The sequence below is a fragment of the Amblyraja radiata genome, chromosome 35 (assembly GCF_010909765.2).
Source record: "Amblyraja radiata isolate CabotCenter1 chromosome 35, sAmbRad1.1.pri, whole genome shotgun sequence".
Classification (NCBI taxonomy): domain Eukaryota; kingdom Metazoa; phylum Chordata; class Chondrichthyes; order Rajiformes; family Rajidae; genus Amblyraja; species Amblyraja radiata.
The window spans coordinates 10,518,099-11,038,137 of record NC_045990.1 but is presented as its reverse complement, the minus strand read 5'-3'; the positions used below and the strand labels follow the sequence as shown (position 1 = coordinate 11,038,137).

The 520,039-nt window shown below is 43.4% G+C and overlaps 6 protein-coding genes and 2 long non-coding RNA genes across 16 annotated transcripts; 6 read left to right on the top strand and 2 right to left on the bottom strand.

The window, feature by feature from the left end:
* Positions 1 to 4,808: 4,808 nt before the first annotated feature.
* On the top strand, positions 4,809 to 52,555 carry lpar2 (lysophosphatidic acid receptor 2). Of its 3 annotated transcripts, none has more exons than XM_033050874.1 (3): positions 4,809 to 4,881; positions 37,202 to 37,963; positions 52,172 to 52,555. In XM_033050874.1, the coding sequence occupies exons 2-3, from the start codon at positions 37,234 to 37,236 to the stop codon at positions 52,483 to 52,485; spliced, it is 1,044 nt and encodes a 347-aa protein (XP_032906765.1). In that variant the 5' UTR covers positions 4,809 to 4,881; positions 37,202 to 37,233; the 3' UTR covers positions 52,486 to 52,555. The 3 variants fall into 3 exon arrangements, with proteins under 3 accessions (XP_032906765.1, XP_032906766.1, XP_032906767.1); XM_033050875.1 differs by lacking the exon at positions 4,809 to 4,881 and adding an exon at positions 26,976 to 27,103; XM_033050876.1 differs by lacking the exon at positions 4,809 to 4,881 and adding an exon at positions 32,722 to 32,742.
* A 93,694-nt stretch (positions 52,556 to 146,249) lies between these two features.
* On the top strand, positions 146,250 to 381,917 carry LOC116991929 (pre-B-cell leukemia transcription factor 1-like). Of its 5 annotated transcripts, XM_033050915.1 has the most exons (10): positions 146,250 to 146,867; positions 152,216 to 152,289; positions 332,587 to 332,831; positions 334,233 to 334,423; positions 342,043 to 342,178; positions 354,720 to 354,879; positions 365,345 to 365,410; positions 367,817 to 367,929; positions 374,927 to 375,016; positions 378,625 to 381,917. In XM_033050915.1, exons 1-10 carry the CDS (start codon positions 146,689 to 146,691, stop codon positions 378,715 to 378,717), a joined length of 1,347 nt encoding a protein of 448 aa, XP_032906806.1. In that variant the 5' UTR covers positions 146,250 to 146,688; the 3' UTR covers positions 378,718 to 381,917. The 5 variants fall into 5 exon arrangements, with proteins under 5 accessions (XP_032906806.1, XP_032906807.1, XP_032906808.1 ...); XM_033050916.1 differs by lacking the exon at positions 365,345 to 365,410 and having other exon boundaries at positions 146,252 to 146,867; XM_033050917.1 differs by lacking the exon at positions 367,817 to 367,929 and having other exon boundaries at positions 146,252 to 146,867.
* On the top strand, positions 346,626 to 347,295 carry LOC116991932. Its single transcript, XR_004416934.1, has 2 exons — positions 346,626 to 346,838; positions 347,022 to 347,295. It is a non-coding gene; the product is annotated as an uncharacterized LOC116991932 (long non-coding RNA).
* On the bottom strand, positions 379,320 to 407,830 carry dsn1 (DSN1 component of MIS12 kinetochore complex). Its single transcript, XM_033050920.1, has 12 exons — positions 407,696 to 407,830; positions 403,705 to 403,747; positions 402,708 to 402,762; positions 401,486 to 401,794; positions 396,205 to 396,278; positions 394,282 to 394,354; positions 393,875 to 393,962; positions 391,219 to 391,278; positions 387,645 to 387,716; positions 385,904 to 386,051; positions 384,206 to 384,293; positions 379,320 to 383,271 (listed from the first exon to the last, which is right to left on the bottom strand). The coding sequence occupies exons 1-12, from the start codon at positions 407,722 to 407,724 to the stop codon at positions 383,204 to 383,206; spliced, it is 1,107 nt and encodes a 368-aa protein (XP_032906811.1). The 5' UTR covers positions 407,725 to 407,830; the 3' UTR covers positions 379,320 to 383,203.
* LOC116991931 lies at positions 390,534 to 399,578 on the top strand. The gene is made up of 3 exons (XR_004416933.1): positions 390,534 to 390,556; positions 392,752 to 392,755; positions 399,503 to 399,578. It is a non-coding gene; the product is annotated as an uncharacterized LOC116991931 (long non-coding RNA).
* A 102-nt stretch (positions 407,831 to 407,932) lies between the features above and the next one.
* mvb12a (multivesicular body subunit 12A) lies at positions 407,933 to 438,405 on the top strand. The gene is made up of 10 exons (XM_033050710.1): positions 407,933 to 408,146; positions 420,712 to 420,861; positions 422,315 to 422,413; positions 424,371 to 424,467; positions 426,442 to 426,571; positions 428,990 to 429,124; positions 429,418 to 429,524; positions 432,159 to 432,211; positions 433,504 to 433,563; positions 437,399 to 438,405. Exons 2-10 carry the CDS (start codon positions 420,766 to 420,768, stop codon positions 437,459 to 437,461), a joined length of 840 nt encoding a protein of 279 aa, XP_032906601.1. The 5' UTR covers positions 407,933 to 408,146; positions 420,712 to 420,765; the 3' UTR covers positions 437,462 to 438,405.
* A 6,012-nt stretch (positions 438,406 to 444,417) lies between these two features.
* On the bottom strand, positions 444,418 to 504,979 carry atp13a1 (ATPase 13A1). Of its 2 annotated transcripts, XM_033012233.1 has the most exons (27): positions 504,681 to 504,788; positions 504,381 to 504,644; positions 493,505 to 493,594; positions 491,435 to 491,622; positions 489,242 to 489,314; positions 486,701 to 486,856; positions 484,120 to 484,189; positions 483,013 to 483,119; positions 482,084 to 482,213; positions 480,886 to 480,941; positions 479,392 to 479,518; positions 477,077 to 477,214; positions 471,218 to 471,338; positions 469,195 to 469,352; positions 466,125 to 466,300; positions 464,691 to 464,801; positions 462,426 to 462,551; positions 460,668 to 460,776; positions 457,799 to 457,995; positions 457,151 to 457,247; positions 455,415 to 455,593; positions 455,158 to 455,272; positions 453,045 to 453,241; positions 450,022 to 450,164; positions 448,580 to 448,691; positions 447,555 to 447,698; positions 444,418 to 445,870 (listed from the first exon to the last, which is right to left on the bottom strand). In XM_033012233.1, the coding sequence occupies exons 1-27, from the start codon at positions 504,771 to 504,773 to the stop codon at positions 445,760 to 445,762; spliced, it is 3,588 nt and encodes a 1,195-aa protein (XP_032868124.1). In that variant the 5' UTR covers positions 504,774 to 504,788; the 3' UTR covers positions 444,418 to 445,759. The 2 variants fall into 2 exon arrangements, with proteins under 2 accessions (XP_032868124.1, XP_032868123.1); XM_033012232.1 differs by having other exon boundaries at positions 504,381 to 504,979.
* A 353-nt stretch (positions 504,980 to 505,332) lies between these two features.
* On the top strand, positions 505,333 to 518,678 carry chchd5 (coiled-coil-helix-coiled-coil-helix domain containing 5). 2 transcript variants are annotated; one of them, XM_033050892.1, is made up of 4 exons: positions 505,333 to 505,378; positions 510,446 to 510,586; positions 517,933 to 518,084; positions 518,518 to 518,678. In XM_033050892.1, coding segments are annotated over exons 1-4 (318 nt in total). In that variant the 5' UTR covers positions 505,333 to 505,376; the 3' UTR covers positions 518,541 to 518,678. The 2 variants fall into 2 exon arrangements, with proteins under 2 accessions (XP_032906783.1, XP_032906784.1); XM_033050893.1 differs by lacking the exon at positions 505,333 to 505,378 and adding an exon at positions 506,302 to 506,428.
* The last annotated feature ends 1,361 nt before the right edge of the window (positions 518,679 to 520,039 follow it).

Genomic DNA, 520,039 nt, shown 5'->3' with positions numbered 1-520,039 from the left:
CAACTGACACAAAGCCCCCCTCCTTCCTGTGGTCGATCCCACCGGGCCCTGGGGACTTATCTATTTCCAAAGAAGGTTAAACCCTTTCACACTTCTTCTCCTACAATGTTCATCCATCCATTACCTCTCACCGCGTTCCAGGTGGCACGGTGGCGCAGCGGTAGAGTTGCTGCCTCACAAGGCCAGGTTCCATCCTGACTACGGTTGCTGTCTGTACCAAGTTTGCACGTTCTCCCCGTGACCTGCGTGGGTTTTCTCCGGGTGCTCAGGTTTCCTCCCACACTCCAAAGACGTACAGGTTTGTAGCTTGTAGCCAAGGGCCTGTCCCACTTGGCTGTCATTTGCGCGTAATTTACACGACATCATTTACGTGTCATGATGCACGCATGTGATGCGCGCATGGTGCGTGGTGACGTAGGCAGTGACGCGCGGTTGCGTGCGGCGTCCCAGGATTTTGAGATGTACAAAATCTTCGCGCGTTATCTGCATGACGCGCAAATGACGCCCAAGTGGGATTTGGTAAAATTGTAAATTGTCCCTAGTGGGTAGATAGTATTAGTGTGCGGGGATCGCTGGTCTGCGTGGACTCGGTGGGCCGAATGGCCTGTTTCCACGCTGTATCTATAAACTCTAAACTCTAAATTACAATCCTGCTGTCCACAGAGTACTGTCTACAGCAACCTCCGGCAGCTCTCTCTAGATGCAGACTTCCCTCTGAGTGAAGAATTATCTTTGAGGTCCCCCTTAAATCTTTCCCTCTCTCACTTTAAGACTAGTTACGTTCTCATTCCCAGTCATATCCTTGTTCTGTTCTCACCCCTTAACCACAAACAACACTTCCTTTGGTTTGATGTCTCAGGATGTGCTCATGCATGATTTCCCATTCCTCCTTATATTCACTCCAACACATTCCTCAGCTGCACAAAACACTCCGTGTCTTTCCATTTCCGCATGATCTTACAATATTCGCACCATAACATTCAGAGGACCGTTCTCCCATTTTCTGGGAACATGTTCACCCTGAACCCCTGAAATCTTTTGCAAAACCCCCTTCCAAGTTAAGTTTAGTTTAGAGATACAGCGTGGAAACAGGCTCCACCAAGTCCGCACCAACCAGCGATCTCCCCGTACACCAGTTCTATCCTGCACATTAGAAGCCAATTAACCTAAAAACCTGCACCTCTTCGGAGTGTGGGAGGAAAGCGCACCCGGAGAAAACCCACGCAAGTCACGGGGAGAGAACGTGCAAACTCCGTACAAGCAGCACCCGTTGTGAGGATCGAACCCTGGTCCCTGGCGCTGTGAGGCAGCAACTCTACCACTAAAGCACCTTCGAAGCAGCTGCAGTTTACCTTTGCTCAAACACTTCTTGGCTGGTTACAGCCGGCCATCTCTATAACAACATTCTCCCAGTCCTGCTCCCGCCAGCTGTTCGGCTACATTCCCTGAAACTAAATCCAGATGTTTCCCCACCCCCACTCCTGCAGCGAGGCCTGTTAAACTTCTCTGGAACGCCAGAGGTTGAGGGGCGACCTGATAGAAGTGTGTAACATGATCAGAGGCTTAGATAGGGGAGACAGTCAGAACCTTTTTCCCCAGGTGAAACTATCAAAGACTAAAGGGCATAGCTTTAAGGTGAGAGGGACAAAGTTTTAAGGAGATGTGCGGGGCATTTTTTAATACTAATAGCCCTGTCCCACGGTACGAGTTCATTCCAAGAGCTCTCCCGAGTTAAAAAAAAATCAAACTCGTGGTAAGCACGGAGAATGAACGTAGCGGGAACGTCGGAGCTCGGGGACGTCTCTTAGCGGCTCGTAACACTAACGGCAGGTACTCGGGAAGCCTCGCTAATGGAAGGTAAGCTTGGGAAGACTCGTGAAGATTTTTCAACATGGTGAAAAATGTCCACGAGAGCCCGAGTACCGACGAGTGGCCATTACCGTAAATCTCCGAGTTCGAATCAGGGCAAACTCGGGAGAGCTCTTGGAATGAACTCATACCGTGGGACAGGGCTTCAAGAGTGTGGTGGGTGCCTGGAACGCGCTGCCAGGGGTGGTGGTTCATGAGGCATTTAAATAGGCATAGAGGCGCTGCGGTAGAGATGCTGCCTTGCAGGCCCGGATTCCATCCTGACCACAGGTGCTGCCTGTACGGTGTTTGCATGTTTTCCCCGTGACCGCGTGGGTTTTCTCCGGGATCTCCGGTTTCCTCCCACATTCCAAAGTTGCGCAGGGTGAACGTGAAAACTCAGTTTAGACAGCACCCGTAGTCAGGATCAAACCCGGGTCTCTGGCGCTGTAAGGCAGCAACTCTGCTGCGCCACTGTGCAGTAACTCTGCACCACTGTGCAGTAACTCTGCGCCACTGTGCAGTAACTCTGCACCACTGCATCAACTCTACCGCTGCACCACTCTGCTGCCCCTGCTTGCTTGCTTGGCATCTCTGCGTCAGTCCCCGCTCTTTAAGGGCAGCTGCCTGTGCAGTCACTGGCACAGGGTCTCTGCCTGAGTGATCCCTGACCCCAGCCTCCCGGGGAAGTGGAACTTTCCAGCCTGGGTTTTGAACAACAAATATGAAGTGTTTATTTCTGTCTGGGTCAGACATTGGCACCTTTGTGCTTCACCGCCCTCACCACCACCTCCCCCCCTACAGGAAATAACAAACTGCTGGCTCGCTGGCAGGCCCAGTCTCCAGCACCGTGCCCACACCAGCCTGCACTCACCCCGACAGCCACCCCCTCCGACCCCTCGCTCATACACCCACCCTCACTCCCACCTCCAGCGCCCGGCATGGTGGTGCAGCGGTAGAGTTGCTGCCTCACAGCGCCATCTCCAGGAGATCCGGCTTCATCCTACACTCCGAAGACAATAGCCAATAGACAACAGGTGCAGGAGTAGGCCATTCGGCCCTTCGAGCCAGCACCGCCATTCAATGTGATCATGACTGATCATCCCCAATCAGTACCCCGTTCCCGCCTACTCCCCATATCCCCTGACTCCGCTATTTTTAAGAGCCCTATCTAGCTCTCTCTTGAAAGTATCCAGAGAACCGGCCTCCACCGCCCTCTGAGGCAGAGAATTCCACAGACTCACCACTCTCTGTGAGAAAAAGTATTTCCTCATCTCCGGCTAAATGGCTTACCCCTTATCTTAAACAGTGGCCCCTGGTTCTGGACTCCCCCAACATTGGGAACATGTTTCCTGCCTCTAGCGTGTCCAAACCCTTAATAATCTTATATGTTTCAATGAGATATCCTCTCATCCTTCTAAACTCCAGAGTATTCAAGCCCAGCTGCTCCATTCTCTCAGCATATGACAGTCCTGGCATCCCCGGAATGAACCTTGTAAACCTACGCTGTACTTCCTCAATCGCAAGAATGTCCTTCCTCAAATTAGGGGACCAAAACTGCACACAATGAGACCACACCTGGAGTTTAGAAGGATGAAAGGGCATCTTATTGAAACATATAAAACTATTAAGGGTTTGGACACGCCAGGGGCAGGAAACATGTTCCCGATGTTGGGGGAGTCCAGAACCAGGGGCCACTGTTTAAGATAAGGGGTAAGCCATTTAGCCGGAGATGAGGAAATACTTTTGACAATGAATGGCGGTGCTGGCTCGAAGGGGTGAATAATAATAATGTCTTTATTTATATAGCACATTTTTAGTCAACTTGCATTGACCCCAAAGTGCTTCACACAATTACTTCCATACAGACAGGCAAAGGTGGGTGAAGTGTCTTGCCCAAGGACACACACAGGCAAAGGTGGGCGAAGTGTCTTGCCCAAGGACACAACGACAGTATGCATTCCAAGCGGGATTCGAACCAGCTACCTTCCGGTTGCCAGCCGAACACTTAGCCTATTGTGCCATCTGTCGTCCCAATGGCCTCCTCCTGCATCTAATTTCTATGTTTCTATGTTATAGACGCCAAATCTGCTGGAGTAACTCAGCAGGACAGGCAGCATCTCTGGAGAGAAGGAATAGGTGACGTTTCGGGTCGGGTTGGGACCCTTCTGCACAGTTCTGCATTACACCTCTCACCAGTTCACGTGATGTGGTGGGATTGTGAAGGGGGGATTGGAGTGTTTTCCTACGGCGAGGTTTTTTGAAGTCGGGCCCTGGGTTCACACACTGGGCTCTGTCAGTGTGCAGGCTGAGCAGTGGAAGGAGCAGGCAGGTCACTCCTTGCCTTCAGCCACAACTCCCCCTGCTTATGTGTACCTTTCCCTGTTTGTGTTGGAAGGGAAGCATCGTTACACACAGCAGACTGTTGCTACACACCTCACCGTGTGTCAGCAAGGAACCTCCCGACACAAGGAACTGCAGATGCTGCTTTACACAAGTAAAAACACACACAAAGTGCCGGAGTAACTCAGCGAGTCAAGCAGCATATCAGCAGAAGGTCATAAGTTCACAGGTTCTAGGAGCTGAAATAGGCTGTATTGGTCGTGAGAGGTCACCCGCGACATGTCGCCTGCATGGTCGTGAGAGGTCTCCTATGGTGGTGAGAGGCTTCCAAAGAGTCGTCGCATCTTTCTGGTCGCCGCTGAATTTTCAACGTTGAAAGTTTCGGAGACCTATGACGGGTGCCGGCAGTCGCCTGTAAAGGTCGCGTAAGTGGGACAGGCCCTTTATTAGCACGCAACAAAACATGCTTTTCACTGTACCTCAGTACATGTGACACTGATAAACTGAACACCACCCACAGTGGTCATGGATCAGCTAGTCCTCAATCCCAACTTCCTCACATGATGGGTTAGGAGCCCGGAGACCATATGGCGGGGGCGGGTCGTAAGTCGGGACCGGGGCGGGTCGTATGTCGGGGCGGGTCCGTATGTCGGGGCGGTGCGGCGGGAGCCGGGCTCGGGAGCAGCTGCCGTGAGTAACGCGGGGAGAGTGTGGCTGGGGCTGCCCCTGCCTGGGTGGGGGGAGTCTGTCCCGGGGGGGTGGTGTCTCTGTGTCCCCCTCTCAGTCTCTCTCCCACCCTTTCTCTCCTTCTCTTTCTCTCCCTCTCTCCCTCCCTCCCCTTCTGTCTATCCCTCTCTCCCTCTCTCTCCCCTCCTCTCTTTCTCCCTCTCCCTCTCTCTCTCTCCTCTCATTCTCACTTTCCCCCTCTCTTTCTCTTTCTCTCTATCCCTCTCTCCCTCTCCTCTCTCTTTCTCCCTCTCTCTCTCATTCTCTTTTCCCCCCTCTCTTTCTCTTTCTCTTTCTCTCTCCCTCTCCCTCTCAGTCCCGGTTCATTCTACGCCGGCAATGTTCAGCTTCAGGTCGGCGTCTCCACCACTCCGCGCCGCCAGCTCGGCTGCCGCTGCCCAGCCTGACCCGTCCCTCTCCCCCTCTCTCCCCACCTCTCCCCACCTCTCCCCCTCGCTCCCCCTCTAGTCTCCACTCCACTGCCCCTCCCTCCACTCCACTGGCCGCTGCTCCACCGCCCAACCCGGCAACAAGTCTTTGTAGACAAAAGAATCCCCCTCTCTTCCTCATTCTCCCCTCCCCCTGCCCTCTTGCCCTCTCCCCCCTTCCCCCTTCCCTCTCTCCCTTTCCCCCTTCCCTCTCTCCCTTTCCCCTTCCCCGTTTCCCCCCCTCTCCCCCCTTCCCCTTCCCCTCTTCCCTCTTTTCATTTCCCCTCTCCCCCTCCCCCCTTCCCTCTCTCCCTTTCCCCTTCCCTCTCTCCCTTTCCCCCTTCCCTCTCTCCCTTTCCCCCTTCCCTCTCTCCCTTTCCCCCTTCCCTCTCTCCCTTTCCCCTTCCCTCTCTCCCTTTCCCCCTTCCCTCTCTCCCTTTCCCCCTTCCCTCTCTCCCTTTCCCCTTCCCTCTCCCCCTCTCCCCTCTCCTCTTTTCCTCCCCCCCTTCCCTCTCCTTAAATCTACCCAATCTATTCCTCTCGTGATTTTGTACACCACTATAAAATCACCGGGAATAGAGTCCCAGCCTGTTCAACCCCTCCCCTCAGCTCAGTCTCTTGCCCTCTAGTCCTGGCAACATCCTCGTAAATCTTCTCTGTACCCTCGCCAGCTTGACAACATTTTTCCTACAAGATGGGGCCCAGAACGGAACTGTGTTGCTGAGGGTGGCTATATTGGTGGGTCAGTAAATATCTGACCTGTTTATTGTCATGTGTACTGAGGTACAGTGAAAAGCTTTTTTGTTGTGTGTTAACCAGTCAGTGGAAAGACTGTACTTGATTACAATCGAGCCGCCCACATACAGGGAATAGCGTTTAGTGCGAGGTAAACGCCAGTAAAGTCCGATTGAAGATAGTCCAAGGGTTTGTGTGTCCATGGGTCACGCTGTTTGCCCCACTGCCCTCATCACCAGATTTCGGCAATCGGTGTTTCAAAACTCTGACCGGCAACTTGATTAGTGCGGGTGTCAGAGGTTATGGGGAGAATGGGGTTGAGAGGGAGAGATCGATCAGCGATGATTGAATGGCGGAGCAGACTTGATGGGCTAATCCTGCTCCTATCACTTATGAACTATTGGTCGTGCTGTTCATGGGATTCAGCTCTCCACTCTGTTTTGTGTTTACTGTATTTCATTTTTAAACCTTGACATCGCAAGTTCACGGTGTAGAATTCGGCCATTCGGCCCATCGAGTCCACTCCGCCATTCAATCATGGCTCCTAATCCCATTTTACTGCCTTCTCCCCATAACCCTTGACACCCGTTCTAATCAAGAATTTGTCTATCTCTGCCTTAAAAACATCCACTGACTTGGCCTCCACCACCCTCTGTGGCAATGAGTTCCACAGATTAATTACCCTCTGTCTAAAGAGGTTTCTCCTCACCTCCTTTCTAAAAGAGCGAGTGCAGCGCCGGAGACCCAGGTTCGATCCCGACCACGGGTGCTGTCTGTACGGAGTTTGCACGTTCACCCCGTGACCTGCGTGGGTTTTCTTCGAGATCTTTGGTTCCCTCCCGCACTCCTAAGACGTGCAGGTTTGTAGGTTAATCGACTTGGTATAAATGTAAATTATCCCTCGTGTGTGTGTGTCGGATAGTGTTAGTGTGCGGGGATCGCTGGTGGGCTGAAGTGCCTGTTTCTGCACTGTATCTCTAAAGCTAAAAAACGAAAACTAAAAAGGTCTGATCCAACACGTCACTCATTCATGTTCTCCAGAGATGCTGCCTGACCTTCTGAAATATTCCAGCATTTTGTCGATTTTTGTTAACCTAAAAATAGACACAAATTGTTGGAGTAACTCAGCGGGACAGGCAGCATCTCTGGAGAGAAGGAATGGGTGATGTTTTGGGTCGAGACCCTCCTTCAGACTGAGAGTCAAGGGAGAGGGAAATGAGAGATATAGACGGGCAAGGTGTGAAAAGGAGAGATCAAAGGGGAAGAATCGCCAGGAAAATATGGAATAGATCATTGTGAGCTGAGGGGAAGGTGACAACGAGGCACAGAGTGTAAGATTTAATCAGGAGGACAGTCAGACTGGTCGGAGTATTAGGAAAGGGAAGGGATGGAGAGAGAGGGTTACTTGAAGTTAGAGAAGTCAATATTCATACCGCTGGGGTGTAAGCTGCCCAAGCGAAATATGAGGTGCTGTTCCTCCAATTTGCGTTGGGCCTTAATCTGACAACAACCTGAAATGTCACCTATCCATGTTCCCCAGAGATGCTGCCTGACCCGCTGAGTTACTCCAGCACTTTGTGCCATTAGTTTCGTGAGCCGGTGTCTGCAGTTCCTTGTGTGTACGCTGCACTGTTCTATGTTCCAGAGGAGTAAGTGGGCAGCTCTTTAATTAATAGACACAAAATGCTGAAGTAACTCAGCGGGACAGGCAGCATCTCTGGAGAGAAGGAATGGGCGACGTTTCGGGTTTAGACTGAGGAAGGGTCTCGACCCGAAACGTCACCCATTCCTTCTCTGCAGAGATGCTGCCTGTCCCGCTGAGTTACTCCAGCATTTTGTGTCAATCTTCAGTGTCAAAGCCCTGTCCCACGGTACAAATTCATTCCAAGAGCTCTCCCGGGTTAAAAAAAAATCTAACTCGTAGTAAGCACGGAGAATGAACGTAACGGGTACGTCGGAGCTCGGGGACGTCTCTTAACGTTAACGGCAGGTACTCGGGAAGACTCACTAACGGCAGGTCAGCTCGGGAAGACTCGTGAAGATTTTTCAACATTTTGAAAAATGTCCACGAGAGCCCCGAGTACCGACGAGTGGCCATTACTGTAAATCTCCGCGTTCAAATCAGGGCAAACTCGGGGAGAGCTCTTGGAATGAATTTGCACCGTGGGACGGGGCTTTAAACATGCATCTGCAGTTCCTTCCTGCACAGCTCTGCAATTGTCACAGCCCTTCTGCAGATCGAAGACTGCACAGTTCTCCTCTGTGCCACCAATCTGTTTACAGAACTGAGTTCCATCGGATATCGGGTTTCAAAGTGGCAATTGTTGCCAGGCTTTGAAACCAGGGGTAAAATCAAGGCTCCATTATCCCCAGCTGTGGTTTTAAAGTTATGACAGCTGTTCTCTCCCTCTCTCTCTCTGTCCATCTCTCCATCGGGATGGTCTCCTCTAACCTTGTAATCCGCCCGATTAAATCCTTTAATCAACTTAAAGGCATCCCTTAAGTTGTTTTTCCTTTCACAGACGGCCAAGGGAAGGCAGGCTAAGCAGCTGGGATCATTTTGGCAGCTGTAGGCTGGGTTGGTCTGTACTATGGTCACCCACAGGCTGGGCGATTGGAAGCAGAGGGTATGAAGCAAACTGTGACCTAGACTTCAGATTTAGAGATATATATGTAGTGCAGAACCAAGCCCTGTGATCCACGTATACAAGCACTATCCTACACACACTAGGGACAATTTACAATTTTACCGAGCCAATTAACCTACAACCCCGCACGTCTTTGGTGTGTGGGATGAAACCAGAGCAATACACAATAGACAATAGGTGCAGGAGTAGGCCATTCGGCCCTTCGAGCCAGCACCCCCATTCAATGTGATCATGGCTGATCATCCACAATCAGTACCCCGTTCCTGCCTTCTCCCCTGACTCCTTTAAGAGCCCTATCTAGCTCACTCTTGAAAGCATCCAGAGAACCTGCCTCCACTGGCCTCTGAGGCAGAGAATTCCACAGACTCACCACTCTCTGTGAGAAAAAGTGTTTCCTCGTCTCCGTTCTAAATGGCTTACCCCTTATTCTTAAACTGTGGCCCCTGGTTCTGGACTCCCCCAACATCGGAAACATGTTTCCTGCCTCTAGCGTGTCCATACCCTTAACAATCTTATATGTTTCAATAAGATCCAGAGAAAACCCACGTGGGCACGGGAAGAGCGTCTAAAATCCGTACAGACAGCACCCGTAGTCGGGATCGGACCTGAGTCTCTGGCGCTGTGAGGCAGCAACTCTACTGCTGCTCCTCTTGGCTCCGCACGCTTCCTCCTGTGTTTGTTCAAACCCTCCAGTGTGGAAGGAACAAGTAACTGCAGAAGGGTCTGAAGAAGGGTTTCGGCCGAAACGTCGCCTATTTCCTTCGCTCCATAGATGCTGCTGCACCCGCTGAGTTTCTCCAGCAATTTTGTGTACCTTCGATCTTCCAGCATCTGCAGTTCCTTCTTGAACAAGTAACTGCAGATGCTGGTTTACGGAAACAAAAAACAGGGCAGCATGGAAGATACGGTGGCACAGTGTCAGAGACCCGGGTTCGATCCTGACCTTGGGCGCTGTCTGTGTGGAGTTTGCACGTTCTGTGTGGGTTTCCTCCGCGTGCTCCGGTTTCCTCCCACATCCCAAAGACGTGTGGGTTTGTGAGTTAATCGACCCTCTGTAAATTGCCCCCGATGTCGAGGGAGTGGATGAGAAAGTGGGATAACATAGAACTCGTATGTGAACGGGTGATCGATGGTTAGCGATGGGCCGAAGGGCCTGTTTGCATGCTGTATAATCCGATCAATGATATTTCGAGGGCTTGTGTGTCCTGTACCCCTGGGCAGGGAGTTTACCCCCAGCTTTCATCATATTGGGCCAGGTTTTGACCATTATGGTTTCTCACCAAACAGCGACAGGCAGCGAATGCCAGAATCAGTGGTCGGTGCAGAATTAGGCCATTAGGCTAACCAAGCCCGCTTCTGTCTCTCTATCTCTATCTATCTCTCCCTCTTGTGTAACCTGCTCTGGCCTTGATTGCTCCAGGATTGCCCTCTGCTGGAACACGCCACCAACGATGGCGCAGCGGGTAGAGCTGCTGCCTCACGGGGAGAACCTGCAGACTCCACATAGACAGCACCAGAAGTCGGGATTGAACCTGGGTCTCCGGCGCCGTGAGACAGCGGGTGCTGTCTACGTGAAGTTTGCACGTTTTCCCCGTGACCGCACCGGTTTTCTCCGGGTGCTCCGAATTCTTCCCACATCCCAAAGATGTGCGGGTTTGTAGGTGAAAAGTCCCCTAGTGTGTAGGGAGCGCGTGAGAAAGTGGGATAACATAGAACTGTTGTGTACGGGTGACATGGACTCGGTGGGCCGAAGGGCCTGTTTCGATGCTGTGTCTCTTAACGCAAACCTAAGCACAAAAAATATACAAAGTGCTGGAGTAACTCAGCGGACCAGGCAGCATCTCTGGAGGACATGGACAGGCGATGTTTCTGGAGATGTCTGTGTATATCTTTGGTATAAACCAGCATCTGCAATTCTTTGTACAGTGAAAAGCTTTTGTTAGTGTGCTATCCAGTCGAAAAGACGCAGACACAGACACAAAAAGCTGGAGTAACTCGGCATCTGTGGAGAAAAGGAACAGGTGACGTTTTGGGTTGAGACCCTTCTTCAGACAGTTGCTACACAAAAGAAAAGACATGCTCCTCAGAGATGCTGCCTCAGAGTCATTCCAGCACTTTTTCTATAAACCAGCATCTGCAGTTCCTTGCATCTATCAACTTGAGGCATGTTCCTAAGATGAAGTGAATAGATTATTTGGAGTCTCCAGAAAGTGTCTCCTCTAGTAATTCCTTGCTCCAGTCAGAGACAGTTATCTCAAGTGCCTCTAATTACCAGCCAGCCCAGGGGCCTGCCGTTATCCATCTCTGGTGGAGTTACTATTGTTCTCTTGTCTGGCGCCTCCTACTATTCAATGAGCGATTACAAGAACAGGAATCCAGTCCCCCAGAGGATTCAGGATCACATCTGTCTCACTGTTTAAACTCTCCCCTTCCTAATACTGCCTAAAACAGCATGTTTATATTTAAGTTTAGAATTAGGAGAGTCACAGCGCCGAAACAGGCCCTTCGGCCCTCCGAGACCCTGCCGACCAGCGATCACCCCGCACACTTAAAGCCCTGTCCCACGGTACGAGTTCATTCCAAGAGCTCTCCCGAGTTTGCCCTGATTCGAACTCGGAGATTTACGGTAATGGCAACTCCTCATGTCTAAAAATCTTCACGAGTCTTCCCGTGCTTACCTGCCGTTAGCGAGTCTTCCCGAGTACCTGCCGTTAACGTTACGAGCCGCTAAGAGACGTCCCTGAGCTCCGACGTACCTGCTACGTTCATTCTCCGTGTTTACCACGAGTTTGATGTTTTTTTAACTCGGGAGAGCTCTTGGAATGAACTCGTACCGTGGGACAGGGCTATAACACTATCCTATACACCACAGAAGCCAATTAACCGACAAACCGGCACGTCATTAGAGTGTGGGAGGAAACCGGAACACCCGGCAAAAACGCACGCGGTCACGGGGAGCACGTACAAACTCCGTATAGACAGCACCTGTAGTCAGGATGGAACCCGGGTCTCTGGTGCTGAGAGGCAGCAACTCATCCGCTGCACCACCGTGCTGCCCAGCTGTAGCCTGAGTTTACCGGTGCTTGGCTCGCTGTTAAGTGGCTGCTATTCTGACAAGAACGGCTCAGAACTCTCGGCCTCACCATCTCTGCAGCTACGTGCGGCACGGTGGCGCAGCGGTAGAGTTGCTGCCTCACAGCGCCAGAGACCCGGGTTCAATCCTGACTACAGGAGCTGTCTATACAGAGTTTGTACGTTCTCCCCGTGACCAAGTGGGTTTTCTGTACAGGCAAAGGTACACAAAATTGCTGGAGAAACTCAGCGGGTGCAGCAGCATCTATGGAGCGAAGGAAATAGGCGACGTTTCGGGCCGAAACCTTTCTGTACAGGCAGTCAGGATTGTCTTCTGGCCAGAAGAATTAAATAGATTAGATTCCGTAATAGATTCCATAAGAGATTTGCAAATGTGCAGCAGCCTGTAAGATATTCCATAGAACCTTAGAAGAATGACAGAGATGAAGCATGGCCTTTGTCCCATCGAGTCTACACCAACCATTTGCGCTCATCCTACATACAACTTCTCAACTCCACACCAGGGGCAATTGGTGCAGATAATCTGCCCACCAACCTTTCATAACATGTACAAACTTGTACGTCTTTGGAGTGTGGGACGAAAATGAAGATCTCGGAGAAAACCCACGCAGGTCACGGGGAGAACGCACAAACTCCGTACAGACAGCACCCGTAGACAGGATTGAACCCGGTCTCTGGCGCTGTGAGGCAGCAACTCTACCACTGCACCACTGTGCCACATTTGTGGTAAACTCTCTCCCCTCTTCCCTACCTGCTTTTGAGACCACACTTAGAAACATAGAAAGCAGGTGCAGCAGGAGTAGGCCATTCGGCCCTTCGAGCCAGCACCGCCATTCAATATGATCACGGCTGATCATCCAAAATCAGTATTTAAGAAGGAACTGCAGATGCTGGAAAATCGAAGGTGGAGAAAAGTGCTGGAGAAACACAGCGGGTGCAGCAGCATCTATGGAGCGAAGGAAATAGGCAACGTTTCGGGCCGAAACGTTGCCTATTTCCTTCGCTCCATAGATGCTGCTGCACCCGCTGTGTTTCTCCAGCACTTTTGTCTACATCCAAAATCAGTACCCCGTTCCTGCTTTTTCCCCATATCCCTTGATTCCGTTAGCCCTAAGAGTAGGGTTGCCAACTGTCCCGTATTAGCCGGGACATCCCGTATATTGGGCTAAATTGGTTTGTCCCGTACGGGACCGCCTCTGTCCCGTATTTGACCGCTACTATGTAGTGTACCTGTACCTGTACTACTGTCGGGTCGGAGCGCCGCGTCCGGCCCCGCCTCATCCGTCCCGACGTTGTGCAGCCCATGGAGTGCAGCAGCAGCAGCAGTGAGAAAGTTTGCAACCCTACCTAAGAGCTTGGAGTGGTGCGTGCAGTTCTGGTCGCTCGGCTACAGGAAGGATGTCACAGTGGTAAGGTGTGCGTTGATTTCCCAGGATGTTAGAATAGGATGTGGACCTGTGTTACACGGAACTGAGTGGTGACCTTATTGTTATGCAAAACCACAAGGGCCATGGACAAAGAGAACATTTGTTGTCTTTGTCCCATGGGAGAGGATTGTAAAACTAAAATGCGTAGATTTAAGGTGAGAGGGGACAGATTTTGGAGAGACTTTTTCACACCAAAGTTAGTCCATGATTGGAATGAGCTGCCAGAGGAAGCTACAGAAGATACAATTATGACTTGCAAAAGATGTTTAGACAGATATATATGGTTAGGGACAGATTTGAGGGACATGTGTAGGATGGAACCTCAGGAAGGACATTAGTTTGCAGGATGTGGAATCGGTATGGGTAGAGCTGCGAAACACTAAGGGGCAGAAAACGCTGGTGGGTGTTGTGTACAGGCCACCTAACAGTAGTAGTGAAGTTGGAGATGGTATCAAACAGGAAATTAGAAATGCGTGCGACAAAGGCAAAACCGTTATAATGGGTGACTTCAATCTACATATAGATTGGGTGAATCAAATTGGCAGGGGTGCTGAGGAAGAGGATTTCTTGGAATGTATGCGGGATAGTTATCTAAATCAACATGTAGAGGAACCAACGAGAGAGCAGGCTATTTTAGACTGGGTATTGAGTAATGAGGAAGGGTTAGTTAGCAGTCTTGTTGTACGTGCCCCCTTGGGCAAGAGTGACCATAATATGGTTGAGTTCTTCATTAGGATGGAGAGTGACATTGTTAATTCAGAAACAATGGTTCTGAACTTAAAGAAAGGTAACTTTGAGGGTATGAGACGTGAATTGGCCAAGATTGACTGGCAATTAATTCTAAAAGGGTTGACGGTGGATATGCAATGGAAGACATTTAAAGACTGCATGGATGAACTACAAAAATTGTTCATCCCAGTTTGGCTAAAGAATAAATCAGGGAAGGTAGTGCATCCGTGGGTAACAAGGGAAATCAGGGATAGTATCAAAGCGAAGGATGATGCGTACAAATTAGCCAGAAAAAGCAGCATAGCCGGAGGACTGGGAGAAATTCAGAGACCAGCAGAGGAGGACAAAGGGCTTAATTAGGAAAGGAAAAATAGATTATGAAAGAAAACTGGCAGGGAACATAAAAACTGACTGCAAAAGTTTTTATAGATATGTGAAAAGAAAGAGATTAGTTAAAACAAATGTAGGTCCCTTGCAGTCAGAAACAGGTGAGTTGATCATGGGGAACAAGGATATGGCGGACCAATTGAATAACTACTTTGGTTCCGTCTTCACTAAGGAAGACATAAATAATCTGCCGGAAATAGCAGGGGACCGCGGGTCAAAGGAGTTGGAGGAATTGAGTGAAATCCAGGTTAGCCGGGAAGTGGTGTTGGGTAAATTGAATGGATTAAAGGCCGATAAATCCCCAGGGCCAGATAGGCTGCATCCCAGAGTACTTAAGGAAGTAGCTCCAGAAATAGTGGATGGATTAGTAATAATCTTTCAAAACTCTTTAGATTCTGGAGTAGTTCCTGAGGATTGGCGGGTAGCAAACGTAACCCCACTTTTTAAGGAGGGAGGGAGAGAGAAAACAGGGAATTACAAACCAGTTAGTCTAACATCGGTAGTGAGGAAACTGCTAGAGTCAGTTATTAAAGATGGGATAGCAGCACATTTGGAAAGTGGTGAAATCATTGGACAAAGTCAGCATGGATTTACAAAAGGTAAATCATGTCTGACGAATCTTATAGAATTTTTCGAGGATGTAACTAGTAGCGTGGATAGGGGAGAACCAGTGGATGTGGTGTATCTGGACTTCCAGAAGGCCTTCGACAAGGTCCCACATAAGAGATTAGTATACAAACTTAAAGCACACGGCATTGGGGGTTCAGTATTGATGTGGATAGAGAACTGGCTGGCAAACAGGAAGCAAAGAGTAGGAGTAAACGGGTCCTTTTCACAATGGCAGGCAGTGACTAGTGGGGTACCGCAAGGCTCAGTGCTGGGACACCAGCTATTTACAATATATATTAATGATCTGGATGAGGGAATTGAAGGCAATATCTCCAAGTTTGCGGATGACACTAAGCTGGGGGGCAGTGTTAGCTGTGAGGAGGATGCTAGGAGACTGCAACGTGACTTGGATAGGCTGGGTGAGTGGGCAAATGTTTGGCAAATGCAGTATAATGTGGATAAATGTGAGGTTATCCATTTTGGTGGCAAAAACAGGAAAGCAGACTATTATCTAAATGGTGGCCGACTAGGAAAAGGGGAGATGCAGCGAGACCTGGGTGTCATGGTACACCAGTCATTGAAAGTGGGCATGCAGGTGCAGCAGGCAGTGAAGAAAGCGAATGGTATGTTAGCTTTCATAGCTAAAGGATTTGAGTATAGGAGCAGGGAGGTTCTACTGCAGTTGTACAGGGTCTTGGTGAGACCATACCTGGAGTATTGCGTACAGTTTTGGTCTCCAAATCTGAGGAAGGACATTATTGCCGTAGAGGGAGTGCAGAGAAGGTTCACCAGACTGATTCCTGGGATGTCAGGACTGTCTTATGAAGAAAGACTGGATAGACTTGGTTTATACTCTCTAGAATTTAGGAGATTGAGAGGGGATCTTATAGAAACTTACAAAATTCTTAAGGGGTTGGACAGGCTAGATGCAGGAAGATTGCTCCCGATGTTGGGGAAGTCCAGGACAAGGGGTCACAGCTTAAGGATAAGGGGGAAATCCTTTAAAACCGAGATGAGAAGAACTTTTTTCACACAGAGAGTGGTGAATCTCTGGAACTCTCTGCCACAGAGGGTAGTCGAGGCCAGTTCATTGGCTATATTTAAGAGGGAGTTAGATGTGGCCCTTGTGGCTAAGGGGATCAGAGGGTATGGAGAGAAGGCAGGTACAGGATACTGAGTTGGATGATCAGCCATGATCATATTGAATGGCGGTGCAGGCTCGAAGGGCCGAATGGCCTACTCCTGCACCTAATTTCTATGTTTCTATGTTTCTATTACAGTGAAGATAGACACAAAATGCTGGAGTTGGCAGACAGGAAACAAAGAGTAGGGATTAACGGGTCCCTTTCAGAATGGCAGGCAGTGACCAGTGGGGTCCGGCAAGGCTCGGTGCTGGGACCGCAGCTATTTACAATATACATCAATGATTTGGATGAAGGGATTCAAAGTAACATTAGCAAATTTGCAGATGACACAAAGCTGGGTGGCAGTGTGAACTGTGAGGAGGATGCTATGAGAATGCAGGGTGACTTGGACAGGTTGGGGGAGTGGGCAGATGCATGGCAGATGAAGTTTAATATGGATAAATGTGAGGTTATCCACTTTGGTAGCAAAAACAGGAAGGCAGATTACTATAGTTGGGATAAGGGGAAGTACAACGGGATCTGGGGGTCCTTGTTCATCAGTCTATGAAAGTAAGCATGCAGGTACAGCAGGCAGTGAAAAAAGCGAATGACATGTTGGCCTTTATAACAAGAGGAATCGAATATAGGAGCAAAGAGGTCCTTCTGCAGTTGTACAGAGCCCTAGTGAGACCACACCTGGAGTATTGTGTGTAGTTTTGGTCCCCTAATTTGAGGAAGGACATTCGTGCTATTGAGGGAGTGCAGCGTAGGTTTACAAGGTTAATTCCTGGGATGGTGGGACTGTTATATGCTGAGAGAAATGGAGCAGCTGGGCTTGTATAGAAGGAGTTTAGAAGGAGATGGGATCTTATTGAAAAATATAAGATTATTAAGGGTTTGGACACGCCAGAGGCAGGAAACATGTTCCCGATGTTGGGGGAGTCCAGAACCAGGGGCCACAGTTTAAGAATAAGGGGTAAGCCATTTAGAATGGAGACGAGGAAGCACTTTTTCTCACAGAGAGTCGTGAGTCTGTGGAATTCTCTGCCTGCCTGGTGGAGGCCGGTTCTCTGGATACTTTCAACTGAGAGCTAGATAGGGCTCTTAAAGATAGCGGAGTCAGGGGATATGGGGAGAAGGCAGGAACGGGGTACTGATTGGGGATGATCAGCCATGATCACATTGAATGGCGGTGCTGGCTCGAAGAGCCGAATGGCCTACTCCTGCACCTATTGTCTATTGACAGGCAGCATCTCTGGAGAGAAGGAATGGGTGACGTTTCGGGTCGAGACCCTTCTTCAGACTGATATGTGCCAATCCAGGCAAATGCCCCTCGCCCTGAAGGCCAACTTGATTGGAATGCACAAGTTGGGCTAAAGGGCTTGTTTCCCTGCTATCTCACTCTGACCCCATAGAGGTACAGACAAGGAGAATGGTCACTGTCTTCTTCCCAGGGTAGAGCAGTCCATAACTAGATGGCGTAGGGTTTAAGGTGAGAGGGGATAGATTTAAAAGCGATCTGAGGGGAAATATCTTCATGCAGGAAGTGGTGTGTATGTGATACGAGCTGCCAGAGGAAGTGGTAGAGATGGGGCAATGATGGCATTTTATAGGTATTAAAACATATTCATGGATTTAAAGGCCTTTATAAGGCTATGGGGCAGAATTGAGGCAGGTGGAGCAGATATATGCTGGAGTAACTCGGTGGATCAGGCAGCATCTCTGGAGAACATGAATCAGTGAAGTTTCGGGTTGGGTCTCTTCTTCAGGACAGTTTGGTCTGAATAGATGTTGGGCCGAAGGGGCTGTTTCCTTGCTGTCTGGCTCAGATTTTGTGACTGTGTTGGATGGGACAGGTTTAGAGGCATATCAGCAAAATGCAGGCAGCTGGGACCAGTGTAGATGGGGCATCTTGGCTGGCATGGGCAGGTTGGGCCGAAGGGCCAGTTTCAGTGCTGTATGAGTAGGGTCGCCAACTTTCTCACTCCCAAATAAGGGACAAATGGTCAAAATAAGGGACCAATTCCCGACGGCAATTCGTTGGGTGAACGATGAGTTGGCAGGAACGGGTGTGGAGTATAGGATAGTGTTAATGTGTGTGGTTATCGCTGGTCGGCGCGGACCCGGTGGGCCGAAAGGGCCTGTTTCCGCGCTGTATCTCTAAAAGAAAAATAAACTAAATGTGCATTTACAAAGTTGGAGTTGGTAACGATGACCTTGATGTGGTTTGAGTGTTAGAAAAACATCTCTCTCACAACGTTCTTGAGGGAAGGATGTTTGTCGTCCTTGGGTGATTAACCTTTAACTACGCAACTTAAACATGTGGAAGTTAGGGATGGTCTGTCAGTAAAACAAAGACACACACACACACACACACAGTGCTGGAGTAACTCAGCGGGTCAGGCAGCATCTCCGGAGAACATGGATAGGCAATGTTTCGGATCGGGACCCTTCTTTAAATTGGATAATCAGTTCCTGATTTATTTTAGTTTGGTTTCAGCGATACAGCGTGGAAACAGGCCCTTCGGCCCAGCGAGTCTAGGTTGACCAGTGATCACCCTGTGCACTGGCGCTATCCGACACACCACGCACAATTTATAAATTTTACTGAAGCCAATTAAACAAACAAACCTGCCTGTCTTTGGCAGGTCAGCGTACAAACTCCGTACAGACAGCACCCGTAGTCAGGATCGAACCGTGGTCTCTAGCGCTGTGAGGCAGCAACTCTACTGCTGTGCTGTCCTGAGCTTGAAACCATTGTGGTTTTAATGTGAAGCTAGTTCTTTAATATAAAACAAAGTTCAAAGTATGAACAGAGAACTGGAAGTGGTTGATTGGGGGGAACTTATTCTGTTCCTTGTCTGATGGGAGATAAATGGTGCTTAGAGTTTAAAGAAATTATGCCGAGGTTGCAAAGAAAATGCATTCCTTTAAACGTTCCAGGAAAAGTGATTCATCCTTGGTTGACCAAACAAATAAGGATACAGTTGTTAAAGGAAGAGGCTTCTAAAGTTATAAAATATACGGGCCTTCTCCACTGTCAGAGTGAGGCCCTTGCCAACGCAAAATGGAGGAACAGCACCTCGTATTTTGCTTGGGCGGCTTACAACCCCTCCAGTGGTATGAAGGGGCAAGACCATTCTTACTCACTGAAGAAGGGTCTCAGACTGTAAGAAAGGGTTTCGACCCAAAACATCACCCATTCCTTTTCTCCAAGATGATGTCTGACCCGCTGAGTTGCTCCCAACGTTTGGTGTCCATCTTCGGTTTAAATCAGCATCCGCAGTTCCTTCCCACTGCATTTCCTTATCAGCATCTGCTTTGCCCTGTCGTTTCACACCTTAGCCTTCCTTATCTCTAGACTCCCTCTCCCCTGACTCTCAGTCTGAAGAAGGGTCTCGACCGGAAACATCACCCAACCCTTCTCTCATAGAAACATAGAAAATAGGTGCAGGAGGAGGCCATTCGGCCCTTCGAGCCAGCACCGCCATTCATTGTGATCATGGCTGATCGTCCCCAATCAATAACCCGTGCCTGCCTTCTCCCCATATCCCTTGATTCCACTAGCCCCTAGAGCTCTATCTAACTCTCTTAAATCCATCCAGTGACTTGGCCTCCACTGCCCTCTGTGGCAGGGAATTCCACAAATTCACAAATCTGGGTGAAAAAGTTTTTTCTCACCTCAGTCTTAAATGACCTCCCCTTTATTCTAAGACTGTGGCCCCTGGTTCTGGACTCGCCCAACATTGGGAACATTTTTCCTGCATCTAGCTTGTCCAGTCCTTTTATAATTTTATATGTTTCTAAAAGATCCCCCTCATCCTTCTAAACTCCAGTGAATACAAGCCTAGTCTTTTCAATCTTTCCTCATATGACAGTCCCGCCATCCCGGGGATCAATCTCTCCAGAGATGCAGCCTGTCCCGCTGAGTTACTCCAGATTTTTGTGTCTAATCTTCAGTGTAAATCAACATCCGCAGTTCCTTCCTGCACCGGCTTATAAAGTTGGCAGGAATAGCAGGCGATCCCAGGACAGGGAGCATTTTGGATCTCGGCAAAAGAGGAACGAGGAATTGTCAATGAAAGGAAAGGTAGACCAGAGAAACAGTGAAGGGATTAAAACCCGTTAGATCTCTGAAGAAAGGAAAGGAGGAAGGTGCAGGCGGAGAGATGATCAAGATCAAAGAGTTAAGCCCCTGTCCCACTTAGGAAACCTGAACGGAAACCTCTGGAGACTTTGGGCCACGCCCAAGGTTTCCGTGCAGTTCCCGGAGGTTCCCGGAGGTTTTTGTCAGTCTCCCTATCTGCTTCCACTACCTGCAACCTCCGGCAACCACCTGCAACCTCCGGGAACCGCACGGAAACGTTGGGTGGGGCGCAAAGTCTCCAGAGGTTTCCTAAGTGGGACAGGGGCATTACAGGTTTGATCACAGGGGGGGAAAAGCATAACACCTGCAGACAAAAGTGGGTGGTATTACAGACAGTGTAGATGCAAGTCAGAGGTTGCAGCAGCATCATGATCGGTTGAGTAATGAGTTGCCTCACTGTGTTAGAGTTGATGTAGAGTTGCTGCCTGAAGGGCCTGTCCCACTTGATGATTTTTCGGCAACTGACGGCATCATATCAGTGTCGCCAAAAGATTTTGAACATTTCAAAATCCAGCGGCGACAAAAAAAATGTTGAGGCGTTTGAAGAAACACCACGCGTCATATGTCATCACACCGCAAATTTTTCGCCGACCTGATACGTCAGTCAATGATGCCGGCAGTCGCCGAAAAAATTGCCAAGTGGGACAGGCCCTTTACGACGCCAGGGAACCATGTTCGATCCTGACTGCGGGTGTTGTCTGTACGGAGTTTGTACGTTTTCCCCGTGACCTGCGTGGGTTTTCTCCAGGTGCTCCGGTTTCCTCCCACACTCCAAAGACGTGCAGGTTTTGTAGGTTAATTGGCTTCTGTAAATTGTAAGTTGTCCCTAGTGTGCGTAAGAGAGTGCTAGTGTACGGGGATCGATGGTCGGTGCGGACTCGGTGGGCCGAAGGGCCTGTTTCCGCACTGTATCTTAAAACTATCTCTGAACTAAACTAAATGAGATGAATCCCAGCCTATCCAGTCTCTTCTTATAACCAAGGGAACAAGGGAAGACATCAAGCATGTTTTGCCTAGTTTAGAGTTACAACGTGGAAACAGGCCCACTCGACAGGCCCGCCTTAACCAACCTGATCTCCCGGTTGCCCAGCACTTTAACTCCCATTCCCATTCCCAAATTGACCTTTCTGTCCTGGGCCTCCTCCATTGTCAGAGTGAGGCCCAGCGCAAATTGGAGGATCAGCACCTCATATTTCGCTTGGATAGTTTACACCTCAGCGGTATGAACATTGAATTCTCTAACTTCAAATAGCCCTTGCTTTCCCTCTCTCTCCATCTCCTCCCCCTTCCCAGTTCTCCCACTAGTCTTACTGTCTCCGACTACATTCTATCTCTGTCCCGCCCCCTCCCCTGACATCAGTCTGAAGAAGGGTCTCGACCCGAAACGACACCCATTCCTTCTCTCCAGAGATGCTGCCTGTCCCGCTGAGTTACTCCAGCATTTTCTGTCCACCTTCGATTTAAACCAGCATCTGCAGTTCTTTCCTACACCCCTTGGTCCACTGGGTTCACTCTGACCATCGATCCGTTCACACCAGTGTTATCCCACTTTCTCATCCACTCCTTACACACTAGGGGGCAATTTACAGAGGGCCAATTAACTCCAAAACCCGTAAGTCTTTGGGATGTGGGAGGAAACCGGAGCACCCGGAGGAAAGCCACGCGGTCACAGGGAGAACATGCAAACTCCACACAGACAGCACCGGAGGTCAGGATCGAACCTGGGTCCCTGACGCTGATCTACCAGCTGTGCCACTGTGCTTTTATTTTTCATAAGAACTGGAACAATGAAACACTTGTTCAGTTTTGCAGGCACATTTACAAGTCCTCCATTTTTGGCACCAGCCTTGTGAACCTTTCCTTCACCCTGTCTAGCACACCATATTCCAGTGTGGTCTCATCAATGTCTTGTCCAGCGAGTCCACTTTGGTACACAGGGAAGTATCTGTTGAGTGAGTGCGTTTGCTTCCCGTTAATATTAAGAGGAGTCTATGTTCTAGTGCACATGTCACTGTATACCAATGTAAATGAGCACCGGGACATTATCAACGGACATTACCTTGGCCTTTATTATGAGAGGATTTGTACGCAGCAGTAAAAAAGTTTTAGTTTTGTTCAGACGTACAGCGTGGAAACGGGCCCTTCGGCCCAACAACCCCATGCAAACCATCCATCACCCATTCATATTAGTGACATGTATGTTCATCCCCACAGGCATCAGGCGATTAAACTCTACAGCCTGCAAATGGGCTCTCAACTGCATAGATGTGGGAGCATTGGTTTTCATTGTGTGTGTGTATAGTGTGTGTGTGTGTATAGTGTGTGTGTGTGTATAGTGTGTGTATAGTGTGTGTGTATATATAGTGTGTGTGTGTATATATAGTGTGTGTGTGTGTATAGTGTGTGTGTATAGTGTGTGTATCTAGTGTGTGGTGTGTGTACTCGTGGGTGTGGTGTTGTGTCTAGTGTGTGTGTCTCTCTCGTGTGTGTTGTGTGTCTCGTGTGTTGTGTCTATCGTGTGTGTGTCTCTATCGTGTGTGTGGGTGTCTCGTGTGTGTGTGTGTCTCGTGTGTGTGTGTCTCAGTGTGTGTGTCTCTTAGTGTGGTGTGTGTCTCGTTGTGTGTGTGTGTGCATAGTGTGTGTGTATATAGTGTGTGTGTGTGTGTGTGTATAGTGTGTGTGTGTGTATAGTGTGTATAGTGTGTGTGTGTGTGTGTATATAGTGTGTAAGTGTGTGTGTATATATAGTGTGTGTGTGTATAGTGTGTGTGTGTGCATAGTGTGTGTATATAGTGTGTGTGTGTGTGTGTATATATAGTGTGTGTGTGTGTATAGTGTGTGTATATAGTGTGTGTGTGTTTAGGGTGTTTGTGTATAGTGTGTATGTATAGTGTGTGTGTGTGTATATTGTGTGTATATATTGTATGTGTGTGTATATATATATATATATAGGCGAAGTTGGGGTCGAGACCCTTCAGTCTGAAGAAGGGTCTCGAGCCGAAACGTCGCCCATTCCTTCTCTCTAGAGATGCTGCCTGTCCCGCTGAGTTACTCCAGCATTTTGTGTCCACCTTCGAATTAAATCAGCATCTGCAGTTCTTTCTTACACACACACACACATACACATACACACACACACATACACACACACACACACACACACGCACACGCACACGCACACACACATATATATATATACGGTAGACAAAAATGCTGGAGAAACTCAGTGGGTGAGGCAGCATCTTTGGAGCGAAGGAAATAGGCGACGTTTCGGGTCGAGACCCTTCTTCAGATATATATGTATGTTTTATATACGTGTGTGTATATATATATATGTGTGTGTGTGTGTGTGTATATGTATATGTATATATATATATACATGTGTGTATATAGTTTTTTTTGTTTACAGAGCAACATGTTTACATATTCTGTGTTGCTGCATGTAAGATTTTTATTGCTCTGTCTGAGACTTATGACAAAACACTCTTGATTATATTATCCCCACTTTCCCACCCACTCCCTACACACGGGCAATTAACAGAAGGCTAATCAATCAGAGTATTTATAGACGTCGGGAGGTCAAGTTACAGTTGTATCAGACGTTGGTGACGGCGTATTAAGAGTATTGTGATGAGTTTAGGTCACCAAGTTATAGGAAGGATATTGTCAAGCTAGAAAGGGTGCAGGAAAGAGTTACAAGGATGTTGCCAGGGCTCGAGGGCCTGAGCTATAGGGAGAGTTTGAGTAGGCAAGGACGTTATTGCTTGCAAAAGGATGAGTGAGGGGTGATCTTATAGAGGTGTGCAAAATTACGGGAGGAATAGATTGGGTAAATACATAGTCTTTGCCCAGAGTTGGGAAATCACGAACCAGAGAACATAGGTTTAAGGTGTGAACCTGAGTGTTTTTACACAATATGGGATGAACTACCAAAGGAGGTAGTTGAGGCAGGGACTATCATAAGAAACATATGTGGAGCGAAGGAAATAGGCAACGTTTCAGGCCGAAACCCTTCTTCAGACTGACAGGTTTCGGCTCGAAACGTTGACTATTTCCTTCGCTCCATAGATGCTGCCTCACCCGCTGAGTTCCTCCAGCATTTTTGTCTACCTTCAATTATCCAGCATCTGCAGTTCCATCTTAAACATAAGAAACACTTGGGCAGGTACATGGATAGTGACAGGTTTAGAGGGATACAAGACAAATGTAGGCAGGTGGGACTAGTGTTGGGGCATGTTGGTCTGTGTGGACAAGTTGAAAAGGCCTGTTTCCACGCTGCATCACTCGAATTAAGTGTAGCAAGGAACTGCAGATGCTGGTTTAAACCGGATAGATGCAACAAGCTGGAGTAACTCAGTAGGTCAGCATCGCTGGTGAAAAGGAATAGGTGAATTCAGACTGACAGTCAGGGGAGAGGGAAATGAGCGATATAGATGGTGATAAAGAGAGATATGGAACAATTGAATGATACATATATGCAAAAAAGTCATAATGATAAAATTAACTAACGGACACACCTGCACGTCTTTGGATATGGGAGGAAACCAGAGAACTCGGGGGAACCCACGTAAGTCACGGGTAGAACGTACAAACTCCGTACAGACAGCACCAGTAGTCGGGATGGAACCCGGGTCTCTGGCGCTGTGAGGCAGCAACTCTACCGCTGCGCCACCTGAAAAGTCACCTATCTATTTCCACCAGAGATGCTGCCTGACCCGCTGAATTAATCCAGCACTCTGTATCTTTATTTGGTATAGACCAACGTCTGCAGTTCCTTCTTATTGTATTTAGAATGAGAGATCTCATTGAAATTTGGAAAATACCTGAAGAGCTTTGCTGGGTCAAATCCCTTTCTTCCACCTGTCACTTCTCTCTCACACACACACTCCCATCGGCTCCACCACAAATTCACTCACACTGCCTAAGCACGGGACTATTTAATGAAACCAGTTAACTTCTCAGCACGTGTGGGAGGAAACTGGAGCGCCCGGGGAAAAGTCACGGGGGAGGGGGAGGCAAGCAGGATGGGAGCTCAAGTCCCCTGGTGCTGTGAGGCAGTGGTGGAGCAAGGACATTTCCACCGACTGTGAGACATGCAGCAAACTGTGGTCACAGTGGAAACGGGACAATGTCATTGCACTATCTGGGACATCGTATATCTAGTAAAACTGTGTGTGTGTGTGTGTGTGTCGCCGTGCGTTGGGGGAACAGACCCAACGGGTCTGCACTTGGTCTAGTATGACAATAAAAATCTCTCTAGTTTATGGAAGGGCCATTCAGAAGCCTGATACAGAGGGGAAGAAGCTGTTCCTGAGTCTGGTTTCAAGTCTGAAGAAGGGTTTCGTCCCGAAACGTTGCCTATTTCCTTCGCTCCATAGATGCTGCTGCACCCGCTGAGTTTCTCCAGCATTTTTGTGTACCTTCTGGTTTCAAGCTCCTCCTTTATGTATACAAAGCCCTTAACGGGCTTGCCCCCACCTACATCAGAAATCTGCTAACCCACCATACCACTCCAGGTCCCTCAGGTCGGCCGACTTGGGACTATTGACCATCCCGCGGTCTAGGCATAAGCTCAGGGGCTTTTGCGGTTGCAGCACCTAGACAATGGAACAGCATCTCACCTCCCATCAGAACTGCCCCCTCCATCAACTCTTTTAAGTCTATACTTAAGACTTATTTCTACTCACAAGCCTTTCTTGAGGTCTTCTGAGGGAGCGCTGTATGTGTGTATTTAAGTATGTATTGTTGATCTATGTACCACTGTATGTAGCACGTTAGTACCTGCACTAATGTAAAGCACTTTGGTCAATGAGAGTTGTTTTTAAATGTGCTATAGAAATAAAATTGACTTGACTTGACTTGACTTCTGTCGGACGGGAGCAGGGAGAGGAAGGAATGACTGGGGTGGGACAAGTCTTTGATTGTGTTGGCTGCTTGTTCTGCAGTTGGCGGTGATTCTTCTGAGCATTTGGTCAGTTGTTCGTGACTTGGTTAGCCGCGCGGTGTGTAATTTGAGGCAGTTTTGTGTGGCTGTTACTCACCAACTAGGAACAGGCACTGTTGCGATCGGATAGAGACCTATAAATACCTGTATGACTGGACTTCCATCTTTAACTAACGTTGTATTCAGCAGCTCCTCCCTGTCCTGCCATCAATTTAAAGAGTCATAGAGTCATAGTGTGGAAACAGGCCCTTCGGCCCAACTTGCCCATACCGGCCAACATGTCCTAGCTACACTAGTCCCACTTGCCTGCGTTTGGCCCACATCACTCCAAACCTGTCCTAACCTGTCTGTAACCCAGTGGTTCAGGCAGCATCTCTGGAGATCATGGATTGGTGATATTTTGAGAATAGACTCAAAATGCTGGAGTAACTCAGCGGGTCAGGCAGCATCTCTGGAGAAAAGGAATAGGTGACGTTTCAAGTCTTGATACTTTGGGTCAGGACCCTCCTTCGGACTGGAGAAGATAAGTCACATATCCATGTTCTCCAGAGATGCCTCCTGACCCTCTGGGTTACTCCAGCGTTTTGTGTCCGTGTGTGTGTGTGAGTTTTTAAAATAAGATTTGTGGTCTGTGTTCCAAATGGCCAGTTTGTTTTTTAGTTTCGAGATCATTCTCTGACGTTCAAACTTCAATCCCGTGTCAGGGATTGGATGCAGTTCCCTGAATGTTTGCTTCAGGGTGTGTCCAACAAAACCACAATGTATATTTGAGATGATTGTTAGATGGCGAGATGGGGCCGAAGGTGGTGAGGATTCCATTGATGGCACTGCTTTCTGAGCTGCCCTTCACCTCTACAGCCAGATGTTAAACAGCTGTCGTTTTCGAAAGGAATCGTGACGTTTTCCCCCAGTGAGGTAAAGTGAGGGTGGCCGGTGTGTGTATGTGTGTGTCTGTGTCTGTGTCTGTGTGTGTGTCTGTGTGTATGTGTGTGTTTATGTGTGTGTGTCTGTGTGTGTGTGTGTGTGTGTGTCTGTGTGCGTGTGTGTTTATGTGTGTCTGTGTGTGTGTGTCTGTGTGCGTGTGTCTGTGTGTGTGTGTGTCTGTGTGTGTGTGTCTGTGTGCGTGTGTCTGTGTGTGTGTGTGTCTGTGTGCGTGTGTCTGTGTGCGTGTGTCTGTGTGCGTGTGTGTTTGTTTCTGTGTGTGTGCGTGTGTACATGCGTCTGTGTCTGTATGTGTGTGTGTTTCTGTGTATGCGTGTGTACATGCGTCGGTGTGTGTGTCTGTGTGTCAGTGAATGTGTTTCTGTGTGTGCCTGTGTACATGCGTCGCTGTGTGTCCGTCTGTCTGTGTGCACGTGTGTGAGTCAGTGTGCGCGTGTGTGTACATGTGTGTGTGTCTGTCAGTGTGTGTGTGTGTGTGTGTGCGTACGTGTGTGTGTCTGTCAGTGTGCGCTCTTGTACGTGTGCGTGCGTGTACGTGTATGTATGTGTGTGTACGTGTGTTTACGCATGTGTTTTTACGTGTCTGTACGTGTGTGTGTGTGTGTGTACGCGTGTGTGTATCTGTCAGTGTGTGTGTGTGTGTGTCTGTCAATGTGCGCATGTGCACGTGTGCGTGTGCATGTCTGTGATCATATTCCAGCACCATGTCCCTCTGGTCTGTTCACAGTGGCAGGTGGATTGTTGGCAGCGTTGGGCCCGTCCCGTAACCAGGCAACAGCCGAGCCTGACTCCTGGACAGCAAAGGCCTGTCAGTCGGTGGTTGAGTTGTAGACACACAGAACTGCAGATGCTGATTTACACGAAATGACACAAAATGCTGGAGTAACTCAGCAGGTCTGGCAGCATCTTTGGAGAACATGGATTGGTGACGTTTCGGGTCAGCACCCCTCAGGCAGTTTGGGTTAGTTTGGCTTTGAATGGCCTAGTTTGGCTTGACATAGCTTGGCTTCGTTTGGCTTAGTTTAGAGATACAGCGAGCAAACAGGCCCTTCAGCCAACCGCGTCCATGCTGACCAACAATCACCCTCGTACATTAGTTCTATCCTACATATTCGGGACAATTTAACCGAAGCCAATTAAGTTACAAACCTGCACGTCTTTGGGATGTGGGAGGAAACCGGAGCACCCGGAGAAAGCCCACGCGGTCACAGGGAGATGGTGCAAACTCCAAACAGACAGCACCTGAGGTCAGGACGGAACCCGGGTCTCTAGCGCTGTGAGGCAATAACTCTACCGCTGCGCTACTTTAGCTGGCGCCCAGCCAGGCAAAGGGCCCGAGGAATGGCTGGAGCGGCTGGCAGACTTGGTGCCAGGGGTCAACTCAAGCCTTAAACCACAAGACATGGGAGCAGAATAAGGCCGTTTGGCCCATCGAGTCTGCTCCACTATTTGATCATGGCCGATTCTCTGGGTGAAAAAGTTTTTTCTCATCTCAGTTTTAAATGGGTTGCCCTTTATTCTTAGACTGTGGCCCCTGGTTCTGGACTCCCCCAACATCGGGAACATTTTTTCCTGCATCTAGTGTGTCTAGACCTTTAGCTGAGGACAGGCATGGCAGGAATCAGCAGACATGTTGCATTTGTTCAGGCAGGCTTGCACCACTTCAAAATGTAGAAACTGCAGGCGCTGGTTAATACACAAAAGGATACAAAGTGGTGGAGTAACTCAGCGGGCCAGGCAGCATTTCTGAAGAACATGCACCCAAAATGTCACTGATCCTTGTTCTTCAGAGATGCTGCCTGACCCGCTGAGTTAGTCCAGCACTTTGAGCCCTTGGGTCGTCTATAATAACGGAAAATGCTGGAAATCATTCAGGACACGTCTGAGGGAAAAGAAGCAGTTCATGTTACAGATAGCGCAGCGGTAGAGTTGCTGCCTCACAGCGCCAGAGACCCAGGTTCGATCCTGACCGTGGGTGCTGTCTGTACGGAGTTTGCACGTTCTCCCCGTGACCTGCGTGCGTTTTCTCCGGGTGCTCCGGTTTCCTCCCACATTCCAAAGACGCACAGGTTTGCAGGTTAATGGGCTGTGGCATAATTGTAAATTGACCCTAGTGTGTGTAGGATAGTGCTAGTGTGCGGGGACCGCTGGTCGGCCCGGACTGGGTGGGCCGAAGGGCCTGTTTCCGTGCTGTATCTCTCAACTAAAGGTGGTAGAACCTTTGTCAGAGCTGGGAAGAATGCACAAGCAGCTCATTCAGCTGCGGGGAGAGTGGGGGAGAGAAGGGAGATGTCGACTCTGTGGTGTTAAACCATAAGCAAGATTATCTGGTGTTTGTGGGGACGTTCACCACGGGAGTGACCTGGACTCTGGTACGAGTGTAGACGGCTCTCTGACTGTCCGAGCGGACAGGGACTGCAGAGAGAGTGGCAGAGAGAGAGTTCGCTACAACTCAGGTCACATCACGATGAAGGAGTGTGTGTGTGTGTGTGTGTGTGTGTGTGTGTGGCCCGGACATTGAACTGATGGCTCTGAGTCTCTGCTTATGCTGTATGCCCTGGGGATTCTCACACGCTTCGGGTCGAGACTTCTTCTGAAGAAGTCGAGGGTGTTGCGCGGATTAGCGAGAGCTGGCTGCAAACCTGCTTTACAAGAAACTGCTTACAAGAAGCAAAGTGTGTTTCTTGTAAACAGTTTGGCTGTGTGCAAACTCCAGAGGCGTTTGACCCGAAACGTCACCCATTCCTTCCATCCAGAGATGCTGCCTGTATACAAACATTTTAATTATTTAATTTATATATTTATGCCTGTATATAAAATTAAAAATTCTTTAATTTAAAATTAAAGACGGGTCTGAATAGGCAATAGACAGTAGGTGCAGGAGTAGGCCATTCGGCCCTTCGATCCAGCACCGCCATTCAATGTGATCATGGCTGATCATCCCTAATCAGTGAAGGAGTGTCCTGACCCGAAACATCACCCCTTCCTTCTAACCAGAGATGCTGCCTACCCCGCTGAGTTACTCCAGCATTTTGTGTCTATCTAGTGGGGTCCATACGCTGCTAGTTAAACTACCCACCATCGCCGATCACCACGGCCACCTAGACCAAGCTAACTTTGGATCCAATTTACCAACTTGCCCTGAATCCCACGGCTCCAAGCCTTTGGATGGTTCTCCCACATGAGACCTTGTCAAGGGCCTTACTGAAATCCAAGATACAAGTTGCATTTATTTGTCACATGTGCCAGTTGGTACAGTGAAATGTGTGGTCACCATACAGCCATATAAATAAAATAAAGAACACAAAACACGATAGAGTCCAACATAAAACATCCCCACACAGCAGAATCAAAGTTTCCCACTGTGGGGGAAGGCACCAAAGTTCAGTCCTCTTCCTCTGATGTTCTTGATATTCACCCAGTGTCGGGGCCTCCCGTCGACTGCATTGCCTCAGTTTAGTTTAGGTTAGAGATGCAGTGTGGGGAAGTAGGCCCGATGCTCATATGTACACTGGGCCGCACGTCGGTGGCACAGCGGGTTGAGTTGTTGCCTCACAGCGCCAGGGACCCAGGTTCGATCCTGACTACAGGTGCTGTCTGTACGGAGTTTGTACTGTTCTCTGGGTTTTCTCCAGTTACTCCTGTCTCCTCCCAACACTCCAAAGATGTGCGGGTTTGTAGATTCATTTGCTTCTATAAATCAGGTTAATTGGCTTTGGTAAAAATTGTAAATTGTCTCTAGTGTGTGTAGGGTGGTGTTTGTGTACGGGGTGATCGCTGGTCGGCACGGACTCGGTGGGCCGAAGGGCCTATTTTCACCCTGTATCTCTAAAGTCTAAAGTAAACGCAACAAACGGATAGATCATTGGAAAATATTTTCTGTGTTAGTTGAACGATGAATATCAAACTAGATAGTGTCTTGTCTGAAGAAGGATTTTGGCTCGAAACGTTGCCTATTTCCTTCGCTCCATAGATGCTGCCTCACCCGCTGAGTTTCTCCTGCATTTTTGTCTAAATGCGAGAGGCTTATCCACCTTCTCCCCCCATCCTATCCAGCAGCATCTGCAGTTCCTTCTTACACACTATCAACTAAAGAATTGGTTTCATTGTGAAAGCTTTTACTTCAGTTATATTCATTGAGATTGGCCTGAGGGAGAACTAGAAAGCTGGTGTTATTTTTGAGCAAGGCGTGTGTAATCTATGTTTGTTCAACTTGTTCTGTTTTAAGCATTGGTTAATACACCATCAGTCCGATTAAATGGAAATGATTTTATGAAAATCCAGTTTGAATATATCAACTGAGTGGCTGGGTCCTTCAGATTGAGGTCGGGAAATTTGTGAATTTTGGTTTTGAGATACAGCATGGAAACAGGCCCTTCGGCCCATCGCGTCCACGCTGACCATCGATCACCTGTACACTAGTTCTATCCCACACACTAGGGGCAATTTTGCATAGATGCTGCCTCACCCGCTGAGTTTCTCCAGCATTTTTGTCTACCTTCGATTTTCCAGCATCTGCAGTTCCTTCTTAAACAAAGTCAATGCCTGACTCAAAGGTCTTTTCAGGCACAAAAAGTAATAAAATTACTTTAATGATCATATAAAACGAGAAAATGTTGCAGAGACTCAGCAGGTCGGGCAGCATCTGCGGAAGGGAAAGAAGCATTAATGTTTCTTTGTGGAGGAAGGGACTGCTGATGCTGGTTTAAACCGGAGATAGACACAAAAGGCTGGAGTAACTCAGTGTGACAGGCAGCATCTCTGGAGAGAAGGAATGGGTGACGTTTCGGGTCGAGACCCTTCTTCAGACTTTTAACGTTTCTTTGTTAGAGGAGGGAAGCTAGTCCAAGGTGGAATAAGTTTGTATGATGTTGCAGAGTGGTAAGTGAAGGAGTGATAGAACAGGCGGTAGGTATAGTACTGCTGCATACCACATCTCTTGTAATCGGTAGTTTTACAATATGTCAAACGAGGGCATCTGTATCCGTGAGCTAGTTGCGGAGGAGTGCAGGTGCAAAACAAAGATTTGCCCTTTCTTCGTTTCCTGTTGGCTTCAATCTCTATTTTCACCGCTATTTATACCTTCCGGCCAGCCAGCAGCCCGGCTGCCTTGCACAGCCTACTCAGCGTTATCTTTGACCTCACTTATTCACCACAGATTGCACCTCTTACTCAATCTGTTTTTAATTGGGACACATTCCGGCTGTGTTGGGTTTCGTTTTTTTTTAAATCTTTATTTTTATTAGAAGCAATTGTACAAAAAAAGGAAGAATGACATAACAGTTCTACAATTCCAGTACAGCTTCTGTTTTAACATTTTATGTGTGTTGGATTTTGTTTAGTTTAGAGACACAGCACAGAAACAGGCCCTTCGGCCCACCGAGTCCGTGCCGACCAGCGATCCCCGCACATTAACAACACACACACACACACACACACACACACACACACACACACACACACACACACACACACACACACACACACACACACACACACACACACTAGGGACAATTTTACATTTACACCAAGCCGATTACTCTACAAACCTTGTTATGAGCTGGCTTTAGTTTGGCCTTAGCTTGGCTTTCTTTATTGCCACGTGTACCGAGGTACAGTGAAAAGCTTTTTTGTTGCGTGCTATGCAGTCAGCAGAAAGACAATACATGATTACAATCGAGCCGTCCACAGTGTACAGATACAGGATAAAGGGGATAATGTTTAGTGCAAGATAAAGTCCAGTGAAGACTGATTAAAGATAATCCGAGGGTCTCCAATGAGGTAGATGGGAGGTCAGGACCGCTCTCTGGTAACAACTCGGATGAAACTATCCCTGAATCAGCAGTTTGAACATCTCCTGTGTTCAGCATAGTTTAGTTTAGAGATACAGCGCGGAAACAGGCCCTTCGGCCCACCGAGTCCGCACCGACCAGCGATCCCCGTACACTAGCACTATCCTACACACCTGTCCTAGCGACCTGCACATCTTTGGAGTGTGGGAGGAAACCGGAGCACCCAGAGAAAATCCACGCGGTCACGGGGAGAACGTGCAAACTCTGTACAGACAGCGCCCGAAGTCAGGATGGAACCTGGGTCTCTGGTGCTGTAAGGCAGCAACTCTACCGCTGCGCCACCCTGCCGACTCTGTTTCCCTGGTGCATGTTCATCCACTGGCCTCTCTCCCTTATTTTCCCACTCCCCAGACAATACAGCTTCAGACTGTTACAATGTCCTGATCTAAATTACAGATGCTGGTTTCGTTCCTGTAATACCACCCATGCCCCCTCATAGATGAACTGACGCCCAGGCCTATTTCAATGTTAGAGGCCCCTCAATTTTAGAGGGCCCCAAATCAAGATCCCTTTGAAGCAGACAGGCATGAGGGCCTGCCTCCTCCGATAGGCCCTGATACCACTCTGACTCCATCTGCATCTCTGTTACACTGTCAGCAATTTGCCCCTTTAACCTCAGTTAACCATCAGTTGAGCTTTGAACCCTGAAGAAGGGTCTCGACCCAAAACGTCACCCATTCCAACTCTCCAGAGATGCTGCCTGTCCCGCTGAGTTACTCCAGCACTTTGAGTCTATCTTCGGTTGAAGCCAGCATCTGCAGTTCCTTCCTGCACACGTCAGTTGAGCTTTGATGTTCTTAATAGGTTTACAAGCTCTTGATTTGCTCCCTGTAGCAAGTTCTTTTGTTTCTATTTTCAGCCCCAATCCATCAGCTTTATTTGTCAACCTCCCCCCCCCCCCCCCATCCAGGGTCACCACACACCCATTTCCTCCTGTTTCATTAAACATCCTGTACTTCACATCCTCACATCCCCTCTTTAGTTAAGGTGGGAAACTTGTTTGGAAAAAGCTGGCAGGCTGCTATGGACACACACACACATACACACACCTCACCCCGCTGCCTGGAATCAGAGCAGTTGAAGAGTTTATTGTTAGATAGTCATAGGATGATACAGTGTAGAAACAGGCCCTTCGACCCAACTTGCCCACGCCGGCCAACATGTCCCAGCTACACTAGTCCCACCTGCCAGCGCTTGGTCCATATCCTTCCAAACCTGTCCTATCCATGTACCTGTCTAAAAGCCCTGTCCCACGGTACGAGTTCATTCCAAGAGCTCTCCCCGAGTTTGCCCTGATTCGAACTCGGAGATTTACGGTAATGGCCACTCGTCGGTACTCGGGGCTCTCGTGGACATTTTTCAACATGTTGAAAAATCTTCACGAGTCTTCCCGTGCTTACCTGCCGTTAGCGAGTCTTCCCGAGTACCTGCCGTTAGCGTTACGAGCCGCTACGAGACGTCCCCGAGCTCCAACGTACCCGCTACGTTCATTCTCCGTGCTTACCGCGAGTTTGATTTTTTTTAAACTCGGGAGAGCTCTTGGAATGAACTCGTACCGTGGGACAGGGCTATAACTGTTTCTTAAATGTTGGGATAGTCCCAGACTCAACTACCTCCTCCGGCAGCTCGTTCCATACACCCACCTGTGTGAAAAAGTTACCCCTCAGATTGCTATGTTTAAGAAGGAACTGCAGATGCTGGAAAAATTGAAGGTGGACAAAAATGCTGGAGGAAATCAGAGGGTCAGGCAGCATCTATGGAGCGAAGGAATAGGTGACGTTTCGGGTTGAGACCCTTAGGTGGCTGGCTCCTGGAGCAGCGCCTAGATATAACCCCCCACCCCCAGCAGTGTCGGGCTGGGAGGGAGGGAGGGAGGGAGCCAAGTCACCGGGGCTCAGAGACGCAGGAGGGGGCTGGCTGGACATTGCAGGCTGCTGTGGACACACACACACACACACCTCACCCCGCTGCCTGGGGCTGACTTCCCCCCCCCCCCTCCCTCTCTCCCTGTGTCCACACTCCCCCACCCAACGGACATCCCTGTCCCACAGCTTGCAGCACCAGTGTGGGGAGCAGGCACACAGAGAGAGGGAGAGAGAGAGAGAGAGCTTACCGGGAGGGGGGGAGAGAGAGGAGGAAGGGAGAAGGATGAAAGGGTGTGAGGGAGAGAGAGAAAGAAGGTGGCATTTGGATAGCTCCGGTTAGAAAGTCGATTCGTGAGATGAGCGGGACGTTCTTCTCGCTCGTCCGCGTCCGAGAGCGTATAGATCGGGAGAGCAGTGGTGTCTCGGTGAACGATTTCGTTCTTGGTCTCTAGCGGGCCTTTGTTGAGACGCGATGATCACTGCGGAGAGGGAGGGGAGGTTGAGAAAGCATACCAGCAGCACGGGGACAGCACCAGTGAATGTAAACCTCGCGGCCACGTATCCATGGCCACTGTTCTCCATCACAGTGCACACACACACACACACACACACACACACACACACACACACACACACACACACACACACACACACACACACAAAGATACACACACACACACACACACACACACACACACACACACACACACACACAGCTCCACTCACCAGGGGTGATTTCTACAAGGACTCTTACTCTGCGGAGACTTTTCAGATTTAATTATTGACCGGCTGCACCCTGCGTTGTACAAACAGAAATGCAATAAAACACAGAGAGAGAGAGAGTTAAAGAGAGAGCTGACAGGCCTGGGCCCAGGGGCAGGAGTTTTACAAGATGGGCGCAGGAAGCAGGCGGTTGGTCTGAGGCCCTGACAGTGTTGCCTTATCCACTCGTGGAACAGGAATTCCAAACCCATCAGATTAGTGCATTCTCCAGGGTGCAATGAAATTCCTGGCAGGGGTGAAGCTCACAGAGGAAGCAGTGTACGGCGATGACCCAGACAGCTGTAACTGCAACGCTGGGCCCCAACGCAGCGAGCGGCCTGGTGCAAAGGTTGCAGTGTAGTCTGCAGCAGCGCAGAGCGATATCACAGAGCAATCACACACCATCGAGTGTGGAAACAGGCCACTCGGCCCACACCGCCCAACATGTCCCAGCCATACTAGTCCCACCTGGCGATAGACACAACATGCTGGAGTAACTCAGCGGGTGAGGCAGCATCTGTAGCGAGAAGGAATTGGCCATGTTTGAAGAAGGGTCTCGATGTTGGAAGAAGGGTCAGCCATGATCACATTGAATGGCAGTGCTGGCTCGAAGGGCCGAATGGCCTACTCCTGCACCTTTTGTCTATTGACCCAAAAATTCGGCAATTCCTTCTCTCCAAAGATGCTGCCTCACCCGTTGAGTTTCTCCAGCATTTTGTGTCTACCTTCGATCTTACCAGCATTTGCAGTTCTTTCTTACACACTTGTCCCATCTGCCCGCGTTTGGCCCATATCCCCCCAAACCCGTCCTATCCATGTACCTGTCCAACTGTTTCTTAAAAGTTGGAATAGTCCCAGCCTCAACTACCTCCTCTGGCAGCTTGTTCCATACACCCACCACCCTTTGTGTGAAAAGTTACCCCTCAGATTCCTATTAAATCTTTTCCTCTTCACCTTGAACCCATGTCCTCTAGTCCTCGATTCCCCTACTCTGGGCAAGAGACTCTGTGCGTCTACCTGACCCATTGCTCCCGATCTATTAGATCAGGTGGACACAGAGTCTCTCGGCCAGAGTATGAGAATCGAGGACCAGAGGACATAGGTTTAAGGTGAAGGGGAAAAGATTTAATCGGAATCTGAGGGGAAACTTTTTCACACAAAGGGTGGTGGGTGTATGGAACAAGCTGCCGGAGGAGGTAGTTGAGGCAACGTTTAACATAGAAACGTAGAAAATAGGTGCAGGAGTAGGCCATTCGGTCCTTCGAGCCTGCACCGCCATTCAATATGATCATGGCTGATCATCCAACTCAGTATCCTGTACCTGCCTTCTCTCCATACCCCCTGATCCCTTTAGCCACAAGGGCCACATCTAACTACCTCTTAAATATAGCCTATGAACTGTGGCCTCAACTACCTTCTGTGGCAGAGAATTCCACAGATTCACCACTCTCTGTGTGAAAAATGTTTTTCTCATCTCGGTCCTAAAAGATTTCCCCCTTGTCCTTAAACTGTGACCCCTAGTTCTGGACTTCCCCAACATCGGGAACAATCTTCATTGTTTGCTGCTGTTACTGAACTTGCTTTTATTCCAGGTGGCCAGTGAGCACAGCTGAGGGGCGGAGAGATGGGGCACTGCTACGACAACGAGACCATCCCCTTCTTCTACAACTACGTGGGCAAGGATCTGAGCCATTATTGGCAGACGAAGGACGTGCTGGTGGTCACCCTGGGGCTGTTGGTGTGTGTCATTGTCATCCTGGCCAACTCGCTGGTCATTGTAGCCATCGTCCTGAACCGCCGATTCCACCAGCCTATCTTCTACCTTCTGGCCAACTTGGCGGCCACCGATCTCTTCTCGGGGCTGGCCTACACCTACCTGATGTTCCACACAGGGCCCCGCACCACCCAGCTGACCGTCCACACCTGGTTCCTCCGACAGGGCCTCATTGACACCAGCCTGACCGCCTCGGTGGCCAACCTGCTGGCGGTGGCCGTGGAGCGACACCAGACCGTCTTCCAGATGCAGCTACACAGCAACATGAGCAACCAGCGGGTAACGTTCCTCATCGTCTGCATCTGGGTCACGGCCATCCTCATGGGCCTCATCCCCCAGATGGGCTGGAACTGCGTGTGCGACCTGGCCACTTGCTCCCGCATGGCCCCTCTCTACAGCCGTAGCTACCTGGTCTTCTGGGCCATCTCCAACCTGCTCATCTTCTGCGTCATGTTGCTGGTCTACCTGCGCATCTTCTACTATGTCCAGCACCAGGTGCAGAGGATGTCCCAACACACGCTCCACTCCAGGCACAAGGAGACCATGATGAACCTCATGAAGACAGTCGTCATCATTCTGAGTGAGTCCCCGCCGTTGTAAAACCAATCGCTGGTCGGACAAAAATGCTGGAGAAACCAGACTCAAAATTTTTTAATTTCAAAATAGACAAATATTCAATTGATAAATATATACAATTCATGTACCGTGCGAAAGATTCCTCCGACATGTTTGGAGGCTATACAATTATTCAATACAGTTTATACATCTTTTAAATTCCACGAAAATGTCCCCCACCCGTGCCACTCATGTGGCCCCCTGGCGTGGGATACCTTCCCTTAATTTGAGGGGCGTCTCCACCATCCCGTGCCCCCCATGTACAGCAGCGGGAGGTCCCTAGACTGTGGCCCTCCCCCACCGAGCCTTGGTGTTGGCTGCACCAAGCTTCAGTGAGAACCATACTCGAAATGTGGTCAGATTTATAATGCTGAATAATGCGGCCTTATGAAGCATCATTCCCAATCCGACCTTTCTGTCCCGGGCCTCCTCCATGGCCAGAGTGAGTCCCACCGCGAATTGGAGGAGCAACACCTCATATTTCGTTTGGCAGTTTACACCCCAGCGGTATGAACATTGACCTCCAATTTCAGGTGGTCCCTGCTTTCTCCCTCCTTCCCCTCCCCTTCCCAGCTCTCCCACAGCCCACTGTCTCCGCATCTTCCTTTCTTCTTCCCGCCTCCCCCCCCCCATCTCTGTCTCCCGCCTCTACCCCAGCAGCATCTATGGAGCGAATGAATAGGCGACGTTTCGGGTCGAGACCCTTCTTCAGACTGATGTGGGGGTGATGGGGGGAGGGCGGGAAGAAGAAAGGAAGAGCCGGAGACAGTGGGCTGTGGGAGAGCTGGGAAGGGGAGGGGAAGGAGGGAGAAAGCAGGAACTACCTGAAATTGGAGAAGTCAACGTTCATACCGCTGGGGTGTAAACTACCCAACGAAATATGAGGTGCTACTCCTCCAATTTGCAGTGGGACTCACTCTGGCCATGGAGCAGGCCCAGGAAAGAAAGGTCGGATTCGAAACGAGGCTTCATAAGACCGCCTTATTCAGCATTATGAATCTGACCATATTTCGAGTATGGTGGGAGCAGGTTTGGGCACCATATCTGAGGAGGGGTTTAGTTTAGAGAGACTCACAAAGCTGGAGTTACTCAGCGGGACAGGCACCATCTCAGAACAGAGGTATGCACAAAATGGCCACTGCTCAACCCAGGTTGAGGAGGCTGGGTCTCTATTCCATGGAGCGCAGGAGGATGAGGGGAGATCTTGTAGAGGTGTACAAAATTGTGAGAGGAATAGATTGGGTAGATGCACGGAGTCTCTTGCCCAGAGTAGGGGAATCGAGGACCAGAGGACATGGGTTCAAGGTGAGGGGAAAAAGATTTAATAGGAATCTGAGGAGAGACTTTTTCACACAAAGGGTGGTAGGAGTTTGGAACAAGCTTCCAGAGGAGGGAGTTGAGGCTGGGACTATCCCAACGTATAAGAAACAGTTGGACAGGTACATGGATAGGACAGGTTTGGAGGGATATGAACCAAGTGCAGGCAAGTGGGGCTTGGGTAGCTGGGACATTGTTGGCCGGTGTGGGCAAGTTGGGCTGAAGGGTCTGTTTCCACACTGTAACACTCTATGACTCTTTTCTGCAAACCAGCATCTGCATTTTCTTGTATCTCCTGATATAAAGAGGAATTAAATGTGTCCAAACAAGTGTGGAGCGTTTAACCTGCTGCATTCCTGAGTGAGACACATGTGTACGTTGAATATTACAGTACAGGCATGTCACATTCACCTCCAGGAAGATCTTGCAACCAATAATCGACACAAAATGCTGGAGTAACTCAGCGGGACAGGCAGCATCTCTGGAGAGAAGGAATTGGTGATGTTTCGGGTCGAGACCCTTCTTCAGACTTTCGTTGAGTTCAGTTGAGGGATACAGTGTGGAAACAGGCCCTTCGGCCCACTGAGCTAACACCGACCAGCGATCCCTGCACATTAACACTATCCTACACACACAAATTCATTTCACTTGGACTTTATGTGCAATGTGACGAATAAAACTGAATGATTGAATTGATTGAACTTGGGACAATTTACAATTATACATGGTGGACACGTTTGGTTCACAGGTATAGCATGGAAACGGGCCCTTCGGCCTACGGAGTCCACACCAACTATCGATCACCCGTTCACACTAGTTCCATGTTATCCCAATCTCACCCGCTCCTGCTGAATGATGTTGTCATTGCCTTCCCCGTATTTAACGTTTTGCCCTGAGTTCCAGACCTATCCTCAATCATAACTATCTTAAAACTTGAGGAGTCTGTTGGCACTGGGCCTGTACTCGCTGGAGTTTAGAAGAATGAATGTAGGGGACCTCATTGAAACTTACCGAATAGTGAAAGGCTTGGATAGAGTGGATGTGGAGAGGATGTTTCCACTAGTGGGAGAGTCTAGGACTAGAGGTCACCGCCTCAGAATTAAAGGATGTTCCGTTAGGAAGGAGATGAGGAGGAATTTCTTTCGTCAGAGGGTGGTGAATCTGTGGAATTCTTTGCCACAGACGGCTGTGGAGGCCAAGTCAATGGATATTTTAAAGGCAGAGATAGATAGATTCTTGATTAGTATGGGTGTCAGGGGATATGGGGAGAAGGCAGAAGAATGGGGTTAGGAGGGAGAGATTGATCAGTCATGATTGAATGGCGGCGTAGACTTGATGGGCCGAATGGCCTAATTCTGCTCCTTTCACTTATGACCTTATGAGTTGTGATCACTGTTCCCAAACTGTGCTCTCTCTCAAATCCCAGTCACAAAGCAAGGTTTGTCTGCCAACAAAGGTCCACCTTGGTCCACACTCTCATCGCACTGTTTCAAGAAACTCGAGGGGGCACCTTACAACTTCCGCCCTGTCTAAACTCCGCGAGATCCCTGTCAATGCAGGGAGAATTAAAGTCACCCACAGGCAGGGCCAGTTTCTTTCCAGCTGTTGTCAGGTAACTGAACCATCCTCTCACAGTGTCAAAGACCCGGGTTCTTTCCTGACTACGGGTGCTGTCTGTACGGAGTTTGTACGTTCCCCACCGTGACTGTGTGGATTTTCTCCGGGTGCTCAGGTTTCCTCCCACACTCTAAAGAAATGCAGGTTTGTTGGTCGTTTAAGGAAGAACTGCAGATGCTGGAAAAATCGAAGGTAGACAAAAATGCTGGAGGAACTCAGCGGGTGAGGCGGCATCTATGGAGCGAAGGAATAGGCAACGTTTCGGGTCGAGACCCTTCTTCAGGGTCTGACGAAGGGTCTCGACCCGAAACGTTGCCTATTCCTTCTCTCCATAGATGCTGCCTCACCCGCTGAGTTACTCCAGCATTTTGTGTTTACCGCCAGGTTTGTAGGTTAATTCTATAAATTGTAAATTGTCCCTAGTGTGTGTAGGATAGTGCTAGTGTACGAGGTGATCGCTGGTCGGCATGGACTCGGTGGGCCGAAGGGCTTGTTTCCATGCTGTATCTCTAAACCAAACTAAACAAAGACTGCTGGATGTGGTCAAACAGAACGGCACAGGGAGTGAGACATTGATGAAGTAACAATTGTCAGCCCCCACTAGTAGAAGCATCCTCTCCACATTCACTCTGCAGGAAAAATGTTCCCCATGTTGGGGGAGTCCAGGACCAGGGGTCACACAGTTTAAGAATAAGGGGTCGTCCATTTAGGACTGAGATGAGGAAAAACGTTTTCAACCAGAGAGTTGTGAATCTGTGGAATTCTCTGCCACAGAAGGCAGTGGAGGCCAATTCACTGGATGTTTTCAAGAGAGAATTAGATTTAGCTCTTAGGGCTAACGGAATCAAGGGATATGGGGAGAAGGCAGGAACAGGGGACTGATTTTGGATGATCAGCCATGATCATATTGAATGGTGGCGCTGGCTCGAAGGGCCGAATGGCCTACTCCTGCACCTATTTTCAATGTTTCTGTGTTTCTGTGCACACGCATCTCGGTCTGTGGTTGGCCTGATGTTACAGAAACATTATCTCATTGCTATTTGTGGAAGTTTGCTGAGTCAATTGACCGCACCATATCTTAAACCCCAGCTGCGGCAACACTTGAAAGACGAGTTACCCCCCTCCCCCACCCCTCTCCCTCCCCCCTCCCCCCACCTCTCTCCATTCCGCTCTCCCTCCTCTCCCCCCACCCCCCACAGCCCCCCCTCCCCCACCCCTCTCTCCATTCCGCTCTCCCTCCTCTCCCCCCACCCCACTCAGCCCCCCCCACCCCCTCCCCCTCCCCTCCCCTCACCTCTCCCCTCCGCTCTCCCCCCTCCCCACCTCTCTGCTCTCACTACCACTTCCCCTCCCCCCACCCCTCCCCTCTCCCCTCTCCCACCCCCAGCTCTGTGCAGTTGCCGCTGTGTTATTTTCTCTGAGGAAGATGATGCAGGAAACGTCTGTTCACAGCAGGACCTCTTCCCTTGTGTCGAACATAATGGGATGCAGAACCTGTGCTGAAAGAGTTATGTGTAGGAAGGCACAACTGATGCTGGTTTAAACCGAGGATAGATGCAAAAAGCTGGAGTGACTCAGCGGGACAGGCAGCATCTCTGGAGAGAAGGAATGGGTGACATTTCGGGTCGAGACCCTTCTTCAGTGTTAGTGTCCGTGTTGTCACCTCATTCCTGCCACAGCTCTCTGGCACTGTTAGCCAGCGGTAGAGTTGCTGCCTCACAGCTCCAGAGACCCAGGTTCGATCCCGACCTCAGGTCCTGTCTGTGTGGAGTTTGTTCGTTCTCCCTGTGACCAAGTGGGTTTTCTCCGGGTGCTCCGGTTGCCTCCGGCACTCCAAAGACGTGCGGGTTTGTAGGTTAATTGGCTTTGGTAAATTTGTAAATTGTCCCGAGTGTACAGGATAGTGCTAGTATACGGGGTGATCGCTGGTAGGCGCGGACCCGATGGGCCGAAGGGCCTATTTCCATGCTGCGTTCTCTAAAGTCTAAAATACAAAGTACTGGAATAGCACAACGGGTCAGGAGGCATCTCCGGAAAACATGGACCCGAAACTTCACCTATGCACGTTCTCCACAGATGCTGCCTGACCCACTGAGTAATTCCAGCACTTTAAGAGCCCTATCTAGCTCTCCCTTGAAAGCATCCAGAGAACCTGAGGCAGAGAATTCCACACACTCACCACTCTCTGGGAGAAAAAGTGTTTCCTCGTCTCCGTTCTAAATGGCTTACTCCTTATTCTTGAACTGTGGCCCCTGGTTCTGGACTCCCCCAACATCAGGAACATGTTTCCTGCCTCTAGTGTGTCCAAACCCTGAATAACTTATATGTTTCAGTGGGGGGGGGGGGGGGGGGGGGGGGGGGGGGGGCTGTGGGCTCCGGGATGGGACCGTGCCCAGGATTCCCAACTCTCCCAAGGGAGCGTCGGTTGCAACTGAGAGTGAACAACGGGGTCTTTCATTCATGAAGACGGGAAAACGGGCGGCTATCTTTGTCTTCTGCCAAAGGAAACAGGCTGCGGCCCGCACGGTTCTGGCCGCGGGCTGTAAACAATCTCTCCTGGGACCTGCCCCGTCACTTGCTGCAGTCTGCTTGTCTGTAGAACAACACTAGTGAAACTCACCTCCATCCTGACATGCTCAACATTCCTTCCCTTTTGGGGCGCTTCTTCCACCCAACGCTCTGTTGAAACTTTGTATAACGTTGCAAACTTGCGCTGCTGCTGTCAGCGGTTTAGGTTTAGGGTTAGTCCACAGAGAGGGGATGAGGAGGAATTTATTTAGTTTGATTTGGTTTAGTTTAGAGATACAGCACGAGAACAGGTCCCTCGGCCCACCGAGTCCACGCCGACCAGCGATCCGTGGATAGTTTTTAAGGCTGGGATGGATAGATTCCGAAGAAGGGTCTCGACCGGAAACATCACCCAATCCTTCTCTTCAAAGATGCTGCCTGTCCCGCTGAGTTACCCCAGCATTTTGTGTCTATCTAGATAGATTCTTGATTAATACGGGTGTCAGGGGTTATGGGGAGAAGGCAGGAGAATGGGGTTAGGCAGGAGAGATTGATCAGCCACGATTGAATGGCGGAGAAGACGATGGGCCGAATGGCCGAATTCTGCTTCTACATCTTATGAATGTAAGATGGGCTCATTTCATATATTAGGGTCATAGAGTCATAGAATCTTACAGCGTGGAAACAAACCCTTCGGCCCAACCTGCCCATGCTAACCAACATGTTCCACCTGCATACGTTTGGTCTATATATTCCTTTAAACCTGTCCTGTACATGTAGCTGTCTAAATGTTTCGTAAGCGTTGTGATACTACCCACCTCAACTACTTCCTCTATATATCTCGCTCTCTGCTCTCTTTCCCCTCTCTCTCTCTCTCTCTCTCTATGCTCACTCTCTCACTCTCTCTCTCTCTCTCTGCTCTCTCTCTCTCTGCTCTCTCTCTTTCCGTTCTCTCTTTATGCTTTCTCTCTATCTCCACTCTCTCTTTCCTCTCTCTCTCTCTCCGTTTTCTCTCTCTATGCTTTCTCTCCGCTCTCTCTCTCCCTCTCTCTCTATGCTCTCTCCCTCCGTTCTCTCTCTTTCCGCTCTCTCTCTCTATGCTCTCTTTCTTTCCCTCTCTCTCTCCCTCTCTCCTCTCTCCTCTCTCCTCTCTCCTCTCTCCTCTCTTTATTTTATCTCTCTCCTCTCTCCTCTCTTTATTTTCTCTCTCTCCTCTCTCCTCTCTCCTCTCTCCTCTCTCCTCTCTCCTCTCTCCTCTCTCCTCTCTCCTCTCTCCCTCTCCCCGCTCTTTCTCTCTCCCTCTCTCTGAGTGTTTTTGAGCAAGAGTGCAGGTGAGGCTTGGTCAAAGCAGAGAGATGCTTTTACCTCTGTTCTGCAAACCAGCATCTGCATTTTCTTGTACCTCCTGATGTAAAGAGGAATTAAATGTGTCCAAACAAGCGTGGAGCGTTTAACCTGCTGCATTCCTGAGTGAGACACGTGTACGTTGAATATTACAGTACAGGCATGTCACATTCACCTCCAGGAAGCTCGTGCAACCAATGATAGATACAAAAAGCTGGAGTAACTCAGTGGGACAGGCAGCATAGCATCTCTGGAGGTGACGTTTCGGGTCGAGACCCTTCTAATAACCCGAAACGTCACCTATTCCTTCTCTCCAGAGATGCTGTCCAACCCGCTGAGTTACTCCAGCTCTTTAAATCTATCATTGGTGTAAACCAGCATCTGCAGATCCTTCCTACACAGAACAAAGCAGGGCCGTGATCAGAAGCTAGAGGGCTTGGCTTTACAGTGAGAGGGGGAAAGTCTAAAGGAGATGTGCGGGGCAAGTTTATTTTACACAGAGAGGGTGGTGAGTGCCTGGAATGAGCTGCCTGGGGGGGTGGTGGAGGCAGATACGATTGTGGTGTTTAAGAGGCTTTTGGATAGGCAGGGAATGGAGGGATATGGATCACATGCAGCCAGATAAGAGTTGGTCTTGGCATCATGTTTGACACAGACATTGTAGGCCCAAAAGGCCTGTTCCTGTGTTGTATGTTCTGTTTAGTTTATTATCACATATACCACGCTACAGTGAATAACATTTTTGTGGCCTGCTATCCAGTCATCGGAAAGACTATGCATGATTACAATCAAGCACGTACAGTGTATAGATACAAGATAAAGGGAATATCACTTAGTGCAAGATAAAGTCCGATCAAAGATATCCGAGTGTCTCCAATGAGGTAGATAGTGGCTCAGGACCGCTCTCTAGTTGGTGAGAGGATGGTTCAGTTGCCTGATAACAGCCGGGAAGAAACTGTCCCTGAATCTGGAAACGACTGAGATTTCTGTGGGTGCATCTTAACATCTACTGATCCGAATTTAACATATTATTTTAAATCCCAGGTTAAGTCCTGGCTAAATTTGCGAGTGGAGTTATTAATGGCTTAATTTAGTTATTAATATTCAGGCTCCAAAATTCTTCAGGAAGCAGTAACTCTTCCGTCAGAGTGTATATTAGTGGCACGGTGGCGCAGCGGTAGAGTTGCTGCCTCACAGCGCCAGAGACCCGGGTTCCATCCTGACTACGGGCGCTGTCTGTACGGGGTTTGTACCTTCTCCCCGTGACCTGCGTGGGTTTTCTCCGGGTGCTCCGGTTTCCTCCCACACTCTAAAGACGTGCAGGTTTGCAGGTGAATTGGCTTCGGTATAATTGTAAATTGCCCCTAGTGTGTGTAGGATAGTGCTAGTAATCGCTGGTTGGGGTGGGCCGAATGGCCTGTTTCCATGCTGTATCTCTTTAAGAAAACAAGTGTAGGTTGGGGAGACCACACATAGAATCATCGAGTTATACAGTGCGGAAACAGGCCCTTCGGCCCAATTTGCCCACACCGGCCAACATGTCCCAGCTACATAGTCCCACCTGCTTGCGCTTGGTCCATATCCCTCCAAACCTGTCCTATCCATGTACCTGTCTAACTGTTTCTTAAACAATGGGATAGTCCCAGCCTCAACTACCTCCTCTGGCAGCAATAAAATATAATTTGCATAACAATAAAACATAATAATGGTTTAACCTGTTGGGTCACTACCAGCTTTATTTCTGGCATTTATAAAAATCATTTCCTCGACTGAACTAAATTAAAAATGGGTGTGTCAACACCAGGCAGAGTTCCTCGTTAGGATTGAGTTAGGGTGGGGACTATTAAGAGATAGAAGTTAGACACAAAATGCTGGTGGAATGGAATCAAGGGATATGGGGGGAGAAGGCAGGAACGGGGTACAGACTATGGATGACCAGCATGATCAAATTGAATGGCTCGAAGGGCCGAATGGCCTCCTCCTGCACCTATTGTCTATAAAAAAGTTCTGACTCTATCCTATCTATGCCTCTCATTATGAAATTTTATTTACTGCAGCCAGTAAATACCTTCCACGGCTGAAGTTTCAAAGAAAACTATTTAAATTTGTTCGACTGCTCCTGATAGCTAATATCTGTCACTCAGCAGGTCAGGCAACATCTCTGGAGAAAAAATAATCGGTAATGTTTTGGGTCGGGGGACTGTTCACACACTAGTTGTCCCTCTCTCTCACCCACTCCTTACACCCCAGGGGCAATTAGAGAATGGATGTAGAACATAGAAAACAGGAACAGGCCCTTCGACCCACGATGTTTGTGCCAAACATGATGCCAAGAAGGTACACAAAATTGCTGGGGAAACTCAGCGGGTGCAGCAGCATCTATGGAGCGAAGGAAATAGGCAACGTTTCGGGCCGAACCCCTTCTTCAGACTGATGGGGGGTGGGGGAAATGATGGGGGGTCGTGTCAAGAAATGCAACACCTGTCCCTTCACCTCCCCCCTCGACTCCATTCAAGGTCCCAAGCAGTCGTTCCAGGTGCGACAAAGGTTCACCTGTATCTCCTCCAACCTCATCTACTGCATCCGCTGCTCTAGATGTCAGCTGATTTACATCGGTGAGACCAAGCGTAGGTTGGGCGATCGTTTCGCCGAACACCTCCGCTCAGTCCGCAATAACCTACCTGACCTCCCGGTGGCTCAGCACTTCAACTCCCCCTCCCATTCCCAATCCGACCTCTCTGTCCTGGGTCTCCTCCATTGCCAGAGTGAGCAACAGCGGAAATTGGAGGAACAGCACCTCATATTCCGTCTGGGGACCTTGCGTCCTTATGGCATTAACATTGAATTCTCCCAATTTGGCTAGCCCTTGCTCTCTCCTCCCCTTCCTTAACCCTCTAGCTGTCTCCTCCCACCCTCCCATCCGCCCGCCCTCGGGCTCCTCCTCCTCCTCCCCTTTTCCTTCTTTCTTTCCCCCCCCCCCACCCCCCATCAGTCTGAAGAAGGGTTTCGGCCCGAAACGTCGCCTATTTCCTTCGCTCCATAGATGCTGCTGCACCCGCTGAGTTTCCCCAGCAATTTTGTGTACCTTCGATATTCCAGCATCTGCAGTTCCCTTTTGAACACATGATGCCAAGAAGTTTCAGTTTCAGTTTAGTCTATTGCCACGTGTTCCGAGGTGCAGTGAAAAGCTTTAGTTGCGTGCTAACCAGTCAGCGGAACGACAATACACAATTGTGAAAGACATCAGATGACAGTACATAAAGGGGTGGTTGATGGGTAGCTTGGACTCAATGAGCCGAAGTGCCTGTTTCCATGTCATATCTTGAAACTAAACTAGTGTGGGTGGTTGACAAAAAATGCTGGAGAAACTCAGCGGGTGAGGCAGCATCTATGGAGAGAAGGAATTGGCGATGTTTCGTGTCAAGACCCTTAGTGTCAGTGGTTGACGGGCAGCATGGACTCGATGGGCCGAAGGGCCTGTTTCCTGGCTTTATCTCTAAATAAACTAGTATACACGGGGTGGTTGATGGGCAGGATGGATTGTGTGGGCCGAAGGGCCTGTATCTATGTTATATCTCTATAACATAGTAGTGTGGGTGGCTGATGGGTAGCATTTACTAGATGGGCCGAAGGGCCTGTTTCCGTGCTGTATCTCTAAATAAACTAGTATACACGGGGTGGTTGAGGGACAGGATGGACTGGGTGGGCCGAAGGGCCTGTTTCCGTGCTGTTCCTTGCCACAAGTTGCGGCTGGGGTTCAGGATGAGGGGGACAGGCTATTATTCCCACAAGGATCTCTCCCTCTCACCCGCCCTGGCTATTCTGCCTGTTGCCGTCCTGTAACCTTGCCCTCGGCAACCTTGCCCTCGGCAACGGCAATTGCGTTCGTCACTCCTCAAAACAAGTTAGACCTGCCTGACGTCTGCAGCTCCCAAGTTTAATAAAGACCTTTCCTGCTCGTTCAATGCCAGTAGCTGGGGCTGAGCTCGGGAGAGAGGGCCCTTGTCGTAGGCCGGGAAAGGCCAAGGACTGGGGCGGAATTGGGGGCCCTGGAACGGGCCTCTGACTCAGGCTCTGCGAGAGTCCCGAACCCAGGGCCGGATCTCGATGGACTGGGCGATCGTTTCGCTGAACGCCTTCGCTCAGTCCGCCTGGGCCTACCTGACCTCCCGGTTGCCAAACACTTTAACTCCCCCTCCCATTCCCAAATGGTCCTTCATTGTCAGTGTGAGGCCCAGCGCAAAAAGGAGGAACAGCACCTCATATTTAGATTGGGCAGCTTACACCCCTGCGGTACAAGCATTGATTTTTCTAATTTTAAGTAACTCTTACATCCCCTCTCTCTCCATCCCTCCCCCTAGTCTAGTCGTTCACTTTCATCCTGTTAAGTTTCATTGTCTGAATAACTCGTTATCACCTCCCTCACAGCCAACAATGGACCATTGTGGGCTCCACCTTTCCCTGATCAACGTTGCTTTTTGCATATCTTTCATTCATTTGGTCTATGTACCTTCTGTATCTCTCGTTTCCCGCTCCCCTGACCCTCAGTCTGAAGAAGGGTCTCGACCCGATACGTCACCTATTCCCTTTCTCCGGAAATGCTGCCTGGCCCGCTGAGTTATTCCAGCTTTTTGTGTCTGTATCAATGGTTTGTTCAAAGGGTGGTGAGTGTATGGAACAAGCTGCCTGAGGAGGTAGTTGAGGCAGGGACCATCCCAACATTTCAGAAACAGTTAGACAGGTGCATGGATAGGACAGGTTTAGAGGGATATATGGGCCAAACACAGGCAGGTGGGACTAGTGTAGCTGGCACATGTTGGTCAGTGTGGGGAAGTTGGGCCGAAGGGCCTGTTTTTCCACACTGTATCAATCTATGATTCTAACTCTGAGCGGTGACCACACAGGGTTAATCATATCGAGGGCTCATGTTTCAGGAAGGAACTGCAGACGCTGGTTTAAACCGAAGATCGACACAAAATGCTGGAGTAACTCAGCGGGACAGGCAGCATCTCTGGAGAGAAGGAATGGGTGACGATTTGGGTGTGAAGAAGGGTTTCGACTCGAAACGTCACTCTTCTCTTCCCTCCAGAGATGCTGCCTGTCCCGCTGAGTCACTCCAGCCTTTTGTGTTGGAGCTCTATGTTTACGGTCGGGGTTTGCCCAAGGACAAACTGTTTACAAGAAACACATTCTGTTTCTTGTAAAGCAAGTTTGCAACCAGCTCTCGCTGATCCACTCAACTACCTCGCCAATGCGTGGAAACAGGCCCTTCAGCCCAACTTGCCTACAACGACCAACATGTCCCATCTACACTAGTCCCACCTGCCTGCGTTTGGTCCATATCCCTCTAAACCTGTCCTATCCATGTACCTGTCGAATAGGTTCTCAAACGTCCCAGCCTCAACTACCTCCTCCGTCAGCTCGTTCCACACACCCACCACCCTTTGTGTGAAAAAGCTACCCCTCAGATTCCTATTAAATCTTTCCCCCTTCACCTTAAACCTATGTCCTCTGGTTCTCGATTCTCATACTGTGGGCAAGAGTCTCTATGTATCAATCCGATCTATTCCTCTCATGATTTAATCCATCTCTATAAGATCGCCCCTCATCCTCCTGCGCTCCATGGAATAGAGTCCCAGCCTGCTCAACCTCTCCCTGTAGCTCACACCCTCTAGTCCTGACAACATCTTCTCTGTGCCCTTTCCAGCTTGACAACCGACTACGGGTGCTGTCTGTACGGAGTTTATACGTTCTCCCTGTGACCTGCGTGGGTTTTCTCCGAGATCTTCGGTTTCCACACACACTCCAAAGACGTACAGGTTTGCAGGTTAATTGGCTAGGTATAAATGTAAAATTGTCCCTAGTGTGTGTAGGATAGTGCTAGTGTGCTGGGATCGCTGGTCGGCGCGGACTCGGTGGGCCGAAGGGCCTGTTTCCCCCGCTGTATCGCAAAACTAAACTAATGTAGACAAAAATGCTGGAGAAACTCAGCGGGTGAGGCAGCATCTATGGAGCGAAGGAAATAGGCAAGGTTTCGTCCCGAAACGTTGCCTATTTCCTTCGCTCCATAGATGCTGCCTCGCCCGCTGAGTTTCTCCAGCATTTTTGTCTACCTTCGATTTTCCAGCATCTGCAGTTCCTTCTTAAGCCAAATTAACCTATCTTTCCTATAACACGGTGCCCAGAACAGAACACAATATTCTAAATGCGGCCTGATCACTAAAGTCACACCTGTAGCAGGTACGTTAACAACATTAAAAAGACATTTGGACAAGTAGATGGGTGGAAAAGGTTTAACAGTTTATCAGTTCTGGCCAAAGATCCTATAGCGGAGCGAGATAGACCACTCCTGCTAAATGCAATGGGCTGACGTGTAGTACGCAACGGAGCGGAACGTGGGCCTTTTTTTCATCCATTTCAGTAACCCGACCCGACCCGCAGTGTAATCAACGTTGCGGGGGAACAGTTTGTGTTAATAAATTAAAATTCTGAAAATGAGAAGGTTTTTACCAAAGAACTTTTATTTTTACGAGCATGTTTCCGTAACCGGCTTCCGTCTCCGCACTAGTATCTTTGCTCCGCTACGGGATCTCTGGTGCGGAGACGGAAGCCGGTTACGGAAATGGGGCCGAAAATTACCCATGAATCTGCCCATGACCGTACGACGTCTTTGTCATCGAGTGATCTTTTGGTTCTGGCTGCCCTTGCCTGCTGTCTGTTATTGAAGGCCATGATGACTGGGGGAGTTGAGGCCTCTCAGTGTCTGCTCATCCCAAGGCTGCCCAGAGATCAGAGATAGCCAGTATTGTGTCTGGGACTGGCAATTGCAGACTGTCTCCGGTGAGGAGTTTAGCTTAGTTTAGTTTAGAGATACAGCGCGGAAACAGGCCCTTTGGCCCACCGAGTCCGCGCCGACCAGCGATCCCCGCACGCTAACACCATCCTACACACACTAGGGACAATTTTACATTGATACCGAGCCAATTAACCTGCAAACCTGCACGTCTTTGGAGTGTGGGAGGAAACCGGAGATCTCAGTGAAAACCCACGCAGGTCACGGGGAGAACATACAAACTCTGTGGGGGGGTGGGGAGTGTGGGTGGGGAGTGTGTGGGAGGGTTGCGTAGTGTGTGGGTGTAGGGGGTGGGGTGTGTGGGTGGGGAGGGGAGTGTGTGGGTGGGGTGTGTGGGTAGTGTGGGTGGGGAGTGTGTGGGTGGGGGTGGGGGAGTGTGGGTGGGGTGTGTGGGTAGTGTGGGTGGGGAGTGTAGGTGGGGGGGGGGTGGGGAGTGTGGGGGGGTGGGTGGGGGGGTTGGTGAGTGTGGGTGGGGAGTGTGTGTGGGGAGTGTGGGTGGGGAGATCTGTGCCTCATGTGTCTCTCTGTCGGCAGGTGCGTTTGTGGTGTGCTGGACGCCGGGGCTGGTGGTCTTGCTGCTAGACGGGGTGGGCTGCTCGAGCTGTGAGGTGCTGGCGCTGGAGAAGTTCTTCCTGCTGCTGGCCGAGCTGAACTCGCTGTCCAACCCCCTCATCTACTCCTTCCGCGACAACGAGATGCGCCACACCTTCAAGCAGGTGCTGTGCCTGCCCTGGCGTCCCCGCTCATCCTTCACCACCGGCACCAACCGTGCCCACGTCCTCATGACCGAGGTGCCCCCCGCGCCCCCCGCACCTGACTCCTCACAGGGGGGCAACTCCTCACCGTAACCCTCGTACTCCCTCCCCCTCATCCCCCTCATCCCCCTCATCTCCCCCTCCCCACCTCATCCCCCTCATCTCCCCTATTGTCATCCCCCCTCCCCTCCACCCCTCCTCTCTTCTCCTCCCCCCTATCTCTCCCTATTCGCCTCCCCCCCATCTCCCCTCCTCCCCCTCTCTCCTTCCCCCCTCTCCCCCTCCCCCTCCCCCTCCCCCCCCCTCTCCCCCCCCTCCCCCCTGGACCACGATGCCGTCTAATCTTGTTTTTTACTGAATTGTATTTTACTCGTGTAAAATCGTGTGTATAATTATTGAGTTTTTATTAAAGAATGAACACTTTGAGCTGGCAGCCTATGTTGTTGATTTGTTGAGCGGGGGAGTTTGGGGGTGTCGAGTCGCGCCCCGCCCCGCCGGATCTGCGTGCGTTCTCTCCGGGCGCCCCAGCCGCTGCTCCTTCCCTTCACGCGTACGTACGGTCCACGCGCTTTGTCACATGGTCTGTCCATCTGAGTACAAAGGGCGGCTGTACGGGGAATGCACCAATGATGAGGTTGGGATCGGCCACCTCACCTGGCCCAGGTGTCTCATTTTCGGGGGGGGGGGGGGGGGGTTCTGGCGCTCCGGAAATTTTGTCCGGGTTAACGGAGGGGCCGGACCATCGGTTGCTGGAAAATCACAGGTGGACCTGTATATTGGTACGTTCACATATCCGGTAGATGCCTCAGAAGGCTGGTGATCCCAAGGCTCAAGCGCGCCACTACACCCGTTGGTCATCCCCATTCCCACTACCGTTTGGTTTCTCCACCAACGAGCACGTTAAGTTTCTCCGTCCAAATGTGCAGCTGTACAAGTTCGTCTCGAGACCCTTCTTCAGACTGATCACGCTCATAGACAATAGACAATAGGTGCAGGAGGAGGCCATTCGGCCCTTCGAGCCAGCACCACCATTCAATGTGATCATGGCTGATCATCCCCAATCAGTACCCCATTCCTGCCTTCTCCCCATATCCCCTGACTCGGCTTTATCTAACTCTGTCTTGAAAGCATCCAGAGAATCGGCCTCAACTGCCTTCTGAGGCAGAGAATTCCACAGATTCACAACTATCTGGGTGAAAATGTTTTTCCTCATCTCCATTCTAAATGGCCTACCTCTTATTCTTAAACTGTGGCCCTAGTTCTGGACTCACCTAACATCGGGAACATGTTTCCAGCCTCTAGTGTGTCCAAACCCTTAACAATCTTATATGTTTCAATAAGAATCTCGCTCATCCTTCTAAACTCCAGAGTGTACAAGCCCAGTCATTCCATTCTTTCAACAGACAGTATGACAGTCCGGCCATCCCGAGAATTAACCTCGTGAACCTATGCTGCACTCCTTCAATAGCAAGAATGTCCTTCCTCAAATGTGGAGACTAAAACTGCACACAATACTCCAGGTGTGGTCTCACCAGGGCCCTGTACAACTGCTGAAGGATCTATTTGCTCCTATACTCAATTCCTCTTGTCGTGAAGGCCAACATGCCATTCGCTTTCTTCACTGCCTGCTGTACCTGCATGTTTACTTTTAGTGACTGATGAACAAGGACCTCCAGATCCTGTTGTACTTCCCGTATTCCTAACTTGACACCATTCAGATAATAATCTGCCTTTCTGTTCTTGCCACCAAAGTGGATATCCTCACATATATCCGCATTAAACTTCATCTGCCATGCATCTGCCCACTCACCCAACCTGTCCAAGTCACCCTCATAGCATCCTCCTCACAGTTCACACTGCCACCCAGCTTTGTGTCATCTGCAAATTTGCTGATGTTACTTTGAATCCCTTCATCCAAATCATTGATGTATATTGTAAATAGCTGCGGTCCCAGCACCGAGCCTTGCGGTATCCCACTAGTCATTGCCTGCCATTCTGAAAGGGACCCATTAATCCCTACTCTTTGTTTCCTGTCTGCCAACCAATTTTCTATCCATATCAGCACTCAACCCCCAATACCATGTGCCCTAATTTTGCCCACTAAACTCCTATGTGGGACCTTATCAAATGTTTTCTGAAAGTCCAGGTACACTACATCCACTGGCTCTCCCTTGTCCATTTCCCTAGCTATAGGTATTCCTCATCATTGATATACCTCTCACTTTGACCTCCCTGACGGGCAAGGGTTTGTGGGAGGTTAGTTTCCTATCGTTGCTTTAGTCAGATGATATCAGTTTTCATCGCATAGAGTCATAGAGTGATACAGTGTGGAAACAGGCCCAACTTCCCACATCGGCCAACTACACTAGTCCCACTTGCCTGCGTTTGGCCTATATCCCTCCAGACCTGTCCTATCCATGTACCTGTCTAGTGTTGGGATAGTCCCAGCCTCAACGACCTCCTCTGGCAGCTTGTTCCATACACCCACCGGAAAAGCTACCCCGCAGAATCCTATTAAATCTTTTTCCCCTTCATCTTAACCCTGCGTCCTCTGGTCCTCGATTCACCTACTTCTTCTTGCGTATGGCGTGCACAGCCTAAAGTTGTAGGACAACTTGTTCTATTTGATCTTATTTGATTGTGCACGCCAGGTTGATTGCATTTGTCGAAACAGGGCGGACCACGTGAAGATTGCAATCTTCCACCCCAATTCACCTACTCTGGGCAAGAGACTCTGTGCGTCTACCCGATCTATTCCTCTCGTGATTTTGTGCACTATAAGATCACCCCTCATCCTCCTGGGGAATAGAGTTCCTCCAAGGAGTTTCTTGCCCAGAGTGTGTAAATGGAGGACCAGAGGACATCGGCCGTAGGACATACTGTAGAAGGGAGGGGAAGCATTCTTAATGTAAGTCAGCTGCATGTTCCAGTCCTGAGCCAACAGACATACGGAATAATGCTCAGTAGACGGTCTATAGCGAACACACTGGAGGGCAATTGGCACAACAGCAAATGATCCGAGACCAGACGATACGATCACACTTTATTTATCCCAGGAGAGAACTTGGTCTGCCAACAGTCATGAAAGCACAACGAAATACATGAAACGTGAAATTAAAGTGACAAGTGGAGAGGTTCACCAAGTGTGTCATGGTGGGGGTGAGCTGTATTGTCCAAGTTCGTCTCTCTACGGTACCTCTCACCGCACGGTGGCGCAGCAGTAGAGTTGCCGCTTGCAGCGCCGGAGACCCAGGTTCGATCCCGACTACGGGCGCTGCCTGTACGGAGTTTGTACGTTCTCCCCGTGACCGCGCGGGTTTTAGACAATAGACAATAGGTGCAGGAGGAGGCCATTCGGCCCTTCGAGCCAGCACCGCCATTCAATGTGATCATGGCTGATCATCCCCAATCAGTACCCTGTTCCTGCCTTCTCCCCATATCCCATACTCAAGCTGGATTTTCATAAAATAATTTCCATTTAATCGGACTGATGGTATATTAACCAACGCTTTAAACAGAGTGAGTCGAACAAACAAAGTGTGTTACAAAGATTGCACCTGCCTTGCTCAGTCCTATCATCCCTCCCTGTTGTATGACGTGTGTATGTGCATGTTGTATGACGTGTGTATGTGCATGTTGTATGATGTGTGTGTGTGTGTGTTGTATGTGTGTGTGTGTTGTGTGTGTGTGTATGTGTGTTGTATGATGTGTGTGTGTGTGTGTGTTGTATGTGTGTGTATGTGTGTTGTATGATGTGTGTGTGTGTGTGTTGTATGTGTGTGTGTTGTGTGTGTGTGTGTTGTATGTGTGTGTATGTGTGTTGTATGATGTGTGTGTGTGTTGTGTGTGTGTGTGTTGTATGTGTGTGTGTGTGTTGTATGACGTGTGTGTGTGTGTGTTGTATGTGTGTGTATGTGTGTTGTATGATGTGTGTGTGTGTTGTGTGTGTGTGTGTTGTATGTGTGTGTGTGTGTGTTGTATGACGTGTGTATGTGTGTGATGTATGTGTGTGTGTGTTGTATGACGTGTGTATGTGTGTGTTGTATGTGTGTGTGTGTGTTGTATGACGTGTGTATGTGTGTATTGTGTATGTGTGTGTTGTATGTGTGTGTGTGTGTTGTATGACGTGTGTATGTGTGTATTGTGTATGTGTGTGTTGTATGTTTGTGTGTGATCACAGTCCCTGTTCTCGCCTCTCGTACACAGCTCCAGGGCTCCATCTGCTGGCCGCTGCCGGGATATGAGGCTTGCCATCCACGGGGGGGGGGGGGGGGGTCGGGAACATTATCTGACCTTTTCTCCTTCTGGCGTTGTCTTTAAATCAACACCCTTCAGTTTATATAACCATATAACCATATAACCATATAACAATTACAGCACGGAAACAGGCCCTCGGCCCTACAAGTCCGTGCCGAACAACTTTTTTCCCTTAGCCCCACCTGCCTGCACTCATACCATAACCCTCCATTCCCTTCTCATCCATATGCCTATCCAATTTATTTTTAAATTATACCAACGAACCTGCCTCCACCACTTCCACTGGAAGCTCATTCCACACCGCTAACACTCTCTGAGTAAAGAAGTTCCCACTCATGTTACCCCTAAACTTCTGTCCCTTAATTCTGAAGTCATGTCCTCTTGTTTGAATCTTCCCTTTTCTCAAAGGGAAAAGCTGATCCACATCAACTCTGTCTGTCCCTCTCATCATTTTAAAGACCTCTATCATGGCCCCCCTTAACCTTCTGCGCTCCAGAGAATAAAGACCTAACTTATTCAACCTTTCTCTTGAGTGAAATCATTGCCCCTGAGGTCCGTCATAAATCTCTCCCCTCTCAGCCTCTGCCCACTGGTTGTAGAATCCGTGGGAGTCCATTCCACCCACACTCCAAAGACGTGCAGGTTTGTAGATTAATTGGCTTTGATAAAAATTGTAAATTGTCCCTAGGGTGCAGGATAGTGCTAGTATACAGGCATTGCTGGCCGGCACGGACTCGGTGGGCCGAAGGGCCTGTTTCCACGCTGTATCTCTGAACTAGTAAACTAAATAGGCTGATTGTTGTTGGGAAGAAGTTGGAAACATTTATTTATTTATTTAATTGTTTATTTGTTCTGAACAAGTAAAGACATAAATAGGAATAAATAACAACAACAAAATCGAAATAGTCAAACAATTGGACATTCCAGGCATTATTTGCAAAGCAATGAAAAGCATAAAGCAACATTTAAATGTCCAACACTTTTTCTTTACAAGCTCGAAAAGGAGTGAGAAGAAGAATAACTTATTTAATCTCACCCCTTCTCCCTAAACCCTTCTTCCATATTTAATAATTAATTAATTAATAATAATAATACCCCAGACAATTTTTAGAGATGCATACAAACATATATATACATACAACTGATATACACTTACAAGTAATATGTATGAAGTAACCAAAAAACATAAATAAATAATAAACAAACATTAACCCCCGTTTGTCAACCATGCCCTTCATCCCTGTACCTTGCGTAAAAAAGTTTTTTGTATGTCATTTTGAACTGGTTCATGTTTGGACATTGCTTTAACTTCACATTCAAACTGTTCCACAATCCTACTCCACAGACCGAAATACAAAATGTTTTTCTGGTCATGCGGACTCTTTGTACCTTAAAATTAAATATTCTTCTTAAATTATAACCCCCCACTCGCTCATTGAATAATTTTTGTATATTTCCAGGTAAGTTTTTATTTTTGGCCCTAAACATTATCTGTGCTGTTTTAAATGCAACCAAATCTGCTAATTTTTAATAATTTTGACTGTAAGAATAATGGATTAGTGTGACCCAGATACCTGACATTGTGAATAATACGTATTGCTATTTTTTGCAGAATAGTTAATGAATGTAGCGAACTTTTATAGTTATTGCCCCAGACTTCTGCACAGTAATTTAAATAGGGTAAGATTAGTGAACAGTAGAGAATGCGGAGTGATTTGTGATCCAGAACCTGCTTAACTTTGTGTAATACAGAAATGCTTTTTGACAGTTTGGATTGTACATGTTTAATGTGTGATTTCCAGCTGATTCTATCATCCATTATAACCCCGAGAAATTTATTTTCATGAACTTGTTCAATTTCAACCCCATTTATCTTTATATTTGCTTGTTCTGCAATTACCAAATAACATTATTTTGGTTTTGCTCAAGTTTAATGATATTTTGTTCCTGTCAAACCATGTTTTCAGTTTGCCCATTTCTTCAGCAGTTTATTTAGTTTTCAAGAGAGATTTAGCTCTTAGGGGCTAACGGAATCAAGGGATATGGAGAAAAAGCAGGAACGGGGTACTGATTGTGGATGATCAGCCATGATCATATTGAATGGCTGTGCTGGCTCGAAGGGCCGAATGGCCTACCCCTATTGTCTATGTTTCTATGCAACAGTTTCTGAAGCATATCTCGCTCTGCTGGGAGACCAGGGTGAGGGTGGGGGAGTGGGTAGGATAGTTGGGCGGGTAGTGCTGCTGCCTCACAGCACCATGACCCAGCTCTGCTGCGGAGTTTGCAGGTTCTCCCTGCGACCGAGGTTGTCCCCTCCGGGTGCTCCTGTTTCGGTTCCAACTGCAGTTTGATATCATTATATCAAAGCCAATTAACCTACAAACCTCTGTGTCTTTGGAGTGTGGGATAAAAAAACATGCAGGTCCCGGGGAGAACGTGCAAACTCCGTACAGGCAGCACCCGTAGTCAGGATCGAACCCGGGTCACTGGAGCTGTGAGGCAGCAACTCTACCGCTGCGCCACCGTGCCGCCCTTTGAACGTTGCGTGCTATCCAGTCAGCGGAACTACAATACATGATTACAGTCGAACCATTCACAGTTGCAGATACATGATAAAGGGAATAATTGGAATATCGTTCAGTGCAAGATAAAGCTATGTAAAGTCCGTTCAAAGATAGGCCGAGGGTCTCCAGTGAGGTAGATAGTAGCTCAGGACCGCTCTCTAGTTGGTGGTAGGATGGTTCAGTTGCCTGATAACAGCTGGGAAGAAACTGTCCCTCAATCTGGAGGTGTGCGTTTTCACACTTCTGTACCTCTTGTCCGATGGGAGAGGGGAGAAGAGGGAGTGACCGATGTGAGACTGGTCCTTGATTGTGCTGCTGGCCTTGCCGAGGCAGGACCCTTGTGTGAGTGTGTCACGGACTGCGGTGGCTGTGTAGTCGGACAGTAATCCCCGCAAGCAATAAACGGAACAGGGGTACAGATCTGAGGAAGGGTCTGCACCCGAAACGTCACCCGTTCCTTCTCTCCACAGATACTGCCCGTCCCGCTGAGTTACTCCAGCATTTTGTGTCTGTGTTCGATCTAAACTGTATAGGAGGCTAGAGCTGTGGAGGCCTGCAGCTGTCTGACAATCTCGGGGGGACAGAGAGAGAGAGAGATGTCTACCCCTCGACTCCGACCCATGTGTGGTGCTAGAGCTGCAATAATGGGCCCAGTTGCTCCATCAGTTGCAGATCCCTTAGCTAAACCTCAGCCAGCCCAGCCCATCGGCTCATCAGTGTCTGCAGATGCTGGTTTAAACAGAAGATAGACACAAAAAGCTGGAGTAACTCAGCGGGACAGACAGCATCTCTGGAGAGCAGGAATGGGTGACGTTTCGGGACATAGAAACATAGAAAATAGATGCAGGATCAGGTAATTCGGCCCTTCGAGCCAGCACCGCCATTTAATACGATCATAGCTGATCATCCATAATCAGTATCCCGTTCCTACTTTCTCCCCATATCCCTTGATTCCTTTAGCCCTAAGAGCTAAATCTAACTCTCTCTTGGAGACTTATAAAGTGAATTGGCCTCCAGTGCCATCTGTGGCAGAGAATTCCACAAATTCACAACTCTCTGGGTGAAAAAGCTTTTCCTCATCTCAGTCCTAAATGGCCTACCCCTTATTTTTAAACTGTGTGACCCCTGGTTCTAGGCTCCCCCAACATGGGGACCATTTTTCCTGCATCTACCCTATCCAAACCCCCTAAGAATGTTATATGTTTAGATGTTGAGCTCCTTCTTCAGAGTCTCTGTGTTTGGGGACTGAGAGACGAGGAGCAGGGAGGGGGTTGATGTATAGATGTTTGCACTGAGACCACTACGACCCTGCCTCACGGCGTTAGAGACCCCAGTTCGGGCGAGGAGAGGAGAGGAGAGGGATATGGGTTGGCGGGCTGAGCCGGTCGAGGGCGACGGATGAAGGCCCCCGCAGCAGCCTGGGGCTCGCCTGGATCGGGATCCGCTCCGGTGGTCCGAGACCCCGGGCTGACCGGACTTTGGACATCGGAAACGGCGCCAAAAGATGGCGATGCCCGCAGGTGTAAGATAAGCAAGAGGGAAAATGCACGATGAAACAGGTACATGGATAGGGCCGGTTTGGAGGGATATGGACCAAGCGCTAGTTTATCTGGGACATGTTGGCCGGTTTGGGCCGAAGGGCCTGTTTCCACACTGTATCACTCTGTGACTCTGTAGTTTCACCATGCAGTTGCACAAGTGACAAAGGAACATCCCCACAGACCTTGTTAACCTCAGGTATCTGTCTCCAGAATGCCTTGTGACAGCAGATTGGAAAATAACATCAGAGGGTTGGGAAGGAGCAGTGTATTAAAGCAGCAGTTACAGTCAGCCTCATCCATCCTGGTGTGCCTGGCTTGAGGTAGTCTATCTTTATGAAGGCTTTACAGATGCCCTGTCCTTCCTGCCTTGAGAATCGCTCCACAATTGAGCAGCGGGATCAGCGATTCTGTTCAGTTTCATTTCAGTTTAGTCTCGAGACAATAGCTCGGAAACGGGGCCCGATTGTAATCACGTATTGTCTTTCCGCTGACTGGATAGCACGCAACAAAAGCGTTTCACTGTACCTCGGTACACGTGACAATAAACTAAACTAAAAACTGGAAACTGAAACTGAATTAAAAGATACAGCGTGGAAACAGGCAGTCGGAGTATTGAGTATAGAAGTTGGGAGGTCATGTTGCAGTTGCATAAGATGTTGGTGAGGGCGCATTTAGAATACTGTGTTCAGTTTTGGCCACCATGTTATAGGAAAGATGTGGTCAAGCTGGAATGGGCGAAGAGAAGATTTACCAGGATGTTGCCAGGACTAGAGGGTGTGAGCTATAGGGAGAGGTTGAGCAGGCTGGGACTCTATTCCTTCGAATGCAGGAGGATGAGGGGTGATCTTATAGAGGCGTATAAAATCATGAGAGGCATAGATCGGGTAGACGCTAGGGTTGCCAACTGTCCCGTATTAGCCGGGACATTTTTGGGCTAAATTGGTTTGTCCCGTACGGGACCGCCCTTGTCCCGTATTTGACCGCTACTACTCGGGTCGAGGGGACTGTCGGGTCGGAGCGCCGCGTCCGGCCCCGCCTCACCCGTCCCGACGTAGTGCAGCCCATGGAGTGCAGCAGCAGCAGCATCAGCAGCCTCGCCCGTGGCCCCGTCGGTCGGCAGCCCGGCCAGCTGTCCGACCTTCGGACCTTCGCTTACCGCCGACAACACCACCCCTCCTTCTCATGGCCGATCATCTGTTCATGAGTTGGATGGGGTACTGGACTGTGAGCGTGGCCCGGGCCAAAACTCCTCAGCTGGCCCGCCGGCTGGGCTTTGTGTGCAGTCCAGCACCCGGGCCAACTCATCATTCACCCAGCCACGGCCGAGTCGGTCAACGAATTGCCGTCGGGAATTTGTCCCGTATTTTGACCTTTTGTCCCTTATTTGGCAACCCTAGGAGACGCACAGAGTCTATTGCCCACAGTAGGGCAATCCAGAATTGGAATACATAGGTTTAAGGTGAAGGGAGTAAGATTTAATAGAAATGTGAGGGGGAACATTATCACACAAAGGGTGTTAGGTGTATAGAAACATAGAAACATAGAAATTAGGTGCAGGAGTAGGCCATTCGGCCCTTCGAGCCTGCACCACCATTCAATATGATCATGGCTAATCATCCAACTTAGTATCCCGTACCTGCCTTCTCTCCATACCCTCTGATCCCTTTAGCCACAAGGGCCACATCTAACTCCCTCTTAAATATAGCCAGTGAACTGGCCTCGACTACCCTCTGTGGCAGAGAGTTCCAGAGATTCACCACTCTCTGTGTGAAAAAAGTTCTTCTCATCTCGGTTTTAAAGGATTTCCCCCTTATCCTTAAGCTGTGACCCCTTGTCCTGGACTTCCCCAACATCGGGAGCAATCTTCCTGCATCTAGCCTGTCCAACCCCTTAAGAATTTTGTACGTTTCTATAAGATCCCCTCTCAATCTCCTAAATTCTAGAGAGTATAAACCAAGTCTATCCAGTCTTTCTTCATAAGACAGTCCTGACATCCCAGGAATCAGTCTGGTGAACCTTCTCTGCACTCCCTCTATGGCAATAATGTCCTTCCTCAGATTTGGAGACCAAAACTGTACGCAATACTCCAGGTGTGGTCTCACCAAGACCCTGTACAACTGCAGTAGAACCTCCCTGCTCCTATACTCAAATCCTTTTGCTATGAAAGCTAACATACCATTCGCTTTCTTCACTGCCTGCTGCACCTGCATGCCTACTTTCAATGACTGGTGTACCATGACACCCAGGTCTCGCTGCATCTCCCCTTTTCCTAGTCGGCCACCATTTAGATAATAGTCTGCTTTCCTGTTTTTGCCACCAAAATGGTAACCTCACATTTATCCACATTATACTGCATCTGCCAAACATTTGCCCACTCACCCAGCCTATCCAAGTCACCTTGCAGTCTCCTAGCATCCTCCTCACAGCTAACACTGCCCCCCAGCTTAGTGTCATCCGCAAACTTGGAGATATTGCCTTCAATTCCCTCATCCAGATCATTAATATATATTGTAAATAGCTGGGGTCCCAGCACTGAGCCTTGCGGTACCCCACTAGTCACTGCCTGCCATTGTGAAAAGGACCCGTTTACTCCTACTCTTTGCTTCCTGTTTGCCAGCCAGTTCTCTATCCACATCAATACTGAACCACCAATGCCGTGTGCTTTAAGTTTGTATACTAATCTCTTATGTGGGACCTTGTCGAAAGCCTTCTGGAAGTCCAGATACACCACATCCACTGGTTCTCCCCTATCCACGCTACTAGTTACATCCTCGAAAAATTCTATAAGATTCGTCAGACATGATTTACCTTTTGTAAATCCATGCTGACTTTGTCCAATGATTTCACCACTTTCCAAATGTGCTGCTATCCCATCTTTAATAACTGACTCTAGCAGTTTCCCCACTACCGATGTTAGACTAACTGGTCTGTAATTCCCCGTTTTCTCTCTCCCTCCCTTCTTAAAAAGTGGGGTTACGTTTGCTACCCGCCAATCCTCAGGAACTACTCCAGAATCTAAAGAGTTTTGAAAGATTATTACTAATGCATCCACTATTTCTGGAGCTACTTCCTTAAGTACTCTGGGATGCAGCCTATTTGGCCCTGGGGATTTATCGGCCTTTAATCCATTCAATTTACCCAACACCACTTCCCGGCTAACCTGGATTTCACTCAATTCCTCCAACTCCTTTGACCGCGTCCCTGCTATTTCCGGCAGATTATTTATGTCTTCCTTAGTGAAGACGGAACCAAAGTAGTTATTCAATTGGTCCGCCATATCCTTGTTCCCCATGATCAACTCACCTGTTTCTGACTGCAAGGGACCTACATTTGTTTTAACTAATCTCTTTCTTTTCACATATCTATAAAAACATTTGCAGTCAGTTTTTATGTTCCCTGCCAGTTTTCTTTCATAATCTATTTTTCCTTTCCTAATTAAGCCCTTTGTCCTCCTCTGCTGGTCTCTGAATTTCTCCCAGTCCTCTGGTATGCTGCTTTTTATGGCTAATTTGTACGCATCATCCTTCATTTTGATACTATCCCTGATTTCCCTTGTTATCCATGGATGCATTACCTTCCCTGATTTATTCTTTTGCCAAACTGGGATGAACAATTTTTGTAGTTCATCCATGTAGTCTTTAAATGTCTTCCATTGCATATCCACCGTCAACCCTTTTAGAATTAATTGCCAGTCAATCTTGGCCAATTCACGTCTCATACCCTCAAAGTTACCTTTCTTTAAGTTCAGAACCATTGTTTCTGAATTAACAATGTCACTCTCCATCCTAATGAAGAACTCAACCATATTATGGTCACTCTTGCCCCTTATACAGTTATGTTGAAAAGTGGCCCTTTTTGATTTTTGCCCTGGTTTTGTCTGCCTGCCACTTTTACTTTTCACCTTGCTACCTATTGCTTCTACCCTCATTTTACACCCCTCTGTCTCTACGCTCACACATTTAAGAAACCCTTTCCCTTTAACTCCATCCTCCACTATCCCATTCGACACTATGGAACAAGCTGCCAGAGGAGGTACACAAAATTGCTGGGGAAACTCAGCGGGTGCAGCAGCATCTATGGAGCGAAGGAAATGGAACTACCTGCCAGAGGAGGTAGTTGAGGCAGGGACTATTGCAACGTTTAAGAAACAATTAGACAGGTACATGGATAGGACAGGTTTAGAGGGATCTGGACCAAGCGCAGGCAGTGGGACTAGTGTAGATGGGGCATGTTGGTCGCTGGTGGGCAAGTTGGGCCGAGGGGCCTGTTTCCACACTGTATGACTCTCAAAGAAATTCTTTATTTAAAGAAGATTAGTTTAGTTTAGAGATACAGCGCGGAAACAAGCCCTTCGGCCCACCGCGTCCGCGCCGGCCAGCGATCCCCGCACACTTACATAGAAAAAAAACTTAGAAAATCATAGAGAATAGGTGCAGGAGGAGGCCATTCGGCCCTTCGAGCCAGCACCGCCATTCATTGTGATCATGGCTGATCGTCCCCAATCAATAACCCGTGCCTGCCTTCTCCCCATATCCCTTGATTCCACCAGCCCCTAGTGCTCTATCTAACTCTCTCTTAAATCCATCCAGTGATTTGGCCTCCACTGCCCTCTGTGGCAGGGAATTCCACAAATTCACAACTCTCTGGGTGAAAAAGTTTTTTCTCACCTCAGTCCTAAATGGCCTCCCCTTTATACTAAGACTGTTGCTTATACACTACCGTACGCACACTAGGATCAATTTACAACGTACAAAAGCCAATTGACCATGAAACCCGCACGTCTTTGGAATGTGGGAGGAAACCGGAGCACCCGGTGAAAACCCACGGGGAGAACGTACAAACTCCGCACAGACAGCACCCAGTCAGGATCGACCCCGGGCCTCTGGCGCTGTGAGGCAGCAACTCTACCGCTGCCGCCCTTTAAGATGGGGAAGGATTTTCTAAGAAGGGTGGGTGTCCCTTTAGACATTCTTATCATACAGAGAATGTTCACCAGACTGATTCCTGGGAAGTGAAGGACTTTCATACGAAGAAAGACTGGATAGACTCGGCTTGTACTCGCTAGAATTTAGAAGATTGAGGGGGCATCTTATAGAAACTTACAAAATTCTTAAGGGGTTGGACAGGCTAGATGCAGGAAGGTTGTTCCCGATGTTGGGGAAGTCCAGAACAAGGGGTCACAGTTTAAGGATAAGAGGGAAGTCTTTTAGGACCGAGATGAGAAAATCATTTTTTACACATAGAGTGGTGAATCTGTGGAATTCTCTGCCACAGAAGGTAGTTGAGGCCAGTTCATTGGCTATATTTAAGAGGGAGTTAGATGTGGCCCTTGTGGCTAAAGGGATCAGGGGGTATGGAGAGAAGGCAGGGATGGGATACTGAGTTGGATGATCAGCCATGATCATATTGAATGGCGGTGCAGGCTCGAAGGGCCGAATGACCTACTCCTGCACCTATTTTCTATGTTTCTATGTTTCTCAGCCACTGAAGTTACACACTAATTAGCAACACGCATATTATTCATCACTTTGGTCTTTTTTTTTGCTTTACAGAGTATTGTTAATCACTCCACAGAACTGGAGTGTCCCATGTTCAACTGCGTGCCGTTATATCTTTCCTTTAATGAAGAGATTCTTTTTTCTCTCTCCGCTCCTGTTATTTTCTGCTGACGCGGACAGACTGCGCTACTAATTATACATTTCCTGCAGAAAGGCGGTGGGTGATTTATCAGGAGAAGGCAGACGAGTTATCCTGCTGCCTCAGCTGCCTCAGCAGAGCTGCCGAAACACAATTTAATTTCTTGTCATCTTTTAATCCGACTGCTTTTCCCCCCAAGGGCAGCTCGTGAATGGTATAAAGCAGCTTTATAAATCATTATACTTCACCAAAAAATAAGGGACAGCGCGTGTTGGCATCTTTCCAAGCCCAAGAGCGGCACATTGCCTCAAAGCCCCAAGCCTCCATCTGTTTCCAGGCCTGCGTCTCTCCGAGATGTTTCACAGTAGGTTTACACCGACACCCCGCCTAGTGAAGCTGGGTCTGAGCAAGGGTCTCGACCCGAAACGTCACCCGTTCCTTCTCTCCATAGATGCTGCCTGTCCCGCTGAGTTACGCCAGCATTGTGTGTCCACCTTCCTGGTGCACTGAAGAAGGGTTTCGGCCCGAAACGTTGCCTATTTCCTTCGTTCCATAGATGCTGCTGCACCCGCTGAGTTTCTCCAGCTTTTTTGTGTCCACCTTCCTGGTGCATTTGTTCGTTTCACATAGAAACATAGAAAAAAGGTGCAGGAGGAGGCCATTCGGCCCTTCGAGCCAGCACCGCCATTCATTGTGATCATGGCTGATCGTCCCCAATCAATAACCCGTGCCTGCCTTCTCCCCATATCCCTTGATTCCACCAGCCCCTAGAGCTCTATCTAACTCTCTCTTAAATCCATCCGGTGACTTGGCCTCCACTGCCCTCTGTGGCAGGGAATTCCACAATTTCACAACTCTCTGGGTGAAAAAGTTTTTTCTCACCTCAGTCTTAAATGGCCTTCTAAGACTGTGGCCCCTGGTGTTGGACTCGCCCAACATTGGGAACATTTTTCCTGCATCTAGCTTGTCCAGTCCTTATATAATGTTATATGTTTATATAAGATCCCCCCTCCCCTTCTAAACCCCAGTGAATTGTCCCTAGTGTGTAGGATCGAACTAGTGTACGGGGTGATTGCTAGTCGACACGGACTTGTCGGGCAAAAGTGCCTGTTTCAACGTCTGCAGATGTTCTAGCAATCGGTGGTGGCCGGTGCCATCGTCTCTGCTGCCGTGTTCAGGGGCAGCTGGGTGAAGGCCGAGGACGGCAACAGGATCAACAAACTCATCAGGAAGGCTGGCTCCATCCTGGGGGCGGAGTTGGAGTTGGAGTTGGATTCACGGGAGGTTGGTCTTGGAGGGGAGGAGGCTCCTCAAACTGCGGTGCATCCTGGACAATACAGCTCACCCCCTCCATGACACACTGGTCAACCTGAGGAGCACCTTCAGCAACAGACTGGTTCCACCAAGATGCAGCACAGAACGCCACAGGAGATCCTTCTTCCCTGTGGCTATCTATGTGTACAACTCCTCGCCCTTCTGTCGTGGGATAGACTGACTCCCCTCTACCCCCACCACCCAATCTTTTACATCCCCAATCCTTTCCACTGGTCGCTTTAATTTCATGTTTCATGTATCTTGTGTTTTGATGACTGTTGGCAGATCAACTTCCCTCCTGGGATAAATAACGTTCTATCGTATCGTATCATAAGAAATAGACACAAAATGCTGGAGTAACTCAGCGGGTCAGGCAGCATCTCTGGAGAGAAGGAATAGGTGGCGTTTTAGGTCGAGACCCTTCTTCAGACTGAGAGTCGGGGGAGAGGGAAACTGGAGGTGTGAAAAAGGTAAAAGAACAAATGAATGAAAGATATGAAATGAGCATCTTAAGCCCAGCAACGATGATCATGTGAGGTGGGCCATGTGATAAGGACTGGGTCGACTCTAAGAGTGGTGAATCTGTGGAATTCTCTGCCACAGAAGGTAGTTGAGGCCAGTTCATTGGCTATATTTAAGAGGGAGTTAGATGTGGCCCTTGTGGCTAAAGGGATCAGGGGGTATGGAGAGAAGGCAGATACAGGATACTGAGTTGGATGATCAGCCATGATCATATTGAATGGCGGTGCAGGCTCGAAGGGCCGAATGGCCTACTCCTGCACCTATTTTCTATGTTTCTATGTTTCGATGACTAGGGTGAGGGAGGGATGGTGAGAGAGGGGATATAAGAGTTACTTAAGATTAGAAAAATCAATATCCATACCGCTGGGGTGTAAACTGCCCAAGTGAAATATGAGGTGCTGTTCCTCCAATTTGCGCTGGGCCTCACTCTGATAGTGGAGGAGGCCCAGGACAGAAAGGCCAGTGGGAATGGGAAGGAGAATTTTTCCGACTCGTAGACAGAAAACGGGCTTGTTAAAAATGAACAGTGAGAGGCAGATGGCAACAGGATCCTGGTCACCTGGACCTGTGCAGCTACAGAATACATCTCCCTCTGCTGGAAGTAGATGGAGCTCTAACACTACCTACTCTGTGAAGGGTTCGGCACAGAGTGAAGCCCCGAAGATAGACGCAAAAATGCTGGAGTAACTCAGCGGGACAGGCAGCATCTCTGGAGAGAGGGAATGTGTGACGTTTCAGTCCAATAGACAATAGACAATAGGTGCAGGAGTAGGCCATTCGGCCCTTCGAGCCAGCACCGCCATTCAATGTGATCATGGCTGATCATCCCCAATCAGTACCCCGTTCCTACCTTCTCCCCATATCCCCTGACCGCTATTTTTAAGAGCCCTATCTAACTCTCTCTTGAAAGCATCCAGAGAACCTGCCTCCACCGCCCTCTGAGGCAGAGAATTCCACAGTCGAGACCCTTCTTCAGACTGAGAGTCAGGGGAGAGGGAGACACAGAGGTCTCTGGCGCTGTGAGGCAACAAACAACCACCGCCGGGCCACTGTGCCAGGTACCTGGTCAAAAGTCATTGAAATATTGTTACAGTCCCTGCCTCAACTACCTCCTCCAGCAGCTCGTTCCATACACCCATCACCGTAGCTTATATGGATGGGAGATGCTGCCACTCCCGACACACTGGGGACATAGAAACAAAGAAACATAGAAAATAGGTGCAGGAGTAGGCCATTCGGCCCTTCGAGCCTGCACCGCCATTCAATATGATCATGGATGATCATCCAACTCAGTATCCTGTACCTGCCTTCTCTCCATACCCCCTGATCCCTTTAGCCACAAGGGCCACATCTAACTCCCTCTTAAATATAGCCAATGAACTGGCCTCAACTACTTTCTGTGGCAGAGAATTCCACAGATTCACCACTCTCTGGGACAATTTAGAGGGTATCATAAGGTCATGTCAATAGGAGCAGAATTAAGCCATTCAGCCCATCAAGTCTGTTCCACCATTCAATCATGGCTGATCTATCTCTCCCTCCTAACCCCATTCTCCTGCCTTCTCCCCATAACCTCTGACACCCGTACTGATCCAGAATCTATCTATCTCTGTCTTAAAGATATCCACTGACTTGGCCTCCACAGTCACCTGTGGCAAAGAATTCCACAGATTCACCACCCTCTGACTACACAATAAACTTATGGGCCAAATGCAGGCAAATGGGACTACTAGCCCGGAATGGCAGCTTGGCCAGCAGGGGGAAGGTGGGCCGAATGGCCTGTTTTCTTGCTGTACAGCTATGAGTGACTCTAATCCTGTTTGTCAGATTAGGGACGGGATCAAATCCGATGTTAAATAACTCCACCACATGCCAGTCTCTCTTCCCCTCATCAAATCTTCTCACTTCATTCAGGCAATTACTTACTAAGTGCCCCGCTATTTAATATTTCAATTAGACTCGATTGCTGGCACTCAGCAGTAAGCTGGGGACTGCAGGCTGCGAGATGCTGATATAGCTGTCCACATCACAAACCAGACCAGACCACACATCCCCCACCCTCACACTCTGTGTGTGTGTGTCTGTTCACGGAGCCACGTCTCCATCCCACCACCCCAGACCCCCACCCACACCTCCCTCACCCTCAGCCACCCCCCCCCCCTTTCCTCACCCCCCCTCCCCCAAACCGCCCTGAGGCAGGGTTAATACACTACCACTCCACAATGACACAAACAGCCCCCTCCTGTCAGCGGAGATAGGGAGAACACTCTCTCTCGCTCCACCTCACCATCCCCTCACTCTCCCCATCTCTCTCCCCCTCTCTCTCTCCGTATCTCACTCTTTCTCTCTCTTCCATTTCTCCCCCTCTCTCTCTCCTTATCTCCACATCTCTCCCCCTCACTCTTCTACCAACCCACCCAGGTCTCCATATCTATCTATCTATCTATCTATCTATCTATCTATCTATCTATCTATCTATCTATCTATCTATCTATCTATCTATCTATCTATCTATCTATCTATCTATCTATCTATCTATCTATCTATCTATCTATCTATCTATCTATCTATCTATCTATCTCTGCACTAGTGGAGAGGAGGGACTGGGGAGAGGGGGGGGGGTGGAGGGGTGCAGAGGGTAGGAGGGGTGAAGGATTATAAACGGGCGGCCACGGTGGAGCAGCGGTAGAGTTGCTGCCTTGCAGCACCGGAGCTCCGGGTTCGATCCCGATTACGGGCGCTGTCTGTACGGAGTTTGTACATTCTCCCCGTGACCTGCGTGGGTTTTCTCTGAGATCTTCGGTTTCCTCCCACACTGCAAAGAGGTACAGGTTTGTAGGTTCATTGGCTTGGTCAAATTGTAAATTGACCCGAGCGTGTGTAGGATAGTGTTAATGTGCGGGGATCGCTGGTCGGCTCGGACCTGGTGGGCCGAAGGGCCTGTTTCCCCGCTGAAATCAAACTAAACCTAGACAACAGCTAGAGAGAGAGAGAGAGAGGGAGAGAGAGAGAGGGAGAGAGAGGGAGAGAGAGAAAGAGCATATAAAATTCTGAGCGGCATAGATAGGGTAGGCAGTCAGAACCCTTTTGTCATGGAGGGATATGAATCATAAATCATGTGCGGCACAGTGGCACAGCGGGTAGACCCGCTGCTTTACAACGTCAGTCCTCGGTTCGATCCAGACCTCGGCTGCTGTCTGTGTGGAGTTTGCATGTTCTCCCTGTGACCGCGTGGGTTTCCTCCGGGTGCTCAGGTTTCCTCCCACATCCCAAAGACGTGCGGGTTAATTTGCCCTCTGTAAATTGCCCCCTAGTGTGTAGGGAGTGGATGAGAAAGTGGGATAGCATGGAACTAGTGTGAACGGGTGATCGATGGTCGGCACGGACTGGATGGGCCGTAGGGCCTGTTTCCACGCTGTATCTCTAAACTCTAAACTCTATGTGCAGGCAGATGAGGGTCTGAAGAAGGGTCTCGAACTGAAACGCCACCCATTCCATCTCTCCAGAGAAGCTGCCTGTCCCGCTGAGTTACTCCAGCATTTTGTGTCTACTTTCGGTTTAAACCAGCATCTGCAGTTCCTTCCAACACAAGATTAGTTGAACTTGGCATCATGTCCATCCAGCACGGACATTGTGGGCTGAAGGGCCTGGTGTTGGACTGTGCTGTGTTCTACGGCCCTGGGCCGAGGGAGATGCAACACCAGCGAGCTCTCAGGCGTGAGTGAACTGTCAGTGGCGGCTCCGGGCAGCGGGTAGTGCGGATTGTAGATCAGGCCGACAAGTAAACGACAGCACAAGGAGCTGGGAGAACTCGCAGCAAATTGCTATTGGCTCTTTCATCAATCAAGTTCTCATTCGCGCCAACCCTGGATTTATCAGCGGTGACAACGGCAGCGACTGTGGCGGGAAGTCAGGGAGCCCGGCCCGTACACGCTCACAGTCAGCTCGGGGTCCCCGCAACAGGGGGGCACGGGGGCACGGGGGCAGTGTGGGGGTGAGCGCAAGTGGCAGCTCTCTGGCCACACCAGGTGGAGCTGGACACAGAGCAGCGGTTGAGAGGGAGAGCACACACCGTGCTACAGGGGATAGTACAGGGAGCGGGGAGTGGTCGACGGAGGATGGGGCCTCAACAATGGTGCAAGCACTATAGTGGTGCCAGCACAATAGTAGTGTCAGCACGATAGTGGTACAAGCACGATAGTAGTGCAAGAATAATAGTGGTGCCAGCACAATAGTGGTGCAAGCACAATAATAGTGCCAGCACCATAGTAGTGCCAACACAATAGTAGTGCAAGCACAATAGTAGTGCAAGAATAATGGTGGTGCCAGCACAACAGTAGTGCCAGCACAACAGTGGTACCAGCACCATAGTAGTGCCAGCACAACAGTGGTGCCAGCACAATAGTAATGCCAGCACCATAGTAGTGCAAGCACAATATTAGTGCAAGAATAATAGTGGTGCAAGCACAACAGTAGTGCCAGCACAACAGTGGTGCCAGCACAATAGTAATGCCAGCACCATAGTAGTGCAAGCACAATATTAGTGCAAGAATAATAGTGGTGCAAGCACAACAGTAGTGCCAGCACAACAGTAATACCAGCACCATAGTAGTGCCAGCACAACAGTGGTGCAAGCACAACAGTAGTGCCAGCACAACAGTAATACCAGCACAACAGTAGTGCCAGCACAACAGTGGTGCAAGCTTGTTTATGGAACAGGCACGATTGTGGTGCAGGCTCATTAATGGTGCAAAGGCGATTGTGTTGCAAACTCAATTAATGAGCAAGCAAGATGATGGTTCTAGCACGATCGTGGTGTGAGATCAATTTCAGTGCAAGCATGAATTTTGGGTTAGAATGCATTTTAAATTGCGATGAATTTGGCATTGCCATGTGTTTATGGTTGCGGTGCGTCAGACTTGTATCGCAGGTTGTTTTTTAAACCCCAATCCCACTGGTGTGTTTGCACCACCACGTGTCCCACACTACGTTCCCCCTCGAGCACAGGCCCGAAGGTTCAGCAGCTTCTCCAATGCAACCACCTGACCCGGGGACAGAGCTAGGAAATACAGGGAAGCTGTCGTCCAAGTTTAGTTTCATTTACTTTAGACAGATACAAAGTGTTGGAGTAACTGCAGGTCAGGCAGCCTCACTGGGCAACATAGAGAGGTGACGTTTTGGGTCGGGACACTTCTTCAGACTGATTAGTAGTTTAGATCAGTCTCAAGACGGGCCTTGGCCCGAAACGTCACCCATTCCTTCTCTCCAGAGATGCTGCCTGACGCACTGGGTTACTCCAGCATTTTGTGTCTATCTTTGGTTTAAACCAGCATCTGCAGTTCCTTCCTACACATGATTAGTAGTTTAGTTTAAAGATACAGCATGGAAACAGGCCCTTTGGCCCACCGAGTCTGTGCCGACCAGCGATATCCCGTTCACACTAGTTCTCTGTTGTCCAGTTTGCATCCTACACACTGGGATCAATTTACAGAAGCCAATTAACCTACAAATCCTCCTGTCTTTGGGATGTGGGAGAAAGCCCATGTGGACACAGGGAGAACGTGCAAACTCCACACAGACAGTAGTCGAGGTCCGGATCGAAGCTGGGTCTCTGGCGCCGTGAGGCAACGGCTCTACCCGCTGCACCACCGTGCCGCCCTTAAAGCGCGAGGCGGAGGGGGGAGTGTAAACTCAACAAGGCGGTGATGTTTCAGGCCAAGAACCAGGGTCTTTCTGTGCAGTTTGTTCGGGACAGGATGTGTAACCGAGTCCCTACAACGCACGCCGATGGAGTCTGTGGGAAACATAGACGTAGGCAGTTCAATAATGACAAGTCGTGTAACCTGGGTAATGTCCAGACCCCCGGCTAATGGGAAGCACCTCCTGGGACCAAGCTGAAGCCTGTTCTCCGGAACATTCTATAAGTCATCCATCTCCGGGGGGGTTTCTGCGGACAGGCCTCATTTTTCACGTCAGGCCGAGGCTGCCTTCAGCACTCAGTCAGTTTCAGAGAGTTTGAGCTCTGTGTTAGAGACAGGGTGCGGACCGCGAGACAAGGCCTCAGGCTTCTGGCCCAGGGGAAGGCCCTCTCTCTCTCGTGGGTCGCCATCTCTCCCCTGGGTGGGGACCGCAAGGCAAGGCCTCAGGCTTCTGGCCCGGGGGAAGGCCCTCTCTCCCGTGGGTCGCCATCTTTCCCCTGGGTGGTGATCGCAAGGCAAGGCCTCAGGCTTCTCCCCTCGCTCAGGCCCACTCTCCCCTGGGAATGTTCTCCCCTGGGAAAGGTATAGAAGTGTGAAAACGCACACTTCCAGATTCGGGGACAGTTTCTTCCCGGCTGTTATCAGGCAACTGAATCATCCTACCACAACCAGAGAACGGACCTGAGCTACTAACTGAGATGTGGAGAGATATGGAACAAATGAATTAAAGATATGCAGAAAAAAACAATGATAGAAACATAGAAACATAGAAAATAGGTGCAGGAGTAGGCCATTCGGTCCTTCGAGCCTGCACCGCCATTCAATATGATCATGGCTGATCAACCCAGTATCCCATCCCTGCCTTCTCTCCATACCCCCTGATCCCTTTAGCCACAAGGGCCACATCTAACTCCCTCTTAAATATAGCCAATGAACTGGCCTCAACTACCTTCTGTGGCAGAGAATTCCAGAAATTCACCACTCTCTGTGTGAAAGGAAATGCTAAAGGAAATAGGCCATTGGCCTTGCCTATCTCTGATTGGCCCTGGTGTGACTTCTGGCCCCGTTGGCCCAAGGGTGGTGTGGGCCTGACTCTCGGTCTGAAGAAGGGTCTCGACCCGAAATGTCACCCATTCCTTCTCCCCGGAGATGCTGCCTGACCCGCTGGGTTACTCCAGCACTTTGTGACGTGCTTTTGTCGAGCCTAGTTTGTTGACTTCAGTCAGAGGCAGAGTAACGGGGAAAAACATCGCACACAGTCGGCTTCACCTAAACTCACTCAATCTCTATCAGTCATACGATGCTCCATATCAATATTCCACCCAATTAAAGGAAATTAAGATTTAATAATGTATAACAGCCTCACTAATGAATCTCTGGGAGTGAGCGGATCTTTATGTGGGATGGCGTTATTAACTAAAGTGGGTAATGGATGCGTGGGCGAGTGCCTGGGCATTCTCTCTAGCTTCTTTCATCAGATGCAAACTACGATACGATACGATAGCACTATTTACCCCAGGGGGAAATTGGTCTGCCACCAGTCAAAGAATACCGTCGCCCGACATTGAAAATGTCATGCGCGTTTTAATAATAATGAAATTTAAGTGACCAGTTATTGCGCACGGCACATATGAAATATTGCTCGCTCTTAAAATTAAATGATCGTGGAAAAGTCTGGGATGGGGGAGGTGCAAAGATGGGTGGGGTGGTCGGGGGGGGGGGGGGGGGGGGGGGGGATGTCAGAAGGGTTTCGGCCCGAAACGTTGCCTATCTCCTTCGCTCCATAGATGCTGCTGCACCCGCTGAGTTTCTCCAGCATTTTTGTGTACACCTCGACAGAAGTGGGAGGGGAAGGTAAGAGTGAAAAACTAGTGAGCATAATGCTGTACGGCACGGTGGCGCAGCGGTAGAGTTGCTGCCTCACAGCGCCAGAGACCCGGGTTCCGTCCCAACCACGGGTGCTGTCTGTACGGAGTTTGCACGTTCTCCCCGTTTCCTGCGTGGGTTTTCTCCGGGTGCTCCACTTTCCTCCCACACTCCAAAGACGTGCAGGTTTGTCAGCTAATTGGCTTTGGTAAAATTGTAAATTGTCCATCTTGGGTTAGATAGAAATAGACAATAGACAATAGGTGCAGGAGTAGGCCATTCGGCCCTTCGAGCCAGCATCGCCATTCAATGTGATCATGGCTGATCATCCCCAATCAGTACCCCGTTCCTGCCTTCTCCCCATATCCCCTGACTCCGCTATCTTTAAGAGCCCTATCTAGCCCTCTCTTGAAAGCATCCAGAGAATGCAGAGAATTCCACAGACTCACCACTCTCTGTGAGAAAAAGTGTTTCCTCGTCTTCGTTCTAAATGGCTTACTCCTTATTCTTAAACTCTGGCCCCTGGTTCTGGACTCCCCCAACATCGGGAACATGTTTCCTGCCTCTAGCCTGTCCAAGTCTATTTTTAAGACGGAGATAGACAGGTTCTTGATTAGTACGGGTGTCGGGGTTATGGGGAGAAGGCAGGAGAATGGGGTTAGGAGGGAGAGATAGATCGGCCACGAATGAATGGCTGGGTAGATTCGATGGGCCGAATGGCCTCAGTCTGCTCCTACAACTTCTGAACGTGACGTTAATAAACCTAAACCTCCTTCTAAATAAATTAAAGCAAGGGTTAAAGCCAACTGGTAAATGAATGTGTCAGGAGGCAGAGTTCGTTCACTGGCTCTCTCTCTCACCCAGCTAATGGCTCCTTCTTCACTACAGTTCCACAGCCTTCTGCTGACTAATCACTTTGGGAACCTTGGTGCCTATTTTTATATTCATCACTACTTGCCTCGGAATGTCAAGGCCCTGAACAAAGCCCAGACTTGCTGTGGAATTCTCTGGGAGAGAAAAAAAAATTCCGCTCTGTCTGCCTCTGTTCCCCTCCGAGGTATTTTCCTTCCCCTTAGACATAAACCATAACAGAGTTGAAATTAATAGGTCAGCCTTGTCTGCTCCGCACCAACTTGGTGACATTTCCTCACTGCAGAACGAAGGCTGCCCTTTCTGTGACTCTTATTCTCCTCCTTCCAAGTCTCCCTGGTTTAAAGTGCAGGGGGATCTATAAACCAAACACTGGTGGCAGGCACATACTGATGGGAGGGAGGGAGAGGGAGAGAGAGAGAGGGAGGGAGAGAGGGAGAGAGGGAGAGAGGGAGGGAGGGAGGGTGAGCGGGAGAGGGAAGGAGGGAAAGAGGGAGGAAGAGAGGGAGAGGGAGAGCGGGAGTAGGGAGGGAGAGAGGGAGAGAGAAGGAGAGGGAGGGAGAGCGGGAGGGAGAGAGGGAGAGGGAGAGAGAGAGGGGGGGAGGGGGAGAGGGGCGGATAGAGAGAGAGAGAGAGAGGGAGAGGAGGAGAGATGGAGAGAGGGAGAGAGGGAGAGAGAGAGAGGCAGAGAGAGGAAGGGAGAGAGGGAGAGAGAGAGGGGGAGAGAGGTAGGGAGGGAGGGATGAAGCTGTGTTTGTTAGTGTAGAGATGGCCCCATAGCGGAAGCGTCCACGTCGAAGGGCTGGAATCTGGAGATATCCTGAGCTGCTACCACCATCATCTATTGCGACAAGTGATGGCTTCCACTGATTGTCGCCAGATCCTCACGTCCTTTTCAGGACGGACGATGACAGCGATGTCAACATTAGTAACAAGATGGACACGAAAAGAAGAAGTGTAGAGATACAGCATGGATTCGGCCCACCGAGTCGGCACCGACCAGCGATCCCCGCACACTAACACTATCCTGCACACACTTAACTAGGGATAATTTTACATTTTATTCAAAGCCAATTAACCTACAAACCTGTACGTCTTGGGAGGAAACCGAAGATCTCGGAGAAAATCCACGCAGGTCACGGGGAGAACGTACAAACCCCGTACAGACAGCGCCCGTAGTCAGGATTGAACCCGGGTCGCTGGCGCTGTGAGGCAGCAACTCTACCGCTGCGCCACCATGTTGGTTCCCTGCAGACCGACAAGCAGACTGAACTGTGAGAGCATCAAGAATGCTGAGAGAATGGAGCGGCTGGGCTTGTACACTCTGGAGTTTAGAAGGATGAGGGGCATCTTATTGAAACATATAATATTATTAAGGGTTTGGACACGCTAGAGGCAGGAAACATGTTCCCGATGTTGGGGGAGTCCAGAACCAGGGGCCACACAGTTTAAGAATAAGGGGTAAGCCATTTAGAACGGAGACGAGGAAACACTTTTTCACACAGAGAGTTGTTGTGAGTCTGTGGAATTCTCTGCCTCAGAGGGCGGTGGAGGCAGGTTCTCTGGATGCTTTCAAGAGAGAGCTAGATAGGGCTCTTAAAGATAGCGGAGTCAGGGGATATGGGGAGAAGGCAGGAACGGGGTACTGATTGGGGATGATCAGCCATGATCACATTGAATGGCGGTGCTGGCTCGAAGGGCCGAATGGCCTACTCCTGCACCTATCGTCTATTGGAAGATGGAAGATTGCAAACAGCATCAGTTGTAGACAGGAGGGTTGAAGTGGTCTCAGTGTAAACATCCATACATCAACCCCCCTGCTCCTCGTCTCTCAGTCCCCAAACACAGAGACTCTGGCTGGTGAATAATGCTTTGTAGGAACTGTGCTGTGTGTTTATCAGATTCAAAGTGCAGGTGACATTAGATGGCAATGAATCACTCCCTGCCTCTTCCCATTCCCTCACCCCCCTCTCTCTGCCCCAGGCAGAGCTGCATTTCTTTCCTTAAAAACAAACCTTATTCAGAATTAAAAATATATGCAAACCAAGAACTGGGCCCCTGGGGTGATCTGTCCCCTGTCCCTTGTTTGAGGGGTCCCCACCGGACTCTGCCCCCCAATATCCAGCAGCGGAAGGACCCTAGTGGTCCTCCTCCACCGAGCCTTGGCGTTGGCTGCACCGAGCTTCAGTGCGCCCCTCAGCACGTACTCCTGCAGTCTGCAGCGGGCCAGTCAGCAACAATTAGCCAGGATCATTCGCTGGTAGACACAAAATGCTGGAGTAACTCAGCGGGCCAGGCAGCATCTCCGGGGAGAAGGAATGGGTGACGTTTCGGGTCGAGACCCTTCTTCAGACTAATCTGCCAGCAACGATCAGCCATGATCACAATGAATGGCGGTGCTGGCTCGAAGGGCCGAATGGCCTCCTCCTGCACCTATTTTCTATGTTTCTCTCAGATGGTTCTTCCCTCATCTTTATCCTGTGTTCATCTGGTCCTTGCCTTCCCTGCACCCAGAGCCATTCCTTCTGTCCCATCCCCCATGCCCAGTAATAAATGGCTTCTCACGGACCACAGGTATTCTTTCACAGGCAAGACTATTCATCCAAGGAAAGACACAAAGTACTGGAGTAATAGTCCAGTCCCACGGTACAAGTTCATTGCAAGAGTTCTCCCGAGTTTGCCCTGATTCGAACTCGGAGATTTACGGTAATGGCCACTCTTCGGTACTCGGGGCTCTCGTGGTCATTTCTCAACATGTTGAAAAATCTTCACGAGTCTTCCCGTGCTTACCTGCCGTTAGCGAGTCTTCCCGAGTACCGTTAGCGCTAAGAGACGTCCCCGAGCTCCGACGTACCCGCTACGTTCATTCTCCGTGCTTACCACGAGTTTGATTTTTTTGAAACTCGGGAGAGCTCTTGGAATGAACTCGTACCGTGGGACAGGGCTATTACTCAGCTGGTCAGGCAGCACCTCTGGAGGACGTGGATAGGTGACATTTCAGTGAAAAGCTTTTGCTGCGTGCTAACCAGTCAGCGGAAAGACTGTACGTGAGGACATGGGCGTAAGGTGAGGGGCTACACAGCGCACGGAGGCGCAGGCGGTAGAGTTGCTACCTTACAGCACTAACAGCGCCGGGTTCCATCCTGACCTCGGGTGCTGTCTGTATGGAGTCTGCACGTTCTCCCCGTGACCCGCGTTGGTTTTCTCCGAGATCTTTGGTTTCCTCCCTGAGGTGTCAGAGGTTATGGGGAGAAGGCAGGAGAATGGGGTTAGGAGGGAGGGATAGATCAGTCGTGATTGAATGGCGGAGTAGACTTGATGGGCCGAATGGCCTAATTCTACTCCTATTCCTTATGACCTTATGATCTTATGACTCCAAAGGCTCACAGGTTTGTCAGTAAACTGGCTTGGTAAATGTAAAAATCCTCACTAGTGTGTGTAGGATAGTGTTAATATGTGGGGATCGCTGGTCAGCATGGACCCGGTGGGCCGAAGGGCCTGTTTCCGCACTGTATCTCTCAAACTCTAAAACAAAGGGTGGTGGGTGAATGGAACGAGCTGCCAGAGGAGGTAGTTGAGGCAGGGACTATCGCAACGTTGAAGAAACATTTAGACAGGTGCACGGATGGGACAGGTTTAGAGGGATATGGGCCAGGTGGGACTAGTGTAGATGGAGCATGTTGGCCGGCGTGGGCAGGGAGCAGGGTCAGGAACAGGCAGAGATCGGTCTTTCTGGCCTCTCTCTCCCCTCACTTCCAAGCAGCCACGGAAAAATCTGCGGAAGGGTCTCACCCATTCCTTCTCTCCAGAGATGCTGCCTGTCCCGCTGAGTTACTCCAGCATTTTGTGCCCATCTTCGGATGAAACCAGCATCTGCAGTTCCTTCCTACACAAGACAGATCTGTTGTCAGCCGAGCTATTGACTCAGTTCCCTGCTCTAATGAGGATGCTTCTGAATTATGCAACGTGTCGGCGAGGGGAGACTTTAATCTGCGCTCCGCAAAGACCAAGGGGAATAGGGTAGCGGAGCTGTGGTACAAGTGCTGCAGATAACACGGGTGGTTCAATGTATGTACAGTAAACACATCGTGCAAACAAGCCACAGTTACAATCGCCTGGTTATATTTGTGGTGAGCCTCAGTGATGACGCACAAGCTGTCAGGATCTAGACTTTAGAGATACAGCACAGAAACAGGCCCTTCAGCCCACCGAGTCCGTACCGACCAGCGATCCCCGCGCACTAACACTATCCCACACACACACACACACACTAGGGACAATTTACAATTTCACCGAAGCCAATTTGCCTACAAACCCGCACATCTTTGGAATGTGGGAGGAAACTGAAGATCTCGGAGAAAACCCACGCAGGTCACGGGGAGAACGTACAAACTCCGTACAGGTTCACGGGATTGATCCCTGGGATGGCGGGACTGTCATATGAGGAAAGATTGAAAAGACTAGGCTTGTATTCACTGGAGTTTAGAAGGATGAGGGGCAAATTTTATAGAAACATATAAAATTATAAAAGGACTGGACAAGCTAGATGCAGGAAAAATGTTCCCAATGTTGGGTGAGTTCCAGAACCAGGGGCCACAGTGTTAGAATAAAGGGCAGGCCATTTAAGACTGAGGTGAGAAAAAGCATTTTCACCCAGAGAGTTGTGAGTTTGTGGAATTCCCTGCCACAGAGGGCAGTGGAGGCCAAATCACTGGATGGATTTAAGAGAGAGTTAAAGCCCTGTCCCACGGTACGAGTTCATTCCAAGAGCTCTCCCAAGTTTAAAAAAAATCAAACATGTGGTAAGCACGGAGAATGAACGTAGCGGGTACGTCGGAGCTCGGGGACGTCTCTTAGCGGCTCGTGACGCTAACGGCAGGTAGTTGGGAAGACTCGCTAACGGCAGGTAAGCACGGGAAGACTCGTGAAGATTTTCCAACACGTTGAAAAATGTCCACGAGAGCCCCGAGTACCGACGAGCGGCCATTACCGTAAATCTCCGAGTTCGAATCAGGGCAAACTTGGGAGAGCTCTTGGAATGAACTCGTACCGTGGGACAGGGGTATTAGATACAGCTCTAGGGGCTAGTGGAATCAAGGGATATGGGGAGAAGGGAAGGCACGGGTTATTGATTTGGGACGATCAGCCGTGATCACAATGAATGGCGGTGCCGGCTCGAAGGTGCCTGCATCTATTTTCTATGTTTCTATGACAGCACCCGTAGTCGGGATTGAACCCGGGTCTCCGGCGCTGTGACGCAGCAACTCCACCACTGTGTGTGTGAGCCGCTGACAGGCCGGGCGCGGGGATGATCATTAACAACAGTGAGCAGGGCAGTGTCACCTTTCAATTACACACCACTGATTAATGCCTGCAGGCAAGGATGGCTGACATGAATACAAGGTCATGTTCCACACACACCAGGCCCTGCCTTTATACAGTGACAATGTTGTCGTGTTCCGCTAACCGCAAGTGAAATAAAACAATTATTGTATAATAAAGACAGCGTGTCCTCTGTCCCAGCATTTATTTGCAGTTGAAATGATCATGCTGGTGGATCAGACCAGTGCTGGGAGGCAGACTGAGTGAACACAGATTATTGATTCTACAATCATCCCACATTTCCACACGTTGGACTAACCAGGAAATGTGGGCAGAGGTGGCATGATGTCACACCAAGCCTCCGCTTCCTCTGGCCCAGTTCCTTCCTGTTCATCCTCATCCTCATTCTCGCCACGTTGAAAATAATATTAGTGTACGGGTCAGCACGGACTTGATGGGCCGAAGGGCCAGTTTCCATGCTGTATCCCTAAAACTAAACGAAATGCAAAACGAAATGCAATCAAGTTAGACTCAAGTGCAAAAAAAAGACACAATGTGCTGGAGTAACTCAGCGGGGGAGAAGGGGGTGGGGATAGGTGGGGAGGGGGGGGGGAAGGGGTGTGAGGGGGGGTGGGGGAGGGGTGGGAGAGGGGTGTGGGGGGAAGCGGTGGGGGAGTGTTGTGGAGGTGGGTGGGGAGGGGGAGGGGTGTGGGGGTGGGGTGGGGGAGGGTGATGGAGATGGGGTGGCGAGATGTGGGGAGGGGAGAGGGGAGGGGTGTGGGGATGGGGGAGGGGCATGGGAGTGAGGGAGGGGTGTGGGGGAGAGGTGGGGGAGGTAGATGGTGTAGGGTGGGGAAGCGGTGGGGGAGGGGGTGGGAGAGAAGTGTGGGGGGAGGGGGATGGGGAGAGGTGTGGAGGTGGGGTGGGCGAGGGCAATGGAGGTGGGGTGGCGAGATGTGAGGAGGAGGAGGAGGAGGAGGAGGAGGAGGAGGAGGAGGAGGAGGAGGAGGAGGAGGAGGAGGAGGAGGAGGAGGAGGAGGAGGGGGGAGGGGTGGGGGGATGGGGGAGGGGAGGGGGAGGTGGATGGTGTGGGGGTGGGGGAGGGGAGGTGGAGGAGGGTGGGAGTGATGTTTGGTGGGGGGGGTCGGGCACAGCCCACCATGATGCCCTGGAGGAGGGGAGTGGTGTATTGAGTCTGGGTGTGGTGTCTCAGTGAGGCGTGGGGCAGTGAGCATCCCGGACTGGTCAGTGTGGTGTCTACACTGTGCTTGCTGGGGGAGTTGGCCGTGCTGGGAAACCTGCACAGCCTGGAGCTGCGATCAATACTCATCTAAATGGAAATGAAGCGAGCATCTCCTGAGAGACGTGGATCGCTAGTGAGAGCGGGAGGTGGTGGTGAGGTCACAGCCTCCACTCAGTCTGCAGACTACCCCACGGGACGTTTGCTTTGGTCTAGTTTAGAGATACAGCACGGAAACAAGCCCTTCGGCCCATCGAGTCCGTACCGACCAGCGATCCCCGCACACTGACACTATCCGACACACACTAGGGACAATTTACATTTATACCAAGCCTATTAACCTACAAACCTGTATGCCTTTGGAGTGTGGGAGGAAACCGAAGATCACGGAGAAAACCTACGTGGTCACGGGGAGAACGTACAAACTCCTTACAGACAGCGCCTGTATTCAGGATGGAACCCGGGACTCTGGCGCTGTGAGGCAGCAACTCTACTGCTGCGCCACCGTGCCGCCCGTAACTGCAGAGATGGTGAGGCCGAGAGTTCTGAGCCGTTCTTGTTACAAGCTCCGGCAACCTCTGGCTACAGCTGTGTGGCATGGCGGCGCAGCGGTAGAGTTACTGCCTCACAGTGCCAGAGACCCGGCTTCCATCCTGACTACGGGTGCTGTCTGTACGGAGTTTGCACGTTCTCCCTGTGACCGTGTGGGTTTTCTCCGGGTGTTCCGATTTCCTCCCACACTCCAAAGACGTGCCGGTTTGTCGGCTAATTGGCTTCTGTAAACTGTAAATTATCCCTAGTGTGTGTAGGGTAGTGGATGAGAGAGTGGGATAGCATAGAAGGAATATATGGGTGATCATGGGTCAGTGTGGAACAGGCTGAAGGGCCTGTATCCGCGCTGTATCTCTGATCCAAACTACACTAATCTGTAGAAGGAAGAAACTGCGGATGCTGGTTAATGCACACAAGGACAAGTTGGGCCGAAGGGCCTGCTTCTGTGTTGTGCGAATATGACTCTAATTCACAAGGAAGAAAACCAAGCCCACATCAGTAAAAGACACAAGGTGCTGGAGTAACCCAGCGGGTCAGGCAGCATCGGGTTTCAGATCGGGACCTAAAATGTCGCCTATCCACGTTCTCCAAGGATGCTGCCCTACCCGCTGAGTTACTCCAGCATTCTGTGTCCTTTTCTGCATATATGTGGCTGGCTGTACAACCAGGGGATGGAGTGACAGGGGATGGGGGAGAGGATGTGGACTGCTATGCTTGTTGATGGGCTGAAGGGCCTGTTTCCACACTGTATGACTATGATTCTAAAAAAATGCTGGAAAATCGAAGGTAGACAAAAATGATGGGGAAACTCAGTGGGTGAGGCAGCATCTATGGAGCGAAGGAAATAGGCGACGTTTCGGGCCTAGTCGACCCAGGATCAGTATGGTGGATTGTGAAGAGCCGGAGTGACTGTATCCTGGCCCAGGGGCTTCTCCTCAGGTTTAAATTTAACATACATGACAGAAAACACGGGCTTTAATGATTCTGTCAGCTGTGGCCCGGAGATGAGCAGACTTTAATTATAGCAGGCAAGTGGCACTGGCAGAGTGTCATTGATGACGGCTTGTGTGAATTAGCAATGAGGAAGGACAAAGGCAATGTGGCACATATTGAACCTCTAATGATAATTCTCCTCACTAATGCACTGCCTTACCAGCGGACACTTCACTATCCACAGCCGCTCTTGCGGGTGGAGGAAGGACGTCAAGGGAAGGGAAGTAAACGATGGTCGGATTACTTTATCTCGGCCAAAAATAAACGCTATTCGTAATAATTTTTAAAAACATCAAAAAAAAAACGTACTGTTCTTGTTTAGTTGCCTTTAATATCAACCACACTGAGGGTGCAGAAGAGTTTTACTAGCATTATATCTGGATTAAAGGTTAGTCATAGAGTGATACAGTGTGGAAACAGGCCCTTCAGCCCAACTTGCCCACACCGGCCAACAATGTCCCAGCTACACTAGTCCCACTTGCCTGCGCTTGGTCCATATCCCTCCAAACCTGTCCTAGCCATGTACCTGTCTAATACGTTGTCTAATAACTTTCTTATACGTTGGGATAGTCCCAGCCTCAACTACCTCCTCTGCTTGTTCCATACACCCACCACCCTTTGTGTGAAAAAGTTTCCTATTAAATCTTTTCCTCTTCACCTTGAACCTTTGTCCTCTGGTCCTCGATTCCCCTTACTCTGGGTAAAAGACTCTGTGCATCTACCCGATCTATTCCTCTCGTGATTTTGTACACCTCTATAAGATCACCCCTTATCTTCCTGCGCTCCATGGAATAGAGACCCAGCCTACTCAACCTCTCCCTATAGCTCACACCCTCTAGTCCTGGCAACATCCTTGTAATTCTTTTCTGAGCCCTTTCAAGCTTGACAATATCTTTCCTATAACACTGGTGCCCAGAACTGGACACAATATTCTAGATGTGATCTCATCAAGGTTTTATACAACTGCAACATGACTTCCCAACTTCTATACTCAATACTCTGACTGATGAAGGCCAAAGTGCCAAAAGCCTTTTTGACCACCTTATCTACCTGGGACTCGACCTTCAAGGAACCGTGCACCTGTACTCCTAGATCCCTCTGCTCTACAACACTACCCAGAGGCCGACCATTTACTGTGTAGGCCCTGCCCTTGTTCGACATAATGCAACACCTCACACTTCTCTGTATTATCACTGCAAATCGCATCACAATGACAGATCAATTAAAACACGTCAAAGGAGAAACCGTAGGGAACATGTTTCTATTTCTTTGAAGATAGATACAAAAAATGGCAATATTTCCATTCCATCAATATTTCCATCAATGTTACAGGCAGCATCTCTGGAGAGAAGGAATGGGTGACGTTTCGGGTCGAGACACTTTTTGAGTTTCATTTCTGAGTCTTATTTTGTTAAATATACCAAAACATAGAAAATAGGTGCATGAGTAACCAGTGAGCCAGCACCACCATTCAATATGATCATGGCTGATTATCCAAAATCAGAACCCAGTTCCTGCGTTCTCCCCATATCCCTTGATTCCGTTAGCCCTAAGAGCTAAATCTACAGTAGCTCTTTGGAAAAAACATTCAGTGGACAGTGAAACCTTGAAAGATGTCGTGCTGGAAGATTCACTTCTCATTCCCGGTAAATGTTCGACTTCAAGAGCAAATTTCCACTCCTTTCACCAATTTGTGATTCCAAACCATTCGTCACTTGAGATCTTTGGGACTACAAGTTACAGCCACTTACACTAATGTAACATTATCACGTACAAGGAGAATTCCTCTGTCTTTTAATGGGTTTTTTTAATGGGTTAAAGTCTTTGAATGTCACATGAGCACACTAAGTGTTCCTCTGCTAATACTGTGAACAATTATTTCTAGGTTAATGAGTTCACCTACAAAACGTTACTCAGTGCAGAGAGAAAGGGACAATTATTCTTGTGCTCCAAGCATCGCTTTTGTGCTTTCATAAATTTTACACGTCGAACGTTTTAAAAGTTGGCAGTGCGGTCGGTAAAGCATAACTGACTGCTCCTTCGATGGTTTAGTTTCGTTTTGTTTGGAGATACAGCGTGGAAACTGCCCCTTCAGACCACCGAGTCCGCGCCGATCAGCGATCACCTCGTACACTTCCACTATCCCACACGCTCTAGGGGCAATTTACAATCTTTACACTCAGTACGGGTGTCGGGGTTATGGGGAGAAGGCAGGAGAATGGGGTTAGAAGGGAGAGATAGATTGATGGGCCGAAAGGCCAAAAGGCCGAATTCTGCTCCTATCACTTATGAATTTATGAAATTACAATCTTCACCAAAGCCAACTAGCCTATGGTAGAAACCTCTAGGTCTTTGGAGTGTGGAGGGAAACCAGAGCACCTGGAGAAAACCCACGCAGGTCATTGGGAGAACGTACAAACTCCGTGCAGACAGCACCCGTAGTCAGGATGGAACCCGGGTCTCTGGCGCTGTGAGGCAGCAACTCTACCGCTACGCCACCGTGCCGCCCCAAGCTAGGCTCCATTTATGGAACAATCTCTCCGGCTATCGAGACAGAATGGGGGGGGGGGGGGGTTATGGTGATGTAGGGGGCTGCAGCAGCACACAGTCCCACATCCTCCCTCACCCCCACACCCACAAGGCACATCACACACAAGATAGGAAGCAGAGCAGATCCACTCCGATCGATCACTCGTTCAGCAAGCATTTTACAAAACGCTGCCTGGATTAGAGGGTTTCGGCATCTTGGTTGGTATGGAGGAGTTGGGCCGAAGGGCCTGTTTCCATGCTGTATGACTCTTTGATTCCATTTCCCTTCCCCCACCATGGATGCTGTTCAACTCGATGGGTAGCCCACTGATTGCTTTTGGGTCCAGATTCCAGCATCTGCAGTCCCTCGAGTCTCGTTGTTTGTACCTTTGTGTCACTTCACTGTTAAGTTACTCCTGTTGGTTAGTTTCAGTTCAGTTTAGTTCATTGTCACGTGTGTACCGAGGTACAGTGACAAACCTTTGTTGCGTGCTAACCAGTCAGCGGAAAGACAATACATGATTACAATCGAGCTTCTTCTTCTTCTTCTTGCGTGTGGCGTGCACAGCCTAAAGTTGTCGGAGAAATTGTTCTATTTGATCTTATTTGATTGCATTTGTCGAAACAGGGCGGACCACGTGAAGGTTGCAATCTCTTACCCCAACAAGCAAGCCATTTACAGTGTATAGATACATGGTGACGGAATAATGTTTAGAGCAAGATAAAGCTAGTAAAGTCCGATCAAAGATAGTCCGAGGGTCACCAATGAGGTAGATAGTAGTTCAGCACCGCTCTCTGGTTGTGGTGGGATGGTTCAGTTGCCTGATAACAGCTGAGAAGAAACTGTCCCTGAATCTGTGCATTTTCATACTTCTATACCTCTTGCCTGATGGGAGAGGGGAGAAGAGGGAGTGGCCGGGGTGTGACTGGTCCTTGATTATGCTACTGGCCTTGCCGAGGCAGCATGAAGTGTAGATTGAATCAATGGACGTAAGGTTGGTTTGTGTGATGGTCTGGGCTGCGTACACAATTTGCTGCGATTACTAGCAGTCTTGGATGGAGCTGTTCCCAAATGGTGCCATGCTAAAGCTGATGAAATGCTTCCTCTGGTTTGTGTACACTCGATCAGGTCTGCACATTCAGTCCGTGGACTGCCGAATTAAACCAGTCTATGCATTCACACCAGCAATTGGCTAGTTAACATGACATGGTCGTGAAGAAAATACACTTCACATAAAATACTCTCTGGGCAGCTTTAGAAAGTTCCTTTGAGGAAAGTAAGTCTTTAAAAGCTGCATTTTAGCAGCATATGTACTGTTAATCTTGTAATGTGTAAATTAACACATCTTTAACTTGTTTAAGAAGGAGCTGCAGATGCTGGAAAATTGAAGGTAGGCAAAAGTGCTGGAGAAACTCAGCGGGTGCAGCAGCATCTATGGAGCGAAGGAAATAGGCAACGTTTCGGGCCGAAACCCTTCTTCAGACTTGGATACCCGGAACCATTAGTTCAGCTTTAAAGTGTTTAGTTCAGTTTAGTTTATTGTCACGTGTACCGAGGTACAGTGAAAAGCTTTAGTTGCGTGCTAACCAGTCAGCGGAAAGACAATACATGATTACAAACGAACCTTTCACAGTGTATTGATCAATTTCCCTCCTGGGAAAAATAAAGTTCTAATTTTCCCCTCGGGATAAATAAAGTTCTATCGTATCACATCATACAGATACATGATAAGGGAATAATATTTAGTGCAAGGTAAAGCCAGCAAAATCCGATCAGAGATAGTCTGATAGTAGCTCAGGCCCACTCTCTGGTTGTGGTAGGATGGTTCAGTTACCTGATAACAGCTGGGAAGAAACTGTTCCTGAATCTGGAATGTCAATGAGTGACCAACACTGGGAGATGGTTCCGAGTCTGAAGAGGGGTCCTCGACCCGAAATGTCACCCATTCCTTCTCTCCAGAGATGCTGCCTGTCCCGCTGAGTTACTCCAGCACTTTGGTTCTGTGTGAATTGTCAACTCTCTGGGTGGTTCTCATATATGAAGCCAAGTTAAACTAATCTTCTTTAGCTGCACGTAATCCATATCTCTCCAGTCCCTCCATATCCATGTGCCCATCCAAAGGCCTCTTCAATGTCAATACTGTATCTGCCTCCACCTCCTCCCCTGGCAGTGTATCCCCTTCACCAACCACTCTCTGTATAAACATCTTGTCCTGCACATCTCCTCTCAACTTTGTCCTTCTCACCTAATTTATTATTAATGTTTAATGTTTTATGTGTCATTCCTAACTGTGTCACTGTGTGTCATGTAGTCACTTGCGGGAGAAGCACCAAGGCAAATTCCTTGTATGTGAACAGTTGGCCAATGAACTTATTCATTCTAAACGCCATGCCATTTTATAGGTATGTTGCAAAGCCTACCTGAAGCGTCGTTGAAAATCTGCCGCTGCGGGTGTGCGCGATTTTGGCGCCGTTTAGAGGGGGCGGGTTTAAAACGCGATTTTCTCTAGGCTGTTCAAATCGAAGATGTTCAGCCTAGTTAATTATTAACGAAAAATCGCTGAAAGACCCCGTCGCAAAAGCTATTATTAGTTTTAAAGGCCTCGTATAATAGTTATAGTAGTTTAAAAATCAATCTCTAAACCCGCGACCGCCAGCAACCGCAGGGTCTCATAAAGCAAATAACTGAAGGTAGGCTGTATATTTTTACATTAAAAAGGGCTTCTAAAGATCCCTTTATACAAAGTTTAATATTGCGAGTAGCTCATTTTGGGCCCATTATATCCCGCAGTATTTTTCTGGGCATTTGGGGGCACAAATCTACCGCAATGTGAACGTTCTAAACCAGCGCGTTCACAGGATCCCACTAGAAAGCTGATTTAAATGGACATTTATTTACAGCAATTGAACACTAAATTCCTTCCATTTGGTCTATAAATTAATGTAAATGAGATTTAAAAATCATGTTTTATTGTGAATTATTTGTGAATATTATTTGGACATTTAGGCTATTTAAAAATGTTAATCATTTATTAAGAAATGGATAGATGTTTAGATCTAGTAATTGAAGTCTGAAATTAGCCACAATGAATTGAATTGAATTGAATCCTTTATTTGTCATTCAGACCTTTCGGTCTGAACGAAATGTCGTTGCCTGCAGCCATACATGTAATAATAACAAAACACAATAAACACAAATTAACATCCACCACAGTGAGTTCACCAAACACCTCCTCACTGTGATGGAGGCAAAAGTCTTAGAGTTACTGTCTCTTCCCTCCTCTTCTCCCTCTGCGCCGAGGCGATACCCCACCGGGCGATGGTAAGTCAGTCCCGCGGATTCAAACTCCGCGGCCCGGGGGGTTGTCGAAGCTGCCCGCAGCTGTTGCAACGGGTGCTCCGGAAAACAGGCACCAGCCTGTGACCTGCGAGCTCCCGACATTGTCCTCCATTAGCCCGCGGCCGAGCCCCGAATCCAGGTTGCCGCCGCCTCAGCCGCCGTAGCACCGTCTCCGCTCCGCACCGGGCCTCCCACAAGGCAGCGTCTCAGCCCCGCACCGGGCTGCCCCCACGGAAGCAATTAGGTAACTAACTAATTATATGCTTTAATTTCAGGTCATCCAAGTAAGATTATTTTATATTTGTTTCAGAATGCTTCAATCTATGATAACTGAAAATTTCATTCAGTTCTCTTAATTTTTAAGAAAGTTATGGGCTTTTGACTGTTCACGATCACAGCTTTTTTGTTATGTCCATAGAAAATCAATAGGGAACAAGATGCTCATTTCCCAGTATGAAAATGGCCATAACTTTTTAAATACTTGAGATATGAAAGTGAATTAGGTGTCAAATTAAACTTATTTTTATGCTTTATCTGATGGGATAAATTACAGACTTGATTTTTTAAATCTCAAAATTTTGTAACATTGCTACATTAAAGGGCCTGTCCCACTGTACGAGCTAAGTCAAGAGTTCTCCCGAGTTTCCCCTGATTCGAACTCGGAGAATTACGGTAATAGCCGCTCGTAGGTACTTGTGGACTCTCGGGGATATTTTCAACATGTTGTGGTAGGATGGTTCAGTTACATGATAACAGCTGGGAAGAAACTGTTCCTGAATTTGGAATATCAATGAGTGACCAACACTGGGAGATGATTCCGGGTCTGAAGAGGGTTAAACATGTTGAACATTTTTCACGAGTCTTTACGAGCTTACCGCGTTTCCCGAGTACCTGCCGTTAGCGTTACGAGCCGCTAAGAGATTGACGTACCCGCAACGTACATTCTACGTGCTTACCACGAGTTTGATTTTTTTTTAAACTCAGGAGAGCTCTTGAATTACCTCGTACAGTGGGACAGCCCCTTAAGTCTTTCACATTTCATCTCCTATCTTCAGAAGAATATATAATTAGGTTCCAGAGAAAACAATCCACATTTGTCCAACCACTCCTTATAGCTAATACCCTATAATCCAGGCAACATTCTGGTGAGCCTCTTGGAACCCTCTCCAAAGCCTTCCCATTCTACCTGTGATGGGGCAACTGAACACGCAATACTCCAAACACGGCCAACCAATGTTCCATTGTGCTATAACATGACTCACACCATCCTGGTCACACACTCATCTGACCATTGCCATCGGGAAGAAGGTACAGGAGCCTGAAAACTGTAACGTCCAGGTTCAGGAACAGCTTCTTCCCTGCAGCCATCAGGCTATTAAACACAACAACGAATAAACTCTGAGCTCTGAACTGAAAAAGAATGCACTATAGTTGTGATTTATTGAACATTTTTTCTCTTCCCCGTTATATACAATGTTTACATAATCACATGTTCTGTTGTGCTGCAGTAAGTAAGAATTTCATTGTCCCATCCGGGACTTATGACAATAAAACACTCTTGACTCTTGACATAACTTCCTGACTCAATGCATAATTTTATATACAATGCCCCAACCGATGAAGGCTAGCCTATCTTGACCACTCTTCTTGACCACTCTATCCATTTGACTACTCTATCCACTTGTCCTATCACTTTCAGGGAGCTATGAACCTGGACCTCAAGATTTAGATTTAATTTTAGTTTAGTATACATTGTCACGTGTACCGAGGTACAGTGAAGAGTTTTTGTTTGCTTGCTCTCCAGTCAGAGAAAAGACGATACATTAATACAATCAATCTGTCCACAATGAGCAGATAAAGGATAAGGGTATAACATTCAGTGCAAGATATAACATTGGCGTCCAATAAAGTCCAAGTTAAAGATAGATCAAAGGTCTTCGATGAGGTAGATGGCAGGTCAGGACCACACTCTAGTTGGTGAGAGGATGGTTCAGTTGCCTGATAACAGCTGGGATGAAACTGCCCCTGAATCTGGAGGTCTGACTCTGAATCTGAGTCTCAAGAAGGGTCTCAACCCAAAACGTCACCTATTTCCTTCGCTCCATAGATGCTGCCTCACCCGCTGAGTTTCTCCAGTATTTTTGTCTACCTTCGATTTTACTAGCATCCGCAGTTCTTTCCTAAACCTGATTTAGGACGTCATGTTTCAGTTGTATAGGACATTGGTTAGGCTGCACCGTGTGTAGTTCCGGTCACGATGTTGAACGAAGGATACTTTATGGAGGAGGACTGGCCAAATTTTGTGCTTTCCACCACAGTGATCAAGGCTGTGGTGGATGTTTGTGTTAAATTCTTAAACACTGAATCAGGAGGTGTGCGTTTTCACGCTTCTGTACCTCTTGCCTGATGGGAGAGGGGAGAAGAGGGAGTGGCTCAAATGCAGGCATCTGAGCAGAACTTGGATGAGGCATTTTGGTTAGCATGGGCGAGTTGGGCCGAAGGGCCTGTTTCCATGCTGTATGACTCTATGACTATTTCATTGTCATTCATGAGCTGCTACAGTTTGCAAAATGATTGCTACATCCCGCACATAAAACCGGCAGCATACTTCAGAATAATTCATTGTCTTTCGCAACGTTCCTGAGAATTAAAATGAGAGTGATATGTCTTGCTTTCCCATTGTACAGGGAGGCAGCACATTCATATTCTAGTCTTGCAAAAGGCTTTGAACAGAAATGTAAAAGGCAGACATGTGACCAGCAGGTCAGGCAGCAGCTGAGGGGAAAGAGAGAATATTAACGTTCCAACATCACGCAAACCAACCTCCCTTCCATTGACTCCATCTACACCTCATGCTGCCTCGGCAAGGCCAGCAGCCCAGACCATCACACACACGCAAACCAACCTCCCTTCCATTGACTCCATCTACACCTCATGCTGCCTCGGCAAGGCCAGCAGCATCATCAAGGACCAGTCTCACCCCGGTCACTCCCTCTTCTCCCCTCTCCCATCAGGCAAGAGGTACAGAAGTGTGAAAATGCACACCTCCAGATTCAGGGACAGTTTCTTCCCAGCTGTATCAGGCAACTGAACCATCCTCTCACCAACTGGAGAGCGAGCCTGACCTCCCATCTACCTCACTGGAGACCCTCGGACTATCTTTAATTGGACTTTATCTGACTTTATCTTGCACTAAACGTTATACCCTTTATCCTGTATCTGTACACTGAGGACGGCTTGATTGTGATCATGTTTTGACACTAAAAGCTGGAGTAACTCAGCGGGACAGGCAGCATCTCTGGAGAGAAGGAATGGGTGACGTTTCGGGTCGAGACCCTTCTTCAGACTGGTGTGAGTAGTCTTTTTGCTGACTGGATAGCACGCAACAAAAAAGCTTGCCACTGTACCTCGGTACACGTGACAATAACAAACTAAACTAAACTAAACTGGGCATCTTCATCATGTGGGAGGAGTAAGATGTGGAACTGGTTTGACATTACAAAACAAGCCTAGGAAAAGGGCCATGGAAACAAAAGGAAAGGCTACAGACCAGGAGAGATGAACAGAAAGTGTGATGGTGTCATACTGAACGAAAAACAGAAAGAGAACTAATGCCGGAAATGGAGACGCAAAGAACTGCAGATGCTGGTTTACAAAAAAAAAGACACAAAGTGCTGGAGTACCTCCGTGGGTTAGGTGGCATCTCTGGAGAACTTGGATTGGTGACGTTTCCGGCCGGGACATGTGCTGGAAATGATTAGTGTATGACTGGAATGTCTAATAGCTGGAGACTTTGAGTCATACAGCGTGGAAACAGGCCCTTTGGTCTAACCTGTCCACACCGACCAACATGTCCCATCTACACTAGTCCCACCTGCCTGCGTTTGGCCTATATCGCTCCACCGCTGCGCCACTTGGAGGTACATATGACAACTTGCGCCCTTCAGGTTTCTCAGTTCTTCAGTGTACAGAGTCTTATCTTGGTCATGAAGGCCCGTTGTCATGGCGACGGCACTGGGTCGTAGTTGCAGGAGTCGGCCTGGCCTGGCGATGTTTTGTCGGTGTCCTCCACCATGGGCTCGCCCGCCCTCTGTGTGGCCTCCAGCGGGCACCCAGTCCAAGCGACTTCCAGGCTGCCTCAGGGCCTCCAGCGGCCTACTCCCCCTCCACCCACACCTCGACCCACGGCCTTGGGACCACGGCACTAGACATAAGGTGGACACCTGGGCTCAGAGGCCCAGCCTCCGTCTGCAAGTTCATAAAGGCCTGTCGGTGATTTATTTGAGATTACAGGCTTCCCCGAGTGCATCTCTGACCCTGGGTTAAACACGACAGGCTGACCAGTGATGCACAACCTGTTAGCAAGAGAAGGGAGCGCATTCCCTTTTGATTATTATTTATGGAAAAGCCGCTGTCTGCTTTGGAATTGTCTCCCCTGTGATTAATTATCTCTTCCCATCTGCAGCTCAGTGCCTGTTCGCTTACCCCCGGGCCTGCTTTAGTTTAGAATTAGTTTTAGAGGTACTACCCTGAGCTATAGGCAGAGGTTGAGTAGGCTGGAACTCTACTCCTTGGAGCGCAGGAGGATGAGGGGGTGATCTTATAGAGTTGCAGAAGACCGTGCCAGAGGGTGGTGAATCTGTGGAATTCATTGTCACAGAAGGCGGTGGAGGCCAAGTCATTGGGTATTTTTAATCTGGAGTTTGACATGTTCTTGATTAAGCAGGACATTTAAGGGCCTGTACCACTTGGTGATTTTATCGGCGACTGCCGGCATCATTGACTGACGTATCAGGTCACCGAAAAATTTGCGGTGTGATGCGGAGGTGACGCGGCGTGATGACATATGACGCGCGGTGTTTTTTCAAGTGTTGCAACAGTTTATTTTGTCACCGCTGGATTTTGAAATGTTCAAAATACTTTGGCGACACTGATATGACGCTGGCAGTCGCCAAAACAATCGTCAAGTGAGACTGGCCCTTTAAGGTTAGCTGGAGAAGTCAGGAGAATGGGGTTGAGAGGGAAAGATAGATCACAATCATAATCATAATAATAATAATTTATCAGCCAAGTATATTTTGCAACATACGAGGAATTTCATTTGCCATATAGTGATACCAATAAAAAGCAACAGAACACACAAAATACATTTTAACATAAACATCCACCACAGTGACTCCTCCACATTCCTCACTGTGATGGAAGGTGGGAAAAGTTCAATCTCTTCCCTTCTTTGTTCTCCAGCGGTCGGGGGCCTCGAGCCTTCCCGTTGACAGGACGATCTTGACTCCCGTAGCCGGCGGCGTTTGGGTCCTCCACGTCGGGGCGATCAAGCTCCTGTATCGGGGGGATTCTCAGCTCCCCCGCACCAGGCGATCGGAGCCCGGGCCGGGGCTGGTCGAACCTTCTGTGTTGTCGGAGCTCCCGACATCTACGGTCTCTACCCGAGACTGCGAGCTCTCAATGGTGATATCTGCAGGCTGCAGGCCTAGGAAAGGGACCGCAGGCTCCGATGGTAAGTCCACGGCCCCGCGGTGGGGCTCAAAGTCAGTCTCGAGCAGACACTGTGGTGGATGTTAAATTTGTGTTTATTGTGTGTTGTTGTCATTTTTATTATATGTTTGACTGCAAGGCAACGACATTTCGTTCAGACCCAAAGGTCTGAATGACAAATAAATTCAATTCAATTCAACTAGATCGAATGAAGGAGTAGACTGGATGGGCCGAATGGCCTAATTCTGCTCCTGTAACTTATGAACTTATGAAGAGAGTGTAGCTGAAGAGAGAACAAGCTCGTTTCCTAATGAAGTCCCTCCACGCGACACGATACGAGACGATACAATACGATAGAACTTTATTTATCCCAGGAGTGAATTGATCTGCCAACTGTCATAAAACACAAGATACATGAAATTAAAATGACGAGTGGAAAGGATTGGGGGTGCGCAAAGTTTGCGTGTGGGGGTGGGGGTGGGGAGTCAGTCTACCCCACGACAGAAGGGGGAGGAGTTGTACACTTTGATAGCCACAGGGAAGAAGGATCTCCTGTGACATTCTGTCCTGCATCTTGGTGGAAACCGGTCTGTTGCTGAAGGTGCTCCTCAGGTTGACCAGTGTGTCACGGAGGGGGTGTCCAGCAATGCACCTTCTGCATCAGGCTCTCTGCACAAAAACATTCATGTGTGAAATATGGTTTAATATTTCTGTCCAAAATCAGAGAGCACTGCCGGTCACCGTAGGCTGAAACCTTCCAGAACATTCCTCCCATAAATAAAGATTAATCTGCACTGATCACCAAGAGGAAAAATTATGTCTTTACTGCAATGTTCTTTCATTTCCGATGAACTATTTGTTAGATTAAGATTAAAATTAGCAAGAAAGTGGTGGAGCTGCTGCCCCACAGCGCCAGGGTTCAATCCTGACCTCAGGTACTACAAGTCTGTGTGGAGTTTGTAACTAGTAGTAACTCAGCGGGTCAGGCGGAGGGGAATATAGATCAGCAGTGATTGAATGGCGGAGTAGACTTGAGGGCCGAATGGCCTAATTCTGCTCCTATCATGATCTTATAATCTTATGACCTCTGGAGAACATGGATGGGTGATGTTTCGGGTTGGGACCCTTCTTCAGACTGCGAGTCGAGGAGAGGGAGCCTAGAGATATGGAAGGGTAAGGTGTGAAAACGTCAGATCAAAGTAGACGATGGTCCAGGAAATGTAAAATGGTTCATTGTTAGCTGAGAGTAAGGTGACAACGAGGCGTACAACCAGTAGAATGTCAGGGGAGAGGGAGACACAGAGATAAGGAAGGGTAAGGTGTGAAAATGAGACATCAAAAGAGATGTGGAGCCAGGAAAATGTAGAATATATCATTGTTAGCTCGGAGACGTGAACAACAAAGCAAACAGAGATAAAATATAATCGGGGGACAGTCAGACTGGTTGGAGAACTGGGAAGAGGGAGGGATGAAGAGAGAGGGAAAGCAAGAGAAAGCTAGTGGGAATGGGTGATCGGGTGAACGCATGTTTCCACACTGCATTGGGAGAGTCTAGGACTAGAGGTCACAGCCTCAGAATTAAAGGACGTTCTTTTAGGAAGGAGATGAGGAGGAATTTCTTTAGTCAGAGGGTGATGAATCTGTGGAATTCTTTGTCACAGACGGCTGTGGAGACCAAGTCAGTGGATATATTTAAGGCAGAGATTGATAGATTCTTGATCAGTACGGGTGTCAGGGGTAATGGGGAGAAGGCAGGAGAATGGGGGGAGGAGGGAGAGATAGATCAGCCATGATTGAGTGGCGGAGTGGGCGTGATGGGCCGAATGGCCTAATTCTGCTCCTACTACATATGACCGTATGATCTGATGATCTTTCTGGAGCCGGCAGCGGGCTGTTTAGACTGCGGCTCGGTCAGAGAGGAGCGGGCGTGTGATGAAGTACCCAGCCAGAGCTGGCAGCGCTAATCTCGGCTCGTGGTGGACTTAAGGTGACGTTGGGGCATCCACTTGGAGTGCTGCTAGATCATGCTCATGAACAGAGAGCTCGGTTCAGCCCAGAGGATAAATCCCGGGCCCAGCTTTGGAATTCTCACAGCCGATAAATAACTGCGGGGGGGGAGAGAGGGGGGGTGGGAGAGAGTGGTTTGGATTTTCTTTTTCTTCACAAGCACTTGAAAAAGCTGTGAATCGCTCTTTGGCCTTGGCGGAGGGAGGGAGGAGATGGTTCGCAGCGTCTGGCAACAGCAATGAAGAATTTGAAAGTACTCTAAAGGGGCTGAGGAGTTGCCGCCATTTTGCGGCCCCCCTCTCTGTCTCTCTCTCTCTCTCTCTCTCCCCCTCTCTCTCTCTCTCTCTCTCTCACTGGGTGAGGGTTGGTGAGGCCGAGCGGGGTGAATGCTAGCTAGATGACAAATCGAGAGATCTTCACCGAGGAGCTAATAAATCTTACCCTGGGCCTCCTGGAAAAGGGCCACTGGTGATTAACCCTGATGGGCCTGTAGTACATTACATTGAAAGGTTAGTATTTCCATCTTCTCCCACACAGCATTAACTCCTTCAGCGCCAAAGGACTTTCGGTTTTGCTTGTCTCCCAGACAGAAGAATGCGGCAGGCTTAGGTTCAGAATCAAAGAAAGAGGGTAGGGGCAGGGGTTGGGGGTGGGGGGTGACACAACTATGTTTAGGAAGCAACTGCAGATGCTGCGCTGTATCTCTAAACTAAACTAAATATAGACGGACACAATGTTTAAGAAAGAACTGCAAATGCTGGAAACATCGAAGGTAGACACAAAATCCTGGAGTAACTCAGCGGGACTCTGAATAAGTGTCTCGACCCGAAATGTCACCCATTCATTCCTTCTCTCCAGAGATTCTGCCTGACACGCTGAGTTACTCCAGCATTTTTGTCTGTAGAAGGGTCTCGACCCAAAATTGTCACCCATTCCCTTGCTCCATAGATGCTGCCTCACCCGCTGAGTTTCTCCAGCATTTTTGTCTACCTTCCATTTTTCCAGCATCTGCAGTTCCTTCTTAAACATTGTGTCTATCTATGTTTAGTTTAGTTTAGAGATACAGCGCGGAAACAGGCCATTCGGCCCACCGAGTCCGCACCGACCAGCGATCCCCGCACATTAACACTATCCGACTCACACTAGGGACAAATTTTGCAATTATACCGAGCTAATTCACCTACAAACCTGCACGTTTTTGGAGTGTGGGAGGACACCAGAACACCCGGAGAAAACCCACACGGGTCATGGGGAGAACGTACAAACTCTGTACGGACAGCGCCCGTGGTGAGGATTGAACCCGGGACTCAGCGGGTCAGGCAGCATCTCTGGAGAGCAGGGACAGGCGACGGTTTGGGTTGGGACCCTTCATCAGAAAAGTACTGGTATGACTGGAGTGTCTAATGGAATTGGCCCACAGTTTGGTTTAGTTTAGAGATACAGCGCGGAAACAGGCCTGAGGGCCCACTGAGTCCAGGCCTTACACTAGTTCGATGTCATCCTACTTTCACATCCCACACACTAGGGGGCAATTTACAGAAGCCAATTAACCTACAAACCCGCACGTCTTTGGAGTGAGTGGATGTGGAGAGGATGTTTCCACAAGTGGGAGAGTCTAGGACTAGAGGCCACAGCCTCAGAATAAAGGGACATACCTTTAGAATGGAAATGAGGTGGAATTTCTTTAGTCAGATGGTGGTGAATCTGTGCAATTCATTGCCACAGACGGCTGTGGAGGCCAAGTCAATGGATATTTTTAAGGCAGAGATAGATAGATTCTTGATTAGTACAGGTGTCAGAGGTTATGGGGTGAAGGCAGGAGAATGGGGTTAAGAGGGAAAGATAGATCAGCCATGATTGAATAGCGGACGAGACTTGATGGGACGAATGGTCTAATTCTGCGCCAAACACTTATGAACTTAGAAACCAATTAACCTACAAACCTGCAGGTCTTTGTAGTGTGGGAGGAAACCGGAGCACCCGGAGAAAACCCACACGGCCATGGAGAGAACGTACAAACTCCGTACAGACAGCACCCAAGGTTAAGGGCCTGTCCCACTTTCACGACCTAATTCACAAACTTTTTTACTCGTGGACATTTTTCACCAGGCCCCGACCTACCGGATGCCATGAGCACCTACGACCTCGTGACGACCATGCTGCGAGTATGAGTCAAGGGCAAACTCAGCAGAGGTCGTGAATTAGGTCGTGAAAGTGGGACGGGCCCTTTCGGATGGAACCCTGGTGCCTGGCGCTGTGAGGCAGCGACTCTACCGGCGCACCACCGTGCCGCCACAATGTCTGTGCCGAATGTGATGCCAAGTTCTTGATGGTGATGAGGAATGTCAACTCCCGGAGGAAAGGCAGCGAAGTTTTGCGATGCAGATTCTGGAGTGACGGCAGGGCAGATTTACGCTGAGTGAGGTAACCTCTTGAAGAAAGGATTGCTGTCTCCTGGGGCCGGAGACTGGGACTGACTTCATCGCTTCCACCAGGCCCTGGGCCTCCAGCACTGTATTGATTTCCACATCACATGATGGGGTGAGTGTAAGAGCAGGCAGCATTGGGCTCAATTCAAAACCGGGCAGGCAATGCATCCTTATTAACACTAAATGCTGAAGTAACTCAGCGGGACAGGCAGCATCTCTGGAGAGAAGGAATGGGTGACGTCTCGGGTCCAGACCCTTCTTCAGACTGAGAGTCAGGGGAGAGGGAGACATAGAGATATGGAAGGGTAAGGTGTGAAAACACAGATCAAAGGGGATGATGATCAAGGAAATTGAGAATGGTTCATTGTTAGCTGAGGGTAAGAGGCATAACATTTAATCACTCGGACAATAAACTGAACCAAAGTAAACATATTGAAGTCTGAAGAAGTGTTTCGGGCCGAAACGTTGCCTATTTCCTTCGCTCCATAGATGCTGCTGCACCTGCTGAGTTTCTCAGCACTTTTGTCTACCTTCAATTTTCCAGCATCTGCAGTTCATTCTTAAATACTCCAGATATGCTGCCTAAAGACACCCAATAAAGCTACGGAAAGGCCTAATGAACCACCGCGGCCTAAAAATCCATCAGGCGAGAATGAAATGCTCGGAGAAGGAGAAAGAGGTCTTGAACCTGATGAGACGCAGGAGGAGCCTGGCCAGGACTCACCCCACAGAGCCCTGTCCCTCCACGCACTAGAGTCCCCCAACCCCTGCAGAGTGGTTACTAAGATGGCTGATCCGTGGGCGGTTGCTGCTGGGACACAAGTCGGGGCCTAATCAACCCCGGCTGGGTCGCCTGGGCGAGGGGGTCTGATGTTGTGAGACCCGGAACACCCGATGACCCCAGGTCACATCACCGAGGATGCGTCTCAGCGCATCTAGAAGATGTATCTTTTACACATGTGCTGTTCAAAGACTTTAAATTAAATTAAAGACTTGCGTGCAAATTCCCATCTAATGCCATCAAGTTGTGCATTATTTGGTAAGAATTTTACTGATTAAAAATTTAACAATTTATCCACCAGAATGTATGAAACATTTTTTTTCTACCCACAATAAGAAGAGATTGGATTAGCAAGGAGAGGTGGGACAGACTTGGATTGTTTTCTCTTGAGCTTCGGAGGCTGAGACGAGACTTTAGACTTTAGTGATTCAGCGCAGAAACAGGTCCTTCGGCCCATCGAATCTGCACCGACCGGTGATCACCCCGCACACTAACACTACCCTACACATTAGGGACAATTTTACCAACCAATTAACCTGCAAGCCTGCACGTCTTTGGAGTGTGGGAGGAAACCGGAGCACCTGGAGAAAACCCCCGAGGTCACAGGGAGAACGTGCAAACTCTGTACAGGCAGCACCCGTAGTCAGGATGGAACCGGGATCTCCGGCGCTGTGAGGCAGTGGCACTACCCGCCGTGCCGACAACCATTTCTCAGCGGTCACATCTGCCCACCTCTGGCTCCGGATTGGCTGCCAATTGCATCCGGAGGTGCAATTAAGCAATAACTTCCGCTTCGCAGTTGGGAAAGGAGGAAATAATTATCTTGTGCACTTATTAAATGTCAACATAGTTTACTTTTCCATAAATCACTCGTCCGAGGAAACTAACCTTCCTGAGCTTTGGTGGTGATTGGATTTGTATTGATTCTGCCGCTTTTGTGCTGAGGAGTTTATTCCACAGTTATTGCCCAGGGATGACAGATGCCCGGTGCACTGCAGCGTTTCTGTGATGGCTCCACCACTAGCCCAGCCACCCTGACCCCAACTCTGAACGAAAGTCCCGCGTGCGTCCACCACAAGGGCCTCCGCACGCCTCTCTGCTCATCAACATGGTCCGTGAGGAACTGCAGATCATAAGGTCATAAGTGATAGGGGTAGGATTAGGCCATTCGGCCCATCAAGTCTACTCCGCCATTCACTCATGGCTGATCTATCTCTCCCTACCAACTTCATTCTCCTGCCTTCTCCCCATAACCCCTGATACCCATATTCATCAAGAATCTATCTATCTCTGCCTTAAATATATCCGCTGACTAGGCCTCCACAGCCTATAGCCAACAGTATATCCTGGCTACTGTTTGGGGGCCTGTAAATAACTCCCATTAGGGTCTTTATGCCCTTATAATGTCTCAGTTCTATCCACAATGACCCCACATCTTCTGCTCCAAACAAGAAGGGCCCTAGTGAGACCACACCTGGAGTATTGTGTGCAGTTTTGGTCTCCAAATTTGAGGAAGGACATTCTTGCTATTGAGGGAGTGCAGCGTAGGTTCACGAGGTTAATTCCCAGGATGGTGGGACTGTCATATGTTGATAGAATGGAGCGGCTGGGCTTGCAAACTTAGAAGGATGAGAGGGTATCTTATTGAAACATATAGGATTATTAAGGGTTTGGACATGCAAGAGGCAGGAAACATGTTCTTGATGTTGGGGGAGCAGAACCAGGGGCCACAGTTTAAGAATAAGGGGTAAGCCATTTAGAATGGAGATGAGGAAAAACTTTTTCACACAGAGAGTTGTTGTGAATCTGTGGAATTCTCTGCCTCAGAAGGCGGCGGAGGTCAATTCTCTGTATGCTTTCATGAGAGAGTTGGATAGAACTCTTAAAGATAGCGGAGTCAGGGGATATGGGGAGAAGGCAGGAACGGGGTACTGATTGGGGATGATCAGCCATGATCACAGTGAATGGCAGTGCTGGCTCGAAGGGCCGAATGGCCTCCTCCTGCACCTATTGTCTGTTGTCTATAATAGGAGGAAATATAAAGGTAGAAAATATAGACTTGCAAACAAATTTAAAAACCTGCATACTGTAAATGTGTATTTTACTTTCAATGGGGAATTGAATGAAATCACAGCCCATCAATAGTTGGATGTATTTTAATAACTCATTGCCTGTACATCAGCAGAGTATTAATAACCCAAGGTGTAATGAAGACTGACAGGCAAACGATCAATAAATATGTCTTGCTGGAAGCAGCGTGGCCTGGCACAGAGCAGGTGTATGTACAGGGGGGGGGGGGGGGGGGTTTAGTTAGTTAGTTTAGAGATTCAGCAAGAAGAAAGGCCCCTCGGCCCTCTGTCCGCGCCGACCAGCGATCCCCGCACACTGGCACTATCCTACACACACTAGGGACAATATACAATTTTACTGAACCTATCTTTTTTAAATTGCTGTTTTTTCCTTTTTCTTCCCTCCCACAAATATGTAATATGTGAATATGTGATTCTGTTCCATTCTGTTGTAGTTTGTTTGTTTGTTTTTTTGCACAATTCGCGAGCATTGCCACTTTTCATTCCACTGCACCTCGTATGTGTATGTGACGAATAAACTTGACTTGACTTGAATTAACCAACAAACCTGAACGTCTTTGGAGTGTGGGAGGAAACTGGAGATCCCGGAGAAAAGCCACGCAGGTCACGGGGAGAACGTGCAAACTCTGTACAGACAGCGCCCGTGGTCAGGATTGAACCCGGGTCTCTGGGGCTGTGCTTTGTGCGATAAACTATCAGTTTTAGTTTTAGAGATACAGCGTGGATACAGGCCCTTCGGCCCATAGAGTCCGTGCCGTCCAGCGATCCCCGCACACTAAACACCATCCTACGCACTAGAGACAATTTACAATTATACCAAGCCAATTAACCTACAAATCTGTACGTCTTTGGAGTGTGGGAGGAAACCGGAGAACCCGGAGCAAACCCACGGAGACATCGGAGAAACCCTCAGTCTCACCAAAACGATTGAGAACATAATCCTTCCCCTCATGTTATTGACATTGATTCACGGAAACTAAGGGCCAGGAGTACAGGAACGCCTTGATCTTAATTGAAAAGGGCCGCCTATCTGGGTCCCACCCACATCAAACCACACGGCACACGCAACTCTATCGAGCGGGGGAACTAATGCCTGCAAACGGACACATCTTTCACAAGTTCCAAGTTCAAGTTCAAGTTCAAGTGAGTTTATTGTCATATGTCCCTGTATAGGACAATGAAATTCTTGCTTTGCTTAAGCACACAGAAAATAGTAGGCATTTACTACAGAACAGATCAATGTGTCCATATACCATGATATAAATATATACACACATGAATAAATAAACTGATAAAGTGCAAATAGCAGAAAGTGGTTATTAATAATCAGAGTTTTGTCCGAGCCAGGTTTAATAGCCTGATGGCTGTGGGGAAGTAGCTATTCCGGCTGTGGGGTAGTAGCTATTCCACAAGTTATTGGAGGAGAATTAGGCCATTCGGCCCATCATGTCCACTCCGCCATTCAATCATGGCTGATCTCTGCCTCCTAATCCCATTGTCCTGCCTTCCCCCCATAACCCTTGACACCCGTTCTAATCAAGAATTTGTCTCTCTCTGCCATAAAAACATCCACTGACTTGGCCTCCTCAGCCTTCTGTGGCAATGAGTTCCACAGATTCACTACCCTCTGACTAAAGAAGTTCCTCCTCACCTCCTTCCTAAAAGAGCACCATGGATCTCCCAGAACCTCCACACAATTGCTCTGAGTTATGTAGGAAATAATAAAATATTGATATATTAACATTTTAATTCGATGATATATCAACATGAAACCTCTGATTCATTCTGGCCTAATTATAGCAGCTCCACACGCTCCAGAGTTGCCCGTCTCAGCACTTTTTCAAAAACTCCGAACCCATTATTCTACTTGTTTATAATACGTGAATTCTCTTTGCTCCACATCTCTGGAGACTGTCCTCGGAAGGCAGCGGAAAGTCTCTTGTTCTGGCAGAAAGCAAAGGCGGAAGGCAAACAGTGCAAGTGCTGTCAATTCTCCTGCAGATTGTGTCAGCAGAGCAGTTGGAGCCGTAATCCTCAAGTGTCTGAGGACAGAGAAACAGGGAAATGAAGGGACATTGGAGCATGGGATGATGGGGATGATAAACGCACACCAACGTTGTATAGGATGGAACTCCAGATCGACACAAAATGCTGGAGTAATTCAACGGGTCAGGCAGCTTCTCTGGAGAGAAGGAATGAGTGACGTTTCGGGTCGAGACCCTTCTCAATGAACTGCAGAACCAGAAGGGTTCTTGTTAGGCGCTTCCCCCTCCTGGTGAATGCTATGTACTTACCTTTCTCTGTTTCTATCCCAAGTACAGGCCTCGTGGCTGTGAGTCTGGAATCGAGGGGTTAAAGGCTCCTGTACCCGATTGGCCAAGCTGCGTCAGGTGACGGGTGACTCATCTGAAGTATAAATACCAGAGCTTCCCAGGATTCTCTCTCTTCTTCGTCGACCCTGACTGATGAGCAGACTGCTGGTGTGGGCCGAGGAAGCCTGACCACATGGCATAGAACTTTGTGTATTTTCACCATTCCTTGTTAACAGATATTGAATTGGGACGGATAAGGGCTGACCTTAGAGTTTTCGTGTATTTTGGTTTCAGGGTTGTATCTCTTTGGGCAGGTTTTGGAATCTCCGGTTTGACGGCCCATTGCGTGGCTGGCTGGAGCATTGTTAAATTGTTTGTCGGTTTATCCATATCCCTGACTGGGTTGTTTAAATCAGGTTTGGGTTTTGTGTTCCAATGAATAATTAAAACAGTTTTTGAACCTGAACCTGGTTTTTGACTTGTGTTACGCGGCTCTGAAGTACTTGCATTCGGGAGCCGTAACAGTTCTGAAGAAGGGTTTCGGCCCGAAACGTTGCCTATTTCCTTCACTCCATAGATGCTGCCTCACCCACTGAGTTTCTCCAGCATTTTTGTCTGCCTTCAATGAACTGCAGATGTTCAACCGAATATGGACACAAAAAGCTGGAGTAACTCAATAGACAATAGACAATAGGTGCCAGAGTAGGCCATTCGGCCCTTCAAGCCAGCACCGCCATTCAATGTGATCATGGCTGATCATCCCCAATCAGTACCCCATTCCTGCCTTCTCCCCATATCCCCTGACTCCGCTATTTTTAAAAGCCCTATCTAGCTCTCTAGAAACACAGCGGGACAAGCAGTATCTCTGGAGAGAAGGAACGGGTGACGTTTCGGTTCGAGACCCTTCTTCAGACTGAGAGTCAGGGAAACGAGAGATATAGACAGTGATGTAGAGAGATATAGAAAATATGAATGAAAGATATGCAAAAACGTAAAGATGATAAAGGAAACAGGCCATTGTTAGCCTTGGGCTAGGTGAAAACAAGTTGCAGACTATGAGACTCAACATGCTGACTTTGAAGCTGGTACGACTTGGGTGGGGGAGGGATGAAGAGAGAGGGGATGCATGGGGTACTTGAAGTGAAGTTGAAATCAAGAGTCATACCACTGGGTTGGAAGCTGCCCAAGCGGAATATGAGATGCTGATAAGGTTTACCTGAATGCTGGCTGGATTAGTTTAATTTAGTCCAGTTTATTGTCACGTGTACCGAGGTACAGTGGAAAGCTTATGTGGCGTGCTATTCAGTCAGTGGAAAGATAATACATGATTACAATCGAGCCGTCCACAGTGTACAGATACATGATAAAGGGAATAACGTTTAGTGCAAGATAAAGTCCAGTAAAGTTCGACCAAGGTTAGTCCGGGGGTCTCCAATGTGGTTGATGCCAAGTCAGGACCACTCTCTAGTTGGTGATAGGATGGATCAGTTGCCCGATAACAGCTGGGAAGAAACTGTCTTTGAATCTGGAGGTGTTTAAGAAAGAACTGCAGATGCTGGAAAAATCGAAGGTAGACAAAAATGCTGGAGAAACTCAGCGGGTGAGGCAGCATCTATTGAGCGAAGGAATAGGTGACGTTTCGGACCCGAAACATCACCTATTCCTTCGCTCCATAGATGCTGCCTCACCCGCTGAGTTTCTCCAGCATTTTTGTCTACCTTTGAATCTGGAGGTGTGCGTTTTCACACTTCTGTACCGGGGTCTCTGGCGCTGTCAGGCAGCGACTCTACCGCTGCGCCACCGTGCCTTACCGGGATAAAAGTGTTTGAAGAAGGGTTTCGGCCCGAAACGTTGCCTATTTCCTTCGCTCCATAGATGCTGCTGCACCCGCTGAGTTTCACCAGCACTTTTGTCTACCTTCGATTTTCCAGCATCTGCAGTTCCTTCTTAAACATAAAAGTGTTATAGTGGGAGATGCAGGAAGAGTGCGCTCAGGGTGTTGCCATGGCAACAGAGCTGGCTCAGAGCTGCCTCTATCTACACTATAAAGACCAGCCTTCACAGCATCAAAGGGCCGACAATCACATCTGAGATGCTTTGATGAAGACTCCCAGTTGAGAAAACTTTCTGAAAGCCTTGTCGCTCTAAAGACTGAGGCGGAGCATTCCGGAAACAGCAGCCGGGAGAAGCTGGGAAGTTTCTGTGTGCGTGTGGTTCAGTCTCACACATCAGCTACAGTAGTAAACAGGCCCTTCGGCCCATCGAATCCACGCTGACCAGCGATCCCCGTACACTAGCACTACACAACACACTGCAGACAATTTACAATTTTACCAAAAGCAATTAACTAACAAACCCGCACGTCTTTGGGATGTGGGAGGAGATTGTCCCTAGTGTGTCGGGAGTGGATGTGAAAGCGGGATAACATAGAACTAGTGTGATCAGGTGATCATTATTGGTCAGCATGGACCCGGTGGGCCGAAGGGCCTGTTTTTGTGCTCTATCTCTAAACCAAACATGGATAGGGACTCTTCAGACTGACTCAATGATCCGCAAGCTTCTGATCACTGTGAATGGGATCGAGAAAAATCTCAAATCCCAGAGGCCGGCACGGTGGCGCAGAGGTAGAGTTGCTGCCTTACAGCGCTTGCAGCGCCAGAGACGCGGGTTCGATCCCGACTACGGGTGCTGTCTGTATGGAGTTTGTACGTTCTCCCTGTGACCTGCATGGGTTTTCTCCGAGATCTTCGATTTCCTCCCACATTCCAAAGACGTACAGGTTAGCAGGTTAATTGACTTGGTGTATGTGTAAATTGTCCCTAGTGTGTGTAGGAGAGTGTTAGTGTGTGGGGTGATCATTGGTCGGCACGGACTCATTGGGCCGAAGGGCCTGTTTCTGCGCTGTATCTCTCAGCTAAACGAAAGTAAAAACTAAACGTCATTGTGGAAATTTGAATCCAGGCAGATTTGCCAATCCCAGCAGGTCCAGGCCTGCCGTGGATGGGAGTTCCACGTCCTGCTCTGCCCCAATACAACCTCGGCCAAACACTCTGCACCCTTGGCAGAAAGCCGTGCACACCCCCACCCACACATGTACACAACACCCGCCCCGAGCAACACACCCAACATCCCAACCCTGCTCTAACCAACCCTGTTCTAACCAGCTCTTGTGGGTTTCAATGGAGCACGGCAGAGATGGTGAGGGTGAGGCAGGGTGAGACCAAGGTGGTGGTGAGGGTGGGTGCTGGGTGATGATGGGCACCCATTCCTTCTCCCCGGAGATGCTGCCTGACCCGCTGAGTTACTCCAGAATTTTGTGTCTATCTTCGGTGTAAACGGAGTCAGGGGATATGGGGAGAAGGCAGGAACGGGGGACCGATTGGGGATGATCAGCCGTGATCACATTGAATGGCAGTGCTGGCTCGAAGGGCCGAATGGCCTACTCCTGCACCTATTGTCTATTGTCTAAACCAGCATTGCAGTTCTTTCTTACATAGGTTTGTAGGTTAATCGGCTTCTATAAATTGTCCCTTAGGTGTAGGATAAAACTAGTGACCTGGGTGATCACAGGTCAGCGTGGAGTAGGGAATGAATGCTCCACCGGGATAACATATAGTGTGAACGGGTGATCGTTGGTCGGCACGGACTCGATGGGCCGAAGGGCCAGTTTCCAAACTCAACCTCTAAACTAAACAAGAAAAATGTGACGATGTTGGGGGAGTCCAGAACCAGGGGCCACAGTTTATGAATAATGCATTTAGGACTGAGATGAGGAAAAACTTTTTCACCCAGAGAGTTGTGAATCTGTGGAATTCTCTACCGCAGAAGGCAGTGGAGGCCAATTCACTGGATGTTTTCAAGAGACAGTTAGATATAGCTCGAACACATATAGACACAAAATGCTGGAGTAACTCAGTGGGACAGGCAGCATCTCTGGAGAGTAGGACTAGGTGACGTTTCGGGTCGAGACCCTTCTTCAGACTGATGTCATGACTGATGATATAGCTCTTAGGGCAAACAAAATCAAGGGATATATATAGGGAGAAAACAGGAACGGGTGACTGATTTTGGATGATTAGCCATGATCATATTGAATGCTCTCACCCCAACCACAGACTGTTCACCCTCCTACCATCCGGGAGGCGCTACAGGTCTCTCCGTTGCTGGACCAGCAGGTCCAGGAACAGCTTCTTCCCTGCGGCTGTTACATTACTCAACACTGTACCTCGATGACTGCCAATCACCCCCCCCCCCCCCGGACAATCCTTCCACCAGGAAAAAAAAAATAATTACACTATGACTGTATGCATGTAAATATATTTATTTATTGCTCATATTTATGTCGCTCTTCTAGGGAGATGTTAACTGCATTTCGTTGTCTCTGTACTGTACACTGCACAATGACAATAAAGTTTGAATATCTGAATCTGAATCTGAATGGCGGTGCTGCCTCGAAGGGCCGAATGGCCTACTCCTGCACCTATTTGCTATGTTTCTATATAAACAAAAAACAAAACATCTGAAAGCCAGGTTATGCTGCCTTACTGAAGAGGCTGATGTGAGTGTTGGCTGCGTTCTCTCTCGTAAAAAACCACCATTATGCAGTAATGATGACCTTAGCAAAGCTCTGTCTTTGCTGCCAGCAGCCCAGGGCTCAGGGCTAATCCACCTCTAATTGCTTTTTGATGGCACCAAGCCACGAACTCATGATCCATTGTATAGTTCTGCCAGACGAATAATACAGGACATTAAGAGAACGGAGACAAAAATTTGCTGTTTGAAAGACAAGCAATCAGGGTAATTGGGTCTGAATTTTGAAAGGAGGTGTCAATAAAGAAGCTGTTAGGATGGTGTGCCTGTGCTTTCCCCACGAGGAGGAGGGTGTCGGCATTGTCTCCGACCTCCACAGATCAAATGTGTAGGAAGGAACTGCAGATGCTGGTTTAAACTGAAGATAGACACAAAATGCTGGAGTAACTCAGCGGGACAGGCAGCATCTCTGGAGAGAAGGAATAAAGTCATCAGGTCATAAGGAGTAGGAATTGAATTAGGCCATTCGGTCCATCAAGTCTACTCCGCCATTCGATCATGGTCAATGTGGGAATGGGAGGGGGAGTTAAGCCCCTGTCCCACTTAGGAAACCTGAACGGAAACCTTTGGAGACTTTGCGCCCTGCCCAAGGTTTCTGTGCGGTTCCCGGAGGTTTTTGTCAGTCTCCCTACCTGCTTCCACTACCTGCAACCTCCGGCAACCACCTGCAACCTCCGGGAACCGCACGGAAACCTTGGGTGGGGCGCAAAGTCTCCAGAGGTTTCCGTTCAGGTTTCCTAAGTGGGACAGGGGCATAAAAGTGTTTGGCAACCGGGAGATCAGGTAGGCCCAGGCGGACTGAGCGGAGGTGTTCAGCGAAACGATCGCCCAGTCTACATTTAGTCTTCTCATTGTATCCAACCACTTGCCCCAGAGATAGTTATTGCTGCAGAACTTAGTCCCGTGGACCTTGGTGAACTCTTGAGAAAGTCATAAAGACAAACTCGCTTATCTTTTACATTCTATTTGTTCATACTTGATAGTTTTATCGTGTGTTTATTTCAAGGCAATATATCAAGTTCCTCTTTGATGTCCACACTGCATTAATGATGAGTGTTCTTGCAGCGAGGTGTCTGCGTGATACACCGGCTCTCAGGGTTATCAGCCATGTTTAGTGGCAGCTCGTTACTGTTCTCTCCCACCTCCCCCTTGTCTTCACCGGCACATATCTCCCCAGGTCACCTCTGCCAGTTTGCATTGAACGCCATTCAATTGCAATCGAAAAAACCGCAGCAAAACACTGGTGCAGCTGTTAGAGCCGCAGCCTTGCAGAGCCCGTAGGGTTGCCAACTTTCTCACTCCCAAATAAGGGGAAAAAAGGTCAAAATACGGGACAAATTCCCGACGGCAATTCGTTGACCAACTCGGCCGTGGCTGGGTGAATGATGAGTTGGCCCGGGTGCTGGACTGCACACAAAGCCCAGCCGGCGGGCCAGCTGAGGAGTTTTGGCCCGTGCCGCGCAAGTCCGGCGCCCCATCCAACTCATGAACCGATGATCGGCCATGAGAAGGAGGGGTGGTGGTGTCGGCGGTAAGCGAAGGTCTGAAGGTCGGACAGCTGGCCGGGCTGCCGACCGACGGGGCCACGGGCGAGGCGCTGCTGCTGCTGCTGCTGCTGCACTCCATGGGCTGCACTACGTCGGGACGGGTGAGGCGGGGCCGGACACAGCGCTCCGACCCGACAGTCCCCTCGACCCGAATAGTAGCGGTCAAATACGGGACAAGGGCGGTCCCGTACGGGACAAACAAATTTAGCCCAAAAAACGGGATGTCCCGGCTAATACGGGAATATTGGTAATCCTTAGCGCCAGAGTCCCAGGTTTGCTCCCGACCCCAGGTGCCGTCTGCATGTGTGGAGTTTGCACGTTCTCCCCGTGACCACGTGGGTTTCCTCCGGGCGCTTCGTCTTCCGCCCACATCCCGAGCCGTGCGGGTTTGTAGGTAGACACAAAGTGCTGGAGTAACTCAGCGGGTCAGGCAGCATCTCTGGAGACGTTTCAAGTCAAGACCATTCTGAATGTGCAGTGGATGGATGGGACAGTGAGAGGAGGTAGAACTAGTGTGAACAGGTCATCTCCATTTTTCACACTGAAAGTAGTGGTGAGGGGGGGCGGGGGGGGGGATTTTGTTGCCGACCTTCATTCGTTTCAACCCTCTCAACCCTCTCTCGCCTCCAGTTTATTCTCTCCCCACCACCCCTCACCTCTACTTTCAGACTGAAAAAAGCTTCCGACCTGAAACGTCACCTATTCTTTTTCCCCAGAGATGCTGCCTGGCCCGCTGAGTCACTCCAGCACATTGTGTCTATCTTCGATACAAACCCGCACGTCTTTGTGAAACCAGAGCACTCGGAGGAAACCCACGCGGTCACAGGGAGAACATAGAAAATAGGTGCAGTAGTCGGCCATTCAGCCCTTCGAGATAGCACCGCCATTCAAAGTAATCATGGCTGATCATCCAAAATTAATACCCCGTTCCAGCTTTCTCCCCATATCCTTTAATTCTGTTAGCCCTAACTCTCTCTTGAAAACATCCTTCTGTGGCAGAGAATTCCACAGATTCACAACTCTCTGGGTGAAAAAGGTTTTCCTTATCTCAGTCCTAAATGACCTAGCCCTTATTCTTAAACTATGTGGCCCCCGGTTCTGGACACCCCCAACATGGGGAACATTTTTCCTGCATCTAGCCAGTTTTAACCTGCATCTAGAACATGCAAACTCCACACAGACAGCACCCGAGGATCGAACTCGGTTTTCTGGCGCCGCGGCTCGACCCGTTGCGCTACTGTACTTGCCTTGTGCTGCTGCCAAGGAGTTAGAATGGTTCAAAATTAGTTGGGAGCTTCAACAATCATCCCTCCATTTCATGGGCTCGTAAAGCTGAGGAATATAATCTTCTCCTTAAGAGGAGTGTTTCTATAGTAGAGCTTCAGGGCTTCCAAGATGTTTCAACAAGTGACGTGTTTATACGGTGTAATCACTGCGGCAGTGTGAGAATTGTTTCTGATACTTAGCTTTTCAAAAGGTCCTATAGACAACAGTGAAGTACTGTAAGAGGCCAGGTAAAATTTTTGGGGAAGTTGGCTGATAAAAAGCTCTTGGTTAGGGATTCCAAATTCTTGCGTCTAAAACTCAAAGGCTAGTCGGGTAGTTTTAAAATATTGACAAAGAAGGAACTGCAGATGCTGGATTACAACAACAAAAAAGATACAATGTGCTGGAGTAACTCAGCAGATCAGGCACAAAGTGGAGTACACAGATAGGTGACATTTCAGATTGGGACCCTTCTTCAGACCAAAGATCCTATAGCGAGCAAGATGGATCACTGGACGAAAAAGACGTAGTACGGTCGTGGGCAGATTCATGGGTAATTTTCGGCCCCATTTCCGTAACCGGCTTCCGTCTCCGCACCAAAGATCCCGTAGCGGAGCAAAGATACTAGTGCGGAGACGGAAGCCGGTTACGGAAACATCCTCGTAAAAATAAAAGTTCTTTGGGAAAAATCTTCTCCTCATTTTCAGAATTATAATTTATTAACACAAACTGTTCCCCCGCAACGTTGATTACACTGCGAGTCGGGTCGGGTTACTGAAATGGATGAAAAAAAGGCCCACGTTCCGCTCCGTTGCGTACTACACGTCAGCCCACTGCATTTAGTAGGAGTGGTCTATCTTGCTCCGCTATAGGATCTTTGCTTCAGATTGGAGTAGGGTCCTGACCCAAAACGTCACTTATCCATGTTCCCCAGCTATGCTGCCTGACCCGCTGAGTTTCTCCAGCACTTTGTGAGTTTAGTTTAGTTCAGTATAGTTGTGGGATTCGGCGCAGAAACAGGCCCTTCGTCCCACCGGGCCCGTGCCGACCAGCGATACCCGTACACTAGCACTATCCAACACACACTAAGGACAGCTCACAATTTTACCAAGCCAAGTAGCCCACAAACCTGTACGTCTTTGGAGTGTGGGAGGAAACCGGAGATGCTGGAGAAAACCCACGCAGGTCACGGGGAGAACGTACAAACTCCGTACAGACAGCACCCGAAGTCAGGATCGAACCTGGGTCTCTGGCGATGTCAAGGGCCTGTCCCCCTGTACGAGCTAATTCAAGAGTTCTCCCGAGTTTCCCCTGATTCGAACTCGGAAAATTACGGTAATAGCCGCTCGTAGGTACTCGGGGACTCTCGTGGGTATTTTTCACCACGTTGAAAAATCTTCACGAGTCTTCACAAGCTTACCGCGTTTCCTGAGTACCTGCCGTTAGCGTTACAAGCCGCTAAGAGACGTCCCGAGCTCCGACGTACCCACTACGTACATTCTCCGTGCTTACCACGAGTTTGATTTTTTTTTAAACTCGGGAGAGCTCTTGAATTACCTCGTACAGTGGGACAGCCCCTTAAGGCAGCAACTCTGCCGCTGCGCCACCGTGCTGCCCGAGTTGCTAAATACTGGTCATATAGTAGGTATGTTGCAAAGCCTACCTGAAGCGTCGTTGAAGATCTGCTGCTGAGGGTGTGCGCGATTTTGGCGCCGTTTAGAGGGGGCGGGTTTAAAACGCGATTTTCTCTAAGCTGTTCCAATCGAAAATGTTCAGCCTAGTTAATTATTAACGAAAAATCGCTGGAAGACCCCGTCGCAAAAGCTATTATTAGGTTTAAAGGCCTTGAATAATAGTTATAGTAGTTTAAAAATCAATCTCTAAACCCGCGACGGCCAGCAACCGCAGGGTCTCATAAAGCAAATAGCAGAAGTTAGGTTGTATCTTTTTACATTAAAAAGGGCTTCTAAAGATCCCTTTATACTAAGTTTAATATTGCGAGTAGCTCAATTTGGGCCCATTATATCGCGCAGTATTTTTCTCGGCATTTGGGGCACAACTCTACCGCAATGTGAACGTTCTAAACCAGCGCGTTCCACAGGGACCCACTGGAAAGCTGATTTAAATGGGCATTTATTTACAGCAATTAAACACTAAATTCCTTCCATTTGGCCTATAAATTAATGTAAATGAGATTTAAAAATCATGTTTTATTGTGAATTATTTGTGAATATTATTTGGACATTTAGGCTATTTAAAAATGTTAATCATTTATTAAGAAATGGATAGATGTTTAGATCTAGTAATTGAAGTCTGAAATTAGCTACAATTAGGTAACTAACTAATTATATGCTTTAATTTCAGGTCATCCAAGTAAGATTATTTTATATTTGTTTCAGAATGCTTCAATCTATGATAACTGAAAATTTCATTCAGTTCTCTTAATTTTTAAGAAAGTTATGGGCTTTTGACTGTTCACGATCACAGCTTTTTTGTTATGTCCATAGAAAATCAATAGGGAACAAGATGCTCATTTCCCAGTATGAAAATGGCCATAACTTTTTAAATACTTGAGATATGAAAGTGAATTAGGTGTCAAATTAAACTTATTTTTATGCTTTATCTGATGGGATAAATTACAGACTTGATTTTTAAAATCTCAAAATTTTGTAACATTGCTACATATAGTGTATTCAGCTACGTGGGAGTTTAGAGTTTATTGTCAAATCTGACTGTTGCCAGTTCTATTTTCTTTTGTGGAATTTTTGGTTATTTGTTGAAGGGATCCAAGTCTCTTCCAGCTTTCTCTCTCCCACTACAATCAGTGTGACGAATGGTCCCAACCCAAAACATCGCCTGTCCATGTTTTTCAGAGAATGGAGTACAGGGTACTGTGGTAATCCAGCGGGCCAGACAGCATCTCTGGAGAACATGGATTAGTGACGTTTCAGGTCGGGATCTTTCTCCAGACTGCTAGGTGACTTGAAAAGTCGCCTATCCATGTTCTCCAGAGATGCAACCTGACCCGCTGAGTTATGCCCCTGTCCCACTTAGGAAACCTGAACGGAAACCTCTGGAGACTTTGCGCCCCACCTAAGGTTTCCGTGCGGTTCCCGGAGGTTGCAGGTGGTTGCCGGAGGTTGCAGGTTGTGGAAGCAGGTAGGGAGACTGACAAAAACCTCCGGGAACCGCACGGAAACCTTGGGTGGGGTGCAAAGTCTCCAGAGGTTTCCATTCAGGTTTCCTAAGTGGGACAGGGGCATAACTCCAACACTTTGTGTCTTTTTTTGTCTCGTCTGAAGAGGGGTCCAGACCCAAAAGGTCACATATTCACATTCTCCAGAGATGCTGCCTGACCAGCTGGCATTCCCCCAGCACTTTGTATCTTCTTTTTTGTAAACCGCCATCTGCAGTTCCTTGTTTCGACATGTTCTCCAGAGAACCTGCCCACCACTTTAAGTTGCCGCTGCCATAAGTTGGCCATAAGGCTTACATTTGTATTGAACTCTTCACAACCCTAGACCTAACTCACCTCTCGCAAGCGATGAAGCACTGCTGATACATGGGCGGGTGCGGTAATGAAGGAAATGAAATTGTTCATTTGCACTAAGGAATGTGCGACATAGCAGTGGGCAGATAATCTGTTTTGGATCTGTTGATTGAAGAATAATGTTAGCCAGGGCACTGGGAAACATAAATCTCTCTTTGAAAAGCGCAGTGGGACCTGTCCTGCCCTTTGGATGGGGCAGGGCTGGTTTAAGGCTGCATCTGGGAGACAGCACTAGCAGTGTGTATGTTGAGTCAAGAGGGGCCCAGGCAGGGTGAACAGACATAGCAGCAAGGTAATAAATACCAAGAACAATTATAGTGGAGTTCAGGAAAAGCAAGTTCACCCAAGAGTAACAAGATCGGCAACTCACTGCCTCAAAGAGTTTTTTCGAAACTTTCGCTGATGGTTAAAGGCAGCGCTCGATGCATGCGCTGTTGAAAGCTGCAGAGCAAGTCTTGGGGAATTGGGATCAGTCCAAAGCACTGCTCAGAGAACAATCACATACAGATTGTCACAGAGCCACGGAAACAGGTAGAAGGGCAGGTGGTTACAAGATTTGAGAGAGTAGAATTTAGAGTCTTTGAGCCAAAGGCACACAGGTGTGTAAAAGGAGTTTTGACGCAAAACGTTGTCTATTTCCTTCGCTCCATAGATGCTGCCTCACCCGCTGAGTTTCTCCAGCATTTTTGTCCACCTAAGGTTTGTAAGTGAATTGGTTTCGGCCCATCTACATTAATTCCATTTGTGTACTTCTCTGCCTCAGAGGGCGGTGGAGGCAGGTTCTGTGAATACTTTCAAGAGAGAGTTAGATAGGGCTCTTAAAGATAGCGGAGTCAGGGGATATGGGGAGAAGGCAGGAACGGGGTACTGATTGGGGATGATCAGCCATGATCACATTGAATGGCGGTGCTGGCTCGAAGGGCCGAATGGCCTACTCCTGCACCTATTGTCTATTGTCTATTGTTTATTGTATAAAACATTGGAAATTCTCCCTAGTGGGTGTGGGATAGTGCTAGCGTGCGGAGATCGCTGGTCGGCATGGACTCAGTGGGCCGAAGGGCCTGTTTCCGTGCTGAATCCCGAATGATCGAAAATAAACAATTAAAAGACACTTTGATAGGCACATGGATCGGTGGATAAGGGCCAATTGTAGGTGAATGGTCCTAGCTTAGATGGGGCATCTTGGTCTTCATGGAATGGTGAAGGGGGTTGGATTTGTCAACGGGTGAAGTAAATTATTAAGGGCCTGTCCCACTTTCACGACCTAATTCACAACCTTTTTTACTCTTGGACATTTTTCATCAGGCTAGAAAAACGGCCCGACCTACCTGATGCTACGAGTTCCTACGACTAGCATCAGTTACCTGCTACGACCTCCTACGACCTCGTGACGACCATGCTGCGAGTATGAGTCAAGGGCAAACTCGGCAGAGGTCGTGAATTAGGTCGTGAAAGTAGGGCATGCCCTGAAAGGTTAGAGTTGCAAAGGAGAAAAAAAGTTGTCAGATAACATCACCCGCCCATCATTCCACAGATCCTGACCAAAGATCCTATAGCGGAGCAAGATAGACCACTCCTGCTAAATGCAATGGGCTGACGTGTAGTACGCAACGGAGCGGAACGTGGGCCTTTTTTTCATCCATTTCAGTGACCCGACCCGACCCGACTCGCAGTGTAATCAACGTTGCGTGGGAACAGTTTGTGTTAATAAATTATAATTCTGGAAACGAGGAGAAGATTTTTCCCAAATAACTTTTATTTTTACGAGGATGTTTCCGTAACCGGCTTCCGTCTCCGCACTAGTATCTTTGCTCCGCTGTGGGATCTCTGGTGCGGAGACGGAAGCCGGTTACGGAAATGGGGCCGAAAATTACCCATGAATCTGCCCATGACCGTACTACGTCTTTTTCGTCGAGTGATCCATCTTGCTCGCTATAGGATCTTTGATCCTGACTGACCCAGTTGAGTTACTCCTACTCCAAACTCCAGCACTTGTGATTCTACCAGCGCCTTTCTGTTTTCACTTCAAGGAGAACGTAGTGAGTCAGGCTCTGAGTGTGTGTGTTGCTCAACTTCTCTCCATATCAATGCTTCAATGGTTCTTTATTGACATGCGTGCACTGTACAGTGAAATTCTTTTTGCGCAGCGCACACGATATACGATACGATAGAATATTTATCCAAGGAGGGAGATTGATCTGCCACCAGTCGTAAAAACACAAAAATGAATGAAACGTGAAATTAAAGTGACGAGTGGAAAGGATTGGGGATGTGCAAAGATTGGGGAGGGGAGTCAGTCTCCGTCTACCCCACGACAGATGTGGGTGGAGTTGTACACTTTGATAGCCATTTACAAAAGAAAAAGTCTACAGTCTAAGTGCTGGATGTACTGGAGTGGCCCCGATCTAGGTAAGCCCCAGGTAAGCACAGGTAAGCCCAGGTGAGCCCCAGATAAGCCCCAGGTGAGCCCCAGGTAAGCCCAGATAAGCCCAGGTGAGCCCCAGGTAAGCCCCAGGTAAGCCCAGGTGAGCCCCAGATAAGCCCCAGGTGAGCCCCAGGTAAGCCCAGGTAAGCCCAGGTGAGCCCCAGATAAGCCCCAGGTAAGCCCAGGTAAGCCCAGGTGAGCCCCAGATAAGCCCCAGGTAAGCCCAGGTAAGCCCAGGTGAGCCACAGGTAAGCCCAGGTAAGCCCAGGTGAGCCCCAGGTAAGCCCCAGGTAAGCCCCAGGTCTCCTCCGTCGCCCTCGACTGACTCAGCCCGCCAACCCACGCCCCTCTCCCCGCCCGCCTCTATATCCTCCCTCTATCTGACACCTCTTCAGTCTCCTTTTCACCTCTAGTCTTTGTCTACCCATCTGCCAATTGAACTCCCCCCGTCCCCCACCCATCTCACCTAGATCTACCTATCACTTGCCAGGCTTGGTCCTGCCCCCACCTCCCTTTTCCAGCTTTCTCACTCTGACGCCCAGCCATCTGAGGAAGAGTCCTGACTGAAAGATTGAAAAGACTGGGCTTGTATTCACTGGAGTTTAGAAGGATGAGGGGGTATCTTATAGAAACATATACAATTATAAAAGGACTGGACAAGCTAGATGCAGGAAAATCTTTCCCAATGTTGGGCGAGTCCAGAACCAGGGGCCACAGTCTTAGAATAAAGGGGAGGTCATTTAAGACTGAGGTGAGAAAAAACCTTTTTCACCCAGAGAGTTGTGAATTTGTGGAATTCCCTGCCACAGAGGGCAGTGGAGGCCAAGTCACTGGATGGATTTAAGAGAGAGTTAGATAGAGCTATAGGGGCTAGTGGAGTCAAGGGATATGGGGAGAAGGCAGGCACGGGATATTGATTGGGGACGATCAGCCATGATCACAATGAATGGCTCAAAGGGTCGAATGGCCTCCTCCTGTACCTATTTTCTATGTTTCTATGTTTCTATGGAAACATCGTCTGTTCATGGATGCTGTCCGACCCGCTGAGTTTAGTCAGTTTAGTTCACTTTAAAGATACAGCACGGCAACAGGCCCTTCGGCCCACTGAGTCTGCACCGAGCATGTATTCATGTAATCATGTATTGTCTCTCTGCTGGCTGGATAGCATGCAACAAATGCCTTCCACTGCAGCTCGGTACACGTGACAATAAACTAAAGTGAAACTGATCAGCCATCATCCTGTACACTGGCTCTGTAAAGGGATCCACAGTCAGGATTGAACCCGGGTCTCTAGCGCTGTAAATTGTACAATAAACGACCAGTTTTAGTTTTTAGTTTTAGGATACAGCACAGACACAGGCCCTTCGGCCCACCGAGTCCGTGCCGACCAGCGATCCCCACACACTAAACACCATCCTACGCACTAGAGGCAATTTACAATTTACAGAAGCCAATTAACCTACAAACCTGAACGTCTTTGGAGTGTGGGAGGAAACCGGAGTACCCGGAGAAAACCCACGCAGGTCGCGGGGAGAACATAGAAACATAGAAAATAGGTGCAGGAGTAGGCCATTCGGCCCTTCGAGCCTGCATCGCCATTCAATATGATCATGGCGTACAACGTACAAACTCCTTCCAGAGAGCACCCATGGTCAGGATGGAACCCGGGTCTCTGGCGCTGTGAGGCGGCAACTCTACCGCTGCGCCATGGTGCTGCCACACGCACGTGTTCCTCCAGCACTCTGTGGTTTGCTTGAGAAAGGGACTGATGCTGAACTACTGAATTCCTCACCGCCATGTATCGAGCAAGTGGCTGTGAAGACTTGTTTCTAAACATTGCTACGACGTACATCTGGAAAACTTTAGCTCTTTAGCAGATGCAGGCTCTGCTTTGTCACAAACTACCGGGGCCAATTTCTACCTGAAATGTTCGGGGCAGAACATGCAAAAGCAGTGCAAAACACAAAATGCTTCCAGTTGGAGACGGTACCAGAAGCAGGGACTATAAATATCAGATTGTCACTAATAAATCCAGCAGGGATCCCAGGGGAAGCTTCTTTTCCCGGAATGTGATTACAGTGGGAAAGACACAACTGCTGGGAATAGTTGAACAGTAAAATATAAATTCATTCAGGAGGAAGTCAGGGAGGCTCGTGTCGAGATGCGAGTGTAAGACTTTAGACTGTAGACATACAGTGTCGAAACAGGCCCTTCGGCCCACTGAGTCCAGGCCGACCAGCGATCACCCTGCACACTTTGTTTTTGCACAATCCGCAAGCATTGCCACTTTCATTCCACTGCACATCTCGTATGTGTATTTGGCGAATAAACTTGACTTGACCTGAACACTAGCATTGTAGTCACAGGAGTGGAAGGCAACCTCATCTCCATTACACAGCTACATCTGTTCACCAGATAAAAGCTGTCCAGGGTCTGAGCTCCCCAGAAGAGCATGGGTGAATCTCAACAGACTTGGTACTGGAGTTGGCGTTTCAGTGCCAGCGTGTGGAGATGGGGACTCTGTCAGAGCCCAGCCTGTGAATGCGGAGCAGAACAACAGACAGCCAACCATGTCATCTCTGGGTGCCCGCTCTACCACCCACCAAATGGAGCTGTGTCAGGGCCTGGCAGACATTGACGCCAACAGAGTCAACAACCTGGCTGCTCAACACCCGGCTTGAGATCTAACTATTCCTTTGGTTTATGTTTCATTTGCAAGAAGAAGAAGACTAGCACTGTCCTACACACTAGGGACAATTTGCAATATTGCTGAAACCAATAACCTACAAGCCTGAAGATAGACACCACAAGTTGCAGTAACTCTGTGGGACAGGCCGCATCTCTGGACAAAAGGAGTGGGTGAAGTTTCGGGTCAAGAACTTTCTTCAGACTGAGAGTCAAGGGAGAGGGAACCGAGAGATATGAAAAGGTAGATCAAAGCCGTCTTTGGATGTGGGAGGAAACTGGATTACCCAGAGAAAACCCACGTGGTGACAGGGAGAACGTACAAACTCTGTACAAACGGCACCTGTAGTCAGGATGGAACCCGGGTCTCTGGCGCTGTGAGGCAGCAACTCTACCGCTGCGCCACCGTGCCTGTCTGTCATACCAAGCTGTGATACATCCGAACACATTCTATATGTGTGTGTGTAGTTGTGTGTGTGTGCTTGAGCAGTTGTGTGTGTGTGTAGTTGTGTATGTGTGTAGTTGTGTGTGTGAATGTGTGTGTGAATGTGTGCGTGTGTGTGTGTGAATGTGTGCGTGTGCGAATGTGTGTGTGCTGTGTAGTTGTGTATGCAGGGAGTTGTATGTGATTGTGTGGGTGTGAGTGGCATTGTGTGCGTGTGAAGTTATGTATATGTGTGGTTGTGTATGGGTGTGAGTGTATGTGTGTGTAGGTGTGTGTGTGTGCAAGTGTGTGTGTAGTTGTGTATGTGCGTAGGTGCGAGCATGTGTGTAGTTGTGTCTGCGTGTACTTGCGAGCGTGCGTGTGCGCATGCGTATAGTTGTGTAGGTGTGTGCGTGTGCATGTGTGCATGTGTGTAGGTGTGCATGTGTGTGTATGCGGTAGGTGTGCATGTGTGTATGCGTATAGTTGTGTAGGTATGTGTGTGCGTGTGCATGTGTGTAATCCGGTAGGTGTGCGTGTGTGTGCATGCGGTAGGTTTGCATGTGTGTATGCGTATAGTTGTGTAGGTATGTGTGTGCGTGTGCATGTGTGTAATCCGGTAGGTGTGCGTGTGTGTTTATGCGGTAGGTGTGCGTGTTAGTGTGCGTGAGTGAGTGAGTGTTTGCCTGTGCTTGCTTGTGTATCTGTACATTTCAGCGAATGTCTCGCTGAAAGTATTTCTTGCTGCTTTTACAGAAATTGCAGCAAAGCCCTGATTTCTTCTGTAAAAAAGTATTCCAAATTTAGTTGCCAAGATTTTTTTGATGGGTGCAATTAATGACACTGTTTGCATGTAAAAGACACATTTGTACATTCTACCTCACCGGTTGCCACAGCAACATACCCAGTCTTTTCTTAAGGAACTGACAAGCAACTTAGCAAAGTATTACTGACATTTTTAAAAGATGTCTGAAAGGGTGTATTAATTAGCAGACATTTTAATTGCAGAACTAATTCCCTGTTCAGTATTTTGCCAAACTATTTCAGCAGCTTAATTATTTTGTTTTTGAAGGAATTGAATCCAGTAATTTTTTTAAATGCTGTTTGATTAATGGGTATTAAACCTTGGCTCCTACTGTACAATTATATCCACATTTACAAATGAGTCAATCTACTTGTGCAGACTTCTGGTCGATTAGCCTTTTCATCACATCAACCAGGCAGCTTTATAGTGTTTTGTCTGGTCTGTGGTTTGCATTCAATAATCTACAGTGTTATTGTCACAGAGCAACAATGAGTGAAGTTGACTGAGTGGTATGTATCCGAATGTTTCCCTCTCATTCCTACAGCCTGAAGGGGCTGTCCCACTGCCGCGACCTAATTGGCGAGTTTAGAAGAGCTTGCCCTTGACTCACACTCGCAGCACGGTCGACACGAGATCTTAGGAGATCTTTGTAAAAGCCCTGTCCCACGGTATGAGTTCATTCCAAGAGCTCTCCCGAGTTTGCCCTGATTACTCGTGTTTTGGAGATTTACGGTAATGGCCACTCGTCGGTACTCGGGGCTCTCGTGGACATTTTTCATCATGTTGAAAAATCTTCACGAGTCTTCCCGTGCTTACCTGCCGTTAGCGAGTCTTCCCGAGTACCTGCCGTTAGCGCTAAGAGACGTCCCCGAGCTCCGACGTACCCGCTACGTTCATTCTCCGTGCTTATCACGAGTTAGATTTTTTTTAAACTGGGGAGAGCTCTTGGAATGAACTTGAATCGTGGGACAGGGGTTTAACTCTCCTTCGTGCTCGAGAGTAGTCCCCGCGTACTCGAGGCCTCAGCTAGGTCACGACGTATTTTTCAACACGCTGAAAAATGCCCACGAGTAAAAAAAGGTCGCCATGGAAATCGATTTTGTTTTTACTCGTAGGTTTAGTCGAAGTAGGTTGTAGTAGGTCAGCATGTTATTCGTAGGTAATCGAGGGTAGTCGAAGGTAATCGTAGCTAGTCTTCAACATAGTCGAAGGGAGGTTGAAGGAGGTCTTCAACATAGTCGAAGGGAGGTTGAAGGAGGTCTTCAACATAGTCAAAGGAGGTCTTCAACATGACACTTTTTCAAACTCTCCTAAACTCCTCTAAACTAGCCAATTAGGTTGCCGTAGTGGGACAGGCCCTTAACAACCACTTGAGATCTCGAAACTCCGCCAGTTCTTGTCTTGACGTGGATTTGCAGGGAATAGAGGAATATGGATCAAGTACAGGCAGATTAGATCATTTTAACTTGGCATCAAGTTCGGTACAAACATTGTGGGCTGAAGGGGCCATTCCTGCGCAGTACTGTTCAATATTCTATATTCTATACTCTATTTTTTATGTTTAGTTTAGTTTAGTTTAAGGATACAGCATGGAAACAGGCCTTTCGGCCCACCGAGTCCGCGCCGACCAGCGATCCCCGCACATTAACACCATCCTACACACACTAGGGACAATTTATAATTATACCCACCAATTAACCTACAAGCCCGTGCGCCTTTGCAGTGCGGGAGGAAACCGGAGATCTCGGAGAAAACCCACGCAGGTCACGGGGAGAACATACAAACTCCGTACAGACAGCACCCGTAGTCGGAATCGAACCCGGGTCTCTGGCGCTGTGAGGCAGCAACTCTACCGCTGCGCCACCGTGCTGCCTGATCTGTGTTCTAATTTGTTGAGAGACTAAATCTCTTTTCATTATTTTGCCTATAAACAGTTGTCCATTAGATTTGATCAGCCCATAGCGCTAAAGTCCACCATCAGTAAAGAACTTCGCACAGATTTGGGCTGTTGACTTCCAGAATATTAGACGGGCTGCAATGAATGAAGGCCAGCTTCCCAACCCATATTTATCCCGACAAGTCTACATCTCTGACACTACATCTGGTTATTATTAAACCACGTTTCCTATATACCTCCAGTGACTAAACTTCAAAACTAACTGATAGGTCACAGAGTGTTTTAGGGTTCTGAAAGACAGTGTACAGATGCATGTCTTACCCCAACAGGTGTCAGGAGTGACGTTCTGAGAATTATCTCACTCACTATTTCACAAATAAAGCATTGAACATGGAACGTGGAACAGCCACAGGCCTTTTGATCACAAAGCATGTGCCGAACATAATGCCAAGTTAAAATTATGTGCCTTCACGTGATCCACCGACCAGCGATCACCCCGTACACTAGCACTATCCTACACACCAGACACAATTTACCGAAGCCAATTAACCTGCAAACGTGCACGTCTTTGGTGTGTGGGAGGAAACCGGAGCACCCGGAGGAAACCCACGCGGTCACGGGGGGAACGTGCAAACTCCGCACAGACAGCACCCGTGGTCAGGATCGAACCCGAGTCTCTGGCGCTGTGAGGCAGCAACTCTACCCGCTGCGCCACCGTGCTGGTGGGGTTGACCAACATGGCTGGAGGTGTGAAGTGGATGACGCATCCCAGCTTGCTGCAGCCGCCCTCTAGTGGCACGGAGGGCAATCTGATTGTTAAGGTTGTTAAGGGCTTGGACACGCTAGAGGCAGGAAACATGTTCCCGATGTTGGGGGAGTCCAGAACCAGGGGCCGCGGTTTAAGAATAAGGAGTAAGCCATTTAGAACGGAGATGAGGAAACACTTTTTCTCACAGAGAGTGGTGAGTCTGTGGAATTCTCTACCTCAGAGGGCGGTGGAGGCCGGTTTCAAAAGAGAGCCAGATAGGGCACTTAAAAATAGCGGAGTCAGGGGATATGGGGAGAAGGCAGGAACAGGGTACTGATTGGGGATGATCAGCCATGATCACATTGAATGGCGGTGCTGGCTCGAAGGGCCGAATGGCCTTCTCCTGCACCTATTGTCTATTGTCTTTTGTCTGATTCACACCACGTAAGGTCATAAGGAATAGGAGTAGAATTAGGCCATTCGACCCATCAAGTCTACTCTGCCATTCAATCATGGCTGATCTACCTCTCCCTCCTAGCCATGACGTTAAGAAATAGTTGAGAGCACCAGAGAGACTGTGAGGCTGCACAACAAGCCAGCGGTGGTACTGAAGTTGCTCCAACATTAGCAGAGGCAAGGTCCAAGCTGTTCTAGTACAGTTACAGCACTGGCATCTCCCCAGTAACGTGGAACTTTGCCCAAGCACATCCTGTTCACAAAAGGCAGGATAATCCAATCCAGCTAATCACTGCCAAGTCCGATCACTCTCAATCACCAAAAAAGTGTCAGCAACTGTGTCACCAAACGGAACCTACTCATCAAAATTCCCCCTGTCCGATTTTGCTATGAGCATTTGGCTCATGTTTGTCCCGTCTGAGAGAGGAGGAGAACTTCTTTGAATTAGGTAGGAAAGAACCGCAGATGCTGGTTTACACCGAAGATAGACACAAATTGCTGGAGTAACTCAGCGGGACAGGCAGCATCTCTGGAGAGAAGGAATGGGTGACGTTTCGGGTCTAGACTCCAGGGGTCTTGACCTGAAACGTCACCTATTCATTCTTCGAAGTAGGTATCCTTTTAGGAGATTTATAAGGTTGTTCCATATCCTCTTTGCTCTTATATTCTGTGCCCTGACTAATGGAGTATCCCTATATATCCTCCTCACCACATTAGCTACCTGCGCTACCAATTTCAGGAATCTTTGGACTTGTTCATCAAGATCCTTGAAGATAGGCAGGCATAAAAAGCAAGAGTAACTCAGTGGGTCAGACACCGTCTCTGGAGAAAAGGAATAGGTGACGTTTCGAGCCAAGACCCTTCTTGAGACACAAAACTTCACCTGAAGAAGAAGGGTCTGAAGAAGGGTTTCGGCCCAAAACGTTGCCTATTTCCTTCGCTCCATAGATGCTGTTGCACCCGCTGAGTTTCTCCAGCATTTTTGTGTACCTTCGATTTTCCAGCATCTGCAGTTCCTTCTTAAACAAAACTTCACCTATTCTTTTTCTCCAGAGATGCTGTCCGACCTGTTGAGTTACTCCAGCTTTTAGTGTCTTCAGTTTAAACCAGCATCTGCAGTTCTTGCCTACACCTCTATTTCTTGATATCCCCTGGCACTGTCTTTGTTCGATCCTTATTAACCCCCCACCCCCCACCGCCTCCCTCCAATGTGCATCACGTCACACTTATCAGGATTACATTCCATCGACCATTTCGCTGCATTTCATACCAATGATCATCGCCCTCCTGTAACATAAGACAATCCTTGTCACCATCAACTACACCGACAATTTTTGTGTCATCTGCAGACATGGTGATCATGCTTCCTGCATTTCTGTCCACATCGCTGTATGTGACAAACAACAAGGATGGCAGCCTTGTCCCTGTGGTACCCCACTGGCCATAAGCTGCCTACCATCACTCTCTGTCTCCTATGTAGGGTGACACGGTGGTAAATCTGCTGCCTTACAGCGCCAGAGACTGGGTTTGATCCCGACTACAGCTTCCGTCTGTACGGTGTTTGTACATTCTCCCCATGACCTGCGTGGGTTTACTCCGGGAGCTCCGGTTTCCTTCCACAATCCAAAGATGTGGTTAATTAGCTTCAGTAAAATTGCCCCTAATATGTGTAACATAGAAAATAGATGCAGGAGGAGGCCATTTGGCCCTTCGAGCCAGCACCGCCATTCATTGTGATCATGGCTGATCATCCCCTATCAATAACCCGTGCCTGCCTTCTCCCCATATCCCTTGACTCCACTAGCCCCTAGAGCTCTATCTAACTTTCTCTTGAATCCATCCAGTGACTTGGCCTCCACTGCCCTCTGTGGCAGGGAATTCCATAAATTCACAACTCTCTGGGCGAAAAAGTTTTTTCTCACCTCAGTCTTAAATTACTTTATTCTAAGACTGTATCCACTGGTTCTGGACTCGCCCAACATTGGGAACATTTTTCCTGCATCTAGCTTGTCCAGTCGTTTTATCATTTTATGTTTCTATAAGATCCCCCTCATCCTTCGAAACTCCAGTGAATACAAGGATATTGTTAGTGTGCGGTGATCGCTGGTCAGCACAGACTCAGTGGTCCAAAGGGCCTGACAAAGACTTAAGACTTTTGCCTTCCACCACAGTGAGGAGGTGCCTGGTGAACTTACTGTGGTGGATGTTAATTTGTGTTTATTGTGTGTTTTGTCATTTTTACTATATGTAGGACTGCAAGGCAACAAAATTTCATTCAGACCGCAAGGTCTGAATGACAATAAAGGCTACTTGTTGTTGTTTCCACGTTATATAAACTAAACTAAACAAAAAATTACAAAGCCAATTTTGGTTCCAAAGATAGACACAGAGTGCTGGAGTAACTCAGCGGGTCAGGCAGCATCTCTGCAGAAAATGGTAAGATTTCTGGTTGGAACACTTCTTCAGATTCCACTTTGCCGATGTACCTTGGGTCCCATGAGCTCTACCCTTCTTGGATCTGTCTCCTTCAAGGGACCTTGTCAAATACTTTCTGAGGCCCATCAACTGCATCAACACGTTTTGTCACCTCTTCGAAAAATTGGGTCAAATTGGTCAGACATGATCTCCCCTTCACAAAGCCTCACTGAAAATGTTTGATTAATCCCTGCCTTTACAAGTGTAGATTAATGTTGTCCCTCAGGATTTTTTCCAATAACTTCTCTAGCACTGACGTTAGACTCACAAGGCAGTAATTACTTAGCTGATCTCTGCTGCACTGCACTGCCTACAGGTATATCTGTTGCTCTCTTCATTTGATCTGCTTGGACATCTCTGCATGGATTTTGATTGACCTCAGAACTGGACTTCTACATTGAAGTCCCAATGCCAGGGTTATTTTTAGGTTTGTTTCAGAGATACAGTGCAGAAACGGGCAATTCAGCCCACCGAGTCTTGTGTAGCCTCACCGTTTATCGTGTACACCTCACCATTTATTGCGTACGCTTCAACATTTATTGTGTACGCCTCACCATTTATTGTGTACGCCTCAACATTTATTGTCTAGGCCTCACCATTTATTGTGTACGCCTCACCATTTATTGTGTACGCCTCAACATTTATTGTGTACGCCTCACCATTTATTGTGTATGCCTCACCATTTATTGTGTATGCCAAAGATCCTATAGCAGAGCAAGATAGACCACTCTTTCTAAATGCAATGGGCTGACATGTAGTACGCAACGGAGCGGAACGTGGGCCTTTTTTTCATCCATTTCAGTAACCCGACCCGACGCAGTGTAATCAACGTTGCGGAGGAACAGTTTGTGTTCATAAATTATAATTCTGAAAATGAGGAGAAGATTTTTACCAAAGAACATTTATTTTTACGAGGATGTTTCCGTAACCGGCTTCCGTCTCCGCACTAGTATCTTTGCTCCATTATGGGATCTTTGGTGCGGAGACGGAAGCCGGTTACGGAAATGGGGCCGAAAATTACCCATGAATCTGCCCATGACCGTACTACGTCTTTTTCATTGAGTGATCTATCTTGCTCGCTATAGGATCTTTGGTGTACGCCTCAACATTTATTGTGTATGCCCCACCATTATCAGTCCTTCCAAAATACATCACCTCACACTTATCAGGATTAAATTCAACACTAACATAGACCACACTTTATACATGCCACACATTCACACAAACCTCTCACACACCCACACACGGTAGAGCCACTCAACGCACCATGCATGCCCACACACTAACTCACAGCACACACTCTCAAACACTCTACATGGTCCCACAAACACCCCACACCCCACACAGTCCCACATAACACGTACTCATTGCTACATTACTGCGCACACACACATACGTGAAGGTGGAGTGCTCCATATTAGGAAGCACCTGTCACTTGTGCCAGAGAGGGAAGACCAGGCTCAGACAATAAGCTGCAACAAGCAGTGAGCCCCAGAGTTTAAATCCCTTGCAGAAGAAGCACAGTGGTGCAGCGGTAGAGTTGCTGCCTCCCAGCGCCAGAGGCCATGGGTTCGATCCTGACTACGGGTGCCGTCTGTGTGGAGTTTGCACGTTCTCCGCGTGACCTGCGTGGGCTTTCTCCGAAATCTCGGATTTCCTCCCCAACTCCAAAGACCTGCAGATTTATAGGCTAATTAGCTTGGTATCAATTGTAAATTGTCCCTAGTGTGTGAAGGATGGTGTTAATGTGTGGGGATCGCTGGTCTGAACGGACTCCGGTGGGCCGAAGGGCCTGTTTCCGCGATGTACCTCAATGTACTAAACTAAAATAAACCAAGTGGATTAAACAAAAAGGTGGTGAGAATAGGTGGGGAGCAGTTAAGAGCCAAAACTAACAGAGGGCATGGTTTAACAATCAAATGGCCTCCATGTGCAAGGCTTGTGGCCGTTAATGGGCACATTTATCCTTCTTGGTTGATTTTTGTGAAACGTCTGTGCCTCTGAGCACAGCGTGCCTGAAACAACAGTGGTTAGAAGTCTTCCTCACCTCCCGGCTCCAACTGCAGTCTGCATCTGCCAAAGGTCAGGCTCACTGGCAGGCAGGATTGACGGCCGTCACCTCTGACCCTGGAACTGGGATCAAGTTCAGGTTGCAAGGAGGGGGTTGGGGGAGTGGGTGTGGGGATAGGCAGCAGGGGGAGGGATGGAGGGACAGCGGGGGTTGGGGAGTGAAAGTGCTGGTTTCCTGCAGGGTGAAATCGCAGTACAGACTAACTCCCAGAGGGCTGAAACACAGCAAGAAACAAAAACCTAACTGTACAGAACTGCAGGGGAAAGAAGTGAGATTTCAGCATAAGGAGCCCACTAACTGGTGATTGAGAAATGGATTTCAACACACAATACCCGACGAGCAGGGAGTGCTGTCTAAACAGACCAATGGAAAATAGCGAAAACTCCCCAGAAACTGAAACGTGATAACATTTGGAAACTTATCCAAGATGCTGAAGATTTTTTTCATTTTTAACCCCTTTCATTCTTTTACCCCTTTCCTTTCTTTTTTACTTCTCTTTCCCTGTCTTCCTCTCTCCTATTTGCACCCATCCTCTCTCCTCCCATCTCCCCAGCCCACACGGGCAGCACGGTGGCGCAGCGGTAGAGCTGCTGCCTCTCAGGGACCGGGTTCGATCCCGACTACGGGTGCTGTCTGTGCGGAGTTTGTACGTTCTCCCCGTGACCTGCGTAGGTTTTCTCCAAATATTATAGAGCGGAGTATCTTTGGTTTTCTCTGCATGCTCCGGTTCCCTCCCACACTCCAAAGACGTGCGGGTTTGTATGCTAATTGGCTATGGTAAAATTGTAAATTGTTCCTCTTGCGTGTAGGATAGTGTTAGTGTGCGGGGATCGTTGCTGGTCGGCACGGACTCAGTGGGCCGAAGGGCCTGTTTCCGCGCTGTATCTCTAAACTAAACTAAACCAAACTGAAGTGAGAACCATACAGAATTTATGTTTAAGAAAGAACTGCAGATGCTGGAATAATCGAAGGTAGACAAAAACGCTGGAGAAACTCAGCGGGTGATGCAGCATCTATGGAGAGAAGGAATAGGCGATGTTTCGGGTCGAGACCCTTCAGAATTTATATTTTGCTTTCAATACTTCCAAAGTACTTGGCTGTCTGGATTGGGAGAAAATGTTTTCTCTTGTGGATGAATCTAGAATCAAGGTTCACAAGAAGTTTCCCATTTAAGGCAAAGATATTTCTTGTCCGATGGGGATCTCTCTCCCCCAACTCCCTCTCCTGGAATTTGGACATTGTTGCAAAGGCAGATGGATAAGGGGGTAAATGGTCACCACATCTTGGCAGGCAGTGCAGAGTTGAGGTTAGTGTGGCAGGGAGGTGTAGCAGTAGAGTTGCTGCCTCACAGCAGTTTGATCGTGACTTAGAGATACAGCACGGAAATAGGCCCTTTGGCCCACCGAGTCCGCACCGACCAGTGATCCCCGCACATTAACACCACCACCCTACACACACTAGGGACAATTTTGCATTTATAACCAAGCCAATTAACCTACAAACCTGTACGTCTTTGGAGTGTGGGAGGAAACCAAAGATCTCGGTTTAAACTCACGCAAGTCACGGGGAGAACGTACAAAATCCGTACAGACAGCACCCGTAGTTGGGATCGAACCCGGGTCTGGCACTGTAAAGCAGCAACTCTATCGCTGCGCCACCGGGCCGCCCAAAAGTGCTAACCGTGTATTCTCCCTGTGACCCGTGTGGGTTTTCTCCGGGTGCTCCGGTTTCCTCCCACATTCCAAAGACGTGCAGGGTTGAAGGTTAATCTGTTTCTGTAAATTGCCCCTTGTGTGGGATGCAAAAGTGGGATAACATAGAACTAGTGTACGGGGTGATCGTCGGTCAGCGTGGACTCGATGGGCCGAAGAGCCTGTATTCATGCTGTATCTCTAAACTAAACTAAACTAAACAAAAAAATCAGGGCATCCATGGCCTTATTAAATGGCGCAGGAAGCTGGACGATCTGAGTGAGTGACTCTTGTTCTGAACATATCTTGATGCAACTCCGTTAGTGATTCTGCCAGTTACAATATCTCCCTGGTTACCTTTATTAACTGCTTTGTTGAATACTGGAGAGCGCTCACAATATTTCTGCTTGGCAACATAGCCACTGCAGCAAAATCACTCAAGCTTGAATAATTTGATCCGTTCCAAAGTAAAAATAAGATGTACATGGGTTTTGCCAGCATATGTTTATGGCAGAGGAAGTGAAGCAACCCATGTTCAGTGTTAATGCAGGAACAAAGAACTGCAGATGCTGGTTTATACCAAAGATAGACACAAAGTGCTCGGAGTAACTCAGTGGGTCAGGCAGCATCTCTGGAAAAAAAGGATGGGTGACATATCAGGTTGAGACCCTTCGTCAGACCTCTAACTGACCCGCTGAGTTACTCCAGAACTTTGTGTCTATCTTCATTGGAGTGAGAATTAAAACAATTATAGTAAACTCTGAGGATCCATGCTCAGAACATGGCAGTAGCAGTCGAGCAGATTGTACAGGGTATTGGATATAGGGCTCAATGAATTTAAAGGGAACTTGGGAACCGGAGTCCTGTTGAGCTGAGTGTTGGATTGGGGTGAATGGGATGGGAGTCAACGAACATCACCTGGTGGGCAAGGTGCCAGATCAGCTTGATTTCCAAGGAGATGAGTATATGAGCAAAGAGGAGTATAGGATCCAAGAGGTCCTTCTGCAGTTGTACAGGGCCCTAGTGAGATTACATCTGGAGTATTGTGTGCAGCTTTGGTCTCCAAATTCCGGGAAGGGCATTCTTGTTATTGAGGGAGTGCAGCGTAGGTTCACGAGGTTAATTCCAGGGAAGGCGGGACAATCATATGTCGATAGAATGGAGCGGCTGGGCTTGTATACTCTGGAATTTAGACGGATGAGAGGGGATCTGATTGAAACATGTAAGATTATTAAAGGTTTGGACACGCTAGAGGCAGGAAACATGTTGGGGGAGTCCAGAACCAGGGGCCACAGTTTTAGGATAAGGGGTAAGCGATTTAGAGATGAGGAAATACTTTTTCACACATAGGGTTGTGAATCTGTGGAATTCTCTGCCTCGGAAGGCAGTGGAGGCCGGTTCTCTGGAGCTAGATAGTGCTCTTAAAAATAGCGAAGTCATGGGGATATGGGGAGAAGGCAGGAACAGGGTACTGATTGTGGATGGTCAGCCATGATCACATTGTATGGCGGTGCTGGCTCGAAGGGCCAAATGGCCTACTCCTGCACCTATTGTCTATTGTCTATTGTCTATTGTATCTACTTTGTCAAACCCACTGAGAAATTATTTCTTATTTCACCACTTACAAACCTTAAAGACTAAAGGCCTAGCCTACTCAATCTCTTCTTAAGTACAGCGACTACGGAGGTCTCAAATAGGCCCTGTCTACGGCTGAACACAGAGGAAGAGGACTGAACTTTTACTGCCTTCCCTCACAGTAGCATTCTGCTGTGGGGGGACGTTCATGATAAATTTTATAGTGTGTTGTGTTTTTCTTTTTATTTCTAGGGATGTATGGCAACCTAAATTTTTCTATGTACAGCACTTTGGTTCAACGTGAGTTGATTTAAATTTGCTATATAAATAAAAAATGATTGATTGATTGATTCATTCATTCATTCATTCACAGACCACTGTACCAGGAAGTGGTCCTGATGAATCCTCATTGCAATCCCTCCATTTCCTTGGTATCGAGTCCACAATGGTCTCACCAAGCCCCAACACAAGAGCGGTAAGATATTTTAAATTTTGTACGCAAATTCTCATGAAATTCTCAGCTTTTAGCTTACTTTTGACTCGAAAGATACAGCGTGGAAACAGGACCTCCGGCCCACCGATCTAACCTGGGTGACCAGATGTCGAGACAACAACCTGTCTCTCAATGTAAGCAAAACAAAGGAGATAGTTATCGACCTCAGGAAGGGAAGTGGTACTCATACCCTGGTTTGCATTGACGGCGCCAAAGTAAAGATGTAGAATATAAGCAGCCGAAGTAGAAATTCTGAGGAGTAAATATCACCAGCAACTTGTCCTTGACCACCTATATTGAGGCAATGCCAAGAAAGCACACAACGCCACTCCTTTCTTAGAAGGCTTAAGCCCCTGTCCCACTGTACGAGGTAATTCAAGAGTTCTCCCGAGTTTTCCCCTGATTCAAACTCGGAGAATGTCCGTAGCGGGTCCGTAGGAGTTTGTGGATGTCTCTTAGCGGCTCGTACGGGTACAATTTTTTCGTCACCAGTATTTTTTTATTCGTGGACATTTTTTGCAGGGGTGAAAAAACGTCACAAGTTTACCGGATGTCCCGAGTACCTACCGTTAGCATTACGAGCCGCTACGAGACATCCACAAACTCCTACGGACCCGCTACGGACATTCTCCGAGTTTGGACCAGAGGAAAACTCGGGAGAACTCTTGAATTACCTCGTACAGTGGGACAGGGGCTTAAGGAAGTTTGGCATGCCCCCAACAAACTCTCACCAACTTCAACAGATGCACCGTGGGAAGCATCACAGCATCACAGTTTGCGAACAGCTCTGTCCAAGACCGCATGAAATTACAGAGAATTGTGGACACAGCCCGGTCCATCACACAAACCAACCTCCCTTCCATTGACTCCATCTACACCTCATGCTGCCTCGGCAAGGCCAGCAGCTTTACCAAGGACCAGTCTCACTCCAATCACTCCCTCCTCTCCCCTCTCCCATCAGGGAAGAGGTATAGAAGTGTGAAAACGCACACCTCTAGATTCAGAGGTAGATAAAAATGCTGGAGAAACTCAGCGTGTGAAGCAGCATCTATGGAGCAAAGGAATAGGTGACGTTTCGGGTCGAGACCCTTCTTCAGACTGAAACGTCACCTATTCCTTCGCTTCATAGATGCTGCCTCACCCGCTGAGTTTCTCCAGCATTTTTATCTACCTTCGATTTTTCCAGCATCTGCATTTCCTTCTTAAACAAACCTCTAGATTCAGGGACAGTTTCTTCCCAGCTGTATTCAGGCAACTGAACACCTACTAGAGAGCAGTCCTGAACTATAGATACATGATAAAGGAATAACGTTTAGCACAAGCTAAAGTCCGATCAAGGATAGTCCGAGGGTCACCAATGGGGTTGATAGTAGCTCAGGACTGCTCTCGTGTTATGGTAGGATGGTTCAATGGAGACTCTCGGACTATCTTTGATCAGACTTTAACGGACTTTATCTTGCACTACAGGTTATTCACATTCTTCCCTTTATCGTGTACCTGTCCACTGTGGACAGCTCGGTTGTAATCATGCATTGTCTTTCCGTGGACTGGTTAGCACGCAACAAAGCCTTTCTCTGTATGTCGGTACATGCGATAATAAACACTGGAGCTGTGAGGCAGCTGCTTTACTGCCTACGCCACTGCGCCACAGTGCTGCATAGGGCAGGTGCCAGTCACTGGCAGTGCCCGTAGCTAGTGCAATCTAAAACATTTCTTCTTTCGGATAAATGTCATCAATGACCTCAACAAAGGAGCATCAATTTCTGCAGACTCATTAAAAATGCATTCCATGATTTACTACGATGGATTTTCACAATTTCGAATGCGGAACCTGCATTTGACCCGGGTTTTTACGTTTATAACTAGATGCACATAATTTATATAAATTATTATTGTGTATATATTTCATATGAGCAATCAAATGACCACGTATATATTTCAAGTAAGGAAGAAGTGCCAGAGCGCATGCAATGAATTAAATACATTTTAATAATAATATGAATTTGAATATGCACATGTTGTAATTTTGATTTATTTGTGCCAAGAGAGACCAAAAGTTATTAAGTATTTCAACAACTGAGCTGATTCTGCTGAATATTAAAACGGAAAGAACACCATGAAATGAATTAAAAATAAAAATCTCAAGCCGTGTCACTGAGCCATTCCTTCCCAATAGGTGCTGACATTTGCTGGAGTACAAGCAAGAGAATAAACATTGAATTGGTGCTGGGGGATAGCACATAGAACACAGAACATAGAAAAGTACAGCACAGGGTCAGGCCCTTCAGCCCACATTGCCTATGCTGAACGTGATGCCAAGTCCATCTCCTCAGCCTGCACATGACCTATATCCCTCCATTCCCTGCATATCCATGTGCCTATCCAATGTGCTTCTTAATCACAACTCATTTTATCTGCTTCCACCACCAACCCCGGCAGCTCGTTCCAGACACGCAACGCACCCTGTGGAGAACATTCTCCTCTTTAGTCAGAGGGGGGTGAATCTGTGGAATTCATTGCCACTGTTGAGACCAAGTCAATGGATATTTTTAAGTTGGAGAGGCTGCACTGTCTAGAGTTCTACAGCTATTGGACACCGCGGGGCTAAACCCTGCTTAAATGTCTCACAGATGACACAGCGGCGCAGTGGAAGAGTTACTGCTTTACAGCGCCAGAGACCCGGGTTCGATACTGACCAGAAGTGCTGTATGTACGGAATTTGTAAGTTTTCCCCGTGACCCTCGTGGGTTTGCTCCAGTTGCCCCGGTTTCCTCCCACACTCCAAAGACGTGCGGGTTTGTAGGTTAATTGGCATCGGTGAAATTGTAAATGGTCCCTAGTGTGTGTGGGATAGTGCTAGTGCACGGGGTGGTTGTTGGTCGGAGTGGACTCGCTGGGCTAAAGGACCTGTTTCCGCGCTGTATCTCTAAACTCTAAAGGGTGCATTGTTTGAGGAAACCCAATCAATCAACCAACCAACCAACCAATCAATCAATCAATCAATCAATCAATCAATCAATCAATCAATCAATCAATCAATCAATCAATCAATCAATCAATCAATCAATCAATCAATTAATCAATCAACCTTTATTGTCATCTTGCTAAGCAACAATTGTACAGTGCAAAATGAGAAGACATTTCCCAGGGAATAGCGGAGCTTCGCACATAAAACTTAAACATTTCACACATAATAACAGTAAAAACAATCCAGTCCCTGATGAAACAGTATAAATAATTAAAAGCAGGTAAAACAGCAACATTAAAATACAATAAAAACTGTCATTAAAATGTCCAGGGCAGCTGATTTGAGTAGCCAGTGCCAGAGTTATTAAATTGTCAGTGCAAAAAGCAGCGGAATCAGGTGGAGTGACTGTTTAGCAGCCTCACAGCCTGTGGCAGGAAGCTGTTTAGCAGTCTGGTAGTCCGGGCTTTGATGCTACAGTATCTCTTGCCTGATGGCAGGAGATCCAGGTGTATGTGGATGGGGTGCAGTTTGTCCTTAGCTATTCTCAGAGCTTTTTTCAGACAGCGGCTCTGGAACAGTTCTTGTACCGAGGGTAGGGAGACGCCTAAACATGAGTGGTGTTGTAACATGGTATGAGAATCAATATACAATAGGCAACAGACAATAAGTGCAGGAGTAGGCCATTCAGCCCTTCGAGCCAGCACCGCCATTCAATGTGATCATGGCTGATCATCCCCAATCAGTACCCCGTTCCTGCCTTCTCCCCATATCCCCTGACTCCGCTATTTTTAAGAGGCCTATCCAGCTCACTCTTGAAAGTATCCAGATAACCGGTCTCCATCGGCAGTTGAGGTGGTACGATGAACATAGAGGAAAACATAATCTGATGAATTTACTGTATAAATTATGAATAAAGTATATTTTTGGAAAATAAATTGGCTATGCATCACTATCAAAACGCGTTCAGGTGGCCACTCATCATTTGTAAGTTTTGACAGGTAGCCTTAGTGAGGGCAATTGTCGTGCAGTAGCTCTGGGCTATAGACCTTCCCAACTTCTCTCAATCTACATCTTGTCATAACCAAAGGTAGACGCAAGAAGCTGGAGTAACTCAGCGGGACAGGCAGCATCTCTGGAGAGAAGGAATGGGTGACGTATCGGGTTAAGACAACTTATTCAGACCATAACCATACTGGCTTGTTGCATCAAGGCCTAGTTCGGTAACTCGAATACCCAGGAATGGAGGCGGCTGCAAAAAGTGGTAGATACTGACCAGTCTATCATGGGTACTGACCTCCCCACCATCGCAGGTATGTCTCAAAAAGGCAGCTTATATCATCCAGGACCCACACCACCCTGGGCACGCACTTGTTTCGCTACTACCATCAGGAAGAAGACACACAAGCCTGAAAACTGTGCATGGCCAGGTTCTTACCAGCAAACATCAGGCTATTGAACACTCCACAACACTATCCATAACCCTATCTCAACAGCTATGATCTGTTATAGACTTGATTGAACGATCCTGGCTTGATTGCATAACCACATTTGTTTTTGCACTACTATGGTCTGGTTACCTCGTATTAATAGTATATAATGTATTATTGATTATTATATATTTATTGGTAGACAAAAATGCTGGAGAAACTCAGCTTGTGAGGCAGCATCTATGGAGCGAAGGAAATAGATAACGTTTCAGGTCGAGACCATTTCCTTTATTTCCTTTTGTAGCGGCATATTTTTATATCGTTCAAGAGATTACTCCCTCTAGCCACTAAATGGACTACATGGTTAAGGGGAATGTCTTTGTACGCATGCAAGCTCACAGTCGGGGACCTTCAGAGCTTCTTCACAGATAAATCTTCAAAACACAGTCTTTTGATGAATAAATTCTTTATTGTTGATGAAAAACAATAAGGTACATCCAAACTTCTTCCGACTCACACACTGTAATCTTCATCGAACTCCAGCTTATTGCATTAAACTCCTCTTTTCAGACTGAAGAAGAGTCTCGACACGAAACATCACCTATTCCTTCTCTCCAGAGATGCTGCCGGTCCCGCTGGGTTACTCCAGCTTTGTGTCCATCTTAGAATGACGTTACGCGCTCCAGACGGCTGTGCGTATGCGTGAAATCGCGCGCGACCTTCGCGAGACCGCCGCGGCTCAACGCGACCACGAGGTCGCGTAATTTGCGTGCCAAGGACACGTAAGTGGGACAGGCCCTTAACTGCCTAGAAAAAAAGATTCTGACTGTCTACCCTATCTCTGCCTCTTATAATTTTATATACTTCTATCAGCTCTCCCCTCAAACTCCAGGATACAAGAGATCTGGTAAATCTCCAAAGATATGGTTATCTGGTCATTTATCTCATTATTATTTGTAGGAACATATAAAAATTGACCGCGCTGCTTGTCGACCTGACAATATTGACTATTTAAAGTGTAGCACAAGCTCGAAAGCACTTTGGGATCTCCCGATGAAACAAAATACATGATACATGATAAATTCTTTCATTCTCTTTTCACAGGGAGATAAAGAAAATGATGATTTATTTACTGTCAGATGGAATGTAATCCCAGAACAGTTGATACTGTGATCCGAGGAGCGTAAGCAATTAAGGAATGTATAGAAAATGTGGCATCATTAAAAAAATGACTGCATTTTTCTTACCCCTACATTTTTTTAGGAATACATTTTTATGACTTGCTAGTCAAGTGTAAATGATTCGATTCTCAGACGAAAATGTTCTTTATGGAAACTGAACAGAACGTCAGAATTTCTGTTAAAAGGTACATTATTCAGAAATGCTGGTCATCTGCTGGTACTTAACTCACCCATTAGCAAACTATAATTCTAGTCTTGATGGCACCTTGCTCATTTTTTTCTTCAATGTTCTTCAACAAAATATCTAATTTTTGCAATTATTTTAAACAAATATAGGGCCACTACCGAACGATTTTCCGGCAACTGGTGATTCGGCAGCTCATTTAATCCGGACAAAATTACGTGAGCGCGCTCGAAAATGTGGCTCCTAGGCCGTGTGGGGTGGCCGATCTCGAACTCATTGGGACCTCCGCAGACGATTGGTAGGTCCAATTTACTCCCTGTGGCCGTGAGGTTAGGAGATGTGTCCTGGCCGGAGCTGGCAGATCTGTTCCCATAGCCGACTTTCACGACCGATCGGTGGGGTCGAAATCGCCCCTTGTGGCTGGGGATCTGGAGCCCCTTGGCTGACCTTGGACAGAGTGGAAGTGGAGAGGATGTTTCCACTAGTGGGAGAGTCTCGGACTAGAGGTCACAGCCTCAGAATTAAAGGACGTTCTTTCAGGAAGGAGGCATTCCTTTAGTCAGAGGGTGATGAATCTGTGGAATTCTTTGCCACAGACGGCTGTGGAGGAAAAAGTCAGAGGATATATTTAAGTCAGAGATAGATAGATTCTTGATTAGTAGGGGTGTCAGAGGTTACGGGGAGAAGGCAGGAGATTGGGGTTAGGAGGGAGAGATAGATCAGCCATGATTGAATGGCGGAGTAGACTTGATGGGCCGAATGGCCTAATTCTACACCTATCACATGATCTCATAATCTTATGACCTCTGAGGCCGACTTTACGAACTGCTATCTCAGCTCCCTGGTGGCCTAGACAGACCATTCAATGTGATCATGGCTGATCATCCCCAATCAGTACCCCGTTCCTGCCTTCTCCCCATATCCCCTGACTCCGCTATTTTTAAGTGCCCTATCTAGCTCTCTCTTGAAAGCATCCAGAGAACCTGCCTCCACCGCCCTCTGAGGCAGATAATTCCACAGACTCACCACTCTCTGTGAGAAAAAGTGTTTCCTCGTCTCCGTTCTAAATGGCTTACTCCTTATTCTTAAACTGTGGCCCCTGGTTCTGGACTCCCCCAACATCGGGAACATGTTTCCTGCCTCTAGCATGTCCAAGCCATTAACAATCTTATATGTTTCAAAGAGATATCCTCTCATCCTTCTAAACTCCAGAGTGTACAAGCCCAGGTGCTCCATTCTCTCAGCATATGACAGTCCCAGCATCCCGGGAATTAACCTTGTAAAGCTACGCTGCACTCCCTCAATAGCAAGAATGTCCTTCCTCAAATTAGGGGACCAAAGCTGCACACAATACTCCAGGTACTCGGGGCATCAGGTAAGTCGGGACGTTTTTTCCAGCACGACAAAAAATGTCCATGAGTTAAAAGATAGTCGGGAGGAGAAAAATTGCAACATTTAATACCCCGAGTACCTATGGCTGACATAACCAGCCGCTATGATATATCTACGGATTCCTACGGCCTCTTGCAGACCCATTACGTACATTCTCCGAGTTTGAATCAAGGGGAAAACTCGGGAGAAGTCGTGAGCAGCTCTGGAAAGCGGGACAGGCCCTTAAGGCAATCGTTTCCCAGCAAGGGATTCAGCCTTCTCTCTCTTCAACCTGACCACAGGCCGACCGCTGTCCCACCAGTGCTGCCGCCAGGCCTTTTAGGCTCAACATCTTTAAGAAATTTGAATCTTGAAGGGTACAAGATGGTGCTGGAAACTCGTTGTGTACCGTCTCAATGTAATCAACTAATCATACACAGCAATTGTTGCACTCTTGTGCTATATTCATGTTTGTATATATTTATATTATGGTATATGGACACATTAATCTGTTTTATAATAAATGCCTCCTATGTCTGTGTGCTAAAGCAAAGCAAGTATTTCATTGTCCTATCAGGGACACATGACAATAAACTCACTTGACTTGACTATGATTATCCTTATGTATAATAAGATTTTACTGAACTGTATTCAAAACAAAGAATTTCACTGTACATGTGACAATTAAGTACTATTGGACCATTGAACTTCAAGTTCCTATGTTAGACACAAAATGCTGGAGTAACTCAGCGGGTCAGACTGCATCTCTGGATAGAAGGAATGGGTGATGTTTCGGGTCGAGACTCTTCAATGGTCTCGACCCGAAACGTCACTCATTCCTTCTATCCAGACATGCTGCCTGTTCCACTGGGTTACTCCAGCATTTTGTGTTCTATCTTCGATGTAAACCAGCATCTGCTGTTCCTTCTTACTCCAAGTTCTTACTTCTGCATTACAATGCTAATAATTCATCATTGACCCATCAAGCATCATTACTAAATACAGACGATCTGGTCAGTTTTACATTGCTGCATTTGTGATTTTGCAATGGACAAACTAACCACTGTGTTTACCACATTAAAGTAACTTGTTTCTGGGTTTCTGCAGGTCATATGATATTTTAAAAAACTGCAAGTCCTTTTTTTCCTATAGACTGCTGAGATACGTTTACTCCAGTTCTTCATCACAGTGTTTATCTTTCCAGTGAATCGTTTTCCACAAACCACTTAATTATTTCATCAACAATATAATTCTTGAAATATTCCACATGGTCAAGATAGTAGCCAAAGCCAAACTACATTAAAGGCAATAATTCAAAAGTTTGCTTGTCAAAGTAGTGGAAACCCTTCCCCCTTAAGATTCAAGTGCCAAACGAAGAAGACGTTAACCTCTCCATCTTTTCCCCCTGTTTATTTTTACTTGCCAGGAAAGATCCATTAGTGTTGTACAAATGGAATATTCATTGGTGACGGGTGATTTATTGTGAATAACAAAACGCATGGCGATTGATACATGTCAATGGTGGCGCAGACTGGTTTACACACCAAGAGTAACTCATTAGTTTCATCCCTGTAAACCGCTAGTCTCTGACATGCGCCCACAATTTGAGTGTGTATAGATCTACTGGGTTACTGGCTAACATAGCCACTATCGCCATGAGATTATTTAAAAACTCAAAACCCAATGATTCTGCCTTATATAAAAATCTATTTTCATATATGATTTAATTGCTGTTTAATTACTGTTAAAATATCCCTCCCATCCCCCCCTCTTCAATTGCAAAGTGAAACAAGCTGCAAATAAGATATCTGATGGAGATTCATAATTTAAAAGGAATGAAAAAAATGCGGAACATTTGCACCTGCTGTGTTTCTGACTTATGTGTGCACACGCCACTCAAGTTTATTTTTTGTAAACCATCACTCAAATGTCGTGCATCATCTCTGCAATCTGTCAATCACTGGGCTCGGAGTGTATCAGGCAGAAGCAACACCAAGGCACGAAAACCTCCCTCGCTACAGCAAGAGGCCACGTTGTCTAGCAGCAAGAGCTGCCAATCACCCAGTATCCTTCCACCTCCCACCCACAATCATCCGAAGGGATTTGGAGGAGTTGCTGCCTCAAAAAGGCAGCCAGCATCATCAGAGACGTGCATCTCTCTGGCCACACTCTCTTTTCGCTCCTGCCTTCGGGAAGAAGATACAGGAGATTGAAAACTGTAACGTGCAGGTTCAGGAACAGCTTCTTCCCTGCAGCAAGCAGGCTATTAAACATTGCAACTTGCAAATATAGACTTGGGGGCATTGGTTGAGTCTTTTTGTACTATTACTGTTTGTTTATTTTTATGTGTGTGTATGTGTGTATATGTGTGTGTATATATATATGTGTGTGTGTATGTGTTTATATATATATATATATATACATACGCACTGAATTTTTTTTCTCATTTATTATATTGTTTACAGTGTACTATGTTTACATATTCTGTTGTGTTACTGCAATGAAGAATTTCAGTTTGTGTGTGTATACCATTCCTTCTCTCCAAAGATGCTGCCTGTCCCGCTGAGTTACTCCAGCTTTTTGTGTCTATCTTCCGTTTAAACCAGCATCTGCAGTTCCTTCCTACACACACACATATATACAGTATATATCTTTTTTTCTCGTTTATTATATTTACATATTGTTTACATATTCTGTTGTGCTGCTGCAAGTAAGCATTTATATTTTATATACGTACTGGTCTTTTTTTCTCATTTATTATATTGTTTAATGAGTGGTATGTTGTAAGAATTTCATTGCTCTATCTGGGACATACCCAGTGGTATAAATATTGATTTCACTATCTTCAAATAACTCTTGCTTTCCCTCTCTCTCCATCCCTCCCCCACTCTAGTTCTCCGACTAGTGATTAATTTTACTGATTGTATGCCTCGTTGTCACTTTCCCCTCAGTAATGAACCATTCTACATTTCCTGGACCATCGTCTGCATTGATCTGTCGTTTTCACACCTTACCCTTCCATATCTCTAGATTCCCTCTCCCCGACTCTCAATCTGAAGAAGGGTCTTGACCCAAAACGTCACCCACTCCTTCTCTCCAGAGATGTTGCATTACTCCACCACCTTGTGTCTATCTTCGGTGTAAACCGGCATCTGCAGTTCCTTCCTACATATACTGAACTTTTTTTTCTCGCTTACTACATTGTTTACAAAGTACTATGTTGACACGTACAGGAAGGAATTGCAGATGCTGGTTTACGGCAAAGATAGACACAAAATGCTGAAGTAACTCGGCAGAACAGGCAGCATCTCTGGATAGAAGGAATGGGCGACCGTTTCAGGTCGAGACCCTTCTTCCTACTCGGCCCCTCGGACTCCATCAAAACGATAGCAGGCAGCCTTGGAAGCCTTACCCTATTACTCAAACCTCACGTCAAAAACCATGGCGTGATATTTGACTCTGCGTTGAAATTTGACAAACAAGTCAATGCCGTGGTAAAAGCTAGCTTCTTCCAGCTTCGGACGATAGCTAAAATAAAACCATTCCTCCAATTTGACGTTCTCGAAAAGATCATCCACTCATTTATCTCCTCCCGCCTAGATTACTGCAACTCCCTTTACACTGGCATCAGCCAATCTTCCCTATCCCGCCTGCAATTGGTCCAAAACGCCACAGCGAGACTCCTGACGGGCACCCGAAAAAAGGGACCACATCACCCCGATGCTGGCCTCTCTCCACCAGCTCCCTGTGCGGTTCCGAATCAATTTCAAGCTCCTTCTTTGCCCTTAACGGGCTTGCCCCCACCTACATCAAAAATCTGCTAACCCACCATACCTCCAGGTCCTTCAGGTTGGCCGACATGCGGTTACTGACCATCCCGCGGTCCAGGTATAAGCTCAGGGGCGACCTCGCTTTTGCGGTTGCAGCACCTAGACTATGGAACAGCATCCCTCTTCCCATCAGAACTGCCCCCTCCATCAAGTCTTTTAAGTCTAGACTTAAAACTTATTTCTACTCACAAGCGTTTCTTGAGGTCCTCTGAGGGAGTGCTGTATGTATGTATTTATGTATGTACTATTGATCTATGTACCACTGTATGTAGCACGTTAGTACCTGCACTGATGTAAAGCACTTTGGTCAACGAGAGTTGTTTTTATATGTGCTATAGAAATAAAATTGACTTGACTTCAGAATATATGTCACCTTCAGAATAAAGGTCTCGACCCGAAACGTCACCTATTCCTTCTCTCCAGAGATGCTGCCTGACCCCCTGAGTTACTGCAGCATTTTGTGCCTAGCTACTATGTTTACATATTCTGTTGCAAAGAAGAATTGCATTGTTCTGTCTGGGGCATATGACACCAAGACACTCTTGACTCTTGGCTGTCATTGTTCTATCTGGGACATATGACTCTGTCTTGCAACAGCAGCCCTGGGAACCTCTGTCAATCACCCGCGCCGTGGGCGGGACCAGCGGCCGTCCAGGGGAAGGAGCAGTCAATCAAAGCGGGGAAGCAGCCAATCGTAGAGGAGCTGGAGGCGGGGCCGTGGCCGATGGATCAATAGAACGGCGAAGGGGCGGGACTACTGGCTGGAGCGCAGTTTTTTTTTCCTCCGGCTCCCGCCGTCAAAACAATCGCGGGCGGGCGGGAGTGGGAGCTGCAGCTGGTGCTGGAGGCGAGGAGCGGGCGGGCGCTGCAGCTGGAGCTGGACGCGAGGAGCGGGCAGCGGGCGCTCGAGCGGCGGCAGCAGTTAAAATTCAAATCGCTCCAACGTTCGTCCGCCTGACGCCCGTGAGCCGCCGGGGAACCGGGCGCTCGCTCGCTCGCTTGTTTTTACGCGCTCGTTTTCTTTTTTGATCTTTTTTTCTTGACGGGATCGTGTGGATTTAAACACAACACAGCACAGCACAACACAAGTACCAAAAGCGGGGGCAGCAGGATCTTGACACTTGGTGTTTGGGTCTGTGTGTGTGTGCAGCGCTCGGGGGGAGGCGGTGTTGTTGTGGATAAGCCCGCCCTCCCTCCCCTCACGCCTCCTGCCTGCCTCTGCCTCTGCCTGCCGGCCGGCCGGCCTCGGTGTCTTTGTGTGCAGGGGGGCCGGTGTGTGATGGAGGACCAGTCCCGGCTGCTGCAGCCTCACCCCGGGGTGGCTCTGTCGGTGCACTCGCTGCCCCCTCACTCGCAGGTGGACGTCGGTGACCCCGAGGGACGGAAGCAGGACATCGGCGACATCCTGCAGCAGATCATGACCATCACTGACCAGAGCCTGGACGAGGCGCAGGCCAGGTCAGTACAGTGGGCTCCCCCCTCCTCTCTCCCCTCGGCGCCAGCTCCCCCTCCCACACACACACACACACACAGACAACAACAGCACCCCCCTCACTGACAGCAAACTTCACCCCCAGCGGCAAACCCAACGCCATTTTAAGAGCGAATAAAAAAAGTAAACTCTCAACTTTCTCCCAATCCCGTCAATATAGCCCCTCTACTCTCTTTACCTGTTCTCTGCAAATTCACCCAAGGAAATAAAATCTATACAGAGCCTCAAGATTTACACTTTAGATAGGCACAAATTGCTGGTGTAACATAGCGGGACAGGCAGCATCTCTGGAGAGAAGCCTTTTTTTTTTTGTTGCAAGATATTTTTTAAAGGGGAAGATCTCCATAAACATATTTTATATCACATCATATCATCCGATGGGTCACGCTTTGATGTTTTAAATATATTTACAAATAATTTAGATGTAGCCCTCAGCAATGAACAGCTTTTGTATAGTACGCTGTCCAAGATATTCTGCAGGAATAGTGTGGGGCGAGTAATTTTTGTTTTTGCATTGTGGTTGTCTAAATCATTCCAGAATTTAATAAGAGACGTTGTCTTGCAGCACAATAGTTGAAAGGGGAGGGAGGAGGGGGGAGATTTCACTGTAATCCTTGACTATCCATCTTTTAATGAATTAAGTGGCTGTCTAAATTAGTCTCATTGAAGTTAGCAAATGTGTGCACTGCTGGAGGCGTAGTATTAGTGTCTCTGGTACATTTGGGCCCAAAACTAGAAAAAAAGGTTTAAGCCAAATGCTAATTACATTTCTGTTTGGACTAATGTGCCTTTTGACCTTTGTAATCAAATTTGCTGATGGGCTTGTGTGAATGAGGATTGAAGCGGGCAAAGCATCTCTGACAGTGGCGGATGTTATGAAAATATTTGGAGCTGCAGCAAAGGGATTTAACACAAACGATAGGTACACAAAAATGCTGGAGAAACTCGGCGGGTGCAGCAGCATCTATGGAGCGAAGTAAATAGGCGACGTTTCGGGCCGAAACCCTTCTTCAGACTAATTACACAAACGATAGTTTGTTGTAGCTCATCGAGCGGTTGACAAATCCACGAGTAAAAGTTTCTTCAAAACAGACTTGGGGACTGCACTCTGTCGTCAGCTGAGCAAGCAAAGGTTGCTGGTTAAAATAAACTGATTGTTTAGATTGGAAGATTTTTGAGCTGATAATTTAGCAGTCGATTTTTGGCAACAAAGGCGTGGATTTAGCGCCATTAGAGTTTTGTGTATTTTTTTTAACATGTTTATATGCCCAAGATAAGATTAAGATCGGATGCAGTGAAAACATTTGTTTGATGGGAATCTATGGATTGTATTGAAGCCATCATGTGTTTTCAAACACTTGGTTACTGTAAATAGATAGTGACAATCTAATTTACTTCGAAGAATAAACGTTGGTTATACTCATTGAAATACTTGTTGAATAATTTTGTATGGTGTTTGACGTTTTTCACCAAAGTTAAATGGCTTTCTATTCAGAATTGTATCAAATGTTTGGTAAGAACTAATGTAGACTAAAAAAGCATCTGGCTTAAAGCTATATTCAAATAAAATTAACCACAAATATAATGCATCTACATTTTTGAATAGAATCAAAAATTAAACTAGCAGAGTGGAAGAGAAGATTAAAAATAAACTCCCTTAAGTGCAATAGTTTGTTTAAAAAATGTTCATATATTTCCCCACATAATCTTGTATGGCAGTGTATTTTATTCATGTTACTAAAAGCAGACTAATAAGAATTGTAAATAATTTTCTCAAACTTTTCTGCTGATGTGCAGAGATGTGCATCAAAATTGTATGTTACTCAAAATATTAAAACCTGCTGCTATTTATTACCAGTTACTTTAAATAGATTAGAAAACTTATCTAGGGTTACAAAATTAAAGTTGCCAGTAAGAGTCTTTGTGATTGTTTTAACATATATTTCACAATATTAGCGAATTGTATTATTTATTTATGTTTATATTTCAGTGTATTTATTCTGTGGTAATTGCACTCTGATTTAGATGAGAACAAAGATACCAAAAGAATCCATAAATTCTCGTTGCACTTTAATCCTTTTGACTATATATGCTTTATAGAGCAATTAATTGATTACAAATTTTAATCAACGGATAATTAATCTATTCATCAACTTGTCATCAGGCCAACCAGTATTGGCATTGTTACCAGGATGGGATATGAGATTAGGGAGAAGAAAATTTAGTTGGCATAGACTGCTCTTTTACGTTCAGTTTTTAGGTATTGCAACCTACTTGCTGCACCCATACCCATTGTTCTGATGATGTTTCATAAACATTTGCCACAAACATGCATTAGCAAAATATAAAAGCTTTTTAAAAAAAAATGTTTGATTTTGTATAATACAATTCGATCATATAAATAAGGCAATAAATTTATAATCTTTTGCCTTATTTTAAGTAATTAACTGATAGTTCGCAACTACAGTTAATATGCTATCACAGTTTATTTCCATTTAAATGTCAGTGTAAAAATATAGGATATCAGATTTTGAACAATGTATTTCTGTTTCTGGAATGCAGTGACTGAATTTGAACACTACATTTTAATTTCTCTAATAAACGGTATGATGTACCTTATTTATTTAGATTTTAATGCAGTGTTCGTTATCACCTCGTTTGAATTATTTGTTGATTCTGATTCTTGTACAAGGTGGGGGTATTTTATGATGAAAAATGTTTTAAGTCTTCCAGGTGGGGATGTTCCTTAAGTGGTATAATTCGACCAGGCCTATCTGCATTGTTGGCTATGTTTTTGTAGAAGTATAGTGATTGGCTATGTCATTAGTTACACTATCTTTATTATTTAAAGTAAAAGTTCGACATACAACTCTATACGAGCTTCCATGTTTAATATTTGTTCCTTTTGGGTAAACACAATTTTATCTTCATTTTGATTACATTGTTGTGAAACCTATCTTTTGTATTGTGCATGTTGAGATGGTGAAAAGATCACGGAACAAATGCACCACCAGTCTTTCTGTTTTTGGTGTTTATATTAGCCATTTCTATCTAGTTCTTTTTTTTCCCCCTGAAAGATGGAAAATAGCAGCATAGAGGTTTTCCCACGATGTAGTTAAATATTTAAAGATGGTGTAACTAACTGAATGTTTTGTTTAAAAAGAAATCGACAAATTGTAGTGGCTCAAGAAACTGAACTAATTTAAAAAATAGGTGTCTGTTTGATATTTTTCATGAGTGTATAATTTTACTCCATCTCAAATCCTATGTTAAATATGAAATTTAACCTTGCTGCACATATATGATTATAATAACTAGAAGACAAGCTGATTGTAGTAATTTTCAACTACTGATACCACTAAAGTTTTCTGCTGGCTAAGTAATAGAAAGTGAAAGGAAGAATAATTGATTTGCTTGTTGAAGCATTGTAAGGTGCAGATTACATCGTCTCAAAGAAATCTAGGGAGTGGAGAGTACATTTTACAACATTTATGTGGCAGACTACTATCGTTTTTCATTTAACTGAACCAAGTTAAACTGAACAGTGACTTCCACATGGTTTTGAGTTGTTAATTTGTTAATGACTATTTACAGTTATGTTTTATAACTGGTGTTTTTATTTTCCATGCATTTTGTGATTTTTGCATACAAATGTTTTATAGTCTAATCCTTTCATTGCTAAGCTCTATGAATTATCCTTGCTATATCATAGGCTGTGTGGAGTTGCTGTGGCTTTGCTTGAGGCACTGTTTGCTTCAAGATTTGAAAAGTTTCATTGGATAATCATGTTCTGTACAAGTTTTCCAATTTTCTTTCAGAGTGTTTGCTGCAACTATAATGCAATATTGTGATTGATTGGAAATCACTTCCTGGGTTATTATTTTTACTTAATTTTCCATAATCAGCTCACTACATCTAACAAGTTTGTAAGATGTAAATAGAAGCATTTAATTTTTTGGCAGCTTTTCAAAACACCCAGTAGTTGTTTGTTTACCTCTGTATGTTCCTGTATTTTGCTATCTAGTCCTGGAATAGAGGTTGTCAGGTGCAGAAATAATGCTTACCTGTGAATGTACTCTAGGTATTTAATTAAATTTCAATGGATTGGAAATAATTTGTATGATTCTGTTGTGCAGCTCTTCTTTGCTTTATCGCTTTGTTACTTTGTTAAAATATTGATATGTTCTAAAAGTATTTTGTCTATTGTTTAAAGCTATTTCCCATTGTTCCACATTGTTGAAGTGTAGACAGAGAGTACGGACATAGCCTATCTGAGTTATTATAACTTTTCTGCAATGGAATGGGATATATGGACATAATTGAATAAATTGTTTAGTTTATATATACTTAACTTCAAATATTCACTTAAAGTCTGAAACTGAATGTGACATTACATTTGCTACAACTGAAATGTGTGTATGAATTTTGGATATGAATTTTAAAAATGGCTTTATGTTTCAGCAAACACATTTTGTTTTATTTTGGAGATTGAGCTTGTTTAAGAGTTAGTTTATATAAGGTTCATAAATGTAATAATCTGGGCTTTAGCAACAACTATCCTGGCATCAAAACAGATGGCTTTGAATGAAATGTTGAAGTTTTAAAATAATTGTAAAAACTCTGGTTACTGGTATCATACTTTCCAACATTTCAAAAACAGTTTTACTATATTTGGTTTCACTTGTTCTACATTTAATCAGTTGCTTATGGCCAGGTCCAGCAACGATATTGCTGGCTATAGATGTATGTTACAGCTTTAATCAATATCAGGCTTTATGGCCATATTTATTATTCAATTCAATTTAAAGTTCCACAGGCAAGGCGTTGAATTGTCTGGGTTTTTTTTGTTGGGTTTTTTTTGTTGCGTTTTTTAAGTCTAGGGAATCTAACTGAGGAAATTCTGCTCAGAATGCTATTAATAGTTTATTTAGTATGTAAAGAGCATGTATGAATGGTGTGTTTGAGCGTGTGTAATCGGTTGTCAGTCACGTAACAACACTAACCATTTGAGCAGCTAAATACTTTTAATTGCATCCCTACTATATTTTTCTTGACATTTATGGATTTTTGGAATACCGACAGTGAAATGTATTAAAATTAATTAAAAAATGTTTTATCGCAGTTGGAATTCGGGAGCCGTCACAATTTCTCTGAGTACTGATTTAAAAGAAAATTGGGGTCTACCCGCTGACACTCGTGTTTCACATTGATCGTTCCAATATTGTGTTTTGAGGCCAGTTCTGTGCTGAAATGTACGTTTGCCATTCTCACTGAGGAAGGTGAACCTAACGTATTCTAAACATTATTTTTGCAGGAAACATGCGTTAAACTGTCACAGGATGAAACCAGCTCTCTTCAGCGTCTTGTGCGAAATTAAAGAAAAAACAGGTACTGTTTGACAAATGCATTTAACACCCGTTGCCACTGAGATTGTGAGAGACGTATCTCGCCATGTTAGTGGGGTCAGGACTGAAAGAGTCGGGGAACAGGCGCCGGCCCATGCCGACCGCGTCCGAGCGGTCCGCAGTCTGATTGCCACTTGAGTCGGTATTTGCTGTTCGCGGTTGTTTATTTTCCTCGATTTGGTCGAAGCGATGTAAACATTTTTAAGTAATGTGATCTCGACTACAACGCTGAAAATAGTACTTTAGTCAAAAGTACAAATGCGACCCTCGGTTTGTTCCGACCGTTTGAAGCTAATTGTGTTGAAATTCGTTGTGCACGTTTTCTGTGTTTTGTAAGTCATCGTATTGGGAGTTGAGTGCATTTCGATTGCGAAGTATCACTAAGAATTAGATATAAAATTGAGTGTATTCATGAAGTGGGAGGCTGAGGCAACCAAATGTGTGAACGTAGTAGGAAGCCAGAAAGGGATCGTTGGGCTGGAAATGGCAGATCTAGGAAGCTTTGTACCAGCACAATAGCAGCAGAAATCTCAGGACAAAAGCATCCCCGTTTCCCCGTTTCCCTTTATTACCGACGATTAGTAATCATTTCACAAAGTTTGTGCTTTTGTCTGTTCTAAGATCGTTAATGAGTCCATGGAGAAGTATTTTTAATTAGTTTGGGGACAGAGTCACAATAAAGGCAATTGCTGTTTTCAGGCACTGTTTAAATACTTTAAAAGATCAGTGTTTAAATTTAAAAAAATTGACGGAGGAGTAATTTTATCTCATAGAGGAATATGACGCATACCTAACTGATCAGAGCATCATGCAATGAGAAATTTCATGTTAAAATACATACAATAATAAATTGTTTACTTTTCAATAAATTTGTAAATCCACTCCAAACCTTCATGTGTTCTGCGATTACTTGTTTTCTTTGAATATAGTTGTAACTGGAGCCTAAATGATAGCTTATCTAATGCAAAATAGCACTTAAGATGACTGGATAGGGTTGTAACACAACAGCAAATGTTTGAATAAACTTAGTTGGTATAATCACAGATTCAGGAAAAAAAATCAATATTCATTTGCAAGTTGTGGTGTAATTATAGTTCTGCATAACATTCTGTAAAGCTGGATAGAATTTTATGGCGCCCTGTATTTTGCAAAAGTTTGTGGCAAAACCATGTGGTGACATCATGCCTAAATTATTTCCAAATATGATACGGAATTAATATGTTCTGTTTAAATGTTTAGTTACCAATTTTGTTGCACTGCACCCTTAAACGTATGGCACGTTTTATTATTTCTAAGTGCAACAAGTCATAATTTAGATATGAAGTAAACTTGTACAGGGTGAAATGTTACCTGATGTCTAGCAACATAAAGCTTTATTTCATTGCAAACATATTTAGCAATCAATTATTAACTGTTTTCTGCAGCAGAAAATATTGCTGTCAGTGTTTTACTTCTCCATACCTTCAAGGAAAATGTCATAAACCTGGAACTTTCACTCAAATAGTATATCATCAACAATGGCAGCTGGGCTTACCAGTCTGTACAAAGTCTGCTTCTGGGCATGTTGCACATTTAAAGTTTTACCAAAAGTCCCTTTTTTCTTATAAAAAATAAAAGCAATATTGCTCAGAATTTTGTTGTAATTCTAGGATTTATGTAGTGAGATTTAGTGATAACATGCATGCTTTTTAGAAATAAAATCGAACCTTCCTGCGTATGACATTGATATTTTTCACCAAGGTGCTATGTTCACATCTCTACAATGCAGACTAACTGGCTAATGTGAACATTTTCTGAAGTCTGCCAATTCACTGACCAGTACAAAACTTACTTATTACAGTTCTAATTTTTGATGGAGGGTTATATTTGAGGTTGATGTTTATATTAAAATAAATAAACTCTTACCCAGAACTGATGTGCTTGATGGATTTTCTCTCCTTCATAGATTTTCATTTTAAGAGCCATTTATGGTTTTCACTTCCTATGATCTGAATTTGACTTGCTGTAAGCTGCAGAATCCTATGTGAAAAGGGCGTTTGATTTTTTTTGACTTAATGAGCACCATCCAACAGCAAACAACTAACCTAGGGACACAAGCTGCAGATGTTGGAACGTTGAGCATAAAGCAATGTGCTGGAGGAACTCAGCAGGTCAGACTGCACCTGTGGAGTGAAATAGATTACTTTCATATCGGGATCCTTCTTTAGACTGAGATGGTAGAGGGGAGATGGCTGGTAGAATGTGGGAAGGGGTGGGGAAGATCAGTTGATTGGAAGATGTTGGGTGGGGAACAGAAGTGTGGAGATAGTAACCAAGGCTGGAGCTGATATGTGATGAAGACAAAAGGGTGAAGATGGTGGAATCCAATAAGGAAGAGAGGTAGGGAGTGAAATGTAAAATCAGAAGGAGGGGTGGTGGGTAGAATGAAACAGTAGTGGGGGGTGATGGGTAGGGAAGACAAATGATGTGGACTAACTAATTACCTAACTACTACCAACTAACCTAATTTTCCTTAAATTCATTAATTTGCAAATTTTAAAGAATAACATTGCTAAAAGTTGTATCAAAATACATTTGAATTTGGATATTGATTTCTTTTAATCCTAGATTAACAGAAGTTGGAAACAGTAAATTTGAGAAAGCCGTTTGAAAGAACTGTTTAAAATATGTCAAAATTAAATGACATATCCACTCAATTTTCAGGATATTCTGTCTTTTTATCAAATAATGACGTAGCTGATTTGTATGACCTAGTAAAATTCTCAATACCATATATGATAAATGCAATTTTGGTTGACATCAATTGGAGACGACAGTAGCTGTTTTTAAGCTTCTAGCCCATGAATATTATTGGAAGACTTTCATAATTTGGTTGCATAATTGTTTTATGGATAGTAATAGACTGGGCCATACTGTTGTGCTTGATGAAATGCCAACTCAGCAGTTATATTTCTGGTTCCTGCACCTAAATGCCAATATGAAGAAGTTTCAGAGCTCTAGCATTGGTAATGCCTTGGAGGATATTTGAAGTAGCTATTGGAATATTTGAGTGCTAAATCATGTTTGTAATTTTTCTTTTAAAATAGTATGGTAATGAATAGAAGGTGCAAATAATTTCTTGCGCTATGGATGCTTTGAATCTATAATAGAAATAAAAAATACTGGAAAAATGCAGGTTAAGCAGCATCTGTGAAGACAAGTAGTATTTTAGGTCAATGAACCTTGTAAGGAAGATTTGGTTATCTTCTATTTGATACTAGATAATCAAATATTTTCCAAGGAAATAAAATTTGCAGCAAATTTGGCTACAAAATCTGATCATCTCAGATTTTCATGGCAGGGTCGTTTGGAACTACCTGAAGAAGTAATAACAGGATGGGAAGTTACTCTGATGCACTTTATTTTGAATGGAATTACTTTTCTGACTGCTTTGGAGTACAATTGTGATAGGATAGTGTTTTGTATTTATTTTTGGAAATTAATACTAAATTTAAATCTGTAATTCCATTCACTAGCATTTTTATATTTGCCAGGAATAGATTTGTTAATTCCTAAAATCAGAATGGAAGTTTCATTGAATATAGTTCCTTTCAGAGTTCGGGGATAGATGTCAAATAAAATGCAAGTCTAAATACATTTCAAGGTCTGTGTATGTTCCCATGGCTGTTGGGATTCATGAGTAATTGTAAGAAATTAAATTGAATATGTTGATTTAATATGTGCTGTGTTTCTTTGGGGGAGTGGAATTTTAAATATCCTATTAGACAGGATTTTTAATTCATTTTCATTTTTGCAAAACCAAAAATGGTTGAGTACTCTATGTTGAAAGTATTTACCTTGGCATTCTTGGGTTTTAAGCAGAATAATTCATTGAGAATGTAATGGGAATGCAATAACTAATACTGTAATTTATTGGAGGGACATTTATACATAAAGCTAAAGTTCATGAAGGTTAAGTTTGCTTTTAAAGCAGTGGAGTAGGGTTGATCATACAGCAAATCACCAATAATTGTTCTTTGTATTCACAAAGGGCTGCTGCATATTGGTGAATCAAATGTAATTCAGAGATTGGTTTCTTTTTATACCATCAGCCTAAGATATGCAATTTAATAGGTCAGAATTCTCTGGAATCTTGTGTCCCTGCCCATCCACAACAGGAAAGATATGATAGCACTGAAGAGCATGAAGAGGAAATTCACTAGGATGTTTGTCTGGGATGGAGTGTTTCCTTTATGACGATAGACTAGGTCTATCTTCTGTGGAGCAGAGATAATTAAGAGGGGACACGATTGAGGTATATCAAATTAAGAGGTATAGATCAGGTAGATTGCAGGAACCTTTTTGCTCTTATCCGCTGGAGATAAAAACTAAAGGACATAGGGTAAATGTTACAAGATTTCGAGGGGAACTGAGGGGGACATTTATTACCCAGAGAAAAGTGAATACCTGGAATACACTGTCCGAATAAGTTGTGAAAGCCGTTGCTTGACAGTAAGAAGTTTCTAGACAAGCCATATGCTGGAAGATAAGATTAATAAGGATGGTTGTCGACTGGACATGGTGGCTGAATAGCCTGTTCCATGGTTCTGAATCTGACGTGCCAGTTCTGGAGGACCAGTCTTCCTGACTCTTTACTTTTGGGATTTGGGTAATTCAGGGTTCTGTGGGGTAGACTTTGAATGGTATAATATTGGGCAGTTAAATTTAAGTTTTTAAGTGGCTCAGGCATTCGTAAATTTAAAAACTATTAAAACATGTAAATTATTTAATTAGATTTAAAGATTTTTAAAGTTAAAACACTTAGTTTGATTAGTTTTTAATTTGTTGATTAAGCAAAAATAATAACTTGGCTTGCCTATTTCAGCAGCCAAGAATCCCCATTTAAGTTGACAGCATTTCTGATATTATTACCAAGTCTCTGATATAGGATCAGGAGAGGTGGTTCCTATGAGATTGAAGTCTTGACTCTGCATTCTAAGTGGGTCAAATGATTGTGCAGTGAAGCATACAGTTGTATCTGCCACTCAGTAAATCTACATACACCAAATATGTTTGGATACCCCAAGAATGAAGTTTGTTATTGACTGAATTATTTAACTTAAACACTATTTGTTTGCTATTTACTGTTTCATGCATTTATTTATTTTTGTACTTTGACTTGCCTCATTCTCTTAGCTGAAGCCTAATGATTCTAAATGATGCTGCTATGAATTCCTACTCTGTGCTTGGCTGCAGCCTTGTGTGTGATGCTTGAGGTTTGCCTCAATTTTATGGTCTGCCTGGCTTAGCCCGTCTTGTGACAGTGGTTTGATTGGTTGAGGCATCTTCCAGGCACAGGAAATGTATTCATAGACTAGTAACCTCTTGCCCTCACTGGGTATACAATGTTTGGAATTGCTCAAAGGCAGGTAGAGGTCCGAGAGGGAAGATGGTCAAATAACAATTACCATTTGATGACTAAAGTTACCAGGAACTGCTGTGATTGAATTTCATATGTGTACTGCTACTTATGTTTTTTTCTACATTTTGGTAATTCTTTGAACTTAAATATTATATTTGTCCGTGGAAGGATAAATGGCATTTCTCCCCATATACTTTGATGATCAATGAAGTTATGTATTGATACACCAATTCAAAAATATATCTAGAACAAAATAAAGTTTAACAAAGTTGGCAATTGCACAAGGAAAATACTGTGGATGCTGAACATATTAAGTAAAAATATTAAGTGGAAATACAGGGAGAAATAAAAAATTAACAATGAGCTTTCATCAAAATATGCACTATAATTTGTGTAATCTCATATGTAATGTTGATTCTTCTACATTTTACAGGCATTAGGACAAATTTAGCATATTTTATGAAATTGATTATTGATCAGTATGGCAATTTTGCAAACAACTTTAATTAAATTACTTGAAACGGGACTAGTTTATGATTGGGAGCACATCTTGGGTATGGTTGTTTTTGGTGGTCACGGGAAACCTTTTTGAGCAGATATGCAGGAGAGTTCCTTCTGACTTCCTGAAATTGCTTAAATAAAACAAGTTTTGTCCTCAGTGTTCTGTTTCATTAGACAGTAAAGCCCCTGTCCCACTTATGTGTCCTTGGCACGCTAATTAGGCGACCTCGTCGTCGCGTTGAGGTGCACGGCTATCGTGGGACCTTAATACGTCTGCGCGCGTACAAGCTATGTCACGCCGGAGGCGCGCGAAGATTTTGTTACCCAACAAAATCCCGGAGCGCCGCGTGATACCGCGCACAACTGCATACCCCTCCGCGCTTCTCCATGCCACCGTCCCATGCGGCCCACACCATACCAATGCACCTCAACGTGACGACGAGGTCGCGTAATTAGCGTGCCAAGGACACGCAAGTGGGACGGGCTTTAAGCCATAGTTACAACTGTACTAACATTGACCCTAGGTGGCCTGCCCTGCTCCTATTGTATTTTTTTTTTTAATGTCTGGTTCAGTGCCTTATCTCCATTATCTAAAGGAACTTGAGGAACAAATGAAAGAATGTTGGAAGCAGATTAGATTCCAAAAGAGAAATAATACAACAACAACAGGAAGATGGAGACAGAAATGAAAACAAAGTTAAAAATGTAAAATAAAATCCAGTAGCTGATTCTTTGCAGGAGTGGGATTCCATAGTTTTCTGGAACTCCAAAGTTTAAATTTGACATCATAAATTGCATCACTGACAGAATCCTGATCCTAAAGTACCATCCTTAAATGGCGAATGCAAGATTTATTTGTGCTTATGGCAAAAATTCAATAAGTTCTTGACAGTCTGAGGATGCTGGTGACAAACAGTAAAGAGATTGACCTTACAAAATGGGTGATTGTGCATCTCCAACTTATGTATCTCCTCACCATAAATTATTGTTTACACCATAAATACAGCAAAACTCTGATAATGACGTATCTGACTGTTTGGAGATACCATTGTTTCAGCATCTGGTTTGTTTGGGCCCTGGTTCCATGCTTCCATGAACCCCGCTGGGGCCCCGTTTTCCAAGCTTCCATGAACGTTGCAGGATTTACGGGTAAATTTATTACATTGCTGTGTAACATCTTAAAAAAAGTGAATTAAAAGTGTGTTTAATTTGGAAATGAATCGGGATAACATCCAAAATCTGGCACCATAAGAATCCCGAGCATACAGGATATTTGGAGTTTTAATGTAAAGCTAATAATCTAAGATGCAATAAACTGCTACTTAATTACATTTTGGTCTTGCTTTTTAGATTAGGTTGATTAGGCTTATTGGCAGTAGTATCTGAAATTTGTTGAAGTGTATTGAGGTTTGAAAAATTTCTGGATGGCATCTATTCTGTCAGGGTCTACATCTTATCTACCGTAATCAACCGTTTCAAATGTAGTTTCCATTTGTCAAAAGAATTGTTTGAGTCCATCGAGCTCTGAATTTTGGAAAGTACATAACTGTACAAAATTCTAGCTAGCATTGATTTTTCTTCTGCCGGTTGTCATATAGACAAATGTACAAATTCAGAGCAAGAGTAGGCCACTTAGACTCTAAGCCTGCTTCACCATTCAACATCACGCTGATTTAAGTATAACTTTAATTGGTAATTTATGTCTCCTATAGCAAACATTCAACATTTTGTTCAGCAAGATTCTATCTACCTTCTGGATTAAAAAATATTCAGACTGCTTTCACATTGTTTTGTGGAACAGTTTTAGAGTGGGGAAACTCTGTTGGCTTTCCTGTTTACTACTATCTGTATTTTAACCTTTTGCAATAAGATACCTAAATTCCTCAACACCTCTGAGCTCTGCAATTACCATTTGGATAATATGCACCTTTTTTACTCTTGCCAAAATGGTATAATTTCATATTTTCCCACATAGCACTTAATTTTATACCACTATACCCACTCACTTAACCTACCTATATCCATGTGTAGCCCTTTGTCTGCTTTGAACTTATTTTCTATCTGTCTTAGCATTGTCAATTGCACACCAATATTATTCCTCCTGTGCCATGAGCTGCTTTTTTCCATTAAATCTTTGTTGTACCACCTAATTAGGTACTTTCTGGAAATCTAAGTGCACCCTTTAGAGATATAATGTCATAGTTATACAGCACAGAAACGGGCTTTTTGGTCCAACTCGTTCATGTCCCATCTAACTGATAGGGGTTGTGGATTTGGAATGTGCTATCGAAGGAGGTTTTGTGAGTTTTGGAGTCTGTGGATAAACTAGGTCATGGCTGGAGTTTCTATTAGGTGGGCTGCTTTCTCATTATGGTGATGAGCTTCTTGAGTGTTGTCAAAGCTGCACTCATCCAGGCAAGTGGAAGGTATTCCATCATACCAATAGCTTGAGCCTTGTAGCCGGTACACAGGCTTTGGTGAGTTAGGTGAATTACTTGCTGCAGGACTTCTAGCCTCTGGCCTGCACATAGCCACATTGTGCAAATTACTACTCCAGTTCAATTTTTGGGTCAATGGTGACCCCAGGATATTGATTGTGGGAAATTTGGTGATGGTAATGCCATTGATGGTCATATGATGATAACTAATCTCTTGTTGGATATTATCATTACCTGGCAGATATACATAAAGCTGGAGTAACTTAGCGGGACAGGCAGCATCTCTGGAGAGAAGGAATGGGTGACGTTTCGGGTCAAGACCTTTCTTCGACCCAAAACGTCACCCATTCCTTCTCTCCAGAGATGCTGCCTGTCCTGCTGAGTTACTCCAGCTTTTTGTGTCTATCTTTGGTTTAAACCAGTATCTGCAGTTTCTTCTTACACACTTATTACCTGGTACTTGGAGGTTCAAATTTTACTTGCTGCCCATCTACCCAGGCCTGGATATTGTCTTAGGTTTTGCTGAATTTGGATGTGAAGATAAGGTACTTCAATCATCTGCGAACACCCCTACCTCTGAGCTGATGAAGGAAGGTTATTGATGACACAGATGAAGATGGTTGGGCCTGGGACGTTACCCTGAGGACGTTACTGCAGCGATATCCTCTGGTTGAAATGGTTGAACTCGAACCGTCTTTCTTTGTGCTGAATACGATTCCAACCGATAGTGGGTTTTCCCGTGATGCACATTGTCTCTAATTTGGCCAAGACCCCTTGATGTCAAGGGTAATTACTCTCGCTTCACCTTTGGAGTTCAACTTTTTTTTCAATGTTTGGACCAAGGCTGGAAGGAGGTTATGAACTGAGTGCCTTTGGCAGAACCCAAACTGAGCTGAGAGCAGGTAGATCTAAAAGCATGCAGCATGTCCGTTCTATTGACTATCCCTTCTATCACTTTGATTATTGAAAGTAGACTAAATTTGTGGCAATTGACTGTGTTTTGCAGATGACACTGGATGTTTCCAAGAGAGTTAAATTTAACTCTTGGGGCTAAAGGAATCTAGGGAATGGGGAAAAAGTAGGAACGGGGTACTGATTTTAGATGATCAGCCATGATCATATTGAATGGCGGTGTTGTCTCGAAGGGCCAAATGCTCCTGCACCTATATTTCTATGTTTCTTTCATAGGTGGTATTGTAGATCGTGAAGATGGTTATCAATAATTACAGCAGGATTTTGATCAGCTGGTTGAGTGCGCTGAGGAAATGCAAATGGAGTTTAATTCAGTTAAATGTGATGTGTTGCATTTTTGGAAGTCAAACAAGGCAGTACATTCACTGTAAAGAGTCAGGCCCTGGGTAGTATTGTAGAGCAGAGGGATTTTCGGGTACAAGTACATAGTTCACTGAAAGTGACTTCACAGGTAGTGGTGAAGTAGGCTTTTGGCACGTTGGCATTTATCAGTCAGGGAATTGAGTACTGTATAGAAGCTGGGAATGATGTTACACTTGTAACAAGTTGTAGGATGTTGGTGAGTCTGCATTTGGAGTACAGTGTTCAGTTTTCATCACCATGATACAGGAAAGATGCCATTCAGCTGGAAAGAATGCAGAGAAAATTTGAAGATTTTGCCAGGACTCGAGTCTGTGTTATAGGGAGAGGTTGGGCAGGCAAGGACTTTATTCCTTAAAGCACAGGAAGGCTGAAATCTTGTAGAAGTGTATAAAATTATGAGGGGAATAGATATGATGAATGTACTCTCCCTATTTTTCTATCCCGTAGGGGAATCAATAATGCAATGGCAATGGATTAAGGTGAGAAGGGAAAGATTTAATAGGAACCTGAGAGGCAGATTTTTCACATGCAGTGTGGTGGGTAGATGGAGCGAGTTGCCAGAGGAAATAGTTGAAGCAGGTTCAAGAACAACATTTAAAAGTCATTTGGACAGATCCATTGATAGGAAAGGCTTGGATTAATAGAATCATAACGTGGACAAATGGGTGTAGCTTAGATAGGGCATCTTAGTCAGCATGCGAAGGGCCTTTTTCCGTGTTTAGTGCTATATGTTTCTGACTATTGTGGACAGGATATACGTGAGCAATTTTCCACATTGTCAGGTAAATGCCAGTGTTGTTGATGTATTGGAACAGTTTGGCTTGGGGCAAAGTAAGTTCTGGAGTACAAGTCTTCAGTATTATTGCTAGAATGTTGTCAGGGTCCATAACCTTTGCTCTACCCAGTGCCTTTAGCCATTTTGTGATATGTCGTGAATCAAATTGGCTGAAGACTGGCATCTATCATGCTAGGGACCACTGGAGGAGGCTGAGATGGATCATCTATTTGGCAATTCTGGCTGAAGACTTTTGCAAATGTTTCAGTTTTCTTTATTGCATTGATTACCACGTCATGAGTTATTGGTTTCAGGAGAGAGGAGCAGCGAAGAATACAAAATGCAAGTTGTGAAAAGGTGTTGCTTGGATAATACAAACAGCATTCTCTAGACTACAAGTTGATAGGAATGAATGACAGAAATGTTTTGCTGATAATACCAGACTGCCATTTTTATATTGATCTTTCATTATGCATATAGTGTGATACATTTTACATTCCTGTGATAGCTTGCCATTGGCAAATAAGACATTTAAAAAAAACGGTTGTATGTCTACCCCTTTAGCTATTTGTATTCCATGAATGAATCGTTTTTTTGTTTGCTAATTGTCTTTTCTAGCCAAGTTAGAATATCAGCACGTATTTTGTGACAAAGTAGCTTGATGTCAGCACTTTGGAAATGTTGTATAGTATTTTGTTCATTAATGTTATTTGGGGAAAAATGCAGACTATCGACTGAATACATTGTATGGTTCTTTCAGATAAGCAGCTTTTCAATTAAGCATTGTAAGTAAGTGGTATTACATTGTAGGTCCAGTCACAATAGAATGATCTTTGGTTTATGATAAAGAACATTAGTATTCATGGTTGTTTCTACCTGTTTTCGACTGGTTGGTTTTGCTATCTAATTTTAGAAATTTGGTGGAGTAAATTATAATTGTTCTATCAAATAGAATTTAAAATGTTTTTGCTTTACATATACACATTATTTGATACGGGTAGTTATTAAATGCAATAAACATTTGCAGCAGATAGTATCTGATCTGTGAATGGCTTTTGCTGTTTGGAAGTACAAACTTGAAAACAGCTATTCATCATGTTCTTTGTCATTCACAGTAACCTCTAATTTTGAATGGACCTATTTTTGTTATATTTAGTCATTACAAAAAAACACTTTCAGTTCTGTGCTGGGTGCATTTGTGGGCATGCTTGAGATAGGAGTGAGGGAGAGGAAATGGAAGAACAAAGATATGGAAATAAACTGTTCCAGTTTCCTCCCATATTCCAAAGATGAGGGTTTGTAGGTTAATTGGCCTCTGTAAATTGCTCCTAGTGTGTAGGAAGTGGATACAAAAAGTATTGTTGCAGACGGTAGAAAAATATATAGGATTGATCTCCTGAATTCTATTTATGTCAGGTAATGAGGCATTCTGGTTTATTATACCACAAAATAAGGTAATATGGCTTATAAACATATAGAATAGTGCAACAAAAAAATAGCCCACTGAGTACATGACCATGAAGCATACAAATCCTATGTTTCCATTATAATTTTATTGTCATACATAAGATGGGCCTGTTTCCATGCTGTATGATCGTTGGAGTTGCCTTGCATTCAAGAAATAATGCAATACTCAATGGTCTTCTAAAAAAATTCTTACATTTATAAAGATTACAAAAACTTATCAAATCACTTTAAATTATTTAGAGAATTGAAATCTTTATTGGTGTTTTCATTTAATTGGCTTTTTTCCCTTTTATTCTCCGTGTTCCCCCTTCCCTTCCCTACCAATACGCCCAAATACAGTTGCATTTTGAACTGAAATGGTATGGGAGAAAAATGTCATAAGAAATGACATATTTACATCGGCTAAAATTTGATTTTGATGAAAGAAGCAAACCACAAATAGTGTAAATGCTATGAATCAAATTTGATAAAGGTTAATAGTCGTGAATATCAAATATAATTTAATGAAAAATGATAGTAAATCAGTAAGTATTTGTGATTAAAAATGTTTCTGTTAACTGGTGAATCATAGCCTGGAAATAGAATTACTAATATAAAAACAAATGTTTTCCCAGAGACAGTTTCACATAATACATAAAATACCAGTTTAAGTTTTCGCGATCAATATTTTCTGCTTCAAACCTGTTTTTCTGAAAAGCCAGAGGTATGAATTGGGGAACCTAACAGATGTTTCATTGAGTTAAAATGTCTCGTAATGAATGGACGTCATACTTTTTTAAAATGTATTCTGTTTTTAAACAAATATTGTTCATGAATTAACATTTTAAAGATTTTCTATTACATATAACATTCTATTAATGAAAATAGTTTGTACTTTGAAAGAGAAACTGCCAGTTCATTGTGCAAATTTCCAGAGATTTGACATTCCATCAATGATTGTGTATCTGGTGGAGGTACAGATAAAGTAGGCTTCATTTAGGTGTCAAATTCTGATGTTTTAGTGTGTATGCAGAAGCTACAGTGCATTCAGAAAGTATTCGGACCCCTTCACTTTTTCTGCATTTATGTTGCAGCCTTATTTTAAAATGGATTAAATTCATTTTTTTATAGTCAATCTACACACAATACCCCAGAGTGAAGAAGTGAAAACAGGTGTTTAGAAATTTTTGCAAAGTAATTAAAAAGAAATAACTGAAATATCACAATTACATAAGTATACTGACCCTTTGCTGTGACACTCAAAATTGAGCTGAGTTGCATCCTGTATTCATTGATTATCCTTGATGTTTCTACAACTTAATTGGAGTCCACCAGTGGCAAATTAAATTGATTGTACATACTTTGGAAAGGCACACACCTGTCTATACAAGGTCCCACAGTTGACAGTGCATATCGGTGCAAAAACCAGTTCAGTTCAGAGTGGTGATGGCCCTGGAGGGACCTGAAAATAGCTGTGCATTGACGCTCCACATCCAAACCTGACAGAGCGAGCTTGAGAGGAACTGCAGAGAAGAATGGGAGAAATTACCCAAATACAGGTGTGCTAAGCTTATAGCGTCATACCCAAGAAGACTTGAGGCTGTAATCGCTGCCAAAGGTGCCTCAACAAAGTACTGAGTAAAGGGTCTGAATACTTGTGTAAATGTGATATTTCAGTTATCTCTTTAATTACTTTGCAAAAATTTCTGAACACCTGTTTTTGCTTTTTTATTATGAGGTATTGTGTGAAGTTTGATTTAAAAAAAGAAAATAATTTAATCCATTTTAGAATAAGGCTGTAACGTAACAAAATGTGGAAAAAGTGAAGGGGTCTGAATACTTTCTGAAAGCACTGTATATGATATTCTATTACAACATAGCTGAGCATTGTGCTTTACAGGCTTGGGACTAAATTTACTGCTGATACAAAGTTTAAAAAAAAAGATCACACACACTTGGATGGCAGTTTAAATTTGGATGTGGATGTATCATAGGAGTAAACAGTTCTGGTTTTAATGCACTAAAATTTGGGTCTCTTTTCATAATAGAGCATTGGGAGAAATAAAGTTGTGTTTTTTTTGTTTTTTTTATTGACATACGGAGAATGAATCGGGATGAATCTTCTGATGGGAGTTTCCTGAATGATGTTTATCTTGGACTTATTGGCATGGCCTTCTGATTATGAAATCCACAAAGGTTTTGGCAACTGATTAAGTCACTCTCTCGGGCTGAACCAACTGTTCAAACTGTCAAACAGCTTGAATGTTTATGAATCAGCAACGTTTGGAATCATTAAAAAAAATAAGTTTAATGTTGTAAATATTTCTTTATATTAAAAAAACACTGGAAAATACAAATGATTAAATATATTTAGATTAGCTCAATTAAAACAAAATAAATATAAATGAACTGAAACTTGTCTCTTTCCCTCGCAGTGGTATTCTCGATTGAAATGAAATCGCAGATTCAATTGGCACATTTTCCAGTGTCACTGCTGGGAAACTGCAGGAAGTTGGCACATCACCACTGGACTCCACGAAGAGTTCAATGGTAGATCACAGTTGGAGTGACAGTGTCGAGGGCCCATCATGATATTCAGGACTTTTGCAATGTGCAGAATTGTGCCGGAGTCCTGAGCATCTTGACAATTATATCGAGAAATGTAGTCTTATGTACAGAACTGCTTGCATTTCTTAAATTCCAAGCCATGATTGCAAATTCTGAAATGTGTATGAAGAAGGTCTCGACCCGAAACGTCACCCATTCCTTCTCTCCAGAGGTGCTGCCTGTCCCACTGAGTCACTTCAGCTTTTTTGTGGCTATCTTCTGAATGTATTGTAAGATGTTAATCAGTATCTGCACACAAATAATTATGTATTCTATTAACTTTTGAATGATGGTGTGCATTGTTGATGAATTCTCGATTTTAGAAACTTTGTTAAAACAGATGTAATCTCTGTATTAATGCATAATTTCAGTTACACGTTGAACATGGATACGATGCATTCTCTTTGGAGGAGATAATTGATCTGTTGAAAGCAGCACAGATGAGAATAAATTGACAGAGGGTACACAGGATAAAAGAATACTACATTATAGACAATCTAGAGAGTTAATTCACCCAGAAGGTAATCAAGAAGTGTGCATTGAGTCTAAAAGAGTGGAAAGAGCAAGTAGAAAAAATTACAAGTAAATTAAAAATACTTTCTTTTTATAAAATCATTGTAATAGTTTTCCTGAAATATTGGAGAAGCATTATTTTGGAATGCCAGAGCAAGTAATCATTCAAAATAAAATTAAGATGCGTATCAATTTTTAGGTTTTGTACTTAAATCGTTGCAATGATTTGATTTCCAAAGTACTGGGCGCATAGGTTCAAAACAAACATCTCCAGGGTAAGATTCTAGAACTGCGTTTGCTCTGCCAAAATGAACTGATGCAGAATTGAAAATCCATGTTTGGGTGGTGTTCAAAACCCACATTACAGGATATAATGGCACAGCTGGCTGTCTTGTAGTTCCAGGGACCCAGGTTCAATCCTGACCTCTGGTGCTGGCTGTGTGGAGCTGCATGTTCTCCTTGTGACTGTGGCTTTCCATTTGGTGCTCTGGTTTCTCCTACATTCCAAAAATATGAAGGGGCAATTTCGGGAACCTGGCAGGGGATGGGATCTGACATCCAGGTGGACTGGATTTTCAGGAAAAACATGTAAAATTGGAAAGAATGTGAGTGCTAATGCTTGAAAAGGGGAAGTAATGCAGCAGTGATGAAGGAGCTCTGAGAACAATGATGCGGTATCTGTAGCGATGGAGCTAAGGAACATCAAGAGTATAAGTGTGGAATGGGGAACCCTGCATTTTCTGCCTGATTGTTCTCATTGTCTATTGTAGACTAGAAAACATGGTCCTGAAAAGTGCCATATAATAACTGAAGGACTTCTTTACTCCTTGGTGCCACATTCTTGTAAATTGGGATTAGAAATCCCTTGAAACAAAGGTGAAGTGGAAATTGATGGGGGACATTCGTGAAGTCACAGGAACCATAATGATTAGGAAATTAATGCTCTGGGTGTTAAGTGGCTGTTAAAGTTACTATATACGTAGAGAACTACAGCTGAAATTCTTGTGATAATTTGATCTAATTAACAGGCCAAATAAGGTAAATTTAGGCAATTACTTAATTAGAAAAAAGGAAAAGTAAACATGAGTAAATATTAGACAATCTAGTTTTTGTCTTGCATGATAATTACTCAATTGGATTGAACTTGCAAAGTGATCATTAAAAACAATCTTCTGGCAGGACCCAGAGGATTTGTTGTGGGACGTGGAAAGTCAATCGTTGGGTATTTACCCAAAACATGACTGTCCATCTCTCTCCACAGATGCTGTGTGATCTGCTAATTTTCTCCAGCATATTGTTTTTTGCTCAAAATTCGTGTACAGTCTCGTGTCCACTTGCAAATTGATAAGGTGAAAAGCTGCACTTTAAATGTATTATCCATTTTATTTTCATTTTTGTATCTTTTTTTAATCATCCAAACAACTGGGTTACTACATTTGGATATAAACCGTTGCATTTTTATAAATAATATTTCTAGAAATGGGTAGCTGTTAACCTTGTATAGTACCAGATTGTTTGGATACTGAAATTAAACTCTGGGACACCAAAGTGAAAACCTTAACATTTTTATATGAGACTGCATTATTTCAGCAAAGAATTAGCTTCCTTAAAGAGAATTAAAAAAATATCACTGAATCATATCAGCAGAATAATTTACTGAGAACTAATAATTTATCATGCCACAGTGATTTTAAACCAAATTTTAAAAAAAAGTTGAATTTTATTCTATCTTGTGTTTTCGTTTGCGCTGGGACTATTTCTTAAAGTATGGACTTGCGTACACAAAAAATCATCTGCATATAGCGTGCACCCACTGATTAAATTGACTAGAAAACCCTGTAACAAGCAAGTTTTAAAATTTATTTGAGAAGATAAATAAATTGTTTTAACCATTCATTAAGTTTTGGGTTAATTTGTTGTTACACTGTTGGAAATAGCTCAACATTTCATTAATTTGAAGTTTAGGTGATAATGTAATGCAGCAGGTGAGATGTTAAGTGCTCAAAATTGGAATTTTCACTGTTTCTGAGTATTTCCTGAAATTACAGTACACTGATCAAAACCCTTGCTGCATGTCTAAGAGTAAAGATTTACCCTGGGTTGTGTGCTATCCCACATTTGTCTTGCCATTTTGTATGTTTGTGCTAAGAAATGTAGTATGTTTCTGGTTATGTGTCTAAATAATAAAAAAGTTAAGTCCATCTGCGGTCTCAAAACTGCCTGTTTTACTTCTCTAAGGTACACAAAATTGCTGGAGGAACTCAGCGGGTGCAGCAGCATCTATGGAGCGAAGGAAATAGGCGACGTTTCGGGCCGAAACCCTTCTTCAGACTGATGGGGGGTGGGGAAAGAAAGAAGGAAAAAGGGGAAGAGGAGGAGCCCGAGGGCGGGCGGATGGGAGGGTGGGAGGAGACAGCTAGAGGGTGAAGGAAGGGGAGGGGACAGCACAGGCTAGCCAAATTGGGGGAATTCAATGTTGATGCCATAGGGGCGCAAGGACCCCAGACGGAATATGAGGTGCTGTTCCTCCAATTTCCGCTGTTGCTCACTCTGGCAATGGAGGAGACCCAGGACAGAGAGGTCGGATTGGGAATGGGAGGGGGAGTTGAAGTGCTGAGCCACCGGGAGGTCATGTAGGTTAAGGCGGACCGAGCGGAGGTGTTCGGCGAAACGGTCGCCCAACCTACGCTTGGTCTCACCGATGTAAATTAGCTGACATCTAGAGCAGCGGATGCAGTAGATGAGGTTGGAGGAGATACAGGTGAACCTTTGTCGCACCTGGAACGACTGCTTGGGACCTTGAATGGAGTCGAGGGGGGAGGTGAAGGGACAGGTGTTGCATTTCTTGCGGTTGCAACGGAAAGTGCCCGGGGAGGGGGTGGTGCGGGAGGGAAGGGAAGAATTGACGAGGGAGTTGCGGAGGGAGCGGTCTTTGCGGAAGGCAGACATGGGGGGAGATGGGAAGATGTGTGTAATAGTGCTGTCAATTTTCTGTCAAAATTTATACCAGGGATTCCTTTTTTTAATGAAAGTAATTCAGACTGGATTTAATAGGCATCTTGTAGTATTTTATTTAAGTATAACCTTGAAACTCCGATTTATGCAATTAGGACCTGATATTTTTTAATTTATTGGCCCATCGTTTGAATCTGTTGCAAGTTTTTAATATCACATGCCTACATTTGTTTCTTCCAGGTTTTGTGTTCTCATTTATATTTTAACCATTTGGGCATCAAACAGTACCTTGTACATTTTAGCATTAATTGAAAATAATATTCAGTTTATTCCTGTAATGTAGACAAATAGAGTCCAGGAAAAGAACATGCATGGAACAGAGGGACGGTATAGCTTAGGAACAGGCCCTTTGGCCCATGACGCCTGAGCCGATCGTGATGCCAAATTAAACGGATCCTATCTACCTGGACATGATCCATATCCTTTCATTCTCTGTATGTCCGTGTGCCAGTGTGTATTGCCTCTTAAATGCCACTAACATGTCTGCTTCAACTACCACCCATGACAGTGCATTGCTGGCATCTAACACTCTCTATATAAAAACATATTGCCCCGTGCATCTCCTTTAAACTTTCTTCCACTCACTGTAAAATCTATACCCTCTAGTATTTGATACTTCTGCCCTGGGGAAAAAGACTTTATCTGCCCCATCAATGCCTCTTGTAATTTTATAAACTTCTTTTGTGTCTCCTGTCAACCTCTGATGCTCCAGAGAAAGGTGATATCTGTAACAGGCAGTATATTGCATTTAAAGACCAGGTTTAAAATGCGTACAAGTTGATTTCAAATAGAGAGAATTAAGAGATGGATTATTAAGGCATTTCTTAGCCTGTTTGGCAATTGGCTAATCTAAGTGCACAGAAATTTCTAAGTCTGGTAAAAATAAAAAATATTTTAATATATAATTAAATTTGTGAAATAGGGAAGTTCTCTAAATTTTAAATGGGCAATAGCATTGAGGTATAATTGCAAATTTAGAAATCAACAAAGTGAAAATTTCTTAAGCATAATCAAAAAGATGGCATTTGACAGGATAAGAGGTGAACACATTACTGAAGGATGGAATAATAACTAATTTACGTTATAGCACTATATTTGTGCTGGCAGGGTTGGTGGTACCATCAAGTAGATGGCTTTCATTCCCTGTCGATGCAAACAATGAGCCATGCTGATATATTGAATCAGTTTTAGCAAGCTACTATTGTTATGGGGTGAAGTAATAATTCTGCTGCTTGGATTACTCTACAGGAGTCGTAGTGATAAAATGTCATTCATAGAACATAGAATAGAATATAGAACAGTGCAGCATATGAACAGGTTCTTCAGCTCACGATGCCAGTGTTGAAAATGATACCAAATTAAACTAATCCCTTCTGCCTGCACATGATCCATATCCCTCTGTTCCCTACAAATTAATTGTGCTTATCTAAAAGTATCTTAAATGCCACCATTGTTTCTGCTTCTACCACATTCTTGGTAGCATGTTCCAAGCACCTACTACTGCACATTTCCTTTGAACTTTGACCTTAAAACTGTGGCCTCTCGCATTTGACAATTTTCCATTCTAGGATAAAACGTTTGACTGTCAACACTATCTATGCCTCTCAGCATTCTATCAACTTCAACTTTTATCAGGTCTTCCTTCAGCCTCCAATTATCCAGAGAAAACAATCCAAATTTGTTCTACCTCCTCTATAGGTAATACCCTCTGATCCAGGCAGTATCCTGGTAACGCTCTTCTGCACTTTCTCCAACGCCTCCACATCCTTCCTGTAATGGGGCGAGCAGAATGGACAATTGTGGATTAACCAGAGTTTTAGAAAACTGCTACATGCCTTGCTGACGTTTGTACTCAATGTTCCCTGACCTAATTTTTGTGCTAGATTGCCCATTCAATGAAGGCAAGCAAACTATACACCTACTTTAGAACTGTCTACTTGCATTGCTATATTCAGGGACATATGACTTGATCCTCAAAATCCCTCTGTACATCAATGCTGTCAAGCATCCTGCCAGTAACAACTGTAAACTATCCCTTTACACTCAATCTCCCAAATACAACACTTCACACATACCTGGTGTAAAGTCCAAGTTGTCATCATGAAGAAATGGCGTGAATTATCTGTCGGGCAAGAAACTGAAGAGCATAGTAAAGAAAACAAAATAGTGAATGATATCAAACCATAATATCTAGAAGCTGGAGTTCAGCATCTTGTGGCCACTTCTTTATTAACTAGGCTCATGGCTAACATTTTACTTTGGTACTACCTTTTTACCAGCTCCATAACCCTCCATTCCCCTAATATTTGAAAATCTATCAAATTCTACCATATATAGAGAGCAAATGAGCCTCCAAAACCTTTAAGCTTGGGCAGAGAATCATAAAGGGTCACCACTGTCCGCTGGGTGAAGACATTTCTTCTGAACAGAGTCCTCAGCAGCCCAATTTTTGAGGCGGTGACTTCTTGTTCTGAGGATCCCAACTGGAGGAAACATCATCCCTGATCTTAAAGGATCTTGCTGGACTTCACAACGGTCTAACAATTTTTCCTTGATAGATTCCTAGAATTGCTCAGGTGCTTTAGTAGTGGATGGAGTTTGTTCTATGAGTTTGTCTATTTTTAACTCTGCCAATATTCTTGCCAGGCAAGCCTGGCCAGATTACTGCAAAAAACAAACTGCTGGAGGAAATTAGCAGGTTAGGCACCATCTATTGGAGCAAAGATATAGTTGAAGTCTTGGATGAAACGGAGGGGAGAAATAGGCGAGGTGGAGATTTGAGGTGGGGTCACAAACAGACAGATGGGGCCTGTATAGTCTGGCCGTATATGCCAAAATGAAACATCTAGAATGATGTCCAGATGTGCATTGCACACATGTGTTTCTCTATATGTTCGTGCATCAGATACATTGAGAATCTGGAACAAAAGTTGTTGATTATTATTTTTTGATTATCATTTAAGTTTTAATTTTCATTGAAATTGTAGCATGCTAAAACAATTTCGGGGCAATTAAATTTTTTAAGTGGTGTGGTTTATGCTGGGTTGAGAGACTAGAATTAGGGTGACTCGTTTCAGAACAAAAGGTGGCTGTTTATTTTTGGGAAGCTCCTATCAGTTACTACTGTAAGCCATCTCTTTTCCCTTGACAGGAGATAACTTATTCTTGCAGTTCTTTCAATGTTACCATTTAGTTGTCTATAATATATAATCAAGATTCTATTGGAGTGTTTCATGTTGAATTATTTATGCTCAGAAAATGATCATTAGAGGGAATAAAGTTATTTTGTTACCTTGCCTAAAATGCAAAGGCACAATGAACACACATTTTGCAAAAGGCCACAAAATTGTAAAGGCATCTAGCAGAGAAAGAAAGCTCACTCAACCAGTTTCTAGAGTTACCTCTAAGACTGACAGTGGTATGTTAATCCGTTACCACCAGAAGAAAAGCATGCTATTGAAAGAGGTTTCCTGGTGCTGTCCAGGGTTCATCTAAAGTTCGTCTTGGTTTATTAGTTTAAGATGGTTATTCTGAGCTCATCCTTGTCTGATTTAATTATAGCTATGTTAATGGCTTCCCAAATAGTGCATGACCATTAAGGCAGAACAAATTATATAATAGAAATCTTTCAGCCAGCAGAAAACACACAGGTTTGGAACTATTGTGGTTACTGATACAGTTTTTGTGAAGTATTTTTTTATAAAATTCTTAACCTATAAATTGCTGGCTGATCCACTAAGATTCAAAACTTTTCAACTTGTGTACTTTGACAGAACGCAAAGACTCTATTTTCTCTAGAATGCTGGAGGTTGTGGGTAGACCTGACAGGCCTACAGTGCCCCCCATAATGTTTGGGACAAAGACCCATCATTTATTTATTTGCCTTTGTACTCCATGGTTTGAAATTTGTAATAGAAAGAAAATCACATGCGGTTAAAGTGCACATTGTCAGATTTTAGTAAAGGCCATTTTTATATATTTTGGTTTCACCATGTAGAAATTACAGCAGTGTTTGTACATCGTCCCCCCATTTCAGGGCACCATAATGTTTGGGACACAGCAATGTTATGTAAATGATAGTAGTCATGTTTAGTATTTTGGTGCACATCCTTTGCATGCAATGACTGCTTGAAGTCTGCGATTCATGGACATCACCAGTTGTTGGGTGTCTTCCCTGGTGATGCTCTGCCAGACCTGTATTGCAGCCATCTTTAGCTTATGCTTGTTTTGGAGGCTAGTCCCCTTCAGTTTCCTCTTCAGCATATAAAAGACATGCTCAATTGGGTTCAGATCGGGTGATTGACTTGACCACTCAAGAATTTACTATTTTTTAGCTTTGAAAAACTCCTTTGTTGCTTTAGCAGTATGTTTGGGATCATTGTCTTGCTGTAGAATGAACCGCTGGCCAATGAGTTTTGAGGCATTTGTTTGAACTTGAGCAGATAGGATGTGTCTATACACTTCAAAATTAGTTATGCTACTACCATCAGTAGTTGTATCATCAAAGAAGATAAATGAGCCAGTACCTTCAGCAGCCATAAATGCCCAGGCCATAACACCCGCACCACCGTGTTTCACAGATGAGGTGGAATGCTTTGGATCTTGGGCAGTTCCTTCACTCCATACTTTGCTCTTGCCATCACTCTGATATAAGTTCTTCTTCGTCTCGTCTGTCCACAAGACCTTTTTCCAGAACTGTGGTTGGTCTTTTAAGTACTTCTTGGCAAACTGTAACCCGGCCATCTTATTTTTGTGGCTAACGAGTGGTTTGTATCTTGCAGTGTAGTCTCTGTATTTCTGTTCATGAAGTCTTCTGCGGACAGTGGTCATTGACAAATTCACACCTGAACCCTGAAGAGTGTTTCTGATCTGCCGGACAGGTGTTTGAGGATTTTTCTTTATTATAGAGAGAATTCTTCTGTCATCAGTTGTGGAGGTCTTACTTGGCCTGTCAGCCCTTTGCGATTAGTGCTCTCTTCTTAATGATGTTCCAAACTGTGATTTTGATAAGCCTAAGGTTTGACTTTTAACAGTTGTCTCTAACAGTTTTATTCTTGTTTCTCAGTCTCATAACGGCCTCTTTGACTTTCATTGGCCCAACGTTGGTCCTCATGTTGAGAAACAGCAATAAAAGTTTCCAAAGGTGTTGGAAAGACTAGAGGAAAGACTAGGTGCTGAAAGCTCTCTTATACCTCCATTAATGAGGCAATTAAACACATCTCAGCAATACATGTGAAGCTATGTGTCTCAAACATTATGGTGCCCCGAAATGGGAGGGGGGACGATGACCATGTAATTTTTACATGGTGAAATCAAACCGTATAAAAATACCCTTTAATAAAATCTGACAATGTGCACTTTAACTACATGTGATTTTTGTCTATTACAAATCTCAAATTGTGGGGTACAGAGGCAAATAAATAAATGATGGATCTTTGTTCCAAACATTATGGAGGGCACTGTATATAAAATTATGAGAGATATAAATGGGGTAGACTGTCAGGACTCTTGTTATAAAAGCCAACATGCCATTCGCTTTCTTCACTGCCTGCTTTACCTGCATGCTTACTTTCATAGACTGATGAACAAGGACCCCCAGATCCTGTTGTACTACCCCTTTTCCCAACGACGCCATTTAGATAGTAATCTGCCTTCCTGTTTTTGATACCAAAGTGGATAACCTTACATTTATCCACATTAAACTTCATCTGCCATGCATCTGCCCACTCCCCTAACCTGTCCAAGTCACCCTGCATTCTCATAGCATCCTCCTCGCAGTTCACACTGCCACCCAGCTTTGTGTCATCTGCAAATTTGCTAATGTTACTTTGAATCCCTTCATCCAAATCATTGATGTATATTGTAAATAGCTGTGGTCCCAGCACCGAGCCTTGCGGTACCCCACTGGTCACTGCCTGCCATTCTGAAAGGGACCCGTTAATCCCTACTCTTTGTTTCCTGTCTGCCAACCAATTTTCTATCCATGTTAGCACTCTACCCCCAATACCAAGTGCCTGAATTTTGCCCACTAATCTCCTATGTAGGACCTTATCAAATGCTTTCTGAAAGTCCAGGTACACTACATCCACTGGCTCTCCCTTGTCCATTTTCCTAATCACATCCTCAAAAAATTCCCGAAGATTAGTCAACCGTGATTTCCCCTTCGTAAATCCATGCTGACTCGGACCCATCCTGTTACTGCTATCCAAATGTGCGGCTATTTCATCTTTTATAATTGACTCCAGCATCTTCCCCACCACCGATGTCAGGCTAACTGGTCTATAATGATGGATAGAACTCGGCTCTCGGTGTGCACAAAGGAAAGCATAATTTGCATACTGCAGCTCGACTACTAAGTCCTGGAGTGTAGTTGCTGTAGTTTGAATAGTTTTCTGTTACATCTGAAGATTAGCTCATTTCCAAAATAAATTTGTTGCATGTGAAGTGCAACATTATAGTGAGAATGATTGTGAAATGTTTTGGGATAATGACAGCCTTGCTTGTTACCATTCACTGAGGATCATGCCTTGCATCTGTCCCAAAGCAAACACAAAAAAGGTAAATTTCTGTTGTCTGATGAATTTGCCGAAGACATTCCATGGTCTCTCCTGTTGACAAATTCAATGCCTGTGGTAAGGTTGAAAAGGTCATAAATGGTTTTGCTTCACAAATGGTTTTCTTTTTGCATCTTTCTTGGAGTTATATCATGATGGAGATGATATGATAATGTAGCCTAACTCGTGTAGAAACCATAGTTAAAGGAGATTAATGAAATACGAGTTATGAATGCCTGACAAGGACAATATTGACATTAAAAAATCTGTTTTATTAAAAAAAAACTTCATTACCCAAGGACAGTTGGATCCCAGTGATAGTCCAGTAGTTTAATAGTTACTTTTAACAGTTTATCACTGGTTAGATGTGTGTGTAGTGCTCGGATTGTCACAAGATTGTCATTGTGATGTACAGGTTAAATATGTTAGCTGCCATTTGTAAAATAGTTTCATGCTGAAGCCATAGTGTGAAATTTTAATTAATTTGATTACGGTTTATTCGTCGATCCTGCGTTCACACTTTAATATCACCTTTTGCTGCAAATTAGCAATATTTATGACATGAATTATTGCTGGATAAAACATTCAATCTTACATACGTTGATTTACTTCATCATTCTATTATCGATTTTGTTGCTATTTTTGGTAGAGTTTAATATTGATCTGTTGGAAGCTGGCAATTTTATAATGATGTCCTGACCAATATATATCCTGCAATCAACATCATAAACCAGGTTGCCATTTTGCTGTTGTTGAAATTTTGCTGTATGCAAATTGGCTGCCGTGTTTCCTACTTTAAGGTGATTGTACGTCAGTAGTACTTAATTGATTCTGTAAAGTACTCTGAGAGGACCTGAGGCCGTAAAGGTGCCATATAAACGCAAATCTTTCTTTTCTGATGTGCATGTTGTAGTGTAGGCTTGATATGCGGGATTCTGGACAAGCAAGATCAAGGCCTGCTGTAAACCACATATGGTTGGAAGAAGACCTCTTTAAACCTCATCTCTGGGGAGCCGAGGGTGTTTTGAACAGTTAAGTTAATAAAAACTTAATGGACTCTTTATGCTGTATCCTTTTACAAAGGCGTAGAAGTCTGCTAATCTAGAATTCTCCCCATGGCAATTTGTTAAAAGTTATTTTAAAAGGTATTACCATATAAAATATATATTTTTAAATTTCTGGCATGAATTTCTGGCATTATATTTCATGCAAGAAAGCAAAATTAAGGTAATGTTATGGAAAATCTGTTAATCTGGGTTGGCACCATTTACAGGAAAGCAAAAACAAGATTTAGTTTTTTGGTTAAAATTTTATCTTGGCTAAAATTTGAACTGCTCCATTATAAGACCTACAGCTTTTATGTGGTTTGTAATTGCAATAGAAAATTTATGTCCATGTTTTTAAACACTTGATTGACATTATTTATACTGGGAATAGGAAATTAAAAATGATTGCACAATGAGCTTGTAAAATGAAATTCCAACAGCATATGCTAGATTTGTTAAAATAAATGAAATATTCTGGCCCTTGGAATCATTCTTTACTAACCCTACTTATTACTCTGTCTGAATCTAGATGAATGAATATGATAATTTGCACTAAAACAGAAATGTTTAGAATTGAATATTTGAAGTATAGAAAAATGCCAATTAGCCAGAATTATAACTTTTCAGTGTGATGGTAACGTTAGGAAAAGGTTCTGCTCCATTCAAATGTCTTCTCAACAATTATCCATCCCCATTATGTACACTACCATATATACCACTCCCGTTGCCTTGTACCCCATTGCTGCGCTTCTGCATCCTGGGATTCACCTTTCAGTGCTGTAAAAACTTAACGCAAACATTCTAAGTATATACCTGAACCATTTACAATCCATCTCAATACACCCTTCCTATCACTTAACTACATCAACATTCAATGACTATCCTTCCAATTGTTTAAACTCTGGCTTCTCTATGCTCTCACAGCCTGTTACACTTTGCTATGAAATACATCCTCGCTAACCCCTTTCCTGCACCTGACTCTAGGACCTAGTTAATAAATTCTGTTCAGAATCATGTCACATTGTGAGATTCATTGTGATAGACCTCAATTCCTCTTCCCCTTTTCCAACAATCCATGGCTATCTAAGGTATCAAATTGAAATAAAAGCCATACAGTGTTGGAAAGATTAATGATATACCAGGCGATTTGAAAAACTTTGGAAAATAATTATAAAATAAATGAAATATTAAAATATTTTAATTGGATAGTTTACTCCCCTACACTTCTACCTTTTTAGCCAAAGATAATAATTATCGAAAGGAAGAGTATGGGAGTAAACTAGCAAATAATAAGAAAATAAACAGTAAGATACATACTTGATATACAGATACATAAAGGAAAAAGATAGCTAAAGTAAATGTTGGTCCCTTAGAAGATGAGAATGAAATTAATATTTGGAAATAGAGAAATGGCAGGGATTCTAAATAATTGTTTGGATGGATTTTAGGGCAAACTTACCAATACTAGAAAATCCCAAGGCCATAGGCAGGGAGGAACCTGAATGAATTTATATAATTAAAGGAAAAAGTTTGAAGTAAAACAATAAAGGCTGATGTGTCTCCCTGAGCATGATGATTTGCATCCTAATGTCTTCAATAAAATTGCTACGGATATAGTGATGTATTGGTGGGAAGGCACCAAAGTTACCTGGATTTTAGAGGTGCCAGAAGAATGGGAAAACTGCAAATGTAATGCCACTTTTCAAAGAAGGAGGGAGTCAGATGGTAGTTCTCTATAGTGCAGCAGTTATCAAGATTTTCGTACTGTAGCGATTATCGTATTCAGCACCTTAAAAAGTTTGTTCCTGGTCTGTAACATATAATCTCATGCACTTTGATGCATACAACAGAATAGTAAGGTATCTGTTAAAGGGTAGGAGATTGAATAGCATTGATGTTCTAAGAGACTTGGATAGGCTTGTACTTAAGTCACTGAAGGCCGATACGCAAGTGCAGCAAGCAGAACAATTGGAATGTTGGACTTTATGTACGGGATTACTGATTATAAGATTAAGAATTTCATTAAAATGATATAGGTCCATCCTGAATCCTGGAGTACTGTGTACAGTTATAGACTCATATGGCACAGAAATAGGTCTTTTTGTCCACCACACCTTTTAGCTTATCTGTACTAATCACATTTGCCAGCGTTAGGACCATATCCTTCTAAGCCTTGCATACAAAAGTGTATATCTAAATGCCTATTAAATGTAGTCATTGTACCTGTCACCTCCTCTGACTGTGTATTCCAGATATAAGCCACTCTACATTAAAAAAAAAAAACATAACCCCTCAGATCCACTTTTAAAAACTAATTCCTCTCATATTATATGGCCTCTTGCTCTTGAGGAAATGATTTTGACTATCTGCATATCTATTCCCCTCAATCTTATATACTTGCATAAGGCCACCCCTCAGTCTCCTTTGCTCCAGGGAAAACAATCCTAGCCTATTCCATATAACCCTACACGGTCTCTCCTTATAGCTCAAGCCCTCCAGTCCTGCCAACATTCTTGTAATTTTTTTCAGTGCCCTTTAGTTGCTTAGTCACAGCTTTATTATAGTATGGTGACCAGAACTACATACAATATTCCATGTTTGGTCTCACCAACATCTTATGTGGCTATAACATGATGTTTCAACTCTTATACTCATTGTCGCATCCGATGAAGGCAAGCGTGCCATGTAACCGCCTTCACCACATTGTCAACCTGTCAACTTGGACTTGCACACATAGGTCCTGCTGATGCTCAATACTCCTTCAGACCTTCCCATTCACTGACACAGTTCATTGGTTTTGTTGATGTTTGGCGAGAGGTTGCTGTGGCACCACTCAACCAGGTGTTCTATCTTTCTCTTATGCGCTGACTCATCTGGTGTGATTTGGCCACCAATAGCGCTGGTGCTGCATACTTCAGTCGTTGCCTGTAGGCAGGAAGAAGGAGCACAGCCAGGTAGACTGATTTTCAAAAGTGCGGGCAAGGGATGGAGCGATAGACCTTTCAAAGCATTTTAAACTGTCGCATGAATTACAATTGAAACTGGCTTTCAGATTTGGTTTGAAAATTGCATTTGTTTCATGATTTTGAGAGGACTCGAAACAAAACCAATAGTACATCAACCTCTGGCGAAGCATTCAATTTTGATTGATATTCTGAATAAATAAAACCCCTAAACACGTTTTGCTGATTTTTAGTAGCTTTAAATGCTATACCAGCAAACTTTGATAAAGGAAAATTAGTTTAAACATTTGAAAGGAAATATTTGTATTCTATTTCTCCAAAATTTGATTTTTATACCTTTAACACCGAAGGAACTACATTGATATTTAAAAAAATCTCCTTCAGGAGCCGTAATGCCGTCATACTGGTAGATTTTATTAGATCAGTGATTTTTCTTTCACATGTTTAGATATGTTTAGGACTGAATAGTTACTATAAATTCAATCCTGATCTGCTTGAAAACAAGTAACATTTGAATCACTGAACAGTGCCAAGTAGTTCCCATCTATATGTAAAAGCTTTACATTTATTAGATGTCTGTCACATCGTACACAAAATGAAGTCACATCTTTTCACAACATTTCACAATAAAGTCAATCTGTAAATCGGAACTTACAGACAGCTATAACTACTCATTGATCTCAGAAGTTTATGTAACCAGATAATACCTAGATAATGTTACTGAATATGGGCCTGAAAAAGCAAGCTTAGCCTGTACCAAGCCTAATGACGTGAGTTGAGCTGTAGGCTCCAGATGGATGCCAGTTCTCTAACTGAAAGATCAACGAGTATTAAACATTTCAAATAATTGTGTGGCGGTGTCTGGAGATGTATATTACTGCTGTGGTGATAAAATACAAACTTTCATAGCTTGAAATCTTCTATTCAATAGTATTTTCCTTTGAAATTTCAGGGCTCATTAGCATGATTTAAAAAATCTCAGGCAAAGAACAAACTGCTGGAGGAACTCAGCAGCTCAAGTGGCATATATGGAGGAGAAATAAATTGTTGATGTTTCATCTCAAGACCCTGCAGCAGTTTGTCTTTTATTCTAGCATTTGCAGTCACTTATGCCTCCATTTAAAGTTTTCATCCTTGTTTTCAAATCTCATTGCGACCCATTGCAGTATCCAATCCATTTAGCCATTAACAGCTCTGTACGCCTACAATTCAGGCGTATATATCCTCAATTTCAGTGTCGCTAGCATTGATGGCTGTGTTTAACTGTCTGGACTTGAATTCTTGAATTCCCACTATAAATCACTTTGCCTCTCTGTTTCTTAAAGTACTTTTAACTTTGCGTCAAAACCTTTTCTCACTGGTAGAAGGGCTGTTAGTGGTTGGGCGCTAAAGTAGAATTGGATGTTGAGTTACGCTGCAACATATGTAATCCTGAACTCTTGTAGCAATCGTATTCATGTGGCTGGGCTAGTTGCGTTCTACTCATTAGTGGCACTCCTGTGATATTGTTGAGGGATTTGGTGTTGCAATATTGTTGAACATGGTGTAGGAAGTTGGACTCTCTCAGTGAACATACAGTTCCCTCCATAATGTTTGGGACAAAGACCCATCATTTATTTATTTGCCTCTGTACTCTACAATTTGAGATTTGTAATAGGAAAAAATCACATGTGGTTAAAGTGCATATTGCCAGATTTCAATAAAGGCCATTTTTATACATTTTGGTTTCACCATGTAAAAATTAGAGCAGTGTTTATACATAGTTTCTCCCCCCCCCCCCCCCATTTCAGGGCACCATAATGTTTGGGGCACAGCAATGTCATGCAAATGAAAGTCATCATGTTTAGTATTTTGTTGCATATCCGATGTTGCATGCAATGACTGCTTGAATTCTGCGATTCATGGACATCACAGTTGCTGGGTGTCATTTCTGGTGATGCTCGGCCAGGCCTGTATTGCAGCCATCTTTAGCTTATGCTTGTTTTGGGGGCTAGTCCCCTTCAGTTTTCTCTTCAGCATATAAAAGACATGCTCAATTGGATTCAGATCGGGTGATTGACTTGGCCACTCAAGAATTTACCATTTTTCAGCTTTGAAAAACAAATTTGTTGCTTTAGCAGTATGTTTGGGATCATTGTCTTGCTGCAGAATGAACCGCCGGTCAATGAGTTTTGAGGCATTTGTTTGAACTTGAGCAGATTGGATGTGTCTATACACTTCAAAATTCATTATGCTACCACCATCAGCAGTTGTATCATCAATGAAGATAAGTGAGCCAGTGCCTTTGGCAGCCATACATGCTCAGGCCATAACACTCCCACCATCGTGTTTCACAGATGAGATGGTATGCTTTGGATCTTGGGACTTTAACCGCGTGTGATTTTTTCTTTCTTTTTTTTTTTTCTTTTCTATTACAAATCTCAAATTGTGGAGTACAGAGGCAAATATATAAATGATGGGTCTTTGTCCCAAACATTATGGAGGGCACGGTAGAACATAGTGCAATACAGCACTGGAATAGGCCACTTGAAAACAAGGTCTGTGACAAACACGATTCCAGGTTATACTTATTTCCTCTGCCTGCAGGTGATCTACACCCCTCTATTCCCTGCATATTCACATGGCTATATTACATTCAACCTCCCAAATTGCAACACTTCTCACTTGCTTGGGTTAAATTCCCAGCTGCCATTTCTCTGCCCAGTAGCCGATTCCCACTGTATACCTTGACAGCATTCCTCACTGTCCTCGACTCCACCAATTTTTGTGCCACCTTCAAATTTACCGACGAACCCATCTAGATTTACATCCAAGTAATTTATATGTATCACAAATAACACAACACTGCACTGTTTCTTTTCCTGTGGAACATTACTGGTCAAGAACCCCAGCCAGAATAATACCTTTCCAACAAAACCCTCTGTCTTCTACGACTAAGCCACATCTGAACCCAAAGGATCAAGTCATGGTGATTTCATCCCATCCCATGCATTAAAATTAATCTTTGCCTGGCACTGGTGTTCATGATTGTTACTTGCCACATAAAACCTAATTATCTGACAGTTGCAAGTGGAATTGAGCAAAGTGCAATCATCAGGAAACCATGCCATTTTGACCCCAGAATGGTGAGAAGGTCATTGATGAAACAGCTGAATGGCTGGGCTTAGGACACTGAGTACATTTTGCAGCAATGACCGAGATCTGAGGTGATGAGACTTCCAACCATAACTATTTCCTTTGTACTAGGTTGACTCCAGTCATGGGGAGCTTGCTTTGGATTGCCATCATCTTCACTATTCCCGGAGCTCATTGGTGTCTTAATTTCAAAGATAATCATTCTTTCTTCAACTGTGGGCTTGGCTGTTTTGTCCATGTATAGATCAAGGCTGTAATGAGGCATGGAGTTGATTGGTGCTCATACTGAGTAGCAGGTTATTGGCGAGTAAGTGCAACTTGACAGCACTGTCAACAACATCCTCATCACCATACTTATGATTGATAGTGAACTGATTCATCAAATTGGACTTGATCTGCTTTTTTGTGTATCAATCGTAACTAAATTTCCATATTAAGTAGATGTGTTATAGGTGTGCTGGAGCAGCTTTGGTAGAGGTATGCCCTGTTCTGGAGCATAAATCTTCAGTGTGATAGCCAAAATGTCCATTGCCTACCATATCTTCATTACTCTCATCATTTTTTAAAATCATCATAAGTACATTTTTTTTTAAAACTCTGAAATCCATCTTTTCTATGCCCTTTATGATTTTTGTACATCTCAATAAGATCACTTTTTGACCCTCTTCATATCAGGGGGAACAATCCCAGCCTATCTAATCTCTCCTCATACCTCCTCCTCTATTCCCGGCAACATCCTTGAGAGGAAATAGAGATGGATCAACCATTTGGCAATTCTAGCTGAAGATGCGCGACTAAGAGCTTTAGCTGTGTTTGGACAGTAATGTGTTTTTTGTTATTCGCAGTGGGATTGCAAAAGTTTGATCTGATCTTAGTTGTGGAATTACTTAACTTTTGTTTATTTACCTTTTAGTTGACACTAGACCAAGTAGGACCCGTTGGGACCCGTCCCCTCAACGCGCGGTTGCGGGGGGTGGGGGGGGTGTTACGGCCTGCTGCGTCACACACACACTAACCACCCCCCACACACACACTAACCCTCCCCTCCCACACACACACACTAACCCTCCCCCCTACACACACACTACCTCCCTGTGATATTATATTAATATTATTTATTCGCTCCTTTTACCCCATCTCTCGCCCTATCCACTCACGCATAGCCCCCAACTGGGCAGGTGCGGCTAGAGAGGGAGGGGGCAGGGAGAGGGAGGGAGCAGAAAGAGAGAGAGCAGAAAGAGAGAGGGCAGCGATAGAGTTTAGTTGACATATAGTCCTACATTTGTTGCTTTGTCAGAAAGGCGCCTCAGTTTTAGGTATGCAAGGTGCTTCCTTCAAAGCACTGATTAAACTTGGGATGTCTTGGACTATAGACTTTTAGACATTAGAGAGACTGCACGAAGACTGCATTAGGGCTCTTCGGCACATCGAGTCCACGCCGACCAGTAACCACCCATATACTAGCGCTATCCTACACACTAGGAACAATTTAGACATGCCAGTCAACCTATAAACTTGTATGTCTTTGGTGTGTGGGAGGAAACCGGAGGACTCGGAGAAAACCCTCTCAGTCACAGGGAGAACATACAAACTGTACAGACAGGATCATAGTCAGGTTCGAACTGAGGTCCCTGGCTCTGTAAGGCAGCAACTCAATCGCTGCTCCACTGTGTGCCACAATTTGACATAACGATAATACTCGAGTAATGAAGATGCCAGTTGTTGTCCCTCAGACTGTAGACCACAGTGTTCTCACAGAATATACCCAGAGCTTGTGTTGAAGCAGCTTTTTTGGATCGCACTGAGAACGTCAAATCCATTTTAATGAGTGCGAATTCCAATCATCTGGTATGTGACAGATTCCACAGTTTAATCACAGCACAATCGTGTACTGGACTCCACAGGTTGACTCGCTCATCACAGACTTATTGCAGAGGTTTATAAAGCCACCTCGATCCACCCAAGGTCTTGAGAGGAAGTTAATTTTTTTAATATTGTTCAGTGAAGATTTACTGTTTGATTCCTTGGATTTGCTGTTTTATGACCGCTTGGGTGTTTATGGAGGCCATAACATCAAGGCCACTGGATTACAGATATCAATAATTGAATTTAAGGTTTAGTTGTATCATGCAATTTTTTGACTAATACTTGAGTTATAATTCTACAATTGTTTCCCAAAATCATCGGTATTTTATATTATTCTTTAACTTTAAAAAAAAAAAAAACATTATTAAAGCAGAATTGTAGCACATAGGTTGCACCAATTGGAGATGGGTAATCTAGGATTTAACAATACTTGGGAAGCAATCGGCCTGCTTGGCTGTTGCTTTGAAGTGCCCGGTCTTGCTGCTTTGCTTTGTGACTTTTGGGATCTATGGAAATGCTAAATTTAACTTTGCCATTAAAAACGTAAAGATTCTTATTTAAAGGTATCAACAGATAGCAGGTTAATTTAAAAAGAAAAAGCTAAATCAGATGGCTAAAACAAATTGAGAGAGAATTGTCAGTGTATCATCTCCTTTTTCTCTGATTCTATGTATGAAAGCTATTAGAAAATATAGACTTTCTAATTGCAATCAAAAAGCCCAGAAGATGAACGGGGAGGGGGGGAGGGGGCGGCAGAGGGCGAGCATAGAATGTGGCCAGATGAAGGATATTGTGAGCAGAACACCAAGGTTTAGGAACATAGGTGGATGTGTGGCTCAGCCTGGGTCTGGAGTGTTTCTATTTATATACCGTATCCCTGCGCCTTTTGGACACTCAATTTCACTGGAAAGCTTATTATGCAATGGCATAAATGTAAAAAGAGTGAACTAAAAGTGTGTTGGGGTTTTATTAGGAGTTGCATAGCAAAATCTGCTGGTGGATTATTGTGCTGTACTCTGATTCTCTTTGCTTTGTAATCAAAAATACCAAACATTTTGAGATGTACTGAAACAAAAGTATAAACTTTATTGAAGATATTGGAAAATGTAATTCATTGGATACTTCATCACTTTTAATCCTGTTATTGTGAAATATATTTTAATCCCATTATTGTGAAATATGTTTAATTCTTTATTTCTGGCTTTAGAAATTTGAAAGATAAAATGTCAAATAGGATTTTGAAAAAGCATTGACAAAATGTTTCACCCAATATAATAAAATATATAGTGGCTAGAATTTGCAGCATATGCAGAGGCAAAGCTATTTAAAATATATATATATATTATTTGGTCAAACATTTCTCTAGCAAGGCATCTGAAGACATCTGGTACAGACTTTACACTGCATGTTTGCTTGTCAGTTTGCTGAAAACATGAACCTATGGTAGCACAGGCAATGGAATTGTGGAATATAGAACTTCTTCAAACAAAAAAACAGTGAAGTCCTTCAGGAAATAAACTGAAGAACTATGAAAAGTGCAAGGATTGATAAGGAAGAATAAATTTGACTAGATTAATTCAACGGCAAAAGATTTCACGTTAAATTGGTTAAAATAACAGAAGATTAAATGAAGGAAAATAGAAGGGAGAAAATAGAGGACGTTTTAAAGAAAGCCATAAACTTCAATTAACACGAGGACGTTTTAAAGAAAACCTTAAACTTCAATTAACACGAAGAAATCAAATCTCATATTTGTAATAGTTAATTTGAGTGCCTATGAAGTTAAATTGCATTAATTAACATATCACTTCATAAAAATGGCATTTTAGATTTGTAACGACTAACGTATTTCTATGACTCATTTATTTGACTTTGCAGTTTAACTATGCATTTGTCCTTCACCCAGATTTACTTTACTGTTGGTGCCTAAAGAACTGAGAAGGCAATTAGCATGTCACCGTTTTGACAGCTAAATGTGGCCCGATATTTTTCCGCCAGAGGTCGAACATTGCGTCCCAACAATCAGGTTCATGATGCAAATCCATTGTCATATAGGTAAGGGTTATATATATATATAGACATAGTGGTAGGTATTGGGGCATTTACATTGTGGCTTAAAGATATTGACATTGCAGTCTTCAGTAAAATACTTGGCTGACATATTGATCTTAATCATATAGGGGGAGTTGCTATTGTATCACTTGTATGATTCAATTTAATTGAATCAAAATAGGTGATCATAAACTTTAATTAGTTGAAATTCCAAGTTGTATTTCAATACGATATACAATATGAAGTGCTCAGAATGAATATCTTTTCTTTCCCAAAGAATGCAGTTGAATTTCTTTCCAACCATTTCAACGTCACAGCATCTTATTAATTTTCAGCAATGTTGAATTCAAACACTTCCCACAATACAAGAAAGTTAATTGCACATAGCAGATTCACTGGAATGGTATTAATGTTTTGAAACAGCTAATCTTTTGATAGCCGCCCCTGCACATGTATTCATTGTGACTGAGACCTGTTGGGCATTGTATTGTAGCACAAAAGAGTGCTATCCAATCTCTTCTTCTGAGAACAGGCGCAGGAGAACAAATTGGAAGCTGGAGCGCTTAATATAGGTGGGTGGTTTGGATTGGGCCAGCCCAGACTGGAAGTGTCCAAATTAATTCCATGATTTGGCATGATTTGACTGGGAGATGGTCACAAAAATAATTTACTCCACAGTAAACTGATTTTCAGTTCAAAGTACTGAAGGGAACAGCAAAATGTGATTGAATCTGATGTTTCTATGTTTCTATACAATTTTTATCTTCAGCTGGAAATTCATAGTCTTTAAGATGCAAAAATAAATCCAGGTTAAAGAAAGTTGCAATGAAAGCGAATGTCATCAAGTCATATAGCATAGAAACAGGTTCTTCAGACCCCTGTATCCATGACAGTCCATTGATACTAATCTCAATTTCCAACAATTTGCCCATAGCCATCTAGATCAGTAGCCCATGGATTTTAGAGTTTAAAGAATGCATTTTGGTTGACTGCCAGTAATTGAGTATATTAGAAAGAGCTGTTTGATTTTCTGACTATATAATTAATTTAAATGGAAGAGAAATAATCGGAATCGATTTTCTGCCTTTGGTTTTTGAAAATGTGGTTATGCATCTTTTTTTCAAGAAATATACTATTTGTCCATTTTCTTAACTTTGGATTCTATTGGATTACAAATCCTTGTTTTGTGTACAAGGTATTTAATCAATGATATGAATTAGCCTGGATGAAGTGTCTTAAAGGTCCATTTAATCTAGAGACTAGAACATGTAAATCGATTCCTGCCTGGCATGCACATTTTCACTTTCCAGTGATTCAGTCTTTTGCTCTTTCCAGTTATTGTACCCAGCTACCAGCCAGGCTGAGATCAGTGCAAATTACCTCTGATAGATATTTCTTCCAGGGTAGTTTACCATTTTAAAGATAATTTATAATTTTTATCTTTAAATTAAGAAAGATTGCCTAACAATTAATCTACTTTGTTATAGGATTGCTAATTCAGTCCCCAGTGGTTCATCCTGGCCAATTAATGCGTTAGGATTTCAATTCTTTATTGCCATGCTAATGTAACTCTGTAGCACATGTTTTTGCCAGGCAGCATTTCCTAATATATAAAGCAGCATGGTCTAGGACTAATTTTTATTAAAGTTCACACAGTTGTTGGCACTTAGCTGTGTTGCAAACACTGAAGAGCTCCTATTCTCTAAGGGTCAGCCTACACAAAGTCTTGCCATGATTACAAGTGATTCAACAGGCTGAATGGAGACCAAGAAAAAAAGAGAGGGAAGATTTGCATTAAAGGTGTTACTTCAAGCTAAGGTTCCAAGGGGCTTTTGAGTAAAACACGGTGGTGGAGGAACTCAGCAGGCCAGGCTGCATCTCTGGAGGGAATGGATAGACGATACTTCGGGTCAGGGCCCTTCTTCATACTTTGTTTTACTCATGATTTCAATATCTGCAATTTCCTGTGTCTCTATTCTAAGGGGCTTTCTCTTTCTAGACCTAAATAGTGTGGTTCTAAAATATGTACAAGAATGGGACCGGAAGTTCATATGCATGGATATTTGAATGTGGTGAGATGTAATGAATGATTAATTAGCAAACCACATAGGATTTTGAACTTAATTAATACAAATGAATACAAAAGTAGTGAAGTTATGTTGTATATTTCCAAAGCTGTCATCAGGCTGCTACACTATTTTGTCCAGTTTTGGTCACTATACTTTAGGAAAGAAGTGAAGGTTCTTGAGAGGCAGTGGAAGGAATTTCCATGTCTTGTGCCAGGCATGATGGATTTTAGTTGTAATGATAGGTTGGAGAAGCTGGGAATCTTCTCCTTTTTTTTGTGTCTCGTTTGTATGTAGTTTTTATTATTTTTAAACTGGGTATGTGTGTGGAGGGCGGGGGGTGGGTGGGGAAACTTTTTAAAATCTTTCCCCTGCACGGAGAACCCGACCTTTTCTCTGTCGGGTCTCCGTTGTCGTTGGGGCCTAGCCACCGTGGAGCGGCCTCCAACCGGAACGACCTGGGGCTCCAGTCGCGGAGCTGCGGACTACTCACCATCGCGGAGCTGGCCGAGTTCGGAGTGGGAGGAGCTGTGGTGGCGCGCTGCTGCAGCCCGACCCAGGAGATTCTGAGGCTCCAACCGCCGGCCCGGTGGACGGTGACACCGGGAGCCCGTGGGTCCCTGTTGGGAGACTGCTTTTCGGGGCTTCCGCAACGGCGACTTCTCCCGCCCGAGTTGCGGGGTTGAGGATGACCTGGAGTGGGGCCTTACATCGCCCGGCACGGCTTTAAATGGCCGCGGGACCTGTTAGCGCACGCCGGGGCTCCAACACCAAGACCCGGAGCGGGGCCTTACATCACCCGGCGCGGCTTTATAATTGCCGCGGGACTTATTTACCATCGCCCGCCGGGGGCTTTGACTGACATCGGGAGGAGAACGAGGAGTGCAGGGGAGAGATATGACTTTGCCTTCCATCACAGTGAGGAGGAGATTCACTATGATGGATGTTCGTGTAAATTGTGTTGTGTCTTGGTTCTTCTTCTTGCTTGTATGACTGCAGAAACCAAATTTTGTTTGAACCTCTGGGTTCAAATGACAACAAATACATTGTATTGTGGAGTAAAGGACATTGAGGAGAGATTTGACAGTATGCAACGATGATAGGTTGCATAGAGTTATAAAATTGTAAGACATGGAAGCAGGCCAACTCGTCAATGTTGATCATGTGATCAGCCCATATCCCAGTATTTGGTCCATAGTCTTTTATACCTGAATGGTTCATGTGCTACTTTGGACACTTCTCAAACGCTGTCAGTAACCCAGTGTCAACCACTCTGCCGGGGAGTGTATTCTAGGTACTGAGCACACTCTGGGTGAAGAGGGTCCCCCTCGGATCCCCTCTACATCTCTTTCCCTTCACCCTAAATCTATGTCCTCTAGTTTGATCTACCTCTGATGTTGGGAAAATATTCTTGCAGTCTACCCTATCGATACCCTTCATAATTTTACTTACCTCCATCGTATCTTCTCTTTACCTTCTCCACTCCAAGGAGAATAGACTTAGCTTCTCTTAAATGAACTGCTTGCTCATCTCAGGCAATAACTTTGTTAAATTCATTTCACTGCACTTATATGTGTATGTGACAAATAAAATTGACTATTGACTATAATCTCCACTGTACCTTCTCCAGCTCTGACATCTTTTCTAAAGTATGGTTGACCATAATTGCACACGGTACTCCATCCAATGTTTGACCAAGCTTGAATAAGGTTGGAGCAATGCCCTAATTAATTAAGGCCAGTATCCAATATGCCATCCTAACCACATTGTCTACCTCTTTTGCCACCTTCATAGATCGATGGCCTTGTTCTCCAAGGCCTCTGTGTCACACAATATTCCTTAAGACCCTACTGGTTAATGTGAATGTTCTAGCCTCATTTGTACTCTGCAAATGCATCACCACATGTTTGTCTGAGTTAAACTATATCTGCCATTTTTCATCCGCTCTCACCAGCACATCAATGTCTCTCTGCAGTCGAGGGATACCTACCACATTGTCAATAACTCTGCCAATCTCTGTATCATTCGCTAACTTGGTTATGCCTCCCACAATCCCATCCAAATCATTCACATATATTACAGACAGCATTGGTCTCAGCAATAAGGTGGATAAAGAAAAACGCTTCTCTTTAGTTTTTTTGGTAGGTCCTTGGGTCCACAGATTTTAGTTTATTGAGCAAGAGTGGGGATACTAGGAAGAACTATTCTACTCAGTGAGCGGTAATGTCCTGAATCTCCCACCCACCACTAAAGGAAACTTGATACGTATCAGTAGTTCTGCTTTAGCAGGAATTGGGATATAACGCGAGTGATGGATTAGGGAGCACTATTTCCATTTCACTGGCTGAATTGACTATTATGCAATTCTGATCAGGAACTAGAGAACCACTTAAAAATTGCTTTGGAAATTGACAAGCAGAAATAAAGCTGCCTTTGATTTAAACAGTATAGGAGAAAACCTTGCTGCAGTAATCAGACACCATTGTCTCTTCGGATCAACACAGCTGCTTCTGGAACCATGGGTAACCATTGAAATTGACAAGGAATCACTGGTATTGGCATTTGTGCAATGATACACCTTTAAATAATGTAGCATAAAGCATTTTTGCGCTTGCAATAATAAACTTATTGTCATTGAAAAGATTTTTTGAAAATCATGTGGGGAAAAATAACTCTTACTATGAGTCTGAAACGCTCCAAGCTCAAATCCCCCTTTTCCCCATTTGATACAATTGTCCTTATAACGTGGTTTACTGTGAAGTTTCTTAGGATCACAACTATCGAATTATAGTAGAACTACATGTATTTGAGTAAATCCTGGACTTGAAGTGACAGAGTATGCTCATGAGTCTGAGATTTAATACATTCAAGTAGCTAAATGTTGCTGGTTTTGTATGAAAGCATGATCTGGCTGAGCATTTTACTCTTTGTTGTCAGTTTACTTAAATATAAATCTGATTCAACATTGGCTTCATTTTGATGTCTGGTATGCAATCTATTTTAACTGATCCAAAGTAAACATTGGTATAGGTTTATTATTATCATGTAATCAGGAATTCATCCTTAACATACGAGTCTGATAACGATGGATAACCTGTTTACAATTCCTTATTTTTATTTATCCATTTTGAAAGAGCAAATATTATGCAACTAGCTTTCTTCTTTATTTAATTGTACTAAATGTAATTGATTTTGACATCTGCAGCTCGGTCGACATTGCAAAGTCATTCTTACAAACATATGGGGCCAGGTAAATTAGGAGATCTATCTCATTGGCTTTGTAGAAGTAACTAAAAAGGTAGATGAAGGCAAAGCCGTAGACATTGTCTATATGGACCTCACACAGGGTGATGGGTATATGGGACGAGCTGCCAAAAGAGGTAGTTGAGGCAGGTACTATAACAACATTTAAAGACATTTGGACAGTTACATGGCTAGGAAAGGTTTAGAGGGACGTGGGACTAGTGTAAATGGGGCAACTTGGTTGGCATGGGCAAGTTGGGCTGAAGGCCTGTCTCCATGCAGTGTGATTCCATGATTTATTAAGCAACAGCCTAACATTATTGTACTAGTGAAATCATATTTTAGACAATATCCCTTTGGCAAGATGCACCCACAAGAGATGCTGGCACAGTGGTACATATAAATGAAAGAGTACTTCTTGAAGTCATCAAAATTGATTTCTGACCTTGTGGTGTCTCATCGCATCAGGTCAAACATAAGCAAGTAAGCTCCTTATGATTATCATCTGCCATAGTTTTCTATCTGTGATATTCTATGCTGACTAACACTTGGAGGTAATACTGAAAGAACAAACAGGACATTGATTAAGACACTTCAAGATTCAACACCAAGAGTAGTCTGACAGCGTCACAGTGACTGACATGGCTGTGCCATGAATAGACTGCCTGCCAGACTAGATCTGCAACAGCTGGTAAGCAATACAAAACAAAAATGACGCTACTTGATCTTGTTTTCACCTTGTGGAGACAAAGTCCTGTATGCATACCGAGGGTCACTTTAAGTTGTGTAATGTGGCACTACAATCATGCTGAATGGAATATAAATTTTTAGCAGGCTCTGTAGACTATCGGCAGCAGAAAATATGTTCACCATCAATATGTAACCTCACAGTCTGCCACATCCCTCATTCGACCGCTACTATCAAGACAAGGGATCAACATCTTGTTCAGTAAGAGCAGAATAAAGTAGCATCAGCCGTACTTTAAAAAATAAGATGCCAGACCAGTGAAGCTGCAACACAAGACCACATGCATGCTAAACAGTGTTCAAAAGACAGATCAAAGTGTTCTTGCAACTCTGGGATCTGTTCAAAGTTCTGCAGTCGTAGAGCATTTAGTTGTAAACTCTGGTGATCATTTAAACCACTAAAATGTTAAGGAGCTTCAAGAATCTTCAGTGATGGTGAGGCCCAGCGTGTGAATGCTAGAGATGAGGCTGAAGCATTTACAACTATTTCAGTCAGAAATTTTGAATGAATTAACCATTGTGACATCCTCCAAGATTCTATCATCACATAAATCAGCCTTCAGTCTATTTGGTTCACTCCAAATGATATCAAGAAGTAGCTGAAAGTACTGGATCCAGCAGGATTATGAGCCTATGGGTCATTGGCTGCAATACTCTGCAGTTTCTTTCCTTGGCTACTCTGATAGTACTCCCAAATCTGTATTCTTTACCACAAAGAAGAACAAGGATAGTAGTTGAATGAGAACAAAACCAGCTGCATTTTTGTTTCCAAGTCGCATTCTATCCTAACGTGGAAATATATAACTGGTGCTTCACCATTGCTGGATCTAAAACCTGGAATTCCCTACTAATCTACACTGTGGGATAACCTTCACCAGAGGATTGCAGAGGTTCAATCAGATGACTCTCCATCACTTTCTTAAGGTCATTTAGGTTTGGGCAATCAAGGTTGCTCGTGACAGTAAGGTCTAAATCCCAAAACAAATAAAAATCCCAAAATACCTTGCAGGATTTTTATTTATTTATTCCCTTTTTGTGACCATTGTGATCTGCTTTGTTACTTTTTTGCTATTTTTGGTATCTATAAGAATTATTTTATTTTATTTGGCATTCCTACATTTTATCTCTTACATTGTACCATATCATTAGTTTTCCATTTTCTTGATAAACAGTGTTTTTGGACCTTTGTATCAATTCTGTAACATGGTGTCATATTTTTAAAATATCTTCCTCTATTGCCCATTAACAGTTTTGCCCTGCTCCCAATTAATAGTTTTTTGCATCATTTTGTATTCAGCCTTAAAATATAACATTGGTTTTATGCTTATTCTTTCAAATACATTGTTAAACTCTGCTCATTTTTTTTCTTCAAGGAAGCCAAAATCTCCTGTTTCTGTAATGTTGTATGTTCAAATGTTAGCTTAATAATTATTTTCCTCATATTCATTGGTTATATATGGATTAAAAGCCGTTGGTACAAATCTTTTGCCTTTTTTTTTTTTGGACTATTAAATGGCAAGAGTATCAGACAGTAGTAGACACGGGACCTGGACTGAGTCATTGGAGTCTGTTTAGTCATTGGGTGCAAGGACCTTAATCTCAAACTGTCATCTACTGGAGAGGAGAGAAAATTTGGCAGAGGAGTTTATTTTAGAAAATTATGGATTTGTTTCTTTGTAATTCTTTCCCAATCTCATTGATATGAGCAGCTGGCAGCTGATTGTGAAGAGTTTCTTCTCCACTGTTAGTAATGTCAATTATAATAATTGATTCTGTTCTAAATCTACTCTGTAAAGTTTTGTTTTAAACTTATCGGCAGGATCTCCAGGAGCCTGTGAAATTGGTGGGCATGAGTGGGAGAGCAACTTCACTCCTGGCAGCTTCAGTTATGCTACATCTATCACAGGACTGTTTTGTTGTGCTGCTAGTTAAACATTGCTAATTATTTTAATGGCTATTCCTCAGAAGCTACAGCTGTTTCTCATGGTGTGAGACCAATGACTGTTCAATATTACTACCTATTTTGGATCTAATGTTAATTTGTGCATGTAATTTCCCTTGGGAATGATGGAGGAATGAAAATAATTTCTGCAAGCTAAACCTAGTCCATTATTCTCCTATTTCTTAATGAGGAGACAGACCTATTATTTATTGTTATGCCCTTTTACCACCCTAACTTTTATACATATTCCATCTGTAATGTTTTTTTGGCGTATCTATGATATACCAAAGAAAGGATATTCACAATTTTCTTTTTCCTAGACTTTATTTGTGAATGCTATTATTTTGGGGGTTAACATTTCAGATCGTTTTTATATACATGACCCATATAGGAGGAGGCCCACACATGTTATTCACAACTGTTTAGTTTGAGACCCTATTGTCATGACAGCTGTTTTGTCTACTTAGTTTATTTATTAAGATCTATTTTGTGAAGAACTAATTAAAAAGGTGTAGGCACAAAAAGCTGGAGTAACTCGGCAGAACAGGCAGCATCTCTGGAGAGAAGGAATGGGTGACATTTCGGGTCGAGACACTTCAGTAGTTAGAGATAAGGTTAATTTCTGTTACACTGTTTCCAACTTATGGCATCCTTCCTATAGCTGGGAGATAAGAACTGCACACACCACTCCAAGTGAAGTCTCACTACCGATTTTTACAGAACCAATTTCATCTCAACTGTTCCTTGTGTGAGATTATATTCTTGTTTTATAGCCACTAAGCTGCAGATGGACTCTCAATGGAGTAATCATGATATTGAGGGCATCATGGATAGCATTTAGTGAGCTGGTCAAGCTGCAGGCAAAAGCTGCACAGGTGGAAATGTGGTGGTGACCGCCAGCAAGAGTCGTAAGCATATGCAGGTAGTTCCCTGTAATGGGGATTTGCAGATTTAATCTGTGCAAACAGCTGCACCAGGTTAATGTTGTTCATGCTGGAGCAATAACACCATGTATTGGCATTGTTTTAATGTTATCTTCAAGCAACTTTACAGATATTTAGGTATTTGTTTATAGTTTTACACCCTTGCATTAACTCTGAACAAAGAATTCTGTACTATTAATTTCAGTGCAAGGATTAAAATTTGTTTTATATAAATTGTGATATTGCATATTTCAACAGTGAAGAGTTCTTATATGCTAGGCGCATAGCAAGTAGACTTTTTGTCTTATACATTTACACTGTACTATATCACAATGGAGGACATGGAAGAGCTCTAACTTAATTATTTGGAAATGGTGGCCATATGTTAGTTTTCATTCTAGGGATTCATTTATTCTTGCAATGCTTCATTACAGAGTACTATGTTTACATATTCTGTTGTGCTGCAAGAGGGAGAGAATTAGTAAATAGAGGTATAGTATCTCTCCAAACAAATGCAAGAAATGATTTGATGTAAAATTTGTCGTAAATATTTTGGGCATTGCGCACAAAATAATAAAGAAAACATGCCTAAAGTAGTATTATTTTGTATTCACATAGAATGTCTATATATAAATGAAACATATGTGTGTTTAATGTAAGTCTATAAAAAGTGTGAGTAAAATGTAGATCTTCAAAGTACATAAACATCTCATAACCCATAATGGATTAGGTTTCAATTATTTTGCTGTAAACTATTGACTCCGATTTCAAATAAAAGCGAAGCAAAATAATTTTAGAATAAATATTGAGATTTAGAATTCTATTTTTTTTAGCAGAACATTGAACTGTGTAGTTTATCAACATGTGTTCTCGATGCAAGGCCCTGTGATAATATAGAAGAGCATGATTTGCATTTGGAGTTGCCTATGCTACACTGTTGCTTTGTCATTCTACTTGCGGAAGGTTTGCTTTCCCTGCTTGTATTTACTTTGACATTCATTGTGAAGGATGATTTTATTCTGTTATAAATATTGTAATAAAGATAGATAAATCTAATCTGCAGATTCTCAGTGTCCCTTTTAGATTCCAAATCTATTAATTCTGACATGCAGATCTCTGTTGCTTTTCAGAGCTATATCGTTTATCAGTCCTCTTCCCTGAATGTCATACTACACAATGCCTAATTATAGTTTTAGATCTCCACTGCATGGATATATTTTTAAACGATTGCTTGCACAAATCATCAGCTTTTGTAAAGTACAATAACAATACAAAATAAGTTACATTTTATTTTACTTAGGAGTCCATTCTTTGCAAAGATTTGCAAGGGCGGCACAGTTGCGTAGCTGGTAGAACTGCTGCCTCACAGTGCCAGAAACCTGGGTTCAATCCTGTCTTATATGGAGTTTGCACGTTCTTCCTGTGATCCTATGGGTTTCCTGGGAGCTGTGGTATCCCTCCACCTCCCAAAGATGTGGGGGTTTGTAGGTTAATGGCCTCCGTAAATTTTCCTAGTGCGTAGGGAGTAACTATGAAAATGGATAGCATAGGGGAGGCATGATGGCACAGCGGTAGTGTTGTTGCGTTACAGTGCAAGAGACCTGGGTTCCATCCTGACTACGAGTGCTTGTCTGTACAGAGTTTGTGTGTTCTCCCGGTGACCTGTGTGGGTTTTCTCCAGGAAGCTTTGGTTTCCTCCCACACTCTAAAGACGTACAGGTTTGTAGGCTGATTGGCTTGGTGTAAAAGTAAATTGTCCCGAGTGTGCGCAGGATAGTGTTAGTGTACTGGGATTGCCAGTCAGCAGGGACTCAGTGGGCCAAAAGGCATGTTCCCACGCTGTGTCTCCAAACTAAACATAACTAAACTAAACTAGTACGAACAGGTGATTAGCATGGACCTGGTGAGCCGAAGGCCCTGTTTACATACTATATCTTTCAATCAATCAGTCAATAAATAGCCATGAGAAACATTTACATGTAAATTATAGTTCCTAACTTCTGGAAATGAATTTGTTTGAGTCCTGCTTCACAGAATTTGAATTTGAATTCTGGAATTAAAATGTCTAATAAAGAACATAAAAACCATTGTCGGTTGTTGCAAAGACCCACCTGGTTCACTAAGATCCATGTGGAAGTATCTCTGCTATCCTTACCTGGTCTGGTCTACATGTGACTCCAGACACACAGCATCGCTGTTGACTTTTAACTGCCCTGCGAAATTACCTAGCACCTTTAGTACACTGTGCGAAGGCTACAAAATAAATACAAATGGATTGTCAGGAATCAACCTAGGCATTGAAGATGACCATGGGAAAATCTGTCCTATATCTGGAAGCTTATGTCAAGACAGAGCTGTTTCATAGGCTAGTCCAGCAACAGCCTGACACAGTCGTTCTCACGGAATCATACTATAATATCATCGTTCCAGACAAGACAGGCCAGGGCATACCCAGCAGAGGTGGAAACGCCATACTATACAGTCGGGAGGCAACTGCACTCGGAACCTGCAACATTGACTCTGGATCACATGAAATCTCACGGGATTACCACCAATCACCCCCTCAGCTGATGAATCAGTACTACACTGTGTAAAGCACCACTTGGAAGAAACGGAGAGTAGTAAAGGCACAGAATGTATTCTGGGTGGGGGACAACAATGACCATCACCAAGACTGGATCAGAGGCTCCTCTACTGACTGAGCTGGCCGTGCTAAAATGCATTGCAGTTAGGTTGGGTCTGTAGCATGTGTTGATGGACCAACATGGTGGAAAAAAACTCTTTGATTTCACCAATCTACCTGTTGCAGAGGCATCTGTGCACAACGGTATCGGTAGGAGTGATACCGCACAATCCTTATGGGGACATCACTGTGTCATGTGGCTCTACCACCTTGCTAAATGAGGTAGACAGTAACAGATCTAGCAACTCAGGACTGGGCATTTATAAGGTACTATGGGCCATCGGCAGCAACGGAATTGTACTTGCCCACATCTACAACTTCTTGGCCCTGCATAAACTCAACTCGACAATCACCTTGAAACCAGGGGATCAACCCTAGTTCAAAGAGTGAAGGAGGGTAAGCCAGGAGCATTACATTGGTGAATAAGAGACTTTGGTGAGGCATGGGCAAGAGTGTAGCTTTATATTTGAAGAAAAATAATAACGTACATGAGTGAGAAAGAAATAAAAGGATAAATGTACATTGTATGAGGCTTGCATTATAGTTTTTATTTAGGGTATTTCACTTGGAGCTTTGCTCATTTGCTCTTCAGTGGCATGATATGTATTCAAGTTGACATTTATTCAAGCTGCTGATTTAAAAAAAAATCTATGTTAAGAACTAACTGAAGAGCCTCAAAGTTTTAAGTTTTCATAATAATTTTGTTTCTCCTTCCATTGCGTACTCTGGGTACATATCGCCATGTAATAATGTCATCTTTGCATGTAATATCAGAAACCCTTCCATGCATTTCAGTACATTAGATGTAGTCATAGATGATTAAATTTAGAGTTTTAGTACATACTACTACATAGTATGAGAGAGTTGGGTGCAAAAAGGACAAATTATTTTCCCCCTGCATATCATTGAAAGCTGTTAAGGATTCTTCATTCCAAAAAAAGGATACAGATGCAATTCCATTCAGTATAAGTTTCTACCCAGAAAAAAATGGGCACTAATCAAATTTATTTGTCCGAGTTGGCATTTGTAAGACCATGAGTGTTAAAATTTAAATGTTCATAGCAATTTTGTTAATAATGAATGAAGCCTTCATAATTATGAAAAGGGTAAGCATTGATCTATTATTCAATAGTACTAAACTCCTCAGTACTCCCACATCCTTAGATTTAATATTAGGGCTGATATCCTGCACATCTTATTAAGCTACAGTTAGTTACTGATGATAAACATAACAAAATTTCATTAGAAGATTATATGTACGAGTAATTCTAATTTCCAACATTTCTTAAGTCAACATTTCTTTTGAAAATGTAGAAATAGATTAACTCTTAAATTGTTTATTAGTTTAAGAGATCAACGCACAAGGTTCACGATTTGTGGAACGTTGCTATTTTTAAAAAATGTGCTTATTTCTGTGTGGAATTCTTGTTTGTGCATTTCCTTCGGAACTTAAAATTTTACTGGTCACAATTTAGTTTTTCTTTTCCGAACCATGTTTTTTGTTCCTTTGCTCTAATACTATTGTGTCTCTAGTGGTATGGTAAATATGGGTTGTCTGTCTATTGCTTATAGAAATTACTGTAACTTCAAGGTTAATTGAGCACTACTAATTCAAACATTATTTAGGTTGGTGTATGCTGGAGCAAGTGTAAAATATGAAATAATTTCAATATTAACCAAATGCAATTATAGCATAGATATTTGACCAAAATAAGCTGCATGTTTTATATTCAAAACCATGACATACTAAGGAATTTTAAGATCTGAGAGATTGTTAAAATCTGTCTGCCTTTGGTGAGCAATCATATTCTGTGCTAATTTGTTATGGATATGACAGTAAGAAATGTATTTGTATAAAATTACAAACATTGCACATTTCCTGGAAAAAACATTGGTAACATATACACTTGAAAATAAAGATTTGTGGAGTAATTTCAAAATTAATGGCTCAGTCATCCAATATTACATGTTTTATTGTTTTGCACCTGACATTTCACGACAATATGTGTTTGGAGAGCTGACCTCCCTTTTCTTGAGCTGTTATTTTCTTTGCAAAGGTATAATTACAAGAAAGTGCAGCATGTGAACAGTTTTTTTGGCTTATCCAGTCCATTTTGGTGTTCAGTTTCCCACTTCAATTCAATTCAATTCAACTTTATTGTCATTGCACAAATACGAGTATAGGTACAACGAAATGCAGTTTAGCGTCTGGTCATAGTCATAGTGCAAGATAGTAGAAGTAAAAATAAAAATACAAAATAAGCATACAATTAAAAAACAAAAAACTGGTTAACAATGTGTGGATTGTGGATGAATTAAAACTGGTACATAGGCAAATAACTATACAAATGGGAGAGTCTAAAGATAGCTAGCGACGGGACTCTGAGTTCAGCAGTGTAATGGTGTTGTTGAAAAAGCTGTTCCTCAGCCTGCTTGTGCGAGACCTGAGGCTCCTGTACTGCCTCCCTGATGGGAGGAGGGCAAACAGTCCATGGTTAGGGTGAGAGGGGTCCTTGATGATTTTCCCGGCCCGTCTCAGACACCGTTTTCGGTGGAGGGCATCCATGGCAGGGAGCGGGGCACTGATGATGTGCTGAGCGGTTTTCACCACCCGTTGCAGTGCCTTCCTGTCAACTGCAGTGCAGCTGCTGTACCATACCGTGAAGCAGGTGGTCAGGATGCTTTTGATGGTACAGCGGTAGAAGTTGGACAGGATCTGGGGGGACAGGTGAGCTTTCTTGAGCCTTCTCAGAAAGTAAAGGCGCTGCTGCGCCTTTTTGATCAATTTGGTGGTATTGAGGGACCAGGACAGATCCTCTGAGATGTGAACCCCAAGGAATTTGTAGTTGGAGACGCGCTCCACCTCAGTCCCGTTTATGTGGATGGGGGTATGTCTGCCACCTCTGGTCTTCCTGAAGTCAACAATGATTTCCTTCGTCTTCTTGGAGTTGAGGACGAGGTTATTGTTGGCACACCAGGCTGCCAGGTTCTGGACCTCCTCCCTATAGGCTGATTCGTTGTTGTCGCTGATCAGTCCTACCACCGTGGTGTCATCGGCAAATTTTATGATGGCGTTGGAGCCATACTCAGGGACGCAGTCATGGGTGAAGAGGGAGTAGAGGAGAGGGCTGAGCACACAGCCCTGTGGCACGCCGGTGTTCAGTGTTATAGTGGAGGAGGTGAGGTTGTTGATCCTAACAGACTGTGGTCTGTTGTTGAGGAAATCCAGTGTCCAATTGCAGAGGGAGGTGGTGATGCCAAGTCCGCTGAGTTTGGTGATCAAGCTGGCGGGGATGACAGTGTTAAAGGCGGAGCGGAAGCCGATGAACAACAACCTGATGTAGGAGTTGTTGTTGTCCAGGTGGGTCAGGGCAGAGTGTAGGGCCGCAGATATGGCGTCCTCTGTAGACCTGTTGGTCCGGTAGGCAAACTGATGGGGGTCCAGTGTGGGGGGGAGGCTGGCTTTGAGGTGAGCCAAGATCAGCCGCTCAAAGCACTTTGCGATGACAGGGGTGAGTGCCACTGGGCGGAAGTCGTTGAGACTCCCTGAAGCTGACTGTTTGGGCACTGGCACAATGATTGAGGTCTTGAGGCAAGTAGGGATGACACCGTGGGCCAGTGACAGATTGAAAATGTCGGTGAAGACCAGGAATAGTTGTCCAGCACATGCCCTGAGCACACGCCCGGGGATGCCATCGGGGCCGATGTCCGCTGTTGCTCACTCTGGCAATGGAGGAGACCCAGGACAGAGAGGTCGGATTGGGAATGGGAGGGGGAGTTGAAGTGCTGAGCCACCGGGAGTTCAGGTAGGCTATTGCGGACTGAGCGGAGGTGTTCGGCGAAACGATCGCCCAACCTACGCTTGGTCTCCCCGATGTAAATCAGCTGACATCTAGAGCAGCGGATGCAGTAGATGAGGTTGGAGGAGATACAGGTGAACCTTTGTCGCACCTGGAACGACTGCTTGGGTCCTTGAATGGAGTCGAGGGGGGAGGTGAAGGGACAGGTGTTGCATTTCTTGCAGTTGCAACGGAAAGTGCCCGGGGAGGGGGTGGTGCGGGAGGGAAGGGAAGAATTGACGAGGGAGTTGCGGAGGGAGCGGTCTTTGCGGAAGGCAGACATGGGGGGAGATGGGAAGATGTGGCGAGTGGTGGGGTCACGTTGGAGGTGGCGGAAATGGCGGAGGATTATGTGTTGTATTTGGCGGCTAGTGGGGTGAAAGGTGAGGACCAGAGGGACTCTGCCCTTGTTGCGAGTGCGGGGATGGGGAGAGAGAGCAGTGTTCCGGGGTATGGATGAGACCCTGGTGTGAGCCTCATCTATGGTGGCGGAGGGGAATCCCCGTTCCCTGAAGAACGAGGACATTTCCGATGCCCTGGTGTGGAATGTCTCATCCTGGGAACAGATGCGGCGTAGGCGGAGGAATTGGGAGTAGGGGATGGAGTCTTTACAGGGGGCAGGGTGGGAAGACGTGTAGTCCAGATAGCCATGTGAGTCAGTGGGTTTGTAATGTATGTCGGTCAGGAGTCTGTCCCCTGCGATGGAGATGGTGAGGTCAAGGAATGGTGGGGAAGTGTCGGAAATCGTCCAGGTGTATTGGAGTGCCGGATGGAAGTTGGTGGTGAAGTGGATGAAGTCAGTCAGTTGTGTGTAGGTGCAGGAGGTGGCCCCAAAGCAGTCGTCAATGTAACGGAGGTAGAGGTCGGGGATGGGGCCCTGGTACGTCTCGAACAAGGATTGTTCAACGTACCCGACAAAGAGGCAGGCGTAGCTGGGGCCCATGCGTGTGCCGATAGCTACGCCTTGTGTTTGGAGGAAATGGGAGGAGTCAAATGTAAAGTTGTTGAGGGTGAGGACCAACTCCGCTAAGCGGAGGAGAGTGTCAGTGGCTGGGTATAGGTTGCTTCTCTGGTCGAGGAAGAACCGGAGGGCTCCGAGGCCATCCTGGTGGGGGATGGAGGTGTAGAGTGACCGGACATCCATGGTGAAGATGAGGGGGTGAGGGCCCAGAGAGTGGAATGCGTGGAGGCGGTGGAGAGTGTCTGAGGTGTCTAGAACATAGGTGGGGAGGGATTTGACCAAGGGGGATAGGATGGAGTCAAGGTATGTGGAGATGAGTTCGGTGGGGCACGAACACGCAGACAATGGGTCTGCCGGGAGAACCGGGTTTGTGGATTTTGGGGAGAAGGTAAAAACGGGCCGTGCGGGGCTGGGGAACGATGAGGTTGGAAGCTTGGTCGGGCAGGGCGTGGGAATTGATGAAGTCGGTGATGGTGCTAGAAATGGTGGCCTGGTGCTCGTCAGTGGGGTCATGGTCCAAGGGTAAGTAGGAGGAGGTGTCCGAGAGTTGGCGCGTGGCCTCAGCTTTGTAGAGATCGGCGCGCCAGACTACCACGGCACCTCCCTTGTCGGCTGTCACTTGGGAGTCAAAGGTGGCCTGAGTGGCAAACAGACTCCAGTCTGTTTGCTGAAACTGTTCCTGTAGTGCAGAGACAGCCCCCTCAGGCCAAACCTTCACTGTCCTCACGGTTGGTTTCACACGTCTGATGAGAGGTGTGTATTTGGGGAGCAGGAACAGAGAGAGGTGGTCAGACTGACCCGGGAGGGGGAGGGCTTCGTAGGCTTCAGTAATATTAGTGTATATTAAATCCAGAATATTGTCTCCTCTGGTTGGACAGGAGACATGTTGATGGAACCTGGGGAGTACAATTTTAAGGTTGGAGTGGTTAAAATCACCCGCAACAATAAAAGCTCCCTCAGGGTGTGCAGTTAGTTGTTTGCTGATAGCAGCTTGCAGCTCTTCCATTGCTAGCCTGGCATTAGCGTCCGGGGGTACATAGACTGCGGTGATAACAATCACTAAAAATCAATTCCATGTCCCATCACTCTTTAAACGGAGATTTTTCTTTTTACCTCCATTCAATTGTTTTTATAATTATTTTGCATGCTCCTATTACTGGCTTATCGACCATTCAAAGCAATCTACCTTAACATTTCATGATTTGAAATTTGTGTTTATCCCCACAATTATTTCTGCTGCATTGGGAAAATGCCATACTTTTAAAATTGTTCTTCCTAGCTCTAAATTTGTATTTCTGATTATACATCAGTGGATCAATATTGTTTGAATGTCATTATTTTTGTAATGTGGTACACAAAATTGCACAATTATTTCTGCCATTACTTAGCCTTTGTTTTGCAGGTTTAACATGATTTAGTTTGGAGATACAATCCGGACACAAGTCCTTTGGCGCACCAAGTACACTCCGACCGGCAATCCCTGTACACTAGCACTATCCTACACACTAGGGACAATTTACAATTTTTACTGAGGCCAATTAACCTACAAACCTGTACGTCTTTGGAGTGTGGGAGGAAACCGGGGCACCGGGGAAAAAGCCACGGGGAGAACATCACAATCACAATAGTACTTTATTAGCCAAGCATGTTTTGCAACTTTCGAGGAATTTTATTTGCCAAGTCAGTCATACAATAAAAAGCAACGGAACACACATAACACATTTTAACATAAACATCCACCACAGCAACTCCTCCACATTCCTCACTGTGATGGAAGGCGAAAAAAAGTTCAATCTCTTACAGACTCCGTATCTCTTATAAACTCCGTACAGACAGCACATGTAGTGAAGATTGAACCCCGGCCTCTGAACATCTTCATCAGTTATCAGCTGCATGCTAGTCTAAGTTGACCCAAAGGATAAGTTCCTTTCAATTTTTTTGTGTTTAATGAGCAGAACGTAATGTATATTTTACTATATTCTTGGGCTGTTATTTTCTGAATTTTAGGTATGATTTCTTAACATGACTTTCCAAGTACTAAATGACTTGAAAATGTAGCATGTTTCATAAGGATAAAAACTGTTAATTTATGCAGTAATTCTAAGTATATAAGTAAATGTATCTCTCAGTCTGTACAAACCTTTCTCCCTCCCAAGAACATCGCTTTCTAGACCTGCCTATGCATTTTGTTTTCTCCTGGATATAAACGTTGTCAAGTTTTACTGACATCAATAATGCATTTGGTTACTTCTGATCATTGTCTATTGACCAAATTTGAGCAGCCATAAAGAGATAAGCATTGACTTTTAATGATATTTAATGTCCACAACATAGAAGGAAGCTATTTGGATCATTGGGTTCTTGCAACTGCCTATGGGTCCCATTTCCCCGCTTTCCCCGTAATCTATTCTCTCTCACATGCCATCTGCGTCCCTTTGATTCTTTTGCCGCTTAGGAGATAACTTACAGTACCCAATTAACATACTAGCACCTTTTTGAAATGTTGGTGAGGGAGAACTGGGGAACCAGGAAGAAATCAACATGATATAGGGAGAGCAAGCAAGCTCCCAGACAGTACCAATGGGCAGGATTGAACTAGTAGGCTAGAGTGGTGAGGCTGCAGCCCTAACTGCTTCATTACTGTACAAATGTAATAAAGCGAAACAGCGGAAAATTGTTCTCCCGAGTTGAGAAAATATTCTCAGAACTCACAGAATTCTTATATACACTTTGGTCGTTAGTGCGATGATGGATCAATGCATACTTGTCCAAATGAGAAGTGTAAAGAATGCCAAATGGATTTACAGAAAGTCGGGTGCACCATTTTGATTCTGTAAAGCAATTCATAATTGTTTTGCTGTTGAACCATGTGTTTAACCATTAATTTGGAAAAAGCATTACATTTATCTTCATATTTTAGTTTTGTGGAAAAATATGTTCATCGTGCAGTAAACATAAAAATGAGACCTTCCTGAGATTACATTTTTGGAAGACTAAAATGATATAGATATACCATTTTCGATATATTTACTTGGGAAGCTATAAGTGATATTCCGATATGCCACAGGGGATGTGAATTGTTGCCCCTGCAGTTTAATGTACTCAACCTACAAGCGTGGGAAAGGCTGACCCACAAAGCCAAGAAAGGCCCAGTTCTAACAAGCTAGTCAGAGAGAGTTTAACAGAGTGACAGAAATGAATGAGCTCTACCCCAAGCAGCCAGTGATTAATAGCCTATGCGTTTGCAAACATAGTCACCCTGTCAGTCCTAAGGCTGAAGTAAGATAGAATAAAAAATATATGCAGCACATATTGCATTCTTTTGGCGAGTTAGTAGCAATGGGTCCTCTAGAGCTCCCCCTCCGATTACCACACTTTTCTCTTTTCATTTTCTTGTTCCATAGATCACTGCTTCTTGCCAGTTGTGCTTTATGAATCCTGTGCATTTTGTTTTCAAGCTACATTACACTACATGGCAGTTTTTCTCTATCAATTTATATCTGTTTCAGTCAAAGCAGAGCTGTGAACTGCAGAAGAATATGATTCATGAAAGCAAGGCAACATCCCTGCAGTGGATTGAGCACAAAGTGGATAAAGCAGTGTAGTTCTATTGAAAATGAAGCTTGTACTTTTTTTATTTTCCATTATTGATAAGGTTTGTGAAATGGGTGACAGGATGTTAGGTCTTCTGGAGGCTTACGTTTATATCCATATTTAATTAACTGCATACTCTTACACTTTTGACTGAAAATTTGTATGGATGTTATTGAATAACCCATGGCAAGGTTGTAAGAATAGTGAAATACTTTATTTTCCATTTAATGTTTTTCTCATGGACCTCGTTTTATGTTTGTTGAGAAGTATTACATCCACACTAATGGAGAAAAAGAATAGGTGATGTTTCAGGTTGGAACCCTTTTTTAGACTGAAGAAGAATTCCAACCCAAAACGTCACCTCTTTTTCTCCAAAGATGCTGCCTGACCTGCTGAGTTACTCCAGCGTTTTGTGTCATTCTTGGGTATAAACCAGCATCTGCATTTTCTTCCTACACATCCACAATAAATATCATTGTAACTTATTAGCGGTAATTCATATGATCTCCTACACCTACACCCTATGAGGTAGACAATAATGCTGGCGAAACTCAGCAGGTGAGGCAGCATCTATCTTCGCTCCATAGATGCTGCCTCATTTGCTGAGTTTCACCAGCATTTTTGTCTACCTTCGATTTTTCCAGCATCTGCAGTTCTTTCTTAAACCTACACCCGATAAGATACAAGATACATTTATTTGTCACATGTACCAATTGGTACAGTGAAATGTGTGGTCGTCACTTGTTTCCTTTCAAAGCAATATTGTGAAGTCCTGGAAATCATGGACAATGTAATCAGGTTAGAAATCTAACATATTGGGTCTCAGACCCCTTTTCTCAACCCTGGCCATCAGAATGTGCATTCATAAGGAAAAGAATTATAAAATAAGTTATCGGTCATTTCCAATTTACATTTGTCTATGATGTTGACATTATTGTTTAAGGCTGTTCATGATCTCTTTATTGTTCCGAGGTTTCTTGCCTTTATCTTGCCTTTGAGATTCTCTACTTAAAGTAGAAAGGTTGTATGAGGCTTCCTCATATCATTAATTGACTATCTAATGTGATGCCTTCTTGGGGGGGTTTCAGGTGGCATTGCTTCATTGTTTGCTACGAGTTAACTTATATGTTTCATATTTTTAAGTAAAGAAGATATACATTTCCACCTTCCAACCATCCAGTCAAGCATTGCAAGGATTAGATGATTAGGAGTTTAGTGTTTGATCAGTTTAGTATATCTGCAGGACAAACAAATAATGTGAAAAGTCACAGAGCATATTGATTAAAATGTTGTGTGGCCTGGTCGCAACATTCTGATTTTTGAGGCACTTGGTAAATCTTGTTAGTTGCTCCACATCCAAGCAGGCAGACTAGTCTGAACTTCTGTGCCACTTCAGCAATCTGTATTGGTGTGGAATGAGTTGTTGGTCATTGAATCAAATGTCAATAGATCAATCTTTTCCTGAGAAATGAAGCAAAATAAAATGTGACCAAAGTGCCGTTGTTATACACGCAAGTGATGGACCTCCATAGATGCTGCCTCACCCGCTGAGCTCCTCCAACATTTCTGTCTACCTTCTGACATCTTTTATCCATCACTTTGAGTCTATGCTCCTGATCCTTTAACCACCCACTAATGGGAGCAGCTTCTCCCTATTTGTCCTGTCTCATCATGATCTTGTATACATCCATCAGATCTCCTCTCAACATTCTTTGTTTCAAAGTGTACAGTACCAGCTTCTCCAGTCGAAACATGTAGCTGAAATTGCTCGACCTTTTGAAGCATTCTGGTGAATCTTTTTTGCATCTGATTGGGGGTCTTCATGTCTTTCCAACAGTGTGATGATCACAATTGGATGCAATGCTTAAGTTGTAACCTCAGTATTTTATAAATATTTAATTTACCTCTCTCCTGAGTTATTCTGTGCCTTTATTTATGAAATTTGGGGTTCTGTGTATCTTAGCAATGGCTCTCTCTATGTGTTTAGCCTCCTTTAGAGAGTTATGCCCACATATACCCACATTTGAAAGAGATTCTACTTTAAAATCATAATTCAAATTTGTTTTGTTGGTGAAAAGAATATTTTCTTTAATGTTTTTGTCTCTATTTTCATTTTTGGTATCGGATGGCATCACTGCCATTATCACCTGTCCTTCGTCCCACCCTCCACTGCCTTTGTCCTTCTTGCAATACCGCAGTCCTTCTGGTAAAGCGACTCCCACAGAGCTATTGGATAGAAATTTCGACAATTTGGATTCTGTGACGACAAAGGATCAATGGCATATTATTGGAATAGGGAAGGAATACTTATTGTCACATGTGACTAGGCACAGTGAAATTCTTTCCTTGCCTACACAATGTGTACAAATAGCAGGCATCTACGGTGCTGACAAAGTTACAAAGCACGCCGGCTCCTCCCCCCCCACCCACACCCCTACAGCAGTTCCCCATTGTCCATTGTTCTCCCCCTGCCTCCCGCATGGCAGTCTTCCCACACTGGGTCCTCCATGGTTCTTCCCCTCCCCACTCACAGCGGTCATCCATGCTCTCGTCGACCACGGGTCAACCTGCGAGGCATCGCCGCTGCTGAGGCCCCATCTTTGCAAGGCTTAACCGCTGCCGCCACTTCACTGCCGCCAAGGCCTCACCGCTGCCGATGCCCCACTTCACGCCTCCATCCCATTTCACATCTCCGTCCCACTTCACGCCTCTGTGGTGCCGACCCGGACCCCAGCCGCGGGCTCCGTCGGCTCCAATTCACACACCATCCGCGACAGGATGGTGTGTGAATCGGAGGGGAAACTGGGTGATGTTGCTCCCATGGTGGTGACCTTATCCTGCTTGCTGATAGAAATTTGGGGGGTGATGTTAGAATTACATACAGTGCATTTTGTATATGGTATTTGAGCCATTACTTGGTCTCCTCCTCCTATTAGCTGCATAGTTGCACAGCATCCATGGACACATGTGGTAGGAAGGCAGAGCTTCAAATGGATCCATTGATTCTGAGATTGATTAGCATGCATGTAGTCCTGTAATACAGCTTCACTTGGCTGGCATCCCAATATATTGGAGCTGAACTTTTATTTAAGTTGCAATAAAGAAATTACTGTTAAACTAAAATTTATTGAAAATTTTGCCGCACGAGTATATGTTTCAGGTGGTAACTTCAGGGGGACAAAAATACCTTTAGTTGGAACAAATAAAAGTGGAGAGTTGAGACAAAAAGCTGTAGATGTTGGAAATGTAAAATTATAGCCCAAGAATGCTGTAAACACTCAGGCAGCAAGGGAAGTAGTTAATATTTCTGGTCAATGCCATTTCTTCGGTGTTTTCGAAGAAATGGAATCTGTGGGGGGAATAGCATTTGAAAGTGTGGATGCGATTTTTACAGCAATAACTGATGTTGCAAGAAAAAGTTTGTTGAAAATTGAGAGAATATGTCAGAAAAGGAGATTCTTTCTGGGCCATAAAAATAATGTGCTTGATAGAAACTAGAAAAATAGGCAGCCAGCCAGACCTATCAACATTTAGTGAATTTTAAGAATTCAGTACAGGCTAGAAATGTAATTAACATAGAAACATAGAAAATTAGGTGCAGGAGTAGACCATTCGGCCCTTTTTTACCAGCACCACCATTCAATAGGATCATGGTTGATCATCTAAAATCAGTACCCCGTTCCTGCTTTTTACGCATATCCCTTGATTCTTTTAGCCCTAAGAGCTAAATTGAACTCTCTTGAAAACATCCATTGAATTGGCCTCCACTGCCCTCTGTGGCAGAGAATTCCACAGATTCACAACTCTCTGGGTGAAGACGTTTTTCCTCATCTCAGTCCTAAATGGCCTGCCCCTTATTCTTAAACTGTGATCCATGGTTCTGGACTCTGCCAACATTGGGAACATTTTTCCTGCATCTAGCCTGTCCAATCGTTTAAGAATTTTATATGTTTCTATCTATAAGATCCATCTCATCCGTGTAAATTCCAGTGAATACAAGCCCAGTCAACCCATTCTTGCCTGCATGCTTACTTTCAATGACTGATGTACAAGCACACCCAGGTCTCTTTGCACCTCTCCTTTTCCTTATCTGACACCATTCAGATAATAATCTGCCTTCCTGTTCTTGTCACCAAAGTGGATAACCTCACATTTATCCACATTATGCTGCATCTGCCATGCATCTGCCCTCTCACCCAACCTATCCAAGTCACCCTGCAGCCTCATAGCATCCTCATCGCAGCTCACGCTGCCACCCAGCTTTGTGTCATCCGCAAACTTGGAGATGTCACAAACATTTGTCTTCACTAATCTTTTCCTTTTTACATATCTATATAAGCTTTTAGAGTCAAGTTTTATATTCCCTGCAAGCTTTCTTTCATGCTCTCCCCCCCCCCCCTCTTAATTAACCCCTTTGACCTCCTCTGAGTTTTAATTTTCTCCCAGTCTCTGGTTTGCTGCTTCCTGCGGCTAATTTATCTGCCTCGTCCTTGGATTTAACACTATCCTTGATTTCCCTCGTTAGCCATGGTTGAGCTGCCTTCCCCGTTTTACTTTTTCGCCAGACAGGGATGAACAATTTTTGGAGTTCCTCCATGTGGTCTTTAAATCTTAGCTATTGCTTCTCCACTGTCAACCCTTTAAGTATAATTTGCCAGTCTATCCTAGCCAATTCCCATCTCATACCTTCAAAGTCTCCTTTCTTTAAGTTCAGGACTCTAGTCTCTGAATTAACCGTGTCACTCTCAATCCTAATGCAGAATTCCACCATATTATGGTCACTTGCTCAAGGGGCCTTGCACAACAAGATCGCTAACTAATCCTTCCTCATTACACAATACTCAGTCTAGGGTAAAATCACCATCGGTATGACATGGTGATTTTATTTTATTGTTCCATTTGAAAGCAAGAAAATAGTTGGGTGATAAGTTACTTAATATACATTACATGAAATTGGAGAAAGACTTTGAAGACTTTATGGAATAATAAATAAGGTGGAATATTAAGGCAGCAAACAGTTGCAAAGGAGAGTGGTCCACTGGCTCAAATGGATTGTTAAGAAGAAGCACAGCGATAGAAGATTAGACCAAGTTGGGACACTTTCATGCCATGCAGTGAGATTAATAGGGGATATAATGGAACATGAGCCATACTAGGCATCTTTTCTGAGAGAAGGGATGGTGATGCGAGTGTCAATGTTGATTTTATTTATGCAGTTTAAGATTAATATTGGGAATGGATTTTATTTGAAATTAATAATAACATTTTACAGGTCATTTTCATGATTGGAAGACCTCGTCAAAGAAATATGAGGCGGAATTTACTGAAAATCAGAAAACAGTGCAGAGGAGACACTGGGGTGGAAGTGTCAACTGTGATGGCTAGTTGAGTAGAAAAGTCCAGATGAGGTTTTAATTTCTACATAGCACAAAGTTTCATCTCAATTTAGGGGCATGTGGAAGCATAATTCTTAAATGGATTCTGGATTATTTTTAGATAGAGATAAAAAGCTGGAGTGACTCTGGGTCTGACAGCATTTCTGGAGAAAAGGTATAAGTGACTTTTCAAGTAGAGACTCTTCTTCATTAACTTCACCACCAATTTCCATCCTGCACTCAAATTCACTTGGACCATCTCCGACACCTCCCTGCCCTTTCTTGATCTCACCGTCTCCATCACAGGAGATGGACTATCGACTGACGACTGGAATATTTTTAATGCATTCTGAAAGATGTGATCCAGAGGCAGATTAGGTTCTGATCTAATAGAGGTTGGAGAGAAGGATGCACTCCGAAGAGAAGTTCAGCAGGACAATAAGGTATAGCGTTTGGCATGTGGGTGGTCTTGGAGTGATTAATTTTGACATGTTGGGTATTTAGGAAAATGCTTAAGTAAAATAGAGTGAAGGGATTGGGAGAAGGTAAGGAAGGGTGTAGATATGCTAATGGTGGCAGTTGAAAGACATTTTCAGTGCTGATGTGGAGCTGTATTAGAAATCTGCTTTTAAAAATGTGTACAGTGTCATCTTTTTGTAATCATTTGTTGTAGTAATTCTAGAGTTTATTGTGAATTGATTTACCAAAATCTGCACATGAACTCTCTGGACTATTCATTGATTTTACTGATCCATTTTATGACTGAATACCTAGACAATATATAAGATTTTACAATGTAATAACTGTTCCTTTATGTGTCATTGCTCACTATCAGTTTGACCAACTGATTAATTAACTATTTAACTTCTTCATCCGATGAGTTGTCCTTAGTTTTGCTGTTAATATCCAGCAATGCTATTTAAAGAAAAATCTTCATGTCCCAAGTGGCAATCCGACCAGAACACTGCTTGTTGTGTACCAGCTTTTTCTATAGCAGAATATTAAGTGTGTGTTTGAAGATGTAATTTTTATCTGTTTCAAGTGCCTGACGCATAAAACAATTAGTTAGCTGATTTGAATAGGTAAATCAACATCAATTATTTCTTGGAAATGTTATATTGAACCTGTCGGTATCATTCAAGAGTTGCTTACAGTTAATTTTTTTATTCATAGCTAGATCATATTTATGTTTTGTAATGTTTCATAATAAGAAATCTCACAATCAAAAGATGATATGATGAATTTTATAAAGCACAGGGGGGGGGGGGGGGTGTAAAAGTGAAGTGTAAAACAAAAGTCATGTGGAGATTGGCGAAGATAAGGAACTGGAAACACATGAAACTCGGTCTCCAGAGCTGTGAGGCAACAGACCTAACATTGCAAGGGTGGAGTTTCAAAATACAATTATTATTATTATTTTTTTTTTGCAAAACTCTTGTCAAGCATTCTAGTTCAGTCATGCTTGATTTTAGTGTTCGTTTGTTTGAGGCAGACCATCATTCCAATAGTATTTCTGTAATTCAATCGTTTTTAAGTGCTGTGTACTTGGACCCATAAATCCAAAATGGACAGATTGAAACAATTAACAAACTTAGTAAATGAAGTAAAAGCTTTGTTGGCTGGTGTTTTGCATACTCAAGCAGCTAGCATTTTGGACAGGGCGACTTGGCCGGTGGTGGAGCAACACTGAGAGATCAGCCAGGCTAGTGGAGGGCAATGGTGAAGGAGCAAAAGCTGCACTAAGGGAGCAGTACTGATTGAGCTCAAGATAAGTTTATTGGCCAAGTATTCACATACAAGGAATTTGCCTTGGTGCTCCGCCCAGGTAACAAGATGACATACAGTGACAGTTACGAATGACTCAGAAAACACTAAACATTAATAATAATAATAAGACATTATTATTAGATAATAATTATTTAATAATAATAAGACATTATTATTAGATCATAATTATTTAATAATAATAAGACATTAAGATTAGCTCTTTTTTGTGACAATGATTTTGTGACAAAGGATTTTTTGTGACAATGAAGAATAGGGAATGTATTTGAACATTTGCCTTTTGAACATAGGTCCATGAAAACCAGTAACACTTTTGAAAGGGTTAATGGTAGTCTTAAATGAACAAGAGACAATATATAAAAAGTAGGAAAAATGTGAATGTGTAGAACTGACTAAAGAGATTCTTGGTTTCTTCAATGGATAGCTAATTAATTTTACTGTGGGATTGACAGTAGATGTGAATTTTGGGAGAAGGGCGAATATGACCCTAATCTGATTTTGAATATAGGAGACAGTTGCGACTGAGGAAGCCTGCAACAAAATATTGGAGATGTAATAAACAGGTATTGATAGTCTTGTAAATGGCAAATTAATTTTAGTAAAAATTTGTGGGTTTATTTTAGAAAAACAACGAGAGCACAATCTTTAATAATCTGCAAGACAATTACAATGTTTAAAAGACATTTAGAAAATAAATGAACAGGAGGGTTGTGGGCCAAATGCAGGCAAATGAGACTAACTTAGTGACATGAATGAGTGAGGCTGAAGGTACTGTTTCCATGCTGTGTACTTCTATAATTGAGGAATAATCTCATCGAGGTATTATGTAAGTTTTACACTTTTGTGAGACTTTTAAACTTTGGTTAATAAATATGGTTGTTTCTGTGCTGTGAACCAAATGGAGTAGAAAAGCACTTAGACTTTAGCCACATCGTTTCTTCACCCAGAGGGAGATTAAAATGTGGAATTTGCTATCTTGAGAATGGTTGAGACCTATTACTTGAATATATTACGGCAAAATTAAAAAGATCAACGTGAGAAAGGATTAGATGGTTAGGTGAATATGAAATAAAAACAGAAAATGCTGGAAACACTCCTTTGAGAAACTCTTCTGCATTTTCTTGATTGTGAACTACAGAAAACCACCAAGGTCCCATTTAATCAAACAGTCACCACTGACAATCTATGGATGTGAACCGGTGGCATCACCTCATCTCTGGGGAAATGCCTCCAATGGTGTCTCTGGAAGATAATATGTATCTAGTGCAAAGATCACCATACAAATGCCAGCATTCTCCCAGATATCAATATTATTGGCTTTGAGGCAATAATTCTCATGAACCTCGTTGGACTGGATGTTGTTTTTCATACAAATTTATCCTCCTTAAACAAGCCCTCTACTTCCTGCTCACTCACAATCTGTCATGGTCAGAAGAAGTGTCATATAGACTTTTAAAAATGGAATCTGAAGAATATGAGGAGACATCAAAAGCTGGGAGCAGCAAGTGATCCATTGACCGTAGAGATGCTACATCCTTCATCAAACAGTGGCTAGCTTCATCGGATAAGCACAATTCTTTAGGAGCTAGAGTGAGAAAAAAGAAAGGGACCTGCAAGGAAATGACCTGCTGTTTAAGGATTGCTTCTGAATGATTTTGAGACGCATAAATTAATCTGATGAAGGTTATCTTGATGAAATTGCTGATTAAATCATAGTTATAGCTGCACAGCAAGGAAACAAGCCTTTAAATCTAAAAGAGCTAGAAGAGGAGGTAGATGTTAGGATTTCATATTAATAAATCATTAGACCCTAGATATTGATAACAGTGGAGAAAGTCAGGTAATTAGCATACAGGGAAAATATAATGTTGGTACAAATTATTAGGCCTCAGTTTAAATATTTTATCAAAATGCCTAATATCAGGAAAGATCGGATGTCCTATAGATTAATACTGAAATGATTGTTGGTTTGAGACTTCAATTGTTTCAAAGGTGAGGAGACAATGAAATGATTAGGGGTCTTTTTGCTGAAGAAGTAATAATGTATGAAGCAGAATTCATAATCTCTTTTAAGAGGGAAAATTGAGAAAGTAGTTGTTAAAAGAAAATTAGAGAAAAGATAAGAATTAGTATTTGTTCGAGAGTTCTTTAAATGGATTCAGCTGAATTTGGATCCTAGTTGCGAATGGCGCTGTTGATTTCTTATCTGGCTGAAGAACATCACATCAATCAGTGTCAGGTATTATGTAGCGAATAAACTTCATGTTTAATGACCACATTTTCAAGGCAAATTTGTTTTAATGTCTGCAGTGGGTATAGCAGCTACGGTTAGAATTCCAGCTTCATGTGAGGGGTTTATTGGGGAAGTTTGTGATGTGTGAAGTGGTTATCCGATGGGTTTTGGAAAGTTTGCCGTCTGTGGGACCTGTGCTCAATCCACTTACAGTAATACTTGGCAAGTCAATAACCCGTATAACGTAATAGTATCAGTTTAACAATGTTATCTAAAACAGCCATTTCATTTTCCATCCTGCTGTGTACAGCATCACATCACTATGCATTCATTTTTCAATGTAACAAAAAGGTGTCTAACCTAAATTACATGCTTTAGTTCTGCAGTGTCATTTCATTAAGTTGTGATGGTAAATGGTTGAAATTTTCACACTAATCCACTTCAGCTGTAACAATAAAGGGTATGGTGTCAAAGTGGCAATACTGGTTAAGGTATCCAGTAGCCTGAACAGAAGGCATAGATTTGAACCTCCTCATGTTAGGTGGGGAATTTCAATATAAGTAATTGAATAAATCAGGAATTTAAGAACGAGCGCAAGTAATGTTGACCTGAAATTACAAGATCTATTTGTTTCATTAATCGTACAAAATTTGCTCTTCTTAAATGGTTTGGGATATATGTGACCAGAGACTCAACAATGTGTACCCTCTGAAATAGAAAGCCACTAAAATCAGGGAGATTAACGAAAATCTATTAACTGTATCTTGCCAGTGATGTCCACATTCTGTGAATGAATGAGAAAAAAAACCGTATATAATTCTGACATTCTGAATTTTTCTCAGGAGAGTTTTGAGCTATTTAAGAAGAAATTAAATAATTTACAATTTCCTACTCAGTATGTTGACATTATGGGCCAAGCGCAGGCAAATGGGACGAGCTTAGATGGGGGATCTTGATCAGCATAGACGAGTTGGGCTGAAGGGCCTGCTTCCGTGCCGTATGACTCTCTGACTATGATTTTAAAACTAGTTCATGTTGCTTTCACTATTGGTCAGATTATGGTCAATTCTGACATATTCCTAAAATGGATGAAAAGAAATAAACAAAAGCAAAATGCATTTATTTACTCAGCATTGGAACTGCCATCTTCAGTATTATGGATACGCAAACTGTTCTTCATTCAGTCTCCTGAGTGAGCCATAACCCAAAAAAACATTCCGAATGTTATATCTTAAGACATATTTTGGTGTCAAAAGAACGTGTTAGAAAAATTTGAACTAGTTGACTAATCTGTTAACACATTCTGTGCAATACAAAAATAGAAGTACGTTCACACTCGAGAAATATCAAGCCAATCTGGGACTTTAAATTGCAGCAAAAGAAACCGCTTTGTTCAATTAATGAATCAATTAGGATAGGTTTGCCTTGTTATTTTCAAGTCTGGGAATTTATAGCAGTGATTCACATGTCTGCAATGGTGATTGATGAAAAGGAGCTAGCACACAACTAATCAATGTCTGTAAGAATGGCAGGGGTTTCCGTTTATCCATTCAGTTTATCACAGGACTTGTAGTTTGTTGTAGAAGTAAGAAGATATGAAGTGGCAAATTATGCTGTTAAGGGAATTCCCACTAGTCTTTGACATTTGTACCTTGGGAAAAAGATTCTGACTGTCTACCGTATCTACACCTCATCATTTTATAAACATACTGGATCTCTCCTCAACCAACATTCTAGAGAAAACCATCCAAGTTATTCTCATTATTCAGCTGACATGTGATATATGGCAACATATATCACCTGGGTGGGTGTGCGAAGATGCAGATGATGCGAAAGAGGTTCACCAGAATGCTGCCTGTATTATAAAATATTAGCACTAAGGAAAGGTTGGGCAAAGCGATTATTTTTCTCTGGGGCATTGGTGTTTGAGGGGAGATCTAACAGAAATATATGAAGTTATAAGAGGCATAGATAGGGTAGACAGTTAGAACCCTTCTCCCACAGTGGAAATGTTAAAGACCAGAGAGCATAGCTTTAAGGTCAGAGAGGGAAAGCTTAAAGGAGATTCGCGGGATAGGTTTCTTATTACACAGTTTAGTGGGTGCCTGGGTGGTGGTGGGTGCCTTGTGGTGTTGTTGGAAGTCTGGGTGGTGGTGGAAGCTTTTAATCATTTTTTAGATATGCTCATGAAACTAAGGGAAGGGAAAGATGTGGATCACGTGTAGGCAGACAACGTTTCTTTTTAGGCCATCATGTTCAACCCAGACAATGTGGACCAAAGGGCTGTTCCCTGTACGATGCTGTTCTATGCGCGAGTGAAGCTACATATCGGCCATATAAAAAAGGGAAGGGAATATTTGTGCTGACCACTGTAAATCATGTACTACTCTGAATATAGTACTCTGAATTCTGAGAGAAGAGAAGGTGGAATGTCTGGGGATGGTTCACGATTATGTTGACTCTCCAGAGATGCAGGGGTGCAGATGACAATAATCCAGGGGGAGATGATGAGGAAGCTGATTTACGTGAAGGACTGGACAGCAAGTCCTTGCGGTCTTGGGCAGAGCAGTTGCCAAACCAAGTTGTCATGCATTCGGACAGAATATTTCTGTAGAAATTGGTAAGAGTATTTGGAGACATGCCAAATTTCCTCAGTATTCTGAGGATGTAGAGATTATTGGTGTGATTTGGCTGTAGTGTCAATGTGCTTGGACTAGGACAGATATGGTGATATATATACCCTGAGGAACTTGAAGCTCCGGCCTATCTCCACTTCAGCACCATCGAAGCAGACAGCGGTGTGTCAGCAGATCTATATCGGTAATCTATTGCATCCGCTGCTCTAGATGTCAGCAGGTCTATATCGGTGAGACCAAGCGGAGGTTGGGCGATCGTTTCGCCGAACACGTCCGCTCGGTCTGCAATAACCAAGCTGACCTCTCGGTGGCTCAGCACTTCAACTCCCCCTCCCACTCCGTCTCCGACCTCTCTGTCCTGGGTCTCCTCCATGGCCACAGCGAGCAACACCAGAAATTGGAGGAACAGCACCTCATATTCCGCTTGGGGAGTCTGCATCCTGGGGACATGAACATCGAATTCTCCCAATTTTGTTAGTCCTTGCTGTCTCCTCCCCTTCCTCAGTCCCCCTGCTGTCTCCTCCCATCCCCCAGCCTTTGGGCTCCTCCTCCTTTTTCCTTTCTTGTCCCGGCCCCCCCCACCCCCGATCAGTCTGAAGAAGGGTTTCGGCCTGAAACGTTGCCTATTTCCTTCGCTTCATAGATGCTGCTGCACCCGCTGAGTTTCTCCAGCTTTTTTGTGTACCAGCAGTGTGTACTTCACTCTTCTTCCTGAAGCCGATGATTTTGCAAAGTCAATGTGCAAAGTTTTGGTCCTGGATTATCCCATGGTCGTTATGCAGGAAGCATTTCACCGAACAGTTATCATTTGCCTTTGTAGGTTGTTGTCATCAAAGTCTATTTATAAAACTCTGCAGCAGAATGTGTTTGTGTACCCTTTATGGAGCTGGTACCTGTGTTGGCCTGTCTTCACTGTAGACCACTTCTGCCTGGTGTACACACATCCTGCCTCTAGTCTAACCTTCTTGGTGTAAAAATGAATGATATTTGTCTTTTCACCTTTTTTGTCACTGCCTGGCCACATTACAATTCTTGGCTCTCAGAAAGAAAAAAAAATGTGAAAAGGGGAATTACAATGGCAGGTGTAGGGAGAGTATAAGGTGGATGCTTGAAGAATCTGCAGTTTGTAAACAGAAATGATTTTGGATGATTGAATTTGTGATGAAAATTTGAAGCATAAGGATGCCCTTGTCTTCTCTGGTTTTTGCCTTACTGAACTGCCCTCATACTGGTAGTGCTGGAAATAATCCCTTGGTGTAATGCTGTCTGTGTGTTATGGTCACAGTGTATTTGGTAATGTGGGTGTGATGAAATGTGAACTTTAGACATAATTCTGATTGACTGAGCTTGTTGTTAATTATGAGATGGGTTTTGTGGTGCATTGAACAGTGGGTGAGTCCAGTGGCGCTGTTGATGGGTAGATTAAATCATTACTGTTGAAGAGATGTGATGTCATTGAACCTTTTTGCCACATTGCCTCTAGCATATCTAGCATTGACTCCCTCAGCTGTCTTTGCACTATCTTCATGGTGTTCTCTGGTAGGACTTCTGTTCCTACTTACACCTTTCAAACTTTCCACCAACATGGAGTCCTGTGTTGTGCATGAAAGCTGTCCATACTGTGTCCATTTAATAAATTGATTATCAAAAAACGTGTTGGAGGAACTCAATGGATTAGGCAGGATTTGAAGAAAGGATGCTTTAGGAGAGTACCATTTTTCCGACTGATGGAATAGTGGAGAGAAAGTTGGCAAAGAAAGATAGGGGTGGTAAGGGGGGGGGGGGGGGTAAAGAGATAGGAATGGCATATCTGGCACTTTGTATTTTACTCAAGATTCCAACATGTGCAGTCTCCTGTGTCTCCATAATACCATTCAATTGCCGGTAGACAAAAATGCTGGAGAAACTCAGCAGTGAGGCAGCATCTATGGAGCGAAGGAATGGGTGACGTTTCGGGTCGAGACCCTTCTTCAGACTGATGAGGGCATGTCACTTTCTGCTGTAGAACCGTTCACACTCTTGCTATGATCATAATGCACTCCTTCTAAGAAGTAAATACAAGTTGGGATTATATTGTGCAGACTTGATTCATCTGATACTAGTCACTCATGATTTTGTGCCTACTGTTGGGGTGTGTAGCCAGTGAACACCATGGCTAATCCTGGCTGCAGTAATCATGCTAATATGCACGAATGAAGCATGTATTTACAGTGGCACATGGAGGCATTTAAAGAATGGCATATGAAGTGGATTATGTTTTCTCAATGTGTCTGGATTAGGTATCTTTAACTACAGTAAGTAGTACCAGTTTTTAGTTGGCGCCTGAACATATGTTGGGGAAGATGTCTACGAGCTTTCCACTTAAGGCAGTGAATTTTTACGCTATATATTTATTTAATGTTATTATAGCTGCATGGAATCATATGGATTACTGATGTTTGATGCACAGGCTAATCAATAACTAACAGAATAGTTAATTTACTTCATCCTGTCAAAATATTCCATGGTGACATCAGCAGAAATATAGAAACCATTATGCAATTTTACATAACAAAGTTATTGCCAATTTAAAATTATAAGTAGTGTTCTTCAGAAGATTATAGATTATTAGGTGGGAGATGAATAGTCTATGATTTGTTTCTAATTTAAAATGTTTATGTCTCTAGTCCTACTAACTAAAATGTCCAGGATATAATGTGCTCTTTATAGACGTACTAGGCGTTGTCATAAATTTGCACAGCTATCAAAATTAAGTTTCATGCAAATGTCTAGCCTCAAACTTAGAAATAAGAGCAATTTAAAAGAAGATCATTGAGCTTGAGATTGATTCTTTTATCCGTTTACTTTATTGACATAAAATAAAACTTCCACCCTAAATTATGTGCTGATTGTGGTGAAAAATGTTTATAGAATATGGGTTTTAATATTGTTCTTGGCAAAATTAGTGCCGCTTGTTTATACCAACGGCATTGTTCTATAAATGTCTCTCTTTAGCCACTGAAAACTGTGTGATGTATTAATTTTCTACTATAAATTAATATACTGCCTGACTGAGAATACATGAATGCAGATTGAGCAGCAGAGTTGCAAGTATGTAGAGAATGGTGTAGGATGGTTGTATCGTCAGTTTCGGCCCAGTGCATTCCACACAGGCTTTAAGATTCTGTCTAGCTCTTGAACAGATAGTTTCCATGTGCAGTGTTGTTGCTTTGTTTACTTGCCAGCTTTGAGAATGTCTCTTCAAAAAATCTGATGTGTTCTGGACAAAGTAGAGAGAAAACGAGTTTGAACAAATTGCATATCATTCTCATTTTGGCATCACTGGGCGCACACAGCTCATTAAAAGACTGCAGATCTTTAATTAATGATATGTAAATATCCTCAAATGGATTGGATTTGCATATCGAGAGAGATTTGAACGCTTTAGGATGTAATATATTCTAATTAAGGTTTAATTAAAAATGATGGGAATTTCATTTGGCCTTGCAGAATTATTTTAAATTTTGATGAACATCAAGTGAAGAAGGTAGTGCGAACATATAACCCTCTGTTTTACTGCAGCTCTGGTTTTACAATGTGCCTGCCCTTGCGCAATATTTGTAAAAGTGTAATTAAAAATGAAGAATGGAGGAAGCACAGCATTAGAAGTTGATTGGGTTATCTGTTGTCTTCTTAGTCATGCTTGAAATTTTGTAATAGTTTTTGGCCGATGTATGATAGCCATGCAGCAATTACATTAATGGGATACTATTAGCCTATGGTTTTGTCTTGAGTTGCTCGGCAGATAACAGCTGAGATCAGAGAATTAATATTTTTGACTGACTCCTAAATCTCCACATCTTGATGTTCTTTTGAGTAAAATTTGCCTTTTGGGAGATGGAGCATCATTCTGATCTGATATTCTAGGCCTCTTTGTACATAGTGGGAACACTATCAGATGGGAAATGTATTTTTGAGATATAATTTTGGAAATAGCAGTGAATAATTGTTTTTTTTCATTAAAACACAAAATGAAAGTAGAATTATTGGGCATTCTTTGTTTTTCACTTGTTTATGAATCGGCATATTATGAATCAGCATCCCATAGGCAGCAAGAACATTGAAGCTAGATTGCTGTCCAATGCTGCTTCCAAATACAGACACAAATTGCCATCATATACTAAAGAATGTGAATTAGCATGTGCTAGGAAGCTAAAACTGCTGCCCTGCAATCCAGTGTTGGTTTTCTCTTGTTTCATTCACTGGCTATTCCCCACTTGCTCCGAGATGCATAATAACCAGAAATATCGGCAAAATGAAGCCTTTAGCCTATTTTTATCCATTTTAATTCATCCCATCTGGTATAAAGACATGGCTGAGTTCACTAGAAATGGCATTTGGGAATGCCCCCATCGCTCAAAATTTTTTAAATAAAAAGAGCTGGAACTTTAATGGTGATGTAGAAAAAATGGGCGTGAGGTTTTGCAGCCATAGAATGGGTGGTTGAGCGTGTTTGCTAATTAAGACTGATGAGGATTTTTTAATAAAGGTTGTGATTCGAGAGAGGAGTTCTCTCTCAGAAAATGTGGATGCTGAGATTAAATATATTGAAGGCTAAGTGACTATGGGGATCGAGCATGAAAATGGTGTTGGCCAAAGATCACATCAGTCATCTTCTTATTCCATGGCAGGAGGAAGAAACTGGCAGATGAATTAGTTAAACAGGTTAACAATTTCTTGGAGGTGTATTGTTGATTAAATTATGAGACGCTGCTTGGTGGGAAATTAAGTTCCGTCCTTTTCTAAATCTCACATCAATTTTAGTAGTCTGTATTGACTGCTGTTGCTAAAAAAAATGATACTGTGCGTTAACTTCAAGCTTCATCAGATTGCTTTTGCTCCCAGGTGGGATACATTAAGGTTACTTTCACAGAATATGGTGTGGTATGGAGAAAAAAGGGATAGTGACTGAGCAGGGGAAACCAGTGAGAAGAGGAAGAAAGAGATGAGGGTGTTGCAACCCCAAAATAGATCCTCTATCTAGCACAGCACTTCTTAGTTATTGGTATAGGAATTGATTTATTATTGTCATGTGCACCGAGATATAATGAAAAGCTTATGTATGTGCTATCCAATCAAATCAAATCATGAGTCCAACCAAGCCTACCGATAGTTCATACAAAGAGAAAAATACCAGGAGCAGAATTTAATGTTACAGCATTGTAGCAGTATATTTCCAGAAACAAATGTCCAAAGTCAGCAATGAGGTGGGTTGATCTACACCCAAGCTTATGGGTGAATTGTTCAGTAGCCGATAACAGCAGGTTAGAAACTGCTCATACATTTGGTGATATCAGCGTTTAAGCTTTTGTAAACTTCTGCCCAATGGGAGAGATTGGGCGAAAAAGGTCCTTGATGATGTTGCCTTATTTTCCAAGGTGGTGTGAAATGTCTATGGTAGGAAAGCTGGTCTGTGTGATGGATTGCGTCATTTAATACCTAATAGTGATGTCTTTGGATGCTCAGTTTTATCAAGGAGGATCTGTAGATCTGGGATATGAGTTGTGCAGTAGCCATAACTGCAGCTAGAAATGCCAGGACTTCTGAAGTTCAACGTCTAACATATTCATATTTATATTTTGCACCTTAACATTCTACTCGGAAAGTCGTATCAACACTCTCAGAGCGTAGAACATAATTCATTCTCTTTGGCAGTGAGCAGTAGGCAGAAAGAACATGGAGATTATCCAGAGATTACCTGTATTTTCATTGTATATTTGAATACTGAGGCATCTTGCAATCTCAAAATGCCATTCCTTGAAAAATACAGCTCTTCTGTGACTGCACATAACACACCTTGATAGCTACCTGGTATCTTGATAGCAGTCACAATATTTTTATTTTGTGCCAGTTTATTATTTCCTCCTTTCAGTCACAATGTTCACGCTACATGTTTCTACTCAGCGTGAAATCCTTGCACCAACACGTAAGTTTACAGAAAGCAAACTTCCAAATTTAGTGTGGGATTTTGTATGCTGTGCACCCTGACAAGTATGCGGCGTTGGTCTTTAACTAACAGCTGTGAAATAGGAAGAAGAGCAGAAAGAAAGGAAAAAATTATATTTTGAGCTCTTTCAGTACAAGCAGTCAAAGACCAATGATAGAACCTGGCTTTCAGTGACACTGGCCATTGCAGTTATTGTCTCCCTCCTGTTGCTGTTCATCACAATGTTTGCTTGTAAGAATTCATTGTTCCATTTCAGTACATATGACAATTGAACGCTTGACACTATGATAAAAGTAAAAGCCAGCTCCCTCAACATTCCAAACATATTTATCCAATCAATAACAGCAAAGCATTTAAACGTTAACTAATCGTGCTTGTGTATTTCTTTAGCACCTATCCACTTGTTCTGCTTTTACTAATAAAAGACAGTGCTCCTGTTTGTGTTGCATGACTGGCTGGGTAGTGACTTGTATTGGAATACAGCTTTAAGCAACTTTGGGCAAAGAAAGCCCAGGTACCGACTTTCAAACCATGCCACTGGAAGCAGTTTCAGCTAATAGGCTGATAGGTTAAAGGAATGCTTTTGGCAGAATGTCATTTGTGCCATTGTGATATCACAGAGAGAGCGCCGCTTGTACATGCTTCCAGACGTAATACCACTCCCCTGGAGGCATTATCTCAGCAGTCCTTGCAACCTTGGAGTAATGCCACCTCAGGGTTTCTCTGAATTGTGGCTACAAGCTATTTAGACTTATGGAGTCATACAGCCAGAAACTAGCCTTTTGGCCCACCTTGTCTATGATGACCAAGATGCCCGACCTAAGCGAGTCCCAACGAGTCCCATTTGCCCATTGTTTGGCCCAAATCCCTCCAAATCTTTCCTATACATGCTCCTGTCCAAGTGTCTTTTAAATGCTGCAATTGTACCGGCCTAAATTACCACCTCGTTCCATATATCCACCACCCTTTGTGTTAAAAGGTTACTCCTCGGGTTACCATTAATTATTTACACTCTTGCCGTAAACCTATGCCCGTCAGAACATAGAATAGTGCAGCACAGGAACAAGCTCTTCAGCCCACGAATGCCAAGAAAAGCTAATTACATCTGCCTACACATGATCCATATCGCACATACCCTGCATTTCCACGTTCCTATCTAAAGGCCTCTTAAATGCCCCTTTTGTATCTGTCTCCACCACCATCCCTGTTGGTACGCTTAAGGCATCCACCACTGTCTGTGTAAAGAAACTTGCCCACACATCTCCTTTAAGCTTTTTCCTGCTCACCTTAAACTGTGCCATCTCTGACATTTTCATTCTGGTAAATGGGTTACAACTGTCTATCCTATCTATGCCTCTCATAATTTTATATACTTCCACCTGGTCTCTCCTCAACCTCTGATGCTCCAGAGAAAACAAATCAAATCTGTCCAACCTTACATTATCGCTAATCCAGGCAGCATTCTGGTAAATCTTGTTAGCATCCTCTCCAAAACCTCCACAACCTTACTATAATAGGGCGACCAGAACCAAATGCATCCTTTATCATAGTGGCAACATGATCCCTTGACTCTTCTACTCAATGCTCTGACTGATGAAAGGTAGCGTACTGTTTGCCTTCTTTACACTCTATCTGCTTGTGTTACCACTTTCAGAGAGCTATGAACTTGGTCCCAAGATCCAATGTATTTACGCATCTTGTCATTGCCTGTATATTTTTCTCTTACAATCAACCTCCCAAGGTGCACCACCTCGCACTTGCTCAGAATAAACTCCACCTGCCATTTCTCCGATATTTCTGTAGCTGATCTATATCGTGCTATATACTTTGACCGACTTCTTCATAGTCCACAAAGCCATCTTCTAATGCGAGTAAATCTTATCCTGGGGAATCCTCTCCAATAACTTCCCTACCACTATCTATCTTATTAATCTGGGATAGATCCTATCACTCTCTCACTGCTCCCCCTCTGTGATTCCTGCTGCTAGCCTTCTCTTCAACCATGTTCTGAGACAGACTTGCCACTTATCACTTGCCAGGCTTTGTCTTGCCCTCTCCTCTTTTTATCTAGCTTTCTCCCCATCCTACAATCTGTCTGAAAAAGGGTCCCAACACGAAAAGTCACCCATCCCTTCCTCCGCAGATGCTGCCTGATCCACTGAGTTACTCCAGCACTTTCTGTTTTGCTGAGGATTACAGCATGTATAGTTCTTTGTGTTGCAGATCTACTGTGTACTTTGTTTTGCTTGGACTGTGCGCTTCAGTTTGCACTATTATGGTCTGGTTACCTAGCATTATTGATAATATTGTATTATTGATTATTGTGTATTTATTTATTGTGTTATTGCATTAATGGACCTCTAAAACTGCAGCACGAATTTCATTATTCTGTTCCCAGAGTATATGACAATCAAATAGTCATGACTCTTGTCTTTTGACTGACAAAGGATCACTGACTAAAATGTTGATTCTGTTTCTCCTCCCACAGCTGTGGCCTGGCCTGTTATTTCCAGCATTTTCTTCTGTTCATTTCTAAGTTCATTTTTTTTAAAGAACATCCTATCAGGCTTTTGACATTGGAGTTGAAATTTATTTCAGTCGTGTTTGCCAAAAATTAGCATATCCTTAAGTTATGTGTTTCAGAATGTTCTTTCTGCTCGATGCACAATTCTGAAATGTTAAACATAACTGAAAAGATGGATATTTTAGTTGAACAGTTTATTGCAAGATTTAATCAGTTGTAGAAAAATTAATTGGACCTAAATACAATTGAGTTTAAAAATTGGTGATGATTGTGATTTTAATATGCATCCTGAAGTACTGTACTAGTGTTCATTTTGTGATGATAATGGAATTGTTTCCAATTCAAATGACAGATTTATCACAGCCGTTGATTCTCAGATCAGATACTTTTCCATATTATCATCAATAAACTTGCAGCTGGTGTCAGAAAAATCCAAGGGGATTTGTTTGAAATCTGTAAGTGACAAAACTACAGGACTGATTGGTATCATACAGAACATTAATGTATTCTGCACTCTGCGAGTTTAAACAAGGAGTTGACACAGCTGGAACACCAAGTATAACCATTAATGGGACACACTTTCTCGGTATTGTAGAAAAAAGGACTTTCCTGTTCTCATGTAACAAAATGCTTATTTATTTTTATTTGTCGGGTTGTGTGGGATCTTTAATGCTCTGCTTTTTTCCTTTTAATTTGAGTGCAGGATTTAAAGCGTGAATAATGCAGCAGAACTCATGGTTATTGATGAGCACAGTTACCACGTTGTGCCTCCCCACTCATGTATAGAATGGAGTCCTGTGTGATTTGCTGTGCCACTCTGCGTGAGCCTTTACAATGACCCCTTTTAAATTAGAGAATATTGGCTTCAGAAAAACCTCATGCATTTTGTTTCTAACTTATTCCAATATAGAAAAGCCTGTAGCCATGCAATTTATTTTCTTGCGCGTAACCATCAACTCCCACCTGCGCCACCTTACTATTGCAACATAAGGCACTGAGCGAAATGGCATTTTCACAAACATCCTATATTAAAGACAGCCAATAAGTACAAGCATCATGGTGGAGGTGAAACTGCGTGATGTTACTGCAGAACACAAAATACTCATGACTAAATGACAATGGATCCTAGCCTGGATTTCTCTGGAAACTCCCATCAGCATGGGAAAGAAAATGCACATCATTTGATTGATGTGCCCTCTTTATAGATGAAACTACTCTGCTGTAATTATTTATGTTATGATACAAAATGAATCTTCATAATAGGTACTGCATTAAAAACTGTGGTTTATTGCAGAGCAAGTTAACAAGGGAATATAAACTCTGATAACTTGGCATTGGATTTTTCAGAAGTCCTTATGGTTCGGCATCTGGCTCATTCATTGTTCTGGAAGATGAGCAGGGGTCCAGATTGCAGGCAGAGCTGAGGTTAGGATCTGGAACACTGGACATTCGGAACATGAGTATGTGTTTGCGGTGGGAGCCAGGGTCCTAAGAGCTTGTAGGCTTCCTTGTCTCTTTAAACTTGCTGAGTTCACTGGAGAGTACATTATACTACCATGTAACACGTAAAAGCAAAGTGAAATAAAAGTGTGTTCAGATATTAATAGTTATAACATCCCAATATTTGGAAAAATCTGCTAGTCTGGCATTACTAAAGTCCCAGGTTATCAGTTTTTCATATACTACAAACAGTCAGATTTGGCTTCTTTATCTCATTATAAAGGTATATGTCATATTACTGTCTAAAATAATCAATATATCACAAACATTTGGTAGTACATTATTTGGCTGATGTCTCCCCAAATCTGAGTGCAAACATTTTAAAAGTTTTCAGTAGCTCACTTTCTTTATCCAAAGTGTTTGCGATTGTAATTTTTCAATAGTTCTCATAATTGCAAGTGTTTTAGAAATAAATGTTAAGCATTGTGCAGTCTTTTCAATCTTAAATTAGTCTAAATAAATGTAATTGTGGCCTGCATCCAGCCCAGTTGTGGATCTCTTTTTTTGGGCATTGCCATTGGATGCTTAAGACATGCCCGAGGCACTTGAATGCAAATTAGGAATTTAATTTATGTTAAGGATCCCTTTCGGAAATTTATGAAATGGGAGTTGGAAATGTTTGCTTCGATATCCACCAAAGTTTTTTTTTGTTGCAAAAATACCTGTCTTCATCACCACCTCACCCCTGTCCATCATGCACAATGAATTTATAACAAGCTTGCTTCAAATTTCCGATGAAGCCCAAGGACCCATTTTTATTGTGTCTGAGCTCTTTTTGTCATGCTTTTTTCTAAATGTTATCAGGTTTGATTTAATTTCTAGAATTTCTTCTGACACAATTTTTTTGGAAATAAGACATCCATTTAGCTATCATTATTTGTAGATATTGAGAGAACAAATTAGCAAAGTTCTTACATTACCAGCAACAAATATTTAGAACATAAATTCTGAATTACATTAACTGGCCACAGTGCCCTTATTCAGGCAGCTTCCTTCTCTTGATCATGTTTAAGGTAAGAAAGTCAATTGAGGTCAGAATCACGAAGGGCTCTGATGCTCCTTGTGACTCAATCAATGGCTCACAGAGAAAGTAACCACTAGGACACGTTAATGAAAGAATACACCCATAGAACTTTATGCACCATAGACACATCTTTTTCATGAGAAGTCTATAAAGCAATGAAGGAATTATTTCAAATGTTATTAGTTTAAATTGAAACAGTGTTTTCCACAGATGAAATTAATCTGTTGCTATTTTCAGAGAAGCAAGAAATCAAAATAGATGAAAAATAAATTAAGTTTAGTTTTGTGACATTGTATCTTTCTATAGAGGAACTACAGTCAGCAGTAGCAAGTAACTCAACTGAGACTCTATTGTGAGGAAGAGCACAAAAGGTTTTAAATTCCACTCTCAGTTTTGTCCAATATTAATTAAACCTGTCACTCCATAGAATAATAGATTTTCAATATTTGGATTTTAGATGTAGTCATTATTCGCATTATGCTGTTATTTCCCAAAACTAAATACACAGAGTAAGTGACGGCATGGTCTTTGTAGGCCAAATGATGAGGTGAATGTAAGTTTAGAGCTTGTGCCTACCTTGCAACCATGGAGGATCAGGAATGTATGTCCTGGTCAGGATGTTCATAAGTCATGGGAGCTGCAGTAGACAGGTACCTGGATAGGACAGGTTTGGAGGGATATGGACCAAATGCAGGCAGGTGGGACTAGTGTAGCTGGGACATGTTGGCCGGTGTGGGCAAGTTTGGGCGAAGGGCAGCTTTCACACTGTATCACTCTATGACTCTCAGTAGGCCATTTGGCCCATCACAATTCAATCATGGCTGATCTATCTTTCCCTCTCAACCCCATTCCCCTGCCTTCTCCACATAACCCTTGACAACCTTACTAATCAAGAATCTGTCAATCTCTGCCTTAAAATGGCTAGTGACGGCCTCCACAGCCATCTGGAGCAATGAATTCCACAGAATCACAACTCTCTCACTAAAGAAATTCCTCCTCATTTTCTTTCTAAAGGTGTGTCCTATTATTCAGAGGGTATGCCCTCTGGTTCTAGACTCTCCTAATACTGGAAACATCCTCTCCTAATCTACTCTAGCCAGGCCTTTCACTATTTGGTAAGTTTCAATGAGGTACCTCCTCATCCTTCTAAACTCCAGCGAGAATAGGCCCAGTGCTGTCAAATGCTCATGATACGTTAACCCAATCATCCCCAGGATCATTCTCGTAAACCTCCTCTGGACCATCTCCAACGCCAGCACATCCTTCCTCGGATATCAGACCCAAAACTACTGACAATACCCCAAATGTAGCCTGACCAGTGCCTTATAAAGCGTCAGCACTACATCCCTGTTTTTGTACTCTAGTCCTCTCGAAATAAATGCTAACATTGCATTTGCCTTCCTTGCCACCAATTCATTGGTATAGTATGAGAATGTTGTACAGATAATGTTTTACCATGCCGATTCCTTTTGTGTCTTTCATGGTGGTAAATGTTCTGGTTTGGGGAGTTTTGGTTGAGGTTAGTTTGGCTAGTTACTGCAAAGAAAATATTTAGTAATAATATTCTATTATCTTCCTGATGAGCCTTGTAGATGGGGAGTTTGTGAAGAGTCAGGATGTGAATCAGGAATCAATATGACTATTTAACCTCTGAGTTTCCTTCCAGCTGGATGTTGATATGGGAGCTCAGTTAGATTTCTAATTTTTATTTAAGTTGCAACAGTGGGCGAATGATTAAAGGCTGGAAAATGCAGCTTATCCATTCCCTCCACAGATGCTGCCTGGTTTGCTGAGTTCCTTCAGCACTTTTTTTTTTTTGCTTGGGATTCCAGCATCTGCTGTTTCTTGTGTATGATTGATATGAGTCTGCAAAGATTTTAAGTACAAGCAAAGAAAGTAGGTGGGTGGATGTGGATGAGATGGTTAAGAATCTCCCATTTTCGAGTTCATCAAAGGGAGGTAAAATAAGGAGATAATTCACTTTCTTAATTTCATTACTAATGTGGTATAAGGAAGAAGAAGAGTATGTACAATTATTTCATTTGATGATGTGGTGAAGCAAAAGAAACATTTTGAGGTGACGAATATGGTGACAGAATAGATATCCAAACTTCTCTATAAATTCATGAGAAAAATATCCGAATGCCTTCAAAGTATTCCTGTGCCAGCAGAAGACTATTGTAACGATTGATGGAAATGATTTTTAGAAGAAAACTGCTGTCTTCAGCAACATTGCTTGTTAAATTGTGCCTTTTCAAGCAAAATCCTTAAATTTAGTAGAAATATAAAATATAAATTTGAGCACTGGGATTAGCCAGAATACTGTCGGTATAAATGTATATGAACAACGTATTATGCCTTTGTATGAAATGAACCTAAAATAATGATTTAAGTCATTATCCACAGTATAGTTGTAGATAAAACTGCAATACTATATTGGATCAGTTCTTATTTGTCTAAATATCATGTAATAACTATAGTTGATACAATCTATTACATTAATTGATTTATTCAAATAAAATCCGTTATTATTTTGGACCCAAATCATAACCAAATTTAAAATAAAAGCAGAATATGCTGGAAACACTCAGCAGATCAGGCAGCATCTGTAAAAGAGAAAACAGGGTCCAAGATTTTCATCCGAAGCGGGAATGAAAGATGTTTCAGAATTGGGCCCAGAAGTAAAATATTCTGTTAAGCCCTGCATTAATTGTCATTTAGAAGTCGGTGTTGAACAGCCTTCTTGAACCACTACTGGCGTTCTGCGAAAGTATTCCCACAATACTGTTTGGGGAGGTGGGAGAGGTTATTTCCAGAACACACCACAGACAATGAAATAATGTTAATTGATAGTTCTTTTGGCATTGTGCGTGACTTGGAGGTGGACTTGTTGGTGGTAAAGCTCCCTGGATGAGTAACTGCACTACGCTAGTAAATGGTATACATTGAGCCACAATGGTGATGGTTTGGACCAAGGTAACAATGAGCCAAGTTCCAGCAAAACTAGAACTAAGGATTGCTAAGTGCCCTTTGATTGAACAGTTCACCAGGCAGTTCATTATTTTACTGAATGACTAATTAGGCATTTATTGGCCAGATTGGATTTGTTATTTATTTGTGGACAGGACATAACCGGACAGCCTTCAACATTGTCAGAGTGATGTCAATGTTGAAACTATTTTGGAACAATGTTGCTAACAGCACAGCCAGTTATGAAGGGTATATCCTCAATTCTACCAATCAGAGCCTTTATGCTATAATCTGTTCTTCATTAATTCTTGGTATCATTCAGTGAATGATCTGTAGGGAGGCGTTTGTTTCATTGCCCTTCATCAGTCGGGATATTGAGTAAAGAAGGTGGAATATTAGATTCCAGTACAAGACGTTGGTGGGGTCGCATTTGGAGTATTGGGTTCAGTTTTGGTCAACCTTCTATAGAAAGGGTGTCATTAAGGTGGAACGAGTACTAAGGAGATTAATGGAGATATTGCCAGGACTTGAGGGCCTGAGCTATAGGGAAAGGTTGGGAAGGCTAGGGCTTTAACTCTTGGAGTGCAGGATGCTGAAGGGTTATCTTATAGTGGGAATTGATAAGGTGAGTGAGCACAGTTTAAAAAAAAATCCAGTGTAGGGGAGTCAAGAAGTAAAACACATTGGTTTTAGGTGAGAAGGGAAATAACCTGAGGGGCAACTTTTTCACAGGGGGTGATGGGTATATGGAATGAGCTGCCAGAGGAGATCGTTGAGGTAAGTTCAATAACACCATTTAAAAGACACTTGGACTGATACATGGATAGGAAAGGTCTGGAGGGAAATTGGCCAAACACAGGCAATGGGACTCACTTAGATGTGGCATCATGGTCGACATAGACAAGTTGGGCTGAAGGAACTTTCTTGTGCTGTATGACTTTGTTCTCATCTAAATGGTGTGTTGTGGTATTTAGTAGTTTTGTCCATGTCATGCTGGCTTTGCTGTTTAACATACATATAGACTTGTGTTGCAGCAGCACCATCTCAGGTTTGTTGCTCATTGTGTAGCATTTTAATGTATTTGCTAGTCTCAAAAGGCATTTGCCACCTTATGAAACACAGTTGGGCCATAGTATGATTATAATGATAGAGTACGGGACATGTCATGAGGGAATGGATTTTGGCAGAATATAGTTCTTCTGCTAATGGCCCACAGCAGCTCATGGCTGTACAATTTCTGCTGCTGAACCTGCTGATACAGTGCAATGCTCAGTACAAAGACAGGATTTATCATCATTAGCCACCGCATAACCCAAAAAATAGCAGTAGAAGCAAATCATCCTTGATCCTTGATCCTAAGAGATTACCTTGGACAAAAACCACCATCTGAATGTTCCCCTCAACATCTACTAATGCTAGTATGGACAGCAAGTAAATTAGTAAAGATGAAGTATTGATTCATTAACCGCATACAGCAGATCTGTTTGTTTGTTTAGTTTATTGTCACATGTACCGAGGTACAGTGTAAAGTTTTTGTGGCGTGCTATCCAGTCCGCAGAAAGGCAGTACATAATTTTTTTGCTAACTTTATATTTCAGAGCTTGATGTTACCAAACTATTCTTAGTGATTTGTTAACATTCCAACTAGAATACATTTTGTGTTCCTGTTCAACGTGGAAGAGTACTGATTCATCATCTGTAAAAGACCAGTAATTAGGAATCAACAGTAGTTTTGAACATTAAGTCATGAAATTGTGGAGACAATGTTAGGAATAGGAGGAGGACTTGGAATTCTGATGGAGAAGGCCAGGATGTTTACTGTGTGATATGATTTTGTGAGTATGACAAGTCTGAATGTAATAACAAGGAACTGCAGATGGTGGTTTATACCAAAGATAGACACAAAATGCTGGAGTAACTCAGTGGGTCAGGCCATTTCAGATCGGAACGCTTCTGGCAAGTCTGAATGTTGTTTGACAAGTCTGTGAAAAGCTCCGCTGCGACGTCAACCGCCTCAACTTCTCCACTCCCCTGTCTCACTCTAATCTTTCCCCCTCTGAACGCACTGCCATCGAATCACTCCGCAAAAACCCAGATTGGGTCATCAAACCAGCCGACAAGGGAGGTGCCGTGGTAGTCTGGCGCGCTGATCTCTACAAAGCTGAGGCCACGCGCCAACTCTCGGACACCTCCTCCTACTTACCCTTGGACCATGACCCCACTGACGAGCACCAGGCCACCATTTCTAGCACCATCACCGACTTCATCAATTCCCACGCCCTACCTGACCAAGCCTCCAACCTCATCGTTCCCCAGCCCCGCACGGCCCGTTTTTACCTTCTCCCCAAAATCCACAATCCCGGCAGACCCATTGTCTCTGCGTGTTCGTGCCCCACCGAACTCATCTCCACATATCTTGACTCCATCCTATCCCCCTTGGTCAAATCCCTCCCCACCTATGTTCTAGACACCTCAGACACTCTCCGCCGCCTCCACGCATTCCACTCTCTGGGCCCTCACCCCCTCATCTTCACCATGGATGTCCGGTCACTCTACACCTCCATCCCCCACCAGGATGGCTTCGGAGCCCTCCGGTTCTTCCTCGACCAGAGGAGCAACCTATACCCAGCCACTGACACTCTCCTCCGCTTAGCGGAGTTGGTCCTCACCCTCAACAACTTTACATTTGACTCCTCCCATTTCCTCCAAACACAAGGCGTAGCTATGGGCACACGCATGGGCCCCAGCTACGCCTGCCTCTTTGTCGGGTACGTTGAACAATCCTTGTTCGAGACGTACCAGGGCCCCATCCCCGACCTCTACCTCCGTTACATTGACGACTGCTTTGGTGCCACCTCCTGCACCTACACACAACTGACTGACTTCATCCACTTCACCACCAACTTCCATCCGGCACTCCAATACACCTGGACGATTTCCGACACTTCCCTACCATTCCTTGACCTCACCATCTCCATCGCAGGGGACAGACTCCTGACCGACTTACATTACAAACCCACTGACTCACATGGCTATCTGGACTACACGTCTTCCCACCCTGCCCCCTGTAAAGACTCCATCCCCTACTCCCAATTCCTCCGCCTACGCCGCATCTGTTCCCAGGATGAGACATTTCATACCAGGGCATCGGAAATGTCCTCGTTCTTCAGGGAACGGGGATTCCCCTCCGCCACCATAGATGAGGCTCACACCAGGGTCTCATCCATACCCCGTAACACTGCTCTCTCTCCCCATCCCCGCACACGCAACAAGGGCAGAGTCCCTCTGGTCCTCACCTTTCACCCCACCAGCCGGCAAATACAACACATAATCCTCCGCCATTTCCGCCACCTCCAACGTGACCCCACCACTCGTCACATCTTCCCATCTCCCCCCATGTCTGCCTTCCGCAAAGACCGCTCCTTCCGCAACTCCCTCGTCAATTCTTCCCTTCCCTCCCGCACCACACCCTCCCCGGGCACTTTCCGTTGCAACCGCAAGAAATGCAACACCTGTCCCTTCACCTCCCCCCTCGACTCCATTCAAGGTCCCAAGCAGTCGTTCCAGGTGCGACAAAGGTTCACCTGTATCTCCTCCAACCTCATCTACTGCATCCGCTGCTCTAGATGTCAGCTGATCTACATCGGTGAGACCAAGCGTAGGTTGGGCGATCGTTTCGCCGAACACCTCCGCTCAGTCCGCAATAACCTACCTGACCTCCCGGTGGCTCAGCACTTCAACTCCCCCTCCCATTCCCAATCCGACCTCTCTGTCCTGGGTCTCCTCCATTGCCAGAGTGAGCAACAGCGGAAATTGGAGGAACAGCACCTCATATTCCGTCTGGGGACCTTGCGTCCTTATGGCATTAACATTGAATTCTCCCAATTTGGCTAGCCCTTGCTGTCTCCTCCCCTTCCTTAACCCTCTAGCTGTCTCCTCCCACCCTCCCATCCGCCCGCCCTCGGGCTCCTCCTCCTCCTCCCCTTTTCCTTCTTTCTTTCCCCCCCCCCCCCACCCCCCATCAGTCTGAAGAAGGGTTTCGGCCCGAAACGTCGCCTATTTCCTTCGCTCCATAGATGCTGCTGCACCCGCAGAGTTTCCCCAGCAATTTTGTGTACCTGTGAAAAGCTCTCGCAGTTTTGGCACTAACCCCTGATATATTAAGAAGGTTGACTTAATTGTTCGTGACTTCGTTTTACAAGTCAGGTCGGGTGGGTGTTCCCCCCGCCACGGGTACCATGTAATCCCGAGCTACCTGCTCCATGGTCGGATAGTGGGTGACTAAACCGTCTCCTCCACCTGGTTTGCCAGGTGAGGAGGGGGCTGTGAACCCCCAGCAGGACCAAAAACAAGACCTGGCAAAGGGCGGATGAGCTCCTAGCAAGCAAACAGCCATCCACACTTCAGCAGAAGTTGCGATCACTGTCGTCCACGGCATTGTAAGGCACCGTGCCCGTTGATGTTTTCAACAATGATGATGATCGATTTATCTGATTTCAACATTGGGGTGTATAAAACTGTTCCAAATAGAGTAAATAGTTGAGATCTACCCCCTTAGCAATAGGGACATAATCTAGTAGCAATAGATTTAAAGTAATCAATTGAAGAGTGCAGGGAGAGGAAGAAACATCTTTTTACACTGGATGGTGGAAGTTAGAACCCACTTTCTGAATGGGAAGTAGAGACAAAAAGCTGAAATTGCATTTTGAAAGTACTTGTGCTCTTGAGCAGCAGTGACCTGCTGGGCAAAGAGGGATTACGGAAGGTAGTCCACATAACCACACTGTGGAAAGTGGGATAAGTCTGGTTTTCATTTTTCAGCTGGTACAGTCATGGGTTGAATAACTGGTGTGAAAATATCTGCGACTACAGGGGGAATAGTGAGAGAAAGAAAGAAAGATAATGTCTTTACTGTTTTGATTTGGTTTGCTGCAGTGGCAAGGGTGGACACAGGAATGAAAATATTTTTGAACATATTTTTAAATGTTTCTGTTAGCAGAAAGAATAATCTATAATGCTGAATAACATTCAAGGAGAAGATGAGTCTCATGGACTTGATGAGTCAGAGTGATACAGCGTAAAAACAAGCCCTGCGGCCCAACATGTCCACACTGACCAATATGCTGCTTCTAAACTAGTCCCACCTGCCTGTGTTTGGTCCATATCCCTCTAAATTTATCCTATTCATGTACCTGTCTAAATGTTAAGAGAGGATATCGGGGTAGATGGAAGGGAAACTAAAGAGTAACTTGGATTCAAAGCCACAGTCACAGTAAATGGGGGTGGGGGGGGTTGATTGGTAAGAATAAATATAGGTGATGTGGAAACATCAAAAGCAATTAAACAGATTGGGCTCGTTCTCCACAACAGTTGGGTTTCTGAGAGTGCAGATGAGGGTGAAGAAACAATGAAAATTGTTTAGTTTAGTTTAGCATTGTCACGAGTAAGGTGACGTGGCTCAATGACTACCGACCAGTGGCACTAACGTCTGCGCTGATCCAGTTAGTGAAAAATCTATACATGATTACAATCAAGCTGTCCACAGTGTACAGATACAGGATAATGGGTATAATGTTTAATGCAAGATAAAGTCCAATAAATTCCAATTGAAGATAGTTCAAAGGTCTCCAATGAGGTAGATAGGTCAGGACTACTCTCGAGTTGGTGAGAGGATGGTTCAGTTGCTTGATAACAGCTGGGTAAAAACTGTCCCTGAATCTGGAGATATGTGTTTACAAACTTCTGTACCTGTTGCCTGATGGGAGAGGGGAGAAGCGAGAGTGACCACGGTGAGACTGGTTCTTGAATATGCTGGTAGTCTTCCCGAGACAGCGTGATGTGTAGATGGAGTCAACGGAAGGGAGATAGGTTTGCATGATAGTCTGGACTATGTCCACAACTCTCTGCAACTTCTTGCAGTCTTGGATGTAGCTGTTCCCAAACCATGTGGTGATGCATCCCAATAAAATGCTTTCTACAGCTCATCTGTACAAATTGTGGAGAGTTGTTGGGGACATGCCAAACTGGCTAAGCCTTCGAAGGAAGTAGAGGTGTTTGTGTGCTTTCTTGACCATTGCTTAAATGTGGCTGGTCCAGAACAAATAGCTGGTGATATTTATTCCGAAGAACTTGAAGCTTTCAAACATCTCTACTTCCGCACCATCCATGTGTACTGGGGTGTGTGTACCGCTTTGCTTCCTGAAGTCGGTTACATTCTCCTTTGTCTTGTTTACGTTGAAGGAGAGGTTGTTGTCTTGACACCAGGTTACGAGGGTCTCGATCTCCTCCTCGTCATTATTTGATATCTGACCCACTACGGTGGTGTTGTATTTTACAAGGTGGTTCTCATTGAGAAAGTTAAAGTTTATTTTATCCCTTCAGAACTTTAACATAAATTATATTTGTTCCTTGGTGTGTGATGGTCTACTTTCAATCGCCCCCTGTGGCTGTATAATAAAAAGTGAGTGTTAAAGGAGTTGAAATTGAGTCATTTCTACATCAAACGTTACAATATTCTTTTGTTAACAAAAAGGGCTGTAGGTGGATACATAAAATATTTATATCTCTCAATTAGATACCAATAAACAATTAAACTAGAGCACATTTAGGTTGTGCTTCAATGGTTAAGAGATCAAAATGGTTCAGTTGCATTTTCACTGATCACATTCTCTTATCTATTTGCTCTCCTTTTTATCACCTGTCAATGGGTTTTTAAATGATCGCCGCAAGCTTCTCCACTAACACTTTTTGTGGGAGGATTATTGTGAATGGTGTTTATTGGTTGGGTTTTCATGTTTGTTTGCAAAAACAATTGGTGGAGGAAATCTCTGCTGAAGGCAAGATTGGTGTCTAATACATTGTTAAATATTTGCTGTGGATGGATTATAGAGTGGGGGTATAAAACAGAAGTTATCTTGTGTATTTTCAGGCAAGTGGTAGAGCTTATCTTTCAGTGGCAGCTGTTGAAGAGTCAGCCCATTGAGATATTATCTGAGTGTTAATCCAGAATCTTTTAATAATGTATTTGGTTTATTGGCTGGTCTTGACACTTGAGAGTCGTGGGGTTATACAGACCAGAAACAGCCCATCCCTCTAGATCAGTGGTTCCCAACTTTTTTTGGCCATGCCCCACCTAATCACCTCTAAAACCCTGATGCCCCCCCCCCCCCATATTTTAGCACGAGCAGACAAAGAAATAATTCTCAGAAAATGGAATTTACTCAAAATAACATCTGAAACATAAACTACATGTGTTTACCTGATGCCCCCCTTAAAAATCAAATTGCCCCCCTGTGGGGCGTACGCCCCACGTTGGGAACCACTGCTCTAGATTGTCCATATTGTCCAAATTGCCCATCTGAGCTAAACAATTTGGCCCAAATCCTGCAAAACCTTTCCTATCCCTGTCCAAATGTTTTTATTTGTTCCCCCCTCTACCACTTCCTCTGACAACTCATTCCATGTACCCATCGCTCTGTGTGGGGGGGAAAAAAAGTACCCCCTCGGGTCTCCTTAAAACCTTTCATCGCTTTAAACCTCTGCCCTCTAGTTTTAGATTTCCCTGCCCTGGGAAAAAGACTGATCATTCGCCTTATCTGTGTGCCTCGTAAATCTCTGCTGTCACCTCTCAACTCTAGCAGAGGTGGATAGGTTTAGGTTTAGTTTTATTATTGTCACATGTACCGGATGCAGTGACAAGCTTTGTTTTGCGTGCTATCCAGACAGTTCAGATATACCATACATAGAATCAGTTCAAACTCGAGTACAATAGATAGAACAAAAGGGAAGATACAGAGTGCAGAAAATAGTTCTCAGCATTGTAGTGCATTATTTCCTTAGACAAAATCCAATGTTCTCAATGGGGAAGAGGTGAATTGGACAGTACCTTAGCAAATGGAAGGACCATTCCGAAACCTGATAATGGAAGAGAAGAAACTGTTCCTGAAACCCCCTTTTCACGGGGCGAGTTGACGCAAGATGTCACCAGAGTGAAGAGGTCGTGGTCCAGCACGAGTCTCGCACGATATAACGGCAGTAGATAAAGAGTTCCCACGGTACTCGGCATTTATGTTATTCGTGCGAGTTACTTGGCCGTTTCCCGAGCAGTCGCGTTAAATCTTGAATGAACATCGTGAACTACACGTGACACAAATGATGTAACTTTTTTTTTCACACACTATATATATCCTCCCTTGGTTGAATCGGCTCATTTGGAGACATGCCTTTACGAAATAATTTCGAGTACAGGATGTTGGTTTTTTTCATTGTCGCGCTGCATGCAGCTGCCCACTATGTGCATCGAAAACGTTTGCTTGAAGGCAGAAGGGAGAAATTAATTAAAAAGAGAATTAAGAGGAAGTCTCACTGGGTGAAGCCCATCTTTCAACGGAGAGCTCAATTTGGACAATATGAGCAACTGCTTAATGTGCTGTGCGAAGAGGATACAAGTGCATTCAAAAACTTTGTCAGAATTTCACCCGAGCTCTTTAATGAGTTAAAGAATAATTTGGGACCTCTGCTGAAGAAGACTGACAGCTGACCCTGTTTTGGTCCCAAGTGCGGTGACCTTTCCATAGACGGTCCTCTGATTAGTGAACCATTGCATGAGTTGGTCATCTGCATTACAGTAGAGTGGTGGAATTAAATAGAACTTCAAGCATTGGATGTATTCCGTTATATTAAAAGTTCTGAACAGTAAATAGAGCCTGCCCTCCGCATTTAATGTGCTATTTCTTGTGCTTCTTGGATACCTGAGCACAAGTTGGTAAATACAGATGGCCTTTTTAAAGGCAAGCATTACAAGTGAGAATTGCCTGCCCTCATGCATAATTCTTTTTATGGCTCTTTAAACTTCAAACACAGAGGGTGTAAAAGCTGTCTGCGACTTTTTTACTTTGCAGCTGCAGGGCAGACAGACAGACTTATAAGAGAAGTTTAAGTTTACTGCAAACACAGAACTTTTACATCAATAGCAATGTATGTTTTAAAATCTTGGATAACATTAAATGGTTCTCCTCTTGATGAACTTATATATCGTTATATAAACTCACATGAGCACTCGGGAAACTCGGCAGCCTTCGTCTCCAGCAGGTTCCTTTTCCTCTCCCTGTTTCTATAATCCTCTCTGGATTTATCGTACAGAATCTCGTTAAATTGGAACCATTCTACAAGTTCCCCCTCTTGTTCCCTGGTGAAGTTATATGGCTTTACCTTCTGCCATCTTCCCTTTACATAAGCGTCTGTAGAGGCTATTCCTACAACGGCTACTGGGGAGGCAATCTGAATTGCACCTTACTCACCCTCTCCCTGCTCCAAGGAGCCCACAGGCAGTGTTATCTGTGGCATCTCCTGTTGCCTCTCCACCTGTCTCTCTTGCTGCGTCTCCTCCTCATTCTCCTGCATGGCAAAAACATCTCTGACCCGCTTTTCCCCCTTCCTTTGAGATTTTCTGGGAGCCATCTCTGCAAGTGTTCCTGTTAAAAAGATTATCCAACAATGACAATTAGGTGGGACGTCCTCGAAGGACACATGTTCCCATGTGTCCTTTTGAGACCACCTTTTTTAATCACCTTCTGTCCCCTCTGTCCAGCTTCCGGGTTCACCGTTCGCAGGAGTTCCCACGGTACCCGCAAGAGTTATTACGGATATCGCACGGATATCGCACTGGCCACTACGTTCATATAATGTTGCAATACTCAACCACAAGTGTACAAGTCACTCTTGGAGAAATTCCAATTTTCTTGAATTTTCTCCCGAGTGACCAAGTTACACGATGACCTGCCGTTAGCGCTACGGTGGTCCACGGTGGTCCACGAATGCCGCACTGTTATCGCACGAGGTTCCCACGATGTTGAACTCTGGTTAACTCTTGCGTCAAGTCGCCCCGTGTAAAAGCCGCATGAGTCTGGTGTGTGCACTTTCAAGCTTCTGTGCCTTAGTCATAGAGTGATACAGTGTGGAAGCAGGCCCTTCGGCCCAACTTGCCCACACTTGCCAACAATGTCCCAGCTACACTAGTCCCACTTGCCTGCACTTGGTCCATATCACTCCAAACCTGTCCTATCCATGTGCCTGTCTAACTGTTTCTTAAACCTCAACTACCTCAACCAGCCTCAACTACCTCCTCTGGCAGCTTGTTCCATACATCGCCACCCTTTGTGTGAAAAGATTACTCCTCGGATTCCTATTGAATTTATTCCCCTTCACCTTGAATCTATGTCGTCTGGTCCTCAATTCCCCTACTCTGGGCAAGAGACTCTGCATCTACCCGATCTTCTGCTAGATGAGAGCCGGAAGAAGAAGAAATAGCTGTTGGGACAAGTCTTTGATTATGTTTGCTGCTTTTTTCAAGGCAGTGTGAAGTATAGATGGAGTATAGTCAATGTGAGGCAGTCAGGTCTGTGTGCTGGACTCGGCTACATCCACAACTTTTTGCAAATTCTTGCGCTGTTGGGCAGGGGTATTCTCAAACCAGGCTATGATATATCCCGACGGTATGCTTTTTATGGTGCATTTGTATAAGATTGTAAGCGCCTCTGGCGAATGCCAATTTCCTCAGTTCTCTCAGGAAGTAGAGGTGTTGGTGTGTCTTGAGTAGGAAAGAGCTACTGATGCAGGTTTAAATCAAAGGTAGACACAAAATGCTGGAGTAACTCAGCGGGAAAGGCAGCATCTCTGGAGAGAAGGAATGGGTGACATTTCGGGTCACCTATTCCTTCTCTCCAGAGATGCTGCCTGTCCCGCTGAGTTACTCCAGCATTTTATGTCTACCTGTTGGTGTGTCTTCCTGGCTATCGTATGAGCATGGTTCATCCACGAATAAAACTAGAGGACTTAGGTTTAGGGTAAGGGATAGTGATTGTGAAGGGATCTGAGGGGACATTTTTCTTCCAGAGATTGGTGAGCACCTGGAATACACTGCGTGAAAGAAGAGTGGAACCAGATTTGTTGGCAGCATTTCAGCAGTATCCAAATGAGTACTTGAAGTGCCCAGGCATGGATGGCTCTGCATCATGGCTCGATTAATACTGATGGGAGCCAACTGATTAGTGTGGGTGTGTTGGATCAAACACCTAGTCTGAGGCTGCAATATCTCTGTGACTCTGCTGTGACCACTGTGCTTTACCATGGCATGTCTAAGGAATCGCATGAACCTATACATCATGTAAAGAAGACTGTAGTAGAAATTAAATTCAGTGATTAAGCCACAGATACAATGTAGCGTGCAACTGAATTGCACAAATCTAAAAATAACATAAAGCTATAGTGAGTACATGGATATAATAATGTACATGGTACTTAAAGCTACAGTGAGATGTATTGAGATGAAGCCATGAGTTTGAAACCATATTATGAAGAAAGACTTGAAGTGCTGGACTGTGACACCAGTAAAGCTTAAGGGACGATATTGTTTTTTGAAAATCTACCTATAAACAGAATTGGGATAAACGATATACTTCTGGTTTGGAATTAATGATAAAGTGTTATCACTTTGATCTGTCTGAAGAAGGGTCCCAACTGGCAGCGTCATCTCAATCCATTTCATTCCACAGATGCTGCCTGACCCACTGAATTTCCCCCAACATTTGTTTTTTTGGTTATCGGTTTAAATTTGTTGGTAAGGTAGGGTGTTGTGGAATTTTTTTCACAGAAGATTTTTGGAACATGGCAGTCAATATGCCCAAAATTACAATTCATGGCGCTTTTTGTCTGCATGTCACTCCTGGAATACAACCAAAACTGAAGATGTTGTAAATATCAATTAAAAACAGAAAAGCTGGAAACATTCAGCAAGTTGGGTAGCATTTGTGGAAAAAGAGACAATCATCTTTTTTCAGGTTAACGAGTGAAACTCCTTACAGATTTGTCTCATAACTTTGAACTTTAATGCAAAGAATTCCCTTTAGTGCAAGAATATTTTGTTTCTTAACAACTGAATAATGCAGTCTGATTGTTGTTCAGTTAAAGCGGAGTAGACTAGATGGGGCGAATGGCCTAATTCTTCTCCTATCACTTATCACCTTAATCATGATTTTCTTTGACATTTCTAATTTGATTATCTTGCCCAAATTCCTATTGATAGTTACTTTGCATTGGAGGAACACATTAACAGGCAAATCTTCCAAATTCTTTGATTGCTTTAAGATTAATCCCTTTCATTGTTTTATAGCCAATCATGGAAAGTGTGTTGTCCATTTTATCTTGTACCATGCATTATTGAGCAGTTGCATGCCCTTCATTTGTTTGTTGTAATGTCTGGACGGCTCTTCAGTGCCGTATCATTTGGCATCTAGAAATGTGATCATATTGTATTGTATCAGAGTCCAGTTCAGTGGACCAGCAGTTCAGAAACAGCAGTTGTTTAGTTTAGTTTTAGTTTGGTTCATTATTGTCATGTGTACCGAGGTACAGTGAAAAGCTTTTGTTCGCGTGCAATCCAGTCAAAGAAAATACTATAGATTTGTACACTCAAGCCACCCACAGTGCACAGATAAAGGATACAATGTTATTTCAAGATATAACAATGCAGCCTGATAAAGTCCTATTAAGGATAGTTTAAAGGTCTCCAATGAGGTAGATGGGAGGTCAGGACCGCACTTTACTCCCAGTAGAGTCCGGTATTATCTCTGCACCGTGATATTACGTTTCTAACCTGTCCCTTCTACACCCATTAGTCATTAAAAAAAATGTAAACCAAAGTTTTGTGCTTCCGAGTCTAATTAATAACATTTTCAGTGGAGTATTTTTTTTGTAAGTTTTAAATGAATAATGTTCAACTGCCACAATTAGGTTGAGTTGTTACTGCTGAGTAAAGGTAGGACTAGTATGAAAAGCTTGATGGATGGCATGGACTGCAGGGCCTATTTCCATGCTGTACCAGTTTAGTTTAGAGATACAGCGCAAAACAGGCCCTTCGGCCCACCAAGTCTGCACTGACCAGGGATCCCCGCATACTAGCACTATCCCACACACACGCGGACAATTTACATTTATACCAAGCCAATTAACCTACAAACCTGTATGTCTTTGGAGTGTGAGGAAACCGAAGATCTCAGAGAAAACCCACGCAGATCACGGGGAGAACATACAAACTCCGTACAGATAGCACCGTAGGCAGTATCGAACCCTGGTCTCTGGCGTTGTAAGGCAACCACATAGTGGTTTCACCACTGTGCAGCCCCGAAATGTTAATGTTGCACAGTTGCTTAGGTTTGTATTTCTGTAAGATGGATTTTGCAGCATTGTTGTTTGCTCTTAATAATGAATTCGATTATTTTATACTATTAGGAAGTAAAACTAATTGGTCTTTAATAGCTCATCAACTGAATAAGAACATTAATTATAATACCAGCCTATTTCTAATCTACTGGTATCTCCCTCATGGCACATACCTGACCGATTGCTTTGTTCACTAAGCTGTATTAAAAGCAGTCTGCAAAGGAAAATGCAACATAATTGTGAATTATTTAACTACAACTCGGACAATTTGTTCACATTTTCTTCATTCTGAGAATATTTACGTCCAATAAACAAATGAATCTTTAAAAAAAATCATTTTAAACATTTGTATTTTCCTATTAGCACCATTGATTTCTTGCTAAACTAAACCTTCTTACATATAAAAAAAATTCTAGAGGGTGGAATGGGAATTTTCCAGCTGCTTTAGTTGGTAAAATGCAATTGCTTTGCTAAATTACTTTGCTTTTTATGCTCAAGTAATTGTTTTGGCCTGTATTGATAGGAAAGGTTAAAGAGATGTCATGAAACACAGGAATTAAACAGTAAAAAATTAATTCATGCTATTTTCAATTGGCCCATCTGCTACTGAATTTTATTGACCTCTAAAATGCACTGTTAATAGTTGCCATCCACTCATCAATATCTAAAAATAAAAAGCAAGAATTTGCATAAAATTGTGAAAGTATAACGTAGGTTTTAAGGTTATTAATCAGAATTCTATTTTTCTGTTGCATCGTGAGGGTACTAATCTGACATGCGTGAATATATTTACGAAGGCAGGCTGACTTGAAATCTTCATATAGTGTTCTTTTTCCCTGTGGCATTTATTTCCGAGAACAATGCTGGCACTTTTTCTGGTAGCTGATGGACCTTTCTCCTCCATTCATTCTCAGCCTATCTTCATTCTAAATTTTGCTTTTGCTAACCTTTCCTGGAAGCTGTGATTCTCACACTGGTGGAATCTGTTTGAATTTACTTACAGTTCAAAAGAACTTCCATGTAGCTTTACTTCCGTTATTCCTGAATGACAAATAGTGGGTTGTTCTTGACCTAGTTTATCATGAATAGGAATCATCCCTGGCTGATTTTTCTTTTCTCTTATTTATATGTAACTAGACCAAGGGGGTCCCGTTGGGTCCCCTCCCCTCAATGCGTGGTTGCTGGAGTAATTCAGCGGATCAGGCAGCGTCTCTGGACAATAGACAATAGAGACAATAGACAATAGGTGCAGGAGTAGGCCATTCGGCCCTTCAAGCCAGCACCGCCATTCAATGTGATCATGGTGATCATCCACAATCAGTACCCCGTTCCTGCCTTCTCCCCATATCCCCTGACTCCGCTATTTTTAAGAGCCCTATCTGGCTCTCTCTTGAAAGTATCCAGAGAACCGGCCTCTGAGACAGAGAAAAAGAATAGGTGATGTTTTGGGTTAAGACTCTTCTTCAATCTTAAATCAGTCAATTTTCCCTTTGTGCTACAAAATGTATTGTGTGCCTTTGTTCTGCCTTTTGATGTTAACTTTACTATTCCTCAAGATACATTCCCTCAGCAGAATTATATATTTCATTATTTTCATGAAAATTTTAAATGTCAGTTAAAAACAAATTTCCATTGAATGCAGAACCTATCACAGTATCACTACATTAAGTGTAAAAATACAAATCAATGGTTTTATATTTTGGTACACAAAAGAGCTCAAAGTCAAGTACTTTAAATTCAAGGTTTTATTCATCTTCCTAGATTTTTTTTTGTTGCACTGTCAGATTTTTTTGGATTATACTATCATAGCAATATCATATTTATTCATTATCACGTTCTTGGTAAAAATATATTTTATATTTACATAGTGGTGGTCCTTGAATAAATAATAGGGTTAATAGTGTAGACTATACTAGGAGCTACTTTTTCCTCTGAAAGATTAGTTCAGTTCAACACGATTCTTGATTTAGAAGGTTCTGAGTTCATGAACTAATCTTAGACATGTGCATTGGTTCACTACAGTAATAATGATATGTTGTATTGATGTTAAACCAAGGCCAGTCTACCTGTTCTTAAGATCAAAACCAGTAGAACTTTCCTTCACTCTCCTTCCTGGCCTTTAGGCCAACCAACAATACTTCCTCAATCAGCAGCATCAAAAGCAAGGTATTGTTCTAATATGAAATAAGAATCAAAGGCACCTGGAGATGCTCAGCAGGTCAGGCAGAACTCTGGAGAGAAAAACAAAGTTAACGTAAGTTAATGACCTTCCAACAGAACATTATTTCTCTCTGCAAAGATACAGCCTGATATTTGAGTTCCTCCAGCAATTTATTTTTTGTACCAGATTCCAGCATCTGTAGTCTCTTGTATCTCCAGCATTTTTTGTTTTGATTTCAGATTTCTAATATCTGCAGTTTTTGCATTTATGTCAGTTTGGAGAGCACTTGGGCCTGTCCCATTTACACGATTTTTTTCGGCGACTGCCGGCACCCGTCATAGGTCATTGCAGGTCGCCGAAAATTTTCAACATGTTGAAATTCCAGCGGCGACCAGAACAAGGTACGACTCTTTGGGCAACTACTCACGACCTTACAGGCTTCACCCCGCGACATGTCGCCAGGGTGTCGCCTGTATGGTCGTGAGTCGTCTCCTCAGTCGCCTAAAGAGTTGTAGTGTCTGGTCGCCGCTGAACATGTTGAAAATTTCCGCTGACCTGCAACGACCTATGACGGGTGCCGGCAGTCGCCGAAAAAGTCACGTAAGTGGGACAGGCCCATTACTGTGCGCAATTTGGTGGTTATAACAGTGGATAAACAACATAATTTTTTTGATGGCAAAGTGTTGTGTATGCTATGGTGCTGGATAAATACAAGTTCATTCTTTTCTCATGAAAGAATTCGGAAGAGTTTTCGTCTCTATAGTTGACAGCAGGATGATTTATTGTGTTTATAGTTTTCCAAAGTAAAATGTTTATTATGCAGTAATATTGATTCATGTCAGGATGCTTGTATAACAGCAGTGTTTAGAATAGAATAGCCATTTTAAAAGTATGGGGCGTGATGGCTGTCAAGGTTCAACGGAGAATAGCTTTGAATGCCCCATGAATTTTTCAGACATTCAGCTGCCAGGACTGATCAAAAACAGAACTGCTTCTGCACTTTTGCAGCTGTTAGAATTATGGATGAAAAAAGATTGGTTACTCTGGTGGTGCAAAACCCTATTTTGTTTATGTTTCTAATTTGCTATTAACTTTGTTGAACTGTTGCCTCTAATAACTCCAATGCAAATGTGTAATTAAACATTCTCTGGATGCTGACCTCACAGCTTGTGCGTGCCAATTTGAAAGCTGTCATAAAAATAAGGCTGCACAGACCTAACATGAATATAACCTCAATAAATATGTGTTAGTTGAAGTAGTTAAACATTTATAGTGCTTAATTTAAAAAAAAATGGATCATGTGTTAGTTGCAGAAAGACTTGCTGATGACTGAATAGGAGTACACATTAAAAATAACTTTTTGTTGTCTTGGCAGAACAGTAAGCGCATGGTTGTCTGCCTTGCCTGCCTGTTGACTAGGAATGAGCCTGGAGCATATAAAGGTTACTAACAGAAAAGTGGCAAAGCTGGATGAATTTATTTTTTGTGCATTTGAAGACTGTGGAAATGTTTAGTAATGGGCCTGTCCCACTTAGGTGACTTTTTAGACGACTGCAGGAAACTATGCAGTCGCCACATGTTCGCGGGTAGTTGCCGGGCAGTCGCCTTCATGGTCGCGAGGAGTTCCCGCATTCTGGGAACTAGTCGCGGCCTCATTATGGTCGTCGCGAATTTTTCAACATGTTGAAAAACTAGCGGCGACTAGAATGAAGCCGCCATGGAGAGTACCGAGAATTCTCGTGCCGTAGGTGGGTCGCCAGGAGGTCGAAAGTTCTCGTAGGCTGTAACCGGTGCTGACCGGTGAATTTCATTGGCTCATTGGGGGAAAAAAACTTAAGCAGTAGTTTTCAGAACCAAGGATAACCGACGGTAATGTTCAGTCCGCCGAGCTTCACAGCCGTATATCTCTGACTTCTTAAAAGTTGTCTCCACTCCTTCTCCCTCCTTCACCCTCTCCTCCCCCCCTCACCCCTTCTTTTAAAGGACTTACCTATCCGTCTTAATTACAGCGCCTACCTTCCTGTTCCTGTGTGTCTGTATCACCTTGGCTTTGCACTGTGGAAATTTCACTCAGACAGCGCTCCCCCGCTTGCCCTGTCCCCCGGGCTGGTGAAGGAAGCGATGTGTTTGTGTGTGTTCCACTCCGACAGTCACCGTTCCAGTTGCCAGTTTTTCAGGAGACTGTAAAATCGCCTAAGTGGGACAAGCCCATTACAATATCATTCTATGAGGTGTGATAATTTCAGAAGACTAAATATTTAAATATCAGTATCATATAAGTACGTGCAGCTTTATTTATTTCTGTTCCAGATTGGAATCTAATGGTAGCTATAGATACTTTCCTGTAATGACTTCATCAACCATTTTTTTCTGGGTGTTCAAACAGCCAGTCTCTCTCAGCTTTAGAACACAGAATGGAGTATCTGCATATCTAGAACCTGGCTAACTAACCTGATCTAATCCTGATACACAATCATGCGTGTCTTGGGATCAGGTTCGAAAAAAAGAATTAAATCCTCAATCTCTGGTCAGGATGAGTTATCTGGGTGTATATTGTGTTACCTTTTCAACTAAGACAGAAATGTTCAAAGATTTGCTTGTATTATATTGCATTTCCAGTTTTGCTGTTAAATTGTTTTTATCTCGGTTAAAACCAGAAGCAAGACCTCTGTAAATTCACAGTGATGTGTTGGAAGCTACCGCCACTGTAGAGCTGGCCAAGGACATCCACTTGCTGCTGGGACTTGTACACACTTTATAAACCTGCTTTCTGCTGTAGCGAGGCTCTGATTGACTTGAGGTTTTTTTTCCTGGTGTGGTGACACCTCCGAGATTTGATGTAGTATTTTGTTGTGCTGTCACTATGGTGACACTGCACCGTATCGATTGGATTGTGGTTGAAATGGGGGAGGGAGCATCAAAATGGAAGATGGTCTGCTGATTGACACTTGGAACATACAAGCAAACAGAGTACTGCTTCCAAAACTGAGCGGAGAATTATTTGAATGTTTACACTTTGACCGAGTGCCCCAGTCATCTTGTTTTCAATTTTTGTGCCAACAGATAATGCTTGTTATATTATATGGGTACACTGTGTATTTATAAATGTCTGTTTTGCTGTATCACTAATGTAATTCTGTTCATCTATTATATGATCTGAGGCATAATTATAAAGTAATTGGGTATTTAAACATATAAGCTTCTTATGGGGCTTGACAGAGCAGATGCAAGGATGTTTTTCCTGGCTGAGGTGTTTCGAAGCAAGGGATCATAAATCTCAAAACAAACGATCAACCATTCAGACCTCAATTGAGAAGAAATGATTTCGTCCAGAGGGTCTTTGGAATTTTCTGTGCAGGAAAGCTGTAGGGCTCAGCTGTTTATATATAGAAAAATGTATTTATAAGAGAATACAAGACATGGGGATCATCAGGGAAATGGTACTGATCTTATTTATTGGTCGAAATGTCAGAATAGCTTTAATTTCTATTTATTGTGTCAGTTCCCCTTACGATTGCAATATATGCAAAATTATACTAATTCTATTTTTTATTTAAACAACCACAGCAATGAAAGTGACTGTAGTACTGAGATATTTCTGAGTTGAGCTTGGTCTTCTGACCCGAGTCTGACATACTTGACTGTGAGTGTTGGGTTCTGATCCAGTAACAAAAAAAATTAAGAGTCTCGTACACGGGTTGGGTCGGTTCAAATTGGCTGTGTTTGTGTTGGGTTTTAACATGATACTTTTGCAGATCTCCATCCTGATAAAATGAGCAAATTAATATTTCTGGAGTTCAGCCAGTGGCATGTTCTTATGATAAGCACCTAATGTTACAGAAAACGTATTAACCCCTCATAACCCTGGGAACGTGAAACATGTTTGTGAACAAAGTGAGTTTCTATGGTTATTCCTTTGTTATGTATATTATGTTGTGGAAATTATCAAGGCTTATACCCAGTTGAAAAGTATAAGGGTATGTATCATCTGCCAAAGTCAGAAACAGTGGGAAATATTTATTATCAATGAATGAATATAAATTGTGAAGGCCTTTTTCGAATGAATATAAATTGTGAAGGCCTTTTTCAAATGAACTAATTCAGCATCACATCAATTTAGCTCCTTCCAGTTGATATCTGAAACATAGAATGAAGCAATTTATACATCGCTATAATGATCAAGTAATGAAATACAAACACGTTGCTATCATTGATCAATAAAATGTAGCATGATTATGGCCTGTACACAGTTCAGCAAATCAGTTGAAAAACCACAGTAATTAGGTTACTGTGTTAATTATGGATCAGTATTACAAACAATCATTTTTTTAAGGTGCTATAAACCATCCACAATTATTCAATGACATCTCATTGTTGGATAGAATTGCTACAAAGGACAAAGCAACAATAGGACCATAGTCCTCTTTGGGGACAAGCTTTAAGCAAGCAGAATGTCATCACCTCTCCAAACTTGATGTAAATATATCATGTATTACCACTACCAAATGATGAGGATCGTTGGAAGGTTTGGTAGTAAGAGTTACATTGTCAAATCAGAATATAGGTATTTCTGCTAGCCCCCTCACCTGTATCCACCCATCACCAGTTTTAATGTTTAATGTTAATTATTGTTTTGAACAATTTAGATCTTTTTTTTCCGCATGATTTTCATTGATTTTCTTGACGGTCACTTTTATTATACATTTTTATATAAATTGCCAGCAAACCCCAGTCTGTCATTCAGTTATTATGTTTATTGCCGTTTGCTCTTTTATGGTGCTAATATTCTTATTGGTGCACAATGTGCAGCAGTTAGTTCTGTTGCCTAATAACTTCGGACACCCAGATTTGACCCTGACCTAGGGTGCTATCCACATGGAATCAACGTGTTCTCCATTTCTCTCGGGGGCTCCAGTGTCCTCTCATCTCCCAAAGATGTGATGGGTTAATTGGGAGCTGTAAATCGGTGGCAGGAGAATGATGATTATGTGAGAGAATACATTACAGAGAAATGGGTTAAAAGATTGTACAGCACAGAGACAGACCTTTCAGCCAGCATGTCATACTGAATGTCAACTACCTATCTTCTTCGGCTCCCTTCGGTCATGGCTGACCATGGGTGTCTCCAGGGTGCTATTCCCTATATGGAGGACGCCTGTGCGTGACTTTGTTTAACGTGGGGAGACTGGTGCACAGACAGCCACCCCACGGTCCTTGACAGATCTAGGTCAGGATCCAGTGGCATGGAGTCCAAGACGACCGGAGACCCTTTCCTGCTGCAGCCTTCATCCGCCTTCCCAGCCGTTGTGATGCTCCACTAAGGTCAGCCATCATCCTCCGCCTGTTCCACCGTTGAGGTCTTGGTTGGATTGCTCTTTGTCAGAGACCTCCCCCTCGACCTAACCACCGTGGGTGGTCCCTACCAGGAGCATAGCTCCAGACGGCATCGCTCTCAGGATCTCAAGACCACACAAGCTTCTCCACCACGACAAGGTGACAATCCACGGAGAAGACCTATCTACACTAAGCCCATTTTCCACCACTTTTTGTATGTGACTATTTAAGGAAAGGTGTTTCAAGTGCATTTATGTCTTTCCTATAGTGTGACAGATTGTGCACAAAACTCCTGCTGTGGTTTAATTAACGTTTATAAGGTTGTACCATGACCTCTCTATCCTTTCATCGCATGGCTATTGAAGGGCAGCTTCGTATATGCTATTTACCTCTGCTGCACCTTTAGGGATTTATAGACTTGTTTACCGTAGACTTGTATACCGAAGATCCTTGGTTCCTCTATACTCCCTAGTTCTTTCCAATTCATTGTGTATGTCCAACTGAAATATATCACCCCATTATTAGCTTGAATTCCATCTGCTATTACTGTGCAAAACTTACCAACTAACAAAATCATTCTGTAACCTATGACTATCCTCCTCACTATCAACACAGCCTCAATTTTTTTTGTCATCTGTAAACTTTTTACAAATACTAGCCCAGCCTCTGTGTACACCAATGTCCATGAGCTTCCAACCTTCAAAAATAACCCTCCACCATTGTCCTGTGTTTAATATTACCAAGCCAACATTGAATTCAATTGAAGCTAGATACAAAATGCTGGAGTAATATACTGAACTGCATCTTGTTGTAACCTCAGACAATCATCTTAGATCTAGCTTCCTGGAGTAAGGTTGTTCTATGTACTGCTTTGGAAGACACAGCAAACTAGGCAGGAGTATTCAATGAGCTCATCGGTCAATGGAAAATATGGGCTCTGGTGTTTATGTGGCTGTCTGTCTAAAGAATCAACTGGGCTGGGTATGCCTTTGTCCCATTTAGTAAATTGGTCAAAGCCAGGTGATCTGTCTGATTTTATTCTTTCTTTGGTTTATTGTGACAGTTTGGTTACAACTATGTGGCCTGCTACTACATTAAAGAGGGCAGTTAAATTTAACCACCTTATTGTGGATTTGGAGTCTTTTATGGACCAAACCACTTCAGGATGTCAGGTTTCCTTCCCTAAAGGATTAGTGATCCAGTTGTGTATTTAACTGAAGAGCAAAACAAAAACTTTAGATGCTGGAAATGTGAAATAAAAAACGGAGAATGTTAGTGATTCCCGGCAGGCCAAGCAGCATATGTGAAGAATGAAACAGAGTTAACATTTCAGTTAATGATCTTTCAACAGCATTAGGTTTTTATGCCAGAGACTGGTAATTTCAAAATCGTAGTTACTAATAGTAAATACTTTACCCGTTCCCCAGATTATGTAATTAGCTGAATTTCCGAGGTGCTGCAGTAGGTTTCAAAGTCATGACTTTGTCTCATTAGGCCAGGCGTCTGAATTAGTCCGGTAGTATAACCAATGATATCTTTCTTACTTTCTTTGGAGAAATTATTAACCTAATATCCAATATCCTAACAGATAGCCATGTGAGTCAGTGGGTTTGTAATGTATGTCGGTCAGGAGTCTGTCCCCTCCTACCATTCCTTGACCTCACCATCTCCATCGCAGGGGACAGACTCCTGACCGACATACATTACAAACCCACTGACTCACATGGCTATCTGGACTACACGTCTTCCCACCCTGCCCCCTGTAAAGACTCCATCCCCTACTCCCAATTCCTCCGCCTACGCCGCATCTGTTCCCAGGATGAGACATTTCATACCAGGGCATCGGAAATGTCCTCGTTCTTCAGGGAACGGGGATTCCCCTCCGCCACCATAGATGAGGCTCACACCAGGGTCTCATCCATACCCCGTAACACTGCTCTCTCTCCCCATCCCCGCACACGCAACAAGGGCAGAGTCCCTCTGGTCCTCACCTTTCACCCCACCAGCCGGCAAATACAACACATAATCCTCCGCCATTTCCGCCACCCCCAACGTGACCCCACCACTCGCCACATCTTCCCATCTCCCCCCATGTCTGCCTTCCGCAAAGACCGCTCCCTCCGCAACTCCCTCGTCAATTCGTCCCTTCCCTCCCGCACCAGCCCCTCCCCGGGCAATTTCCGTTGCAACCGCAAGAAATGCAACACCTGTCCCTTCACCTCCCCCCTCGACTCCATTCAAGGTCCCAAGCAGTCGTTCCAGGTGCGACAAAGGTTCACCTGTATCTCCTCCAACCTCATCTACTGCATCCGCTGCTCTAGATGTCAGCTGATTTACATCGTTGAGACCAAGCGTAGGTTGGGCGATCGTTTCGCCGAACACCTCCGCTCAGTCCGCAATAACCTACCTGACCTCCCGGTGGCTCAGCACTTCAACTCCCCCTCCCATTCCCAATCCGACCTCTCTGTCCTGGGTCTCCTCCATTGCCAGAGTGAGCAACAGCGGAAATTGGAGGAACAGCACCTCATATTCCGTCTGGGGACCTTGCGTCCTTATGGCATTAACATTGAATTCTCCCAATTTTGTGTACCTTCTTATAGTTTCAATGGTCGTTGGTCAATGGTGCTTTATTGTCACATGCAAACACACATGAAATTATTTTTTTTGCGTACAGTTCAGTAAAGCTTTGCCATACCTAAGCACAATCCCCGATTAGTATACTTTACAGAAATAGTCCATTGAGACCGCATGCAAGAGGCGGCACGTGTGGCACCGTTCCTAAGTCCAGTCTTGTCTAGACGTTATGGAGCGGAGCCTGATCCAGGCAAGCTCCAGGCAGCATCAGGGCCTCCAGCCATCGTCTATGTCCGGATTGTCCAGCGAAGCAACATCCCTCTCCTCGCCCGTTCACCTTTGTGCCCCAGGGGCACCTCCTGTAGCCGACCTTTAGGGGGCATGAAGGTAGGACCCTGGTATCCTTGTGTCCATCGTCGCTGGCTCCCTCCACTCCCTTTCCTGGTCATCGGGACTGATCTTTCTTCGGAATCTGTTTGTGTGTTACTCCAATTGCTGCACAACTTTTTTTTCTAAACAGCATTCTGTTATACACTTCATTAAATAATCTGTTCATTAAATTCAATACCAAGCAGATCGGGAAGAAGGTTCACCATCGCTTATGCAGGACAGATTAATGCCAGCAATGCCTATAATCCAAGAATGGTCTGACAGAAAATTTGATTTAATTTGTTTTCTACTGCCTTCATGAGCACTGTTAAAATCAGTTTGGCTCATCTTGTATAGGAGGAGCATGGATGGCATAAATGCAAGTATATTTTCAGAGATTATGTATTGTACCACTAGTAAACTGCAGGCCTGTGCTTCTTTGCTCACTGCAACAAAATAGAAAAACTGAGAAATCTGGGAGTAATGATATACAGATCACTAAACGTAGCAAAATGTTCACCTTGGTTTAAAAAAAAAAAGGAAATAGAAAATAAAGCTTTCTGATTCTGAGCCATGAAGCAGAAACAATTATTGAAGTTGTATTAAGAATTGGTGAAAGTAAACAGATTACTGGGTCACATTTTGGTCTATATGTTTATAACATGAACACTGGAGATGCAACATGCAAAAAAAAGGTACTGTATTTGAAACCAAAATTGAGAGATGATTCCTAATGGAAATGATTTCACAGGCAGCAGTTCTGTTTTCTTGGAAAGGGATGAGTGAAGGAGGACATGATCAAGATCTTTAAAATCATAAAAAGTTTGGTGTAGTTGTTGCAGAAAGATGTTTACACATAAAGCCACTAGCTCTGAAGAAGACGCACGCAATTGAGATGTGAGCACAAATGTAGGATCAGTATGTGATAAGAAATGGATACAAGTAATCTGCAAGTGCCCATGTGCAAGGTTATTTGAAAGTCTGCTGCGGTGGGGCTCGGAATTACTATTTCAGAAGAGGGATAATGGGTGTACACAATGAAACGCTTGCTGCAGAGTGCAGTTTGGCCCATAGCCTATGTACAGTGCCAGCTTGGCCTATAGCCTGTGTTTGGTGCCAGCTTGGCAAAGAGCTTGGGGCCCATCCTTTCCTGTGTGGAAGTGGTGGCCAATTCCATTCACACACATTGACCCAACATGATGTAATGTCTGGAGCAAAAAACTCCAGATGCTATAAATTCGAAATAAAAATAGAAATGCTGGGAGCACTCGGCAGGTTAAACAGAATCCATGGAAGACTTTTCCTCAGAAATGGAAAAAATGAGAAAACAAGAATATTATAAATTGTAGAGAGGGGTGAGGTGGATAAAATAGAGGGAATGTTTGTGATAGGGTACGGGCCAAAAGTTGTCATGGTAACAATTATTTAAAACTGACAGGTAGAGCCAAGAGAATAAAAAGAATCAAATTGAAACAGAAAGATGTGTGAAGAGAAAATAAATGGTAATTACCTGAAATTGTTATGCGTTCCCCACGCGTGCAAATCTTTTTTACCATTACCCCCTCCACCCCGTCGCCCTGTTTGTTTTGCATTTTCCATCCCCTCCTCTCCCTCCCCTTCTCCCTCCCCCGTTCCCTTCCACTTACAAACCATCTGGTTTTACATTTTATTCCCGATCTTCCTGCCTTATCAAATTGTACATCTGCACCCATTTTGTCTCCATTTTGGCTTTAAATGTTGTCACCATTTCCATCCACCTGCCAATCATCCTTCTTTACCTGAAATCACTTGCCAGTTCTTGCCCACTTACCTCCGTCTCCTAGCTTTCTCCATCAGCCTGGAGAAGGGTTGCAGTCCAAAATGTTGCCTGTATAGCAGGGACTCGCAGGAGTCCAGCCAAAAACTAAGCGGACACAAGTTGAATTTGAATTTGAATTCCTTTATTCTGAATGACAAAAACACACAATAAACACAAATTAACATCCACCACAGTGAGTTCACCAGGCACCTTCTCACTGTGATGGAAGCAAAAGTCTTAAAGTCTCACACAGAACTTGTGTGCTTGAGACGTGTTTTAATCGGTAAGATACAGTTCCCTACTCTTCAAATGGGCACGGGCGTTGCCCGACCTTAAATACCCCTATGAGTCAACCCCACGACCTGCGCCTCCCACACCGAGACACCTAACTCCTCCCTCCAGAGCCGAGGGTTCGCTCTGCCCGTGGCCCACCACCAGGTGCCGCCACACCTGTCTGTTTCCCTCCACAGATGAGTTCCTCCAGCAATTTGTTTTTTGTTCAAGATTCTAGCATCTGCTGTCTCTTGTGCCTCCAAAATATTATTGAGAGCCTTGTTAACTTTGTAGAGGGAAATGCAAAGTTAAGCAAAAGGGTACAAGTTTGGATTGTTGTTATCAGAGTACGTTTGACAAAGGCAGTGAAACTGGGGAAATGGAAAAATCAAGGGAAGAACTAGATTCAAGATAGTTATGGAAAGTGGTGGGCTTATAATGGACATTGGTTGCGGACTTATCCCTTGAGATGGAGATGAGAAGAAAAAGGGCAGAGTCTGTTATGAAGCATGTGGAAGTGAGGACAAGGTGGAATTAGTATTAGCTTCAAGTTCTGTGTGAATGCAAGAAGCACATCAATACAGTCTTCAATGCGATGGAAAAAGAGTTGATGGGCCAAGCATGAATATGACTGAAATTATAATTATTCCATACATGCAGTGCAGGAATAGGCATAACAAGCCCAAGTGAGTTCTCACACATATTGTTTGACTTGGAATAAGCGAAGAGTTGAAGAAAATGCAAAATGAGATCAGACAGGTGAAAGAAGATGGTGGTGGAGGAGAAGGACTAGTTGACACTTCATTCTGGGACTTCAAACCATCCTATCATGGGTTAGGGATGTGGAGGGATTGGATGGTCATAGTGAAGATCAGCCATTTGGGACCAAGAAACCGGAATTGTCGAAGTGACGTGGGTAGGAAGTTTCATGGTTTGGAATTGGCAACGATGAAGGGACAAGTGGTATATTTCCAATCAGGATGGTGTGCGAGTTTGAAGAGATTCTGCTGGTGGTGATGTTTTTATGTACCTATTGCCACTGTCCTTCTTGGTGATCAACGTTGTACATTTGTGAAATGCAGTCACAGTAACACTGTCCAGTCACTGTAGTGCATTTTGTGTCCTACTGTGCGCCATTAGTGAAAGGAATGAATCTTGGGGTGTTAAACACACTGCTTTACCCTGGCTGGTGTTGAGCTTCTTGTGGGTTGATGTTGTTGCACACGTCCAGGCAAGTGGAGCGTATTCTATAAAATCCCTGGTTTCTACCTTGTAGATAGTGGAAATTACTTGGGGGCTGAAGTAAGGAAGGGACTAGATTTGAGTGAGTTAGTCAATGTCACCTTGGCAGTGGGAGATAAGTATATCCACAGTGGGTAACAGACTAGGAGAAATCCAGATGGACTGAGGATTTTGGAGAAAGGGATAAACATTTGTGGAGGATGAAAGGAATGAACCCTGAGGTGGTACCGTATTAGAATGCACCAACTCTACCGCAGTCACGGTGGCGCAGCGGTAGAGTTGCTGCCTTACAGCAAAATGCAGCGCCAGAGACCCGGGTTCGATCCCGACTACGAGCGCTGTGTGTATGGAGTTTGTACGTTCTCCCCGTGATCTGCGTGGGTTTTCTCCGAGATCTTTGGTTTTCTCCCACGCTCCAAAGACGTGCCGGTTTGTAGGTTAATTGGCTTGATAAAATGTTTTTTAAAAATTGTCCAGTGCTGAGTGATGCTCTACCTAGAGCTTTACAGCGTACTACATCTAGATCCAGATCCAGATCGGGCTAGGAATTTATTCAGACACAGACACTGGGATCTCTGCTGAATTAGAGAATGGAAGGTCAGAAGAGGTCGTGAGATTAGACCAAAGGGGTGGGTAGGATGATACTGGGGGAAAAGATGGGGGTCAAAGAAAAGTGAAGCGAGAGAAGCATTTGAATTCAAGATCAGTTGAAATTTGTCTGAAAGAAAGAGAAAAATGTTTTTATAATGATGTAATGTCTGATGGGTGATGTCAAGCTGCTGGTGATAATCGTGCAGCCTTAGGCTTTTGTGAATTACTGTGTGTTGGGTTTGCCGGGTGTCACTGCAATCTGACAATTTGTCTTCTAGCAGTTTACTAGTAATTATTAGTCTCTTTCTCACAAATTTGATTTTGTTTTTTCAGAATGCAATGAAGATGATTAGTAAGGGTAGGGCAATGGATGTTGCCTACATGGAGTTTATTAAAGGATAAGACCTCGCGGTAGCCAAATACATCACACAAAATGGTTCTCCTTACCTACTCCACACGATACATCCTCATAAATGCTTCGTCCAACTTGCTTTTCCTTTTGCTAATAAACCAGAGCATAAATGCCTGGTTTACCATCCCTAAATGCAAGTTTTCCCAAAACTAGTACATAGATCATCAGATCCTTGGGATTTACTAGTTTTCAGGTTCATTAACTTCAACTGTAGTTTTACATATGGATACAGATAATCTTCAATTGCCATTGATTCTGAGATACATGTCTTTAAGCTATTTTGGGCTAAAATAAATAGTGAATGCATACAAATTGTACCAAAATTCCCATCGTACATTTCATCCAGCCTTTTAGGTTCAAGAAATTTTGCTTAGCAAAACAAGATGTCGTAAATGCAGGAACAGATGTACTGAGTTTTTTCTCCTCATTTGCACTGGATTCCTGGTTCCCCAGCATTTCTAGAACATTTTTTGTGCTTTCTTCTGGGAAAGTATTTAATTCCTCAGCTATTCCCCTCCGCCCTCCTTATAAATCCTCACTGTGTACTTCCCATTTATGCATGCAACAAACACAGAACTGTGCAATTCAGCATCGGAAATACTATAAATTGACATATTTGTACTTTAATTTGCGCATTTTAGCAACTACAGGGACCTGTAGTTGCTGAAGTTTAATTTCTATTTCTACTGCGGTGTTTCAGGCATCTGTACCTTAATTTCCATTTAGAATAGGTGTATTATTTCCAGTGACAGTGAACATTACAATGTTTAACAACTTGAAGGAAATACCATGGTTAGTCAAAATACAGATATTTAAATTAACCAAAACTAGGGACTTTCAGCCGGTGGCAAGAAATCGTCCTTCTATAATGCAGCAGAGGGCTAAATTATTTTGTAATTTTGTTTTGCTGTGTGTTGTATGCTGTGAAACGTTTAGAAATAAGTTTCTATTTATTTCAAACCTGAGCTGCTTGCTGGTCTAAAAGATGTAACGTAATACTTTAATATCACTGATGAAATAAGTTGTTATGGTGTGGCTACAAGCCAGCGTAAGAAGATTACAGTGCACAAGATGCACCAGACTCACAAATGCACTGGGAAAACGTTGTACTTTGCATTTTAGCTGACTAAACTAATTTAATAAATAAATAGAAAGATAGATTTACCTAAAGAAAAATTGGTTTGAGAATGCTACCTATCCTCTTTGCCTGTCTGATCACGTACACACCAACTCCCACCAGACTCCCTGATAGCTTTGTAGATTGGGAAATTTGTCTGTAATGCAAAGAATTCTAAGAAGGAAGCCTATTTAAGTACATCTCTGTGTGGTACCACTGTCCCATGGGATGTCGACTTGAAAATTGCTACTGTTTTTGAAATGAATTGGAACAAAATGAACTACTCTACAGCTTGCTGTGACGCTGACTGTGATTTTATACTGTCTCCGAGAAGCCCAAATGAATTGTTTTATTAGGCATCAGTATTTAAATATCTGCTGTAAATGTGCTAGCAAATGGAGATGAAGATCGACAGAGAGCTTCTTTGTGCCAAATACTGTCGTCTCTGTTATGCCTAACTCTATTTTAAAATAAAATACCTTTAAACTATCAGGGTAAAACTCTGCCACTGGTTTTAAAATTTAAATGGAAGATGCTATGTAGTGCAAGTTCTTAATTGCTATCTTATTTGCACAAGTATGCAAATTAATGACCTATCATATGAATAGGAATTTTTCATAAGGATTTTCGGATCTACTTGAAAATAACTTAATTAATAGTAGTGTTCTGCATAATCTTGACTAAAGAATGAATATTATGCATGTAAATATACAGAAGATAAATATACAGCAAATATAAAAAAGACTTGATAACGTTGCTGCTTTATAAAAAAAAAAGTTGATTCAAGACTAGTACAAATCTTCTGGTCTTTTGATTTATCTTTACTGTTGTTTAATTACTGTCGAATCGCAACATTTTATAAAGCAGTGGGAAATACCTCTCCACTAAACTGAATCTGAAGAAGGGTCTCTATCGAAAACGTCACCTAATCCTTCGCTCCATAGATGCTGCCTCACCCGCTGAATTTCTTCAGCGTTTTTGTCTATCTCCACTAAACTGGTAACTTCCACTGCACTTATTTTACCTTCGATCATATTCTGAAGTATAATGTCATTTGTTAGGAAAAACTGTGATATTTTCTATAATTACAGACGTCATTTATATTACACTATTCTTTTACAAAGGCATTTTGTAAGGAACAAATATTATCACTTAGTGATAATAAAACACAATGGCATAGGGTAGTCAATCTTGACCTCCGGTTCTGTCTGTGAGGACACACGTGTGTCACGCATTCTCTCTGATATTGCATGGGTTTACTCTGAGAGCTCTGGTTTACTCCCAGATCCTTAAGCTTTGCAGTGGTAATTTAATTAGCCACTATTAATTGCCCCTAGTGTAGGTGAGAGATAGAATCTTTGGGGAATTCATGCAAATGTGGGATGAATAAAAAATATGATTAATGTAGGATTAGTGTAAATGGGTGATTGATGATTAGTGTGGACTTGTTGGGCTGAATGACCTGTTTCATGTTGTTGGTCTCTACGACAATATGATGTCTATTTTTAATATGATGTCTATTTTTAAGTACAAAAAGTAAAGCACTGTGTGTAAATATAGTCTCATCACATGCCTGAACATCCCAAAGTTCCCGAGTTCAGCCAATGTCATTGAAATGTCGATTCAGTTGACATTGTGGGAACACAGCAGGTCAGGCAGCATCTGTGTAGTTAATATTTTTGTGTTGAAATCCTTCAACCGGACAAGCAGATGAAGAGTCTTGACCTGAAACGTGGGCTGTCCATCTCCCACTACAAGCTGCTGCTGGACCTGCTCAGTTCCTCCAGCAGCCTTTTTAAAAATCTAGATGCTAGTTTCTTGTGTCTCCACTGTTTAATTGAAAATGTGATTAATCCAGAGTAAAACAATGACATGTACATTTCTGGGTGTGTTGATCTCAATTTTGCCAGTAATTTCCTTCTCCTTAAAGGGCCTGCCCCACTTACGCGTTTTTTTCGGCGACTTGCCGGCACCCGTCATGGTCGCAGCAGGTCGCCGAAAATGTTCTGAATGTTGAAAGTCCAGCGGCGACCAGAAAAAGGTACGACTCTTTAGGCGACTACTCATGACCAAACAGGCGTCGCGTGTCGGCATGTTTGGTGGTAAGTAGTCGCCCAAAGAGTCGTACCTTTTTCTGGTCGCTGGTGGATTTTCAACATTTCGAAAATTTTCGGCGTTCTGCTGCGATGATGACAGGTGCTGGCAAGTCGTCGAAAAAATCGCGTAAGTGGGACATGCCCTTTAACTCTTTTCTGTGGTGCAAACTTCCAATGTCTATCATGGTGCCACAAGGAAGATGCATCTGCAATATGATGTTACTACATCAACAGTCTAAGAAACAACAGTTCCTATTTACTCACTGATCAGCACGTTTTACTAACTCTTTTCTTCCTAAACTCTGCTATATGTAGCGACAAAATCCATTCTTCATTGCTATCACTTAGATCTGTGACCTCGTACTATCTCCAGTAGCATTCAGGTCTCGGGCACTGTGGACTTCCACCCCGACTGTAGGTGCTGACTTTGCCACATGACACCATTTGCTGTTCACTGCTGCGTAGGAAATACCAAAACCATTTCACATGGTGGAGACGTCATCTACTTTTCATCGACCCGAACTAGCGACGTTTCGGGTCGAGGCCCTTCTTCAGACTCCAACCCGAAACGTCGCCAATTCCTTCTCTCCATAGATGCTGCCTCACCCGCTGTCTACCTTCGATTTTCCAGCAACAGCAGTTCTTTCTTAAGCTTTTCTGCCAGGTGTGTTTTACCACAGCCCTGGAGTCTCCCTGCCACAAAGCATGCATTTTGCAGCCAATATCAATCGTCAAACTATGCGGATTCCTCTGCCCTGCTTGAAGCACACTCCTACCCCCTCCGGCCTTATCATCCTTCGATCCATTCATTACCCGCAATCTGCTAACTGGAACTGTTGTTTTAAGAGTTCACTGCAAAGGACACGGGTGCTGTGATGATTTGCCTCAAGGGCTGGCAATATTGTAGTCGGGAAGGTTATGCCAAAATAGGCACGTCAATTTCAACATGCTATTACATAACAAGACCCAACAATGTTGTTCCATGAATTTTGTATTCAAAGATCTCACTCTCCCAGTTGCTTCCTTGAACAATATTAGGGAGACTCACCCTGCTGTTTTTAACATATAAAAAAACAGTGGAGGAATTTCTAGGCCAGCAGTCATTGTGTAGACAGCAAAATATTTTCTACTTGATCAATTGCATTTATTGCCCACACTTAGTTGCCTTATTGTACTACTAGACATTTTCCTCTCACATTTGTGATCCTTTTACTGATGTTGTAGCACAGTGTTATTGGAGAATCCTTGGTTGCCATCCACCTCCCTTTTCCACAACAAAAGGCCTTCCCCAATTAGCAGACCAAATGTACTTCTTCTTGCGTTTGAGGCAGCAGAGGTTATGTAACACCCTCCAGGACCTGTAACCAGTTCAATGTGCTGTTGTCGAGGGCCGTGAGGTCTACCCCTCCACCAGGGGGGCGGCGGACAGCGCAGTCAAAAATGACGTGCTGCGCTGTTTGCTGGTCTGCTCCACACACGCAGGCTGCTGATGAACGCAGCCCCCAACGATGCATGTTGGCGTTGAACCGGCCGATCCCTGTACGGAGCCGGTTCAGGGTTACCCACTTTGCGGGGCAGGTCCGAGCCGGGTGGGGCTGTGGTGTTTGGTGCAACAGTGAATTGCGGAGGTCATGAAGTCTGTTCCCAGCTGGTTCTCCATGCTCCTAGTGTGTTGAAACCGGAGCCACAGAAGGTCACTGCGTGACGGGAGAAGGGGCGACGAGATGACAGGCGTTGAGGTCCCAGTTGCTGTGAGTCCTGGGCGAGGTGGTGCAAAGGATGTTTGGCATCCGATGGGGCCTTGTACACCAGCCTGTGAGGGAAGTACTCTCTGCGAAGCTTGGCGGGTGTGATATCTGCAAGCACCGGCAGAAGATCCGTCGGAGTAGGGCGTCGGCAGCCGGTGATGATCTGGTCATGTTGCCGTCCTCCCCATGGTGAGCCCTAACAACTGACCTCAGTCAGGCCAACGGCAACAACCAGAGACAGCAGCAGAAAAACAACAAACCAAATGCACTGAAACCACTTCACACTGGCTCGGCGACTGGGGGAGGGAACACTTTGCGGGGAGGGAATTTCATCATTCTGACCATCTTCCAATGTGAAAAGACGATAATTATTGGTCATTGCAAGATGGTGATGAATGCAAAAGAAAGAGGATCTTAAAACCCACATCTGCTGATATATCAAACAATTGAAGAGCTATTTTTCAGTTAAGATTGTAGATTTAAATTTATAGGATTTTTTTAAATTTGCAGCCTAAAACAAGATGACAGGGTGCTTGATATTTTATTTATTCACAATATTTGGAAGTCAACAAGGGCCAGCGTTTATTGTCCATCCCCAATTCCTATTGAATAGAAAGACTTGTAAGGCATTTCTGGTAATGCTTGGTATCCGATACACTTCCCTAGATCTAGGTAAGATTAAGTATTTTAGTGAAACAAGTAGATTTTAATGACTACGTGGCAGTTTCATGCTCACCATTCTTGATACTAGTTTTATATTCCAGTTGTATTTAATACGTAACTTCATTTATGTTGATTTTAATTATTATTTTCAGATTCCAGTAAAATAACCTCAATTTTATTGGATCTTCAAAGCTATAGGATTGAACATTTGGCTGTCAAAGATAGATAAAACAGATTTTTACAATTTGGAGACGGATCCATTTTGTTAACCACTAGGTTCCAATAGGTAATATAAAAAGACTGCGTTCACCCTATCTACGCCGTTCCTGGTTTTATACACCTGTGTATACTTGGAAATATATTACTGTTACTGTATTGAACTGGATCTAAAAAAAATCTTGGAACTTCCCAGCTAACCTGGGAGTATTTTCCTGGGAATAATTATATCCTGGGAGTATTTTCATCAGAAAAACTGGACTAGTTTAAGAAGGTGACTTGCCATCTGCTTCACATGGGTAAGAAAAGATGATTCAGTGCTGGGCAAGAATGATGTCCATATCTTCACTCTTAGGTAAATTGAAGATGACAAACACAAATAATATTTAAAAAAAGCTGAAGGGTTTCATTGTGAACTTCATCTATCGCCATACATTTACGTGCCCCTTTGTAGAATGATGTTATCGAATGTCCACCGACTAGCTTCCATAATTATATGTAATGTTTTCATTTTTACAAGACCATTACATCCGCCACATGCTGAGTGGTCAATTTACATCACCTTTTATATGTGAATTTTGCTCTCCGTCTGTTGTTGAGGTAGTGTGAAGAGTACAGCACTGTAAAATATAATATTGTACGTTCTTTGTTATCGAAGAAGACCGTCAGAATGTTATTACACTTCCTGCAGTTAGTTCTTTGACTGATGAGCCTTATTTTTGCTGCAAGTGAGCAATTAAAGTACGAAACACTGGATTTTGGACCACCTTTGTTTTCAGTCCAGCTATATAAAGGCCCCCTGTTAGAGAAAGTTCCTTCTTGGGTGATTTTTCACTGTGCTTTCTTAAGTGAGTTGTTTTCATTGTGGACATTTATTTGGCAGAGTTTCAGAGTACCTTTTAAGCAGTCTTTATATCTCCGTGGCAGACCACCAGCAAATCACAGCTCAGTTGTTATGGTGGCACAACAAGTTTATCAAATGCATATCTTTTACCAAAGGCACAACACAATTTATCAAATGCATAAAAGCCTCTCTGTGTTTTACAATGGATTGGCAACTAGAGCATTGGTTTAAATAACTTCAAAAAATCTTTGTTGAACAGTTTATGAGTGCAGCTACCCACAAACAATATCGCAAAGCACCAGCAGGGAAATTCAAATCAACCATGAGTAATCTGGAGCAAGCGTGTTTTTAAGCAGATGTGAATTAATCAAATTACTCCAAGTAATTTCTAGCTATTGTCTTTAATTATTACTTGAAATAACAGATAAAGATTACATCATTCTGATAGTCACTAAATGTATTTGTAAAACCTGTAGTTATTTCAGCTTGCAGCTTGAATTTGAAATTCTTCCAGAGCCTACATGCTCAATATTTTATTTAAGAAGGAACTGCAGATGCTGGAAAATCTAAGGTAGACTTAGATTTGTACATAACGTTTCAGGCCGAAACATTGCTCCATAGATGCTGCTGCACCCGCTGAGTTTCTCCTGCTCAATATTTTAGTTGTCTTGACAAGTAGTTTGAGAGACAGGTATTCTGACATGCAAGATTTGAGAGTATATTATGTACATTTTTTATTAGCTAGGAGGCAAAATCAGAGATTATATAAACTTTTGTGTACTTGAGCCCAAGAAATAAAACACTTCAGGTCCAGGCATGGAAGATGGATGGCATTTGGGAATAACATCATCACTTTGCCCAAGAATATTTGGAAGGTGCAGGAATAGTTGTGGAGTTTGCCCTGATTACAGTCCATACTCGAACTTCAGGGACACAATAGTTAACTCCACCTATGGTACATCATGGGCTCTTTTATATAACACTACAGTTTTATGAATCTCTTGAGCTTTGAATTAATTATTATGCAAATGGTGGATAACCATGAGCAATACATTAAATTGATTTGTGCCCACTTACCTGTCAGTTGCACCGTTCCATATCAGCAATACTACTACATCACACCACTCTGCTTGTGAAAGGCTGGCTGAAAAAGGAGACAGGATGTCCCTTGTATTTTCAAGTCATGAGTCATCTTTGACAATTATGCTGAATTACATTATACAAAAAAACTCCATCCAGAAATTCCATTGTTTCAGCATCTGGTTCACTCGGTGCAGTTTACGTGCTCCCTTCCACTTGCAGGCCGTGGCTGCCATGCTCCTTTCCCTTGTGATGTGCTCAGCTTCTGCACTTCTTTCCACTCATGTGGCTCAGGTTCCCATCTTCCTTTCTCTCACCGCGTTCCCAATTCTTGTGTTCCTTTCCTTCACCGGCCTGTTGGTTCCCTCCTTCCATTTCACTCATACGGGCCAACTTCCCACATTCCCTTTAAATTCAACTAGATCTGTTCACCCTGATCTGTTGGAACTTACTAAATTCACTCAAACATTTATTACTCCATAATACCTAAAGGAAAGTAAATTAAAAGTGTGAAATATAAATAAAAAAACATCAAATAGTCTGGGAAATCTGCTTATCTGTCCCAGCAATGACGTGAGCATGTCAGATTAAACTGTATTACAGTAATATGCTTAAATTGTCAGCAGAAAACTTTTTGCATACTCCAGTAAGGATTCATTGTCGCTATATGCTGGAAAAATATGTCCTCTATGATGGACACACAAGGGGTTGCAAATACTGCAGTCTGGAGCAAAAAAACAACCGCTGAAGGAACTCAGCGGGTCTCACAGCATCTGTGGTGGGAGAAGGAATCTTTGACTTTCTCGTTCAAAACCCTGCATCAGGATAGAGAAGGGTAGATTAAAATATAATGAGGGGAAGTGGGAGGGGGTGAGATGAGGGCAGCAGGAGGTGGATGGTGAAGGGGGATGGGCGAATGGAACCAGGAGAGCTATGGATGAATTTTGTCCTCTGTGATGGTGGCTTGCATTTTATTGCACTTTTTTTTGTATTAAAAAAAAATGTATTAAATTCCAACACGATACAAAAACCAAAACCCTGGTGACATACCCACCACCATGTTACAAAATCATCAAACTATTTTACAAATATTCTAATAACTACTATACAACCCTTGTAAAGGGGCAAGCATCTGGCTCGGGCAAAGCCCTCTTCCGCCTGGTGCCGTGACTCGCGGATGGCCAGCTTGGCCAGGCCTAGGAGCAACCCAAACTGGACAACTTCAGCCCTGCCTTTATTGCACTGTGGCAGGGTTACAGTATGGTGGTGAGACATGATGAAGGAGACAACATTGATGACCAAGAGTTTGGGCAAGGAAGAATAATCCAAGTATTTTCAAGGAAAGAGGAAAGTAGAAGGAAGTTTGGCAAGTAAGTTGAGCTTCAGCTGACAAATAGTAGAGAGGAACAGATTGATAATTTAGTCAGCAATGAGAAAGCTTTACAGCTCCAAAATACCTTTGCTGTATAAAGTTAGGATAGGGAAGAAAATCCAGTGTTATGTAGAAAGGCCATTGGCAGAGAAAGTATGTGCGTCCAAATCAGTGCAACCAGCCTTCATATGAGAACGCCTTCAAAGTAAAAACATTAAGATTTAGTATGTAATCTAAAGTTGGTAAACCGCAAGCCATTACCCTTTTTAAAGTCTTTTGATTCAAAAGTCATAAAATTACAGAGAATGAATAACAGCCTGTGGAGTGAGTTATTGCGGCATGTTTCAGAACAATGCATGCTTTTAGTTTTAATGTTTAAGCTACATATCTTTATTAAGGGAAGCCAGTTTTAAAATAATGGTGAATTTATAATGTTAGTGCAGTCATTCTTAAAAGCTTAACAAAAGTCAAGTTCTGGCTCAGTGGATGCACTGGCTCGCTGTAGTGCCACTGCCGTGTGGCTGCAGATAATCCCAGGCTGGCAGTGCTGTTCTGAAAAAGTGTCATTCCTTCAGAGATGCAGTCTTCCGGATGGATCTTTAAGTTTAACTCCTTTGTGTCCATTTAAAAAAAGAGACCCGGGGGCACTATTTTGAGTAGTTCAGGCTGATTTCCTGCACAGCGTCCACTACTTCACTGGCAATTCTTGTTTTGCTGTTTGTGTGTCCTCTCTGTACACAAATCAGCTTTGTGCTTCCTAAACAGCAACAATGAATGTGCTTCAAATTGTTTTGTTTATAAACAGATACCTAACATCATGATTCATTGGTTCAGTGTTTGTCCACATTAGATTTTGTGTAACATTGTTTAAAAAAACACTTGTTTTATGTAGGTGATGTTCAATAGATTCTTCAGTTTAGGTTATTCAAATGGTTGATCTCAGCATTGTTGTTCATAGCCCCTGGGCTTTATAGCCTTGACCCAACCAACATCGGTAACAATATAAAATATATAATTTGGTCTTGAGTTTTTGTTTCATATGATGTCAATTTATTTAGATGGACTTTTTCAGTCAAAATGATTAGTAATTATTTTTTGTTGTTGAAATAGAATGGCTGTTTAGAATAGGCGTTTGCCTTGAAACTTGCTGTCTGTATCAACAGTAAAACACTGACTTCATTTTTCTGTGATCTTTCCAAGCTTAAATCTGTAAAGGAATTAATCTGAGTAGAATAGCAACTTGTTGCACAGCAACAGCATGACCAGTGAAAATCACGGAGAATCAGAATCACACTTTATTCGCCAAGTATGTTTTGCAACATACGAGGAATTTCATTGGCCTGGTCAGTCATACAATTAAAAGCAACAGATCACTCAAAAACACATTTTAACATGAACATCCACCACAGTGACTCCTACACATTCCTCACTGTGATGGAAGGTGAAATAAAGTTCAAGTCCTTCCCTTAGTTCTTCCTCGGTCGTGGGCCTCGAGCCCCCATTGACGGGACGATCTTCACTCCCGTAGCCGGTGGCGTTAGGTCCCTCTGCGTCGAGGCGATCCGTTCCCGCATCGGGGGGATGTCAGCTCCCCCGCGCTGGACGATCGAACCTCATGTCGGGGCTGGTCGAACCTTCTGCGACGTTGGATTTCCCGACTAGCCTCCCCCGACTGCAAGCTCTTGATGGTAAAGTCCACGGTGGTCGTGGTGGGAGCAATCCCAGGCAAGGGACCAGCTCCAATGTTAAGACCGCGCCCCGCGGTGGGGCTCATGACAGTCCGAGGAGGCTTCCAGCTCCATCGATGGAAGGCCGCAGAGCTTTCCGGAGAATGTGATCCGAAAAATAATCACATCTCTGGCAAGGTAGAAACTTGGAAAAAAAAGTTTCCCCCGATCCCTTCCCCCTCCCCTACATAAAACAAACCGATGAACATTCAAACAAACTTTTAACACACTAAAAGATAACAAAAAGAATGGAAAAACGAACAGACTGCTGGCAGGGCAGCCATCGCCCCGGCGCCCCTGGTGGAACAGACACAATCTATCAAAAGATAAAAATGGCACAAAAATACAACTGGTGCAATGTATGCAAGTCAAACAAAAATGTTAGTCTTTTGATCTACTGTGTAGGATAGAGGAAATTAGGTGTGATTGGAATAGAATTACAATTTTTTATCAGCAGCTATATTTTGATTAAAAAAACATCATAAAATCCTGTGATGGGAGCAGAATTAGGCCATTCGGCCCATCAAGTCTACTCCACCATTCAATCGTGACTGATCTATCTCTCCCTCCTAACCCCATTCTCCTGCCTTCTCCCCATAACCTCTGACACCTATACTAATCAAGAATCTATCTATCTCTGCCTTAAATATATCCACTGACTTGGCCTCCACAGCCGTCTTGTGGCCCTTGAATAAAATATAATATCTGTTTGCCAATCAATCCATCTTCACGGTGTTAAAGGTCTTCCTGACTAGATGCATTTAAAGAGGGATCTTCTCAATTGCTGGAGTCATAGGTTTTGGTGAGGCCATGCATAATGGTTGGTACATTCACATTCTTTGAGTTTTTCTGCACTTCTGGACTGAGTGTGCACTGGGACTCAAGAACCAGCTGCTTGGCCACTGGAAGAGGATGGTTGAGCAATATCCTGATGATTGTGGCAGTCAGCAGGGATTCCAATTTGGTGTGTGGTACATTCCACATTGGGTTTCTTGAACTTGCTTATGTCATATTTTCCCAGATACAGTCAATGGGACTGTAGATTTGTGACGGCAGCTCTTAACTGTGGAGTTTGGGGAGTTCAGCAGGATACCGCTTTCAAAGCCTTGCTATTTGTGGGATCACAGTGGCAAGTGCTGGGGAAATCTCAACTAGAGAAGGCTCTGGTGAACTCCAGTAACAAAGAGTGGTGACAGATGACATCTGTAAGTCTCTGACTTTAGTGTTTAACCCAACAAACGTGGATATCTGAGGCTGACTTAAATGGCTAAGCATGTATCTGCCATTCAGCAAGCAGGATCCATCCCAATATATCAATAGTGTACATAAATAAAATTGTTTTTAAAGTGTGCATCTATGAAGTCATAATTAATTGAAAATGCAAAATATTTTAAAATATATTCAGCTTAAATATAAATTAATATTAATATAAATCACCAATTTGTTAATACTGTGTTGTAAGGTATGTGAAAAATATTCCTGTGATAGTTCCCCCCCCCCCCCCCCAACCCAAATCGCTATCAAGTCACAAACTGAGTCATTGTCACTCGGTATCACACTCACATTTGAACATCTCGCATCTTCTCAGAAATCTGAAATATTGCTTCATGGCAAAAATGTATTTTGTGAATGGGATTTTGCAAGATTTATATGACAATCCCTTGTCAATTATTGTAGTTCTACAACTTGATTAAACTTGCTCATTGCACTAACAAAACAATAGCATGTACTTTGTCTTCATTCTTTATATGCATTGAATGTTTTCTGGTGCCATGTGCCTTTCTGTCTGTAGCTTCTCATTATTAAAGAATAAACAGAATATTTCACAAAAATGACATCTTTTATGTTTTTCAGTGACCAGTGAGCTACTGCTTAAATTAGAAATATAATTTTAGAAATAATATTTAGTGAACTGGGTCAAGGAATCTTACTGATATTAATATTGCGTATTCATTAAGACAGTCATTAGCAAGTATTCAAAATGGAGTTTACCATTTTATTTCTTATAGTTTTACGGTTGATATTGCATATATAGAAACAATTGAAGTGCTAGTGTAATTTATCAGGATGGTGTAGATGGACTATTTCTGATCTACGGATAGAATTTGAAAACGTGATCCATCATACACTTTTGCTGTGTATTGGAATAAACATTACGCATATTTTACCTTATTTCCATTTAAATGCTTCCTCTTTGAAGACTGCTGCAACAGATTGATAAAGGCATCGATTATAAGTTTCATATTCAGTTTCAGATTCGCATTTTGGGAAATTCACTGGAGAGCAACATCAATTAAAATGCTAATTCAGGTATTTGGCAGAGAACGTAGATTGACAGTGTGAAGAATTGCACGTGAAAAGGCAGGCAGAATTGTAATGGAGACCACAACCACATTCTGTATGCACAATAATGTGCATGAAGCTCCGAAAGAAGGCAGAAGATGTTTGAAGAGCAAAACAAAGCCATTGCTGTTCATCTCCTGAACTGACAATAGCTTGCAGCTAGAATTTTGATTCAGCTTTTCATTTATGTGCCCTACTCCTCCAAAAAGGGGTGTATTGTAAGACTGTTGCTGCATTACCCCTAAAGGAAGTGCAATATGTGTCAGGCACTGTCCATAATTACTGCCATTGTTACACTGTGATCAGTCAACAGCAAGCTTGAGTTAAAGGAGCACCCTTCTGTCACCCCAAATTCACAACAAAGGTGTAGCATAAATATTTATTTGGATTAAGTTGGGAATAATAGTAATTTGAATAGTTGGTTTTGAAATAATGGATTAATATACTGTCATGTATTTAAAGTCATTGTATTATTTTATTTACAGCGCTCTTGTGTTAAATCTAAAGCAGATTCATCCTGGAGAAAATAAATCAGGATTTGTTACAATATTTCCATTTACTTGGTTGGATCCAAAATCTTTTACATAATAACATACCATTCATGTCACAAATATACATTGCCTACAGTACATTTAATATTTTAATTATTCCCCATGTATATAACATGGATTGTCACCTTGTCGTGGTGGAGAAGCTTGTGTGGTCCTGAGATCCTGAGCGATGCAAATCTGGAGCTATGCTCCAGGTAGGGCCACCCATGGCGGTAAGGCCGAGGGGGAGATCTCTGACAAAGAGCAATCCAACCAAGACCTCAACGGTGGAACAGGCGGAGGACGATGGCTGACTTTAGTGGAGCGTCACAACGGCTGGGAAGGCGGATGAAGGCTGCAGTAGAAAAGGGTCTCCGGTCGTCTTGGACTGGATCCTGACGCAGATCTGTCAAGGACCGTGTGGTGGCTGTCTGTGCACCACGTTAAACAAAGTCACACACAGGCGTCTCCTGTCCATGTAGGGAATAGCACCCTGGAGACACCCATGGTCAGCTATGACTGAAGGGGGCCTAAGAAGAGAGAGATGTGTCTGTGTCTCTGTGTGTGTGTGTTCCTGAAATGGTGCATGGTGCAGAAATAAAGGAAGAAAAATAATGTTAGCAATAAACAGGTCCTGTAAAAAGTCAGCAGTAAAACACTTGGCAGAAATTCTATGACCCAAATGTTTTCACATGCGTGTGATCCTGGCCTTTCTTTCTCTGTTTTTCCTCCAGCTGGTGAAATTCTTATCTTCCAGTAATTCAATTATCTGCCTGCCAATTAAAAAAGGCCGCTGAAGCAATAAGTGCAGTATCATGTCCAATACAGATAACAGCCAGGAAATGACTCGGCTTGACAGAATGGGAGAATTACAATTGATCAGAAACCCAGGAACTGGATATGTGGTAGAAGTATTGACCAGTGTTAAAAACATCTTCATTGAAGTTTGCATTAGTGTTAGAAGTTTACAAAATGTCCATGGCCATTTGAAATTCTGGTTTGTCAAAGATTTACTGAGTCGCACTGCACTGCACTGCACGGAAACAGAACCTTTGGAACTTCATGCCCATGTTGGTCAACTGGCCATTTAGACTGATAGCATTTTCCAGTCCACAACCACCTATGATTTGGAAATTCAAGTGCTTATCTAGTTTGAAGTCAAAACAAATCTCATACTTTACAAATTACTAATTAACTCCATAAACCAAAAACATGTAGTACAAAGTATAGATTCTTTGAATAACTCCTGTGACTATACCAACATGGGGTATTTGTAAATTGACATGGTCTTTCTGTGATTTGGCAAACAAATATTTAGTGATTTTTATTGATCAGATAATTATTTCCAACAGTTTCATTTGGTCCAATAGGAAAAATAGTTCATAGATTGTAAAACACGACATCACTGGAACAGGCCCCTCAGTCCACAGTAATGCCTTGGTGAACTGATCTCATCTGCCTCCATTCCCTGCACTTCCATGTGCAATTTGCAAAGCTTCTTAAATGCCACTACTGTATCTGCCCCCACCACACGCTGTGTAAAAACACAGCTTCATTAAACTCTCCCCCTCTCCCTGTACAGCTATGCCCTCTAGTGTTGGCCATTTCCACCCTGGGAAAAAAAGTTCTGACTGTCTACCATATCTTTGCCTCTTATAATTTTATATACTTCCCTCAGCCTCTGACATTCCAAAGAAAACAATCTAAGTCTACCCTGTAGCTGAAGCCTTCTAATCCAATCAGCATTCTGGTATATTTCTATGAAAGATGCTGAAAGCCCTTCTGTGACTCTTGTATGGTATTTTGTAATACTATTAAATTATACAAGTGATAAATAAACCTAAACCTTGTACCTAATAAATAAAGTTAATTTATAATAACTAAATAAATAAATAAATACGGAGCGATATAGTCTGTACAGAACTTGTATGTTCTCCCCTTGACCGTGTGGGATTTTTCTGGAAGCTCCGGTTTCCTCCCACACTCCAAATATTTACAGGTTTGTAAGTTAATTGGCTTTGGAAATTAAAAAAAAAAAATTGTCTCTAGTGTGTCGGATAGTGCCAGTGTACGGGGTGATCACTGGTTGGCATTGACTCGGTGGGCCAAAGGGGCTGTTTCCGCTCTGTATCTAAAACTAAAAATAGATTTATTTTGTTTGAAATCTCAAATGCCTAATAATGCAACAGATTCGTAATTTGTGTGGTATTTATGTAAACAGCAATATCACACTGAAAAATTATACGCTTAAACTGGTAGCTGAGGCATAACATCTCCTCACACATTTCCTAAGTTTTCTTTTTTAGAATTTATTTTTTCATTATTGTGGGATAATATTTTGGCCTCATTTACACTTCTCTTGCCCCATAATATTAAATTTGTTGACACAGAAATATTTTTTTCTGCATTCTTCTACATTTTGGGCATTGATGGCCTGTGGATTTGTCATGTGGAGATCACATGAAAATCCTTGTACTATAATTCTGCAGTGGTGTACTCTAATGTTGAGCAGGAATCCCACAGCTTGCTTTCTCAGAACAGAGTCTGGCTGTCTTTCCATTTGAATGTAAAATAATAATAATTAACGACAGGATTGGGCACAATGGCCCCTGTGTCTCCACAATTCAATCTTTGACCTTATCTCCCTCTTCCTGACCAATCCCTATAATTCTTCATTGCTCCATAGTCCAAAAAGCGATCTCAGTTATGAACATACATTGATTTTGCATCCACAGCTCTTGTGTAGAGATTTGCAATCCTCCCAAGGAAAGAAATTCCTCCTCGTGTCAGTCCTAAACAGTCAATAGCATGTCCTGAATCTTTCTCCAAGTTTTAGATCCTAAACATGCTGACTTTGTGAAGCCGCATTCAGTGAGATCACCATTTATTCTAAAATATTGCAAGTGTAGGCCCATTCTATTCTATCTTTATGGAATAATGTCATCTGCTAGAATTTTGCAAGAAAATTCCTGGTTCAGTAATTTTCACCATACCTATCAAACAACTTTTCTATCTTGTATAAAGTAGCAACAATTTGCTGAAGGAACTCAGCAGGTTGCATTCGACCCGCTGAGTTCTTTCAGTAGATTTTTTGTTGATTCAGATTGCAGCATATGCAGTCACTTGTGTCTTTCTGGTCAGTTCAAAGATATTGCATACGGGATCTGATGAGTTCTTTCTACTGAGGCACACCAAGTGTTACTGCCAGCTATAGTCCAATGTCAGAGAACTTTTTATTAATTGCCTTCATGACTGAGGTGGTACGGTAGTTTTGGATGTCAAGAATCAATATTTGGATCCAGTGATGATGAAGAGAAAAGGATATGTATCCAATTCAGAACATTGCTTGACTTGGAGAATAACTTGCAGTGATAGTTTTCTCCACTGTCCCGATGTCGATGGCACAGACTAAGGAGGCATTATTGAAGAAACCTTGACGAGTTGTTGCAGTGCATTTAGTAATTGATTCAAACTGTAGTCACTGTACACTGTTGGTGGAGGGCATGGGTATGTAGGGTCGGGGCTGTGGAGTCAGCAAGGACGTCAAGTACTGGCAAAATGTCGGCAGTGCAGCAGGTGGGGTGAAAAGTGTAGAACATATATCAAGTAAGTCCAGAAGGCAGAGTGTACTTAGGCAGGTTAGGGAGCATGGGATAACTGTCAGGCGAAACTGCATTTACTTTAATGCAAGGAGCCCCACAGGTAAGCCAAATGAGTTTAAAGCATGGAATAGCACTTGGAATTGTGATTTTACTGCAATTACAAAAGTGTGGTTGAGGCAAGGCCAGGACTGGCAGGTTAATGTACCAGGGTATGGAAGTTTCAGGCATGACACAAGGAAATGCAAGAAAGGAGGGGCTTTGCACAATCAGTTAGGAAAAGCATAATGGGTGGCGGGGGGGTTTAGGGGTGGGTGGGCATCCTTCTAATAGTATCCAAGATGGTATGGTTGTCAGCGAGGGGAATGACAACCACTGCCCAGTCCATCATCGGCTCTGACCTCCCTACCATCGAGGGGATCTATCGCAGTTGCTGCCTCAAAAAGGCTGCCAGCATCATCAAGGACCCACACCATCCTGGCCACACACTCATCTCCCCACTACCTTCAGGTAGAAGGTACAGGAGCCTGAAATCTGCAACATCCAGATCCAGGAGCAGCTTCTTCCCCACAGCCATCAGACTATTAAACACAACTTCAAACAAACTCTGAACTATAATAGCCTAATGCACTTTATTGGTGTATTGATGTGTGTGTATATATATTCTATGGTATATGGACACTAATCTAATCTGTATTTATGACTACAATATCATGTTGTGCTGCAGCAAAGCAAGAATTTCATTGTCCTATCTGGGACACATGACAATAAACTCTTTTGTTGCATATTTGGCTCTTGCCCTTGGTGTTATCTTCTGGTCTTATCATAATAGTATAAACTCATTCTTAGACACCTCGTTAACAGATAAATGTTCATTCATTGTTTTGCTGTTTATTAAATCTTGCTGATTATCTGTTAATATATCTAAAGTTTTATCTTTCCATATTAGTGCTTGGACATACTGTTGTGGAACATTATCCTGAACACACTCCAGAAATTTACTGTCTTTTCAAACATGAGGTTGTTTGCTTATCTATTAAACTATCTATTTTGTCTGCTTATTTCTTAAGTACCATAGTGGTTGTTAATGCAAGAGTAATGATCTAAAAGGCCACCGCTGATGATTTGGAGACATTAGTTTAAATCCCTCAGCAGCTGCAGAAGTTAAATTTGGTTAATTAAATAAATTCTGGAATTAAAAAGCTAGAGTCAGTAATAGTGCCCATGAAACTACTGGATTATCGTAAAAACCCAACTGATTCTTTAATGTCCTTAAAGGAAAGACATCTGCCGACCTTACTCAATCTGGGCTAATGAATGATCTCAGACCTGAAATATTAGGTGTTTCCCTTTTCACGGATGCTGCCAGAGTTTTTCCAACATTTTCTGTTTTCCTTTTGGGCTTGGTGTGTCTCCAAACACATGTGGTTGTCTTGTAATTCCCCTCTAAAATGGCAGAGCAATGGGCATTAGAATAATTAGGGATGGGCCATAAATTCTGTCCTTGCCAGAGACATCCACATCCCATAAATACATCTCCCGTTTAACCCATCTTGTTTTTTAAATTTCTAATTATACATTTAGACACAATGTGCTCTAAGGTGTCTAATAATAATAATAATAAATTTTATTTAATGGGCGCCTTTCAAACATCTCAAGGACACCTTACATAGTATATCGGAATAACATATAATCGGAATAAAACAAGTAATAAAGACATCACAGAGACACAAATTAAAAACAGGATTCAATCCAAAAACAGAAAATCAAAAACACAGTGTGAAGAGGGAGCAGCGGCAGCCAAAGCGCGCCAGCGTCCACTCTCTCTTCACGGCAGCCATCTTGGACACAGACCTACAAGACTACAATTAGACAAAAAAAATCATCCCCCCACAATGGATACCACTGTGGAGGAAGGCACAATGTCCAGTCCCCACCCCATGATCACCCCAAAGTCAGGCCTATTGAGGCCACCGCAATTGCCTCTACGGAGGCCCGATGTCCCTGTAATAGTCTATGTACAACTATTAACATTTCTTGTCTATTTCTTTATCTGACCATAATGCCTCCAGTCCAGCGCTCCCTTTTTTTTGTCCTCTGTCATCCTTCAAGTAATTCCAAGCTCCCCCACACTACTGTTATTCCACTTTCTCCTGCGAATGTTATAACCAGGTCTATTACAGTATCTTGCAGGCATGTTTCTTTAACGACTATCATGGCTTATCCAAGTTGAATTTGCAATTGCACTTCATTCAACTTGCACCTTCTATCCTTGAATAAAAACAGGCTCATTTGTGCCACTCATTCTGTCCTGTCTTTCCACTATTGTATACGACTTTCAATATTCTTATTTCTCTTAACAGGGTTTAGTTCTCTTTTTGCTTGTAGTGCTTAATACTACATTTCTGATTATTACTGCACTTTCACTTGATTTTGGAAATAATAATAAAATAATCCCCTTCCGTGCACATGCCTCACTTATCATTTTAAATTCCTTCCGATTCCCTAAGGGCCTGTCTCACTTGTCGAGGTAATTCAAGAGTTCTCCTGAGTTCTCCCCTGATTCAAACTCGGAGAATGTCCGTAGTGGGTCCGTGGATGTCTCGTAGTGGCTCGTACGAGTAACAGTAGGTTCTCGGGAAATCCGGTAAACTCGTGACGTTTTTTCAACACTGTGAAAAATGTCCACGAGTAAAAAAAATACTCGTGATGAAAAAAATTGTTTCTTTTTACTCGTACGAGCCGCTATGAGACATCCACGAACTCCTACGGACATTCTCCGAGTTCGAATCAGGGGAAAACTCGGGAGAACTCTTGAATTACCTCGTACAGTGGGACAGGCCCTTTACGATCCTTTCTGATAGGACCCCGGATCCAGTGTGGTTCAGTTCCTTTCAAATACTGGCATGATGTCAATAGAACTAGCACCGTTCCTGTCCTCAGTGTTCCTTCAGCCTGCATTGCTAATATTGTTTGTCTTGGTTTTTGATGTCATCTCAAAAGTATCACTTCTGATTTGTTTCAATATTCATATGATTAATCTAGTGGGATTCAGGTCAGTTATGTTTTTTTTACAATGGAAGTTCTCCTAAATGCTATAAGGAAGAAGTTATATTCTTTCTTGATGGAGATAGTCAACGTGGGTGTCTGGAGATGAACATGCTGATCAGCAGTTTAGTGAGACCCTGTCTGAAGAAGGGTCTCGACCCGAAACGTCACCTATTCCTTCGCTCCATAGATGCTGTCTCACCCGCTGAGTTTCTCCAGCATTTTCATCTACCTTCGATTTTTCCAGCATCTGCAGTTCTTTCTTAAGCAGTTTAGTGAGAATAGGTTTGAGAGCGCAGGACATGGTTTACATAGACAAGATACTTATTCTGTATTGCTTATATATCTTTCAAGTCTTTGGTTATAAAATAGTTTTGTTTAGTTGCCATTGCAGTGGTATGATTCTCTGGTAATATAATAAAAACTATCTATGGCTGACTATTTACTTAGTTCTAAACCTAATGTCCAAATAAAAGATGTATTGAACATGCTTAATAAAGTGTGATTCATACAAAAATGAAAGTTGACTTATCATTGGAGCTGTAAATTCATATTGTCACACCAGAAATTACATGAGTGTGATATATAAAGGAAGCCATTAACTCTACAACAATAGCGACTTTGACATTAAATTGAAAACATGGCAGTTCCATGTGTCTCTGTGGAGAGTTGCACTTCAAACTGTGTAAGTATACTGGTTGACAAAGATTCAAACTAAATAAATGGTTTATTACTTAGCTGAGCATGATAGACTGATTAAATTAAAATGTCTTCTTGCTGTGCCTGTGGCTATATGGAAACAATATCTCTACTTAGCAATGACAATATCTGTTAGGTTTTCGTCACTGTGTAATGAGATGGCTAGCTAGGAACATGCTTAGAGTGTACTCAAGAGCTTGTAGTGAGATAAGGCACATGAATATTAGTTTTATTCTTTAATTTTTCATTCTGATGAATGGTGTTGGTAGTTCACTGTGGCAGCAAGCAAGGCCTTGGGCGATTCTTCATATAGGAGCATTTCTTTCAAATTTCTCAATGAGCTGTCAAAGACTGTTAACTTGATGCAAATCTCGTCTGCTGCTTCTCTTAATTTGGCGTATAGTCCTGCCATGTGTTGAGGCATGTTGTAGTTGGCTGAGACTTAAGGCAATGCAAATACAATGTAAGCAGATTTTCGCAGATTTTGTTACAAATTGACTTCAAAGAGAATTTTGCATTAACTTTTCGTACAATTTTGACTGTTTCTGTCTGGCTTTCATCTTTGGGAAATATACACTGCATGCATTTTCCTTTTAATCCATTTTTAAACAAGGCTGTATATTGAATATTTGCATATAAATCAGATTATGCACATCTTCAAAAAAAATACTATCAATGCAGGAAGATAGATGAAAGTGAAGGAGTTATCGATGGACAATTTTAAAATATTTAAGACGATCTGATTAAAAAAAACTGCTCCTGTAGGGAGCAATTTTTGAGCATTACAATTCATTTTCATTTTCTACAAAAAAACAGATGAATTCACCAATTTTAGAATGCGAGTTAGTTAGTTAGTCTTTTCCTCTTCCCGCCCCCCCCACCCTACATCAGTCTGAAGAAGGGTTTCAACCCGAAACGTTGCCTATTTCCTTCGCTCCATAGATGCTGCCTCACCCGCGGAGTTTCTCCAGCATTTTTGTCTACCTTCGATTTTCCAGCATCTGCAGTTCCTTCTTGAACACTTAGAATGCTAGTTAAATCATTGGACAAATAGCAGGAGTTATAGCATGCCAGCATATAGACAGACATCTGGCCCATCACATGGCAACTGGAGGATTTAAATTGAGGTAATTAAATACATTTATATAAATATGCACCATATTGTCATAAAAACACCACTACTTCATTAGGGAAAGGAAATCTACTGCCCTGAATAGGTCTGGTTTAAATGTAAGTGGAGGAAAACTTAACTGAATTCTCTATTTAGGGATAATTTGGAATGGCCAGTATAGCAAGTATTGTAAGTGACATCCATGTTCTCCGAGGTAGAAACAAATGCTGGAGAAACTCAGCGGGTGAGGCAGCATCTATGGAATGAAGGAAATAGGCGACGTTTCGGGTCGAGACCCTTCTTCAGACTGATGTGGTGGTGGAGGGAACGGGAAGAAGAAATGAAGAGGCGGAGACAATGGATTGTGGGAGAGCTGGGAAGGGGAGGGGAAAGAAGGAGAAAGCATGGACTTCCTAAAATTAGAGAAGTCAATGTTCATACCGCTGGGGTGTAAACTACCCAAGCGAAATATGAGGCGCTGTGCCTCCAATTTACGGTGGGCCTCACTCTGGCCATGGAGGAGGCCCAGGACAGAAAGGTCGGATTCGGAATGGGAGGGGGAGTTGAAGTGCTGAGCCACCGGGAGATCAGGTTGGTTATTGCGAACCGAGGGGAGTTGTTGGGCGAAGCGATCGCCAAGCCTACGCTTGGTCTCACCGATGTAGAGCAGCTGACACCTAAAACAGCGGATGCAATAGATGAGATGGAGGAGGTGCAGGTGAACCTCTGCCTCACCTGGAAAGACTGCTTGTGTCCTTGGATGGAGTCAAGGGGGGAGGTAAAGCGACAAGTGTAGCATTTCCTGCGGTTGCAAGGGAAAGTGCCAGGAGAGGGGGTGATTTGGGTGGGAAGGGACGAATTGACCAGGGAGTTACGGAGGGAGCGGTCTCTGCGGAAAGCCGAAAGGGGAGGAGATGGGAAGATGTGGCCAGTGGTGGAATCCCATTGGAGGTGGCGAAAATGGCGGAGGATTATTTGTTGTATGTGACGGCTGGTAGGGTGGAAGGTGAGGACAAGGGGGACTCTGCCCTTGTTACGAGTGGGGGGATGGGGAGTGAGAGCAGAGTTACGGGGTATAGAAGAGACCCCGGTGAGAGCCTCATCTATAGTAGAAGAGGGGAACCCCCGTTTCCGGAAGAATGAGGACATCTCTGATGCCCTGGTTTGGAACACCTCATCCTGGGTGCAGATGCGGCGTAGACGGAGGAATTGGGAGTAGGGGATGGAGTCCTTACAGGAAGCAGAGTGGGAAGAAGTGTCGTCCAGATAGCCATGAGAGTCAGTGGGTTTTTGTCGGTCAGTAGTCTGTCACCTGTAATGGAGATAGTGAGGTCTAGAAATGGTAGAGAAGTGTCGGAAATGGTACAGGTGTATTTGAGTGCCAGATGGAAGTTAGTGGTGAAATGGATGAAATCAGTGAGTTCTGTATGGTTGCAGGAGGTAGCACCAATGCAGTCGTTGATGTAGAGGAGGTAGAGTTCGGGGATAGGGCCATGGTATGCCTCGAACAAGAATTGTTCGACGTACCCTACAAAGAGGCAGGCATAGCTAGGGCCCATGCGCATGCCCATAGCTACGCAATGTTCTCCGCAGGAGTAAATAAAAACAAAAAAAGAAATGTCTTGCTATCAAATTGGACATGACTAAGGTAAATGTAGGTAAGTTGATGTACCTTTCCTCTTCTATTTCTGAGCAGGAATATTGGAATTCTGTCTTCTCTGTTTGTTCCATCAATTGAAGCTGATCTAACATATTTTATCTTCCTTGGATCCAAATCTATCTTTATTAATCGAGCTAGCATTGACTGCTTTTTATGGAATAGTTTCAAATTTCTACCTTCCCTTTCAACTGCTGAGCTTGTTCGATATGGATACCAAATCTGTGAATAGAGTACATTGCCGTTCTGAACACCTGGATTCCACATCAACATCGACAACACAACCCAAGATGTGCAACATGCCCTTTTTCTCCACAATCGTGTCATAATCCCAATCCCATAAGAGTACCTTTATGTTGTAATCCTTTCTTATAATGCTCCGATTTATGTCAAATCATGGCTAATGGAAAACTGTGCCAAAACTATCCTAAACCTATTTCTGCAAAGTCCTTATGAACAAAAACTGCTGAATACTACTGAAATAAAAACTGAGAATGCAGCCTCAAGCTTCATTGCAGGTTAGGCAACATCCATGAAGAGAAGAAAAAAATGTTAACATTTTAGCTCTCTCGTCATAGAGAGACTGGAAGCCAGTTAGTAAATTAAGCAAGTATTTGAGGGTAGAGGGAGAAGACAGCAATATTTGGAGAAGCTTGTCCAATGCTCAATGAAAGATGTATTGAATATGCCTAATAAAGTGTGCTTTGTGTAAAAATGAAAGTTGACTTATCATTGGAGCTGTAAATTCATATTGTCAAACCAGAAATTATGCGAGTGTGATATATAAAGGAAGCCATTAACTATACAGCAATAGAGACTTTTACATTAAATTGAAAATATGGCAGTTCCATGTGTCTCTGTGGAGAGTTGCACTTACACTGGTTGACAACGATCCAAACTAAAAGCTTTATTACTTAGCTGTGCACGATAGACTGGAAACAACATCACTACTAAGCAATGACAATATCTGTTAGTTTTGGTCACTGTAATGAGATGGCCAGATAGAAACATGCTTAGAGTGTGCTCAAGAACTTGTAGTCAGAGAAGGCACATGAATATTAGTTTTATTCTTTAACTTTTCATTCTGATGAATGGTGTTGGTAGTCCACTGTGGCAGGAAGCAAGGCCTTCGGTGATTCCTCATTCAGATTCAGATTCAGATTCAATTTTAATTGTCATTGTCAGTGTACAGTACAGAGACAACGAAATGCATATAGCATCTCCCTGGAAGAGCGACATAGCAAATGATTTGAATAAATAATAATAAGTGTCCGGGGGGGGGGGGGGGGGGGGTGATTGGCCCCACAGAACCCTCTTCTCCACAGTGGGCAACCTCCTCAAGCCTCGAGCCAACACTCTCCCTACCTCTACTCCGGATCTCTGCAACTCATTCCTCCACTTTTTCGCTGATAAAATCAGCACCATCTATCAATCTTTATCCCCTGTACCCGACTCCCCAGCATCTACTCCACCACCTACCAAGGCCCCTCCTTTCAACATCTCCACTGACCTCCTTACCCCTCCTCCACACTGCTTCCTCTCCCAGTTTGACCTGGTCACCCCTATTGAAATCTCCAAACTCATCAGCTCTTCCAAACCCACTACCTGCTCCCTCGAACCTCTCCCCACTCCCCTGCTGAAGTCCTGCCTCCCCGTTCTCTGCCCCTACCTCACTAATCTCTTCAACTCCTCATTGTCCCAAGGAATTGTCCCCTCCGCTTTCAAAACTGCTGCCGTTACACCAATCTTAAAGAAACCTGGTCTTGATCCCTCCTCTCTCATTAACTACCGCCCAATCTCAAACCTCCCCTTTCTTTCAAAAACCCTGGAGCGTATCGTTGCGTCGCAACTTCATTCCCACCTCCTTGCGTATAACCTACTTGAACCCCTCCAATCTGGCTTTCGCCCCCTCCATAGCACAGAAACTGCTCTCCTCAAAGTCCTCAACGACCTCCTCACCTCTGCTGACACTGGTTCCCTCAACATCCTCATCCTCCTCGACCTGAGCGCAGCCTTCGATACAGTAAACCATAACATCCTGCTCACCAGACTCAAAGACCTCGGCATTGAAGGCTCTGCACTCAGCTGGCTCCGTTCCTACCTTTCCAACAGATCCCATTTCATCTCTCTCCACAACCACACCTCTGCTACAGCCGCAGTCACTCAAGGCGTTCCCCAAGGCTCCGTACTCGGCCCCCTCCTCTTCATCATCTACATCCTCCCCCTTGGTCAGATACTCCGTCACTTCAATCTGGACTTCCACTGTTACGCTGATGACACCCAGATTTACCTTGGCACCAAATCCCCCCACAACCCCCCCCTCTCCCATATCAACTCCTGTTTGTCAGCTATAAAAACCTGGATGCAACATAATTTCCTCAAACTCAACAGCGATAAGACAGAATTCCTCCTCATAGGCTCCAAAGCCACACTCAGCAAAATCAATAACCCCACTCTCACCATCGACGGCACCACTGTCTCCCCATCTCCCCAGGCCCGCAACCTTGGCGTGATACATAGATACATAGAAAATAGGTGCAGGAGTAGGCCATTCGGCCCTTCGAGCCTGCACCGCCATTCAATATGATCATGGCTGATCATCCAACTCAGTATCCCGTACCTGCCTTCTCTCCATACCCCCTGATCCCTTTAGCCACAAGGGCCACATCTAACTCCCTCTTAAATATAGCCAATTAACTGGCCTCAACTACCCTCTGTGGCAGAGAGTTCCAGAGATTCACCACTCTCTGTGTGAAAAAGTTTCTTCTCATCTCGGTCCTAAAGGATTTCCCCCTTATCCTTAAGCTGTGACCCCTTGTCCTGGACTTCCCCAACATCGGGAACAATCTTCCTGCATCTAGCCTGTCCAACCCCATAAGAATTTTGTATGTTTCTATAAGATCCCCTCTCAATCTCCTAAATTCTAGCGAGTATAAGCCAAGTCTATCCAGTCTTTCTTCATATGAAAGTCCTGACATCCCAGGAATCAGTCTGGTGAACCTTCTCTGCACTCCCTCTATGGCTATAATGTCCTTCCTCAGATTTGGAGACCAAAACTGTACGCAATACTCCAGGTGTGGTCTCACCAAGACCCTGTACAACTGCAGTAGAACCTCCCTGCTCCTATACTCAAATCCTTTTGCTATGAAAGCTAACATACCATTCGCTTTCTTCACTGCCTGCTGCACCTGCATGCCTACTTTCAATGACTGGTGTACCATGACACCCAGGTCTCGCTGCATCTCCCCTTTTCCTAATCGGCCACCATTTAGATAATAGTCTGCTTTCCTGTTTTTGCCACCAAAGTGGATAACCTCACATTTATCCACATTATACTGCATCTGCCAAACATTTGCCCACTCACCCAGCCTATCCAAGTCACCTTGCAGTCTCCTAGCATCCTCCTCACAGCTAACACTGCCCCCCAGCTTAGTGTCATCCGCAAACTTGGAGATGTTGCCTTCAATTCCCTCATCCAGATCATTAATATAAATTGTAAATAGCTGGGGTCCCAGCACTGAGCCTTGCGGTACCCCACTAGTCACTGCCTGCCATTGTGAAAAGGACCCGTTTACTCCTACTCTTTGCTTCCTGTTTGCCAGCCAGTTCTCTATCCACATCAATACTGAACCCCCAATACCGTGTGCTTTAAGTTTGTATACTAATCTCTTATGTGGGACCTTGTCGAAAGCCTTCTGAAAGTCCAGATACAACACATCCATTGGTTCTCCCCTATCCGCTCTACTAGTTACATCCTCGAAAAATTCTATAAGATTCGTCAGACATGATTTACCTTTCGTAAATCCATGCTGACTTTGTCCAATGATTTCACCACTTTCCAAATGTGCTGCTATCCCATCTTTAATAACTGACTCTAGCAGTTTCCCCACTACCGATGTGATCTTTGATTCCACCCTCTCCCTTGAGCCTCACATCCGCCATGTCATTAAAACCTCCTTCTTTCATCTCCGCAACATCGCCAAACTCAGACCCTCTCTCACACCGCCCACTGCTGAAAGACTCATCCATGCCTTCATCTCCTCCCGACTGGATTATTGCAACTCACTTCTCCTTGGCATCAGCTCCACCTACATCAACCGACTCCAACTGGTCCAGAACGCAGCCGCCCGACTCATCACTCACACCAAATCCTGGCATCACATCACTCCAGTCCTCAAACAACTTCACTGGCTTCCCATCTCCCACCGGATCACCTACAAAATCCTGGTCCTCACCTACAAAGCCCTCCACCATCTGGCCCCCCCATATCTCACTGACCTCCTCTCCCCCTACCAACCCTCACGATCCCTCAGATCCACATCAGCCGGTCTCCTCTCCATCCACAAGTCCAACCTCCGCAGTTTTGGGGACAGAGCCTTCTCCAGGGCAGCTCCCAGGCTCTAGAACTCCCTCCCCCAACTGATCCGCAATTCCGTGTCCCTCACCATCTCAGTCCACCTCAAGACCCATCTCTTCACCTCTGCCTATCCTTAGCCCCACGTCCCCGTCCCTTTTCATCTGTGCATTAATTGCCTCATACTGTGTTTTGTATTGAATTCTGTCTTTACTTTGTGTACTAGTCATGTCTCTACTATTTATTTCATTCCCCTTACATGTTTTTCCTCTACATGCTCAATATTTGTAAGGTGTCCTTGAGACTCTTGAAAGACGCCCATAAATAAAATGTATTATTATTATTATTATTATTATTGGCAGTCACCGAGGTACGTTGTTGAGTAGAGTGACAGCCGCCGGGAAGAAGCTGTTCCTGGACCTGCTGGTTCGGCAACGGAGAGACCTGTAGCACCTCCCGGATGGTAGGAGGGTAAACAGTCCATGGTTGGGGTGAGAGCAGTCCTTGGCGATGCTGAGCGCCCTCCGCAGACAACGCTTGCTTTGGACAGACTCAATGGAGGGGAGCGAGGAACCGGTGATGCGTTGGGCAATTTTCACCACCCTCTGCAATGCCTTCCGGTCGGAGACAGAGCAGTTGCCATACCATACTGTGATGCAGTTGGTAAGGATGCTCTCGATGGTGCAGCGGTAGAAGTTCACCAGGATCTGAGGAGACAGATGGACCTTCTTCAGTCTCCTCAGGAAGAAGAGACGCTGGTGAGCCTTCTTGATCAGAGTTGAGGTATTGTGGGTCCAAGAGAGGTCATCGGAGATGTTGACTCCCAGGAACCTGAAGCTAGAAACACGTTCCACCTCCGTCCCGTTAATGTGGATGGGGGTGTGCGTGCCGCCCCTGGACTTCCTGAAGTCTACAATGAGCTCCTTGGTCTTCTTGGAGTTAAGGGCCAGGTTGTTGTCAGCGCACCATGCTGCTAAGTGCTGGACCTCCTCCCTGTAGGCCGACTCATCGTTGTTGCTGATGAGGCCAATCACCGTTGTATCATCTGCATACTTGATGATGGTGTTAGTACCATGTACAGGTGTGCAGTCATAGGTGAAGAGGGAGTAGAGGAGGGGGCTCAGCACACAGCCCATATAGGAGCAATTCTGTCAAATTTTTCAATGAGCTGTCAAAGACTGTTAACTTGATGCAAATCTCCTCTGCTGCTTCTCTTAAATTGGCGTATGTGTTATGGCATGTTCAGATTTCTACCATCTTTTTCAACTGCTGGCCTTGTTGGATTTGGATACCCAAACTGAGAATACATTGCCATTCGGAACACCTAGATTCAACATCAACATTGACAATAAAACCCAATGTCTGCAAGATGTACTTTTCCTCCCCAATGTTGAAAACTGCTGCATCTTAAAGCTACTTTGCAGGTTAGGCAGCATCTGACTAGAGAAGAAAAAGTGTTAACAATTCAGCTCTCTCTCCATAAAAAGATCGGAAGCTGGTTAGTAAATGAAGCAAGTAATTGAGCGGAGAGGGAGAAGATTGGCATGTCATTTTAATATCTAGATGTCATAATACATTCTTTCTTTCTCAGTTCTTGTTCTAACTATTCCTCTCTTCTTCCCATGCAATATTAATTCACCAGGGAATCGAGTAACTTGCTTTCAGATTTATACTAAAATCATTCTGCAACTTATCACCTGAAAGGGTGAAGAAGCGTCTCGACACGAAATATCATCCATTCCTTTTCTCCAGAGATGCCGCCGGTCCCGCTGAGTTACTCCTGCATTTTGTGTCCATATTCAAATGACGTCATGCGCTCCAGCCGGCTGTGCGGGCGCATGAAGTCGCACGGGACCGTCGCGCTTCAACGCGACCACGAGGTCGCGTAATTAGCGTGCCAAGGACACGTAAGAGGGACAGGGGCTTTAGGCAGCATCTCAGAAAAACATGGATAGGTAACATTCAGGTCGAGACCTTTCGTCCATTAACCATCAGTTGCAGTTTCGTTGTTTCTAAACCTTGCTTGTGGAATGTATTCACTGTAGTACAACTTACTGTATATACATGACACATAAGTTACACTTGTTGCAAATGTCAGGTAATGAACAGTAGCTGCTAATTTAAAAACATTAACAAAAATCTGATTGGACATGAGGAATTTTTATCACGTGACCTTCAAGAAACTCCCAGTTCTTCAGCTGTTTGTTTTCTCTTTAATATATCAAAGCAAATCGAGAATTAAAATAACCTTGACTCAAAATAAAAATTTACTGTATTCATAAGATTGCTGTAACACATTCCTGGCAACTAAGCCAGGAAAGGCATCCCAATCTCAGATATAATAAGGTAGGCCAAGCAGAGACCTGCGGCTCACAATAGTTTTATTTAATACTCCATATCACTACATGAATAATTTATTAATTACTCTGGCAATGTTGGGAGCAGCTATGACCAATGTAAAAATTGTGAGATATGGTTTTGTGGTTAACACACAGTTCTCAAGATGTTATATTATCTGTGCCACAGTTTATTTGGAGGTAAATGATGTATTATGAAGATAATCAAGCACCGTTAATGTTGAGCAATCTGCCACCTTTAGATGTAGTGGATGTAAGGTACATTAAAAAAGATTATTCATAGCGGTGTCAAAATATTGCCCATCCCGTGGGGAAAATTCTTTCATTTTATTTTATTCAGAAGAAATAGCGAGGCATAAAACTGAAAACGACTAAGCATATTTAGAGCCGAACATTCTACCTCTGTTTAATGTTGAAAAATAAATGAAATATTTTAAATAGCTGCCAACATGTTGTCTTTTTCCACAAGACGATACGTTGGCAGCTATTGCTGCAAATACCACACGTTCATTCCATTGTGAACATGGCAACATATTGTACAAGAACCCCTTATTTTTGGACAATAGATTACTGCATTAAGTATTAATCTACCATTTAATTACTCCTGTATTTTTAAAGTGCTGGTTTTGGTCGTCATTGTACTACATTAGACATTATTGAAGTCACTAATGAACAGAAAGCTGCTAGTTGGAACTGTGATTTACAGTTGATATCAGTGTGCTTTTAATTATCATTTGAATTTTATGACTGCTTTTTATTGGGTGAACCGTGTATAAAATCAGTTGCGATTTGCACGGACCAATTAACACCACTTTCCTAACCACGGCCTCAGCATGAGAGCAGTGTGCAGCACATCAGAATGACCCCTTGTAAAACACAATGACAAGCCGCACAAAAAAAGGTGCAGCACTGGGCATCATAGATGAAAAACAAAAGTACATGTCAATGAATCAGTGATGATGTCTCTTCAGTCAGGCAGGCTGAGCGTGAAGCAACTAATATACATTTTTTGCTAGCCATCCTGGTGGTCGTTTGCATCGTCCCCCAGGAATTATTTGGCAGCAGTGCCCCAAGCCTCGCTATGCTTCATTTGGTTGTGCTTCACATCATCCGTTTAATCATGATTACTATAGTCAGTGATGTTTCAGTGGGCAGATGCAATGTAGGCTATAGAGTAATGAAATGATAGTCAGGTCCAAACCACAGGCCTGTGTCGATCTTTGTTGTGGTCCAGGAGTCTGTTTTATATCAGATTATGTAATTAGAAGACTGTAGGTTATGTACAAAGGCATTTAGCAAGGTTGAATTTTTCTTAAAAGGAGCGCCGCAGGAAACTATTTTGATTTATGAACTTAATTTTTACTGGGCCAACTTAACTGGAGAAATGTAGATTCATCGAGAGGCAAATAATTATTGTATCTGATGTTTACAGTAAACATGTGAAGAAAATTCCCCAAGTAAATAATTTTAATTCAAAATATAATCACATACAGACATGATCTTATAACCAGTCTGAAGAATGGTTTCGGCCCGAAACGTCGCCTATTTCCTTCGCTCCATAGATGCTGCTGCACCCGCTGAGTTTCCCCAGCAATTTTGTGTACCTATGATCTTATAACCCATGTGTTTAAGAAGGAACTGCAGATGCTGGAAAATCGAAGGTACACAAAAATGCTGGAGAAACTCAGTGGGTGCAGCAGCATCTATGGAGCGAAGGAAACGTTGCCTATTTCCTTCGCTCCATAGATGCTGCTGCACCCGCTGAGTTTCTCCAACATTTTTGTGTATCTTATAACCCATGCTTGAATGAATTGTGACTGGTCTATAAAAATCATGTCAAATATAAATATTTTGTTGCATTTAGTGGGTTGCTGGGAAAGACGTTTTGTATTGGTCACCATTCTTAAGATTGGGGTAAATGTATATTAATACAATTGTGTCCACTACACCTTCATTTGCATTATTTTTATACATCACACAATGCACAAAGCAGCAGAGTTGCCTGCAGCATCCCCAATTTACTTGCATTTCAATACCCCTTGTTGGCAGTAACTTGGACATTGCTTGACCCCTATCACAACAGTTGACCCAAATTGAGTACTTGCTGCTTTGAAAATACAACCTTCCATAAATATTTTTCCATTATCTCTAAGCATACAGTGTAAATGATTTGCTGATAGACAACAGTGAGCCAGTAATAAGACAAATAGGTGGATACATGATCAGCAAAGTTATATCTTACCTGCCTGTAGTTGTTGATTTCATTTTTAATTACTTATGAATCATTTTGTGAATGTGAATAGGAAAAGATTGTTGCTGGTTTAAGTGTCAGTAGAAGGACACATTAATTTTAGATTACCTCAGAGATTAGGATAATTTTCTTTATGCAGAGGATAGTTAAAGCATGAAAGACTTGGCATGAATGGGGGATTACAATTATTTCATGTTTTATAGATATCTCTAGCTAGCAGCTCCGGTATTTATTGCCCCTGAGAAAGTATTGATGAGATACCGCCGTGATCCTCTACAGTCTCTGTGTTAATGGTACTCCTAATATTTGTCCCAAGATTTCAACTCATTAAGGATTAAAAAATCGTGATATAATTCCAAATCAGGATGATTGGTGACATGTGTGTAACATTTAAGTTCGCTTATATCTGCTGTCCACATTCTTTTGGTGGTTAAGATCACAGTTTTGCGAAACAATTTAAAGATGTTATAATATATTTTTTAGCCATGGTAGAGGAAGTGAATGCTTATATTGGTGAAGGGGGGGGGGGTTCTATACCTTAAATAGACACAAAATGCTGGAGTAACACAGGATGCATCTCTGAATAGAAGGAATGGGTGAAGTTTCGGGTCGAGACCCTTCTTCACAGCTTAATAGTGTTGAATGTCTTGAGTTCCCTTGGAAATGCTTTCACTTAAGTGGAGAATCTTCCATCAACTTGTGCCGTATACCTTCCAGATGGTAGACGGGCTTTGGGAATCAGTTGTGAGCTGATGAACTTTAAACCCACTGCTATAGTCACAGAATTACAAAGCTGGTCCATTTAAGTTCCTGGTGAATGGCTACTCCCAGGATGTTGATGATAAGGGACTTGGCAGTGGTGATGCCATTGAACATCGAGGGTAGGTAGTTAGAATCTGTTTTTAGTAATGGCCATTGCCTCTCATATGCATGAATGTTATAGGTAGACAAAAGTGCTGGAGAGACTCAGCGGGTGCAGCAGCATCTATGGAGCGAAGGAATTAGGCAACGTTTTGGGCCAAAACCCTTCTTCAGACTGTACGTGCAGGTTATTTTCACTCAGGCTAAAGCCTCAGCGTTTTTACATTAGCATGGGATATTCTGAGGTGATGCAAATGGAGTTGATGCCATCAGCAGTGAATAACCCATCTGACCTAGTAATGGAAGGAGCATTACTGATGTAGTTGTTGAAGATGGAAACTACCTGAAGGAACTCCTGTAGCAATATCTTGGGGCAGAGGATATTAGCAGACTGACAACCACGGCCACCTCTCTTTGTGTGAAGGATGACTCCACTTAAAGAGAAAATTTTCCTTCGATTCTATTGTCTTCATACTTTACTGAGGTTCTCTGATGTTTGGTTAAATATCTCAAGGGCAGTCTCTCTTGTTAGCTTGTTTGATTATATTTAGACCAAAGCCACAATGAAGTCTGGAGTTGAGTAGTTTTGGCAAAAGTTCAAACTGGAAATCAGTAAACAGATGAAGATGATTTTCAAGTGGTGTTTGAGGCTGCTGTGAGAAGGGGAGTGGATGGAATTGTAATTACCTGCATTAGATTTGTCTGGATTTTTGTGAACAGGACAAAAAGGATGTCAGATGGCTGCTATATTGTAACTGTGCTGGAACTATTTAGCGAGAGGTGTATATTAGTCTAATGTCATCGATTTCGTTGATCCATTGCTTCCATCTAGTTTTTGACATAGAGTGAATCCAGGTTTGTGTGAAAACAAGGACCTTGAGAGGTAGCCAAGATGGATCAGATTCAGATTCAGATTCAAACTTTATTGTCATTGTGCAGTGTACAGTACAGAGACAACGAAATGCAGTCTACTTCTTGGTATGTGGCTGAAAAGATTCCACCTTTAAAAGAAAAATTAGATCTATTTCAAACTAGGATGTAAAAAATTGAATTGATTTTGGATCACTCAAGCAAATTGAGCTGAATTGCTACGTTCTGCTCCAACTATGTACGGTAATGTAGTATTTTTCTGGCCTTTCAGTCCATATCTTTTTGTTGAGACACAAGAAATTGCAGATGCTGGAATCTTGAGCAAAAAGCAAACTGCTGGAGGAATTCAACAGATCAGGCAGCATCTGTGGAAGGAATGGACAGACGGCGTTTGAAGACACAATCTGAAGAACGGTCCCGGCCCGAAATGTAATCAGGCCATTCCATCCACAGATGCTGTATGACCCGCTGATTTCCTTCAGCAATTTCTTTTTTTCTTTTTTTCTTATTAAAATAGTACTTATCAGTGAATTATTTTACAGTAGTCAATAAACATGAATGTGTCCATACAAACACATGACTTATGATAATATACAGCAGTTTGTGACATTACAATGTGAAGACAAAACCTTGAGTTGCTGACAGATGCTGTTGATCTACTGAAGTTCCTGTGCTCTAGGTTATTTCATTGTACATTCCCCAGACACTGTCGTTTATTACTTAAATTATTTGGTGAAGATGTCAACACAGCCCAGGCCATGAAACAGAGTGTGCACCTTAGTTGTGTGAAGAGAGTCATTATTCACTCATGGCTACTGTCAGCTGTGGAGTGTGCAATATCACCTATCTGCAAGCTCTTTTTAAATAAGTGGTTTTGCTTAAACATTTAGGACTGAAGTATTCTGTGCTGGTTACATATCTTCATTCCTTTTAATCCCTCCCTCCTTTCTAAAAAATCTGAGTAGGAATCTCATTGCCATTTCTTCACGTTCGTTTTGTTAGTTGAAAATGAGCTGTGGTTTTTGGTGTAATATCAAGGCAGAATGTGTACTTCCTTTGTTGCAGTTGTTTTTAAAGGTTTCAGATTTGAAATAATTTGTTTCACAATCGGGCAGTCAGTCATCCATTCGCCGAGTGGACTGATGGGGACTGACTGAATGGTAATAGATTAACTAAATCTGAATGTTGGTTATGACAGGAATTTGTGCTTATGACCAGCCGGATTGAGAAAATCATTGCCTCAAAATTCAATTGTAAGTGCTGCTGTTTTCAGTACCAGGCAATTGAATATTGATTTTCTTTTTCCAGAGTGAAATCTTGTAAAAACCATTTCTGGATAGTGTGTGCCATTCCTGAAATTTAGCCAGGCATTTGCAGGTGTGTGGCACAATTTCTGTATCAAGAGCACATGTAATGGGCTCATTCCTTTTGGAGAAGTGACGGTGAACTTGGTCTCCATCATCCTGGGAGGTCGCTTTGTTGAGCATTCTTGGAATAATCTGGTCTTCAATGTGATGAGCCAGACTGGAACCTCCAAACGTTATTGACAGATGGCCTCATCTTCAAATCTATCATCATCCATCTTCCTTGCCACTCATGCTTTCCCTCCACCATTGTCCCAGCCCCTCACCGTATGCTCTGGATGAGCCACATTTAACTTCATAATCTCCAAGTCCCAATTCATTGGCTCCAGACTTCATAAGGTGTATTCCACTCCTCCCCCCACTTGCTCCAATTTCTCTGGCAAATATTTAACCATCTCTGCTAGGCCCCCTCTGAACGTCCTCCCTTTCCCATTCCCAAATTTCATAATTGCGGGCTCCAGTGCCCCTTCATTTCTCCCTGCAAACATCCTGGAGCTGTGCTGTCTGGCCAACCTGACCTACCCCCCCCCCCCCCCCCCTCACCAGACAGATTGCAGGATAGAGTACATTCTTAAATATAAGTTTACGGCAATGGTTAATGGCAGAAGGTTCATGACAATGGGTTCCCTACTGCTGCACCCATCTAGTCCATCGCACGCTTTTGTGTACAGTGACACGATCCCAATCCACTCATTCATTTATTTTAAGATTCATCTCTTTTTTTCAGTTATTTCTCCTTCCAGGTGAATCAAATGATTCCACCACAAATGGATGAGAATGTGATGATCTCATGATCTGGTTGGTAATGTTTTTTAGACAGCTGCTGGAGCGTGGACCTTGGTTTGTTGCCATCTAGATCTTTTCTTAACATTTTCCCTCTTTGTAGAGCATTCTACAAGTCTGTTTACAAAAAAAAAAGAAACCGTAAATCCTGAATAAAATGCTAGAAGCATGCAATTATGGAGAGCCAAACAAAAGAAACATTTTAGGACAAAGACCTTTCATCAGATAATTTTTTGATGAAATTACTTCATGCAGAACCATTTACTTTGTTTCTCTCTGACCTGCTGAGTATCTTCAGCTTTTTAATTTTTTGTATAGGTCTAATATTGAAGTGGTGACTCGAAAACCTCCCCATCCCCTCATCACTGAATCTCTTGAATCATTTATATTTGCAGGAATAAAACTGGGTCGGAGCTGCTATTCCATTGTCCATATTTCCTATAAAATCAATTTGCCAATTAGCATGCACAGTGGATCTCCATTTTCAGCTCCAGTTCATACAGTCATGTCTAAGTTCTTCCCTGCTGGCTGTCTTTTGTTTTTGCTTCCCTGTTCTTGCTCCTTCCTCCTTTAGGTGAATATGAGTTTAAAAGGATGAGAAGTGATGTTATAAGATTCAGAGGGGATTTGATGTAGAAAAGATATTTCCTCTGGCTGGTTAGGCAAGAACTCGGGGAAAATAGGCTCAGGATAAGCAATGTCTGATTTAAGACTGAATTGACAAGGAATTTCTGATTTAAAGGTTGTGAATCTTCATAATAAATTATCTAGCCCTGAGAGCTGTGGGTGGAGAGTTATTAAGGGTATTCAAGGCTATGATAGAAAGATTTGGGGGCTATAAGGGAATCCAGAGGTTAGGGGGAGTCAGGCAGGCAAGTACAGTTGACGTACTGAATGGCAGAGTAGGCTCAAGGGCTACAATCCCTTGTGTTCATTTGTTTTGTTCGTCATTTTTTTCTATCACTTTTTTCTCTTCTAATCTTTAATCTCCAGTAAAGAGACAGCAAAAGTTAAAAAAAATAAATAATGTGAATAAGAATTGAATTGATGTGTGGACTCCAATTTTATTTTTCTATTTTTTCTTCTCAGACAGCCCCTTGGGATTGAAAGTGACTCCTTTTCCTATTAATTCCTTCTTAAAGTCTCTTATGCCCAACATAATAATTGTTTGCGGTGACTGACTATTATTTTCTCACTGCACCTCTGCTTGACACTCATGAATGCAAGTAGTAGCTTAATTGCATGTGACTGGATGTTGAAAAAAATGAGCAAAGGAAAAAAATGTACAATTAAAAAGATTAGCAAACCACAATGCTTATGAATTTGATTCTCTATGTTTTTTAGTTTGTTAGTTTCAACAATATAGTTGTCCCCACACCCTGTGCAACTCACAGATAGAATTGCTGCATAGAATTTGCAAGCTTTGCATTTAGCCTTATGCTCATGTCAATGTCACAATCATAGATGCTTGGTGTAGTAGCATTGTACTAATTAATTTACATCTAGCCTTTGAAACGGACCAGATATAGTTACTGAAATAGTTGCAAAAATCATATAAAATTTCTTTTTTTTTAATGCACTTATTTATATGCATTTGAACCAGCTCCCATGCACGTATGCCTGTTAAAAGTGTGGATAAGGCTTCCCTGTTGGGTTAATATTGATACCCAACTCAGTCACACAAATCAGCTTCAAATGAATACTGAAAAAATGATGCCAAAAGACTTTCAATATTCATGCTTAAAGCTTTGTGTGAGCTTTTTTCCATCCTCCCCCACTGCTTTGAGCCACTGAGACTTCTCCCTGCATCAGTCTCATGGAGATGCTTCTAGAGAGATGAATTGCCATAATGGAAATAGTGAGTGATGATTCACCAGCCATGCACTGTATAATTACCTGCAGGCAAGTCCACTTCATCCTGTGTATGTCATTCTCATCATTACACTGGATGCATTAAAGATATTATGTCTTCTCTCTTAGCAGGCTTGTTAAATGCCTTCTGTACAAGAATGAATGTTGGTCTCAGATTTACAAAACATTTTTAATAGAAACTAAGCTGTATCTTACAGAACTTGCAGCATGCGAGTGGGAGGAGGGAAGGGGAAAAAAGAAGATATTAAGATTATTTTACAAGCTTTCCTGATATTTTTAACCTATTTTCATGCAATAGCAGAGCACTCCTAACAAAGAAGCGCTGTGTTTTTATATGATAAGCATTACTTCTGAGATTTAGCCTTCCAAATGATGTCTGTGCCAATAAGTAGTAATTTTTGACAGGTAGGAAAGCACATATGATCATTGTGGTGCAGATGTTAAGAACATAATGAAGTGATAGAGGATATTATTTCAAGGTGAGTTACTTTCAATTCTTATCCTTTCATATCTCTCATGAAGTTAGTTAATAAACCAATTGTATTCCCACAATGGCCTTGTGGCTTAAACTATTGTTTGGTGCAACACCAAACCTGTCAGTGTCCCAGTTTCAAGAAATAATTTATTCCACTCTTAGTTAGGACGCACAGTAACGGCAGCACAAGGAGCCACAAACAATAATAAACAGAGAATAAGAGGTGGTGGGGTTCTTAAATGGGTGAGCAGAGAAACAGAGGGGTGTAAAATGCGGGCGGAAGCAATAGGTAGCAAGGTGAAAAGTAAAAGTGGCAGGCAGACAAATCCAGGGCAAAAATCAAAAAGGGCCACTTTTCAACATAATTGTATAAGGGGTAAGAGCGTTGTAAAAACAAGCCTGAAGGCTTTGTGTCTCAATGCAAGGAGCATTCGTAATAAGGTGGATGAGTTGAACGTGCAGATAGCTATTAATGATTATGATATAGTCGGGATCACGGAGACATGGCTCCAGGGTGACCAAGGCTGGGAGCTGAACATCCAGGGATATTCAATATTCAGGAGGGATAGAGAGAAAGGAAAAGGTGGTGGAGTAGCGTTGCTGGTTAGAGAGGAGATTAACGCAGTGGAAAGGAAGGACATTAGCTTGGAGGATGTGGAATCGGTATGGGTAGAACTGCGAAACACTAAGGGGCAGAAAACGCTGGTGGGTGTTGTGTACAGGCCACCTAGCAGTAGTAGTGAAGTTGGGGATGGCATCAAACAGGAAATTAGAAATGCGTGCAACAAAGGCAAAACAGTTATAATGGGTGACTTCAATCTACATATAGATTGGGTGAATCAAATTGGCAGGGGTGCTGAGGAAGAGGATTTCTTGGAATGTATGCGGGATAGTTATCTAAACCAACATGTAGAGGAACCAACGAGAGAGCAGGCTATTCTAGACTGGGTATTGAGTAATGAGGAAGGGTTAGTTAGCAGTCTTGTTGTGCGTGCCCCCTTGGGCAAGAGTGACCATAATATGGTTGAGTTCTTCATTAGGATGGAGAGTGACATTGTTAATTCAGAAACAACGGTTCTGAACTTAAAGAAAGGTAACTTTGAGGGTATGAGACGTGAATTGGCCAAGATTGACTGGCAATTAGTTCTAAAAGGGTTGACGGTGGATATGCAATGGAAGGTATTTAAAGACTGCATGGATGAACTACAAAAATTGTTCATCCCAGTTTGGCAAAAGAATAAATCAGGGAAGGTAGTGCATCCGTGGATAACAAGGGAAATCAGGGATGGTATCAAAGCAAAAGATGATGCGTACAAATTAGCCAGAAAAAGCAGCATACCAGAGGACTGGGAGAAATTCAGAGACCAGCAGAGGAGGACAAAGGGCTTAATTAGGAAAGGGAAAATAGATTATGAAAGAAAACTGGCAGGGAACATAAAAACTGACTGCAAAAGTTTTTATAGATATGTGAAGAGAAAGAGATTAGTTAAAACAAATGTAGCTCCCTTACAGTCAGAAACAGGTGAGTTGATTGTGGGGAACAAGGATATGGCGGACCAATTGAATAACTACTTTGGTTCCGTCTTCACTAAGGAAGACATAAATAATCTGCCGGAAATAGCAGGGGACTCAAAGGAGATAGAGGAACTGAGTGAAATCCAGGTTAGTCGGGAAGTGGTGTTGGGTAAATTGAATGGATTAAAGGCCGATAAATCACCAGGGCCAGATAGGCTGCATCCCAGAGTACTTAAGGAAGTAGCTCCAGAAATAGTGGATGCATTAGTGATAATTTTTCAAAACTCTTTAGATTCTGGAGTAGTTCCTGAGGATTGGAGGGTAGCAAACGTAACCCCACTTTTTAAGAAGGGAGGGAGAGAGAAAACGGGGAATTACAGACCAGTTAGTCTAACATCGGTAGTGGGGAAACTGCTAGAGTCAGTTATTAAAGATGGGATAGCAGCACATTTGGAAAGTGATGAAATCATTGGACAAAGTCAGCATGGATTTACGAAAGGTAAATCATGTCTGACGAATCTTATAGAATTTTTCGAGGATGTAACTAGTAGAGTGGATAGGGGAGAACCAGTGGATGTGTTGTATCTGGACTTTCAGAAGGCTTTCGACAAGGTCCCACATAAGAGATTAGTATACAAACTTAAAGCACACGGTATTGGGGGTTCAGTATTGATGTGGATAGAGAACTGGCTGGCAAACAGGAAGCAAAGAGTAGGAGTAAACGGGTCCTTTTCACAATGGCAGGCAGTGACTAGTGGGGTACCGCAAGGCTCAGTGCTGGGACCCCAGCTATTTACAATTTATATTAATGATCTGGATGAGGGAATTGAAGGCAACATCTCCAAGTTTGCGGATGACACTAAGCTGGGGGGCAGTGTTAGCTGTGAGGAGGATGCTAGGAGACTGCAAGGTGACTTGGATAGGCTGGGTGAGTGGGCAAATGTTTGGCAGATGCAGTATAATGTAAATAAATGTGAGATTATCCATTTTGGTGGCAAAAACAGGAAAGCAGACTATTATCTAAATGGTGGCCGATTAGGAAAAGGGGAGATGCAGCGAGACCTGGGCGTCATGGTACACCAGTCATTGAAAGTAGGCATGCAGGTGCAGCAGGCAGTGAAGAAAGCGAATGGTATGTTAGCTTTCATAGCAAAAGGATTTGAGTATAGGAGCAGGGAGGTTCTACTGCAGTTGTACAGGGTCTTGGTGAGACCACACCTGGAGTATTGCGTACAGTTTTGGTCTCCAAATCTGAGGAAGGACATTATAGCCATAGAGGGAGTGCAGAGAAGGTTCACCAGACTGATTCCTGGGATGTCAGGACTTTCATATGAAGAAAGACTGGATAGACTTGGCTTATACTCGCTAGAATTTAGGAGATTGAGAGGGGATCTTATAGAAACGTACAAAATTCGTATGGGGTTGGACAGGCTAGATGCAGGAAGATTGTTCCCGATGTTGGGGAAGTCCAGGACAAGGGGTCACAGCTTAAGGATAAAGGGGAAATCCTTTAGGACCGAGATGAGAAGAAACTTTTTCACACAGAGAGTGGTGAATCTCTGGAACTCTCTGCCACAGAGGGTAGTTGAGGCCAGTTCATTGGCTATATTTAAGAGGGAGTTAGATGTGGCCCTTGTGGCTAAAGGGATCGGGGTATGGAGAGAAGGCAGGTACGGGATACTGAGTTGGATGATCAGCCATGATCATATTGAATGGCGGTGCAGGCTCGAAGGGCCGAATGGCCTACTCCTGCACCTATTTTCTATGTATCTATGTATTCCTCCGGTCTAAAGAAGGGAATACTCAACCAAGTTTACTTAGTCTTACTACTCTGCAACCAAGTTTGCTAGCGGCACCATTCATCAGCTGAAAATATGCTTCATCTGGGCACATGCATGAAGAGGATTTGTGTGCCCATGGAATCATTTCTAGAAGATATGGGTAGTTGTGGCAGTGAGATTTGGCAAAAGGAACAGCAATTTTTGGGAGGCAATTCATTTAAAATGCAGATTTGTGCCTACAAATAAATGTTGTGCTTGTGGCTGTCAGCTATTTGAAATCTAGCGCCCTAAAGGGCCTGTCCCACTTGGGCATTATTGGTGCGTCATTTACGCGACATTATTTACGCGTCACGCGCGGCGCCCCAGGATTTTGGGATTCACAAAATCTTCGCGCGCCAACTGCGTGACGAGCAAATGACGCCCAAGTGGGACAGGCAGCATCTCTGGAGAGAAGGAATGGGTGACGTTTCGGGTTTTTGTTTTGATCACTTGTTTTTAAATTTTGATGGAAAGAGTTACAGATTTTCACTAATATTTGGGTGAAGAAATGTCTTTGTGAATCAAATCTTCATTATCCAGCTCTAATTTTAAGCTATTGTTGTGTGCTGCTTCACCAGAGCACACTTTATTTTTCCCTATCCAATGAAAGCCTTTAAACAGCCTTTAATATTTTATATTCCATGAACCTGCTCAATTTTACTCTTTCATATTCAGTAGCACTTTAGTGATCTTCATTGCACCGTTTAGTGTTTCTTTCTGAAATAAAAAGAGAAATTGCTACAAATAAGTATTTCATGTTAGATTTATGGAGAGACGGAGAGAACTAAGGTCATCAGAACTTGTTCTCATCAGAATATGGTATCGTGAAGCATGTGCCGTGCTCTAGATGGGGCTTTAACTAGAGCCTTGAACCTCTATAAAGTAACTTCTAAATAAATTGTGTTCTAGCCATGAGAAAAAAAGCAATCTATTCACCTGTTTAGGTTTTGTGCCTGGCCATTGGTTTTATTGACTTCCATACTTGGATTCTTAAATCTTGACTCAGCCAGTTTCTAGTTTCTCAGCATAGGAAAATTCTCTGGTGTATCTAAGCTCCAAAATGGAGTTCATTCGCACATTGAACACCAAGTGTCACGGTTGTGTCCGACCACTTAATTAATATTTCTTTGCAACCTGTATTTCCTATCTACACTGTTTACTGCTGAGGGCATTAGATGTACAGTTTCCCCTTTTTACCCTTCAGTCTGCTCTGATCTACATGGACATATGAGCAAGCCATAATACTGATTTTCATGTTACTATATTGTACTTGGTCTAAACTGGGATACGGAATCGGAGGGGTAGTTGAGGTGCAGAGCCACCGGGAGATCGGGTTGGTTAATGCGGACTGTGCTGAGGTGTTGGGCGAAGCGATCGCCAAGCCTGCGCTTGGTCTCACCGATATACAGCAGTTGACACCTAGAGCAGCGGATGCAATAGATGAGGTTGGAGGAGGTGCAGGTGAACCTCTGCCTCACCTGGAAAGACTGCTTGGGTCTTTGGATGGAGTCGAGGGGGGAGGTAAAGCGTACTTGGTCTAAATGTCAGTTCTTCAGCTGCACTTTTTTTGTGGTGAATTCTTATTCTTATTTATAGCCTTTAAGGTTGCATTTTTTTAAATGATTCTGTCAAGATGCTGGTAATAGGAAGGACCTACTTATTACACACCTCTAGTTGAAAGTGGTAATTGCTTATCAGTATATTAGTATAGATAGCTCAGAAAGGGCCAGTATGGCTAGTGTGTGAATTAGTGAGTGGAGATCTGAACCGTTGAGAAAGAGACTTTTCATTATCTGGGGAAATTAAATTTACTTGATACACAGGTCCGGAGTTAAAATAATAGTCTTGAAACTACTGACTGATTCACTCATGTCCTTCAGGGAAGAAAATCTCCCATCCTTATTTAGTGTGGACTCACGACTGTGGTGAAAAGCAATCAGCTGCCTCCTCAGATCTGGGGAAATTAGAGAAGGACATACCCCGTGAGTGATTTTTTTTAAATGCCATCTGTTCAGAATTTAGAGTACATTTCAGGTTAAACATTCTAACAAAATGCTTAATGGCAGTTTATTTTGAGGGCGAGAACACAAAGCATGCTGTGATTTGTATATGCAGCAGTATTAACAATGACTACACTTGGCTGTAAAGCATTTTGGGAAATCATGTCATGAAAAGTGCTATATAAATGCAAATCTTTTCTTTTCAGTGATCATTTTTATAGACCAACTTTTTCCCCTCAGCAATCTCAGAGACATTGATTTCTAACAGAGTTACATTGTCATAGGTAATGACTGCTGTTAATACCTTAATTGCTCGCTTTTCATGCATGGCCCTTCAGCGGCAAGCACTGGGAAGTATTTGTTCACCGGAGTATCATAATCATGCCTTTTCCTGTCCTTGACCGAAATTGAGCTCAAGTACATCTGTAGCCTTTTCTCTTTTTAGCCCTGGGGACCAAAGCCTTTTACAAAAAAGTAACACAGCCTGGAGACTGAATTTGGGATTGGTTTTGATGTATGGGTCAGCCATCCATGGAGCTTAAGGCAAAAATGCATTTATAATCTAATCATTCTGCACATTCCTTAATGATATTGTGCAGATATCAAATAATCTTAGATTTTCATCTGATTAAACTCCATGCAGTTATTGTATATTTATTATTACTCAGTTGCTATCTTAAACAGATCTACACATTTTCCTTCACGTAAGCCAAAGTTGACATTGTATTCTGCAGTTCTGGGTAAAACATGATGTATTTTTGCAATACTACATAGAGTGTATTACAATATCACAATATTCCCTTTTTTTATGTAAATGATTACATAAAATACATCTTCCATCACAGGAACTCAAATCTAGAATGTAATTTGATGTCATTTCTAAGTGAAGCCATTTAATCAAACTCAATGATGTATTCCTGCTCATACTACACATTTTGTTCTGCTACTATCACTTCTAACCACATCTTCAAATCTATGAGATCCTTCTTTCTCTCAAAAACGCGTCTTGAGATGAAATTTTTCAGTTTGCAATTCTGCTCACTGAAATGAGAGTAACACTGAAATACTCATGTTATTCGGTACGAAAAGACCTAACCCCGTATATTCACTCAAGTGGTATGCTACAGACCTTGCAGACCTGTTCTTTGTACGCTGTGCACTTGGCAGGAATTTGTCAGCTTTGGTAAGCATCTGGTGAATAATGATTCACAACAATACATGGGGTAGTTATGGATTTGCGCTCTACTTTTTCTGCTTCAAGTGCATCTCTATATGCCATTTGAAATGAAAAGTTTAATTGGCAGTTTGTGGGAACCCAGTATTATGCCTGAAATGCTGTTTAATATTTTAACAGTTATACCATATGAATTTGGCGCCGTAATTTATGGCCAACATTTTCACCTTTTCAAAGATTGCCTGCTATAAACGATGTGTCCGATGAGTACATGTAGTAGCCGTGTTCAGAAGATGCAGGATTTTACAAAAGTAAGTGGTCTGAGACACATTAGGTGCCTTGGTCAGAATAATAATATTTATACTTAAGTGATTGGTAACAGACATTCTTCTTGATGAAGGTGGATTTAGAGTTAAACTCTGCACCATGTAGAAAATAATATTATATCTGATTAGCTTACCTTGTTATTTTTGTTTCAGATCAATTTAGACAGCGTAATTTAATTACACTGTTTCATAAAATTTGTGATTAGATTTTGCTTCATAAAGATAACTTAACCATCTGCTTTTACTTTGTTATGGAATAAATTCATTACATACTGGATGGACAGCATCTGAAGAGGGGCAAACATATTAGGTTACATTTCAGATCAGTAACCTATTGTCAGAGGTATCAGCTTCGACCTGTTAAATATTTCCAGCATTCTCTATTTATACTTAGCAAAATCTTCAGCACAACAGCAGCGCCACTCAGTCAATCGAATCTCTTGAGTGCTTAATTTGCATCATCAGATTCAAGAGAAAATTGGTGTGACCTGCTTTGCAACCATCAACGGTAGTTCTGCAGTTGGCTATGTTAGTGCTCCCTCTAACGTCAAAAAGAATCATTTTTCAGAAAAGGCTTGTGATCTTGTCGTCAAATCAGACTTTTTCCACGTGGTTTTATTATTGACCTTTAAAATTGTTCCTAATTAATTTTTTGTGTGTAGTTGAAACCCAGTTTGGAGATGCAGATTATTTTTTCATATCCAATGTGTTTCTGGACACTCTGGTGCAGAGGAACTTTATTTTGAAACCTGAAATGAAGCAGAAGATATCTGACTAGCTTTGATTCTTTTCATATGTGAGCAAGATTTTCATAACTCCTTAACCTTTTATAGTTTTCTTAAAATATAAAATATTCAAATCAAAATATACTATTGGTCAAATATTTTTATACATTGTTTATTTTAAAATTATACAGTGTTGCCTGATAATTGAAGGGGCTTTCTAAGGCTGATGCTTTAAGCATAATGGATGGTGTAGATGCAGGAGCGTCTGGTAATTGCAAGCCTTTGCCTTATCTGCTGGTGTCTGCAGGCCTCAGTGCCAACATCAGAGCCCTGAGGATTTTCGGGGTTTCAAGCATGTGTTCTGTCATGGGCAAACCCAATGACCTGCCAACATTGAACAGTGCACAGTTTTCACATGTAAGTTGTACGACAGATTTCATCTGGTTTTTACCACTTGACTTGCGACTAGCTTATGTGTGAATAATTAATGGCAATTAATGTTTAATTACAGTAATTAGACAAGTCACAGAAAATTAAGCTGCAGCTGGGAGTGATGTAGTTTGTGGCATAGAGGAAGGCTGCAGCATCCTAACTATGTTGAGCATTTCTGACAGCATGGCATAGCTCATATGTACCATCTCCGACGTTTTCTAATTGCTGTTGAATTACACCCCCATGTTTAAAGCACTCCTCTAAAATGGGAGCTAAAATATCATGTCAAGCATGTCATGCGATTTATTTAGTGATCTTGTTGATAAGAGATAGGCATGATTAAAATCACCTAGGCAGGGAAAGGGGGTGGTTCTTTTGCACAGTTAAGTCCTGCTGTATATTGGTACCTTGCTGCTCCTGAAATAAATAGAATTATTGGACTTTGTGACATTTTAATTCATTTTCATTCAAACAAATGAAATAATGACATGCAGTGATTTGGTATTTGTTGATTGCATGGGTATAAACCATTAACTTGGCGAGACTGTTTTTGCAAAAATGGCAACAGGGTTAAATTATATTCCGTAATAACATTTCCAGTAAAGGTAATGACCTATTTCAGTACGACAACAACAGACCTGCTGGTTGTAGAAATAATGAGCATTTCAGTTTTACTGTTTATGCATCTTCAGTCTTGAAGCCTAAAATCCTCACAGGATCATGATTGAACTGTGGTGATTGAAGTGTGTACCTGTCCAAATGGGCCTGATGATATTCATTCAGTTGTGCCTGAGTAATTGGGTTGAGGAACCTGCACTGGATAGTGGTCATAAAAATGCATTTTGATGTTGATACTTTTTTTTGCCAGCTGTCAATCAATGTAAGTGCAAGGGAGATCTGATCACGACAATTATTAACCATCCATGTAGACAGATTTTCACGTCTATTTCTGTGATAGCATCTGATGAAAGTCTGATGACAGATTTTCGTCAATTTCTGTGATAGCACCAAGTGCACTTGATGAAACTGACAATTTTGTCTCACTTTCTCTCTCCGATGTGGGCAGTGGGCAGGTGCTTTAGACCTGCACGGGAAGGTAGACGCTCCCGCCCCCACGGGTCTCGGGCAGATGGGGCTCGTCAGCCTGGGAAGGCGGTCCATCTAGGAGAGGAAAACTCTGATTTAAAACCTCCACTGCCTTGTGGCCATATCCAGTCATGGAAAAGGCTCCAGGAGTAAACCTCAAGAAAATCCAGAGTCGGAGCCCCTAAGGCAGTTTGTCGTTGTCTACAACCTCGCAATGGTAGCTCCTGCGACGACGCTGGTGCCAAACTGTAACGGCCCTGCTGTTTCTTTGGATCGATCAGCGACGTGGAGAGGGGACGTGCTGCATGGGCAACAGCCTGTCCTCCATATGACATCGATCGCCTAGGCTTGCATCCGACCAGGATGCATCACCCATGGTCAGTCATGACCGAGAGGGGCCTACTACTACTACTACTAATACTACTACTACTACTACTACTACTACTACTACTACTACTTTCCTCTCCATTACCTCTTTCCATATGCAGATTGCACTGCATGAAGAAGAATTTTCTAAAATTGGCCCAAAACCTCCTTTTATACTTAATTAATGTGTCGGAAAGAACTGCAGATGTTGGTATACACAGAAGATAAACACGAAATGCTGGAGTAACTCCGTGGGACAGGCAGCATCTCTGGAGAGAAGGAATGGGTGACCCAGGACATCACCCGTTCCTTCTCTCCAGAGATGCTGCCTGTCCCACGGAGTTACTCCAGCATTTTGTGCCTCTCTCCAGTTATACGTGTGATTTTCCGTCTCCATTCCTTCTCCGCCTAGACTGTGCACACGACTCTCACTGTACCTCTCAGATACCTTCTGAACAAGGTGAAAAGTTTGTGTTCTCAGTCTTTCATTACTCTGGCCTATCACCTCTGATCCCAGGGATCAACCGAACTGCTCTGTCTCTAGCAGTTAAATTATCTGCAGGCAGCTCTCCAAGGGGCATGCAACAAATAAGCAGCAAATTTCCAGTGGACCTCTAATGAGTGGAAGGGAAAGTGCTCTCTGATGACGAGGAAAGGCTGATGAAGAACAGTACTCACAGGAGTTCTTTTTTGTGTTAGCACCAAGAAAATCCTCCTGGGCTATACAGCTAGGTGTTTCTGGCAGGAAGTTAGCAGAGAAGATTCTGCAATGAGTAATACTACATAAGAGTAATCCATTATAATGCTTGCACCATGGGAAAGCTACCATGCGAGTTAATCCCTGCACCCACTCAGCTGCTCCTTTGAGGTGCAGGTATAAATAGACAAAAGTCTGACCTTGATTTTGAACCTTGGATAACCTGCCTAATGCAACTGTGAGGTGCAAACTGAGATGTCACAGGGACACAACCTGCTGCAATGATCCTGAGACTAGACAACGGAGAAAAGGCTTGGCCTCCACAATCAAAGCTGTCCAGGCAGATGTGAGGTTGTATTGCAGGAGGTTACAATGTCAATTAACACAAAATACGCAATTTAAGTATTCTCTTAATTAGCTGTTTCAGGGAGTAAATATGAAGTTCCTTCTTTGTTTAGTTTAGAGATACAGCGCGGAAACAGGGCCTTCGGCCCACTGGGACCATGCCGACCAGCGATTCTCGCACATTAACACTATCCTACACCCACTAGGAACAATTTTTACATTTACCAAGCCAATTAACCTCCTTCTTCTTCATCTTCTTGCGTATGGCGTGCACAGCCTAAAGTTGTAGGACAATTTGTTCTGTTTGATCTACTGTTTGTGCACGCCAGGTTGATTGCATTCGTCGAAACATGGTGAACCACGTGAAGGTTGCATTCTCCCACCCCGCCAATTAACCTACAAACCTGCACATCTTTGGAGCGTGGGAGGAAACCGAAGATCTCGGAGAAAACCCACGCAGGTCACGGGGAGAACGTCCAAACTCCGTACAGACAGCACCCGTAGTTGGGATCGAACTGCAGCACCCGTAAACTCCGGCGCTGCATTCGCTGTAAGGCAGCAACTTTACTGCTGTGCCACCATTCTGGATCAACAAGACTGAAAGCTGCACTAATTTTGCATCTTGCATTATTACTATTGGTGGTGGAGAAAGTGAATATTTGTGATGGTGGATGAGGTAGCAATTGTTTAGTTTAGAGATATTTTTATGTTGTTAATAAATTTTTAGCTAATTAAGTTATTACATCGGATGAAAGCTGCATACCAAATCTCGTTGTACCTCTGTGCAATGACAATAAAATATATTATTATTATTATTATTAATCATGGCCTGGATTTGATTAAGGTTTTTGAGGTTTTTAAGCAAATTTCATACGTACAAATGGAGAGAACTTTATAGATGGTGGAAAAACATTGAAGTGATACCAAGTGAATGTCGTGCGACGTGCATCCTTGGTCTTTCGCTTGCAGCCATGTGGGCCTGTCGTATGGTATCTACTCCATACTGATTTTTTCCAGTGGTGGTAGAAGACTCAGCAGTAGTAATATTATTGAATGCTCAGGGCAGGTGAGTCGCACTCGTGAGAAAAAGGATGCAAAGGAGGCAGGAGTCGAAATGACGAGAAAGGATAATGCAATTTGAAGTATTAGGAAGTTAATTCCAAACTTTGATTATACTATTTCGAAATGTGCTGTTTATGACTATAGGTGTACATTATACCAAAAGGAAAATGAAAATAAAGAAATCCTTAGTGGTCCATCCAGTTAGAAAAGCAGCAAGGTGCTGTCATGTGCAATAGGACCTTTTTACAAATATGATGTGATCACATGGAATCACATGACATTAATTGCACATTATTAAAAAAAAAGTTTTCTTCATGTGTTGTATTGCAGAATTGTTGATAATAAAACAGCTCTTCGTTATCCAGTGAGTAACTCTGCAGTCTTCCTAACACCACTCCCTTCCATTTTGTATCGGCGTGAGATTTCCTCATGTTCTGTTCTATCACAATGAAAAATAAAAAAAACCTATGTAATCCATCACTATAGGATATTACAAATCTATGTGGTTACTTACATTGACCACTAAAGGAAGTAATATAAATTGATATTGGTCTGTGTGGGGATTTCAGTTCAGACAGTTTCTAGCAGAATGCTTTGTAAATGCACTCATAAATACATTTGAATTGGTCTGTAGAGGTGCTACAGTTTGTAGGCCAGGCTGACTTGTCAGTGATTTTATGTTAGTTATTTTAGGATTGCACAGGATATTTTTAGTATGCTCAACATTAGTGAGAACGCTTCCACTATATAAATGTGACGAATCTTGATTTTACCAACTACAGTGGTATTGCTTTGATGTTCCATATATTAGTGCAACCATATATTTTGGGAACAGTCCCTGGATCAGATTTATGACCCCAGTGAAACAATAACCCTTGAGAAGACTCTGATTCATGACATGGACTCCCAGCAATTAAATAGGTCCATTGTTGGCTGCCTGCCAACTTGAAAGTGACATAACTCTGCATATGGAGACATGCAGTTGCACAGCACGGAAACAGGCCATTTGGCCCAACTGATCCATGCTAACCACAATGTCTAACTGAGCTACTCCTATTTGGGCGTGCATAGTTCCGAAGATCTTTCCTGGACCCAGCACACCAATGCAATTATAAAGAAGGCACATCAGCGACTCTACTTCCTGAGAAGATTATGGAGATTCAGCATGTCGAAGAGGATTCTCCTAAACTTCTACTGGTGCACGGGCATTCTGACTGGTTCGGCAACTTGAACGTCCTGGAGCGGAAAAGACTACAAAAAGTTGTGACCACTGCCCAGTCCATCACCGTCTTTAACCTCCCCACCGTCGAAGGGATCTATCGTAGTCGCTGCCTCAAAAAGGCGGCCAAAATCATCAAGGACCCACACCATCCTGGCCACACACTCATCTCACCACTGCCATCAGAAAGAAGGTACAGGAGCCTGAAAACTGTAACGTCCAGGTTCAGGAATAGCTACTTCCCTACAGCCATCAGGCTATTAAACACAACAATGAATAAGCTCTGAGCTCTGAACTGCAAAAGACTATATTATTATTGCACTATATTTGTTATTTATTGAACTTTTTTTTTCTCTTTCCCCCGTTATATACAATGTTTGCATATTCACATATTCTGTTGTGCTGCAGCAAGTAAGAATATCATTGTCGCATCCGGGACATATGACAATGAAACACTCTTGACTCTTCTTGACTCTTCTCTTGTCAGCGTTTGCTCCATATCCTTCTAAATCTTTCTACCTATATACCCGTCTAAATGTCTTTTAAATGTAATTCTACCCTTCCTCTGGCAGCTAATTCCTTGCACCTACTTCCCTCTGTGTGAGAAAGTTGTCCTCATGCTCCTATTTTTTTTAAATCTCTCACCTTATATATGGCCTCTTGTTTTAAACTCCCCTACCTGTAAAAAAAGACTGTGACCATCATTTATCTACAGAAGGTCACCCTTCAACCTCCCACGTTAAAGTGAAAACAACTTTAATCCAGCCTTATCCAGCCTTTCCTTAGAACTCATGGCCTGTTCTGGTAACCTCCTTATAAATCTTTCCTGCCCCCTATCCAGCTTAATGACATCCTTCCTCAGCACATATTACTCAAAGTGTGATCACAGCAATGACTTGTACAGTTGCAACATGATGCCCCAACACATGTATTCAATGCGCTGACCAATGAAGCCACGAGTGCCAAACGCCTTCTTCACCATCAAATCAACGTGTGGCATTTTCATGGAGCTATGTACTTGCACTCCGAGATTGCTCCATTCTATAACTTTCTAAAGGGTATTACCATTTATGTTACAAGTCCCGCACTAGTTCATGTTTCCAAAATGGAACACCTTGCACTTGTCAGAATTAAATTGTTAACATGCTTACAACACTGCCACCCAAATCATTAATATAGGTGTCAAACAACAATGGACCCAGCACCGATCGTTGCAGACCTACAGTCTGAATTGCCACATTCCACCGCAATTTTGTACCTAATTGGCTAGCTCACCCTAGATCCCATGTAAACTAATCCTCCAGACCAGATTACCACGTGGGACTTTGACAAAGGCTAAAGTCCATGGAGGCAACATCAACTGCCCTGCCCTCTTCAATCCTCTTGGTCATCTCTGCAAAAAACAGCAAATGTGTGTGCCTGAGTAATCTGAACTCTGCTACGCACCCCTTCGCCACTAGAACCACACATTATGTGATGTTGCAAGGATTAGATAGAAACAGGAGATCAAAGATGGTGGGAGGAAGGCTGGGAATCAAAGTAGGAGGGTGAGGATGAGGAATATAAAGAATGTTCTGGTTGCTACTCTATAGGAAGGACACAATTATTCTGGAAAGCTTACAAAGGAGATTCACAAGAATATTGCCTAGTTTTGAGGAAAGATTGGATATACTGGATTTGTTCTCCATATCCAGCACAAATTAATTAAATCACAGAGACACAAGACTGTAGATGTTGGAATCTTGAGTGAAAACAAACTGCTGGCTGGAAGAACTTAATAGTTCAGGCTTCTGTGTAGGAAAGTGGACAGATGCCATCTTAAGTTAGGATCCTTCGTGTGATGGATGAATTATTTCCCTCTACAGATGCTGCCTGAACTGCTGGGTTCATCTAGCAGTTTGTTTTGTTAAGTCTTTTATCTACTGTCAATACACAGCGACCACAATGGTGGTGTGAGCATGTTTATGAAGAGTGATTATGTTTAGGTGGAACATTATTACATTTACTGCATTATAAAAATATTTATCTTACATTTGTGTATGCTACTGTTAAAATATTGGTTTCTACAAATTGTTCCCGCACTTCACCATTCAACCAGCATCTTTCCTATCGTTTGTGGAAAATATTCATACTCTGCTGAATAGCACTTTGTTTCTCATTTCTCACATTCCCTTATGATATAGAAGGAGGCCATTTGGCCCAATAAGTCAATACTAGCTGGAGCTGTACAGCAGCAACAATGATGCTGCTCTAATTAAGCTCACTATCCATCTCCCTACCGTTTCTAGACCTCACTATCTCCATTGCAGGTAACAGATCACTGACCGACATCTACACAAACCCACTGACCCATGGCTATCTGGACTACACTTCTTCCCACCCTGCTTCCTGTAAGGACTATCCCCTACACCCAATTCCTCTGTCTACGCCAAATCGGCACCCAGGATGAGATGTTCCAAACCAGGGCATCAGAGATGTCCTCATTCTTTAGGGAACTAGGGTTCCCCTCTTCGACTATAGATGAGGCTCTCACCAGGGTCTCCTGTATATCCGGTAGCTCCGCTCTCACTCCCCATCCCCCCACTCATAACAAGGGCAGAGTCCCCCTTGTCCTCACCTTCCACCCTACCAGACGTCACATACAACAGATAATCCTCCGACATTTTCGCCACCTCCAACAGGATCCCGCCACTGGCCACATCTTCCCATCTCCTCCCCTTTCAGCTTTCCGCAGAGACCGCTCCCTCCGTAACTCCTTGGTCAAATCGTCCCTTCCCACCCAAAACACCCCCTCCCCTGGTACTTTCCCTCACAACCGCAGGAAATGCTACACTTGTCACTTTACCTTCCCCCTCGACTCCATCCAAGGACCCAAGCAGTCTTTCCAGGTGAGGCAGAGGTTCACCTGCACCTCCTCCAACCTCATCTATTGCACCCGCTGTTCTCGATGTCAACTGCTCTACATCAGTGAGACCAAGCGCAGGCTTGGCGATCGCTTCGCCCAACACCTCCGCTCACTTCGCATTAACCAACCTGATCTCCCGGTGTCTCAGCACTTCAACCCCCTCCCATTCCGAATAGGACCTTTCTGTCCTGGGCCTCCTCCATGGCCAGAGTGAGTCCCACCGCAAATTGGAGGAGCAGCACCTCATGTTTCGCTTGGGTAGTTTACACCCCAACGGTATGAACATTGACCTCCAATTTCAGGTAGTCCTTGCTTTCTCCCTCCTTCCCCTCCCCTTCCCATTTCTCCCATAGCCCACTGTCTCCGCCTTCCTTTCTTCTTCCCACTCCCCCGCCCCTACCACCCCCGCGTCAGTCTGTAGAAAGGTCTCGACCCGAAACGTCACCCATTCCTTCGCTCCATAAATGCTGCCTCACCCGCTGAGTTTCTCCATCTTTTTGTCTACCTGCCCTAATCTGTTTAAAAAATAATATCAGTGGAAATTGAGTGGAGATATGTTTAAGTAGTTTTTTTTAATCAAACTATCTTTTTGGTATCACATATGAGCAAAAAACATAATTGTTAACCTGCTGGCAATTTGGCTATTCTAATGGGTTACTTTTGCAGATTTTCTAAAGTATTCAAATATAGTGTAGTTTGTCTTCCTATTAACCAATATCATTCTGTAATTTTTGCTCCAAATATGGTATGTTTGATTGCGATGGAGAAATGAAGTGTGGTCTCACAGTGGGAGGCAGTCATGGAAAATATTACCACCAGCCATCTGTACGTCACCATTTTATTTTAAATGTAAATGCTGGAGCTGCTGTACTTTTCCATCCTGGTGTACTGCATCCAGTCTTCACAATGTGGTGGTCTCTCCATTCAACATCTTGCACCTCTGTAACATTTAAGCAATCAAATTCTTCTGGATCAAACATTGAATTTTACAACTTTAGGCAACTTGATTTCTCAGTCTGCTTCAGTTGTCCATTAGTGATATTAGTTCATCTTGTTTGTTTTCCCTTTATCTTTTTTTCCCTCTTGAAATGCAGGAGGAAATACCCAGCCTGATCTGAAGGTTATTTTTCTGCTCAGCTCCTACATTCTTTTATTTTGTCTCTATTCTCACTCTATACACACATTCACTCATTGACCAGAAAACTTTGTTTACAGTCCATGTTCACCCTGGTTTTACCCTAACAGAAACAAACCCCTTCTTACCTGCAGCTTAAGGAAATGTCTTTCTCTCCTCCCTGGTTTTGACAAAGGGTCTTCAACCCTAAATGCACATCTCTTTCTTTTCCCATAGATGTTGGCTGATCTGCTGAGTTGTTTAGTTTAGATATACATCGAAGAAACGGGCCCTTTGGCCCACCGAGCGTGCCAACTAACTTAATCGATCCGCGCATACTAACTTGGATACATGGATAGGACAGGTTTGGAGGAATATGGGCCAAACGCGGGCAGGAGGGACAAGTGTAGCTGGGACATGTTAGCCAGTGTGCAAGTTGGGCCGAAAGGCCCGTTTCCACACTGTATGACTCTTCTTCCTCTTGCGTATGGCATGCACAGCCTAAAGTTGTAGGACAACTTGTTCTATTTGATCTTACTTGATTGTGCACGCCAGGTTGATTGCATTCGTCGAAACAGGGCGGACCACGTGAAGGTTGCAATCTCCCACCCCTGTATGACCCTATAACTATGACTAACACGATTCTACACACGAGGGATAATTTACAATTTTACCAAGCCAATTAGCCTACAAACCTGTATGTCTTTGGAGTGTGGGAGGAATCTAGAGGACCCGGATAAAATCCACATCGGTCACAGGGAGAACTTGCAAACTCCTTGCAGACACCCATAAGCAGGATCGAACCCGGTTCTCTGGCGCTGTAAGGCCACCGTACTTGCAGCATTTTCTTGTTTTAATTTACAATGCTGAATATGATGTAATTTATGGCCAAAATAATTAGATTGCTTAAATTTTGCAAAGTCGCAAGATGTTTCAGCCAGAAATAGTAAGCTCTCATATACTTTCCACATGTTCATTAATCTCATGCCCTGCTGCATATTTCTAGCATTTTCTATGCTCAGTTCAAACTATCAGGAATTGTATTTTATCATGGGTTGTAATTTGCAGGAAACCTGATCCATGCAGTTCAAGAGGCATTAACATGTCTCAACAATTTAAAAAAAATTAATTTGGGTTCTGGCACACATCTCAAGAAGTGAATAAATTGTATGCTAATCCACCGATAATAATTTCATGATGCTTTGGGGATTAGTGTTCAGTAGCAACCCATTTCAAGATTCTGCGGTCATTTAATTTGTGGCAGGGGAAATAAATAGTAGCAGTCGCACGACCCTACTTCCTACACAGCATGGGTTGTGGAGCTGAAAGTGATACGGCCAAGGTTACTTGCCAGTACCATGGTTGAAATTCAGCAGGGGAGGATAACAGTTGGATTAGCAATCAATTGTATCATTATTTCAAAATTATTAGATTTACTGAGAATAGCAGTGCATTCATTAAATGTTTCAATATCATAATATAGCAGAGTAAAAAATATATCAATTTCCACGATATATGGACACATACACCAAAGTTATTTTGTTCTTGTGTTTAATTTATATTTTCTCTTTTTTTCTTGCAAAATGTACTACATTTCTAAATTAAATTTAATTTGCCACCTGCCTTTCCATTGTTAGCCTGTGCATTCTCAAAGTCTGTTACTGTTCCCTTTGCTATTTTCATGTTCATGCTGACCAACGAATCCTTGCTCTACTCGCCCCATTTCCCAGCATTTGATTCACACTGAGTTCAGTTTAGAGATATCACGCGGAAGCAGGCCCTTCAGCCCACCAGGTCCGCGCCGACCAGTGATCCCTGCACATTAACACTATCCTACACCTACTAGGGCCAATTTTTATATTTACCAAGCCAATTAACCTACTAACTTGTACATTTTTGGAGTGTGGGAGGAAACCGAAGATCTCGGAGAAAACCCACGCAGGTCACGGGGAGAATGTACAAACTCCGTACAGACAGCACCCGTAGTCGGGATCGAACCCGGGTCTCCGGTGCTGCAATGAGAACCTTTTCTCATTACATGAGACCCCAAAATACTGGCCCCATTACTGTGCAAATCATGTTACTTATTAGAAGAAATCCAATATTGAGTGTATTAGAATTTCAGTAAGTTCTGTTAAGAGTTTGAACTTTTATTCACCGTTTCCCACATGCTGATTTCTGAACTTTTGTCCTCATTAGAGCCACTTTCCGGTTTCCTCCTTCCTTTCTCCATTCACGGCAGAGATTTAACAGTTGAAATTTTGCTCATGATCCTTAGCTGCCCCCTTAATGACAGAAAAATGGGGATAGGGCCTGCCCCATATTATATGTGAAAATGATGTATGATATTTGGAGAGGAGAGAGTGACTTAAAATTTGGGGAGAAAATCCATTAAATTATTTGTTTATTGCTGTAAGGCAATAAGGAATTGCTGACTTTGGTGGTGATGCATTATGTGTCACATTATCTAATTTGGTATGGCACTTTTCTGTCATTCTGCAATGCAACAGAAAACCTAATAAAATATTGATTTAGCAATACAGTGTAAGTGTGCTGCTAAATCGGCTTCCCTCTACGTCCTTTTACAAAATGCCTGTGATCTGTTGTATATAAATGAATTGGCGTGCACAAAAAGTCAATATGTTGCAGCACACTGCAGTATAGCTGCATTTTGAATTATGTTTCAACCTGAGTCTATTTACCACTTCAGAGTACTCTGTGGTATTCTATTCTCTGGGGATTTTCGGTCAAAAGTTCATTCCTCAGTAGGGTGTTTTGTGATACTGCTGGGTCCAGTGAAAAGTTTATTTATCTAAAGCAGTTTCTGGACCAGTGTAATGTGATATTTATTTAAATACAGCAGGACAATATATCCCGAGATCTGGTGAGGATCACAGTTTTCTTTCATTGTGGAGCCAATTTAGGATGCTGGTGACTTTTTTAGAAGATGCTTTACGATTCCTCTTGTTTGAGAGAACCAAAGGATTTTTCCTTTCAGATCAGTAAGGACATGTACACAAAATGCTGGAGTAACTCAGCGGGACAGGCACCATCTCTGGATAGAAGGAATGGGTGATGTTTCAGGTCGAGACTCTTCAGACTTCAAACGTTATTGCAGCTCTCTGCACATGATTTGCTGCATGGTGACATTCATGTCCATTGTGCCCCTTGAAAGGTGGAATCTGTCTCTCAGGAAGGATTGCATCATCTGAACCATGCATTTGAAAAATAATTTTGGAATGACCATCTAGTAGTGGAAAACAGGTGGTCCCTTCTGCAATTCCATAATTGGAGATTTCCTTTATGATCAACACAATTTTGTTATGTTCCTCAGACGTTTTGTATGTAAATGCATGACGTACATGGACATGCTCAGTGGAGTTTGAGAATTCAATAAAACAGTTACACGTGATCATAGAGTTCTCTACATTTTGCATTTTTGCCCCCACGATATTTTTGATATATTAATTTGGAAAATAAGAAAAAATAATTAACTCGCCCAAAAATCGCTACTACCGTAGGATATCTCGTTGGGTTTATATATTAGAGGTTTGAAGCCTCCGTGGTTTAACTTACGGAGGTACCGACCCCGATAACGGTCGTTGTGACATTGGACACCAAGCAAAACGACCGTTACGGGTTCTTTGCAAGGCAATACCAGACATGTTACTGTATTTTTCTCCTGGTATTGATGAAGATATTTCCCTAGATCATTATCAAAGTGTATATGTATGGAGGGCCATATGAAGTTTATTTATGAATTAAATATTCATGACTAAATGTTTTTAATGTCACAATTTTGGTATCCAAAACGGTGGTAAAACTATGAAAATCTGTCTGGTATGAAAAAAGCTTTTGACTTTCCGTTTTGAAGTTATCTAATTTATATCTGTTATTTGTAAGGTTTCACATGATGGGTAGATTTTTGGTAAGAACAGTGTAAAAACTTGAATAATAATCTTGTTCCTCAAAATCTCTCCAGTATTGTAAAAAGACTCATATAGCTGAAAAAGTCAGTGCTATGCAGTCCATTTTCTAGGCAGTTACCCTCACCATAGCCCTATAAAACGCATTCAAAGGAACGGAATTATGAATCCAGTGCCATGTCTAATCTGATGCAGGATTGGAAGCACATTCCATAAAATAAATGCTGGGAAATCTCAGTAAGCACCTGCCGTACAATAGCACTTCATAATAAGTCTTGCGGCACAACACAGCTGAGAAATCACTGACACAGTTGGATTTATAAGTTCAGGGCTTATGAATTTACACAGGAATCCTGATGCTGCATAATGCTAAACTCCCAGCAAATTTGGATCAATATGTAGTCAGTCCAAGTCTCTGATGTACTGAGGCTTTCAGTTATTTTAAATTATGAGAACAAACTCTGCATTGTAACATCTTCCAAATCTCAATACTCCTGGTAACTTTAAACATGCTGCAACCTATTTTTACTGTGTGTGACGTGGGGAAAAAGAGCAGATTTTTAGCAGCATCTACCTTTTGAAATTGGAATCCCAATGCAAATTTGATTCATTTTATCTAACTGCCATGTTGTGTACTTTCATTATGTGCAAAATATATTGTGTAGATTATAAATCATTGCACCTTTATGTTAGTATTTTTAATGAAATATAATCCTAGAGTATTCAGGCTTTTTTAAATTTCTACATCATTTTAGCATAGCAGTCATTTTATAGGGTAAATGGTGTCCGTATTCAATTAAAGGTAAGGCTCAACAAAGGTGAATAGGTTAATATTTCTTTATTCAAGGAATCAAGCTAAAAGAGGTAATGTGAAGGAACAAAGAACAGGTCCAATTGCAATCCTGAGTTTGTTAATAGTGGAGGAATAGTGGAGGACATAAATAGTTTAAATCCTTCACCTTGAATTGTGTTCAATGTAAAACACCTCATTGACCATTAAGTAACGAGGCTCCAAACATTGAGCTAACTGATAACTAGTTAATATATTATAAATGGAACTTTAATTCTTAATGTTTTATGTTTAATTCTTAATGGTTTACTGTATGTCGTGTTGTCACTTGCAATTGGAGCACCGAGGCAAATTCCTTGTATGTGTACATACTTGGCCAATAAACATATTCATTATTATTATTCATTATATGATATAACTATTTGCCAATAACATCACCAGATAGATGGAAGTGTTGGACTTCCAACAAACACCCACTTACCTCGGCGTAAAGCTGGACAGGTCGCTTACATTTCACCAACACCTGGCTGGTGTCCGCGACAATGTCATGGTACGTAGCGGCGTCATCCTACGCCAGGCAGGAACAAGTTGCGGAGCCAGTCCATCAACTCTCGCACCTCTGCCTTAGCTCTTGTGTATGCCCCAGCTGAGTACTGCGCGCCCATATGGAGTAGAAGTAGACATACTAGCCTGGTAGACACGGGCCTGAACAGCACCTTGCGAACCATCACTGGGTGCCTTCAACCTAGTCCAGTCGAGCAGCTCCCTATACTTGCAGGCATTCTGCCTGCAGGGATCCGAAGGCAAGCAGCAACTCTGGCACTATCTCATTGTGCCATGGACCCAGATCACCTCCTCCATCAGGCTATCAGCAGAGAGCAGAAGCCACCCCGACTGAAGTCCCGTCACCCCTTTGCTCCACATGGAAAACAGCTCCTAGTATCCATCCAGCCAACTGAGACAAAAGCACACTGGATAGCCACCAAGTGGTCACGGGAGTGGAAGGCAACCTCATCTCCATTACACAGCTACATCTCTTCTCCAGATAAAAGCTGTCCAGGGTCTGACCTCCCAAGAGGAGCATGGGTGAATCTCAACAGACTTGGTACTGGAGTTGGGCGTTTCAATGCCAGCATGTGGAGATGGGGACTCTGTCAGAGCCCAGCCTGTGAATGCGGAGCAGAACAACAGACATCCAACCATGTCATCTCTGGGTGCCCGCTCTACCACCCACCAAATGGAGCTCTGTCGGGGCCTGGCAGACATTGACGCAGAGACAACAACCTGGCTGCTCAACACCCGGCTTGAGATCTAACTATTCCTTTGGTTTATGTTTCATTTGCAAGAAGAAGAAGAAGATCACCAGATACTGCATCCACTATTAGCATCACTGTTACTGACATTGACACAAGCCAGGGGTTGTTTTTAAATAACATCATTTTGATTATTGATTATCTGTTCGGTGTCTATTGATCTAATGATAAATAAAACTATATAAAACAAAATCAGTTATCTGTGGAAATGTGACTGGCTGAGAAGGATTGACTTGTTTTCGTTGGGTAGACACTTCTGATGTGTTCCCTGCCATCACAAAACCTGCTATCTTGGACCTCTGCCAATGCTAGCACTTTGCAGCTGTGCTTTTTCTGTTCCCATGAAGCCTGACCCACTTTCCAAGATGACCTGCGGTTAATGTCAAATGCAATTGCTTTCTTATCGTGCCTGATATTGTACTTCATTGTCATCAGGATCTGAAAACTTAAATGAAGTTTAAAGTACATAACTAAGGAAATGTCGCTCAGGTTCATCTAGAACAGTGGTTCTCAACCTTTTTTCAGTGATGTACCCCCTGTGAAATATTTTTTCAGCCAAGTACCCCCTAACCAGCGCAAAAATATAGGCCTACATATATGTAGGCCTATATTTTAAAATCTCACGTACCCCCTGGAGTGCCTTCACGTACCCCCAGGGGTACGCGTACCCCCATTTGAGAACCACTGATCTAGAAGATACAGTATTCCAAATTGTTAAAACATCCAGCTCGGCTGTCTAATCTTCTAAAATCTAAAAATGATACTCTGATCTGTAGAAATGTTTTTAACTTATGAAGTTAATATAAAGTAACATTTTCTAAATGATTTGTCCTTGAGATATTTTACAATTGTTGATTGATCCTGTCATTTGTGCCATTGGAACTTTCATCACCAAAGTTGCAATAATGCATAGTAAGATCAACAAATAATCAAGAGAAAATATAAATTTCATAAATAAAACCTTATTCACTGAGACAGGCAATATAATTCTGATCCTGGTCAGAAATATTGCATCACCTTAAATTAAAGTTAGTTTATAAACACAAAATGCTGGAGCAACTCAGTGGGACAGGCAACATCTCTGAAGAGAAGGAATGGGTGACATTTCGGGTCGAGACCCTTCTTCAGACTTGACCCGTAACATCATCCATTACTTCTCTCCAGAGATGCTGCCTGTCCTGCTGAGTTACTCCAGCATTTCGTATCTACGGTTTAAACCAGCATCTGCAATTCCTTCCAACACATTAGTTTATAAATATATACTTTATATACATTTTTGGGCTGCAAAATAGATATAGGTGCAAAGTAGAATTACCATTGTGAGTTGCACCAGGCTTCTTTCTCATTCTCTCCACATTAATAGTTCCCAATCTTTTTGGTAATGAGGGAACAAAAGTGAGATCGTTCCGCATAGCTAAGGAGGGAACATTCTTGTTTCTCAAATATAAAGGGTCGTCAAATTGTTCCCACGTGTGCCCAGAAATAGTGCTTCAACTGTTAGCCTCAACTTGACCCAGGTTAAGGGAGGTTAGAAGAGAAAATTGAATCTTAATTGGGGCCAAGCAAATCATACTGAAATATTTAGCAGCTGCATTACAATTGAAAATTGAAATATTGCTAGTTTGCCTATTGGATAATGTGCTTTCATGCCACCATAGGCATTGCTGATCATTCTGTGCCAAAGAACACCTGAAATTTTAAAACAAGAGTTGCTTTTCTGGTCTCACCACCATTTCTTGTAGTGGAAGTGTTTGATTTGATGATTCGATCAAAATTTGATGTCCGTGACATTGAAATTTGATGGATTTGATTCTATCCCACCAGCTGTAATTATTGGCAGATTTAAAAAAAAATAGGGGAGCCCTTCTACTGCCAGCTGTTGTGTTGAGATTCTTGCTACTTTATACAAACTCAATTTTGTAAATTATACTCAGCATTGCTGAAAATGTTAATGTATCACCCCACTGTTTCTATTTGTCAGTTGAAACAGACAATTAATGGCAAATAAATGAGACCAAGGGAAGCTTTGGCAGCATTCAACTACACCCACCCCTGCATCGTCTGTCTATTTTCCACCAAAGTTATTAGAAAGTAATACATTGTTTTGCATAATTTATTTTTGAAAATCATTGTCACTTGAGATGTATTTTTAAACGTTAATTAAACATATGAGTATGTTGAGGTTTGAACTTAAGAATTTTTGCATGGATTTACTGTAGATATTAATCTGAAAAAGATCAGTGCTGTTTTGTAATTACAATCTTCACTGTCATCGTCAACATTATTATTATATTTTAAAAGTGTGAATTTACACGAGAGGCACCATATTTAACAAAGTTTAAGGTGCTGAAATCATTTTGAAAATATGACAAAATTTATATCTACTTTACATCAATCTTACCAATAGCAATTTATATAAAGTTTTCCTGAGAAGCTTAAAAATAAATACTGATGTATAAAACCAGAAAACAGCACAAAAATTGGGCTTGATGAAAACACTAATGTCTTTCATTATTTATACTGATGATATTAGAATCATTTATGTGTCTAAGCACACATATAAAATTAAATTAAGGAAATGTATTAATTAACTGATTCTGGTCCCAGGAGGGTACTAAAAACACCTACCGGCAAGCAAGCAATAGTCTTTGGGCATGCTGCCACTAAAACGTAAATTTATTATATTTGGAACAAGTACTAAAGCTGGAAGCTTGTGTTCTCTTGATGTGGACAATGAACTATGTTATAAAACTAGATCAACAGAAGTATTGTGTTTAAGAAGGAACTGCAGATGCTGGAAAAATCGAAGATAGGCAAAAAATGCCGGAGAAACTCAGCAGGTGAGGCAGCATCTATGGAGAGAAGAAATTGGCGACGTTTCGGGTCGAGACCCTTCTTCAGACAGTATTGTGTCCAGTTTTGGCATCATATTTCAGGAACAATTTAAAGGTTTGAAGAAGATGAGTAGAAGAGATTTATTAAAAGTTTGAGGGACGAGTGATGTGGATAGACAAGAGAAGCTGGGAAAGACGGCATATGTTTAAGGAAAGAAGATGGAGTTTTAAAGAGGATTTTTCTGCACAAGGATTGGTGCCTGGAGCTTACAGCCAAAAAGACAGTGGTATCAGCTGCAATTACTACTATGAGATAGGTGCTGGAATATGCAAGGTAACAACTTCCAGATTTATGTTCCGTTTAGTTTATTGTCACGTGTACCAAGGTACAGTGAAAAGCTTTTGTTGCTTGCTAACTAGTCGGCGGAAAGACAATACATGATTACAATCGAGCCATTTACAGTGTCTAGATACATGATTAGGGAATAACGTGAAGTGCAAAGTAAAGCCAGCAAAGTCTGATCAAAGATAGTCCGAGGGTCACGAATGAGGTAGATAGAAGTTTAGGACTGCTCTCTAGTTGCGGTATGATGATTCAGTTGCCTGATAACAGCTGGGAAGAAACTGTCCCTGAATCTGGAGGTGTGCGTTTTTATATGAAGTGGATGAAAAGTTATAGTGCTGTTGTTCATTTGTTACTGGAATGTTATCTGTCAAACCTGCCGAAACTGGAGGTATATCCTGGACATCTGACAAATACTTCCATCATTATAGCTTGCAAACATCCCTCGCAAACACTTTCCAGCAGCTGATGAAAAGTCATAGTGCTGTTTACGAAGCATTCAACTTATGATTTCACTGAAACAAAAAAAAAAACACTTCCAAGAAAAGATAGTTCAAGCAACTGCAATCAACACTAACATTTATAAAGTATGGGCTATCACTTGGTCCAATTTAGATTTAAATTTGAATGTTTGTATTGCCTCCTTGTTTCGTACAATGGTGTGATCCTTCAATAGCTACAGGTTCGCCCCAGGTTATGACAGGGTCCCATTACTGTGAACTGTTTGTAACCCGAAGAGTTCGCAAGTCGACAATGTGGCGGCTTGGCAATCAATTTAGACAAACACATGGACCAACCAAGGGTAATGTGTAGTTAAATCAGGCTGTTTAATTCAGATATTGCCGCAAATCAAGCTCCCACACAGCAGAATATTCCTGCAGCTTCACAGCAGCTGTTAGGTCTGTACATTAGTCAGGCGTTCGTAGCCTGGGGAAGACCTGCACTTCATAATATCAAAGCTGTGGAGAATGCTGTCACTAACGTGGGAAATTTGACTCCTAAAGCTTGGTGTACAAAGACTAACACAGGAGGTCCAGCTAATGCTGTTTTGGAACTGGTGTGAACAAATTTAGTGATTTTTCTTTTCTAAAACTTTTTTAAACGATGTTAGGGAGATTGCTACCACTAGGAAGATCGTACAGGTGAATTTCTAGGCCAATGTTCTTCAAATACCAGATCGAAAAGACCCGTGTTTACTGCAACCTTTATGGCATTACCTCTTGAAATGCTAATAAACAATCTGAAGAAGGGTCTCGACCCGAAACGTCACCTATTCCTTCGCTCCATAGATGCTGCCTTACCTGCTGAGTTTTCCAGCATTTTTGTCTACCTTCGATTTTTCCAGCATCTGTAGTTCTTTCTTAAACATTTTGCATTTGATTGTTTTAGTGTGTGTGGCAGTTATTGCAGCAAGTTACCTTACTGCTCTCCTCATCATACAATTTTACTATTATTATTATTTCATATATCTTGTGAAAACTGCAAACCTCTGTAATTTCAAGAGATTGCTGTACTTCGATACGCTGACTGGCTTTACATTGATTTTGTAGTGTGTTCACGTCACTTACTACTGTATGCATGTCCCTTCCCTGCTTTTTTTCTCCTCTTCTTAAATTCCCTTTGAGGTTTCCAAACCTTTGCCAAACTTGTTTAAATGTTAGCAGACCTCCTACAAGGATATTAATTCCAGCCCTACTGAGGTGCAACCTGTCCAATTTGTACAGGTTCCACATGCTCCCTCTACTGGGTACATTTGGAAAATCACTGGCTGTTCCTCAGACTTGTCACTTCATCCTAGATATTGTTATTATTTGTATTAAAATGATTAAACAGTAAATTAAATATAATTTTTATTTTTGAACATTAGAATTAGGAACAAGTGTAGGCCATGTGTCTTGATTATAGCTGATCCTCAGTCTCAGCTTCATTTTCCAGTGCTATTACAATATTCCCCAATTCCCCTAATATCCAGAAATCTATTGATCTTTGATTTGAATTAACTCGGTGAGGGACCTGCCATAGTTCCCTTGGGTAGAGGATTCTAACTGCCCTCTAAGTGAAGAAATCTTTCCTCATTTCAGTCCCAAATGGCCCATTCTTTCTCAGAAACTATATTCCCTTGACCTAGCCTCCTCAGTAAAGGGATACATCCTCCTTGCATCTATCCTGTCAAACCCTATAACCAATCTGTAGGTTTTGATGAGATTGCCTCTCATTCTTCTAAACTCAAATGGAGAATATAGTCCAAGTTTTTCTAAACTCGAATGGAGAATATAGTCCAAGTTTACCGAATTGTTTGGCAAACCTGCCATCCCTAGAACTATGTTAGTGAAACTTAGGTGCACTCCTTCCAGGTCAAAGGCATTCTTTCTTTGGTAAGAAAATCAAAACTGTTTAAATACACCAGGTGTGGTCTCCTCAAGGCCCAAAACAATTGTATTAAATCACCCGCACTTCTCTAATCAAACTCCCTACAAAAGCTAACAAACCACATGTCTTCCTAAGTATTCAAAAAGGAACTGCAGATGCTGGAATATCGAAGGTACACAAAATTGCTGGGGAAACTCAGCGGGTGCAGCAGCATCTATGGAGCGAAGGAAATAGGCGACGTTTCGGGCCGAAACCCTTCTTCAGACTTCTGTCTTCCTAAGTACCTGCACAACTTGCATGTTAGCTTTCAGTTACTTGCATACAAGCACACCCAGGAACCTTTGAACAGCAACAGCAACAGCAACACTCAACCTCACACCACATAACGAATGCTTTGCTTTTCTATTACGTGCACCAGAGTGGATGGCCTCGTGATTTTCCAAGTTACATTCCACCTGCCTTGCTCTTGCCCACTTGCTCAGCTTGGCTGTATGCCCCTAAAGCCTAACTTTGCACACTTTCCTCATATTCACTATCCCTCCTTGGTTTAGTTTCATCAGCAAATGTGAATTTATAATATATGGCTTCTTTGTCAAAACATTGTCATATATTGTGAATAGCTGGGACCTAAATACTAATCCCTGTGGTACCTTACTAGTTATAGCCTACCAGCCATTAATTCCGTGCTCTCATTTTGATAACTAATTTTCAATACACTAAAGTACATTACCTCAGTTACACTGCTCTCAAACCTCATTGACCAATATCAAAAGCTTTCCAAAAATCCAACCATTTTACACCCATTAGTTCTCTAGGAGGTCACACTCTTAAATAACTCTAATAGATTAATCACACACAACTTGCCTTTCATAAATCCACAAGGATCTTGCTCAATCCTATTATTCTTTATAGGATGTTCTCTTATATCTTTTATAATGGATTCCAATATTTTCCATGTCACTGATGATAGACTAATAGGTCGGTAACTCCTTGTTTCCTCTGTCCCCCCTTTCTTTAAAATATGGTAATATTTGCTAAGTTCCAATCCACAAAAACAATTTCAGAATCTATAGAACCCTGGGAGTTGATAACCAGAACATCCAATATCTCTCAAACTATCTACTTTAAAACTTGGGATGTGGATCATTGGGTCCATTGGGTTACAAAGTAATGCACAAGTTGGCTGACCAACTTGTCTTGTATTATTATTGACTCATAGTTGCTTTCGTTCATCATTTGCACTCAACCTTTTATTCTCTAATATATATCAGGCAAGTTATCTCCATGATGAAGGATACAAAGTAATTTTTAATTATCATGCCATTTCCTTATTTCTCCATTATAAATTCTCCTGTCTGTCAGTAGTGGGCCCATTTTTGCCCTGACGATTCATTTCCTTTTTATGTCTATATAAAGCTTTCTACAGTTCAATTCTATCCAACAGTATACATGTAGTCTATCTTGCCTATTCTTATCAATTTTTTGATCCCCATTTGCTGTTTTCCAAACTGCTCCCAATCCTTAGGCCTGGTGCTATTTCTGGCAACTTTATAATCCTCTTCCTTTGACTTAATATTCTTTTAAATTTCTTACGTCAGCCACAGATGATTTAGAATTTGTTTTGGGGTTTCTGTGCCATTTAGGAATGTATTTCCTTTGAAATCTATCCATTATTTTCTAAAATACTGACCACTGCCATATCTATTCACTACCAATCAACCATAACCAGTTGTATCCATGCTGTATCTCTAAACTAAATTAAACTCACTTCTCATACTTTCAAATTTTCCTTTGTTTGATTTAACATTTTAGATTTTTATGATCTAAGCACCACCAACAAGCCAGTATTTATGATATTTCCTAATTGCCCCTTGAGAAGCTGATGACGAGGCACCTTCTTGAACCTTTGCAGTTCTTTTTGGAGGAGGTAATCTCATAATGCTATTGATCTGGAGGTTTTAAGATCAGTACCCAGTGATAATGAAATAACAGTAATATATTTGCAAGTCAGATGGTGTGGGACTTGAGCGGAAAGATGCAGGTGGTGATGTTCCAATATACCAGTTGCCTTTATTCTTATTGGTGGTAGGGCTTTATCTTTGTGTGCGTGTGTGCGTGTGCGTGTGTGTGTGTGTTCGTTCGTGATCGCAATTTCATAGCTGTGTAAATCAGCATGGAAGCTAATAGTACTGCACAAAAGAATGTTTGTAGAATATTCCCCGGGACATGCTTTAATTTTTCCGTGCTGCATTGATTGCCGATTGCACTTGAAGCCAAGCTGAACGATGCTGCTTCTTTCAATGGAGGACATTCAGATTACAATCAGTTAGTCTAGAATCAATGCTTGGATATTTTAACTGATTATTGATGCTGTTACAATTGCTCTTCATTATTTTACAAGCATTTGTCAAAATTCAATATAATGGTTTAATTTTGAAATGGATCTTGAAGAAATATAAAATTTTAATGAAGTGGAAATGGTAAATGTCGATATCATACTAAGAATTGATTGTGAAGTGATTTGTTAGCCTCAGATGATGGATCTGTAGTTCCATTGCTGAATCCCAATATCTAGACATTTTAATCCCAATCCCCTTTTGAGGTAATTTAAAATGGGTAACACTGACCATGTGAATGTGAAAAGGCTTTAAAAAAAAAACATCTTTAAAGTATTTCCCACAAAAACTTTTCTTCCTGTGTATCTCTCTGAGCTACATTCATTAAACCGATCATTGTTTAATTTAAACTGCTTTACTAGAAGGCAGACATAAGATGCTGGAATAAATCAGCGGGACAGGCAGCATCTCTGGAGAGAAGGAATGGTTGACGTTTCGGGTCAAAACCCTTCTTCAGACTGAGAGTCACGGGAAAGGAAACGAGACATAGACGGTGATGAAGAGAGATATAGAACAAATGAATTAAAGATATGCAAAAAAGTAACGATGATAAAGGAAACAGGCCATTGTTCGCTTTTTGCTAGGTGAGAACGAGAAGCTGGTGCGATGTGGGTGGGGGAGGGATGAAGAGTGAGGGAATGCGGGGGTTACTTAAAATGAGAGAAATCAATATTCATACCACTGGGTTGTAAGCTGCCTAGGCAGCATTATTAGGAGGCAGTTTGCCATATCACCTCAGCATCATGGCAAATGTATGATTATCTTTTTAATCTGCCATTTTTTTTCTGTTGTTTCTGTTGCAAAGTCTGTAACGGTCTCTTTTTGCTTCACACAGTGCTGAGTATTCGCGGTGTCCAAGAAGAGGAGTCTCCAGATCCGCAGTTGATGAGACTGGACAACATGTTGCTGGCAGAAGGAGTGTCCGGCCCTGAGAAGGGCGGAGGGTCGGCTGCAGCGGCGGCTGCGGCGGCAGCATCCGGCGGTTCACCGAATGAGAGTTCCATCGAGCACTCTGACTACAGAGCCAAACTCACACAAATACGACAGATTTACCACTCGGAGCTGGAGAAGTATGAGCAGGTGTGGCCCGCCTTGTGAAGGAGTATATAGCCCAACATTCATAATGCTGAAGATAGACACAAAATGCTGGATTCTTCTATCCAGCGTCTCTGGATAGAAGAAATGGGTGACGTTTCGGGTCGAGTCCCTTCTTCCCAATATGTCACCCATTCCTTCTATCCAGAGATGTTGCCTGTCCCACTGAGTTACTCCAGCATTTTGTGTCTATCTTCGGTGTAAACCAGCATCTGCAGTTCCTTCCTGGACATCCATAATGCATTGGTTTTATGTCTTTTGAAATTTCATGTTTGTGTTCATCAAATAAATCCTTTCAGTACAAGTAAAATCAATTCAAACAAGGAATTAAGCAATCAGGTTGATTGACTATCAGACTGTAAACCGTATTGGTACACTGACTTCCAACTAGTTTATACTTAATCTCTTGAAATTTGCACCGGAAGTACTATTTAGTCGTATCCTGGGTGGCCGCTATTTGTATAAATTGTGTATGCATGCAAAGTATTTCACTATGCCTAGTCACATGTGACATGAAGTATTCCCATTCCTATCAAAGGCCAATTAAGAAACATAGAAACATCGAAAATAAGTGCAGGATGAGGCCATTTGGACCTTCGAGCCAGCACCGCCATTCATTGTGTTCATGGCTGATCGTCCCCAATCATTAACCCGTGCCTGCCTTCTCCACAATTGTTAGAATAGTTCACTGAAGCAGAGTGCGTTTTTGCCAGAGAGATCTGTTTCCTGCACATAAGCATCTACCTGTAATATAGCATTAAAAAAACCTGGCATAGCTGGCTAATAACAAGTGGGAAAAAATAGCTTATTCTCTGTAATTGTTCCTCAGTGGAGTCCCAATGATTTTGTCACGTGGCCAAATTTCACAATCCAAAGTACTTCTGAAGGCCAGTTGTTAGAATCATTTTATTTCAATCACGCATAACCAGATTCTGAAAATTTAGCCACATTTATAAAGACATAAATGCCACAGATCAGTTAGATTTTATTAACATTTTTTAAAAAAATTCAATTTTACAAATCATATTGTAATTATTCAAGCAATACAATACCAGTTCCTTCATTAGAGATCTCCATGAGAGGTCTGCTTATGTATAAAAGTAAAACCTGAACTGTCCATAGCCAACCCGTGCCTGACCTGACCACAAGTATTTGACCTGATGGCATTTGGAGAATATCACTATCCGATCCAATATTTGTGTTTGAAGTTCTGGAGCACTGCTTGTCACCTTGGTAATATGTAGTCTATAAGCACTGAATCCTTAATTTACTGAGTAATTAACGGATATTGGATGAAAAATGGCATTGTTCACATTAATCATGCAATCCATCTGATGAATCCCTTGTGAATGTATATTCTAATCTTGTTTTTTTTTCTGTTGGTAGGCCTGTAGTGAATTCACCACACACGTTATGAACTTGCTTCGTGAACAGAGTCGGACCAGGCCGATTTCACCAAAGGAGATTGAGCGTATGGTTTCTATTATCCACCGCAAATTCAATTCCATTCAGATGCAGCTGAAGCAGAGTACATGTGAAGCAGTGATGATCCTGCGATCTCGATTCCTTGATGCAAGGTATGTTTCAAGCTGCAAGCATCTGCTCAAATTGTTGACGCCATCTGTTGTTATTAATAGTGAAATAATGCGAAACATTAGACCACATCTTGCTACTTGAAGCCTGGTGCAAGAAATACCTCATTTCTCCACTTGCCATGTCAGGAAGCTGTTGATAAAAATTTGTGTGAAGCTTGACACAGAATGCTGAAGTAACTCAGTGGGATCGGCAGCATCTCTGGATAGAAGGAATGGGTGACTTTTCAGGTCAGACTGAAGAAGGGTCTCGGCCAGAAACATCAGCCATGATCACATTGAATGGCAGTGCTGGCTGGAAGGGCCGAATGGCCTACTCCTGCACCTATTGTCTATTTTCATTCTATTGAGAGATGATGCCTGTCCCGCTGAGTTACTCCAGCAATTTGTGCCTTTCGTCGGTGTAAACCAGCATCTGCAGTTTCTTCCTACACATTAAGTTTGAAGCTTCCCATGTTATACAAAATAAGTCACCATCTCTTAAAACTATTGCACAGCTACAGGCGAGCTTGGGGGGAAAAACAGTTGATACTGAAAACGTGAGGTTATACTTGACAGGACAATTGAAACGGTTCAGTTTCATTATATTTGCAAAGGATAAGGGATGGGCCAAAAGGAACATACACAGTTGTAAGAGTGGTTCCACTTGAGGAAAATGGAAAACCTGTGAGACCTTCAAACATATTATCATCACCACAAAATCAATGGAGTCTTTTAACTTACTAATCAATAGGAATTGGTGTGAATCTGGAACTGGCTACCTATGGGAGTGAGTAAAGAATATTATTCGTGTATTTAGTAGAAGGCTGTGTACTCATATGAAGCAGCAGGAAATAGAGGGTTACTGTGGTGCACACAGATGAGAAACAACAGGCAAAACAAAGAGAGCAAAAATAATGGTTGAGCCAAATTGGTGCCGTGGAGTATGAATAGGTGATACTGTGGTTCAAGGAGGTAGGTTATCTCCTCTCCCCCCCCCCCCCCCCTCCCACCCAAGAGATGTCAATCTCTGCTGTGTTGCTTGGGGAGGTTAGGGTTAAACTGCTTATGATCTATTTGCCAATCTCACACTTCTAGTAATTGGTCAAAGGCAATGTTTGTGGTTTTCTGTTTGATTTGACAATTGTTCTGCAGCAACCAGATATGATCATTAATGAATCTACCACCCAGACCCTCCAGCATCTGTTTGCCCTCAGTAAGGTCAATATCTCTGACAGTAAGGTCAATATCTATTTCCTTTTATCTGGAAGAGTCTGCAATTAACTTTCGCCATCCCTCCTTTAAGAATAAATTGGATTTTTATATATTTTTTAAAAATTGTGGAGGGAAATGGGCCACAGTTTAAGAATAAGGAGTAAGCCATTTAGAAAGGAGACGAGGAAACACTTTTTCTCACAAAGTGGTGAGTCTGTGGAATTCTCTGCCTCAGAGGGCGATGGTGGCAGGTTCTCTGGATGCTTTCAAGAGAGAGCTAGATAGGGCTCTTAAAAATAGCGAAGTCAGGGGATATGGGGAGAAGGCAGGAACGGGTTACTGATTGGGGATGATCAGCCATGATCACATTGAATTGCGGTGCTGGCTCGAAGGGCCAAATTGCCTACTCCTGCACCTATTGTCTATTGTCTATTACATTTTTGGATCAGGGCCCTTCCTCATGCTGATGGAATAGAGGGGTGAAAGTTGGTAGAGAGGTGAGGAGAGGTGAGGTGAAGGGATGGGCCAAAAACTGGCAATTGATAGGTGCGTACAGGCGAAGAGGGTGATTGGCAAATTAGTTGCGGTGGTACCTCGACGCCATTCCCCAACTCTTCATCATCCTCTGCAGGATTTACTTTACATAACAGTCTTCCATAATGAAATCATCATTCATTTTTTTGAAAGTTTTGACTCTCTCCATTTGAGTTTTCCATATTCAGCTTTACTGCCTCCTTCCAATTTAACACTTTACCATTTTCAGGCAAAGAAAAGTTTCCCAGAATAACTATTACTTTTCTCCTTCCCCATCATTCTGCTGTCATCGCACTTTGTTTCGCATGTTTTCATTGATGCACAAGCGTGGCAACATAGCACTTTGTTTTTACTGAAAGCAACATAGATTTCTGTGTTACAAAGACTGGACAATCCTTGTGTCTATCTGTTTCTCCTGCCATTCCTTTTGTCCGGACCCATGCCCTCCCCAGTTCCACTTTCTAAGCGTGAACAAGCAGTGCAGTATTTTGTCCATTTCCAACTTTGTGGAGCAGGTCTGTACATTAAAATGCATTTATTTAAATGCAGGAAGCCTGATGGAATGAGCTGCCAGAATCTGAACAGGACAGTATAATAGTGATTTTTAAAAGACATTTAGACAAATACATGATAGGAAAGATTTGGAGGGAAATGGGTCAAACGCAGGCATATGCATCTCGCCCAGTATACCAAATTAGTCGCATGGACAAGTGGGTCAAAGGGCCTGTTTCCGTACTGTACCATTCTATGACAATATGTCTGAGTGCTCTTCCTTGCCAACATTGACTGCTGCTGTTGGTTCAGCTTCTACATATGTACCAATGACTTCCAGTTCCATCACATCATTATCTCTCAACCCTCATCAGTCTCTGAACCACATCCAGTTCTCAGCTCAATATTGGGAAGATAAAATTTCCATCCCTAATTGGTTTTGAGAAGACTAATGGTAACGGTTCCACCATAACATTGTGAAACAGTGTGTTCTAGGCTTTTCACTCAGCAGGAGTGAAGGAATGGTGATATATTTCCAAATCAGGCAGGTGTGTCACTTTAAGATAGACACAAAGTGCTGGAGTAACTCAGCGGTTCGGGCAGCATTTCTGGAGAAAAGGAATAGGTGAGGTTTGGGTCGACCCTTCACAGGCTCACTTAAGAGTATGGTGTTAAAATAAGGTTAGCGACCTGATCCATCCAATGGAGCAATAATTAATTAGGTGCGTGGTCCTGAGGATGCTTTGCTAAGTTGTTTTGCTGTATCCTGTAGATAGTACACACCAGAGAGGGAGTAAACATGTTAGCTAGTGGATCGAGTGCCAATCACGGCCACTGTATTGTTTCAGTTTTTGAGTGTTTGTTTGAAGCAGTGCTCATCAAGGCAAGGAGAGCTCCGCTCACACTCATGACATGTCTTGCAGAGTCATGGATCAAAGAGCACAAAACAGGCCATTCAGCCCAGCATATCCATTCCTACCAAATATCCTTTTATGCAAATCCCATCACAAGAACATGGCCTGTAACCTTCTCAGGCTTGGCGATTCAAATGCTCTTCCAAATTCTTGCTGTTTTAGGTGCACCTGCATCCTTCACCTCACAGAGAGTGCACTCCACATTGCAACTTACTCTGGGGGAAAAAGATTTTACTCAGGTCCCCTCTCACCATCTTATTCTTCACATGTGCAACCTGGTTTTAGATATATGTTATGGGGAAAACATTCTCACTGTCCACCTGATCAATGTTCCTCATAATTTTGTATATCTCTATCAGCTGCTCCCGCCTCAGCCGCCTCTGCTCCAAACAACAACAAAAAACAAGCGTATCTGGTCTCTCCTAGCTGAAACATTCCTCATCCTGGTAAATCTCCTCTGCACTTTTGCCAGTGCAATCCTGTCCTTCCTTAAGTGACAACCAGAACTGCACACAATACTTCAGCCATGGCCTAATGGTCAGGTCGGGGGGCGTTCCCTACCATGTAATCCCATGCTATCTGCTCCATGGTCGGATAGTCGGCGACTAAACCGTCTCCCCCACCTGGTTTGCCAGGTGAGGGGGGGGGGGGGGGGGGCTGTGAACCCCCAGCAGGACCCAAAACAAGACATGTCAAAGGGCGGATGAGTTCCTAGCAAGCCAACGGCCATCCACACTTCAGTAGAAGTTGCGATCACTGTCGTACATAGCATTGTAAGGCACCGTTGATGTTTTCAACGATGATGATGATGATTATGATGATGATGGCCTAACCAAAGTTTTGTAAAGTTGCTCCTTACTGTTGGGTGCAACAATTTCTTCCAAGCAGCTTTGGAATTGTCGGTGAGAATGGATGAAATTTACTGTTAACTATGACTTTCAAAAACTTCATCGACGACTAGTGTCTTTTCACAATGCAGTTGCTGAGAAAAGAATGCAGTGCAATCTGATTCATTTTGCTGTGCCCATTGATTCTGTGTGGCCGTTCATTCCACCTATCAATCCATCATATTCGCTGATACTTCACTAATAACACACAAACAATTTCCCAGGTTAAATTCAGACACTCGAATGTTTTGCAGACCTTCATAAATATATCTGCCCCACACAGCGTCTTTCATCTTGCCAGTTCCTTGATAGTGTTGAATGATTCATCTTACGATGAACGAATACAGGCAACTGAGCTGTGTCAATTCTGTCATTACTCTCATCTAAATCAACAGAAAAAGCATCAACATTTTGGACATGGCATTGTAATTGTGTCCACGGGTCATCAGCCAAGTCTTGTACTCTTCTAGTAACTGTCCTGGCTGACAATCTCACCACTTCATTGCAGTTTACAAGGAATATAATATTAGAGGCACAACGAGACAAAACTCTAGTACAGGTTCCCTGAATATAAGTGTGAATAGAGGAATGGAGATTTTGAGCAGTTGATAAAAAGGTCTCTTGCTGTCTTGCAAAACCTTTTTAATAGGAATTTTGAAGAAAATGTTTCCCCTTGCAACATGCAATCCCTGATATTGTGTGGAGTTAGATTAGAAATTGCTAATGCTGTGTGTGTGTTTAAAAAGGCTGCAAGGAAAAGTGTGGGCACTAAGGCAGTGAGCCTAACATTAGTGGTGGGTAAGTTATTGGAGGGGATTCCACGAGACAGGTTGTATATGCATTCAGAAAGACAAAGACTAATTGGGGATAGTCAGCACGGCTTGTTGCCTGGGCAAGATGTTTGAAGAGGAGACCAAGAAAACAGATGAGGGCAGTGAAGCAGGCTTTGTCACCATGGATAGACACAAAATGCTGGAGTAACTCAGCGGGTCAGGCATCATCTCTGGAGAGAAGGAATAGGTGACGTTTCGGCTCGGAAACCTCCTTCAGGACTTCAGCAAGGCCTTTGACAAGGTGCCACTTGGTCAGTTAATCTGAAAGGTTCGATCACATGGGATCCAGGGTAAGCTAGCCAATTGCATACAACATTGACTTGAAGGTACGAAGCAGGAGGTGGGGGTAGAGGGTTGTTTTTCAGACTGGAGGACTTTAACAAGTGATGTGACACAGGCATCATTGCTGTGACTACTGTTCATTATGTCTATAAATGATTTGGATGTAGTTGGCATGGTTAATATGATTGTGTGTGACACTAAAATTGGTGGTATATTGGACAGTGAAGAAGTTTATTTAAGACTACAGTGGGATATTGATCAGTGGGCCGAGGAATGATAGATGGAGTTTAATTCAGATAAATGCGTGATGTTGCATTTTGTAGGTCAACTAGGGTAGAACTATGCTGGTGCCTATTACCGTGCCAATTTTGTTTAAGCATTCTTCAATCACACTACTGAATCTTCTTGACCACCTTGAAATATCATGAACTGTTTTTTTATGCCTTAATCGTTTTCATTTTGTAAATTATTAAGATCTTTTGTATGTTTCTGTATGTTAGGAATATTTAGAGAGATACAAAAAATTTGAAGGCTAAGTCTGAGTCTGGGGTTTGGCTTGGCTATCTGTCTATTTTTTACATCAGTTATGTGGGCAGGACTTGTTCTTAGCTGCCCATATATTGGCAATACCTCAAACACGGTCTTTTCAATGAGGATGCAAGAAACTACAGCTGCTTGAAATCTAAAATAAAAACAGAGTATGCACAAAAGTTCCTTTCATTCAGGTGAAATGCGGCAGTTAAGAATCAAGCATGTTTAATTGCCATGTGTACCAAATGAAATTCTTACTTGCAGCAGCACAACAGGTTTGTAAACACAGTACCCAATAGATTTTATTTAAAAAATGTTCAATAACTAAAAGAACAAGAGAAAAGCCCAAAGTCTCTCATGCAACTGAAACAGTTCGTAGTTCGAAGTTTAGTTGGTGTTTGAAGTATTCAATAGCGTGATGACTGTTCCTGTACCTGGAGGTCACGGTTATTAGAATTGTATACCCCCTTCCCAATGGCAAGAGTGAAATGAGAGCGTGGCCAGGTTGGTAATGCTTGATGACTGCCTTTTTGAGACCCTCGTTCCCATGCTCCATTTAACACACCAGGGCGCCAGTTCCCATGCTCCATTTAACACACTGGGGCCTCAGTTCCCCGTGCTCCATATAACACACTGGTTTAAGTTTTATTGAAATAATACAGTTGCACAAGGATGAGCAGAGAACCTGTTCCTGGAGTTTGACCACAAGTTTGGAGGAGATGATAGTGTTGAATGCCGAACTGTAGTTGATGAACAACTGCCTGGTGTACATGTTCTTACTGTGCAAGTGGTCCAGTACAGAGTGGAGAGCCAGCAAGATCTCATCCTCCGTTGATCTATTTCTGCAGTAAGCAAATTTTAGTGGGTCCAAATCCTTGCTAAGGTAGGAGTTGACATGCATCATAACCAACCAATCCAAGCACTTCATCGCCACAGATGTTACTTCCAGCATGTCACCTTACTCTTCTTGGGCACTGGTTTTGTTGATAACGTTTTTAAGTAGGTGGGGAAACTTGGACCTTAGCAAAGAGGAGTTGAAGTCCGCAAAGTCTGCTGCCATGCAGGTTTTAAGAACGCGGCCAGGTCCACCATTGGAGCCGGAGACTTTCCGAGGATTCACCCTATTGAAGCATTTTCTGATGTCAGCTTCGGTGACAGAACTAGAATGTATATTTACTCAATAGTATTTTATTCCTATTTAGTTTTCACAATTTCCTTCCACGGAAAAAGACTTTGAATTCACTAGCATATGTTGTGTTGAACTCTCGAGTCGATTTGCTTCCATCACTCATTGGATTAGTGTGCCCAATTCTCAGTTCACTCATTTACAAAAAAAATGTACTGGAATGTTTAAGAAAGAACAGCGGATGCTGGTAAAATATATAGGTAGACACAAAATGTTGGAGAAGCTCAGCGGTTGAGGCAGCATCTATGGAGAGAAGGAACTGGTGACGTTTTGGGTGTAGACCCTTCTTCAGACTGGCATGGCATACCAATACTCCCTGGCATGAGAGAATTAATTCTGTGGACAGACTTGAGAAACTGACATTATTCATCTTGGAGTTGAAAAGATTGTGAAAAGAATGAATGAATGAATGAATGAATGAATAAATTTATTAGCCAAGTATTCATATACAAGGAATTTGCCTTGTTGCTCCGCCCACAAGTGACAATGAAGGCCAGAGGTTCATGCAACTAACCTGCCTTCGAACAACCCAAAGTCTTTCTGCCATTGGCAGGTCGCAAGTCAGGATACTAATGGAATAGTCTCCGCTTGCCTGACAATTTGACAAAACATAACATGAATTCTTTGCAAATTGAGGAAAGCAAATAGCAAAAAACGTTTAGATTGGTTTAATGCAGTTTATAAAAAGTTAAATGCTTGAGATTCACTTTAAACCAGTGATACTGAAACCTTTCTTTGTTTCACTTCAAAGGCGAAAACGACGTAACTTCAGCAAACAGGCTACGGAAGTCTTGAACGAGTATTTCTACTCTCACCTGAGTAATCCCTATCCTAGTGAGGAAGCCAAAGAGGAACTGGCAAAGAAATGTGGTATCACAGTGTCACAGGTACAGCCTACTCTCCCAGCTTCAGCCTGGGACTCGTCTGCAGTCCACATCCACAGATATCACTACACATTTCCCTCAAGCCAGCTTGGAGAAACAAGCAAAACAACAAATGTAGGAGAAAAATGTAATATGTAAAGTGCTTATATATCAGTACATATGTTTGAACTATTTGCCAGGGATTATAAGATATTACAATATTGTACATCATTAAACTTATGGTGGCTGGCTGCTCTCTTCCACACTCCAGTTATACTAACATTGTGTCTTCTGCTGTCGCCCGGTGCAGAGAGAGAGAGGTTCCAAACACTTAAGGTTTTTTAAAATTAATGAATTTGCTCTCCCAAATGAAAGCTGGTGTGCTACTATCAAATGCTGGTGTTTGAGTGCAAGTGCAAATGAAGTGTAATCATGTGTATAAACATCACCACACTGCCACTGGGATTGGTGACTACCTCTTCTAACCAAATCTTTACTTTTTTAAATGTTTTACATCAATTAAATTGTCACAATCAAATCAGTTGCTCCTGTTGTGTATACAGATATATTCATAATTCAAATAACAAGGTCTTACACTTTCAGTGAAGGTAAAAATATGTTCATGTAAATTTCTAATTAAGGCCTGGTATTATCATGTGCCATATATTGCTACACACCTTCCAGTGCCAGTATCAAACCAGTGGTGATCCAGTCTGCTCTGCTGTAACTAGCACTAAACTGCATGGATTTACTGGATCAAGTCTTTATTGAAGTACTGCCAGCGCTACAATAGTTATATATTAAAGGTGTAAAATGGCAGTGACTTGAGGTACCGACATATACATCTCATCTCCTTTATCCATCATGTAGCAAATCCAGTATGTTAGAAACGCTATCACTTAAAGCAATCAATGAAGATTCTGTAATTTGATTCCTAAATGGGATATTTTTATATTTCCTGTTTATTTTTCCATATCTCACTAACACTGTTCTTCAGTCTTTTTTCTCCCACCCTGCTCATGAAATTGTCTATAAATTTGAAACGCTGGCAGGTATGGGTTTGGCCAAAAACAAATACTTTTTTGCAACATTGCATTATTTTTTTTCATATTTGGATGGGCTTTTGGCAAAATATTGACCATTTTAGATTTATCTATTGTACTGGTGTTGTCATGACAAGAAAATAAACCTGATAAGGCATTTTTGTTAAAAATGGTACAATACAAGCCTTTTGACAGAAATAACTCTTTAATTAGTATACCATTCGTTTGATCCAAATGTTCTGTTAAACAAATACTGTTGAATATGTGGAGAGTGAATGAATATGTGAAGAAATATTCTCTTTACATGAGCATTCACATTAACAGGCTTGCACTGTATTTAAACTAGCCTCACTTTGAATGACCTAATTTAAAGGAAAAATCTGTGGTTTCAAAAATACTAGTCGATGGATTAAATTTATCGTTTAAGTGTTAGCCCTCCAATACAATTTAAGTGCTAAGTGCTAGCCCTCCAATACAATTGTGTTTTCATTTTACATTATTTAATCATTTAAGTCTCGGTGTTCTCTACCAGTGCAGATTAACATAGAGCAGGCTGTCATATTGTGACATTATTATTCTAGTTTGCAGCATCATCTTGTAATATTATTAAGTCACAACATTGTATGTTACCAGGCAAATCTAAACTAAATAAAATGCATGCCTTAAATTTGAGCTGAAATTCTTGTTTCTGTGGTAAATGAGTCCCTGGTTCATTGTAATGTGGTTAACCTGTGCAGGTAGTGCTTAAAGCATGCGACACTGCAAGGTTTCAGAAAGGTTTGCCATTCCCCGGAATATCCCCTGCTCAAATTCACAAGTGGATGCATGTTGGGAACGAGCTAAGTGCTTACAACTTTGTCCCAGAGATGTGCGACAGGGTGAGTGAAGTGCTGTATATGGTTTTTATCCTGCACCGTCACCAGTGATATGCATACGATAAAACTCGGCAAAATTTCAGATAAAAAGATGTTCATTTATTGCAAGAAGTGTAGATGGAAATCTCATGAAATAACATTTTTCTGTTATAATGTCACAAACAACAGCAGTGGCGATTTGTAACAAACTTCTCCTTAACTTTGGGAGGCCCAATAATTAATTAAATTATTTAAATCTAGTCATGAATGAATATAATTTCTGTGAAAAATATTTACAATAAAATTATAGACTTTTCCTTCAAATTACAATTCTGATTTAGGAATGTTCCCAAAACATTTATCAGGCACATCCTAAGCAAAACATAAATGCCATATCAGGTCTATGCTTTGGATTGTTAAATATCTTTCTTTTAGACATTATTATGCATTTTCTTATGAGTAAACTTGAAATAAAGTCCCAGTTGACCCAATTACCAGGGCTTTTTATATATAATTCATGGAAGGAAATTAGATGAAGCAATATGATCTTCCTTTATGTGAATAGTTATTTGAAATACTATAATATTAATTCCTTAGTCAACTTTGCAAGTGTATCACATTTTAAAATTACATTGGCTCTTTGTCATTCTGGCTGCAAATTGTTAATGATGCTTTGTTTTGAGTAGCAAGACATTGAAGGGGAAAAGAGTGGCCAGTTCAATGTAGACTGCCCCATGTGCCTTCTGGAACTGTGCAGTGCATGTTCAAGGCAGGAAAGCAATGGGGAATAATCTATGGTATAATCCAGAGAAAGTATTTTTTAATAAATTATGATGAAAGATAAAATATGCAATATATATGTGTCAAAATGGAAGTAGCAAAGATAGGATGATAAAATTTGGCCTAACAAAACATAGTTTACATATTTACATCATTAAGAGACCTGTGAAAACTGTTCTTGACCCTCTTCTGAAGATTATTATTGGTTAGCCTTGTTCACTTTCTTTACATTACTGATAATTTTTGAATTGCGGTGTAGAACAAAAATGATTATCTAGTCTGTGGTTTTTGGCTGATACGAGCATTTGTGCTTAAAATGCATTTTTATGCAGACTACCTTGATTTTAATGTATACAAGATATACAAGAACCATTTGCTTCTATTCAGTAAGTATTAACTTACCGTTCTTTGACTCAAACATAAACTTTATCATTGTAGGTTGCAAAATTCTTCTTTGTACTCCTCATAGTCAGGACCATAATATGGATAGCTAGAAAATGATAAGTTCAATTTTAAATAAAAAGTACTGAAAATCTAAACAATTGGTGTGGCAGCATCTATGGAGCGAAGGAATGGATGACGTTTTGGGTCGAGACTCTGAAGAAAAGTCTGAAGAAGAGTCTGAAGAAGGGTCTCGACCCAAAACGTCACCCATTCCTTCGCTCCATAGATGCTGCCTCACCCGCTGAGTTTCTCCAGCATTTTTGTCTACCTTCGATTGTTCCAACATCTGCAGTTCCTTCTTAAATGAAAATCTAAACAAAGTTATTTACGCCTATGCATCCAGTGTAAGGGAGAGTCCTCTTTGGCACAGCACAAATGTATTGGTTGGGGCAACAAATCCATATCATACAATCTTTAACTAGCAAAGAAATAAAGTGGTATTTAAAAATCAGAAGCAAAATCCGGCATATTGTTCCAAATCTCCTTCAAACATTTTTCTTCCACGATCTTCATCCTATATGCAAGCTCAAAAAAATGGGTCTAACAGCCCTGTGATGTTAAAGCAATTTTAATATGATTGATGAACTGTTCAAATGATTGTGTTGGGAAACAGGTACCTTGCCTATTTTTGCAGCACCATTTCAAGAAACCTGCTTTCCTTTAAAATGGAATGAACTTCCCAAAATGATTTTATTCCCTGATGCCAAATTTCTTTCCACTGTTATGAAATGACATAGCTTCATAATGTCACAGAATTGAGCTAGGTTTTCATGTCTCCCTGAAATCTATGGTGGCAAATGAAAGGAGTATTGACTTACCGTTGAAGTACCAATGTGCACAATGGCAGCAATTGCTGTAAAGGGTCAGAGTTAACAGCATCATCACCGCAACTGGTACCTGTACAGGAATAAAACATTGAGATCTCACAAGGGGTTCAAGTGTGTGCACATCTCTACATTTCTCTTAACGTTATCAGCCAATTTTCTTTTCTCCTCCGACCACAATTTTCTAGCATTCTCCTTTCTTTGCTGTCGGCATGGTGTCATTCTCTCCTTGCATTCAAACATTACTCAACCATGCATCCACCCACGATTGTTCACATTCTGCATACTTATGCCCCTGTCCCACTTAGGAAACCTGAACGGAAACCTCTGGAGACTTTGCGCCCCACCCAAGGTTTCCATGCGGTTCCCGGAGGTTTTTGTCAGTCTCCCTACCTGCTTCCACTACCTGCAACCTCCGGCAACCACCTGCAACCTCCGGAAACCGCACGGAAATCTTGGGCGGGGCGCAAAGTCTCCAGAGGTTTCCGTTCAGGTTTCCTAAGTGGGACAGGGGCATAACGTTTTTCACTCATCACCTCAGTTCTCAACCTACCTTCTCCAGTTCTTGACCATAAGCCCTGCACACCTCCGCTTACCTTTTCAACAGTGACTCGCCAGCTGACACCTATTCTCTCTGCAGCACATAATTCCAAGGAAGCATCCGAGATCCAGGAGGAGCATCTAATGATCATAAGTCCCGTTTATGTGGAGCAGGAAACTTTGGAGATCACTGACTGAGGTAAGGCTTTAAACATCAAGGAAGGCATGGCTGGCAGATTACACGAGCAGCCTGTCTGCATGATAATTGTACCTGTTCATTCATGTCAGGAAATATTCAACGTTTCACAAAATCAATTTTGAAGATTAACACCTGCAAATTTCAGTGTCATCAACATTCTTGACCTTTTTCTCTTTCCTTTAGGTCCTGGTCAGAAGCTATAGTTTCCTGCCGAAGATCCCTCAGTGGAGGAAATTCTCCTGAAGATGCACAGTCAGATTCCATGTATCCTAAGCACCAGTACATATCTTGGTATTCTGTGGTGTTAGATAATGTATTAGAAGGGTCTACATATCCGATGGAAGCACATGGCACCTGGTCCTGTTGATGGATCCAACTCAGAAGAGTTGACCTCTCCTGGCTCTGCTGGGTTTCGGACTTAAGAGATCAAGCCATGAAATAAAGTATTCCTCTGAAATATATGTAGAGTGATAATGAAACTGCCAAGTGGCTTCAGGATTATTGATGATTGTGAGAAGTTTACTTTCCAGTTTGTGTCCTTTCACCTTACATGATGTATGCACCTGACAGCCCACCTTAGCAAGTGCAACTACATTTGGAGGATGTGGTTGAGGTCATTCAACAGAGTCACTGTACGTAGCCTTTGTAGCTTTGGTGGAAGCTCCGTCAGCTGGCATCAGACTCTGGGAGTGAATTTGGAGGGATAGTTGTCCACCTTGGCTGATTAATGAACTGAACAGCTCACAGCTTTGCAAGAATCGTTCCTCTTCAGCAGTCGGATCTCTCCCATTAATCAGTGGAAATGATGAACTCCAGCCTTAAGTGATGGCAGCTACTAGGATGGCAATGCATTTGCTCCTGTGTCATCCCTCAATCATTACTCACTAATATGCCAGCTGTCAGACTGGAGCACTCAAGGTCACCTGCTACAAACAATGATGACCCCTTGCATCATCTCTATGCAGGCCACGAGGGAGGTTCCATCTGCTGTAAGGTTACAAAAAATCTTACAAAAAAGGCACCATGGGTTGAAAATAAATGGAAAAAAAAACTCATCCTCACTATTAAATCACTTTTATTGCATTTGGTAGTTTGGCCTGGAAAGTAGTTGCTGCTGCAATGCCTGTACAACATTAACATGATTTCTGACCAAACACTCATTGACACAAGATGAAGGCAATAATGCAGTGCTGAAAGATCTAAAAGGACTGTAATTTTGAGGGGAAATTTTAAGTTGTTTTCAGGAAAGAGGTGAGCAGAATTGTTGAGCAAATATCATTCTTTTCTCCTCATAAATTGTTGACATAGCTAGCTTTCGTCTGTTTCTCTGATGGGGGTGGTGGCTTTGCTTTACCTCCTCTGCATGTAGGTCTTTTCAGGTGATGGCAGAATATATGTTGGCAGCCTCATGTGGAGGCACTGGAAAGGTGATCCAAACTCTGCTCAGATTTCTGAACCTCTGTTTCAGCAGCCACTTGAAAATAATCCTGGCAGTTCTGATTAATTCTGCGTTGCTCAGTCATTCTGAGTTTTGAAGTGATATGATGAGCTACACACACTCAGGAGCTTTCACTTCTCCCTGCAATCTGGTACGAAGATCAAGTGTTGAGCGGAGGGTTGCATTGTAGGGAAATTAGTTCATGGAAGCTGCAAATAATAAGGCACATGATTAGCAGAAGGAACTTAACAATAATTAAGCTATTAGATAGCTCAGATATTTTCTAACAATTCAAACATCTCAGAGGCACTCAAATCCAATTATGTATTAGTGAGTCCTCTCTTAAATACTGATTTGGGTGCCATGTACAAATTTCAATTCTGTGATTTCCATCTGTTGGACATTGGATATGGATTCTCCCTGTTCACAAATGATACTGGCTGGGATTCTTGTGGTCTGATGATGAAATATGTGCGGACAGCCAATTTTGCAAATCCTAAACTTTTCTGACATTGCGGATGAGGGTCAGCGAGATCATACTGCACAACAATGATGAACCAAGCACTCCTGCTGTTATAGATGGATTGTTTTATCGCCTTCCCTCTGTGTCCTGGAGTTCTGCCTTCGCTCCCCCGACAGAAGTATACAGTTCCCTTGGTCCTCGCCTTTCACCCTATCAGCCACCGCATCCATCACATCATAGACAATAGACAATAGGTGCAGGAGGAGGCCATTCGGCCCTTCGAGCCAGCACCGCCATTCAATGTGATCATGGCTGATCATCCCCAATCAGTACCCCGTTCCTGCCTTCTCCCCATATCCCCTGACTCCGCTATTTTAAGAGCCCTATCTAGCTCTCTCTTGAAAGCATCCAGAGAACCTGCCCTCTGAAGCAGAGAATTCCACAGACTCACCACTCTCTGTGAGAAAAAGTGTTTCCTCGTCTCCGTTGTAAATGGCTTACTCCTTATTCTTAAACTGTGGCCGCTGGTTCTGGACTCCCCCAACATCGGGAACTTGTTTCCTGCCTCTAGCATGTCCAAAGTCTTAACAATCTTAACAATCATCTTCCGACATTTCCGTTACCTCCAACATGATCACACCACCAGTCATATCTTCCCATTCCCACCCTTTCTGCTTTCAGCAGGGACCACTCCCTCTGCTACTCCTTGGTTCACTCATCCCTTTCCACCCAAATCGCCCCCTCCCCAGGTACTTTCCCGTGCAACTGAAGGAGATGAAACGACCGTCCCTATAACCCCTCCCTCACCTCCATCTATGGCCCCCATCAGTCCTTCCAGGTGAGACAGAGGTTCAGGTGCACCGCCACTAACCTTATCTACTGCATCCGGTTTTCCTGTGGTGTGGTCTTCTGTACTTCGGCAAGACCAAACATAGACTCAGTGATCTTTTAGCCAAACTCTTGCTCTAGGTCTGCCAAGGCCTCCTGGATCTCCCAGTTGCTAACTCCTCTACCCATTACCCTACTCATTTTTTCTGTCCTGGGCCTCTTCTATTACCAGAGTAAGACCACACACAAACTGGAGGAACAGCACCTCATATTCTGCTTGGGCAACTTACAACCCAACAGTATAAACATTGAATTCTCCAGTTTTAGGAAACTACCATAACCCCTCCCCCTCCCCCCCTCCCCCCTCCCTCACTCTTCTCCACCCAAAACCCTTATCCGTCACCTCCTCCCCACAGTGCCCCACCTGTATGAACCTATTTCTCTTCTACCTCCGTCCCTTCCTCTAGCCTCACAATTTGCAACTCTTCAATCCTCTTGTATCATACCTTCTGCCTTTTTATCGGTGGCCTTTTCCAACCACCAGCCTATCAAAAACTCCCTTCACCTGTATCAACCTGTTACCTGCCAGGCTTTGTCCTGCCCCTCTTCTCCTCCAGCTTCCTAAGCCTCCTCCCCCTACAATCAGTGTACAGAAGAGTCCCGTCTCATAACGTCACCTAGCCATGCTCTCCAGAGATGCTGCTTGACCCGCTGAGTTACTCTAGCATTGTCTTTTAATAAAAATAAAACCAGCAGTTCCTTGTTTCTACATTATATTGCCTACTCTTCATCTGCTGCTACTCATCCTCCAATGGAAGCTGGTAATAATTGGACAAATGATATGCAGAAGGAACGTAACAAGAGCATTGTAGCAATTAGCGACCTTACAATTCAAACGTCACAGTGGCATATAAATCCAATTATGTATTGGTGAGTCCCGTCTTAAATACTTCATCAGTGACTGGGAGACTAGTTTTGATTTTACTGTCACATTAGTTAAGGCATCCTTCATTATAAATCTCTATTACATCCCGTTCAAAGATTTTATATCTGACTAAAAGTATATCACTCAGAACTTGGACGCATTGCTTCAGTTGTGACCAAGCCATTTTCTTTCTCATGATTTCCTTACTCTTGTATTGCCAGTTTCAATAGAGACCAGGGTCCCATAATTGAGATTAAAAAACTCCCTTCCCTCCCTCAACCTAAAACCATCTAATTTTCTCTTTTTTTCCAGTTCATCAACCTGATTCATTAACTCTGTTCTTATCCCCAGATACTGCCCTATGTTTTCTGTCGCTGTCTGTTTCTACTGCCTTTGGAGAGTTTGTCTGAAGGCCTTCCTGAGCCCCAGCAAACTAATCACATTTCTTTTTTTCCCCCATTAGCTTTGTCAAAATCTCTTCCATTGCTGTTGAAAACTTGCAACTCACTCCCATATTTTGCATCATTCATTGTCACTTAGGGCAAACTAAGTTAAAGGAAGGCCCCAGCTGTGACCACGAGAAGCTTATCCTTTAAGAGGTGCAGGATAGCTTCTCCTGGCACTAACCTTTCACAACACTACGCTCACCTCAGGCGTGCAGCTGCTGCCTATGTAAAATGAATAGGTTGTACAAATTTGAAAATTGCATTAAAAAAAAATCGAGTGAGAGTTAATCAAGCTTTGCAGTTTTCACACCTGGTTTCAAGAGCTGTCCACTAAATCCTCATTGTTTTATTTTACCCGTTACCAAAACCAATCTGCAAAACTTCTTTGACAATCTGTTGAGATGTGCCCCAGGCTGACTGGCTATCAAGAATGTCAAAAGAATGAGAGTGTTTGGAAATCACTAATATTAAAAACCACATGTAATTAAGACTCAAAGCAGGTTCAGGATGGAACCTGCATCATCGGAGCTGTGTGATGTTAGTACTAACTGCTCTATCGTTATACTTAGGTATCTCATTGTGTTAATAGAACCACAGCAATTAATGGCGTGCAAGGTTGCCATTTGACTCATGGTGTTTTTTATTCTTTGGCTTAAAAATGTTCCCCAACTTCCCAATTTATCTTAGGTGTGATAAATTTGTTAACTGGTAGAAGAAACATCTTCTGCCAGTTAACAAATTTATCTCACCTAATTAGCAACTTTCAAGGCAAAGGAATTAAGTCCTTTTTGTTCAGCCTATCCAGGACCCTAAATTTTGTGCACTCTATTGTCTATCCTCATTCTCCATAGTTTAAAAGAAAACAAGCCCAGTCTAGTATATTGTTCTCCACTGTGACATCTTTGGAAATCTTGTCAACACTCTCTCTTTCACATCCGTCTGCAGCTTGTTTAACACGACCACACACAGAACTCGTGTTGTATTCTAGTATTTTAACCGGTTCTAACATGGCATTGTTCTAAGCAATCAATAAAATCATGTATCTCTGTGCCGTCTGAAACACATTACATGATCTTTCAGTCCATACTCTTTACCAAATGAAGCAGTCCTCTGTGCAGCAAGACATGGGCTGATAAGTGACAAGTTTCATTAACGTCACAAAATTCTCGGGCAGTGACCATCTCCAATAGTGATTGTAACCAAAATGAAAAAACGGCATATGCTGGAAATCTGAAACAAAAACAGAAAAGTTGAGCAACATTCAATGGGTCAGGCAGTATCTGGAGAAGGAGAAACAGTTAATATTTCATGTGCATTTTTATAAGTTTCCCTTATTTAAAATCGATGAATACTGCATCAAATCCACTATCCACATCTACCCACCTATTTGCTTAAGAACGACAATTGCTCAGTCTGCAACTGTGGAGAGAGAGAGAGAGATAAACTTAATAGTTCAGGTCAATGACAATCCTTCGTCACCCTTTCTCAGCTAGCACCACTACTACTTGCCTCCTTTGGGCTCTCCAAATCTCCATTTGATCATTGGTTTTCCCTTTGTTCTCTGCCTTGTTCCCTTTTTTACGACATTGTTTGATTTCCAACTGTTCTCAATGCTAATGATAGACCTGTACCTGTGGCGCAACGGTAGAGCTGCTGCCTCACAGCGCAGGAGATCAGTGTTCAATCCTGACCTTGGTTACTGCTTGTGTGGAGTTTGCATGTTCACCATGACTGCGTGGGTTTTCTTCAGGTGCTCCAGATTCCTCCCACATTCCAAAGATGTGTGGTTTATAGGTTAATTGGCTTCTGTAAATTGCCCCTAGTGTATTGGACACAGATCTAGTGCTATCTATCTATCAAATGTCGCCCTAGACTCAGTGGGCCGAAGTGACTGTTTCCACGCTGTATCTAAACTAAACTGAAACTCCAAACCCAAAACTTTAACTAGGTTTCTTTTGCCACATGTGCTGCCTGACTTGCAGTGTATTTGCAGCATTTTCTAATTTTATTGCAGCATCTGCAGTATTTTAGTTTTCAAAAACTAATTGTTAGACACAATTTTAATTAATAAATCCATGCAGACTGTCCATGATAAATCTTGTCTTTCTAATTGTTGATTTATACTGTCTCAGAAATCTTTTTCGTAATTCCAAATATCACTTTCAAAATGCTCTCCCAACATCACCAAACTAAAGCCAAAACCATCAGCAGTGGCTGTAATTGCCAGCTGATGTTATCATTGTTAGACTGTTGTGATTGTCCTCTGAAAGCATCGAGCAATTGCCACGACAGAGTGCAATTTTGGGAACATCTGTATTGAGGGGCTGCAAGGGTCCTGGGGATGGACAGGTTACATTTTGGGAATGTTTCCCACCCAAGATGTCATCTCTCCATTCCCTCTACAGATGTTGCCTAGTCCACTGAGTTCCTCCAGCACTTTTTTGCTCAAGATTTCAGCATCTGTAGGTTCTTGTGTCTGCATTGTTTCCGGGATGTTTGAAATGTTCGGAGAACTTTGCAGAAACTATGAAAATAAGTTTATGTACAACAGGAGATAGGAAAATCCTCATAATTCAAGCAAACTTGATTTTAAGCAATGTTTGGTTGTATTTGAATTAATCAATGTTGCTTAGGCAGCTTTAAGTGACATTCATGCTATACTTTGTGCCACTGCCTAGTAGTGATCATCAACCATCTGATTTAATAGTTACTGCTGATATGTAATTCTTCCAAGGAACTACAAGGAACTTACAAAGCAGAAATAGGCTGTGGGCGGAGCATCAAAAATGTGTCTAGAAATCAACTTTCGTGACTCATGTCTCGGAACTACATTAAATGTTGCACGGATTTAGATCAAATATAATTGAGAAGTTATAACTCATCAGTGCCAAAAGTTGCACATTAATTAATTAATGTATGTCTGTGACACTGTCTGTCATGTTGTTACTTGTGGGCAGAGCACCAAGGCAAATTCCTTGTATGTGAATACTTGGCCAATAAACTTACTTAAAGTAATTAGAAAATGAGATCAAAAAAGCAAGCGCCATCTAGTACATGCCCCTATTACACCATGGGGAGCCTATTTCCGTGTTGCAGTCTATTTAAACTATATATTATTATACTATATATATATATATATATACAACCTGTGAATATGTAATTGTGTGTGTTTTTTGAATGAGACTGCTGCAGAGGTCTGGCTCCTGAACCAGCCTAATTAATGGGTGAGGGCAGTTCCTCTGGGTTCCCCCGTTTACTGAACCCCACTGACTGCCAGTGTGCAGAGTGGGAGTCACGGCCATAGTGGGACTGGGGCAGTGCCAGGCTGGGGGAAGGCTAAGGCATCTTCCACTGAGAGGAAAATGCCTAACCCTATACTAACCTTAACTTGCCCCCCTTCCAGAGGTGCCCATGGCTGGAGCTGGAGCCAGAGCATATTTAACATATTTTCAATATGTTAAAAAATGCCCGCGAGTAAAAAAAGGATGCCATGGAAAAAATCGATACTATTTTTACTCGTAGGTTTAGTTGTAGTGGGTTGTAATAGGTCGGCATGTTAGTCGTAGGTAATCGAGGGTAGTCGAAGGTAGTCGTAGATAGTCTTCAACATAGTCGAAGGAGGTCTTCAACGTGACATTTTTTCATAGTTACGTTTTTGAATAAACATTGTACCAACTCCTGTGCCACCTATTAATTTGGTCTGTCTTAAATTTCTATCTATTTTCTATCACACGGTTTATTAAATGCAGGTCACTAATTCATCTTGTCTTGCAAATACCAGGTGTCGAATTGGTTTGGTAATAAACGGATAAGGTATAAGAAGAATATTGGAAAATTCCAGGAGGAGGCCAATCTTTATGCAGCCAAAACCGCTGCAGATGCCACAACTGTGGTAGCTCAGCAAGGGAGTCAAGCAAATTCTCCTTCCACGCCCAATTCAGGTAAGGCTTCTTGTTAATCCTGTATGTATAAACAGTTAAGGAATCTCAGTGGACTTTACAAGATAATAAAAAAGAGTTGTAATAATATTGTGTCGTGTGCATGTCGTATTTCAGTGATCCTTTTTGAAGGACAATTGTATTGGGAATAAACATTAAAAACTCTGTATTTTACATAGCGGTATTTATTTTTGATATATTCAATAAACAAAAAAAAAACTATGATATGGCATGAAGATATGGAAAAAACAATGATTGAGTGGGATTGTGCAGATGTTTGTGTTTGGACTATAGGGAATAAATTACATTTGCTTAATTAAAGTTAGAAATTATAGTTATCCTATGCAACAGCAATAAAGTGATCATAAACTTTCAAGACTGTTAATCATGTAATGATGTTAGTTTTATTTCTGGATCATAACTTACTGCTTGGTGACCGCATACTATAAAGTGGCCCCTGAGAATGGTCGGTGCAAGAATTCAATCTGTGAATCTTTTCCAGTGAAATAATATGTGTTCAAATAAAATTAGGCATACTAGGTATATAGCCCTCATAAAGAACGAAGTTATCTAATTGAGTGACATTGTTACTTATCTGTTGGAATTTCTGTTTGGAGGCTGCCCAGATGCCCTTCCCACTGTCAGCTCCTGCCACTGTAGATTAGTGGAAGATCGGCGCTATTCAAATGAATTTAAATAGGAAGCGTTGGAATACTGTACAAGTGAGGCAGAACCTATGGAATATTTCAGGTTGAGACCTTTCATCTTAATTGGGAAAATATATGGATAAGCATGGTTTTAATATACAGTGGAAGGGAGAGGTAAGATCAAAAAGCTAAAGATTAAATGACACAAGGGATAACAATTAAACACTCTTGACTTGCTTGACTTTGCAAGCCACAAAGGGGACAATGAAATGGACAAAGATCAGTCTGGGTGGAGACATACAAGAGAGAATGGAATACATTTTATGGAAGGGCAGGTGTTACATCTGCTGTGCTTGCACAGGACAATGCTATAGGAAGGGATCTCTGTATTAGTGATGACTCCTGGAAAGAGCAGTTCCTTAGGGATGCCAAAAAAAGAAAGAAGTGTAAGATGTGTTTGCTGTTAGAATGATGCTGAAGGAATCAAAAACAGCAGAGGATAATTTTACAATTTAGAACAAAACAGAAAATGCTGGATGAATCCAAGGTCAGGCAGTGTCTGTGAAGACTGACTTAATGGTTCATGTTAGGTAGACACAAATGCTGGAGAATCTCAGCAGGTGAGGCAGGATCTGTGGAGTGAAGGAATAGGCAACGTTTCCGGTCCAGACCCTTCGTCAGACATTGTGGGGGAGGGCGGGAAGAAGAAAGGAAGATGCGGAGACAGTAGGTTGTGGGAGAGCTGGGAAGGTGAGGGGAAGGAGGGAGAAAGCAAGGACTACCTTAAATTGGAGAAGCCAATGTTCATACCGCTGGGGTGTAAACTACCCAAGCCAAATATGAGGTGCTGCTCCTCCAATTTGCAGTGGGACTCACTCTGACCATGGAGGAGGCCCAGGACAGAAAGGTCGGATTCGGGGAACTGGGAAAAGTTGTTTATTAATTTAATTTGCTGAGAGGAGTTTGATGACAAGGATAAATGTTTGTAACAGGATGCAGATCCCGAGATTGAATGATAGAGGTTGGGTTGCTGGCTGTGAGAGGGTAGTGAAAGCTTGTTTATTGCTATGCTGATCCGTAAATAGGAGAGGAATGGGAATGGATCTTGCAAAAAATTAGATACAAATACTGCAATTTCTGGATATCTGAAATAAAAATGAATTCCAGAAATACTTAGTCAGTTCAACAGCATCTGTGGTGGGAATAATGTATAGATGTACACCCTTCATGAGAACTGGTTGGTTATCTGAACTCGTTGAAATTATTGTTCAGTTCTGAGGGCTGCACTGTACCTAGATGGAAGATGAAATGCTGTTGCTAGACAATGGTGGTGACCCTGTGCTTTCAATTAAGGTCTCATGTGAATGCATAGATTTTGCCAGGGTGCTCAAGGTTCCTCCCACAACCCAAAGATGTGTTGGGATCTGTTGGTTAACTGACTACTGTAATTTATTCCAATGTAGAGCGTGATGGGAGATTTAGGATGTGTGTTAATGGGCGTATTATTGAACGGGGATTTGAGTTTGAAGCTTTTGTTACAGTTTTACAGGATATCAATGAGGCTGCAACTATAAGTACCGAGCATAGTTTTGGTCTCCTAACCTACAAAGGGATATAGTAGCGAAAGAGATTCACCAAGTTAATTCTGGGATGAGATGGTTCTTCTTTCAAGAGCGGCTAAGCAGATCGCATCTGCATCCCTTGGAGTTTAGAAAATAGGCAATGACCTTATTGACACATATAAGATCCGAAGGGTAGAAATGTGAGATGTTTCAACAATCTCAAACAAGTGGGCAGAACTGCAAGGAAAGGGGCCGGTAATTTAAAGCAGAGGTGTATGGAAATTTCGTCTTACAGTAGGTGGTGAATGTATGGAATTCGCTATACCAGAGAGACATGGAGGTTAGTTCATTAGAAGTATTTCAATTGAAGATAGATACGTTTTTCGAAGATATGTGAATTGAGGGCTCTGGGCATCTGGCGTAGAAGGGGAGTTGAGGCCAGAGTATATCAACCAGAATCATATTGAGTGGGGGTGGCAGGGATGAGGGGCCAGATGGCTAATCCTGTGGCTATTTTCTTGGGCACGAGAGAGAATGTGGAACAGGGAAATAAGTGGGAGAAGGCATTTGATGGATTGTTCTAAGAACTGACATAAACTTGATGGGCAGCACGAAAATCTTCTGCGTTGTAAATAAAATGAGAAATGAGAAAATTGTACCGACATTGCCCTCCATAATGTTTGCGACAAAGACCCATCATTTATATATTTGCCTCTGTACTCCACAATTTGAGATTTGTAATATAAAAAATCACACATGGTTAAAGTGCACATTGTCAGATTTTATTAAAGGCCATTTTTATTTGCACATTGTCAGATTTTATTAAAGGCCATTTTTATACATTTTGGTTTCACTATGTAGAAATTACAGATGTGTTTATACATAATCCCCCCCATTTCAGGGCACCATAATGTTTGGGACACATGGCTTCACAGATGTTTGTAATTACTCAGGCGTGTTTAATTGCCTCCTTAATGCAGGTATAAGAGAGCTCTCAGCATCTAGTCTTTCCTCCAGTCTTTCCATCACCTTTGGAAACTTTTATTGCTGTTTATTAACATGAGGACCAAAATTGTGCCAATGAAAGTCAAAGAAGCCATTATGAAACTGAGAAACAAGAATAAAACTGTTAGAGACATCAGCCAAACCTTAAGCTTACCAAATTCATCTGTTTGGAACATCATTAAGAAGAAAGAGAGCACTGGTGAGCTTACTAATTGCAAAGGGACTGGCAGGCCAAGGAAGACCTCCACAGTTGATGACAGAAGAATTATCTCTATAATAAAGAAAAATCCCCAAGCGCCTGTCCGGCAGATCAGAAACACTCTTCAGGAGTCAGGTGTGAATTTGTCAATGACCACTGTCTGCAGAAGACTTCATGAACAGAAATACAGAGGCTTCACTGCAAGATGCAAACCACTGGTTAGCTGCAAAAATAGGATGGCCAGGTTACAGTTTGCCAAGAAGTACTTAAAAGAGCAACCACAGTTCTGGAAAATGGTCTTGTGGGCAGATGAGATGAAGATAAAGTTATATCAGAGTGATGGCAAGAGTGAAGTATGGAGCAGAGAAGGAACTGCCCAAGATCCAAAGCATACCCACCTCATCTGTGAAACACGGTGGTGGGGGAGTTATGGCCTGGGCATGTATGGCTGCTGAAGGTACTGGCTCACTATCTTCATTGATGATACAACTGCTGATGGTAGTAGCATAATGAATTCTGAAGTGTATAGACACATCCTATCTGCTCAAGTTCAAACAAATACCTCAAAACTCATTGGCCGCCAGTTCATTCTACAGCAAGACAATGATCCCAAACATACTGCTAAAACAACAAAGGAGTTTTTCAAAGCTACACCCGATCTGAACCCAATTGAGCATGCCTTTTATATGCTGAAGAGAAAACTGAAGGGGGCTAACCCCCAAAGCAAGAATAAGCTAAAGATGGCTGCAATACAGGCCTGGCAGAGCATCACCAGAGAAGACACCCAGCAACTGGCAATGTCCATGAATCGCAGACTTCAAGCAGTCATCACATGCAAAGGATATGCAACAAAATACTAAACATGACTACTTTCATTTACATGACATTGCTGTGTCCCAAACATTATGGTGCCATGAAATGGGGGGGACTATGCATAAACACTGCTGTAATTTCTACATGGTGAAACCAAAATGTATAAAAATGGCCTTTATTAAAATCTGACATGTGCACTTTAACCACATGTGATTTTCTTTCTATTACAAATCTCAAATTGTGGAGTACAGAGGCAAATAAATAAATGATGGGACTTTGTACCAAACATTATGGAGGGCACTGTATTTGTGGAAGAGGGTATATCTGTACCTAGCAGCACACTATGTTGAGACTGTATCAGCGCTGTGCAGAGAGAGCACAGCCATATATAAATCTCTTGGTCCTTTGCTATATTTAGTGTCTCATACCTGTTCGGCACATATCTTCTCTGGGGCTTACCGGAGAGAATCATAGACATGCTGTATGCCTGTATACATAACACTTCAAAAACTGATCTCATTAACATTTTAACTCAAACTCTCTCAGTGAATAAAATTCAGATGAGTTTGCTTTGACATTGGTGTGACTGGGATTTTAGTTATTTCCATGTCCTTCACTGTTTAAGATAGTTGCAAGTAACTTGCATATTCCTTTCCTCAGATTAGACCTATGGAAGTACATTTCCAATTATAGGTTTTATTCTCATTTTGTCTTGGTTTTTTGTTAGCTGTTGAGCATGTGACTAATCTATGCTTCATCTCTGTACATATGGTTTCATGATGTACCTTGAGGCGTGTCCATTGTGATGAATGTGAGAATATTACCGGAAACAGATGCATAAGTCAGAGTAATATTTGATTGTGATTATTCAGTGTAGGTTCCAGGACAGTCCTTGGGCACTAAGCAATTCAACTTTGTGGTCCCTCTGCACAACACTGGATGAGAGATGCATTTCATAATCAAACTAGTTAATCGTTCAACACGGACACCATTCTGGATAGGACAGGTTTGGAGGGATATGGACTAAACATGGACAGGTGGGACTAGTGTAGATGGGACATGTGGGCAAGTTGGGCCGAAGGGCCTGGTTCCGCACTGTGTCACTCTATGACTCTAATCCCATTTAGCTCCTGGACCTGGGATAGGAATGTGAGGCTCAGTTTTATTTTCCTCTCACTAGCCTTGGAAGCTGGAGCCATTTGTCTTCTCCTACTGCCGCCCTTAATGAGATCAAACCTGGGATTTTCATACAAACATATATGCAAGCATATGAATGAGGAGCAGGAACAAGGCACTTGAATCCTCTGTCATTTCAATAAGACTTTGGGTGATCTGATTGTACCTTCAATTCCACATTCACATCTGTCCAATAATTGTACATTTAAAATCTATCTAATTCTTCCTCAAAAATAGTCAAAGGCGCTGCTTTCATTATCTTTTGAGGTTCACCAGGTTAATTCCTGGGATGGCTGGACTATCATATGTTGAAAGAATGGAGCGACCGGGCTTGTATACACTGGAATTTAGAAGGATGAGAGGATATCTTATTGAAACATATAAAATTATTAAGGGATTGGATACGCTAGAGGCAGGAAACATGTTTCCAATGTTGGGGGAGTGCAGAACCAGAGGCCACAGTGTAAGAATAAGCGGTAAGCCATTTAGAACGGAGATGAGTAAAACTTTTTCACTCAGAGAGTTGGGAATCTGTGGAATTCACTGCCTTAGAAGTCAGTGGAGGCCGATTATCTGGATGCTTTCAAGAGAGGGTTAGATGGAGCTCTAAAAGATAGCAGAGTCAAGGGATATGGGGAGAAGGCAGGAACGGGGTACTGATTGTGGATGATCAGCCATGATCACAGTGCATGGCGGTGCTGGCTCGAAGGCCGAATGGCCTACTCCTGCACCTATTGTCTATTGTCTACAGTCCCAAGTTATGCTGAGAGAGAAAAAAATTGCCATCTTAAATGAGCGACCCCTTAATTTAAAACAACAACATCTAGTATTAGTTTCTTCCACAAGAGGAAATATTCACTCTATTTTCTCCCGTCAAGATTAATCCCTTGTCACTCTTCCAGGGGATACATTTTTGTCCAACCTGCCATGGTGAAACAATCCACTATTCAAGGTATCAGTCCAGTCATTCTTCTCTGAACTGCTTACAGCACTTGTAGATCATTCCTTAAATAAGGCAACCCAATCTGTATACAGAACTCCAGATGTGGTCTTAACAGTGCCCAAGTTAACTGAAGCACAAACTCCTTACTTTTGTACTCAAGTCCCTTCGCAATAAATAATTACATTCTGTTAACTTTCCCAATTAATTGACAACACACCTACACTAGTGATGATGGCAAGGTGATCTTGATTTTTGGAAAATGCAAGATTGAAAGTAGGGAACAAAGTTATCTTGCTGGAAATATGTTTTCTACGAGTATAACATATCTACCACTTACAACCTACCAGAACAATCTAACTGAATTTTAAAGCTGCACGTTCTTCAAAGCTGAGTGTCAGGATATCCAAGCAGTAGAGTTTGATGGGGCTGTTAGTTAGCAATTTTTCTCTTCAGTTAGGGGACTTTTGGAGTTGCAATAGGTTTGGTTGCTGCCAAATTACAAGCAAGTGAGGTTGATGGAAGAAAGAGAGACCAGCTTGCACTTTGCCTCTTGACATCTCATTGATCATATTGATTGCTTCCTTTAAGAGTTTCAAAGTAATTAGTTTATGTAGGGTAATTCTGTATTCATTTTTCGAATTGCAGACAGTGAGGAAGTTTGTTGAAGGGGAAGCGGGATTTAGACCAGTTACAGATATGGGCGGAGAAATTGGTATGATATGGAATGCTACTATATTTGTCATATGTACCGAGGTACAGTGAAATTGATTTTTGTCTACAGTTCAGTACAAGTATCACTATACCTATAGAAGCTATCTTTAGCTAAACTTAAAGCTATATTTTAATAAGCTATCTATATTAGATAAGCATCTCAGATACAGTACAAGTGTATAGCAGTAGTACACTGAGACAGTATACAGAGTCACCAGTTTGGCACCATTTTCAGGTCCCAGTTGTTGTAAGTGCAGGGATCTTGATCTGACCATGAAGGCCCGTTGTCATGGCAACATTGCAGGGTCGGACTGGCCAAGCGCTGCCTTGGTGTCCGACGCAGATTTCCACTGAAATTGCAGGTGGAGTTTAATCGAACAATTGTGAGGTGTTGTACTGTGAGAGGTCGAATGTAAGAGGAAAGTATATAGTTAAAAGCAGGACCCTTAACAGCCTTGATGTACAGAGGGACTCTGAGGTCCAAGGCCATGGCTCCCTGAAAGTGGCAATGAGTAGATAGAGCGGTAAGGAAGATTATACTTTCTTTCATCCTTTGGGGCGTTGAATATAAGACTCAGGAGATCATGTTGCAGTTTTATAAAACCTTAGTTAGGCCTCATTTGGAATATTGTGTGCAGTTGTGGTCACCTCATTGCAGGCGGATGTGGAGGCTTTGGAGAGGGTGCAGGAGTGCGTCCTGGATTGGAGAGTATCAGCTAAAAGGAAAGGTTGGACAAACTTGGATTGTTTTCTCTGGAGCACCAGAGGTTGAGAGGAGACATGATAAAAGTACGAGAGGTGTAGATAGAGTCAGAACCTTTTCCCACGATGGAGATGTCAAAGACTCGAAAGCATAAGTTCAAAGTCAGAGAGAGAAAGTATAAAGGAGAAGTGCGGGCCAAGTTTTTTTTTTACACAAATGTGGTTCGTGCCTGAAACATGGTGCTAAGGGTGTTGGTGGAAGCAGATACAATATTGGCTTTTAAGAGGCTTTATGATAGGGAGGGAGTAGAGAGATATGAATGAAATGCAAGCAGAGAAGAGTAATTTAACTTGGCATTGTGTTTGACACAGACATTGTGGGCTGAAGGCTCTGTTCCTGAACTGTCCTGTTCCATGTTTTATGTTCCATGCTTGAATAAAAGTATGCAGATGCTTTAATTTCAATTGCAGTTAGCCATTCTAGTCTGTTTAAATATTATAGCTTGTGCACACTGAATAATCGTTATTTGCAATCAATTTTGATCACAGCGTTTAAAGCAGTTATCAAATGTTCAAAGCCCAGAACTGGAGATCGTTAGCCAAAGAGCATTTGCCAGGGTTCTGCCTTTCATACTTGATCGCCGATGTTCATGTAGATGTTGGATTTTAATATGCTTTGCAATTTCTGATCCTGGTATGGCAGTGAGTGATATTAACAATATACAGACAATAGGTGCAGGAGGAGGCTATTCAACCCTTCGAGCCAGTACCACCATTCAATGTGATCATGGCTGATCATCCCCAATCAGTACCCCGTTCCTGCCTTCTCCCCACACAAATCGTTTTGATATTGTATCTAAGTTGCCAAGTTAAAGCATTGTGCCCATTTTACCCACAGTCAAATAATCAAGTATCCTGTTCCGTTAATGCAAACAATTAAGGCAATTGCTCATTTTCAAGTCTGTGGTTAGGATTCTAGGTTCTTTGCTTAAAAAGAAATGGAATAGTTACTGCTTGTGAAAGATTAACAGGAATGTACCTCATACAAAATATCATAGGAAATCGAAGGAGGAGAAGTTAAAACAAAGTTTTTCCTTAAATGTAGCCTTTTATTTACTGTGTTCATTTCTGGATGGTTACATATGTTGAAGTGGTTTTCCTTTTCAACATTTGGAAGCAAGCCAAATAATGTTTGGATTTATTAGAAATTATTGTTGTTAAAACATCATATCTTATATTCATATCTTATAGTTTACACCCATGGGAGCTGGACAGAAAAGGACATGGGATTCACATGGCATTACATACATTGACAAGCTGATCTCAGAGATAGTGGAACTCCAGTCCTGGAAAGCTTAGGAAAGCTTAGGCAGGTACTGAGCTATGGTACCTGCATCCAAGCTTAAGTATAGAATCTGCTGGTGGTTAACAAAGCAGGCAAAACTGTCAGCTCTTGTGACTCTGGATGGCTCCAGGGCATATCAGGCTGCAGGTGCAGTGTTTTGGCCTTCTTGTGGTCACATCCTAATGAATGAATGTATAGGTTTAGGCTTATTGGCCAAGTATTCACATACAAGGAATTTGTCTTGGTGCTCCGCCCGCAAGTAACAACATGACATACAGTAACCATAGTTCAAAACACAGGCTCCAGGAAATTATGTCCATTCCATATCTGAGTGACTAAGGAGCAGTGGCTAATTTAGTGTAAGGCAATTGAGAAGAAGTGCAAGGGACAGTAATAGGTTAACTCAAATTGACAGGTTTCTACCATGAAGGTTTGTCAGTGACTCAACTGTGCCGAATACCTTGTGATAACCAAAATGATCAAACACTGTACCAATTGGTACATGTGACAAATAAATGTATCTTGATCTTGATGTTTTGACATGCTTAGATCGACGAGGGAAACCTCCATTTTACCTATAGGATTTGCTGAACTTTATTCCTGTGCATGTTCCATACTTTTGCCAAAATGTGCTTCTTGGTATTCTTCTGTAAAAAATATCATTGACCTTTAGCCTCTGACAGTCCGAGATAAATTAAAAAAGCAACAACGTACAAAGGTCCATAAAGTTGGCTTCAAAGAGAATCATATAATTTCTCAAATGTCCAACAATGGCCAGCAATGTAGTTTCCCCGAGTGACCGTGATCAAAATGCTTTCATGCAGAGTTCTTCAATCTCACGTTAGCCATTGTATGTGGACTTCCTGCATAGCCTTCAAATTTGATATGGACAGTGTGGAAATTGTTGGTTTAAATTGATACAATGCTTTCTTTGGTGTTCCTGTAGAACCACCTTGAGAATATTTGAGGCACATTGCTGTTTGTGGCTAGCTGCTATACTAGATCTTCACAGGCTATGTTTAAATCAGGACTTTACATGCAAATCGACCATAGTTAGATCTGTGGTGACTGAATTGTGTTGAGCAATATTCCTTCCTCTCCGCTACCTTCTCCTACTTCCTCCCCATTCACCCATTCATACTTGGTATCAGTGCTTATTTTTGTAGACAAAATGATGCATGATTAATAAACATGCTTGACACGTGGCCAGAAGACAAATGAAGACATTTAACTTTTTAGTATGCCGCGCCCGTGTGTACAGTCACAAAAAAAGCACTCTCTCGTATTCTGGAAGACCAGTCCTCTTCCGTATGTATTTTTTTCTTCCCGAATCCTTGCAGCTCCATCATACTGTTTTATTTTCAGGCAGTAACAGAAAGGCAAACTACAATGGACGTTGCAAATCTGAAACACAAACAGAAAATACTTCAGGTCAGTGATCTATCACAGGACCTTTCTCTCACCGCAGATGTCGAGCACCTTCAACATATCCTGTTACATGACCTCATTTATTGATTCCCAAAAGTACAATAGTTTGGAAATGATTGCTCGTTTGGTCAATCAGCGCACTGCGAGTAATTAACTGACAACAGATATATTTCTGCAATGATGTTACAAAAATCTATCCTGTTCTGCAATGACCACAGGCAGCAGAACCACAGCAGTAGCAAATCTAGGGAAGACAGATTCAAGGAGCCTTTGATTAAAATGAACCAATCTGCCAAGAAGTTAATCCCCTCATAATAGTGTCACATCGATTGTTCTGTCTCAGAAAGTTGATGTGTGGTTGTTACAATCTGTGCTTTGAGAAGGACAGGGAATTAATTACCAGCCAATCGTTTGCAGTGAACTCGTCATAATGACTTATTTTATTCTTGTGCAATGCAAGTGTACTGGTCAATACTTGGATATTTTAGGTATTTTTCTCTGAAATAAGCTAACGCCACTATGCACAGTCTGCACATAGTATGACGTGAGAGATATTTAGGCCATGGACCAGCTTACAACAGGGGAAGAGCATTCTTCTTGTACATTTTACAGACACTTACCCAAGTGTTACTAATCTTGCATGGTCTTAACTTGAAATGTATTCTTCACATACAGTGTCCTCCATAATGTTTGGGACAAAAACCAATTATTTATTTATTTGCTTCTGTACTCCACAATTTGAGATGTGTAATAGAAAAAAAATCACATGTGGTAAAAGTGCACATTGTCAGATTTTATTGAAGGCCATTTTTATACATTTTAGTTTCACCATGTAGAAATTACAGCTGTGTTTATACATAGTCCCCCCATTTCAGGGAACCATATGTTTGGGACACATGGCTTCACAGGTGTTTGTGATTGCTCAGGTGTGTTTAATTGCCTCCTTACTCTCAGCACCTAGTCTTTCCTCCAGTCTTTCCATCACCTTTGGATCCTTTCTTTGCTATTTATCAACATGAGGACCAAAGTTGTGCCAATGAAAGTCAAATAAGCCATTATGAAACTGAGAAACAAGAATAAAACTGTTAGAGACATCAGCCAAACTTTAAGCTTACCAAAATCATCTGTTTGGAACATCATTAAGAAGAAAGAGAGCACTGGTGAGCTTACTACTCGCAAAGGGACTGGCAGGCCAATGAAGACCTGCACAGCTGATGACAGAAGGAATCGCTCTATAATAAAGAAAAATCCCCAAACACCTGTCCGACAGATCAGAAACACACTTCAGGAGTCAGGTGTGAATTTGTCAATGACCACTGTCCGCAGAAGACTTCATGAACAGAAATGCAGAGGCTACATTGCAAGATGCAAACCACTGGTTAGCCGCAAAAATAGGATGGCCAGGTTACCGTTTGCCAAGAGCAACCACAGTTCTGAAAAAAGATCTTGTGATCAGATGAGACCAAGATTAACTTATATCAGAGTGATGACAAGAGCAAAGTATGTAGGAGAGAAGAAACTGCCCAAGATCCAAAGCATACCACCTCATCTGTGAAACACGGTGGTGGGGGTGTTGTGGCCTAAAGCAACAAAGGAGTTTTTCAAAGCTAAAAAATGGTCAATTCTTGAGTGGCCAAGTCAATCACCCGATCTGAACCCAATTGAGCATGCCTTTTATATGCTGAAGAGAAAACTGAAGGGGACTAGCCCCCAAATCATGGCTGTAATACAGACCTGGCAGAGCATCACCAGAGAAGACACCCAGTAACTGGTGATGTCCATGAATCGCAGACTTCAAGCAGTCATTACATGCTAAGGATGTGCAACAAAATACTAAACATGACTACTTTACATGACATTGCTGTGTCCCAAACATTATGGTGCCCTGAAATGGGGGGATTATGTACAAACACTGCTGTAATTTCTACATGGTGAAACCAAAATGTATAAAACAACCCTTTATTAAAATCTGACAATATGCACTTTAACCACATGTGATTTTTTTTCTATTACAAATCTCAAATTGTGGAGTATAGAGGCAAATAAATAAATGATGGGCCTTTGGCCCAAACATTATGGAGGACACTGTATTCTTAAGGTATTCTCAAACCAAGGCAGACACTATCTAAACAATAATAATCTACTTTCTTTCAACTGATTACTTACTCTTCCTACTATCAGCTAATTTAATGATTGAATAACCAAAATTAAATTCTTCAGGTTGCATAATGCATGTAACTAACAGATGATTGTGAGCATGCTGAACATGAATCTGGGCATTTTGGGTGCATGCATCTTTGATTCTGAATTCACCCCTTCCTGTTGGCACTCTCTCAGTGCTTGCCTCAAGGGGAGACATACTGTGTGTAATCTGTGTGTGATTCCGGTGCCTGACTCTTTCCTTTCCAGGTTCTTCTGGTTCTTTTAACATGCCAAACTCTGGAGACTTATTCATGAACATGCAGTCACTGAATGGGGATTCTTACCAGGGTTCTCAAGTTGGAGCTAACGTACAGTCACAGGTAGGCATAGGACGATGCATTTGGAGTACGGGACATCTCACAAAGAAATTAGAAAAACTATCGCAGTCCACAAGCGAGGAAGCTGCAAAGATGACTAAATCCTGCTCCTGTGTGCTAGCCAGAATCTCCTGCTAATCCTTGTGTGTTCGTGGTATGTGAGCTCTGGGCGCTTCCTATCGTTGAATTTGTTCTCATAGTGTACACGATTCGATATAACTTTATTTATCCTAGGAGGGAAATTGGTCTGCCAACTATCATAAAACACAACAAGATACACGAAACATGAAATTAAAGTGACGAGGGAAAGTCCAGCATTGGGGATGTGAATGAATGAAGGAATAAGTTTATTGGCCAAGTATTCACATACAAGGAATTTGCCTTCGTGCAAAAATTGGGGAGGAGGGGGGTGGGGGGGAGTCAGTCTACCCCCACGTCAGAAGGGGTAGGAGTTGTACAGTTTGATAGCCACAGGGGAAAAGGTTCTCCTGTGGCGTTCTGTACTGCTCTGTGTATAGGCTCTCGGACAAAGAAAGATTACTGCTGTTTGAAACCTCAGGAAACAAATCTCCTGGTGAACTGTTCCAGAGAAACATCTGAGCAGGAGAACAACAAAGTGGTAATGCTGGTGCTATGGGTTATGATCTTGATCAGCATCTTTGAATTAGCCAGTTCAGTATTAGAAGTTTTTATTTTAAGCTTCTCCAATCACGTAGGTGGTAGAAGCATTGAAACATATAAGATTATTAAGGGTTTGGACACGCTAGAGGCAGGAAACATGTTCCAGATGTTGGGGGAGTCCAGAACAGTTTAAGAATAAGGGGTAAGCCATTTAGAACGGAGTTGAGGAAAAACTTTTTCACACAGAGTTGTGAGTCTGTGGAATTTTCTGCCTCAGAGGGCGGTGGAGACCGGTGGAGCTAGACAGGGCTCTTAAAGATAGCGGAGTCAGGGGATATGGGGAGAAGGCAGGAACGGGGTGCTGATTGTGGATGATCAGCCATGATCACATTGAATGGCGGTGCTGGCTCGAAGGGCCGAATGGCCTACTCCTGCATCTATTGTCTATTGAAGCTGTGAGCCCAAGAAGGAATGGAAAATTAACCATGGTAATAATAATGGTAGTATAATGACACTGTTCCAACTTGAGACAGAATATTAATGCAAGAATAAACTTGGAAGGAAAGGGCTGAGAGTGAAATCATGGTGCTTACAAAAACGACTAAAAAAACAAAATGTTCCAGTTTTTGAATGTTAGATTTGCTAAGGTGCTTTGCTCCATTCACTCCACCTGTGCATTGTAGTTCATATTACATCCATATTTTGTTCAATGCTGCATTTGGCTTTTTCCTGCACAGTATCTTTGACATTGGTAATTATTCTTCACCTCCTTGTAAGTGGCAACACAGGTAGATAGAATGTTGAAGAAGGAATCTGGCACATTTGGCCTTTGTCAGACAATGAGTCTAGATATTGGGCGTTGTGTTACAATGCAATGGTGATGTTGCCTGGACACGAGGATATGAGCTGCAGGGGGAGGTTGGGAAGCCTAGGACCTCAGTCCTTGAAGAACGGGAAGCCGAGAGGTGTATAAAATTATGAACAGAATAGGCAGGATGCGCAGAGTCTTTTTCTGAGGATCGAGAATGAAGAACAGAGGGAATAGGTTGAAGGTGAGAGGGGAAAGGTTTAATAAGAATCCGTGGGGCAACTTTTTCACACTGGGTGGTGCTTATGTGGAATAGTTGTGCCAGATACAATAACAACATTTAACAAACCATTTTAAAAGGCATTTGAACAGGTAAGGGTTGTAAGGAAAGGTTAAGAAGGATAATGGGTAAGTGGGCTAGCTTAGATGGGTCATCTAAGTTGGCATTGGATGAGTTAGGACGAAGATCCTGTTTCTCTGCTGTTTGACTATGATTCCATTTCAAAAATGGATAAAGACTGGTGTGCGACAACATTAAAGGAAAAAATGGATAGAAAATCAAAGTTACATACCCTCTGTGTGAGTCTTCAGTAGTTAAAGTCCAAAGAGCACATTTAAAATTATTACTGCAATATACGTTGTCAATTGATGACTTATTGTCCACATGAGTTCATTGCAATCCAGGGACTTGAGTACATCATTAAGAATGTGCTGTAGTGTAAGAGGTTACAACTTTCAGATGAGATGTTAAACTCGCTTGTTCCCTCGTGTGACGTTTAAAACAAGACTGAACAAGAGCAGGGGAGTTCTTCCCAGGGGCCCGGCCACTACTTATCACTCAATAACTTCTACCAAACCAATATAGACTGTGTCACCTTACATTTCAGTGAGCAGACAAGATTAGTCCTCTATTTCCAATCCTCAGTACCTATTATTCTCACCCACTGCATGTATACAACACCTCTAGAATCATGGACATCTACAGCAAAGTAAAAGTCATTCAGTCTATCGTATCCATGACAGTCAAATAGGAGCTGTTTTGGTCAAACGACAGCTCTTGATGTGTCCATTTGCTGCATTTTAAATGTAATAAGGGCTTCAGCATGTAATGCCCCTCTGAGCCGCTTGCTCATTAACAAATCTCTGCCTTTATGATATCAACCTCTCTGCCAAGTAAATAGACATTTGCAGTTCACCATGTTCAGGCCTCTTATATTTTTATATGGCTCAATTAAGTCTCTCTTTAATCTTCTGCTTTTCACGTTACAGTTTTCGTGATAATTTTTCAGTCCTAATAAAATCTTCTCCTCTGCTTTGACATCCTTCCTGTAGTGTGGTGACCAAAAGCTCATTCAGATCTCGGGTCTCGACCCGAAACGTCACCTATTCCTTCGCTCCATAGATGCTGCCTCACCCGCTGAGTTTCTCCAGCATTTTCATCTACCTTCGATTTTTCCAGCATCTGCAGTTCCTTCGTAAACATTCAGATCTCTAGCCTTGGAATAAGTCATTTTTAAAAATACATTTCCAGCATGATTTCACTGTTCACATATCCTGTGTCAGCGTTGATCCAGCCAGCATAGACACAAAATGCTGGAGTAACTCAGCGGGCCAGGCAGCATCTCTGGAGAAAATGGATAGGTGACATCTTGGGTCAGGACCTTCTTCATACGAAGGGTCTCGACCCGAACTGTCACCTGTCCATGTTCTCCAGAGATGCTGTCTGACCCACTGAGTTGCTCCAACATTTTGTATCTATTATTGGTATAAACCAGCTACTGCAGTTCCTTTTTATTGCATTGATGAAGCAAGTACTCGATATACCTTCTTAACTAATTTATCTACCTTTAAGGATCTGTCAATATGATAGACAATAGACAATAGGTGCAGGAGTAGGCCATTTGGCACTTCAAGCCAGCACCACCATTGATTGTGATCATGGCTGATCATCCACAATCAGTAACCCCGTTCCTGCCTTCTCCGCATATCCCTTGACTCCGCTATGTTTAAGAGCTATATCTAACTCTCTCTTGAAAGCATCCAGAGAATTGGCCTCCTGAGGCAGAGAATTCCGCAGATTCACAACTCTCTGGGTGAAAAGGTTTTTCCTCATCTCCGTTCTAAATGGCCAAGATCCTCTATTGCTCCGACTGTACAGAGGTGTATCATATAATTATTGATTACAAGTTTGCCTTGTTTATCTACCCAAATATAATAGCTGATATTTCTCAGCATGGATGAGTTGGGCCGAAGGGCCTGTTTCTGTGCTGTGTCACTCTGGAATGATTTCCACTTGCTACATTGTGAATATCTAACCAGTCCCAATCCGTTGATATCTTCTCAAGGCCGGGAATTTTCCCATTTCCTAATTAACCACATTGTCAGTTTTGATTGCTTCAACAAACTTCTTAAATGTGGTCCCTCTCATTTACTCAAATCATTAATGTATCATAAAAAGAAGAAACCAATTACTGATCCCTGTGAAACCCGTGCACATAGTTAAGATGTCACTGAAATTCTCATTGAACATTGCCCTTTTTTTCCATTGAGCCAATGTTTACTCCAGTTTGTCACTATCCTTTATGCATTTATTTTCCTGATCATTCTGCCTTGTGGGTGTATGCCAAGCTTCCTCACGCAGACTACATCTACCTCAGAGAATGCAATCATTAAACTCGTGCTTCCCGTAACAAATCCATCATGACTTAGATAGTGCTATAGTATTAAACCATGGAAACAGGTTCATCAACCCACTGTTAATACTGTCATCATGCACCAGTTTTACACTAATTGTATCCTCATCCATGTATCGCCTCCACATTCCCATCAATTTCCTCTCTCTCAAATGAACACACACACACACGCACACACAGCTCCAGAGACCCGGGTTCAATCCTGACTACGGCTGGTGTCTTTACGGAGTTTGTACTTTCTCCTTGTGACCACGTGGTTTTCTCCGGTTTCCTCCCAGACTCCAAGGATGTACAGGTTTAGAGGGTAATTAGCTTCAGTAACATTGTAGGAGTGTTATACTTTAACGAATGAGAGAGAGACCTTTCAGTCTAGACCAGTGGTTCCCAACCTTTTTTTGGCCATGCCCCACCTAATCACCTCTAAAATCCTGATGCCCCCCCCCCCCCCTTTTTTACCCAAAAAAAATTATTTACTCAAAATAACATCTGAAACATAAACTACATATGTTTACCTGATGGAAAATCCCAAAAAATAAAAATCGAAAATTTGGACCCAGACCTCCTCAGTCGCGCTCAATTGCCCCCCTTAAAAATCAAATTTCCCCCCTGTGGGGCGTACGCCCCACGTTGGGAACCACTGGTCTAGACAGTCAGTGATGGAACAATCAAAAAATATCAACGGTAGGGTAGACAGTCGGAACGTCTTTCCCAGGATGGATATATCAAATACCCATGGTAGGGATATCAACTACTAGGGGACATCGTTTTTAAGGTGCGAGGGGAAAAGTTAAAACGAGATGTGCAGGCAAGTGCCTGGAACGAGCTACTAGGGGTGGTGGTGGTGGCAGATACCATAGTGGCATTTAAGAGATGTTTGTATAAGCACAAATGCAGGGAATGGAGGGATATAATTTATGTGCAGGTAGATAAGTGTTGGTCTTAGCATCATGTTCACCAGACATTGTGTAGATTGAAGGGCCTATTCCCGTGCTGTTCTATTCTATGTTCAGCATTTGATTGCAAGTACTACAAGCTCAGACATTGAGACTGATAGACTTCAGGGGATGAGAGAGGTAGGAAGTGACATTATCAAGGAGAGCTTGAAATTATGTTTTGACACAATTGCTTTGCAAATTTCATATTTGCCAGGCAAGTATCAAAGCAAAATTGGTGACATTCTAGTTTTAGGGGATAAAAAGCAATCATTACTAAAGTTTGAAATGTGATTCTAGGATATGCACCCATTCCACTGGTTGTACCTTGTACAGTTTAGCTTTTTAGTTTATCTTAGAGATACAGCATGGAAACAGACCCTTTGGCCCACCGAGTCCGCACCAACCAGCCATGCCCACAAACTAACACACTGCTACACACACTAGGGACAATTTACACTTATACCAAGCCAATTAACCTACAAACCTGTACGTCTTTGGAGTGTGGGAGGAAACTGAAGATCACGGAGAAAACCCACGCGGTCATGGGAAGAGCGTACAAACTCCACAGTCAGGATAGAACCCGCATCTCAGGCGCTTCAAGGCAGCAACTCTACCGCTGCGTCACCATGCCGCCCCTTCAGCTTCTCATTAGATTTGAGAGTATGTAGCTCACAACTGCAGTGGGCTTTACTTCGAATGGAAGTTGGTCACTGGAATAGTAGGCACTGGAGTACACTTGGAACTTGAAGAGGAAGGACAAGTTTTGTTCTGTAATATCTTTGCTGCTGCAGCTTTTTAAGCAGCTTGGGTTGCTTGCTGAGTCTCCATTATTCAGCATAGATATTGCCCTGGTCAGATGGTATTATACAAAACTTACAACCCCCAACACAGCCTGTTCAGCATGCGTTCATACCCTCATTTTCTTTCATGTTGTTATTAACTAGCTTCTTAAATACATCTGTACTATTTGCCCTATCAATTCCACCTGTCGCATGTTTTGTTTAAGTAACGCCTCCACCAAAATAGTGGTGATGGAAATTTCAGGCAGATGTGGTGATAATTCAAGAACAGGTTGTCGATTTGTTAAGCATAGATGATTCAGAGTATCCCTTTTTAGGTAAAATCAGATCCAAAAGGAAGCTTAATAATGACTGTGTTTAAATGAGATATCTTGGCACTACTTAATGGGGGTTTAAAGCGCAAAACTGATTGTTCTGTGTTTCTAAATATTTTTACCTGGAAATCTTACACAAGAATCAGGCAAAATGCTATGCTGTGCACCGTTCTAGACTGCTGCTATCAAACATATGTATATGGAGAGTCTAATGTACTGGTGTTTGCTGTTGAGCACAGATTTGAATGAGAAAATCCAGCTAATATATTTCCAAAACAGGGTTTAGAGATCATCTTTAGACAAAATAAATTGCTGCTAAACTCTGAAATTCAGTGTTCAAATCAAATATCATCTTTCATTCCTTCAAGTTTCCCCTTATTTAATATGTTGTATATGTACCCACCTCTCCAAGCCGCTCGATTCAGAGAAATATCCCTCTAGGTTCCAGCTTCCCGTTCAAGCTGTATATTGTAAGTCTACGCATCGCTAATTTTCACTCTTTATTATTTCATATCCATGTCAAATACAAACACAATGTTCTCAATTACCTGCTCCAAAGTTATAACGACCAAATGAAATATACTGTGCAATCCATAGCCTTAGCACGTCAGGGAAGAGATTATGTAGAACTCATTTTGATTTGAGGTTGTGATTGATCTTGAGAAATGAGATGTCCTGTCAATAACAGACCACACTGACAACAAGGAGTACAAAACATTTGCATTTGTCGTGAAACTAATGATTGGTTGAAGATTTGAGACCAGTAATATGAAGCGTTCACTCAGCAATCAGTGGAGATATTGATGAGTTGACTTGTTCTGTCCTTCAGGTGGATTCCCTGCGTCATGTTATACACCAGACAGGCGGATACAGTGATGATATGACAGGAAGCCAGATGTACACCCCAAGGCGTATAGACGTAAGAGTCAGCTTTTAATTCCTATTTTATGCCCTTGGCCTTGAAGCTGTGAGATTATATTTTGACTTGTAGCCAAGATTATTACCCGTCCTCCAGCTCAGCTGCTCCTGTCCTGCTGCCTACAGGAAGGTGTGCCTGTCCCTGTCCCCCTTCTTTCCACTACCCCCTTCTTTCCACTACCACATCGCCCACCCTCCCTACTACAGTGCTCCCTTGGGTTCTGCAATCACTACTCACCTTCACTTCTGATCAGATTCTCCACCATTTGTATCCTTTTCTCCACCTATCACCTCCAGCCTTGGTTATTATCTCCACTCTTCCCTTCCCCCTTCTGAATAATCTGTCAGTCAACTCCCCCATATATCCACCTATGATTTGCCAGCTCTTGCCCCTGTCCCTTACTCTCCCCTCGTTCTACTAGCCTTCTCCCCTCCACTCCATCAGTGGAGGAAGAGTCCTAACCGAGCCGCTGTCTGTGTATTTCTCTTCATGCAGATTGCCTGGTACGCTGAGTTCACCAGCATTTTGTTTTTTTGCTGAAGATACAAGGATGAATTAGAGAGGGGGAGGGGGTCTCAAGCATGCACACACCATCTCAAACCTCTACGTCAGAAGAGAGTGTGCAATGAGGGGCAAGTGACAAATGAGAAATTAGTGAGAGAATCAGTGGTAATGGCACCAAATATTGCCCATACTCTCGCTCTTCCAATGGAAGCAAACTTGTTTCCTGCCCGTTTACTGTTGCTGGCATCTGTTATGTATCATCTTCGGTGAGTGGTGTTGGTGGTGCGTTCGGGAACATGTTGCAGTGTATCTTAGTGATGGCTCAACATCTGGCTATCAGATGTGGTCAGAGTCTTAGTGTGTGTAAAGATGTGCTGAGGATGTGAATGTTAGGCAGAAGTGACGACTGATAGATTGTTGGTGGTGAGTACAGAGCAGTGTGTGAGGCTAGCGTTATAGTTGTTAGCTGGAGTTTGATGATATGTTGATTGACCTCAACCTCATACGTGTTGTCTTTGGTTGTGAACCTTTAGTGTCTGTTCATTTCTGTGCTCTGCTATGGCAAGTTCCAACGTTCCTAAACCTTTGAAATGGCTTCTGCCTCCAGTGGCTTGCACTAAGCACTGCCCTTTCACAGAGTGACGTGTGAGCCTGGACATTGGCCATGTCCTGCATCAGTTTATCTCAGCGTGCCCGAGCAGCCAGCTCTCCAATGTAATGCTGAGGCACTATTCAAACCACATTTGGAGTATTGTGAGCTGTTTTGGGCCCCATATCTGAGGAAGGATATGCTGGTGTTGGAGAGGGTCCAGAGGCGGTTTAGGAGTATGATCCCAGGAATGAATGCGTTAACATATGACGGCACTGGGCCTGTACTCGGTGGAGTTTAGAAGTATGAGGGGGTACCTTATTAAAATTTACAGAATAGTGAAAGGCCTGGATAGAGTAGATGTGGAGAGGATGTTTCCACTAGTGGGAGTGTCTAGTTCCCGAGGTCATAGCCTCAGAATAAAAGGATGTACCTTTAGAAAGGAGATGAGGAGGAATTCCTTTAGTCAGAGGGTGGTGAATCTGTGGAATTCATTGCCACAGACGGCAGTGGAGGCCATCAATGGATATATTTAAAGGTGAGATAGATAGATAGATTCTTGATTAGTAAGGGTGTCAGCTATTATGGTAAAGGGTTGAGAGGGAAAGATAGATCAACCATGTTTGAATGGCGGAGTAGGCTTGATGGGCCGAATGGCCCAATTCTGCTCCTATAACTTATGACATAACACTCTAGAATTAATGTTATGAATGTAGTCATTCCCTTCACACTGTAAACATCCTTCCAATTAGACAGCAGGTCTGATTCGTACTACGCTGAACTTACTATTGAAATATCCCGTGGAGCTTGTAACTAATTCATCCAATGAGAAAAGACAGCACTTGTCAAAGAAATTGAGTTATTATAAAATTCCTCAGCAGCAAACGGCAGTGAGTTCCCAAATCCTGACCTGAATGAACACATCAGTTCCTCTGAGCCCCCCTTGTGTAGCTTTCAGAATCTTAAAGATTGCTTAAACCATTCAGAATTTATGAATCAAAGAGCAAATCTTGAAACCTAATAGTTCAAAATAGGATATCAAATATGAATGCATAAATGTGACCATTTGATGAGCAGAAATCAATAGTTTAACATGCTGAAAGTTGCTTCCTCTTGAGTTCACTCTTCCTCACCTATTCCCCTCCCATTCAGAGCCCTCCCCATCCCTCTCCCTCCCTCCCTCCCAACTTTACTCTCTTCCATATTTATTCCCCCTCCCCTTTTTTCTCTTGTCCCTTCTGCCCCAGCACTTCCTTCCTTTCTCCCAACCTTTTCAATTCTCTCACCCACATTTTTCTCTTTCTGCCCCACCTTCTCCCTTGTGTACCCTCCCACTATTCTCTCATCCACTCTTCATTTCCACTCCTCTCTCCCACCTCTTCTCCAATCCACTCTTCACTTCCTTTTATTCTCTTCCCGCCTCTTTCCTGGTGCTTTACAATCCCATCCTGTCTCCAACCCCACATTCTCCCGGACACTCTCATATCTTTCTGTCATCTCTATCCTCTCTCATTCACTCCAGCACCTTGTGTATTGCACCATACAATTGCTGATTATTTAACTGGGGCATATGCGAGGATAGGCCACACACTCCATGTCCATGTCACCAAGTCATTGTCGTAGAGTCACACAGCACGGAAATGGGCCCCTTAGGCCCAACTTGCCCATGCCAACCAAGATGCCCCATGTCCCGCCTGCGTGCGTTTGGCCCATATCCCACTAAGCCCATGTATCTGTCCAAATGTATTTTAACTGTTGTTATAGTACCTGACTCAACTACCCCCTCTGGCAGCTTTCCATATATCTACCATTCTGAGTGAAAAAGTTTCCCCTCCAGTTCAAACACTGCTCTTGTGGTTTGTTACCAGCCTGATTCTTACAGCCATCAGACGGCAAAATATTAAACAAACCATAAGGAATACTGGCCACCTGCAAGGCTGTGTTGGAGGATTGTGTACCTTATACAGACAAAGTGGAAATTCATTCTGCCACATTTGTGGGCGTTTGTTTCTCATGTAACTTTATTTTCCTCTCCTCAGGTCATTATTATGAATAAGTGCTGATAGATCCCAGGTCCGGTGTGAAGTTAGTTTGCCAGCACTCTGATGCCATAGGAAGGTTGGCTTCACATTGATGACTTCTTAGGAGTGTAAATTTTAGCAAGGAGAAGGAATCAGCAGCAGCATTTCTTCTGATTCTTCTTGAGTGTTATTAAGATGATCTCTGTGTTTAGGACATAATATGGACCTAGTAACATGGGTCGAGACGTGCAGTGGGGTACAGGCTTATTTCAAACTGAGTTGGGCACCATTTTAAGGCTTCAGTTATTGCCAGTTCCATATGGATCTGAAAAGAAGTTAGTTTAGTTTATTGTCACAGTGAAAAGCTTTTGTTGCGTGCTATCCAGTCAGCAGAAAGACAACACATGATTACAATCGAGTCAGTTACAGTGTGTAGATATATGATAAGGAAAATGGGATGGACATTGACTTTGATCACTCTCTTTCTCTCTCAGGTTAATGGCAGCTGGCAGGATGCTACTACCCCATCTTCTGTGACTTCTCCCACTGGAGGACCTGGTAGTGTCAACTCCGACACCTCCAACTGATGAGTAGTCAGTGGTCATCTACTCCCATTGGTTTTCAATTCACTAGGCCTGTTGGATGAGAAGAACGTGATTCCAACCTGATTTCATTAGAAGGATCTTGGGATACTTACCTGGGTAGAAGCTCCCTGCCACCTATATGTAAATATAGTATGACAAGAAAAGGTATTTATACATTTTTCACACAATTGAGTGCAGCCCAATTACCTCACTGTAAAACCCTTTTGAAACCAATCGAGGAATGCTTCCTGTCTAGGTTACAGTGCTTACACACTACCTCTCAGCAATACACACTAGACCTTCTCATACTTTAGTCACGATGTTACATTTGTGAGTTTTAACCTATCTGTCCCTTCAATCTGTGTTGCAATGTTTGTTTTAACTCAGCCTCACCAGTCAGCTGTGTTAGGAAAAGGTTATTTTAACAGTCTGATGCATGAAAGTAAAGCCCAACTTATTCCTGCTTTTCAAAGTTCCCGCTCTTACTGAGCAGTGTTTAGCTGTGTTTATTTTATAGGTTGAAGTGACTGCAGAAACAGACATTGAACCCTACACTGACCATGCGATTGTGTTAGGGCATGCTGATCTAATAAACTAATGCAGACTGACGTGTTAGTCTTAGTGTCCGACTAGATATTAGTACTAGTTTTAAGAGATCAGCTCAGAATCTGGCTAGAAAACACAATATTTCTCAGGGCTGACCTTGGATCATTTCATCTTCAAGCTTGGCTACAGTGGGATGAAGGATGTTTCACCAGTAGCACCAATGTATTTGAAACAGGTGTTTCAATAACATGTACAGACACTGTCTCAGCAAAATGGACTGCTATAGTATAAATATAAATCATTGTGCAAAATAATTTAAGGAACGACCTCAGTTGCTGTGTGGAAGGTCTCTGTTGGTGACTGGACTGACTTAAACTAGTCTGCACTTGCCTGTGTGATAGTGTGGATGCAGTGAGGTGACATTGTACCTGCTGACAGCTGTTGCTGTTCTGCACAGTGTGAATGTTAACAATGGCCAAAGTCCTTTAATTCATGTTTTCTTAAAACGGAGAATAACAATGAAAAATAAAAGAATGGATTTTGTTACTTATTGTGACCTTATGTAATCTGTAATTCCATTCCTTAGTTATGCTTTATCAAAAACCTGCTTTTCTGGAGCCCTGGTACCAACTAGGGCCTTTTGTTTCCAGTGAGGGGTGGGAAGGGAGAACTATGGACATTTATTGGAATGATAAAGCCCCAACACGTCAGAGTTAACAGCAGGAGCCAAACATTTCTTTCAATTGGGACATAGAGGTCTACCATACCGATAACTGTTTGAAATGTTGGAAAAGTTCTCTTTAGGTAAAGTGCTGTCAGGATTGCAGGAATTATGTTTTTTTCATTGGAATTTTATAAATCTATTTGCAAGCCTGGAGTTGTGGCGTTCCTGAAAACCAACCCCTTTTTGTAGTCGCCTCTGTGTGCAATTAATATCTATCCAAATCTACACCGCCTGTACCAAAAATCTCCATCACATTCAGACGCTCACACTAAAAGTACACGTGGTTCAGCTTTACTAACTTTTTTAATCTTCTGTTTCTGGCGTTCTGTGTCTTGATGGTTGTGATGTTTGAACTTTTGAAATTTGATGTTATTGTACAAATTCTAAATCCCAAAGGTAATTTTTACTCTGTGAGCGCGCTGACTCAGTTACTGTAAATGTAAAGAAGTGACTGGTTGAAGTTTCAACAGGGCTCTGTCCCAGAAAGCTTCCCGATCTCCTTTGTAAGAACATTGCGTGGAAGCTGAGCTTTCTGTCTGCTGCAGGACTCCTTTCTGCCCCTGAATGTTACGTGTTTTGCTATGAATGTATTCAGTCCCACGAAGCTTTAGGCCGGCGTCACTGTGTGCATTGGTCCGAGGTGATCTGTGCTGTCTTTGGATTTGAGTTGAGGGACAGACTGCTGAAGCTCAGTGTGCAAAATGCCAAAAGTGCAGGAGTGAAAAGGAACAGGAAATCCAGGACTACTGGGAGACCAGCAAAAAACAGCCAGTCGCTCCCAAAAACTTTGAAGCCTTTAAAATACAGTCTTCTGCGTGTTATTTTTAAATTAGAGGAGCTTTTTATTGGTTTTCAATGTAGTTTTCAACGCAGAAGGTTTGTACAAATCGGATGGAAATCTTTCTGATGTAATGCGAACACCATAGCATTTGGACAAGCTGCTGTTACAGCCGACAACCACAGGAGGGGGCAGCTGGCACTCCCAGATCCGCACTGATCACTTTAGACCTCGCCGCAAGATGCTGTTTGCCTGTCTGCCACTAAAACAAGACTACAAAAATCAAACTACAATCACTGTGTGTGCTGCACATGCCCTCTGTTTACAATGTTTCATATTAATGTCTAACAGTGGCGTGCCCTTTCCAACCTGTCTGCCGAAAAAGTCCGACAGTCCTGATTATTTTATTTCAATGTAAGAATGAAGCAATGTAAAAGTCCAATCTGTGATTGTGATCCACGACCACACATCAATTCCCAATGCGAAATACAAGTGATTTCTGTTTATACAGATGGATGGGGAAAAGATTTAATGATATAAATACCAGGGTTACTGTGTCAACATTAGTCTGTTTTTCAATCAGGTTGAAGGAGTTGGTAATATTTTTAACAAAAGGTGTTTTCTCAGTGGAATTTCACTGACTGACCAGCAAGAAAAGTGTTCAATGTTCAGTTTTCCAAGTATATCCTGACTTTGGGAATGGGTGGTATTTTTTGCAATCGATTGAGATCATAAATATGACAGCCCTGTTATTTTATAAATTGCTTCCACTTGAAAATTTGTTTTTCATATTCCCCCCCCCACCCCGTGGTGTTTTTTATGGGGGGGGGGGGTGAGAAATGGACTAAGCTGAAATGAGAATTGTTGCCCCCAGACATCTGTTTAAATAGAATTCTATTGTATTAAATTTTATTTTTTAAAGATATTAAACTTGCTTTTTACACTTTTAGGATGTAACTACACGCACGCTGGGTCCTTTCTCAGTTACTGGAATGGGTTCATGCCTTTGCAAACTTTTCCTTCAAACCATGTATGTACCATGTTAACAGTTCAATAGCAATTTGGAGAAAAAAAAACATGTTAAGGAAGAGGTGTATTGCGTTTTTATTTGTATGGTTAACATGAAACAGAATAAAATGTTTCTTTTGCCACAAATCAGAGTTGATATAAATCTCAATGCGATATCTTATGTAAGAACTAAAAATACTCTTGCATTAGTATTAAATAAAGAGTGATGTAGGACCTGCCGATGCTGGTTTAAATTGAAGGTAGACACTAAATGCTGGAGTGACTCAGCAGGGCAGGCAGCATCCCTGGAGAGAAGGAATGGGTGACTCAAAGTCCATCTCTCCGCTGAGTTAAAAGAGTGGATTGGACAGTCCTGGCAAGGATGAAGGGAGCAAGGCAGAATTTAAACAGAACAGCACACTCCCCACTGGGGCCTCCCGCTCTGACCCATCACCTTTAGCTCTTGTCTTGAACATGTTGCTTTATCAGCTGGTAAGAATTTTGTACTTTTCAAAATGTTCGCTCTTCTGAACTCCAGCGAATAAAGGTCCAATCTGCATTCCCTCAATCACAAGAATATCCTTTCTTGGTCAGAGAGACCTGATCTATCCAGTATTCCTAATGTGTCACCAGGACACAATTATAATTAGAACAAGATGGGTGCACTCTGGCAATAAAGATCAACTCTTCCTGTTGATGTGCTATTAGCTTTAAATGATGCTAAACACACACACAAACCTCTCAATACCTGAATCCGTCAGCCAGGGATTGCTTTCAAGCAATTCCTCATCGGTAAGTATGGAGATGCCCAATTCATTCATAGTTCCCTGGCACTTAGTGTACATACAATGCTGGCCACTGAGGAGAGACGCAAGTAGCCATTGGATTGACAGTGCTTGCAGTAACGAGCCCTGACATCCCCCATTCAGTTTGTAATGTAGTAGCCTAGGTTGCAGCAAGTTCACACCACTCATATTTCTGACTAAAACAGCATCTTATGCTGCATTATACAGGAAGCCGAATAAAAAACAATGGTACCATATTAAAAAGGGACAGTTTTACATTGTACCAGCATCAACCCTTTCTTGGATCTGCCTCTGCTCTGAAGTTGTTGGTTCCCAGGCACATTGTACATTGACTGTTCTTCACCAGCCCAGTCAGACCACCCAGTGTTATCCACTCGCAGTCAGTGATCTAGGCCCACACCATTGCTTCCTTGCTCTGCACTGACTTCAGACAGACTGCATTCCTTGCCTCAGCCCTAACCAGAGGAATATCTGGGGGAAAGAGTGCCAGTCCCTTTAACGTCAGCAGAAAGCATTAATCTCAAGTAAAACCCTGAGCAAAAGTTAAAGAACCCAACCATGTGCTTGAGTCTTGGGCTCTGGGATGGTTTCCACTCAGTCTGTTGATGGATACATCATTGTCCTCCATTACTTCTTCTTGGTCATTAGAAATTTCTGTAGTGGAAGTTCTTCCAGCCCTTCAAAAGCTTGGGACGCTGCAGAGAAAAGAACAATTAGTTTGCCTTGGGGTCATGTGTTGGTCAAGCTGCCTACAACAGTAACACATCAGCTGCTTACTTTTCCCCTCAGTCATGGACAGAAGCACGTCTTGCTCTCCAGCTCAGATCGTCTGAACCTAGAGAATGAGTGAAAGGACAACTGGATCCCTCCCTCCTATCGTCACTGTGGGACTGAAGAAAGCAAAGGGCGGCACAGTGGTAGAGTTGCTGCTGTAGAGCACCAGAGAACTGGATTCAATCCCGACTACGGGTGCTGTCTGTACGGATTTTGTACGATCCTCTATGACCGAGTGCTCCGTTTCCTCCCACATTTCAAAGACGTACAGGTTCGTAGGTAAATTGGCTTTGGTAAGTTGTAAAACTGTCCCTAGTGTGTGTAGGTTAGTGTGGTGATGATGGTCGGCGCGGAATTGGTGGGCTGAAGGGCTTGTTTCCACGCTGTTTCTCTAAAGTCTAAAAGTCCTCTGGTGATCTTTCATGTAAAGCCTTCACCAATGAGTTTGTGAAAAGCAGTTTCCATGAACCATGAAAGCAAGGTTCCACATAACAGAATACAGACTAAAGAATTTATCACACTGATAATAAACCTTATCTTCTTGGCAGCTCAGAATAAGGATCCAAACTGTGGTTTATACTGAAACTATAGCTGATGTATTCACTTGGTAAAGGGCTCACAGTCTGGGACACATCAATGTATTCAGAACCCTGATCACAGGAGGTACAATTGCTCTCTGAAGGACAGGGAAGATGTGCTTGGACATTGCCAGGATGATTGTGCTTCCTTATTCAAACCCTGGTGATCCAAGCAAGGGAACTGGTGACTGAGCAGGTCGGCCCCTTTGCTTGTGTTTAGAGGAGGTTTCAGAAGGTGCTGAGGATAGAGAGGGCACGGAGCAGTGAATAAACTCACCCAGTTCTTTGGATATGAACTGAAGGGAAGAATCCCATTTCCGTTTGGCTGTTGTAATAAGGTCCATGGTTTGCTGCAGCTGGTCTACCTGAGAGATTAGAATTCAGATCCATTTCAGTTATCCTCAAGCACCGATGAAACTTCAGTGAAAGGAACAGAATTAGGCCATTTGGCCCATCAAGTCTACTCTACCATTCAATCATGGCAGATCTAGCTTTTCTTCTCTGCCTTCTCCCCATAACCCCTGATCTAACCATGTATTTCAGAATAAGAACTTCAGATTTAACATCACAAACATGACAGTCTCTCCAACACACTCACTACTAAATGAAAATGCTAAATTACTAAATGAAAACAAGATGTAGAGATCTGCAAAAGCCCACAGCAAATAATCCTAAATGTCCCCACTCAACCATGAGCAGGGGGGTAATGGTAGATGGCCACCACCTCTTCCCCTGCCATGTTCCTCAAGGCTATTTGTGAATGTGCTGATGCCAGCCAGTTGTGTTGCTTATGGGGTTAATCAGTGTCTGAAAACAGATATATGCTCTGCAAGCTTATAGTGTCAACTAGTCCTGTGCTTAAGCCTGCCTTGGGCCGAACATTGCCACCCATGCTGGGGAACATTAGCAGGCAATAATTCGATGACTGCCACATTTGTCTGATGCAAGGACAATAAATTGCTTGAGATCCCATATTGGCTGAATTGAGAGTGTGTTAGCCCAGAGGCAATCTTAAAGGTGGACGGAACTTATGCCACTATGATGAAGAGATAGGGGGAAGCTCAAAGCTCTGCTGCAAGGTTTTACGCCTGCAATCCAAAGAATGAGAGGGCTATCTAATAAATCAGGATAAAGCTGTAAACCTTGCTCTTCTAAAGCGGCAGAGGAGCTTAGTTCCCATTACCAGAATTCCCAGACTCATCCCTGCAGGAGGAGTTGGCACTTTCTCATGGGAAACAATGGCTCAAAAGAGATAGATATAAGGAACTGTAGATGCTGGTTTACAAAAAAAGACAGTGTTGGAGTAACTCAGTGGGTCAGGCAGCATCTCTGGAGATCATGGATAGGTGACGTCTCAGATCAGGACCCTTCTTCAAGCTGGAAGAGAGGTTGGACACCGATTCTTACGCCTGACTTAAGAGATCTGCTTACTTCGCTCCATAGATGTTGCTGCACCCACTGAGTTTCTCCAGCACTTTTGTCTACCTTTGATTTTCCAGCATCTGCAGTTCCTTCTTAAACACAGATCTGTTTACTCAATGCCTTCAAATCCAGCAGTGACCAAAGGAAAAAATATTCAAATTTGGTCTCCATCCAACATTGGTCAGACCTCAGCTACAATACTGCATGCACTTCTGGAAGTCGAGGAAAGATGTGCAGAGGAGATTCAACTGGGCTGGCCTGTTTCCGTTATGAGAAGAGGCAAGGTCTGTTTTCCCTGGATCAGAGAAGGTTAAGAAGGGACGATTGCGATACTTAAAATTAAGAGGGGTGGATTGCAGGAAACATTTTCCCACATCAGAGACATAGATTTAGGGTAATGGTAATGATTTCCTCAGTCCTGTGCCCACAACCCTCTCACCCAATCCACCCGAATCTACCACTGCTATTGCACCATTTCCCACCAACCCTCATGCACTTGACCCACCCCCTCCATCCCTTCCGCACCAACTTCAACCTCAACCCATCCACTCACCGTGCATTCCATGCTCTGAAACGTCAGAACATCTTGATCCAGAATGTGCTGATAATCTGGTTTACTTCCAATCACATCCATCTGCGAATTCTCCATCTCAGGGATTGGCTCTAACCTCGCTCCTGTCACTTTCCTTTGTTCCAATTCACTGAAATTAAATGATCACTTAAACATTAGATTTGAATGCTAATCATCAGATGCCAATCACCAGATCCAGTTTGTCCTGCACTCTGGAGGTTCATTTAAAGATCTTTTGTCATTTTTTTCAAAACCTGCACATCGTGCATGATCACTCTTTTGGATCAGTGAATACAATTGGCTCCCAAATACTGACACCGAATTAACGTAACTGATTATTACACCATTGACATTCACTGAAAGAGCATTTTTACCAGTTCCCCTTTATCAGGGTTTAACTGCAATCACTCACATCACACGGCAGCAACCAACTGGTGGGCTGTAATAACGAAATAACCACACAAGCCAAACCCAGCCAGCAAACTTTTTGGATTTTTGTATTTAGTTCATGAGGGAGTGGTGATTGACAGATTCTTGTGTTTAAGAAGGAACTGCAGATGCTGGAAAATCAAAGGTAGACAAAATGCTGGAGAAACTCAGCGGGTGCAGCAGCATCTATGGAGTGAAGGAATTCTTCTTGACAGGGCGTCAGGGTTTATGGGGAGAAGGCAGGAGAATGGGGTTGAGAGGGAAAGATTAGCCATGATTGAATGGCGTAGTAGACTTGATGGACCGTGGCCTAATTCTGCTCCAAGAACTTATGAGTAGGAGCACCAGCTAGATTTCAATTTACAGTGCCATAAGGGTGGAATGGCATCTATTTCTTCATACTTAGAACAGTATGATGAAGCAGAAATAGAACTGTACATTCTTCAGAAGGAAATTGGGGAAGTAGGAAAGTAATCTCACAAGGTTGTAGGAACAAAGAACTGATGCTGGTTTATACCAAAGATGTTGGAGTAACTCAGCGGGTCAGGCAGAGAAAAAGGCTGGTCAACAATGGACCTACCAGGATACCGCCGTGCCTGAGGTCATTTGTGGCCGGCCCTGATTAGTCCTGGTCTCTTCTCACAACAGTTCTTCACCCCACCCCCTCCCCACCAACAACCTCTTACTTTCAGTCTGAAGAAGGACCCCAACCCTAAACGTCGCCCATCCTTTTTCTCCAGACATGCTGCCTGACTCGTTGAGTTACTCCAGCACTGTGTATCAATCTCAAAAGGTTGTCGCCTTGAAAATGCTCCAGTACCACAAGCATAAAGGCATTGGTCAGATATTTACTGAGTTTGGTTGAGAGCTAAATAATGGCTGCTCTCTCGCAGGGCTCCCTTTGAATCTACTGTGCCCTCTTCCACAGAGACAGGTGCTCAGTTCGATACCACGTGAAAATATACCGTTGCCAATATTGCAGCACTCACTCAACACTGCATTGAAGTGGCCGCCAAGGATAGGCTTTCACAAAATCACATTGTCACCGAGTCCACCTGGAACTGGTCCAAAGTGAATGGGAATTACAAGCTACCTTGCACACAGTACCAATGGCATAGTTTACACAATAACTACAATCGGAAAAAGGTTGTAAAGCTTGGCGTGATGATCCACCTCCAGCATGGTCTCCTTTTATTTCTTGCATCGCTGCGGTTCTGAACAGATTCATTGAAAGTTGTGCAATGTGAGGAGGCACGTGCATCAAACACCCAGAAAATCAGCAGTAGCAACTTACTTGGTTGCTCGCTCTGCCTCTTGTTGATAGGTTTCCAGCAGCTGGTTCCAAGATTCACACTCAGCATTTAACCTGCAGAGACATTTTCAATTAGCTAAACTAAATTACCGGTAATAAAAATTTTCCAAACATACCCAGCCAGTATTTAGCAAGACATTTTTTAAATCATTAAGATTTAGCATTATAATTACAGAAAAGGTGACTGCGTTTATGCCTTCTCCCTGCTCATTACTGGACCTGGGGATCAGCATCAGAAAACGCTGTTTAGAAGTGAGACAGAGACACCTTTGCATTCTCCAAATAACAACCCAGTGGAACACAGGGCTTCCTCCATTACCCTGCATCCTGGCAATAATCCACAGGACATCACTTAACTGAGCTCCAGATCACGTGACGTCCAATATCTCCACAAACACACAGTAGAGCGGCGACTCTTAAAGTAGGATGAGATCATCCAGAGTTCTAAACCACTTTGGCCTTGGTGGCCCAGCTACAATACTGAAAGAGGAGTCCAGAACCAGGGGCCACAGTTTAAGAATAAGGGGTAAGCCATTTAGAACGGAGACGAGGAAACACCTTTTCTCACAGAGAGTGGTGAGTCTGTGGAATTCTCTGCCTCAGAGGGCGGTGGAAGCCGGTTCTCTGAATACTTTCAAGAAAGAGCTAGATAGGGCTCTTAAAGATAGCAGGGTCAAGGGATATGGGGAGAAGGCAGGAACGGGGGGGGGGGGGGGGAGGGGGGGTACTGATTGGGGATGATCAGCCATGATCACAATGAATGGCGGTGCTGGCTCGAAGGGCCGAATGGCCTACTCCTGCACCTATTGTCTATTGAAAGAGCTGAGAATACAGCTCTTTTAACATCATTACAAAACCACAAAGTTTTGAAGGATTCTGTGAATTGGGGGGGGGGGGGGGGGGGGGGGTGTTGGTTGGTTAAGGGGTGAAGGAATATCGAATAAGCAGCTGGGTAAGGAGAGAAAGAAGCAGCATTTTAATGTTAGTCTCATAAATGTCAATATATCTTGAAAAGAGCCACTTCCTGTTTTGCTAAAACTCAGTTAGAAATACAACTCCACTTTGTAAGGAACTGCTGTGTTGAGCATCAAGATCATCTTTAAACGAAGGCCAACAATGCCATGGCAGAACAGTATTGGCACTGTTGACCCAAACAACACTACACCTCAGATGCTGGGCTTCAGCAATGGCTGTTGGCTCTCTGCAGGTTGTCTGGACTAGATAGTCTGCTTAAAATTGTTATTCAAGGGATAAATATTGGCAAGGGCCTTGGGAAAACTCTTGGCATCCTTTGAAAAGTGCCACAGTATCTTTTTGGTCCATCTGAGAGAATAGACAAATCTTTTGTTTAACATCAAATCCACAACTGCCTTGACAATGCAGTACCATTTTGACAGCTTAGATATTTTTATCCATAGAGACTTGAACCAACAACTTATTGATTTAGACATCAATGCCTTGGAAATTGACTAGAATGCATTTTTGGCACATTTAAAATGGATGCTGCGTTCAGCACTAATACCGTGACTATTTTGCCACGAATAGTTAAGTTTTGAAAGGCTTATGTAGAGGACTTAGCTTCAGGCCACTCTCAAAGGAAGCTGGCCTTCAAGGCAGAGTCCCCAGCATATACGGAAGGCAGCAATATACATAATGGTACAAGATAGCTGTCGGGAAGGAACTGCAGGTGCTGGTTTAAACCGAAGATTGACACAAAAAGCTGGAGTAACTCAGCAGGCCAGGCAGCATCTCTGGATAGATGGAATGGTTAACGTTTCAGGTCGAGACCTTTCTTCAAACCTCGGGCTGGGTCTCGACCCGAAACTTCACCCATTCCTCCTCTCTAGAGATGCTGCCTGTGTTACTCCAGCAGTTTGTGTCTATCTTCGGTGTAAACCAGCATCTGCAGTTCCTTCCTACACACTAGCTATTTCTTCCTTGATGAGACTCCAGCATCTTGCAACAATGGATATTTTCCTATAGTTTCCTGCTTATTGTCTCCCTCTCCTTTGGAGCAAGAGCATCACACTTGCAGTGTTGCAATTTACTGGTACCATTCAGCAACATGGTTAGTTTTGAAAAACATCATCCAATGGTTCGACCATCTTTACAGCCACTCTCTTCAAAATCCTTGGAAGTAAACCTGGTGACCTGGCTGCCTTTAGTCTCAGTGCTTTGTCCAATATTTTGTCTCTCAAGATGGGGATTGTTACGTTCATCCCTCGTATTTGAAACCAACTCATTTATTATCTTCGAGGTTTTCAATGTCCTGTGAAGACTGATGCAAGCCCTGGTTTAAAATACGTGCTTTATATTACCAATTCCACCATTTCACTCTTCAACGGACTTGAACTTGGCTGCCCTTTGCCGTTTTCTATTCCCATAAAAACTTTGCTTTATTTGCCAGTTTACTCCTAATCAATTTTCTCCCTCTTGATTTGTTTTGAAGCGCTCCACTGCTGATGCCTGAAAAATCCTCCATCATCTGGGAACATTTTTTATACTTTCTATGCTCTATTTTTTAATTTAATATTTTCCTAATCCTCCTTTGTTAATTTCTAATGGCTCATCTGTCTCATTGGGATTAATTTCTGCCGAGCTTTAGGAAATAGCTGTTCAAATATTTGCTGGTGCCCATTCCCTGACTTCTCCTTTATTCTATAATCTTTTAACCATTTTACTGGAGGAAGTGTAGAAGTGGGTACAGTTACAATGCTTGAACGACCTTTGAATGGGTTGATAGACGTGGGTTAAGTGCAGACAAATGGGATGAGGTTTGGAAGACACTTTGGTTAGCATAGACAAGTTGGGCCAAAGGGCCTGTTTCCATGCTGTATAACTCCAACACTACAGAGAGCTCAAAGTACCAAATCCTGCTCCTATTTTCTATGTTTGTGCCAAGAAAAATGAACCAACTTTGAAGCCAATCTTGGAACCAACTTCACTTTCCCCTGGAAACTTTCTAATTATTGTTCCTCTGCATCCTCAGGGATCTTTGCACCTTTCCCAACGGCCGACCAGAATAATTGGTTGGTTTTCTTTTAGAGAAGCAAAATTAACATACTTGTGGCATTAATAATAATAATAATATATCTTTTATTGTCATTGCACGTCAGTGCAACGAGATTTAGTGTGCAGCTCCACTGATGTACAAGAAAGGTAAATAAATACAATACATAAATAAGCAAGCTGAATTGATTGACGTGACCATCTGAGGGAGACTGTCCAAAGGGAGTGGGTGGGGGGGGCACTCATTAGGGCCGGTTCAGAGCCGCTATAGCTCTTGGGATAAAACTGTTCTTGAGTCTGGAGGTTCGGGCGTAGAAGGCCTTGTAACGTCTGCCGGAGGGAAGTAGTTGAAACAGACCGTGGCAGGAGTGTGATGAGTCCTTATGGATGCTGAGGGCCTTCCTGAGGCACCGCCTGTGGTAGATGCCCTCCAAGGTGGTAGCTCTAGACTAAGTACTCAGTTATGGAAAAATATCCATGTTATTAATCAAATCTCCAAATTCCTGTCATTCAATATCAACTCACAGCCAAGAGCTCACATTCCTACCTAGAGATGTCATTCTTCAGCTGCTTCATCAATGTCTCTGTTTCTGGTGTAGGAGGAACACTGAGAGATAAAGAACATCATGGTCACAAATATTGTCCCACAAGCAGATTGCTGACACGTGCACTATTCACTGGCAGCAACAGAGGCGATACACAACTGCAGGAGCAACTCTGAACTCTGGCAGTGAAAGACTGCAAACAAATAGAACATACACAGTAACATGGCAACAGTTCGACAGCATTTACTGAGGTTTGGCCTGGTGAAAATAATTACTAAAGGGAGGATATGATAGTGCTCAGCTGCATTTCTAAGAAAGTGCAATCCCAAGTGCAGCAACATAGAGCGTCTGATCCTAACCATGGGAAATGTAGGCGTAGCTTGAACATCAATAAGCCATTCCTATATCTCCTACTGATGAGCAGCAGAGCTGGCTGTAACCCCGCATTCAGGCAGGGAAGATAAATCACAGAAGTAGGCCATTTGGCCCCCTCGTACCCACTCTTTCATTCTATACCCACGTGATCTTTTACCTCAGCATTAAGTACATATCCTTCAATTTCCATAATATCCAAACATCCAGACCTTTCACAAGGGTTCCGACCCAAAACGTCACCTGTTCCTTTTCTCCAGAGATGCTGCCTGATTCACTGATTTGCTTTGTGTCTATCTTCAAATTCCAAACATCTAATACCCGTCACCTTAAATTACTCCAAAAGCTGTCTTCGGTAGAAAGTTTCAAAGATTCACGACCCTCTAGGTGAAAACCTTTTTGGTATCATTGTCCTGAATAAAATATATTTCATGTTGAGACGGTAACTCCTGGGTCTAGACATCCCAGTCAGAAGGAATATCATCCCTGTATTTACCCTCTCAAGTATGTTAACATTTAAAAAAATTTAAATATTATCTGGACTAAAGAATAGGCACAGACTGCTTAACCTCCCCTCCTATGAGAATACCCCAACATCAGGAATTAAATTGATGAACCTTCATTGTATTCCCTCTGTTGTAAATATATTAATTGCTAGGTTGTGCCAATAACCAATACGTCAACAGCAGTCTCTGTGGGGCCATATAATTAGAATAAAATTTCCTCATACATAAATCTCCTTGCAATAAAACTTGCCTAATTATCTGCAGAATTGAGAAACAAAGAACAGATGCTGGTTTATACCAAAGATAGACACAAAGTGCTGGAGTAACTCAACGGGTCAAGCAGCATCTCTGGACAAAAAGAGAATGGGTGACGTTTCTGGTCGGGACCTGTCTTCGTTCAGAAGAACCTTCTTCAGACAGGCTTTGTGCCTCTATTTGCAGAATTGGTTTACTTGCAGTGATTTTTGTATACGGACAGATGAAAAAGTCCAAGCAAGTTGAGTTGTCAAGGGGCAGGAATGAAGGCGAGGAATGCCTGATAAAACTAAATTGCAATTGTTTTAATGCAAGGAGCTTGACAGGCAAGGCAGATGAACTCAGGGAATGGGTAGGCACATAGGATTGTGATATTACAGCTATTATGGAAGCATGGTTGAGCTATGTTCAGGGCTGGCAGCTCAATGTGCTGGGCTACAGATATTGCAGACAGGAGAGAGATTTGCTTTTTTGACTGGGGAGAACATCGCAGCAGTATTTAGACAGGCTGTTTCTACGAGGTAGAAATAAACAAAGGGTTAATCACTTTGATGGGATTTAATCATAGTTAGGGTAAATGACTGGACTAGTTCACAAGTTAGTCCTAAATTGAGGCAAAAATAATTTAGATGGCATTAGACAGGGTTGAATGGGAGAGGCTGTTTGCAGGGAAAGGGACATCTAACTGCATAGGCTTTTAAACATGAGCTAGGGCCAACATGGTCCTCATATAATTAAGGGGAAATCTGGTGGGATTAGGGATCCCTAACTGGCAAGAAGGTTTGAGGATCTGGTCAGGAAAAAGAAAGCAGCATGTGTCGGTGCAGGCAGCTGGGATCAAGTAGATCCCTTGAATGCAAGGATTGCAGGAATACACACAAGGAAATCAGGAAGGCAAAAAGTGGACACATGATCACCTTGGCAGTTAAGGTAAAGAGAACTCCAGCTTTCTACAATATATTAACAAAAGGATAACTCTGGAGAGAATAAGTCCCCTCAAGGATTAGTGTGATTTCCAATTTGTGGAGCCACAGGAGATGGGTGAGGTGTTAAAATGTAGACTTCTCGTCTGTATTTATTGTGCACGGCAAGGAAGTGAGGGATATCAGTGAGGGGAACAATTATGTCTTGAAACATATCGATATTACAGGAGGTGTGTTGGCAGCCTTAAGGTGCCTCAAGCTGGAAACCTCCCCAGCGCCTGACTAAAGGCATCCTTGAACATTGTGGGAAACAAAGGAAGAAATTGTTGGAACTTCTTATATCCTCCTTAACCATGAGCAAAGTACCGGTACACTGCAGGGTGGCTAATGGTTGCACCTTTATTTATGAAAGGCGGCAAGGACAGGCAAGGGAGTACAGGCTGGGGAGCCTAACATCAGTGGTGGGAAAGTTCCTGGAGGGGATCCCGAGAGATAAGATATATCTGCATTTGGAAAGGCAAGGAATGATTACGGATAGTCAGCATGGCTTTGTGCTTAGGATATTGTCTTTAGACTTAGTCTTTGCTTTGCACTCTACTTACTCTTCTGGTTCCTCAGTGCATTTTCTCAGTGTCCCGTCCAGTTTCATTGCCTCTATGACTCGTTTAATATCATTGGAAATTCCACAGGCTGCAGATACAACCAAGCAAAACGTTAAGGCAAAATCTGCTGCATTTCAGAGAGATGACTATTCTTGAACTGATCGATCACGGGAAAGACAATGCAAAGCTCTGGTGGTGCACGAGGCCCTGGCACCATGCCAGAGACCAAAACCATGACAGGTTTGAACGGAGAAATCAAATTTGCTGATGACATGGAATAAACACATGGGAATGGAAGTACTCAAAATAATTTTACCCTACAAAAGATATCCATGGGCATATCCATGGGTAACTCAAGAATAGCTTTAGAAGATAAAGATGACAAACCAAAACTATTCAAGACTCACCATCTGACTTAAAGGCTTGTAGATTGAAACCTTCTTGTCGCTCCAATGGGTGCTGTAACTTCTGTAGAGTATACTGCGAAAGAAACAGCATCAGCATTACATCTACTTATCTGCAAAGACAAAACTAAAACAGTCGTCCAAATATATTAGTTTAGAAATTCAGCGTGGAAAGAGGCGCTTCAGCCCAGAGTCCGCGCCGACCAACGATCACCCCGTATACTAACACTATCCTACACACTAGGGACAATTTACAATTTTTTACCAAAACCAATTAACCTACAATCCTGTAAGTCTTTGGAGTGGGGCAGGAAACTGGAGATCTTGGCTGCAAGAATCCCTCTGAAGAAGGGTTTCGGCCTGAAACGTCGCCTATTTCCTTCGCTCCATAGATGCTGCTGCACCCGCTGAGTTTCTCCAGCATTTTTGTGTACCTTCCCTCTGGGTAATGTTTAGTTTAGCTGAACAGTGCGGAAACAGACCCTTTGGCCCACCGAGTCCACACCGACCAGCGATCCGCTCACATTAACACTACCCTACACAGGACAATTTTGTATTTGCAGCAAGCTAATCAACCTACAAACCTGAACGTCTTTGGACTGTGGGAGGAAACCGAAGATATTGGTGAAAACCCACGCAGGTCACGGGGAGAACGTACAAACTCCGTACAGACAGCACCTGAGAACATGATCAAACCCTCCGGCATTGTAAGGCAGTAACTCCAGCGCTGCGCCACCGTACCACCCCATCAAATATATTAGAATTAGCACCAAAGGCCTTTTAAGTTGATGCATGTCAGGTCAAAATTACAGACACATTCATGATTACTGGTGTAACTAATCTTTGTTGCCAGATTAGTATTAACCTATGGATCACAACTTGGTGAGTCGCATGTCGTCCTTATGAACCTAATTGCAGTGTTGCTTGGAATGCAGTACTACTGCTTCAGTCACCACTAGACAAACAGCAACTAAAGCAAGCTAATGAAGAGGGCTCACTTCTCAAAGGTTAGAGGATGGAATTCTGATTGGCAAGGGCATAATTCGTTATTGCATGTAGACTCATCTTCCGAAGATCGTAGCTGTAATTCCCAATGGTTTCCGAATGCATGGGGCGCGGGGACAAGGGGCGGTACAGCGGTAGAGTTTCTGCCTCACAGCACCAGAGACCAACGTTCAATCCTGACGAGAGGTGGTGTCTATAGAGTTTCTACATTTTCCCTGTGACTGCGTGGCTTTTCTCCAGGTGCTCCGGTTTCCTCCCACACTCCGCAGGTTTGTAGGTTAATTGGCTTCTGCAAATTGTCTCTAGTGCGTACTAAAGAACTAGTGTATGGCATGATTGCCGGTCAGCACAGTCTAGACGGGCCGAAGGGCCCATTTCCACACCATATCTCTAAAACTAATAGTGCAGATTTCTTCCATATATTTATGGACAGATTAAAATTTATACAAGGAAAGAGTGCTCTCATCCCTAATGTTCCCTGAACAACTGAGAATTCCCAGAGGGGAACTGACTGGCATTGCTTGCAGAAAAGGGAAGAGCATTGTCATACAAGTAGATTTATTACAGGTCAACTTCAGATTTAACTAAAACCTACATTATACTAAAATTAGTTGTACACAGCATGGACATTTCACAACTCCCCCAATAATTTGTTCAAGAAGGAACTGCAGATGCTGGAAAATCGAAGGTAGACAAAATTGCTGGAGAAACTCAGCGGGTGCAGCAGCATCTATGGAGCGAAGGAAATAGGCAACGTTTCGGCCCGAAACGTTGCCTATTTCCTTTGCTCCATAGATGCTGCCGCACCCGCTGAGTTTCTCCAGCAATTTTTCTACCTTCCCCCAATAATTTTATTGACATTCCCAGGATCCCACCAACAGGACCCTCAGTAAATACGTATGGCTCTGACAAGCTTTATACCTCCAGACAAGTACGAAACAGCTCTGCCAGCCTCTCTTCCCCAGGCAAATCCATGCTGATATCTTCACAGATTTCTGAAAAAAATGATAAAAAGTTGAAAGGTTAGAGGTAAACCATGCATTTAAATACTGTATCACAGTTACCCCAGAGAATGTTTACAAGCCTGATCAAATATTAATTTAAAATAAAATCATTATTCTGATTTCTCCTTTCATCATTTTGAGAACCAAATCATATACCTCCTCCTTCACCTCCATTCAGGAACCCCAGCAGTCCTGCCAGGTGAGACAGAGGTTCACGTGCACCTCCTCCAACCTCATCTACCGCATCCAGTGTTCCCGATGTGCTCTCTTGTACATCGGCGAGATCAAGCGTAGACTGTTTCGCTGAACACTTGTGCTCAGTCCACCAAGGCCTACTGGATCTACCGGTTGCCAACCATTTTGGTCTTCTTTCCACTCCCAGACAGACCTTTCCGCCCTAGTCCGCTTTCATTGCCATAGACAATAGACAATAGGTGCAGGAGTAGGCCATTTGACCCTTCAAGCCCTTCAAGCCATTCAATGTGATCATGGCTGATCATCCTCAGACAGTACCCCGTTCCTGCCTTCTCCCCAAATCCCCTGACTCTGCTATTTTTAAGAGCCCTATCTAGCTCTCTTTTGAAAGCATCCAGAGAACCGGCCTCCACCGCCCTCTGAGGCAGAGAATTCCACAGACTCACCACTCGCTGTGAGAAAAAGTGTTTCCTCGTCTCAGTTCTAAATGGCTTACTCCTTATTCTTAAACTGTGGCCCCTGGTTCTGGACTCCCCCAACATCGGGAACATGTTTCCTGCCTCTAGCGTGTCCAAACCCTTAACAATCTTATATGTTTCAATGAGACGCCCTCTCATCCTTCTGTACAAGTCCAGCTGCTCCAGTCTCTCAGCATGAGTCACGCCATCCCGGGAATTAACCTTGTAAACCTACCTAGCCACAGTGAGGCCACAAGGAGGAGCAGCATCTCGTATTCCACATGGGTAGCTTACAACCCAATAGTATGAACGTTAAATTCTCCAATTTTCAGTAACTACAACCCCCCCCCTTCCTCTCACCTGAACTCACACCCATTTTCCCCTCCCCTGCATCACTTCCTCTAGCTTCACAATTCGCCGATGTGGAATTAGTAGCACAATCACTGAAAGAGGAGATTGTCAAACATGAAGACAGACACAAAATGCTGGATTAACTCAGCAGGTCAGGCAGCATCTCTGGAGAGAAGGAATAGATGACGTTTCAGATCGAGACCCTTCTTCAGACTCAGAGACCCTTTAGAAATTGCGACTCTAAAATGTCTTCACATCTTTGAAAAATTAATATTGAATCAGTTAGCTCCTGACGTTGATTAATGTTTGTTGTGACTCGGGCTCTAGATTTGCACGTAATTTGAATAATAATGCAAAGTAACCCGCCCTTCCATTTGCAAGTCTACCACTTCCTTATTCCAATGACTATGGCTCTTGCCTAATATACCTGTTCAATAGACCTTTAATGATATTTGCACAATGTTGCTATGTACAGTCTGTCACCATATTAGAGATAGATGTGATGGTACAGACGAAGGCGTCAACATTTATAAAGATGGTGTTGAGACTGGAAAACTGTAGCTATGAGAGAACATAGATAGAATGTGCTTCAGGTATTTGGCTGAGGGGAAGAAATTAAAGTGTACAAAATGATTAAAGGTTTAGTGAAAGTGAACAGAAAGGACCCATTTTGCATAATAAATGGTCAAAAGAGGGGTTACAGATTCAAAGTAACTGATATAAGGTGATGGAGAATAGTTTTTCCCACTCAAGAGTTCATAACTCACTGCCTACAAGGATGGTAAAGGCAGAAATCTTAAACACATCAAAGTGGTATTTGAACATGTACATGATAAGAAATTCTCTACAGGGCAACTTAATCTGCGGGCAGCACGGTGGCGCAGGTAGAGCTGCTGCTTTACAGCGGGAGACCTGGGTTCCATCCTGACTACGGTTGCTGTCTGTATGGAGTTTGCACGTTCTCCCCGTGACCTACGTCGGTTTTCTCTGAGATCTTTGGTTTTCTCCCACTCTCCATAGTTTTACAGGTTTGTAGGTTTAATTGAATTGGTATAAAATGTAAAAAATTGTCCCTAGTGTGTGCAGGATAGTGTTAGTGTGCTGGATTCGCTGGCCGGTGATCGGTGGACCGAAGGGCCTGTTTCCGCGCTGTATCTCTAAACTAAAAGCGACTGTCTGCAAACTCTGCAACCTACAAAATGACAGAGAATTTCTCAATGTTAAAGATATAGATATGGAAGTGAATAAATTATTTGTCACCAAAGCCCTTATTATACTGTGTATCTACGTACAGGAGAGAATGCCATACACAAACTAGCCCCAGTTGTAACTTCTTCAACCCGCTTCGGTGATGGCTGACCATGGGTGTCTTCAGGGTTGGAGGACGCCTGTGCGTGACTTTGTTTAACGTGGGGAGACTGGTACACAGACAGCCACCCCACGGTCCTTGACAGATCTGGGTCAGGATCCAGTGGCATGGAGTCCAAGACGACCGGAGACCCTTTTCTGCTGCAGCCTTCATCCGCCTTCCCAGCCGTTGTGACGCTCCACTAAGGTCAGCCATCATCCTCCGCCTGTTCCACCGTTGAGGTCTTGGTTGGATTGCTCTTTGTCAGAGACCTCCCCCTCGACCATACCGCCATGGGTGGCCCTACCTGGAGCATAGCTCCAGACGGCATCGCTCTCAGGATCTCTGGTCCACACAACCTTCTCCACCACGACAAGGTGACAATCCACGGAGAATGAACTGCTGATCAACTATTGTCAATCTTTCCTCTCCTGCACCCGAACGCTCAGCATCAACCTAACAAATCTTACGGGTGTGAACTGTTTGTTCACTTGGGCTTTGCTTGTAATCTTGCCGATCTGACATGTAAACAATTATAGCACAGACATGGACAAAACCCTAGATGTCAGTGTCAGACAAGGTGGAGCATCCAGGAACCCAGTAAAATTCAATCTCTTCCGTTTAGAAAAGAGATTTTAATGGTTCCTTGAAGCCAATCATTTAAACACCTGAACATGGCTGCAGGAATCCATCTGGGTAATGTTTAGTTTAGATACACCGAGTCCGCACTGATCAGCGATCCCCGCACATTAACACTACCCTACACACACTGGGGACAATTTTACACTTACACCAAGCCTTCTTCTTCTTCTGTCGTATGTCATTTAGACCTGCAGCTCCGCTGAGGCAAGCCAGGCCAACAGGTCATCGTCCAGGTTAATCTGACCTCGTTCACCATTCAGTGGCCGGTGTTTGGGGCAACTGGTGACTATGTGCTCCACTGTCTGTGTTGGGTCCCCACACTCACAGGAGGCGCTGTCCACGAGGCCCCACCTCTTCATCGCTACTTTATAGCGTCCGACGCCTGTCCTCAAGCCGTTGAAGGTTATCCACTGCTTTCGGGGCAGGTCCTGGCCAAGGACGCCCATGGGGTCATTGATGTAATGGTGTAGCCAAGCCAATTAACCTACAAACCTGTACGTCTTAGGAGTGTGGGAGGAAACCAAAGATCTCAGAAAAACCCACTCGGGTCACGGGAAGAACGTACAAATTCCATGCAGACAGCACCCATAGTCAGGGTCGAACCCGGATCTCTGGTGCTGTAAGGCAGTAGCTCTCTACCTGTTTTCTAATGATGGTATAAGCTTTCAATGGTATTTATAAAAAGGTTTGAATAACTACGATTAAGTGATAGGTGACATTGGCACCACACAAATTCCATTTCAATCACAAGATAATCTAACCACATCACACTGCATCCCCACCATCCCAAGTGGTCACTGACTGAAAACATCTGAGCCAGCTTCATAAATAAGAGTATGTCAACAGTAGAACATTTTGCAGTCTCTCATATCTTATAAGGTATTCATCACTCAACTCCCTGCAGTCTTTCACTGCTCACGAGGCATCATTTAAGAGGGTGATGAAATAAACACCAGACCTACATGAATAAGTCAACAAAACAGGCTTCATACCATCCAGAACAGATTATCTCAGCAATATCACATTCACCACTTGAACTGTCATGGTGAAACATGGTATAGGCATACACTGTCTTTCCCATCAACAAATAGTTGCTGCACTGAATACCATTCACAACATGTAATGCAGTAACTTGCCAATACCTCTTTGATAACACACTTCTTAATCCATGACCTCTATAACCAAGGACAAGGATCACGAGAAAAATCCTGGATCATTCTACACAACATTTGTGGGAGCACTGTTACCATGTAAGAAAGATGTTTAAGAAAGAACTGCAGATGCTGGAAAAATCGAAGGTGGACAAAAATGCTGGAGAAACTCAGCGGGCGAGGCAGCATCTATGGAGCGAAGGAATAGGTGACGTTTCGGGTCGAGGCCCTTCTTCAGACTGATGTCGGAGCGGGGGGGGGGAGAAGAAAGGAAGATGCGGAGACAATAGGCTGTGGGAGAGCTGGGAAGGGGAGGAGGAAGAACGCGATGAGAGGAGGTTTCTAAACTCCCTTTCTCCCTCCTTCCCCATCCCTTCCCAGCTCTCCCACAGCCTACTGGCTCCGCCTCTTCCTTTCATTTTGCGGCCCCCTCCCCCCGACAACATTCTGAAGAAGGGCCTCGACCGGAAACGTCACCTACTCCTTCGCTCCATAGATGCAAGAAAGATGCTCAGCAACACCTCCCCACAGCAATTAGAAATGGAGAGCCATTTTGGCCATGACAACAACGGTACCATCCCATGCAAAACTTTACTAATCACGTTGAATCTGAAGAAGGGTCTAGACCCGAAACGTTGCCAATTTCCTTCACTCCATAGATGCTGCCTCACCCGCTGAGTTTCTCCAGCATTTTTATCTACCTACAAGTTGACAAAAGGTACATAATCCTAATACACAAGGTAATACACAAGGAAATATAGGCAGCAATGATTTAAGTCAAAGCGATTTCAAGGAGAAACAGTGAAATCCACAAACTGCTGAGCAAAATCATTCAATGATAATTTTAGCAATATTTCTGGAACAGAAAGCAGTACGAACTTTGAACAAATGCATATAATTCCCTAATTTAAGTTGTTTGCTCCCAGACTCCACAGTGGAATCTCCAAATAAAAAGGAATGAGTGAGGCATCTTTCTTGTTGCAGATACAAACTGGTAAAAGTTTCGAAGTAGAAAAAAGGTTTTGCAATCAGGCAACGCTTATCCTTTCTCACCTGTAACATCCCGCTGAATTGGAGGCAGTGATTTCCGCCCTTTACCACCCTTGAAGCTGGAGCGTCGCCACGATTTTGATCGCGGCTGGGGGCTTTTTTTGTGTTGTCTTTTGGGAGATCGCACTTGACTGCTCTTGGGTTCTTCTGTTGAGCTGCTGAGGGGTTCCTTGATAGTTTGAGGGCTTGGATTCACATCATGTTTTTGGGATAGAAAGCTGCCATCTGTACACAAATCACCGCTTAGCCTGCCACTGCCCTGGATACGAAGGCTCCTCCTTTGTGGGGATACTTTTGGCTTTGTAGTACATTCTAAAACAAATGGGGGGAAAAAAGAGACGATTCAACAGTAATAGCAGAAATGCTCCTCTACTTAAGATAGACACATGGTGCCAGAGTAACACAGCAAGTCAGGCAGCATCTCTGGAGAAAAGCCCAAAATGCCACCTATCCATTTTCTCCAGAGATGCTGCCTTACATTCTGAGTTACTCCAGCATTTTGTGTCTATCTTTGGTATTTTTATTTCGTGCTCCACTACTTAGAGACTGCACTTGACTGAACATAAATTATTCACTTCCTTTATCATTTCTCCCTTCAACAGAAACAAATACTGAGAAAAGTATGCATATTTGATCAAGATGCATTCAATAATTGGATTAACTGTTTCAGTACCATAGTGATAAATTTTGGCCCAGATCTACTTTTAAACTGAAGTATCAAAGTTTAATTATGGCATTAATGTTAACAATGGTGCCAGTCTTTTCTATATGCTAACCACTAGAAAAGACTAAAAGCTCTGCGTATATTTTCTGCCAAGAAAATGCTTTGTTCATTGTTCAGTTGGTGGTTTTCCAGCAGAATCTTTATGGATTTATAAGCACTTCCCACCTGCTCGTGATGCCTTAAACCTCCTCATTGCCAACTTTCAAAGTACAGTCATTATTATGTAAGTACTGAACTTGGCAGCGGCAATATGCAAAACCAAAGAACGGGTGTCCCAGAAAACACCAAGGCAAATCTAGAAATTCAGTTTCTGAGGGATTTTTACAAGCCTATTCTTGGCAAAATGGCCATACTTTCCATGTAACTTTCCTTCTCACTACTTTATTTTTTCCTCAACCTTCAGAACATTTGTATTTGTATTTTGACAGCCGATGGGCAAATTTGGTATATACTTTTCAACTTGCACAGAACGTTTGCAGTATAATGTGAGCATATTCTTACCAGATTCCACATCCTTCTGATGTCTGGTACGTTTCTTTTTAGATGAGGATACAACCTATTAAAAGCAAAATCAATCAGTTAAGATTAATGCATTAGATGCATTGTGAAATAATCTTTAGACCCTTTCAAACTACCTGCTGACATTTTACATTTTAATTTTTCTTACAGCGGGTAATATTAAAAACAAAAATAGCTTTGTGTGCAAATGTAAAACTTCTATATGATTTAATTTGCGAAAACTTTGAATTAAAAAAAAAATCTAGTTAGGTTTAGAGATACAACATGGAAACAGGTCCTTCATCCCACTGAGTTCATGTCGACACACGATCACCCCGTACACTAGTTCTATCCTACACACGAGGGACAATTTACAGAAGCCTATTAACCTACAAACCTGCATGTCTTTGAAATGTGGGAGGAAACCAGAGCACCCAGAGACAACCCATGGGGTCACAGGGCGAACGTACAAACTCTGTGCAGCCAGCACCCGTAGTCAGGATTGAACCCAGGTTTCTGGCGCTGAAAGGCAGCAACTCTACTGCTGTACCACTGTGCCGCCTCAATTTAGGATGTGAATTATGTAGGATAGGGTGTGGGAAAGAACATCAGTTAAACTAGATGGTGTATTGTTCTGGAGTTTGTGTTTTGCATGAACAAAAACACATTTACTTTCCAGTGGATATGGTACGAAGATTCTTCTTCCATCCCCACCCCTCTCCTGCAGCTCCAAAGCTGTGAACCAAACTAAGCCTGGTTGGTGAACTCAAACAAGCCCAAGTGTTAAATCTTGGATTGATCTGCTGTGCAAGAACCAATACCCGATTATAAAAAAATACTGGCCAACTTGAGGCAACCACACTCAACTTTTGGTTCATTTCCCTGGTCTTTGTCCCTTTGGATGAGGAGGGTGTCCAGCCAACTTCTATCATTTACCCTGACCTAGACTAAAGCAAACCTGGGAAGTGAAAAGATTGACATTGTTCATTAAGTTACTAACCTGATCTAGTTGTGCTGTGTTTGGGGTATTGAAACTCCTGAGTCTGGTTGGCAACAGAACAGAAACAAAGAACGTATCAGTAATGGACATTAAGCAAATTCAAAGTTTTAAAAGCCATTTTTAAATCATTGCAAAATTCAAGCTTGATATACGCTCTAACACATATTGCTTCAATGAAGAATGCTAACACTGTTGTGTATTTAGCATGACATCAGGATGTCTCATGGTAATACTTTGCTAAGTAATTACTTTTGAAATGTAATGACTGTTCTAGTTGCCAAGAACCATCCTAAGTCACAAAGGGAAGGTTCAAAATTGCAGAAATTTGCCATATTTCTTCATGATCTTAAGATGGGATGGTGCCCAAGAAATGGGCAGCTGCAAATATGACATGCCTCCTGAAAAGAAGGCAGAAGGATAAACTCAGCAACTATACAGTGGTGGGAACAATGGAATGAATGGTAATCAGGGACAGAATTAGATGTCACTTGGACATGTTCAGCCAGATAGGTTAGGCAAAACCAGCATGGATTTAGTTTAGTTTAGTGATACAGCGTGGAAACGGGCCCTTCGACCCACCAAGTACGTGCTGACCAACGATCCCCTACACTCACGCTATCCTACACACAATAGGGACAATTTACAATTTTACCAAGCCAATGTATGTACTACAACCTGTGTATGAGGAAACCGGAGCACCTGGAGAAAACCCACGTGGTCTCAGGGAGAACATACAAACTCCATAGACAGCACCCGTAGTCAGGATGGAACCCTGGGTCTCTGGTGCTCTAAGGCAGCAACTCTCCCGCTGTCCTACTGTGCTGCTTCCATTTATTAAAGGCATATCATGTTTAAGATTCATAGTGATACAGTGTGGAAACACGCCCTTCGGCCCAACATGCCCACACTGGCAAACTAGTCCCACCTGGCAGCATTTGGTCCATATCCCTCCAAACCTGTCCTATCCATGTACCAGTCTAACTGCTTCTTAAATGTTGCGATAGTCCCTACCTCAACTACCTCCTCTGGTAGCTTGTTCTCACATTGTGTGAAAAAGTCATCCCTCATATTCCTATTAAATCTTTTCCTACACCCCTCATAAGATCACCCCTCATCCTCCTGCGCTCTAAGGAATAGAGTCCCAGCCTACTCAGCCTCTGCCTATAGCTTAGACTCTCTAGTTTTGGCAACATCATCGTAAATCTTCTCTGCACCTTTACAGCTTGACAACATCTTTCCTATAACACGGTGCCCAGAACAGAACACAATACACTAAATATGGCCTCACCAACGTCTTATACGACTGCAACATGACCTCCTAACTTCTATACTCAACACTGAATATGCCTAAAGCCTTTTTGACCACCCGATCTACCTGCGACTCTACCTTCAGTAAGCCATGCACCTGCACTCCTAGATCCCTCTGCTCCACAATACTCCCCAGAGCCCTACCATTCACTGTGTAGGTCCTACCCATGTTAAGACTTCCCAAAATGCAACACCTCACATTTTTCTGCATTAAATTCCATCAACTATTGGCCAATTGATCAAGATCCTGCTGCAATTCCTCACAACCATCGTCACTTCTGCAAAACCATCCACTTCTGTACCATCTGCAAACTTGCTAATCTTGCCTTGTATGCTGTCATCCAAATCATTGATGTAGATGACAAACAGTAACGCGCCCAGCACCGAACTCTGAAGCACACCACTAGTTACAGGCCTCCAGTTCGAGAAGCAACCTTCCACCATCACCTTTCTTCCATGAAGCCAATTTTCTATCCATTCAGCTATCTCCTTGGATCCCATGCGATCTAACCTTCCAGAGCAGCCTACCATGAGGAATCTTGTTGAATGCTTAACAAAAGTCCATATATACAACATCTACAGCTCTGTCCTCATCGACCTTCTTGGTCATGTCTTCAAAAAACTCAATCAGATTTGTGAGCCACGACCTCACACATCTAAAATCATGCTGACTATCCCTAATCAGCCCATGTCCATCTAAATGCCTGTATATCCTATCCCTCAGAATACCCTCTAGTAACGTTCCAATTACAGATGTTAAACTCACTGGCCTATAGTTCCTAGCATTTTCCATGCTGCCCATCTTGAATAAAGGCACAACATTTGCCTTTCTGCCGGCAAAATATATGTGTAGGAAGGAACTGTAGATGCTGATCTAAACCAAAGAGTGCAAAATATAGTTCTCAACGTTGTAGTGAACCAGTTCCATTGACAAAGTCCAATGTTCGCAATGGAATAAAGGGGAGTCGGACAGTGCCAGACCTTATGGAAGGACTGTTCAGAGAGCCTGATTGAGGGAAAGAAGCTGTTTCTGAGTCTGCTGGTGCACATTTTCAAGCATCCATATCTTCCACCTGACAGAAGTGGGGAGAAGGAGGAATGACTGGAATGGGACAACTCTTTGATTGTGTTGGCCGTTTTTCCAAGGTAGCGTGAGGTGTAGACGGAATCAATGGTGGGGAGACTGTGAACAATTCTGATCATCACATTTCAGGAAAACGCAACAGCACCGTTGAGATTGTGGACATTGCCAGTACTAGAAAATAGGCACAGACATAATAAAATTACAAAATTAAGATTTAAAATTTAAATTAAAATCTAAGATTGAAAGGACATATTTCCCTTAACTGACATGTTAAAAAACCTGCAGACAAGTATTGAGTAATTGGTTGGAAAATATTTTCACCAAAAGGGTGGTAGTGATCTCAGACTCACTGCTTCAAAGCAGGTAAAGGGAGGAATCCTCATATATTAAAAATCAATATTAAAAAAATATTAAATTCAGAAATAAGGCTGAATTGTTAGATGCCATATGCTGAAATAAAAAGGTCAAAATCTACAGCATCTGGGAATATTTCAATTACTACAAAGATTAGAAGTTTGCCAATCTTAACTGGAAACATAACACACAAGGCAGTTATTTTCTCAGTTTTTCCAATAGCGTGGAGAGACAGAAAGCTAATGAATTGTTACGTCAGGCAGTAATATTTTCCTGCCTGGAAAATATTACTACCAAAAAACTGGCATACAGGAGACTTAAAAAACATTTGTTTTATTTGAAATGCAGGCCTGACATTGTGAGTAACGCAGTGGCTGTGAAGCACATCAAAATGTAGCTTTATTTAACTACAGGCAAACATTCTGGAATTAGAGACCAAATGCCAAAATATAGTTTAATAAAAACTGGTCCAGATTCCCCACTTTTAAGATATGGCTCATTTCTTTAAAATTATTAACAGGAATGAGAAATAACATTAGAGCACATGCCATAGTAATTATTAATAAAACCACATCTCTAAAAGACAACATCTATGTAACAAGACTTTAATAAATCCTACTCCCAAAGAGGCAGGCACAACATCAACATTTAAAATACATTTGGACAGGTACATAAACAGGATAGATTGTCACCAGGCACATAGAAAGCACAGATAAAAATGTGTTAGACGCACAGAGGATCCCTACAGAAAAAAAAGTACAAGTGGGAGGCAGAGTGGTGCAGCGGTAGAGTTGCTGCCTCACAACACCAGAGACCCGGGTTCGATCCTGACTACGGGTTCTGATTCTGATTGATTACTGCACAAACATCTCGTAAGTGGTTATGTCGCGCAGGTCGGAGTGAGTAGAGTAGTGATTATATTTTGAAGTGGGTCTTTTTGACCGAGTTGATGAGATCTAGTGGGCCTTTGTGACCAAGTTGAGGTGCTGTCTGTACGGAGTTTGTACGCGTGGGTTTTCAACGGGTGCTCCGGTTTCCTCTCACAGTTCAAATACGTACAGGTTTGTAGGTTAATTGGCTTAAGTAAATTGGCCCGAGTGTGTTTAGGATAGTGTGCGGGGATCGCTGGTCGGTGTGGACTCGGTGGGCCTAAGGCCCTGTGTCCGCGCTGTATCTCTGAAGTCTAAAGTAACGGAAACACTACCGCTGTTCTCAAAGGAATAGCCTGTCGAGTACAAACTTTACCTTTTCCTGATATTCCCGTCTTCCGCCATTTTTGCACCTTTTCCCGCCGACGCGACAAAGCACGCGCGAAGGAGCACGGGTCGACCGCAAGGGACGCCGGATATTGTAGTTCGTGGCGAGGCTTTCGCCCAAAGCGCATGCGTTACGCGAGGGCAGTGTCACAGACTCACACTCCTCCCCCCTCCCCTCCTGGAAACGCCGTTGGCCGCGTGATGACGCAGATCGACGTCCGTGTGAGGCGTTCGGCTGGCAGCAGCCATGCGCGAGGCGGTCAACTGTTAAAGTCAGTTCGAAAGGGCGGCGCGAGCGAACGAGCGAGCTCCGGAAAGAGCCGAAGAGCCCGCGAACTCCGGCAGCTCGCCGAAAGTTCCGAGCGCGTAGGCGGCTGGAGGGGAGATCAGATCGGTCGAGGAGAAGGAGGATCATCACCTACGAGGATCGCGGCTGCCTGGTGGGTGTGAGTTTGTGTGGGGGGTAAGCGAGGGACGGAGGAGATGGCGTTGGCCGGTGTCCGCCGTGTTGTCGAGGGGAGCAGTGCACCGCACCTGGGCGCGGTTGGCGCTACAGGTGAGTCTCTCCCACCTGAGTGACCAGGTTCACCCCGCTGCCGAGTTTGAAACACAACTCCCGGCGTGATAAAAAAGTTCAACTCAGGCCAATGAAAGCGGCAAATTACTCAAGACGGTATCTGTTTTGATAACGTTTATTTTCTATTTAATGCTTCCTTATTGTCTCCAACTACTTCCAAGTTGATGTCGTCATCATAGGACCAGGTCATCTCTGAATGCCTCACCGCGACATTTCAACGAAAATATTTGTGTCCAATTCCCCTGGTTTCCTACACATTGATGTGTGGACTTAGTGATGATATATGGAATAAATGGGCATCTCAGATTCTTCCTGGCAGTGAATGAAAAGGGCTGCGACTTTGAAACCGGAATTGTTGGGATGTTGTGAGGAGGATTGACTCAGGAAACATGTCTAATATTGTAAGTGACATGAAGAAATTCAGATATAATAACAATATCATGGTCATACTCGGGGTAGGTACTGAGACAGAAGCACAAAGTTAATATTTCCAATTGATGACCTTGGATCAGAACAGATAAATGGAGTGTGATAAATTAAGCATGGTGTGGGTGGCCCTAAAATAGATGTACAGAAGCCAGAACACATATGTATGCATTGATCGCTGTGAACTGTCTCTTGTCTCCAGAACATTTGATCACTTTGGTGTCTTAATGAAAAGGGGAAGCAATTATGCATGGTTTATTCGATATGTTGTATAACTAAAATGTGGAATCTGTTACCAATTATGGTGAAACTAGCAATTATGGTGAATGATTACATGGATATGATTAAGGGCCAGCAAATGTAGATATATGGAGTGAAACAAACTTTGCATATTGCAAAGTATAGGAGCATAAATGACATTGCGTGGAATTTCCCACTTGGGGGGTTGTCATTTCAGTACCTTCAGCACATAATGAATGTGGGTGAAATTATTTTTAAAAGCTATTGTCTGTACTGTGGGAACCTGTAGAAAAATTGTTTAACCTCAAATATCAGGTGATGAGGAAATAATCACCCTGTGTGTTTTGGGATTGATGGAACCTGTTTCAACAGAGACTTGACAAACTATTTAAAAATGAAACAAAATAAGGTAGTGGAATTTTTAATGCTTGGAAGTGTGAAACCGTAGAATTATTGGAGAAAAAAATCAGGTATACAAAATTGGAATACACAGTTGGAAATGTTTTCTCCACAGCAGAGTCACGGAGTGAGGGATTTAGTAGGAAACTGAGGGAACTTTGTTTACATTGGGACGATTGCATTCTGGAATACACTGTGTGAGTGGGCAGCGGAGGCAAGTACTCTCACATTTAATTATCTAGATGAGCACTTGAATCCGCAAGGAGTTCTCCCAGCTAACAATGATCTATTCTGCATTTTTCTTTGATCGCCATTCCTTTTGCCCTGTTTTCATACCTTCACACTTCCTTATCTATCTATCTCCCTCCCACCCTGACATCAGTCTGAAGTAGGGTCTCGACCCGAAATGTCACCCATTCCTTCTCTCCAGAGATCCTCTAGTTTTTAGTGGGGTCAGATTAGCCGATTATCCAGACTATGTTATTCCTATTAATACCTCAACTTACTTATAAATCACTGATCTTTAAATGTATAATGAATTATGTATACAATAGTATAATGAATTATGCAAAGAGCACGGGAACAGGAAGTCGGTGAGTATAAAAGTGGAACGGGTATTGGGGCGTCAATGAGTGCAAGCGGAGAGTCGGTAACAAGTCGTGGTGAGCCAAATGTTGAATCACTTAAATATATCCATAACTACACAGGATTATCAGAGATTTATTGTAATTCAGTCATATCTGGAATTGGTATCGGCCTCAGGGGCACTGTAGACAGCATTGGTCACTCCTTTTAAGGGAGGATGATAATGCATTATATGTAGATTCAAGAAGGTTTATTCAACTGGTACTTGGGATGAATGGATTATTTTTTTAGAAAAAAATTGATAGGCAGATTGTCTCATCTGGAGATAGACACAAAAAGCTGGAGTAACTCAGCCAGTCACAAAGCATCTCTGGAGAAAAGGAATACGTGACGTTTCAGGAACAGGAAATGTCGCCTATTCCTTTTCTCCAGAGATGCTGTCTGACCTGCTGAGTTACTCCAGCGTTTTGTGTCTGGTTTAAACCAACATCTGCAGTTTCTTCCTGCTCATTGTACCTTCTGGAGTTTGGAAGAGTAAGGGGCATTGAAATATACAAACTGAGTAGTAGTGTTGACAGTATGGGTGTGGAGAGGTTGTTTCCTCTTTGTGGGGAGATCTAGAACTAAAGGTTACAGTTTAGAAATATGTGATTGCTATTTAAGACCTATGAGTCAATTTTTTCAGATGGTCATGAGTCTTTGGAACACTCCCACAGAATGAGGTGGGAGTAGAATATTTGAGTATTTTCAAGGCAGAGGTAGAATAATTCTTGGTTAGCAAGAGAGTGGAAGATTACTGTAGAAGGCTTGGAATACAGAGTTGAGGTTACATATAAATCCACTGTGAAGCTACTAAATGGCTGTGCTGGTTCAATCTTACCCTGCTTTTAATGTGAATCAATAAGTGTAGAAGAGCTCCAGTAAATGAGCTTGTCTCAAATCAAACCAAGGACGGAATATTTGTATTGTGTTTTCTTTCTTTAAACTTCTTGCTGTGTTATCTTTTCGAATTTGCAATAGTGTTTGATCTTTTTAAGTACACATCACATTCCAACTGGAAAACTGCACCTTAATGATAATTAACTTTTGATTTTTCAGACTGGACAGGGGTGCAAGCCACAATTTTTTAAATTGCAAATGCGCAAAACTTGATGGTACTGTGATCTATGAAGAAGATAGTGATGAAGTGCAGCAGGATATACACACAGTCTGGTAGAACAGGCAGATATATGAAAACATGATTTTTATGTGGAGGAATATGAGCTGATCCATTTTGGTAGTAAGGATGAGGTGAGGAAATTTACAATGAAGTTACTGTTCTAAAAAGCATGCAGGAACAGAGAAACCTAGTAATATGGATACGTGAATCATTGTGAGTCACAGGACGCAGTATGAAATGTTTGTAGGAGAGACAAGAAACTGCAGGTGGTGGAATTGTGAGCCAAACACAAAGTGCTGGAGGAACTCGGCGTATTAGGCAGCATCGGTGCAGGGACTAGTCAGATTTCGTTTTGAATCGGGGCCCTTCTTCAGACTGATTGTAGTAGGGGGAGAAATCTGGAAAGGAGAAGTGGGGGTCAGGGCAAGCCTGGCAAGTGATAGGTGGATACAGGACAGGTGAGGTGTGAATAGTGAAAGGCCTGGATAATGGAAAGGATGTTTCTATTAGTGGGAGAGTCTAGGACGTCGAAACATAGAAAAATAGGTGCAGGAGTAGGCTATTTGGCCCTTCGAGCCAGCACTGCCATTCAATATGCTCATGTCTGATCATCTAAAATCAGTACCCCGTTTCTGCTTTTTCCCCCATATCCCTTGATTACTTTAGCGCTAAGAGCCAAATCTAACTCTCTCTCTTGAAAACATCCAGTGAATTGGCCTCCACTGCCTTCTGAGAATTCCACAGATTCATAACTCTCTGGGTGAAGACGTTTTTCCTCATCTCTGTCCTAAATGGCCTACCCCTTATTCCTAAACTGTGACCCCTGGTTCTGGACTCCCTCAACATGGGGAACATTTTTCATTCATCCAGCCTGTCCAATCCTTAAGTATTTTATATGTTTCTATAAGATCCTTCTAAATTCCAGTGAATACAAGCCCAGTCAATCCATTCTTTCATCATATGTCACTCCTGCCATCCCGAGATTTAAACTGGTCAGCCTATGCTGCACTCCCTCAAAAGCAATAATGTTCTTCCTCAAATTAGGAGGCCAAAATTGCACACAATACTCCAGGTGCGGTCTCACCGGGGTCCTGTACAACTGCAGTAGGACCTCCTTGCTCCTAAACTCAAATTCTCTCGCAATGAAGGCCAATGTGCTATTAGCTACCTTCACTGCCTGCTGTACCTGCATGCTTATTTTCAGTGCCTGATGTACAAACACACCCAGGTCTCGTTGTACCCCTTTTCCTAATCTTACACCATTCAGATAATAATCTGCCTTCCTGTTCTAACCACAACAGTGGATAACCTCACATTTATCCACATTTATCTGCACACTTACCCAACCTATCCAAGTCACCCTGCAGCCTCATTGCATTCTCATCGCAGCTCATACTGCCACCCAGCTTTGTGTCATTCGCAAACTTGGAGATGCCACATTTAATTCCCTCGTCTAAATCATTAATATATATTATAAATAACTGGGGTCCCAGCACCGAACCTTGCGGCACCCCACTAATCACTGCCTGCCATTCTGAAAAGGACCGTTAATTCCTACTCTTTGCTTCCTGTCTGCCAACCAGTTCTCTATCCATATCAATACCCTACCCCCAATGCTCTAATTTTGCACACTAATCTCTTGTGTGGGACCTTGTCAAATTTATGAGAATGGCTCCTTAGATGAGGGACTACTGTTATAGCATGGATTGGAGAAGTAAAGGGTGAAGAGAGACCCAATAGAAGTGTATAACATTACAAGGATCTGGACAAAGTGGATAATGGGAGGCCTACCCTCTGGTGGATCAGTCACAGGTATAAACTAAAGGAGAGGAAAATTAAGGATGACATGAGGATAAACTATTTTTCATGCGTTTAGTTGTTTTGTGGAATGCATTGAAGGCATATATGGTGTAGGCAGGATCAAGAGGGAAATGAACAAATTAGGGAAAAATTGCAATATTAGAGGAAAGAGGTCAGGATGTGAAACTAGCAAGTTATTCTGATAGTGCCAGCACAGACATGGTTTTTTTGAATATGTACTGTATAGGGAGGAACAGCCTCTGATGGTTTACTGAAGAGAGGCACAAAATGCTGGAGTAACTCATCGGGACAGGCAGCATCTCTGGAGAAAAAGAATATGTGACGTTTCAGGAATAGATCCTTCTTAAGACTTAGAGTCAGGTTTAAATAGTTTCCTTCTATGCTTGTAACCATTTTATGATAATATAACAGTTTTCAAAAGAACAACATTCTTTCGGTTTTATTTCTGTTTGCAGCCCTGTCCAGCTTTACTCCTCCTGTTATTGTATAAACTTATGAAGAGTCATTAACTTGGAAGATAAACTCTTTCTTTCTCCATTGATGCAAAAACTGATGAGTATTTTCAGTATTTACTGTTCCTATTTCAGATTGTCATTGGATAACAAGACCCAAGAAATCTTGTGATTCATTGCGATTCTTTCTCCACTTTACAAATACACAGCAAAATAATGATCGGTAATCTTGATTATTTCTGTTGGTGTTGATTGCAACAACAATGGTTTGTGGATTTATTTTTACCGCATGTTAAAGAGAACAATGGACTTTGTGTAATGCGAGACTGGGAGCACTGTTAGTCATCTAACACTCTGATTTGGTTGACTTCCTTTGTGTTCATGAACGGCATTTGAACCTGCAATTTAGTTTGCAGAATGCATAAAGACATTTTCGAGAAGGCTTCCTAAAGTTTATATATTGCTGGTTACAAAATCAGTCAACCTTTTTCTACACGTGTGCACATTTCCTTATTAATTTGTGTAAAAGGGGGAATATCTAAATTTTTGTTTTACTAGGTTGCACGAAGTGCAATTTAATACCTCCCCATTAACTTGATATTTACCTACTTAAGTGTTTTGATGGTTGATTTATGTAGCAATAAAGGGCAGCCTTTTCATACTTCTAGTTCTGCCTTTCCTGTTTGATTTATTGAAAGACCCAAAGTTACCTATATTGAAGGCAAAATTCCCAAGTCTATTTTCAAGAATGGAGCTTTTCTACTGAAAGGATCAGATATGTTTGTTTCAGCCCCAGTGCTTACCTAAAGGTTCAAAGGTTCAAAGGTTGATTTATTGTCACATACACCTAGATGTAGTGAAATTCCTTTTGCCAATGCAGCACATAAGAAAGAATACAAACATAACAATAATAAATAGCTTTAACATAAAAACATCCCCCCACAATGGTTCCCATTATGGGGGAAGGCACAAAGTCCAGTCCCCAACCCCAGTTCACCCATAGTCGGGCCTATTGAGGCCTCCACAGTTGCCCCTACGGAGGCCCGATGTTCTAGGCCGTCCTCGCCGGGTGATGATGTTCCGGCGTCGGGAGAGTCCTCTCAGCGGCATGGGAACCCTGGAACGGCCGCCTCCCTACTCGAGACAGTGGCTTCCGGAGCCGACAAGGCCGCGCCGAATGGAGCTCAACTGGCGATCTCGTCGCGAGATCCCAGGCTCCCGATGTAAAGTTTCCGCGCCGCCGCCCGCAGCTCCGCGATGTTTTTAACGCCGGTCCCAGCTCACCGGAGTTCCAGCGCGGCGACCCGGGCAAGGCACCGCCCGCCCCGCAATGGCACTCCAGCGCTGCACCGCCGTCCTCAGACCCGCAGCTCCGCCGCCGCCGAGGCTCCGGGCGGTCCCCTCGCTCCTCGGACCTGCAGCTCCGCAGCCGCCGCCGCTGCCGATGCCGAGGCTCCGGGCGGCCCCCTCAGGAAATGCCGCTCCAGGCCCGCTGGTAGGCCGCGAGGACGGGTCGAAAGTGCAGCCCGGAGAAAAGCTGCATCTCCGACCAGGTAGAGACCCTGAAAATTAGTTTCCCCCTTCCCCCCTCCCCCACACATAAAAAAGCTAGAACTCCTTAAAAACAAAACACTAAACTAACTAAAAATAAGAAAAAAGAAATGAAAAACAGACAGCTGCAGGCTAGGCAGCCATACCCCCTACAGGTCGGCGCCTAATGCTCTATTTCTAATAAAAAACATGTTTTAAATACTGAATTGTGTTTTCCTCTATTTTCTGCTTTGAAATTTGTGACATTTTGCATTTCAATTTATTTTCAGTCTCATATATAAATGGCCTCATTACTGTATTAGAGATTTACTTTTGCTGCTTGTTGTCATGTACTTGGAAGCATCAGAGGAAGTCCTCTGTGGTTCATGTGGTTTGATCATATCTTGCATGGCAAAGCCTATATCAGGTGTGTGCTTTTGTGAGTTAATGAAATAAAAAAAGTTGCACCAGATTACACTCTCAACAGACGTCAATAGTTCCTTACTACCAAACTACAGATGCTGATTTATACCGAAGATTGACACAAAATGCTGGAGCAACACCGGGACAGGCAGCATCTCTGGAGAGAAGGAATGGGTAACATTTCAGGTCGAGACCCTTCTTCAGACAAAGAGTCAGGGGAGAGGGAGTCTAGAGATATGGAAGGGTAAGGTGTGAAAACGGCAGATCAAAGCACTCGATGATAAGGAAATGTAGAATGGTTCATTGTTCGGGGAAGGTGACAAGGAGGCAAACAATCAATAAAACTAATCAGAAGGACAGTGTAACTATTCAGAGAACTTTTATATGTTTGAGAATGCCCTATTCTCTCTTAATCAGTGCCTTTTTTGTAATGCATTTGTTAAGAATTTTACTTTCAGTATACATGGTATATTTTTAACATTGCTGCATTTGATATTTTCACTTTTTTTGTACAGGTTGTGCTTCTTAGCTATATATTTATGATTAATTTGATTTACTAATATACTCAATTATCACTAGATATTTTAAGCATAGTTTAAAGCTGGTTAGTTTATGTTCAACTTTTGTCTTCTGTATTATGCAGAACAATAATTTATTTTTAAACTGCAGGTGATCGAAATCAGAAATAAAAACTAAAAAATGCTGGAAATACTTAACAGGTCAGGCATCATCCTGGAACAAGCAACGGTTAATCTTTCAAGTCAGGGACCTTCTTTAGATTACATGGGTAGTTAGTTCCTGCTGTGTGTTTCTCAACTCTTAAATGGTAGGAACTGTGTACATTTGTTCCATTTATCCATCTCCTTCCCTCTTGATCACTGCCTGAATGTGATTTTGTGGTTATTGAGTCTCAACATTTTTTGGGGGGAATGAATTCACGCACTTGTTGTCTTATGGTGTTCAACTTTTCCGCGGGATCTTTACTCGAAGAAAGAGGTTTATTTTTTCATATTTTTATAGTTGACGGAATCTTTTCCACTTGCAAGATTTGATACAGAGACCAGTCATAACTTCTGGAAATGTATCCCACTGAATACATTGAGCTAGGTGTAGTCTTGTATATAAAAAGGAATGCACAGTTTTGAGCAGAATTTCCAAACTGTAGCTGAGGTTTTTCTGTTCCCCAATTTCTATTTTGCCTTGCACTTGCCTTCGAGGACCATTTAAAACCATGTATTTTGGAATTTAGTTATTTCTGTGTCAAGTCCTGCGTTCTCTTCCCAAAGTCCATTACTTCCTCAGCATGTAACTAAAAGAGTGATAGTTTATTATAGATGTGAAATAGTTGTCTGGCAGTGGGCAAATTTGGGGGGTTTGAGGGTGGAAGGTGCAAAGGGAGAAGCACACTGATGAAAGTTTACTAGCCCGAAAGAATACTCGGTTTCTCTCTCCACAGATATTGCCCAAAGTTAATATGTCCAAAATTTTCAGTTTCTATTTCAGGTTTTTGGCATCAGCAGTTTTTTGTTTTATAATAATCTGACAGGAAGTGTAGCTGTTCCCACTAATTTCCACACCCTGAGTCCAAAGCAGCAAGGACGGGACCTCGGTGGTATGCTAAGTGACGGTTGAAACCTCAGTGTGAACTAGGAATTAGAGACTTGGGCTGCTCCAGTGCAATAATGCCTCGTAGATCTAAATGTAATGGTAGGTTTGTGGAAAGATGTGAGGGCTGATCTTCAGCAAAAATCCAGATGGGATTTGCTGACAAACAAGCCTGTAGCTGAGCTAATCCAAGCTTCCACTCGGAATAGCACATGGCCTGAAACTGCTGTAGTAGTTAGCTCCAGTGCTGTTATTTACACTACACATTGTAACTACACAGATCCCAACATTACAATCCACATGGCTCCCTTATCCCACCTCTTTCCAGTAGCTGTGCAATTTATTCTCTATCATGTCGCCATTAAACCCCTATCCTCTGTCAACCTTGGCCCTATTGCGACCTCCACCCTTCCCTCCCCCTCCGGGCTGTTATCTACCAATCAACCAGTTTGACAATTTTCCTTCCCAAAAAAGTATATTACAACATGCTGGCACAGTTTATGATGTGGGAGGAAACAATGATCAGGATCAAATCTAGGCCTCTGAAGCCGAGGAAGCAACATTGCAGCCCCACTGTGTCACCTTCTCGGGCTGGATAATCTGCATGCTGAACTTGTGCCCACTAAAACAAATAGGAAATTTCAGCTACTCTGGGGGCGATAGTTATTTAATGAGGTTTCATTGTTTTTAATTTTTTTGTTTAAAGTCTTTAAAATTTTAAGTTTTACATTTTTAATGTTTGCTTCTAACAGGTCCCAGGTGATTTTGAATGTTTGTGAATATCAAAAACATTGCAAACATTCAAAAATAGTGGCAGCTTTAAGAGCTGACGAGCCTGGGGACAGAGCTTCATCAGGTGTCGAAGCCCTTGAGTCAGCAGAGCAGAGGGACCTGCATTAGATGAAGCCCTGCATTGCCTTGGACCTGGAAAGGTGGTGGGAACTGAATTCCTTGCAGAACGTTGTGCTTCAAGTCATGCTACCACAACACTTGCAGGGGCAGAGACCAACAATCTTGGGGTGGTGCAAAACTTGCCCCGTGACATTTAATACTCATACCGTTCAGGTAGAATATTAGGTGATGTTCATCCAGTTTACATTTGGCCTCACCCTGGCAATGGAGGAGGTCAAGGACAGACAAGTCGTTTTTGGAATTAAATTGGCTGGTAACCGGGAAATTCAGATGGACACAGCAGACAGAGAGCACGTGCTCAGCAAAGTGCTCGTCTTGTCTGCCTTTGGTCTCACCGACGTAGAGGAGGCCGCAACAAGAGCACTGCAGGCAGTGGATCAAGTTGGAGAAGGTGCAGGTGATTACCTGCGTCACCTGGAAGGGCTGGTCAGGTCTCTGGATGGGGGTGAGGGGTGAGATATTTTACATTTAGCGACCTATTATACCACCTGTGGTTGCAGGGTAAAGTGCTTGGGGAACCGGGGAGTCACAGGGAGACTGGTCCCTGCTGAAAGCAGAAAAGGATGGGGTGGGAAAGATGTGAGTGATGGTGGGATCATGTTGTAGCTGGTGGAATTGTTGAAGAATGAAGTGCTGGATACTGAGGCTGATGGGGTTACCATCAAGAACTAAGGACACTCTAGCCCTGTTCTGTTTGGGGCGAGGTGAGGTAAGAGTGTAAGTGTGACGTATATAAGAGATGGTGGTGAGGGCTTAGTGAAACACAGTGGGAGGGAAGCTGTGTTTCCTGGAAAAGGAACACATTTCAAATGTCCTGCTGCAGAAAGCCTCATCTCGAGAGATCTAGTGGGGATGGAAAAACTGAAAGGGATGGTGTCCTGCTCAAAGGAGGTGTAATCCTGGCAGATCTACCCTGGATATCTAGTACCTATACACTTCCATCCTCTGTCAACCTTGGCCCTATTGCTACCTCCACCCTTCCCTGCCCCACCGGGCTGTTATCTACCAATCAACCCACCCCACCCTTATTAAACTTTAACTATAGAAACAAGGAACTGAAACGCTGATTTAGCAAGGAAAGACACAAAATGTGCAGTAACCCTTGCCTGACGCACTAAATTACTTCAGCATTTTATGTCTTTCTGCCTATTACCTGCTAGCTAATTTCCCCCCTCCCTCCACTTCTCCACCCACCTCTTTATACTGGCTACTTCCCCTCTAGATAGACACATAAAGCTGGTGTAACTCAGCAGATCAGGCAGCATCTCTGAAGAAAATGAATAGGTGACGTTTTGGGTCGAGACCCTTCTTCAGGCTCTCTATTTCAGTTTAGTTGAAGGGTCTTGACACAAAACATCAACTGTCCATTTCTCTTCATAGATCTTGTCTGATCTGCTGAGAGCTGCCAGCTGCCCTCTTTTTTTTGCTACATATTCCAGCATCTGCGGTCTCTTGTGCCTCCAGGGAGGAATTGTCATCATTTAACTTGTCTCTACAGATAACAACCCATCTTCCCATCGCAATGACAACCACTCAAGACGATGGGTCCTCTGATAAATGAAGAAAATCTAAATCCTCTCACTGTGGTGTCAAATACTAACCTACTGGGATTACAATCACAGCTTTTGTTTTCCTGCTGCCTTACGATTTCATAGAATAAGAGTGTTACAGCATTGAAATATGTCACTGTGGCTTAATTTTTCCACACAGACCATTTAATCGTTTTCTTTGCTTCTCCTACGCAGTCTCTTTTAACACCACCACTAAATAAAACCTGGATACAGGTACAATTATCTAGAATTGGAGGCAACATGGAAAAAAAAGTGTTTACGGTTTGGGACGAACTGCCCACTAGTGAGGTGGATAAAGTTTTGGTAAAAGCCTACATATATAAATTGCAAAGGATCTTAAGGAGAGGGAAATAATAGATTGTCTTCAACTGAATTACTCTTTGAGGGAGAAAAAAGGCACAAAGTGCTGGAGTAACTTGGCGGGTCAGGCAGTATCCCTGGTGAACATGGACAGGTGACATCACAGTCCATGTTATCCATGGATGCTGCCTGACCCGCTGAGTTACTCTCGCATTTTGTGTCTTTTTTGTAAACCATCATCTGCAGTTTTTTTGTTGCTACATTTTGACTGCTCTTTGCGAAAGCTGGCACAGACTTGTGGGTGATTGATGTTGAGTTTATAATATTCTGTGGGCATTGATCTTGTTTTTTCTTGTTTTATTGATCGGGCTCTGCAGATTGACTGCTGGATTCGCTTGTGTAATGGCAGTAATGCAAGAGATAAACTGATGATGTAATAAATTGCTATAAAAATATAGACTTCTTTATTGATTTCTTTATTGATTTCTTAAACTTCAAGTAACCCTTGCATCCCCTCTCTTTCCTTCCCTCTTCCACGTTAGTTGTCGTATGGGTTGCGCTGTCGTCCTATTGAATTTTGTTATCTGTATAACTCGTTATCACCTACCCCAAGCCAGCAATGGACCATTGTGGGCTCCATCGTACCTTGATCATCGTAACTTTTTTGCATATCTTTAATACATTTGTCCCATATCTCTCTAAATCACCATCTATATCTCTCATTTCCATTTCCCCTGACTCTCAGTCTGAAGGAGGGTCTCGGCCTGAAACGTCACCTATTCCTTTTCTCCAGAGATGCTGCCTGACTCGCTGATTTACTCCAGTATTTTGTGTCTATCTGGGGTTTTCAACATTGTTGGATCGTGGATAGTAGATGAATGAAGTTTTACCATATTTCCTTTTTTGTTTCTTATGTACTTTGCTTCAAAAGTTTGTTCTTAAGTGTTCCAGAAAACATTGTTTATACCAATCTCTCTTTGCATTTGCTTTTGTTTGATCCTAAAGGACTGATTTGATGAAGTGGTTGGCGAAGAGGATTTAGCTTGCACCCGATACCAGATGGCTGCACCTGAGATGAATGAATTAAACTACTATCCTCTAACTGGTGTAGGATGGACCTCGAACCCGAACACCTGTCCAAAGGAATATCAACTGGTACGTCGGCCTCTTGACAGTAATCCTGGGTTCATAGTTCTCCCGGTGCTTTGTGTATTAGCCTTTGAGAAGAGTGGGATAAGTTAGGAAATTAACTTTTTTTCATTATTATATGACCATATGAGCAAGATTTTTTTTTTTTTTTTGTGTGTTTTTTCTGCTAATGCCAGATTGTTTAGTTTAGAGATACAGTGTTGAAACGGGCGTTTCGGCCCAACGCGTCCACTCCCACCAGTGATCACCCTTGCACCAGTTCTATCCTACACCCCAGGGGAAAATTGTAGAAGCCAATTAACCTACAAACCTGCTGGAGAAACTCAGCGGGTGCAGCAGCATCCATGGAGCGAAGGAAATAGGCAACGTTTCGGCGCGAAACATTGCCTATTTCTTCGCTCCATAGATGCTGCCGCACCCGCCGAGTTTCTCCAGCATTTTTGTCTACCTTCGATTTTCCAGCATCTGCAGTTCCTTCTTAAACCTACAAAACTGCGCGTCTTTAGAGTGCGGGAGGAAACCGGAGTACCCGGGGAAAACACCACGCGGTCACAGGGAGAACGTACAAACAGCACCCGTAGCCAGGATCGACCCGGGTCTCTATAACTAAAAAGCCGCAACTCTACCGCTGCGCCACTGTGCCACCCCTGCTCTTGATAAAGTGTTGATGGTGGATCCTCTGGACATACTGCAGCCCATGTGGTGAAGGCATCGCAACGGAGTTGTTAAGTAGAGATTTCCAAGAAGGAATAGTGACGTCACATCAAAGTCAGTATTCCTAAGCACCTGCTGCCTTGGTCTTCTATGTGGCGATAGATTTGGAAGCTGCCTTAAGAAAAGCCTTGGTGATTTGAATGAATGAATGATTGAATGCTTTATTGTCACATATGACAAGTCACAGTGAAATTCTTTGTTTGCAGACCCAAGGTATGTAAATAGTCACCACATAAAGGGCTCTGACAAAGTTACAAGGTATCCTGCGGCTGGTCAGATTTTTTCAGCTCATTCTTTGGATGATACCCAGTGAAGATGCAGCAGTGGGGGAATCGCTATTTAAGTCAGTGGATGGGGTAATGATCAAGATGATCACTCAATTTTGAGGATAAGTACATGGTGTATTTGGACAGATGCATGGATGGGAAAGGTTTAGAAGAATATAGGCCAAATGCGGGCAGGAGTAGATAAGGCATCTTGGTCAGCATGGGCAAGTTGGGCAGAAGGGCCTATTCCATGCTGTATGCCTCCAGAACTGAGGAAACTGTCGAGAAAGAAGGTAACCTATGCAAAAGTGGAAGTTGTGAATCAGCTTCCCACTAAATAGGTTGCTTCTATCTTTACAAAGGTCAGCTTTGGCTTCATCCTTGATGTGAGAGAGTGAAATACTGGTTAGCATAAACAAGATCATAAATAAATTGAGAATTATTTGACATTTAATCCTTTAATTTGTATTACTTTCTAGATCACTACGACTACAGATGGATCTTCTGCAAACTTTGCCAAAGGCTTTGGTCAGAAATCGGGCTGTTACCTGTGTGTCAGCTCCTTGCTGATTAAAGAGGTAGGTTGTCATTTTACTCTCTGCTCCCACTTAACCTTCCTCCCCCCCCCCCCCCCCCCCCCGCAGATGGCGCCCGTGTATATGATGTTATGTTCAATTTAAATTTGTTTTGGGCACAAGGAATCTTCACAGAATGGCACGGCTGCACAGCAGTAGAATTGCTGCCTTAGAGACCCGGGTTCAATCCTGACTGCGGCTACTGTCAGTATGGAGTTTGCACGTTCTACCCGTGACTTGCGTGGGTTTTCTCTGGGAGCTCTGGTTTCGTCCCACACTCTAAAGACGTACAGGTTTGTAGACTAATTGGCTTGGTAAAATTATAAATTGTCCCTGTTGTTAGGATAGTGTTAGTGTGCGGGGATCTCTGGTCGGCAAGGACTCAATGGGCTGAAGGGCCTGTTTCCGTGCGGTACCTGTAAACTCAACTAAAATTAAATGAGTATTCTCTTTGATTGCAGCCTTATTTTCTTATGTTGTGGGACTAGTGACTGCATAACAACTGTGAATCAAGGGTCTAGACCTTTCTAGTAAATTTCAGTTGATCCACTCCAAATTGCTAGCAGTTATCTTGTTTGACTGTTAGAATGATCAAGATCCAGCTCCCACCTCCCATCCCAATTGTATTTGCTTTCTGTGGAAGTTTCGAACTTGCGAACAAATTTGGAATGCGTAATATCTGTTAGTTTATTCTTCCGCTGAACTCTATATGGGCTCCAACAGCAGAGCATGTACCTGCTGAGATTCAACAGTCAGATTCACATTGGTTAAATCAAAGAATTGGTGAAGCATTATACAATGGGTATGTTCACAGAGACAACTTAGACAGCAGCACAGCTTCTGGGGCTCATTGACAAGAGATGTGTAGGAAAGGGAAATTAAAACGACTGATTAAATGCATCACACAATAAATATTTTATGTTTAAAATTAAAACTAGTGTTTTGAAGTTTCTGAATTTATTAATCAGAGGGCTTTTGAATATAAGCAGTCACCTGCTAGGCCTGGCTTTATGGTTGTGTTGTTGTCATCTAACATTTTGTGTGTGGGTTAGGCTTGATCCTAGGCATCCAATGTGATGGTTTGGTTATTTCATTTAATTTGCATTTACAGTACGGACACAGGCCCTTTGCCCATCAAGTCTGTGCTGACCAGCGATCTCCACGCACTAAAGGGCCTGTCCCACTAGGGCGTCATTTGCGCGTCACGCAGGTGGCGCACGAAGATTTTTTGAATCCCAAAATCCTGGGGCGCCGCGTGCAACCGCGCGTCACTGCCTACGCCACCACGTCTCACCACGCACCATGCGTTGTGACGGGTAAATGATGTCGCGCAAATAACGCCCAAGTGGGACAGGCCCTTAACACTATCCTACACACACACTAAGGACAATTTACATTTATACCAAGCCATTTAACCTACAGACCTGTACATCTTTGCAGTGTGGGAAGAAACCGGAGCTTCCAGGAGCAAACCCACGCAGGTCACATGGAGAACGTACAAACTCCGTACAGACAGCACCCGTAGTCAGGATCGAAGCCAAGTCTCTGGTGCTGCAAGGCAGCAACTCTACCGCTGCGCTACCAAATCATCCTCATTATTGTCCTGTACAGAAGACGGCTTACTATATACTTCCAGTGCCAACTCTAAGTGCATCAGATCTCTAGTTTTGTGCAGGGTCGTTGCAAGACAAGACATCCAAATGGTGCATTTAATGTACTGGAAGACTGACATGCATTAGCAATTTTCGTGTATGAATGTGATGATTTCAGTTAAAATCGATGAAGTCTCAATGGTCTGTTTGATTCTACTGAGCTGAACTCTATCAGTTCCAGTGGGCGATGTTGAGATCTAAATGAAACTTGAGGTGCTTGGGGTGCTGATAAGTCACCAGATTTTGAAATGGTGTTTGTGCAGGTCTTTAGGAGAAAATAATCATTTGATGGTCTGCTTTCTTGTCAGAATCCTCATGGGGATGTTGTGGCAGATATCCTACTGCTTCCCGATAAAAGCCCTTTACGTTCAGGATATTCATTTGTTGACGAATTCGTAGATTCAAGTGAGTATTTTTGGCAGCAGTCTTAAGGCTGTTATAGTGCAGAACTGTCAGAAATCTCATACTATAAAATAACAGAATGAAATGCTTGACGCCGCTGGTTATTTTAACATATTGTGCCTTGCACTTAAATCTGTTGGTGGACAAGACGTCTGCAGTGCAGACTTTCCAAGTACCTGGGATGATGGATATTAAAAGCTGAGCACATCTCATAAAATTCTTTAATAATAAAAATTGAAAAAGCTTGTCTGTATGAACTTACATATGGACCTGACTCATTCTGCGAATCCACGTCCTGCTGCTCAACTAATTTCTTAACAATTTAATAAATTGCCTTCAGCTCTAAGCATCAGTGACTTTATTAAATGCTTCATGAAAGTCCAAATAAATAATGTGCGTATGTTCCCTTATGTTAAACATCTGTGTGGTTTTGCGATTATAATTTTTTTTTTTTAAACTAAGATTGTTTGGTGTCCCATATATTGTCTTGAAGAGTGCTCTGTGTAATGGAAGTGTTTAAACTATATATGTCTCAGTGTGTCACTCAGTTATTTTACCTTGATGCTTCCATCTCCATGTTCCTTGTGTGCCACGATTCTTGATCCTTTATCTCTGGACTATCTTGGCAACCTTGTGCTGCTCTCAAATACAATGACAAGAAATGTCAAATGATCAGATTATTTTAATTAAGATTTGATGAGGCAAATGGATCAAACTAGCTGACGCAGATTCAGGAATCAGTAAGTCTCTGGTTTAGTGTTCATGAGCTGGATTGTCAGTACTAGTGGGCTGTATCGTTGGCACTGACACGGTTGCTCTCAGTTCCAAAGATGATATATAGTGAATATCTAATTATCTATCTATCCTACCTCAGTGCTTAAATACATGATAATAATTTGATCTTCAGTTCCATCTTCCCTAAACAAGTGTGACATTTTCCACAATTACCACCATTTGTCACAATAGCCAGTAGCCATTTTTTACACAAATCAAAGAACAACCTCACAACCAGAGCCGGATTTACCATTAGGCTTCGTAGGCTGAAGCCTAGGGCCTCGAAATCTAGGGGGCCTCCAGCCAAGTGTAGAATATTTTTGACACTGCCATAGGCCTTTCTTACATATGCTGTCACAATGCACTGTAGTCTCTAAACAACCCTTCAGTGATTTTCCTTGCCCTCCATTTCAGAATAATAGTGTTTTAAGCCGATAACTCGACACTAGCACTGGCAATAAATAAATAAATAAAAAGTGCCGCTTTCCAGCTCCTTATCTCATTGGCCACGGTCGGCTGCAAATCGGTGTCAATCTGGTGGACTCTTCCATCTTCCTCTAGTCGTGGGGGATGGGGAGGAGCCTCACAAGTGGAACAGCCTAGGGCCTCTCTTCATCTAAATCCAGCACTGCTCACAACTAAAATTAGGTTAGCCCATTGATTCTGTTTTGCCAGAAAATGTCTGCTCATTGGTACTAGTCACAGAGAAATCATGGACACTTGTCTTTGGTTCACCCAGGCACATCCAAGGCCTTGGAAGAGATTCAATTCATCAAGGGACACCCATGTACTCCTTGTTGCTTTTATATAAATCAAATACACATACTTTTTTTTCAAATTCACCAAATGCAAAATCAAACCACTTGGGAGATCCATTGACTTGCTTCTCCCTTCCCCAATACTCAAAGGTGAAGAACGTCAAGGAAAAGTGCAGTCAGAAGCCATGCAATCTCTTGAGACGATCATTTCTACTGCTGCTTAGTATACAGTACACTGTCTGCAATGATTGGATTATGACTGGGTGCCTGGAATCTAGCGGAGTAGGTTTCTAGTTTAAGTCACCAGTGGTACAGTATTTGGATGGGCAGCCACATACCTGCATATTCTCCACATTTCCACTTTTTAAAAATCCCTCACCTCCCCCCCCCCCCAGCATTCTCACCTCCCAGTGTTTTAGTAACTGTTCTCTCCTTTTTTCCCCAGAGGTTACGGTGTCTAAAAAGAAACGTCTATGCATTAAGAGAATCCCATTTAAAGAGGCTGACACGGCTATTTTTGATCTCAAGCTGACAGGGAAAAGCAAGCAGATTGTGCCTTCATACACATGCATTGGGTAAGTAATGTCCTCAGAATTTTTGCCCGAGTGCACAATTACAAGAAATAAAAGATGTTACCCATCAAGTGTAATATTGGCACCTAATTTGAGGAAGGACATCCTTGTGATTGAGGCAGTGCAGCGTAGGTTCACGAGATTGATCCCTGGGGTGGCAGGACTGTCATATGAGGAAAGATTGAAATTCACTGGAGTTTAGAAGGGTGAGGGGGAATCTTATAGATACTTATAAAAGGACTGGACAAGCTAGATGCAGGAAAAATGTTCCCAATGTTGGGCGAGTCCAGAACTAGGGGCCACAGTCTTAGAATAAAGGGGAGACCATTTAAGACTGAGGTGAGAAAAAACTTTTTCACCCAGAGAGTTGTGAATTTGTGGAATTCCCTGCCACAGAGGGCAGTGGAGGCCAAATCACTGGATGGATTTAAGAGAGTTAGATAGTGCTCTACTGGCTAGTGGAATCGAGGGATATGGGGAGAAGGCAGGCACGGGTTATTGATTGGGGGCGATCAGCCATGATCACAATGAATGGCGGTGCTGGCTCTAAGGGCCGAATGGCCTCCTCCTGCACCTATGTTCTATGTTTCTAATTGAAGTAGATTTTCATACCATTATATAGAGTACAATTGCGCTGTATTTATTATCTCCGTACTTATTATCTTTAGGGCTAATTGAAAATCTGAAAGCTGGAATAATATATATGTCTTTTCAGTTTCATTGAGTAGAGCTACAGCTGAATGCATTTTCCTTTAAATGTGAACCTTGTGTGAATTTTTTTTTAACTGCATTATTTATCTGATTTGTATTCCTCACCAGGAAGTATATTTAAACAAATACTTTCAGTTTGATACCTAACTCCAGTGAATGATCTAACTGTTAATTATTGACTGCCACAGTCCCAGGATTAGTTGCACTACTTGTTTTAAAGAGATCTTCATTTTTATATAGAAAAATGTGCAGGAGTATGTCATTCAGCCCTTCGAGCCAGCACCGCCATTCAATATGATCATGGCTGATCTTCTAAAATCAGTACCCCGTTCCCGCTTTTTCCCCATATCCCTTGATTCCTTTAGCCCTAAGAGCTGAATCTAACTCTCTTGAAAACATCCAGTGAATTGGCCTCCACTGCCTTCTGTGGCAGAGAATTCCACAGATTCACAACTCGCTGGGTGAAGACGTTTTTTCTCATCTCAGTCCTAAATGGCCTACCCCTTATTCTTAAACTGCGTGACCCCTGGTTCTGGACTCCCCCAACATTGTGAAAATTTTTCCTGCATCTAACCTGTCCAATTGTATATGTTTCTTTAAGATATCCTCTCATCCTTCTAAATTCCAATGAATACAAGCCCAGTCGACCCATTCTTACATTGTATGTCATTTTTATGTCCTCAGCAGAGGCCTCACCTATGTTCCCCTCTGCCCACACCTCAACGAGTTTAGGGTCCGAAAATAAAATCTGTTCGCATTAACCAACCTGATATCCCGGTTGCGCAGCACTCTAACTCCCCCTCCCATTCCCAATCTGACATTTTCTGTCCTGGGCCTCCTCCATTATCAGAGTGAGGCCCAGTGCAAATTGGAGGAACAGCACCTCATATTTCACTTGGGTAGCTTACACCAGCGGTATGAACATTGACTTCTCTAATTTCAAATAGCCCTTGCTTTCCCTTTCTCTCCATCCCCTCCCCCTTCCCAGTTTTCCCACCAGTCTTACTGTGCCCGACTGCATTCTATCTCTGTCCCACCCCCTCCCTTGACATCAGTCTGAAGAAGGGTCTCGACTCAAAACGGCACCTATTCCTACTCTCCAGAGATACTGCATGTCCCGCTGAGTTACTCCACCATTTTGTGTAATTTTTATATCATCTTTTATCTCATTGTGCATTTATCATGTACATGTCTCTGCCTTTATTGGGTATCCATAGAATATTACAACGTGGAAACAGGCCCTTCAGCCCAACTAGCCCACACCGGCCATCATGTTCCAGCTTCACTAGTCTCACCTGCTTGCGTTTGGTCCATATCCCTCCAAGCCTGCCCTATCCATACATCTGTCTAACTGTTTTCTAAACGTTGGGATAGTCCCAGCCTCAACTACGTCCTCTGGCAGCTTGTTCCATACACCCACCATCCTTTTTGTGGAAAGAGATATCCCTTGGATTCCTATTAAATCTTTTCCCTTTACCTTAAACCCATGTCCTCTGGTCCTCGATTCACCTACTCTGGGCGAGAATCTGTGCATCTACCCAATCTCATGTAAAAATCTCATGATTTGATACATCTTATCTGCATTCTTAAAATCTGTATATTGGTGTCTGTATATTTTGCCTCTTTTGTGTGTTTACTTGTACGTGGCAAGAATTTCTATGCGTGCGTTTGCGTCTCGATGTTTTAGCTGGTGTTGTTTTTATTTTACAGAGAGCTTAGTGGTTTTGTCATTTGGTGTAGAAAAGGAAGAATCGCCAAACCAAAACCACTGCCCAAGTCCAGAAGCATGAGTAAAGATATGCAAAGCCTACCACTAGAGAATGAGAATACAAAGTCTTTTCAAAGGTATGTGCATTTCACAGAGAATGTAGCTACTGTTTATCTTTAAACTACTATCCCAATTGACAGAAGTTAAAATTGGAACAATGGTTTTTTCTAATCTCTCAGACTGTTTAAAAAGAAAAAATCCCCCCTTTTTTTTGCATTATTTAGTTTTTATGTAATTATAGTTTATCCTGCAATTAGACAGATTTAAGCCCAGCAGTGCAGTTGGCACAGGACTAAGCTGAGATGACTATCTCCACTGAGCAATGAAAATATCCAGTCTAGGCATTTGAAAGCTTTTTAACTTGTTGCAGCAAAAGTCAAGAAGATGATGCACTTCCCATTTGTCTAAGCAAGAGGCGATCAACCTTGGAGGCCAAAGATACTGTGTACAGCTCGGAGAATATTTATGGAATCTCAGGTAAGGGTGGACAAACATGCTATTTTCCACATGCTTGTGTTTCTCAAATGAGAGAAAGTCACTGACATAATCATAAAGGGAGAGAGAAATGTGAGCCTGTCAATGATTATTTTGGTGTAAAATCAAGCTGTTGGCAATAGTTGTCCCAAATCCAAGAGCTAGTTGGACCCATTGCACGTAACAGCAGCAAATTAACATGCAGTTCTTCGTTGATGTAAATACGCTAATATTATGTGGTGATGTACAGGGTCGTGGTGATGTACAGGGTCTTGGTGAGACCACACCTGGAGTATTGCGTACAGTTTTGGTCTCCTAATCTGAGGAAAGACATTATTGCCATAGAGGGAGTGCAGAGAAGGTTCACCAGACTGATTCCTGGGATGTCAGGACTTTCATATGAAGAAAGACTGGATAGACTCGGCTTGTACTCGCTAGAATTTAGAAGATTGAGGGGGGATCTTATAGAAACTTACAAAATTCTTAAGGGGTTGGACAGGCTAGATGCAGGAAGATTGTTCCCGATGTTGGGGAAGTCCAGGACAAGGGGTCACAGTTTAAGGATAAAGGGGAAATCCTTTAGGACCGAGATGAGAAAAACATTTTTCACACAGAGAGCGGTGAATCTCTGGAACTCCCTGCCACAGAAGGTAGTTGAGGCCAGTTCATTGGCTATATTTAAGAGGTAGTTAGATGTGGCCCTTGTAGCTAAAGGGATCAGGGGGTATGGAGAGAAGGCAGGCACGAGATATTGAATGGCGGTGCAGGCTCGAAAGGCCGAATGGCCTACTCTTGCACCTATTTTCTATGTTTCTATGAGACTGCCTTTATAAACAATTAGCTTCAGTACTGCTCATTCTTGGATCGTATTTTGATCCAACTTCAAAAAGAAACTTGTTTTGGGGACATTAAAATTCTACTCGACTGCACTTAGCAATAATATAACATGTTGGGTCCAAATTCTTACTTTTTTAAAAAATGTACATGGAGATAGCTTTTTCTTATTTACCTAGCTTATCGGTTGCCCTGCACTCCCAGGGTCTGCATTCAAATCCAACATGGCAGTAAAAATCTCCGAATTTAAATTCATTTTGTAAACCGCTCCTTCACAGACAACTACTTTGGAAATTGAGGAGTAAATCGACTGAGTAAAACATACATTGCGTCACCAGTGTTGACAAAATTGGGGTCATACTTGTCGGCTCTCTATGCTTACCTACCACAAACGGGAAAATAACTTTAATTCTATTTTTATCCACATAGCAATTCTTTACTTCCCAACATTGAACGGTGGCCATTCCTAAATTGTGGATTGAATTATTTATTTTGCAAATAACAACATAAATAGAAGTATGAGTTGGCGTTATGGTCTCTGGATCCGGTCCTGAAATCTGTGCCTCAAGTTAATTTTACTGCCCAATTCTATCTTACTGACTTAACTATTCAAGCACCTCATATTTCACTTGGGTAGCTTACACCCCAGCGGTATGAATATTGACTTCTCTAACTTCAAGTAGCCCTTGCTTTCTCTCTCTCTCTCTCCAACCCTCCCCCTTCCCAGTTCTCTGACCAGTCCTACTGTCTCCGACTACATTTTATCTCTGTACCGCCCACTCCCCTGACATCATTCTGAAGAAGGGTCTCGATCCGAAACGTCACCCATTCGTCCTCTCCAGAGATGCAGCCTGTCCCGCTGAGTTACTCCAGGGCATTTTGTGTCTATCTTTGATTTAAATCTGCAGTTCTTTCCTAACTATTCAAGATCTATTTCAGTGACCCAACATATTGGTGAGGGATAGAATTCCAAATATAAACCTAAATTAATTTCTTATCTCAGTTCTAAATTTTGAATGGTTGCCAGTGCCAGAAGAGTTATGGAATATGATTTTGTTCTGGTAAAGATTGAGAAGCACAACCCTTTGTCACAAATATGATATATTTTCCAAAGTTATTACTTTTTTTATTAACTCCACTCGTCTTCATTCTCTTCCCTTCCCTCATGGGAGCGGTTGTTCCAGATCTTTGGCTGCCAAACTAATGACCTGCTCGCTGGCCAATAGTTAATTTTCACATGCAGGTTCAGGAAAGTTACTTGACTGAAGTCCCTTGCAATAGCCAAGTTCAATCCTCAACCCACATGAATTTTTTAAAGTAGATGTCAGTGATTAGCAATTTGGACCAGGAATCATGTTCAAAGGTGTCGACGCCAATTGCAAGTGGTTTGGATAAATCAAGCCCAAATATGTATTTCAATGGAACCAAGGTGAGCAGTTCTTCTTCTTCTTCTTGCATGTGGCGTGCACAGCCTAAAGTTGTGGGACAACTTGTTCTATTTGATTGTGCACGCCAGGTTGATTGCATTCGTCAAAACAGGGCAGACCACGTGAAGGTTGCAGTCTCCCACCCCAAGGGTGAGCAGTTGAGGGTGAACATGTCCAAGGTTGGATACAAAATTGGATTAATGGCAGGCAGTGATATGCTTTGTGAAAAGAGAGGGGGTGGGAATGGAAGGTTGTTTTACAGATTGGAGATCAGAAAACCAGTTTGTTACCACCGATATAGGGTGCAGTTTTGAAAAGGTTGTATTGCTGGGAATACAAAGTGTTTTTAACTTACTGCAATTCTTTTTTGTTACAGCAATGGATGGTGTTCCTTTTGCTTTACACCCCAGATTTGAAAATACGATGAATGTAAGTTCAGCCTGTTGCACTTATAGTGATTTCAAAATGTGCATTCCTCTAAAGATTTCTCTTTCAGCCAACCTTCTGTGCATGCTATTATCATCTGAAAATCTGCCTTTCTATGCTTGCAGGCTCGGAAATTAGTGGGTAATTGGCTATTTTAATGTTTCTTCATAACATTAAAAAACCCAAAGATATACCTTGTATTCTGTAGTTGAAGGATTGTGGCGTGGTGAAAGAGGTCTGCCTAGTCCAAGTTACTGAGTGAATCAGTTCCTAATGCTGACCATTTTCTGCGGAGATGCAACCCGTCGTATGCTACTAAGGATCTGTTTACATGTCCAAGGATACCTTCCATTATTTGTCTTTCATGGATGCCATCCCCACCACCATCTATTTAACACTATCACAGTGTGATATTTCCATTGCAAAGGATGCCCACTGATTGCATATCCCTGCCTGCACTGACCATAGTATATATTCCCCTGCAACTGACCATCTACCATCATTACTACCATCTAGAAATAACTAACTGACCCAAACCCCACCAACATATTTCGCTTGGGCAGCTTACAACCCAGTGGTATGAATAAGGGTTTCCTCTAACTTCAAGTAACCCTTGCTTTCCCTCCCTCTCCGTCCTTCCCGAACCCTAGTTCTCCGACTAGTTTCACTGTCCTCTTGATTAATTTTACTGTTTGTATGCCTCGTTGTCACCTTCCCCACAGCCAACAATGAAGCATCCTACGTTTCCTTGATTGTCGTCTGCTTTGATCTGTCATATTCACACCTTACCTTTCCATATCTGTAGTTTCCCTCTCCCCTGACTCTCAGTCTGAAGAAGGGTCTCGACCCGAAACGCCGCCCATTCCTTCTCCCCAGAGATGCTGCCTGTCCCGCCGAGTTACTCCAGCATTCTGTGTCTATCCCCATCAACTGCTGTTGATAACTGTCAAAAGGTTCCCGGCCACCATAGCCTGCTGATGACCACGTCCACTCCTCTATCACTTTACCAAATACACCTGCCAATTTGTTATAAAGTGTGAAGAGACCTTTATCTGCTACTGACCACTGCTTATATTCTCTCCAATATGTTAACCGCCATTATCCATGGCCTCTATTGTTGAGGTAAGATTTATTTTAAGCACTCATTAGTACGTTGATAAACCTGACCATAGCAAGATAAACAGATGTCATATTGGACTAATGGATAAAGTTGGAGAATATCAGCATATTCAGTTCTAGTGCAGCGATCATGCAATGGGATAATGCTGCAGCTCACATTTCATATCTTCCTGCAGGTACCCAACGTTAATGTTACAAACGTCCAAATTAAAAGCCGTGCTGAAATAGAAAACGAGGTAAGTTTGACAAAGTGGTGCACGTGTCATTTGATAATACTTTGTGGCGTTCACTTAAACAACATAACCATTTGCATGTTGTTTGGCATGTTACATTTTCTTTTTGACCGTCTTGAATAAGTGTTGATTAAAACTGAACCTCCAGCTCCATTTTGGTACCTTGACTTTCAAGTGTTGAGTTGTAACTTTAAATTATTTTCACCTCGTCTTCACATTCTTTCTATTTGTACAAATAAACCCACTTGGCAAAATACATTGGTGAACTGATTGCCTGCCCTTTAGTCCATGTGCAACAACACTTGAAACTCAACACAATCCAAGATGGGGCAGCCTTGAATGGTGTGCCATTCTCCATTTGGATCATTCACTGCATCCATTGGTGCCACATGGGCTAGAATATGTATCATTTACAAAATACATGATGTAGGCTACTCAAACAGTGCCTCAGAAATGCATGACTTTTCCCACTGCTGAGTCAGACTCCATCCTGACTTGGAAACATTTTAGTTTCTCCTTCAAAGTTGCTGAGTTCAAAAGTTGGAATACACAACTCAGTAACATATAACACCACGGGAGAAACCTTCTCCAGATTGCCGCAGAGGGTCATGATCAATTGTTTTACAGATTGCTAAAAGATTCCACAGAAGTTGGTGATGTGGCCATTGTTTTTTAGGATCCGTGTTGAAGATGTAGACTTGTAGAAAGCCACAATTTCTAAATTTGTATTTGAAGTAAAATTCTTAGTAGCAACAACGAGGGGAAGCAAATGGAATAACGGTTACTATTCTAAAAGGAGTGCAGGAGCAGAAGGGCCTGAGGTTACGGGTACAATAATACAATGGCTGGGCAGGTTGAGAAAATTGTTAATAAGGCAAACACAGTGCTAGGCTTTATTAATAGTAGCATAGAAAATAAAAGCAGGGAAGCCATGCTGAGGCTTAATAAACATTTGTCCAGTCTCGGCTGGAGTATCGTTCAATTCTAGTCATTACATTTAAGGAATGATGTGAAGGCATTAGTAAGGTTCCAGAAAATATTGGTTATCGAGAAGAGGGACTATATTTATATGGATAAGTCATGAGACTGGGATTGTCTTCTTCAAACTCATCAGGAAGGCTGGCTCCGTCCTGGGGGTTGGAGTTGGATTCACGGGAGGTTGGTCTTGGAGGGGAGGATGCTCCTCAAACTGCGGAGCATCCTGGACAATACAGCTCACCCCCTCCATGACACACTGGTCAACCTGAGGAGCATCTTCAGCAACAGACTGGTTCCACCAAGATGCAACACAGAACGCCACAGGAGATCCTTCTTCCCTGTGGCTATCAAAGTGTACAACTCCTCCCCCTTCTGTCATAGGGTAGACTGACCCCCCCCCCCCCAAATCTTTGCATATCCCCAATCCTTTCCACTTGTCACTTTAATTTCATGTATCTTGTGTTTTACGACTGTTGACAGACCAATTTCCCTCCTGGGATAAATAAAGATATTGTATCAGAGGAGAGATCTGATAAAAGCATATAAAATGCTGAGCGAGCTGATCAGAGACTGGATGGTGTTCCAGTTGGTTGAGGGTTCGTGAGCTGGAAGTCACAGGTATAAAATGTAGAGGAAGAAAATTAAAAGTGACATGATTGGAAAAAAAAAATTCCGCTTGTGTTAGTAATCTGGAAAGCAGTGCCTGCAGATGAGCTGGAAGCAGGTTGCGCTGTTAGATGGAGATATGGAGAGGAAAGGTTTGTAAGGATGTGGAGAATGGGCTGTTGTGAAGCTCATAAGTGACTCTGACGGAAACACGATGGACAAAACTGCACCCCCCCCCCCCCTTGTTTAGAAATTCTAGGATTTTTCTTTAAAATAGATATTATCAGTCTCAGCTGTAAAACGTCCAGAAGGAATCCCCATAGTATTGCATACAAGCTTCTCTTTTGTTCCCTTTCATAACTGTCTCTTGGATGATACATTTAAGGAGGAAGCTAGATATATAGCTGAAGGAGGAAGGAATGAAAGGCAGTGCTGATAGATGAAGAGAGGGTTGGGTGCAAGCAGTGAGGATATCAATGGATATTTTTAAGGCAGAGATAGATAAATTCTTGATTAGTACGGGTGTCAGGGGTTATAGGGAGAAGGCAGGAGAATGGGGTTAGGATCAGCCAGGATTGAATGGTGGAGTAGACATGGGCAGAATGGCCTAATTCTGCTCCTATCACTTATGACCTTACATACAACAGATGGTCCAAACAACCTGTTCAGTGCTGTATATTCTATGAACCATTTATGTATCAAAATTCATCGTGGTGCAGCATGGAAACCAGCCATTCGTCCCACTATATCCATGCTGTCCAGTGTGCACCCATTATATTTATCCCATGGTCACGGTGGCGCAGCAATATAGTTGCTGCCTTTCAGCGCATGTAGTGCCGGAGACCCGGGTTTGATCCCGACTACAGGTGCTGTCTGTATGGAGTTTGTATGTTCTCCCCGTGACCTGCATGGGTTTTCTCCGAGATCTTCCGTTTCCCTCCATACTCCAAAGACGTACAGGTTTCTAGGTTGATTGGCTTGGTAAATGCAAAACTTGTCCCTAGTGGGTGTAGGATAGCGTTAATGTGCGAGGATCGCTGGTCAGCGCGGACCCGGTGGGCTGAAGGGCCTATTTCCACGCTGTATCTCTAAACTAAACTCTGCTCCGGCACTAGGCCTATAGCCTTGTATGCCTGGGCAATTCAAATATGTGTCTAGAAACTTCATAAATACATGGGTATCCAGCCTGATTTCTCATAATTAGCTTGAGCCAGCAGTACAAACATTGATTCCCCTAATTTCAAGTAACTCCTGCATTCCCTCTCTTCCCCCTCTCCAGTCGTCCTACCAGTTCCATTGCAACTTTCTATCCCTCTTCTTATCATATCTTCCCTGGCCAACCTGGGCCATTATGGGCTCCACCCTTCCTAAGGTCATCTGTTGCCGGTCTTTTCTTGCCTCCAGTTAATTTCCACTCCCCCTTCCCTACTTTCCGTCTTAAGAAGGGTTCCAACCCGAAACGTCACCTATTCCTTTTCTCCAGAGAAGCTGCCTGACCTGCTGAGTTACTCCACTTTTTGTCATTAATCTCTCTCAAACTCAGATACACAGTCTCTTGCCCAAAGTAAGTGAATCGAGGACCAGAGGACATAGGTTTAAGGTGAAGAGGAAAAGGTTTAATAGGAATCTGAGGGGTAACATTTTCACACAACGGGTGGTGGATGTATGGAACAAGCTACCGGAGGAGGTAGTTGAGGCTGGGACTATCTCAACATTTAAGAACAGTTAGACAGGCACATGGATAGGACAGGTTTGGAGGGACATAGACCAAATGTGGTTAGATGGCACTAGTGCAGCTGGGACATGTTGGCCAGTGTGGGCAAGATGGGCCAAAGGGCTTGTTTCCACACTGTATCACTCTATGTCTATAACTCTGCCTTGGGATCCATTTCCTTTCATCGAACCACAAATCTTCATTTATTCGTTGGATATCTATTTTTGCCTGGACTTTGGGACATCTGGGATTATGTGTTCTCAGGTGGCACTACATTTGTTTCAGAGACAATGACGATCAGAGATGGGTTATTTGATTAGAGCTGGATTCTATCTTCACTCAGTGTTTCAAGATATTTCTCTATGCATTCCCCTTCAAACTTGATGAAGGCCAGTTGTGGTATCTGAACAGTTCCCATCAAATTGCAACACAAGCCCTTCTTTCCCATGGAAGATGCTGTGTTTGCCCCACATAGATACGTGTAAACCTTGAGGCAAATGAAAGTTTCCGCTAATATATATCATATTCTTTTCATTTTAGTATAACTACAGTTTCATGACGGAGAAGACTGCAGCTGCTAGACTCCCTCCAACAGCCTCCTAGTGCATGGATCAGTGCCAGTCCAAGATGCAGCCTTCTCACTCACGACAGATTCTTACCCATGACTTCGGATAAAAGCCATTGAATTGTGTTTGGGTATCACTGCAATATTTAACTAAACTCCTTCACTTGAACACACAATGGCCGCAATAGCCACAATTTTATTTTTGGTAAATGAATGCAAGGGCAAACACGTCTGCGCATTGCTGCTGAAACATCGTTATTACTGCAGGTTCTATAATTGAGTAGGGTCATTTATGTAGTGGGAAGGTATGCATTAGCTCCATAATATGTAACTAGAATAGTAAAATAAGTGAGGTAAAGTTAGTGAGGGAGTTTGAGTAGCTTAGATGGAGAATAAGATTGCAAAGTAAGGCAATATGTAAGGTGGAGGGGAGGGGGATGTGTGTGGTGCCATTTGGAACATTTATAGTGAGGCCTTTGCTTTCATTGCCAGCTGGCTGGTGTATCAAGGCAGGATGTGAAGCAGTTTGATGTAATTAAAATGAATCAGGAACAATTTATACAACCTGCTTAATTTAATGCTGTTCATTAAAATCTCCTGTCCAAGGAATTGATTCTACATGTGCACAGCAGGCCTAGGTTACCCAATTACCTGCTCTTACTTCTAAACTCACGAACAAGACCCAATCAACCCAGGGTCCCGCAATTGTCGCTGAGTTTGTCAGTACATCAGTAGTTGTGGTTTATTCAACCCTCAGTTTGGGTTTAATGTTGGAATCAATCATGAGACCAGTTGGGGTAAATTACATTAACAATACACTCAAATGTCTAAAGATGAATGTTCAACCTGTAGATTACCTGACGTTGTACACTTTCCTATACACCTGTGCTATGAGAATCACTTTCTTAATCTGTTTCATTTTAAACTTTGCGGTTTACAAAAACCAGGTTTTAATAATTATTAAAGTTGCATAAAATAAGCACTCACTTTGTAATTTTCACTTTTCAGTTATTAAATCGCAAGTATAATTGTGTCCCTTGATTAATAATTGAGTCATAGATGGAGAAGAGAAGCTCAAATGCATTTTACTGTACCTCTAACACTGTAGACCAGGAGAAAGTTCCCAGTTACTAACGTTTGTGGTGTGCATGTGAGCTGATCTTGACCAGGCCGTACAAGGGATATCACCATCTTGGGGTAAGGAGAACCTTCAGTAATTTGTGTTTTAGAATGCTGGCCAGAGATCCTATTGAATACAAACTGAAGCATATTGCTGACCTGACTATATTTCCTCTTTGCCAAGAGGAATGCTGCCAGCCTGTGTTCTCATGCAGAGTGGCAACTGAATCCATGACTTCATGGAAAGTGGGGGTAGGAGCTTCGGTATCAAACAGCTAGAAAATCTGAGCGTGGTGCTGAGGCTTTAGTAGATGTTACAACTAAGCAAAACTGATGCTGCAGTGGAACACGATCCCCACCACCGAACATTAGTATGCAGGTAAATCACAAAGGTGTAAGGGGAATAGGATTATACCGGGGAATGACTTTAACTTCCCATTTATACACTGGTGTTGCCTTTGTGCAGGTTCATCACGTTTCGACCTGAAACGTCACCCATTCCTTCTCTCCAGAGATGCTGCCTGTCCCACTGAGTTACTCCTGTTTTTTGTGTCTATCTTCGGTTTAAACCAGCATCTGCAGTTCCTTCCTACACTATAATTCTGTAAGTTACAACTCAGATAAGAAAAAGGATATGGTTGGTCTAAAAGTGAATATCTTGAGTTGGATAGGGGTGTGGTGGTGGGGGAGTAGAGGCAGGCCTCAATAGTGTAAGAGTACACCTGGCAAAAATAGATTAAGGCCAAACATTTGTGGGTGAGTGACGGCTAACAAGAGGATCTTTTACGAAGAATATATTTTACGAAGGATATTGTAAGCGTTCAAGGACAGCGTGTTCCAGTAAAGTTGCAAGGTGGAATTCATTGCCATAGAAGGCTGTGGAGGCCTAGTCAATGGATATTTTTAAGGTAGAGATAGATACTTGATTAGTGGGGTTCAGGGGAGAAGGGGATTTGGAGGGAGAGATAGATCAGCCATGATTGAATGGTGGAGTAGACTTGATGGGCAAATGGCCACATTTTGCTCCTATCACGTATGAATTTAGGAAAGGGAAAGCAGGCAAGATTAGGGAAGCTTGGATGACAGGCTATTAAACTGTTTACAGAACTCAGCAGGCCAGGTAGTATCTGGAGGGAGATGGATCAAGACTTCATCTGTACTTGGGAGATTATGTATGTGAAACAAAAGGGCAGCTAAGGACAAAGGGGCGGTCTGTACTTGGAGCCAGGGTGAGATCCCATTCAACTGGACATCTGCTCAGTCCTGCTTGGGCATTCACGTGGCTTCCAATCCTCCTAAATAAGCAAACCTCCGTTACCCAGGGAAAGAAAGAGATTGAACATGTGATACTTAAGACTGAGTACATTTGACAATTTCAATTGGATGCAGTCTTCACATAAATAATCTGGTCAAATTGTCCTTACCTCAGGCACACCTATTTTAAAACTTATGCAGAGTAAAGAATGCATAAAACATGAAATATTTAAGTTCATAATTATTAGAAGCAGAGCTAGGCCATTCGGCCCATCAAGTCTATGTCATTCAATTATGGTTAATCTATTTTTCCCTTTCAATCGCCTTCTCCCAAAACCCCTGGCACCCTTATAATTTTTCACATGAATTTAACACTTCTGGTGAACTCAATCTTATAATCCTGGCAAGTTGGCAGATCGAGTATAATAGACCATAAAGCACTGGGAGTTGGCACAGCTTCATCAGGATTTTCAGGGGAAACCTGTATACAGCAGCTATTCAGAAATGTCTTTATATGAAAATTCTTGCAAGAAATTCCAGGAAGAGTAACAAAAGATCTGGTTTTCAGTTGGGATGGAAATGGTGTCTCGTATCAGAGGTCAAATGCAGCCCACACTGTTGAACTAGGGGCATAGATATCTGTCTGATCGCAATAGCTTTTCACTGTAGGAAGGAACTGCCCCCTGACGCTCAGTCTGAAGACAGATCACCTATTCATTTTCTCCAGAGATGCTGTCTGACCCGCCGAGTTACTCCAGCTTTGCACCTATCTTTACTTCTCACTGTACCTCGGTACATGCGACAAACTTGGAGTTCATCTGAGGTTATCAAGAAAAACAACCGAAATCTGAAATCAAAATTGTTGGAAATATTGAAGTGAAGCAACATCGGTGAGAATATAGGAATGAGCCACTTCACCCACATACCATGCCAATACTTGTGCTCCAGTTTGATCTCTTCCAAATCATTCTTCATCTAATTTATTTATCATAAATGTTATATTGATCTTCATTACAAGTGAGATTGATTTCAGATGTCTCAATACCTTTCGACAGCCTTAGTAAGACCAGAAATGGACTTTAAAAAATGTACGCCATGGATTGTGAATTTGTCAGTGAGTCGTGACTGAGCAGACTGGAATTACATTCTGTAGAATTAATGAGATGCCACATAGAGGAATGGAAGCCGAGTTGATGACAGCCTTTAAGTGTCTAGAAAAGCACTGGCCAGTTATAGAAAGCACTGGCCAGCTATAGAAAGCTACAGGCCAGGTGCTGGAAAATGGGATTAATACACTGAGTGCTGATGAGTCAGTGTAGAGGGGTTGGACAAATGGTCAGTTTCCTGTTGTACGACTCAAACTTAAAAAATCCTAAGGACTTGAAAGACCAAATGGAGGGAAGATGTTCTACCCAAATTCAAATGCTAGTTATTTCAACTTGGGGAAAGAACTTCATGCTTGATTATTCAATCTAACAGCCTTGTAAAAGTCAGACAATGGTTAGCAAATCATGAGTCAGTTCAGGTGCTCGATTAACAAGTCACACTTAGTTCAATCATTCTCCCTCAGTGCCAATGTTGTGGGCTGGTACTAGCACTGAATAGTGGCTGCAATTGCAGTGATTGCACCAACATTATCCCCATTGATTGATTGAGTCATTTTTCAAGTATTATTTAAATGTAGCACCTCCACCCACATAGGAAGATTGTGAATTCAAGTCCCAGCCTATAAATCTGAGCACAAATTATGAGCTGGCACTTTAGTTCAGCAGAGGAAGTGCTACATTACCCAAGATGTCAGCTCTGCAGAAGAGATGATAAATTGGGGAACCATCTTCTCAAGTGGACCTCAGAATTCTTATAGGAAGGAGCAGGGAGATGCTGGGCAGCAACTCTGAGGGAAGACCATCGAAGAGCAATATAAATTGCAGGAACTTGCTGTGATCAAACTGGCTTTTGTATTTCGCAGTGAACACACTTAAAGTACATCATTTGGCTAATATTTGGCCTGCAAGATAGTTACGTTTGGAATGTCCCATGTTAAGGGCCTGTCCCACTTTCACGAGCTCTGCCGAGTTTGCCCTCGACTCATACTCGCAGCATGGTCGTCACGTGGTCGTAGCAGGCCGTGATGCTAGTCGTAGGTACTCGTGGCATCAAGTGGGTCGGGGCATTTTTCGAGCCTGATGAAAAATGTCCACGAGTAAAAAAAGGTTGTGAATTAGGTCGTGAAAGTGGGACAGACCCTTTAATTTGATGGCTAAAGTTTTTAACAAAGGCACAATGGTTAAAGATGGTCCTCGTGCATAGGATGCAAAAGAGGGATAACATGGAACTCGTGTGTGAGTGATCAATGGTCAGTATGGACTCAGTGGATCGAAGGTTCTGTTTCCACGCTGTATCTCTAAACTGTGGCGAACACTGCCCAGAACCAATAAATTATATTAAAGCTGACGTGGCAAAACTAAATGGAAATGTTCACCAAGAACACAAAACGATTTTTGTGGAATTCAAGATCTGCTCCTAATATTTAATTCATCTGTTCAATTGATTCCAAGCCAGGAAAGTGGGTTTATTTGGCAGCAATTCAGCACTGGATGAATGTACGTTCGTCTAAACAATTCTTTGAAAGATTCAACTTTCTCCCAACCCATCTCCTGGCAATTCCATTGTTTTCAGACGCAACAACAGACGACGTCACCAGCATAACATCGCATGACTAAAAACAGACCGCATTTCAACAGCCTACTGCACCAAATTCTTCCTGCGGCTTTGATTGCAAGGACTAAATGTGCATGGTTAAAAATGCAAAGTGCAATATATATGTGACTTGAAAATGGGTGGAAATCCCAATTTATAGGTAACGCCAGAAAATTGTTGCTTGTGCAGGCGGTCAAAATCTTAAGTTGTGAGACTGGATGGGTTCCCGACATGGGAGAGGAATTGGAACTTTCCATTTGAGGCCTGTGGGACACAAACTGAATGTGTAGGAAAGAACTGCAGATGCTGGTTTAAATTGAAGATAGACAAAAAGCTGGAGTAACTCAGCGGGACGGGCAGCATCTGAAGGATCTCGACCCGAAACGCTACCCATTCCTTCTCTTCAGAGATGCTGCCTGTCCCGCTGAGTTGCTCCAGCGTTTTGTGTCTACTTTTGGAAGAAAACTGAAGCTGGTTAATAAACCTTTATAGTTATAACATTGCTGACAAAGACTTCAGGTCTTGGCATTGAATGGGTGGATAGAACAGGGGGAGAGATGGGTAATGGTCGACAGAAGTGAAAGTGCATTGTCTCGATGACGAAGATACAAGGACAGAAGGTTCGCTCAGGAACAAAACTGATGCCAACCATGTTTAACGTTTTAGATTGCTTTAGTGTTAGTGATAAGGGATAGTGATGGATGCTTAGCACATGGTCTTTGGACATTTTACACAGTTAACCACATCAACATCTTTCCTGTTGTCTGGCTGGATGGGATTTCCAACAAAGAGTTAAATTCTTGATGATCCAGTCATGGTCTGTAAACCAGACTATTCTTCCCACGGTTATAATCCACCACAAATATGTACTTTGTTCCTTTCCATTTCTCCTCCCCATTCAATCCCTTGCGTCGCGCCCCACTCAGTTCTTGCTTATAGTGCAGTCCATTTTATCCTGCTGCAAACAGAGTAACGCAACTAACATTTCCAAGTTTGGGGCTGTCCGAGGTGCCAATGTTTCCTTTATTATTGCCATTTATTATTAATCCTTCTAATGCCCTCACCCAATCGCTAACCCCTTTTCAGCACTAGTTCTCTCGTCTGCATTACTCCATTCCTGGTTTCTTGCACATTACCAAGTTCACCTGCTCCTGCAATGGAGGCCAAAGGTTGAGGACGAAGGGCCAAAGCTTTGACTTTCCCCAAAACACATTACAACTTCTTTCAAAGCACACTTTTGAACCAAATAATTTGGTCAATAATTCTGAAACAGTCCTTGTGTGGTTCAGTGACAACGTTTTATGGACCTTGTGTTTGTGAAGCACCTTGCAAGGTTTTATCCCAGTAGGGCTGCTATATAAATTCATGCTTTGGTAGCAATCTTAACAACAATCCATAACTACACATCAGGAAGTCGAGCAACATAACTAACAGTGAGATCCATGGGCGGAGGAGGCAAGGGAGAGTTGGATGTTGTACGCATACACTTGGGTGGGTATTTTCAAGCAGGAATATACAGAAAGGGGGACAACAGATTTTTGGGGCCTCAAATGATAATGTTGCTATAGGAAAACAAAGTCAGTGTTAAAGATTTTGTGGGGCAGGAGTAAACAGGCAACCCTATTCAGATGGATAATGGAGAGGCTTTAGAAGAGAATGCTGGAGCAAAACATGTTAAAGACCATACAACAGCATTAATAATTACAAGGATCATAGTCTATTCACCGCGTCAGATAGCTGAGTTGCTGTTGAAAAATCAAACGTAGAATTGAGGAAATTTGTCAATTTTGAACGGAGAAAATGATCAGGACTGGGAAGAGTGGTTGGAGATGGAATGGTGGTTTGCAAGGATAAAGTGGGTGCAAAAGGATGATCTGAATTCACCGAGAAGGTACAGTAGCTGGAGATAGGGACGGCTAGCGGGAATGGGAAAATCAGTTTATTTTGGGAACAGACATTGATTGCTATTATGAAGGGTGCCGTGCCAAACAACATGTGCATGCAGAGCAATCGGCATTTGACAGTGAACTTGTATGAAAATATAAACCAGAGGGAAATGAGTCTTGTTCTTGGGCCAACTCCACTGCTGAGGGAAGTAACGCCTCGCTATCTGCCAGCTTCCTTTGAGAAAAGTTGAAGCTCAATTACCTGTAAAGTGTCCCATTTCAGTGTCCTGGCCCAATGTTTATACTTCCAACACATCACCTGGCCATTGCATAGTACACAAATTGTCTGCTCTGTAACAATGCATTGGGGCACCACGAGGTGAGAAAGGTGCTGTGGTAAAGTAATCTTGGTTCATTAAAAATCAAATCGTCCAGCTTTCCGTAGCACCTGATCTTAACCTGAAGCTGAACTTGGAGTGTGCTAAATTGCTAATCTGAATCCATAATCCTTAACCAACGTTGCCCGACCCAAATGTTTTATTCTGGAAAATGTTGTGTTCTACTACAACTGGTGAACAAATAGGCTCATTCCAAGGCATCATTATCTGCTGCATGAGCTGGGGGGCACACTTCCTCAGGGTCAAAACTTGTGCTAGCTACTGCACATCACACAAGTAGACAGAGACAGCAAGGGTCTGGGCTTATGTTGAGAATATGTATACCAGTTACCTGAGCAGACAACTTGCTGCCTTTATATTGCAAAACATTTCAAAATGTGACACTCAGCCACACGTCAGAGATAAGCTTTTCAGCTGCACCTTAAATTATTGTTTCCCCTCCTTGAGGGGGAGAATTCCCGAGCCTCAGAGCCTGAACGGCTGAAGGTTCATCCTTCAACAGGGGACCGTGGAGTGGCAGGTGGAGAAAAGGCCTAAGTTGGAGGCATGCACAATCTTAGTGTAAAATCATGTTCTTCATCTCGTGCAATATTGCAGGTCTGGCTGAAGATAAAGTAACAAGCAAAACCTTCAGCTTTCCGTTAAAGAAATCCATTCAAGGCAATGATCATGATGTGTTTTACAAAACAAAAGCCTAGTAGCATGAATGAAAATTTCACATTCCATGGCTCAGAATTCACAAACACTCTCAGATTGCACATGGATTTATTATTTTCTCACCTCCAAATTGTTTGTTTGGGTATGAAAATACCAGTCTTTTTGTATCAAAAGCCATCTAAGAAAACCGTTGGCGAGTTAAAAGTCCACCAGTGGGGAGTGGCTTTTTGCTCAGCCGCTGCCACCCTGCATTCCCCTGCCGGAGAGCACAGCCGTGGACCGGTGTGGTGAGATCAGGTTGGTCCGGCCGCCATCGCAGTCATCAGGAAGGCACGCGGCATCTGCTGTTGCCCAGCAACGCCTGCAGCGTTCGGTCGATCCCCAGTGCCACCAGGAAGTCGACCACCAGCACTCCCGCAATCACCATCTTCAGCTGCACAAAGAAACCAGAATCAGACTTGTGCGAAGGTACACAAAAATGCTGGAAAAAACTCAGCGGGTGCAGCAGCATCTATGGAGCGAAGGAAATAGGTAACGTTTCGGCCTGAAACGTTACCTATTTCCTTCGCTCCATAGATGCTGCTGCACCCGCTGAGTTTCTCCAGCATTTTTGTCTACCTTCGATTTTCCAGTATCTGCAGTTCCTTCTTGAACACTTGTGCGAGTTTGACAACCTCTCTTCCTATCCAGCCACAATCAGTGACAAACAGCAGTGTGGCGCAGCGGTAGGGTTGCTGACTCACAGCACCAGAGACCTGGGTTCGATCCTGACTACGGTGCCGTCTGTACGGAGTTTGTGCGTTCTCCCTGTGCGTCCAGAACGAATGGGGTTGGACAGGCTAGATGCAGGAAGATTGTTCCCGATGTTGGGGAAGTCCAGAACAAGGGGGGGTCACAGTTTAAGGATAAGAGGGAAGTCTTTTAGGACCGAGATGAGAAAATCATTTTTTACAGAGAGTGGTGAATCTGGAATTTTCTGCCACAGAAGGTAGTTGAGGCCAGTTCATTGGCTATATTCAAGAGGGAGTTAGATGTGGCCCTTGTGGCTAAAGGTATCAAGGGGTATGGAGAGAAGGCAGGTACAGGATACTGAGTTGGATGATCAGCCATGATCATATTGAATGGCGGTGCAGGCTCGAAGGGCCGAATGGCCTACTCCTGCACCTATTTTCTATGTTTCTATGATTGCGTCGGTTTTCTCTGGGTTCCTCCCACACTCCAAAGATGGACAGATTGGTAGGTTAATTGGCTTTGGTAAAAACATTGGCCCTAGTGTGTAGGATAGTGCTGTATGGGGATCACGGATCGGAATGGACTCAGTGGGGCGTCGGGCCTGTGTCCGCACTGTAACTAAACTAATCATTTGCAGCTACAATCTATTGAATAACTTTTGACAAAAATCATTTAGCCAAGGCAGAGAACAGGTTGAGAATATGGTTAACAATTCTAGGGCAGCAGAATGGCGAGGGTGGTAGAGCCACTGCCTCACAGCACCAGAGACCCAGGTTCGATCCTGACCTCCGCGTCGGAAAATGGGCTTGGAATGGGGCTGGAAGTAATGACACAAGCAGCTTCCTGCCACTAGTTCCATGGAATTGAAAGGCAGGGGACTTCCATCTCACCAACACTGGTGTTAAACTACTGAAACCACCCCATTTTCCTCTCCTCCTGTTCTGTTACCGTCTCTGCTTCAATGGCAGAAACCCTCTGGGCACATAGTCTAACTTCCCTTCAAGTCAGTGGTGTTCCTTAGTCTGTAATCTCGTTCAGTTTTCATAAACCATTCCAGACTTTGTTAAATTGGGTCTCATTGGGTAATGATCATCTACCCTCATCGCACAAGGCCTGAAATCAGCCGCTTTTAACTCTTCCACCACCCACCTGCTGCGAGCAAAACATCCCCTCTCCAGGTACTCCGACTTCAACGGTATCCCTAATCCACTTTCATCCCCAATATTGGCAGAAAATAAAATTCTAGTCCACTGCTCCTGCTCGAAGATCAAAGGGAGCTCTCCCGTCCACCTTGCCCCAATACCGCAAGAAACTCAATGACACAGTCGCGTTGCTGTGGACCTTGCGAGAGGCGCACCCAATGTGACTTGGCTTTGTATTCGTACCTCCATCGGGATATCCACCAGCCCGAACTGTTGGTTGAACTCTGGCGAGGAGCCAGTGAGCAGGCCCACAATGGCGAGGCCAGAGATAACAATACTCCACAGCAAAGGCTTGTTCTCCCTCAGGCTCTCCATGAACGGGTGACCCTGAAAGTGTACACAGCTCAAGCTTAACATCAGGCAATTGCGTGCAGTTCTAGTCACCCAGTAACAGGAAAGATGTGGAGGCTTTGGAAAAATGCAGAGTAGGTAGGCTTACCACAATGCTTCCTGGATAAGAGGGCTTCACCTACAGGGAGAAGTTGGATAGACCAGAACTGTTTTCTCTGGTTGAGGGTAGACTTGATAGAAGTATATAAAATTATGAGAGGCATAGATAGGGTAGACAGAATCTTTTCCCCCCAGGGTGGAAATGTCCAACACTAAAGGGCATAGGTATAAAGTAAGACGGGGAAAGTTTAATGGAGGTGTGGCAGGCAAGTTTTATGTTTAAATTGCTCATATTTATTGCTCATATTTATGTCGCTCTTCTAGGGAGATGCTAACTGCATTTCGTTGTCTCTGTACTGTACACTGCACAATAACAATAAAGTTGAATCTGAATCTGAATCTGAATACATAGCGGGTCTGGAACGGGCTGCCAGGGGTGGTGGTTAAGGCAGATTGGATGGTGACATTGAAGAGGCTTTTGGATGGGCATAGTGCAGAGAATCGAGGGATTATGGATCTTGTACAGGTAGATGAGATCCGTTTAACTTGGCATCATGTTAGGTACAAACATCGTGGGCCAAAGGTCATGTTCTTGTGCCGTACCGTTCTATGTTCTATCAGGCAAGAAATCACAGCAGACCTCATTGTCTACACACGGCTCGTTGGCAAAGGATGAATGACACATCCAGCCAGTGACCAGAGAACCACCCTCAGAAGCCACTGAGATGCCGAAGTTGAGTGGCAATTCAATATGTCATCTGCAGCACCCTCTGCAGTGATCGAGCAGCCCCGGACATGATACCACCTGCTCCACTTACCTTGTAGTTGATGGCAAAAGTGGCCATCTGCATAGCCATGGACATGATGTAGACAGTACTGTTCACCAGGCTCGGCTCAAAGTCTTTGTACAGATCCGCAAATTCGTCCTTCCTGCAAGAGGCAAAAGGCTAATAGCAAAATACGAGGTAAACAAACCGAAGAGCTACTGATCCTCAGCTTCCAGGAAAACCCATCGTTAGGTAGCCAACATCAAAGACCAATACATAAAACACCTCTGAACCTCAGCAATTCAAAGGGCATTTTGCCAGTTAGTGAGTTATCACCTGGTGAGATACAATTTCAGGATCATTTAGCGACTTGTGCTAGCCTGAGCAGGCCACAGCACATCAGGAGGAATTATTCTACGCCAAATTATGAACATATAATGCTCATCACTGCTAACACCCACCTTCCTCCCTTGAAGCTGCCGACTCTCTGGGACATGGAACCATAATGGTGGACGCTGTCTTGTCCCTCGGCCAAATGGCAGCACAATTTGGCCTAGGGATTTAGTTTACCCAGGAACACAGCTTTGTACTCATGCAGTGTCTAGTGTTCAGTTACTACTGACCTCTGGATAGGGGGGGGGGGGAGTTGGGAAATGAGTCACTCACTGCAGAATCCCCAATCTGTTCTAGCTGTGGTATTTTTCTGGTTTGTCTGGACAAGCTTCTAGTCAATGCCAGACATACAGGGAGTTACTAACAGGAGATGCGAGGGTGGGAGTGTTGCCGAATATTATATATAAATGCTGAACGGCAACTCAAATTTCACTACACCAGAAATGGTGTATGTGACTATAAATGTCCTTTGTCCTTTGAATGTCCAAATGTAAGAGACAATTGGATGGGTACGTGGACAGGAAAGGTTTAGAGGGATATGGGCCAAAAGCGAGCAGGTGGGACTAGTGACCATGGGGCATCATGTGTAGCATGAGCAGGGTGGGTTGAGGGGCTGTATTCATTCTTTTTGAGTCTATGACTCTAAAGGGAGATTTCCACACCCCACCCAAATTCAGAAATTGTCATTATATTGTGAGTGTGTCACTTTCTGGAGAGCTATCTGGGCAAAATATTACTGATCTCACACATTAGGGGATGGGGTGAGATTGCAACCTTCACGTGGTCCACCCTGTTTAGACGAATGCAATCAACCTGGCGTGCACAAACAGAAGATCAAACAGAACAAGTTGTCTTACAACTTTAGGCTATGCATGCCTTATGCAAGAAGAACATTAGGGGATAATCAACAGTGAGATTTTTTTCACAGAACATCGACGGTGAAGCCAACTAGAATGACTGGAACTTATGAATACAGCCAGCTCTTTCAACACCAAAATGGGAGGCAACTGCCCTCACACAAGATGGAAGTGCATTCCTGACACAAGCCCCTATCTTTTGCCGAGTACTATCTTGAGGCAGGAAGAGAAAGAGGACCTCACCTGGAGGAAGAATGTTTCTGTGCGGTCTTGTACAAATAAACTAAGCTGATGAAGTGGACAGCAAACTGCAGCAGGACCGTGAGGATGGTGTACAGGTTGAATATGTTTGGCAGTGGTCGCACCTTGGACAGAGACTTCAATGGCTGCAGAAAGTCAGGAAAACAGGACGTTACAGTGCAGCCGACCACACGACATCTCATCATCCCTGGATCCAACTCCAAACCTCCCCCACATGCGTCTGATCAGAGACTACATCACATTGGTGGGGCAGCAAGGCTTGGTCAATTTATCAGCAAACCAACACCATGATCCCACCCAGCTCCCACAAACATATCATGGGACAGTGGAACCCAAACTGATCTACAAACAAAAATCCATTCAATGAGTCATATAACGGTCACCAAAGAGTAATAAGTACAGTGACAGCAGTAGAGTCGCTGCTTTACAGCGCCAGAGATCCGGGTTCGATCCTGACTAAGGGTGCTCTGTATGGAGTTTGTACATCCTCCCCGTGACCTGCAGGCGGACACAGGATCATAAGTGATAGGAGTAGAATTGGGCCATTCGGCACATCAAGTCTCCTCCCCCATTCAATCTCTCCTCCTAAAGGGCCTGTCCCACTTTCATGACCTAATTCACAATCTTTTTTTCTCGTGGACGTTTTACATCAAGCTAGAAAAACGCCCTGACCTACTTGATGCCAGGAGTACCTATGACTAGCATCACGACCTACCTACGACCTCGTGACGACCATGCTGCGAGTAGGAGTCAAGGGCAAACTCGGCAGAGGTCGTGAATTAGGTTGTGAGAGTGGGACAGGCCCTTAACCCCATTCCCGTGCCTTCTTTCCATAACCTCCGACACCCATGCTAATCAAGAATCTATCCATAGGTACACAAAATTGCTGGGGAAACTCAGCGGGTGCAGCAGCATCTATGGAGCGAAGGAAATATATCTACTCCAGCTGCAGTTCCCTTTTGAACATCAAGAATCTATCCATCTCTTCCTTAAAAATAGACACTGACTTGGCCTCCACAACCTTCTCTGGCAAAGAATCCCACAGATTCACCACCCTCTGACTAAAGAAATGTAACCTCATCTCCTTCCCAACAACGTACACACTCTGTACACCTGAGTTTCTGACACTGCAAGGCAGCAACTCTAACTCTGTGCCACTCTGCTGCAGATCATAAATTGGTACTAGAAAGAAATTTGAACAATTCAGATATTGACGAGGAGCCATTCTGATCGCAAATCCTAGCATCGCAACTGTGGAAATTAGATTTGCCTAACAATCTGGAATCGTAGCAAAAGCAACTAATCTTTGTAATAGTGATAGTGATAAAACTAATGGATTCCCACAAATCTCAGATATTTCTATAGAGGAGGAAATCTGTCTTGTGATTTTAGGCCTACAGCAACATGCTTGATTCAAACAGGCAAGATGGCACCAAGGCCAGGCGACACTTTTCGTGCTGGTCCCAGAAGAGGATCTGCTGTTATCCATTACAATCAGAGTCACAGAGTGATACATTGTTGAAACAGGCCCTTCGGACCTACTTGCCCACACCAGCCAACATGTCCCATCTACACCAGTCTCACCTGCCTGGGCTTGGTCCATATCCCGCCAAACCTGTCCTATCCATGTACCTGTCTAACTGTTTCTTAAACGATGGGATAGTCCCAGCCTCAACTACCCTTTGTGTGAAAAAGTTACCCCTCAGATTCCTATTAAATCTTTTCCCCTTCACCTTGAACCTATGTCCTCTGGTCCTCGATTCCCTTACTCTGGGCAAGAGACTCTGTGCATCTACCTGATCTATTCCTCTCACGATTTTGTACACCCCTATAAGATCACCCCTCATCCTCCTGCATTCCATGGAAAAGTGACCCAGCCTACTCAACCTCTCCCTATAGCTCAACCCTCTAGTCCTGGAAACATCCTTGTAAATCTTTTCTGAACCCTTTCAAGCTTGACAGTATCTTTCCTATAACATGGTGCCCAGAATTGAACACAATATTCTAAATGCGGTCTCACCAACATCTTATACAACTGCAACATGACCTCTCATCTTCTATATTCCACTCTTAAATTTATTTCAACAGCAGCATTTCACTAAACATTATTCCCTTTATCCTGTATCTGTACACTGTGGACGGCTTGGTTGTAATCATGTATAGTCTTTCCACTGACTGGTTAGTTAGCGATTAAAATGTTGTCCCTGTACCTTGGTACACGTGACAATAAACAAAACTATTAAACTAAATATGTCAAAAATATGTCATTACATTGTGAATGAGTCACTTTCTTGACAGAAGACATACACGAAAGTGCTGGAGTAACTCAGTGGGTCAGGCAGCATCTCTGGAGAAAATGGATAGGTGATGTTTCAGGTCAGGACCATTCTCCAGAGTGATGTGGAGTTCAGTCCGAGGAAGGGTCCCAACCCAAAACGTCACCCTTCCTTTTTCTCTCCAGAGATGCTGCCTGACACGCTGACTTACTCCAGGACTTCGTGTTTTAACTTCGGTATCAAACAAAATATGCTGGAATGGCTTGGTAATCCATACTGCTCGAAGAAAACCATTCTACCTAATGGCAGTCACACCCAGAGATCAGAATTAAAAACCTCATTTAAGATATGCATTGTGCTGTATAAGTAAATTGAAGGGGCTGTCCCACTGTACGAGGTAATTCAAGAGCTCTCCCGAGTTTAAAAAAATCAAACTCGTGGTAAGCAAGTAGAATGTACGCAGTGGGTACGTCAGAGTCTCTTAGCGGTTCGCAACGCTAACGGCAGGTACTCGGGAAACGCGGTAAGCTCGTGAAGATTTTTCAACATGTTGAAAGATGTCCACGAGAGCCCCGAGTACCCACGAGCGGCTATTACAGCAATTCTCCGAGTTCGAATCTAGGGAAACTCGGGAGAACTCTTGAATTAGCTCGTACAGTGGGACAGCCCCTTTAGTGGCTCGAGATATAGGTGTACTCAGGCACTCACTTGAACCACACCTTACTTTACCTTGGATCGAGAGATGAAGAGGAAACAACCAGCCAAAAGGAGTCCCTGCAGAGTCGCCTGAAAGTCACTGAATTTAACCCCTTCCAGGTACAGAACGCTCTGGCTGTAAGCGAGTATCAGGGCGTTCAATGCCAGGATCTTGAACATCTGCAGAGTAGTTACCAATGTGCACCGTCCCTGCTTTATCACATAGCATACTGTGGAGACAGAGAGAGAGAGCATTGCATATTTTAAATGTGTTGGAAGGATCTGTACATGCTAGTTTATACCAAAGATGGACACAAAATGTTGGAGTAACTAGAGGGTCAGGGCAGCATCTCTGGAGAGAAGGAATAGGTGACGTTTAGGGTCAGAACCCTTCTTCAAACTGATAGACGTTGCCGGTCGGAGAAACTGGAGGCGAGAGAAGACAAGTACAAATCAAGGCCGGCAACAGATGACCTCAGGACAGATGAAGTCCATAATGGCCCATTGTTGGCTGGGGAAGATGCACTAACGAGACAGATACAAGGACGCAAGCTGTGGACCACTAGGATGGCAGTGGGTGGGAAGGGAGTGCGGGAGTTATTTGAAATTAGAGAAATCAATATTCATACCACAGGGTTGTTAGTTGCCCAAGCAAAATATGAGGTGCCGTTCCTCCAATTTGTGTGTGACCTCACTGACAGTGGAGGAGGCCCAGGACAGAATGGTCAGTATGTATATTGGGAAGGGGAGTTAAAATGTTTGGTGACCAGGAGATCGTGTAAGACAAGACGGACTGAGCAGAATGTAACCTGAACTCAATTCATCCAAGGTTAACTGCTGATCTTATGTATGTAGTGGCAGGCAGGCAGGGAGAGAAGGACAAAGTCATCCATCCCATGTCGCTGCCAGGGATAATAAAGCTGCAAGGCTTTAGTTTTTATTTGTTAGCCCTGGAGGCACACACAGTCATGGTAGAACCAAGATGATTTTGCCATTAGTGACTTTCAAAAACAGTTAGTGAATAGTGAAAGGCCTGGATAGAGTGGATTTAGAGAGGATGTTTCCACTAGCTAAGAGAGTCTAAGACCAGAGGGCATAACCACAGAATAAATGGGTGCACCTTAAGAAAGTAGATGAAGAATTTCTTCAGTCAGGGTGGTGAATCTGTGGAATTCATTGCCACAGACAGCGGTGGAGGCCAAGTCACTGGGTATTTTTAAGGCCGAGATTGACAGCTTCTTGATTAGCACGGGTGTCAAGGGTTATGGGGAGAAGGCAGGAGAAAGGGGTTGAGAGGAAAAGATAGATCAGCTATGATACTCTCGAAGGGCCAAAGGGCCCAATTCTGCTCCCATGATATGAACATAAAACTGATATTTTAAAATAATTTTGAACAACATTAAGTGCGATAATTAAAATCAAAGATCAAAATATCAACAAAACCACTTAGGCTCAATCTCAGCAATCCTTTTCAAATGAAGGGGTTAGCATCGGCCCTGACAAACCCATCAGCAAAGTCACAGCACAAAGTGCCACCACATAGGATGGTCAGTTCACCTCTAACATCCACCTACTGCAATGAGCAGGCAAGGAAGCATCTGTAAGCCGGAAGCTACAGAACCACCAGCTCATGTGCCTGTCCATACAGTCTATACGTTCTCCCCGTGACCTGCGTGGGTTTCCTCCTACACTCCAAAGACATACAGGTTTGTAGGTTAATTGGCATGGTATAAATGCAAATTCCCCCAAGTGTGTATAGGATAGTATTAATATGCTGGGATTGTTGGTTGGTGCAGACTCGGTGGGCCGAAGGGGCCTGTTTCTGCGCTGTATCTCTAAACTAATTACAACATGTAACAATTATGCATGGTAGTGTTAATGTGCGGGGATCACTGGTCAGTGCGGACTCGGTGGGCCGAAGGGCCTGTTTCGGCGCTGTATCTCTAAACTAATTACAACATGTAACAATTCAACAAACGTGCGTGCGTATGTGTGGTAGTGTTAATGTGCAGGGATCACTGGTCAGTGCAGACTTGTTGGGCCGAAGGGCCTGTTTCCACGCTGTATCTCCAAACTAAACAAGGCAAATATATTTCTGCCCATTGCTCCCCAGAGTCAGGGTGAGGGATCATCCAGGAATACTCACTGCACATGATGGATGACAGCTTGGAAGTAAATGGCGCTGCAATGCTGGCATCTCCCAGTTTAATTACAGGCATCTGGTCCTCCTCCAGGTCCTTCAGCACCTGGTTGAGACGCTCCTGTGCAGAAAATGACAACGGACAACTGAACCAACATCAAAAACAAATCAAGCTGTCAAACCAAGTGTGTTTACATGCATTAAAATGCAGGTCTACCCAAAGTGCTGGGGATAATGAAGCAAGAAGATTGCAGTGTTCTCACCCGGTGCAGGGCAAGCTGTTCCTCCCGCTGTGACATGAACCGGTGCCTTGCTGCTCGCGAGCTTAACTTCATGTTGCCGCCTGCATTGGAAGCCACCGACTTTGCATCGTTTATCCCCTCTTTTGTCTTCTTTTTCTTGTCCGGAATTCGCTCGGGTGTGTTGGCCAGCAAGGCCACTCCTGGAACACAAAGGGCACAGGCTGAATTACTGCGCTGAGAGAACGTCCGACTGCCTGGACTGGTCGCATGTTTGGTGAAGATTGGGTTATGGTTTACGGTAGCAGGATAGATTCTTGATTAGTACTGGCATCGGGGTTATGGGGAAAAGGCAGGAGAATGGGATTAGGAGGGAGAGATAGACGAGCCATGATTGAATGGCGGAGTTGACTTAATGGGCTGAATGGCCTAATTCTGCTCCTAGCACATTAATGGCACTGTAATTTCCTGTAAAGGATTATTAAAGGTATAATCAATCAATCAATAACATGATTCAGAGCAGGAAGCGGATTAAATGTAAGGTTAGACAAAGATGCAGTGGAACATAGAAACAAAGGAGGAACAGACTGTGTACAAAATCTACTATACGCTCGTTCGATCCTGCCCTTCCTCTACATCAAGTTGTGGTAGAAGTAACCCTAGCTCTGAAGGTCCCAGGGTTTCTTGTTCTGCCAAAGCACAAGTAGACGAGGTGCCTTTGCACTTTGGGGGAAGCAAATTAACAGCATCACTCCAGTGATTCCAATGCCTCAATACTGATGTGGGCAAGTTCAAAGCAGTTATAACAAATTGGAACAGCCTAGCAGCTATCCTGATCCAAAGTGCTAGAGTCATAACAAGCAACTTTTGCAGACTTGCTTTACCAGTTAAACATTACCATTAAGTGAAACAACTGGCACAGAAACAGTCAAATGGGACCCAGCTGAAGATCAACCGTAAAGTAAGGGCAGAGCAGTGGAGGAACTTAATGAGCTCCTGTTCCTGTGACTAGTGCACAATAACTGCAAGTCCAACCTAGAACAAGCACTTAGAAGGTACAAGAAATTGCAGATGCTGGTTTACAACAAAAAAAGACAAAGTGCTGGAGTAAATAAGCAGGGAAGGCAGCACTTCTGGAGAAAGTGGATAGGGGATGCTTCAAGTCGGAATCAAGGAAGGTCCCAACCCGAAACATCACCTATACCATGTTCTTCAGAGAAGTTGCCTGACCAGCTGAGTTACTCCAACATTGCCTTTAAAACTTGGTTTACATGGATTGGAACAGGTTTTGAGGGATACGGGCCAAACGCAGGCAGGCTGGGACTAGTGCGGATGGGGTATGTTGGTCAGTGTGGGCAAGTTGGGCCGAAAGGCCTGTTTACACACTGTATGACTCTATGACCTAGTTATGTTCTATGGATCAAGGAGATGTATTCAGTGGGCTCTGCAGCTATATCAGTGGAAGGTAGAAGTGGATTTTCAAAATATGCCAAACTAAACCAGAATAAATAAATGAAAATGAAGCAGGGTTTGATGAGGTGATGGCAATGTGATCCAATAAAATCAGCCGGAGTGAGTAACTCGGGCTTGCAGGAGAGCGGATTGGCAAACTGTCAGAAAACACAAGTTGTGATAAATAGAGGACTTGAGAGTGTTTGGATTCAACAGCCAGCACTTGTGCATTCAGTGCTGAAACTAGAGCAACGTTTGTATTCGGCTTCACTGCAGCTGGCTGTGTACCACCAGTTGTACCTGCTTACCAACATCAGCATGCTTCAAGGCTCCGACGTCATTAGTTCCATCGCCACACATCAAGGTGGTGTAACCCAGGCTCTTAAAACTGGTAATTACAAACTCCTGCAGACACAAGGAGAAGGCATTCGGTCACAACCCGACTTTAGTTTAGTTTGGACACATAGAGCGGAAACAGGCCCTTCAGCCCACCGAGTCCATGCCGACCAGCGATGAAAATTGCAAATTGTCCCTAGTGTGTAGGATAGTGTTAGTGCACGCAGTGATCGCTGGTTGGTGTGGACTCAGTCGGCCAATAGGCCGGTTTCCATGCTGTGTCTCTAAAGACTAAAGAGGTTTGACATGGATGATAGAACGAAGCTTTAATATTACATATATTGTAGTTTACTGATAAAGAAAGTGCACCTGGCGTGCTGCTTGCTTTGACCACAAGACTGCCCGCAGTCCCCAGGAATCCTCAAGCAGCCCCAAGGAGCAGCCTATAACACTCACCGGGTCCTTACTTGGAAGGACAGAGGGTTTGGCAGACAATTGTTTATGCACTGAACAAATGTTTTTATTCAGAAAGATCGGGAGATGCTGCCTTAGTGTTTGACTTTCCTTTGGGTGTTACATTTATAAGGCATTATGATAACGGTTTTATTGCAAAATCTAACCTTCTGTTTCGGTGCAACCCGGGCAAACACCTTGATGTGAGGCATAAGCTTCATCAGGAATGGTTTGTTCGTTGTGCTTAAGTGATTAAGACCTTCTCCAGTCATACACAGGTCGTAATCTTTGGTCAGCTCACCAGTCGGTAAAATCATGGGAACAAGAATTGTGCCGTCAATTGACCTCCAATTCCATTCAGCTCCTGAGGGATTAGCAAGAAACAATTAGCCTTCAGAAATATGGACAGGACTTCATATATATATATATATATATATATATACAAAATGGTAGTAACAAGGAAGAGCAGATGCTGGTTTACCAAGGACAGACACAAAGAGCTTTCTGATCACCTGACGAAGGGTTTCGACCCGAAACGTTGCCCATTCCCTTCGCTCCATAGATGCTGCCTCACCCACTGAGTTTCTCCAGCATTTGTCTACCTTCTGATCACCTATCCATGTTCTCCTGGGATGCTGCCTGACCCACTGAGTTACTCCAGCATTGTGTGTCTTTCATTCATAAATGTTCACACATTTCCCCATTCTGTATTGATGAATGGATAAGTTCACAAATTGTGAGCAGAATTAGGCCATTCGGCCCATCAACTCTGCCATTCAATCATGACTGTTCTATCTTAACGCCATTCTCCTGCCTTCTCCCCATAACCCTTCAACACTTTTACTAAACAAGAATCTGTCAAAATACCCAATGACTTGGCCTCCACAACAGTCTGTGGCAATGAATTCCACACAATCACCACCCTCCGACTACAGAAATCCTCCTCATCTCCTTTCTGAAGGCACATTCTTTCATTCTGACCCAATTTGAACCCAACCTTCCCCGGCAAGTTTTGGAGACAGCTTATATTTGACACATTAGTCACTTCTATCATGCAGAATTTCAACATGCCAAGTAAAACAAAACTGGTGCAAAATGCATGATTTTTATCTTGCAGTTTACCACACATCCTGATGCAAAACAGAACTGAAACCTGATAGCATCTGGTTTCCAGTGTTTAGCTCTTCCCCACCCATCCCTCGTTGCTTTTTTTAAAACAGCTGCATCTACCATCCTCAAGCATCATCCCCGCTACACAAGTCTGCAGACGCTGCCATTTGTCTATTTATCAAAGAAACAAGGGCGTCACGGGTTATGGGTAGTCAGGAGATTGGGGTTGAGAGGGATAGATCAGCATGACTGAACGGCAGAGTAGACTTGATGGGCCAAATGGCCTAATTCTGCTCCTAAAACATATAAACTTATCCATTCATCCAATCAGTCCAGAACCAAACGAGGCAGCGTGTGAACATTTGTTGTTTTTTTTTAGACTATATGCTCATCGAACAGGGATAAACGGGACTTGCAATTTCATTGATCTTCAGATCAGAAATACCACACATTTTACAAATGTCTGAATTCGCTAAAGCTGACAGTCGTAGTTGAAGGTACTGATGTTGTCATTAGATTTCTCCTTTTATTAACATATAAGCCATCCAGTGTCCTATTGAGGTAACATTTTCTGTATTGAGAGAACAAAATACTACTATATAAATAACCTTTGATATCTCAGATGGCACTTTCCATTTTCCATTGTGTTGCCTGCTATAAAGGCTAGATCAGGAATTAAAATCTTTGCTACGGGAAAAGATGCAGTCTTCGACATATTTTGGATAAATAAAGTCATATAAGCTACAAGTGCACTTGCTTGACCTATCTAACTAACAGCTCCACAAAAGTCCCTACAGTTTAAGTTGTTTGCTATTTTAACAGCTGCACTTCCTACCTACGCCACTAGAGGCCAGGCTCTACAGTTTTACTGAACGTTCACCACATTTTAAGAAGCATTGATATTTGGATAGCAGTCTGCATATCTGTGACAAAATTAATGCAAATGCAAGTGTTAGAGATTATGTCAGTTGAAAAGCGTTGCTAAGAGTGGGATTTCTGTCTAACAGCAGTTATGCTAGAAGTTGGTTATCAAAGTTCTGATGAAAAATCATTGCCAGAGTTCCATTTTTTTCTCCCTCAAGTCCTGATGGATTGAGTGCTGCTCCCACTTTCCCGGCGTGGGATTGGCATCCCAGTGAAGGGCAGAGCAACAATAATCTTCATGCTAAATATTTTTAACGCTACTAAGGTAAATCCTATACAAAAGTAGCCAGGGTTTCCTCTCTTGATCAGTCTGAAGAAGAGTCCCAACCTGAAACATCACCTTGCTCTTCAGGGATGCTGCCCGACCCGCTGAGTTTCTCCTACACGTTGCATCTTTCCTCGCTCCTACTTAAACCCGTCCCACGGTACGAGTTCATTCCAAGAGCTCTCCCGAGTTTGCCCTGATTCGAACTCGGAGATTTACGGTAATGGCCACTCGTCGGTACTCGGGGCTTCACGAGTCTTCCCGTGCTTACCTGCCGTTTGCGAGTCTTCCCGAGTACGTGCCGTTAGCGTTACGAGCCGCTAAGAGACGTCCCCGAGCTCCGATGTACCCTCTACGTTCATTCTCCGTGCTTACGAGTATGATTTTTTTTAAACTCAGGAGAGCTCTTGGAATGAACTCGCACTGTGGGACGGGGCTATTAACTATATGGCTTTCAGTAAGGCGCTACAATTGGGAAACCCATGCTTGACGTGCTGATTATCCTTTTGCCCTGTATCACCTTGCCTCACATCTCTGCACATTCACATTCAGGATCACCAGAAGTGGACAATAGAAATTTGCAGGAAACAGCGCTGCACCAGCAGACTGGTGACATTTCAGGTCGGGACCCTTCTTCAGAATGTCGCCCCTGCCCATCAGACACATTCTCAGTCCCTTTTAAAGAAAACCCAATCAAGCTAACTGAGTTCAGACTACGGGAGCAGCACTGGCTTTACCTTTGTCGTGTGGTGCCTGGAGGACGAGTGTGTGCACTTTCTGTAGGAAGGAGAGTTCACGGGCCACGTGGCAGGCTGTTAGCGGGTTATCACCAGTGATCATAACCATCTGCAGGAAGATAAGAGAAACAGAATGAGTGAAAGATGAACACAATGGATAGGGAGGTCCAGGGAAAACAAATGCAGGAGAACTAGAGAGAGGTTGAGCAGATTGGGGCTTTATTCCTTGGAGTGCAGGAGGATAAGTAGTGATTTTATAGAGGTGTACAAAATCATTAGAGGAATAGAATGGGTAAACGCAGAGTCTTTTGGCCAGAGTAGGGGAATCGAGAACCAGAGGACATAGGTTTAAGGTGAGGGCGTAAATATTTAATGGGAGCCCGAGGAATAATTGTCTTTTTACACAAGGGTGGTGGATGTATGCAACAAGCTTCCAGAGGAGGTAGTTGAGGCAGGTGCTATCCAACGTTTAAAAAACATTTAGACGGGTACATGGATAGGATAGGTTTAGGGTGATAAGGGCCAAACGTAGGCAAGTGGGACGAGTAGATGGGACATGTTGGTCAGCATGGGCAAGTTGGGCCAAAGGGCCCGCTTACATGCTGTATGACAATGCTAACTTTTCAGCAGGAGAATATGTTTCAGGGGGAGCATGGAGTGTGTGCTGGAGTAGTGGACTGAGTGGCTGAATGCAAGGCGAGGTGGTGAAGGCTGAGAGAGCAGAGGTGAGAGAGGGGAAGGGGTTGAATGATAGGAAAAAGCACAGGAGCAGAGGGACAACCAACCAGGATTTGAAGGAAAACACCAAACAGAAAATAGGTATGGGAAAATAATTGAAAAAAAATAAATCAGAATGAATGAGTTAATCTGCAATAATTAAAACTGTATTCTAATTAGTGCCATTGAACCTCATGGTCAAATTTGGTTTATTCGAATGCCACTTGCATGTCAGATAGTTTAGTTTAGAGATACAGCGCAGAAACAGGCCCTTCTATCCACCGAGCCCACACCGACCAGCGATCACCTGTACACTAGTTCTATCCTACACACGAGGAACAATTTACCGAAGCCAATTAACCTACAAACTTGGAACGTGGGAGGTAACCAGAGCACCCGGAGTAAACCGACGCAGTCATGGGGTGAAAATGCAAATTCTGTACACAGAGCACCCATAGTCAGGATCGAACCACAGTCTCTGGCGCTGTGAGGCAGCAACTCTACCGTGCCACTGATGAAAGAAATGTTTGGGGATTCTTAACCCAAAAAATGTTAACTCGCATGTGGGTGTTGCGTTAATGATCAGAGGACATCAGCTGCCATGATGTTTGTGTCTGACACATGATTCGGAGGATTTGGCTCTTAAAGCTTAGTTTGGTTTAGAAATACAATGCGGAAACAGGCCCTTCAGCCCACTGATTCCCCGCCGACCAGTGATCCCCGTACATTAGCTACACACACAAGGGCCAATTTACAATTTTTACCAAAGCCAATTAACTGACAAACCTGTACATCATTGGGGTGCGGAGGGAAACGGGAACCCCCGGGGAAAATCTCAAGCAGTCACAGGGAGAATGTACCAACTCCGTGACAGCACCCGTAGTCAGGATGGAACCCTGGTCTCTGGCGCTGTGAGGCAGCAACTCTACCGCTGCGCCACTCTGCTGCCCCGAGTGCTCCAGGTGAAAGCTCTTGTTGGCTATTACCTCAACCCACCACTCATTGACTAAGTGAGACTTGGAGCAGTAACTGTGCACTAACCTGATGCGATGCATTCTGGATCTCTTTAATGACAGCTTTTGAATCACTCTTGAGGGGACAAGAGACTACCATGAAGCCTGCAAATTTCAGGTTCGTTTCCAAATCCTCACGGGCTATTTCGCGAACCTAGCCAGGGTGAAAAATATGGAAATAAAATGTTATAAAGCCTTCAAGCAAAAAAAAAAAACAAAAAAAAAAAACTGGCAAACCTAACAGGCAATAAATTCCAAAGTGCACAGTCTTGCCAGCTGTCAATGACCAAATTTATATGCCCCATAACGTTCAATCTCAGCGTGATACGCAGCTCAGTGCACTGACTGGCCCGAGTGGACTACTGAAGAAATATCAGAGCAAAGAAACAATATAACTAGGACATGGTCAAAACTACACCTAGAGCATTTGGTAAAGGAACGAAGGATCCTATTAAATGATCTGATACTGTGTATGATTAATAAGTGTGTAGGAAGGAACTGCATATGTTGATTTACATGGAAGATGGACACAAAATACTGGAGCAACTCAGCCGTTCAGGCAGCATCTTTGAAGAATAATAGTTGACTTTTCTGGTCGAGATGCTGCTTGACCCGTTGAGTTACTCGAGCATTTTAGGATTAAAAAGAGTCATTTTCACATGGTGCAGGCTGTAAAGGGAATAACTGGATCAGGATGGGTATTTGTAACTTAACTCGGTTTTAAATTCAAACACGTAGGAATTCATAATTAAATATCAAAGTGTGCCCCTATTTAGGAAAATAGCATCTGTGAAATTGCATCCCCTGCCAGATGCTGCAGGAAATAATTTATAATTCACTTCACACACACTTTCATTACAAATGCCAATTCAACAGCCAGCCAGCCAGCGTTCATACAGTATCCGCCACACAAGGCCAGGCCAATGAACAGCACATACACTTTTGCTACAACTATGACTGCAACATGGAGACAGCTGCAAGTTGAACATAGTAAAGTTGCTGAAACACCAGTTAATAACGTTGGATAAACGATCATTGTTAGCCCAGATTTCTGGAGAGTCGCTGTTTGCAGTTTTCCTTCTATGGGATTTTTCTTATCTTGATATGGTTTAACAACCCATTCTAACACCACGACCTGAAATATTCCTGCCTTCACTAGTTGTTTAAGAGAGAATGCAGATGCTGGAAAAATCGAAGGTAGATAAAAAATGCTGGAGAAACTCAGCGGGTGAGGCTACATCTATGGAGCGAAGGAATAATGACGTTTTGGGTCGAGGCCCTTCTTCAGGGGCAGCAATTCACTGATCCACAAGTTTTGCAATAATGGCAAGGCAGAGATTCGTTACACAAGCACAATGCATTTGAGATGCAGAAATCTCTTCTGTAAAAATATCCCTCTCCAACTATTAAAAACTAGGTTTGCATGCATGAGCGCTCATGCCACACCAAGGTTGGCTTAATTTAGTTTAGCGGTACAGAGTGGAAACTCCCATCAGCACACCAAATCCGCGCTGACCAGCGATCTCTGCACACTAATGCTATCCCACACACACACACTAGGGACAATTTACAATTTTACCAAACCAATTAACCAACAAATTGGTTGTACGTCTTTGGAGTTTGGGAGGAAACCAGAGCACCCGGAGAAAACCCACACTGGTCACAGGGAGAATGTGCAAACTCCGTACAGACAGCTCCCGTGGTCAGGATCGAACCCGGGTCTCTAGCGCTGCAAGGCAGTAACTCTACTGCTGTACCACTGTGTACTACACTTGTTCATTTAACTTTCACCTGAGAGTTTGATGTCCCACACTGGCTGTTGTGCTGTGCCTCCAATTTACATTTCTCACCCGCGTTCAAATTCCTGCAAGACCTCACTCCTCCCACCTCTCTAATTTCCCTCAGCCCAACTAACCGCTAGCCTCATCAAGCCCGATTTTGTTAGCCCAACTAAAGCTTCATTTACCGAAGCACACTTTTATGATGTCTGAACCACGTATCATTCAGAGCAACCTTGAAACACTCTTGGACCAGGCTTTTGGCCCCTTGTACCTTGTACAATGAGGATGTATTGAAGGTACCTTGTACAAGGTCCCTTCAATACATCCTCATTGGCTCAGTATCAATGGAGACAATGAACTGCAGTGACCTTGAGTAAAACAAAGTCTTAGAGTAACTCAGCGGGTCAGGCAGCATCTTTGGAGGATATGTCCAGAATGGGGTATTTATAATCATGGGGTAACTTTGCTAATTGTACGGCTTGATTACCTGAAGCAAGAAAGAACATGATTACCTGCTGATGAGTGAGGTATCCCATCTCTTTATACCCCAAGGCTAATACTCTTGCTCCCTCTCGTGACATCTCCGTGTGGACAGAATCATAATTACTTGGACGCTCCGAGAACTGGAAAACAACCAATAGTCATCATCATCACCATCGTTGAAAACATCAACGGGCATGATGCCTTACAATGCTACGTACGACAGTAATCACAACTTCTACTGAAGTGTGGATGGCCATTGGCTCGCTAGGAGCTCATCCGCCCTTTGACAGGTCTTGTTCTTGGTCCTGCTGGGGGTCCACAGCCCCCTCCTCACCTGGCAAACCAGGTGGGGGAGACGGTTTAGTCGTCGACTATCCGACCATGGAACAGGTAGCACGGGATTACATGGTACCCGTGGCAGGGTGGGGGAACTCCCCCAAACCTGACCAGTAAACCACATATAAAGCCATGCCAAAGCTAAAGGCAAGATTCATGAAGTATACATTGCATTAAACGGCTCAGCTTCAACGCCTTCAGAATTATAAATCTCAGGGGTCCTAAGCAATCTGCAGTGTTGGACTTGTCTACAGAAATATAAAAACAGCTTCTCACAACTCAATAAGAACTTCAATGTGTAGGAAGGAACTGCAGAGGCTGGTTTAAACCGAAGATAGACACAAAATGCTGGATTAACTCAACGGGACAGGCAGCATCTCAGGATGGAAGGAATGGGTGACGTTTCGAGTAGAGACCCTTCTTCAGACTTTCAATATTGTTCACATACTTTAATTAAAAATGGTTAGACTAGGGCCTTTAGCATAAAAACACAAAGCTCCAATGTAAAAGCCAATGTCAATCCATCTACTGGAGTGTGGACATCCCACCCTTGAGGGGATGTCTACAGCCTCAAACTGTGACCTGGAATACGAAGCCAAATTTTAATGCTTTTGTACTTTCATAAACAACGGCACCTTGTATTAAAAATGTTAGTTTCAGCTTCAAAAGGATCATGGAATTGTGTGCACAGAGCAGCCATTTAGCTCAACATGCCTGTGCCAGCTCTCAGACAGACATCTCCAACTTGGGCTGCTCTTAGATCACATCCTGACCTTTTCTCCCCTAGTAACTTGTATCCAACGCCTTCGAATGGTACTAGTAAATCTGCTTCCACAATCCTTCCAGGCGATGGACTCCAAATCATACCACAGTGTTCAATTCACCTCGTCTATCCTTCATTTTTTGCCATTGCATTAATCTGTCACATTGCCACTTAATGAGAGATGGCTATGAGTTATAGTTAATGACAAGAATTACCTCAACTGTGTGATAATGGTCTTTTGATTGTAACCACAAATAAAGGGCTTTTGTTTAAAAACAAAGACGACCCCCATCACCCCACTCCTCGCAGAGCCCGGGTACACCTCCCCACATTTAGCGAGCTCTCTGCCAAGTCGGGCCCTTACCATGCTACGCAACGTCTCAGGTGCCCCCTTCACTGTGCTGAAGTACTGGAGGTCCGTGGAGCCCATCGTCTCGTAGGAGCCCAAGACTGACATGCGTTTCAACGCACTGGCAAAATGAAAGCGCTGGTGGATTTTCAGACCTTGTGATTTGATACTTTTAGGGAAAACCTTCTCATCTGCAAGAGCAAAGAAAAACATGACAAATGTCAAGACAAACATAGGCGGCACAGCATAATATTTGCTGCCTTAGAGACCCGGGATCGATCCCGACTACGGGTACAGCCTTTCAGGAGTTTGTACGTTCTCCCCGTGACTAAGGGGATTTTCTCCGGGTGCTTCGGTTTCCTCCCACATTTCAAAGACGTACAGGTTTGTAGGTTCTTGGCTTTGGTGAAATTGTAAATTGTCCCTGGTGTGTAGGATAATGCTAGTATATTCTCCGCCTCAGAGAACGGTGGAGGCAGGTTCTCTGGATGCTTTCAAGAGAGAGCTAGATAGGCCACTGTAAATAACCGAAAAACATTTGTGATTATTTTATCAATATAACAGGTGTAGGAAAGTAATGCGAGCTTTACTTGAAGCAAGTTGTGCAGTCAACACGGAACAAACATTAAAAGGCATTGGAATGTTTCTTCAATAGGAATTACCAAATCATAATGAGGCCATTTAACCTGGCAAGCTCACGTTAATCTGTGGAGAAATCCATCATCACCATTTCTCACTACGACCCCTAATTTAGCAATAGTCATAGTCATATAGCATTGCAATAGGCCCTTCGGCCCAAGTTGCCCACACCAACCAACATGTCCCATCTTTTAGATCAATCCTTTTATGTGCAGGAAATGTTCCCGATGTTGGGGGGGGGGAGTCCAGAACCAGGGACCACAGTTTAAGAATAAGGAGCAAGCCATTAAGAATGGAGACGAGGAAACACTTTTTCTCACAGAGAGTTGTGAGTCTGTGGAATTCTCTGCTTCAGAGGGCGGTGGAGGTCGGTTCTCTGGATACTCTCAAGAGAGAGCTAGATAGGGCTCTTAAAGATAGCAGAGTCAGGGGATATGGGGAGAAGGCAGGAACGGGATGGGGATGATCAGCCGTGATCACATTAAATGGCGGTGCTGGCTCGAATGGCCGAATGACCTACTCCTGCACCTATTGTCTATTGAAATGGAATTATATGGATCACAGGCAGTCAGAGGAGCAACATTTAACTTTGCATCATATTAGGTACTGACTGTGGGCTAAAGGGACTGTTGCCTCATAGTTTTCATGGCCAAATTGAAAATAAGATGTTGTGGTGTAAAGCAACAAAAAAAATTAACTGGTTGAAAAAAACTCAAAGCTTCATTTGAGTCTGAAGGAGGATAGGGACCAGAAAAGCCGTCTGTCCATTCCCTCCACAGATGCTGGCTGACCCACTGAGTTCCTCCAGCACTGTGTGTTTTGTTTAAAACTCCAGTATCTGCAGTTCCTTGCATCTGCAGCTTAATTTGTGTTGGACTGCAATTTCCACAAAATTCGCCAGGGGTCACCATTGGCCACAGAAAGCAATTTAACAGTAGACGAGTCTCAAAAATTAGAGCTCAGAACTACTTCAGATTCCTGTCGATCCACCAGCTTTTAAACACTTAACTGAGCACAGCCTTGGGATTCTCGAGGCATGAAGGTCAGGCTTCCAACAGTTATTAACCAAGCCTTGGACACTTGCTCTGTGCCAATGGACTACAAAAGCAATGGCAAACTTTGGCAGTTTTCTCCGTTCAGGCCCCAATCAAAGTTAACCTTCTGGCATTATTAAATCAGTATATTTAAATGCATTTCATTACTTTAAGGGAGATTATAGGAGGGGAAGCTTTAGGATTTAAAAAATAAGATTTTGCAAACTCTAGCCTTTAATGTTTGTGAATGTCGCACATAAGATCTGGTGTAAAAGCCATCTCTGGTGTCTTCGGTTTTATGGAGCAAAGGCAATAGGCGACGTTTCGGGTCCATTTTACAGCATCTGCAGTTCCTTCTTAAACATCTGGAGTAAAGGTGGTTACTTACACTGGGGGAGTCTGTGCTGGTCTTCGCCAATGTACTGGGAGCTGGCCACCCAATGGAAGACCAAGTCTTGTACCATGCTTGGGTCAGCAGATTGCCCACATTGATTAGGTTACAGGGAGCTGCTTGGAATCACATAGGAATCCGTTTTTTTTGCCTCCTCTTCACTTGGCTTAAGTAGGGATAAAAGCAACTTTCATGCGTGAATTTACACGACTGCTCGTAACTTGGCATAATACTTGGTATGGACTTTGTGGGCTGAAGGATCTGCTCCTCTGCTGTCCACTTCTGAGTCATAGTCTCTGTCATAGTTTAAATCAACGAGTTTAAAGTATAAACACGAGGAATAAGTGGGGAAAAACAAAATGTGAAAAACACAATTGCAGGAAAATGGGCAAATAAAATGTCAGAACCAAGGCAAGTGCCGGAGCAGTGTGAGAAAGAATAGCATATGCTCATATTAGCAATACACCGTTCATAGCTTTGAAGCCAACAGTCTCTAAAAATTGGAGAGGCTCAAGGAGTTAGTTAGCTCGACTATTACTATTAGGGTGGCACGGTGGTGCAGCGGTAGAGCCACTGCCTTTCAGCGCCAGAGACCCCGGTTCGATCCTGACTACGGGTGCTTGTTTGTACATTCTCCCCGTGATCCACGAGGGTTTTCTCCAAGATCTTCGGTTTCCTCCTACACTCCAAAAACGTACAGGTTTGTAGGTTAATTGGCTTGGGGTAATTGTAAATTGTCCCTTGTGTGCGCCGGATAATGCGGGGCAAATGCGGGGAAATGTTGGTCGGTGCGGACTTGGTGGGCCGAAGGGCCTGTCTTCACGCTGTATCTCTAAACTAAACTATTGCAACATGTAATAATTCAACAAATACATCAACAAAACAAATTCAAGATATCAGAGTGCAATTAATTAAATCTGCATGCATTGAATTCTTGCAAAGAATGTTCTCCATTTTACTTTGCAAAATCTGCCCACCTTCATAGCACAGTATTACAGAAAAACCAAAAAGGTTGTCACACCTTTTGTGAGTGTCCAGTCAACAGCTGTGAGCATTGCCTTTTCAAGGGGATCACCAACCAATGTGCCGTCATCCATCTGTACCAGTGAGTGGCACGTCGCCACCACCCGGTGTGTCTGTAGGGGAATGTCCGAGACGGGAACCAATTCCTTGCCCTCTCTGCAACAGGAATAGAAACACTCATATTCACCCCAAACAGAGAAATGATTTATTTTGCTTGGGCAGCTTACAGCCCCGCAGTTTGAATATTGATTTCTCCAACTTCAGGTAGTCCCGACATTCCCTCTCTCTATCCCTCCCCCACCCAAGTCGCACCAGCTTCTTGTTTTCACCCAACAAACAGTCAACAATGGCCTGTTTCCTTTATCATTGTCACTTTTTTGCATATCTAATAAACACAGCTGTAATTTCTACATGGTGAAACCAAAATGTATAAAAATTACCTTTATTAAAATCTGACAATTAAACTCTGACAATCACAGTTTAACCATGTGTGATTTTTTTCTATTACAAATCTCAGTGGAGTACAGAGGCAAATAAATAAATGATGGGTCTTTGTCCCAAACATTATGGAGGGCATGGTATGAACCAACCGTTGGACACCTGCTTGGTGCCAATGGACTCCAAAAGCAGCAACGAACGTTTGCAGTTTTCGGACCTCAGGGTCAAAGTTAACTGTATGTGAATTAAATTTAAAACATTTAATACACTTAATTATTTTAAAGGTCTTGCACGAGGAATTCTGCCACTAAATAAAACCCCGTACGTTCCTTCTACAGTTCATGTGGATGAGCAGATTGTGAGCAGGAATAACTTTCGAGCCTCCAGCCAACACTCGCTAAAGCTAACGCTCCATCCCTCCCCAATCACAGTTCTCTGACTTGTTTCACTGTCCTCATTAATTTTACTGTTTGTATCCCTCGTCCACACTGGCCCCTCAGCCAACAATGAATCATTCTACATTTCCTTGATCATTGTGAGAGAATGGAGCGGCTGGGCTTGTACACTCTAGAGTTTAGAAGGGTTTGGACACGCTAGAGGCAGGAAACATGGTCCCGATGTTGGGAGAATCCAGAACCAGGGGCCACAGTTTAAGAATAAGGAGTAAGTCATTTAGAACGGAGACGATGAAACACTTTTTCTCACTGAGTTGTGAGTCTGTGGAATTCTCTGCCTCAGTGGGCGGTGGAGGCCGGTTCTCTTGATACGTTCAAGAGAGAGCTAGATAGGGCTCTTAAAGATAGCAGAGTCAGGGGATATGGGGAGAAGGCAGGAACGGGGTACTGATTGGGGATGATCAGCCATGATCACATTGAATGTCTGTGCTGGCTCGAAGGGCCGAATGGCCTACACCTGCACCTATTGTCTGCTTTAATCTGTTGTTTTCATACCTTACCCATTGATATCTCTAGTTTCTCTCTCCCCTGACTCTCTGAAGAAGGGTCTCAACCCAAAACGTCACCCATTCCTTCACCCCAGAGATGCTGCCTGTCCTGTTGAATTACTCCAGCATTTTGTGTCTATCCAACACAGAGGGAGCTGGCTGTAGCATCTGAATAATAACCTCCTATTCCTCGATGTCAACCATTTTGATCAGACCGTTTCTTGGCAGGATGGCTGAACGGGGGTCATGGGATGCAATCTAAGCCTGACAAATGTAAAGATCATTGCAGCTAGATTTCCCTCAGAGTTGAATTCAGGTGGTATTAATTTCTTCGGAACAAGTTCTTTGACATTATGCCCAAAAAAAACACACTTTACAATTTACTTGGCTAAGGCAGGCTTTGCGGGAGAAGTGTTTAGAGTGCTCAGAGCATCAATAGCTCAAAGCATCATGAGGTGAAAATAGTGAAACGGAGCAGCCAGAATTACACAAAGAGGTTAAGGGGAATGCAAGGTGCCGAGGAATAAAAAAGCATAGGAAAAGGAACGGCGCAGTGCAGCCATCATTCATGCAACCACATCCAAATGTCAAGGCCTCCAGGAGGTGAGTGTGGCCAACTGGCATGAAAAGGTATGCTCACCGGAGTCCGGCAACCCCTCTGACCACCAGGTTATCACTTGTCAGAGTGCCTGTTTTATCGAAGCAGCAGAATTCCACTTTCCCGGCGAAGGGGATCCGGAAAGGCTCTGTACAGTACACATCTGAAAGAGAAGCAGCAGATAAAACACTTTCCCCAATGCCAATCTACAAAACCCAGTGCGAGGTGTCTGGTTAGGAAACACTCGGAAGGTTTTTGTTGGAACGCAGTCCTCCACACATTTCCTTATGAAGTCTGTAACGACTGTGGCGTATTCATTCAGGTCCATTGCCGAGTCCCTGAACATGGCCCAGTCGACAGACACCAAGCAGTCCTGGAGTTGTTCCTCTGCGCCCCCTCCCCCGGCCGCCCGACCAGCTCTGTACAGTCCTCACCTCTGGGGGTGCTTTCTTCAGTTGCTGCCTGTATGCAGGAAGAAGCAGCACCGCTAAATGGCTGATGGCAGTACTTTACACCAGGACCCAATCTTACAACCACGACCTGTCTAAATCCTTGGACTATCTTCAATCGGACATGGCCTTGCACCAAGCGTTATTCCCATCATCATGAATCTGTGCATTGTGGACGGCTCGATTGCAATTGTGCGTTGCCTTTCCGCTAACTGTACCTCGGCACACACTAAACTAAACTGTTTAGATGAGAAGTTATCCACATTTCAGATGGTGACGCTGCATCCTTACGAGAGTGAAGAGGGGAAATTTTCCTTCATTTAAAGGGTTTGCTATTTATTCTCCATCAAAATGTATCATTAATCAGATTCATCATATCAAGGCAATAGAGAGCCAAATCACAGAGATATAGTTAGGATACAGGTGTGCCATGACCTATTTTAAGTGACACAAGATTCAGGGGCTGGGTGACCTCTTCCTGTTCTTTCATGCCTGGTTAATGCTTTACTCCCAGGTTTGACCTTTAGCCAATGCCAAGTTGGAAGAAAGAACAGCTTATAGCCCTGTCCCACGGTGCAAATTCATTCCAAGAACTCTCCCGAGTTTGCCCTGATTCGAACTCGGAGATTTACGGTAATGGCCACTCGTCGGTACTCGGGGCTCTCGTGGACATTTTTCCACGTGTTGAAAAACTTCACGAGTCTTCCTGTGCTTACCTGCCGTTAGCGAGTCTTCCCGAGTACCTGCCGTTAGCGTTACGAGCCGCTAAGAGACGTCCCCGAGCTCCGACCTGCTATGTTCATTCTCCGTGCTTACCACAAGTTTGATTATTTTTTTAAACTCGGGAGAGCTCTTGGAATGAACTCGCACCGTGGAACAGGGCTATTACTACACTGTTCCTGAGTGGGGAAGAGAGCAGTTAACGGAACCATAGAAGGCAGGAGGGGAAAAAAGAATGATGATCTTAAGTGCAAACAATGAAAGAGTGATGGGAGCAGGTTGAATCATGGACCATCATTGACTCTTATGGTATCCTACACACCACAACCCATCAACCTGAAAAACCACTATTTATTCCACATTTTTTTGTCTTTTAACCAATCCTCTACCCATTCTAATTTGGTAACCACTATTTACTCTGTCCAGCAAAACTTAGTGCAGCACTATATTAAATATCCAATGCACCAACTCCATTAGTTCCTCTTAACTGCCGTGTAAGTTATACCTGTGGTAGACACAAAATGCTGGAGTAACTCAGCGGGACAGGCAGCATCTCAGTCTTAAATGACCTCCCCTTTATTCTAAGAGGAGGTTTTTGTATGTTTTTTCCATTTTAATTTTTCCTACCTGCCTTCAACTGACCTGCAGTTTATTTTACATAACTGTACATACTTCTGAATTTGCCTTCATGAAAACTCACTAGCTTATTTTATTCTCTTACCCTTTCAATTCTTTATTCCCCTATCTATTTTAAATCTGTCCTCATCCTCAGATTTGCTCATCTGTTTCGCCACCTTACAAATCGTTTAGCTTAATACTATCCCTAATCTCTTTAGTTGGAGTGATTTTGAACAAGTAATTATGAATTTCTCAACAGAAATTAGATTGGTTAAAAATGAAATATCAAATTGATTTCCAATATTTATTTACTGGCATACGTCTTAATCTAATTTAATCACCAATCTTGGCCAACTTGCTCATACGTTTTTGATTATCTTTCAAGACTTCAGTTTCTGTCCAATTGTGCCATAGTCAAACAAGATAACTCCAACTCAATGACCAACTTTCCCAAGGATATCCCTTCCTACTGAAGTAGGGCATGCCCAATAACCCCGAATGAATTTCTGGAACAGTGATGTGTTGCATAGAGCACTGTTCATGGCTATTAATTATATGGACTTTCATAATGCATGCAAATGTTTGCCAAGATAAAGCATACAGTGGAAATAATTGATTCACTTAAGAAATTGGAAAGGGGCAGAAAAAACATGGACCAGTGATGAACAAGGTTAATAGACACAAAATGCTGGAGTAACTCAGCGGGACAAGCAGCAGCTCTAGAGAGGGAATGGGTGATGTTTCGGGGTAGAGACCCTTATTCAGACTGACCGTCTCGACCCGAAACGCCACCCATGCCTTCTGTCCAGAGAAGCCTGTCCCGCTGAGTTACTCCAGCATTCTGTGTCCATCTTCAGTTTAAACCAGCATCTGCAGTTCCTTCCTACACAAGAACAAGATTAATGTTGCCCCACAAGGATCAGCAGCAGTTATCTACCTAAGCAGCAGGAAAGAGGCCGAACAACAATATTGTGAATGACAGTGGTAGGTAACATGTTATGGAGTGTAGAAACAAGGAACTGTAGATGCGGGTTTACACTAAAGGACACAGTGCTGGAGTAACATGGATAGGTGACGTTACATGATTACAACAACTTATTCCCTCCCAACTCTATTCCAGTTCTCCTACCATCCACATTTGGGGTAGTCTTTACAGGCCTTTATCTAGCACTAAACGCTATTCCCTTTTCAGGCATCAGTGCAATGGGTCGGCTTGATAGTAAGCATGTATAGTCTTTCCGCCTACTGCTGACTGTGGAATTCTCTGCCTCTGGAGGCAGGTTCTCTGGATGCTTTCAAGAGAGAGCTTGATAGGGCTCTTAAAAATAGCGGAGTCAGGGGATATGGGGAGAAGGCAGGAACGGGGTACTGATTGGGGATGATCAGCCATGATCATAATGAATGGCGGCACTGGCTCGAAGGGCCTACTCCCGCACCTATTATCTGTTGCTTAGTAGGCAACAAAAAGCTTTTCATTGCACCTCGGTACAAGGGACAATAAACTAAATTAAACACTAAACAAAAAGCACCAGAGGTCAGGATCCAATTTTAGCCATGATGAAAGAATATCTAATCTATTTGGCCTATTCTTGCCTCGGACCAATTCTGAAGACCCACTACAAAAACCAAACATTAGTTCACCAACTCTAACTCAAATAAAGCTCTGTGAAGAATAGGCCATGCATGTATCTAGATGATGAATCATGAAGAACATGCACCAGCCTATCCCAATGCCCCCTCACACAAAAATAGTATTTAACAGATCTTAAAATTGCAGTAGAAAATCATTCAAATCGATTGTGTTGAAGTAAGATTTTTTTTTAAAGTCAAAATTATGAATTTCGGCTCAAACAGACTCCTGCCCAAACAAGGAATTCTGTTTACTACAGCATAACTTATAAAAACATCAAAAGAAACATCAAGCGGGCAGACTCATTTATAGGTTCTGTTTATCACTAAGTAACAATTAACTGTTAAATAACACAGGTGTATTATTTAACTGCAAGGCAAGGAACTCTAACCCTTTTGAAGAATTATATTTCACTGTTACTGCACATAAACCCAATCTTAACTAAACACAGACTCCACATGTGTACATCAGAGAGGTTGCTCATCTGATAGTCAAGACCTTGTGTCAAGTTTGAACTCAAGATTTATATCCACATGAAAAATATTAGTGAATAACAAGCAAGCATATACTCCCTACAATGTCTTAATCAAGGCCAGGGAACACTAACAATAGCTCCAGTTTGTGGACCAGCAATAATTTTCCTACTTCTCACTGTTGTCTCTCCTGTCTTGAACATTTATTAATTTGCTCTTATTAACATTCACAAGAGCACATGGCTGAGGACCTGCAAAGTAAGTACATTCCACGTAGTAGCAATTCAGTCTTCTCATGCACCATTCAATCGTCTCGCTGCACTAGTATCCAACAATTTGCCTTAGTTGCACTTTATGTGCCCTTCATTCATATCTTATTTAATTGCGGTCAGGTAATTGATTACATACCAACAAAACAACCCATAACTCACTTATGATAGGGGACACGGTGACTTTTCATATTTTTAGTCTGATTCAATATGCCGAGCCAAATTTCAGACTTGGCTTGTTTCTAAACATCCCAAATGTTTTTGCATTGCCAGAATCAATATTACTCGTATCCAATCAACAATATTAAGTAAAATACTACAAGGATGACAAGTCATTTAAAAATTAATTTTCCTACCAATAACCATTTACAAAGGTCTGGAGAAATGTCTACCGATTTTCCCAGCATCTGCAGTTCTTTCCTAAACATTTACAAAGGTCTTCTTTGTTTCATGGCGCAAGTGAGGAAGATTCTATATTTAGCTATTAAGTGTCACACTGACAATCTTGCTGTCTGCATTCAATTTACAGGAATTCCCTTGTTCCAAGGGAAAAGCTCTGAAATATCATGATTTAGATAGGTTGGATCTATTTGTCCTAATGTGGCTGTGCCAGTAAACATCCCTATATCTCCCACCTTTTTACACTTCACATCGATTTCTCCAAAGTAGCTGAGGATTCTGTATCTATCAAATTTCCTAATCCAACATTCACCACCAGATTAAAAATAAATTGTGGAAACAAAGAACTGTGGATGCTGGTTTATTTATACCAATGATAAGGACAAAGTGCCGGAGTAACTCAGCTCAGGCAGAATCTCTGGGGAAAAATGACGGGTGATGTTTCAGGTCAGGACCCTTCTTCAAACGAGTATGAAGGATCCCGACCTGAATTGTCGCCCATCCCTTTTCTCCAGAAACGCTGCCTGACTTGCTGATTTACTCCAGCACTTTGTGTCTATCTTTGTTAATATCTTGACTCATTTACTCACATTTAAGAAATCACATTTAATAATAATCAATAAGCGCAAACAATTTACTTCTGGTTTTTCGCTAAAAAGTTACCCCACAATATTCTAGGCGATTCAACTACTTAGATAACTTGAACTTTAAGTTATAGCCCAAGAAAAATACTCATCTGTCAGCCAGACACTACTCCCCATGTATAGAAAGGAACTGCAGATGCTTGTATACACTGAAGATGGACAAGGTGCTTAAGAAAATCAGCGGGACAGGCAGCATCACTCGAGAAAAAGGATGGGTGACATTTCGGGTCAGAAACCTTCTTCAGTCTTCTGGTCTGAAGAGTTCCATACTTCCGACCGGAAGTCTGAAGAAGGGTTCTGATCCGAAACATCCCCCATTCTTTTTCTCCACAGATGCTGCCTTGACCTACTGAGTTACTCCAGCACTTTGTATCTCTCTCCATTGGCATTATGTTCGTACTCTATTATCTGTATTTTCCTGCTGTCAGATGCACTTCAGGACCTTGACCAAGTGGCTATGATTTAGCTTGTATCTCAATGGTGATGGTTAGTTACATTCCCACTGAGAAGGCTGCAGATTCAACTGCCAGACAACAATGGTCGATTCCTGCTCCTGGGTATATTTTCAATAATAGTGACAAACTTCTTACAACAAAAGCCCACTTTTCTCCCATTTAATAACTACCCTTGCAACTTCATCCTTCAATAATGACATAGTTTGAACCCTGATTGCGCCGTTCAGCTTCACAGAGTACTTACGGAGTTTAGCTAAGGCAATAAGTGAAGTGTTGACAGCCAGTGATAATTCAATTGGGAGCTCAGGTGGAACAACAGATGTTAGGATTAGCGTACACTCCAAAAACAGCTTGTAACGGTTTCTGTTTGGGTCCTTTGTACCTGTAAGCAAAACAAGAAAAGGTCTTGACCATCAACAACTACAATAAACTTAGCTCTTTGAAATGGCTAAAAGGTTGTCAATGGCTCCCAATATCTGGATCTCAGACCATGATCGAGATACAGCTCTAAAGATTCTTCAGGTAACACTAGTAAAGGTAATGGTGGATATTGCTTAAGGAAAAATATATGATGCACACACTAATGAACCAGATGAGGGGATGAACAAAATATTACCTGGAAAATATGACACTGAATTCAGATTCAGTGTCATATTATATTTTCAGATTATATTTTCAGATTTTCAGTGTCAGATTATATTTTCAGATTTTCTTCTTTCCTCCCATCAGGTTCACTGGATGAGGATTAGTTGCTTTGGAACAAATGCACCTTCAAGCTTACAAACATCTATATTTGAAACAGATTCTACAATGCACATTCATATCACACAGAAGGGCTGCTTTTTTTATTTTTCAACCAAGAAATTACTCTTCAGCATTACTGCTGTCAATAACCGAGGGAGAGGGTATTGACTAATTAGCATCTAACTCTCAAAGTGCATTAGCATGTGTTGAAACTGCACAATGCAGTAATTAGTGTACTGTAACAGTACATTTGTAGCCAATTAATACAAAAAATCCAGATGGATAGGTAGCCTGTAATGAGCGCACGGCTTGCAAAATTCATGGAGATATGGGGAGTGGTAACAATACCAAAACTGTTTTATATACACTTGCGTTAAAACTTTTCACTAACAATTATAACTACACCAGTCAGAGCTATACAGCATGGAATGTGTAGGAAGGAAGGTCTGAAGAAGGGTCTCGACATCCATTCCTCTCCGGAGATATTGCCTGTTACTCCAGCATTTTGTGTCTATCTTCTATACAGCATGGAAGCAGGTCATTTGCCTCACCTTGTCCATGCCGACCAAGTTGGCATATTGGGTTAGTCCCATTTACCAGCATTTGGCCCACAGTCCTCCAAATCCTTCTTATCTCTATAATCGGCCCAAATGCTTTTGAAAGTCATCAAAAGTTAATGATAGATTAGGATTTAAGTGAGTTCTTATCCATTTGAGCAAAAAAAAGGAGAAAAGTAATTGTAATTAAAATGCACGCGAAAGTATATTAGTAAATTACACTCGCGAATAGCCACTGAATGAAACATTCCCAGTAAACTAATCACTCGATAATATCTTCACTTATCACTAAGATCTTAAGGGAATGGTCGCTTGAAAACAAATAATTTATATTCAAAAGGAACTATTCTTTGAAGCACAACTGCCAGATCGCACATTTTGATACGAACTGGTGTACCAGCAAAAGGTTTTTTAAAGAACTTAGCCTTACTGAATACAAATATGGGTCCAGATTTTTTTGATTTGAGAGATAAACAAGTAATAAGCATACTCAATTTTAACTCGTGTTGCGAGTATACATTTGAATCGACATAATTTTGTGGGACTAGCTCCAAGTCAAAAAAAAGGCTCACAATACTTTTTCCTTATGGTAAAAAAAAAAATTTCCACGCAACTTTTTGCTACAATTCTTTTCCTCTCCAAAGGACTCTCAGGTGTAGTACATTTTCAGTCCATTCTGACCCTCCCCTTCATTGGGTCGATATAGAACCTCAATGACTATTGTCCTAATACATTGAAAAAAAGATGGCGCCAAGGTAACTCAGCGACTAGGCAGCATCTCTGGAGAACATGGATAGGCGATGCTTTGGGTCAGGACCCTTCTTCAGACTGAAAAGAGGGGGGGGGAAGGAAAGCTAGAATAGATGAGGGGCAGGACAAACATTGGCAGGTGAGGGAGGTTTTGATAAGCAGATAGTTGGACAGAGGCCGGAAATGAAATAAGGTGCGTGACAAACGGATTTAAGATTTGCAAATTTTGAAGTGAAAGAAACGAATGAAGCGGAAAGGAAGAATAGGTGTTAGCCCAAGAGAGGGGGGTTATTAGAGGAGAAATTTGGAGAATTCAATGTTCACACCATAGGAAACTTCTCCCCCTTTTTCCATCAATCCTTATGCCAAATAGGGAAGCTATGCTCCCTAGTCCCACCCAAAAGAAGGACAAGCCATATCAAATATAGAAACTTAAACTCGATCAGGTTATCCTCCTCAAGGCACGAGTGTTAAAACAAAGCACCACTTGGGAATCTGTTAAACTTACCTTCTACCCAAACGTATACCGCTGCAGCAATAGCAAAGATGAGAAGGAAAAGTATGAAGATAAATGTCTCCAGATTATTGGCAGTAACCCGTTTGACTCCAAATAGGACTGTTCGCAGCAGTTTGCCCTGGTAGTGTCAAAGAAAAACAAATTAAAATTAAAATTTAATTTCTTGCACTTACTTTCAGTTTGCAATGGTAATATAACTGCATCCTATTTTCTGGTTTGTTCTTGGCCGTTATAACATAATTATGCAATTAAAGAAACTGCCATTCTACCAATCCCGGAGAAAAGGGCAAGCAAAAAAAGAGGATTAGAAAAGTCTACACACTACAAAGATTCAGGACAAGGCAAAAAATGCAATGCCAATCAAGCTTTGGCACTTCTATCTACATAATGTCTTACATAGAAAACATAGAAAATAGGTGCAGGAGGCCATTCGGCCCTTTGAGCCAGCACCGGCATTCTTTGTGATCATGGCTGATCGGCCCCAATCAATAACCCGTGCCTGCCTTCTCCCCATATCCCTTGATTCCACTAGCCCCTAGAGCTCCATCTAACTCTCTCTTAAATCCATCCAGTGACTTGGCCTCCACTGCCCTCTGTGGCAGGAAATTCCACAAATTCACAACCCTCTGGGTGAAACAGTTTTTTCTCACCTCAGTCTTAAATGGCTTCCCCTTTATTCTAAGACTGTGGCCCCTGGTTCTGGACTCGCCCAACATTGGGAACATTTTTCCTGCACCTAGCCTGTCCAGTCCTTTTATAATTTTATGTTTTATACACCAACAAGATTTCCCAAGTGCAGGTTGGGACTGGGGTGGGAAGGCAAGGGACCGTTTTCTTACTCCAGAATTGTTAACATCATGACCTAGTACGGAAATTGCAATGTATAGGAATGCAAGGGGCTGCGGAGAGTGGTGGACTCATTCTGGTCTGTCACAGTCCCATGTGTTTTAATTCCGTCTTCCTGCACTCAACCCACGGTCTTTCAGTAAGACAGTTCAAGTGACTAACTTGATAAGTCTGAAGAAGGGTTTCGGCCCGAAACGTCGCCTATTTCCTTCGCTCCATAGATGCTGCTGCACCCGCTGAGTTTCCCCAGCAATTTTGTGTACCTGCAACTTGATAAGTCAGACAGCTTCCACCAGTCTCACCAATAGTGCAAGCCAAGTTCTCACACTTTGGTCAAGGGGGGGAGGGGAAGGAGAAAGGCCCACCAGATCCCTCTAAATCTCTCTCCACTTACCATAAAATATTTGTATTCTCAAATACCAGCAAACTCTAATGTCCTCCCACCGAATTTACTCCCTACCTTAAAAATAGGCCATGTGCCAGGCAGATTTGTATTTGAGTCTTGATTGGGAATAATCCAAGACTCCTGATCACAATTCTCAGGGGTAGAGACACCCGTGGTCACATAATAATAATTATATAATAACATACAGCTTATCTCAACGCTGACGGTGTTGAAACAGATTTCAATCTACTCACTTGAGACGTGTTAAAGCCAGTCCTCAGTACATAGGCAGCACACCCATTATCCACAGCTGAGGAATTATAACAAGAGAGCAACACTAGTATATAGCGAAAAATAAAATGCCATTTGCCAAGAGAGCATAAGCTAGTTTAAATATTGAGAGTCAGAGAGAAACAAAAAGTGAGACAAAATGCCACATACAATGTTATGGCTCTTCAGGTACATTAAGTTGTCAGGTCGTGGATAGATTTACATCTCCGAATAGATGAATAGAAATGAAAATTTCTCCTTTAAGGGTCTTTTTCTCCTATTTCTACTTTCCACTTTTTCTTTTCTTATACACACACTTCACGTTTTTCTATTTTCTACTATCTATTTTTCCTCTTTTTCTCTTCTCCAATTTTTTTTTTTTTTTTCCCTTCTTGTCTTTATTTCCTTTTCAAAAACATAAAACTAGAGGTTGTACATAGAATGTATAATTAAGTTATGACCTAGTTTGCACCTAAAATTAGGTCCCACTGTATTGTTTTGTATTGTACTAACTTCTAATAAAATAAACAAAAAAAACAAACCAAAAAAAAAAAAAAAAGTTGTCTAAACTTTAAAACTGGATCATATTGGCTCACCTACAGCTATTGCAGATTTATAAATTCTGCTAGCACTAAATATCTTGTATGTGGATATAAATTCATCGATTTTACAAATTTGTATCTACGTGCAAGAGCAGATTAGATTTCCATATTAAAAGATGAACAAATCCACGGCAGACATTTTGTGAAAATGGACACTAGTCTGATCTCTATTGCCACCCTACAGGCATAGAATTTGAAGCAAGTATCGTCACATACATAACATATCAATAGGGGTATATCAGAATTTTGGAAAACTAGATTAAACTGAAGGCAAAAGTGAAGAGAAAGTAATATTTGGAATAAGAATTGAAAACTTAAGTTACAAGGAGCATTTAAACACTTATTTATTGAATGAGATAAACGGGCCAAAGTGCTGAATTTTAATCATCACTTGCACGCTCTCTTTGGTTGTGCATGGTGCTATTATAGACTAAAGTACAAATATAATAAAATGTGTGGACGATAACATACGGGACTTAAAATAAATTTCTCCTCATGTTAGTGCAATGAAAATATATTAACATTATGACAATATCAGAAAAAAAAATTCCAGTTGCAAATTTTATTTTTCTATACTTACGTTTGAGTCCCGCAATAGATTTTTGGGGTGGAGTATGTTGAACGACCTTGGTTCCCCCGAATATTACATGCAGCTTTGAATCTGATTGCAAGTCCAGTGTCTGATTTGGAGGAACGTCCTCCACTGGTTCCTGTGAGAATCACCACATTGAAAATATTATTTTTTTCCAATTTTGCCGTTAATTTGTCAAAATATTTCTAATAAGAAACTGAAGATTCAATGTTCACTGCAGCAAACTGTTTAGACAATTTCTGGTGATCAGTCTTGGTCACCATGTGAACTCGTCATCTGTATAAGGGAAACCAGTATCTCATCGCCAGCAGACATTTTAACATGCACTAGGAAAGTTCCTGTCTTTGAACATACCTCAAACGTATGGGGAGATGGGGAGGGCAGCAGGACTGTGGAACTGCATTGCTGATAACTGGCAGACCCGGAGAACGGAACACAAATTCTCCTTGCACTCAAAAACTGCGGTGGGCAATAACTGCATCAAACCTATTCCCGTTCCCACCTCTCGCACCATGAACAAAAAGGACACAGCTCCCACAAATTTTAGGAAATAAGAAACTGCAAATGCTGGAATCTCGCGTAAAGAACAAACGGCTGGAGGAACTCAGAGTATCAGGCAGTATCTTTGAAGGGAATGAACAGATAATGTTCATTCATCTGAATGGAGTCTGTCCATTGCTGCCAGATGTTTTATTCCTCTGGGAATAAAAAGTGCAATAGACAATCTGGTAACACATACACTTTTTCCCCTTATGTAATAAAAATGTTTTAAAAATTGCCTAATATACAGTTTCATTCAGCCAAGTAAATCACAAGTTTTCAAGGGTAAATATCAATTCCTATGTGCATAAATGTTCAATTTTAAGGTTTCCTTCTCTAATCTTAAGGTTGTTCAAATTGTCACCCTTCCACCGTACCTTCATCTGTGGAACAGACTCTCCTGTTAGCATAGCTTCATCTACAATACATCGCCCTCTGAGCAACAGAACATCGCAAGGGACCAGATTCTCATGAGGTGACCGACCTAATCAGAAATAAAGCAAACAACCTTACCTAGAGGGATAATGGCATGCAACAGATGAAAGATTAGAAAAAGCTTGCAACTATGCAGTGCCTTTCACACATTCAGAATAATCCAAAGCCCACAATTAATTACATTTTCAATTACATTTTCTGAAATACTACTGACGTTGCACAGTAGTGGATATAAACATGGTACTGATTTGCACTCATTGAGGTCAAATAACTGCAATGTAATCACAGATAGGCACAAAATGCTGGAGTAACTCAGCGGGATAGGCAGCATCTCTGGAGAGAAGGAATGGATAACGGAATGGCCAACTGCAATGTAATATTGAGTTAGGTATTGGGATAATTGATTCCCCAACAAAATTGATGCCCCAACAGGCGGTGGTGCAGCGGTAGAGTTGTTGCCTTATAGCACCACAGACCCGGGTTCGTTCCTGACTACGAATGCCATCTGTACGGAGTTTGTACGTTTTCCCAGCGACCTGCATGGGTTTTCTCCAAGCTCTTCGGTTTTCTACCATATTCCAAAGATGTACAGGTTTGGAGGTTAATTGGCCTCGTATAAATGCAAATTGTCCCTGGAGTGCAGGTGATCGCTGGTCAGTGTGCAATCGGTATGTTTCCACACTATCTCTAAACTAAACAAACATCACAACTATTTTTTGTGACTTTGGTTGGGGAGTCAATATCGTCCCAGGCCAAAAGAAGCTCACAACTGCACTGAAGTAAAGCATCCTGTGGATTGTAAATTATTTGACAATGCAGCAAATCAATCCCAATCTCCTGAAATTTAATTGGGCACAAGAAACAAAAATAAATGAGAGAAAATGCTGCCACCACAATTTTTCAAAGATGAAAAGAATAGTCATTCCATTGTGCGGGATATTAACAGAATTTGTTTTACGTAGAGGTTTTGTGTAGATGAAATGTTCCCCATGGGAGCTCAAACCTTGCTCAATCTTCTCCATATTCATAACAAATGAGTAAGTATTTACCTATTGAAACAATGTCACCGGGAATAATCTCTTCACTTGAGATTTGCCTCCATTTCCTATTCCTGTAGACCTGGAGAAAATAAGCAAAAGAAAACGTAAAGGGGAGGACAAACTAGTAAATATAACAGATCTTTCAGACTGTCAACTATAGAGCAAACCAACCATAAGACACTAATTTCTCTGTTCAAGAATCAGACACTAATACAGGGCACCTGCAGAAAGATGTGTATACATGTACACATATATATATTTTTTTAAATTACAAAGATACGATAAATGCATGAAGGAAATGGTTAGCTTCGGGCTCTATTAAAACCTAGTTAACCAAGAAACAAGGTAAAGGATCAATAATTCAACTGGCTTGCTGTTCTATGATCAAAACAGTGCTGCAGAAACTCAGCAGGTAGGGCAGCATTTGGGGAGGGAATGGACAGGCAAAATTTCGGGTCATGACCATTGATTTCAAATCTTCAAGACTACAAATAATCCGTTGAGGAACCATTTGTTCACATCCACAGCCAATTAGGAATGGCTAACATGCAGCTTTGCATGGCATGGATGACAGAGAGGATACTGACTGGTAAAATTAGTGTTTTCAGATCAGAAGGTACAAATATAAAAGTTTAGCAGGGCCACGTTTGGGGTATTGTATGCAGTTCTGGTGGCTGCATTACAGGAAGGATGAGGCAGCTTTGGAGAAGATGTTGAAGAGGATCACCAGAATGTTGCCTGGATTAGAGTGCGATAAGAGATTGGTCAAACTTGAATTGTTTCAGTTTGCACAGTGAGGGGGGATCCAATAGAAATATATAAAAATATTTGAGGCATAGATAGGGTAGGTGGAGCATGGGGGAAGTGTCAAAGACTAGAGGGTATAGGTTTAAGGTGAGAGGGAATAAGCTTAAAAGAGAATTGAAGCAAGTGTTTTTTTAAATACACAGTGGTAAGGTGCCTTCCATATAATACTTAGGGAGTTGGTAGAAGCAGATACAATAGCACAAACGACTAAAGAGCTATTTACACAGGCACATGAACAGACAGGGAGTGGAGGGATACAGACCATGTTTGGGCAGGTGGGATTAACTTAGTTTGGCACCATGGTCAGCACAGCCATTGCAGGCCAAAGGGCCTTTTCTAGTATCGTACTGTTCCAAATTCTATTGCAAAGGAAGATTTCTTTTCTGCATCTCACCTTTTCTGCACCTATAGATTCTGGTGGGGTGGAGTGAGCCAAACTATACCACGTGGTGTTGTCTTATGGTGATACTAGTATCGTGATCAAAAAATGGCAAAGAATAGAATGCCAGGTATCCAAGAGTAACTACAGGTGCATCCTGATTTTCCGGCACCCTTGGTTCCACAACCTTTCTGGAATATCAGTTTTGCCAGACCAGAGGTCACAGCCTTGGGGGGAGCGGAGACATAGCTGGCAAAGTTGGCTATGGGAACGGATCTGCTGGCTCAGGCCGGGCTGATGTCCCAGAGCCTCAGCTGCAGGTAGCAAATTCAACCTGGTGATCGGCGTGGAAATCCCGATGAGGTTGAGATCGGCTGCCTCAACCGGCCTAGAAGCCACATTTTCAGGAGGACTTCCAGACCACCGGTTGCCATATAAATCAGTGATGGTCCTGCACAAAAATGAGTATAACCACTCTCTCAAATAAGTCAAAGTCAAAGTTAAAAGTCAATTTTATTCGTCACATGCATCTGAAGGTGCAGTGAAATGAATTTGCCAGCAGCGATACACTTAAAAAGAACACACAACACACAATAGAATTTAACACAAACATCCACCACAGCATTCTTCACTGTAGTGGAAGGCAACAAATTCAGTCAGTCCTCCTCCTTTGTTCATCCGTGGTCGGGGCCATGAACCCTCCGTAGTCGCCGCTACGGACGGCCGGATGTACAGGCCCTCTCGTTGGGATGATCCAAACTTCGACGTCGGGACGGTCAAACACACTTGGAGTGCCCGAATCGGCACTTCCTACCGGAGACCGCGGCTTCAGGATGTTGTAGGCCACAGGCCGGCGGTCGGAGCTCTTCTCCGGCGATCCCCGGAAAGAGATCTCAGACTCTGGATGGTAAGTCCACGCCACGCCCACGGCTAGAGGCTCCGCAGACCACAGCCCCACGATGTCAAAGTCACCAGGCCAGCGATCGGAGCATTCCTCTCTGGCGACCCCCAGCAAGGGTTCCCCCGCTCCGCGATGGAAAAGTCCACGCTGCGCCTGCTGCTGAAGCTCTGGGCCCGGCTCCGAGAAAGGCCGTTAGGCCGTGAGGGAGGCGACATGGAAAAAGTCGCCTCTCCGTCGAGGAGGCGACCAAAAGCAGTTCCCGAGTTCCCCCCCCCCCCCCCACACACACACACAAGACACACCAAGAGACACCTAAACAAACATTTAGACACACCAAAAAAAACAAAGAATAGTCAAAATAACGAACACGCTGTTGTGGCAGGGCAGCCGACTCACAGCACCCCCACCGACCCTAAGAAGAACCTGAACACAAAGAGGAATCGGTGGCATCATTTCAGTCTTTTTCCAAGTTGGGTGTCGAACTATCATACTTAAACTACTACCTGGATCATGAAGGGCTTGTTTCCCATTTTCCGGATCTCTGACATGTTCCTCATTTGTTGCTGCACTAAGGAGGCTTCGAAGGCTACCAGCATGAAAAGGGTAAAGACACTGTAATACCAGTATTCATCCAAGCACCACAGACCCACGCAGAACACCTGCAAAATACACATACTTAGAATACACCCATCACTGTATCAAGATACACTGGAACAACTTTGTGTGTTATCCAGTCAAATTAAATCATATGCTACACGAGGACAGTCTAGCCAAACACAAGTACAACAGTTAATGCAAAGAGATAATTAGCAAAGTGTAAAATATATTATTACAGCATTATGGTATTACAGTTAGAGAAAATGCAGATAACAAAGTGCAAGGTCTGCATTGAGGTTGGTTGGGAGATCAGGACTACATCCCAGCTTACACGAGTGTCGTTCAATACTCTCATAACATCAGGGAAGAAACTGTCTTGGGCTGGGTTGTTGCCAAACCAAGCTGTGAGGCATTCTGGAATATGCTTTCAACATCAGTAGTGCATCAGTAGAAGATGGTAAAAGCCGCTGGAGTCGACTCGTTCCTTAGTCTTCTGAGGGAGTTGTAATGATGGTGTGTTTTTGGCCGTAGCCAATGGAGACTTAATTACCCAAACCCTCGAGTCTATTGCTGAGTTTTACAAGGATTAATTATAAGGCAGAGTGGAAAGCATGCTAATCTCAAAGTGAGATGGGAAGTGTCGGTACACATCACCAGACCCTGCACGGTACCACAAGATGGCCTGCAAACATCACCCGACTAGGCACAGCAATGTGTCATGCCCACGCACGTCACCAGCCCCGTCACTGTTACAAACGGCATGCCTGCACACATTACCAAGCCCAGCGCGACAACACAGGACCCTGGACTATAGCAGAGCTACCTGGAGTAGTAGCTGAATAGCAGTTAGGCTGCAAATAGCCATTATGGCAGAAGTTATTTTTATATATTTACTTCACAAACAAAATTCCAGTTTATTTCTACAAGAGATAAACTGCTGCCAGCACTAGGGAGGAACACTGGACTCTTCCCAAGTAGTTGGACAGGTCATCTTTTCATGCTTTCTGCTAAATGTGATAAACTCCTTGCTGCAGACAAGCAGGTACCATCAAGACTTGGAATCAACCCTTTCCTAGGGTTAGAATCCCTCCTGCAAAAAAAACTTTTTAAACTGCTTCCAGCTTTCTCTCAGGTCTGACTATATATCTTCTCTGTGCCTGGCTTCAGCCAGAATATTTATTTTTCATGTATGACCCCAGTCAGCAAGTAACTGTCCGTGTACCTCCATGACCAAGTCTCCTGCATTATAAATAACACATTAGAATCTAACCCGACTGACTGACTCACACTAAAACTCAAACAGTACCGATAACTGGATAATATAGTGATGGCTGCTGTAAACGTGGCATGAGAAACAGCTAACTTTTAGTCCATCTACTGTTGTAGCTCATGCACCTAGCTCATGCAAGGCGAGTACATGTAATCTGATCTTGAACCAATGTCCTTGCAGCCATAACTTTCACTGGGACATTTAAAAAAAAAAATCTGACATGGCATATGTAATATTTAGAGACAAATTAAGTGCTACAGGACTGGGAGGGAGAAATCTAGAATAAATAACAACTCAGATGTCAGAGATCAAAGACAAAGCAGTCTAGGTTCAATGGTTCTTTATCATATCAAAAAGTACATTTGGACTATGTGAATAATGGATGCAGCATGGTAAAATGGCCATACAGCTTTAAGAAGATATGGGGTCTAATATTTTTCCAACGTTTAACCCCAGCATTACTTGGACCAGATTTTTATTTTTTTATCAATATATGGTGGACCTTTATAAATGTCTACAATATATTGGTAAAAATCGAAACTCTGGCTCCAAATAAGGCTGGGGTTGATCGTTGGACGAACATCATGCACCATGTTTCTCTGCACATCAGGGAAAACAAAGAGCAGGTGGGAGCTTGTATAGAAGCTGGTTAGGGCACCCCATAATGAGAAAGAGGCAGAGGTTGGCTGTGTAGCCTATCTAGCTCAGCCATTCAATATTACCCCTGCTCCTGTAGTAAGGAAGGCAAATGCAATGTTAACATTCATTGTGAGTGGACTAGAATATAAAAGCCAGGATGCAAAGCTGAAGCTTTATAAGGAACTGGTCAGGCAACGAGGGTAGATAAAAATGCTGGAGAAACTCAGCGGGTGTGGCAGCATCTATGGAGCGAAGGAATAGGTGACGTTTCGGGTCGAGACCTTTCTTCAGACTCATCAGAGCACGAGGATTTTTTTTCTTGTTGCCAGTAATAATAATCTAGAATTCAATGGTTGAAATTGAGATTAAGAAATATTCAAATCATTGTTCTCCACGATGATTATGACAGATCAGAGGATGATTATAAGACTACCTCAGGGAGAGATATGATCATGCTATCTTCAAAACATACTACATAATATTCACCATGTTCAAAACAAAAAGTACTAAAATTGCTTTCGTTATCCAAGATACCTACCTGAAAAACAAAGAAAGGAGCAATGGCACGCTCTTTGAAGAGTTGCATGAATTCAGGAACTATCATTTCAGCCCTGAAAAATAAACACATCAGAAATGAGGATATGATACCATTCGGGATCATATTTTGATTATGAAAGCTACCGGATAGAGAAAGGACTGGATAGAGTGGATGTGGAGGGGATGATTCCACTTGTGAGACAGTCTAGGACCAGAGACAGAGACACAGAACAAAACGGACATGCCTTTAGAAAGGATACGAGGAGGAATTTCTTTAGTCAGATTGTGGTGAATCTGTGGAATTCATTGCCACAGACGGAAGTGGATGCCACGTCATTGGGTATTTTTTTAAGCTGCAGGATGACAGATTCCTGATTAGCACGGGTGTCAGGGGTTATGGGGAGAAGGCCGGAGAATGGCGTTGAGAGTGAAAGACAGATCAGTCGTGATTGAATGGCGGTGTAGACTTGATGGGCCGATTGGCCTAATTCTGCTCCTCTAATTTATGAACCTATATTGTACAATCAAAATGCTGGATATTTTAAATACATGGAAGTGCATGCAACCCATCGTCAGTTTAGCAGGAAGCACTAGTTTGTTTTAAATAATCCTGTATTTCAAAGTTCGTTCCATCCAATTTGAAAATCTGTAACACCTGGATGATGCTCACAAGGCGTCCTGCAATCAAACCTAAAATGGTACAAATTGCTTTGGAATGGCAGTCAACTGCAATTCAAGCTGCCCTGCCTCTCCTGGATCAGAGGCAAAGGCTAATCCCGAAAGTACTAAACGAGGATTATTCCAGTACTGTACTACCATTTGTCATTTATTTGAATGCTCCAAAACACACCACAGCATAGCTGCGATCGTGTTACACATCGTGAAACATGCAATCAAAACCATTGAAAATTTATTCAATTTAAAATAAATCAGAAAAAATCATGACATTAAACTAATCTAAGACTTCAAATTACCCAATACTTATCTTGCTACCTTGAAACCACTTCCCTCCATTTAAGTGAATGGAGTTGCTGTTTTCACATCAGGTTAACTCTCTGCATGGTCCTCAAGTATTCAGCAATTGACACAAGTTCATTTTCTATTGATAATTTGAGTCCAACAGCAGATCAGTAAAAATAAAACCACTGCCAAAGTACAACCAGTAGGTTTAAGACCTCCAAACTTGGTGACGCTTACAATGTGACCATGAAGAAAATGGCAAGGGAATGGGACTAATTGGACAGCCTTTCAAAAAGCCAGCAACTAACACGTGCAGTGAATAATTCTCAGTGATGCTGACTGATTAGTCTCAGTGTCAAGATGGTAAATGGTTTAGCATCTGATATGATATAATTTAAAGGTAACTCAATTATGAACCCAAGATAGACAAAATGCTGGAGTAACTCAGCGGGTCAGGCAGCACCTCTGGAGAAAATTAACAGGGGCAGTCTCGAGTCGAGATCCTTCTTCAGATTGAGCTGAGCGACGTGTATGAAGGAACTGCAGGTGCTGGATTACACCGAAGATAAACACAAAATGTTGGAGTACCTCAGTGGGACAGGCAGCATCTCTGGATAGGAATGGGTGATGTTTCGGGTCGAGACCCTGCTTCAGGCTCTCGATCCGAAACATCACCCATTCCTATTCAGAGATGCTGCCTATCCTGCTGAGTTATGCCAGCATTCTGTGTCTGAGTGACTAACTACTCAGTTATGAACCCATCAGTTTCCAGGACCGATAATAGGGGGCTGAAGGGCAGCTATCTCACTCAGAGGGTGGGTGGGTACATGGAACGAGCTGCCAGTAGAGGGAGTTGATGTAGATAGTTTATCAGCATTTAAACATCGCTTGGACAGGTACATAGATAGGATAGGTTCAGAGGGATATGGGCCAAATGGGACTAGATTAGAAGCGGCTTCATGGACAAGTTCTGTAATTTCCTGTAAAGGATTATTAAAGGTATAATCATAAAGTTGAGCCAAAGGGCCTGTTTCTGGAAACTTTGACTATGATCGAGATCTTTCAGCTTCACTAGTATTCACCATGATAAAACAAATGGTGCCAATAAATAACTACATACAAACCACCAAAAATTTAGTTACGCTTACAAATGGTTGAGTATGCCCCAATAGCGGCTATTGTACAAATACACATTTCATTCATTTTCACAACTTTTCCAAGTTTCAGTACATACTTGTTTATACCATATTTCTTTTCGGCATCTTTGAGTTCTATTTCATCCTGGAATCCTTTGGCAGTCTGGTAAAAATTAATTTGAAAATCTACTGGGAAAGCGACAGGGAGGAACTCATTCTCATCTTCATCAAACCAGTATTTAATCTTTTGAAACTCAAAATAGATGGTTTTCTGTTGAATCGTGTCCTGCAGAGAGAGAAGAATATTTAAGCAACAATGTGAAAACAATGAGACTGATATTTAAATATGAAAAGAGAAATAAAGGCTGAGAAGAGTCCACCATCACACCAAAACCTGATGCTATTGAACATATATCCACCTAACATCCAACCAGTCACCTACATGACACCTATCAATAGTCATCTTACTCATGTCTGAAATTTAATACACACATTTTAATTTCAGATTTCAAAAAAATATTTTCTCAATTCATCCAGTTTGATGGAGCTGCTACATTTCAGACCTGACTATTTATATTTAAAAGTCACTCGTTTCATATTTTTGTTCCACCAACTTATCTTATTTTTAATACTGAGTTCATCTTACCATTTACTACTTAAATACTATTAACCACCGCTAACCGTTGCCAAATCTTTTCATTGGCCCGTACTTGCTGTGGTGAATCTGTGGAGTTCATTGCCACAGGCGGCCGTGGAGGACAAGCTTCTGTGTATTTTGAAAGCAGAGATTAACGGGTTTTTGATCAGTAAGGGTGTCAAAGATTGTGGGGAGAAGGCAGGAGAATGGGGTCGAGGGGGAAATATAGATCAGCCATGATTGAATGGTGGAGTAGACTTGATGCACCAAATGGCCTAATTCTGCTCCTCTGACTTAAACTTGTTTTGCTGCCATTTTCTGCATCCTTAGCTCTGGATTGATAGCATTTTGAATTGCAAACATTCAGATTTAAGATGCACTTAAGATTAAATTGCACTGTAAAGAATCACGTAACCTTTAGATTTATGTTCCCCTGTTCTGGTAATTTACAGTAAGAATGCAGAAAGGGAGTGATGAGATTTATCTCTGTGCCATTTTCCCACATTACTCCCAATTCCCCTAATATCCAAATACTTGCCATGAAAAGATCAACTATTGAGCCTCCCAGCCTTAAGGTAGATTGCTCCAAAGATTCACCAGAGTTAAGTAATTTCTTATGTCGTTGTTAGATGGCTCATGCCTTTCATCAAACTACATCCACGTGCTAGAACCCTCAATCGGGAAAAATGTCATTCCAGTAACAGGCCGTTGAAGAAGATTTCAATTTGACATGAGGACTCTACTCATTTTTCTTCAGTCTAGAGAACAATCCCAATTTACCAAATTTTTATTATACTTCCTCTATGGCAAGCATATTATTTCTTGTGTAAGGAGTCCAAAACTGCACATAACACTCTAGGTATTGTCCCTCAAGGCCAAATGCAATAAGATTTGCAGAGGAGACAAGAGACTGCAGATGCTGGAATCTTGAGCAGAATAAATGCACCGGAGGAACTCGGCAGGTCAGGCAACATTTGTAGAAGTAAATGGACAGGCAACAATTCAGGTCAGGACTCTTCTATTGAGTCCCAAACTGTTGGTCCGTTTCCCTCCTCAGATGCTGCCTGACAACAGAGTTCCTCAGAAACAGTTTTGCTCAAAATTTGCCAAGTTCCGTAAAATCAAATCAACCATAAAGGCAATTACACCATTTACCCTTCTAACCACTTCTCATGTCTGCTCACTGACCATCAGTGACGTGAGCTTGTGAACTGTGAAAGCCAACATTACCCCAACCTCTCCAACAAATATTCCGCTTTTGTTTTGTGCATCCAAACAATCAACTTCTCATTTTTTCCACAAACTATTGCATATGCCCCTCACTCAGTCTAAACACCTCTGAATTCTCTTCACAAAATACCTCGAGCTAACTCTCAAATAAGGAATTAGATCACAACTAAATTATTGATGTAGATTCACAGTAGCTGGGAATTTGAGCATCTCTCACTTTCACATTTCCATTGAAATTTCCATTAGAATTGCAAAAAAATAAAAAAAATACTTTCAGCCACATGCAGCATCAGTTGCTTACCTGGTCATGTAGAAGCAGCACCAATTCAGGGGACCCATTGTTAGCGGTAGGAACAACCTTCGCATAAGTGGCCTTGAAAGGGTTTGGTTCCTGTAGCAAATGAAAAAAACAGCTAATGGAGTTCTTGAACAGAGTTTTTTTGTTTGACAGGTAATCTGTTTCTAGCAAAACACACACTTACTGAAGTGGTTTGGCAGCACTTCAGGTCGGGACCCTTAATTTAGTTTAGAGATACAGTGTGGAAACAGGCCCGTCGGCCAACAATGTCCGCACCAACCAGCGACCCCCGCACATTAACACTACCCTATACACACTAGGGACAATTTACACTTATACTGACCCAATTAACCCAGAAACCTGTACGTCTTGAGTGTGGGAAGAAATCAAAGATCTCCGTACAGACAGCACCCGTAGTCGGGATCCAACCCGGGTCTCCAGCGCTACAAGCGCTTTAAGGCAGCAACTTTAACACTGCGCCACTTTGCTGCCCCTTCTTCAGACTTCTTTCCGATGTGCTGAGATACTCCAGCAATTTGTGTCTATCTTCGGTGTTTCTTGGCTCTATTGCATGCTGCGGTTGCTATTTAGCATGATTTCATTCCCTAGTGTAGTTTCACTAGACCGGCACCTCATTATGGCATGTTTGGACCTTTCCTGTTCTAATCTTCTCCATTCGCAACAAGTCACTGGTCAACTCCATTGACAGCAACTGGACCCACACAATGGACAACGCTCCCAATGTGAAGACTATGTGTTGGAAGGAACTGCAGATGTTGGTTTATATCAAAGATGCTGGAGTAACTCGGCGGGCCAGGCAGCGTCTCTGGAGAAAAGGAATGGGTGATTTCGGGTCGAGACCCTTCTTTAGACTCTATCATGTCTAGCTTAACATGCCCCAACTATAATTATAGTCAATGGACAAAATAGATCTTATCCAACCTTCTCCAACAAAGCTTCATTATATTCCCCATTCCTCAGTCTCAGTAATCAACCATAAAGAACGTTCTAGATTTTTACAACGAACCTCAAGGCACTTTACCAAATAAATGGAGATTGCAAGGGTTTGCTAATTTGTTAAATGCTAATTGCTTAAACACAGGATTTTCTTGCATACGAAATACTGATCAACCCCTAACTAAGCAGTCATGTAGACCAGGAACTTGCAGCAGCAAATAATTATTCTGCAATTTGAAGCCAGAACTGGTAAAAGTGCTTATTGGAGTTGGCTTAAAATATCAACATTGTTCTATGTATAAGCACACAGGTCCGACCAAATTGCAGCAGAGTTCTGCAAGCTGAACAGTTCGCAAGTCGGAAATGCAGTGCATTTCCCTGCGCAAAAGATAATGCCTGCAATCCTGTTGCAACCGGCAAACCACCCCGTCAATCCTCCCCAACACTCGATCGTACACACGAGCTGTACACAAGTCGGCCATTCGTAAACTGGGAGGATGTTTATACTGCAATATAACGCAGATCTCCTCCTGCAGCAGTTTCTCTGGATCAAGGATGACTCCAGTTTCATGGGTTGTTGAGGAGGCCTGTGAAATCAGAGCAAGAACCAGAGATCAATGCCTATCCATGTTCTCTAGAGATGCTGCCTGACCCGCTGAGTTACTCCCGCATTTTGTGCCCTTTTCTGATATGGTTTTCTTTTCTGGTTCTCAGCTAAGGAAATTTCCCCAGCTGTATCCAGCCTGTTGAGTTGTGTAAGAGATTAAGGTTCAATGAGAACTCTTATTCTTCTAAACTTAACAGAAGGCAGTCCAGGACCATTTAATCTCTTCCATGTCAAACCTGCCATCTCTGGAATCACTGTAGTGAATCATTACAGCACTCACTGGCAAGGATGTCCTTTCGCAGGCACTGCACACAATACTCAGGCGCCTTTTTACTGTGTTGTACTGTTTAAGGCCCTCTGCAACTGCAGCAAGAACATCAACAATAGCCAATCTCTTTTCTTTTAACAAACTCCTATTTTGTGTGCCAAAGTGAATAACTTAACAGTTTTAAACAACACATTGCATCTGAGCTTTGATTTAGTGAACTCATTTTCTGGTAAAATGCTTTTTGCCACCTACTCTGCCAGCTTCAACAAATCATCCACAATTCTGTTCTTGTGCCCTTGTTTATGTTGCTCCTTCTCATTCCTCCTACCAAAATGTAACACTTCACATTTCTCAGTATTAAATTTCATCAGCCAATGATCCAATCATTCTACCAGCTTACATAACTGTCATGGCAGGTCAATGCTATCTTCATCCCATGCACCTCACCAAACTTCCCGACTTTCAGTGCCATTCTCAAAATTACCCCACGGATGCTTTGAGGGCGTCCTTGTAACATTTCTTTTGACAGCTTTAGCATTGACCAAAGATAGACACAAAATGGTGCAGTAACTCAGTGGGTCAGGCAGCATCTCTGGAGAAATTGGATAGGTGACATTTCAGGTCAGGGCCCGTCTTCTGAGTCTATCTTTGGTATAATGGCTCAATGGTTCCTTTGTTATTACGTGCACCAAGGTTCAGCGAAATACTTTTTTTTTCTGCATACAGATCAGTAGAAATTATTGCCATGAGTACAATAAGTACATAATACATAGAAATAGCCCACTGAGTCCATGTGCAAGAGTCGCCAGGTTTTGGCACCATTTCACAGTCCCAACTGCAGCTGGCATTAAAGGCCGCTGCAGCTGTCTTCTCCATCTAGTCATCCCGCAAACCATCACCCCTCTCCTTGCCTGGCCATCATCATTGGCCAACTTACAACATTCTTAAGGGGTTGGACAGGCTAGATGCAGGAAGATTGTTCCCGATGTTGGGGAAGTCCAGAACAAGGGGTCACAGTTTAAGGATAAGGGGGAAATCTTTTAGGACCGAGATGAGGAACACATTTTTCACACAAAGAGTGGTGAATCTGTGGAATTCTCTGCCACAGAATGTAGTTGAGGCCAGTTCATTGGCTATATTTAAGAGGGAGTTAGATGTGGCCCTTGTGGCTAAAGGGATCAGGGGGTATGGAGACAAGGCAGGTACAGGATACCGAGTTGGATGATCAGCCATGATCATATTAAATGGCGGTGCAGGCTCGAAGGGCCGAATAGCCTACTCCTGCACCTATTTTCTATGTTTCTAATACATCGTGCCCCAGGGAGACTCCCGCAGCTGACCTTTTACATGGTGCCTTTCACCACCTTGGGACAACCGGAAGTATTTTACAGTCAAAAAGTACTTTTGCTTTTGGAGGCCAATTGTATACAGAGCGAGAATTTAAAAAAAAGCAGTGATAAAACAAGTGTAGGTACAAATATTGGCATGAACTTCAGTGATTATGCCTGTCTTCAAAGGTAAGATCCCGGGTTCCTTCTTACTGGACCTTGTTCAGCTTTCGGCACCATTGCCAACTACCTCCTCTCTGGTTCCCGGTCTTTGAAGGCAACCAGGGGTCAGTCTAGGCAGCCCTGCATCTGCCGATCATTTTTATTACTTTATATCACATTCCTTGATTCCCTTAATATTCAGAAGTCTATCAATCTAAGCTTTTCAATGAGCTCCATGGAGAAAAGGAATAGGTGACGTAACAGGTTGGAACCCTCCTTCAGACTGAAAGATGGAGGTAGGGATTGGGATGGCTGGAGGCAAGAAAAGGCCAGTACAAATCCAGGCCAGCAAAAGATTACCTGAAGAAGATTAAAGTCCATAGTTGCCCATTTGGCATTGATCGAGTTGGGAATGGAGAACATACGAAGTGGCACGTGTCAGACACACATCCACAATGAGCAGAACAGCAAAGTTTTGCTTAACAACCACATCATGTTGGTGATTGCATTAATATTGGACAAAACATTGGCATGCGTGTGGATATTGTCCCGCTTGTTTCTGAAAATTTGAAAGCAGCGTTCGTAAGTTTTGAGCAAAACACAGCTGAAGGAACTCAGCAGGACAAAAGTCTATAGTTTTGTGGCTCAAAGACTGGACTCGTACCACCGTAGCGGCTTCTAACTATTTTGATTCTGGAAGAGAGCATCCACATTATCCACGAGTTTAACCAAGACAATATGAACACATGCGGAATGAATATATTCAGTTAAAGCACGTTCAGTAAGTAGTTTGAGTGCCTATAGCTCTCAGCAGCATTAACAATACATGTTTTTCCGTATTTTTGATACAAATGGCAGCTTCCTAGCCATAAAGGTTGTGTGACCTCAGCATTGTACACAGATTTTGTTTGGAGTCCAGAAATCACGGCTGTTGAAAGCATGCCGATTTAACTTCCCACGGCTAGAACTTTCAAACCCAATATGGATATCTTCTTGGAAACCTGCTCTTTATTGTCCCGAAGGGTCTCAACCCGAGACGTCATCCATTCTTTCTCTACAGAAATGCTGCATGTTCCAGCATTTTGTGTCTATCTTCATTGCTTCCTGCCAGTGATACCCACTGCATGGCAAACTGATGGGAATCTTTTCAATCTTGCCATCCAGTGTGATACTCAAACATGAGGACATCCAACATTTAAACTGAGTACACCAATATCTGGCTCACAGTAACAGGCAAACCATCCCAAAAATCTTTCCCGATGCAAATATCACTGAAACCCGCTGAGTTTCACCAGCACTTTTGTCTACCTTCGATTTTCCAGCATCTGCAGTTCCTTCTTAAACCCAATAACTATTAATATAGCCTGCTCTAAATTAGCAGCAAGGATGATATCTTTAAAGTTTTTATTCTAGGTATAACTGCACTACATATTTCCACAGCTGTACCTCTACGTACCTAATGTTTATTCCCTTATTCCTGTACCTCAGTATGCTACGGTGTAAAAAGTATTCCTCCGTATAGTTGCACTGCACATTCCCTACATGTAGGAAGAAACGTCAGATGCTGGTTTACATCGAAGATAGACACAAAATGCTGAAGTAAATCAGCAGGTCAGGCAGCATCTCTAGAGAAAATGAATAGATTATGTTTCGGTCCCTTCTTCAGACCGAGAGTCAGGGCAGGGGAAACTAGAGGTATGAAAAAGCTCAGAACAATTCAGAGTCTGCACCGATGAACAAGAAAAGGTGGAGCCCACAATGGCCCATTGTTGGCTGTGGAAGAGGTGAAAATAAACGTATATATGGATGCAAAATCTTCTTGCGTATGGCGTGCGCAGCCTAAAGTTGTAGGACAACTTGTTCCATTTGATCTTATTTGGTTGTGCATGCCGGGTTGATTGCATTTGTCGAAACAGGGCGGACCACGTGAAGGTTGCAATCTGCCACCCCATACAAATAGTGAATCGGGCAGGAAGACTAGGGTGGGGAAGGGGCGGATAGACAGGGAATGCAGGGATTACTTGAATTTGGAGAAATCAACATTCATACCACTGGGTTGCAAGCTCAACATTCATACCGCTGGGTTGAAAGCTATTTCCCTACCAGGCATTCCTCCTCTGTACACATGTTCTTCATGCAGAGGGATCTATTTGTCTATAGCTCGATTCACAGAAGGCCAACATGCAGGTCATAATCAGCAATTATGTTGTTTATTTAAAGGAATTGAATACAAAAGGTGGTTATGCTTCAATATACAAAAGGCATTGACAAACCACATCAGGAAACAAAATGTTAGGGCTGATCCATCATTTCTGCATCTGATATCTAATCATTCGTGCCCATGTTCATTGAGAGCACCTTGAATATTTCTCTCTGATTATCATTTAAAGGTTGAAACAGTGTGCCTGTTTCAGGAGTCTGAAGCAAAGAAACAATGTGAACCCACAGTTGCAACTCCTTATTCCTACTGTTTATTTATATCTCTGGCATTTGGCCAACAAAAATCTCCACGTCACCTGTCTTCACCTGTTACCTGTCAGGCTTTGTCCTGCCCCTCCTCTTTTCCAGTTTTCTCCCCCCCCTCCCCCACAATCAGTCTGAAGATCCCACCCAAAACGTCACCTATCCATGTACTTCAGGGATGTTGCCTGACCCGCTGAATTATTTCAGCGGGGTGTTTTTTTTTGTAAACCAGCATTGAGAGCTCCTTCTTACTATTCAAATCTAGGAATATTAGCCATGAAAAGGGATACCCGATGTTGGCTCACTTTCAGCGCCTGTTGATTTTTGCAGGCTAGTGGTACTCCACCAGCACTGAGGAATCTAAAGTAAGACCATGTAGTTATGTACGGGGAGGGGGGTTAATATGAAATAGTCTCTTTCATTGCCACAGAAGGCTGTGGAGGCCAAGTCAATGGATATTTTTAAGGCAGAGATTGACAGATTCTTGATTAGGTATGGGTGTCAGCAGTAATGGGGAGAAGGCAGGAGAATGGGGTTGAGAGGGAAAGATAGATCAGCCATGAGTAGACTTGATGGGCCAAATGACCTAATTTTTCTCCTAGAACTTATGAACATCTAGATCCCTTTGAAGCCACAGGCACTGCCGATGCTGGAACATCCATTTCATTATCAATATCATACAACCACTCACTATTTTTACCAATAGTTTTCTTTACTGTAATGTGGATAGTGGAGGATCTCCTGGTTTTGCACATTATATTCCATCCACCATGTTTTCACTCATTCACTCAGCTTGTTTTATATCCTTTTGAATCCACTTTACATCCTCCTCCCTGCTTACAATCCCATATAGATCAGCAGCATCAGAGAAGTTGGAAATATGACATTTCGTCCCTTCAATCTTATTATTCAGAAAATCAGTTGGAATAAGCTGAGAAGACTTCAAACAAGTGGGGTCGCAAACACCAATCATGTTCCAATAGACAAATCCCGCCAATTTGACCCTTCTCAACTTATTTCAACTCCTTTTTCTGAACAGTAACTGTAACATGGTATCCCCAAATTTGTGTGCTGTAACCTTGACCAACCCCCTTCTTAAGACCTTATCAAAAGATTCGTAAAAATCCAGATACAGCACATCAACTGTATTTTCCTTATCTATTCTATAACCACATCTTCGGAAGAACTTCAGTTGATTAGGCAAATGTGACTTTCTTTCCATAAATTCATGCTTATTTTTCTCAATCTTACAATTCCTTTCAAAGCATTCTGATACTACATACTTCTTTCTACATACTACATTTTTCCCAACAATTTGACCCTTCTCAGCTTATTTCAACTCCTTTTTCTGAACAGTAATTGTAACATGGTATCCCAAATTCGTGTGCTGTAACCTTGACCAACCCCCTTCTTAAGACCTTATCAAAAGATCCGTAAAAATCCAGATACAGCACATCAACTGTATTTTCCTTATCTATTCTATAACCACATCTTCGGAAGAACTCCAGTTGATTAGGCAAATGTGACTTTCTTTCCATAAATTCATGCTTATTTTTCTCAATCTTACAATTCCTTTCAAAGCATTCTGATACTACATACTTCTTTATACATACTACATTTTTCCCAACTATTGAGGTTGGGCTACTTGGTCAACAGATCCCCTTTTCTCTCATCCCCTTAAAACAGTGAACATTTTCGACCAAGACACAAAATATTCCAGAATGTAAAATAATTTTGAAGATGAGAACCAAAGTATTGACTATTTTGAGCACATTGGAGCACCAAATGCACTACACTGTACAATTCACTTGGAGAATAGTTTGGGCCCAGGTCAGGATGAAAGTAAAAACAGGTGTAGCATCTCCTATTATTGCATCATAATGTGCAAAGTTGAGTGGTTATAGCTGGAAATATGAATCACAACAAGCAGGAAGTCCATAGACATAAAATGCTGGGGTAATTCAGCAGGTCGAAACCCTTCTTCTGGAGGGGGGGGGGGGGACTGGAGGAAGGAAAAGGGTCAACACAAAGTGCTGTAGCAACTCAGCAGGTCAAGCAGCATCTCTGGGGAAAAAAGGATGGGTAACGTTTCGGGTCTGATCCTTTCTTCAGACTGAAAGGGGACATGGGGGGAGGGGGGGGGGGCAGGAGGTAGGAGGTAGGAAAAGCAGAAAAGGAAGAACTGTCCCCTTGGGAGTATTGAAAAACAAGGTTGAGGACATGGGTATTGTGGTGGTGACATCACATTGGAGATGTCAATATGGAAGAAGATTGAATCTGGAGGTTTATGGATGTCTTTTTACCCAGGGTAGGGAATCTCAAGCTCTCCAAACTCATGATGGAGGGTAATAGTTTGTTTTAAAGATATCAAAGGAACCAACAGATTTTAAGTTAGTACTGGAAAGTGCTGCCAAGCAAAAAGATTAACCCTGAACTAAATTAGGTCTCTTGCCCAGAGTAGGTGAACAGAGGACCAGATGACATAGGTTTAAGGTGCAGGGAAAAAGATTTAATAGGAATCTGAGGGGTGACTTTTTCACACAAAGAGTGGTGGGTGTATGGAACAAGGTACCAGAGGTGGTAGTTGAGGCAGGGACCATACCAACATTTAAGAAACAGTTAGACAGGTATATGGATAGGACAGTTTGAGGAATATGGGCCAAATGCAGGCAGGTGCGACTAGTGTAGTTGGGACATGTGTGGGCAAGTTGGGCTGAAGGGCCTGTTTCCAACGCTATGACTATGAATGGCAAAAAGGGCACAAAAGCCTTTCAGTCTATAGAAGGGTTTCGATCCGAAACGTCAACAATTCCTTCTCTCCAGAGAAGCTGCCTTTCCCGCTGAGTTACTCAAGCATTTTGTATCTTTCTTCGTTTTAAACCAGCATCTGCAGTTTTTTCCTGCACATACACACGGGTATATGGATAGGAAAAGTTTGGACGGATATGGGCCAAATGGGAGTAGCTTAGGATGGAGCATCTTGATCAGCATGGACAAATTGGGCTAAATTGAAGGGCAAAGGATTTCCAGTTTAAATAAACACTGTCAAAATGTCTTTAAAAATTAATGCAATAATCTCTTCAACCCCTAACCTATGATGGCTAAAAATAGTGAAGCATCTACCAGGGAAAACACCAAGCAATTCAAACGTTTATAATGGGAGGTAGAAGGGTACATGAGCAAACAATAGAATGGCCCAGCATTCCAAACATGCTCCTGAAACGTCAGCTGTGGCAAAGTCTGCAGATCTCATCCATTTCACAACTCAGAGCTGCAATGGAAGTTAACAACCCCAGGGACTGTAAATTAAAATGATATCAGGTGCACGTTACCCATTCAGGTAACTAAGCGCACCTGCACGGCACTTTTCCTTTCTTTGTACCAGGCACACCCACAAAGTGGACAGAAAGCTGGAGAAAAGGAATAGGTGACATTTCAGATCGAGACCCTTCTTCAGACTCGGGTCTGAAGGGTCTCGATCCGAAACGTCACCGATTCCATTTCTCCAGAGATACTGACAAACCCGCTGAGTTACTCCAACTTTTTGTGTATCTTCAGTTTAAAGCAGCATCTGCAGTTCCTTCCTACACCCACAAAGTACCTCCTTAATCCTGTACTTGGCACTATTTACATTTTATATTCCTCATCCTTGTAGCCAGGCACACCAGCAGCACGTTTCTTGCCCTGAATCCAGATATACCTGCACTCCCCATCCCTTCTTCGTAACTTAAAACCTAGAAATGTTCCCAATTCTCATAGGCAACCTAAAACCTTAATTTCACCCCTCTCCACAGATTCCACCAGACCTGCTGAGTATCTGCAGTATTTTTCGATTTTACACTTGCAGCACTCATACACAGTCCCTGGTGTGCACACACATAACAATACAATTAGTCCCTGTGTCTGAAGAAGGCTCTCGATCCAAAACGTCACCTATTCCTTCTCTCCAGAGATGCTGCCTAACCCGCTGAGTTACTCCAGCATTTTGTGTCTACCTTCGAGTTAAACCAGCATCTGGAGTTCTTTCCGACACACCTAGTCACTGTACCTTGGCACACAAACACACTGTACAGTCCGAATTCCTGTATCCTGTAGACATACACACTCTACCACATCAGTCCCTGTATCATGTAAAACACACAGAACAGCCACAGTCCCCGTCTCCTGCACACACACTGTGCAACACCTGGCCCCATAGCCTGGAATCTTGCATAGAACAAACTAGTGTGTCAGGCAGTATATCTGGAGGACACGATATGCAACAATTCAAGTCAGGACCCTTATTCAGACACAAAACTCCCCAACTTATCCATGTCCTCGAGAGATGTTGCCTGACACATTGAGTTACTGCAGCACTTTGGGTTTTACATCTACCTGTACCCGAGCATATCCGCACTGCACATTCCCCCGTCCCTCTACCCTGATACACCCACACTGTACAGCCCCAGTTCCTGAACCCTAACACAGCCACAACGTACACCTCTTCTCTGTGTCCAAGCAAACTTGCAATGCACACATCCCTCCCAGAGTATAATCCCATCTCAATACTCCAGCATGTCTCCGTGCATATCCAGCTGGGGGTACTTCGGTATAGCCAGTCTGAAGAAGGGTCTCAACCCAAAACGACACCCATTCCTTCTCTCCAGAGATGCTGTGTGGTCCGCTGAGTTACTCCAGCATTTTGTGTCCATCTTCTGTGCTGGACCTGTCCATCACTGGACGTTACGCGCGCCAGTAGCTGGGTTTACCTTCAGTGGATAGCGATGATACATTCGTGTAGACTACAGATGCTGGTTTACACCGAAGAGAGACACAAAATGCTGGAGTAACCAAGCATGACAGGCAGCATCTCTTCGGGTCGGGACCCTTCTTCAGACGGTCTGTCTATAATAATACATTTGTGTAGGAAGGAACTGCAGATGCTGGTTTAAACCGAAGATAAACACAAAAAGCTGGAGTAACTCAACGGGTCAGACAGCATCTCTGGAGAGAAGGAATGGGTGACATTTCGGGTCTCCTTTTCTCCAGAGATGCTGCTGTCTGACCCGCTGAGCTACTCCAGCGGTTTGGGGTCTATAAGGTGCGCATTCTTACCGCGGTGCAAGTGAGCAGGCAATGAGCGTGCACAGACCAGTGCCCCGACAGCACGGTGAGGATGTGCAGGATGGCGAGCGCGGCGAGAGCGATGAGGCCCGCCTCCGGGTACTGGCTGACCCCGTAGTGGCCGACCCACAGGTAGAGCCAGGCGGCGTAGAGCGCGGCGAAAGGCCCCAGCGTGCCGTACAGCGGCAAGGGCCGGCGGCGGTACAGCGACACGCTCTCCACCAGCTCCTCGTGGAGGCCGCCCGCTCTCCTCGGGCCCTCGCCCTCGCCCTGGTCCTCGTCCTGTCCCGGCCCCAGCAGCGGCTCCGTGTCCTCCTGCACCGCCTTCATGGCCGGACTCGGAGCACCAGGCCCGCCGCGGTGACGCTGCACAGCGACCGGCATCCCGCCCTCAGTGGCGACCGCTACTTCCGGAGCACGTCACACGTGACCTCCATAGCAACCGGCACTTCCGCTCTGCCTGTTCCTCCCCTCGTAACATGAATAACCGTCTACTCCGTCCACCTGATACTATATCATCTGATCTCCGACAATCCGGTCCCTAACTGTGTCACGTGAAGTGATCCACTCGCCCAGAGTGGCCTCAAACCCTCAAATGCCTGGATTTAGAGATATTACCCATTAGCCAATCAGGAGGAGGAAGCGATGACGGACAGGGGGCTGCTCCAATCAGCGGCCGGTGGGCGGTGCCATTGGACGGCCCGCCCCCATTGTCCATCAAATGATGATGAGCAGGCGGCCGATCCAATAGGCGGGGGCCGGTGGGCGGTGCCAGTGGATGTCCCGCCTCCATTATCCAATCAAGTGATGATGGACAGGCGGACCGTCCAATAGACGGTGATAGGTGGGCGGATCCAGTGGTTGTCCCGCCCCCATTGTCCAATCAGGAGGGTGTTGCGCCTGATTGGCAGACTGATAGCCCAATCAGCGGGGGTCGGTGGGTGGTTCCCACCCAGTTGCCTGCGGCGTGTGGAGGTTGCCGGCGCCATGTGAGTGAAGCTGGGGCTGGGACTGGGGCGGAGGAGCGGCCCGTGGGGGGCACCAGTATCCCCTTATCGCTCGAGGGATAGTAGGGGAAGAGGAATGGGCCGAGTGGAGCACGGTGTCCTGCTGGGGAAGGCAACCGTACCATCCTACCACAGCGAATAGTGAAAGGCTTGGATAGAGTGGCTGTGGAGAGGGTGTTTCCACTAGTGGGAGAGTCTAGGACTAGAGGTCACAGTCTCAGAATTAAAGGACGTTCTTTTAGAAAGGAGATGAGGAATTTCTTTAGGCAGAGGGTGGTGAATCTGTGGATTTCTTTGCCACAGAAGGCTGTAGAGGCCAAGTCAATGGATATTTTTAAGGCAGATATACATAGATTCATGATTAGTATGGGTGTCAGGGGTTATGGGGAGAAGGCAGGAGAATGAGGTTAGGATTGAGAGATAGATCAGCCGCGATTGAATGGCGGAGTAGACTTGATGGGCCGAATGGCTGAATTCTGCTCCTATCACTTATGACCTTATGAACTTGAGAGCAGTCTTGAACTACTATCTCGGTTCAGTTTAGTTTATTGTCACATGTACCAAGGTACAGTGAAAGGCTTTTGTTGTGTGCTAACCAGTCAGCGGAAAGACCACAGATAGACACAAAAAGCTAGTGTAATGCAGCGGGACAAGCAGCATCTCTGGTGGGAAGGAATGGGTGACGTTTCGGGTCGAGACCCTTCTTCGGTCATGACCCGAAACGTCACCCATTCCTTCTCTCCAGAGATGCTGCCTGGCCCGCTGAGTTATTCCAGCTTTTTGTGTCTATCTTCGGTGTAAACCAGCATCTGCAGTTGCTTCTTACACAGTGGAAAGACTATATATGATTATAATTGAGCCATTCACAGTGTGCAGATACATGATAGGGAATAACGTTTAGTGCAAAATAGCGGCAGTTAATGTTTTACATCGGGATCTTTAATTAGAAAAGAGGAAAGGAACTTGAGTTCTCTTCTCACAACCAGAATCTATGAAGTTGCTGATAATCTCTTGAACACTTCATTACATTAGGTATAGGGAGGTTTCACGGCAGTCGGGTCACGACCCATGACCCGTACTGTTGCTACGCTACTCCAGATGGAGTACATGCGATGAACTGCAGGTAGGCACTTACCATTGTTTCCAGCTTAGCGGGCCCGTTAAAACCCGCCGAAATTGTCAATTTTTGCGTTGTAAATAATTATGGAAATCGGGATAAACGTGTGAGACATTTAGCCTACTTCAGAATTTCAAAAGTGAGGAGAAATAGTAGATAGAAGCGAGAGCTGAAGGGACAACAACAGCCAGAGCGCTTGGCAAACATTGGCCGTTTGCTCACTGCATTTCATCAACAAAGGCATTATTTGTGTTTTTTCTTGATTCCTTTGGCAACTTAAAAAGTTTCAGACGTGATAAATCTGGCTGTAATTTTTTTAAATCGCCCATGGTTCTCAAGTGGGTTTTTACATACAAAATGAAAACGCCTCTGAAGAAAAATTTACAGCCAGATTTATCACTTCTGAGACTTTTTAGATACCAAAGGAATCAAGAAAAAACACAAATAATGCCTTATTGTTGATGAAATGCAGTGAGCAAACGCGATAATTCCCAATATTTTCAATTCCGATATCTGCACAGCCAATGTTCCCCAAACACTTTAGCTGCTGTTGTCCCTTCAGCTCTCGCTTCTCTTTACCTTCATTTCACTTCACTTTTGGAATTCTGAAGTTGGGTACGTCTCTCACACTTACCCCGACTTCCACATTTTTTTTCAGCGCAAAAATTCAACATTTTGGCGGTTTTTAACAGGTAGGAAAGTACGCGTTTCTTGCATTAATAACATATACCGGAAGTTACGGATGTCCTCCAGATGGATTGAGCGGCTCCGTGCGTCAAGCCCTATGACCCAGTGACCTTACGTGCAACCCCGCTATAGCAGTGATATTGACTGATGCAACAATATAACCACCAGGTCAGCTCTTCTGTAACATCAGTCAATAGCCTTTGAACTCTAATTGCAGACCATTTCATTATTGAGACACTAACAGACCTTACTCGGTGTAACTAAGGGATCTGATTTTGGGATCCTGAGGTTGAATGGGTGTGCCAAGCATTTGAATATACCAGCAGTTTAATATTTTGTACTGTTTGCTTCATCATGGATGTTATAAACCTGATAGCATTCCAGCGATGGAACGGTATGCATAAAGAGGGTTCTCTGCCATTTCAATTTTGAACAGGACACTCTTAATTCAGCTCAACACATACAAATTAAAGTTATAGACTTGTACAGAACACAAATGGGCCATTGGCAGCACGCGTGCAGCGGTAGAGTTGCTGCCTTTCAGCGCCGGTGTGTTGTCATTATGGAGTTTGTATGTTCTCTCCCGTGGCCACATGGGTCTTCTCTGGGTGCTCCGGTTTCCTCCCGCACTCCACAGACGTACAGGTTTGTAGGTTAATTGGCTTTGGTAAAATTGTAAACTGTCCCTAGTGTGCAGGATAGTCCTAGTGTATGGGGATTGCTTGTCAGTGTGGACTCGGTGGGCCGAAGGGCCTGTTTCCACATTGTATCTCTATACTAAACTAAACTCTGGCTAACCACATCCGCACTGACCTTATTGCACCTTGCATTAATCCAATTTGCAGACATTAAAACCCTGTACTTGGGTGCCTTGCCTATTTAGGTGTCGGTATCAATGCCTCTTAAATATAGTAATTGTATCTAATTCCATTATCCCCTCTGGCTGTGTGTTACTGATATCAAGCATTCACTGTGTGAAAAAACAACTTTCTCCTCAGATCGCCTTTTAGAGTAGTTTAGTTTATTATTGTCACGTGTACTGAGGTACAGTAAAAAGCTTTGAGAACCAGAGGACATGGGTTGAAGGTGAGGGAGAAAAGATTTAATAGGAACCTGAGGGGAAACTTTTTCACACAAAGGGTGGTGGGTGTATGTAATGAGTTGCCGGAGGAGGTTGTTGAGGCTGGTACTATCGCAACGTTTAAGAAACATTGGACAGGTACATGGACAGTAAGACCAAGGAACTGATTGTGGACTTTAGCGGTGGAAGGATGAGGACCCACAATCCTGTTTATATCAACGGGATGATGGTGGAGAGGGTCAATAACTTCAAATTCCTGGGCGTGCATATGTAAGATCTTTCCTGGACCCAGCACACTGATGCAATTGTAAAGAAGGCACATCTTTACAAGGTAGTCAAGATGGGAGGGAATACATCGAAGTCCCTCACCCTGAGCACAGGATCGCCCCAGGGTTGCGTCCTCAGCCCCCTATTGTACTCCCTGTACACACATGACTGTGTGGCTAGGTTCAGCTCCAACTCAATAATTAAGTTTGCTGATGACACTGTGGTGGTGGGCCTGATCTCAGACAACGATGAGAAGGCCTACCAGGAGGAGGTGGCTGATCTAGCACTCTGGTGCCAGGATAACAGCCTCCTCTGAACATCAAAAAAACGAAGGAGCTGATTATGGACTTTAGGAGGGCACATCATCCGAGGACGTACACTCCATTGAGGATAAATGGGGATCCTGTGGATAGGGTGAACTGTTTTAAATATCTGGGAGTCCACAACTCCGAGGATATGACATGGGCATCACACGCCTCAGCACTCGTGAGTAAGGCAAGGCAGCGCCTTTACCACCTCAGGCAATTGAGGAAATTCAGAGTGTCTCCGAGGATCCTCCAGTGCTTCTACGCAGCGGCGGTGGAAAGCATCTTGTCCGGGAACATTACCATCTGGTTTGGGAATTGCTCTGCCAAGGACAAGAAGGCTCTGCAGAGAGTAGTGCGTTCGGCCGAACGCACTATGGGAACTTCACTTGCCCCCCTGCAGGAACTATACATCAGGAGGTGCAACTCCAGAGCCAACAATATCATGAGAGACCCCTTCCACCCCTGCAACGGACTGTTCCAGCTGCTACGGTCAGGCAAACGCCTCCGTTGCCATGCGGTGAGAACAGAGAGGTTGAGAAGGAGTTTCTTCCCAGAGGCCATTCGGACTGTAAATGCCTATCTCACCAGGGACTAACTCTACTGAACGTTTTTCCTTCCATTATTTATTATGTAAAGGTATATGTGTGTTATGATTGTGTTTATAGGTTGTTTGTCTTTTTGCACAAAAGTCCGCGAGAATTGCCACTTTCATTTCACTGCACATCTCGTATGTGTATGTGACAAATAAACTTGACTTGACTTGACATCAGCAACTCTACTTCCTGAGAAGATTCGGCATGTCGAAGAGGATTCTCCTAAACTTCTACAGGTGCACGGTAGAGAGCATTCTGACTGGTTGCATTGTGGCCTGGTTCGGCAACTTTTTTGCTCCTGGTCCAGGAGCGAAAAAGACTACAAAAAGTTGTGAGCACTGCCCAGTCCATCATCGACTTTGACCTCCCCACCGTCGAAGGCATCTATCGTAGTCGATAGATGCCTTCAAAAGGGCAGCCAAAATCATCAAGGACCCGCACCATCCTGGCCACACACTTATCTCACCACTGCCATCAGGAAGAAGGTACAGGAGCCTGAAAACTGTAACGTCCAGGTTCAGGAAGAGCTACTTCCCCACAGCCATCAGGGTATTAAACACAACGAATAAGCTATGAGCTCTGAACTGCAAAAGACTATATTATTATTTGTTATTTGCACTATATTTGTTATTTATTGAACTTTTTATTTTTTTATTCCTGTTATATACAATGTTTAAATATTCACATATTCTGTTGTGCTGCAGCAAGTAAGAATTTAATTGTCCTGTCCAGGACATATGACAAAAAAACACTCTTGCCTCTTGCCTCTTGACAGGACAGGTTTAGAGGCATATGGGATAATGCAGGCAGGTGGGACTAATGTAGATGAGACATTAGTGGTGTGGGTGGTTGTGGGTAGGTTGGTGTGGGTAGGTTGGGCTGAAGGACCTGTTTCCACAATCTGACTCTATTTGCTCTTCCAAACAAAATAGTTTTGCTGTAACTAAGTGCCATTCATCCTGAGTGTGTCTAATCTTTGCTTTGTTTTACTCACAGGCAAGCAGCTTTTGAGATAACGGCTCGGTACTGCTCAAAGGAGATGGAGGCATATGGGGAGTGTGTCTCATTGAACCCATCCACATGGCAAAAGGACTGTGATCAACTTAAAACCGCAGTTGCCCAGTGCACATCGTCACAGTGAGTTTGTTTAAGCATTGCAGCCGTTTTTGAAAGATGCGCAGTAGATGTTTGGGTGCCCGGGGAGCGATCAGCTGAGCATGGAGGGTGCCCACAAGTAGTCATGCCCGAGTCAGAGTGATGAGCATTCAACAGCACCACATTTAGGCAACTACTATTCTATCAGAAATATTGTCTTTTGGGTGAATTGTTAAACTGAACCCACTTGACGACAATCTGCATCACTCTGCTGGAAGAGTAGAGTGATGCACATTCACTCCTTATCCCTTAATCACCGTCTCTATATGTAATGTATGTTTAAGAGTTCAAGTTCAAGAGAGTTTATTGTCATGTGTCCCAGAATGGACAATTAAATTCTTGCTTTGCTTCAGCACAAGAGAATATTGAAGGCATAAATAAATAAATACAGAACAGATCAGTGTGTCCATATATCATTGAACACATAAATAAGCATATAAAGTGCAATAGGCTATTAAAGTTCAGATTTTTGTTTGAGTTGAGTTTAATAGTCTGATGGCTGTGGGGAAGAAGCTGTTCCTGAACATGGATGTTGCAGGTTCCTGTACCTTCTACCTGAAGGCAGTAGAGAGATGAGTGTGTGGCCAGGATGGTGTGGGTCCTTGATGATGCTGCCAGCCTTTTTGACGCAGCGACTGTGGTAGATTCCCTCGATGGTGAGGAGGTCAGAGCCGATGATGGACTGGGCAGTGTTTACAACTTTTTGTAAAAATGTGGCCACATTTTCTGGAGAACCAGTCACTGAAAGCACTTCCTATAGTTAATGAGGCTTAATGGTAGGAGGGTGGTGGTGGAAGGTTTTTCAGACTAGAGGCCTGTGATTAGTAGTGTGCCTCAGGGATTGATGCTGGGCCCAATGCTGTTTGTCATCTATATCAATGATTTGGATGATGCTGAAGGAATATTCCCCTCAAGGTGCAGTATCTAGGCCTAAGAGACATCATTCCAAAGAAAGGTGTCACCTGTTTCAGAGAAATTATTTTTCTGAGAGTTATGAATCTTTGGAATACTCTACCCCAAACTCCTCATTGTACGTTCTCCCTGTGATCGAGTGGGTTTTCTCTGGGTGCTCCGGTTTCCTCCCACACTCCAAAGACCTACAGGTTTGTAGGCTAATTGGCTGTGGTAAAATTGTAAATTGTCCCGACTGTGTCGGATAGTCCTAGTGTATGGGGATTGCTTGTCAGTAAGGACTCGGTGGGCTGAAGGGCCTGGCTCCACACTGTATCTCTAAACTGAACTAAACATCATCGCCACATGGAGTGGTTGGTGGATGCATTTAAGGAAAAGCTGGATAATTGCACAATGCAGAAGAGATGAGGAGGCCATTTTGTTAGATGGAGCAAGCTGAAATAAGGAGCGAGAAGATTAAACATTAGTTTGTATGAATGCCTTGTTCCTCAGCAATTTAATTCATGAGGCTTCCTAATCCTAGTTTACCTCTTTCTATTAGTGCTGTGGGATTAAATGTTTGTCGTCTTGCCCTAGGAGTTCTTATCTTGTCCTGCTGACTTGTTTTTAAACCTGTTTTTACATTTTCCTGGAGATGTTGTTACTCCATTTCCCTATAGATTTTTCGTACATTGTTTTTCTTCACCTAATTTGGTACAGCTTGTTTATTACACATTCATCTCGCCAAGTCACTGACTGTCCTTGCACTGTTGCTCTAGATGTAAGAATTTAACGTCTCGTTAGTTTTAACTCAAAATAATTGATTATAGCTAGCATATAGCGACCAGGTTCAGGAATAGCTACTTCCCCACAGCCATCAGGCTATTAAACTTGGCTCAGACAAAACTCTGAACATTAATAACCCATTATCTGTTATTTGCACTTTATCAGTTTATTTATTCATGTGTTTTGTAGTCAATGCCTACTATGTTCTGTTGTGCTGAAGCAAAGCAGGAATTTCATTGTCCTATCAGGGACACATGACAATAAACTCACTTGAACTTGGTGCAGTTTTCCATTTACAAAGAACTGACATCAATGAGACTCAAGGTAACAGAAAATACTGGAAAGGGTCCATAGGTCAGGCCACATCTGTGGGAAAAGAAACAGAGTTAGCATTTTACCTATCGCCACAACAGGTCAACAGCAGATGCTGTTTCACTGGCTCTCCACTCTGCTCCGAAGCATCTCACTGTAAAACAATGTGCAGCTCAATGTAAAACACATTCATGGTCTTCAAAAGCCCCATAGCAGAAGTGTCCACGTCGCGGGGCTGGTAACTGGAAGTATCCTGAGCTAATTCTGCTACCACCATCATCTATTGCCACAAGTGATGGCTCACACTGATTGTCGCCGGAAGCTTGCGTCCTTTTCATGATGGAGGTCAGCATTTGTCACAAGATGGACACGAAAAGAAGATGGTCTTCAAACATCACCCAGCTCCAAGACTCCCTTTGCAAACAGATCCCTGACTTTTTCATCAGCAGACCTCAATCATGGCAGATCAGTAACAATGTCCCTGCTTCATTGACGTGTTCAATTTGTTATGGGCATGAGTATGGTAAAGACAAGATACAATGAAAATGTTGCTTGCAGCAAGTATCACAGACACATTGACTCAGATAAACACACACAAATACATTACACATAAATCATAGAGTGATACATTGTGGAAACAGGCCCTTCGGCCTAACTTGCCCACACCAGTCAACATGTGCCAGCTACACTAGTCCCACTTGCCAACATTTGTTCCATATCCCTCCAAACCTGCCAAAACAACATCCATAAATGTTATGTAACATAAACGTAACATAAATGTTACGGAAACAAGGAATATGGAGAGAAAGCTGGAACGGGGTACTGATTCAGCCATGCTCATATTGAATGGCGGTGCTGGCTCTAAGGGCCGAATGGCCTACTCCTGCACCTATTTTCTATGTTACGTAAAAGAAGACTGCAAAAAAACTTTGGTGCAAAATCATAATGAGGGCAAGTCGATTGTAGTACAAGACGTTGCAATGGTGTTCCATTTTGCCAAAGTGGAATTAGGGTGTGCACCTCAAGGCTACGTATTTTGCCCTTCGCTCCACTCACCTTACAGCCGTAACAGTAGCAGAGGAAAATCTAATGCCATCTATAAATTCACCACCAACACCATTGTTGTTGGCCAAATCACAGGTGATGGATCAACATACAGGAAAGAGATGGAACAGCTGCTTGTATAATGCCACAACAACAACCTCCCAATGTCAACACAACAAAGCAACTCATCTTTAATTTAAAAGGAATTTATCAGGAGACCATTTGCTTGTTTTCATGGATAGAGTTATCAGCTTAAAACTTCTGGGAATAACATCTTGGGGATGACCTGTACTGGGCCCCGCGCATAGATGTAAGCACAAAGAAAGTGCATCTGCACACTTCTTTCTAATAAGTGCAGAGAGTTTCAGCATGTCACCAAATACTCTAGCAAACTTCCACAAATACCTTGTAGAAAGTAGAAAGGGCAGCACAGTGGTGCAGCGGTAGAGTTTCTGCCTTTTCGCACCAGACCTGGGTTTGATGCTGACTATGGGTGCTGTCTGTACGGAGTTTGTATGTTCTCCTGGTTTCACCCCACACTCCAAAGACGTACAGGTTTGTTGGTTAATTGGCTTCGGTAAAAACATAAATTGTCCCTAGTGTGTAGGATTCATCATTGTTCAGCTTCTGTCAAGGAGAAGCTGTATTTCACCCTCGTTAGACCTCATTTGGACTACGCAGTTGCAGCTTGGGACCTCCACGAGGCAGCCCCCCCCAACGCCACAGCTGCAGCACCTCCTATGCCGGCATCTCCTCAACTGTTCTTCACGGCGACGAGGTGAGAGCTGAGCTGAGGAGGTTGCGCCCTGGTAAAGCAGCTGGCCCTGACGGTGTATGTCCCAGGCTACTAAAAGACTGTGCGGCTCAGCTGGCGGAGCCGCTCCAGACCATTTTCAACCTGAGCCTCCAGTCGGGGAGGGTACCAGGTCTGTGGAAAACATCATGTCTCGTGCCGGTTCCCAAAGCAGGGCGGCCGACCGAGATCAACGACTACAGACCGGTGGCCCTTACATCCCATATCATGAAAACAATGGAGCGGCTACTCATTCGTCTCCTGAGACCACAAGTCCAGCACGCACTCGACCCACTACAGTTTGCATACCAGGAGAACATTGGGGTGGATGACGCAGTCCTCTACATGCTGCACCGGAACTACTCCTTTTTGGACAAACCCGGTGGCTATGTGAGGATTATGTTCTTCGACTTCTCAAGTGCGTTCAACACCATCCAACCCCTGATTCTGAATGACAAGCTTAAGAAGATGGGGGTGGATTCCACATTTATCTCCTGGATATACGACTACCTGACGGGTCGACCACAGTTTGTCAAGCTGGGGGACAGTGTCTCTGGCACAGTGGTGTGCAATGTTGGAGCCCCACAGGGAACGGTTCTGGCCCCGTTCCTCTTCACCCTGTATACAGCAGACTTTAACTATAAGTCTGACACATGCCACGTACAGAAATATTCAGATGATACAGCGATTGTGGCATGTGTAAGGAACGGGCAGGAGGAGGAATACAGGAACTTGACCAGTGCCTTTTGTGCCTGGAGTGAAGAGAACTGTCTCATCCTGAACTCAACTAAGACTAAAGAGATGGTGGTTAACTTTGGCAGGTCCAAGCTCCCCCTTCAGCCGGTCAACGCTGCAGGGGCTGACATTGAGGTGGTGCAGACATATAAATACCTTGGAGTGCACCTTGATAACAAACTGGACTGGTCTGTCAACTCTGACTCTCTCTACAAAAAAGGCCAGAGCAGACTCTTTTTCCTCAGAAGGCTCAAATCCTTCAATGTGTGTAATGATATGCTGCACTATGTTTTACAACACTGTGGTTGCAAGTGTTATTTTCTACTGCTGTTGTCTGCTGGGGCAACAGCATTAGTGCAAAAAACAACAAGAAGCTGGTCAAACTGGTTAAACGAGCTAGCTCAGTGCTGGAGGGGAGAGTAGACTCTGGGATGGATGTGCTTGAGAGGCGTATGAGGCACAAGGTGCAGGTCATCCTGAAAAACCCCGGGCATCCCCTCCATGTAATTCTGGAGAGTCAAAAGAGCACTCGGAACAACAACCGGCTCCTCTCCCTGCCCTGTAGAACGGAGCGGTTCAGGAGATCCTTCACCCCTGCAGCCATTAGATTTTATAATTCGGACCGCTAGGCTGTAGGGGGATGCATTTTGCAATTTTTAATTTTTAATAGTTAATTATTGGTCTTTTTAATTATTTATTGCTCTCAGGTAGTGTCCACATTGTATTCTATGTATTTTCTGTCTGCGTTCGTTTTGAATCTGTGGGTTTGTTGGTTGGGGGCTTCTGGACATCTGAATTTCCCTGAGGGGATCAATAAAGTATTTATTATTATTATGATTATTATTATTATTATTATTATTATTATTATTATTATTATTATTATTATTATTATTATTATTATTATTATTATACACAGATAAAAACATTTCATCCATCGAATGTGTCCAAAGACAGGCCACTCGATTTGTTACTAACACCTATGAGGTGTTACTAACACCACCTGTCTTCAAGCTATCAGCAACTGGATGTCACTCAACCTTCTAAAACTCAATGGAAATAAAACAGAAATCATGCTAATTGGCTCAAAGTCCATACTCTCCAAAACCCACCCGTTCACCATTTCAGTTGATGGCTCACCCATACCCACCTCCTCCCATGTCAAAAGTCTCGGCGTCATTCTGGACAGTACACTTTCCTTTGGCCCCCACATCAGCAATATCACACGCTCTGCATACTTTCATCTCCGCAACATCTCCAGACTCCGCCCCTCCCTCTCCAAAGACAATACAAAAGTCCTCATCCACGCTCTGGTCACATCCCGCATCGATTACTGCAACGCCCTCCTCACTTGCACCTCCAATAAACTTCTTCATCGCCTCCAATGCATTCAGAACTCTGCAGCCCGGATCATCACCCGCACCAGATCATCGGACCACATCACACCCATCCTCACTCAGCTCCACTGGCTCCCTGTGCACCACCGGATTAACTACAAGATTTTACTGCTGACCTTCAAAGCCCTACACCACCTTGCTCCCCAATACCTCTCTGACCTGCTGCTACCATACATACACTCCTTCCCGGTCACTTCGTTCCTCCTCAGCTGCAATTTTAACTGTCCCCACATTTAGACTCAGCACCATGGGTGCCAGAGCCTTCAGCTGCTCTGCCCCACATCTCTGGAACACTCTCCCACCTCCCATCCGTCACCTGGACACTATCGATCAATTCAAATCACAACTCAAAACACACCTGTTTAGATTAGCATACCCGACAAAACTTCCACCATGTTCATCCTGATTTTAATGACTTAAAATGTTTTGTATATTTTTTGTTTTTTGTTTTTAATCAACTTGATTTTAATATTGATAAATGTATTGTGATTTTGTCCTGTAAGGTGTCCTTGGGTGTCCAGAAAGGCGCCAGCAAATAAAATGCATTATTATTATTTATTATTAGAAGCGAGTGTCACCAAACTTCTGAATTCTCTGGGGTGGAACCCTCTCCAAGACAGACGTGAAGCTCACCGTTTGACCTGTTTTTACAAAATGTTAAACGGTCAGCTAGACATAGATCACAAGACCTACACCAACCCCAAACCAATTAGGAGCAGACGAGGGCATTCGATCCAATTTGTGATCCCAGCTACAAAGACAGATGTGTACAGCAATTCGTTCTTCCCCAGCACAATTAAAGCATGGAATAATCTCCACCCAACTATAGTTACCCAACCAGATGCAACTAAATTTAAAGTAGCGCTTTCTTCCCAATAACCCTTTCTGGCTTAATCCCTCCCTTCACCACCTCCAGTTTAAATTCCAGTTGGAATATTTTGGAGGACCAAGTAACCAAGAACCAAGAACCAAGATAGTGTTAATGTACCGGATGATCGCTGATCGGTGTGGACTCTGTAGAACGAAGGGCCTGTTTCAGTGCTGTATCTCTAAAGCCTATAAATATCCTGACTGACTGTATCGTTGCCTGGTATGACAATTCAATACTCAGAAAGTTGGAGTGGATCAGCATTGTTCCCATTGATGACACTCTCGGCAGAATTGTCTGCCACCAATAACAGCCAGAACTATCCACCTACAACCCTTCATCTATAAAGACCTGTAGCATTGTTTTTGGAAACAACTGAGGTGTTTTGTTGGACTGCAAACATTTCAGTCCATTCCAACATGGGTCTGCTTATAATGTTTCTATCCCCGGAATCTTGCCACAGATTGAATCCTCCTGTTTTAAAATCTGATCACTCTTTTTCCAGCCCAGTTATTCAAAGGATCCGTGCGGAATGTGCCGAGCCTTTCATGACTTTCGAGCAATGTCTGAGGCAGAACCAGTCATCCGTAATGAACTGCGCAGACCATGTCAACAAGTTCCTGGCCTGTGCGGAGAAAGTCAAAGCACTAAACCCAGGTATAACATTTCTGTGAGATTCACAGTTCTCTTAAAAATTACAACTGTGTACTACGCAGCACTACACGACACGGTGGCGCAGCGGTAGAGTTGCTGCCTTACAGCACCTGCAGCGCCGGAGATCCGGGTTCGATCCCGACTGCGGGTGCTGTCTGTACGGAGTTTGTACGTTCTCCCCGTGACCGCGTGGGTTTTCTCTGAGATTTGCGGTTTCCTCCCACACCCCAAAGATGTACAGATATGTAGGATAATTGGCTTGGTAAATGTAAACATTGGCCGTAGTGTGCGTAGGGTAGGGTTAATGTGCGGGGATCGCTGGCCGGCGCGGACCCGGAGTGCCGAAGGGCCTGTTTCCACGCTGTATCTCCAAACAAAACTAAACCTTTAATGGACAAAACTCTGCACTCATTTGCCTTTTAATTTTTGTTCTTAGGTGATACTGCAATAGGCTTATAATGGCTTGATGGGCTTGGGATCATCACTGCCACAGATTCCACACCGCGGAAGCTGCTTTAATGAAGAATCTACCCAAGGAAGGTGATGTGTGACTAAGAATGACCAGCTATCAATAAGGGAATGTATCAAAATGAAGTGTTTAAGAAGGAACTGCAGATGCTGGAAAATCGAAAATACACAAAAATGCTGGAGAAACTCAGCGGGTGCAGCAGCATCTATGGAGCGAAGGAAATAGGCAACGTTTCGGCCCGAAACGTTGCCTATTTCCTTCGCTCCATAGATGCTGCTGCACCCGCTGAGTTTCTCCAGCATTTTTGTGTACCTATCAAAATGAAGAGTCTGCGATGACAATGAAGAGCTTGAGATCACGTTTGTTCATAGAGGGAAGAACCAAACCAATATAAATAGCTTAGACACGTGGTATTGCCGTGAAAATCGAAATCTTTGGAATTATCTGTGCATTTTCCGATGGAAGGCAGTGACCGGGAGGAGCGGATGGGTGAAAAGAAATAAAGTTAATCACAACAACATTTAGAACACTACTTTGAGGCAAAATTGGTGAAAAACATATGGTGGCAAGAAGCTTTTCCAATAGAGTGATCCCAGGAATCGCTGGACACCAATGGAGCAAGATCCATCTGGTTTGTATTCTACTGTTCTAGGAGCTGCATATTCCTTTTCATATCCAGTAGTGCTGCAGTGCTATTGAAAACGGAAAGCCATGCACATGCCCTCACATTAGTATCAGCAATGAATACATGGAGATTTGACCTGTTCATAGCTGATGAGGATTCCACCCCTTTGTAAGTTGATTCATGTCAGGCTTCAACAAAACTTTACCAATCTGGGACCATACATAATCCCAGAAATTATATCTGCACCATTCAGGAAATTGCAGAGAATTTACAATGCAAACAGGCATTTGGGCCAGCTGAAATGTGCCAGCATTTATGCCCCATTCTCACATCTCTCCATCCAACGCAATGTTTTTCATTCACATCGCTGCCATGTTATTGTCTATACTATTCCCTTCAACTTATCTTTGTTTAGCTAAGATTTGGAAAGGAATTGAAATTATACTTTTCTCTGAATAAATAATTTTTGAAGTACAAAAACTGATTCCCAAGCATTTTTTTATGCATGGATGAAAAATTGCAGGAAGCTTGCTCAATAAATGCCTTGTGTTTTCCAAACGCATTGTGTGTATAGAAGGTTAAGTGAAAGTGGGAAATAGGTAAGGGTTATTCGGCAGGATATTCTTTCTCATCCTTTGCATCTTATTGAGCAAAGCTTGATTTGTGGTCATGGTCCAGGAACGAAAATTATGGTTCACCTTTTAACCAAGAGTACTGAGTGCGATTTATAATGGGACTGAATGCTGCCATTTAGTTGATCCATCTTTCAGTATCTCCACTCTCGCTGGGAAACACCTCCCTATTTCCATTCTCCTGATCCAACCCAGGTTTAAATCTCATTCAATCTCGTGTCTAAAGAAGGTT

Excerpts from the sequence above, each read along its gene's own strand:
- dsn1 (XM_033050920.1), bottom strand. The coding sequence starts at position 407,724 with ATGGCGGAAGACGGGAATATCAGGAAAAG. Across the intron at positions 386,052-387,644 it reads GAGGCAGAGCGAGCAACCAA|TGAATTGGAACAAAGGAAAG; the intron begins GTAAGTTGCTAC and ends ATTTAATTTCAG. Across the intron at positions 383,272-384,205 it reads GTTCATATCCAAAGAACTGG|CGTCCCAAGCTTTTGAAGGG; the intron begins GTGAGTTTATTC and ends TTTTCTCTGCAG.
- LOC116991929 (XM_033050915.1), top strand. The coding sequence starts at position 146,689 with ATGGAGGACCAGTCCCGGCTGCTGCAGCCTCACCCCGGGGTGGCTCTG. Across the intron at positions 332,832-334,232 it reads AGCTGGAGAAGTATGAGCAG|GCCTGTAGTGAATTCACCAC; the intron begins GTGTGGCCCGCC and ends TTCTGTTGGTAG. Across the intron at positions 367,930-374,926 it reads GAGCTAACGTACAGTCACAG|GTGGATTCCCTGCGTCATGT; the intron begins GTAGGCATAGGA and ends TCTGTCCTTCAG.
- atp13a1 (XM_033012232.1), bottom strand. The coding sequence starts at position 504,773 with ATGCCGGTCGCTGTGCAGCGTCACCGCGGCGGGCCTGGTGCTCCGAGT. Across the intron at positions 489,315-491,434 it reads AAGAAATATGGTATAAACAA|GGCTGAAATGATAGTTCCTG; the intron begins GTATGTACTGAA and ends TTTATTTTTCAG. Across the intron at positions 480,942-482,083 it reads ATCTATTGCGGGACTCAAAC|CTGTGGATAATGGGTGTGCT; the intron begins GTAAGTATAGAA and ends ATAATTCCTCAG.
- lpar2 (XM_033050874.1), top strand. The coding sequence starts at position 37,234 with ATGGGGCACTGCTACGACAACGAGACCATCCCCTTCTTCTACAACTAC. Across the intron at positions 37,964-52,171 it reads GACAGTCGTCATCATTCTGA|GTGCGTTTGTGGTGTGCTGG; the intron begins GTGAGTCCCCGC and ends CTCTGTCGGCAG.
- mvb12a (XM_033050710.1), top strand. The coding sequence starts at position 420,766 with ATGGCTGCACCTGAGATGAATGAATTAAACTACTATCCTCTAACTGGT. Across the intron at positions 429,525-432,158 it reads GAATATTTATGGAATCTCAG|CAATGGATGGTGTTCCTTTT; the intron begins GTAAGGGTGGAC and ends TTTTTGTTACAG. Across the intron at positions 433,564-437,398 it reads GTGCTGAAATAGAAAACGAG|TATAACTACAGTTTCATGAC; the intron begins GTAAGTTTGACA and ends TTTTCATTTTAG.
- chchd5 (XM_033050892.1), top strand. Across the intron at positions 510,587-517,932 it reads GCCCAGTGCACATCGTCACA|CCCAGTTATTCAAAGGATCC; the intron begins GTGAGTTTGTTT and ends CTCTTTTTCCAG. Across the intron at positions 518,085-518,517 it reads AGTCAAAGCACTAAACCCAG|GTGATACTGCAATAGGCTTA; the intron begins GTATAACATTTC and ends TTTTGTTCTTAG.